The sequence below is a fragment of the Accipiter gentilis genome, chromosome 5 (genome assembly GCF_929443795.1).
Source record: "Accipiter gentilis chromosome 5, bAccGen1.1, whole genome shotgun sequence".
Lineage (NCBI taxonomy): Eukaryota > Metazoa > Chordata > Aves > Accipitriformes > Accipitridae > Astur > Astur gentilis.
The window spans coordinates 39,711,885-40,288,600 of NC_064884.1; the positions used below are offsets into that span (position 1 = coordinate 39,711,885).

The following is a 576,716-nucleotide window of genomic DNA, read 5'->3' on the forward strand; positions in this document are numbered from 1 at the left end:
GGGGCCGGGGCCGCGGCGGCCGCGGAGGAAATGGCCCATCTCGGGCACGGCCCCGGCTCCCGCACCGGCAGCGAGCGGCCAGACACCGGCTCCGGGCTTTTAGGCAGCCCCTGCCGGAAGGGGAACACCCCCGCCGCGGGGACATGTTAGGGGAAATAAACCCACGGAAAAAAAAAAAAAAAAAAAAAAACCAAAAAACAAACCAAAAACAAAACACCACGGGAATTCCTCCTGTTCAGGCTGCCTGCCCCCCGCAGCTTCCCACGCTCCCTTGTCTCCACTCGCGGCGCTTCTGCTTAAGGGAAGGCTGCGGCGAGCAACGACAACCCTCGCTGGAAAATTTAACCCAAAAAAGCTGAATCCGCTCTGTGGAGCAGCTGACCAGAAACCTGGCACGCTCAGCACACACCCCCCCCCCCCCCCAGCCACCCTCCGCCCCAACTTCTAGCGAGCGCAAGAGCCCACCCGCGCGAAAAGGCGCGGCGTCTCCCTCGGGTCCCCGCTACAGCCGCGATGCTCCACCGCGGCGGGGTCGGGCGGTCCCACCTCCGTAAAACCGCACTGCCAAAAAACCAGCCCCGTGGCTAAAGGCTCCGTGTCGTACGACACGGAGAACACCACACACCCAGCACCCCGGGGTTTTCTGCGGGCAAGGGTGGAGCCTGAGCCCCGCGGGTGAAACTTTGCAACGGGCCGAACTTTTCGAGGTTTGGGGGTTTTTTTTTTTCGGTGGAAAAGCAAGAGAGGGAGAGGAGGGCTGAGCCGGAACGCTCCCGCCCGCCGGGGTTTTAAGAGTTTGCATTCTCCGGGGCCGCGGCGGTCGGTGGTGTGAGGGAAACAGTTTATTACCTTTCCGTGAGAATCCCGGGATAGAGGGCGAGGGGGAGAGAGGTGACAATGAGCAGGAAATAGTTCAATGGGGTCCCTTGAAACAATAACAAGTTCTTTAAGCGGCAGCAAAGGAGAGGCGAAAAGAAGCGGCGCGGTGTAAAAACAAGGCGTTTCTTTTAAAAGCAGCATCTCCCCTCGCCCCGAGCACGGCGCAGCAGCGCTGCCGGGAGTTCGAAGGGTTTGGGGAAAAGTGCCCGGAGCGCACGGGGAACCCGCCCGGGAGCAGAAGGAGCTGGAAGCCCGGGCTGAGGCGGCGGCTCCGACCGGGCACCGGCTCGTTCCACGGCAGGGAGCCCCTGCCCGCAGCCCCTGCCCGCAGCCCGGCCCTTCCAGGCTGGGCACGCAGCGGAGCGGCGGCCCGAGCGGCTCTGCCTTCACCCGACTTCAAATAAACCCAAAGCTTCCGCTCTTCTTTTCGGTTTCTTTTTGATATTTAGGAGCTACGACTTACGGCTGTCTTTTCATTACACAGCACCATCCGCCTCACCTACCATTAACTTACTCCACTCCGCAGAGCTTTTCTTTCCCACCCCCCCACCCCCCCCCCTTCAGCCCCACACGTTAAATTCCGCACGCCAGCTCTCTTCGACCACCGCCCGGAAAGACGGGAAAAATTGTCATCCCTTCCGACCAATTCCTGCGTTAAAATCTCTTAAGGCTCGCTCTTTCTGCCCCAGCACCCACCGCCCGCTTTTTGTCCTTTTCGGAGGGGGAAAGCGGCGTTCGCCAAGAAATCCCGGGCGAAGCTCGCTACCACGATACGTAGTCGCTGCTCTAGAGGGTTCGAGGTGGTCTGTTCGCTCTCAGGTATTTATTTCCCTTCAGGTGCTTCACTCAAAACAAACGAACGCGCCGCAGCAAAAGCCGGGAGCGCTCGGGCCCCGCAAAGCCCCGGCGCGGCGGCGGCCCCCGGGGGGGGCTGTATTTTGGGTTTGCACCTTGAAGGCGACATCGCAAACATCCTCATCCTGAAAAAGCCGGGCTCCAGGAGACGTTAACCCCAAAGAAGGACTCCCTCTCTCCGTGCAGGTCAAAGGAGGGGGGAAAAGGGACTTTTTCCCCCTCGCACAAGTCGCGGCTCTTTTAGGGCGCGGGTGGGGGTGGGAGGTAAGAGGGGGGCTGGGGGGTCCCGTTTAGGGAAATTCCAGCCTCAGTTCTTCCTCGGCTGGAAAAGAACGTGGTTAAGAGCCGAAAGCAGCAGGACCAGCCGGACTCGAAAGCGACGGGGTCGTTTCGGTGGAAAATGACCCGTGCCGAAAAAGAATAAATGAAACAAATCGAGCCGATCTAAATGTGCGTTCAGGCGATCCGAGCTTTAAAAACACTGTTTAATTCTTCCGGATGGATTCTTCAAGGAAGGGCTAATTCCTTATACATATACACACACATCTATACGCACACAAGGAATGAGAAGCAACCTCAACCCGTTCGGCAGCAGACACTTATCTATAGGGTTATTACTTTTTGCATTGATTGCTCTCTTTAGGCAAAGGGAGGAGACTTGAAGTCGAATTTAATTTGATCTCTTTCGCGTTTTACTTAATACTTAGCAAATGACCGCGCCACTCATTCCAGACAAATAATGTATGCACTCAAATTAAGTTGGTCTTTCAAAAAGAAGTCTATCCAGCTTTAAATTTTTCAATGACCATTAAAAAAGTTTCCAGAAGTTACACGGTCTTTAGAATGGGGCAGAGGGGGGACGGACACCACGAAACAAAACCTAACCAAACCCCCCCCTAAAGTTTTTCCTCGGCTTGGATTCCTGCCGTCTTTATTTTATTTCCTTCTCCCTCTTTCTGATCTTAATTGCACTGTGGTTCTCAGGAGAGAGGACTCCCCACTTCCAGAGCCTTTTCAGCGAGAGCTGCAGTGCATGACAGTTTACAGCCAAAAAACTTCCTCCAGCCGAACAGCTATAAAGATTCCCGATTTATAGCAATACTTTCCTTCTTGCATGGGGCGAGTGGTAGCCTCCAGCTGTTCCCTCGGGTTCGCAAGACTTGTCCATCATCCCCTCCTTTATTCCCCGGGACAGCGTACCCCCCCCCCCCCCCCCGCAACCCCTTCCCTGGGGAACCAGCCCGGGCCCACTCCCACAGCTCTCGGGCACCAGCGGCCCCGGGTGCAGCTTGGAGTGCCCGGGGATGCCGCGCGAGAAGGGGACCGTGGTTAGGTATTGGAGGTATTTGTTTCTATATCTTCCACCTTGCAGTTCGGGGGGGGTGACACACGCAGTTAACGCCGCCCTTGGTGCTGGACCCGCTGCCGCCCCAGGGAGCAGCGCCCACCGACCCTGGGCAGCAGCACCCACCGACCCCGGGGATGAAACCCACTTTTCAAAGGTCAAAACCTCCCACCCCTGGAGAACCAACACTTGCTTCCCAGGACCTACTCTCCCCCCCTCCCCTTAAGAAAAATGATTACATTTTATGTAACATGTACGTAAACAGAGATGTATACCTCTATCTCTACTTGTCAGCTGCTTTTTCCTGGACGCTGGGGAGGAATGTCCTACTGATGCTACTGTTGAGGCATTGCTTGAGGATGTAAATGCCACTTTCATAAGAAGCTTCCAGATTTCATTTTAATCTGGCATATCATTTTCCTTATATACAAGGCTTAAACAAGAAAAAGCCTAAAGATTGTCCTGGGAGAGCTCTTTATAAGAACTCACCGTTTTATAACTCCAACGTACTAATATATACCTACAGAGGAAACGACAACATGTGAAAACCAACAGTGGTTTCACCCATCTTAAGTTCATACATTCTGAGCATTTAAACCTCTGGAATAAGTATGCTGCAGGTTCTCTATGCTCAGTATTTAAGACATAGGGCTGATTTTCTCCAAAGATTTTAATGCACACACACTTTTGAAAAACATTTTCTTTCCAGGTAGTCTGAATGGAGCACAACATGTTGATTTTGATTTGTTTTGCTTTCCCCCTTTAGCATTTGGGAGGGCAAGGCAAAGGCAGAGTGCTATCCTGCATTTTTTGAAGGTGGCAAAACTCCCGTTGACTTAGTCAGATCTTTGCTTGAGTACTGCTAAGTACCCTTTCCATCTCAAATGCTCAGATCCTGAGGTTTCCCTCATGAAAGTCAATGATCAAACTTCCAAGGACTTCAGCGCCGGCTCCACTAGACAGCACCAACCGGGGAAAAACAACAAAATAAACTGAAGCTCCCAGGAAAGCCCTTAAGGGAAACTCTGGCTCAAAGATGGATGAAATCAGCACACTTGAGAGCAGAGCACTTTTGATCCAAACTCAAAATTTTCAGCGAGAATATCCTTTTCAGTATCTTAATGATATTGCTTAGAAGACTAAAGCTATTTAAGCCGAGTTATCCCGAGTGAGCTAGTGGGAACAAGCAGATATCACAAGTAAGAGCCGTCCACCACCCTTTAACAGGCCATTGCTCTAAAAACTGCAAAGAGGGACAGGCACAACAGATGACCAGGGCTGCAAAGAGAAGCAGTAGCATAACAGATACCGTTTACCGCTTTATCCTGGACTCAAGGATAATCTTAAACCAGCCAAACAAAACCCAAAACAACAACAAAGCAAAAAAAACCCCCACGCTGTGGACACATTCTGCTTCAAACAGGGACTGTAGGAGTCTGAGGACAGAAAGTACTTGCTTCGTCATAAACATCCGAGCAGGAGTCCTGTTGAGAGACCCTACCATAAACAACACCTTTTCCTATACTTCAACCCACATAGCTCCCAAAGGGCACTAACGGAAATGCAACTTTTCTTGCTGAGATATGTCAGGGTAAGTTAAAAAGCTAACGTTCGGGTCTCAAGTACAAAAGTCCTCAGATTTTCTGACATTAATAACCAAAATAAAATACTTTTACTGGAAATACTCATCTTTGCCCCGGCCATTATTTCTCTTTCTATAAAAGCATGCAGTGCTAAGAATCAAACAGGCAATACTCCTTTTGCAGTTCTTTTAATATCAATAAAAGTTTTAAGGCAGTTGGGAATCCATAGTTTCTCCTTTTCCTCTCCTTTGACCATTTCACGGAGATTACTGTAAGGCTTAAGACAAACTGGGTGCTTCACAGCTACATAATATTAACACCTCTAGAAAAGAAAAAAAAGAGATAAGCCCTAATTTGTAATTGCAGAATTTTTAAAATCAAATCAACCTCTTTTCCACTGTTTTTTTCCTCCTCCTTTACTGTTTTAACACTTTTCTTCCTCCTCCTCACTGCTCCACAGGAAAGGTAAATATACAGGGTTAATGAGTACTATTTTATATTTTATAAATAAGAGTAACAGTTTTAGTATACACTTGGCAACTTGTGCCTAAATCTAGACTATCTCCTGTTTTGGAATTAATAATTGCCTTGAATGCAGCCTCAAAGCTTACAGCCTCTTCTGAGCCCTTTGCTGCCAAGATTATTTCCTGATTTCTTGCTCAAGGTAATTCCCTTATCCACATGAAATAAAAACGCTTGAACAGCTTTACCAATGAGGGCGTACTGAAAGCAAATTCTCTGCCTCCCATCAGCAAGGAAGCAATCTGACAGAAAACTGTTTTCTTCTTTACCTCATTTGAGTTAATCTCTACTGACCGATACCAACGGTTTTGCATAACTCCGATGCTGGTTTTCATCACCTTGATGCAGCTGGCTCAGAAGAGAGGACTGGAACTTAACTCGATCTAGACATTATTTGAACTTACAGGTAGCATACTTTTACATCAGCTGAGCCACTTTTTAGCCCCCTCCACTGCCTCTTCTCTTACACTGCTCTGAACCCAATTAACTTCTTTCTTCCGAGCTGTATGTGACCTTCCCCTGCTCTCTCTACACCCAACCCTTCACCTTACCCACACGTGCTTCACCAACAAGGACACCTGCACATCTAATAGAAGGTTTTTTGTATTACTACTTTTAAGAAAGTGAAAAACTCCCGAACTGATCAAGTCACCACCGTATTTTCCTGTAAATCTTTTTGCCATTACATATACAGCATTTATGTTGTGCACCATCCTGGACAGGTCTGCTCAGAGGAAAGAACATGGCAGAAGGACCACACAGAGCAGAAGAACAGGACTGTGATGCCAACAGCTTTCTGGACAAGGAATAAAAAAGCAAGGCAACATTCACTGGAAAGTGGCAATTGCAGAGAAAAGAGAAACTACTGACACAACAGCTCCTTAAAGACGCTCCTGTTGGTCTTCTCAGGGAGACAGTGGGTGAACTAATGCTAGCTTCTTCCTGGCATACAGGGCTCAGACCTCGAGACCAGCTTCTGGGATGTACAGACATGCCTGTGGTCCTTCCTCTGTTTCATGACCAGGAGGGTAAAATGTCTTGCAAACTTCAGCCTTTCTGTGTTAAACGTACCCATCAAGCCCTGACAAACAGAAATGTTTCCTACAGCATCCTACTTCAAATTCAGCAAAGGTTGATTGGGTCTTGGCTGCTTTTTCCTGCCTTAGGCCACCTAATGAGTTTAGCTGTGGGAAGATGGTTGATGTAATGTACAGCACAAGAGACTGGAAGCCAGGAGGGCTGATTCTGAGCTCCACTGACTCGCTGTCTCACTTTGGGCAAGTCTGCAGGATCTCCATTTTGGTGAGCTGCTCTACTTTATAGCGAAAATATTACACCGCAATTTTCATTGGTAATACCCCGTCCTTATTTTCTCTGGAACCATTTATATAATGAAAGCAAGTACCTGATAAGCTAATAATACATAATAAAAAGTAATTACATGTCAAACCAAAAATTCACAATCTTTGTTCTCTGGTAATGCAAATCTGGTCTGATTCTCTAACAAGGGTGCATTTTTCCTGCTGGATGCTTTTTGAACACTTGCATTTTTACCAAACTGCTGGTGCTAGTCCCACTTAATTCCAGCATGCTGCAGACATTGGTTCATTTTGCTCTTTCAATTTATTTAAAAAAAAAAAAAAGTCCGCATAGTAAAAAGGGACTGTTTAAGCCCTACCTTTTTGTCTAGCAGCCCATGCTGTCAGTACCAACATGCAGCTACAACAGAGATGATGAACGAGCAGCAAATGATGAATGCGTGGGGACCGCAAAGTGTAATAACCACCAGCGCAAATACCACGGGAGGCAGTGCCAGGAACGCCCAGGACACACTGCAGACACCCCAGCCTCTCCTTGAAATCTCTGTGTGTTAGACACTTCCCTGGGGCCAGAAAATATTTCTTGCCCTTGCTAAGGAAAATGTCAGCTGTGACCTAGGACTAGTGATCTGTGGAGTCTGATGTCCTGTCTAACAGCGGTTAGTTGTTACACAGGGAGACGTGAACCTTTACCCCTAATCATGCGGATTATTCTGTAATGTTTCCAGGCAGAGAGGCATCAGTTTTGTGGTTCTATTGACTCACTTATTCTCCAAAGTATGAAGACTTATAGCTGTATTTTTTATAAGCTAATTTAACTTTAAATGTTTTTTCTTACCTTGCATCTGACCTTTATGCTAATTAAAATTGCTCATTCCTATGAAACTACTTTTTATGTCTAGCTCAGATCAGTAGATGTTCACTGCATTCCTGGGTTATCATAAAAATTCTTGCAGGCTGCTAGGAAAAATGTATAGCTCCATCACCTAGAAAACCTGCACTATCTTTTCATGTTAAACACCGTCGGCCTCAATTAGTCATTAACTAGTTCAAAACTCTCCATAGAAGCACAATTTTGGTAATGCTGTGCACTAAGTCTCTTACTTTCGACACCGATTCCAACAGCCTAACATCAAATTCTCAGAAAAGACCAACTAAACAGTGGTCGGTCTAACAGGGACAGCTATTTCTTTTTACTCTCTTGGACCTGAGAAAACTTTCCCAAGAGCTCTTACATTCCCCTGTATATATAATTGAAGAAGGTGAATCATTTATTTTAAAAGTTAATGATAGAACCACAGGCTAATTCACCCAGATCTCTCTCTGAAAGACAGAATATGAATTCAGGGATACCCAGCTTTATTATGGCTAGGAATTCAGTTGTACAAAATCCTTCAACGATAGAATCTTTGTCCCCTCCTCAGTAAGTACAAACTTACAATCTGTAAGAGCTAGCTAGTCAATATTGTGCTACACGCTTGCACCAAGATAACTGCCTAGCGTGGTCACATCAATATTCTTGCCGTACGCAACGCTGAACCTTCAAGTCTTGTCCTGATCTGTTCTTTACAAATCTGCGTGCCTAACTTCTGTGTAGGAACAGAAAAAGACATTGATCCCAGTCATGTCTATCTGCATTAGTACTTTTGATAGCTCCTAATTCAAGGGGTATTTTGTCTTTTGTCCTTCATGTTGTTCCACACCATGCTACGGGAATTTTCTCCCGGTGAGCACTGGAAACTTTTGACCCAATTGCAGTGGTATTCCAGAGTATCACATTCAGTATCCCAGATACATGGGAGAAAAACCAATAGCCGTCATATAGGAGATACCAAGCATTTTAAATCTGAATTACATTTCTGTTCTTTCAGAGGTACTCTGATACCTGAGATCTTCTCAAACCTGAAATCTGCTGATGCTACCAACTGTGTTCATTTAAGCTGGCAGGTTACTTTCAATCGCAGACTTTCCACTTGCATCCTTGCTAATGTAATACATTAATAATCTTGCAGGCACATTGCAAACATTTACTCATCTTCTTCAGCTTTTTTAAACAAATTGTTAATCTTCAGTTGAATTAAAACAAATCTCAACCGTGTTATATTTATTGCTAGTTTATATTATCAAAAAAACCCCATAAACACGTTTAATTAAAGGCTTCTCCAATTCTATCCCTTAGCTTATTATTTGTGTTTAACACTGGCTTTGCAAAAATTTTCTTTAAGAAAACAGAGGGAAATTTTCAGTATAGTCCAAGTCTGAAATTTAAGGTGCATCTCACTTTCAGAAACTTGTGGCAGATGCCATGCATCCCCAGGAATTCACTCCTGATTCTGTCTGTCCGTCCAGGTGACAAAGATACAGTCAATCTATCTGAGCAGTAGAAAAAGAACTGCTTTACCTTCAAGGCACCTTCCTTTGGGAAAAGAACCTTCAAGTCCCAGTGCATTGACAGCTTTGATAAAAATAGAATCTAATTCAAGATTTCATCTTCAGCAGATGCTTTGTCTCATGCATTAAGTTGCGCACACTTATAGTAAATATATTTCTATTGAAATAGCAACTGCCGTGATGCACTTAATGTAGCCTTCAAGACGAACTGGGCTGTGCCCTCTGAAACATTTTCTCCTCACTTTACATCTAGAAATACAAGATTACAGAGTGCAATGCTGAAGCAATAAGTTAATAAGTAAGGTATACATTTCTGACCAAGAAATTAGAAAATCCACAAACTCTTTTTCTTTGTGAACTCTTACGCTAAAAAAAGTTCTTGAACATCAGCTAGATTCTATAGATTTTACATGGGAAAAAAATCTGTTGCAAGCATAGGAAGTTTTTCCGTGAGTAATCCATACAAGAATAAAAGTGAATGGAGTATTAACGACTCCATAATTCTTCCAATTTTTGTTCTCAGAGAAACAACTGGAAGCTGAAAACTCTTGTATTTGCAAGACTGGGTAATGACTTGTGCCCTTACTTTCTTTTTATTTATATTTTTTTAATTTTTCAGATTTGTACCCTGAACAACAGTGAAGACAAGGTGTAATGCGATAGAGTGTACACATTATGCGTCTTTCTTCCAGAAAAAATAGGACTGAAATTAACCAAGTCTCCACAGTTCTTTGGTCCTGACTTTTCTTTAAAAAACCCTTGCTTTGCCACAGAGAGGTTTTGGCAAAGCATTTCTTTTGGGAAGGGGGGAGGAGAAGGAAAAGCAGGGGGAGGAACCTAAGAATCTCCACCTTTTGGCTGTCTCAAGTACTTGTCTGCCTGGAAGCTCAATATGATGCAATTAATGAACAGCAATCCTCCACCTTCAGTGCTTCCTTCCCTTTCTCGAGACAGATGTGCTGACAGCATGGCACCTTCTTTAAAGGAACTCAGTTTTATGGAAGCTGAGCTCTCAGCAAGGCACGAGTGGCTACAAGCTTTTGGCTGCCCCATGTATTTTCAAACAAAATCAATGTGTTTCATGCCAAATATCCAAAGACAATATCAGAGATGAAAAGCATTTCTACGCAGGGTCCAGCAAATGCCCCATTTTCTCCAGATCCCTTTCAAATGTCCATGCATGCCAAAATTTCCTTTGCTTGCCTTGGAAAACACATAGACAAATGTATCTCACTTGCAAGCTATCTTTTTTCTCACATGCTGCACACATTTTACTCTGCTTAGCTTTCATCCCATTCCTCCTAGACATATATTCATCTGCAGCCTCAAAACACTTCTCTCCCTCTGTGCATTTACATCTTACGAGATATACACCAGCACCCTCTCCTCACACCCATGCTCAGGAAACAAACCAACTCAAAACTCAACCTACCTGGGTGCCTAAACACCTAAATAAGTTACCTGTTAATCAGTGGTGCTAAATACCTACAGTTCCTACCAAAGTCAAGAACTTTTGAAAACCAGGCTAAATCAGCCCCCCCAACCTCCGTTTCCCACCTGCCCCCCCAGACACAGAGGTATGTGATTCTCAGCTTTACTCATCAAACTAATTGTATTAGGCTCCATCACACCGAATAAAGCAATTGCAGGAATTAAGTTACTGAATTGGATTCACAGGCCTAAATTTAGCCACAGAAGTTTGATACAGTTTTTTGACTTAAACATTAAAGAAAAAGAAGACAATAAGACAGAAGAAAGCAACTAGATAGATAACACAGAATCCCAGTCTTTTTTCCCAGAGGAAGCACAGCTCCAGGAAACCTTATGAAGATCAACCAGCTGTCATTAGAGGTAGAGGTACAGCATAACAGCTGCCTTCTCCAGGCTTCATGCTTTACAGGGCCTTGCAAAAGCCATCTGAAGGGTGCATACAGAATAAAATCTTTCCTTTTAGTCCCTCCCAAAGACTTTAGCAAACCTTCATTTTCCCAATATTGCCAGTGTTCTGACTTGAGAAAGATCAGAGGAGAACACTGATCCCCAGCATATTTGAAGTATTCGTGGACATAATTTTTTGTCTGTCCCTGTAAAAATTTGGGTTAAGCTTCAATCATAATTCAAAACAAGATCCACATTTTAAAAATATTTCAAAAAAGACAAAAATTTCTATAAATTGTCTCAGAGTTAACAAAGCAATATGAACTTCTACACAAAACAAATTAAGGATATGCCTTTTCTTGAATTACTATTGAACTATGAAAGGGAAATTTCAACAGCTTTAGACAAACTAATACATCATTTGAACAGAAATACTAACAGTAAATGAACAGTAACATTAAGGGGTAGGAGGGTGTTTCCAATGGATATATTTGAGATGCCTCTGTTGATAAACTTTGAAGCTAGAACCCAAGTATTTCTAATTCTTTTTACTTCAATGTTTTGATACGAGGCTTCCAAGTAGAAATCCTGAAGTTGATGCAAAGGCACTGTCTTCCCTTCCACTTGTAGCCAAAGAGCTTTGTGCCTAGCACCAAAGGAACTCCTGTTGCTGAAAGTCCTTGAAGAGGACAAACCCATGGAAGCCTCAGGAAGGGAAAGGCAATTGCCCATTTCATATCTGTTTTGAAATTACTTTCGCCATTCTAAATTAACAGTTCTAGAAGACTTTGTAAGAAAAGGAGTTGTTTTTTTTTACAGGTTGCTAGAAGCTGAACTTTTCATGGAGAACTGACTGAAGGTCTTGCATAAAAAGGCAGTCAGCAGAAATATGCTATTCTGAAAAGAGACGCTGACTTAGCAATACATTTTAAACTACACTAATCACACTTAACATTTCTTATGCCTTTTCCCATGAACTGGTCATAAAGAGAAAAAAAATAAAAAATAGATAATCCTATTTTGGGAATGCTTTCACCCTAAAAGAATGTGAAAGTAAATGGCTTAAGAGTCTTGCCTCAAGAACAGCTACTGTCACTTAAAAGTATTTCTCTTGCCAAAGGTGTCCAGATTAAAGACTATAGTCTTTGCCATACATTTTAACCAATAAAACAAAAATTATTTTTTTTTTTGAGCTGTCTTTATCTAAGACTGAACTTCAGGTTTATATCACCATCATTTGCAGTGGACTTCCAGTTAAAACTTGGAGACTGAGTCAGTTCCCATCACCATTCACCAGTAGCCAGCCAGCTAACATGACTGCAGAACAGTAGATGAAAATGGGTCTTTTCCTTCTCATGGTTCCCCTGCCTGGCTGTGGGATTGACCCTGGCTGGATGCCAGGTGCCCACCAAAGCCTCTCTATCACTCCCCCCCCTCAGGTGGATAGAGGAGAGAAAATATAACAAAGGGCTCGTGGGTCGAGATAAGGACAGTAGAGATCACTCACCAATTACCATCATGGGCAAACCAGACTCAGCTTGGGGAAAATTAACTCAATTTATTACTAATAAACCAGAGTAGGGTAATGAGAAACAAACCCAAATCTCAAACCACCTTCCCTCCACCCCTCCCTTCCTGGGCACAACTTCACTCCTGGATTCTCTACCTACCCACCCAGTGGTGCAGGGAGTCAGGAAACGAGGTTTACGGTCAGTTCATCACATGTTGTTTCAGCTGCCTCACCCTCCTCAGGGGCAGAACTCATCACACTCTTCCCCTGCTCCAGCGTGGGGTCCCACCCACGGGAGACAGTCCTCCACCAACTTCTCCAACGTGGGTCCTTCCCACAGGCTGCAGTTCTTCATGAACTTCTCCAACATGGGTCCCTTCCACGGGCTGCAGTCCTTCAGGCACAGACTGCTCCAGTGGTGCTCTCCTGTGGGGTCACAAGTCCTGCCAGCAAACCTGCTCTGTGGGTCTCCACAGGGGTGCACGGGCTTTCCATAGGGTCACAGCCTCCTTTGGGCACCCACCTGCTCTGGCGTGGGGTCCTCCCCGGGCTGCAGGTGGATATCTGCTCCCCCATGGGCCTCCCTGGGCTGCAGGGGGACAGCCTGCCTCACCAGCGTCTTCCCCACGGGCTGCGGGGGAATCTTCGCTCCGGCGCCTGGAGCATCTCGTCCCCCTCCTTCTTCACTGATCTGGGGATCTGCAGGGCTGGTTCTCTCACATGTTCTCACTTCTCTCTCCAGCTGCCGTTTCTGTGCCTGCTGCAACTTTTTTTTCCCTTCTTAAATCTGTTCTCCCAGAGGCACTATCACTGTCACTGATGGACTCGGCCTTGGCCGGCGGCAGGTCCATCTTGGAGCCGGCTGGCATCGGCTCTGTCGCACACAGGGGAAGCTTCCAGCAGCTTCTTACAGAAGCCACCCCTGTAACCCCCCCGCTACCAAAACCTTGCCACACAAACCCAGTACACTGACTTTGCACACACACTCTGTTAGTCTAAGGAAAGAAGCACATGAATACTAAGGTCTATTCCTCTGTTTAGGCTTCATTTTCACTGAGGAAAGATGTTATATTCTGAACCTCAGACAAGTAAACCGAGCAAAATCTTAAGACACAATAGTCTGTGATACAGACTCCCCATAATTTTCCACCTGATCACAAATTCGTGAATAAACTATGAGGAGTTTTTTAACTCATTTTTTAATCTTTGCCTTGTAGTTGGTAAATATTTATTTTCCTGCATTTCAGAATAGTGAAATAATCTGTGAGAAAGTTTTAAATATCTTACCTTATCTATTTGTCTGTTGATTCTTGTGAGCTGCACATTTTTATTTTCAGAGTCGAATTTGGAGTAGCAAGGTTTGCTTGCCTAGCAGGGTTTCTTGAGGACAAGGATGATGATATGTAGAAGCTGAATATATGCTTGCACAAGTTCAGAAATGAGTCTTACACTTGTGAGGGGAGTAGGGGTTTGGATTCAAGAACATTATTAATTAAATGTAACAATTACTACCCTAATAGCAGTTGGCAACCAGGTTTAGAAACCCTTCTGCACAAAGTCAAATCATATATATGCCAGATAAGTATTGTGTGTTTATATTTAAAAAAAGTATAAAAATTACTATGTATATATAATGGCATCTCACATATAGTGAGCCGTAACTCCTTAGATAACACAGTTGCTCTGGTTTACGCTAATTGTAGTACAGCAAATCAATCTGTCCTTTTGCAAGTAGACCGGTATTAACTATTTACTCACACTTTCCCAGTCCTTAAGTATGGAAGCACACACCAGTATCTTGCAAACTATGTTATGAATTGACATATTCAACACCTAAATAGTGTAATACATTATCATGAGTAGGTGATGGTACAAGCCCTTTCAGGGGAAGATTCTCAACCCATGATCACAAATGTAAATAAGCGGATTTTTGTTGTACTTGCCTCTTTAGGGAAGATCCATCAAAAAAAGGAGAAAAAGTGGGTATTCCCCAAAAGCTTAGCTAACAGAGTATACTGTTGCCCTTTGTTTCTTAAATGTTCTTTTTAAAATTCCAGCAACAGGCATTAGTAAAGTCTATCAAGCAGTTGTCTCCAGAAGCTCTCTATGAAACAGTTGCACCTAGTAACAAAGTAAATTGAATGTATATATACATATATGTTCAGAAATAGTGAGACTATAAGTAAGTGAACTGTTTGCTGGATGACTGCAGTAAGGATCCTTTCTGGTCAGCAGCACTGTGTTAGATGATTAATGTAGAAAAAGGTCTCATAGAATTTCCAGTTATTTAAGCATCTCAGAGGAAGGATGCCAGGATTCAAATATCCGAGGTTTGAAGACTGCAGTGGCAATGACAAAGCAGCGATTGATTTGAGAGAGAGCAGATACAACCTATGAGAGTCTTAAGAATTACAATATTTCAGGAATCACCCCCGTGTACAGTTTGTTTTCTTTGTGGTGCTTAGCAGAGGTTGGCAATTTCTATGTGTTTTGGTTTGGAACATAATTTGAAACAATGATGTGGGTTTGGCACTTATTGATATACCAGCAAATAATAAGTTCTTAGAAACATCACAACCTTTTGAAGTCAGGGCTGTTCCCTGAGGTATTTGCTTGGCCTTTAAACCACCTACGTTCTTACGCTTTAAATTACCTTTAATTATGTGCAGATAATAAAAATATGTCTTTAGTTGACTCTATTTAACTTACCATTGACAGTCCAACAAAATCTTTTTACTTCCAAGCAATTGCTTAGCAGGAAATCAGTGCAGCAATGACTTAAAAGAAAAAACCTTAGCCCTTCCTTTAGGTCTTCTTTGCTTTGGGAAGTTCTTTCCAAAGTCCCTCAGCTCTTTCCCAAGTTCCCAATTATGTATTTCTTTGTTAATAGACTAAAACAACTGCTAGACTTGGAGCAGCCTATATCTGAGGAAGGGGGTTCCAGTGCCTCCCAGGGAAAAGCTACCCAGCAGTTTAATTAATAAGTTCCTGTCTTATCTGCAGGAAGGAAGCCCTTTTGGGGAGCAGTCCAAATCACAGTTCAGCCAGAGTGATTGATTTTAGGTTGCCACTATAATAAAAACATTTAGGCTCCTATTGCAGCCTAATGGAGCTGCTGGTGTGCATGCACACCACGCTACTGAAATGCCCTCTTCATTAAACGGGCTATTCGGAAACTGAAGTCTGCAGTGACTTTGGGTTCTGAATAACTTTAGATACAATGTCAGGGTCAAAACGTAGCTCCCAAACAGCTTCAGGGTGGCAGAGTATCCAGGGATCACTAGGATTTGTGTAATATTGCAAGGGCAGGGGAAATCAGAAGATGAAGATCTGGTTATCTAGGCAGGTTTCTTTACAATGCAAGGTCTCCTCCTGTTACACTGCAGTACTGTAAATTGCTAGGGAATTGCCGGCAAGGATGACAGCGTTTTGTCACAGTTGTGATTAAGAGACTGAATCCTTAGGGCCCCTTTAAATTGCCTCTCCTGTTGTCCTAATTCAAGTAGAATTTCATTGTTTTCAATGCATGGGAGGAGGATTCAGGTGGAAATACTAGCAAATTTCTCTTCTGTCCCAGAGAGGTATGCAAACAAATAGCAGAAGTGAACTTCTAGAGAAATTATTTTACTGCCTATTAGTGTCTGCCACTTTTCATAGGTTCATCAGGTCACGTGAGAATTCCCCTATAAAGCAATTTATGTGCTGTGCTGCAGAGCAACACTTGACTCTTTTGATCTCTGATATTAGGGATAATGAATTTGTAGGCATCTTCAGCTTCCTCAGCATTGCCATGCAACCTAAGCTGACTACTGGACTGGTCTGACTGCTGCTTGTTCCATTTACTCGGTGATAAGCAACACATTATGATTATCTCAAGCGTAAACTGGAAGCAGGCAGGATTTTTAAAACTGTTAGAAGACCCTGATTAGAAAGCAAAGGTGCTTCATTTGCAATCTTACCTTTCTTAAATAAGATGAATAGAGGAGACACGTCACTTTATAAACAATTTTTCTTGGTTGCTTAAACTTGTTTTGGCAGTTATTCTCATAATATGGTGGAGATGAAAGTTGTTTTTTATGGTTTTAATGAAACCATAAAACCCAGGAAATTTGGGATATGCTCTTCCAAAGCAGGGAAAATGATAGTTGTGCTCTCTCCCTCTTTAAAAAGACTATACTTCTCTTACCCAGACCACCACCACACCAGCAGGTTAATATTATGCACCTGAGGCCTTTCTGTACTCTAGTACAGAAAGCTAGTTTCTTGCTAACTGTCCTTACACAGATTTGAAAATATACTCATTATTTCTATATGTAAAAGCTTTCCAAAAACCTTGTGAGGCAACTTCAGCCCAAATTGTTTGTCTAGCTTAGTTTCTCTTCACTTTTCTTCACAGGTATAAATGTACTTCTAAAAATGTTGTTAAACACGTTATGAAGGAAAGTCCTTAATTTTGTACAAATTACTTAAACAGCAATCTGTCCTAATTGCATGCAAGTTGCATGCAGTCTTTCTTGGTGCTTGAATATCTCCTTCTGAAGGAAAACATGGCTGTGTTTTATGATAGCATTTTCTTGAGGCATATGAAGTTTCCTTCTTTTCTCTGCTATCTTCTTGTCTGCTGTCAATGAGACTTCAAATGTTCCAGCTTGCCCTCCTGAGAAAAAGAAAAAATTAAAAAGAGAGAGCGCTGGGCTTCTGCTGCACCCATCTCCAGAGTGCTGTGGGAACAAAGAGCCAGAAGTGCTGGGAGGGAGGATGGCAAACCAGTGGGAACAGGCAGGAGACGGGCCAGGCGGTGGGGGAAGGGGCCATGGGGTGGTGGGGGAATGGGAGCAGAAAGGAGCCAGATCTGGTAAACTGAGGAGAAGCCTGGTAGGAGAAACTTCTTTGTTTGGAGGAGAGAACAAAGGAGAAGGAGAGTTGATGGAAGAAGCATAGCTGTCGGGTTAGAAGAAATTCGTTATTCCTATCCACTATCAGTCTGCACCTTCCGAAGGGGCAAAAGTAAACACACAGAGAGAACTGATTAGCATGTGCAAAGAAACATGCTTCTTTTGCTCTGGTTGTGACAATTAACTAGCTTTTTTTTTTTTTTTTCCCTTCTCTTCTTTCAGCACTTAATTCACTTTGGACAAAAACAATTAGATATGAAAATCTAGTATGGCAAAGCTACAGATATTGACTTCATTGCTCTTCACATATTGACCTAAATGTATATATTCTTAGCAGCTCAGAAGTGCTGGTTTCTCTTAGACAGGGCTGACTGCTGCAAAGGAAACTAACCTGACCCACAGTGATTTGAGTTTCCTCTAAATCTAAAACTTAAATTTGTGACATACCCTGCTCCACTCCTCCTGGGGTACAAGAGATTAGCACGAAGAAGTTGCCATTAACGTCAAAGCTGTTGTACTGTTAGTACATGCAACTGCTTTGTTTAAAGTTAAAAACTTCTGGTGGAAACCATTTATTTGCGGAAAGCAGAAATGCCAAATCCTTGTGGGAAATTAATACATCTCTTCACTCATCAAGCAGACCATCTAAAATATCAAAACCAGAGCAATACTTAACTTTTCTAAGTTAACTAATATCAATTCTTTACTGCAGGACTTAATGTTTTTCTCTTAGCAATATTACAGCAGAGTAGTCAGCATTTCAATGTAATCTGCACTACAATGCCCTATGTTAATGCAGAGAGATACTTCAAAAACAGAACAACATGTTAATGGTCCCTCCCATATAACTCTTGGGCCTAACAATTAGTAGTCACTTTTATTAGCAGTTAAGTGCAGAAATATACCATTTAAAAATCTTACAGCCTTTGTTCTGGATTTTAGGTGACTTCAACAAAATGTGTCTTTACTAATCCCTTTTGTAAGCTTGCACGTCTGTTGTAAATAGCATTTTTATCCCCTGGCTTGCTGCCTGGAGTATTAGGCAAAGAAAAAAGACACCTTGTTTTGCTAAAACTGTTAGTTTCTTTCTTAAATTTATTTTAAGATATGAGTAAAGGCTGGCAAACTCTCTCTACCAGCCATGGATGAATTTTTTTTCCAGTTCTTTATCTGCTGTACTTAGGACTCTGAAATTGGTAGTTGGAAATGAAGCTATTTATCTTGGCATGAATGGGGTTAAACTCTGAATTTTCAGTTATAAAATTGGATTGAACATCAATTTATTGATCAACCCTGGAAAAAATGGCTCAAAAGAGAACACTATCAGCTTCAGGAAATTTTTTCCTGTGAATGTGAATTGTTTATCAGAATAGCCATGCTCTTGCAAAGCAGGCTGACCGGTCCCATTTTTGTTGTTTTGTGAAGCATCATCACTGGCTTCACTGTTTTGGGGGTTCACCATTTACCATTTCAGTTTCTTCTGGTTTAAGACACGTTGGTTGTGTTCTGTGCAAGATATACAAAACCAGCAGCCATTTCTGGAAGTAAGAAATGAACTTGTTCTCAAGATTGCTTTTTCTGCAATGAAGTTACACTGCCCTTACATCCCTGGCCCTGCTAGTAACTAGAGCCTTCAAGCCTTAAAACCAATCTCTTCTGCAGGGTTGCAGTGAGATAAATATCCTCCAAAGGCTTGCTTACTTAGCAGCAGCCACTAATACATGGTCTTGTAATACCTGCTGGAGGGCTTTTCTTCCAACGGTTAGGGGGTTGCTGGCACTTTGACTTCATCTGTGTTTAAACGAACGGAGAGTTGGCCAGTCAGTTCTCAGGGACCAGGAGGGCAGCTTACGTACCTGGCTAAATTTGCCTTGAAATTTCCAGCTGGGAAGGTAAAACCGATTTGCCTGTCCATTTCACCTTTTAAAGAGTGAGGGTACCCATTTTTACATACATAAAAAATTGGCGGTTTTGTCTACACACAACTTTCTGGGGTTCTCCATCATAAATGATTAAGTTTTTCATTTTGTTGAAACTCCTAGCTCTCAGCTTTCTAGTTTAAAATAGTTAGTGAACCATCTATGAGAGGTTTTTTCTTCTCCACTGACCTTTTTGATTATTTTAAGTGTTCTCATCTCTCCCAATCCAAGAATTGTGTTCTCCCATACAGCTGAGTGTATTGTCTGAGCTACATGAACTTGTGGTCTGTTTACTTCCATAAGCAGTTACTGAGAGAGTGTAGGACAGACCACTCACATGTGAGATACGAAGTGTTTCATAAAATGAAACTGAAAACCATTTTCTTCAACATACAAAGAATATGGACAGATTTCTGAATATGCTTATTATACTGTTTCCTGGGAAGCTTAATTTATTGATTCATATTCAGTTTTTTTCCTTGTAGGTCCTGGTACTTGGAAGGTCTTACACTGGAAAGCATTTTCTTCCAACTTAGTTGTAGCACACAGTAAAAAAAAAAAAAGCTGGTATTGTGATTTTCAGTGCTGTAAGTGTATTAGCTCAAATGGAGAAATTCATGTTTCATGATACCAGTTTAAGCTTTCAGTTGCAGTAATACCAACCATTCTGAAAAATTATTTTGCAGATTTTTTTTTTCTCTACTTTACAGAAGAGGAATATAAAAGAGCGACAAGAATTCTTATCTTCATGCAGGGCTGGGATGATCATTAATATTGAGATTTCCAAGTATTTATACATAATCTGTACCTGATGTAGCTTTTTGAGAAATCATAAAAAGGCAATTTCTAGCTTCTACATTTTAGTCATTCTTTTCAGTTTAGATTTCTTCTTTAGCTGCATAATTAGTCCAATGACTAAGTCTTGATTTCGCTTCCTAAACTTAAAAAACAACCAAAAGTTCACCACTGTATTGAAGCCATGTACATTAACAGTATCAGTCCTGAGCAAGAGATTTACCATCACTGTAGCTTCTTAAAAAATACTTTAGTACTTTGCTACTTACTTCAGGAGGGAGAAAAACACAGTATTTGCAGAAGTAAGCATTTTCACAGAACATGTATAATTTAAACTGGAAAAATCCATACCAAAAAAAAAAAAATCTGTTTTTAAGTCAAACCTGAGTCCCAATACTACTGTCTGTCAAACCGGTCTAAATATTTGGAGCCCAGTACAACACCTATCTGCGTTTGAGCCCGATTCCATGTAAAGATGGTGGCTTATTTCCATCGGGGCTCTCTTGGCTGGACTACATAACCTATATTTACGTATGATGCAAGGTGGTCTCCTCTCCGGTAATGCTCTGGAGGTTTCATGAGTGAGTGTAGCACAGGAGGCTGGTTTGATGTGGGAGCCTGGCAGAGGTAGTCTGTGCTTCTCTTTTCACGTGAGTTACAGTCCCCAGGAGTCAGAAGGACATAGTAAGAATACAGGTTAACACAGCTGACCCAGAGCACTTGGTGTCATTGCAACAAACTGAAATAACACAACCTGAGCCAAGAACATCAGTGTTTTAGTTGAGGGAGCTGTTTGGGTTTTCACATCAAAACGCAGCTTTCCTATTTCCAGACTGAGTCTTAAGATTTCTTCTTTGGGAGGGACCAAAATATTTTACTTTTTTTGTTCAGGAAGGAGAAAAGGTTTCAAAATTCATGCATTCTCATTTTTCATCAGATCTAATTCTGACCAGATCATGAAAACCTGTACTTTTAAAGTTCCTAATACTATCTTTTAGGAAAAAGGCATTAATACCAATATGTGCATGCCCATACACAGACAGTAGTGTTGGAGTCTGTGTGTTGCTGCGTTCAGACTTGAATGCAAAGTCAACTCCAAACTTGGTACAACAGACTTATGGAACTGAACATGTTGTTGTAGAATAAATGAGGACCCACTACCAGCACTGGATGTTTCAGAGCCACCTCTTGAAGACTCAGAGGCACTGGCTTTGTTTCTCATTGGGCTAAAGCACTGGCACTGGATTTCTGATGCTCTGGACTGCAAGATACACCAACAATTCCTCTGAAAAGGCTTACTATAAACAATTAATTTAATAGATCTAATTTAAATGTCTACAGCATAGTGCTGTGTTGGCAAAATAATTATATTGGATATAAATTTTCTATAATAAAAAATTAATGTGTCTCTTCATTTATTTAGAACATGTCTTCTTTAGTGCTACACTATCAAACCTTCTCTGCCTCAACTGAAAATAAACTATTAGCAAAATGTTACTCCAGAACATCTACAAAGATTTATCTAAAAATGAACCATGAAAATTGTATTTGCATGTATTTTTGCATTCAAGGAAACTCAAAATCAGTTTCTTTTAAGGGTACCAAAGTTGGCACAAATGGCACAAATCCCTGGAAGGTAAATATGTGCCTTGCTCTGTTTGAAGAAATCGGGCTTCAAAATAACAAAGTTATAGACTTTTGAAAACACGCATCCTGGTTTGCACAGCAGGTTTTTCTTAACATCAGAAGCAAACACCAGGATGTGATGTTCTGAATATTCACTTTCAGTATATTTGAAAGCTCACACCTACTTGTATTTGAATGTGTGATTACTTTAAGAACGGCATTGTTCTGAATCACAGTTACAAAAGGAAAAAGGCGCTGGAGACCTTATTGTTTATTATAAATCAGGTTTCTGTTTTCAGTGAGAGAATGAGAGAATATAAGCACTTTCCTCACAGGAACTACTATTATTCTTGTAGAATTAAACTTTAGATAGGGCTTCCTGAAAGAATGGCTGTGATCTAGGAAATACGCTGATTCAAATCATGATGCGAAGAAAATACACTCACAGTTCTGTGACTCCAATATCTTCATTTCTCAATTCACTGAAAATTTTGCATGCTTTGGAAGATTTCTTGCAGTGCTGTCCCTGCTGCTTCTTTCTGGCTGAAGCTGGAAATGTGTTTTCCTCCATCTCTTTCTCAGTGGCACCTGGTGGTTTACATTTTCTCGGAAAGAAATAATTCATTTTGGGATAGGAGAAACACAAAATTGTTTTGAGTAACGAAAAGAAACTCTACGCTGTCACAGCGCAATACTGCACACAGCTAAAATGCCTTAAATATGGTAACAATCAATAACGTGCTCAGAACTGAATGCACCTTTACCTGAAGCTTTGGATAACAGCTGTTAGTTACTAGAACTATTTACCAGCTTCGAGCCTTGATAATAGTTTTAGACTGAATTTTGGAGTGAATAAGAAAGTATATTTCTGCCAGTTAGCATGGTGGGTGAGATTCATGGCTAACTCAATTCTGAGTTAGCCAGCCCTGGTTCCTCATGAGTGACAGAGGGTGGACAGGAGACATAGGCAGAAGGTTAGACATTTCAAATAGGGCCTTAAAAATAAGTAAGATAAGTGCTGTCAAAATTAACTACTGTTTTATGTAGGTTTGCTCTGCCAGAGTAACACTTACAGTTAATACCTCTACACACACTGCTTGTTAAGTACACAGTATAAGGAAGTAATTGGAGGAATCATGCAAGAGAAGCCTGTGAAAGATCAGTGTTTAAAGGTTTTGTTTCTTAAGAAGAGCCATAAACCCCTGAATTCAGTAAGAATGTCCCACAATCTGAGACTAGCATAACCCATTCATAGGTTTTGCCCGTTTTGATACTTTTCAGTAAAACATCAGCTAAGTGAGGGAAACATTTATTTATTTATTTTATTGCCTGAAATAATGGTTCTTATTTTAGTCAAATGCCTGTCATTCATATATAAAAAAAAAATCAGAAATTCATTTCAAACAAAATTGGTCTTTGCTCTGAGATTTTCCCTTTGACTTTCATATATCTTATTAGTACTAAATATTCAGCATTCCCTTTTATGGTGTACTATAAAAATAAGAGCTTACTCCTGGCCTTACTACAGTTCTGTACTGATACATGCCAACTGGCGTTCTGTTAGGAACCTAAGCCTTACTTTATTTTATTATTTTCAAAGGCACATGGCACCCACCGCTCATTTTCTGCTACCTAGGATCCTGAAATTATTTACTTGAAAGCCTTATCTGTAGATGTTAGATAACAGTAGATAATAAAACCCAGTTTAAAACCTAGAAGATCTAAAAAAAACTAGTCTGATTTTTTTTCTGGTTAATACTTGAGAAAGTACAACATTTCTAACCTGTAGGGTAACAAAAATGTGAAATTTACATCCAAGAACTATTTAAAATGTATTACTTATGCATGAAGGCAATTTCTTTTAATTTAATTTCTTTTAATTAAAACTCATGCTGAACAGGAGGGAGGTTGAAAACAGAAGATATGAACTCCTGCCCCTCCAGTCTTCTGAGCAGATTTAGCATTGACTCTACCAGAAGCACAATTTTTCAAAAAATCTTTATCATAAAAATTGTGGTTAGTTTTAGCTCTCACAAGAACAAGAAGGTACAAGTTCTAGAGGGCATTCAGCCTACAGTCCTTGTCTCCCCACAAACTGCCTCTCAATATTACCCAATTTCTGCTGTCTCAGTCCTGAACTCAACTGTATGCCCATTATACCAAACTGCGGAGTGGTTTCAAACGTTCCACGTGCAAACTCCCTGCCTCTGGTACCTACCACCCATCCATCTGCTCCAAGCTTTCACTGCGAAGCAACTGATTTTAGTTTAGACCCACCCCCCCCCCCCCCCCCCCAGCAACTCTAGAAAGGTGCTTTAGTCCTTATTTTGCCTTGCAAGTTCTTCATTAAAAAAAAAAAACCACAAAGCAGAGAAGAAAGGCGCCATCATTTGATTACTAACCAGATTGTGGACGCTGTATGCATTTTCAACAGCTTCAAACTGGTTGTTTTGCTCCAGCCTCCTGCTCCAAGTAGCACCAAATAGAGAAACTCATTTGGAGGAAAGCAATAAAAGTTCATCAGTCTCTGAATATATAGCAGATATTATCATTACTGCTGAATCACTGTCCCTTATGCAATACAGCATGGGCTCTAACTGTGGACCTACCCTGAAATACTGCACCCCTGCATACCTTGTCTGTAATGGTTCTCCCTCAACATTACAAACGGTCTGCTGCTTTTCTGGAGGACTGAGGGTCTTTTGTCACAAAAGCAAGTGCTTCATCAGAGCTCAAGTATGGAAACGGGTTTTCTTGCACAGGAAAGAATACATGGATCAGGTGTAAATTTTGAATAACATAGCTTCCTATCTAAGATGGAGCCTCACTGCGACTTTGTCCTTCAGAAAAACATTAACAAGTGTGAATGACCATGAAAACACTAAGGCTGCTCACCATCCTAAGGAGACAATATTAAAGTCAGGAAAGCCATTTATGTTCCCAAGTGTTTCTGAGAAGCTTGAGCTAGAAGTTTGCAAGGAGGTCCATCAGCTTCCTAAACAAGACTGAGGTTCCATGAGGAGAGGACTTTTTTTAACAACAAATGCAAGTTGCTGCTCTGATCCTCCAGTTCACATTCCTAGATCAAGATGCATTACGTTTCTATTTTATTGCTCTGATAGTTGAAAAAGGACTTTGAAATGGGAATACAGTGATCTGGTCTTAATGCAACTGGGATTTTCTTTCAGTGTTGATCTGGTCCTCTGTCTCTAAGGCCTTTTGGTGCAACAGAAATGTATTCATTCATTCATGCAACACACAGCATGAAGCACAGCAAATTTATAAACTTGCTTTGCCAAAATTTGGTGTTATACGTGGGAAAATAAATTCGAAGTTTAATCAGCTTTTCAAGTACTTACTGGCTGGTCTCTTTCTTTTTTTGAGCACATGGTTAACATGGGAGCAGTAGAGTCATCTTATTTTAATGATTTTTAATGTTTGTGACATTTTTTGCTCCATCATTTTGGTACTCATTGATTAACAATTGTGAATAAAACCCTGCCATCATTTTTGCAAATGGGGAAACAAAAATAAATGCCTGTAAAACTAATGTTAATATAACACCTTCTAAAATTCAACAGAAATCAGTTAAACAGTGGAGCTATTTGCTATCTTAGATAAAACTCAGAAGACCTGAAAATGTCTTCATATAAGATAAATTTAAATATCTTCATATATAATGACAATAACTGACCTCCTGGACGATGCCATATTAAGAAAAGCAAGATTATACATACGATGCAAGTAGAAAAGGCACCTTTCATGTTGGAAATATTTCTTACTCCTTTTAGTGGCTCTGTACTGTAGGTCAAAAAAAATATTAGAAACTGTGATTATTATAAACTGTCATTATTATAAACATTATTATAAACTGTAAGCTTACTTAAAGGAATTTTCATATTTGGATCAACTAGGAGATAAACATTGAATTTATAATCCTGTATAACACTCGATATTTAATGACCTCCTGAAATCCCTATTCACTGAATTTATTTCATGAAGCCTTGAATTAGACTCAGAAATACCATAACAACAACAAAAAATCCAACATAAAACCCCTATGGTTAAATTACAGTTTTCTGCCATATTGGAAGAGTTGTAGAGAGATTTACTATTCTTTACAAAACATAATTTTTATATAATGTATATGAAAATACATAGTGTTTAACTTCCCCTATTCTGCTGATGGGTCCAGCAAGCAAACACGACTTGTCACTAATACTCTCTGGCTTTCGTTATTTCACTGTGTGACTGTGTCACTCAGGCATGCAATGTTCAGCTTGTAATTTGCAACAAATAGATAAACTGTCATTAATGACTTTGAGTAGTAATTTTCAATTGCAGCAATCTTTAATTTTTATATGTGTATGCTGGCAAATTCATCAAGTTCTTAATTTTGTTTTTCTGTATGAATTCACCAGCTTTCTTGCCTCCTGAAGGAAGCAAATCTGTTAAAAAAATCAACACGGTATTTTAATGAGTTATTTGATCTCTACAATTCTTGAGTGACTTGAGGACCAACCGTAAGCTAAGGCCCTGGAACTGGGCTTCAGGAGACGTCAGGAATCATTCTTAAAATGCAGGACTCACTTTTAATATATAAATTACTGGTGTGGGTGACTCGTCATACACCACCTTCAGCATTCTGTCTTCCACTAGAGTGAGTCTAACGCAACTGGTAGGACTGTACAGAAACAAGAGCAGGGCCATATGCTTGGTGGCTGGCTCAGCTATGCACTGAAAGCAACTGATTACAGTACTGTGTGGGCTGGCTTTTCTGTTCCGTATGTAACACTAGGCAAGAAGTTATACTGAATAAAACTCTTGGAATAGCAAATGAAACCAGACACAATAGTGTAGCCTGATGCCATCTTTGGAAACAATCTGGGAAACCAATAGGCTGGTATATCTAAGATAATGTTTAAGAAGAACAGATGTGACATCCTATGGCCCTGACCCTCCAATATGCTTGCACCTATGTGGAGTCTTTGGGAATTCAGTGACTGGTTTATGCAGATCTCCTTGCAGAGCCTGGTAAAAATAAATTCCTGCTATGAAGAACAACAGAGCGTGAAAATGCAGCTTAACTTTCATCTGGAACTTCTGTCCACAGGACTTCTAAAGTTGTATTTGGTAAGTGGCATGCCATAACTGCTTGTAGCATGACAGATTTAAACACATACAGCACTAGTTCTGTGAGTAATTGTGAGACTGCTCATGTGCACTTTGTCTTTGGAGGACTGGGATTTAAAGAGCAAATGCTCCTATACCTGCTTACTGGAATATTTGTCCCTTCACCTTTGAATCCAAATGAATATTTTTTTTTTAAAGAGTCCCCCAACTCCTCTCACCCTTAGCTATATTATTTTGCTTTCTGCAGTAACAGAGCATGTCCACTTTTACTAGAAGCTCCTCCACTTTTTCACGATTTTGTCCTTCAAGCATCTGAAAAAACACCAAGGCGAGGAGGATCAGGGCTCCTGGGAAATATGGAGTTAAGGCAACCCAGGCTTGTTGCCATGAATAGGAAATAGCTTATCCCTGCAGTCAATTTGCCTAATTCATTAGAAGCCTGATTGCATCCCTGAAGGGCTAGATGCCCTGAGGGGATATGCATGCAGAGAGGCAGGGAGCTTACAGGGCAGCTTCACAGAAAGGGAACCTCCTGTGCTGCTGGAGCCTGGGCTGAGAAATCATTTTCCACTGACCGCTTCTGGATCAGTGCTCACACCCGTCTCCGGCATGCTCCCAAGCACCAAATCAGCTCGTAGGCTTGGAGAGAGGGGGCCAGCAAGAGAAATCTGAGGGCTACCTCCTACAGCTTGCTGCCGGGCCCAACCAGCACAGCCGCCAGCCAGTAGGTGAGGACACTCAGCCCCCTGCGGCGAGGGTCTCCAGCAGAAGAAATGTTGTTTTGCCCACCCAAACGCTCCCCACCCGTAAACAGCAGGCGGTTTGCTTCTTTAGTCCTTCCAGCTCCTTCCCTTCCCAGGAGCGAGAACCAGAAATGCCCGAATGACAGAAGTCCCAAGGCTTGGCAAGCTTCCCCACGGGTCAAAAAACAGCGGAGTGGCTCCCTGGTTCCCTAATCAGCTCAGTAAAGTTGCTTGTGAAGCCCGGTGGCAGGAAGCACTTTATAGTACAGTAACTCAGCCCCTTGTCTGGGCTTTTTCAGCTTGGCTTCATTACTATTACCATGATAAAGACCAGCATTTTTTTTCTACTTCCCTTTTGCCCCTTCAAGTCTCTACTTGCTCTTGACTTTTCTGAATTTCACTTTGATAGCTTGACACTTTGGCTGTTCTCCCAGACAGATATAATTACAAGAGTTCAAATAAACTTTTTTTTGTCGGGGCGGGGGGTGAGGGAGTGAGGAGAAAACACAGGTAACAGAGAGATGCTGTGAAGATTTGCTGGGAGAACTCACCTCCTCACAAGGCTCTTCAGGTCTTCTCTGCAATTCAGAGGGCCCAGAAAGTCGCAACTGTGGGACATAATCCAACATTCAGGTTTAGCATAAAACACAAATAGCAAAAAGCGAGCCCAACAGGATAAATAGCAATTGCAGACTGCTGACTGTATTTCAGTGTGCAATACTCTACCATCTTCCAATGAGAGAGACCTCACCATTCTTACCTTGAGAAAGAATTTGACAACAGTTCAAACTTTAAAAAGAAGAAAAACCTGTGTGAAGGCTCATTCAAAGCATCACACTGCAAAACAGCACGGTGGCTTACAGTCTGCTACAGCATTCATTCGGTGCTGATAAGAAGGAAAATGCCTTTTATTTTTTTCCTCACCACTCACTGGAATTCCTAGACAGTCCCCAAACCCAGTACAACCTGCTCTCCTTAACCTGTGGGACTTAGTGACCCCTGTGTTGCTAGGGCTGCAAGGTACCAAAAGAATAATAAATGTATTTCTGGGTCCCTTATGAAAAGTGATCTCTCTGATCCAGACATCACAGAACTCAGTTCTACTTTCCTGAGAGGAGAAAATGAGTCACAGCTTCAGTTTTGATTCACCTGGTCATGGCTTACAAACATTCTCCTCTGTGTCAGTACAAAAAAAGGCAGTCAGCTGGTGAGGGTAACACGGCCATCATCCAAACTCTAAAGCAGTGTAAAAAGGAGAGCTGTGGCAGGGGTTAGACTTTTACTCTGGTGACATTCATAAACCACCTGGAACAAAGACACATGGGAAAAGTGAGCCTAGCCTCTGCCACTAGACATGCTACTACATCATTAGGAAGTGGGGCTGTGTTTCCATCGGGAAGATAGATCTTGTTGCTTTTTATCATATTACTTCCCAACTCCTTTTTTTCTAGGCCATAAGCCCTTGTACATCTACACACTTCACCATTGCGGCTCCTGGTTTAGTATTCTGAGGACCACTATTAGAACCACTAGACACAGTTTTAATCCTTTTGACAAAATATATTTATATTCTTCCTGTATTAATCTTAGAGTCCATAATACATCATGCAGTGACCTGGGTGACAGAGTAGCGGCTGCATTTATTAAACCTGTGGATGACACCAAGTGGGAAGAGACTACCGGGAAGCTGGGCTTAGAATACAAAGTGATTTTGACAAATTGGAAGTGTGGTCTGAAGAAGTGGCAGGCTATCCAGCACAGACAAATGCAAGACAATGCACACAGGCAAGAATAATCCACTACATGGAGACAAGCTGCAAAACAGCTGGTTAGAGAGTGAGCTCTACAGAGAGGAAAGCTGAAAGGCTACTGAGGATTGCAAGCTTAGCAAACCTAAACACTGCAAGAAGAACTATAAGCATAAGTCCAGCCTGGAAACCACAAAACATAATTCAAGAGGAGACACAGAACAGTTGAAAAGAACAATGAAGATGAACACAGGTCTAGAAAATGCAAATAAAATGGTGTTAGCTTACAAAGAAAAGACTGAAGACACTATGGTCTGCAAACCTGTGAAAAGGAGATTACAGGTTTTTTTAGTTAGTTAGTTATTCCATGGAAAAAAAATATGCTAAAAGGAATGGGCTTAAGTCGCAGGAAGGTTAAGGTTCCAGGCTGAGAAATACGTTTTAATGGTAAGGAGAGGGAGCCTCTGGACCAAGTTCAACAAGGAGAGCAGGTCCCTGAGAACAAGTTAGATAAATATCTGTCAAAGATGAGTGAGTATTATCTGAGGCTGCACTGGGCAGGGGATTGGAGTAGATTATCTTTTCTTTAGAAGAAAAGAACCTTCCAGTTCTACAGTTCCAATAGCCTAGTAAGCTAAAAAAAATTTGCAGTTAATATAATTTTCCAAGATCCTCATCCCTTCAAAAAAATGCACAGGTTTTGACAAGGGTTTCATAAAACAAAAAACTTATAAGTAAGCTATTGATTCACCTGTATTCTACCATCCCCTACAAAGAGCTGTTATGTGTTCATAATAATTTATTGCAATGTGATATCTGGAAACAATTTTTGTCTTATGCTTAACTAAGTAAAGAGTGCAACAACCCATAAACACTAGACAGGCTTTTTTAAGGCCATTAGTCTATAGAAATCACTTCTGAAAACACCATGAAGTCTACCTACAGTACCTAATCTTAAAAAATAAAATCAACACTCCTGTGTTGGGAGATGTATCACCTAGAGGGAACCATCTGTCTGCATGAGCTCTTGTATGTTTTTCTGTTAATTCTTATGTCCAGAGGCAGAAAAACAAATGCCAAGGAAGGACAGGCAGATTTATTATACTAGAGTATATATACTAGAGTATTATAAATAGATTCTATAAAAATAAATAATAGCTTAAACTAATTTACATAATTTTTTCTTTATCTGTCATGTATTAAATGATGTATTTCAACTACAGTTTATAAACATGAGTTAAAATATTCTTTTTAATTTTCTGTTTAAAAACATTGTATGAAAAGCATCAAAAGAAAAGAATGACTCCAAAATATTTTTTAAATTATACAAGCCAGCTGTGTATAACATGATACATTTTGGTGTCCCCTTTTGCCCTTTTTTGAAGCTTTTAAAACACACTGGTACTCTGGACCAGATTCACCTCCTGTATAAAGCTGAAACATTTCTACCTGGATTCAGTGGATTTATACTAATATCCAGTGTTACTTTTTCTTTCTTTTTAATTCCAAGCAGAGAACAGACTCAGGCCTGTTGCAGGTACAAATCACACTGAAGTTTTACATCATTGATATTGCACCCTTGGACTTTACTGTGAGATTTGCACTTTAGAGCAGGACAGTAGATCATCTTGTTGGGTTTTTTCTTTTTCCCTTCCAGTCTGAAGGATTTTTTGCATCTCCAATAAATTCCCAAATGAATTTTCCCAGGCTTGAGCAATACCCACTGAATGTATTCAGGATTTGACTGTATTATCCTTTAATCACCTCATAGAAATTCTCAGCCTGGTAGATAGCTCATTCAGTTCTGAATTATTAGTGTGTTATATTTATTATTAAAATTATAAGTTAGGGCATATTTTGCATCCGCTTTCCTAGAGGAGCTGTAGCACTTCAAAATATGTTTGGTTTCCTTTTTTATTTCCAGCAGTAGTCTTCCATTTGGAGAATGCCTTTGCCGAGTTTGCAGCAGCAGAAATGGAAATCTTTTGAGTGTTTAGGTCTTTTGACAGCTACCGTGAAGTATCACTATCATTGCATGAGCAAGAATATGCAAATAATTTGAATTCCCCTTACAAGAAATACTTGGTTTAATATCAATAATTATACTTCCCTCTGTGGGCACAAGTAGAATTCCTTATCCTTAAAGCATGTTTAAGTGTAAGCATTTTCAGTCACAAAAGTACATCTCAGAAAAAACACTCCTACGTACAAGGATCTGACCCTAATGCAGACTATGAATATCAACGCACTTACTCTTGGTTTACAGTCTTGTAAATTAAATGAGTGTAGTTCCTACATGGATGACAACTACAATTTCTATTTTCTCCCTGAACACACTTTAACGTCCATAGTGAGTACAAGGAACATACTAGTCCAAAACGAACTTCTGGCCTCCTGAGGGCACAGGAAAGTTTGGTTCCTGCAGCAACTGCAATTCCTCTACAGGATCCCTTCAATTCGGCTTTCAGCTACAGTAAAGCAAATCAAAAGCAACCTCCTGGTGCTAGCATGGCTATTGACCAAAAGTTAACACTACATACATGTATAAAAAAATTCTACCTGTGTACCCCTGAGGTGTGTCCTGGTTGCCATGGGAATGGTAAACATGAATTTCCTGGCTACAGCATGATCAAAATCCTAACTTTCAACACTGCGTTAACGTTGTTTTTCACACTTGCAATGTACAGATTTTAGCTGTAGTTCAGGCATTCCCAAACGGAATAAGCTCTTTTCCCTGGTATTGTGCTAGGATGTTAAACCTAACAATAACAACAACAAAAAAGCAAAAAAAACCCCAAACAACCCCACAAAAAAACCAACCCAAACCAAAAGGTTAAAAAACAGTAGTCACATACAGATGAAAACCTTACAGTATTAGCTTCAGCATTTCCAGCAAACCCCCCCCCCCCCCCCCCCCAGTTTCCATTCAAACTGTTGGCTCAAGGTACCTGAGACAGCTAATTAAAAAAGGAAGTGGTCAAAGTCATGCTTTTTTTGTAAACTTCAAAGGTGATCCCTCTCCTTCCTCCTCTTTACATTTTACTGTCTGGCTTTCTGCCCATCCTGCAGCTGTTAGCTGAGCCTGTGTTTCATGGCGTCAAACCTGCCTCCTCACGGTCCATAAAGTTACAGCAGGGATCGTGATACGCAGGTGTGGAAAAGCCAGAAGTGCAAGATGGGCCCGTTAATGATTTTTCTGGCACCCCATGCTGAGCTGCTGAGAAAAGAGAGCAGCTCGCAGAAGGCAAGGGACTCTTTGTTTGCAAAGGTATTTGAGATCGTATTACTTCTCCCACAGCAAAGGTGTTGGGTTTTCACTTTAAGGGCTGTTTACAGAAATGATTCACCTTTTATACAGCTTTTAAAAAATGCTTTGAGGCTTTAATTGGACACAGGATTTGCATCACACCAGTATGAAAACTCTTACTTTTCATTTAACCCCCCATTAAATCATTCAATGATCTTACTCAATGATAAGCAGCCAGCTCCCATTACGTGGACTGAACAGAGGAAAACAAAAATCAAATCATTAGGGGTTCATTTATGTCATAAGCTTTAATCTGGGAATTTCTGCCCCCATTTATATTTGGGCAACGAAGGCGGAGAAGGCAGAGTGGACCAACTGCTGAAAAGAAACAGGAAAAATCACAAAAAATTGCTGTTCTTCTTGAAATAATTGAAGAATGTAATAACCAATATCTAAAACTCTTAGCTTATAAAAATCACTTGAAAGCCTGCATTATTTTCAACATTGCTCAAGCGGTGATCTGAACTGTGCCCAAAGAACAACTTTAAACAACTCCAGCTCAAAATATTTAGAAATGGGTGCTAGCCTACAGGAATCATTTTCCAGGACACACAAGTGACACACAATATTCTCTGCTACTCAGAATCAACGGGACTGGGACTTAAATTTGCAGGTCATCCAGACACCAAGGCACAACCCAGATTTCACAAAATACTTAGTGCCCAACTAATGTCCCTATCTCCCACTAGGACAGGGAGCCTGAACAGTTGCATTTGGGCTTTCAATGCCATCCCCGAGCTCCTAGTTAGGGGTGGGATGCTAGCACTTCTGCAACCTCTAGGTCCTACATCCCCTAGCACCCCAATCTTTAGGCATCTATATTTCAATCCTGGCCCTTTGCATCAGTGTTTTAAAGCTGGGCGGCATTTTGGTGCCAACAAAGAGCGAGCGGATAAGGACTGACAGAAGTAGCTAGTGAGGAACATATTGTGAGGTGATGGAAGGTTTAAGAGGAGCTATTGAGGCAGAAAAGTGCCAGCTGCATTGTCATCTCTGCTGTCTGTCCATACATCATTTACTTATATAAAAAGTTTAGCAAAGTAGGGATTTGTCTAGAAACATAATTCTCTAAGAGAGTTACAATTTCTGTTGCTACAACTCCTAAAGATACAGAGCTGCTGGGCACTGCCCAAAGCTCAAAGATGCAAGTTCAGTTCTGGAACTGTGTATCCATCTAGACCCACATGATGGCTATGCCCCCCCCTACGGCAAGCAGCGGTAGATGAATTTCAGGCTCCTGACCTGCTCGCTTTTTTTTTTTTTTTCTTTCCTAATACTTTATTTCCCTGAACAACTGTTTCTGATGCAGCAATTCCTAGAAACTCGAACCAGGACTGGGAGCAATCACAAACCTGAACAAAAGCACTGCCAACCGTAAATGAGCTGGAACCAGGGGTATTATGCTCCTCCTACCACTTCAGCATTTGGTTGTGTTACTGAGCAGCATCTGAAGTTGTGAGATAGCAGGACATCTCTTTAAGAAAGGCCAGTGGGAACCAGAATGGACCTTATTGTCTGCAAGAGCGAAGAAATGCAGTGTGGTTTTCTCCATGCCTGCAGTTACAACTTGCTCAGGACCTTATTGTCTGCAAGAGCGAAGAAATGCAGTGTGGTTTTCTCCATGCCTGCAGTTACAACTTGCTCAGAACTGTCGTGGCATAGCTTTGCTGACAAACAAACGGATCAAGTGCCCTTTCTAAGGACATTAGGGAATGATGCGCTTGTTTCATGTTGCTCCTAAGTCCAGTTCTAACAACAGAATTTCAAGGGAACTTAGTACACCTAAGACACTGTCTCTCCTCTCTTCCAGTAACTGCTGTGGAAACCGTGCCAGCACCTTCAGCATGGAAATATAACACAAACTGCTCATCCCAGCGCTCCACAAAGATGGTCTGTATCCAAAAAAAGCAATCAAAGCTCAAAAACCTAACTCAGGAACAGAACTGCCTGAGTAGCCACGTACAGCAGGGAACTAGAGAAAGAGATATAGAGCAGGTAACAACTCTCTATATTTTTGCTAGAAACTTATTTCCCAGCTGTCAGAAGGAAGAGTAAGGTGAGCTCGTGAATAATTGCTTTTGCTGGTTCCCTTGACCCCCAGACTAATCTTTAGCTATCCATCCTGCAGCAGTCTGTAACAACCTCCCCATCTGTGTCAGCAGATACATTTTAAGAGCAGCACAAGAAACAAATCTTTTAAACTCAGCAAACCTCAATAGCCTTTGTGCTGCACCCACAAGCCACCTAAATTACATGAACCAGCCTTTTTCATTATGTTTGTGTTGCCCCAAAATGTCTTCCCAGCTGTATGTTACATAGTTCATGAAAACTACCCTGCAATCAGCTTTTCAAGAAAGAAGCTCTAACCTTGCAGCTCTGGAGGGTGATGAGCCAGTCTTCTGTGCTCTCACAAGAAAATAAATTTTTTAAAAAGCGTGTTAGAAACTGAAAAGCTGAGGGAGACTGGGCATGGTGGGTGGGTGTTGCAGAACACTATGGTAAATTATCGCCTTTGCCATGGGACTCTTCAATGGCCACATGCCTGCTATACAGCCTTTTTGCACCACAACTCCTTTCTTTGGTAGTGATGGCAGCACAACCCTCATCTCGCAATGAGATGTTGCAATGAAATAAGCAAACAATCTTAAGGGTTGTGAGCTGCTGAAATATAAAAATAATTGAGACAATAGCTTTATCTCAGACTAATTTTTAGGTTCTGCCTTTCTCTTGACTTCTGCAGGATTCTTTATTCTGGGATTCCCAACCTTCTTTTTTATGGATACTTGCAGCAACAATGAGTGCCACAAGCAGCATCCTGATTTTTGCTGCACTACAAGTCCCCTTTGAAATGACTCAAATCACAGTTTGGTCAAGCCAGCTATAAACCTTAAGGAGTAAGCCTCTCACCTCCAGGCGTGCTCACCTGTTCTTCACGGGCAATTAAGGACTCTCTCTGGGTTCAGCTGCTGAGCATCCTACTGGGATTGCGCTATGGGGTTTTCTCTGCCAGCCTCAGCTCTGCCCTCCCCAACACAGCTGGGGCAGCGGCAACTGCAGTTCCCAGCCACATGCTATACTGAGATGACTTGTATGCCGCAAGTGACACGTACCACAGCAGGGCATCCCCTGCTTTACTAAATTCTGTAGGCTCCTTAAAACACATAATGGTTATCAACATTGTACACTGGCAAAATAGTTTTTGCAGATGACCGTTGCCATCTTTGCTCTGTATCAGTGTAGATGTAGGATATATTTTGATTTAAACAAGTACCTTTGTGATAGCAAACTGATTTCTACTAGCTTATTTGTCCAACATTTAATGTTATGTTATTGTGACATGATCCTTCTTAGTTTGAAATCAAAGACTTCAACCTTAAGGCTGAATGAGGCACCACACAACGCAGTGCAAGGTTAAATCTCCTATTTGAACCTGGATGGAGCACCAGGTTAGCAGGGCCATCCTGCTTCTTAAAACTCTGCTAGCTTATTCAGGGAATAAGAAGTTTCCAGTACACCTTGATTTTCCCAGACTTGTTTGCAGACTCATTCAATTAAAACTATTTGGGGTTTGCAATTTCTCTTAAATTCCGACTGGCCAGCTTATAACAACTCAAGCAAGTATAAGCTATAGCCTAGTCTATGTGCTTTTATTTTTAATTGAAATACTGTTTTCAAACTGTAACAACTTCAAAATTATCAAATGCTGAAAGTGTGTGAAACTTAAACCCAATAAAACACATCGTGAACACCAGCAGAGTTCAAACATAAACATATTTCCCATCTCTTCCTTTCTCCCTTTTTCAGTCAATTCTAACTGAAGAAATGCTAAAGAACAACATTAAAACTTGATAAATCCATGATACCGTGACAAGGGCTAAACCTTGTCTGATCTGGCAACCGAGAGGAAGGTGGGAAGAATTCTGAGGGAACAACCAGAGTGAGAAGTGAAACTGCAAGACTGTGAGATGGTGATCAAAGGGAACAAGGACTCCCAGGCACAGTGAGAAAAAGCGTTACCATCCTGGAGAGATGAATGAAGAAAATTTGTAAAAACCAGGGTTGTCTTTGTGCTGCAATTCCCCCAACACTGTTCAGAAAATTTGATTTTTAGCTGTTACATTAGCCCAATTAGATAATTTCATTAGCTTACTTAAATTTGCCTTGTTATCTCAAATAATATCCCAAGCTCTAGAGTGCATTTCACTATGCACTGGGTGCAAATACAACACTAGATATGACCACATTTCAGGGACTATCCACCCAATTGGTCATCTAAAGGCTTGACAAGCTGTTTGAAAAATGTTTCAACTAAGAATCTTGAAAGGCAAATAGTACAGCACCATGTTAGTAAGAAACAAATTAACTGGCTGAGTTTTTCTTTTTATTGCTGTTCTCAAGATCAGTCTCTATAGATCAGGCAAACAACTTTCAGACTCAGAAAATCATTGTGTTTTAAAGCCATAATTAATGCTGTTGATTTTTCTCTTAGATAAAAAAAATGAACTTTTCTCCATTGCAGCAGTAAGGGGGCTTTTTTCAGGCGTTTTCTACTGTAAGTTGGAGCATAAAGATTCTTCAGGTATGGTATAGGCAGATATCAAAGGGATGGGAGGGAAATGATGTAAATTAAAAAAACAAACAAACAAAAAGTCACAAATCTCCCCCCCCCCCCCCCAAAAAAAAAAAACCAAACCCCACCACCAAAAAAACCCACCCCCAAAACAACAAAACAGCAGAACAGTCTGCTCCTTAATTCTGAAGGTCTGATACTGACCATTTTGTCAAGCGGGCAGACTTCAGCGTTGCCTGCCCCATAGCTCTGATTCATATAATCTTTTTCTGGTGCTGAATGGAGTAGAGACACAATTTCTGAGCACATACAATATTTCAGGTGATAAAAGAAGATCATGGTGGGGAAGGGGGGAAGCAGTGTTTTAGTAAAGAATTAGAAGGCATTTTGGAAGACTTCATCACTTCCAGCTAAAGCTGAAATTTAAAATACTGTCTTAAGATTCTGTTTTCTTTTCTGCTTCTGGCTAAAGTTAGTCACCTGTTTCTATGAGTAGCATCTATGGTTTGTGTATAGTAGTTCCTATGTAGCAATAACTGGTTTTAATGTCCAAGAAGGAGCTGTACCTCTCAAGTTGGTCAAGAGACGGACACACAGAAAAAAATCAGTGAAGGGAAAGAATGAACTGATATTGGGCCTTGAGACCCACTCCAATCAGGGCAGTGAGGTGGGCTGTTAGGATGACCGTAGGCTGGGCACTCTGGTTGAGGTCAGAGAACTTGTGCAGTGCTTAGGCAGCAACATACAGGCAGTAGTGGAGAAGAAAATAGCTGAGGATATTAGGAAAGCAAGGCAATATGGGGTACTGCAATGGAGAAAAAAAGCTTCAAGGAGCTTTGAAGATAAGAAAAGATGCAGACTCAGTGAGAGATCCTCCCATGGGAATGGCACAACTCAAGCAATAGGCCAAGAAATTACTTTAGCTTTTGTGCTCTGAAGAATGGAAGTATCTGTCCTGGAGGAGCAGGAGGGTTAAACATCATTGTATTATAAAGGCGGGACTAAATGTAGGCCTGAACAATGGTCCAGTGCAACAGAGAGATGGCATTCAGACAAAGTTCTCCCAGTATCTACTAACAGGAAGGAAAAAAAAAAATTAAAAATGTACTGTTTTATCCCCAGCAGCAAGGAAGAAGGACAGCCACTCTTGTTTAAAACCAGTATATGCATAGCATTTAGAACTAGGGTTATATAATATATTTTTTATTGAGAGCATTAGAATGGGGAATTTCACTGGAAAGCCTGGAGGAGTGGGAACACTGTAGTCCCTGCTTGAAATCCCTCCCTATGTGCAAAGCACAGGCAAGATCTTCACAACTCAGGTGATACATTAGCCTCATGTTGTGCAAGGCTGAACTACTCCTCCTGCACCTTAAAGACATGTGAATAAAGTACGATTAAAGATGAAAAATATGCCTTGAATGACTTAGTAAGATTATTTTATTATTTTTAAAAGACACATTAGAATAAAAAGAAGGATGATTATAACAACTGCCTCTTCAACAGGTAGGGATTGACAAGTTACAAATATTTTCCTTTTCAGTTCAGATGATAACTTTTTACAGCAATGAAATCAGCTCTCGAGTGCTTTGAAGCCAAGTGTAAGCAAACCACCCACTGACTTATGAGTAACTGTAGAAATGGCTACCAAATGCAACTCTGGTAAGGCCACTGGAAAAAACTTCTGACAAACATGGCCTTTATTTCATACACTCAGCTTAGTAATTATAGAGTGAAATTCAGCTGAAAGGACCCAACAAGGGCTGGGATTTTCACACTTACCTTAGGAAATATTTGCTCAGTTTCTTTTTGGGGCTTCGTGTGTTTATGACAAGGCGGACGTTGACAGCATGCCGATCCCCCCGCTCTGGCTGGGAGCTGTGTGCAGAAGAAAGAAAACAAAGTCAGAGGGATGTGTTTTCTGAATGGGATATTCAGTTCATGATGGTGTATTTGCCCCATGGTGTGCCATCCTAAAGTGCATCTTCATCTGGAAAAAAGTAACTAACATAACAAGCAGGACTGTTTTAGAGATTATACTTTCCTTCTTCAAGACAATCTCCATTTCTTTGAAAGAAAAAAAAAAGACTTCTGAACAGGACCACATGCTGGTTTTTGCATACTTCACTCTTTTCATCCTACATATTTTCTTTCCATTGGGCTGTATTCTGCTTTCATTTACCTTCTGTGGATGCAGACAGTAAATGCTCTAGTGTCAGCAAAACAGGTCCAGTTTTACACGGGTGTAGCTGAAGTAGCCCTTCCACACTCAGCCAAAACAAGTGGAATTTACTAGCTAAAGGAGGTCCTGTCCCCTTCTTCTAGTATTTGTACAGCTACACAGTAAGCCATACCAGGAAAACAGCTTGAAACTAACCTGAAGAAAAATTAGGGAGTAGAGTGGGGAGATGATTTTCCTGCAGGTTGGCACCAAGATCTGCCTCCCAACACAGGTGGTGTGAGTCCCAGTGGGAGCACAACCAGGGCAGAGCTGGGGGTGACACCTTCCCTTACAGCACACTTCTATCAATCCAAAATTATTGTGAAGATACAGTCCTGGCCCAGTTCACAATCAAGGGAGGTAAGTCAGTAGAAATAACAAAAAAACACTCAAAAAAAAAAAAAAAAGAATATTTTTTTCCTTTTTGTTTGAACTGTGAACTGGGTCACTTTGGTGTCAGACAAGCACTAGCAGGAGACCAAGGACAGGAAGGGGAGGGGAGCAGGACTTGGCAGCAACAGCTATTATATCAGCTTAGCTGTAGCACCAACCCACCACTTACAGCATCTGCGGTAAGCTGATTGTTAACAACAGTAAAACCTCAAAACTCTTGAATTTATCCTCTCCCCCCCGCCCCTTACTGGCTAGGAAATTACAGTGGTTCTTTCTGAGATCTTTTGTAAAAGGCAGGTATACATGAAGATACAAGATCTGACTCAGAAACCAAGAATTGAAACGCTAGGGCTTGGAAACAGAGATTTAAAGCCTTGTTCAGACCACTTTACCCCTCTTTCAATAGAAAAAGGGGGGGGATGGAGAGGACGCTATTAATCTTTGCACAAAGGCTGTTGCGATGAAACCTTAAACACAGTGATTTTACTCCCAGTGGTTATTACACTTCCATGAGACCTACAGTAGTACAATTTGCGTTGGTTCACTGTTTGTTCCCATAGCTTCCTCCATCTGCCTCAAATCGCTGTTGATCAAGTGGCTGCTACACCTGCAGCTCTCAGGAGTGGCATACAAACAGCACTGCACTGGCATTTCAGAAATGCCTGGATCTGGCTCTGCTGGAAGCAGCCTAAGTGTAAGGTATTTGCACATTTTCACCTCCAGGCATGAGGCAGAGGTGCAAAGGTTCACGACTGAGGCAGCAAAGGAAACCTCAGCCATGAGGTAGGTTTGATTTGGATCGGTTGATGGCAAATTTCATGTAAAAGTTCGTGTCGATGCCTCAATCAATTTACAGAATCTTAGGTGAAAGAGTTTATTATAATGATTTACTGAATAAAAATATAATGAATGCAGTCAGCAGCTTTTCATTATTCAACAAGTTAGGTTGGCAATGCTAACTGTGTGGATGCAATACACTTTGATTTTGTAATGGATTTGATTTAAAATTTCCCCATGAAATTCCCCACTTGGCAGCAGGCAGATTCAGAGTGACTGTATCTAGACAGGCCAAGTTCAATCAGAAAAGTTCCTGAGCAGCATGATTTAGATTTGAAATTGGAGCAGAAGTTGGATGAGAAACCTTCAGAGGTCCCTTGCAACCACTATTTTTTCAATGCTTTTAAGTGCACATAGCAGAAGATTTGATCTAGTCACTTTAACAGAGGGACCCTGCTTCACTTGAGCACTTTACCAAGAGCACTTAAAAATAGTAACAGCTGAGGTCATTACCAAAACCAAATGCCTCTCTGGACTACCTGCTTTGGCTAAACACTAGTCACCATCCTGTCTATGTGACAGCTGGGAGAAATATAGTGGACCCTTGGATAGGAGACAGGGTCAATAATCAGTTAAACCCTCCTGGCCTTAAGGCGTAATCAATAAAGACAGGATTAGATGAAGATATGTCAGGGAGAAAACACCCTTTGAAGTTTGGTTAGCGTTCTTCAAACTACAAGATCATTAGTCTTAGCCTGGAGAAGGGTTTGTGTGCCTCAGAGACCATCTCCTTTTTCCAGCTGGTCTAATTAAAGAAACCCACAAACAATCTTGTCTGTGTCTTTCTGACCATACACTACAACACAAGCTGCTACTGAAAGGGAAAGTAACTGTAAACATCCCAGTTACAGAAGGCAGATTAGGCAGGGGGCCAGCTGAGCAAAGAGAGAAAGCAGCAGACCAGCCTCCCAGACCCGGTGCCAGAGGTTAGCTATATATTGTACATTGTAAACAACAAAGTCCTTGTAGTTCTTTTCCTGCAGAAACCCCACACAGCCTGCAAACAAGAGTTAAAGCAAGGAAGGGGAGTTATTTCCAGCAACCTCCCCAGGCGTGTGCATCTCGTAGCTCTTTGTCAAATGCACACTCGGCCTTAACTCTGAGATGTTCATTGCTTTAACTGGGCGCGTTCGTTTTGACAAAACAAAAGTTGAGGAAGGGTCAGTCTCAGAGCAAAGATATTCATTATAACTCCCCAGTGTTTGTTAATGTGTTAAACATAGGAGCTCTGATTTAATTTCAGTCTTGTGAAAAAATAAAATGCAAAATCTTGCCACAATGCATAACTATTATGCTCTAAAAAAAGAGAATTGCTAAGTGCTTGTAAGACAAGTAACACTTGCATTTCCTGCATGCAGGAAACAAGGGGAAAAAGAAAACATCCAAAGAGGGAAAGGGCCAGACTTTCTGACGAGCCTCCTGACAAAGAGGACTATGACTGAGAATTTATTTTTATGCTGCTTGCTACATGGTCCTGCAAGTCAATGCAGATCCCCACTTCTTGCTTCAGATCTGTTTCAGGAGAGATTTTGCACCCAGCAGGCAAAGTGTGCCAGCACTGGAGTGAGCAGTGTTATCGGGTGTTAGCTGCAGCACTCTGATACATCCTCGAGAACTAGCACATCATTAGGGATACTTTCACAATGGAATGCGGGTGTCTTAGGTCCATATGTCAGACAAAACTGAGGATGCTTTTAAGGAGGAATTAAAAAAATGCTTAACCACAAATAACTTTTAATAACTGTTCCTTTAAGTGCTCCTTTTGCATTTGATTTCAGCGCTATCACTGAGATTCTCAAAAAACGGTTTTGATAAAGCAAATCTTTAAAGTATACACTTCTGTTAAGAAAAAACCCCAAACTAAAAACAAAAAAAACCTGAACAACCGAAAAAAAAACCACCACAAGATGTAGCTATTTGTTTGAAAAGTGCTCTGAAAGATAAATTAACAGGGAACATATTTTGCAGCGCAATAGCAGTTATTACAGATATAAAGTCTGATTCTCTCATCTGCACCTTGGGCAGTCATTGCCACCTCCCTGAATTAGCAGCAGTTTACACCTACTTGCACTGATATAAATGACAACACAAGAGCAAGGCGATAGAAAACAGGTCTGCAATATATAGCCTCAGCCAAACACACCTGCAAGCCCTTTACAGAGCAAATTATGTATTGCTCTATGTCTAACTCTCTGTATATTACAATAATACTAATAAGCTATATGGAACTCCATACAACATAAGTGACACATTTTAAACACCGGACTTAAAAGAGATTTGGTAATGACCAATATATACACAAACAGTAAAACACCCCTGTTGACATGTTACATTCTAAGCACATTTTTAAATAAATTAGGATTTGTTCTTTGGCACAGCTGGAGCAGGACCTGCTCCCCCAGCAGCCACCTTGATGAAGAAAACAGTGATGGTTCACACAGATCAAGGACTTGGCAGCACAAGGCATCAGGGTTCCTGGAGAACACTTCCAATTCCCACAGGGAAGTACCTGTCCCAGTGACACAGCCTCAAGAGCACACCACAAACGACGATGAGATTAAATATGAAACTCACTGACCACACTGGCACGGGAGCTCAGACGTTACTCTTTGTAAACTACATGGCTGAATAACCCCAGATTTTCTACAAAAGAAGCGATACTGTGGTTTGCTTTTTCACTGTGAAGTTGCTAAAAAGCATGAAGACCTATGGTGCTCTCCAGCCTTCCTCACCTGTGCTGCTGAAAATGAGCTGACACAGGTCTCCATTCTCCACATCAGTCATCCCTGCTGGGATGTCAAGAGACCACCAATATCATATCCGAGACTCCTCCACTAGTGGAAACATTTGTGGTTAACAACTGTAGACTTTTTTCCTGATTATCAAGTTTCACTCCAGAGATAACTGGAAATACTTAATCTGAAATAACTTCCTAAGGGCCTGTCTTACAGAATAGCTCTTCAGATTATCTCCCTGTATTAGCCCTGTGTAAAGAAGCTTATTCCTTAACGTTGCCAAGTGTGTAAAAGGAAGCCCACTGCCAGAAGGGTCACCTGTCTATTCACAATATAGCACCTACTTTGCACCAATTTCCACATGGATTGTTTTCCATTCATAATCCACCTGCTTCATAACCAGCAAGCTAGTACAGTGGGGTCACCCTTGAGTACCTTTACCAAGAGCACATTAAGCTTTTGGTGAAGAATAGAAGTTAATTTCAAACCAAGGCCAAATCCATGCCCTGTCTCTGATACAGGGAGGAAGGGGGAAAGTCTTTGCCAAAACACCATTACACTTTAGGATAAACCACCTTAAATGTTCTAAATGAACAATGATTTTTCATTCTTAATCCCCAAACTCCATTTTTATAGATCTATCCTATACACATGCTTCTGTTTCCCAGAAATTAGGCACAATACCTGATTTTTATCCAAATTTTCTGGCATCTGCTGCTCCACATCTAGATCCATTTGCTGTGAAGGTTAACAGTAACTTTAGAGCAAAGTGAGTATCAATATATACATTAGATAACAGAATTTCACGTTAACCTCAGCTGCTGTGTCTCAAGTTAAAACAGGAGTGGCTGGTCTTCAGGAGGGTCTGGTTTGGGAGTTAACGGGAGTGGAAGGTGGACTGGAAAGGGAAGGAAGTTTGTTTATACAACTGATGACAATTTCTTGGCTATCAGTGGCTGCTTTTCAGAAATTTCTATACCAAAAAGCAAGAGTATTTGCGTGGGGATGGCAAGGCTGGTCCTCAGAAAGTGCAGTTTCTCAAAAGCCATTCCACATCAAGAGTGGCAGCCTCTACTCTGGCCTCTGCACCGTGGGGCCAGGCTCCACCGTCCACAGACTGCCTCCTCCTCCTAAGGCAGGTGCATTTCAGGGATGCCCAAGAGAAGGAATAGCCAAGGGCTTTTTCAGGACAAGAGGCACTGGATACATATAAAGCGGTACTGCTCTGGGAAAGGAAGGCTGCCTGAAGCATGAGGTGGAGAAGCTCAGGGATTTATTTTATTGCGATTAGAAGCAGTTGTGGGAGGGAAGAGAGGGAAGCTGTAGGCTTCACCTACTAACATTCAAGTATACTACAGTAGCCACCCGACAGACACGCAGACCCCCAGCTCCCACCCGACAGACGCAGACCCCCAGCTCCCAGGCCTTCCTTGGCATTTAAACTTCTGCCTCATCCCTCCGAAGCCTAATATTCCCACTCACAATCAATGCCTCTTCCTTGACCCATCCTGGCTTCTTCCTTTTCACCTCTGCTGTGCTGAACACCACATGTATGTCACTCAGTTTTGCCCTACCCTCAGCCCTGCGACAATCTGCACTATATTTCTCCTTCCTGACTCCCACCCTTCCTTGTCACCTTTCTTCTCCTTTAAAACTCACCTTGACTTTGGCCCCTAGTTTTGAAGTTATGTCTATACTGTGAGGTAGAGATATCCGATTTATTTGTAACAGACAAGCTGAAACACCCCTAAGTCTGATCTAGGCTGCAAGGAGCAAGCCGTGGGCACTTCTGATGCCCCCCAGTTCCAACAAAGCGCTCTCTGTGTTACATTGCAGCCCGTGCGTATGTGCTATATATGGATTTCTCATCACCCTCTAACGGCTCCTGATTCTCCTCTGTCTCTCGTCCCTTGACTGCAAGAGCTCTTCAAAGCTCTATCCTGTGTCTCATCTTCTGCATCTTATCCTCAGGGAGCCTCTTTTCTTCACACTAATATAACTATTACCTTTAGATAAATGGCTCACAAATCTACATCTCAATACCAAACTGATCTCCCTCAGTTTAGCCCTGCACATTTAACAACACTTCTGGTCTGCTGCCCTGGAAGGATGACTATTTGTCTGATGTTAAACTTTGCAGTTATTACTGAACAACTTGTACTTTTCCTTTTTTGTTATTTCATTTTCTCCATTACTGTTAGCAGCAACATCCTTCCCCTTTCCGAAACTTCAATTTTTAATATGTCTACCTACCATTGCTGGAATATTTCCTGCCTTTCAGGTCCTCTTCCACAATAAACCCAATAAATCCAGACAACATGATTGTCCACATCTTGGTCATCCTGATCTACTACAAATATATCCCTCTTCAGTTCTTCACTGCTCCTGTCTTTCTGGACCTGTGATGAACTGAATGATAGATATGTGTCACACTCCCAGGACCTGGTGCACTTAGATTCAGTAAGGTAATCAGTCCACAGCAACTTTAATTACATGAAAAAATAAAATGTAGCAGCAATAACAAAAATAGTTGTTCCACATCCTCTGTGACTTCCTTTCCCTTATTCTTGAATTTCCAATTTCTGCCCATTATCCCTAAACTCTGTGCCAAGAGCTGGGTAAAAGCTCTCACGTGCTGGCTCCTCACAGTGCCCATGCTGAACATACCCTTAAAGTGACATTAAAAAAAGGCAACTTGAACTTGCATTGAAATCTCTCAATCAGATTGGTGCCTGACTCACACTCCTGTTGCCAGATACCAGTTTTCACAAACCTTTTTGGAACCTTGAGATGAAACTGGCCAGTGTGTTCAAACACAGGGACAGAAGGAGGGACAGACAGCAGAATTACAAACAAACCTCATTTCCTTAGAATAAGAGTGAAGAAATTTACTTACGCATTTACACAATTTATTTACACGTTTAGTTCCTTCTGTTCATTTTCAGTTAAAATAATTCCAGTGATAGAGGCAACAATTACTACATTTAAACTGTCATCTTCATATTTCAGATCTAACTATCTTTCCAGAGGCATGAAATGAAGGAGGAATGAAACAAATGCTACTGATTCAGGATACTCTGCCATTTCAGAGAGCCAAGGCACACCTGTCTGTTCTCAGAGTTCTCACTGCTTTCTTCACACACCAGACTACAAACCACTTCTTAGGGGCTGCTGATGCCAGTAAATTAAGCGTGCTGAGGGAAGCTTTCTTGCACAGAAGTCAAGCAGCATGAAGTAGCTGGTGCTCGTGCCAGGAAACTCCCTTAGCCTTCAAGCCAACGTGGCTGCACACAAGCTGCAGGTTGGCAGCCCTTCATGGAGCTCCGAAGCCGCCGCTCTCCACAGCAGGACTGCCCGGCGCACTCCAGTCTCCACGAATGTATAGCTTAATGTAGGTGTGTCTACCTAAACAGAGACTACAGACTGCAGTTCTATGCCCGAAGTGGATCTTTTTAAAAGTCCAGCTTTCAACAGTTACATACATGCAGGTCTTCCTAGACATAAACACTGTTCCAAGTATAAGTAACATCTGAAAATGGTATCTATTTTCTTGCTATTCAGCTAAATGTCATTCACTTCCAGACTTTATTATGTGTAGTGGCATCATCCAAGAAAAAATAACCAAACATCTTGCCTACATTTTAATTGTTTTAATAGCTACAATTTGGGACAAATTTGAAAGAATTACAGTTTATTTGTAAAATATTTTGCATACTGATTTATATTTTTTGCATACTGAAATGTAGTTGGACTAGATGATCACTGTAGGTCCCTTCCAACTGAACTATTCTATTCTGTCTTCTATTTTAACACTCAGGAAAAGCATTAAAAAGTCAAAACTAAATTTTGAAAGAAGTGACATGATGCATTAAAGACTCTGGATCTGGTCCTCCTCTATTCTAGGGTTGCTTCCTGCAGCAAGCCAATAAAACTGCTCCTTTCTCAGAGTAACAAGAAGTTGGCCTTGCTGTAAACTAAAGTCAGAGCTGCAGAACAAGAACTGCAGAGGAAAATTATTTTAATGATTTTTTTTTTTTTTATTTCATGAGGCTGACGATCTTCATTTAACCTATAGCTGAAGTGCAGAGCTAAATCAAATGAAAATTGAAAGAAGACTTGCCTGTCTTTGTATGATGGGAGCAGGGAATTTAAGGAAAGTGCAACAGCACTAACATTTATAAAGGTTTGCACAGTGAATATAAGCACCTAAGCATACAAGCAAATCTTAATATAGGGGTTGAATATATATCTCTAACCCTGGTGGGCAGGAAAACAAAATCAGGAAACTCTCTAGGCGATGTCTATGTAAAATCCACATCAATTACCTGTATCAGTTACAGAACACAGATACATTTAAACTAGTGCCAGTTTGTGAGCCGACACAGCCTTTGATTGAAAGCCATTTGCATTTCATGGAGAAAGCTTTCTTAGCCTGATTCTCCACAGACTTGCACCCAGGTGGCCACCTATATACTTGCATTGCACAGGTCTACTATTATCACTATAGAATTGCTCAGTATTATAACCACTTGCAATTCCTTGTGTGACTAGAAATACATTCCTAAAATGCAAAATACTAGGGGGAAAGAAAGCGAGCATCCAGAAGCCAATCTGCATACGTGCCGTTTTCCCCTTTTGCTTTTCTCTCCCCAGCCCGCCCTTGGGAACACTGTTAAGCTGCCTGCCCCAAGCTGGGCACACCAAAACAAGCCAACTCGTTTCAACCAGCCCCTCTAAACTCCTGGCCTGAACTTTCTATTTTCCACAGAGCATAATTCTTCTAAAACCACCTTGTGCCAATATAATAGCCTGAAAAGTTTGGGGTTTTTCAAGTCATTTTCGAGTGGCCTTTTCCCCTTTTCACGCATAAAAGGCTGCCCCTTCATTTCTCCGCTTCATTTTTCTCTCACCTATTTGTGAACAATCACTTCGGCTTCAGTCAAGCATATAGAAACAAGCGCTGAGCCAAGACATATTTGCCTTGGGTCAGGCAAACAGGGCCCATGTGGCCCACCCTTAGCCTGGGGCAGGATGAAAGGCCAACCAGGCCTCCTCACGGTTTGGTGACAGCTGAACTCATCCTCCCTTCATTTGGGAACAATTACAGAAAGTCACCTGAAAGTGTCTACAAATAAACCTCTTTCCAAAAGCTGAGAGGGTGCTTTTTCACCTCCAGCACTTCGGACCCATTTTCTGCGGTCACTTACACTGGTGGGAGCCCTTTCACAGAGGGAAGTCGTGTAGGACTTTCTCTGGGTGCACAACTTGGCTTCCTTGCAGCTAATCCAGCCTAGACAGCAGTTCACGTGGGGTTTTTTTCCTTCAATAAAGAATGAGACAAATGGTAATTCTGTCTTTTCACTTTTGCTCTATTTATAGGGGTAAAATTCACCTTTCTTTCACGCTGCTTTCTGCCAGACTGCACACTGCATCGCAGTTAATCAAAACCCTCCTAAAGGCCTCAGCTGGTGGCTAAATCCTACGGAAAAGCAATTTTAAGAATAGACAAAACTTCCATTTATAGAGGCAACATCTACCCAGACAGGAAAGGTAGAAACAAACAGGGCCTCAAAGCTGCTTTTAATGGCAATGGAATAAATCAGGTTCAGTCGTATATGGCTGCCCAAGTAAGCCTTCCTGCCAGCCCGCACAAATGGGCGAAGCAGGCCCTGGCCCCGCTGTTCCACACAGGATGTCCGCTCATCGGAGCAGTTCTCTGCAAACTGCTCCTGGGTTCAGCTTGCAGACTGTAGCTGTCTGACGTAAGAAGAGAAAGCAGGGTGAAATTCGCTTACCCAAGCCCTTTTCCAGCTTAGAGCCAAAAGATACTATTTGGTGTCACCCAGCGTACAGTGGGCCAAAGGCAAGAAGTCCACATCTTAGTCAAAGCAGAGCCCTCAAAAGCCCTGTGCTCCAACGCTAAATCCTACCCAGAGCTCAAGTAGCTCTTCATGTATTTATTAAGGTTCATTTATATAAAGTTCATTTATTATCATCCAGGGCATGTCGTTGCCCTCAATGGGGCAAAGCCTGCCATAACCACCTATTTTCCCATCCTGCGGTGAGTCACCCAGGAAAGGCAGAGATGACACTAGAGGAGAGGACTCGGGACGGTCATTGCACTTTTCCTCATCTGCAGACACCCGCTTTCCGACCCCCATTGCCACTGCAATGGCCACGGTGGCCGTGGAGGCAGGTAGGGTGGCAGTGGGATGGCTGGGGGATCCTCCATCCCAGTGGTGCTGCAGAGGGGATCCTGCCAACCGTAAGGGGTGTAAGCAGCATCTTCAGTTTAACAGAGGAGACCTGCGCAACTTCAGGTCTATCGAGGCTTCGCTTGTAGAGTCCACGCAGCACGTTTTTCTCTAGTGTAACTGGGAGGAGAGAGGCTGGGTCTTAAGCTGGACAAGAGGCTGAAGCCCTCTTTGGATCAAAAGAAAAGCATTCATAATATCAAATGAGTCAGCTCTTCCCCTCACATCAGAGGCTACCTTCAAGGCCTCAGCCTTATAGTTTAATTCCCTTCGCTAAAATCTAGCTTGTCACCTGCATCCTTGACACAAGAACTTGCTGCCTTGACAACACAGCAGCTGCAAGAGCCGCAGCTGAAGCTGAGCAAGCAAATAGCTGGGCACTGGCAGGCCCGTTCTTCAGCACTGGAGGTAAGGACACGGGGACCAGTGTCAGGGCTCTGCGGGTCTGCCGCTGCGCTGGGATGGGAGCACAACTCTGTAGCTTCTCTCTTCAGTCAAAACAGAAAGCAGCCAACACTGATGGGTGAACGGTAGGGAGGAGAATAATCCTCTATACAAACACTCTTACAGTTGCTGATACTGTAACCATCACCTTGATAACAGTGATGAATACACCAGAAGTCTGGAGACAGGAAAAAAGTTGTTCTGATGATCAGTTACTACAGTGTTTGGTTTCAGCTGTTCTGAGAAGAGGGAAAAAAAAGCTGTATCACATGACAACAAACGGGGTATCACTTAAGAATATCTGCCTCGTATTAAGGAGAGCCAGAAAAGTATTTTAAAATTAAAACAAAAGATGGTTAAAGTTCCATCTCAAAACATTCCCTAGTCTTCCCACCCCCACCCCCCCCCCCCCCAAGCTAAATAACCTTATTTGAAAGAAAATTCACTTCTGCTTCCTGTTCCATCACGGGAATCAGGAAAAAAGAAGGGGGAAAGTAAAAGCAGAGAAATGAGTTCAAAATCTCATCTTCTCTTACTGCAAAATGGCCTTCGCAGACCAGATACGCCACCCCTCAGTTTCCTCATTTACACAACTACTTTTTCACCTTGTAGTAACATAGTCAGAATTCACTAATGGCAATTCCTTCCAAGTTGTTCGAAGGTTAGAAGTCGTTTAATACACTTTTTGTATTTACAATTAAAACTTTGAGCCATATAGTCAAATCTACAAGATAAAACTCCTTATTTTCGATTCTAGAATTCTCAGACCAAAAGCATACATCTTCTCTCATCTTTCAAACTGTTTCATTGTCTAGTTTATCATTTGGTGAATAGGCTCTAAATTTGTAAAACACATTAAATAGAAAATTCTAGTATGGAACCATGTACCTAACTTATATTGCAAACATAGCAAATTATACAGCAAACTATATGCCCCAAATAGGTATATTCAGGCACAAAATGACCACATGCATATCTAGATGCAATAAAAAAATCTGGATTTAAGATTAGAATATTTAATTTGGCAGGAAGAGACTGAGGCTCACCGCATTTTTCATTCCTCTAGAAACAGGATGTTATTTTTGTCCCTTGCAATATAAATGAGCTTACTGTGCCCAACATGTGAAATACCTTTTGGACAGAGCTGACTTTATTAAATTAAAAGATAGATGGATGGAACCATTGAGTTCATAATCATACGACTGCTTTCGACTTCTCTCCAGAGCATGCAGTACTTCGGAAAAGAATGCAAACTGCAAATTAAACCCTCAGTTATCCTCAGCAACCTGACAGTCTGGCCCAAGAAATACTGCTAAGTCTGGCAGATTGGAAGAGCGATGTGTGCATTGCACAGAGGTGTGAGGAACGCAGCCCACCCCAGCTCATCTCCCAGGGCACAGCTGGTGAACTGTACACAAAGAGGGGAAACAAGCAGGTTTGAAGGGGGGAGGTGAGAAGGGGCCTGAAGTAAAAATGGGGGATATTTTTGCTGTCCTTCATATCCTGCTGCTGCTTCAGTCACACAGTTTTCATTGCCAGCTTATTTGAAAAGCATTTTTTCATCAGAACAGTTTTCGGACAGCAGAATCAATCTCACCAGTGAATATAATTGGAACTGGGAGTGCTATTGAGTCTCTTCAAGTGTTCTTCATCACCATCATTTAAACATGCCCTTTTTGCATTTTCAGTCTACAGCACCTTCGCACAGCACACCTGGCCATAATGAGCAAGAAGGGAAGGTGTTCTAACAAGAAGTTAGGGGCAAACGCCAATAAAGCTTCTTCTAAGAATTTGCACCCTCCTTATCTCTGTGTCACTCCTCTTCCACTTATATACCCTCAAACACTGTCCCTGTCTCCATGCCACTTAGTTTTTGCGTCAAACATTGAAAACTAGGGTATCTTCACCAAGGCTCTTTTCTTTAGCTCTCATTTCCCCCTAACAGTAGCAAGAGGTAACCAAATCTGACACAGAACATCCCTAGTCTGAAAACACTGCCTGAATAATTAATATTTCTCTCCTCTAACTTCCTACAGTCCCTTCCCACCATACGGCACAGTGTTATTCCTGTGGTATGCAGGTGGACATGAGTTCACTCTCCAATTTAGAGTAAAATGAAAGGATCATCCTAAGCCCTCCAAGAAAAAGACAAGAGTGTTAATTCTCATTCTTCACAACTGGGAAGTTACAAAGAACTGAGAAGCCTGATGAGCATGTTCCTAAAGCCAGTTCCACATTTTAAACCTTGCCAGGCAGCCATATGACTTAAGAATACCTTGGGGAAGGCAGGGAGAAATTCTGCCACCATGGGACACAACTACTCTAGCCAAACCACGGTGAAGACACAGCTTGGCAGGCAAAAACACCGTTCTACTGGAAGAACTTATTCTTTTCATGGAACACCTATCAGCAAAAGAATTATTTTGCTTGTATAAGCATTTGAAGCATGGAGGCGGGTCCTTAACAAGGACTGAGGCAGTGGGTCTTCTGCCAGAGCACACCGGCTCACAGTAGCTGCCTCCACTATTCTCCCATACCAAGTGCAGCTTAGACACAGGGAGAAATTACTTTGGACAACGCAATACCAGTCTGAGTAGCACTGTTTGAAAGCACAAGTGTTTTGTTTAAGTACAGTATAAATTGCTTACTTTTTTCAGCTGCCCACATCTTTGGCTTAGAGAAACAATGGCTGGCTGCTCCATACTAGTTCTTACAAAAGCACCAGAAGGCAAACTTTTGGAAACAATCACTGTAAAGTCCAAGCAAAACCATAATCAAAATTTTATTGCTGGCTTGTGAAAGGAGTAAAAATGGTTCCATTCTAAACAGCTTTTCAACACTCAAGTACTCAGTTTCTAGATTAGCATTTATCTCTTATTTTTTTAATTTCTTAATAGCATAGTACTCATAGATTTGTGCAAGACATTTTATACTGTAAGCAGAGTGTAAGTGCAGAGTAACCTATGCTCCAGATCTACTGACGGAGATTGAGACACCTCTACAGAAATCAAGGGATCAGTGTTAATCACTAATACACTCTTCCCTGAATTTATAGATCTGTCAGCCTTGATTCAACAGCCAAGTTTAGATTAATGGCATAGCTGCAGTCAACCAAGTACATATTTGCAGGATTGTCGTAAAAAAAATAGGGTACAAAACATGAGGGTGTAAAATAAATAGGGAAAGGTTAAGAGAGGAGCTAGGTAACAAAGACCAAGAACACAATCTGTGTATTTCAGTGACTTTTAAGAGGATCAAAATGAGCACATGATACATAAATTATCACAATGAGAAGTCAAGGTATTTATCATCCTAACCCAAAGTTTAGTGTACTTGAATAATCAGATTAATGCTGTAGTACAGTCAATCATGAATACCACTTGTTCAAAACATGTCAGGCAAACTGATCAGACTTTCTACATAGTCTGGTATACAGGCTTCTTTTTTATTAAAATAATTGAAAGAAGATTACTTTGGGTTTTGGTGTTTCATATCTCTATTTGTAAAGTACTTCAGTTTTCCTTTTTCTAGAGACTGGGATATTTTTTATTTAACAAGCAGAAGAAATGTGATAGAAGAATTACTCAAAAGGGATAATACCATATTGCTGGGCTTGATTCTCAGGTGACACAAATGAGCACAGCTGCATTGCTTTTAATGAGTTACACACTCCTACAGCACTTAAAGGTCTGGCTTCTTTTCTTGCTGCCATTTTTTGCAATCAGTTTTGGTTTGAGGCTTTCCCCCCCCATTAAACTGCTTAACTATTTTATGTCCTCAGGGGTTTTTTTGAGCTGTGAACTATGACAGCCCTGTGGAATCAGCATCCAAAAGTCTTCACAGCCCTGTTGGTTCTTTAAGGCCCCATGCTTAATTTATTCTGTAGTCTTCTAATCTGAGAGAGAAAGAGGATATCAAAATACTAGTTTATTTAATACTCAATAACAACAACAAAACAAATAAAAAGATAGCAAATAACAGAAGGTGTGTTAGAGACATACTTTGGAATGAGAATACCCTAAAATATACTAAGCTTCCTCTCAAAGATGGGGCAAATCTATTTACTCCTCCCTCCCTCTGCTGTTTTTCGATCACCCTCTTCCTGCACAGGGGAAGGCAGCTTAGAAGCCTCTTTTTTTCTTACAGGTCATGATCCTTCAGGAATAACAGAAAAGAGCTCCCACTTTAGTTAGATGTGCTTTTCCTGAGAAATCTGCCTGGCTGGCTGTCAAGAACAATTTTAGACACGTTTTCCTTCCCTCTCTCCAGTACCTAGGTAAGCACAGATTAAATATTTGGAACTCAATATCTAAATCCCAGTCTTCTACACTGGGTGAAGTTTCCTTCACCTCTTAGTAGCTTCTAAACTTGGTGTGTGATAAAGAAGAGCTCCGGATGGTGTTATCTGGAATGGTAACACAAAATAGCATGAGATAATGCTGCAGACAGTGCACCTGCAAGGTGTACAAGCTAAATGCGTATGGAAGAGATACACATGTGAAACAGAGCTGAAATAACAGTCAAGGGTAATCAAGGAATTAGATTTATGCGCCCAGACAAAATGCTCTGTACTTCATTGAAACCTTCTCCCATATTGTCTGGTTTACCTGAGGGCATCTCAAACACTGACTGAAATCTGACAGGTTACTGCTATAGAAGTGGCTCTCAAACATAGCCTTATCACTAACAAACTGATTCAGTTCTTTGCAGTTATACTAGGTTTCCGTATATCAACCTATATGCCCCTGTGAACAGAGGGCATATATCTAAAAGACGTTCTTCAAACAGAGCTATGCAGACTAAGAATTAGTTGCTAAATTGAGATATAGGTATTTTTTCCTCAGAAGTCCGCGTTGCTTTCTAGGATTATTGAAACTAAAACTCCCTTGACACCACTCAAAAAACCCCCAGGTCCACAACCCAGTGTAGGAGAAGCAGGTGATTTAAGATTATGGGATTAGGATGTTTTTACTAGTCCTAATTCTTTCTTGATCAGTAATGTGTGTACACGGTTTTTCACCACAAACTATTCAGTGGCCTAGTTAAAAATAGCAGTTTCACTCCTTCTTCCCAGCAGGGAGGTGTTCACACCGTAGCTGGCACCAACAGGCTGTCTTGTTAGGGAAACCAAGGACAGAGCAAGCAAAGGGTCTGAAACATTCACCTAGGTAGTTGGTTTTTTTTAGTCCCTTTGGATTAGAACAGAAAAAAACCCAAACCAATAGACCAGAGGGTGGCTGTGCCACATGCGGGAACTCTTCTGTAGGGAAGTTCCGAGCATACAAGGTTTCATTCTTCCTCATTCTTCATAGACCACTCAAAGGTATCCCACAAAAATGGAGATTTATGGGAGAAACAGACATTTTAGGAAAACAGATGCTTAAAAAGAGACTAGTATTATCTGTGGGTTTTTTAAACATCTAACTATGCAAAGCTTTGCAGTAGACAAAGCCCCAGACATTTATACTGCATAATTTTCTCAGCTATATAATAATATATATTGTAATAAATCAGACAATTTTCCAAATTCAAAAACAATATCCAAAGCAAATGTAACTTTTGAAACATACCAGATAATTACAGGACTGAGGAATAGACTCGAGTACTTAGCATTGAGAGACAATTTGCAGCACGGCACTTGATGTCCAGGGATGTCCACTTAAAAGCAAAATAAAGTTTTGGTCAGTATTTTTTTTTCCTTCCAGTAGCTGGGAAACAAAGCACAAAACAAATGACAAGTAAACATTCAGCCACAGGAAGCCATTAACAACAGTGGGCACCAATTAGGACCCAGCAGGTATCCTTTACACCGCCTGGTGCTCTAGCTCCTCCTCAAATACTTTGGCATAACACTCACAAACTCAGGCTTAGGAAACAACAGGCTGTTTCATTTACTCAGCAATTTGTAGCCACATATTCCTGCTGATAGGCCCATAAACCTGTTTGTAGTCTTCTTCTGTTTCCCTTCAAGTTTGTGTCATTAGAAACTACAATTACTGTCTGTCCAAAGAGAATACTTTTCAGGAAAGAAAATAAAATTGAGATACTGTGATCCCTTTCCTCTTTGTCTGTCTCTCCTTTTCAACTTCTCTTTTGGAGGAGAATGCTCAAAACAATGGCTGATGTCAGGAAAATCAGCTCACGGAGAAAATATTTGTGAATTCTCAGATTTTGCAACAAGGATGTCATTTTTTCAAAGCACAGCCTTTTTGGTAGAACAGAGTGAAAAGGACATTGTTCTTAAAATTAAGCCAAGGCCTTAAATAATTAATAAAGAACCACATAAAAAATATATTCTACTTCAGCCAAAAACATTCCACAAAATATATGCAGTTTTGAGATCCTTATATCAGCTATAAGATATTTTGTATCTGCTATCCCAAGAACCTCAATAAATTATCCAAGCCTTTTAAAGTCAATCACAGATTGTATCTGACATTGTTAAGGTAAAAATAAAGTGTTTTATTAAAATGTGACGCAAACTAGGTTCTTATTTTTGCATCTTAAGATGTAAAACTAAAAAAACCCAACAGGTTGGAATCTCCCAAAACAAGTTTTTGTCACTTTGCCACAATGAAGAAGTACTTTTGCAGCATTATTCCACTGCAAAAACCAGAGGCAAGCCAGAATCCAGTGCAAAGAACCAAGAGCTCTTTCTAGTGTGTGTCACGATATAACATGATATGGGTGGAACAATCCACTCAACTCCACTAAATTAGCCTTGCCTTTTCAACCCCCGACAGCCGAGGTGCTCTCACTTCTGCTTCCATCATTGCTGCTAGATGAAAGTTAACCAAAACATCATCAGTTGATGTTTGATCATTTCTTGATACTTTTGGCATTACAAGAAAATAAGGAAAGCAGAGCATGACTGTGCTAATTCAGAGCTCTCCATGTCAGGTGAGACTCCCTAGCTTCACAACATGCTGCTCTCTCTTTAATTTTCCTTTATTTTAAATGATTTTGTATTTTTTTGCCCCATCGATTACATTAAAAAATAAAAATAAAAAATCAAAGCCAACATCAGCAGATTAGTGAATTAGTTTCCAGTAGGACTTTACATTAAATCCCCACTGGCTGTTGGCAAAGGTGTGCCCAGCCAGCTATCTTCTAGCTCCCTACACCGCCTCTGCCAACAGTTCTTACCAAAGCTCCCAACCCTTGCTCCTCCAACAGCCTGCCAGAGCCTTTCACTTGCAATCTCTGCACGCAGCAATCCCCACAACCTGCACTGAAAAACATCAGGGACACCGGGATAAACTCTGCAACAGAGTTCCCAGGACACCCATCTGATGAGTTTCAAAGAATAATCAGCTATATGCCTTAAGCCTCGTGACATACATCTCAGTACTGCCCTACAGGTGTGTGGCATAGAGGCATCCTTATGGTTCCCAGATATTGGCAGCCTAGAATTCAGAAAGGTAATTCAGAAAAACCCCGCAGTCCCTGTGTGTATCCACAGCTCACCTGGCCAGCGCTCACACTGTGGGAGGTAGGTAGCAACCACCAACCAGTGCGACAGCACTACAGCCGAGTTCTCACCGCGGCTGCTTCGCGGCTCAGCACTTGAAGGAGACCACATAGCCACCAAGGTACAGAAATTCAGTACCTGGCCTATTCCTCTTGGCTCAGCAGGGAACCGAGTGCTGAAGGGTCTGTATCACTGTCACCTGGATGACAGGAGCGCCGCATAACTGAGGCTCCTCAGCAATACAGAAAAACACTACGCACGGGGAAACCCAGGTACAGCCAGGTTGCCCATTGCCACAGATCTAGACCTATCACAGAATTGAATTGAGCTGGGTCCTGCTGGCACACGGCTCCATGAACACACGTGAGCTCAGACATCCTCCTTCACAGCCAAAAGGATACAGCCATGGCGGACACTTACTGAATCTTCATCATGAGGATTATTTATTGCATCTGAGATTAGCCTAGATTGGCCCTTCCTGGGTACCAAACCGGTGGGAATTTTCCTCATTACAGTGAGAGCTGCCCTGCTCCTCTGCGGGAAGGGAACTACTGTGTCTGCATACACTCATTTCAGTTTTGCCTTACTGCTTCTCAAAAAGAAATTTGGGACACAAAATTATACACTTTAGTACTGATCATTTAAGTGTACACAAATCCATACACAAACCACCAAGTAATAAGAAAGGTGGTATTATTTGTACAGCTATGTGCATATATATATAAGCAATCTTTTCAGCACTAAGAAAACATCTTTGAAAACTACAGCTTATACACTGAGATCAAAAGAGGTAGTCTCCCTGGTCTATAGCCACCTACAAATCAGGTGGCTCGTCAAAGCCAGTCATCTAGGCTCCTTCTGTAGTCAAGCAAGAGAGATAAGTGCCTCCAGATTGCCATTTATCCCATTCTAGGATAGGTGAGTAAAACAGGTGAGAGGAATCACCCTGGCATTGCTATCAGCCATGGGGGGAGGGTGCATCTGAGATGACTAGCTTAGGAGAGATACTTAACTTTTAGCAGCTAATGGTAAGAGGAATCCCATGCTATAAGATCAGGGAGGATTGTATAGACTCACACACTTGTGAAAAATTCACATTCTATTTGGGCTCATGAAGAAAGTCAAACTTTAAATTCCCCGTGGGAAAAAATCATCATACAATCTCCATCATTCAAGCTGTAGATCGCTGAACCTATTATAGTCACAAGGTTTGGGGGTTTTTTGTGTGTTTTTCTAAAGAATTAAAGTTCACAGTGTTCTGCTTTCCCAAGCAAATGAGATTCACATTCTGAATGTTAAGAAATTATTTGCTGCAAACCTGTTGGCTGATTTCATTTAAATATGACAGAGATACGTAAAAAAATCTTAAACATGTTGTGGGAGCATGTTACCAAGTAAAGGACAGATCTGTCAGTGTTGGCCAAAGGGGAAAGTTGGGAACATGGCATCACCCCAGAGCCCTAAGAGCCATCTTAAGGCATGAACCCAGAGGAGGACCTTGTTTAGCTCACTGCTCCCATTCATCCGACACCACGGTGTCAATTAGAGACAATAGTTTTTCACATCTGTTGTTCTTCAGCTTTGCAAAGTTTCTGTTCAGATTTAGCCTGATACTCATGCAAACAGCGAGAAAAGCTTCTGTCAGTAGTAACTCTCAGTGGTACCTATTGCACTACTAAAACATAGCATTGTTTCTTTTTCTCCACACTAGCTAAGTGTATGCTAGCATTTACTACTTATAAATGTAGGTAAGTCCACACAAACAAAAACCTCAGAACAAAAAACTGCCCAGACCAACTGGACACAGTTTGCAAGTTGCTTTAAACCACTAATATTTACTTTAAATAGGGAATGATACTTAATACTTTGATGAAATTCCCACCTGGCATTCTTGCAAGGCTGGCTGTCAAACGAATTGAAAAAATCAGGTTTGTGCCAGTAACATACATAATCTTCTGTCACCAGGTGCACAGTTTCTCCCTGCACGGGAAAGACAATGTGCTACTTCACAAGCCCTGAATAAACTAAACTCAAAAATAGGTTGAGAAAGGGGCAGACGGTGCATTTACTGTTTTTCTCTGTTCATTTCCTACTGCCTTCCCCTTTAGGATGTTCCCTTCTCATGTCAATTATCTGCAAAGAAAGCATAAAGATGTGATTAAGTGAGCACCTGATTGAAAGTGCCTGTAAATTCTAGAAGTCAGAGCCTGGTCTCACAAAGCCAGTAACTTGTAGACATGAGATTTGCCTTTCATTGCATTGCTGTGGCTGGTTGAAAAGATTCACAGATACCTACCAGCACTATATTGATATTTAGGTGTTAAAAAGTAACCGTCATGGTCACAACTGAAACACCAGCCTACACAGAGTATTTCCCATTTTGTGTTCCTTTAAATATAGCTATAACCCTGTCATGCTCATAGTCTCAAAATCCAAAATGGTTGAGGAGAGAAGCAAAAGCTTTAATTTCTTTGTTAGTTTACAACCCCTTCACCTGCCTGATCCCAGAGCCTGGTGCTGCATTCCAGTAATTCAAGCACTGGGAAGGCTAGAGAGATGTAAAAGGACCGTAAAACAGAAACACTGGGAGACACCGCGGAGATCAACAGGTCACACACTACAGTTTTACAGCCCCAGTTTCCAACGGTGCTAGCTCACAGACAGTCAAAGCCTGGACATCTGCAGGCAACGAGCAGAGCAAAGAAGCATCTACACCGCATACACCCGCTTGCTCCCACTCCCTAGAACCTATTCCACATACACACTCCTACACAGAGCAACTGCGAGATATGGGTTCAGAAAGTCAGTGAACTTGAAGCATTAAAGTGTGTATTTAAATGCCTTGCTTCACTGCAGATACACTTTGTGGGAGTTTTCTCATAATACCTGCTACATCCCACAGAGAAACAGATTTTGGCAGGCCCTCTGCTAGAGCAGAACCCTGCTCTCAGTTTTCCCAACAGTAAGTTTTTCCCCCTTCCTCCTCAATATTCTCCAAATTTTTTTCTTCTGAAGAAAGCACCTGAGGAAAAATTCCAAAATCACCATCCTTTGCTCCTACAGACTTTTATTTTTAACACAGACTAGCACAACCAGGCCTGCAGCCTGTAGGTTATTTGCTCAAAATAAATAGCTGTCACAATTAAAAATGAGTGATTATTTGCTCACGTATCAGCGCATTACATACCCAAGCTAAAGATTTTAAGTCCTAATAGAGTTTTACAGACTCCCATCAGTACAAATGACTTGACGGGATCCAGAGGTTCACACCTCCTAAGATGCACCGCAGACACTTTAGAAGCAATGAAATGAGTGAATCCTCGGTGCACATCTCCAGCCACGTCTACATTAGCCCAGCACAGCGGAAGCTGAACCTGCAGAATGGAAGTCCGTGCTGAGGACCCAACACCCACTTTGGGATTTTTTACTTTGGGCTGCCTCTAATGTGGTTCTACTGCCTGAAACACCCGCTAGCAGCTGGCACGTACGAGGTGAAGCACGTTCTGCATCCATCCATCCGACTCAGCCCCGCTCCGTGCTGTGAGCCGCTGAGTGCCGAGGGGCGACAACTTCAAAGTACGTTGCAGGTCTGAACTGATTAGCTCTGAAGACTTTTGCTGTGTAAATATTAGTATTTTAATGTATCATCTCAAGTATTTCCACTTTAAAATGGTAGGGATAAAGCTGATTTAAAGTTTGTTGGCAACCATGGTCGCTTATTTAAATACGCTTATTTTCATCACCACTGCTGTTTCCCTCCTCTATACCCAAAACACTCCAGGGCCCTCCATGTCCAGGCAGACATGCCTGCCAATGAACATGAGTGCAATTAGACACGTACGGGCCTTTACAACGAAAGAGCTGAGCTGACCTAGTCATTTCTACAGATGTGGTCTCCTCCATAGATAGATCTTGGGCAGAAAAAAAATTGTGGGTTTATTTTATTATTTTATTTTATTTCCATATTAATCTGATGGGCGTTATATCCATGTATACAACTCACTGTGGAAAATATTCACTTTAAACAAGCTTAAGATACTGGAAGAGAAGAAAACTTGAGCTGGTGTTTCTTTTTAGACTTTGAGGGCCCTGTGACCCAGTTGACAAGGCTACAAAAAGTTCAACTATTTTGTGTGTGCAGGCCCAGGCAGAGGAAGCCTATATTTTCCAGTCAACCATGTATTTATTTGACATTAACATACAGTGGGAAACAGCAATGTGGAAGCCCTGAGCAATAATGTGCGAGGAACTCCTGTAAAAAAAAAACATTAGCATACTTTTACAAATCTGAATGACAACTTAGTAATATGATACAGTGACTTTTCCACACAGGCTTCCAGGCCCATTGGCACACAAGTGTGGGAAGAGCTTGCCTGGAGGCTGCTCATGCTGGTTCTGCAGCAGTCACCAGCAAGCATCAGGCTGCCGGCAATTCAGGGGACACTTTCACTGGCGGCTGCAAGTCAGGAAAAGGAAGGGCAAAAATGGTTCTTAAAAAAAATCTTGAAGAACGACATACAAAAATAGATTTTTGGTGGTTTGAACAACATAAAGCTATTGGAAACTGTTTCTGAAATGCTAAATTAGATTTATTTAAAGGGTATAAATAGCTGGTCTGATTTTAAAAGCACACACTTCAGCTTCCATCGCCAAATGAAGTTTAATTTTTCTAAACAATCCCTAACAGTGCATGAGGCACACCTGAGACTTTGCTAGGCACCAGACAAAGCAGCATATGCAAGGATCTAGCCTATCCCCTCCCCACCTGCAACTCAGCTTGCTTTACACAAATGCCACCCCAAATACAATTCCCATTCTGGCAACAGTTACGCCTTGTGCTCTGCATCCTTCCGCTGTGCGCAGAGTGCCACAATTCCTGGCAACTCATTCAAATGATTCTGGAGCCCAGGCCAGGCTCTCAGGCATAACTTTTCAAACCAGCTTGGACCAAGAACAGTTAGGAAATGCACTTTTCCACAGCCAGTTTTCACTCGTAACATCACCGGTTAAAAAAATACTAGTAGTCAAGAGGTAGTCTGACTATTAGTGCAGGGAAAAATATTACGAGAGATGTGTATAAGCTGACAAAAACCTACTTACCACATTTCCAAAATGCAGTGTGAATATAAAAGTGTCAGTTCTGTACTTGGGAAGTATTTTTATTTTTTTGCCTGACAAAACGAACAGGGTGTTTCTCTACCTGCCTGCGAAAAGGACAGTGCTTAACCAGCATCAGACTGCAGTCTACACGACTTTACAACTAGAACAGTCTCTGAGCAACAACCTGCAACTAGTTTAGAAAACACTTAAATTAAACACTGAATTTTAAACTTGTACAGACCTCTTATTTCAGTTTAATAGTGACTTACATTAATTCAGCCTAAGTAAGTCAACTGCTTACTAACATAAGCTAAACAGAAGTAATTTTATATTGCAATGGGTGTTAAACACAAGGTTTTTCCACTGCATTATCTGAGACATTATTAAACTAACCTGAGTTTTAGAGGTAATTCTGTAGCATATATAAAGCACTAAAGTACTCAGAAACAAGTGTGCTACTACTGTTCAGATAAATAAAACAAAACTTGTAACACAGTGCAGCCTTTGCAGTCCTTTCTTTAGAAACATTTGATAAAATACAAGTGTGAACATGCTTTCTACTCAACCTTTCCTTAACATTTACCTATAAAGAAAAAAAATCCCCAGATGGTTCAATACTTTTTGAAGTGATTAATATTTTACACAAGTCAAAATTAAGATTCATATGTCATGATTAATACAATTCTCTCTCAACAGTGACTGTGTCACTCCAAAAATAATTTAATGCAGTATTCCCCTGTTAAGTATGGAGAAAAGCATTTCCTTCAGAAGAGGAAATTCTCTTAAGGAAGTTGTTTTAAGCTAAATAAAAGTTCAGGATGAAGCCAGCAAAAGGTGTGAAGGATTTCTCTTTGATTTCCCAGCTTGTGTATTTGGGCTCAGACACAGACTACATTTTATGCACATATTAATAGGATGCTAATAAGCCTACAACTCTACTTTAACAGTGACCTGTAGAGACAACCCGATATGTGGCACCAGATATACTAGCCTTCTTAAGAAAAAGATTTATTTCCCTCTTTCACAGGGAGAGAAACAGACTACATATTTTTAATTACAAGTTCAGATGAAAAAGTCTTGCAAAGTTAGACTGCTATTTTTGTTGGAGTGTTTCTCAGGTAAAGTAACCTTCAAAAGATCAGGGTAGAAGCCAAGCCTTTTAGAGTAACCAGGAGCAGCTTTTGCTCTTCACTGGTAATCTTATATGCAAAGTAAGGCCACTCAGTTGCAGACCTGCTTAAATTACTAGGTCATGAAAACAATCCTGGTATCAAAATCACGGAGCACACAAATTGGCAGCATGTATTTAAATAGCTTGCTGCATCTCATGGAAAACTTTGACAGAGATCCTCTCTAGTTGTAAACTTCAGAGATATTTCAAAGTTCTTTTAGGTTTTTAAACAATACCTGCAAAATTTATAGAAGTGATACAAAGAGAAATAAAAAGTAGGAGGTAAGACTAATCTCAACCATGTATATATCCTAGTTCGTAGTTACCCTTAAAAAAAAATAATGCAGAAATTACATCTAGTAGCATCTTAAGAAATTATTTAACCATACATTCAAACAAGTCTTCCATACACCTTCTCCCCCCAAATGACTTTGGTTTTCACCATTTCAGCTTTCTTTTTCATGTTTCTTGAACAACAAAAACAGAACAACTTTGCTTTCATCATCAGCCACTAAAAAAAGGTCTTTTGCTTAAAAATCACACGCAAAATGGAATTAAAACACCAAAACAAACCAATCCAAAACAAACCATAAGTGATTTCCATTTGAATTTGAAATAAAAAATCCTGGAAAATACTGATTGTTCTTAGCCTGTTGACAGAGAAACTTCTCCCTTCTATTAACTGTTGTTTTAATGCAACTTAAAAAAAAACCATAACGATCTTTGTTGTTGTTTAAAAAAAGCCTATATGACTTAAGCATTTTATAACATTTTTTTTCCAATATATATTCATATTTCCAGCCTGGTCAGTTGGCCAGCATGTATGTGCCCAGCCACTAGAAAAACTGTGTTGCATACCTTCTCCCGTCCTGGGAAGGTTCTCAGCTTTAAACTTATTTCTGTCAGCTCAAGGCTGTACTGACAATATTTGCTCCATCTGATTTCAGCAGCCAACAACAAACTGGACAATTGTCAATCATCAGTTACTCTTATTTGTCAGCTTGAAGAAAGTCTGGCAGCCTTTCTATTTTTAATGCAAAAGCCAATAAATGAGTATAGTTCTGAAATTACAAAGCAGTTTATTAATTTGAATGTTGGCTATTATGGGATTCCCCTCCCCTTCCCCGCCATTTCTAAACGGCAGGTTTCATCTTTTCTCTTGACTGCTTTGCAAGATTCAAAATGCCCTTGTGTCCGTGCAATTGACTTCAAACGACTCTCATAAAAGTAATCACGTGTATTCTGATATGAGGCACCCTGCACTACTCCAGAAGTGCTGTTCCTCACGTCATACATGACTGCAGCCATCACGGCGTTTACACAAAGTTGTTCTTTTTTGAATCTCATGTGCTCGCATGACCATCGTGCTGGAGAGAAGTCACTCACCCTCCTCTCGCTGGAAGTCCAGCTTTGAGAACACATGTATGAAGGTCCAGAGCTTCGGGCATCGGATTCTCTTGCAGAGGGAGAAGGACAACTCTAGGGGACTGTCCTGGTTTCAGCTGGAATAGAGTTAATTTTCTTTCTAATAGCTGGTATAGTGTTATATCTTGGGTTCAGTATGAGAAGAATGTTGATAACACACTGATTTTTTTTCAATTCTTGCTAAGTAGTGTTTATACCAAGTCAAGGATTTTTCAGCTTCTGATGCCCAGCCAGCGAGAAGGCTGGAGGGGCACAAGAAGTTGGGACAAGACACAGCCAGGACAGCTGACCCAAACTGGCCAAAGGGGTATTCCATACCGTGTGATGTCACGCCCAGTATATAAACTGGGAGGAGTTGGCCGGAGGGGAGGGAATTGCTTCTCAGGAACTAACTGTGCATCGGTTGGCAAGTGGTGAGCAATTGCATAGTGTGTCACTTGTTTTGTATATTCCAATCCTTTTATTATTGGTGGTGGTGGTGGTGGTGGTGGTTTTGTTATTATTTATTTCTTCCTTTCTGTCCTATTAAACTGTCTTTATCTAAATCCACGAGTGTTACTTTTTTTTCCCTGGTTCTCTCCCCCATCCCACTGGGTGGAGGAGAAGCGAGGGAGCGGCTGCGTGGCGCTGAGTTGCTGGCTGGGGTTAAACCACGAGAGGGAGAGTCACGGTATCTTGAAGGCTGTGCTGCGATCCTTGTGTGACTAGTTACAGTTACAGTGAAAGAATAGCAACAAGTCAAGTAACTACTGGTAGCTCTTGCAAATCTACTTTTGTTTTCCTACTTGTATGACCTAAAAAGCCAGGGTGCAGGCTCAAGGGAGGAACACCGAAATCTTCAGAAAATGGGCAAGCCATAAACCAGAGCTCAATCAACAATACGGGTTGCGTGTAGATATATATATATACATGCTGGTGTAACATACAAAATACATACAAACGCACTACTGGTTGATTTCTGTGCTGCAGGCAGTGAGGTGTGAAGAGCACGTGTGCCCGCAGCACTGGGGCGGGTGCCCTCCATCACTCTGGGTGTCATTCAGACAATGCTCCAAACCCATCTTGCCTTCCTGGTTCAAGCACTGTCTTTTGAAACTAGTACAGTCTTTATTACCCTCTGCCTAACAGCATCCTTAACCTTCTGAAGCCAGCCTACACGCACAAAGTCAAGCCGGGTTTCTCCCAATGGCTTGCCAACCATTCATGTCAACCTTGATGGGGTGGGTTAAAATTCTGACGCGTGGCAGCTCTTAAAGAGCACATGGGAGGAACTCAATCCACTTAAGCAATGGCCGAATGCAGTGCAGGAGATCTCTCTCAGCATAAGCAACATACAGAGCCCACCCCAGGGTAATACCAAAGCGTTACCTTTGGGAAGAGGAGGCTCTGAGGTGAACCTGCTGAAGTCGACGAGGAAGGTAACCTTGGCAAAGTCACTTCACGGCACCTCAGGACAGCTCAAGTTTGCTAACTGCCCCGACACAAAACCACACCTTTTTCACCAGTGAAGACAGAATTTAGCATCCCACAAGAAGAACCTTAAAGGCTCTGGGAGCAGTACCGGCAACTGTATTGTTCTTCCCAGCACAAAAGTAAATAAACAAAGAAAGACAAGAAAAAGGGAACTCTACATTACAACAGCTTAGCTTATTTGATCTGGGGCTATTTAGGTTCACAGTAATAAGCTTGCTTTCACTCGTATCATAAAAGTGCATTTTTCTCTCACCAGGCTAGTGGATAAGTGAAAAACACAAAATGTCATTTTTTCTGTGAAAACAGTATGTATTTTAGAAGATAGAGATCACCAGGGTATAAAAAGATATTTTATGCAGCATCTAGGTTTTAAAACCTGTAGAGTAGAGGAGGAAGCACGCTTCATTATTTACAAATCAAAGCACCTTCTGTTGGAGACCTTCTTCTTTCTGTGATTTTTCTTCAATTTTATTGACCTCTCTGTTATTTTAAAGTGTAAGCATCACATATCTGTTTTCGTTTACTTAATTTTTTTTTCTCAGAGTCCCCAGGTTGATTAATTATATTTGGTGTTACAACAATTCACCTAAAATTTCAAAACAGAAGAAAAGCTTATTTTTAAAAAAGGTATGAATGATGCATGTAGGCTTAAAAAATAAAGTTCAGCTGATGCCTATGAGAGGATTATAAATGTTTGGAAGAACCTATAGTTCAAATTAATATAGTTTACTGAGTTAATTGTTTTCCTTTTTTCATTTGCCATAATAATCAAGGCAGATATTTTGAACTTAACTTTGATTTTCCAAATAAATTAATGTAAGAATATTATGGAATTAGGAATTTATATCTAAAAATTTTAGAATTTAAAATGTTTGCATTTACTTCCTCCCAGAAGGCATCTTAAACCACGTTCTACCATTTGTAATTACACTCAAAGAAACAAAGGACGGGGTGGGGAGGGAGAGAATATTATTCCTCATATTTTGCAAACTATGTAATAAACATGTTTAAAACACTCCTAATCGTGGAATCATAGAATAGAATACCAGGTTGGAAGGGACCTCAAGGAACATCTGGTCCAACCTTTGTTGGCAAAAGCACACTCTAGACAAGATGGCCCAGCACCCTGTCTAGCCAAATCTTAGAAGTGTCCAATGTTGGGGAATCCACCACTTCCCTGGGGACATTATTCCAGTGGCTGACAGTTCTCATTATCAAAAAGTTTCCTCTTGTGTCCAATCGGAATCTCCCCAGGAGTAACTTGTTCCCATTACCCTTTGTCTTTTCCATGTGACTCCTTGTAAAAAGGGAGTCTCCATCTTCTTTGTAGCCACCCTTTAAATACTGGAACATAGTGATAAGGTGTCCTCTAAGCCTTCTTCTCTCAAGGCTGCACAAACCCAGTTCTCTCAGCCTTTCCTCATACAGCAGGCTTCCCAGTCCTCCAATCATCTCTGTGGTCCTTCTCTGGACTCTCTCCAGCCTGTCCACATCTTTTTTGTATAGCAAGGTCAAAACTGAACACAGTATTCCAGGTGTGGCCTCACAAGCGCTGAGTAGAGTGAGATAATGACTTCTTTATCTCTGCTGGTGATGCCCTTGTTGATGCAACCCAGCATCCCATCGGCTTCCTTTGCCACAGCAGCACACTGTTCACCCACATTGAGCTGCTTGTCCACCAGGACCCCCAGGTCTTTTTCCATAGAGCTGCTCACCAGCTGGGTAGATCCCAGTCTATGCTGTGCTCCTGGATTATGCTTTCCCAGGTGCAAGACCTTACACTTGTCCTTGTTGAACTTCGTAAGGTTCTTGTTAGCCCACTCTTCCCGCCTATCCAGGTCTTCCTTCCTGCAGGGTGGCTCTTCCTTCCAAAGTGTCCACTTCCCCACTCAGTTTGGTATCATCAGCAAACTTCATCAGGGTACACTTGATCCCATCATCCGGATCACTTCTGAAGATATTAAACAGCTTTGGGCCCAATATCGATCCCTGAGGGACCCCACTTGTGACAGGTTGCCAGTTTGAACAGGAGCTATCTACCACCACCCTCAGGGTGCAGGCTGTCAGCCAGTTGCCCACCCAGCACACAGACCACTTGTCTAGACCACAACGCAGCAGTTTCTCTAGGAGGCTGTGGGAAACCGCATTGAAAGCCTTGGAGAAATCCAGGTAGACAATGTCCACTGCTCACCCCACATCAACCGAGCAGGTTACCTTGTCGTAGAAGGTGGTCAGGTTTGTCAAGCATGATTTGCCCTCGACGAATCCATCCTGGCTTTTCTCAGTCACGAGCTTCATTTGACTTGTGACAGCCCCCAGGAGGATTTGTTCCATAACTTTCCCAGGGACTGAAGTAAGACTGATGGGCCTATAACCTCCTGGATCCTCCTTTAAGCCCTTCTTGTAGATGGGGGTGACATTAGCCTTCCTCCAGTCTTCTGGGATGTCCCCTGATTGCCACGACTTCTCAAAGGTTAAGGAGAGCGGCGGCGCAACATCAGCCAGCTCTCTTAACAGCCTCGGGTGGATACTGTCAGGGCCCCTTGATTTGTAGGGGTCAAGCTCCTGTAATAGTTCACACACCAACTCTTCCTTCACTGACAGTAGGTCTGTATTTGCTTCAACCTAGATTTTTGTTCCCAAGGCCTGGGGCCCGACAGTGCTGGTAAAGACGGGTGAAGAAAGGGTTGAGAACCTCTGCCTTTTCAGTGTTCTTGGTGACTAATTCACCTCTCCTATTTAACAGTAGGCCAATATTTTCCTTTTGTTTCTGCTTGTTGTTTACATACCTGAAGAACCCTTTCTTGTAGTTTTTAACATCTCTGGGCAATTTCAATTTGAGCTGAGCTTTTGCTTTTCTAACTGCATCTCTGCATGCCCTGGCAATGCCCTTGTAGTTCTCAATGGTTATTTGTCCGCTTTTCCATCTTTGGTATGCTTCTCTTTTGGTTTTGAGCAGACTCAGAAGCTCGCGGTTAAGCCAAGGGGTCTCTTGCTCTGCCTGCTTCCCTTACCTTTAAAGGAGATGAACTGCTCCCAGGAGAGCATTCCTGGAAAACTCCCGGCACTCACTAGCTCCTTTATTCTCCATGGAAGCTTCCCGCAGAATCCCTCCCAACTGAGCTCTGAGCAAGCTGAAGTTTGCTCTTCTAAAATCTAAAACCTTTGTCTTAGTACTAGCCTTCAGCGTGCTCAGCAGGATCCCAAACTCCACAATGTTGTGATCACTGCAGCCAAGGCTATCTCTAACTGAGATACTACAAATGAGGTTTTCTTGATTTGTGAGTAGCAAGTCCAGCAGTGCCTCATTCCTGGTTGGCACATCTACCATTTCTATGAAGAAGCAGTCCTCTACGCTTTCCAGGATCTTGATGGATGACATGTGAGCTGCTGTATTGTTCTTGACCAATGAATGAATGAAACATAGCATGAAAGAAACACTCAAGGTTCACACATTTTTCACCATGCTATGTGTTGCATACAATGCTGCAAAGAACTGTAAGAATATCACAGAAAAAAACCTGAAAAAATCTAAAATAATCTTGAAGCCCACAGGCTCCACCCAAGCTGCCTTCAAAATAAGCATGAGACATTTCCACGTGGCCTGTAATATTGAGAGAAATACCCACTTACGCTTTGCTTTAGTTTTTGGAAGCAAGCCTCCAAATACTTCGATGTGAGGTTTGACTAGACTGGTAGTGCCAGAAAAATACTTCAAGTACCATGGGTGGACTTTGCTGGAGCACAAACAGAGAGATGGGATGGCTTTGCTAAAATGTTAATCAAAGAAGAGCCTGTGGAAGCTGTGAGCAACAGATGAGCCATTTGCACAAAACCATGTCAACAAGGGTAAAAGGACAGTAAATGACAAAATCCTGCAAAGTAAGTGGCAGGTGAAAAAGGAACAAGGAAGATATTTATTGCACACTGGTGATCCAGCATCTGTGGTAGGAATAGAATATGGAAACGGTGTTCAGGACATACATGCCATCTTATACAGCACTGTTTTGACTGAGGTATAAAAGCAGAATCAGAAAGCATGTAAGGCTTTGTATTGGTGAAACGGCACCTTTGAGATGTGCCAATACCCTTTCACAGGTACACCTGCTTCGTCTGCCAGGTCACAAGTGCACGAAGGCTGCGCTTTACCGAGGCTCAAGTTGGCAAAGCCTTTGCCAGCGAAGCCAGTCCAAGGTCATTTTCTAGGACACCAGTATCATCACCCTGGGGCCTCTGGACAGAAGAGCCACCACCCTGAGGGGCCCACCACCACAAAAGGCAAAAGCCATCACCACCTAGTGAAAGTCTGGATCGTGTGGTTACAAGGGGGGAACTCAGATGGCTGATCTTTCTGTTGCAACCTGTCAAAGACCCGACACACAAATAATGCTGCAGGTTTACAAGCAATAGTGAAGCACCGTGCTTCCCAGCACAGGGAATGCCCCTTGCTTTCTCTCCTAGGGTGGTTCAGCTCTTACCTACTTCTCTGCAGCACTCAGGTGCCTCTGAATCCCCCAAATGTTCAGTGCAAGATTATTCAGCCAGAATAACCACCTGATACAAAATATGAGCACATCCCCACAATGAGATTACAAAGTGCTGTGGCCAAAGCACAGCCGTGCCATCAAAACACACGTCCCACACTGTGCGAGCTGTTACTCCAACAAGCCAGGCTTCTGAGGGCTGCCTGCAGGATGAGTCAGTCCTCAAGAACTACCCAACAAAGGCTGAATCATTTACCCTGGGGTAAAATGTAAGCACTTGCACCACGATATGATCCATTAATAGATGATAAGCCATGGTACTACCTTTATGTTTCTTCCCCTCCCTCCCTAATTGACTTGCATGGATTTATCAGGAATTGATCTGTTTTTTCATCTATGTTTCAGTATATTGGTTACATAGTTTATATACTGGGAAAATTGTACTAGTTCTCTTAAAAAAAAAAGTCTTCAAGTAACAGCACACAGCGTGATTAACTCACTATTCATCTACAGAGACTATGGAGTTGAACTGAATTTTCAGTTGTGCTGGTTTTGGCTGGGATAGAGTTAATTTTCTTCGATAGTAGCTCCTATGGGGCTGTGTTTTGGATTTGTGCTGGAAAATGCGTTGATAACACAGGGATGGTTTGGTTACTGCAGAGCAGCGCTCACACAGAGCCAAGGGCTTTTCTACTTCTCGCCCCACCAGCGAGGAGGCTGGGGGAGCACAAGGAGTTGGGAGGGGACACAGCTGGCACAGCTGACCCCAACTGACCCAAGGGATAGTCCAGACCGGATGGCATCATGCTCAGCATAGAAATCTGGGGGAAGAAAAAGGAAGTGGGGGACATTCAGAGTGACAGCGTTTTTCTTCCCAAGTCCCCGTTAGGCGTGATGGAGCCCTGCTTTCCTGGGGATGGCTGAACACCTGCCTGCCCACGGGAAGTGGGGAATGAATTCCTTGGTTTGCTTTGCTTGTGTGTGTGGCTTTTGCTTTACCTGTTAAACTGTCTTTATCTCAGCCCACGGGTTTTCTCACTCTTACTCTTCTGAGTCTCTCCCCCATCCCACCAGTGGGAGTGAGCGAGCGGCTGGGTGGGGCTGAGTTGCCAGCTGGGGTTAAACCATGACATCAGTTTAAGAGAAAAATGAGGAAGCAAGAATAAGAACATAATAATATATTGCATACTTTTAGTTATGTAATTGTCTGTAAAAACCCCATGTTTTAGCAGATGCTTATAGCAAATGCTTAGAATATCACACCCCATACCCAAGTAAGAGTAAGTTTTGAAAGGGGAAGATGTAAGATAGCAAATGAAAAGTCCTGATGGAGGAAGCTTAAAACAAAAAAAATAAACCTGACATTTAGGTTAGGTTTTCTTGTCATTTTTTGGGGGGGGTCTGTTGGGTTTTTTTTAATAATAAAGTTGAAAACAAACAAAACCCCCAAATCCCTCCCACCAAACCAAATCTAACAAAATTAATAAATGCAAAAAAACTCAAAACCAAGTGCTTGGCTTGGTACAGAATTGCCAAGTTTGGATGCTACAGTATCCATTGGCTTTGTCTGATGCTGTTCAGGGAAGCTGCTGCTCACACCATCAAACTTTTTTGTTGCAGGTTTTCTTAAACATTATGACCAAAGTTTTCAGGAGGAAAAAAAAAAAGTGTAATGGCTTCAGAGACCTAGTTAAGCAGCCTGTTTCCCAAGAGTGCTGATGACCCAGGAGCTCCTATTCACTTCAAAGCATAGGATTTGGGGATGTTTGTTGCTGTAAGATTTATGGTCTCCCTACATCCTAACTGAGAGCTTCAAGAAATTACAACTAGTAGCTCATCTCCATTAAAATTAGAAAGAAGTGCCAGACTGATATGTGGCATCTACTCCAGAGGCCAACACATTCATGTCTTCACAGACCCTGCCAGAGGAATAACTACTGTGAAGAAATGAGGGTACCCCAGGGACAGCTTTACTAAGGGGCAACAGGGCACCTCATCGCAAAATCCACAAGCTGACAGAAGCAGCAGCACGTGAGAGAGAGCAGAGGATGAGAGCTGTTTCTGCCTGCAGGCTAGTACCAAACAAACAAAATACTATTCAGCTCAGTGCTCTGACTATATTCCTGTCAGCGAGCCAGCTTAACAAGATTTTGTAAAAACGGAATCACAAGCTGGGCAATAACAGTCCAAGACAGCATGTGGAAATTCATATCTAAACAAAATAATACCATCAGGAGCAAAAATCTTGATGCTTACAGAGGGGAGAATTCTTGCCACGTAAAACAAAGCCGTTGCACAGCCAAGCTGACCGACCAAACCTACAAAATCTATACCACCGCCCCTAATATTTAGATATTGATGTCCACTGGGATTTAGGGGACTGGCAAACCCCCCAAATAAATGTGTTATTTCACTCAAGGCAGGGTTGTTCCCCAGTGCTTCCTGAAAATATGGCATGCTTCACCCGTGAAAATTTTGGAGGGCTTTCTCCTCTTCTGAGGAAAAAACCTAGCAACTGCAAAGGAGTAAGAGTCCATAAAAGGATGCCCGTGTTAGCAACCTAAGTGACAGACAGGAAGGAGATTTCCACAATTGGCATTTGGTGAATTGCAAGCTATAAAAACTGTTTGGAGATTGCTGGGTTGTCTGTGGTTTCTAGGTCCAGCAGTTTAATTCTGTCTGTTACTAAAAGATCTTTGTTTATTTAAAAGATTTATTTCAGAATTTCTTCATATACAGAATTAAAGCATGAAAAGGGAACAAATCACACTTCTTACTCTTAGTAGGTTACGTTTTCAGTGACTGCGTAACTAGAAAAGTGGTTTTAATATCTTGCATATCCTTGCATCTATCACTGGAAAAAATAGTTACTTACTATTGTAGTTACTGTTACAAACTGCCTGCCTTCCATTTTGCCTGATTTATTTTGCTTTTATTGTGCCTAGTGCTGTACACAGTCATTTATTCTGCTATTAAATCTGCTTAGTCTTTATTATTACGCATAAATTGCTGAAACACGTATGCATCTATGCTGAAGTCACACTTTAATAATCCAGGCCCTCTGTGACGATTTGTCCATTTTAGCTGAACTGGAGATAGAAAATCCTTTCCTGCACCAAAAAAGCTTTCAGAGGAAAACATAAGTAAAGTCTTTCTGAAAACAAATTTCTTCTTGTACTTCAAAGAATTTCATACCTCTGTTGCAGTGGAGGTAAGGAAGAGGTTTGCCCTTTCTCTTCATTCAGCACAAAGTCATATTGTAAGAACAGATGGAAGCCTTGAGAGATACAAACGAATTTTTAAGGCTTAACATGTAGGCATTAGAGGACAGGGTAAAAAAAAAAAGAAATCTGCTTTCTTTTTTGTTCTTCGGGAGCTATTAAGAGATACAGCTCCACCACTGCCCTGCGAGGCAATCCTTCCACAAGGTATGAGGACTGTCGCAAGTCCAAGCATCACTGCTCCTTTCTGTCAAAGGAAGCACCCTGTTTGACCACACCAGCTCTGCTTAACTAATAACGACTCTACCAAGGCAGGTTTTTGACATCTGCTTTCAAAGTCTCTCTCTTAATGGGATTTCTCAGTTGTCTTGGCTGTTTTGTTTCTTGTAACAAACTGGCTTTCCAACAGAGTTCCCTAACTGGAAAAAAATGTATTAATTTCCAGTAATAGAAAACATGTGGATCCTCCCATGAACACACCAGTCTTTTTAAAAGTAATAAATATTGGCTACGCCCTTCCTGCTCTGTTACGCCCTCTGTCCAGCGTCCTCATGTCCCTCAACATCACACCTTTTTGCTGTTCAAGATTCTGCTTGACCCTAAACAAAAAGAAGACATTGGAATCTGAATTCTCTGCTTTTGAACTTCTCTACTCAGCAAGTCTCACTAGCATGCATTTCTCTGCCTATAGAGATCCTTATAGATTTTAGGGGAGGGGGGGAAAAGTCTCTCATTAAGTAATTTATGCTTGGCAGATTTTTTGTTAAATATGTGGCATTTTCATCTTTTATCAACACATATATATCCTGGATAGATGTAAGATAAAAGGAAAAGCTGAAGGAGCTTGAGTTGTTTAGCAAGTTGAAGCCGTTTAAATTATAAAAGCACTTTGCAAAGTCATTTCACATACTTGTTTTATTGTGTCTTTAAAAAGGGAAGAGACAGACTGATCTTTGACATATACCCGAAAAATTTACCTGCATTATATTGTCAAAAGAAACTAGTTAATGCAACAAAGAAGATGAGACATAACTTGCCTTTTCTTGTAGTGTTATGGGGCTCCTAGGAGCAGATACCTACTAACACTTCTATTTGATATCACTACTGGTTGGCTAAACTGGAAATCGAGATGTCCTGGGCACAGAGCAAGTGAATACAAGCAAAACCGTCTCATACAGAATACTTTACAAAGAGGCATATAGAAAGGTTTTAGACCAGTAGAAACTGCTTGAAGGTGATATCCATAGTGGTGGGGTTTGTTCCTGGGGATGGGGAGAGGGAAGGAACCAGCATATTTAGTCTATGAACTCGTCTGCATCTCCAATTTCTGGAATCCTCTTCTCTCTAAACTTGACTAGAAGGAACCTTGGCAGGAGGCTTTTCTTTTTTAGATGGTGATATACACTGCTGGCTTGTACACGCTGTTATCTGCACACTTCCAAACTCCAGACTATAAATACCAGTAAGTAGTATTTTCCAGCTACAAACACCTGGCAAATCCTGCAATTCCCCACTAGATGGCAACATTGATCTAACTGTCATTTAGTAGCACCTGGTGCTCACCCACCCACCCACCCACGAAGAATTTACCCACCACAGAACCTCCCTCCTCTGAGCTTCAGATACCTGCACGCCTTGGAGCCCACTTGCACTCCATGCATGTGTCTTTTGAGTAACGTTTACAGCTTGTTTCTATATGGGGCCCAAGTCTCTGTGAGTTTGGATTATTAACTGCCTTAATATATGTGTTCCTGCATGTCACATATCCCCAAAGAAGATGTACAGAGAAATTATTTCACCTACCTAGTATGCTAAAGAGCAATGCATACAGTAAAAGAAAGGAAAGAAAAGCCATAGGGCTTAGCTTTCTGAAAGAAAAGTCCTTTCAAACTTTCAACAGAATAAAAGGTGTCTTTTTAACTGTGTACAAATACAATGTCTGGCACTACAAAAGTACAGCTGCCATACTATTGCATGCCACTGTCGTGTAAATGACATGATGGTACTTGCAACAAAGGCAAATCTCTCTTGGTTACCAGCAATGCTGGAGTTGAGACACAGGAGCTGACCTCCCCCTGCACTCTGTGGGAGAAAATGCTAGAGGTGAGCATTAACCGTAAGAAGATATTGAGAGTATCCCACAGCACTGAGTACAAAAGGGTTTTAAAAAGTCTTCTGATATTACCACACATTTGCACATGCCATTATGCAAATAAATACCGATGAATACTGTCCCTCTAATGACTAGGTTAATCAAGGTCAGCTATCATTTGATGCGTAGGTGAATTCTCTATACTGAAAACAGCCAAGTAACTCCCTACCAGTTGCCTTCTACAGACTCAAATCTGCTAGCTGTTGAAAATGAGTGCTGTACCACACCTAAAAATCTCACCTTATTTCCCATAGTCTTACTCTGTAGGTACAACAGGAGATTTTTTGAAGACTGCCTTCAGCCCTAGGCTATATGGTCCAATTTTTCTCTTGCCCATACAGAGATAAATAAAGAATAAATATAAACAAATTAAAGATACAGGTAGAATAACCACAGCTGATATCAGAATCTGTTCTCTTACCAGCTAAATGAAGGCATTACCTTGGTGCTCCACCAGTACAGAAACTCTCTTGGCACCTAGGTACAAAACAGGGAATTCCAACCCCTGGGCAACTGAGCCATTGCACTGCTTCTTGATCAGAAGTCCTTAAATCCAGTAGTGTCAGTTATCAGACAATCTGCTATAATGGCATTACCTGGTCCATCAGGGCTTGTTTCATCATACCTTCCTCATCTTCCTCACTAAATGTTGATTTGCTGTTTCTCCTCTTTGCCATCTTTGATAGTCTCCTTCTGCTTCTGGTTATTGTGTACAAAGACAAATCGGTGTCAAAAAAAGAGGGGCTGTGCAATCGTGGTAACAGATACCTGCTGGGATGCTTGTCCTTGCCAATATGCAATTCAGACCCTGATAAAACACATGTAATTCATGCATCTATTTGAGTATGTAACTTTTAATTCATAAATACTTTTCATTTTGCTACTATCAAGCAATAACACAGGTTAATGAAGAGTTTCAAAGGATAAAGAACTAGTGCGAGCACAGCGTTTCTAAGGGTTTTAGTAACTGACTCAACATGCATGTCTGGGTTGCTGCCTCTAGATAGGAAGCTCAGGTCGAACTTCAGTAGATAACCAGAATGAAGCTGGAATATGGCTGGCCTTAACACACTTTTCCAGGCTACACACGCTTCAAAAACCAAGACCCTGCTTCTGGTTCTCAGACATCTCCAGTAAACTGGAGCTGAAGTTGTACATACTTATTAACAAGTTAACATGCTCGGCAGATGCACTTTGCTGCTGTCCAGAACAGAATTGGACAGCCCAGATCCTGCAGGTTGCACCAGCAAACCACAAAGCTGTCCTCCTACACAACTGATAAATCCTGCTGAAATACAAGGCTTCTTGTGCCATGTGTGATGCAATTCGTGTCTCAGGTGTACTACCGTACCAGGCAGGCAGGTATGACGCAGGACCTGCAGGACACAGGCAACAGCCGGAGGTCTGGTGGGAGAGCGGGTGGCTGGACAACAGCTCTGGTGGCTCACAGGTAGGCAAGGCTTGCCCAGAGTTTTGATACCAACAAGAGGTAAACTGTGTTGGTTGAGTGTCTGTTGCACATTTTGAAAAACAGGGGTTTATGGGGATACCAAGGAATTAAAGCATTTCTTAAACTACAGACAAAAAAAAACCCACGAGCTTTTAAAATGTTTTGGGTTTGTGTTTTGGGGTTTTGGTAGCAGGGGAGGGGCCGCAGGGCCGGCTCCTGTGAGAAGCTGCTGGAAGCTTCCCCGGCTCCATGTCGGACTCGCCGCTGGCCCAGGCCGAGCCCATCAGTGACGGTGGTAGCGCCTCTGGGAGAACGGGTTTAAGAAGGGGAACCTGCAGTGCGGGAGGGGATCACCATGTGAGAGGAACCCCTCTGGGGATCCCGAGGTCAGTGAGGAAGGAGGGGAGGAGGGGATGCCCCCGCAGCCCGCGGTGAGGCGGCAGGCTGTGTGTCCCCAGCCCGGGGGGGGGAGCGGGGGAGCAGAGGCCCACCTGCAGCCTGGGGAGAGAGGAGCCCACGCCAGAGCAGGGGATGGATGCCCCCCCAAGATGGCCGGGACTCCATGGGGAAGCCCGCGCTGGAGCAGTCTGTGCCTGAAGGACTGCAGCCCGTGGAAGGGACCCACTCCGGGGCAGTTTGTGAAGAACTGCAGCTCGTGGGAAGGACCCATGTTGGAGAAGTCCACGGAGGACTGTCTCCTGTGGGAGGGACCCCACGGTGGAGCAGGGCCTGAGCGCGGAGTCCTCCTCCCCCTGAGGAGGAAGGAGCAGCAGAGACAAGGTGTGAGGAACTGACCCCAACCCCCATTCCCCGTCCCCCTGTGCTGCTGTGGGGGAGAAGGTGGAGAAAATCGGGAGTGGGGTTGAGCCGGGAAGGAGGGAGGGGTGGGGGAAGGGGATCTGAGATTTGGGGTTACTTCTCATTGTCCGTGTTTTGATTTGATTGGTAACAAATTAAATTGATTTTGTTTTTTCCCCAAGTTGAGCCTGGTTTTTGCCCGTGACCATAAGTGGTGAGTGATCCCTCCCTGTCCTTGTCTCGACCCACAAGTGTCTCTTTATGTTTTCTCCTCCCCATCACACCGGGGGGGAGGAGTGAACAAGCAGCCGTGTGGTGCTTTGTTGCTGGCTGGGCTTGAACCATGACAGAATGTTTCATCAATGTCTCACTAAAACTAGACTACTCTGGAAGATCTGCGCTACCTGACTGAGCAAGGTGTCTGCCAGACCTTCTCTACGCTTCAGAAAATGGCAAGCATTCCAGGCAAGCACAACATGCAGGTTCAGGATAAGCCCCTGACGTGCTCTCATTTTTGAGGTCTGGGTTGGAATGGGTTGTTTATTGACAGGAGCACAAAACAGGTCAGCTCTTTGTCCTCCACTAACCTGTGATCTCAGCTCTGGCTTGAGGAACTAAAGTACTCACGTACCAGATACGGGAAGATCTGAAGTTATTTAGTGAATTCTATCTGTGACATGCTGGTTTTTCTTGGTTTATTCTAACCTGTCAACTGCTCATCATCCAACTCTGGCTAAGGCTGATACTTTCCAGGGCTCACCAAATTTCTAAGTGTCATTCCAAGAAACAGACCCTTCAGAAAGCATCCTCTCATCCCAAACCATACGAGCCATAGCTTTCGTGGCAATGCTGCTGAGGTGGTACAAGCTCCCACACCAGCGGTCAAGAGGCAACACAAACCACTTAAGAATATGTACATTCACTTGTCCCTAGCAAGTGCTATTTGAGATGAAGTCTGAACACATCTTTCTTGTTTGCAGGAGATGATCGACATCGGCAAAGACAGTTACCATCTCACAGAAATACCCGGCATTACTAAAAATATTCCTGCTCAGTTTTGCTTCTCTCCCTCAGCAGTACAATTTGCTGCTATGAAATCTCAAGAATGCCAGCGATGATTGATTTTAAAAGTCAGTGAATATCTAATGTGTATCTAATATGCAGCAAATGAGGCAGATGTGACAACAAGAAAAAGACAGTAAAATAAAAATGACTGACATAGAAAAAGAAACTTTTTTTTGTTGTTAAAAAAACCACAAGCCAAAAGCACCACTACTTCCTCCTCCTGCTTATTTGCAAAATCCGTCTCACTGGCTAAACACCAAAGCGCTGCTCAATAGGCACACTGCTCACAGTGGGAAGAATCCCACTTGCATTGTAAGTAATCCTTTGCTACCAAGGACACGAGCAGACATGCATAATCCTGGCGGTTCCCACCCTGCAGAAAGGCCTGCGGGCACCCACTGTGTTGGGAAGAGTGGAAGGCAGCCTTGGCACCCACCTTGCAGCCCTCACTCTCCAAGTATGAGGCAGCAACAGTGCCCGGAGCAAAGAAAATACACCAAGAATAGCTTTTGGCACTGACAGCATTTTGTAAGGCAGAGGAGAGGGCTAAAGAGAGAAACTTAAAATCAGTAGCGATAATTCCACCCATGCCTGTTCTCATCTCATTTTTAAATCCAACACTTGAAGGATCCTGAGCAGTGAAGCGAAGCAAACCTTTGCAGTGCTGTCAAAAGCAGCGAAGGGACTAAGCACCGATTACACTACAGATTTAGATGAACGTACACCCACACTGAGTTAATGCCGAATGACACGGGGATCTCCTGCCTCAAAGAGGACGAGGCTAACAGATGGTGCAGGTGCTCATGTTCTCCAGAGGCAAGATGATGCTACTGAGACCCATGTGGACATGACAGTGTTTATGAAGGATAAATGCAATGGTGCCATGGACAGAGGTATTTTGTTGTTGTACCATGTCCCTAAGCTCCTGCCTACTCTTCTTCATGTCAACCCTATTTTTCTATTTATTTCCCCCAGCTCCATCTTGCAGCTCCCTGGTGACATCCCATTTGCCTCTTCCCACACAGAGGTTCCCAGCAGCACCGTTCTGAGACAATTCAGTGAGCTTCCTGGAGCTGAGTTCACATCTTTAGTGCACAGTGGATGCTGACATACAGAACAGACGTACAGATTAGCTTAGACGAAAAGAGACTGTTGTGAGTCAGTGGCTATTCACCTACTCCCTACCAACACGATTCTGAAGTTTATTCCTGATCCAACATCAAAGGGGCTTGAAGATAGTGCAGCAAAAGTGCAGAAAGCTAAACAAAGAAACAATCAAACCACCATGGGAAAACTTTCTGGAACAAGACAGTCTGTGACTCCTTTTAAACTCATGCAACTCAACTCTCCACCTGCAATGGTTAAGATTTTGTATGCAGTGTATTTTTTACTGTAAGTTTCCATACCTCCTGCAGCACCAGCCAAGAGCAATTCAGCCTCGAGACGGGTGAGCAACAAATCGGTGGGTGGTTGTTGGAAGAAAAAGAAGTAACATAAGCAATACAATGCTGGCATCACACAAAGGTGAGTTGCACTGTGCAGCATCTTGGCACGTACACCAAGGAAAACAGAAAAAACATTCAGCAGATGAATAATGAAAAACATATGTTAGTGTACCTGTCCCTCCTTTACATGATCCAAATTTGGCCCCAAGTAAACACAGCTGCTGAGAAGTCACCACAAATATACTGTTAAATCCAAGTACGAATCTGCCCGTGTATGTGCTAACGTTCTTATCTGGTTACTCGTGTGTCAGATTATTTGCCGGCTGTACACAAGATACTGTGTTGAACCCACACAATCCAACACTGCCTTGTGTCAACATTGCTTCATTCTTCTGTTACGTGATGCACTGTCTACTTTTTCTAAAGAATTTAAACAAAGCCCCATAGAAAGTACACATTATAGTCTTAACCCCAGTACATCATTTTCCAACACTTGAAAAGATTTTTGTTGTGCAAAACCACATAAATAAAGACAAGGGCTCGAATCCACAGGAGTCAAAAGAGGCATATACTTACCGTGAGGCAACACTTGGCATTGCCCCATCTAGTTTTTAGGCATTCAGCTCACGGTCTGGTATTCAAGTCCAAGTCAGGCACCAAAACACCCATCTACAGCGCCTGACAGTGCCTGGGGCTTAAGTGCTGAAGATTTGCCCTCTCACAGGTGCATTGACATTTTTCATACCCTGGCTGCAGAGGGGAAAAAAAAAGAATTAAAAAATCCTAAAGTAACAAAGAAGTACCCATGAAGAATGTTTCTCAAATCTACACTCAGATGTTTCACTAAAAGTTATTGTAGTTAATTGACTATTGATTTAGCCGCCTATAGGAGCCTGGGTTCCCTCATAAGCAGAAGCATTTCACTGTCATCTCTCCGATGGTGAAAACTGTCCTATGAAATAGCAAACTTTGAGTAACGGGCTAGTAGTAGTCACTGCACTCACTTCCTCTGCACGAAGGAAGTTCAAAGCTACATCCCACTATGTTCCAGGAGAGCAATGTAACAACCAGGCTGTTGACCACTCTCAGAATATTTTACTTCTCTTCTGAGCCTACTAGATGAGGAAAAGAGGATGCCCATGAGACTGTATCTCTCCCCAAAGGGCACGAACCAGGTAGAGGGGAATCCTGCTCTTCATTTGCTTCTAAGACTATGTGCTTTCTGTTTTAATTACAGCAATCCGACAAGAAACAGTAATCCACAAATTTTCCCTCTTCCAAAGCCCAGTCTCCTACCTCCACATGAAGATGCAGTTTCCCACACACATGAAGATACCCATGAAAACCTAAGAGCTGTTTTTGAAACTGGAGCTCCACAAGTCAAGGTGGCCAGAGTTTCACAGAAAAAAAAAAAAAGTATTTACTACTCACAGACAAGCAATAAAAATACCCTTCAGGCAACTGTTCAAACCGTGAAAAGATCTTTATTTGTTCCCTTCGCACACACAGACTCGCCGGCAGATGAAACACAAGAAAGTCCCCATTAGTATGCTCGGGAGGCGAAAGCTCGGGTTTGCCAGCCTTTTACCAGGCAGCACGGCCAACACCAACCAGAACATGTCAACGTGCTGCCCAACAGGCCGCATAATTAGGCGGGTTCTGGCATTTTCCAGTTGCCGGTGCAGGGAGCTATTGTAAAACCCATCACAGCTAAGCATAACGAACTCTGAGGAACGCAACAGGGCTGCATGAGGAAGAGCAAACCCTAAGCTGTAAGTGATGCCAAGATCACTTGGAAAAAGCCTATATGAGCACGTAAATAAGGGAGGATGTATGAATTACTTCATGATTAACTTTTGCGCGCGTGACCCCACAACCGTGGTGTGCATGTGTGAGTGACTTCCTCAGGCACTCTTTTCAAAGAGGAAAAAGCGAGTGCCAACCTTCCTCCTCCTTTCTCGACAAAATGGCACCATTTTGCCTCGCCTGCCCCCCCAGCGTGGGACTCTGGGTGCCAGCGCAGAGCTGAGCGAAGGAAGCGGCTCCGTCAGTAGAGCCAGACTGTCACCCGCTACCCGAGTCAACCAGGGGAAGAGCCGGGACAGACCGTTTACGTTGGGGTTTCACAGGGGTTTGCCAGCACTCTCAACTCCGTCTCCACTGAGTGACGGTCTCCGGCTATCACTCCTCCTAGCTGAGTCTTTCCATCCCTTCAGCCTGGCTCTAACCTGAATCTTTATCATTTTCCCAGGCATCTACAGACAGATCACTTTCCCCAGATCTGTTGCCTCTAGCTCGTGTCCTTGTTGTGTTTTAACCCCAACCAGAGGCATGAGAGGCTGGCAGAAAGCACTTGGTGGTGTAGGAAAAGCTGTTCCTGCAGCCACTTCCCACCTCCCCGTCCCACGAGGCAGCTGTAGCTGCTAGCAAAGTTCTGCTCCGTGCTTCAAGCCCTCATTTTAAACACACTTCAGGCTGAAAAAGCCTTCAGGGGAAAAAAAAACAAAACAACAAAACAAACAAACCACAACAACTTTCAAATTAATAAGGTCTTTGAGTGTGCAGAGTAACAGATTTCCTTTGAAGCCATCATTTGATCAAATACAGAAAACTTCTTTTTTTTTTAAAAAAAGCTGTTATTGGACACAGAAATGCCACAAGTTAAATGTCAAATTCTTTCTGCAAAGCACGGAGAATTTAAGTCACACTAGTAAGTTATGCTACTAACTGAAGCACTGAAATGGGTGCACTTTTTTAGACTTCTCAAATTTTACTCTTGAGAGTAACTGAACTATTTCTTTTCTCACTGAAATTTCAAAGATACTTATTTTTACTGTATGCACACACCCGGAACAGAATTTCATCCCCTCTGGAGGTGGTTTAATGGTTAAAAAAATAGCGCCAGGATCTAGGAGACATCATGCAGTCCCAAATACACCAAATATTTTACCCTCTTATACCTTAATCCGGATTAGAGCAGAGCCAGTCAAGGTTGCAGTACAATTATTTGGCAATAGCCACTTCCAACTGCCATGCCAAAAATGTATTAAGCAAAAGAAAAGAGCGAGCTGCTCATCTCATGTAAATTTAATGTCAGAATATATTATCTGTGACTGCACTTCACAACTCAGCATGGCTTTGTGTGGAAGATAAAACGCTCTGATTTACAACATTATAAATGTTTGCTAAATGCCTTAATTGCCCTCTCTTCTTTCAAAGTGGCACTTTATTATCAGCTTACAGTGTGCTGTGTAAGGCAGATCATTTTTTCCAAATTCCTTACTGACACCTTAAAAAAAATAATCTGTATTTTACTAATATTCCTTTGAATAAGAAGAGTGTCTGCTCTACCTCGGCATCCAGTGATGAACAGCCGCATTCAGCTCCTCGTTACTATGGCAATATTACGTAGGAGGTACAGAAACAGACTGATGCTTTTATCTTCTCCCTTTGTACTTAGAATATACTCTCTTCCCCCCCCTTTTATTTTTGAACAAAACAGCCACAAAGGGGGATGGTGACTCATTCAGAGAATCAAAACAAAGGTTATTATTGTTGTTATATTAACTCAGGATAAATTGCAGGGCTATGAATGAGATAAAAAAACACCAAAGACATTAAATATGATCTCACAAACGAAGCATTTTCTTTCTTTTCATTAAAAAAAAATAATGCAGTGTTAGTGACCCACTCTGCTTGCTTCCCAAGCAAAACTGAACCCCTTTGCTGTTTAGCAGGACCCAGGCAATGGTGAAAGCAAGGATCACTCGCATGACTTGCCGTTTCCCCTGCGAACAACCAGAATGGTCAACGTAGGCACATTTGTGAGTGTCACGTGGGATGAAATCCCACTTTTTATGTGACCCCATCGAAGGGGCAATAGAAATAGGCTGCTGCATGACTACTAACACCACCTCCTCTGTATTCATTTGCTTCTAACTAGCAGTGGTTTAAGCCCACCCCCCCCACCCCCCCGAAAAAAGTGGGACACAGAGTAAACTCTTCAGGTGGTCAATGCAATACAAAGAAAGTGTTCAGTCCTGCTGGGTGCAATCAAGATTTACAGCAAAACACCGAGTTTGCATCTATTGACTCTGCCGCTTGCAGAAGCTCTCCCTGGTTGTATCACTCAAAGCAAACCGGACGAGCGAAGGTCTCCAGCCCAGGCCAGCCAAGCTCACTGGACGCAACGGCGCAGGGAGCCAGCCCGTTAAGCAGCTCAGCCAGCTGAGCCGAGGAGGGAGCTTTGCCACAGCTGGGGACCAGCCAGTGGTGGCACAGCTGTCTGCAGCCAGGTTTGCTGTGCTCCTCCTGTTCTGCTTACTGTCTGTGTTCGTCCACCAGAGGTTAGCGATACAGCAAGTGCCTGCACATTTCTTTCAGATTCATCATTCTGAAGTTAGGAAAAAGGAAAGAATGGGATTTTTTTTTTCCTCCAAAAAAATCAACTCTTCAAACTCAAGAAAGGTATGTTTTAGGATTTCTAACTTGATATACTACATTTCTTCATTTGCTCATTCAGATGAGAGCACCATTTGGCAGATGACTTCTTGCAGACCATGGTTTTATTTACACTTCAGTACTGCCCTAGACAATCCATTTTTCTTTCTTCTTTGCCCCAGGTAGCCTGTCGTTTTGACAGCTACACATTCTTAATGTATGTTCCTGTGGCTTTCAGCATTTTTTAAATGACTTGCCAGTGGAGGTAGAGATTCCCGATTACCAGATTCAAGCCTGTGGGCCATTTCAGAAATGTCATTAAACCCTGAGATTCCAAGTAATCCACAAATTGCAGGATTTTTAACTCCTGCTGGTATACAAACCAGAGTTTATTTTGCCATATCGCTGTAAATAAATGCAGAACCCCCCCCCCCCCCCCAAAACCAGAAACTGATTAGTCTTAACTTTGAAGCACGGCATTTCCCACGGGCAGCAGAGAGCAGCACTATAGAGACACATATTTCATAAGAACTCCAGAAAAAGAAAATAAAAAAGACACTCACCAACAGTAACCTGCCAGTATGACCCATAACAAGATTAGCAATAGGGATGTGAATGCCAGACCTTGCACAATAAGCTTTTCCAAACATGCCAGGAACCAAAAACCAGTCCAAAATTCATTGTAAGCATCAACATGAATTCAGTAGTTGCTATTTCTCAGTAATTCCCCCCCACGGTATTGCCAGTTTTAAATTCAAGATATCATGGCGATCACTAACAGTATCTGGGTCAGACTGCTTCCCGTTTTGACAGAAGCTTATTGTAATCTCAGTGGGAAAAATTAAGAAACCATGAGATTGAAAGCGGTGGATTAATATTTTCCTTCTATTTGTAATTTAACGGAATCACTTGCTAATGCCATCTTGTGCATTATCCTCCAGATACATCTGCCAAGCCAAATTATTTCTACCCTAAGATGACCTGCACAAAATCTACACACAACATTTTCCTCAAAGTTAAAAGCAGCTCAGTTACTACCTATGACCGGAAAAAAATTCATTCTCTATAGAACAAATGGTTGAATACCGTGGCCAATATACAAAATACCTTCATAACAAGTACTTAACATCAGGCCATCACAGTATTCCTTTCTAATAATGTTTGTGCAGAGTGTGCCTGTCCCGAGCAGAGATTTCAGTCATTGCAAACTGATGTGGAGAAGGTATGTTAACCTGCAGGACAGCCCGCTTGGTTAGGGTTGTGAAATTCACCCTCAAGACGTCTTCAGCACTTTTCACGGTGGTAAAAAAAGAAATCCTAATGACACATAGCCCTGCACAACAGCCTCCCAGAAACACTTATTCAACTGTTTGCTTTTTTTTATCTTTGCTTTGAAACTTTGTACTGCAGGGCTGCCCGGTGCTGGGCAACCTGCTCTCCGCGGTAACAATTCTTTTCCTGTTAATTGCCATCAGGTGCCTTTTCTTGAGAATTTTGCCTTTATTTGTTCCTACTTCTGTTCCAGTCCTAAAAAGTTTCTGATAGTTTTTAATTTGAAGCATTGAGAGTTTTGTCGCTTAGTGTTCTTTCCACCCAGGTTTTGCTCTTCAGAAAATGCCCTGGCAAAGAAAACACTGCAAATCCTTTCCCATCCCGCACTACGCGACCTACCTGATGGGCTCGTGGCACTCCACTGACGGGTGGAACTCAGGCAGCCAAGTGAATGTTAAGAAAACGTTGGAATACCACAAATTACTACAATTTGCTTTCTTTTGTGCTAATTGCTGAGAAGCTAATAGCTTCCATGCTAATTTATTTTTATGCTTAATTAGGAACTTCTTTTCCTTTTCATTCAAAGCTCAGCTTCTACCTGCACTCAGAAGTGTGATGATGACAGGAAAGATGATGAAACTATTACATTGCTTCAGCAAGAGTGCTGAAAGCTGAACATCAGTTGACCCTCGCTCAACAGTTCATTTAACCACAATGTAAAGCTGATTTGGGGAGCGGAAGTCATTCTTAAAGATTTTATTACACCTAACACTTCCATCCAAGATATGAGCCCTCATGGTAAGAAAGACCTAAGGTCATTATCTCAAGACACCTTAGTGCAAAACACAGACCGGATGGGTTTGGTATCTTCAAATTTATAAAAAAACAAAACAACCAAGAAAACATTAAGCCATCCCAGAGCTCTCAAGCCTTCATCATACATTGAAAAAAAGGGAAAAAAAATCGACTTAATGCCCTTCCAAAAAACCTTCAACAACTCTTTCAGTAAAATTAAGTGGGGTTAAAAGTCGTTATTTCATTCTCTATGCACTCATCTTCCTGTTGTCACTGGGAACCAGCTTCTTCCCTGGAAGAAGCCCCTCACCCTCACCACGTCCGTTAGCTGGCTTGCTCCCAAAATTGGGTGACGACCCAGACTGCAGCCCGGCAGCCCCGCTCCAGGCACTCCACGGGTTAGTGTCGCAACGTGCTCCCCGTGTTGTCAGAAGCAGCAAGGCCATCTATGAATAACAAACTACCGGCACGATTTTGAGAGACTAGCGCTTCAGGTTTTCCTCCCTGGGAAGGGAAAGGAAGCGTTCCGTCTTTCTCGGAGGCCAGGCGCTGCGCGGCAGTCGCTCTGGGGCTGCCCGAGTGGAGCAGGACGGGGAGGTGACCAGCATCACCTCCGGTGCACCAGTGCCAGCTGGGAGCTCACACGTTGCTGTAACCGGTTGCTGCAAAACTGTGATTTCTCTTTCAGGAAGTATCAAAGCCAAACCTTCTCAAAAGCTCTTCCTCTCTTTACAAAACCACCACTTAGGGGAGGCGTTTCTCAAGAGACAGAACAGAATGTGCCTTCGAGTACCTCACAAAAACAACCCACAAAACCAAAGAAACACCCCCAAACTGGAAGGAGAGCTGCTGCTCAAGACGGACACTACCCCGCTGCTCCTCTCGGAATAGCAGCCACCAAAGGCCGGGGGGTGTGTGTGGGTGTGTGTATGTGTGTGTCCCGGCTGTGCGTGGACCCCCAGGCAGGGCTGGGAAGGGCAGGCTGGGCTGTTTGGCAGCTCCTAGGGAATACTGCTTAGCTGGGCTTTGCTTCCTTTTGCTTTTCCTTCTGGTGAGGAAGAGCATGAAAGACCGTGAAAGCTGGGCAACAACATGCTCTCCCCTCAACCTCAAGAAGAAAGGAGATGCTAATTGTGCCAGTGGGGCGGGGAAGCGGAGATTCGGGCTGGAACCCCAGAGCAAACTCAGTGATGCCCAGGGCTGGGGCTGTTTGGTTAGAGAAACATGGGCTTCACCTGTGTCTGGCTTCTCTGGGCTTGCTAAAAAAACCAAACAAACATGCAAAAAAAAAAAAAAGAGGGACACCCAGAATATGTTGGGTTTTGTTTGTTTGTTTCTTTTTCCACCATAAATCACACTGATGTGTTGGGAGGAAGAAGGGAAGCTATCCACCCTGAAGCAAGTATTGATTATTTTAAGCATCCATGGCACCAGCTGCTCGTAGCTCTTTTTCAGCAGCTGAAGGGGTTATTTATGAGTGGGAGGCTTAGGCTGAGGCACTTTGAAGACAACGAATACACTGTAAAAGCAAGTATAGCGATTTCCAAGCTGCTTGTTGGTTCTTATGGCAAAAGCAGATCTATGCCACCTGAAAAGTATTCCTGAACGCACCTAACCTCTTCACCAGTACAGAAGAACGGCTCTTAACTTACCTCAATACTGGCACTGGGGCATGCAGGCAGCTCGGCAGGCTGAGAATGTGGGGAGCCAACAGCAGCCCCCCCGCACCCTCACTGAGCCCGGGTGCAAGCAGAGGGACCGGAGAGATGCTCTTTCACAGCATCCCACTTGCATCGTCCCGTCGTGCTACCGGCACCCTGTCCTGAAGCCACGGCTCGGGTGGGAGAAGCCTCATTCGGACCAGGGACCACAGGGACAGGGGTGCTGCGGTGGGAAGTTTCGGTTCTTGGTGCTTCAGAGGGCTCTCGCTCTTTCAGCAAGAAAAGGAACCGTGATTAGTTCCTGGTACGATGCCTATTGGCATATAATTACATAATGGATCTTAAACAGCAGGAGCCATGCTGCACAAAGACAAATGCAATGACTTATTCGAGGGTTTTCACCGCTGTCTGAATCTCCACAGGCATTTTTGTCCTTTGAAGCCTGCCGCTAGGCTCAAATGTCTATTATACCACATATTAATGAGGTAAATAAGCAGTTTTATTACGTTTAATTTATCTACAATTTTTGGATGCTAGAAGCCATCAGTTTTCTTTTTAACTGAAAAAATACCGAGAGACAAGCTACATGCAGAATTAACAGAAGTTACTGTTAGTGTGTAGTAACTTCCTCTGTTCTAACATCGCCTGCAAGATTTATGGGCATTTCAGATGAAAGTATTCAGAGCACTAAGGGCATCATTTATGGTTAAAAGAGAGCAGAAAGGTAGCAAATACTGAAAACAATAAATCTTGACATTAACATTTAGTGAAGGAGGTACTGTTCCAAGCAGACATTAGCTATATGACTCGAGAGAGCCCAGTGGCTCTTGACATCCAGCCCAAAATCAGGACTGCGTATACTCAAGACAAGGCCACGTCAGGCGCACATTCAATTACCACATACGATGACTTGCCTAATGCAAAAGGTCTTAGCTGTGTGATCTCTGGGTAGCTTTGTTAAAATTAATTCTTTTGGGGGAAAAAAAAAAAAAGAAATCTATCCAGGCAGTTCCCAAGTTTTCAAATTCTTCTTCCTAGCGTACTCTGAGCAGGTTCCTCCTTTGTCAGACTTGGCAGTCCGCCTTCAACACCCCCCCCCCCCCCAAGTCACGCTGTATTTGCTGCTGTTGTGCATTCAAATTTATTGAATTTCCTGCCGCACTTCAGCCTCTGAACAAAGCAGCTTTCAGCCTCACAAGTAAGCTTTATCATACTTCAGCCCCTAATGAACGAATCACTTTTCGTTGCAACTGGAGATACTGATTATAGTCGATATGAAAGCACGGAGCGCTTTTAAGGAACAACATTTGTAAGGGTCCGGGATGCTCCTTTATAAACTCGCATTCCCAAAAGGGACAGAAGCGGAAAACTCAGCTACAGCTCAACTACTGCTGTTTCCCTCATTGTTAGAAGAAAGAAAAACCAAACCAAAAGTGGGTCTGACATCAATCCAGCATAAACTAAATTTGGCAGGAATTTGGCAATTGTTAAGACAGACTTGCTTGAAAACGTTACTGAAAATTGATGAACACAGCAAAAGTACATGCAAACTCAGTTAAAATGGTAGGAAGATGCATGTGTTTCATAGCTAGTGCTACAAATAACTCTCTACATTTGCTTAAACGAAATAGAATTACTCTCCATACCTTCTCATGCCCCATGCTTTTCTTGCTGGCCTTTGAGCGTAGCTATTTCACACCTGTGTTATATTGGTTCATTATTTTTTCCACAGCTGTAGCAATGCATTTAATAAATAAAATTTCCTCAGATCATCTCTCCACTGTCATTCCTGAAGTTTCAGAGGAAAAAAGTGTTTGAACAAACCTGGAGCAAGAGGGAATACTGTACAAAAACGTACCACATCGCTACGTTGTGCAACTGATCTATAGAAAGGTTTATCTCCCGCGATTTAATGGAACAGTCAACACAGACATCGGTTGGTGTAAAGGACCGACATCCACGTGAAATGGGTAAATCCCAACGCGCGGCACTAAACTGTCTTTTACTCCGCTCAGTAAATTCAACTTAACACGTTCCTACACGCTCCAACGTTCAGCTGCGAAGCGTTTACCACACCGCAGCAAACGTTTCGGTCTGCCTCGTGTTCCGAGAAGCTGGGTAACACCGACACGAGAGCGGCAGTAAGGGGCCAAGGCACCTTCTCCTCCCCACCAGACACTTTGTACCCTTGGCCCTCCCGCCCCCTCCTCGCCTCTCCCGACCGGGGGTCGCTGACAAAGGCTGCGGCCGCTGCCCCCCCACACCCCCCACCCCGGCCTGGGACGGGGCTGAGACCGCGTTGCCCCCGCACACCCCCGGCCTCGCCTCTCCGCGGTCCCGGGAGCCAACACGGCGCCGTGGCCGTGTCCCCCCTCCCCGAAAGGGACCCCCCCCCGCGTCGCCTCCGTTCCCTTGCCCGCCGCCGCGCCGGTTCACCGAGGAACCCACCGGCTCAGCGCGTTGTTGGGAGCCGAGCGGGGGGGGGGGGGGGGGGGGGGGAATGGGGGATGTGCCGGTACCCGCAGCCGCCCGAATCGGGCTAATAGGTGCCCCGTACGGGTGCTCGGCACGGCGAGCAGCCCGGCAGCCTTCCCCCGAGGCGGGCGGCGAACCAGGAGAGCGGGCACAGCTCAACGCGGAGCTCACCGAGGCGCTAAGGCTAGTGCAAGGCAACGGCCGTTTATTGGAATAAATAAAAAGGAGCTTTTATGTACAAAATATACAAAATCATGACGCGCATCTTACAAAGTAGGCGAGAGCCTTAAAAAAAAATCGGGGAGGGGAGGCAGGACGCCCACAGCCGGCCCCTCTCCCTCCACCGCCGCCGCCGCTCCTTTGTCCCCCGCCCCAGCGCCTTCCCGGGGACCGGCTCCGGGCCGGGGCCGAGCCCCCCCCGCCGCCCCCCGGGTCTCGGGGCAGAAGAGCCGCGGGGAGCGGCCGGCGGCGCCTCCTCCTCCCCGGGCCCCGCTGGGGCTCAGAGGGTGCCCAGGTGCGGCAGCGTCTCCAGCCTGTCGGGGCGGTCGCGGTCGCGGCCGGCCGCGCTCTCCACGCCGCGCAGCCACTCGGTGCACTTTCGCACCAGCCCTTCGTCCAGCGCGGCCCCCGCCGCCGCCTCCTCCTCCTCCTCCTCGTATTCCTCGTCGTCGTAGCGGTGCCTGTCGTTGAGCAGCGAGATCTTCAGCAGGGCGCGCAAATCGCCGCCGCCCGCCCGGCCTCCGCGCCGCGCCGGCCCCGGCCCCGGCCCCGCTCTGCCGCCGGGGGAAGGGGCGGGCTGCCCCCGCTGCCGCTCCAGGCTGCGGCGCTGCAGCACCCGCACGGCCTCCGGCGGCAGGCTCAGCGAGAACCGCGGCGCCGGCTCCCCCGCCGCCCCCCCCAGGCTCTCGCAGGAGCGGCTGCCCGGCCCCGGCGCCCGCGGGCGGCCCCGCGGCTGCGGCGGCGGGGCGGGCTGGGGGCGCGTCCCCCGCTCGGCCGGCGGCCTCCGCGGCGGCTGCCGCTGCAGGGAGGCGCAGGGCCAGGAGCCGGAGAGGGGGCCCGGCCGCTCCGGGGGCGCCGCCCGCGCCTTCCTGGCCGCCTTCTCCTCCGCCGCCCGAGGCGCAGCCTTCTTGGGGGCCGCCGCCGCCGGCGCCTTCTTGGGCTGCGCCCGGGCGGCCCCGGGGGAAGCGGCGGGCGCCGCCGGCAGGATGGGCGGCAGGGAGGCGGCGCGGCCGGGAGCCCCCTCCGGCTCCTCGCTGCGGGCCCAGGCGGCCGCGCTGCGCGGGGGAGCCCCGGGCAGGGCGGCGCATCTCCCCGCGGGCGGGCAGGGCCCCGCTGCGCGCCGGGGCTGCAGCCCCATGGCGAGAGGCGGCCGGCGGCGGCGGCGGCGGCGGCAGGGCGGGCTCCGCCTGCGCCGGCAGCCGCCGCTTTTGGCCCCCCTCCCCCGATAACCCGTCCCCCTTACCCGCCCTTCGCCCGCCCCGGGAACAGCCTTCCGCGGGGTGGGCGTGCGGGCGGGGGTCCTCCCGGCGCTCCTCCGCCTTGCCGGGCCAGCCGGCCCGGTGGGGTCGGGTCCGCCGCCGTCCCCGGCCCGGAGCAGAGCCGAAGGGGGGGGGGGGGGGGGCCCGGCGGGACTCCTGCTCCCGAGGGGCTCCTGCTCCCCCCAGGGCAGGCAGGCTCTAAACTCCTCCCAAAGCCCTCAAGCGTCCACGGGCGAAAGGGCTGGCTTTTGGTGTCCCCTTAAACCAGCGCCCTCACGCCGCCTTCGAAACACGAACGGTTAGTTCGAGCTCCTGGACTCCTGGACGTACCGGGAGTAAGGGCAGGGAGAGCCGACACGAGTGCCGTCAGCCACGCCGAGACCTAGAGCAGACTCACACCTACGTGAAATTCCAAAACGCACCAGCCACGTCGAGGACAAGAGCAGCCTGGCTTGGTAACGAAGGGCGTAGGCCAGAGATCCTTCCTCCTAGCCTCAACTCCTTCTGAGCAATGTGCTTTGCCTCAATCACAACACTCCTGGTCGTTTGGTTTGAGGTTTTTTTGAGGAGGATGCGAAGGAGCCAAAGATACCACTGAAAGGCGGCAGTGTGTGTGCCAGACAAAGAAAGTGAATCCTTAAATGTTCAGGAAAGAAAAACAAACAAGAAAGCACATGATGTAGCAGACCTAAGTGTATATAAAAGCATACCAGTACATGGAACTTTTGGACCTCGGTTCTCGAACCTGTGCTGCTGATCTAATACTAAGTGTTAACTCATGGGTGTTAACTTTGTTATTTACCATAGCACATAAAAAGAATTAAAAAACCCCAGCAGAATAACTAATACCATTCTAATTAAAGATGACAGCGATGGTGATTGTGTACTGGAACTAGTGGCTGATGGGCAAAGCCAATTCTGGAGCAAACAACTTCCCGGTCCTGAAGCACCGACTGATGGGATGGGATGTCCCCGGTGCCAGTTACGGTCAGTGTCCCAACAGGAAAGAGCCACCGGGGAAGGGGCAGTGACAGTCATTTCCAGGATGACATCCATCACTACCTAAACACATACTAGTTCATCCTCAACGCAAACTAAAAACTCAAAGAAACTAGAAATTCACTCAAGGGTCCACCAGCACGCCAGGTCTGATGGGCAGAGCTGGAGAAGCTGTCACGACACCAAGCAGTACTAACGAGCCCAAGAGCCTGCTGCTGCAGGGTCAGGACTACCTGGTCCCCCCCATCACCTGCAGGAAGGATGTCTAGCTGGCAATTTATTGTTACTAATCAGTTAACAGGGGTGGCTTGGTTGGCAGTTTAGCTGCAAAACCATGCAGTCATCCTTTATCCAGCTTCCCCCAAAGATGTTGCTCTTTTGTGCAACACACACTGAGATTTAACAGAAATGTACTGTAATTCGTCTCTTCAGCCTGAACCCCAAATACTACAAGGCAGGGGGTTTTCCCCTTCCTGACACTGAAGCTCACACCTTTTCAAATCCATTCCCCTCTTCTTCTATTTGTGGATCAGTGGGAAAAAAAAATAATCCAAAACAACTGGGGCTTAGAACACAGCTAATCAAGCACATGCTGCTAAAAGAACCTCCTGTAACATAGTATCACCCATCAAACATTAAGGATTTAACTTTGCTCCTGAATAACTGAGTAACTCTTAGTTGCAAAAAACTAGAAATGGGAACATCTTATTGAAGCTAGGCAAAGTATTAGACTTCAATTTAACAGTTTAAGTCAGAATGGCCAGTTTGTCTGAATACTAACACTAAGAAGCTTTAAAGTAACTTCTGCAAGTCTAATAACCAAATTTGGATATAGTCATGTACATATCCCATTTTTTAATATATTTTCATATTTATTCAAGTGTAATGCTGAAATTTTCAGCCCTGTATAGCAGATTCCTAAATAAAAAGTAGTTTAGGCACCTTTAAAACTGATTTATTTCACAAATCTCATCTATACATTAGCCATAAGTTCTTTTAGTAAAAAGTATTTAAGTAGGAAAGAAAAGAAATCATTTAAAATATAGCTTTTTAATAAAATCCAACAAGCTTTAAAAAGACCTTTCACAGATTTTCGTTAAGCTTTTTCCATAAGGCACATGTATAGGCATTTCAAAGGAGCAGTTAATTATAACTTACCAAATCTTTACAACGTTTATAAAACTCTTGTCTTTGGAAATGCATACAGTAAATAATATACAAACATAAATGGCACATTGCGCATTTTAGACAGAACTGTAAATGAAATCTTTATGCATACTACCCAGACCTTAGTGGCCTGCCTCCACTGGGGAATAAACTGTGCTACTGGATGCAATGTAGTTTTAAGACTACTCTGCACAAAGTATTTAAATGTACTTTTTTGTTAAAAAAAAAGCCTAAAGGTTCCAGGGTAAACACAAAGAGTTCACCCAATTTATTTTAAAAACTGTTTCTAGTACAGATTATTTAATCCCCCAGATGCAAGAGGCAAGGAAAATACTAAATTGTTACTGGGTATTTCATGAGTGGAAAAGTATAGTTTTCCGAGCAAAATTCACAGAGGAATAAAAGTTGGCTTTTAAAGCATACAGTGGTTCCTGGTTTTAATTTACCCTAGACAGGACGAGAAGCATTTAATCACAGCGTCCCTTTAAAAAGAAAAGAAAAGAAAAACAAAAAGAGTCAAGATATTTGTTATTTTCTTTACATACACACAAACCATTATGCATTTAAAATTAAAAAAACTACATAAAGACAAAAATCAATAGTTTGTCAAACGGCATCTTAACAGCCATTGTTATGTTGAGTACATCTACAGCACCAGCTAAAGCAAAGGCTCAAGCCCATTCTGAAGCTCAGGTCTGCCCATATTGTCCAAGTCTTCCACACTGTTTACACTCAAGCACATGCTAAAATGCAGACATAGTGTTAAAAATTGTTCTGCAGCACACTTGGTGGCTTAGCAAAGGTCAAAGCCTTATTTTGCAAAGGCTGGCCAGCAAGGGCAGGGCTGAGGAGCATGCCAAATCCAGACAATCAGCAAAGCACAGGTGCTTTTGAGTCCAAGCCACATTGGAGTTAGACCATCATGTCACCCGAAAAAAACACCCAGGCTGAAGGGTTTAAAGTGCATGTACTAACAGTGCAGGATGAAAGGTTCGCTCAGCCTTAACGTTTGAAAGATCGAAAGGGTCTGTTTCTTTAACTGACAATAAATCAACCATTTTCTGACTATTCTACTTACATCACTCCAGTCTATTTTTCGCTTTCTCAAAAATGTAACAACTTATTAAAGGAGTGGAATTTGTATGCTGTTGTTGGTCAATTTGAAAAAATGAAGAAGAATACTATCATGACTCTTTAAGGTCATTGTATGTATGGTTTTTTTTGTTGTTTGGGTTTTTTGTTGTTGTTATTGCTGCATAGGTTTGGGGTGGGGTTTTTGCCATGCCAGCAGGAGAGCCACCATTATTTAAAAAAAAAAAAAAAAACAACACCCAACCCCACAAACAAGTAAACTGTTGTTAAGAGTAAACCATTAAGAGAGTGAAATCAAGTACTGATAATATTGTTGAAATCAAGACAAATGCATACTTTAAACAAGTTACATAATCCTGTTCTCTGGCACTTAACATGGTTTAGATCACTATTTCCCTAAGAAAGGCAGCCTGTACAAGAAATTTATGGTAGCATTCCACACAAACAAATAATAATTCCTAAAGTAATGACTGTATTACTAAAAGCAGCCTGTGTAAAATTCAGTTCTTTGGCTCATATGATCTAATAAACAAATGAAAACAAAGAAATTAAGTGATGCATATAACCTATTGTTTTTCTGACCAGAACTTGGAAGTACTGTCGGTAGGGAAGAAAAGACCAGTGACTAGCAGGTCAACTTGTTTTCTGTGCATAGCAGAACATTTTAAAAATAAAAAAAAGAGAGGAGGGGAAGAAAAAAAAAAATGACCCTACTGAGACTGCCACATGGACACAGGAACTATAAGAATTCAGACTACTACTTTTGACTGGGTTAGCTTGAGGTATCAAAAATAGTAAGATGACCATTTGAAGCCTGAGTTCAGTTAAAGTGTTTAATCCATTGTAATTATCAACTACTATCTTTAATATATACATACATGGCTTAATAATCCTCCCTAGATCAAATCTGAAGCTTTAAAAAAAAATAAAAATCCATAGTACAGATCTTTCAGCAAAGTTACAGAAACACTACAGAAGATATCAGATGAAAGCGATAGACAATACTTTGTATTCATTCCTCTCCCCCCCACCCCCCTACAGAAAACCTCATTAAGTAACATACAGACATGGAAGCACTTCATTTTTTTAAAAAACACACTGCTGAAAGACCAATCTGCATTTTACGTGAAACATTAAAAATAGATTTTTCTTTTTGTTTACTTGCATGTGGTTTCACTATGCATTTGGCTAGCTTTCGTTCCCTTTTTGTACACACAAGAGCGCAAAGAAAGAGAGAAGCTTGCCAAAACGAAAATTAACATGAAGCACTGCCTTTGCCTCTCCTAAAAATGATGGAGGAATTCAGAAGTAGACTTAGCAGCTGAAACTATGCTTGTTTCTTTGCTTTTAACTAAGACCTCAGATCCGCAAGTTATTTTTAATGTAAGTACTGGAAAAGTCACTATTGCATCAATGCATTTTTAAATCACTAGAGAATTTAAACAAAAATTCAATTTATTTTCAGAAATGAAAATCGGAATGAAATTTAACAAAGTGAATTACTATGCACTTTACTTGTATTTAAAGCTTATCTTCAGCATTACCGTGAGTTCAGCTATGTCATTTTCTAAAAATTAAAAGGGAGAAGGACATGTTTTTTCACATATTGAATTTAAGGACTCTTTTCTCCTCTCCCTAGCATAAAGATAACTGAGTTTTGTTAAGATGGAAGTAATTATGCAGACTCACCTTGCAAAAGGAATATACGAGAGACTATACCTGAAAAAGAGAGGAAAAGAGTATATTCAACAGTGTTCACATCTCTCCTAGAACCCAATTATTTCACTGCAGTCCAGCGTTAATAAAAGCAACCTGTTGTAACAAAACTTTTAAGATTACCTGCTCAATTCAATGCTTACCTGAGAAAAGACATGCTTGGACAAGAACTAAACATACTGCCAAGGATTTCCTGGGGTTTTTTTTTGTTGGTTTTTTTTTTTTTTTTTAAATATCATTCATAACTTCTATTGCACGTAAACTTAAAAAAGCATATTTACTATCACCAGTTTCAAAAGGGATGGAGATTTCTGGAAAAACTGTATTCTTCCAACGTGATATAGACAACTTTTTCCAGTTTAAAAGACAATATACATTACTATGCAAATACACATCCAATATTATTTATGTAACTCTAAACACAGATATATGCTGTAGTAGGAATAATATGCCACAATTGTGACACTCAAACAGCTGATAATTCTATTATCCTCTGAAACTTGCTTCTCACAAGCCTCCAGGCTATGTTTTGTTCTCATGCCCAGCCTGATCAAGCTCTAGGACACTTAACAAATGTGAAGCTGTCTCCTGTAAACATGTAGAACACAGGTTGAGTTAGCAATGTTCCCTCTGTCTAGTACCAAGCATTTACCTGGACCCAGCATGATGCCCAAGAGTCCCTATCCTGAACAAATGGTTATTTGTCCTCAGATCCAAGTTCAGTATAGACTGTGTGTATTCAAGGCAAGTTCAAACAAGAATTGTGGTCACCTTGGATCAGCTAGGAGTTAGTACCTGGGACAAGGAAACCAAGTATGTTCAGTTGTATCTCCATGGAGAAAGCAGTAACTTCCAGAACTTCTGCCAGGCTGCAAGTAACTCATCTAACTGTGCTCCCACATTCCCAAACATAGCCCTTGAGCACATCTGGATGGTCATCATAGTACCTGCTGCACTAAATTTACCCTCTCACATCCAGCCACTCTTTACCCAGTGCTGCTGAATATTCTTGGGGCAGGACACACCCTATGAAAATGTTATTTAGTTTCTTCGACTTCAAAAATGAAAATTTAGTTAGAACTCAAAAGCAGGGCATATTAATATACAGTTACTTTCACAACAGAGAAAAGGCATGAGAATTTTTTTGCATATAGATTCCTTTCATAATGCCTCAAATAAGTTCACATATTGCAGAATATACTTAAAATTACTATTTTTGCAAGACGATTGCATATAGATTTTGCAGAAGTTACACAACCTAGCTTACAGAAACAGATTGAGGCTAGCATTTGGGCACACTTATGTTATGTGAAGCATATATATATAGGTTTATAATCATGTGGGTGTAGGGGTAAGGAGAAGTTAAAATGAACCTTACCAGGTCATTGCCAAGAACTGCAATATGCAGAATAACAACGCCAAACCTTTTTTGTTCCACTAAGTAAAAACAAAGAAAATATTGTAAGTTAGTTCACTTTGCACCAGTCTACACTGCAAACAATTGCAACAGCCTGCTCAGCCAAAAATTTAGTTGACTGACGATGCCTAAATTTCCTTGTCTTAACTTAATTTGCTACTCCTTTCCACTCTAAAAACTTTCCATTCATTTTATCTGTCGCTCCATTAGCATCCTGCTAAGGAAGCCTTCTTTAGCTTTGAAAACACTTAACAGCATCAATGCTAACACTGTCACTTTCGTTCATGATACTGTACTTCTGCAAATATAGAAGTTCACTTCAGCTACATATTTACTTCTATGGAACACAACTACAGCCAGTTTTTCAATTGAGATGCCTGAAGGTACTTGCTCTGTCTCTCTTCCTTTGTCTTAATCAGTTTAGTATTCTGTACCTCTGGTTTCTAAACATCACTACATATTCTCTGACATAAGTACACATCACTAAGATGAAAGGTTATTTTAACTTGCTTTTCTTAGTTCTTAGTCCAGAGGCCTGCAGACTGAACCTGATGCTCTAGATTTTGTATTCTCATCTACATCACACACAGGTGGAAGAATGCATTTGCTTTGTAGTCAGCAGGCTCATCACTCCACCTAAGCTCAACTGTAGTTGAAAACACAAATACCACACACACAAGCTCATCCTTCCTCTACAATTGAACTGTATGTTAAAGCTGTAACACAATTAATAAACTAACCAACCTCGATTGCTCTTTAGAGGAACAAAGTATTCTCACTTACCCAGAATACAGCACACAGAGTCAATACTAGGAAAAGCTGGGGACAGATGAAAGGGAAGACAAAAATAGAAAAGAATGAATACTGAAATACACAAAAGCAAAACCAGCATCTCTTTTCATGTTTTCAATGTGTAATCAGCATTTTCAGAATTGACTTAGGAAACAAGCAGGGCCAAAGGCTGTCACATAGTGACTATATGCTGAACTCCAGGTAAAGTGGTGTTTTCCAAAGTACAGTGTGATGTGCTCCATGGCCAGAAGGGCTGAGACAAGCCGTAGAAGAAAGAGGAGGCAGGAACTAACTTCAGGAACCATGATGAGTATAACCAGGTCTATGTAGTCTATGTGTCACGTCTATTAAGAGATGGGCTTAGCTGATAAAGCTTGCCTGAAAGCAACCAAGTAGTCTGGGAACTGCTGTTCTATTATTTCAGTACATACTATAATTTTGGATCTAGTATTCATAACATCAACATCTGACAAGAAAGGTACATGCATCACCATGAAAATCCAATTATTAAAAACACCCATTCACAATTATGGTATTTGGCAAACACAGGCTCTGCTTCTTCTGCCAATGTTTTTTCATCTTCCCACAGTAATGAAGAGCCCACTAGGGAGCAGTTGCTTCATACACAGTGAAAAGGTCACATGAAGATTTATTCAAGCTACTTGGACACCTTTGATGGAACATTACAATGATCAGGTTTCCTATGCCAAATTAATCACACCATTTGTGCAAGCAACACTTTGAACTTTTCCACTAAATCTCATCTGGCTCCCTCCATTTGTCATTACACATCGTAGAAAATGGAATTAAACCAAAATAATTTTCACTGAAAAAAAAAATTTTGGCGTTTTATTGAAAGAAATAAAAATAACAGACTCTCTTGAAATTCTCCAAACATACTTGTGACTCCTGGGTTGCCTACACTTCTAGCTTCATGTTAGGATGGGGAAGAAAACAGTCAAATACATAAAAAGTTTTCTAAACTTCAGAAGTTTGCCAGTTCTTCTCTGTATTACTGAAATTTTCCATCCTGACAGTCTTAGCTCTCATCCAATGTTCCTATTTCCTATTAGATGACACCTTTCATTCTGGTTTTTTCCTAACCTTGTTGGTAGCTTCTCTGCACAGGTAGGTAGGTAGGTAGGTAGGTCTGTGATGTTTTTTCTACTCTCTATTCTCCTTCCTTTTCTGACATGTCTTGTTTCCACAGCCATGAAAGTAAGTTGGGTTTTTTTTTGTCACCATGTCTGAGCACAGTGGATGATAGGATAACAGAGCAAATAATTTTTGTGCCGGCTGTTTTAGTGTCTGGCTTAGGCCCTCAGCTCGACCAAAAAAAGCCCACAGCTGTAAAGTACTGGAGAATTCATGCTCAGCAAACAGAGACTCTAGAGAATTGGAGATAATCTTGGACATTTTTACTGAAGACCTATGAAACGTAACTTCCCTAGGACTTGTAACCTGGTATGATTTGAAAGAGATGGCAAAAAGTTACCTCTTTAACAAAGCTCAGAGTCCAAGTAAGGATCAAGTCACTTCTCCAAAAGATGTGGGCAAACGTGAGATTCTCAATTGAGATTACAACTTCCAGACTGGGGGGAGAAACTAATTTTCTCCATTGCTTTGAAAGTGATGAACCACTAAGCTATACAAACAGAACTGCATCCAACAAACAACTGTCAGGTTAGACTTGGTGACCACTGACTTTTTACAGTAGCTGAAGTGTCTCTTTTTAGCCTGATTCTTGAAGAAATTGTTTTAGAAAACAAATTAAAAATAATCAACCTAATATTAGCATTTAATAAGAAAATTTAGTAGAGAACATTTTAATCCAAATGATTAATTAAAAAGAAATTATAAGCAACAAAAACACAAGCTCATAGAAAGGAGTTAGATCTTTATGATACCCAGAGCTAATCAGCTTGACTACTATCACTCAGTACAAAGAAGAGTTGGACTAAGAAATAACCTCCCTTAGTAAAGCCTCAGATTTAGCTTTGAGGCTAAAGGAAAACTTTTTAGCAAAAGGAAGTAAAGACAATATATTTACCAGCATCACAACTGTAGCTATTAATCTTTTTGGCTCAAACATCGCTTTCAGTTGCTTCAGTGGCCCCATCAGGAAACATGTACTAATAAGAGAGAAAAAACAAAACAAATCTTAAATCACTTTCAAGTAAATCTTTGCAAAAGACAACAGATAATTAGTTTTCCAACAGTTAGATGAGTACAAAGGCTTTAAAAAAGGCATTTCAGAGTTTAGCAACAGAGACCCACCAGAATGAAAGGTGAATGCTCCATGAATTTAGACCCAGAAACAGCTTACATATTGTTACCCTTGGTCATGACATTCTTTCCAAAACATTACCACTTATAGCAGAGGGTTGTCAAGTTGAAGTCTAGTGAATTTCATGTTGAGGCTGTTCTAAGAACTGACTTGCAAAAAGAATTCAAAGAATACAAACACCAAAATCCTGTACAAAATTTCTGTTTAGCAATAAGCTTCTTACCCAGGCACCATGCAAGTTGCTACAATCAGTATTACAGGGAAGCTCTACCTCTGCCCAAACTCAGAAAGCAAAAAAAAGGAAAAACTTCAGTAGTTTGTATTAAATCCTCCTGCTTTCTTCTACTCTGTAGTCTTGAAGGGAGAATGAAAACCATCAGCAATGCTGTGCTGTACCTGTTCTTGCAAAGAAATGAGATGTGAACCAAGAATTCACAACTGTAGGAGTAATTATCTGGCTTCAAATATTCTGAGACAAGTCTCTTCCTTCCCTGTCATTGAAGCCATTCTGCTTTGTAGAAAATATTTAGTGAGAGAGTGAGAATGCCTGTAACCTTGTGGTGGTCTGAATGCTTTCCTACAGTGTAGGAAACCTAGTTTAACTCCTTTTCTAGTTAATATTTATTTATATGAAATGAAATAATCAATAGCAGGGAACAGTTTGGTGGAGCTCCCCCTTGAAACCAGTCATAAGCCTGGTGAAGCACACATCTTCTAAGACAGAAGAAATATGGGAATCCATGTCCCAAAGCAGTAAACTAAATCCATGATCTCCCACACCCAGATGTTCCCCTACCAGCAACTTTGTGTACATAGCTCCTTCTTTTCACTTGTTTTTATTCTTCAAGTTGTGTAGACAGACCTCAAAAGTCCATATTAAATGGGAAAAAAGTTTTCTCAATTCAAAAGACAAAAATGTTTTAAATTCACTGCAATCCAAACTAACCTTTTCTTAGTATTTTTTAATCTTGGCTGCTGCACCATAAAATTAAATTAAGAAAAAGAGAGACCTGAAGAACTAGAATAAAAAATTAGTTAGCTAGTGGAAGGACAGGGATGATGAAAATATGGTGGTAAAAATGAGGGAGGTTTGGGCCACATAAAACAGGCAGAAAACACAAAGAAAGTAAAATGCATTGATGCTAGCCTGATTAGCATTGAAGGACAGACAATACAAGAGCTTCTCCAGATATGTGAGAGAATCCATAGGGAGCAGAAAGGCTGGAAAAAGTCTAGAGGTCCTCTACTGACACAGGATAGTTCTTATATACAACACATTCTGTAGAAAATACACCCATCATCCCAGAGAAAAATCAAGTAAGTATCATTGTTTTCATGGTTGTGGCTAGAAAATCATAGTAAAAAACTAGGCTAGACAGGACTATTTAGTAAGAGTGGTAACTGCAGTTGTTTTAAACACAGACTTGCAAACAAGCCTGAAAAAGTTTAAATCTCTTTGTCAAGTTGGGACTTTATTGTCATTTCCTACTGTCTTAGAACACAGTTGCCTGTTGTTTCTGTCCAAAAGGACTACTGAAGGGGAAGGGGGCCTCTTCTCATTTTAGTTGGAGTCCAGACTAAAGTTTTTCAGAATTCTCCTAAAAGAAATACCAGTCTGTAAAAGCTTTCCTCTTAGTTCACTGACAATTAGACTTGATTAGTACCAAGTCTCTAAAATGCTAATTTAATTTGAAGCAGTGAAAACACACCCAAAATACGAGGTAAAAGAACCAACCAGCCAAACAAAAACCCCCCAAACCAACAACAAAGAATAAGGAATAAGGGAGAGAAAGGGAAATACTCAGTTTTGCCTACGTCCGGTACTAACTTGTTGTCTTGTTTTAGTACAAGACGGAAGTTACACAAATGAGACTCAACTCCAGTATAAACACTTTTGTCCCCTAACAAATTTGTTGAGGAAAAGCAGCACACCATCACATTTCTCAAATGTTAATGTCACATTGCCTGAGTTTTAACAGATTAACAATGCCTTGACTCAAGAGTTAAGTGACTTGACTAAAGTCAGAGTCCATGGAAGTCAAGACCAGACTCCATGGATATTGAGTCTCATGACCACACTTCAACTATGCTAAGTTAGTAAGAGAAGGAGGACAAACAGAAACTGAAAATACTTTATGGACATGAAGCTGTTTCTTACATGTCTTTCAAACAGTGAAAAAAGAGCTTTAGATCCTAGGAGGTCCCTTCTGCAAATCTTTTAAGACTATGGGGAATACTGCGAAAAACCAAGCACAGAGTTTAAAAATACCCTGTGAACAATTTTTAGATTCTGCCTGGCCTTACAGTCAAAATGAGGATTTCCTGAACCTCTCCTTTTTCAGACAGTTTTCCTAGAAATAGGATGATCTCTCTGTTAAAAGCAAGAAGCTTCTTCCAGTAACAACACATCCACACAGTGGGCAGACTACCAGTTTGCCCCTGAAGCTGAGGTACCTCTGTACCAGGCAGAAGGACTTAGCTGTAAAAAGTACAAAACATTCAGCCAGTAATTTGTTATTCATACTTCAGATAGCAGTTGTGATGTGTCTACAAAACAATCACGGAAGGCATCACAAAGGCGGAATAACAAGTCAATAACAGATTTTCACAATTATTAATCTTAAAACTTAAGACAAACAAGATTTTATGTTGCTAACATTTCAATACAAAAACAATGTTGTTTATACACAACATAAATAGACAGCATTTTAGAGTAAAAGCAAATGTAAATGTAGATGAAAAGGAGGGTACTTTTCTAATAACAATAATTAAGAAATCATACCTGGCTAATGCAGCAATATTCCCCAGGGTGTAAAACAGTGCAAAAAGTTTGATCCCCTTTGGGAGCCATAGCAATGCCGTTCCCTATAAAAGAGGTTATTTGTATGTTTTTAATTAACTAATTCAATTTATTTAGATTTTATAATCTATAAATCTATTTTCAGTCTATGAAGAGTATCATAGCAGAGTCTACAGTTCTCAGATTTGTAGTAGTCAATGTTCAGCATACTTCTGTTGCCACCTACTGGCAAAATAATGTACTGATTGACTATATTTTGCAATATTTTTACAACTAGGCAATGTTTATTTATATTGTTTATTTGTACTGTTTATATTCTATTTATGACACTTTCAGTTTTGTGACAATACCCCACTACACGCTGTACACCTCTGCACACAAAGGAAAAAGTGCCATTAAGCCACACTAATAATCTAGCATCTCCTTTTTCCTCCAATGAACCACCTGGTCTTGCAGTCTAGATACGCACTGAGACTGAACAGAAATATTTTAGAACTCTTACTTCCAGACATCTCTTATTTCCACTAAACACAAGAAAATCCAAAGCCTTCTGCTGATCACAGTTCCTATGATGATCAGGAAGAAATAGAGCCTAAACTAGAAGCAAAATATGGTTTTTTTAGTTTGGTTTTTTACCTTTTGATGTGGACACTATGTCCTGCCAAAAAAAAAAAAAAAAAAGGCAACTATATTCCATCCAATTGCAATTTCAGTAGGGATCTGTGCTGTCAGTTTGTAGAGACCATAGCACAAGCAACCATTGAAAGCTGCAAGAGAAAAGTGTAAAGGAAAGCCTATGGACACTTTGCAAAGACTGGATTAAAGAAAAAACACCACCTGCAATTTTGGCTAGCCAAGAACACAATAACTCTACCAAAAGGTCCATAACCTGAAGCAGAAGGTGGTGGAGTTGCCAGCTCTCAGCATCATGTGGCAAAGCTTAGCTAGGGAGCTGCCTCCAAACTCTCCAACATACAAGGTCCACAAAAATACTAGCAAACTTTTGACTCTTATCTATCATGCTCTATCATGCTCAAGATAACTCAAGGAAACTTTAGGAAACCAAGATCCTAAAGCCTTTTATCTGTTGTTTCATAGTTTCACATCACGTGATATAGAAGAGGCACAAAGAGTAAACACCGAAAAAATACAAGGAAAATGACTGATTTTAACCTGTCCAGAAATAGGCATTAAAGAATAAACACAGTATGTACTAAAATCTGTGATTATGCTGGTCAAATATTACTTGCAAAAATAAAGGGGGGGGGGGAGAGCAGTCAACCAAATAATGCTTAAGCAACCCTAAAAAAGGGATATTCCAACCCAATTCTGAGCTCCCTCCATAGAACTTGCCCCTTCTCCAACAAACATCTGGCCAGAGTTTGTGTCACTGTACTTGGCATAAATATCAATATGAAGAATACTACTCTCCAGTTCCTTTATTGAGCTGATTACCACTTAAATAAGACCTCTCATAGGTAAGACCAGCAATTGTTCTGGTTTACCTCTGGGTCTCTTAACAAACTGCAAGTTTTGATAAAGAATCAGAAACTTCCATGTGCAGGAGAATCCAGCAAGGAGCCATTGCTGAGTGCCTCAAACAATCAACAGGTTGTTCCTCATTACATTAATGACAGGGATTAATGGCAAACCCAGAAACTAATGCACACAGGACAAGTTTCTCCATCCTACTACCAGAATGCATTACGACTCAAGACAATCTGCCTGATAGTCTCCACAAAAACTGCAAATGTCATCTACACACATTAGCCAAAGGCTGCTGACTAGCTTGCATCAGAAGTCATGCTCTGTGAAGAACCAACACCCTACTTCATCATGGAAAAACAAACAAACAAAAAACCCCAGACAGACAGACAAAACCAGTAGTCTGGATACTTCCCCACTGTTATTTCACCTGCTTCTGGGACTTTGCATACAGATGAAGAACTGCTTTGTTCTACAAGTTACCTGTGTCAGATTTTGATAGACCAAAACCATTAATAGATCTCAACTTTTAACTGCAGGCTTGAGCCTCCTGCCAACACCTCAAGTTCAAGAATGACCAAATGATTTGCTGGCTGTAAGATCAGGAGGAGTGCAGCAGGTTTTTAAAGTGTCAACATGCTACCACAGTCATCACCTATTGATTTGTGAGTGTGACAGGTTACACTTGTGGTTTCTTCAGCCTTTAAAAACGTTTCAAGCTTCCCCCTCCTTTCCCCCTCTTATTGGAGAGAATAAAAATAAGATGGGTACACAGTGAACAACAGCAAAATTTCTTTCCTAGTACACCAGTCACAAATCTAAATAAAAAATATAGCATATTTTGTCAGTGTTCAAACCTTTTAGAAAGTAATTTTATTAGGCTACAATAAAAATGCTCTTTGCTGTGAATGGAAGAAAGATGGTCAAAAATCATAATTTACAGAACAACAGCTCCTACATGCTAATTATATATTTAATGTCCAGTTAGATTTATGAATACCAAATTTAGGATACAGGTTGAAGCAAACACAGAATTACATATAAAGTATGAATATGAACAAGGTTTGGTTTATTTTGCTGTGCATTTGTGCATGCAGACTATATTCAGCATTGTTGCCTGTTTAAAAAAAAAAAAGGCAGAGCTAGCTAAATAAGCCAAAAGCCAACCAAACTTTACTTACAAGAATAGAACACACAACGCCAGCAACAAAACATATGGCAAACCATCTGACGCGAGTACCAAAGCTGAGTGTTGATGCATCGAGGACCTTAATAGGAGGAGAGGAAAAAAAATAAATATTACAAACACAGTTTTGAACAATCTAAAGGACATTTTTTTCTTTACTATTGCAGTCTTTAATTTCAGACAAAATATTTTTTTAGCCAGGAACAATTATTTCACCTAGCTTAACAGTTGCTTGCATATTAATTGCTTCAGTTTAAGAAATTATATTAGCAATCTGGTAACGTATTTCCAGAACAAACAAGACAAAACTTCTGAAGGTATATCCTGGCACTCAAGCAATCCTGCTCCACTTTCAAACAGACTTTCTTTTCACCATACAATTACAATTGAAAATTCTCACAATTGCACCAAAGCAGAAGACTGAATGGACCTTCTAGCAATTTGCAGATCAACGTACCTATTTGTGCAGCACTGCAGGTTCCTATAGACATTACTACCTTTTGCTGTTACTAGACAGAATCCATTGTACATATTAGTACAAGTATGCACTGCAGGCATTAGGATTCCACTTCAGTTACAATTCCTTACAGGGTGAAGGTGCAGGCAGATTACCAGAGCTTGTCTCATCCGACAGCTAACTTGCTGAAAGGCACCATTTTACTTCCTGCACCTCCTGTGTGACTCCAGAACCTGCAAGACCCCCTCAATGAGCTGAACTAGCTGACACAGCTCACCAAGCGGGAACAGAACCAGTGTTCCTCCTGCTCTGATGACTTAGTCCTATGCTGGACTAATGAGCCAAACCAGCTCAGCAAGATGTCAGCAAAGTGGCAGGACTGATCTAAGGAAAGAGACCGGGCCACATAGCTGGCAGAAGAACAGCCCCTTTCAGCAGAAGTGACTTGTTAGATACGCTCACCTCACCTTCTCCACCCATGCTGTAAGAACAATGTATTTCAGCTTACTCCAGGCCACTAAAATTAAAGATACTTCTATTCTAAACTGGTCTATTAAGTGAAGTGTTGCTTCAGCATATGTCAGATGACTATAAAAAGCTAACTTTCCTATTTATTTAGATGACACAAGGAAACTTGCCCTCTTGTTATCTAGTCTGCAGATATTTTCAATGAAGTATTATTAACCTAATAGACAAGTTAGGGCTTCCTCAACCAATGAGTTTGATGTTTCTCCAACTCTTTTGAGAAATTTCTCTTTCAGGTAGTGGTAAGTGAATGAATGAAATTTAGTTACTGCTTAGAATGATTTTACATCTGTACAAATGAAGAATCCATATCTAGTTTAATAAAAAAAGGGCCACACACAAGAACACATTTATGCACTGTGATGAATCAGCATCTGAATATCTGTTAACAAGGAATAGCTTGGACTACTTATAAAAAATTACCTTATTTAATCAAATTAAATACTTTGAATATTTACTTAAGAAGGGGCATTGGAATACTAAAAACTATCTTTTACACTTGCATACTGTCTGAGCAGACACAAAGTTGGGATACAGTATTGTTCTGAATTTTCTTTCCCCTTCTCTCTGTTCAGCAGTTAAGACAGAACTTCCCAAAGGTTAGAAGACAGCTTACCTTGTTGGGTCGAACTCCTTATCCTTATGTTCGCATTGAAGAAATAGACAAAAACAGTAACTAAAGATGGTTTAGTATTTGAAAAGCATATTTGATAATCATATTCCTGAATGTGTATACATGTAAGTAGTGCAGGAAGAGCTGGTAGGACATAACTGAAGATGCCCATTTGAATCATGCTTTTAGTTACACCTATTCATGCAACTAATCGTATGTACGCACACACACACAAAAAAGAGGAAAAAAAAAAAAAAAAAGAGTTCCACCCCTTTCCACCCCTGCTCAAAAATGAAGTGCGGATGGGCCAATACTACCAGTACACCCAAGACACGCATTTCAGATTGCCTAGAAAACAGGAAAAGGATGAAGGTAAATAATTTCTTCAGGTGTATCAGGCACATTGCTGCCACTTAACTGCTATTCTACCTCTAGTCTTAATATCTGGCGGTGTTCCTGAAACAACAGGAAATTTCATTTTTCACAGAAATTTGAAAATAGCTTTATCTTCATTTAAATCCCTGACAGTTATTAGGTGGAAAAAATACCAACACCATAAATAAGCGAACCAGACAGAGGCTCAGAACAAAAAAATGGCACAAGATTTAAAATATGATTTTAAAACTAGTTTAATACATCTTATGGATTTAATTTTTAAAAACTTAGATTGACAACATGTGCACATGAGCTGCAGGAAGATAAGCTGTAGCATGAGGGCTGCCAGAGCACCACAACATAGCATTCTCTGTAATAATAAAACTAAATAAATTAATTGGCATTAAAATGAAGGCTGATCCTCCAATCATTCCTGATGCCATCACTATCTATATTATCAAGCTGAACCTAGTTAATGCAATGTTTGAAATCCTGAAACTGGGGATATATCTGGTAATGCATTTGCTTAGTCCCTGATACCTAATTAAGTTTCATGGAAGCAATGGAACTGGTTACCTTTCCAAGATGTCTGTTTCACCCCTGTAGTGAAGCACCTTGCTGCAAAAGTTGAGTAACAGGTACATAGTTCAACTACTTAAACCACAGACTTCAGCTTGTGCTAAAATGCCAGGCTGCAATCTATAAAAGTTGAGGACCTGACACAGTGCCTGCATATTCTGCTGTATGTGCTACAGGAACAGTAATTTCGAAAAGAGGGGCTGTGAGACACCCTGAAGTAACAGCTTAGTTTCTTACACCTACACTCAGAGGCTATGAACCAGAACCCTAAGAAAAAGTTATTAAATCTAAGCTGCCTAAGCAACAAAAGCAGGAAACAACGTAAGGGTGATTAGAGGACTTTTTTTATTGTCTGACATCAGCCATACAGCTAATCCTAGATTTCAGATAAAAAGAGCTGTTGGCATTACACTCTATGACAATTGCATTAGCAGAAGCTTTTACTTAGAAGACTGAAAAAATTGCCATGCAAATTCCACATCTGGGGAAAGATTCATATGGAGAACTGTGCAGTGGTTGTGGCAAGGGAGTTCCTGTAAAACATACCCTTCTTGCTATACTGCCTACCAGCTTGTTTCTAAGCAATAGAAAGGAAACAGAAACAGCAACCAACAATAGCTATAGAAAACTAAGTGTTTCTAAGCTTTAATCCCAAACTCCTGGGCAAAAAAGATTTTTATTCACAGGATATTCCAAGAAAATATTACATCAAAGAAATGACAAAAACATCCAGAAATCAAGAGGAAACCCTAAGTGGAAACTGGAAGCCGGAAGGCAGACTTCCTGAAACATAAGGAACAGTCTTGCAATGGTCTAATACACAAGTTGCAAGCAACTGATAACGCCGTCTACTGAATAGCTTGCTATGAACACCTAGTAAGTCATATGAATGATAATCTGCAAGGCTGCCTTCGATCAAAAATATTTCTTGTGGTTTTGAACATCCACCTAGGCTCCCCTCATACACTAATTATCTTATCATAGTTTTCCATGTGGGCAAACAAACAAACAAAATAGAAGAACTTTCTTTAACAGGTTTTAAGAAAGATTCTAGAAGTTAACCATTGCATCTTTTCTTGATAGTAAATTTAAGAATATGGAAGTAATGGAGAAAACTCAATTTTAAAGAAATGTTGAGTATATTTACAGAATTGAGCTCCTAAGCAATATATCAAGCACCATATGTCAGTTGACAACTATCATGAAACGACAGCCAGATAATAAGCCGATGTGTCAGACTGATTATATATTAGTTTTGATGTTGATAAAACTAAACAGCATAATGCTGCCCTGACAACATCGTTACACGGGTATACTTAAAATTTATTATTGATTTTTTTGGTAACAAATTCCTTTAATGCTTTTTTTTTAAAATATATATTTAGAACAGTTGAACTAATTACAGCAAGAAGTGACAGTCATCTGAAGAGTTTAGAAAGTACAGAAAGACTTCATTGAATCATCACACAATTGTCTTACTATATACTTTTCTTCTACTTTACTTAACAGGAATTACTGCTGACTTCTGCTGACTTCATGGTAAAGTTTCTGCAAAAATCAAGGAGCAGAATAGAGAGACCTCTATGAACACAAACCGTATGATGGCTATTACACAATTATCAGCTATTTCAAAGAGAGGGCAATTGTTTTTAACCAAGCACATGACTCAGTTTCAGAAAGGTCATTTAAAACAGTTGAAGATTTTACACATAAAATGCACAACCTTATATTTTCTTTCACAACCTTAACTCTTAAAAAAAGTTCTTCTCTGCATGGGTGCACATACTTTTTTGCTCTATTGCACACACTTTAAAAATAGTCAACTCCATCCAGCTGCAAAGCTATAGCTTTAGTGAATCTCACGTATGAATTTCCTCACTAAAAAGAGGCTTGATTTCCAGTGTTCTAGAAGTACGTTGCTACTTTGAGAGAAGCCTACAGCAGAGACATTACCTGACCTAAACACTTGAGTTTTTCTTCATTGGGTATTTATTTACTTTAAAGAAGATCTTTCTGGTTCATCTTCTCATCACGAAGCTCCTTTGCACTATCCCAAAGACATATTTATATGCTTTCTTCTACCACGTACAGGATAGGCTTTAAATATGGGCAGACTTTTCCTATTTAAAGTCTTCTCCGGCTATAACAACATCTTTACATGCAACAGTCAATCATATATAGCTTAGTTACTGACATTTAACAAATAACACATTTGTAGCTCAGTTCTCTCCTTCTCAGGGTATACACCTCAAACATAAAAGCATGAAATACTTAAGCATTTATCTATTGATTGCTGCCTTAAAACAATCATCACAGCATCAAGTAAAGGAGAACTCTGTGTCACTGTCACGTATGTCATATGAAACGTGCCTGGGGATGGCAGCTTAATTAATTCTCTTGGAACTGAACTAAGATTAATAGAAATGTAAGTATTTCTTTGATAATCTTGAGATAAGATCAAAAGGCGAAGCATGCCTCCCAAATGCTGGCAGCCAGTTCTGGTGTGAAAGGGCTACACTGCTTCCAGAATCAGTCCAGTGTGGATACAATTTAGCTGCTTTACTGTGGCAGAGGCAAAGTTCATAAATCTTGAAGACCAGCAGCAGCTCCGTGGAAAGACAAGTAAAGCTTATCAGCAGTAAGCTGCTGGAACTAACATTATGCCACAGACACCAACTATACTCAGGCTGTGCTGGTTCCCCAAGGTTTATTAGTTGCTGCTCAGATCTGGGCTGCTCTATGTTCCAGCCTCCCCCACCACGCTCCAGCATCCTGTGGCACACAGTATCAAGATACTCCATGATGTGGGGCACTTTGACCTGCAGTCACACCAATTAAAAGGGAGCTGATGGTATAAATGGTTCTTTAGAAGTATGCTCGGGTTTGCTGCAACCTAGAAGTTAAGTCTTATTAATGTATGGCGTTCAAATGCAGTAGCAAAATCCAAAACTGATGATGACGAAGACAGTGAGGAGGAAACAGAAAAACTAAATTGTACTTGAGGAGTATGGGGCAAAAAAGGACTTCAGCACAACATACACAAAACGATCTCTGTCTAGACGAAAGTCCTTCTTTGCTTTTGCAAATTCAAGAGCATAAGGAAACGGAGAAGCAATTTAGATGTTGTTTAACTGATCACCAAGTACCAGGGCCACGCAGTTGGAAGAGTCCGCACAGGACCAGGAGACCCTGCTAACCCGAAGCGGGACGCGGAAAACAAAACCAAAGGACCCCAAACCACCGACACACCGAAGAGCCGCTCCGCGCACCGACAATTCGCCAAAACTCTCACTCCCGGGCAGGGCCTGCTGCCCACAAACCTCCTCCTCCGGCGCAGGCAGCAAACTCTCCTCTCTCCTCCGCCCCGTCCCTCCCGCTTACCGGCTCGGGCAGGGGGACACGGCGGGGAGCGGGGAGGCAGCGGGGGGAACACGGCAGCGCCTGAGGCCGCGGACACCGGTGCGGGCCTGCGGCGAGGAGCCTTCGGCCCCCAGCGCCCCGGGCAGCGGCCAGCAAGCCGCCGGTGCGGGGGCGGGGAAGGAAGAACGGGTCCCGGCCGGGCGGTACCTGCGCCGTCAGTCCCTGCTCCTCGTCGTCCTGCCCGGTCAGCACCCGCCGCAGCTTCTCCATGCCCAGAGCTGGGGCCGGGCCGCGCCGCGCCGCGCCGGACAGGAAGGGACGGTCCCACCGGAAGTGACGCGACCGGCGGGGCGGTCCCGCGCCTGCGCACTGGGGCGGTGCGGCCCCCTGCGGCGGGGGAGCCGGGTTCCTTCGGTGGGCCCCGGTCCCGGCTGCGGGAATCGGCTTATCTCGATCAGGACGGAGGCGATTTGCGCGAGCTCGGCAGCGGTGAATCCGCCGTTAAATAAAGCCTTTCGCGGAGGTACGGGCTGGCAGCGCCGCGATGGCCCGCGGCCCTGCCGGAGCCGCCGTTCGGGCGCCTTGGCGCCGCAGAGGGAAGGGGCCTGGGGCAGCGGCAGGCTCGCCGGCGCCGGGAGAGGCCTGCCTTACCCCCCGAGCTCGAGTGTGTGGGAGCAGGGGGGCCCGCGCCTGCTTTTCCTGGGGCCGTACCACGGGGAGGGCCGAGCGGTCGGTCAGCCGGCTGCCGGACATCAGGAGCGCTGCCCCGGCGCTCCTTGAGTTAGGGCTGCTCCCTGTGCCAGGCAGGTGCCTCTCCGGCTACGAGCGGGTGGGGCAGAGATTGGTGGGATTCGCTGTCAAGGCCCTCTTCCACGGGCAAATGTAGCGCGCTTATCGATGCCGAGATTTCCAGTACGGCTCTGTGCTGTCCGTTAGCCTCTGCCCCCGGGAGAAGGCGTATGGCGGACGACATCGCGCTGCCCAGTGTCTTGGCCGCTTCGCTGGCTCGTTCCCAGCGGCGCTCCAAGTGCCATCCCTCCAGACAAGCGTGGACACTCTGCACGAGTCTTCCCTGGCCTGCTCTGTTCAGACACCCACCCTGTATGATGGGGTGTGCCCTGCCTGCTGCTTGGCTGCAAAGTGACAGTGGGCAGTGGAGCAGGGTGGGGTGGGAGCGGAAGATGAGTGATAAAGGCTGTGTAACCTGCTGCAGTGTGAGTGAAACTTGATAAGGGCCAGGGCAGCAGAGCCCCAGATGAGGCCCTTCAGGACAGAAACTTTCCCCTCCCTCTCTCCTCTCCAGGAGAGACCTCCCACCCTGTTCCCCTCCCCATGCACACTTTGGAAAGAGTTTCCCACGTGCCCTGTACATTGGCTTTTAGGTGAAACACTTGGACACAAACTGTGCCTTTCCAGCCTGATGAAAGGCCACCAGCATCTCAGGAAGCTTTAGGTCAAGGCCAAAATTCAGAATCGGAGAAACACCTGCAGGCATGCTTGTGTGAAAGTAGTCAGACAACAGCAAAATGTCACCCACTGAGCTGGCCAGCATGGCCCCTATCCTGCAAGGACCTGAGCAGGGAGGAAAGTGTGTAAGGGAGCAAAGTGACCTTGACCCTCCAAAGAGGGGAGGAGAAATGAGAAAAGGGATGGGGGTGGGTGCGTATGTAAAAAAATAATCTTGGTACCTGGCATGCCCAGTGGCCCCATGCCCACAGCTGCCAGGAGAAAGGGAGAGGCCCAAGTGGCCGTGGCATCCCGTCTGGAGTGTGCTGTCACGTGCTTGGCTTGGGTGCTTTGCAGTTGACAGGGGCAGGAGGTGGTGAGTGGAGCTCCTTGGTGACCTCCTCTTCTGCAGCTGGCCCAAAGGTGTCAACGTGGCAGTGTCATTTGGTGGTGGCTCTGAAGGGAACTGCTTGCCGGCAGGAGCTGCTGTTCCCATGTCCCTCCTGCTACCCCAGACCATGGGCTGCTTCCTGGAGGATCCTGCCAGTGACTACATTGATGGGGTCTCTCCTCTCTCCTCCTGCCTCCCCAGGGCCTCCCTCCTTCATCAGAGGACCCCATGGAAGAGAGGGAAGCATGCCTGCCTATCCCAGAGGGAGAAGCCAATGCAGTCTATGGCTTACAGCTGCCCTCCCACAGCCCCCAGCTTCCCAAGGACACAGTTTTCTGCAGGGTGGTGGGAGTACTAGGACAGACCCATCCCTGACCCAACTTCTGCCTGTGAGGACCAGGTGAAGTGAAGCTTTGAAGAATTCAGGCCACCAGAGCCAGGCAGGCTACATCCATACAGCTCGAACCCCAGGAACCTCGCTCTCCTAAGGCCTGTTTACTTCTGCAGTAGCAGCATAGATGGAAGCACAAGGCATTTGGATATGGGGGGCAGGGAGCAGAGCTGGTATTAGCTGGTGGGAGCAGAATGTAGCTCCATTGGTTTTGCACTGAATGGAGGAGGAGGGAGAACCTTGTGATGCTTGAGGCGCCTCTGGAGGTGGTCAGTGAGACCTAAGTACAGCATCCAGCGGTCTTTGCATTGTACATCATGGCTGCACTATGCTAAGAGTTTTGTTTGCTTCACTGCTATTTGCTTGGGCAGAGGGATGACAAAAATTACCCACAGTTTACTTTTACTAGTTCCTCTCTTCCAGATATGTTGCGGGCTCATGCTTCCACTGGAAACGGTGGCATGACAATGTGTCAGAGCACAGCAGTCTTTTCCCTACCTCCTCCCAAGTGACACACAACCTGCAGCTGCAATCTTTGGGCTCCCCACTAAAACCAAAACTGCAAGCAACACATTTTAGGGCTCGAATGTCCCATATCCCTCATCACCTTTGTATCCTTCACCTGTGGAAATGGGATGTTGGAATGAATATTGCTGAAAGGTGAAAGCCGGGGGTTACAAGGAAAACCAAGTAAAGGATCTCTTACAGAGATCCCCTGGGAGAATGGTAGAAAACAGAAAATGTAGAGCTCCTTCGGGGACTTGCTCATTCTACTTGATAAGACCCCACCTCAATCCTGGTGCTTGGTGCAAACATCCCACACCAAATGAAGCAGAAGCTTCTGAAGCCCACTGAAAGGAAGGGAGCTTGCCAGTGGGGACGAATGCCCCTTGTGTCTTTTGAAAAGACCCTGTGCTTCTGAAAATGCAATTACAAACCTCCCCCAACAAGCCTGCATCGCTGACAGCGACATGTAGTGGTGATATAAAAACAAGGAGCAAGGAAGCAAAAGCTGGAAAATGTATCCTCTTTCTTATGCCTCAGTTCAGGAAACCCATCGCTTCTAATTTGTCTGTCACTTCCCGCCCATCACCCAGAGTCACAGGCCCATCCAGCAGAGCACACGCCTGGTGGCTTCATACAGCTTCACGGTAATTGTGTCCTCTGTGACTCAAACCTTTCCAGATCCAGTCATTGCTTCTTTAGTGACAGAAGCTGATCTCACTCGTGGCTCTCTGATGTAGGGAGCTGAGGCATACAAAAAAACAACTACAGAAATGAGAGCTGTTTCCCAGAGTGCTTGGCAGGCACGTGGTAGCTAGCTGCGTTTGTGGTTCACAGTAACACCATGAGCCACTGCTAAGCTTTGGAGGAAGATAATAGCCTTTATTGGCTCATCGTGGCTAACTCAACACATGCAAGGAAGTAACAAAGAGCCTGGTGAGCTCTTCTCTCCCTGTGGCATCATACACAGATCAGGTATCACAGAGGCTCGGTAAACTGATACACTGTTGGGTACCTTGCCAAATCTTTGAACCCATTCCTGTTCCTAATAATCCGACTAAGAGCTGATGCTGATGTTTACCATTTTACAGTATAAGGAAACACAAATTATTAGAGAGGTTACCAATCGCACTGCTGGCTTTGTGCTTTGCTTCCAGGTGACCCATAACATCAAGCGCATACAAAAATACCTGGTAATTGTTGCTTCGCATGGCTTCCCCGTGGACAAATACAGTAATTGTTTTAGGATTTTATGTGATCCCAGGGGCAAGGAGACATGGTCTATCCCAATGTATAAGAGAGGAATGTTTGAGACAATCTCGCTATTCCCTTGGCATTGCTACAAGTTGCAATCTGGAGCTCTTTCTGTGTTTAAGCTGTGATCTCAGATCCAGGCAGACTGCAGAGTGACAGATTAGAGGAGATTAGTATCTTGTCCTGCCAGGAGACAGCTTTAAGATTTCACAACACCACATGTCCTCTTCAAAGAATGAGAGAGGCTACTAGTATCAGTTACATGACTCAATACCACTCCGAGAAGGCATCCCTTCAGTTAATGCATACCCTCAGACAACTAGCATGACATGAGACTATTCCAACCAACCTATAAATCAATGCCAATTAAAGCAAGCTACAGCACGGTTCTCCTGTGGACCAGTTATGGTTAAATGCTTTCATAATTATTAAATACTTTCAAAATTGTAAGCGGCTTTGTACCTTTACATTTTTCTTCATAGTGGACCAAATACAGCCATCACATAAGTACTTGCAAGTGCTGCTGGAATGGGCGCTGCTTTCTCTTGCACCAAGGGCTGAGTTTGGGCCAGTTATCCCCATACAATAGTTTCACTTAATGAGAAAGACATGACCTAGATTTCAGACGAATGAGCTGAAAATTCCCAGGCTTGTTGCCATAGTTACTTGAAATCTACTGTTAAAAAAGGTGGGAAGAGAGGGAGAAGGAGAAAAAGTAGGAAGAGAGCAATATCATGGTCAGGGTTAGGCCATGTGATAAAGAGAGAGGCAGTGATCTTGAAAGAGCAGGACCTTGGTGATGACACTTGGAGCAGGTTATCCAGGAAGCCGATGTTTCTGCCTTCTGGTTGCTATTGGGTTGATTCTATGGACATTTGTTATTTGTAAGTGGTTACCACAGTGACTAAATGCAATGCACTGGCAGCTATTAGATCAGCAAGAGCAGAAAGGGATTGGGTGAGGAGAGACAGACTTCTCCACAATTTATTTGATAAAGAAATTGCCTCATTTTAGAACACCAGACTGCTTACTTTTCCACTTTACAAAGACAGTGAAACTTGCAGCAATGTCTCAGTCAGAATAAACTTTTTAGCCCCTGCACAAGATGACAGCAGAAATGCTCCAACTCTACCGAAGTAGAACTGCAGACATACTACATTAGGCAGTTAGCACTCTTCTTCCCCAAATTCAGACAGGATTAAAGTATCCTGTGAGAGACAGGCTGAAAACCTAAGAGAGCTGGTACACGTGCTTGTGAATCTTTCCCATACTACCATTTTATGTTGTTGATAGTCTCTCACATTAGCATGAAGAAACAGGCCGTATTCCTAAAGGGCTTTGTGCTAAGCCCACCAATGAGTATATCACACTAGTAGGTTTTTAATTATTCTTCATCTCATCTTTTTATTCCTCCTCTCCTTGACTCCCTTTACTTTCTTGTAACTGGCATGTAAAGCAGCAACATGTCTGCACCTGTGGCAGTGTAATACAGGTTCATGTACACTGGAAACACACACAGCTGAAGTAAATACGTTTGATAATTTGATGTCCTACATATTAGGCATTAGTTGGACAGTAATACAGTTTGTATCAGCATTCATGTGAGAGCTCAGGGAAGGCACTGGATAGTTGGAAAACTCCTCTGTCCTAATCTGGGATTGTATTTTCTAAACACTTCTATGTCAAAATCTGTCTTGGTTCCAAGGAGCAAACTCTCCCTTTCTTGCTGCCTTCTCTCAGACTGTAAACTTACTGAGACTTTTTTTTTTGTCCCTTCCCCCCCCCCCCCCCCCCCCCCAGTTCTCTACATTGCCGTCCTTGCTCACATGGCACTATTGTGCTTTGTATGGAGAACAAAAGATAACCCACAATGCTATGGAGAACTACATTTTACTAAGAATGTGTTTTTTCCAAGAGCTTGCAGGCTACTTTGTACATAGTACTGTGGCTAAGAGAGGTTTCTGCTGGTTTTAGAGTAGGGAAAGCTCACTAACTCATACAGAAGTCATAGAAACAAAATGAAAAAAAAAAACCTGAACATACCATACATAGCAGTATTAGCTGAAATGATTATATAGCATGAGACAGTTGTGGGAGGTTGAACAAAATTCACTACAGGTAGCTGTTACTGCCTTCATTAAAGAAGCCTTGTAAGTAATTTCTTCTCTTCTGACCCCACAATTATGGTTATTGATTTCTGTCCATTTATTACTGTGCTACCAAATGACCTCCACATTTGAATCATAAACCAGCAAGCTTCCAGATCAAGGACACTTAATCTTGCAACAGCAGAAGAAATTGTGAGCTATTTTAACGCCACAGTAAGTTACAGTCCAAGTCTTCCCTTGAAGAAGTGGGTCAAGAGATCTCAAGATCAAACTGGGGAGAAGAGGGGAATGACAGACAGACTGAGAACTTAGCTGGTACTGCCCCCCACTTAAATTCCTAAGAGTGTCACATTCCTTAGCAGCAGTCTAGCAGCACTTGGTCAGAAAGGTGAGAAATTCTTTTCTGTCTGAAAACATGAAAGACAACAGCAGCTGACACTGCAGCAGCAGCAGCCACTGCGGCAAGACAGGAAAGGCCATGTCCTTCCCAGTCTTACTGTGGTGGAACAAGAGCAGTACACACAGGGCAGCACATGGAATCAGAGCAGCACAGGTTTCTAGTGGCAGGACATAGCCTACAGTTGAAAACTTACTAGGATTAAAGCAAACTGTGAAATTAAAACGAAATAGGTATTCCAGAATAACAGCATGTAGACAGAGCCCTATACTCTCACAAATCAAATGCAAATACTGAGCTCTAACTTTGGATTATTATTAATCAGTGAAGCTGGCACAGCCACATTCATCTATCCAATGCTATCGGGGGGGGGGGGGGGGGGGGGGGCGCGGAAGGCAAAACAAAGCAAGCCATTAGCTCCATTAGGGTATTACAACTCAAGAATATGAAAGTCTCCACAGTCTCTTTAAAATGTTCTCTTTTTGGTTTATCCCAGACAGCACCATCCCAAAATGGCCATACGCCAATGTGTCTCCGCATTTTGCGCCAGAGGAAGAGGGTGCAGATTAACCATACAATTATTTATTGTAATAATTCCTCATTTCTCCTCCTTAAGGTATCCCCCACCAGCACCACCATCACTTAAACAAAAAAATTTAAACAAAAAAAAAATGGTATGTGAATGGTTTGATAAATAATGCTCTGGAGGACACAGGTCACAAGCCACTTGGTGGCACTCTGCCCATATAAACTTTTTTGTCATTAGGCAGACTGACAGGCTGTGGATCATCCACCCCAGGCCAGAGTTCCCCATCCCAAACTGGGTCCTGTCCCTTCAAGTCCCATGAAGGATGCTTTGCTCCACCTCTTCCCCTTTTTGTAGAAGCCTGTACAGACTGCAGGAAGGATCACTGGTTTCAAACCTAATCAAAGCAACTTAGAGCCCATTTTCCACCTGCAATTCACACTTGCACTACTCCAGTATGAAGAACTTAAGCCTTGTCACAGTGCATGGATAAGGGGAAGAAAGGTAGAAGGAAATACATGAGAAGATATCGTGCAGGCAGCTACAAGGAAAAAGAGAAGATAAACTCTTGTGAATGGTATTCCCTAGGTAAGGAAGTTAAGGCAATCAGAAGGTAATGAACAGTGATCAGAGCAGCAGGTGACACCAGAGTATTCCATCTGCTGCAAGCTTTACCCAAGAGCAACCCAAAACACTACATTTCATACCTATGAAGTTCAAGCTCACCTGTAAGTTATTTTCTCTCCAGAAATAAGATAACAAACTATAAGGTGCTAAGATAATCAGTTATGCTCATCTGCTTATACCTCACTACTCATTTATATAAAAGTCTAATGCTTCTTCTATTCCAGGAGATAGGGAGGGAGAGAAGATGACTACTTCTATGACAGGACAGCAGTACTGAAGGGGCAGCTTAATGCACTAACTTTTCTAAAGCAACGAGCAGCAGTCAGTACTAGTTTTACCCATCCAGCAAAGCATGCCCTATAAGCCTTTTTCTTGTATGCCTGTTAAAAAATTTAGCCACCATGCAGTTGGAAATACAGTGTCAGCCTAGGATTAAGGCAAGTCTTTTAACTGACCCAATTCATATAATTGCTAGAAGACAATATGTAATATTTACTCAGCTGCATAGTGAAAGCCCTGAACTCTACTCTGCCTATCATGGCAAGAATACTCCTTCTCAGCCAAGTACCCACATCCCCTTTTCCTTTCCCCAGAAGTGCTAGGTATTAGGATGCAGTGGATGCTTGCCGGAACTCAGTACAAAGGATAATACCACTTACTTTTCCAGCCTGTTTTTGCTTTATCCCGTTACAGTAATAAAATGACACTCCATACTAAAATTTCACTTCAGAACCTGTATCACAATATTATAAAACTTTTCAAAATGTGGAAGGGATTTATTGCCATCTGGAACATGTTTATTGTTCAAAAACACTGCACTGAAATAAAATCCATCACATACATTCTTTGTCATCTATATCTTTAGATGAATGTAACTTTCAGGCAGGTCATGCAGGAAAACCACCCTCCCCATGAAGTCAAAAACTACCAAAAGGCACCTTGTGTCCTTCAGATATTAGACTCCAAACAAGTTAAATTTTTTGCCTGTATAAGGATTACATACATCTAGAACAACTCAAACAGTAGGAAAAGAAATAAAATGCATTTAGAACTTCTTAAACAGAATCAGACGTTTTTGCCTTCCTTCATTCAGTGTTACGGTTTTGCTTTTCTGAGTCTTCTTAAATAATGTGCGACTTAAAAACGTATGTTAATGAAGTCTCTTTAATGAGACAAGGCATGCAGTAAGGGAAGAAGGATAGCTGGTCACTTCCAGGCTGCCCATCTACACATTTGTTCTTGTAGACTAGCAAGCCCCTGCTTAAGTTTAAAAAAAAAAAAAAAGAGACAGAATAGGAATGAATGCACCCAAGTTAAATGGCTTTTAAGAATATTAATACATAGAACAATGATACCACCTACAGTTCTGGTTACTGACCTCTATTCATGTTGATTTGAAAACAGGTTTTGTCAAACCATCACTAGCCACTTTTGTAGACTGTTAGATAAAAAAAGTTGGTTTTCAAATATTGCTTGTAATTTGGATGACTAACTCTTTAATAAAAGGGTAGTTATTAAGGACCTGTAAGGCAGCAAGACTTTAAATGCAATGGTTTACATTGCTGAATAGTACTTGTTAAAAGGCAAGATAAGAAAAATTAGTAGAAGGATTCTTGGTGGGGTCAGTCATAATAGGTGTTTCTGGTTTATCTGCATTGTAACTGTCACAGCAACTGTAGATGGCAAGTCTTCCTTGGTTGTAATCCGGGATGAACACATTCCCTGGCTTATTTCAAGTTAGATATTTAGTTCTTTTTCTCCATCCTGCCAAGACAAGAAACAGCTTTTTTAAGAGTGACTATTGACCTGCAATTGCTATAAAAAATCTGGACATACAGTAGAACTTTAGGTATGAAGGACATTTGGCCAGTTATTTATGCAAAGGCAGGTCAACTTGCAGTTTTGCTCAGTCTCATTTTTTTAATTTATAGTTCAGGAGGCTTCATCCCCCATTACTCTACATGGGCTTCTAGGAGCAGAAGAGAGAAAAGCCACAATCCTGACCCATCAGGATTGCTTGGGGCAGCGTCTGCACTACTTGCTACACACTGAAGGTGTGAGACTGCTTGCGGTCTGTCTCCTGGTCACACTCAGTTGGATCTACCCCATATATAGAACAGTCAGCTTAGAGAGGTTTTGCTTGATTTCTTTCAGACATACAACCCCTTCACAGTTTCACGGATGTTTCCATCTCAGGAGTTAGTTACCAAGATGGAGACAAGCAGACTAATCAACATAATGAAACAAATCCCAAAATAGCCAGCAGCTGCTGAAAGCCCTGTCTACATCCATGACCATAAGGGTTTTCAGCCTTTTCTGCGTGCACCCCTCAGAAGCTTCAAAGGCAACAAGTCATAGTTCAGCCTACTGACAACAGGCTTGTTACTAGGTTTGCAAAAGGTAGTGAAGTTAAACAAGTTCAGAAACCATGCAGGGGGGTTTCCACCACAGCTAAAAGCCACTAACAGAGTATTTCAAGAGCCATCAGTTTGACTTCACCTTATTAAAGTGTGACTTGCCTGTGTTTGATCAGTCGTCCTCCTTGAATAAGTTGTGCAACTTCATTAGTCAAGTGGCATGCAAAAAGAAGCCAGTTCCTTGGCTGCACTTTGTAGGCAAATCTCATGAAAGTCAAGGAATAACAACACAGTGCTGAAAAACATGATAGATATTGTTAGTAGATTATTTTTAATATCTACATTTTGTTGAGGCTTTATTTTCTTACTAGTGGAATGTAATGACAAGTAGAATGCTTCTCACTGCTTTTGAGTTTTCCAGTAATCCTACAAATTTGGCCACTTTGATGATCCAGTGCAGGAAAACATGGAACAGTGCTAATTTTTGCTACACAAGAAAATCTACAGGGCTGCAGCTTTCCGCAAAAACTCATAGGCTTTCCTGTGATGTAACTGAAGCCTTTTCAGTTTATTGCCTAAACTATCCCAGCCAGAGAATAAGAGCTAATCCCAATGAGACATGGCCTGTCCTATAGTTATTCTGACAACTTCTAGGACCATGTATTTTTAAAAATACTAATAACTTAAATACAGTTCTTACTGGGAACTTTCTAAAATGGACTTTAAGAGAAGGAGGTTTCCATCCCCAGGAAACCAGGAACATTCAGAAGCATAAAGCTTTGTTACCTGCTTTCCAGGAAGACAAGAAACAATTTTAATCTACTCTCCTGCCATAAGTGCACGTAAACACTGGAAATTACAACCCAAGAAGTCAGTAGTTCTGTGAAGTTCATTTTTAGCTTTGACAGTCTTAAAGAGAGAAAAGAGTATCAGAAAACAAATTGTTCAAGAAAACAGGCTTTTTTAAAGTACAGAAATTAGAAGATGGAGAAAAATATTTGTATGCACACCATCATATATATATATACTTAGAAAAATTTAAAAAGCGTCTTAACCTTGCTGAGCTGGGTAGCTGCCACCAAAGCACTACTTGCAAAACAGTTTTGCTATACTAGAGAATATTCAAACTGGCCTTCCATTTCTAGGAAGCTGATTAAGAGACTGAATTACTCTAAGCAGAACCTAGTGAGCATGAAGCTGTTTCCTTAACCCAAAATTTTGCTTCAGGGAGAAGAATTACTCAGAATTAAGTTATTAACTGAGTTAAGGAAGAGACTTAATGCCAAAATTAAGCTAATCAATTAAAGCTATCAGATTTATGATCCTAGAGAAGTATTTGAACAACAAAATACAGAGACAGACATAAAGGCAAAGGCTATACATGTTCCAAAAAAGGTGGAAAAAATACTGTTTATGCATTTAAAAAAAATTCTCCCACTATTCCATTAGGAGTCATGCTAGCCTCTCACAGGCAACTGCTCTGCAAGGAGTTAACCTCCCTCAGCTGCTTTTTGCACCCAGCAGACCAAGCATTACTATTTCTTCACTTTGTCAGTGGTAATATTTAAGTCTCACACTAACCACAAGGCATCATTGTTCTCAATACAAAGAATAAAGTTGTGTAAAGGGATGCATTCTGAACCTGTGCATGCAGTAGTATAAGATACCAGAAGAATTATACTTTAGGAGTAAGTCTGGTGATCAAAACTGCCAAGACTCAAGACCTGCCTCCCTCCGCCAAATTACTGGAAAGCCCTCTAAAAGAGAGCTCTGCAACTTTTCAGTACCTCAATTTTTAAGTGGCCTCTGAAGTTAAATAACAAGATTTCTTTTGTCTATATCTGCTTTGATCACAAGTTTGCAAGCAACTAATAATCTATCACTGCTTGAAGGACAGAATCTGTGCTCTGTAGTCAGTTTACCAACAGAAGTTTGTCTCTGGTCTTACCAAACGTCATCCGGCCACTAATGATTTCTGGAGATTTCTTCATGTCATTAATAGCAGCAACAGGCAGTCCCCAGTTGGCAACTGGCCCCCAAAAGTGCTGTAAAGAGGGAAAAGGAAAATAAAGTTACACAGAAACACAGACCTCCTGCACTATTCTTAAAGTTTTCCTTAGCTACACAAAGCTTCAAAGGACAGGGTTAAGGGTAAAATTCCAAGTTAAGACAGGGACTACTTCTGATGTAAGGGAGAAAAACTGAACACTTCTTTTAGCAGGATCTAGTCTTCAGGAGGGAAGGAAGAGGAACTCACTCAATCTTCTTGCAGACTGGAGAGGAACCACTGTAAGGCCACTGAAATGTAGGTTTGTGTAATTATATCTCAGCCATCGTTAAGCAGTCTGATTGGTATGGTCATATAATAACCTCAGATTTACAGCTCACTTCTGTGCAGAGAATTAGCATTCATCTCTTTCAAATAAGGGTCCTCAAAAATGTGTGAAAACACAAGGACTTGCTGAAGTGAAGAACTGGAATTGTTTTCACGTTATGCTGAGAATGAAGAAATGCTCAGCAAGCATATTCTTCCAAGTGCTTACACCATCTCTTTGAAAGAGCAGGACCAAGCAAAGAAACCAAATTGTTACCTGGAGCTTCATCTGCAATTGCTGAAACAACTTAGTGACTACCTAAGGCTCAGTGATTAGACAGATGAGTAGAGCAGTTAGCTACAGGTGTGTACACAGAAAAAACAGCGACAAGAAGTGGGAAGAATCAAGTCAGAAAAACTGATGAGAGCTCAGTTTGATGCATACAGTCTAAAAGACTCCAAACTGAGAAAAATAGTGTCTTAAGTCCAATTTCCACTACTGTTACAAGTAACAAAGCTTCACTAGAATGCTTTTCACAGAAGATGCTTGCAGTACTTGCATTAGCTTCTCCTAACAGGAAACTAAGGATGCTCAAAAGTAACTTGGCCAGATACAGCAAAAGAGATGCACCTTGCAAGAAAAAGCTTTGCAGATACCAACCATATCCATTCTTTTGACACTTACTCTAACTGTAACACTGCAGATATTACAATTTCAAATTCTCAGGGGATATTTAAGTTTCTTGCAATTTTAATTCCAAGATACTCTTGCCAGTCTAGATACTAGCTTGCAACACTACATGTCCTGGTTTTGGCTGGGATAGTTAATTGTCTTCCTAGTAGCTGGTATAGCATTATGTTTTGGCTTCAGTATGAGAAGAATGTTGATAACACTGATGTTTTCAGTTGTTGCTAAGTAACATTTAGACTAAGGGATTTTTCAGCTTCCTATGTCCAGCCAGCAAGAAGGCTGGAGGGGCATAAGAAGTTGGGAGGGGACACAGCCAGGACAGCTGACCCAAACTGACTAAAGGGGTATTCCATACCATGTGACATCATGCCCAGTATATAAATTGGGGGGAGCTGGCCTGCCAGGGGGATCGCTGCTCAGGAACTAACTGGGCATCCATCAGTGAGTGGTGAGCAATTGCATTGTGCATCACTTGTTTTGTATATTCCAATCCTTTTATTATTATTGTCATTTTATTATTGTTATCATTATTATTCTCTTCCTTTCTGTCCTATTAAACTGTTCTTATCTCAACCCCCAAGTTTTACCTTTTTCCTTCCAATTCTCTCCCCCATCCCACTGGGTTGGGGGGAGTGCATGAGCAGCTGCATGGTGCTTAGTTGCTGGCTGGGGTTAAACCACAACACTACAGTAAGATTAAAAGCCACACTTGCTTCCTGAAGATTTTGGTTGCAATACAAGAAACTTAACCAAAATAAGCATAGAAAAAAAATTGAGTTTAAGTTGTTAAACTATCAAAAGAGTGTGTACCTTAGTGCAACATGCATAACAATGCAGTATTTCTGCAACTGTCCACAGAATGTGCATTGGTCCAAACTCAGATTTATAAGAAGAGTATTTTGATGAGTGCAATAAATGCATCTGTTTACTACATTCCTACTGATGGGAAAATTGGCATCTGTAATGGTTAAAGCCTCTTGAGCATATTTAAATAGTTTTAAAGGGCAGTAAGAGGACCAGAAACAAACATCTAGTCACAACCATGATTTTTTGCACAGTGAGAGCAAGACAACTTATGTTAGCATCACCACACTAAAGCAGACTGCAAAAGGTAACTGGTGATGCAGTACACGTACTTGGTGAGGTTTTTACAGTCATTTCAGGAGTCTCATTTAAACAATTGTAGCTTCAGAAAAAGAAGTCTTTAGGGCTCTAAGCTTGATTTTTTTTGAATCTATGAAACAATTACAGGTTGGAGAGTCTTAGTGACTACTTCTGTTTTGAAAAGTAAAGCAAGTCAACTTCACATTTTTACTTAATTCAACTGCCATTAGAACATAAACGAATAATAAACTATAGAGTATGGACCACTTCAAACTCAGGCTGCACAAGCTGGAGAATCATCAATTCACATCCCAGCAGTGCTGCAGCAGTAATCCTCTGCCAACCAGGGAAGTAGATTTGGAACCTTCTCACTTGAGATGATTATCCAGTTTTAAGTGCCTCCAGGCAGGCAGCCCTTTGAAGTTTACACACACAGAATTAAACTACACCCAAACACTTTGTCTTTGGTCTACACAGAAGAGCAAGTCTTCCATAACATTATGATTCACAGTTATGATTAACAGGCATAAAATACCCACTCCCAGTTCCAGGAGCAAACTGAAAGGCTGAAGGAAAGAGGAATATGCAAGTGAGACTTATATGGTACCATTTATTGTCTGACAAAGCTGGTTAAAAATACGCCAGGTAGCTTGGTTATGGACCAGTATTGTTGCTATGCAGAAGAGTGGCTCCAGATTGATCTGATATCATTAGCAAAGAATATGGAAAAAATGAAGCCCCTTTGATTTTGTAGCAATTACTTGAGGAGACATTCTGAAGAAGCTAACATTTGGTCACCTTAACCTCAGACTTGCAAATAAATATTACTCGTGTATCGCTCCTGGACGTTCCACAGTATGCTTTTCAGATGCAGGCGAGGTCATAACAGTGCTGAGGCAAAAAGACTGCAAGTTCACGTTCTCCCTAACTTCAGTAAAACAGAAGTCCCCTCCCTTTTCTTACCGTACTATTTGAGTGGGCCATCATTGTTTTCCATTCAAAAAGCACATGGAAGAAAGAAGAAAAAGAGTGTTAGTTTCTTTCATAATCAACATAGAGAGAATTGTACCACAAACAGATGATAGGTAGAAGTCAGGAAACTGTGGTGACATTAACCTTGATTAATGCAACAGTATTAAAAATCCCATTTCCCCTCAAGTGCTGTCATTCTGACAAGTGTTTGCTGCTCAAGTATCTTTTTCCTAGCAAGATAAAAACCCATTATGGTCTGTGGAAGACATTCATCCCCTGTAGACTTTAAAGCATCCAAGATCCCCAACTAGTTTAAAAACATGCCAAAAGCCATCAAGGTTGTCATGATAAAGCTAAACAGCTACAATTCCTCTGTGGAAGCTTTCAGGAAGTCACTTGGAATTCTTTGTATACCCACATAAGTAGGTCAAACCAAACGTTGCCAGAGATCTTATGGTCTCTAACCTCAGGCCAACTGTGGCTGTACCAGACAGGAGCTATAACATATTTTCAGTGATCTAACATAAAATTGTACTCCGGTCATGTATGGGGTTCATTAAGTGATCATCTAGGTACCAATTTATGTAATAGCTTAATGATCTATGCGTGAAAGCTAGACTACAGCATATATTTAAGATTGTTTGCTACTATACCTTTTAAAAGGCTTCAGAATTTTTAAACATCCTCTTTCTAGCAAAGATACTGATAGGACTCTGTTCTGAATTATGACTTACAAGAAACCAGCTACTAATAGAAAACCTGCTGCTGACCGAGTGCTGTTCATCTACCGCTACCCCAAGCTACAGAACAGTTCGTAACAGTCACTTCCCTCACACTGATTTCCGTCTTCCTAGAGCACTGTTTTACAAATAGCTATGGTAAGGAAACAGTCAGATCTACTTAGGAAATCATACTGGACGTGCATTTCAGCGAGTCTTTGTTACAAGCCATAGGCTAGTTCAAGATGATTTGTTAGGGTGCCCTTGAATAATCTAACCACTTGGTTTTTGTTTTCTTATTAACTGAACTGCAGCAATAGTTAATCAAAGTTCACAAGACAAGTTCACACTTCAATTTTTTCATAAAACCTTAACTAAACAAGTTCAAATGTGTCTCCTGGCACAGTGTTTTTGTGCCAACAGAAGTCAGCCTTCATTTTTAAAATGGAAGTTGTTTTCAGGCAAGTGAAAGCCTAAAATAGAATCAAAGTGATGCTATTTTAACAGAGTAGGCAGCTCTGGCTAAGCTCTTGCAAGGTTGTCTTCACATTCACATGAGACTGGAACAGCTATTATACTCCTAGAAGAGGGCATATCAAGGTCATATAGACTCTTCCAGAAGCAGGCATCCAGCCCCAAAGCTCTGCAGCCAATACAGCTGCAACAAATGCACCACATCCAAGGGTGAGGATACCGCAGCAAGCACATGCATCTATTCCTGAAGTGACTTCATTCCAAATTAGTAGTTTCCAAGAACTACATTCAATCCCTCGACAAAGGGAATACTTTGTACTAACATTTCCAGAACTGTGGACAACAGCTGTTGGATTTATGCACTCAGTTTCTATGTGTCTGCTTTCTGTGTGTCTAGACATCACAAGAGGAACCAACAGCTGGTCAATACCTTATATTGCTACTAGAATTCATTCCAAAAAGGCTATATTGGGGAAGATTGAGTTTTCCAAAATTTCTGCATGTATTTTCCTCATAGTGCCAATGAGGATATTAATAGGCCAGAGACCATTCTGCAAATACAGATGAACTGTCACTACTCATTTCCCCCACACAGCCATCCCCTAAGTGGAAAGAATACTACCCTTCTGCAAGTGTGAGATTTTTCAGTTCTCATGTCATACAAGATGATGACGGCAGGCACCACATCCTTCAGTTTCTAGCACAGACCAGTAGAGGACTTTTTTTTTTTAAGTTCTTATGTCCTTGTGTTTAAAGATTTACTAATGAGGAGAACTGAAGATCAGCTAATTCTAGTTATATTACTGATGCTAACTCTCCTAAAATTAATTTCAGTTAGAAGAAAGGTCCTGGACAGCTTACATCAACATAAGTGCTCAAGCTTGACAATAAATGAACTATCTGTTTCAAAGCTACCTACATTAACAGAGTCACTACATTTGCATTACTGCTGAGTCATCAGGAAGAGACATTTCAGAAGTGCCCCAAAAGATGGCAATCTCCATGCTTTATTTTTCTATTACCAGAAGATTTCGGGACTCCTTGGGATTGACTATGTGACTGAAGTAATTTAGGCTTCTACCACAAGAAGCTGACAGAGCTTGTCTAGAGCAGCCTATAGGTCTTCTCTCTCAGAAGAGGAGGACAGCTGTTTTATTGGATGTTTTTTCAGAAGATACTGCTTTAAGTCATTAGGATAAGAAGTAAGAGGACTCAGTTACCTACTATTAGTGGCTTAGATAATACAACTTTATAGATCCTAAAAATGTCAGCTGTCACTAGAAAAAAAAATGCAACTTCAAGTTCACAATATATAGAGCTACCAAGCTTTCATATGCTAATCAATTAGTTTTAAATTAACATTACTGCTCCATTTCACAAGAAGCAGGAAAAGTCTACCTACAGCTTACATTCTTACTATGCTTACTTTAAAGCATTAAGACATGGTTAGGGTAAACTTATATTTACATGATTTACAGTCACTCAGATCGTTATTACTCACCACTTAAGAGAAGCCAGATGTGAAACTGGCAGAACAATTATTTATTAATGACAGTTTTAAAAGCAATTTATCTTGTTTCTCTGTGCAAGATCCAAAAGCTAATCCATGATGTAATGCAATTCTAATGCCAGATATATCCACCTGAGAAAAGCAGCATGCATTCATTACACTTGCTTTCATGTTTTCAAGTTAAAGCTGAAACTGAAGCTCCTTATTCCGACAGATGTCTGCAAGTTTTGATTGCCCCAAGCCACAATAATGGAACATTCAATTCCACCGCTTTGGGTAACTTCAGTTATTTTATTTAGGGTCAAACAATTTGAAGCCAAACATTGGTTTCACAAACAGTATCCCAAATCATCGTTTTCCACAAACAAGTTTCACATTTATAAAGCCTTGCTTCACTGCAGTGATTAGATGCTGATTTTTAGAACAGATACCAGTCTCGGAGCTTTGAGGAAACTCTTGCTCTATGAGCAAGACAAGAAGGAAATTTTCTTCAGGATAGAGTCCCATAGCCTGGGGAAGCAAGAGCCTTCAGGAAGGAGTGCAAAGATAACAGCTCTAAAGTACATACACTCAGTGTCTTCTACGCAGAAGACAGACTACAGTCTTTTCTTAACAGTTATCCAAATTTTAAACTCAACATAAAGCCAAACACTTGGACACTTGTCTCCCAGTAAGCAAGAAACAATGCTGAAAGGCCATACCAAATGGAGCAACTGACTTTAGCCTTTTATGACACACCCAGTAACAGCAGTACAAATTAAACAGGGATCTTTGTACGTAACAAGGCAGAACTCTTCCCACATAGGCAGAATCCTGTGGGATGCTCTTTTCTGCAATAGTCTTTATTTGTAGAGCTTATTTCAAGACTAGAACTCGCATGAATTGCATCTGAAAAGGCTTATTTCAGCTACCTTTTCAGTCTTTGGTAAGGAAGGAGATACTTCCACTAAGTAACTGTGGTAGTGTTAGGAAGCAGCCATCATCTCTTCTGGATTTTTGTTTGTTTTTCTAATTACAGAGCAGACTACTGTTTTACTGGCCATTTACATGCTTCACATGAATTCTGGTACAATTAACTGAATATTAACATTAAAATACATCTATCAAGCTTACACAATGTCCTGAAGACTTTCAAAAGGAATCCACATAGAAGCCTGCTCTGACCTTTCTTTGCTTTGCTTCAAGGACATTCTCTTCCATCCTGTATTTTACTTGTCTTCTTGCCCCACCGTTTCTGTGGAACTTGATTTTGCAAATGCCACACAAACCCTCCTGCTTACTGAGCCTTTATATTACAATCCCTCTTCCATGCGGGCTTACACCATCTCCTGCTACTTTAACCAAGACTAAGTTTCTCAGACACACAGATGTCCTCCTACATGTTTGCTCAACATCAAAGATGAGTTGCAATAGATGTAAGTAGAAGAGCAGGCAACAGCTATAGTGAAAGGTTGCTCAACCGCTTTTATTAGAAGAGCCCATTTTTATTTGTTTAGTACTGTCGAACTGCTCGTCATCCAAAGAAACTTCAGCCTGCCTACTTGAGGCCGCTCCCGTACAGCAGTTCAACCAGACCGAAGCAAGTATGCCGCAATCGTATCTTGAAGACGTTCTTGCGAGCTCAGTTCAGGATGCCATACCCCTTCCCACAGCACACAAACTGAACCTTGACACAAGCACGGAGCTGTCTGCGAAGCGACTTAAGCCCTATTCCCATGGAAGCGGGGCTCTAACAAGCCTCCGAAAAGAAGCACCTACTTACTCAGAGACCGCAGTAAGCGGCCTCAAGCCTGCACCTGTTACCACGGCCGCTTCCACCCGCAGCCGGCCGAAGCTCTTCCCGCCCTGGGTGCGGGGCAGCACTCTGCTGCCCCCAGCCCCGGCCGGCGCTGGAAGGCGCCGCTGGCTGTCGGGGCCGGGAGAGAGACGGGGCCGGAGCGGGCAGCTGCCGCGGCAGTTTCAAACCGCGCCGCCGCGCTTCAAGGTCAAGCCCGCTCTCCTCAGGGTGGGGCGGGCGGGAGGCTGACTGACTGACTGACAGCCTGCGCCAGCCGAGGGACGGACGGACTGACAGCCGAGGGGACGACAGGCTGCGCCGCGGCGGGCCCCCCCCGCGACCACCCACCCCCTCGGCACCTCCGGGCCGGCTTCGCCCTCGCCCGACGGGCGGGCGCCCGTCGGGCGAGGGCGAGCCCGGCAAAGAGGCAAACGCCGCCGCCCGGCCGCCCCGAGGCTGCGGCGGACGGAAGGCGGGTCGTGTCGGGGAAAGGACGCCGGTCCCCGCCGCCCGGCCCGGGGCAGAGGCGGGCGCGGCAGCTGGCGACGACCCCTCCTCCCCCGCCCCGCGCTCACCTCATCAGGTAGTCCCTGAACTCCTTGCTGCGCACGTAGTCCACGGCCTTGCGGCCCAGCGCCCCCGCCATGGCGGCCCTCGGCGGCAGGCAGCGCCCGGCCCGGCCCGCCCGCCTCGCGCGCTGCCACCGCCGGTGACAACTCCCCCGCGCCGCCGCCCGGCGTCCGCTTTACGGCAGCGCCCGCGCCACCGCCCCCCCTCCCCCCTCCGTCACCGTGGCGCTCTCGGCGCCTATTGGCCGCGGCGGCCCCGCCCCCCTCCTCCCCGGCCCCGACACCGGGGCGCCGGTTATGGGGAGGGGGGGAAAGGCAGGGTGCCGTAAAGCGACGCGGCGGGAGGAGGAGGAGGGGAGACTGTCGCAAAGCGCGACGAGCTGGGTCGCCGGCGGCAGAGCTGCCGGCACTTCTCCGCAGCCCGCAGGGGAGAGCCGCGCGGCGGCTTTCCGAGCCGCTATTGGCTGCAGGGCGGCGGCTGGTGGCTTCCCATTGGCCGCCGAGGGGCGCAGCCCGCCGCCCCCGCCATGTCTCGCTCCGCCCCCCTCCCCCGCCCTCAGCGGCTGTCTGAGGGGCGCAGCTGGGGCCGGGCGGGAAGCGGCCACCGCCGGCGGCGGCCGGTGGGGGGTCGGGGCGGCCGCAGCCCCCCAACCCGCGGTGCCCGTGTGGGTCCGCTCAGACGCCGGTCCGGTTGCCCCCGTTCTGGGTCGGGCCGGTCCCGAGCAGCCCCGGCTCCGGCGGTTGCACCCGTGAGGGCAGGGCGAGGGGGGTCGGGCGGAAGGGGAAGGGGAAGCGGCCTGGGCAGCTCCCCTCACGGCGGCGGCGGCCCTGGCGTGTCCGCAGCGGCCTTTGCCTTTTCTGCGGAGCCCTGAACGGGCGAGTCTCTGCTTCCTGCGCTCCCCGTCACCGCGGTGGCCGAGGTGACCGAAGAGACAAAGCTAATCGTAGAACCAGCTCTGTGGTTTGGGCCGGAAGGGACCTTAAACATCATCTGGTTCCAATCCCCCTGCCGTGGGCAGGGACACCTTCCACTAGACCAGGTTGCTCAAAGCCCCGTCCAGCCTGGCCTTGAACACTGCCAGGGATGGGGCATCCACAGCCTCTCTGGGCAACCTGAGAGGCAATCCAGTGCCTCGCCACACGCACAGTGAAGAATCTCTGCCTTATACCTAATCCACTGTATCACAATGGTGCATAAAGCCGGATAGAAGAGGGCCCGTAACTGCTTCAGTGATTTTTTAAAAAGATAATCTTTCTCATGGAGTTTTTTAAGAGCCCAGTTTATGGACTTTGAATTTTTGGAGCTGGGAGCGCAGGGTTATGACACAGCACTGCAACAGTTCGAGCTTTCTGTCTGTACCTGGAATGGTGTAAGATCCCATCTCTCATCAGCACTTTCTATTTCATAGCTGAGCAGAGGTTACTTACTTAGAAGGGAAGATAAACTCTAACCCCACTAATACCATCTCCATAAAATTTGGGCCATACAAACAAATACCTATAGGTGAATTACTTCTTTTATCTTTGCTCAGCGTACTGGAGATAGTGAAAATGGATGTTTATCTCCTCTGCTTGCCAAAGACTTGCAGCCTCAGTTTTCACAGTCTAGAACTGGGCTGAGAGTGTAGCCTGGGACGTACCTACGCTCTGGGAGAAGCCCTGGAGGCCGTGGCTGCTTTGTTTCCTTCTGCTTCCCTCTTCTTCCCTAAATGAGCTCAGGAAAAAAAAATAATATAAAAAAAAAAGAGTAAGAAGAGCTCTGCACCCTTCTCCCACAATTGCTTGCTCAGAGAGCAGCAGGTTTGAGGAAAAGCATTGTGCCTACACATCCTCTTTTTTTTCTATATCCACAGCATGTGATATGACACCCCACAACCACCCCAGCTTTGCTGTGTGGGAGGAAGAGTTTTAATCCCCGTGATGCAGTGCGTTACGAAAAGCCAAAATGTAGCCCAGCATATTTCAGTGGACTGTTTAGACTCCTCATTTAAAAGCAGCAATGTGAATCTGAACGAGGTCTCACAGAATCATTTATTCTAATTGATTCAACTTGCACCGACAGAAGAAAGGTCTATGGCAATCAGTCCTGTGTGTTCAAACAAAATCTCATGTAGTGGGATTCCACGTATCCTACATGGTCAGGCTCAGCCATTAATATTACAGCTACAGTTTTACCTAAAACCATAGCCTTATTCTCCTTTACTGAAAATTCATCAATTTTTTTCTTTATGTATGGAGAAAAAAAAGTCCGCTGTCTGCATCGGAAGGTGTTGTTCTTTAGTCTTTCTTCCTGGAGTAAACAAATTCTTTCAGCCTTTTCTCACAGGCTGTGCCCTTTAAATCTTGTAACCTTTTGCTTACTCCATTTTTGTTTATAGCTTTCTTAAGGCATGGGCTTAGCAAGGGTCATCATGTCTCAGTCAAAGCCTTACCGGCAGTGCAGTGCCCTTCTCTAATTTTGAGAGTATCCCACTTTGTTTTCAAAGTAGTTTATGGAAGAATCATTAACTAGAAATGTGCCCAGAAGAAACCAGTCCCACATGACAGACTCTACCAGTTACACAACAAAAGCAGCCAGAAAGGATTTGAAGTTTGCTTTTGCTGCAGTTCTGTATGTATTTATAGTGGTTTTATTTGCATACTGTTTTTTAGCTTTCTTACAAGGATATCAAAAGCCATACAAAAGACCCCCTTAATTTATCACATTCACAGCTTCCCTTTTATCCCCTTAGCCTGTTCAATAGAGAATCAATAGATTGGATCTGACATGAGTTGTTCTTGACAAGTCCTTGTTAGGCATGCTTTTAAGCATGTTGTTCCCTGAGTGAACATTAACTGATTGTTTAATAAATTATTCCAGGAATTTTTTTGGATATCAGAATTAGGCCATTTGACTTACAATTTGATGGGTTGTTGTTAACCCCTGCTCTTCAGACACATGCTCTTCTCCAGTGCTGGACTGCCCCGTCCTCTCCATGAGCTGGAGGATAATCACTGATGATCTCAAATTGCTTCTGCCAGGGTCTGGTGGACCTCAGAGCAAGTTTCATTAGGTCCTGCCACACATTTTTTCTAAAATATATTTCACCTGTTCTTTTCTTGCTCTGAACTATGCTTCTATCCACTTTTCACACTGAATTTAGACCTATTTTGAGTTCTTATTACCATACTTCTGCCTTTACCAGTTACGGGCTTTTTCTGCATTATTTAATGACTGCAATTTCCTTTGTCTTATTTTAATTTCTAATGCTTTTATCAAACTTACTTATGTTTGTTATGTCAAACTTTTATGTCCCATGATAGTTGAAAATTATTTCATGCCTTAAACTTTCTGATTCTGTTATCTGCAGGCTGACACCGTTCTTTATTTTCATCTATCCATATGTCCTTTTGTCTATTTACTGTATGTTCTCTTTTGATTTTTACGTCTCTAGGTGCTTGTGAATAAGCCAAGCCATATATGTCTGAGGATGGCTCCTACGTTTCTTCTAATCAGAATAGGTAATTGTAGCTGCTTTGGTTTTCAAACAGACAGATCCCCTGCAGTCTTTTATCCCTTAGATTATCTTCACAAAAACCCTACCTGTCGTTTCCTGGAATTTCTTCCTAGAATTCCTATTGCTTTCATTTGTTTCTCGTTAGCCTTGTACTTCTGACCTCTGTGAGGAGATGCCTCTGAAGTTTATTAGGCTGCCCAGTTATTCTTGTTTCCCCTCAGTCTTTGGCCAGGTCACTAGTTTTTTAACTCACTCACTGATTTTTGTTACTGGCCATATTTAAACTCTTCCTCACCAGATTAGCAAGCTGGTGCACCTGAATTCCCTTCCCTGTTTTTAGCAGGTAGACTCTAGAGTCTTTACATGGGTCACTCTTTAGTAACAGAGGCTTTCTGTAGATACCGTTTCTGCAGCTCGTCATCTCTTGCTGCTAGCAGACATCTGCACTCTCCTGAACTGCTGCCTGCAGCTGTGGGGATGGAGGAGAGCAGCCCTGGCTCCTTCAGCCCTGGTTCCACAAATCTTCAGTGCTAGCACACCTAGCGCTGATGGTTTTGCCCACAGGGACACATACATAAGGTAGTCAGGGCTGGGTGAGCCTTAGTCATTTTTCGCAGTATCATGGATTTTGTCTCTGTGAAGACGTGAGCTGTTGGATGATGGGTCTGTTTAGTAAATGAATATTGTGTCTCCCCCAGAAGAGAGTCTCCATATCCCACATTCCACATTTCTGTGTCCAGCTGCAGGATTCATATGGCCCTTCCTGTTCTCCTCATCCCTGTCGCTCAGGAACCAGCACTTCTTGACATCAACAGATGCAGATCCAGCTGATAAGTAAAGCAGCCTGCAATTTTTCTCCTTTTAGGGCATCTATTTCTTCCTCTCAGCATGCCTTTGCAGGCACGTCCATGGTGGCATGACCCTGTCAGGGAGAGAGAGGAATGTACGACCTGTCTGGCAATAAAACCAGTGAAGCAAAATGTGTTATGGACATTGCAAAACAATCTACTAGTGCTATGTGGTAGTTGTGCCAGAACCATAACTGTCATGAAGTCAGTCCTAAGGGATGTACCTGATATAACTGTTCACAAACATCTGTGGGGAAAAATGATGGTGTCTTTTCCCAACTGTGGAATGAATTGCAGGAAAACATTATTTGGAGCGTTGCATGACAGACAAGGGAACAACAATTAAACAAGCTGTTCAAGAAACTGTGACTTCAGGACTGACGTAGTTATTATTTTCCTGCTGTGGTAGCTGCAATGCTGCAGAAAAACATGAAGAAAAGGTGTATCACTGACAGCCTTAGACCTTGTAATGAAATACCTCTTCATTCAAGTTGATGTGGTTTAACCCAGCAGGCAGCTAAACATCACATAGCCGCTTGCTCATTCCCCGCCCCCCGTGGGATGGGGGAGAGAAATGGGAAAAAAAAGTAAAATTCAGGGGTTGAAATAAAGACAGTTTAGTAAGACAGAAAAGGAAGGGATAGTAATAATAATAAATAATAGAATTAGAATGTACAAAACAAGTGATGCACAATGCAATTGCTTACCACCTGCTGACCAATGCCCAGCCAGTTCCCAAACAGTGGCCCTGGCCAGCTTTCCCCCTAGTTTATATGCTAAGCATGACATCATATGGTCTGGAATAGCCCTTTGTCAGTTGTGGTCAGCTGTCCTGGCTGTGTCCCCTTCCAAATCCTTGTGCCCCCCCAGCCTCCTTGCTGGTGGGGTGTGGGGTGGGCTGAGGAGCAGAAAAGCCCTTGGCTCTGTGTGAGCACTCCTCAGCAACAATTGAAACATCAGTGTATTATCAACATTATTCCCATCCTAAATCCAAAATACAGCAGTATACCAGCTACTAGAAAGAAAATTAACTGTATCTCAGCCGAAACCAGGACAAAATCATCTGGTAGGTAGATGGGAAGATTGACTGGAGCCATTGATTACGACATTTAATCAGCCTGCGATATCAAATTGCCAAGCAAGAGCACAGCTTGATGCAACACTTGTGTTTATCTTTGCATCTTTTATTACAGACACATTATCCCTACATGCTGTCATGATACTTGAGGAGTTTTATTCCCTGTGGAGCATACAGCAGTAACTAAGTAGATGGAACACTTCAAAATGCTAACTCAGGAGGCTGCCTTATATCAGTAATGCATAATCTCTGTAAAATGCATGGTCAGCCCTGATGTGTTTGCAGACACATCCTAGTAGGAATATGACTTTAGTATTAGTCTGAAAAAACCTGATATAAATGCATAACAAGTAAATCACTCTAGAAGGAGCTATACCTCATTTTAGAAAACATTTTCCAAAATGCAGAAATACTTTTCTCAGTGCTGAGAAATACAGCAGCTAGCAAGTAACAGTTCTTACACTGGCTGTGGAGCTGGCACACTATCGCACAAGACTGGCATATATAATTTGCAAGATTAATAGTTTCTGTGTAAAACCTGATCAATTACATTATGGAGCTAGAGGCATTTCATCATCTACAGCTCTCAGTAGGATCAGGCATCAAAATAAAAGCATATATCTCCAGGTGAAGACCTGCAAATAAGGCAACGATGTAATATTTATAAAACCACAAGAAAAAGATAGACCCGCCATTATAAATGGCCGAAGGAACATCAAGATACAGGAATTATAATGGACAAAGTCAAGAAGTGAAAAGTAAAATACTTGCAAAACGGATCTGGAAAAGAATTTGGATTGCTGAGACATAAATATTGGCAAAGTAGCAACTACTGTGATTAACAATCATCATTGGTAAGCCAAGCAACAGGTGGGCAGCAGGAACTGAAGCAAAGGTGCTACCTATAACAAAGAAAAAATAAAGTATTTTGTCAATGTAGAAGACAAGCATTCCAGGCAATTGTTGCAATTATCACTGCTTTTCCCTGCCTTACATGCAAAAAGACCTGCCTGTCATGATTAGATTATGGTTGGGCAGGTCTGAACACCCGAAGCTTCTATTAGCATAGTTATTCTAAACTATGTACGTAGGAATTGCACAAGCTCTGTCCCTATCACAGTCTATATTGTATGTGTGTAAAAACCTGTGCTGTGAAAAGCATATAACGTCCAAAAAGGGCAAACAGAGTAAAACACTGTGGTGGAGCAGTGGCTGGATTCATGGTGAGGCTGCACAGGTGCTTTTTCTCTGTGCCTGGGAAGCAGCCTGGATGAGCTGGAGGCCACAGCTCAAGGTTGGGAGCAGCACCCCACTGCCAAGGTGACTGCCAGCTTCAGACCCTGTTCAAGAGATGGGAAAAAATCAAAACCAACCCAAATAAAAAAAAAAAAAACCAACAACAAAAAAACCCCAACCCAACACCCCAAATCAATATCTTCCCTTACTTAAGCTTACAATACAACTATTCTTAAGGGCAAGTTTTGCCCTGGGATTTTTTTTCCTAAAAGCCAAATGGCTGTAGATGAAGGATGCACCCTGTACAATTATCGCTTCGTGTGTGTGATGCAGCGGAGCCTTGGGGCAGCCAGAGTCTGTGGCTTTTCTGTGATGAGGCTGCTCCGAGTCCTTAATTAGTCACACATGATAAAACAGACAGTCAAAATTGAAACTGAAATTATGTGTAGCAGTGATGGCTATATCCATCTGTGGTTTTACCGTCATGAAGACTCAATTGATTTTAAGTGGTTTAAGATCTTTTTCTGGGCTGAAGCACATCTCTACAGTTTACTTCTTTAGTAATGCTTCAAATAAGATAATAGATTCTATTATTAAATATAAAGCTATATTGCTAGGGCTATTTAGAATAAATCAGTTTTTACAACATGGGGAAAACCCCCCAGTTAATGGGTTTATTCACAGATTACTTATACTTCCAGTTGGTGATGCGGATACAGGTGCTGGGCTACAAGGGTATAGTGATTACTATTTAAAAATTGACCTTTATAACAGTATTTTGTTTTTAACTTATAAAATTCTCTTATCTTAAGTAAAGATTATGATAATAAAGGGTCATTTTTGAAAAATCATGTCCCCAAATCCATGTGAGAAGCACCAAAGCGCTGTTTCTAGTATTGCACCACTGCATTGCTGGTATCCTTGAAGCAACTGATGATTATCTTGTGTTTGGGAAGGAAGGGATGAAGGCTGCTTGTTCAGTCAGGTGCACTCTGTACTTTGTATTGCTAAATTGGGTCAGCTGGGGTAAGAGATCCTCATCTTAAAACACCCATCACCTTGCAAAATTCTCATCCTTCACTCAGTTAGAGAAATCTTCTTTTACAGTTAAATGACATACAAGCACTTTGTGACTGTACTTATCATGTCCAGAGGAGCAGAGCAGGAGGGTTGGTAGTGCTCACTTGGCAGGCTGCACCTCCTAGGAGGTGTTGAATGGGGCTGCAAAGCAGAGGTGGTTTCCTCATTATGGAAAACCTGCCCTGGCAATGAATCCAACAGGATAAAAAAATGTAGAAATAGTTTTCTATTCTAATTTAAAAGCTATTTCCTTTTTCTGAGAAGGAGTATCAATGATGTAGCATGAACATCTCAAGTAAGGTTGTGAGGAGGTTTTCTTCTTCCATTACTGTCTTGCAAAGTGTCTGCTGAAACGCTTGTATTTCTTGAGGAGAACTAGTCACGGGTTTTCTCCCAAGCTTTCTGTGTCCATCTTAAAGTGTTTTAGCCAATAAAAATGTCCCAAAGATTGTAAGGAGAAGCCTAAAATCAGGGTTCTGGCTGATGGCAGAAAGTGTAGGGGTCAAAGTTGAGACACACTGTTAATTAACAAGAGTCATTTTAGCTATGTAATCCTTTCTTCAGGACTCATGGGTCTTTATTGAGCTGAATAAATACAAATTTAGTAGAAATACAGATTCCTGATATGTTTCGCTACTAATAAATTTACTTACCATATTTAAATACACTGTTACCTTGGCTTTCCCCAGCCTAAATAACCCAAGTGAGGCTGGAGGATGGCCAGGAAGGGGGAATCATTCCTGGCAGAAAAGTACAATTCTGTGCTTCTCCCCTCTTCCAGCCCTTCCCCTGTTAAAGAACAAGTACCCCAACTCCTGCCGCTGGAAAACCTTGAACATAAATATTGGTAGGCTTGATTTAGGAAAAAAAGCAGGTTAGCACGCTTGAGCCAGAAAGTCATGATTACACCAGAGCTCACTTTGGTCTAGTGATAGTATCCTCAGTACTGTTAAATCCACGTAAGTTAGGGTCAATTTTTCGCTTGATGGACTGAGCTTTCTCCCACTCACTGGAGAACTGCGAGTGCAAGACGGTATCTAGAATGCCCCTGACTTACTAGAGGAAGCCAAAGGTTGTCTTTGAGCTAACTGGTGATGCATATCCAGAAGAGGACCCTGAAATCACCTTTGGCCTATTTCTTTAACTAAAAGAAAGGGAGGAAATTTCAGTAGACTACAGTGGATAAACAAACCATGGGCATACAAGATGAGTAACTTGAAGGTAAACATACCAAAGTCCTTTCCAAAGCTACTGGGATCAAAGTGAAATAAACAATAGGTCCTGGTGGACTTCTACAAGGCCATTCCGGACTCAGCAGGGAGTCATTTAGGTTTATACAAGGTCTAACAGGAAAAAAAAAAGTACTGATTCAAGTTTGTATACTTTTTTAAAAAATAGATGCATTCTACTCATGTATCCAAATGTGCATGTGCAAAAGTGAGATGGGTGGTTGTAGACAACCTCCAAACTCCTTAGCTAGGTCCCTTTCTTATCAGAAAGATTTTAAATATTGTGTCCTACAGATAGCTGAGGCCACCTTTTGTAAGGGTATTGATCTTTCCAATAAACATTTATATTAGGTGATGATGCTACAGCTTCAGTTCACAAGGACTATCTTGTTTTTTACAAGATACATCTTGTTTTTTACATTCAATTATAAATTGAATAGAAGCGCCTACATCCAAAAGCTGTGCAATACCTAGATAGTGATCCTTGGCACCTGAAGCGGATCACAGCGTCTGCGCTGCACACCCAGCTTCCCTGTGTGGGCGAGGGGAGGGTTAGCCTGCCAAAGCGCAAGCCAAACCTTTCACACTGAGCGGGAAGCTCAACAAAACCTAACCAGGAGGAAATTTGGAGTAGAGGAATGCCCTTTTCGTGACACCACCCTGTGACTTTCGTGCTTCTTTCTGCTCAGGGTGTCCCTCCTGAAGGCTGTGCAGAAGTACATTTTTTACAGTCTGCTGAGAGCAGCTCCTTTTCGGTGGGACGCTCAGGAGGAGGCAGCGTGAGCATCCCCTGCATCACGTAAAAACCCTGTGGTGCCAGTACTTGCCAAGGGTGCTGCCGATCAGAGCAGGGAACCCCATCAGCTCCTTCCTCAGGCCGGTGTTGGTCAGACCCACACATCCCATCGCCCAGGAGCGTGACGCAAGCTTGCAACTGTGTAGGCTTATTTAAGGCCCTTTGGGCAAAAAAGAGGGACTGTCATTCTGCAGCAGGGCACCCCGATGGGGGTGGCTCTGCAGCACTTCTATACTGAGTGGCTGCTCTGCACAAATCTCTGCCACATCATACCTCAGGGAGCCTGCCTCAGCAGTGTTTGTCACAGAAGGGGAACAACTCTCACTAGATGTGAGCTTTAGTGTTTAGGATTTACCAAACCTAGTTCTTGTGGGGACTGCTAAGATTTACAGTCTTGAAGCTGAGGTGGGGTAGTGTTTTCCCTGGAGAAGCACCTTCTTTCCCTGTCACTATGCATTATTATGAACAGCATTTGCATTTGTTATTGATAATTTACTTCCCTTCTTCCTTCCTTTTTTTTTTTTTCTTTTTTTAATACCCAGGATACTGTGATTAGGATCTTGCAGTCTCTCTATCTATCTGTCTTGGGGTACAGATGTGCAGAATCTGCATAAAGTCAGTCAGTTCACGAGTCATTGCTCAGCTCCAGGCCTTGGAAATTTAAGAATTCAAGGTTTTGTGGTCTAATTTTCACTCTCTTTTAAACAGCTTGATTCTAATTGGAGAGATTATTCAAGATTAAAGACTTCTTTCTCTCTTTGTACTGGAAGGTTTCACTTATGTTCAACATCTATTTGTTTAAGGCCCTCCTGTGGTTCACAGGATTAGTGCACGACTAATGCTATTGTAACTTGGGTTTAAGACAGTGAGTTTTTTACTTTCTATGCGGAATACCATTTACCTAGGCTTGCTACCAGTTTTAACCATATTGCAGCAATGGTGTGAAACAGGGTGTTCTAAATTAACATTACACGTAGTTGTAAACATCACAAGATTTCAGAGGGATATTCTATATTGTCGAAGACAGCAAAGATTCTCCACAAATACTACAGTCAAGATACAGATTTAAACAGAGAAAGATGATTATTCCAGTTGTTTGTGCCCTAAGAATCTTTGAATGAATCTTGGGAGTTCATCCTTCAATCCTATGGAAACCTAACCTGTTCACTCAGTGCTGACTACTTGTGGTAGGGCGATATGAATGCATATCATATTTGAGGTCAAAAGAGACCATCATAGCATTTAAATTGATTTCCAGATTATTGCAGACTATTGAAGTCATCCACTTGCTTCCATATTAACCTTTTGTCTGCTAAGGCATAACTACTGAAAGCAACTGAGAGGAATGTCAAACCCCTTTTCTCTTTTGGTTTTGTTCCAGCCTTACTTCTAAAGCTACGGCTACCTTATTTCCTTTCTGCAGCTGTGTGGATTCTGCACCCAGGCATTTGCCTGTTTTTGTGCTCTGGTCTGGCATCTCTGTGCTTCCAGAACATGGGATTTTTTTTCTCCCAGCGAAGATTCTTGTAGGCAATAATCAAGTCACCTCTCAGTCATCTCCAGGCTGACCTGAAGAGATCAGGGTCTTTAATCATCTCCACGGCAGGCATTTTGTGTTTTCCCTTGCATTTGAACTCTGAACCCTTTAAATATATTAAGTGATATTAGTTGGTGCATTTTAAAAATGGCACTTGAGGCCTGAATGGTGGATTTTGCATGACATTTTCTTACCTTTAACACATACTACCTATTCTCTCCTTCCACTTTCCTTTAGAAGGCAGGGCTGAAGCTTCCAGTTACGTTGGTGAGGTTTTTCTCATCATTCTTATAGATCAGTTTTTAAGAGCATCAAGTGCTTGTTGATGATATTGACTGAAAGTTTGAGAAGACTGAAGCACTGGCGTTTAAGCATAAGACGTGGCCAATGGCAATGGATCTTCCCCAGTTAGGCATGGGACTTGAAATGAAACATAATGTGGAAGAAAGCTTCTGTGCCTGAGGGAGCCACCCAGCCTGTTTCAGACTGAGTTTTTTAGCTGTTGACTACATCACAGTGGAGGTATTCTTGACTTGAGTTGCTACAAATGGTATAAAAACATATCAAGTTTAAAGGTCGTGTTAGTGTATGAAAGACCAACAATTTCTGCATGTGTTGGTGGACGTACTAATACATAACTCACCCTGGTTCAAATGCCAGCGCTCAATTTTTCCTCACAGACTATCTGATGGTAGAAGCCCATGGGGCCACTTAGAGACTTCCTGGAACTGGGGATTGTGCAAGTTGTGTGAATGTGTGCGTTGGATATCTGACATGAGCTTCACAGAATGTTGCTGTCATTCCTGGGCTTGGAATAACAAACTTGCACCTGAATTGCAGAATAAATAATCCTCACCTTTGTTTAGCTGAACGTGCACTTTTTTTGGCTGGGCCAAAAGCATGCATACATCTCAGCTGTGTATTCCACTTTATTGCTGCCCATCTAAGCACACATCATGGAGCATGTTGTTCATTCCTGGACAGAGTTTCTACTTGAGTGTATTAGTCCACAGACCCGATAGAAGCACGGCAGCCCTGTAGTTGATGTGGAGCTCCACTCGGAGTGTAACAGATGGCAGCAGACCGGTGGTTGAAGTGAGATCAGAGCTCCAAATAGCAAAAGATCAGCCGTGTCAACAGTGTTTAAAAGCTGACAGGTCGCTCTTCTCACTTCTCTGAAGTGAAATGCAGGTTGTTTCTGTTCTCTGTGTTTAAGGCTCCATTGTAACAGCTAATGTTCCTAAAGGCAAAATTGGTTTAATACCAACAGGTGTAATCAGTTTAGGCCTCTAGGAGAAGTCTCATATGCTTAAATTCAATAACATTCTTTTCCCAGTATGCTGGTTCTGACTTCAAGGGGACATGGTTACTGACTTTAGGGGATGACCTCCCCACTGCATCCAACAGCTGAGGTCACTGTTGATGGTAGCAGTTAGTGGACATTCACATCTGAAATCCACCCACTTGTTCCAATCAAATGCTAAGGTAAAACATACCTTCATGCTTCATTGACTATCCCATTGGAGAAGCAGCTAGCTTGAAGTAAGTAAAGCAAATAACTGATTATAATAGAGTTTACAACAGATAGAAGAGCCCAGACAATAATGTGACAACCGGAGAGTCTCGGTAAATGCACTGGAAATCACTGACTCCTTGTTTGCATGCCTTAGCAAGGAGACTATCATTAAAATTGAAGCCTGCTTTCTACAGTAGAGAAAGTGTGAGGCTTTGCATCTGTGGCTATTTTTACCTGTGACTGCAGAACCTGAAGGATGGGAAGAATCAATTAGGCAGGAGCATGCAAAGCCAAAACAAGGTGCAGCCTCACCACAGACGGTGAGTCACCAGCCTTTTTATAAACTAATTTCCTCAACAAAGAATGGAATTGAGCTCAGGCCAGCTTTGGTTGTTTAGAAAACAGTGAGAGCACCACAAATAGCTCTCCAGTCCTCCTAGAAGAATAGATGGACAGAGATCCCCTTCTTCCATCTTGCATCTAGACAGCAGGAGTATGGCATCTTTAGCAGCTAGTGCACTGCAAAGTTATCTATAGTTAACCTGAACAGCTGGGCATAGCCCCAAATCCTCGTTTTCAGCTCTTCTGCATAGCTTTTAATGCAAAATCTCTGCTTCTTGTCATCTTCAGACATTAGCCGCTATTTTTACAGCCTATTATTTGCCTTGCTGTAGTGCCTGAGGTGCTTGGCCAGTAGTGATGCTGCCCTCAAGCAAGATACTATTCAGCCATGTTACAAGACTTTATGAGCCTCAGGACAATTCTCATGGTACAGAACAAGTGGGACACAAAAAGGGGATGAAGCAGCCAAAGGTGAACTGGGATGGGATAGAGCAGGAGGAAGATACATGAAGGAAATGAATGGTGACTAAAGAGCAGAAGGGGTGGGGAGTTGTTTGCTACTTTTTTTTAAACAAATGTGTTCTTCTCCATCTAGGGAAAAAAAGCATGGTCACTTATCAGTAAGTGCAGAAATTTAAGATGGTTGCTGATAGAGATTTCCTAAAAGGGCCGTGTCTTGTATCAGGCACTTGAGCATATTCTGGAAAGCCTTCCTCTTAGAGATCTCATTTATTTGTTTTCTGGGGTTGGAGGAAAAGGCTCACAGCTGCCTGCCCAGGGCCTGGCATGCCACAGGGCTTTCTAATCAGGTCCTCTGCAAAGTTACGTATGTCCAACAGTGGCTGACCTTGGCTCATTCCCGATCATGGTCATGTTAAAGGAGGAATTAGAAGAGGGGAGGGAAAAGAAAGCCTGGTTCCCCATCCCCCCCCAGTTTTCCCATTTGGATGTTCTTCTATATAATTATGGTTTGCCAGAAAAGCCTCCTTTTTTAAACCCTGGGCCTATAAAGACAAGTGTACAGCAGTCACTGGCCTCCCTGCTGGATGAGGCTATAAAAACCCCAAGATGGACCTGTGGGACAGCAGCTTGGTAAGGGAAAGGAGGAATAATTCATGGTAGGCACTGGGGTGTGGAGGAAGAGGATGAGGAGGGACTTATGCATGTCCTAGTGATGAAGGGCCACGAGGACTAAAGGAGCGGGAAGGGTCATTTCTTTTAGAGAAAAGAAAGGAAGGACAGAAGTGGGAGGAGGACAGGAGCAGCTGGCAGGAGAACAGAGGCATGAGACTACCTATGGTCAGAGCAGCAATCCTATGAGTAACGTATCTGAAGTCCAAGTTTGCTTGGTTATGCTTGCTTGGACCTGAATCACGTGTGGCTTCTCCAATCTGCTGCAATCTGCTGTTCCTGCAGGGAGCCTGTGCCAGACTCGCAACCTCTGCAGTGCTGTTGGGGCTGGTGGAAATCCACAGATGTGAATGGCAGTGCAATGGTGCACAGGCTTGGACTTGGTAACGCCAGGGGAGCAGAACCAATCCCTCCAAGTAGGAGAGGTTGATCTTGCCTTTGTGGTCACTAGTAAGTTCAGCAAGCAGAAGAGGCTATGCAGGCTGCTTGCCAGCGACCAGCCATTTCCAGAAGAACCGTACCTCGGAAGATCTCCAAGGGGCAAGGGAAATCCATGCCAGGCAGCTTGTGTGAAAGCGCTCATTTCACTGGCAGTGAAATCCTAAATTTGTCTGGTGGGTGAACTGTCTGACTGATGAGGGGTTAGAGGCTTACTTGTCGCTTCCCGAAGCGGAGGTTTGATATTCATTCAGGCTGCACAGAGGTAACAGCTCCAGGTATAATCTGAAAAGGTGACTGTGTGCTTTTACTGTGACCAACACATGGCATTCAAACGTGGCCGGTGCCTGGGGACTGGAAAGGAACTATGCAAAAACGAGCAGGATCCTTTTTTTTTCTTTTTTATTTCTTTACAAAGAAAGGAAAGGATGGGCATGCCAAGCCAGTACAGACAAAGGTGAGCACTGAGGCTTCTCCTGGGGGGGCCATCCACAGTAAACTCTTGCCCTGGTAGAGTACAGCTCCCCATCCCTTCCGCTGGGAGGGACCCAGCACGCAGCCAGCCCTTCAGCACAATCACAGCTCTTTGAAGTTAAGTTTGCACAGTTTCACAATACCATCAGCCCACGTCACGGCCAGGCAGCAGCAGCTGAGGCCAACAACAGTAGCAGCAGCAACACTGGATACAGGGCACAGAAAAAAGGGAGCAAAGAGCTTATTTGCAAACAGTCGCAGGTAACAATATAGAAAGTCCAAAGATCATCATTCTGCTATAAAAATATTACACTTCATAAAACCATGTACTATAAAAAAAAAATCTATTCAGAAATGCTGGTAAACGTAATAAATATCTGTACACTGGCTGCCCTTTTCATATAGGAAACATAAAAAGCGTGAGTCTCGGAATCATTCTTTGTAAACATGAATATGGAGCCTGTAAACAAAGTGCTAGATTTAGGTTCATATTTTGTCAAATTCATTTAATACTACCCAAGAAAACCCCTTGCACACATCATGACGTAATGGCCAGACTCCACCACTGCGACAGAAAGAGGACCCTGCTCTGAGCTGTCCCCCTCATTTCAGTGAAGGTGCATATGGATTAAGGAACTAATACAAGAGTGAAGGAGGCAAGATTTGGCTCCGAGTAGCAAATCAGAAACAGTCTTTTAGCAACTGGTTTTCATTTTCTGCACTTCAGAATGCTCATTTCCAGCCTCTCCTTTCAAAATTTGCCTTTATCAAAGAGGGCATGCATTTTCTTCATTTGTCTTTCAGGCTACGGTGTCTCTGAAAACTATGACCATAACATCCATTTAGGAGACATAACAGAGCACAAATTGACTCTGTAACTATGTATACCAAAGCAAGAAGCAGTGGTTGTACAGTTCAACACTGAACATCATGGTTTACACAACACAGGCTGATGCCAAGGGCTAAATTCTTATTTTAGACTCTAAACTTTGGCTGCAAAACATTTCCACGTGGAAGCCTGTACTGACACGCATGAGCAGATGCCTGGTTAGCTGGCTGACATGCCTGCGTTGTCACCTAGTTGCACATGGAAATGCAAGGTCTAGGCTCACAAAACTTATGAATAGATTTTAGCTAAAATTTGGTTCCAAGAACTACTGTGACTTTATTTGCTCTGTAATGTTCTTGTTCTGCACAGGCTTCTACCCACCCTTCACCTAAATACTGAGAATTTTAGTTCTGTACACAGTGAGAACCTCACTTTTAACTTCACTTTATCTTCTGAGTTTAAACACTCAAATTTTTGCTAACTTTCAGAATATGAGAGGATGCACAATTGTTGCTTGTGTCTGTTGTGGGCAGACACGGAGGGGGGGACTGTTCACAGAGAAACTGAGGTACCAGAAGCAGCTTAGCCGCAATGTCTCGGGGCAGTGTCAGCTCGGAGTTAAGAACACACACTTCTAAAGCATTATGATGTATGCTTCAAAAGAGGAAAAGAAAATGGGCTTGCACATTTTCCATTTTATGAACTATAATAAAGCATCTTATTAACATTATTTTCGCCCTTTTTATTTTACTGTACAGAATATCTAAGGTGGTTAGCCCAGTTGTGCTGCTTGCCTATCTTTTAAGATTCAGATATGTGACCCTGGAGCTCACGTGGCTCTTGTTTAAAGGCACCATCTGTAGAGAGAACTTTGCTTCTAAATATTTGCTTTGGTGTTTTTGCTACACATATCTTAAGACAGAGCTTTAAAAAACCTGAATGAAAATAATTTTCCAGTGAAAGCTAAGATATCTCATTTTCTGCTGTAGCAATCTGCTTGATCTTCCATGTTTGTCTGCCTTACTCCTACTAGGGATCTAGAAAGCTGTAGCAGTCCACAAAATCAGGAATTTCCTCTGTAAAAATGGGTAATTTAAAAGCAAACCCCAGGATTTTTTCTATCCTCTTTATAAAGGCAATGGTGGCAAAAATACACACAGTCAACATTATTGTCCCCATGGCATGTCATCTGTGGCCCTATACCTGCTGGTTTCAGGGCATTTATATGAACTTGTGGCCAATATTCAGAAGCCCGGACATGTTGTCCCCTTCTGTGTGCACAGCTTGGCACTGGTGACCTGCTGCTATACAAACATCCCATCATTTATCGCCCTGACTCTGAGCCACACCTGGGCTCAGCTCAGCATAACTCAGAAACAGAGGGACAGAGGTGACACCGATGCTGCAGCCACACCGATGCGTCGACAGCACTGCTGGCAGAAAAGACGCTGTTGCCTTCCTGCTGTCCCCAGCCACTTGTTGTGACGCACAAACCTTTGCTTTGCCCCGTGGTGACCTGGCTAAGGGAGGTGCGACAGGACAGACGAGCAGCTGAGGTCAAAAGAGAGTGACTGCCTTTTTTTAGCATCCGCGCTTGCATATGCTGGCATAAGCTCTGTGGACCGGCGGCATGAGAAACCCTTGTGGCACTCGTGGTTTAGGGGATGATCCAAGCGCTGGCATAATTCATATCATATACATAGAGCAACTGCCATACTCGACCAAGGTTCGGATGTATTCGGATGTACCAGAGCCGGGTACAAGTTGTAGAGAGAGCACTGCACTACGCAGGCAAAACCAGCCTGTCCCTTAAAGGTCTGCATACTGATTTCTAACAGAGCCTGATCTACCCTGTAAGCCAACAGATTTATTGTCCCTTTCAAACTCAGTCCAAAACCTATTCAGCCCTAAGTCTGGCTGAGAAGAGTCCCAGTACATTCAGGGTTAGACAAAGCACAGGGACACACAACTGGTACTTTGTAAGAGCGTGACACGCAACATCATGTCACAATATCATGACACACAAGACGTGCTTCTCCCAGCTCTCTGTGCCTGGGTTATCCCCAGTACCCGGGGCCATCTCAGGGACCTGCTGAAGATGATTTTCTGGAGAAGCAAACCAGAACCTATTGTTAGATGGACTTTTTTTTTTTGATGTAGAGATTGATCACAAAGTATCTGTGAGGGTCACTTGTGGTTTGCTGAAAAAGTCAGGCCTTATAAATGCTCAGAAAAAATCAAACAGATTTTAAACAAGTAAAAAGTCATGGGGAACTGGAGGCGGGGCTCAGCCCTCCATCTGAGCAGCATCTCCCCCACCTTTGCCATATACACAACCTGTGGTGCTGTGTAGGAACTGGGGTAACTTCCCACGATCTTCTTCATCAGGGCCTTCTGGTTTCGTCATAGTCCTGGAGCTGCCGAGGTGGGGTCCAGCTCTGCCAAGTGTGGGGAGATGCCTCCTCCCTGCCGGGCAGACTCTCCTCGGCAGCTTTCAAAGTGGCTCTCCAGAGGAGCTGACTATGTCTGTGACACATACACTTCAGTATGCCTTGGACGGTCATTGTTTTGCATGCCGTGATGGCTCAGAAATGTAACTATACTTTTTGTAATAGCCTAAGGCACTCCGTCACTCTGTGGACTCTTAACCTGCAAGATGGTATGACCTAATTCAAAGTGATTATTAGACTTTCAGGAGTTAAACATAACATTTAGTAAAAGTCCCTTAGATTAAAAAGAGAGAAAGAGAGAAAGGCGCTAAGCTTTTTTCAGTTAAGTTTTCTCCCGGAAAGAATAAATGCTTATTGCTGAGCTATACTGCAGCAAGGAGTCTGGAAAGGAGATGCTGGTATAAAAGCAGCCGTAGCAGTAATTAGGCCATGGCCGTGCTTCTTCGCCTGGATCCAGCTGGGCCAGGGGAAGCGGCGGGTGCCATCAGTGTGAAATAAGGAGTGCCAATGGCCTATTCCTCCCTCTCTGCCAGGAGCGCCCATCCCTTGGATTTGCTGACGGAGGCTCTTGTATTTCAGTCCAAGTGAGCTGGATCAGCAAGACTGACAGTGGCAATGGTTTAATTGGGTTCATCTTGACTGAAACAGGCCAGAAAACCCTCAGAGGAGCACCTCCCATGGCAAGTCTTGGGGAGGAGGGGCTGATCTGCCTTGGGGGTGCACGGGGATGCACGGCTGGGACAGAGGGGAGGCTGGACGGGACAGCTTCTTCCATGGATGGGCACAGCCACCTATCCACACCAAGAGTTACCACTACTGTTTTCAATGACAGATTTTCAAGAATCCGCAGACAGACAAAACTCTTCTAAGTATCATCTCAAGCACTGACTACACGTCTATCCTCAATTGGACAAGCTGGGACAGCACTTTTTTTGTGTATTTACATATACATACACATGTGCATACATCTGGATGCACTGGCAACAAAATCTTAATAAGTAAACCCCCTCATATGTAATTTCTAGGCTTATAAAATAATTAATGAGCATCAACATGTATCATTCTGTATGTGGCCCAAACCTTGTATGGTTAATAGGGTGATAGCTGGTGGGTTAGAAAGAGCTAAATCAGGGAGAGATTTAAACCATTCAACTTCAGGAAGAGCAACATCCTGTAAGCTTGGCCTACAATAATATTCAGATGAAAAAACCGCTCAAAGAATTAAGACTGAGTATATCAAGAAGGACTGTTTCCGATGGCTGTGAAGAGAAAGCAAACGGAAGCAATGAAAGATGACCAGGAAATCTCAGGGGGAGACAAAAGCTGTACATAGTATTTACAACACTCTTTCTGCCCATATACAATACAATTACACTGACCATTAAAAATATATTTTGTTGAAACAGCACAAATCAGCTGGGACCCCAGAAAATCCAGCCTTCCCTCCAGGTTGCCCTTAGCATCCTTGTGCCCACCCTGCCTTCTTCCAGGACAGAAGTCACTTACAGGGAAACAAGGGCTGGCCAGAGCGTTTCTGCATCAGCCAGGATATCCCTTGCCTGTGCACTCGCCTCGCAGTGTGCTGCTAGCGGAAATATATGAGACTTAACTTCTAAGAAGCGGAAAAGTGTAAAGGCAACAAAAAGCTGATACTGAGCACAGCTTAGCCAGAGGAGAGAATGAGGGCTGCTGTGTACATAACCACAGACACACACCTGCGCGTGTTTGCACACATCAGTCCAAGCCAATTCAGCCACTGTGTGAAGTTTCACAGCATTGTTTATTCTGGAAAAGAGAAGGGCTTCAAGGAGAGCTGCTTTGCAGCGGTCCTCTGTGCACAGCACATAAACTTGAACATTAAATATCGGTTTAAATTATTAAGAATAAATTTAAATTTAAAAATAGACTAATGCAAACAAACAAATTTCAGTCAATATTGGAACAGAGCTTGTTTTAGGAAGCATATTGCTATAGCAAATGCAATTCCTTGTTCCCTTGGACACTCTGAAGCAATGATCCGATAATTCCAGTCCAGCACCGAGACAGACATACTACCCAGCAAGGAAAAATTACCATCTCTAGCATATGAAGCTCCATGTTCACATTTTCCTTTTTTTCCCATCACAGCAGAAAAAAAGCCAACATAGTGTATTAGCTTTTCCCACAAAGCATCTCAGGTGACAAAATTTACTTGGAAAATAAAAATTAACAAAAGCAGTACAAAGAAGTATCCTGGTCAGCTTGTGACCACCATAAGCCAAGATGGGTAAGAAAAAGAATAAAAAAATAGTTCACATCTGGCACCACAAACCTTGCTCACTTTCTTTGAAATCAGGGAATGAGAAAAAAGGTCCATTTTGCTGAGACAGTTTTAACACAGTTTTCTTTCCATGAACCTGGAAAATCCAGGTATTAGGGTACAGAACTTTTTTTTTTATATGTATATAAATACACATGTACATATTTATATAAATATAAAAGCAGAGCATCCTCCCGTTTCTCCTCATAATTTTTTATTATTATTAAAGCTTGTAACAGAGTTAGCTGGACTCTTCAGAAGCAGGTACTCTCCGCACACACGTGGCACAGGGCGTTTAGCTCTGCTAGAGCAGAACGGCCAGGCAGGGACATGAAACGTCGGGCGACGGAGGCAGATTCGGGTGAGCAGCCAGGGAAGGGCAGGGAGCAATGAATGGAAAAGGCCTCGCTTGCCCCAGGGTGGCACTCTGGCCCGCCAGAGCCGGTCTCCATGAGCAGACCCGGTGACAGGGTGGGAGGACGGCTGCACCGACCCACCCGGCCCCTCAGCAGCCCGGCTGCCCACCCACCCTTTTCTGCCCCCGCCGCTGAGGAGGGACCGTCCCTCGCTTTTAAAGGGAGTCCCAGTTTGCCCCCCAGGCACATGCACCCTAGTTCCCTTTGGCAGTGATCCCCAGCACGCTGCCACGGGTCTTTTTGCCCACTGTCCTCAAAGTATCCCGCGCCTTTCCCTGCCTCTGCTCGGTTCGCCAGCCCCCTCACCTAGTCCTCCCAGACCTCCTGGTCGCTGGCCAAGACCAGACACCTTTTTCTCCCCTGAGCCACAGGCTCCTACTCACACTGTTTTATGAGAACGCTTTCCCACAGTCTCGTAAGACCCAATAATTTCCTCAGAGGACTGAGTTTCTCAGAGGTTTTCTGCTCTCGGAGACCTCCGAGTAAGTCAGGGCTGGTGGCACACGCTGCTTGAGCGGTGCTGGCGTCGTTCCAGAGAGGGCAGGGGCAAAGTGCAAAAGATCTCTTGAAATCAGAAGGTATTTCCACCACTGACAGCTCACTCTCCTTCATGTTGTACAGCACTTGTTTCAAGTAAGGTATTACTCATGTGTCTCTGCAGCCTTCACTCTTCCTGGGGCGAGTGGAGATCAGTAGATGTCTACTGGTGACCGGCCAAGTCACTTCCTCGTGATGCATGCTGCAACAGCTGAAAACATTCAAACTCGACTTCATTCTTCATAGCAAAAAGTGCTTTTCTTGAGAAACAAAATGAAAACAGTGTTCCCATGGAACATCTTAAGGACTCAGAAATAGTAATTCCTAGGGTGGGGAGGATGGAGCACACCTACTTTATTTGGCTTTATCTCAGTAAGGAAACAGAGCTACTGGCAAAATTGGCACATCTTTATGAAGTTGTTAAACTCGGGACCCTGGCTGGAATGTAAAAGAAATGACAGAGCAAAGGAGAACTTTGCCTTACGCTGGGCTTCTGCTAGTTCTGGCGATTTCATGTGCAGGTTGTCCAAAAAAGTTCTGCTAGCCAAGTAAAGGTGAATTTCTCAAATAATAAATGGTGATTTTTCAAAGAAGCCTTTTGGGGGTACTGCTACAACCTGGTAGAGGTAAGTCTTTTCATGCCCCGCCGCTGAGCCAGATTGGAGGACAATACGGGCTCCAGCCTTGGTGCCTGAGGTGCTCGGTTTAAAGCAAAGTAAGTGGCTGCCATTGCACCCTGTAAAATAGAGAAAGAGAAAATGCTGGGCTGAAATTCAGTTCTTTGATGTGTTTCCCCTCCCTTCCCCTATTCAGTCCCCTGAAAAATGGACATGTGTGGATGATCTCCATGAAATGATAAAAACATTTAGGCTGGCAAACCACCGGGGTATCTCTGACTCAAAAAGCGGTGGGTAGCAGTACGTGCACAGAATCCCACCAGGTCATTACAAGGCAGCTTGAAGTTAAAAGTATCAAGCAGGTGGCAGGTCAAAAATCTTTACTGTTAACACAGTGCCATATTAAATTTGGCCTCTGCGGCAAATAATCTTCCCAATTCCTCTGTCACTTTCCAGAATATTTACAGAAATGACAGCTCATTCTGCAAGGAAGGAAGAGGCAGGCGTGTAGGACGTACCTTCACCAGGTGAACATCCTGTCTGCTGAGCTGGTTTTGAGACAGGTACTCCCTGTTCACTATCCACGGATGCCTTAGGACTTGGACTGCTGTGAGGCGCTGATGAGGGTCTACGTGAAGCATCTTAGACACAATATCCTGGGTTTAAAAGGAAGAGAACAGTAAAAGGGAAAAAGTAATTAATAGCAGTGCAGGTTTTACTAAGATCTTCCCGGTGGCAGTGTCATCACCAGCATGTCCAATGGAGAGAGGGATACACTTCAGATATGCTTTGTATTTTTTAAGTCTAAAGTCTCACCTTTAAAATTTTCAAGTGCAATGTTCAACTCTCAGCTGATAATCCTGTCAAAAGATAATGTGGAGGGAATTCAGCTTATTGAGTGAGTGTTAGTTACCGGTGACGTCGCAGGGGTGGTAAACTCCACCTAGCGAGGCTGCCATCGGGAGGCATCTCCTCGCTGACTCCAAAACATGCTTGCAAAAGAAGCTTAGAATAGAAATCTAATATTCAGGTGGCTAAAATTCAATAAGATCAGTTCTACCACATCTGAACATTTTAATTTCAAAACTGGACATTGATCAAAAATACACTGTGAGGCTCATAGGTGTTGGTAGCAAGACTAATATGTTACTAGGATTGCTCACAGTTTTGTGGTGGGATATATGAATGTTCTTCCATTGGATACTACCAGTTGCTAAACCTCAAATCTCTTGCAGGAATCTCTAAATCCTGTCAAAGTTTTTGATTAATGTCAGACAACTGGAAGCTTGCCAGCTTTCCTGCCCACCTACCTGTCTCATAGACTAGTACACAGCTTCGTGCCCAGAAGTCTCAGCACCAGATGTATTTTATCTCCTGGGGTTTCCATGCTTTGTGATAGATGGGTAGCCAAAACTCTGAACTGTACAGGAGTTAAAAATGCTAGGTTGTAACCTGTCTGCTCCCGGTTAACTTTGAGGAGCAAAAAGGTGATTCACTTATGGACCATACATTTGTGGCACTGACAACCCTACACTTCTTTTAAAAGTTCAGTTGCACCAAAAAAGAGTTCTGTGCTATTTAAATCTCCAGAGCATTCACAACTGATGGTGTTATATTATGCTCTAGTTTAAGGAAACAAACTACCAAAATTCCTGACACAGTATTTCATGCAGAGTGGTATAAGCGTAAAGAAGCAAGCTTTTATTTCATGAGGCACTGAGAAATAACCTTTCTGACTATCTCTCTCTTAAGTTTGTTACAACTGCAGACTGCTAGCCCCTTTCAGAGAACAAGAACAAAATCTGAGGAAGTGTTCACTGACCTTTGCAGTATCAGATACTGAATCCCAGTTTCCTCCTGTAAGTGCGTATTTGCCACTGCCAATCCTGGCCAGAATCTCCTCTGGGGTGTCATCTGGTCCATTTGCAAAAGGAGTGAACCTGTTTAAAAAAAGAGAAAAAAAAATACAGTGTAATTTGCAAGTATATGATTTCTAGGATCTAGTGTTAATTGCCACCAATTTCAACAGGAATTTGGTTCCAGAATGGATCACAGACATCGCTGCTTCATTTTCACTCAAACGATACAGTCCGGTGGTTCCTCATATTAAGTTGTTCTGCAGAGGAAAAGACTGATTCCTTAATTGTTTTTTTAAAATTTTTGTTCTGTTCTCATTTTTTAGGAATTAAATATTCTTTTTAAAAAATAGACAGGTTTTTACCTCTTTAATTGTTTTACCTCTGCTTCATTGCCAATAGAAGTACCTTGATAATGCCAAGAAAGGATAAAAATAATAAAGGAGAAAAATTAGGATCTGAAACAGAAAAATGGAGAAGAAAAAAGAACCCTTTATAATCTATTTTGCAATGCTTTGTTAACCATAATGTGCAAGTCTGTTGGGCAAAACAAATGATCTGCATTAGGTTACTTCCTGATCTCGCCAGTCAGAAACGACTAGTAACATGCACCCAGCTTTACAAAATTAGCGTCACATGCAGAAGGCACACTTTTTGTCTTCATAAAGTGACGTGCGATAAGATTTTTGTGACTGACTAAAATCTATCAGGCCAAGTTTTACTCTGCAATCTTGAACAGCTGTGTAGATTTAGAAGAAGTGGGTATTATTTTGGTTTTCCTTCCATCTGTCTTTTCTCTTCTGAAAACTTGCCAGAGTAGTTTTTAGATTGTTAAACAGTTAGTTTGGCCACAGCTTGCTATTCCACCTGGTTTCTAGTAGCAAATTCAATTCCTCATGCTGTATTTTCTAATTTTCAAAACCACCTCGGACTTCACAGAAGTTCAGCCCAAGGAGATACATAATATTATTCCAATCTATAACTGTCAGGAGAGATGCACTAAGTGTTAAGGACTGGCTAAAACTCTGAGGTCTGTCACTACCTGCAATAACAGGATCCCAGGCTTGTGCTCTCGTTCTGGCTGTCTGAGCCCTCTCTGCTCATAGTGATGACGGGAGGAGAATAAAATCCTGGATGCAAATAATAGTCAGTTCCTACTAACTCTCCTCTGGTGAGGAAGAACAAGACCGTCCTTAAATGCAGTTGTGGCAGCTAAAAAGTCAGCACTTCTCAACTGTTCGCATTACTCTTATTTTCTAAGTGCAGAAAAAAGTGAGATACAGGTTAGTACACCTGTCGGCAAATTTAATATCCACCAAGTTGTGCAATTAGTATTTCAGATTCAAATATATTTTGTTTGGTGGGTTATTTTCACATTTAAAAAGGAAGCATTTTGAATATAATCAGCTAAACAAATGCGACTATGGATAATGTGTTGATTTTATTTTCCTGATTCTGGTTGTGTATCACTGCAAATCTATGGCGTTAGCCAAATGGAAACAGGTTTTTGGAGATCCCAGCAGACTGGGAGACTGCCCCAGAAAGTCAAAATATATTTCAGCTAATGATGAACACATTTGTACTCAGGAACAAAATGGGATAGGAACTCCTGGCACCTTTTCTACAATCCATGAGGCAAGAGACATGAATAACAGAAAGGTAGGGTCCAACTCTTTGTTTTCTGTATAAATCTAGGGATGAATCCAAGCTTCTTGCCACAGCTGAACGGTCATGAAGCAGATTAAAGAGCTGTGAGAGGTCATTGAAAAGTTTCAAGCTGCATTTAGGTACGATAAATATGCACATACCATACCCTGAGAAATGATATTCAGGGGCCTGATAACTCCAGGTTGGGTTTGCAAACTGTGCTTCCCATTCAACCCAGTACGTCTTATTCCTATCCTTCACTGCTTATTTCAATCTGTCTCGTTGTCTGGGTCTTCTTGTGTCAATATTTAACTTTAGCCAATACATTGCTAAGTATATTTTTTGCCAAGTTCCTGCTGCCTGTTGCTGTTCTTGCTGGTCTGTTCATTTACTTTCTGTCCTTTCTGCAGCATATTTTTCAAATAGTATCTGAAAATTATGCTTGGATTTTGGGTTGGTTTTTTTAGCCTTTAAAGGTGCTCAGTTACCTTGATAACAACAACAGTAGAAGAAGAACAAAGCGGAAGGGAATACATGTATTAATAGAAACAAATGAACATCCTCTTATGGATAAGGTGAAGATGGCATGGCCCTTCACACTCCTATGCTTCTCTCCTAGTCTAAAACTTTCATGCTGCTTAAGTGGTGAGTGAGCCTTTTAGGAGTCTAGGTCTCAGTGCATGCTTATGGGCCAGGCTGTTAAAAACCTAGACGACTTGTAAAGTATCAAATATATTTATGTGTTCTGGAAAAACTTATTTTAATTCCAGGTCTTAGCATCTTTTTCTTGCCTCATACAACTGAGCACATTTCTCAGAGGAGGCCAGACAGTTTGCTGTCTCTCTCTGTGACTCCTTTCTGGCTTAATCAGTGCTAAAGTGCTAAGCCCACTGGAGATGGCTGCTCTAGGAAAACCTCTTCACTCACCCAGCCAACATGGTATACAGCAGGATACCCAAGCTCCAGATGTCACAGGCTGCATCGTAACCTTGGCGTTTAAGGACCTATGTGAAGGAAAGAGAGAGACGAAAATAGGTTAATCTGCATTCCTGAATTTTTAGCTCCTGATCTTCAGAAAGCACCAATTAGTGGTTGTATCTGTGGACATTTCCAGGGTTTAACCACCTATCTGGCTTGAATAGGTGGCTGCCTCAGGATCAAAACGTTCAGCAGTGGTGTGGAGCAAGGTGAAGCCCAGGCTGGAATGAGCTGGTTACTGTTCAAGCCCAGCACATCTGTCACCTCCACAGAGACAGAGATAAGTGCAGTTTGTTGGAGGCTCTGGGAGCCTCTCTGACCATCTAACACACAGCAAAGCAGAATGACATTTCAGTGTTTTAAAATGTTTCTTAAAAAAAGCTCGTCAATACTTTGAAACGTATCCTCTTAACATAAAGGTTACCAAGAACAGTGTGGATGCAACAAGCACAGGGCTGAGTGACAGTGATAAGCATGTCTGAGCTCAGTTTGGATTTGATACAATAAATGGATGCACACTAATGCATACCTAATGTCAGACTAGTAAAGATGCATGACAACAGCAAAGAAAGCTAAAAGACTTATTCTTATCTTACTTCTGTATTAAGAAAAGTGGCCACATATAGACTGGACTTAAGAGATAACAGGCTAAACCTTGACCCCTTTTTCCTACGGGGAAAACAAGACCCACGGTACTCAGCAGAGATCTGACTAGTAGGTTCAATATTGGTACAGGATGGTGAGTTATAGCAGTAAGGGTAAAATCTAGATTTCATTTACGCTAGCGCATACTAGAAGAAATGCCTATTTGAGTCAGTGCAGGTCCAAGCGAAACTGAAGTTGCCAACTGAGGCAGCATTGCTGAGTTTAGGGGAAGAACTTTGTTTATGTTTGGCTCAGAAAACCTCATGGACCACCCCCAGATCTTCCACTTGCTTATAAAAGCAAACTACCCTTCTGTTTGCTCAGTTCTCATACACAAGGAGAGTTTTGCCCCTTCTGATGGATCAGTAGATACATTAATTTTTTGCAAAGCACATGAAAAAGGAACGTACAAATTCAGCAAGTCTTTCTCTGACCTGCAGCCTTATTACCCAGGAGTGATTTCACCTCTCTGAAGTCCATCACAGAAAAGACCAAGAACTGCTAGGGAAAAGCAGTTTCAGAAAATGTTGCCTCGACAGATTTTACAAATGATGAGTGGTAAAACAACCATCTGCCAGGTATGCTGCTGAGCAAACATTTGCTACCTGGAAAAAATAAAATGGAGAAAAAGCCGCATTTCCTCCTGTTGACAAAGCTGGTAAAATCCTGCTTCTGCCTCTCTCTCCTGCGCATCATACATATGGTCTATGTTTTATTTGTTTCTATAACTTTAGGTCCTGCATTCATTCCCCCTCTATTAATGTTAGTTTTTATTGGAAAAACTTCTTTGCTATTTGACAAACTCAGTTGCTTCTTGCTTCGCTTGTGAGACCGAATACCCAACATTTATCTTTTGGTGTGGCCATTCTCATTGCTTCTTGAACAGTTAAGTTTTCATTGCCTTCAATAACCAAGGACAACCAAGTTCAAGGCAAATGGCAGAAAAAAGGGGCAGTGATGATATTTAGTGGAGCAGGGTATTAAGCAAGCGGTTACACAACCCTAAAGAGATGAGCAGGTGTTGCTGTGTGCTATCATTCAGTTTGCAAGAATGCTGCTAGATAACAGGGACGTTCATTCCGTGCCAGTGCCTAGGAAAAGCTTTGCTGGCAGTTACTTTTTATCGACAGCAACTTCACCCCACAGATAACAACAGGATCTAGTGAGAGTTATCAGCTGGTGTCGCTGCTATTTGAAAATGTCTCCAGCAGGTCTGTGCAACTGTGGTTAAAGCAAGAACACTGAGCTGGCAGAAGCAAGTCTGGGAAACCTTGGCCAAAACGATTAGTGTTTGATCTAGGAGGCAGATATTATCAAACAGGAACAGCCATGTGTCTTAGAAATAAATCACTCGGGGAAGGAGCTTTGTGAAACAGGCAGTGGTGTCCTGCTCTAATCGATGCTGAAGAATTTACCACCCGTGAAGTGGGGTTTAGGTCACCTCAGGAAGTTGGTGCGATCTGAAATACAGGCAAGAGCTGGTTCTTGGTGCCACATGTGGCAGGGCGTTGTGGTGACAAGGAACAAACTTCCCCTGGGTTCACCCAATTCTGATAATGGCTCAGATATTTATCCAACCCCCTTTTATTTCTATATGCTTTGTTTTATTGGATTAACAATGCTATGAACACAGGCTTTTCTCAGTTGTGACACAAGCAGAGATGCATATGGGTATGAAAGCTAATAAACAACGCCATAATTTCAAATGCCAAACGAGTAGTTCTTCACGGATTTTGGAGGAAAACTGCAGAATAAAATATTTTTACTTTATCCAAAAGGACCCTACTGTATCAGCAGGGAAACAGCAGGCTGCCTTTTCCCTCCTGACCCAGGCTGGCTCTTCACTCCCTGCACACAGCATGGCTCGCACTAGGTGGCAGCCAGCGTCTTTCTCCCGGATAGCCTTCATCTTTGCTCATGTTCTCATCTAACCCCCAAATTAAATGTTTCCAAAATAAAGGGAGATCCAAGTGGGCAAACATGTCCTCCTTCCTCTGCCACTGTTCTCTTGTGGCATCAGCTCGGCTGACTTTCTGCCGCCTTGTTTAGTTTCGTGGGTGTATGGCAGATGTTGCAGTGGGGCTCGGACGGGGAACATGAAAGTCAAGTCCTGGCTGCAGGGCAGCATTATATCACAGGTAAAATGTAAAAGCACTTAAGGCTTTATGTAATCCCTCTGCCAGTTCTGGTAATGTTTCAATTAATCTCCAACGTTTCCTGCATTAGCAGTCCCTGTTCTGCTTTCAGTTCAAATCAGAAGAGTCTGATCTAAAACTGCATTGGGCTGACACCGTTTGTGATTACAGACACTATACGCAATAGCCCATCATGAAAAATAGCTACATCTATGTTAAGCACATTGTACCTTGGAGAAAACCTGAGTGCTTTAAATCTTGCAAACATGATTATTTTTGGTTCAGAAATTGAACTGCTGTGGTGCCACAGAACTTTTCTTACGTATTTTGATAAATTTTAAACAGCTCATTCCAGTTTCTAAAATGAAAACCCAACCAAACAGCAATAAAATAACAAACCAATCTGTCTTGGCAATGGAAGATTTTTTACCAAAAAAAATCTGCTTTGAATTTATACTGCCCCGGCAATGGTCTCAATTTAGCAAATGTTCCTTCTGATGCTGTAAGGCTGTGATTCCTGTAACTTTTGGTCACAAAAGGGCCTTGTACAGAAAGATCATCCCATTTTTCTCTTCCCAGTTACGTACCATGCAGATGAACATTGGATGGAGGAGAGTTACGAGGAAGAAAAGATTGCTGAGTGATACCAACAGGGAGACAGTGGTATTTGACAGTAGAGGACAGATGAAGTACAGAAAAGCAATAGTTTTGTATTTTTCTTACAAGGACCATAACAAGCAGAGGAAGACATACATTTGAAGTTGTGTATTGCAAATACTAAAATTGCTGATAAGCATCACTCCAAGAAATGGACAATTACCCAGGAAATTAACCTCTTGCTCCTTCATTGGAAGGAAGCAGCTCTAAATGTCCCAAGGGTCAAGTAAACCCAAAGCATTCAAACAGCTGTGGGACCCAAATCCACTCCCGTGGGGCAGCATGAAAGGAATAGCACTCGCTAGTGATGCAGAGCCACCTCTCCCCATGCTTGGGGAAAGCTGTTTGGTCTTCCTCCATTTCCCCATCTGTAAAAACGGGAAAGCAGCCCTTATCTACATCCCCCATAACAGGGGGGATTGGTACCAGGAAAGCCAAGAGAGGAGACATTTCTTTAGCTCAATGAAGTCAACAATAAAGCTCCCACTGACTTTGGCGTGGTAAGGATTTCATGCATGGATTTTTCTTTTGACTCTTATTCCTGACAACAAGATTTCTTTCTTAAGCCTTATCCCGTTCTGACGCAGTGCACTAGAGGGGAAGCAGCTGAGCAGAAGCAGCTAGAGAAAAAAAGCTATTTATCCTAGTAATGAGCCAAAGCATTGTGCATGTCAGTCCAAGACAGACACCGGCTTCTGTCAGGAGAAGAAACAACTGCCCTGACAAAATCAGGAATAGGAAAGTTATGGTAATAAAGGCTGTGCAAGTGCCGGTAGCCTGGTTTCTGCCTTGCTCCTCTTGTAAAGGCAGGGAGGAAAAGGGAGAGGGGGAGGAAGGACAGCTTCCTAGGACAGGCTCGTTACTCACGGCTTTAAAATGTGATCCTACCTCAGGGGCCACAAAGTTGGCTGTGTAGCACGGAGTCATGAGCAGCCCGTTCTCCGCTCTCAGTTGCTTGGCAAACCCAAAGTCACAGATCCTGATGGAATCTGGGTTTCCTGACTCATCCATGTAGAGGATATTACTTGGCTTGAGATCTCGGTGCACCACCTTAACAAGAAAGCAGTGAGTAACAAGTGAGGAGAGGAGGTCAGGGAGCATCCTGGCTTGGCTGCCATATCTGGTCTGCTGGTTGAGGTAGGTCGAGAGCTCATGCTGAAAATATTTAAGTTTTGGAGAAAAGTTGCTTAAAAGCCTTGGGCAAACGAAGGGAAAAAAAGGGTTAAAGCCTGTTAAAATCAGAAAGAACATGTTCAACATGCTGGTGTATTAAGATGGAGGCTGCTGCTCTAAGGGGGGACACCTTTTCTGAGGGCAGTCAGAGGGGGTTGCTGTACAAAGACGTCAGTGTCAGAGTCTCCTGTAACCTGATGGCCCTAAATATTCAGCTGAAAGGCGAAGAAGAAATCCCATCATAGGAGGAAAGCGTGTAACGGTCTTCTTGCGACTGTCCATGTGAGTGGCTCACACCTGAAGGGAGGGATTTTTTTTTTTCCTCCTTTCAAAATGTATTCGCAAAAATCCTTTCTGTAGGCACGCAACTTCAAGTGGCTGCATGTGTTACCAGACATGCTGCATTTCAGTGGTGGGAAAACAGCCTTTATTTATTATAGCAAGACTGACGAACTATCATGAAAACATAAAAGCCCAAGCAAAAAATGCACTTGTTTTAATGATGAAACAGAAAAAAGCAGCAAATATTTGACTAGTCATCCAAACTGCTTGTCCCTGAAAAGCAGAAAAGGAAAAAAATTTCAAACTGCCATATATAGAGAGCTTAGATTTTAAAAGCCAGCTCTTTAACAGCATGTCAGAAGCCTTTCCCATCAGATGCTCAAACTGCCACTTCATTTGGAAAGCTGAGCATTTGATTTTCTACCTATCTGCTGATTCAGCAACCCTATTTGAAATTCTGCTAAAAGATCAGGTACTGCAATGATGACTGTGATAAAAAGTAAACGAGTAATATCTCAACAAGGTGCATGAACTTGAAAATCAGTGTAGTTTGGGAATGAAAATACCACTTCAACATACTGCAGTTCAGTTGGGAAATGGCTAAAACCCCTATGACGCTATTTCAAAAATGTAATTATAAATATGGAGAAAGACTTTTTCTGGGGAAAAAAAGGTATTTATATTTCAGAGAAGCAAAATCACAGCTATTTGCTTTTTCTAAAAGTCAAATTTTAAGAATGTTGATGCGAATAGCCAAAAAAGCAATGCTTACGCCCTGAGAGTGCAGGTAGTCCACAGTCCTGGTGATAGTGCACAGCACAGCACTGGCCTCCCGCTCTGAGAAACACTTCTGCCGAAGAATGCGGTCCAGGAGCTCGCCTCCCCGCATCAGCTCCATCACAAGGTACACATATTTCCCATCATCATAGACCTGGAAGTGTAATAGAATAAATATATGGGTTGGACCCATTAACCTGATAAAGGTTGGTCCTTTAATCACAGTGTTGGCTTGCGTGTGCGAGGTGTTGCAAGAAGAAAATATCAGCTAATGTGCAGGAAACGTGCTTATTACGCTTAACAACAGAAAAGGCAACTTTATAAAATGACCTAATCATCACTTTTTTCTTGCGTCTGTAGCAACTTGCTGATTTGTCCACACAGAAACACAGCTTTCCTAATCTGCTATCATGTCAGCAGAGCAGACCAAGCTGCTAAAAGCAGCAGCACCACTTTGCACAGCCTGAAATGTCTGCTGGATCTCACCCAAGCCTCCTTCTCAGTAGTGTTCTCTCTTTCCACTTCTACAGGGTAACATTTGCCATTTCAAATATCAATATTTCCCTTTGACTCATGATCAGCTAAATGAACTGTATTATACTATTGGCCAAGACCCGCTTCCAATGATATTATATAGTTTAGATTTGCAATTCCGGTGAATGCATTGTTGACAACAGCCACAAGATGTATCTACCTTCAACATCAGTTGCAAGGGGTAAAAGGCATTTTTTGTCTAAATCGGAAGACAGCCGTTTTCATGTCATAATCCTTTATCTGGACTGCAGTAATAGGTGGTATTTTAGTTATCAATGCTAGATGTTTTTGGAAAGGAATGCAAGACCTTTTTTGCAGAGATTTTAAGATACTCTTTAACATTTGGGAATTAGGTAAGAGTTTCCTGACAGCATGTGATTAGAGATTTTTTATATACTTCTCTAAGGTCTGAACCATAACATACTAGCCACTGACACCAGCAGAACTTTGTTCTGTAAACTCTGAATCTGACAAGGTATGGGTGAGACCACAGGCAGCGCACGTAAAACATCTCCGACTAAAGGTCATTACTGCATGTAAGCATAGCAAAGGCTATTCTTCATATAAAATGCTGAAGAAAGATACCTTCATGGCTTCTCAGGCTGCTTGAGGAGAAGGTAAATATTAAAACACTACCAGGGGAAACCCGAGTGACTTGGTGAGCTCTCCTCTTCCCAACACAGCAGATACCACAGGCTGCATGGGAACGGCTGCTGCTGCTGAAAGAGCATCCCCTGCCCAGCAGCACCACTGTGTGTGTGCTCAGCAACTTGCCCCAAAACACCCAACTAGGGAGATCTCGCTGCTGAGAAGTGCTGCAAAACCAAACACATTTTGTTGTTCTCCAGCACTGTGCCCCTTCAGTTTTATTGACAGTTGGTTAGATGCTAACTGGAGAATGTACAACCTGACCAGTCTTTCCAACTGCTATCCAGTACTTTGTTAAATCATGTTTTTCTTGTTGATTTTTTCCAACTGCTATCCAATAATTTGTTAAATCATGTTTTTCTCGTTGATTTCAGTGGGTCTGGTTTTAGCTCTGACCTTCAGCTGAAGAATTTTCCAGACATGGACTTGTAGGTGAGCCTGACCATAAGGGGAAAATCATTTAATGCTGAAGTGCTCAAAGACTACTCACATCTTTAAGAGTGATGATGTTTGGATGCTGTCCATATCGCAAGAGGATCTCAATTTCTTCAGAGGGGTCTCTCTTGCTCTTATCAATTATCTGGAATAAATGAAGCACAGTGTACTAAGATACCAGCTAGTAGCGCTAAGCACAAAACAAGCAATTTCTACACTTTAAACAAATTAGCATTTTAAATTCTTCTATTAATCATTGTTCTAGGAGAGGATAGCTCAAACCCTGTGCAAATGAGAGCCATGCTGGCTATATGCCAAAGCCAGATAGAGCAATAATTAGTTGAGATTCTGAAGGCATAGGCCCTCTTTTTGATGCCGGTGGTTTGCCCATAAATAATGGCAGTTACAAGAAGTGTCATTTAGAAATCAAACAACCTGGAGAGTTTTAAAATAATAGTAGTTTTAAAATGACCTCTTTGACATAAAAAATGGATACGTTGAAAATATTGGCATATGCTTGTCTATCTGCTTACTTATCAGGTGGGTTTGTCAGAAATGAAAATGTATAGACATTTACTGTCAGGGGAGATCTGAGTTGAAGCTGTTGGTAATTGCTTGACTCTTGGGCCATGCTGTTGTAATGAACAAGACAGTGGCCAGAGACTGCGTTTGGCCATGTAACCAAACTCTGCCCATTCCTAAGCTAGAAAGAAATCTGCTCTATATATCACTTTTCTGTATTCAGCGTCTTTTGCCTTATCAGAGAGTAGAGTGAGACATGAAACCTTTTTAGTTCTATAGCAGCAGCTCAGAAAAACATGACACCTGCTGCTTAGAGAGCATCACTGCAGGGAAAGCCTGCTGTTAGGATGGCACTGGCTTCTCATTGATGCTCCTATTACCTGTATTTGGGATGTCAATCAAAGAGCTTCGATCATTCGCCCAGTTGAGAACACTGATTAATACTTCTCACTTTGCAGTTTTAAATGATAAATATGAAACAAAAAATAGCTATAAAATAATCCAGGGGAGATCTCTGTATTTTGGAATCTCAAATGCAACTGCACAGGGAATGGCAAAAGACTCATTCTACTAGAAACTCATTAGGAGTACAGTTTTTTAGCACAATTTCTTATTGCTAGAAAACAGTAGCAGTACTTTTGAATAACAGGTTTACCAAAGAGGAATGGGTGGCATTTTCAGAAAATCAGAATTGCATTACTGGCTTGGATTTCAAGGCTTCCAACCTGAAATGTGGTTAGTTCTCTCTAAGAACTAGGCACGGAGCACAGATTTAAAAACAATGGTGCTTGAAGGGAAACAACTTTTAAAAAAATCTCTTTTGTTAATGAGAATAAATGCCTGGCTGCTTTTGCATGCATTTTTAATGGCTTAATTATGGCAATACACATTTAAGTATTTGTCTAGAATTTTATGCATCAGTTATAATAGTACATACTTGAATAAATATCAGAGGTGTCATAGTCATCATGACTGGCATGCATTTACAGTGATAATGATGGTCAGTAGTTGTCCATGGTTGAAGTATGCATTTGAAGCTGTATCAGTGATTCGATTCTGAATTAATAGCAGCGTGACAAGTAAAAGTGCAAGAGGGAGACGATGCAGGTAAATGGCTGTTGTCCACATTTGAGTAAATGAAGGAAAAACCTCAAGAACAGGTGAGTGGAAAAAATTCTACTAGCAATTCCTCCTTTGAAAAATGTTGTTCTCCCAGTTTAGTTGAGACATTCTCAAAAAGCCAATGAAACCCTGCCCGAATGACTCCTCATAAATACAACCACAGTGACTGAATGTGTCCCGCTCAAGCAATAACTCTAACATATAAAAAGATCCTCAGGGCCACTTCCTTGGCTAAACTAATATCGCTCCTGTCAAGTTAATGGAGTTACACACATGTGCACCTGTTAGGCTCTGCCTGCCTTGTACAAACCAGCAGAATTCACTGCAGGAAGTACTGCTACCACTCTGCGAAGTACTACTATCACTATGGTACTGTAGGCAAGTAATATATTCCAGATTCCTTTTCTGTTCTATTTTCCTGTGAAAGGAAATATCCAGAGCTGTGGAAAATTTTAAGCAACTATTAATAATGCAGGACTATAAATGTATATATATGGCCTAAAGAAAATCCAAACCAAAAATAGTCTCAGCTATTGACACGAAACTCAAAATAACATAACCTGAAGCAGTCTGCTACTGATTTAGTAGCAACAGCAGTAGATGATATATAATGCTTCTAATTCACAACATGCTACATAAATCTAAATCTCAAGACAATCCTACTAAATATGCATGCTTTTTGCTTTAATATGTCCACAAGCTGCAATACGTTGATTAAACGGACAAGCTGCTGAAAACCACCCAACAAATCGTTGTCAGAGCTGTGAAGGGACCTGCCCAATTCCTCTCAGTCCCTGGGCAGTCCAGCTGGACAGACCAGAACAATTTTTTCCTCCACAGCAAGAGGTTGTCACCGTGACTGTGCCTCTCTTCAGCATGCCTGTGACTTACGCTTGGCCCACGACTGATGAAGCAGCAGACGAGGTGGCTGCTGCAGCTTAAACAGAAGTCTCTCTTCAGTTCAGACTGGCTGCAGGGTGCAGCGTTTCTTTATTCACATGCTGCAACGGCCACAGCAGCTCCTTAAATATGCCCCATAGCTCTGCCGTGATACCCGATTCTTCTCGTCTTCCTCTTCAGAAAGTTTCGGTGTGTTGTTAAACCCATGCCAGACTTTCTAGAGAGGGAAGCTGCCAAATCAGGGTGGTTCGGCCAGTGGGTGCTGCCTCCTTTTTTACACCCAGAGGCGTCTGCATCACGACATGAGGTGCTGCATCACCAGAACACCTGCAAATCTTGGCCCAGCTTCGCTCCGAAATGAGCCGTGGTAAAATGCAGGCCCAGCGCTCCTTATCGAACACAGGGGCTAAGGAAGACGCATCATGGGCTTCCAGTGACATTCATCAGTAGTTCTGAGATTCTCAGAAAGCACCAGATTAAATGCATTAAATTATTTAAGTGAAAAAGCAGGTGTTAAATAAGTGCTTTTTGTGCAGCTGTACTTTCTGATTTTTCAGCGCGAGTGTTGCTGTGCGTAACGTCGAGGAAAAGCACGCTCCGAGCACCTTGTGCAGACACAACAGGAGAGGGGCAGGACGGAGGCAGCCCCAGCACGGCCCCCCCTGCCCCGCTCTCCCCACACGCGCCCGCCGGGCACGTGGCTTCTGCCATACTTGTGCAGTGACCACTCTCTTCTCCAGACAGCAACACCCAGGCTGCCGGGCAGAGAGTCCAAAATCACCGCGAACACCTCGTCCACAATCCTACGTGCTTATCTACACGCGCCTCCCCCTTCCTGGAGTGGGTCGATGCCAAGGTATATGGAGCAGCCTCGACCGTAATTTGAAAAGCGTTCGCCAAGTCAGACTTGGCGATTCCCTGTGAAGGTGAGGGAGGTGTTATGAAGTCTAACCGCAGCTGTACTCTGCCTCCTGGAAGCACCGGTGCCACCCGGGGCTCTCCCAGGGCACGGACACGGAGATTCCTTCCAGTGGGCTTTGATGGGCAGTGAACCACTACCAGAGCAGACACCCACACCAGGGACTTGGCTTTCCATTTCTGTGCTACTGCTTCTTCCTCCTGCTCCTGCTTTGGAGTTCAATTCTAATTTTTAAAGATCAGCATTATTGTCAGCCCACCTCTGTGTATGGAGAGGTTTTAGCTTTGTCCACTGAATTCAACCAATGCAGATCAGACAACAGCGTATCTGGCACTTCACACCCAACCAATGTAGCAGTTAGGTATGGTCTGCAAATTAATTTTAATACAATTTCTCTCAGAGCTGTGCTTTCAGGCTGCCCAGAGAGACCCCACAAGGATAGCCTGTTGTTTGCTACCCTGCTCCAATGAGGACCAAAGGCTCTCGATTGTTTCTGACCTGTATACTGGAAGCTGCAATGCTAGAAAGAAAAAAAAGCATTTAACGTTACAGATTTGGATACAGGAACTGCCATACTCTCATCAGACTTCCTACATGAGACCACACATGGCCACACCATGTGACACACTGTCTGCCCTTGTTCAGAATTAATATTATTATTAATCAGTTAATTTTTTTGCTATCTAATAGCTTTCAAGCTCTACTGTTGGATGCTGGCAAGCTAAATATGTCTGTCTGAATTTCAGATAAGCAATGACACTCTTAAAACCTGATTAAAAGCTGAGCAAAACTACGTAACTTCTAATTATTTCTTGTGGTAACAAAGAGCATTTGCCACCCTGGTCACTCTGTTTCCTCTGAGACATTGTGTTTTATGAGAAGACAGACTCTTCTCTATTCGCCTCTGTGACAGCCCGTGAACCTCCTGCAGCTCTTCCTGGGCAAGGAATGATGCCTTGTCTTGAGGAGATTCATTCTAATTTGAACTCAACTGAAATGTATACAAAACCAATCTCTCTTACAGTTAAGGGAAGATTTTCTCTGCTACTAGTCCTGAGGTTTTGAGTAACATGTAATGATGCCACTTTTCTACTTCTCTCTGCAGATATGTGGTGAAGAACACCAACTCTGAAAGCCATCATAATGTATGAATAAGTTAACTGAAAATGTAACAAGAGCTCTGTTGTACTTTGGCAGAGAAGAGCTATGAAGCACAGGGATCTTCTATTGTCCTTCAGAAAAATAAGAAACTGAGCCATACAACAAATAGACTTTTCTCTATGCATTGGACACCGAGGGATTGCTTAGAAACTCATCTGTATTAAACAGTGGGTGAAACAATCCAGAGTAAGACGGGCTCAGCACACGCAATAGTGTCCTTTGTTCTATTAGGGGACTTGTTTGTTCTTTGACTATCTCATCCTTTGTGTATTGCACTGACTAGCTGAAAGAAAAGGTGCATTTTCTTCAGCAGAATTCAGGGTAAGAACCTCATGGTATTTTAAAATTAGTTGAGCTCCATCAAAGGACAATACTGAACTCTGTCAAGGAAGAAAGGATCGGGAGAGAATATTTTCAGAATCCTAATTAACATGTCTGGCCAGTTTTTACAAGTCTTTTGCGTCAAAAAAAATCACCCGATTCTCCCTTACTAATGGGTTTTCAATGTCTTCAGCCTTGCCAGAGTGGGCTGATGAGTATAAAAGAGAGTATCCATACAGTTCTGTGTGGGTTTAGCCTTGCTGAAACTGGTACAGCAACTATACAGCCAGTATATATTTATATTTGCTCATTGCAGTTTTGTGAAGGTATTTGTGTGCCTCCAACTGTGTAGATAAATTTCTTCTTCTGGATCTTGTTATGCCATTAGCAGATGTTACAGTCCTCAGCTGTTTGATACCACCCACCAGCTGGGACTTACAGCCTTCACAGCCCTGCCAAAGAAATGCTATGTGTGAGCACTCCCTAATCCGCTTTGGGCAGAATTAGCCCTGTTAATACAAATTGCCTTTTCAAACAGCTGAAATTAACCCGGGTGACCTTGCGCCAGGAGGACGGCTGCATTTCTCACTTGGAGTTTCTCCATCACTACAGTTGTGAGATTGGAAAAAGGCAAGAGGTAGGAGGTGACAATTTAACTGCCTTTGCTGTCTGGAAAATGAACAGCCTAAAAGAAAGGGTGAGAGAAAAGCAACCGAGTGAGAAAGAAGACAGAAAAGAAACATGAGCTGCACTGATGGGAAGAGCAGTGACGCAGGCCTGAGGAGAAAGGAAGGGGCTCTGGCCAGGCTAAGCTGGAGCTAGCAGCGAGGAAACTGCTGTCTGTTGTTGGGTCTTTCTGTGCTGGGGAGAAAGGACTTTGTGCATCTTTAATGAACAAACAAGACTGCATTAAAACATTTGCTTGGCTCTGACTTGCTTTTTCCCCTTAAGTGGAACAGGATGAAAAAGCTCTGTCTAGTCACGTCTGCTGCTTTATTTTCTATTACATACGTCGGAGTGTTTTTCTGAAAGCTTGTTTGGAGTGTAAGCATGGGTTAATCACATTTAAGAAGAGATCTATATAGCACGGTGTGATGCAATACTCCCTGTAGAAAACCTTTCCTTTCCTGGGAGAGGAGGGATGAGCAAAGGGAGAATTAATTTTGTGTCCCTTTGCACGTTATGTCTACACCATATCTATGATATATTTAAAAATTCAGGGCGCCACTGGTGGAACTGACTATAGGTGGGATTCGCATCCCTTCTGAAGAAAGGAGGTGCAGCAATAAATGGAGAGATTTTAACCTGACAGTTTCATCTACAATATTAACTCCAATGAAAGTGTGACAGAGATAGAGTTCTGCAGTTCTGTGCTGCTGGAAAATGTACAGGTTTCCATTCCAGTAATATTTCCTTCTAAAAATAAGCCCTATTCATGCCAAGCATCTGTTTTAATTTGGTTCCTTTTTTGATGTCAAACTACTCAAGCTGGATGAAAATCACTGCAGAAAGGCTAACATTATTTAAAAGGACATGGTATAATTTTACATTTAAAATGCCTCCAAGGAGAACTATTCCAAGCCTAATAGTTTCTGAGGGACTATTTGCTCTGCTATTAGTTTTGATTAGCTCCAGAGATTCATTCCCCCCATCCATGCTTAAATCTTTCAGAAAAATAGTGAAATGAGTATTAAAAGAAACAGCCCTAATTAGCAATACTTTTCTGAAATAAGCACCGGCCATCAGATCAAGCTGCGTGGGTGAGACATTAAAGTTTCTGCACACAGAGCATGCCCACTCGCTGCCAGTGTTTGCCGACTTAGCACTCCTAAGCTGTCAACTGCAACTGTAGTACTTATTAATTAGCATTTATACAGTAGCACGCATTTTCTAAGCAACGCAGAAACATTAACAACTTCTGTTCCAATAGCACCTGTGAAACGGAAAACCTCATTTTAGAGAGAAGTCTGCAGTTTTGGAGGCAGAACGGCTTGGTGGGAAAGGCTCTGCACTGTGTTTTAGTGTGCTCTGATGGGCCCTGGCACATATCCTTGGATCAGACTGATGAGTTTTCAGTCCGTAAAATGACTGCAGTGCTACTCCCACCTTCTTTTACAGAACGCTTCAGGGATGGAAACCAGTATATCATATTCAGACCTTATAAAAGGGAAAAATTATTACAGCAATACTGAAGATAAATACAAGAAACATGGTTTAAATGGCCTCAAAAGAGAAACAGAGCCACAAAGGACCAAATTCTGTCCAAAATACTTAGGTATTTGGCAAGCAAGCTAGAGAAGAGAAACATGGTATTACTAAGCTGTAAGGAAATTGTTGCCCAATCCTAGGTCTCAGAAAAGATCTAGTTAGCAGTAAGAAATACCATCATCTCACATTCTTCAGAGGCTCAGTCACGTCAAGAAGAGAGGCACCGTGAGCTTTGTGACCAAATGGGAAGGAGGCTGCAGGAATCCCTACACCAGAGAGGATGTACAACCACTGCACATCTACAATCTGCTTGGAAGCTAAGTTTAAGAGGTGGTCTGCCCACATTTCTGTATTTCCATCTGCCTCCTGTGTTTATTTTGTTAAGACTGAAGCAACGCCTTGATCCCATTTACCCCAAAAGTCACCAGCCAGCAATAGCTGTTACTGCTACAAACCGGCTTGCTACTTGTAGAATTGCTCAAGGCACTCCTGGCTCTTTGCCCTGCCTTCTTCTCCCAAGTCGTTCAAGCAGAGCCCAGCACTCTGTACTGGCCCATCCTTTCAGAAGCTGTAGCTGCAGGGTCATGCCTATGTGAGCAGTGCCGCCTTGGAGAACTGACTTGTTTCTAGGGGAAGAGTATCTGGAAGAAATCTGAACGCACTCACATCAAAACAATAGAAAACTGAGACTCGTTGAAGTTTTGCAGGTATTTGACTAACCCCAAATCTTAAAAAATGATGACGGCGTATAAAATATGCTACGTTGCCTCCTGCTGTGGTGAGTGATATTGTACAGAGCAGCACTGGTCCAGTGTGGAAGTCAGGCCCTTTGATGAAGTTGTTCAAACTGGGAAAACCAAGAAAGCCTTCAAAAATACTCTCACAGATCAGACATAAGATTCTTCTAGACAACTTTCTCCACCACTCCTTTGCTACTTCATCCATTTTACTGTAAATAATCTTCTCTTTCCATCATATCTAGAGGACACCAGTCCATGCTGTTTGTAATCACTCTTACTGTATCCACCATGGACCCCAGTTGTAATCTAGGGCTCTTCATGCTGGTTTCTTTGCAGAGTGCTCTGGAAAACAGCGCTTCCTATGCAACCCCAAAGAAGCACAGAGATTTGTGCCTAAATCTGCTCTGAAGCCTGTATCTCCTACATGGCACCCTATAGCCTGCTGAATCTGGTGCCACACTACCAGCTTAAGTATCCTTCAGACAGTGAAAAACAGCTTTTACTGAAGTGTCTGGACAACAGGATTTCCTGAATCCCAGCTTTATAAACCAAATTTCATGGGACAACATGGTAAGCGTTCCTTGTAGTTTATCAAGGTAAGCAGGGGTCTTACACCTCTGACCCTGCATAGTGTAAGGCCACTTTTCCACTAATATGTCAGATCCAACTTCTTTGCGTGTGTGTGTGAGGACATCTCGGTCATCTCCTTGAAGAGTCTGTTTTACCGACTGCTCTCACCATCAGACTTTTTTTTCTGAAACTCCCTTTTTTAGCTTCAAGATGTTCTGTCTTGTCTTGCTGTCTTTAGCAGCCAAATGGTTGTCATCCATCATTTATATCACCTTAGAGATATTTATAGATTTTGAGCGCATCCCACTGGACTCGTCTGTCTCACATCATATATATTTGTAGCTCTCTTAATAGAGCTTGCCTTGTAATTCTTGCATATTTTCTGCTACAGATTTTCTCTAATTTGTTTATATTCTATCTTAAACCATGGACACCAAAATAGCACATGGTCCCACAGTGTTTAGTAGTCCTACCCAGGTAGAATCATAGAATCATTTAGGTTGGAAAAGACCTTTAAGATCACTGAGTCCAACCATCAGCCATGCCCACTAAACCATGTCCTCCTGAAGTGCCTTGTCTACGCACTTTTTGAATACCTCCAGGAATGGTGACTCAACCACTTCCCTGGGCAGCCTGTTCCAATGCCTGACAACCCTCTCAGTAAAGAAATTTTTCCTAATTTCCAACCTAAACCTCCCTTGCTGCAACTTGAGGCCATTTCCTCTCGTCCTATCTCCAGCCACCTGACAGAAGAGACCAGCACCCACCTCACTACAACCCCCCTTCAGGTAGTTGCAGAGAGCGATAAGGTCTCCCCTCAGCCTCTTTTATTCCAGACTAAACAGCCCCAGTTCCCTCAGCCGCTCTCATAAGCCTTGTGCTCCAGGCCCCTCACCAACTCGGTTGCCCTTCCCTGGACATGCTCCAGCACCTCCATGTCTTTCCTGCAGCGAGGGGCCCAAAACTGAACACAGGACTCAAGGTGTGGCCTCACCAGTGCCGAGTACAGGGGAACAATCACCTCCCTGCTCCTGCTGGCCACACTACTTCTGATGCAGGCCAGGATGCCGTTGGCCTTCTTGGCCACCTGGGCACACTGCTGGCTCATATTCAGCCGCTGTCAACCAGCACCCCCAGGGCTTTTTCCACTGGGCAGCTTTCCAGCCACTCTTCCCCAAGCCTGTAGCGCTTCATGGGGCTGCTGTGACCCAAGTGCAGGACCCAGCACTTGGCCTTGTTGAACCTCATACAATTGGCCTCAGCCCATCGATCCAGCCTGTCCAGATCCCTCTGTAGAGCCTTACTGCCCTCAAGGTACCACAGGCAAAACTCACTTACTTATATGCAACCATGTTACTGAGACAGAAATCTATAGAATTGTTTTTCAATTTTATTAATAAAAGTTTAACTGCACTAGCAACACATTTATGCATTGTCTGATGCTGGTATTCAAATCATTGTACTTCCATGCTACAAATTAGTTGAGTATACTGAACAGCTTCATTACATGTCATTCAGGGAACGAAAGCAAACAGGAATGAAATTTTTTTAGGGAGACTGCAGCCAGAGGTATTTTCTCAATAAAATATTGGAAAGTATCTTTCAGAATCATCAATATGATCTCACAGAGGCAAGAGGTATGCTCTTCATAGATAATTTGATAAGCCATCTTGGGGAAGAGCAAGGACAGTTAGAGGCTTATTGCAAGCACAGTTATCACTTCCATTTCCCTTCAGATGGGTAACAGGCTTTTTAATGAGGTCTTTTTACATCACATTATATTCTTCCTGATGCCATTTCTGCCCCCCCACGCCAAGTGTGAGGTGTGATAGAACCATACTCTCATCCATACAAACCTTACTGTGACAGCCACCCAGCAGAGTCAAGAGGCGTTTGCATGACTAGAGATGGAACGAGAACTGAGACAGGACCTCAGCATCTGACCCACACCCATTCAGCCCACCCTCCCCCTGTTACTGCTCTGCTCCAGCAGCTGGTAACTTCTGCTAAAATTCAAAGCTAAATTTAAAGGGGATGCATTTACCAGTGGCTCTGACCTGGAGATCTTTGCACATACCCTGGGGCCTGACCCCTGCACCATGTTCTGGCACAGGCAGAGGGAGGGAAGGTCGGCTGAGCCGTGGATGGGTACCTGCTGGTGTTGACAAGCTGGTAGGCTCAGGGCCAAGAAATCTGAGGTTATCCAGTAAACTTGTCATTGAGTTGCCTATTAAAATACTGACACATTTATCCATGTTTCACCAGACACCAGTTACCTCCCAGACAGACAAAAATAGACACAAACCCTCCCTTGAAAATTTCACTTCAGAGGAAAGTCACTTTAGTGACTTTTCCTGGTTCAGGAGAAACAAATCTCGGCAAATGTCTCTAGAGCTATAGACACCTTAACTGTCAAGGAGATTTGATGACCTTTGGACTGATTTTTTTTTCTTCTTTTTTTTTTTTTCCTCTTCCTGTTTCAGTAAATAAAGCTACATGTGTTTGGGATTCCTCTTTTCTATAAAAGAATTGCAAAAGAGCGCACCACGCTGCAGTCAATCTTAGAAGACTGCCCTTTTTTGGTGTTATTCACGCTTTCTGCATTCAGCGCTAAACTCCTGACATAAACATAATATAGATTATGGAGAAAATGTTGTAGAGCCAACTAAATACCACTGTGTAACCTCCTGCCTTCAGATTAGCATGATATTGTATCTACTTACACCAACCACCTAAACCCAACCAAACCAAGACTGAGAACATCAATGGAAGAGGAAAATGAAGTTTAAAGAGATTATGAAACAACTGTGGAATTCATACAGCTTTTGGTGACTATGTCACTGTTATTAGCAAATAAATAGAGGTATATAGCAAGTCTAATTACACAGGCCTGCTAAAAACAGCTCTCACAAGTTACTGACTTCTATTTACTGATAGCATGTTGACATCGCTTCTCCACTGGTATTGCATTTTTATAGCTAATTAAAAGGTACCTTCTCCGCAGTCTGCACATACCAAAATATGCCAAGATAGATGCACTTTCAGTGCTTTGTAATTACCATAATTATATACGAACTGTAGGATTTACTAGGACTCTAGCATAAACTAACCTGTATCCCAGAGGCAGACATAGACAGCAAAATTTGGCTTTGCTCACAGCTGTAGAACAGTTGGAGCCAAATAGTTGGTTAGTGCATTACAGAGATAGGAAAAAGTCATGCAATTCACATGTGTTTCCTGATCCAAATTCCACTGTAATATTGGCACCTTCAAAATTGGACTTGTCATTCAGGACTATATCTACTGTATGTTTTTCCCCTTCAAGGGAGGGAGAAATGTATACTCTGTCCTTTTACCTAGCGGTTCGCCTTGGCTCTAACAGTATGGAAGGACTAAAAATCTGTAAGACGTAACCAGTTAGATACTCTTTTGACCTGGAGAAGAAAACAGTTGGCATCAAGCTGCTGAAGGTGGCACCCATGCCACCCGCCTCTGCAATGTTTGGGGCAGTTACTCTACTGGGGGTAGAGCAGGCCACAGCAGCAGCAGTTTCTACTTGGCCATTATCCACCAGTAATCTCTCCTGAGGGTCAGGAGTCAATCTAAATAGAGAAATCTTTAGAAAAAGTGGGATGCAATCAGGTCCTTTGCAAAATTACTGAATCTGGCATCAGTAAGAAGCACATCTGAAATCCAGCTTGAAAGCCTCACTACAAATAGGAGTCCAAACTTGAAACCAGCGCAATGGTTTTAAGTAAAGAAAAACTTTTGGAATACTCTAATTGTATTGAATCTCTTTGTCAGGCTTTGAAAAATCTGATTCACCAAGAACTCTGAACTGTAGCATTTCCTTTGTTTTCCAAACGAGAGCTCTTAATCTGTTTAGGCTTCCATTGCAGACTTTCTTCCATCCACAGAAATCCTGCCCATCTGCTCTAGCATCATTCTTTTACTTAATTGACTTATTTTCTCTAGATACTGATGTGACTGAAATAGTTTCATCTGATTTTCCTTTGCTTCTGACCTCACTGTTACATTTATACCCTCGTGAAGCTTGTAACTGTGATTGATGATGCCAGTTCCCTTTGCTACTAAAAATTATTATGCCTGCTGTAGTCAGGATGATCAATATTCTAGTAGAAGAATCTCCAACATGTTAGAGGTCCGTCAGAGGAGAAACACTCTTTTTTTTCCCCATCTCTCTTCTTTCTACCAGAGTCTTATAAAGCATTCAGAAGAATGAACAATACACTTACTTGTATTTCATAACTTTATACTTTGTTTCACTTGGGAATGAGATGGAAAGGAAGTCTAAGAGTAAAATTTTAAAAGTACCTCCGAGTATGTACATACAGTAGAATATGATATAAGGACTTGCTAAACCAACATCTACCCGCACTGACCCAGGTAGGTGGCTACTCGTTTCAGGGTAGACTCAGTTTGCAGGAAATCTTGTCTGTCTAAAATGTTTCTATTGCATGGTATTGAAATGCTCTCAGAAGTGGAGATATAAGCCTGAATTCTTAAATATTGCATTTAGGAGCCTGAGGGCACATCTAAAATAGATTTAGAGTTTATTATTAGCATTTCATTTTTACAGATGACATGGAAGAAGAGGGAATAGGTTGTAAGAAAATTCTCTTCTGCAGGTTCAGTGATTGGATTTACAAAGGCAGTTAGACATCTGCAGGTGCAGAGGTGTCTAGGGAGACTTCCAAAAGCACAGCAGTGAGTGACGTGCCTAGTCTCCCTGAACTCTGAAATGAGTGAAATTCCAGATCTGTTCAAGTGCTTTTACAACACCAGCAGAGAACTTCTTTGCACTGCTAGACATGTAATTATCTCTGTAAGATGGCCCCCAATTAGTCACAGATGGCCAGCAAAAGGAAAAGGAATGAGATGTTTTGCATTTTAATAAATATATTCTGCTTCTGGCCTAGGAAAGGTTTTGTTTTTCTGGGTGGATTTTCTGGCTGTAGCTCTGGCTGAAGTTACTCTGGCTCGGTACTCTGTGGTCTCAGTGTGGCACTACACAGCAATAGTAAATAAGTCCTGGTGAGTGGCAATCTCCATGGGGGGATTCTTTACGCAGTGACATGATGTGTGTCTTCCCACAGTGATGCCACCACGTCATTTCCTCAACTCCTTTGCTATAACCACCTTCCCCTGGGGAAACGGGATGATGCTCTCTGACGTGTCGGCAGTTCATCTTAGAGGGAGCTTTTAATGAGGTGGTGCCAGGCAAATGGGGCTGCTGCCTATCATACAAACTATCACTGCAGATATTTTTTCCTGTGAATGTCACATATTAGGGAGCACTGAGAAAATTATACTTACTGAAAGAAATCAAAAGAGTCTAATTACAGTGATTTTTATAGAGAGAGTTAAAGGATGCATGTCAAAAGGGACCGATCTATAATTATGATAATACCAGTTGCAACTCCTGTGCTATCTAATTACTTGAAATGGGTGGCATTGTGCAATCTTTATGAAAGTGAGATACTTTGATAACAAAATGATATAATCTTCACATGAAATAAAAATAAAATTGAAAGGAAAGTAAAATGAATATATTGGTAGGAAAAATAATCAACGAGGCAGCACTCAATGTGCTGGAAAGACAGTACAAACAGAAACCCACCAAAGTTATTACTTTAATTTAACATACATTTTGTTCATCACAGATGTAATTTAATTACACAGAACCCATACCTACTATAACATAATGCCATCTGTTGAAAAATGACCTGGACACTGGAAAAATCTAATTTTTCCATTTCAGCCTGCAGACGTGCTGGTAGGTCCATGCTCCTAATTATGGTGTAGCCTAGAAAAATCAACCGTTATTTGAACAGTGACATCAACAGATTGTCAGTTACTAGTGGTTTCTAGATTTTTGTGGCTACCATGGGAAGACACCAAATCTTTCATGGGCACTCATGGATACTGCATTATCACCAGTCTTGTAATGGAAAACAAGACTGAATAAAAGGTTTAAGATTATTCTACTGACTACCTGCATCTCATTTATCTCATGGACTGCAGTTTGGATCACTTTTGTAAGCTCTCATCATCTCATTTAATAGCAAAGATACCATCTCATTCATAAGCTAAGTTTACATAACTTTTCTAAAATTTTAAAATAATAAAAGTAGAGTGGCAATGGACTAGAATCCCTCATTTACTGCAAGTTTGGTAAATACATTTCTCTGTGTACTAATTTCAATGAGCTACTTTTTGTCTTATGCTCATTTTAGCAATCTGTTCCTATGAGGACATACAGAATGAAAGGATCTGACTTAACTGTCTGTGTCTTTTCACATTCATTATACTAATTCCTCATTAATCCAATCTTGTCTCTTTTTGGTACAAGAACAAAACATGAAATACTTTTCTAACATATGAGTGCTTTAATTGCTACACCTTTTTGTTAAAGACAATTGAATGTTTGGAATTCTTCCTCTGAGCCATAACCTCACAACCACTTGCCACATACATTGGTCTGTTCTGCCCTCTGTAATAGCTGCATACTGTTTATTCAACAGCATTTAATAGAGATTGCAACTTAGTCCTCTGAGCATGACCTTCCAAAGCAGTTCTGAAATTCTTCCCTATCGGAAAAGGTTCCCTCATACCTACATCCTAGCAGCTTCCTGGCCCCTGCAGCTGTGGTGATGCTGTTTTATGTAGTGTTGCTTTACCAAGTCTGAAGTTCACTGACTTGTCTTTAATATCCAACTAAATTCCACTGAATTAATGTTTTAAATCTCCGCTGAAGATTGCCTTTTGCTCCTTTGTGTAGCATGTTGGTGTTGAATGTCAAGGAGGCAAAAGGAAATCTAAGTTTTTGAAGGTGATCATGGTTTTCACTGACAAATCTGTCTAATTACAATAAAAAAAGTCAGAACTAAATAACCTGAGAAAGAAGAACGAAATGCTATTTCAACTTTGCAATCATTTTATATGGTATTTTGTTTATTTATGATGAGTCAGTGTAGGATCTGTTAAAAATCTTATCTAGTTTGCAAGGAGCATGGCTGAAATGATTAGCAGGATTTCCAAGCAAGACTGTAAAGGTTTTTCCCATCCAGGAATTTTACTTGATGAGATTAAGGTGTGAGAAATAATGTAAGGCTTATCATGAAACCTGTCATCTTCCAAAAGAGAAAAAACCCAAGCAACGTCTGCCAACAAGTAATAAGTAAACAAAATACCCACTGACCACAGTGCTGCCCGGGCTGGCAGAGCAGTCTCAACCACATTTCTGGCATCTACCAGAAGGCTTTCTTACCTTCACTGCAAACTCTGTTTCGGTAGCTTTATGAACACATCTCTTGCACACTGAATAGGAGCCAATTCCGATGTCCTCCTTGATCTCGTATCCATCTGTAAAGTGAATGTTGTTCCCATGTAACTGCTATAGGAAAAGACAAAACAAACAAGGTAATCAGGACATGGCTATGTAAAAGCAAGGATTAGCCTCGTCTTAATAAACTCCACAGAGCTCTCTTGTCCTTTTCTAAGTCCAATTAAAAAACCCTGAAACTCTTTACTTAAACAAGCGTGTCCCTTCCCTTTTTTACCTTTTTCCAGTCTGGAAGATGGAGCTGTCCATGTAGAAGTAGTGGCAAGATAGCAGTGATTTTCTAAACTATTTATGGAATGCAGACAATCACCTCCTCTAAGAAAGTCACAGGAAACTATAGGCCCAAATCCCCTGACAAACCCACATACCTTGTAACATTCCTAGTTACTGAGGGGCCAGATAATTTATAAACTACTAATAGCTTCACAGTTTTCAAAACAGATACCCCACATATGCAGTGTGCCTCTAGACCACTGGATGTCTTGTCCAGGATACATTTAATTATGATTTCTGTGTGAGAGAAAAGTTACTATTTTAAGCCAGACTAACTTAAAAAAATATACTACTAGTGAAAATAGTAGGAAAATACTTTAAAATTTCTAATTTTATTTATTGAAGGGTATAGAATGAACCATGGCATCATTGATTCATATGCCCTTTGGAAAATGTCTGGGCAGGTGGACTGATTAGATGGTGAAACCCAAATCTGAGGGCTTGCTGCAAATTCCATCCCAGGCCTCAAGAAATGACCAGCAGCTCTAAAAATCATCTAGGATCCTCTTTCTAAAAATGTTAACGTCACTAGCAAAGTCCACAAAGAACCTTCCAAATTATAAGACATGCCTGTGTTAACATTCAATATATTTTTACAAAGCAAACCACAGGAATATATATATACACACACACAATTTCTGGGATGTAATTGCTTGGGTAACAGTTCACTTCCTATTGCACTAAGAGAATCTTTAAGAATATGACATATTCCACTGTAAATTATTAAAATAGGGATGAAAATGATGAAAACCACAGGCAGGGTGTCTCCCCTTGAGGCATGTATACCTCTGGCTGTGGGTAGAAGAGGAACTTTTTCCTTGTGGGAAAATTTGCTGCACCTTTGAGCAGCCCAGTTCTTTTTCCTAATTCACTGTTCCTCTGCTGTATTGAGCCATTTGTAGCAATTTATTTCTGGTTTAAATGACAGTAACCGGAGAGCACGTTGTAGGGGAATGGCAGCAAAGAACGAAGTGTCTGGCAAGTGTCATTCCCCCGTCAAGCCGCTCTGGGTTGTGAGTACACCCAGGCTCTTGTGCAATAGCAGCAGGAACACGGTGGCCTCTCACACCCAGGAGCTTGTGTTCCACGTGCATGGGAGCCTACAGCAGTAGTTCATTGAGCCCCTTTGCCAACACAGACTGTATCATATAATCCAAGACAAAACTGTTGAGAATGACATGCATTCAGTGGAGAAACAACACTTCGTTACCTGTCCTGCATGCACAACTGGAATAGTGTTTCAGGTATTCAGAAGTACTTTTCATTTCAGTTGTTGTAAGGTGCGATTCCTATTTCCTTTGTAAAGGCTGTGGAGAATGTGAACTTAAAGGTAAAAGCCTTTGGGAAAAAAATTCTCATTTTCCACCTCCTACATGCTGCATGTAAACACCTCCTACCTACACCGGGTAGCTGTGAAAAACCAGTGAGAATGCCGAGGCAGTTTAAATACACTATGCACATATGTATCTGCCCACCAGATGTGAAGTGTAACATCAGCATCAGTACCTGCACAATTGGATGGACAGTGATTTTGTGCACCTCTTGCTGTGCTGGCTCCTGCACCAAGTTAGAAGCAACGAAGCTAAACCCTCTGAAAAGGTGATGAGCATTGGCACTTGGAGGAACACCTGGGGAATCTGTAGGAGAAGGAAGAAAGTGGCCTCGTGAGCTGCACAAAAGATCAGAAAGTAATAGCATGGCACCTGCAACAGACAAAGTCACCCCTGCCACTCAACAGCAGATCCTGCTAAACTGGCAGACACACGTGAATATAATCCACCTCTATATCAGGGCTGTGGTGTGCCTTCTCCATCCCTTTCCTCTGAATCTGAACAGTACAGGGGTATTGTTTGCAAGGATCTCTCCTCTTGGATACAGAGGTTTTTTTCACAGTGCTTGTTCATTCTGTGCCAGGAGTCCACCCAGAGAGAGAAGGCACAGGATGGCGAGGCTAGGAGAAAGAGGGATGGCTCAGGGCAGGGCACCCCTTTGGCTTAGCAGAGGTTCTCCAAGGAGTGGGGAAAAAGCTGCCAGATGCTGTATCTGTTCTTCGCAGCACACCTTGACTACAGAAATTACAAAGGCTAAAGTGATTTCTGGGTAATGTGGTATGTTGTGTGGGTCAGGAGAATGTAGAGAAGACAGGACCTGAAGCAGATGTAAAAGCACGATGCTCCAGTAGTGGTGGCTTGGAGCCTTATAAGGATCTTTCTGCAGTAGCTTTAGGAGCTGGGACCTATTCCAGAGAAGATGCTGGCTGACTCGTCCTCAGGGAAACAAAATAGCTAGGAGTGTTTTAACTACCCTTCAGGGATATTTTCTGCCCACTCCTTCCCCTGACATGGCAAACCCAGGGGAGGAACAGCTGGAGATAAAAAAGCCCTGAATTAGTCTACCTTTGGAATGAAATAACTAGATAGCAGTTTCTGGTACCTACACCACTGCTCAGTGAGAGAAACAGCCTGCCAAACGGAGAAGTGTTGCAGTTCACTTAAAATTCTGAAAAGCTTTGAAGAGATCTTTTGCCCCAGTTATGTTTTGTCACAGGTATTTTCATAAGCAAGTGAGAGTTGCACTGCAAACCTTTCCTGGGTAGCTGGGTAAGTATTATAGAACCTTAGAACCTGTAGTACCCAAATTTGCTCACCTTTTATTTGTTCTTTTTTCTGTCTGTTCCCCCCCCCCCCCCCGTCCCCCCGTCCCCTCCCCCCCATTACTTGCAGTGCAACATGTGATTTACCATGGCAAGGTTACAAAGCTAAACCTGCTTTAGAAAGCCATTTCCTTGTATGAGTGTGTAAGTACCCAGTTTCACTAGAGTAAAGAAGATACATCCCCACTGGACCTTATATCTGACTCACCTACCTACACCATCAGCACCACCCATTAGTGTGAAGGGCAACGGTATGGAAGACTGAGTACTGCTTGAGGTCCTGAAAATATGTGAGAATGTGTTTCCTCGCGGGGACATTCCCTGTATAAATCTATGGTCAACTCAAGAGAGGATCTGAAGCCAGAATGTGGTAAAAAGAAATTACCTGCTCAGGAATAAACAAAACTGAGACTGCAGCTAATTATCTATCTCATTACTAAGCCGCCTCAGCTTTGACAGGAATCAGAAATAAGCACAGAAAGTCAGACCTCACTGCAAAGTTGGTGGAGAAGCTTGTCTTTTGGTAAAATGACATGGGCTATTTGTTTATCTCATTGTACTGATGGGCACTCACCTTGCAAATACATGGATGAATCACACCAGACCTCTTGCATCACTGGGTACTTCTTACAATGGCATATATACAACAGTGATTTTCCAAGAGGGATTAATTAAGAGAAAACAATGTTTGTTTTAAAAGAAGGAATGACAGCAATTCAAAACTGAACACTCCTGAACTTCAGAAAAGCTGTCATCCGGCTCTAAAATGTAAGTGCTAGGTCATCTCTATTTAAAAAGAACTGTTTCTTCATAATTCACTGCCAATCTCTTTATCGAACACTGTGGAAGATCTACTGATTATTTGGTGTTCAATATTAAATATTCATCACCACCAACTGATATGCCCATCATACTAATTAAGTGTTAAAACACCTCTGTTAAGTGCAAAATTATGTTTAAATCATGTTAATTAACTGATAGCTATGAAACCTAAATCATTTTCCTAGTCTTGATAAATCCAGAATCATTTCATGTCTGAATTAGACTCGCAAACACCAATCTTGTATAATGGTTATCTTTCTCCCTGTGAGAGTCATAATGATTTGTCCCACTAGAGCATCTAACTTACAGGATTTTTCAAAGGCTTCATAAATCTTAAGTCATTTACTTCAGTATGCTTCACTGGGGTTAGCAAATGTTATTATCTTAGTTGCAGAGGAGGAAATTTAGATACTTCAGGTGCAATTTTACATATTTTTTCTCAGCAGTAAAGCCAGCCCAAGACATCCCTGCTGGTTACAGCATGCTGCCCCATCACTTAGAACAGTAAAAACATTTACGGACTGAAATCTAAGTTGGATCATCAGAATGATTTTGGTTTGATGTTTGTTTAATCACCATTTATAACCTGGATTGCTTCAGTCTCCTGCTCCCTGTGAGGAGCTGAGTCAGCACAAATGAGATGTGGGTCCACAGCGGTGGACTTGGGAAACAAGTGGCCAGAAAAAGCAACTCCACCTCAGGGGAATCCCTGAGAAAAAGTGATATATGAAACTATACCCATAGAGGTGAACCACTGATGTCGGAAACCACATCTTCGGTGCACTCAGAGCTGAGGTTAGGAATCCACAGAAAGCTGTTTCAACCTCCAGGCTAAAGAAACTTTCTGAGATACAGCAAATTACTGGACTGAAAAGTTACTAGATTCAAAACTTTGACATAAACCTGCTTCCAGGCAGGAGAACTCATTCATAGACAGAGTGCAAAATGACTGTATGTATCTGTGCCCCCTCCTTGGTAGTATCTTTCTGACAGCTTCATTTAAACACAATGACTGCATTATCACCATGAAACAGGAACTATTACAGTGCTTTCTGTCTAGGTACGTTCTCACTAACAGGGTAAGTTTGTACGGCACCAATGTCATGACGGAAAAAAACCCCAAAATAAAAAGGGTTCTTGTTTCATTCCACCGGCCATATGAGCCAGTATTAAACACTCTTGTGATGCTCTTTCCTTCTGGCTGACCCAACCAGTCAACAGTCAGGGGCTGCAAATTATGCTGCCAGTCTGCCAGAGCTTTTCTATCACTCTGGAAGCATAAAGGGATTCACACTTCCAATCACACCCATTTTGAAACTACAGGATTTGCTTCTCAGGCCACTTTCCATAATAGCACGAAGCAGAATTGAGGCAGGCCATCTCCCCACCCCAGCCGCCACCCCAAGACAAAGCTTCCAAGTCAGTGTCTGGCATGAGATATCAAATTGAATTAGGCAACCATAGTAGCATGTAGAATGTAAAATTTTACCCTGGGCATCAGCACATGCATGAAGTATAAGGGTTTTCATGCCAGTACAACCAGTGAAGTGTGAACTTCCACAGAAACCCAAACTCTCAGTGCTTCTCTGAGACTTTCCCGGGCAGCTCCAGCCTGCATTGCTCTCAAGATCAGACTAACTTGCAGTCTCCAATATTTCAAAGAAATTAGTTCCTCTGAAATGTGAATTAAAGCTAACATCAAAGGTGTGAAATGTCTGGTATCCAAAGATCATTTGTTTCCATGCAGTGGGATAGGAGTATCAGAACATGACTAACATATACTGGAGGCAGGTGGATGTTCCAGTTGGAGCTGAATAACCAGAGTGTAATATTTTTATAGCTTGTGCAAGTCAACACATGCATGCCAAAAAACCTAGGAACCAAGACTGATAAAAGATTTTGACTAGATACCACTACTTCATGCCCCATGAAAGGAGGTTTGAGCCAGTCCTTGAATAGAGCTTTGGGCTAGTTTTAAGAGAAAGGCTGATGGTCATGATAAGCCTGAATGCAAACTACAGGAAATCTCAGCTCTGATTCATGTACTATAATGCAGGGTTTTCATAACGAAAGCTCAGATCTTTGACTCTCACTGCAACAGTTCTGGGGCAATTTGAGGGTTGACACTTGAGACCTTATATTTAGTTATTACAGCAATATAATGTGGTACTTACAGCGCTTACCATCTTCAAAGTCTTTTACAAGTGACAGCTAATTAAATTTTTACATTTTAGAACATATAAATAGGTACTTCTTTACACAGGAATACCACAGGCAGGAATGTAATGTAGCTTATCCCTGTCTAGCAAGAGGCAACATTATAACTGGGATTACCACTCTGAGGTTACTGATATTTTTGCTTTCAACTAGAAGAGTGGAAAGACGGTGTTTTGTGCAACAATCATCTTCATATATATAGTGCACAAAGGTGATATTCCTGTTAGGAAATAGAATTATAGGAACAACATTCTCACTGCAAGGATTTTCCAAATATTGTGGGCCAAAGTTCCTGTTGGTATAACTCCACTGGTCTGAGAACTTGATGACTCTTCATTACTCTTAACCATGTATTAACTTCCAACAGTCCATGGTCTATGGGATTTCATAATTAAAGAAGACATCTATGGAATATATAATTGTATACTAACTTGCAGAGATGCAAAGTTCTTTGAAGCCGAGGTAATTTAAAATAGTTAAATTCAGCTAATGTAAGCAATGATAAGAATAATAAAATAGCAAATTAATAGTTGATTTTCCTATTAAAAATGTGAAAACTGTCCTTCCTGAGGACAAATTAATGTGAAGTCAGTGAAATGCTTATGAGCTGCTTTCCTTGGAAATCCAAACCAGCCTTTACTTCCTGCTGGATATTGCAAAACCCAGTAATCCCACACGTGATCAGACTTTTAGACCCCTGTTGGAACGGGGAGGGGAAGGAAGAATGAATTTACTCACTGAAAAGATGCATTACCCATGTGCCACCTTACTGACCCGTGGGCGTCCGAGACGTGAACTCTGGATCAAAATGAAAGGTGTCTTCGGGCCGTCCCACTGCGGGCTTGAAAGGCGGCTTGATTTCTTTCCTGTATAGTTTCTACAAGGAGAAGAACAGATCACAATCAACACTAATCTGTACACCTTCAGCACCTGCAGACAGGCTCCCCCGCTTTGTTTAGGGTGTCCTCTCTCAGCTCTGTCCCATCCTTGCAGGACTGACAAAAAAGGATGATGTATTCGAAGTTCTGGCTCCTGCTTGACTGGTCGGCTTAAAACCTGTGCCCTGGATGGTCCCCGCACCTTTTAGTTACTGGAATCCAGAACGTAAATGCAGATCTTTCTGGTAAAAATCTACCCTGTAGACTGGCACAATATTCCAGCTGAGGCATCTGGAAATTCACTGATCTTAAGGGCAGGACCGGACTGTGCAATGGTAACACCAGGAAACTGTGCACAAAGAACTGCTAGGAAGCGGTGCCTGGTTTAGTTTTTATTTGTCAAGAACTAGCAATATGTTTGATACTCTGCCAGACTGAGCAGAGCAACAGGCCTGGCTGCCTGGTCCTCACAACCTACACAAAAGACTTGTTCTTTTGGCATATCTGGTAGAAGGGACGGGGCTCACAGCTGGGGATTAGATGAAATTCCCAGCAAAAGATGTTAGGAAGAAAGCACCATGGATGGGTGGGGAATCATGTTGAAGGGCTAAGCGTGGCTTGAGCAGAGGAGCAAAACCAAGGAAGAACATAAGGTAGGTAACAGGCAAACACTGCTAGGTGTGTGAGTTTGTGCTGGTGAGTGAGGGGGCATGTAAGGGATCACAGAAGTAACAGTCCCCATAAATGCATGCTAATACGCTGCCTTTATTACCAGGGACTTCGTGGCCTCTTTACTCATGCTTTGTGACCTTTAAGAAATTGGTTCACTGTGCTCCTTTGCAAGCATTCACACACTCACGCACAAACACCCTGGGAGATGAACAAACTGAGGTGCCGCATGTCTGGATCTGATCCAAAGCCTACAGAGGTTAATGGAACAAGTCCTATTGATTTCAGCGATCTTTGCATCATCTCTGCTTGAAATGGCCCAAACCGAACATCATGTTGATGGCTGCATGGGGAACAGAGCTCCAGTTTGACTCCCAGCCCCGCATTTCAGTCCCTAGACTGCATTCCCTTTCTAGCAATGCTTTTGTTCTCAGGTTTCAAAGGGCTGAATTAGTTGCCACAGACAGCGCCCAATAATTAACGTGTCTGAGCATAAAGTTTCATCCAAACTTTCAAGTTATGCTAAGAGCTGCAGAGTTCAATTTTATGACTCTTTGTAATATGTACGTTCAGGTTAGCTCTTAAAACAGCTTCATAATGAGCTGATTTTTCAAAATATTTAATGGAGATTAATACATGCTTGTCCAGCATTTTGAATGCAGGAAGATTCTTTTTAACTGTGGGTTTTGTGGTGAATTAGCTTCTGCAATATAAAGCATGTGGTCAAACCTAAGATGTATATACATCAACATAATTTAACTTGATTTTGCATAGAAAAATAAAGGTTCTTGACATTCTGCAGCATAGTATTAGCATTAGCATGAAGCATATGTTTGTGGCTGAGTTATGATTCCTTGGAAAAGTGGAACAGTGAGGCTGGAAATGACTCTGCAATAATTAATGGCCATTTCACCATAAAAAGTTCCTGCTTGCGTAAAACTGCTCCGTATCTTCTGAGAGAAAAAGAGATGAATAATTGCTGTGACCCACAATGGAAAGCCAGTCTTCCAAATAATTAAAAGCCAATTGTAATCTTAAGCAGGAAGTGTCACTCATCAGCTGAAAAGTATCAACATAGTAATTAACATATATCTTTTTCTGTCTGCACAGAACTTTAAAAGGGAACTCAGCACCTACTGAAGGTTTTTCTGTTACTAGGATTTCATCTTGAGAAAGCTATTTGTTTCCAGCTTCCCTTTATTTGTCTTAATTCACAACTGCAGTCATTCTACTGCAGAAAGCAATACGGTCACACGCACATGCTTTCTCCTTGAATTAAATGCACGCTCATCCTGTGAGGTCCAAAAACTGGAAAATGTTTGAGAGTCATACATCATTCGGGAAGTGCACTCTCTTTTGATTATCGTAACCATATTCCTTCTGGCCTCTTAATTCCTCCCCCCCGCCTGTTGTTTCTTAAGTGCTGTTGGAGCTACATTTGTATTTTGAATCCCTAACCCACATCTTCCACTACTAGGGAGGGATTTAAGATTCATCATGAGTCACATGCCACCTAAAGATGTGTAATCACAAATTCGCTTGCTGGGAGGGGATGGAAACAAAGAAGTTGCTTTTGCAAGTGAAAAGCACCTCCTCTGAGCGCAACTCGATGACTCCCTTTTCAATTTCCTTTTCCACTTGTGCTAAAAATTATTTCTGGTGTTTCTGACTAGACAGCTAGGAACAGCAAAAGGTAAACTGCCTAAAATATTCTTTTTCCTCCCCCCCAAACTCTTGAATTGGGTAACTAAATAAAATCTTTGAGGAACAAGAACAAGCAGAGCAGTGTCATCTATGGGCTTTCCCATCCCACACTGGCTCCAGTTGTCTGAGTGAGCCACTACAACTAAAGCCAATTCGCTGAAGCACACTAAACCACAGGGCAGCCCAATACAGTTAAACATGAAGGCTTGCTACAGGCAGGACACTTTGTCCTTTAAAAACCCGCATCCTGTAGACTGCAAAACACAACGTGACCCAAGCTGATCTAAGAAAACAGTAAGAACCACAGCTGCTGTTTTCTACACACACAGGGAACAAACCTCTTGGAGGATTTGAGAGCCTTCTGGATTTTCCAAGAATATTTCTAATTTTAGGTGAAATGTATTAATTTATTATCTCTTACCATGGTCCCAAATTATTTGGGGCTGATGGATCACCTTGATCTCTTCCAACAGAAACCACCCAGAGCGGCAAATGACATAGCAAGTTAAGCTTCAAATCTTGCCTTTGACCATTTCTATCAGGCTGTCACATAAGTCCTGGTAAAGTTTAAACAGTTAGCTACATCATCCCAAGTCATGGTAATCCTGGCTCTGTACGCAGAAGTCACTGGGAGTTCTATTTTAATGGGAGGAGGGTCCCAGCTGTCCCAGTTTAAATCCCAGTTTTTATATCCATTTGGGGGCATTTTATTAGGCATTCAAAAGAGACCTTGGATATGTTAATGCTAACTGGAGCATTTAAATATCAGGTTGGGTACTTAAGATCATTATATGTGTGTTACTTTGCACAGGTATAAGAAGCTGAAGATTTTTTTCTTCCACATTGCTTCCACATCCATAAAGGAGGAATGCATTCCTTAGCCCTTAATGTTTTATTGAGAGTGTAATTTCTGTCTCTTTCCCAGGAAAGAATTACTTCCTACATCCCACTCCTATTTTATTGAACTGGCCACAGCATTGACTTATCAAAGAAAAATGTGACTGAGATGTATCAGGAATCACACTGCATCATGCATGGCTGTCGTATCCAGTGGCTGTGCAGAGGGGAGTGCATAATCCACAGAATGAGGGGGATGAACTCCAAGGTGTGAAAGTACTGATTTAGATATCAACACCTGGATACATATCCATGCTTCTGTCTACTTATCAACCCCTCACATCCTCCTGGGACTTTGAAAATCAGCACCTTCAGATTAGTAAGTACCTACAAATTAACTAGAACACAGTTCTATAGCAGTTTGAGAAACTATGAGATTCTATCAACTTCCTTTCTGATTTGGGACAAACCCCTTTTTTTTGAAATAACTAATTTTCCCCCAGGCCTCAATGACATTTTCTTAATATATGTTGCCAGACCCCTAAAATGAGCTTCATCTGAACACCTCCTCAGCTGGGACTTGAGTAATATATCAGGGAGACTAGTAACAAAATGCTGTGACGTGTCTGTCTCTTGTTATTTATAAGCAGTTAATTTTTCATCATCTTTAAAAAAATGCACTCCTAAAAAATCCCAGAGATGTAAATGCCCTGTACATGTGCCTGAAAAATATCAAGGAAAAGAAAATGGTTTAATTTAATTAAAAACTATTTAGTCATTTCTTCAACTGAGTTTCTTTGATGAAGAACTGAATTTTCCTTAGACACCTTCTAGAAATAGAAAGATCTTACCCTCCGCAGTGACGCACTTGTAGCATGAGAATAAACTCCCTTGATACATATACCTGTCGTGGAAAATCCAATAAGCAGACAAAAGGATGAACTACCTTCTAAAATGCTTGTCCTTTCCTAGATTGATGACTCAATGTTATTGCCTACAAATGATAGAAAAGCTAGCAGAATTCAGACCTTGGGATCAATTTTTGCTGTTGGTAAAATCTGCAATTAAATAATTCACATTTTCAGTTTAGTTTGATCTCTGATTAATATTGAAGGAAACAGAACTTGAGTCCACTTACTTCTCACTCCTTCCCTCAGCTGTATTTGACAGTTCATTTTCTAGCATGTCATTTGCTCTAGTTCCAATTTAGCTTGTCATCTAAACAAAAACTACTGTTTATACACCACCCCGACTGCAGTCTGCAAAAGGGGATTTCATTTTTCATTTTCAATGAAAAGCCAGAAATTCTTTATGCATGACCTGGAAAGAAGAAACAGTAATAAAAAAAATCAGGAACCAGACTGTGCTTTCTCAGAGCCAATGGCTGAAATTATCTGAGGTCAACTTGTTTTGGGTCTGCTTGTCTTAGGGAGAAAAGGGGGTGCAAGGGTAGTAAGCAGGTAAAACTCAGGAGCTGGACATCTAATCTTCCTGTGAATCCCAGCCTTGATCATGAAAGACAGCCCACTCATTCAACAAAGGATCCATCAAATTTGTGTCACAGTGCCTACTAAATGCCTTAGAGCAGGAAGAGTGATGTTTGCAGAATCCTTCATCTGTTTTTCACACTTAGAAGTGGGAATTTAGCATTTTGTTACTGGGTGACAATAGCTGTAAAAATGAGACTCTTACAAAGATTAGCTCATGCCACAATTTCAGTTTGGGCATAAAAACTGTCAGATTGTCCACAGTTCATTTAGTGCCACTTATACATAAGAAGTTAAACCTAGGCTAGCTGGAGATTTGTGCTTAAGAATGGCACCCTGGAACATGGGAATGGCATCTGGAGGAGGACGGTCGTTCTCTGGCCACACTCCTGTTTTCCAGGCTTGTACCTATCGCCTCTGCATCCAGCGGTCATACGCCATCAGCTCTGCTGGGCTTGGCAGCAGCATCTGCAGCATCGTAACAGGGGGCTTTCTTACACTGCGTATGCTGCTTCCACTGTGTTTGCTGCCTTCATCCGAACCAGACACTATGTCTGGTTGCTTCGGTTTGAAGACAGTGAAAGATGGGAAACAAGTGGGAAATGACTGCTCCAACAGATGAACACCTCGGTGACAGAGACAATAACCAAGCCCCAATCCAAAACCTGAGGGAACAGCTCTGACAGTACTCTGAAATGAAGGTCCGATTTATACATTTCTGCCTGTGATTCTGTCGTGGTTTAACCTCAGCCAGCAACTGAGCACCACACAGCCACTCACTCACTTCCCCTGCCTCCCCCCCCCCCCCACCGTGGGATGGGGAGGAGAATCAGAAAAAAAAGTAAAACTCATGGGTTGAGATAAGAACAGTTAAATAATTGAAATAAAAGAAAAGAAAATATAACAACAACAACAATATTAATAATAATAATGAAAAGGGAGATAACAAAAAGAGAGAGAAATAAAACCCAAGAAAGACAAGTGATACACAATGCAATTGCTCACAACCCACTGACCGATGCCCAAGCAGCGATCTGTGCCTCCCAGCCAACTCCCACAAGTTTATACAGTGAGCATGATGTCCTATGGTATGGAATAATCCCTTTGGCTAGTTTGGGTCAGCTGTCCTGGCCATGCTCCCTCCTAGGTTCTTACATACCTGCTTGCTGGCAGAGCATGGGAAACTGAAAAATTCTTGACTTAGGATAAGTGCTACTTAGCAACAACTAAACATCAGTGTGTTATCGACATTATTCTCACACTAAATCCAAAACACACCATACCAGCTACTAGGAAGAAAATTAACTCTATCCCAGCTGAAATCAGGGCAGATTCTAATGACTTCATCACTGTGATATCCAGACTTCACACACAACTTGGAAGGAAGCAGCTAGCTCACTGCGGTTTTGAATCTCTTCTTTAAAATTAGATGAAGCAACTTGGTGGTTTGTTCACGGTTATCACGTCACCCTTGTAGGAAAAGTATTGCTTGAAAAAACACCTGTTTCACACTGGGTTTCTAGAAGACAGTAGCCCATTCTGAGCCATCATGATAAGGGACTCTTGATGAAGGATCATTTTACTAGAGTCGCTGAAAGTTTCTATGCTGTCAGTCGCAGCAGTCCTGTCTATCGTAGCTGCCAAGGTAGTACAGAAGCTCTCCAAAAGAACTTGCCTCTTGCTCTCTGAGGTCTTTATATTATATTACCAAGGTATAAAATAAATCAACATTCATGTCGTGCCTCAAAAATGTTGTTTGCTGATTGCCTGCAAATTGATGTGAGGGATTCTGTATACGTGATATGAGAACAAAATAACGGCATCAGGGACTCTTTTCCTGCAACTGTACAGAGATCAGCACTAAATATCTGTGTGCCTGATCTGTTTCTGTTCTCTGACCCTGCTCTGTTTCTGTCCGTGGAGAACACGTTAACAGTTAGTTGGATGATCATTGTGAGGCAAAGTCCTGGCTTCAGCTCAGGGCCCAGCTGGCTCACACCCCTCTGAAATGCATACAAAACTGCTGCTGTAACTAGATAAGCCTCCCAAGAACTCCATAAGTGATAGCAAAATTAGGATTAAATGAGCAAATCTGTTACAAAAAATGATAGCTGATCTATGTAATAATGACTGTCTGTCTCCAAGAGAGTGCAATAAGCACTAATTATCTTGGATTAAAATGGATATTTACAGCTCCATTTTACAGCAAAGTTAGAGGGCTAGATAAGACATCAAAGGGCAATTAAATCCACCTTCCTCTCTAGCTCCAAGTCATGGTCAAGCACACCTAGCCTCTTCACGGTAGATATTTCCCTAACCCGTCCATAAGAACTTTTTCAGATGATGGAGGACTGTACAATTTCCTCAGGACAGGCATGAAATTGTTCCTTAAAGAACTGAGCTTGAAACAGTCAGCAATCATCATGACAGAAGGTGGTCTTGAGGACTCTCACAGACGAGAACTGACTTTGCTGAAAACCTTTCCAAGATGCAGAGCCTCATTTCTCTGTGATGAGTTACTGAGCTGCTCCACTAGCGAACACAGAGGGAGAAACCCTCTCACTGCTCCAGTGCTCCTTATTACATTAAGATGTATGCACCTGACCTGTATTTTGATTGCAAAGCTGAGGACTGTGGAGATACCAAAGGAATACAGAAAAAAATAATAATAATAATAATAATGAACCACCACATTTTTCAGGATTCTCTATTTTTAATTTTCACTTAATGTTTTCATAAATGTAAAGTCTTCATACAGAATCTCATGATTAGTAAGAAGCAGAAGAGGAAAGAGGATCAAGACTCTACAACAGATGTAATAGGACTAAAAGTCAGGTGGACCAGAAAGGAAAATCTCAAACTCCACTTTCATTGATCATCTCTTAACATGCTTATGAATCGTGCCAACTCTTCAACATGCAGTTCAAATCAGATTCAGGAGTTTTTCTAAAATAAATGGTTTTGTAGGCCTTTCAAAGGCCACCTGGGCACCACAAAATATCCTTTCATAGAGGAATTAGCTTTACTGTAAAGCCCTGGGCAGCAGTTTGAGAATGGCTCTGTCACATACATTCATGCTGGTTTACCAGAATTTATAGTGAGAACTGCATCAATGTGACCTGTAACACTAGCATTCATGAGTGAATTCAGATCAAATATTAAAGAGACATAATAATACCATAACACAGGTCAGATAAAATTAAACTAGAAAATTCTAGAGGATGTGGCAAACCAGAGCTCTGATGCACTGGCAGATGTCCAGATCAAAAATGAAAAATGTTTGCCTCCAGGTTTGTCTAAAAATAAGTCGATCTGAACAAATATGACGCTGAAAATGTGGGAAGGCTTCACCTGTTCCAAGTCTAAATCAAATACTTAGCTAATCTCTGCCTCCAGCTTTATGAGCTGTAGCTGATAGCAATAAAATAAATCCTTGTTTACCATTCTGTTAATCATGTCTGACATGTCTTATTTGAACCATATTACATTTGATCAAACGTTTGCTGTTCCAATTTTGAGTGCTGATGTTAAATTAATGACTCACCTCAATAAAACATCAACCACTTGTAAGAGGAGCTGCTGTTTCCTGTTCTGGCTGGTTGACTCAGTGATGTAAAATCACTCTTCAGAAAATCCATCTATGTCAGGCTTTTCTGTAGCCCCCATCACAATACAGTGGAAGGGCCAGATCCCATCCTCTGGTCACTTAGGCCAAAAGTGACAAGAAGGGGTTAACAGAGCTATCGTGTTGGAAGATTTATGATTCCCCTAGCATAAAGTAGCACAACCTGCTGTACAGCTTGCTGTGCCACCTCTGCGGATACCCAGACAGTCCCAGCAGCACCAGGCTGTGTTTGGGAAAAGGGTGCGCCTGTAGGTCTGGGAGCTCTTTGGAGCTACTGTTGGCAGACGTGCAAGAGCAGCCCAGGGGCTGCTCTGAATAATTCCAAGAGCGAATAGGATTCCTGGAGGTCCCTGACATCAGAAAGAATAAAACTAGCATTTAGTCCAGCTAGCCCAACCCAGTCAGAAGGGACACGTATTTCAATATGGAACATAAAAGCAGCAAGATGGAGGGACCTAGAGCATCACACTGCTTCCCTCTGGAGTATCCTTTCAAGCCCAAGTCCTTTGGCTCTGTTTTCTTTTGCAATTGAAATATTATGGGAATTCTGTCATTTAAAGCTGCTCATTTTCACTCCAGTCCAGCTCCCACAATCAATGCATCATGTTTATTAGAGCTGAATGTGGAAATTATTCTGCAGAACACTGCAAATAGCCTCAGGTAGTACCGTGATAAGCCAGACCATCAGACAAAACAGAGACAAGCAGTTAGAAAAAACTGGCAATGCTGAAAGCAGCTTTCTATTTCTTTCATTTTGGGTATGTGAACAAATGTATACATATAAAATAATAGAATCATTTAGGTTGGAAAAGATCTTTAAGGTCATCGAGTCCAACCGTAAACCTAACACTGCCAAATATGTATGCAAGAGACATAGGCACCCACTTAAAAGGCTCTAGCTCCTGGGTTCCCTATGTTAGAGTTCCCTTCACCTTCTTTCTAAGCATGGCAGTTTGCCTTCAAAAATTTAGCTAAGAAAAATAATTAAAAAAGAACAAATAAAATGCTGCTCCACTTACGTTCCAGTCTATAGTAACAAAGAAAGGGTGGCGTTTAATTTCTTCCACTCCATCGAATCCAGCACCTGACAAGAGAATGAAAGAATCAAAATTAAATCATGCTTAGAACAGAGCTGCATGACATCTCTTCTCCAGTGTTCCTCCCTGTCCCCTCTTTTCTTCTGACAAAGTCTGAGTCACCATCTAAACATTTCTTCTAGTCAAGAATCCCTGAACAGTGCAACTGCCATAATAGCACAAACTACCGTAAATACAGAGCAGGACACTTCATTAAATAAAATCTGATGGTGGTGGGTTTTTTACTTTTCTCTAGTTGAATAGCTGCTCTCTTCAGGCTTCAGATGAGACGCGGGATTTCAGCCGCAGCAGAGTGCACGCACCAGCGAAGCCAGGAGAAGCCCCAAGTTGTCCTGATACTATGGCAAGGCTACTGCTGCTCCCCGCCACCCGTGGCAGCTCTTCTATCTACACCGACTTTCAAATCTTGTCTAATTACCCATTTTCCATGGGCAGAGAAAGCTGCACTTCAGGTAAGTTCAGACTCAAAATACCTAAAGGCTCCAAATAATGTGAGCCAGGATTTTAGGTTCCCCCTTTTCAAATACTGTCTTCAAATTTGCCTGAGTACCAAAATCATGACTCTTAGTGGTATGTTTCCTTCACTGTTAAATTTCTGTTACATTACTATAGGAAAATTAGAGAAACTCTTCTGAGATCTGGTAATGGATCTAATTACTTTTGCCTTATGTCTTCACTGAAGATTGCCTTTTTATTCCTTTAGCTCAATTTATTTGCTTCACTGCCATCGCAAAAACCAACAGGTGCTCAGTAATAATTAAGTAACTGTCAGAGATGATTTAGCATGCCATTTTGGGGGTTGATTTGACTTTGTTAATAGCACCTTTCATTTTCCAGTAGGAAAAATAACATTTGGAAGCAAAGGCTTTGCATTACAATTTTGGAATCAGTTCCTGAAAGGTTCCCAAAAGGACTTGGGATTCATAAGCACCTTGCAAAAGGCACTCAGCACCTCAGAGGACTCGGCTTTTTATAGGTAGTATTTGTACTTTCTGAAGATCAGCATTACAAGCAGCTTTAGAAAGGTCTTGTCAACTCATGCTTTTGTAAAATGTGACATCTGCTCTCTTTGTGTACAAAACATTACCGATGTTTGCCAAAATGCATTGACCAGGAACGGCTTCCTACAGCCTGATTAACATTCACTGATGAATGGATACAAAAAGCAAACACTTTGTGAATGTAACATGCAGGATTGTCTGTCAGGCCTGCTAAATAATAACACAAGAGGAATGCTCTTCTGATTACTTCCCCATCCTGGTAATCTTACAGTATAGACAAATGTATCTGACGCACATAAGGATAAACAATCCTAGCCCGCCACGCAAAATTATGTGCTCGGAGGCAATCAACCCCACTGAGGAGTGAGGTCTTTCGGTTATGACGGACAGATGGCTCTAGGCAAACACAGCATGAAATCAAATCTTAGAAAGAGAAAAGAGGACAAAAGGAAGAACATTGTCACTGTATAAGTCTGTTGTACACCTACAACTTGAGTACAGAATGTAGTTGATGCCCTCACCTGTAAAAGGGTATACTTACTGAAGGTAGGAAAAATCAAAGAAGGGCAACAAGGAATAGTATGGAATGACTGGGTAGGCCAGGACTTTTCAACCTGGAAACAGATGACTGAGGAGGTTTATGATAGGTCATTAAATGATGTTAGCAGGAATCAGGTTCAGAACAACCTGGAGATGTTTCCTCAGGCAACAGATAGTTGCGTGATGTGGAATTCCTTGCAAAAGATGATGTGGATGCAAAATATTTATATGGGTTCAGGGGGAGGCCAGAAAAGTATGTTGAAAAAGAAACCTGTTGAAGATTACTTCATCGACAAACCACAGGAGGTTCAGGAAACCCCTTGCTTGACCTTAAAGCAGGTGTAGACTGGGAGAGAATTTAGGTGAAGTATTACATATGCTAACCTTATTCTTACTCTTCCCTAGGCCGTTGTTTATGGCCCACGGGTACTGAACAAGAAAATAGTAAGACTTAGTAATAAGACTTGTTCTACATCTTCCCTAGCATGTTTTTTCAATGCACAGTCTACTAAAGTCTGCACTAGATTCCCTTGGAAGATTTATTCTGATTTTAGCAATGCCAACAGGAACATGAAACCAACACAGTTACTCTGAAGAGAATTACATTAAGCAACTCTTCAGAGAAGAAATATCTGTGAAAAATGTTTTGTGTTCAGTGGTGGTGACTGGAAACTTTGTAATGTGCAGTAGATGTTCTTTGCTATATAAGGATGAAATCCAAGTGCCAAACTGAATTCAAAGGACTGGGATAAATGCTACAGACAATGTAAGCTACTGGTAGCATTCCCTGGACTGAGGATAACTGCTGATGCATTCAATCTTCTCTGCTCTGTCCCTTCCCCATTGTTTCCCTTTTCCCTCTTTTGTAGGCTTATGGATACATCACTGTGTGGTGGGAATGACCTGCCTTTTTCAGACTATCTATCTGAAAGCCACACTTTTTGCTACTTTTGTTCTTTCTTCCACAAAACCCCAGAAATCAGTACCAAGGAAGAAGCCCACCCATAGCTACTTTTCTTAGTGGGGGACTGCAGTGTGCAGTAAGGAACGCAGCATGCAGTCGACACAGGCATTCATTTGAAAAATTGGCATTTCCCATTTGGGGCCACCTCAGAACTCTAGCAGAGAAGGAATATGTTGTTAGGAGTGCCAGGGCTTGACTCCATCTCTGGTTAGCTTAATGTATTGAAGAGCTTTAGGAAGGTAATAGCCTAATTTTGCCAAGAGTGAAAGACTTCCAATTCCCAGCAACCAACTTTACACCATGGAGAAGGTTCAGCACTTCCTGCAGTTTTTATTCCCTGACCTTCCCCGCCATGAGACCTGCTGGCGTAGCCCACCGCTCCCTCTCAGGCTGTGTGCTGTGGCTGCAGGCAGCAGTGTGTCACCTGGTCCTCTCCTCAGCTGGAGGAAGGAGGTGGCCCAAGGGCTCGCCCAGGGACAGCTCTGGGAGCCAGGAGGGGCAACCCTGACCCCGCTCCAGAAGTCCGTGGGAGAGGTTAGGCACCAGTGCTTATGGTGGAGTCTCTCTGGATTTGCTCAGCATGTGTCAGCCATTCATTTACCATCTGCAGATCTAAAGTGGTAGTGGAAAGAGACGTGCTTTCATGGAGAAAAGAGAAGCACCAGAGAGGTCGTCACTGGAAAGTCCTGTTTCATGGGGATGGACATTTTTTGGTATAGAGATGGGTATTTAGCAAACTGCTGAAGTGCAGCACAGGATGGCACACCACAGGACCGCAAACCTCTCACCTTCCTCTAGGTTTCTAGTTGGTTTTTTAACTTCACTTTAACTTCAATGTAGTAAACAAACCTATCTGTAAAGAATAATCAGCACAATCAAACCTACTGCCTGCAAATATTTCTATGTGCCATCCAGTCCCATGAGGGTCCGTGAAAATAAATAATGCTTTCAGATAAAACTGCCAGTTTAAACACATTATAGAGTGCAAAGATTTTTATAAAAGCAGCCTCATGCTAATAAGCGAGAACTTGATTATCTAAGATTGTTTTATGCCTGTAATAAAAGTGTCTGCGAGCAGTAACAGTAGAATGTTTTGATTGCTGAATCATTATGGATAATGTGAGCTTTGTAATATATTAAGGGGAAAAAGGGAGACCTATGAAATTTGAAAGTTGATTATTTGGATATTCAAAATGAGCAGAAAGAGTTTCCAGATTTTTAGTTTCAGATAATAAAATTTTAGTGTCTCCACAGCTTCAGAATCTTTTTAGTGGGCTAGATTTTTTGAAATGCGTTCCTAAGGTTTACAAGAAAGATGTACAGTCACTCTGACAAAGGTGAAACTTCTTTTTTAAAACCCACCATCTTATAAAGTGGAAAACCAAAGTTTTCTATGTGCCAAAGCAGAATATATCTTCACTGAGAACATAGGATTAAGGAAATAATAACTCTTTATTCGGCTTTTATTCTGAATCTACTAGCACATGCTTTTATACTTTCGTGGCCAAGCTTCTCAATTATAAGGACTCTGGAACCTTCATACCGCTCAGCAGCATAGGGAGTTCCTGATTTGCTCTTTACATTCATTTACCTACCTGATTAGATCCAGGCCTTAGGGCAAGTAAGAATTAGTCCCTTGCCTAAGTTCCTGGCAATGTAATGAACTAACACCTTCATCATACAATTTCCTTTCTGAGATCCTTCCTCCTTGTTTGCCTGCATATACCAGTTAGTTTATTTTAATAATTTAAAATTATGCTTGTCCATAAACCAAGATTTATTGTACTTAATCAGAGCAACACTACCAAAGCAGTGCAATGCAGACTATTTGTACAGCCGAGTGTATAGGCTCAGAAAAGAACAGACAGCACCTGTAACAAGGGATGCCAAAGGAAGGAAGACTTTTGATTCCTTAAAAATTTGTTCTAAAGCATTAATACGAGCACCAGACTTAAAAATAGAATCAGGTAAACTGGATTACTAAATTCCTTCTCTGCCTTGTCTGAGTATCTCCCTTCAACTCTAATTTTTTTTTTTTCCATTAATAATCCAAAGCTTCAAAACAAAGTTTCAAAGCAAAAGTTTAGAATACTTCATCAATCTTTACTTCTATTTGTTAAGATATCTAAATCAAATGGCAAAAAGCAAGACGGCAATCAGAATAAAATTATTTTCAAAGCTCAGCATCTTTCATCTTGCCAATATTAAAAATACTTTGGAACTAAATACACTTTCCAGATTTGTAAACTTCTGAAACAATGGCTGAAAACAAGTGTTTGAGCCATAATATGGTTCATTTATTTTAGCATGCTTCATTAATTTTCCAAAGATTTTTCAAAACAGGATGTCTAAGCCTACTTTTCTTTTAACTTCCAGAAAACTTTTCCCAGAAAAAGCTAAAATCCACAAAGTTGAAGCAGTCCTTTTTTCTACTGACTTCTGTTCAGTATTTAGGCCAAACATTAAGTATTCCTTCTTTTACTACCAACAAGTCTGTTTCCATAATCCTTCATACTGATTCTCAATCAGTTAGAACAGAGAGAGCCTTCAGAAGCTTTCCACCGCTGTCGCTGGAATGCTAAGATCTATTTTTCTGTTACTCTTTTAGATTTTATTTCCTTGAATGTTTGTGTTATAAATAATGTCTTTCTTTCTCACAGCCTTCCCAGTATTTCAATAAATCTCAGGCTTAAAACCTTGACCCCTAGCGATTCCCCAGTATTAAAAGGGAGATGAAGATGATGTGGGGGTGTCCTGGTTTTGGCTGGGATAGAGTTAATTGTCTTCCTAGTAGCTGGTATAGCATTATGTTTTGGGTTCAGTGTGAGAAGAATATTGATAACACACTGATGTTTTCAGTTGTTGCTAAGTAGTGTTTATACCAAGTCAAAGATTTTTCAGCTTCCCATGCCCAGCCAGCGAGAAGGCTGGAGGGGCACAAGAAGTTGGCACAGGACACAGCCAGGGCAGCTGACCCAAACTGGCCAAAGGCGTATTCCATACCGTGTGATGTCATGCCCAGTATATAAACTGGGGGGAGTTGGCCTGGGGGGATCACTGCTCAGGAACTAACTGGGCATCAGTTGGCAAGCGGTGAGCAGTTGCATTGCGCATCACTTGTTTTGTATATTCCAATCCCTTTATTATTATTGTCATTTTATTATTGTTGTTATTATTATCGTTATTAGTTTCTTCTTTTCTGTTCTATTAAACTGTTCCTATCTCAACCCATGAGTGTTACTTTTTTTCCCCCGATTCTCTCCCCCATCCCACTGGGTGGTGGGGAACTGAGCAAGTGGCTGCGTGCTGCTGAGTTGCTGGCTGGAGTTAAATCATGACAGGGGGCTAGAATTGTCATGGCTAAAACTAAGCAACTTTGCTTATTTTAGTGAGTAGCTTTTTGTTTAAGGACCAGTATCCAGAAACTCCCACTGAGTTCACTGGAGCCCCATTTTGGATGGATAGCAGCTTGTGGGAAGCCACAAAACGAGCAGAGCAGAACAAAACCAAGAGACGGAGACAGGGAGGAAACAGCAGAAAGGAACAGAGGGAGGAAGCGGGAAAAAAGTTTATATTTGCTGCAGCATATTATCTTTCTGAACATTGATTAAACCTAGAAATCCCAAGACTCTAATTTTCTCTAATGTCAAGCAAATTGCTTGAGAACAGTTGAAACCTGCTGAGAAAACGTGTTTTTCCACTATCATCTCTACAGCATATCGGACTACGAAAGCTACCATTTAGGTCAAGAGGTAAAACCTATGGGAGGGCATTCCCTCTGCGGGCCGTGTGGGCATCTGCCTGGGAGGAGAGGGGCTGCAGCAGGGTGCTGAGGGACTGGCTCCCCACCTCCGCCAGAGGTGGGGTTGTCCCCTGGTCCCTGTGTGGAGCAACGGCGCTCGGCTCCTTCTCTCCCCGGCAATCACAGGGAGAGGCAGCCTGCTCCGTACTGTCCTTCTCCGCAGGAGCCAGGCTCCCTTGGGAAACAGCTGAGCCACCGTGTCTGACCTCTGCGTGAGGTGGGGGCTCCGGCTGAGATGCTGCAGCCAGGCAGAAAACATCCATTCACCTAAAACGTGACAGTCCGACGGTGCTCGGTAAAAAGCAGAGGGCTGGAGTAGCTCCCACCTGAAGCAAGGGACAGAGCTACCAGAGCATGAAAAGGTCAAGCAGAAGCTCAAGGGCGCAGAGCAGAGCGTCCATCTTCCACACGTGCGTGAGCACACCCGTGCGTGCCTATTAAAAACGGCAGGACCCATCTCTCAGGCAGGCGGTGATGGAAAGGGCTGTCAAGCCTTTCACGCTCTGCCGCCTGGCTGGCCGCTAACGCTGTGACTGCTGCGCAGGGGACCAAAGGCACTGCGTAGCAGAGCTTCGGCAGCACCACCTCCAGCACCAGAGACGTGAGCGTGGGTACTGCAGGACGGAAAGGGGGAAACCTCTCTTGCACCTCTTGCTCTTTCCACGTCTCGGAACAAGCCATTTCCTAACTTAGCTTTTTGCTTCTAACTTTACGTCTCCAATCTGAAATAATCTTACAAGTGTAAATGGTTGCAAGAGAGAACAGCAAATTGCTTTTTGCACGTCTCAATATTTAACCAGTCTATGCCATTCTCTAAAAGACAAGTAATTTCTTAGCTGCCAAAACTCCCGTGGATGGCAATGAGTCAACCACATATTTAAATATGACCCATCAGCAGTCTTCTTGTGATGCAGTTTACAAAACTGAAGGATTAAATCCCTGCACCTAAGGTCAATTCCTGCTCCTAAGGGCACAAAAACCCCAACAGAGGTACAAAGGAAAGGTTTGTCCCTTTCCTTTAGAAGCAAATTCTTCCCTTGTTCACCCAAAATGCAGAATATGAGACCTGTGGGGAAAAAAAAAGCTCCGGAATTTTTCACAGATCTAGATAGGATTTTTAAATGAAAAATAATACAGTGGCATTAAGTTCATATCATTCACTTGATACGACTGTTCTTATTCTTCCATGTAAAAACCGAAGACCAAATTTGCAATTAAAATCATGCACCAGGCATTGTCCATGACCTCGCCAAATGCAATCAATTTCGTAATAAAACTCCCAAACAAAGGTATAAATGGCATAAGATGCATGACCCAATACATACCTCTAGTTTATCACAATTTAAAAAGGATTATTAACAAAGAGTAAAAACACATTAGTAAGAAAGGAGATAACACATTTAGGGTAATAAAGAAGAAAACCTACTGTGAAAATGTTCCCAGCAAACACAATGAGACAGCATCAAAACTTATTTGAGAATGGGAGAGACAAATTCTAGTCCCTTTCGCTCCGCACCTCAGATTTGCAGCTAAATTATACAGATTTAAGAGAGACCTGTTTTTCAGTTGCCTATATTATCATATGCAGAAGTTCTCTTAAACCCTTCATAAATGCTGGTGGTTTACCCTCCCTCTTCACCAAAAAAGTACAATACAAGCTAATATCATGTTTTAGATTCCAATGGTTTGCCTGTGCTCTTTGCAAATTTCTCTAGTAACGCTGAAGGTTCACTGCGCTCTGGGAAGGAACACAAAATGCCGCATAATGAAGAGGATAACTATGAGGGAAGATGCACCGAGAGAAACAATCACCACCTGACAAGGCAGAGTGCACATAACAAATGCCCCGATCAAATGCGCATGCATACCTAATCTGTTGGAGGGGTTCCTTTTGAAGAGGGCTCGCAGCAGGCTCTGGGCTTCTATGCTCAAGAACTGCGGCATTCCCAGCTTGGCTCTGAAAAAACACAACACTTGAAAAGAAAATAGATTTTTCAAACATTTTCTCCATCTCACTGTGGTTTAAAAAGTGGAACTGCAGTAGTCAGGAAGGGCAGACACATGAATTTGGTGACCAAAGGCTACCTAAGCATAATGCAATACAGAGTGAGAACCTGATCTTGCTGAAGTTAAAGAAGATTTTACTACTGGCTTCACTAGAGGCAGAGTAGATCTAATGAATCTCACGACATCTTTTGTAACCTACAAAGGTCATTTTCCTACAGAAGTTTTTTTCACTTTTTGAGCTTGCTGGAATAAATTTGGGAATCAAGAGGAATTTAGACAAACAAACAAAACTTCATGAAAATAATTATACTAAACCACATATTGATTAAAGGGAATAAAACTTTTCCCTTGGTGACTTACTGCTACAGAGAAAAAATGTAATATTGAGCAAAGATAAGCTTCAAATACTTATGTTTGCACTTAACATTAAAAGAATGGGAAATTTGCAAAGGAAAGGATTTAAAACTTGTCAATAACAAACATAAGCTGTTGTGCAGAAATCTGTTACCACTTTTGCGTGGATAACAACAATATTACAGAAATTAAGATACATTTCTTTTGTAAGGCTCTTTCAGTAATTCGCTTCCTGCTATTTATTCTGAAGGCAATTTTACAGCCACATGCAGGCATCCACTGTGCGTGCCTTACCAAATTCATGTCTTACATTGCTTTGAAAAACGCATTATGGACATTATTATTCTCTACCCTTCATATAATTAGGACATATAGGCTGCCCAGAAGGTACAGTTAACTCATAGAGGAATGGTTTCAGTACTCACTTGAGAATGAGTGCCATCGTCTCCTTTCTGTCTTTTCCCTGGAAGGGTAACGATCCTGTCAGCATCTCAAACTGTGGAGTAACAACAAAATGGTAAATCAAATAAGCGTTGAGATGGTCTGCATAGCTGATAGAGACCATACCCACCCTCTATTTCCAACACAACCGAAAACTTGAGGGGAAAAAAATGGTCCAACAAGCTGTACTTCACAAAAAGATGAAACAGCAAGTCCAGTTTATTCAGAACATGAAGGATCGACATGACTGTTTTGTTCAAGAGTCTTGTTACAAACGGTTTACACTGATACTTGGGGTCAAGTTTTGGTGTGTTTGGGAAGAAGTGTCATATATATTGTTTCTTCCAGCACCCGTTTTATGGCCAATGCTGGAGATGAGATATCTGACTGGAGGGACCCTTAGTCCAAATAGGTGTGGCTGTTCTTAGGTGTCTGGCACGGACTGTGGTGCAAGGAAAATGGGTTCAACATGCCACTCCCAATCTTTTTAGGTTGAGTCAAACCACCTTTTTGATTGTCTGCTGGCACCACTTAGAGACGCAACTGCTATACTTTGCAGGAGAAACACGCACAAACCCCATGTTCTCAAGGCATCTGAGTGCGCTTTTTTCTCTCCCGCTTTGGTTCCCCTGGCTCTATTCAGTGATGAATTTTACAAGTGTCACATTTAAATGAACCCAAATCTCAAAGCAAAACTCAGCAATCATCATCAATTATTTGCCTAACTCACACATGAAAACATCAATCAGATATGGTTCCTTTGAAACAGATTAGTGCTTTCAGTAAATTTGACAGGAATTTCACATTTGTAACAAAAAATTAAAAACCCCAGCCAAAGAAGCTTGCCTAATATGGATTCAATACCAGGTCTTTCATGCAGCTCTTGCCACAGTGTTTCGTGGGGAATGAGTGGCAGCTGATTCCTCTGACTAAGGGATGATGAAGGTTATGCATCACCAAACACAAAGACACCAAGAACTTAATTCAGGCCAGGCACAAAGGACGACAATGTCCATCGAGGGTAAGGAGAACTGTTACTTGCTTCCGTCTGTGACTCAGGCTTTGGATCTCGTCTCCTATAATAAGTACCTACTAATTAATATTCGTTGCTATAATTAAATACCTGTTAAGGCAGGACAGATTCTGCAACCCTTATGTAGTTTTTGTACCTTATCACACAAGTAGCTTCACTGCTCTCGGGAAGCACATATGTGCAAAAAAGGATCCTTTCATTACCAAAACTGGTGTCAGACTGCCTCACAGCCTGACTCTGCCCTTTTCCCAGATTAAATATAGCCATACCATAAGAAAAAGATAATAAAACATAAGAAAACTGTAACCGTGAAACTGTTACATGAGTTTTGGGAGGGGGGCAGAGGAGAGGTTTAGAAGCCAGGTAACTAATTGACTATAATTAATTGCAGGATTAATCTGCATTAGTAACAAATTACCTTGAGGCAATAAAACACAGAAACAAGGAAAAAACACTTTTTAAAAGTGTGTATGGCTGACAGATAGAAACAAGATTCGGACAACACAAATGTGTTAAGAGTTAAGAACTGCTCTGTAGAGCTGGAAGAAAGAAGCTCATCTTCTAGAGAGAAACATGACGGGGAAGAATTTTTAAGACTGCCTAAATGACACTGGAGCTGAAGCACCATTTGCAAAGTAATGCTGACCTATTAGAGCCTTAGTCCTGATAAAAGTGTTCAGATATACTGGGGACGAGGGGCAGAGAACATTGTTTCCCAGATCAGCAGCAGAAGTGGTACGTATTGTACCAAACCCTCCTCATGATTTCTAAAGAGTTTATGTTCAGGGCAAGTACCTAATGTTCACTTACACTTGCTCACATTACTTTGTTGTAATAAATTTAATTTAACAGCACTAACAATGACCGCTACAGCTCATTTATTTTGGCAGAAATGGGCTTGACACAGCTGATGCAGATGATAACAGATATAAGAAATTCAGATGCAGTGTCCAAGAGGGAGGGAGGGAGGAAGGAAGGGAGGAAGGGAGGAAGGGAGGAAAAAAAGCACTTTAAGTTGCAGGAGGGAGCAGGGGAAATGACCATCCTGCAGGCTGCAGGCAACTTTACTGTACTGCTCTAGCGGCTAGCACTTTGTTACCACATGTCTCCCAGTTTTGTACATCTAATGTTGAGATTAATTCAGATTCAGCAGAAATGCACTTAAATACATTAAAGTGCATTTAATGCACTTTAAAGTGAAAGGCAGCTACACGAGTTAAATGTCTTTTTACTTCAATGAACTCAACAAGCAGCAGCTGGAAGAAAGCACTAGTTTCTCAAGTGCAGTCGTGATTAAATCTGTTGCAGGTTAAAAGTTAAATAACAAGACTGAAAAAAAAATACAAATTGAAATAGTTCATCTCATCAGTTAAAGCTACTGCTTTACTGCACAACAACTTGTTTTCCTGCTTGTTTTTTAAAAAAAATAAAAAATCTTGCTAAATGTAAACATGCAAACAGAAGCGAGCGCTTGCTGCTAACACCCTTGCACATAAATACAGAATTGTATGGGTCACTACAGGTTGACAAGGAGCTGAGCCTAGGTGTGAAGAAACGCTGTAGCATTTTTGGCTATTAAAGCAGACCCTATAGTTTTGCTGGGAGACTCAGTTTTCACTCTCCACACCTCCCCATCTGTATAAACCATCTGTTTGCTCCTTGCCTCCCAATGATTTGCTTCCTGGGTATTCTGGAGGGCCACCTTCTGTTAGCCAGCACTTCAGAAGCCTGTGTCTCCCTCCAACCTTTCCTGTACCAATATTCAGCACGAAAGGCAAATATTCCCTGTTCCAGTTCAGCTGCCTATTAAGAGAACGTACTCTGCAGTGCTTCCTTTCTCTAGTTTTCACGGCAATCGCCCATTTCAGTAGGCGAACCACCAGCACTGGAGACCCCAGAAGATATACATGTGGGAAGACCTTGGGAAAGAGGGGCCCATTGCCTGAGGGAATGGATTTAAGAAGCGACCCTGGTAGGTCACCGAGGAAGATAATGAACGAGAAAAAATCCATAGCCTGGGATAATTGCCAGATGAATCTTCCCAGCAGATGGAAGGAGAGCAGATTGTGCAAATTATTATAGCCCAAGTCTGCTGAAGTAGTGTGACTCTAGGATAAAATTCAGGGTTACAAAGAACCTTGATACCGCTCAGGTTTGAAAAGCAGAGACTCACTCTTGTCAGAACGGCCAGGTTCACCTCTCAACACTTCCAGTCATTTTCTGGGTAACTGGGAGCTGGTCAGCCACGCAGTTTTATCATTTGTAAAATGCATTAAGTATTTTTCATTATTAGCCAGGTGTGAAGCATAATGAATTAGTGTTTGCAAAGGGTTTGAACACCTTCGAATAGCAGCTAGCATAAACATTCAGAATACTGTTCATGAAGACCATCTCTTGCACTGGGAATAAAACAAGTGTTACGATGGGATTTTGTAAAAGAAGATTGTATTGCTTTGATGTCTCATATTGATTTCTCCAATGCCACTGTACAGTTACTACAAAATTACTACAGAGCTGTCTACATTGTCTGGATACCAAAGGGATATTTTCTTCTCTCGTGAAGACTTCACTCCTTACACATTCACTACGTTGCTGACAAATATAAACACATTTCTTTCTATTTGGGACTACCTACTGAGTCATCACACCCCTTCTTTCTCTCGTTATGTTCCCCTCTCTGCTCACATGACTCTCAAAGGTGTACAGTGGTTTTTTCCTGAACTGAAACAGATACAACTTCCGTGAGGTCTGTGGCCTTGTAAATCAGCTGGTACCATGAACTATAAACCCACTGCTTTGAGAGCCCTTCAGAGCGGATTGTGGATTTTATATCATGCAGACCAGTTTATCTGGGCTTCAGAGATGGCAGTGTGGGCATTGAGGCTCTTGCAGCACAGCTGAAAAGGTATTAAGTCATATACACAACTTTTTAACAATTTAAGTCAATCGCTTGTTCATACAGATCTCTTGATGCAAAGCTTTTGTAGAATATGTCCTATCCAAAATCTCCAATGCAATAAGTAAGATGCAGGAAGGCAGAAAATGAAATCTCTCTAGTCATGATAAACCACATAAACTCACCAGCACAAAATTTTAATTGGGTCCCAATTAGGACTAAATGAAACGCAGGTATTGTCCTCTGGAATGCTTGGAAAGGGTGAATTTCAAGATGTGTATAACTATACCTGTTGACACATGCTAAGCTACCTTATAACAATTCAAACAAACTGAGCAGCAAATGAACAGAGCAGATAACAGTTTTAGTTCTGTGGCCTGTGTCAAAGACTTAGCTGGTGGTAAATGAAATTTTACTGTTGTGGATAGTAAAACTCCCACTGAAAAATAATAAATAAAATAATTACTAACATAATTAATTAATAAGTCAAGACCAGAATTTAGTCTTTTTCAGATAAGTTTGTTTTGATATTAGTAATCACAACATGCCACATTTAAGGTTGCCTTCAAGGATCATTCAGTTTGATTCTAGCCTGTGCGTCGGACAATGCAGGTTGGCAAGGAGCTGCTAGCACAGCCTGACTCTTCACACTGTAGCATTAATCCCTCTTCACAGAACAGAACAGACGAGATATTGTTTGGCTGCTCTTCTGATGGCTAGGTTACAGGCCATTTTATCACTATCTGCCTAATATGTTCCCTCTTTTGATCAAAATTTTAGGTATGAAAATTAGACTATCACATTCACTTCCTTTCAATCTATGCATATTCCACCAACTGGTATATTTTCCTTGTATACTTCACATCATACTGCAAATTACTTAGAGATAAATGCTAATAAATCAATTGGATACCATTTAATTCTCTTCAGTTTTTCACGTTAGCAGAAAAACAGCTTCCGTAATAGAACATACAAGTGACAGAGCAAGGAAAACAAGGAGAAATGAGCAGAACGAAAGACAGCATCAGAAAATCCTCCTGCACTTTCAGTGTATGGAAATACCCTTTTTTCTGCTCCAACCAGTTAATTGTTAAAAAGGAAAAAAAGATTGAACAGGTAAGAGCTATTTTTCTCTAAGATGTCTGGTAGCACTCAAAGGCTTAAAGCATTACCTTACAGTTAAAAAGATTTTACTCTCTTTAACTCATCTCCTTTTATATGGATTCTTATCTTTTCTAATTCTAATACATTGATTCCCTGGGGGAGAGGATGAAAAGAGAGATGGAGGGGAAAAGAAAAAAAAGAAAGCCTAGCAAAAAAACAGGGGGGAAGGAACCAAGTTCATTAGCAGGTGAAAGAAAAGCAGTCTATATACCAAATACACCATCATTTAACTGGAGACAGATAGCGAGAAGGCACAGCTATCCTCCAAAACTAAATATATAATAAAAAAATTTAAAGGGTTGGGATATATTTATTATATGAGACATAACCTATTGATTTTCCTGAATAAACATATATGATTCAAAAGTGCTGAGCATCCGCAAATGCATTTGTGGCCATAGGAGATAAGGATGTTCCACTCCTTTTAAATTCTGGTAATAAATTACAATATTTGCTTAGATTAACTGCTGTCAACCAGCTGGGTCAGTGATGTAGGCCCTTCCCACCCCAAATTTTCACTAGTTTTCACACAGCATCCTATCCTTACTTCCTTTGGTAGCAGAGAGTTGTCTACTTAGGGTAAACAAAATTTAAACCTACTCCATGGATTGTGGTATGTAGTGTAATATATAGCTACCTAAAATAGCTTCCATACCACAGGAAATGGAGCTGTATTAGAAGAGCACATTGCTACGTTAATTTGTGCTTCTGCCCTAATTCTGCAGGGGAAATACGATAACAATGGTGAGGTGCAGTGTGAGCCACAGCTGCAGTGCTGCACTGTGTTGCGCTGCCCATTGGTGGCTGGGCACTGAGCGCTTGGGTCGACCACTGAGACCTTGGGTAGACGCTTCAGGAGAGAGCAGCATCACCTTCATTATCTGAACATATCCCTGTGAGAGTAATAAATGCGTGGTGTCTGGGCTCACGGGACAGCACTATGCTTGATAAAACGACACTGGGAATATCGGCTTCAAAAAATCTATAGCATTCATATAGCTTTTCAAAAATCACAGTGTCACAAAACAACTGCTCCTTGATCTTCTCGTCGTCTTCCTCAGCAACAATGCCATCACAGACTGAAGAGGCTAGATGGATGCAAGGAGGGAGCAGGTTAGCACCCAAACACCTAGTATTAGATGGCTGGCTTGAGGAGGGTTCAATACCTCTCTGAAAAACTTTCCCAGCACTGCATCCCTGTGTCAAACACTGCAGCACTCAGGAGAATGTTATCGGGTACTTCTCATAAGCCAAGTAGCTCCACTGTAGTCAGATCTCTCTCGCAGAGCTCTTCTTGGAAAGTGTTTTCCAGGGCGTCACTTCTGAAGCAGTCGGGAGCTTTCTTCTACTTTCCAGACTAACAACATTTCACGATGAGTTTATTCCTACCTGCTCTTGGGGCAACAGTACTCTTTGGCTGAACAGCTCCTTTCTCTCTGTGGTGTTTTTCCCTGTGACATATTCAGGGATGGTATAGGTACTATACCGTCTTTGGACCATTATTGGACTAATAAGCATCTTCAGTTAATGAATTTTCCCAGCAACACTGTACCAAATACTTTATTATAATGGAGGCACAGGAGATCCACTTACTTTGTTTAGAAAAAGATGTCTATCTCATCAAGTAAAATACCAAATTAATCTAGCATGACTGATTTTTGGTAAATTCATGTTGCATTTTAAATAACTTTTCATTGATGTGCATGTATAAAAAATGAATTAGCACAGTTTCTCATACTGATTCAATTTAAACTACCTCCAGAACAGCTTGCAGGACTCTTAAAGGTTAAGCAACAGTAGGGAAAAATTGCAAATTTTGTATAGTTAATCCAATGCAAAGACATGTAAGAAAAAGATTAATTCCTAGCTATTCCACTGTGCCAATTGATACGTTTGTGTCTGTTTCTGGTGATTTCCCCCCTGTGAAGAGCAGTCATTTTAAACCTGTTTCACATACATAATTTTAAAAACAGCATGCACTGACAACAAAGCAAACATCCTAAACTAGTCATAATCAAGACACAGCAAAAAGGAACAGAAGAAGAAAGGAGGATGACATGGTGCCCCTACGTATTTGTTTTCTTTTCCCGGCAGGAGAAAAGAGAGATTTTTGAGTTACAGTCTTCTACCAGCTAATAAGACTACAGGAGATCTACCACCAGTCCAAAAACTACCTGAATCTCATTAGTGGAACAAGAATCAGCAATGCCAATGTGAAGACAACAGACGAATGGCAAAAGAAATACTGAGGTCCTGTGAAACATCCAGAGTGCCCACTAAAATATGTCCTTTTTAATCTATTAAAAAAAGGAGTAAATTTCTGAATTTCTCTAAGATGATGTCCCTGAAAATTGCTGCTTGGGAAATTGTTTCCTAACAGGAACCATGTTAGTAACTAGGAAGATGTTTCTTCTGAAATGCTGGTGCTCTTCTGAGCTTGCCCTGCCCTGTTTCTGTGCAGCGGAAAAATTAATGGCTCATGGTAACCAACGGACACAGCAAAGGACTGGGAGAAGGAAGAGAGAGAATCTAGGGCAAAATGCTACCTCCTATAGCCCCAGGAGCAGCTGGTTTGTTATCACTGATGCAATGAAAACAATCAAGCAATCATCACACATCTACTTTTCTATTAACCCTTAATTGCTGAAAGTAGTACTTTTTATCTGAGGGATCTGATCACTCCTACAGCCACCCCTCCAACAAACACAACTTTTCAATTACCATGAGTACGCCAAAAGACCACCAGTCGGCACTCTGTGTGTGTCCTCGCCGGTTGACCACCTCTGGGGCCATATACTCTATTGTCCCACAGAATGAATACGCTCTCTTGTCATGGTCGATGGCTTCTTTACTCAGGCCAAAATCTAAATAAATTGGAACAAAAATGACTTGTCAGGTCTTTAAAAATGATTATTTACACTTTTGCTCACTTAAACTGTTCAACCAAATCACACTAACCATCTGACTGTGTGCAGAAAGGCCACAGGCACGTGCGTGCTGAAGCCCTGCCTACGTGGAGTGCCTGGTTTGCACTTGTTAATATTCCTGAAAGTAGGTGTACCATTTTCTCTGTTCAGAAAGAGGTTCTGAACCAAAGCAGAAGAGAGAGTTTAAAGAAACAGAAGTACACAGTTCAGGTTTGGTGAAGACAATGCTGGTAAGGATTCTTGGTCAGGTAACCAAAGCATTAGGAAGAATAATCCCAGAGAGACACCAGCAGAAAGGATGGTCAGACAGCACCTCCAGGGTGGCAAAGGCATGTCTTTCCAGGTGTCCTCTGCACAGTTACAATTCAGAGGTTTTAATCTGGCGTAAGTCATATTGGAAGCATCCTTCCATCCATGGTGGCAGGCAGTCAAGCCTGCGTGCTTCACATCAGTCAAGAGTACAATTTTACCACAAAAATGCTATGTTCTCCATGTGCTGTGCAGCACAGGTGCTTGACGAATTGCCAGAGAAGCCCAACACTCATACTCTGCTGGCTTCTGAATTTTTGTAAGCAAACTCTTTCCAAGTAAAGACCAAGATGCATGGAACATACTGCAGAAAAAAAATCAGCTCGTAGACATTAAGTTTTCCATTCCTCACATACCTGTTATCTTAATGTGGCCCTCTTCATCAAGAAGAATGCTGTAAAGCAAAAAAGCAAACATTATACATTAGGCAGGCACAGAGTACAGTTAACGAACAAGAATAAAACACATTTAAGACAGTTAAGTAGATATGCAAGACTCAAATACATGTGTAAACAAACCCTCAGTGGATTATATGCCTCCAGAAAGAAAAATGATCCTCAAAGGTCTGTCTAATCTCCCGTCTGAAGCACGCATGGCCTGCGGCAGTTGTACGGGGAGCCTCCTCCTTACTCCATAGCACACTCGGGGTGGGCATGCAAACTGAGCTCAGAAAAAACAGGGTCTTCAAAGCCAACAACTGCAGAGTATCTGCTTCCAGCAGGAGAAGGAGCTACAGGTTTTCTGCTCTTCTCATAATAATAAAGGCAAGCACACAAATAATCAGGGCTTGGACTCACTGGACCTAAAATTAGCTCCAAAGGTAGATACGTTCATGCTGTAAGTAATAAAAGTGATCGTAGAGCACAATGACCAGTCACAGCCTAACTGCATGGATCTCAGCCCCTGCTAATTTATTCTGTCCGGAAGCATAAATGAAAATTCAGCCTGGAAGCCAAGTTCAAGTGTTCTCATGTCTGCCACCTGCCAACATATTTTATTTTCACAAAGGCACTCCAACATTTCTGTGAGAAAAATGACTGTAGTTCACAAAAAGCATTGCTAGTTTTGATGGAAACAAGAAGGAACACTGAAACTGAAAAATAATGAGTTTTTTGTAACTTTTCTGCCTATAAATGGCGACACAGTAACGAGGGTGTTGTTTCTTCAGTTCTAGTTAGATTTAGTATGTTTCTCTTTTCAAAATGGTCTAGTGAGGTGTCAGCTATTTTTATATTCCCCTTCTCTTGGAGAGTCACTTCAATTATTCAGGAAGAAAATAAGACAGAAGTGAAATAAACACATTGGGCTATACTTTTGTGAACGGCTGTCTCTGTACTGAAACATAATTGACAAGAGATGATCTGTCATTCGTTTGTGTGTTTAGAACAGACTGTTATTGTGTAATTCATCAAACAAAGGCCAGCAGCTGAGTCACTACTATGTGTTCAATAATTAAAGCTTTTTCTCCTAGATAAAAGCATCTTTACCTCTATTCTTTCTCCCCAGATTTCTTGAAGAGGCATAATTTTTAAGTACTAGCCTATAACAGGCATGTTTAAATGTATTTTTGTGACTGCAATCCCTAAATGAGAGGCTTGTGCTTCAGAAGAGAACAGAATAAAACACCTGCCAGTGTGGAAGTGAGCGTGAATGTAAGAACTCCACAGACCTGGCTCTGGAAAAATGGCAAGGGGGAATACAGCTCACAGAAATCACCCCAAATTTTGCCCCACACCCAGGAAGCCCCCGTGAATACCAATGCAATTCAAAGGTTGGGGGATTTTTCCCAGAAACATCAATTTTGTATTTCATAGATTTCCCATTGAAAATCCATGCTGCTTTTCTCTGTATACAATATAAGATTTTCATACCTGTGCCCTCATTAGAGAGTTCATACCTTACCCTCATTAAAGAGATGGAAGGAATACCAACGCAGCTATCAGACTGATAATACTGTTTAAGGTTAAGTGAGCCAGAAGCATACAACAAACTTTCTCACGCTGAGCGTTTGCATGAGCAGCAAAATGAACAGGTCCTGCTTTCCTATGGATGTGTATCCTATATTCCCTAGAACTTGATCTACTGTTCCCTCCTTGGTCTCATGTTCCCTAATCCCCCTTATACAGTGCCCTCAGCTGCCTGCAGCTTCCCCTGTGGCCCCTGGCAGCACCCTTTGGACAGCTGGGTGCTTCCACATTTGCCATCTGCCAACACCTATAACGCTATGGTTATGAACTGAAAATTACATTTGATGTAAAAAGAAAATAAAATGCTAACAGTGAGAAAAAAAGGTAACTGTTGCTCTGAGTTGGCTTAGAGTGACATTAAGTAGTAAACAACAATGTACCTGCTTCTGAGCATCCAAATTAGAACACAAGACAAATAGTTTTCCTTTTACTGTAGAAGCAAATTTATTATCTGATCATACTTCCTGTCTTCTCTGTTTATCGCTTTACAGTTCCTTTTTATCCCACACTGTCCACAGAAAGTCTCTTGTGACAATCACAATTACTTTAGCTATGGTTTGCAGGATCAGCTAATCTGAAATAAGCTAGTATTATTTTGTGGAAGGCAAAAAAGAACGAGAAATTGCTAATGTGATTTAGGCTTGAGAAAAATCTTTCCTCTAAATCAATGTTTTGAAATTATAAAAAAAGTAAGAAGTAGACTGCTTGTAAATGTTAAACTAGGCTATAATCCCACTGAGTGACAACCTTCACTACAAGATTTTTCCATTTTATTTGTTCAGTTTAAGGTTTGAGTTTATTTACAGGATACTGTCATCGTCAACCTGTTCTTTATTTCAAAACAATAACAACATTTTAGCCTCAGGATCATCCCACAAACATTCAAACTGCTTTCACTGATCTCAGTTTAAAAGTATGCCTTGAGAAAATAAAGGCTGAAAATCTCCATCTTAGAGGCTGGGCAGCTAAGTTAGTAGCAGGGGAATGCTACTCCAAGTTACAGGAGAAGCTCAGAGTAGATCTAGGACTGCAAACTCCGTAGTAGTCTTTTGCTGCAACTCTAGCACAGAGATAAAAAGCCTTTGTTATCAGTTGTTGACTTTATTTCATATCTCCTCTTAAATCAAGGTCAAAGCAATTCTCTCCCATTTCTCTCTCTCTCTTTATTTTTAGTATTTGGACATGTCTTTTAGGCTTCACTTTGAACTCCAACACACACAAATCAATGTGAAGTTCTGCCAAATTAAAGCTGGAATGCTGGGGGTTTTTTGGACGATTTAAGTTTCTTTCCAAGTCAGCTCAGTTTTACAGAAAATTCAACCCACACTTTGTGTATTTCAGAAATTGTAACCAAATTTTCAGGTTGGAAGAAAACCTGAAACTTCATAAGAAGTGTTTAATTTGATTGCAGGCTTTGTTATGAAAGTAGTGAATAGAGTGAAGTATTCAAATATCTCTCAGAGAGATGAAGATTCTCACAAAGTTTCCACGTTTTGTGTCATTTCAGTGTTTGCATGACCCCATGCTGTCTTACCATGCTGAACAGTCTTATGCCAAACTCATCTCTGCTGTAGCTTCACTGACACCATGAAGTCCCAAAAAAGGACTGCTTACTTTGGTGGAAGATGACTGTTATTTTCCACCGCAAGTCTTTGTCCTTTACCGATTCTCAGATCTCCCCCGCTCTCTGCAGGGCAGCTATGTTCATGAATGAATTGCCATGGTTTGCAATGTGCTGCATTAAGCAGTGGTGGTTCGGGGTTTTTTTAAATGTAGTTCAGCAATTCAGGAGTTCTTATATGACACTTATATAAGCTGTCCCTTGTATAGACAGCCAAGGGCATGACAACTGTTTTGGGTTTGTGTGTTGGGGTTTTGGTGGGGGGGGAGGGGCCGCAGGGCCAGCTCCTGTGAGAAGCTGCTGGAAGCTTCCCCAGCTCCATGTCGGACCTACCGCTGGCCCAGGCTGAGCCCATAGCGATGGTGGAGAGTGCGTTTGGGAGAACAGTTAAGACGGGAAATGTGCAGTGAGGGAGGGGATTGGAATGTGAGAGGAACCCCTCTGGGGATCCCGAGGTCAGTGAGGAAGGAGGGGAGGAGGGGATGCCCCCGCAGCCCGCAGTGAGGCGGCAGGCTGTGTGTCCCCAGCCCAGGGGGGGAGCGGAGGCCCCTCAAGATGGCCACAACTCCATGGGAAAGCCCGTGCTGGAGCAGTCTGTGCCTGAAGGACTGCAGCCTGCAGAAAGGACCCACGCTGGAGCAGTTCGTGAAGAACTGCAGCCCAGGGGAAGGACTCACCTTGGAGAAGTTTGTGGAGGACTGTCTCCTGTGGGAGGGACCCCACGGTGGAGCAGGGGAAGAGTGTGAGGAGTCGTCCTCCCCGTGAGGAGGAAGGAGCGGCAGAGACAAGGTGTGAGGATCCGACCCAACCCCCATTCCCCGTCCCCCTGCGCTGCTGCAGGGGAGGAAGTGGAGAAATTGGGAGTGGGGCTGAGCTGGGAAGGAGGAAGGGGTGGGGGGAAGGTGTTCTAAGGCTTGGTTCTACTTCCTAATATCTTTGTTTTGATTTAATTGGTAGTAAATTAAATTGATTTTGTTTCTTCCCCAAGTTGAGTCTGGTTTTTGCCCGTGACCATAAGTGGTGAGTGATCCCTCCCTGTCCTTGTCTTGACGCACGAGGTTTTCTTTATATTTTCTCCTCCCCATCACACCAGGGTGAGGAGTGAGCAAGCAGCCGCCTGGTCCTTTGGTGCCAGCTGGGCTTAAACCACAACAACAACGTAAACCACTCCTTGTTAATCAAAGGCCCTACGACAGAACTATATCAAGGTACCTGGAGATAGAAAAGGCAAAGATAAAAAGAGTCTGTGCATTTTCAGCAGGTAGAGTTACTTTTAAGTCACTCACACCCCTAAACCACAGCATAAGAAATAACATACACATCATATACTAGTTCATAATAAGTTCTCATTTTTCCATTTTGGTATATTTACCATATTTAATAGCTTGATCCTACAGTTGTTAAAACAGAAACATGCCTCACCATGTAAGTAACTCCATGGGTTTCAGTGTGACTGAACAGTACCTTGCTCCACAAGGGATGACACTGAAACCACTGAGACAACTCAAGGAGAAGAATTTGGCTGCAATAATTTAAGGGAAGCATCTGCTTGTTCTAAACAAGACTTTAACCAGAAAACTCAACTGCTTGCCTTTTTGAAGTAAGTATAGATAACTTTATAACAACTCCCAGAGTATGTACTCTGGTTGCACTTAATTCAGAGCTTTGAACTGTTAATATGGATTTTTGCTCAGGGAATCAAAAAAATGTTGAACCTTAAATTTTAATGTACTGAGGGTTCTTTCAAGTGGTCTGAACAGTGCTATTTTCTAACTAGTGTCTTTGACATAAACAGTTCTGATGAACTTCATTTTAGGATACTTAAAGAGCTGACTGAAGCAATCTCAAAGCTATTAACAGTTACTTTGGGGAGCTTCTGGAGGACAGCAAAAGCACTGAACATTGAAAGAAGGTCAAATGCAGCGCCTATCTTTAACAAAGGGGGAGAGAGAGAATTGGGAAATTACAAACTAATTCATTTATCTCTAGTTTTGCAAATCTGATAGAGTAAACCTTGTGCTCTAATCAGACTGGTAATGCTTCTCCTGAAGACATGGGTGTAATTCAGCACATTGCATTTCAAAGCAGATACGGATCAAGAGAAACCAAAGGGAAGGAATGAGAATGACTTAACGCCTAGAAAGACTGACTGGTGATGAAGAACAGTTCAGTAGCTGGATTGTTTAGGGTACAGAAGAGGGTCCAAGGACAAGGATGTGCTCGCAATCCCCTGAGGCTCGTGCTGAGAGCAGAACGGCACAGCTGGGGAGTCTAGGAGGACAGGCCAAGGAGCAACTGCAACTGCAACTGCCTGCAACTGCAGCAAAGAAATTTTTTTTCTGCTGTATCTGTTTTTTTACTCTAAACCTAAAGTTCCAGTGAAATTGTAGGCTGTCGTGCTCTGCTGTCCTAGACATGAATACACATAGGCTTTGCACTTATAAAGCTATTTTTAAAGGATATGGTTTTCAATCAAACTGATGCCTTGATTTATCCCCAGGAATGAACCTTAGTTATATCAGTCTGGGTCATTCCCTTTCCTTTACAATAATAGCTATATTCATGTAAACTAATTTTATACTATGACAATTGTATCCAGATTCAACTGTATCACTGGTATCTATTTAACTATACATCAAAGACCATAAACCATATATTCAAAAGTTAGGAAATACAAGAATGAGGGCTGCCACCTTAACTTCGCACAGTGATCTCTCTCTATAAAGGTCTTCAGTTACATGATGACACTTTTTGTTTTCTTCCAGAGAAATCTCACCTCAGCTGGCAGAACAGGTAATACTCAGTGATTTTAGCAGAGCAGTACAGTGAAGGGGATGGCTGGCTGGTTTCAGCTCAGACAAAAATACAGAGAACTGGATCCCATTTGTGCCTTTTTGACATGCTTTTATGTGACAATGGCAAATCAGTGACACCTTCCTTTCTTAAGTGAGCTCTAATTTCTCAATTCACTGATCCCCGATTTGAGGCACTGCAGTTTGGTCTGCAGAAATTTTAAGTGCTCACACTTGCAGTTGAAGTCAGTGAAAGATGTGCTTTGAAACACAAAGTGACATTTAATGCTGAGAATTCTGAAAAATCAGGTTCTCAGTATCTCAAATACAGTGAATAGTTTTGACATGCACTTAATTTTCTCCTCAGTTTCTAACTTCTCCTAAAGTAAAAAATTATGGCATGTGCCTATAAATGTAACAGCACTGTAACTTACATTTGAATATACAGGCTCATATTTGGGTACCTTCTAATAGCAGCTTCATATATCATGTGTTAGCTTGAAAAACAGCTTCATCTAACACCAGAAAGAAAAGTAATGTGTGATTGATACTAACACTCACTAGAAACAAAGTTTAAAACTGAAAACCTATAATTGGAGTTACTCTATTATGTACATGTTGTCGATGCTGAATGAATAAAATAGCAATTCAGAACAAAGTTGAAACCGAAGAGCTACTGGCAGAAGATGCAACAGCACATAGCAGTGGCAGCTATGGTGTGACTGCTGCCTACCTGCATTTCATATTAGTAACAAACTGGTACCTTTTATCCTCCAGTTTAATTTGGAGGATGACTTCCTGTATTTGCCAAAGACTCTGTTTTTCAGTTTTGGTTGCATAAACAGGCAAGACTGGAAATTTTGGTCACCTGCGGAGGGGTCTCTAGCCCAAAGGATTGAGAGCTCATTACACACATCTGTATGAATTCATATAGTACTACCACTATTATTTTTGTAACCAAAACATAAAATTGAATTTAAAGTTTAAATCGCATACTACTGTGTTGTAGATAAATAGTCTCCTCCCCTTCAACTTCTCACCTACAAAGTCCACCTTCCATCACTTTTGGTCTCTTATTTTGTCCATGGGTGTGAAAGCAATAGCACTCCATTTTAAAGAAAGAGCTGCATATTTTTGAATTTCCTGTCACAGAAGGAAAAGGCTGCTCTGCTGTTATACTTCGGAAGTGTAAGCAACAGCCAAAGAGACTGCCCTCAGAGGTCATCTTTTTTTCAATGACAGTGACCATTACGTTAAAAAGGCTAGCAATTCTGAAACGTTGCAGCCTTTTTTTACTGATGCCGGCACAGAAGATGCAGGCAAAGCACCAGGCAAGCAGCACAGAACAAAACCAATATCACGTCACTCCCAGTGATAGCACTGAGGGTGTCATTTAGTCTAGTGAGGTACTGCAAAGAAAAAGAGAGAAAGAACAATGCTCCATAACACCACATTAGGAATAGAAAAAAGCCGCAAATAAAAGTGAGAATAATTCTTAGAAAAATATTGGATTGTTAATAAAAGTGGTTTTAAAATCCTGATTATCGTGTCTCTCATGAGCTAATACATACACTAGTTTTCAGAGATGCTCATTTACTTTAAGCAATGGTACAAGAAAACTGAATGGTGCCATGACATATTTCGTGTGAGCTGGAAGTGGAGTTGCTTTGAGCGGTTTATACCACATGAAGGGGAAGGCCAGATTAAATGCTGCAAATGGAGGACAGTGCTACTGAAGTCAAAGGCACAGAGATCTGAATCCCACGCTGAGATCATTCACTAAACTGAAGGCCAGGCACACAGAGGCTCCATCACACTGTAGCACAGTCAAAATATTTGGCCTCATGCTAAAATGATATGACAGGAAGACCCTACTGCTGATGGTGAGGGTCTCGTGTAGAGGTTCACATACAAGAAGGAAGGCAGAGCCTCTGGCACTTCTTGATTTACTAGTGTGACAAGGAGCAGAAACGACCTAAAAGCTCATGTATTTATGTTTTGGTTCACTCTTTCTCATTAACTTACTTTTCTGGTTTTAGATCCCTGTAAATAATTCCAAGACCATGGAGGTGGTCTAACGCCAAGGCCAGCTCAGCTAAGTAGAACTTGACATCCTCTTCTGTAAACATCACCTAGAGAGAAGGAAGAGAAGAACATGTTTATTTACTGGACAGCGGTGGGCTGGCTTGCATTAAACAGATATGGGGAGGGAATTGCCTAACTCAGGGAATGCCAGGACCATCATATCAGGTTCAATTTTCCATAATTTGTCTGAGCTCACATTAACAATTCTTACCAGATTCTCCTTATAAAACAAAACTTGATCTGCCTAGTACTTCCGTTCCTTAAAACATGCTGCTCTCATTCATCTGTTTGATCTGTTTAGACAACATCATGTCACAATAATATGAATTCTAACTCTTTAGCCTTTGGCAATGAATGGCAGAATTCAATACGTTCAGTGCAGCCCTTATTGGTTTCACGTCTCTGAATTTGCTAAAATCTTGGTATTTGGTTACCAAATTCCCACAAAATAACATGGGGAAACATCTTTGGGGAAGTGAAATGCTTCCAAATCTGAGCAGAATACACAGCATGAAGAGACTCAGAAATGGATTTAAAACCGAGTGCACTGAGGGTTCAAGGAATCTCAGTGCAGATGCCCTAAGCAGTGATGTGCTGTCTAACATTCAGGGCCTGAGGAGGTCTGAACTGAGGGCAGTTGTTTCCTTTCTATAGCTGATATGGATACTGCTAACACTAAAAGCTCTGGTTTAAGTGGGAAGAAACTTCTGTAATCAAAAAAACACTAAGCTCAGAAAAACTCAGATGGCAAGATACCCCTTTGGTTCAGCTTTCATTATATCCCAGATGTTATTAAGTTCTCTTTAATTAAATTTCAATAAGTACAGCGATAATAATGCAGAAAGAGAAGCTGATACATTGGATACACAGTGTGAATACTATGTATGACAGAAGTAAAATGCGTCAGCTCAGTACAAATTTACATGTCACATGTAAATGTAAACATCTACAGTAGAAGTTGCTGAGTTTATTTTTAAAGTTAAATCTCTGCTTTTGGAAAGGGGCAGCCACAATACTTGAGTGCTCTGAGAAGCTGCACAGGGCTGAGAGCAAAAAGAGAGGATTCAAAGAACAGATGTCATGTAATTTAATTAAGAATATCACTGCGAAGGTTAGAAAGAAAAAGGATACACAAGCAAAAACTCAGACTAAAAATTTAATTGGTCTAATCACAAAAACTGCATTATCAAAATAAATTTAAATTATTTATAAGGTTTAAAATAAATAATGTAGGCAAGAGGTGAAATTAATAGAATCAGGGAAAATCTAATCTCCACAGCTATACCTAGTTAAAGTCAGATGTCTCAGAAAGATAGAGCAAGACAGAGACAAGCTTCAGATGCATGCATGCTGCAGTATATGGGATCTGACTGAAAATCCACTGAAATCAATACTGTTCAACCAAGTCCATAATTAACAAATTGCAAGCAGTACAGGTTTCCCCATAACTTCTTCCCTTGCGATACCTTGCCACTAAACAGCTGCAAACTATAGGTAGACCAGATGAGCTGCAAACACTGAAAAAATAAGTACGTGAAAGGACTGTCAAGTTAAGAGGACTCATCCTTGATTGTATAAAACAGAGAAGTCAGTGCATTGCATTGGAAAAGCTTTGGGGAAAATGTGAAGTTTTAAAGGAGTACAAAATCTAAGCTGTTCTCTTTCACGGAGTTCCCTGACTGTGCAGAACATTTTTCTCTCTTCTTCCATGAAAGTGGAGAGGCCTTTGCCTCTTTGTCTTAACAACACACTACCTCGCTAACAAAGCCTGATTTCATGACAAACAGCAGAATCATATTTTTATTTTCCTTAATCTTTTTCCTCATATTAAAAATAACTGCTACCAGGTACTGAGTACTTACAAAAGTATCATTACTTGGCAGTGTAATTAACCTGTTGCTGTCTTCTCACATTAGCAAACAAGCCTGGAAAGCAAATATTTGGGGTCCCAAGTTGTGGTGCACACAGCAGTTTACAGCATGTCACTGACCCAGAAATCGGATGGGGGAAAAAAAACCTAGGGAACTCTGATTTCACAGCTTTTTTAGTCCATCAGTAACTCCCCAAACCAAGAAGAGTGAACAAAGCTTCCCCTCAAGATGGCATTTGAAAGGTCCCCATCTTATCTTTAAAGGCTGCGCATTAGGTGGTTGCCTGCACCCCTGTGCCCACACCCCAGGAAGAGACCAAGGGCTGGGGACACGGTGCTGGTGACAGAGAATGCCGGGGTGCAGACAAGCCCCAGGATGGTGGGGCTGCCTCGCTGGAGCCTCCCGTCCTGCCTGCAGGGCCCTCTCCGAGCCTAAACACAGGAGGATCCACTGTTTCCAGCAAGGCAGACGGCTGGCTCAAAGAGGCATTTGGAGACACGGGCGAGTGCTAAATGCACCTAGAAAACCTGCCGCTGTGGCTCCCTACGGGCATTAGCGAGACTCGAGGTTGGCCCGTCTCCTGGCTGCCTTTTTCACAGAGGACAGGGAAGGGATGGGAGCCCGGGGAGGTGATGGAAGCCGGCTGACCCCCAAGCCCAAGGCTGGTGCGTGGCCTCCGACCTGCTCCCAGCAGCTGCTGCTGCGGGAGATTGCTCTTTCCCCGCTTGCCGGCTGATGGCCCACAATCCGCACGCTTGCTGCAGGGCTTGGCCCCTGACCTACGGCCATCTCCTCTTTCTGCTGGCAGCGGTTGTGATTTTCCAGCAGTTCTCTGCCCGTGTCCCGGGCAAAAAGTATTGAGGATTGATTTCTCAGATCGTTTCTCATCACATCCAAGATGTATTTTGTGAGCGATGAGTCTGGGGCTATTTTGCTACGGGAATGGCTTAGTAGTGGTGCAGTTTTCTCCAACAGTGATGCTTACATGCTATCTGCTGCATTACCTATGGCATAATTCAAATACAATTATTAAGAATGCATTTAAAGATGCAAGATGATACGGCTCTATTACATATATATAGTAGAACTATTCCCAAGGCTGTTTTTCATTCCCACCAACTTCATCTGAATTCTGGAAATCAGGAAAGTCTTTCATTTCCAAAGTTAAAATCTGTCAGCTTACCTCTTTGGAGAGTCTTGTGAAAAGGTCCCCTCCCCGCAGGAAATCTAGTATTAGATACAACTTTCCCTCTGTCTGAAATGCTGCATTAGAAAAGGATGGAGATGTTGGAAGTTTGAATCAAGATAAAAGTCCCCAAAGAATTAATCTTGTTGACTACCAGCGTATCATTTGCGCCATTAACTTCCCTGTCATTTCAGCACTTTGAGAACAGAAAAAATTAATTTCTCTATAGAACCAAGCAATTGAGCTTAAGACTATGGGAAAAAATGGTATCAGCTGAGAGATGATGCATTACTAATATATTCTTTTCCATGCTAAGCACCTATGAATTAATATTGTTTTTCATTCCACAAGACACCAGGAGTCGCTGAGGGCTAGGCATAAAGAGAAGCTCCCCAGTTTGTGTGAGGGGAGACCTCACATTATCCAAAACATTCTCAGAAGACCCTTTACAGTAAAAACGGGGCTCCTCAGGGAGCAGGTGAGGCGGAGGAAGGCAACTCCAGCAAGACACCACATTCATATACACACTTATACAAATTCAGACTGGTGCTGATTATTAAAAATAATTTTTAATTTAGATTCTCTAGTTTTCTGAATGATACCTGACAGCGGGTGAGAGGGTTGGCTGATGTATATTCACCAGCTACCCCACCAGCACAATCTAGCATGTTAGACTCTATGACAAATGTATTTTGATGGAGGAATGGCTAAAACCTACTTATACCGAAATTCTCCTTTAGCATAAATGAAGAATTTCACACAGGTAGCCTCTAAGATTTTGTTAGAGAAAGAGTCATAAGTAGGCAGGGGTATCTGTATGAAATTATAAGACAGCTAGTTACAATTCCCCAACAAATTTAAGAACAAACATGAATTATATTTTATTATAGTTACCATAATGAAGCTTGACTATGAAAGGATGATTCACTTCTGCCAAAATATCTCTCTCCATTTTTGATCGTACCCGATCCCGAACTATAAAGAAAGAACAATAAGAACAGCGACACATTAAGAGGCAGCATGGTCACTGGATACAATACTGGAATGAGGTTCAGGTGACTTGGATTCTGCTTCTCACACTGCTGATGGCTTGTGGTGTGGCGTTTGGCAAATCACGCCACTCTCTAGTGTCCCCTTTTTTTGCCTGTGTTGGCTGTGTAGTAAGAGTAAGCTCTTCAGGAAGGCACCATGTCTTCCTCTGTAGAGAACAGCCCTAACTGAAAGCACTACAGTGTTACAAACAACAGGAAGGTGATTATGCTTTGCAGAAGAGAATGTTAATGTGAGAATTAAAACTATATAAAATTACTAACTCTATCTCATTTCAGATTAAACAGAATGTGCCAGTCCCAGAGCTCATCAGGTTAACCTCATGCAAATTAACTTTTTGTACTGTGCTGATGCAGTGTTTGTGAGATATCACTGAATAGCACTCTCTGGAAGTGATTTATATAAATTATTTAAGCTTCCAATAAACCACCCAAACAATCAGTATTAAAGAAAACTATTTTTATGTGTAGAGATAAATTATTGTGTGATAGCAGTGAGAAAAATACTTTTTGTGGTTGAGGTGAATAGAGAGTAAAACAAAAATAGTTAAACAGGTGAGCTGGGTTCAAACTAATGCTGAAGATTTCATAGCAAACACGTTTAGCAGTATGTTCAGACATTGAGGAGGATTCACTTACTAATTCCATAATGAAAATACTGAAATCTTCTTCTTCTTTCTCTGCATTACACAATACCAATAAGCTTTTCAGTTGAAAGCATCTCCGAGGGATGTTATGAGACTATTTTAGGTGATAAAACCTGAGATTTTAGTGAGATTCTGTCATCGCCTGTATGTGTTGTGGAGCTGCTGAGAAGCTGAGTACTCTCAGCACCCGAGTAATGAACATGCCATAATGAAACCACATATTCTGTTGCTGTACGTGAAAAATTGATGCACAGAAATAAGTCCAAAACAGCTGATCCGAGAACCTTAAATAGGAGTGGAGACACAGTTGGATTTCTTGCTATTTTGATGGTTTACCTAGGTCAATAGTAACGCAAGCTTTACCAGCTCATGCAGCCTAAGCTACCTTGTGGCTAAAAATAAAAAAAAAAGGGAATCTCAGAATCTTAATTTTATCTCATGAGTAAAAACCACACATAATACACTCACAAAGCGCTTAAGCTACGCGAAGGCAGAGCTTTTCTCATGCTGTAGATCACGCTGCTCCCAGGCAGGGATTCTTGTTGGAGAGGTGGGCACTGCTGAAGGCTCTACGTGGGACACTTCCCACTAAGCTTGGTTAGACAGCCTAACAATTGCCTCTCTGAGCTTGCACGGCACAGGTGTGTGAGCAGGCTGGCAGAGCGGCAGTGCACCCTCCTGTCCCCATCACTTCAACCGCCGAACAGGTAGAGGCACGGCTGTGCAGCCAGGTGCTTGCCGAAGCCCCTTGCGCTGTGCCCAGCTCGCTGCGGTGGTGGTGTCAGGCTGCCATGTCAACCTCCTCTCCGTGTGTACACAGCAACCACAGTGACGTTAAAGAAAAGGCTATGTCAGCACAGAAGACACCTCATTCTCCGGTGTCATGGCCCCGTAACCACTCTGAACCTGGTCTCCTCCAAAGCTGCTCTAATCACCACCTACACAGTGGCTTCCAGAAAAGGTGACCAGAACCTGTAATCAGGATTACAGCATGGCACATGAGTTGGTGACCTGCCCTCCCCCTCTTCCAGCATCAAATACCGCCTGATTTAAACACTCTGAGAGCAGAAGCTACATAGGCCCAGATTTTTATACAATCCTAATGCACCAAAGAAGCTATTAATCACATTACCTAAAAAGGGAACTCCACTTGCTTTCTCCCACTGTCCCGTTCTTACCCTGTTCCTTCCATATGCCCAGTCCATGCCCGATCTTAACCTCCAAGGTAGCCGTTGGAAATACAGGACATACCTACCTGCTTGCACCAGCTGACGTACCACAGGGCACTGTCAGTTATTGTACCAAATGCTGCACTTTCATTGTCATGGTATTTCATAAATGTGCAAGGTTAAACCCCTTCTCCTTTTACTATTAGTTCTGTCATAGCAGGAAGAAAGACTTATTTTCTCTTATTCCAGATAGACCTGGAAATAGGAATTCCCCTGCTCTTCCTCCCTCTTCTATTTTTGGGATCGGGCCAAGGTAGGTCTGATATGCATCAGCAAAGGTTTTAAGAAGAGGTGGCACTTTGACGTAACATTTCAACAGCATGAGGCTCTGGCTCCGTCGGACTTCTCTGCCATCATGCAGGTGCAGTGAGTGGGAAAATGCCTCTCTTCTGCACTTTGGAGGTTTTTCCTAGTGTTCAGTGGCCCCAGTCTGCTCTGCTGAGGGAGTCTCCTTTCTAGTTCTTACACCCTGGCAATCGGATAATTAGATTCATTTGCTCCAGCATGATCTGAATTAGTTCCGGCTGCTTATTCAGCCTGCTAGATCCTGGCTACGGAGGGACTCCCTAGCAGCACGAGGAGAGATGGACAGGGTCTTCACAGCTGCTCCAGTGCCAGGGGTGAAAAGGCCTGAACATTAAAGATACTTCTATGCCGGTGACGAAGCAAACGTGTGTCTTTGCTTAGTCTCATTTGGGGATCAGTGAGCATGTACCATCAGGAATTTCTCCACTCATTTCCAAAACGACTGGATCTCTGACAAGGAGCTATTTCTATGGATTCCTTTCTGAGTGACTCCCTTTTCTCTGATGGTCTACTCAAAGCCTTGCAAAACCAGCACTGGAGCTCAGTACCCCAGGGCAGACGACGGAGCGGCTCAGTTCAGCACCTCTCAGCACAGGGCTGGCCTCCTCCTGCCCAGGTCCCAGCCTGGTGCTGCGGAACAGCCTCTCCTGCCCTCCCTCGGTAATGTCAGGGGGTGTACAGCAAAGGCACAGAGGAAAATGCAAATAATTCAGCTCCCCCATCCTCACTTGGAACGCTTGCAGGGGCCTCAGCGCAGCACACAGGCGGCTTGGGCAGGTAATGCTTACACCAGACGTTCACCTCTATCATTGAAATGCTCATTGGAAATAGTGCTCATCTGCTAAACTCTTGCCCTTTCTACCTACTATCGAATTTGGTTTGAAAGGTGAGTTTTGCCACTTATCTTGAAACTATACGTCAGACACAGGCAGATGAACGCAACCTGGAGCAAAGAGCACAAAGTCATGAAGATTGTTTGCACGCTCTTGGACAAATTAGCTCTCCCTGAAATAATCCCTGGTGTCATGGGACAGAAGAGACCTCTAACAGTGGAGGAAGCACCTGCTACCCTGAAATAAAAACAGTTCCCATTTCCAGGTATTAACGTGGTAAGAAAAAGAAGTGGAGGTAGCTGAGGATATATGCAAATAAATAGAGCTTATCCAATTCTGCCTGTCTAGCTCTGAACATCAAAGAGGAGGATGTTACTGCTTGCTTTATTTAACACTGAATGCTTAAGGAGAGGGTTTTATTTAAGGTATGAATTTTTACTTCTTGGGCTGTTTTCATTTTAATAACCATGAAGTACAGAAGGGAAAGGGGAAAAGGGAAAAGTATAGTCAGAGCATCTTCCAAGGAGACAAAAAAGTGTTCCTTCTTGATAACGGACTAGCTGTATACTTTCTGAATAAGAAAATACAACCATAATCCTGCTTCCCTCTCTGAAGCTCTCATGATATCAACTTTGGTTGAGATTTAAATATAGAAATATAAATTAAATTTCAGCAATGAACTTCTTGTCCATATGTCTCACTTAAAAACTAAGAGTCAGTGCATCTCTAAGCTATGTACACTGTCAAGTAATGATGATCTAGGAACACCCCTTGATGTACATGCAATATGCAATGACATCGTTTCAGTTCAGCAGGATGTCAAGCCAACCCAATGAGAACTTTAATTAGTGAAACCATGGCCTATAGGAGCTGTAAAGGGGGAGTTTATAGAAGAGACACTAATTTATTCACTGTTATACTGATTAAAATTTATAGCTAATTCACCATAAGAGGAAAGTAACTTGTCATATATCTAGTGACTGGAGAGCTGAGCTGAAGTCACAGATCTGTGAAGTTAAACACCATTCAGCCACTGGTTTCAGTGGAGCCAGAGTATTGCTTCTGGGATCTCTCTGGCCAAAGAATAACTTCCAAACATTTTTATTTAATAGTACTCTTCTCACTGCTGCCCAAAGTAATTCTTAGTTCTGCTAGAAGAAAACTATCCTGAAGCTATCTTCTAAATTTGTGTGTAATACTTTGCTGGTCTTTCCTCTGTCTTCAGACTCACCTGGAGTAACAGGTGACTTTTCTACTTCAAGAGAAGTGATTTTTCAATTTAACTTGCAGTGCAGTTTTGGTTTTTGCATATAGATTTGGTGTTACAAGGCACGAGGGTTTTACCTACAGCCTTGTACAAGCTAACACATGTATCAAATTTATATTGGTATTAATTCAATTTTCAAATGTCAAATAAAAATGAAATAGCTTTTCCTTCTGCCCTCCTTCCTTGCCTGAAACCCCTTGGTGCCCTGCATGAGTCCCACACCATGTTTCCCTTGGTACCAGCTGGATCCCATCAGGGCACAGACACCTTAAGTTAGCGTTCCTGTGACTGATACCATCTTCCACTTACAGCTTTCGCCTTTAAAAGGTTTTTGTAGAGAAAGATCCAGCAAGGGAGAGCGTATTACAGACATCTTAATGGTCTGCCTTAGCTAAGGCCACTGAACTGCACATCAGACTTGATAAACAGCAAAATCCTCAACGCAGCGAAACCTGTCTCGGGCTCACCTTCGGGAGGAACCACAGCATCGTGCGTCAGGGCTAAGAGACAGGGACCGAGACGTGTGTCTACAAGGAAGACCAGCGCGGAGCAAGGGAGCACGTCTGCCTCCGTCCTGCCTGTTCTGGGGATCAGCCACGGCGCGAGGAGCCGGCCTTTGGCTGCCCATGCAGATGGCGTGGAGATGTATGCGGTACTTTCCCGCTTCCTCCACAGGTGCGGAGCTTGGGTGTTGTTCTCACCTCTGTCGGTCAACACCATGAGGAGCCAGAGTCTCACCAGTGAAATATTTTCTGTACACGTTAGCTGAGGTCTGGCACAATTCTGCTTTGCTCATGACCACAGCTGTTTGCCTGTTCACGCCCTATGAACGTCTCTGACTTACTGATGCAGCCTCACAAATGCAAGCAAAGCACTTGGATGCTCCAATACCCTTCTAGACATGATGACTTCTAGCCTAAATCCTGTTTTAAAAAGGGGATGGAGACAGATTTTATGAGCTCTGCAAGGCATCTAAAGCTGAAGATGGTTCTACCACTTTTCAATAGCACTAAAACAATAACTCTTACTTTTCCTAAGTTGGTGTTTGGTCCATAGGTCCTTTTGTAACTCCAGTCCCAGTGTGAATACCTGCTGGCTGCCTTGAGGCACTGCAGCCTGGTCCCTCCCCAGAGTCCTCTGGAGGTGGCTCAGAGCAGGACCTGGTGCTCTGGTCACCTCTCTGAGCGGGCCAGTCTCTCTCCATTGGAGGCAACCATCTTGGTGTCACCAGGCTGCAATTGGCATTTGAAAGCTTAATTTTTTGGTTTTGGAAGTAGAAATGTCAGACTGTGGGTTTGGTGCCTCAGTGACTTGTCCTTACGGCCTTTTGTGCTTTTTGGCAATTTTACCCAAAGTGCTGTTTAATCCCCTGAACTGCAACACCAGGGAGACAAACCCCGCTGTGTGTCAGACACCAGCAACCGCCCCTGACAGAAACCTGTTCCTGCAGGAAGATACACACAGAAAATACATGAATAACGTCAAAGCTTCCACAATCTGCTCAGAGTTGTCTGGCAAAAAGCATTATTGACTACAAATTATTTGCCCATCCCTACCTTTCAAAATGACCTCGTAATAAGAAATGCCCCTGCTCAGCCAGGAGCGGAGCACTAATTAATTAACAAAGCAAGAACAGGAAGAGTTAGTAACTATGTTAATTAAATCACCATTAAAAAATATTGGTAGCAGGAGAAACAAATTAGTGAAGAAACCAATGGATTTAAATTTCATCCGTTACCTTCCTCACTTCCCTAAAACACAGCACCATGCCTCCAGTGGAACAAAAGCAAAATATAACTCAGACACAGGAACATGCAACTCAATTTCAAATTCTTCACGTAGCACTGGTACATGCCAGTGATACATAAAATGGAATATATACATAAAACTATGTGCAACATCCTTTTCAATTCTATTTATGTTATTTTCATCTGTTTTTAATGCTGGCTGTTGTAGACAAAAGCAGAGGACTAGATTCTAATTTCAAATCCACACTGTGTATGTCTGGAAGACAAAGTACTTGTGTGGTGACTAATTACCCGAGGTATGGAGAAATACAGGCTTTCTCAAAAGGATCATAATCTGGCTTCAGTGGTTCCGCTTGGAAATACTATTTGCATTACTGTGTTTCTGCTCCACACAGTATTATACACAAATCTTCTAAAGAGCAGCCTTTCATGTTGTACCTTATCAGCACACCATTATTACCACACAAAGGAAAACAGAAAAGTGTCCTGTTGACACCTGAATGTAGAACTACACCAATAATGTCACATAGGGATTTTATGCGCATTTCTTTTGAAATGCATATAATTTCGTGAAGGCTATTTTTCTGGAAGAAAGATCCTCTGCACCCCCAAATATGGAACTCTTTAGATATGGGAAAAGAGCCATTAAAAACAGAGCTTTACCACTCAGCCCTAGCGCTGCTGCAGCAAAGGAAAAAAACAGATTCACAGAGCAGGAGCCACTCCTTTGTAGAAGGGCACTCTGAAAAATCAATATGAATGCAGACTGGTTTTTAGGAGTCCAGGGTCTGGAGGAGGTCATTTTATCTCCCCCCACCTCTCCTTTTTTCCCCCTTTTACATGAAACAACACATTTGGCTTTAAAGAAATCAAAGACTTTCCTTTGTTTCTTGTTGGTTTTGGGTTTTTTTAAAATAGCTTGGATGCTTCAATGTTGAGATTTGGAATGACAGATGTCTCTAAATTAATCCTTGACAGATGTCTCTAATTTAATCCTAAACTTTTAATATTGAACTTCTACTTATATTATTTATCACCTATTCATTATTCTCCCTAAACGTTTGGAAAAATTAATTAAATCTTGCAATATCCCTCTGAAGTACCTCTGCCCAATTTTCCAACAAGGAGAATTAAAGGACAGATTGACGTTAAAAAAAAAAAAAAAAAAAAAAAAAAAAACCAACAAAAAAATCCCATCATATGAGAGCTGCCAGGAGCAAACACGGGTTTCTAGGACATACTAACTCTGCTGAAAACAAATCCTGAGAGCAGTGACCTGAGCTCTCCCCGCAGTTTTCCCGACACCCTCGCCCAGGCAGGAGCAGCCTGCGGAGGCTGCAGCAGGTCTGAGCTCTGCGGGTGCTGCTCGGTGGGCTCCCTCCTGCCCCGCAGAGTCTCTGGCAGCTCTGACCTCCCGCCGCTTCCCCACTGGGACACCAGTTTGGACCTCTCTCCCCGGCCAAAAAATCCCACAGACGCTGCAGGAGCTTAAGTGTGTTTTAGATTTTTGGCTGAAATTAGCCAGTGGATTTCAACCCCGTCATTAGAGAAGTACTGACCGATAGACCAGCTTGATGATCGTATAAACCTCATGTCCTCACACAGAGGTGAAATTTCAATTTTTTGTGTATTTTTAAACAGAACTGGACCAACGGAATATACACAGATGTGCTTGTGCACAGCTCCCAGGTGAAGCCATTCCCTCTCCACGGTCTGTGAGCTGCAGACGTGCAATGATATCCAATCAGCCAAATCCTATGGTGATGTACAACATCAACAAAGTCAGAATTACACCCCTTACAACCGCATAAATCAGTCCATAACTAACACTGTTATAAACAAACTGAATAAACGGCTCAATGAAGAGCAGAGAGAGCTGCCATTTGGAACTTTGCATGAAACATTTGCATGGAACTTCCTTCAAAAAGCCAAAACGTACAGCTGGAAGTACATCTGTCCATGGCTTGTGCAAAACAGAAAGCCTTCAACACCTCTGCATAGCTGCACCTGGGTCATGTTTGCTTTTTTTTTTTTTTTTAACGTAAAACATATGTTTTATTTAAATTTGTTTACCTTAGTGGATGTGATATCCTGTCAAATGATCCATGAAGTAATATATTTGTTTCCTGAATTCTACTATAACATACTCCTATTTTTTATTATATTTGCTTCAGCTGAACAGAGTTTTTATTATTATTATTAATTATTATTAATTATTGCAGGCAATAGCAACAATTTCAATATTAACTCTTACTGACAGGCGATAATTACCTGTGCTCTAGGAATAGGCATAATTTCAAAATGACAAACAGATAAGAGGGCTGGCCTTAGAATTCAGCGTTCCCAGTAAACACCATTCATCAGTAGCTCTGGAAATTATGATGACCTGAAGGGAGAAACTGGTGGCTGTTTCATATAGTTTTGCAATAAAGAAAAGTTGCTTAAAACAGTTATGAGAGAGTTGGCCTTTTCTCCCTTTACAAAATAGATATTTAAAATTCAGTTCTAACCTACCAGAATCCAACAGAGAAAAGTTATACAGGTACATCTAGTCATCAGTCCTACTCTTCAATACAGTCCAAGGAGGGATGAATTTTCGCCATCAAACTTCTCTCACATCTCCTCTCAGACTCCAATTCCCTTGCAGCGCTGCAGCGCTGACTAACTCGGCGCAGCTGCAAAGGAGAGGCAGCTCCGAGCCTCATGTTTCCTACCCATGGGGCATTCCAGCATTCAGTGAGCGTTTGCCTTCTGTTTACTATTGCAATATTCCTAAGTCGACAGAAGCAATGAAGAAATTGTTTTTCTCTTGTCCTGCTGGAGATGGAGATGATCCAGACGTCCCGGAGCTGCTGGGTCTCTCAGGTTAAGAAGTTTCACCGCTTGCCTTTAAAGCTTGAGGATCAGCGTGGTTTAATCAACCGTTGCTGCTGTTTGCTCTTAAAACACACCTCTTATGGGGGTGTTACAGGCAGGGCTGAATAAAGTTTGTGGATTACTTTACTCTGGAAGTGTGAAAACTGTCTGTGCTTTGGTATTCACCACAAATAGGTTCCGCAGCGTATCGTCAAAGGCAAAAAAACAGCTTTTGTGATTGGAAAGTATTGGGAGTGACCACTGGCTCAGCAGTGAAAATGCAAAGACATTCCCTTTTCTGCCAGCCTTCTACAGAAAAAAAAATTGTATTTTACTTTTATTTAGTTTCTGCAGGCCTAAACAGCCAGTTGTACTGAAAGAGAAATTTCTTCTCCTTCAAGGATCTTTGAGCAACTACTAATTTGCTTGCAAAGCCCGGCAGAGGTGGAAGGGGGTGAGGGTGGTGCTGGAGCTCCCCCGGAGCTCCTTGGGACACTAACTCAGGGCAAAGTACCCCTGCGTGAGAGTGACTTAAAGCCCACCCGAGTCCCTTCTGCCTTGTTACATGAGCCCCTACTGTTTTGTTTAACGGCGCAGTACGGAACCTTCTGCTTCGTTCAGTTGGGATGTTTATGGACAAGACCAACAATCTTTTCTATAATATTAAGTGAGAATTCCTGGAAGGAGCGGAAACACGGCATTATCCCTCTGTGGAGAATGTATGTACTGGGATGCTGTCAATTGCCACCGGGGCAGTTTTGCTTATAGGCTGAACTAATCCTGGTAAATGTTTTCTGTAGAGCTGCTTGAAACTTGTAATTTTGGACATTTTCAAAGATGTTTTTGCTGTGGCTTTTGTTCTGAATTGGAACAAAAAGCCTAAATTCATCAAGTTTTGCCAAAATTAAATTGCAAAAAATTGTTTTGGGTGCACCAAAGTACTGTTTTGTTAAGGGTTTTAATTTATTTTTCATCTATTATTTCTTAAACACTAATTACAATGTACAACTATAAAATAATTTTTACAAAGATATACAATCAAACCAGAGCATTCTGCTGAAATGCTTACTACCAATGTTTTTTCAAGAGAAATTTCACTCAACAGTCCTGTTCTGGTGGATAGACACTCTTCCAGAAGCGGTACACTGAATCTTTTCTTTATCAATCGTAACGCATATCAGAAGATGGAATAATAAAAAAGAGGATTTATGGGTGCTTCAGGAAAAATCTGTTCACTAAGCCCACCAGGAATTTTTAAAACAGAACCCCTGTGTCTTCCAAATGTAGGGTAAACATACAAAAGTATGAAGTGATGGGTTTGTGATTGGCCTAGTTGGAGAGCAGTTTGCCAGCTTAGTTCCGATACGGGTAATGCAAGGCAGTGGCTGGACAGTGAGAAGGACATTTCTCAAAAGGGCATGTTTGGATGGATCAGCGATGGAGCACAAGGCAAACATTAACATTGACCCCGAGCTACGCAGCAGCCCTGGCCACGGCTGCACTAGGCTGACTTCTCACTCCAAACACTTCTTCCATTGGGCTGCTTGGATGTGGTAAACACAGAGTCGATCCAATCTGACTCGCTCTAACAAAATGTTTTGGATGAGCAGTTTAGTTACTGAATTCCAAATATTTTGTTTGTGAAATGAGTAACCAGTATATTTAAGGCATCCCTGAGGAAGCTGGGATAGTGGCTTATCATCCAAACCTGAGGACACTCAGTTGATTTAGGAGATACGAAGCCCTGAGACAGCTTCTATTTGTAAACCATGCAGGACCAGGTTTATCAGGTTGCCTGCAATCCAGCCCCCTGAGCTACTTGCACACAAAATAGATGGGAATTTAGAACTCAAAATATTTCAGGAAAATTGTGGAGTTTAATGTCAACATTCAGGCAACCCAAACCTTTGCTTTGCCCAGGCCCTGCCTGACATGCTACGCAGACATGCTTAATATAGCTCCGTTGATATGTTTGCCTCATAAAAATAAATGAGCATCTGTGAGATGGCTGTCTGTCACTGAAGAAGCCTCCAGTCCCATCAGCAAGTAGGGTGCGAAGTCAAGGCAAGGTCATTTCCTAAATTAGAGCATAAGGAAAAGCCTGGTCTCGTTTTGGTACCAACACACTGACTAACTAAAGCTTTGCAACCAGCCTTGGCCACACAAACAAGAAAGAAAGGCTGATCTAGTGTTTTCTCCTGTGAGTGGAGAAACAGTGCTTAAACAGTCACAAATTATTATTCAGCCTGGACTCCACTATGTATAGGGAGCCTCGTGGAAGATATGACTAAGTTCAGAGAGTCTCTGGGTGAAATCACGGCCCTAAAACAGTCGGTAGTAAAACTGCTGTTGACATTAATAGGATCTCACCATCTACATCTTGGCCCCTGTATACAGTTCTGAAAATATACATAGTTGCTCGAACTCCAAAAGAATACCTAACTGAAGAGGAAATCTTCTTTTTTCCTATGTCACTGGGTAACTGCCAAGAGCTAAACATAAACCATACTAAGCAATGACTAAAGGGAGACAGGAGGAGAGCAGATAAATATTTAAAGTGTATAAACATGAAGGACAGAGGAGACTTATTTATCAAAATAAAAGGAAAGAAAGGAATATAAATAGGAGGAGGTAATTGAAACAGAAAAAGAGGAAATGTAGGCTGTCGGGCAAACCGTAACTGGATGAACACCTATAGAGCAGAGTGAAGGGTTGGGATTGGTGCCTCATCACCTGACACATTTTAAAACAAAACCAAACAGAAAAAGTTAAATGATGAGTTAGTAAGAAACCAGTCTGCCCTGGCTGCAGGGGAATGAGATTGCATCTTTCACTCTGTGCTACTTTGCTGCAGTGACTCCACCTCAATAAAGCACGCTTTTTAAAAAACATTTCTAGATTTCACTACTATGCACAAGTGTTTGGGAGACTGACTGAAACAGAACGTTTGTACCAGGATTAATGCCTGTAACATGTTAGAATATTCCAGCAAAGTGAAAAAACCGCAGGAACTAGAAATTTATATTGGGAATGGACTCAAAAACCCTATGAAGAATAACCATGAGCAGTTTAGCTTCCACACAGTGCTTTGAATTCTGAGATCTCAAACAGCCTTACCAAGAGCCTCGGATCACTACGGCTGTTACCCCATAGGTGATAGCTGGGGGTAATGCAGAGGGGTAACGGAGCTCCTCTTGGGCCACCCAGCCCAGCGACAGTCCTTCCAGTGACTGCTCAGCAAACCATACTCCTCACATGCAGAGTGCAAACTTTCAGGCTTCCTTAAAGCTTTGCTTTAGAAGTTGCTTGCTTTGTTCTGCTTATGAAGAAGTGCTCTCAAACCCTCTCATGTGATAAAGTCTCTACAGCAAACTAAAAAACAAGCATGCCATAACAGCATGGCAGGATTTCTGCATATTTCTAATGAAGATGCATGTAAGGAGTCCTCTGACACTGGCAAATCTCAAGTAGTGAGGTCAAGTCTTACGCCTCATGAGCATCTCCTTCTTGCTCCACCAGTCTCACCCACAGCCACCCTTCAAACCCCTTCCATCCCCGTGCCCCGGCGGCAGAGCTGAACAGCCTCGCTCTTCTCTACCAAGGGAAAGCACCGAGCACCCCTCTGCCAGCACTGGCGCTCAGCAGCCCTCTTCCCTTGCAGCCCCCTCTCGAGTCCCTAGCAGAAAAGGGTGGGAGGAGGGGTGATGCTCTCAAAATGACACCTGAAGCAAATGCTGCCCATGATCCACAAGTCTTTCTCTTCCTGGCCGTCCACTTCTCCACCTGTGGTTTTGCCCTGCCTATTGCCTTTCCTTTGGCTCCACACCCCAGATGGCATCTCCAAGCCCGCTGCGACTCCTGATGCTTCGTTCGGGGGATGGCAGCTTTCTGCTGCCCCAGAAAGATGCTCTCAGGAATCTGGGGTCACCAGCTCACCTGGGGACAGCTGAGGGGCTTCTGGAAAATGGCAATGTCCAGATTTCAGTAAGTTGGAAAGTCAATTAAATGAAGGCTGTGCACTTAGTGGGGTGGTCAAGGAAAAGCCTCTTGGTTTCCTTTGTACCAAGGTCAAAATGTGCTGCTTAAAAAAACATCTTCTGTGTAAAAGTCTGGGGGCTGAGCAAAGCCACTGGCTAATTTCCTGAACAAAGCAAGCCAGAGGGGGCACAAGCTGGGGGCCCATCCTTTTCCCTTCATAGGGAAATTTTTCTAGGAGACAGAGATAGGTGGTAAAGGTGACTCAAACGCACGGAACACCATGTAAAAAAACAAAAATAAAAAATAATCCTTCTAAACGTACATTTGAAAACATTTCTTTCTTATGATAACAAGGGTCAAGTTAGTACCTGCATCTATCTACATCCTACCTAGATGTACAATATTAATATTTTACATTGTATAGCTTATTGTATCCATAATGAAAAACAAATTGAATTGATGAGCATTGAGAAAACCTATATAGCAGTACAATCCCATAAAACTGAAACTCCCTCTGAGCATGAAAGGCAACCCTGAGTTAACAGTGATGACGATGACAACTGCCCACTAAATGGCAACTATATTATAGCACAAACAAAGTTTGAAAGATGACCAGGGATGCAGTCCAATTATCTGAGCAATTCAGGCTTCACCCAAATTTACAAATTAATCTACCGCTGCTGAGAAAATGTCAGTTAAATTACTGCACCATGGAAACCTCTCGAGCGTGTCAGTTACAGTCACATGAAGATAGAAAATGCTGTAGACAAAATAGAAAGGAGAGGCTGTCATTGATGCTGATTGCTGGTCTCTCTTCAAATATCATCAAAACCTCCAACTTGGAGCAAACGCCACAGACATGAGGAAGCCGTAACTGACATGTGTAACCCACATGAAGAGTATAAAACCACAGACAATAATTTTGTTTCTGTTGAAACAAATCCCAGATGGTAGTTTCTACACCGTGCCATCTAACTTTTATGGAGAGCCAGCTGAGTGCTAGCACACCTCCGGCAGTAGCTGTGAACAGAACGCCTGGCCAGCTGTTTGGTGGAGGTTTACAAGCGACCCAACTGCAACGCTGCGAGGCAAACCATCGCCAGTGCAACCGACCCCCTGCCCTCTGCCGTCACGCTGGCTTCAAATGGCGTCAAGTGGCAGTGTTGAACTCTCTGCTCATCTGCCCTCCTGCTTGAAAGGAAATAACATTTTTCCGTTGTGTTACGGGAACCCGTAAAAGCAGTGGGATTCAACTCCCAGAGGATGCTTATGAATTTGGTTTCCAACCAACTATAAAAGTGCACTGCAGTTGCAGGCAGCTGAAACTGGTTAAATGGCAACTATGTTGGATGCTCCAAGTGGTGCAACTTACGCAGTGAACAGAACAAACAAATGCTTTTTATATAGATAATGGATATGCACCACAGCCAAAGTCTTGCAGAGTCCATCAAGGAAGTTAAAAATCCCAGGGATATTTAGCTATTGTATTTCCAGCTTAGCTTTCCACTACAGCTACAAATTTATGCAAAAGTACAGTTGATTCACAGCTCTGATTATTTCAAATAGTCAATGCATTATGCAGAAGAGACATTTCCTAACAATTTATTGGTTTGGATTCTTCAGCCATTAAATTCTGTAACACAGCAGATTGCACTTAAGTGGGGAGAAGTGTTAATAACCTCTCCATTAATATTTGACTATTACTTTTCATAAGGACATCGAGCACTGTGAAGAAGAGGCTGGCATAATTAGGTTAACTTTACAGATATGGAGATTGAGAAGAGGAGCAGCAGTAATAGTAGCTGGTTTATGTTCATGCAGCAGGCTGGCAACAGAGATCCGAGCAGAGCCAAAGTCTTAACTCCTAAACTGAGGTACCAGCTCCTATACTAAACACAGCCTGCCATGAAAGAACAGACTACATCACATAAATTCAAAGGAGATGAAGACTAAAAGTGTTTGAGCTGCCAAAAGAGCAGTTTTTCTCTTCCTGTAATTCACGCAGCCTCGTGGTACCAACAGCAAGCTCTTGGACGTCAGGCAGGATTAAAAGGCTCCAGGGTTCATTCACGTGCTGCACAGCTGACTCGATGGCTTGGCAGCAATAGCTTCTCTTTTTCAGCAGCGGGTTTCTTAAAATTAGAAGCATTACAAGCAAACAGAAAGCTTACAAAGCTCCTTAAAGACAGCGCAAGACAAACAAGACTCAAAAAAATTTCAAGTCCCAAGACCAAGCCAAAACAAAACCAGAAAAGCAGACCTTCACATGAAGATGCCCATTTTGGCCCATGGAATGCCAGCCAGAAAGGCAGAAGGAAAAGGGCATCAGGTAAGATAAAACAGTGACCAGTGTTATGTTATCGCTGGTAAAGCCTGACTGGCCTGGGTAAGTCCTGCCCACTTGATGTTCAGCTTAATTCTGAAGCTCAACACATGAGAGAAGGGGAATGGAGGTTGACAGCTGCAGGCAACCATGAGGAACTGAAACCACCCTCCAGAAGTGCTGCTGTCTCGCGCAGCGGTGCCAGAAGAGCCGTATTGCAAATCCTTCTACCTGAGGGCTGGCTTTTCCTAGGAACTTTCTCTGAATGGGACTCCCCCAAGGAACAAACATTCAACATCTCAAGAACACGACCACTCTGCTGTCTTTGCAGCAGGACATTTTTATCTGTTTCATTAAAAAACCTGAATTTTCAACAATCTGCTTGGTAGAGCAGGGGTACTGCTACTACTTCTGTCATAACAAAGCATTCACAGAGAACCTTAGATCTGGAACACGCAGCCAGAGCAGATCACACTTTGTTTAACAGTTACCTCTGACTTACCTAGTGTATAACTAAATCTTCTTCTAACCCAGACATCTAGAAAAAGTGAACCCTGAGGAAGGAAAGGAAGAGAAGAGATTCTCGGCCTACAGAAGAGGGAAGCTAAACATGATAACAACCTTCAAGACGTGGCAGAAAACTGCAGAGACAAAACTGTTCACAGCAGAGAGGACGCAAACGGCTTCAGCTGTGGCGAGGCAGATACAGGACAGGTGTTAGGAAGCATTTTGTAACGGTAGGCATAGAGACAGCCTAAGGACGAGTTAGGCAAACATCTGTCAGGAATGACAGAGAAGCAGAGCTGTGCCACCCAAGGTCAGAGGTGGGCTGCGGGACTGCCCCGGGTGCCTTCCAGCCCACGCGTTAGTGGCAGCGCAAGGCACGAGGTGCCCTCCAAGAGTCCCACGCCGGTGGGTTTACCTGGCGCAGACGCAGGCAGGGACACGAGTTCGGCTTCCAAAGCAGAACCACTGAGCCTCTGTGGTTGTCCCAGGGATCAGCCAGTCCTCGCTCCCAGGTACTTGGCCGAGGCAGAGCACTGCATGCAGCCAGTGGCGCCTGCCTCACTCCGGACTCGTTCATTCAGCTGGAGCTTCACGCCGGTCTTCATAGATCTGTTCCAATTAAACTAAGCTGTGCTTTTCTCTCCTCTCTCTCTGCTTTCCAGCTATTGCTGGGGAGGGGTGTGAGGGCTGACAAAGGCCATTGCACCTCCCAGTTCTTTCCTGGTGAAAGCGGGTTTTCTACAGCTAAAATGGAATTGCACCACATTTGTCAAACAGGATAAACATTTCACTCGTGGCTTCGGGACAGCTGTCCGTGTAGTCTCTCCATTCCTGAAACTACACCAAAAGCAACTAACAGCAATCTGCTACTAGACAATAGAAAATACCAAATTTGGTTTTTCTGTAAAGCTACAACCAATTGGGAATAACTGCAAATAGCTGTCATTAGATATACAGTGCAATGAATACGACAAAAAGAATAATCCAAGGGAAAGCAAGCAGTAATGAAAGCCCTTGATCAAGTCTACTACGAGGACTTTGAAGAATGAGTTTGGGTCTGAAAGCTTTTTACCAATGGCACCTACAGGAGCTGCAGTTTCAAGTGTCTCCATTGCTACTTATTCACTGTGTCAAGCACAGCAGGATCAACTGAAAATTTAAAGACGTAGATGGCAAATTGACTGAAAATTGCAAGGTGATTTGGAAAATTGCTTTTTACTATCAAAAAAGAAGTGAGTATGATGGCCTACTCATTCCTGAAAAAAACCAGCCACCATTCCTTGACTGGCTGGAATAGCCAGGGGACACATTCAAATGCTACCTGCAAGAGCTGCTGTTTTTTAGAAACTTTGAAGAAGTCATTCTTTCCCTATTTCATTGACAGAAGAGTGTGACTCAACAAACGTTTAGAACAAACTTGTATAATTTGATCACAGGTGAAGAACACGTCCTTTCTGCCAAAAAAATAAGCAGACATTTCAGTGCTTTCTTCCTCTGACTTCAGATTTGAATCTCCTTTGTGCTCTCTAGGGAATCATCATATGAATACCTGAATAATGCAACACTTTCAGCTGCTGCTAACCCGTGGAACTGCACAGGGATTAGAAGCTAAGGGCGTGGGCACGTTAACTTATCAGAAAGATGGAAAAATTTAAGACAGCTCTGTGCTATACCTAGTGAAAAACACAAACACAGTTGCACTCAGTGTCTTCACAGCAAAGTCTGAAACTTTAGCTTAAACCTATGACTGCACTAGCCAGCAGTGTGGTGTAGCCAGCAATGTATGGAAAGGAATGGTGGGTGCTGGGAACCTGAGGTTGCCCCACGCTTGATGTCACACTTTGGTCCCATGGCCTGATTGCCCATGAGAGTCTGGAGGGCACTGGGTGTGCTCCTGGTTTCGTTTCCTCAGGAGGGAACCTAGCTTGTGTGCTCTGAAACTGCTGTGCCCAGCAAACCAAGGCACAGCAAATGGAGATGACTGGAAGAACTGCTTCAAAAGCTTGGTCTGAGCCAAAGCACCAATGCTGTTGGATGCTAGGACTCCCATCGCAGTTTCCGCTACACCACTGAAATTCTCATGCAGAAGGCCGGGGTTTGCTTCTCAGTCCTGTCCTGTGCTCTCTTCAGGGAGAAGCTATTTCAGGCAGCAATACGCTAAGCTGCTGAGGCTGGTTCCAAATGAACATACAACTATGCAGTGAGCTGTATTTTGATATGACTGTAATAGCAGAGTTGTACTGGAACAAATGTGTGGACAGGAAAGGACTGGGCAATATTGCTGCATTTACCTACAGCATGTACAAGAAGTGCAGAAGTGTGTGCTCCTATGCTGGAGCTGAATGACAGGGAGGTTGATTATAATTTTTACCAGTATTTAGGTGAAGACTTAATTCTGTCCTCAGGACAATAGGAAGAATTTCCTACCTAGAAACCTGAGCAACAATTTTAACAAGGTGACCCTATACAGAACTCAACGGCCAAAATTTTCATTAAGAGAAAGCTGAATTTCCTTTGGCACTTAGGAGAAGCTTCGTGAGGAACAACAGGTTTTAGTGCAAAAACAAACTAGCCAAAATGCTCCCTTGCTACAAAGCAGAGAACATTTTTAATATCCAGAGTTCATTTCTTGAATGTCTTACCGGTGCCTGATAACAGGATCTTCATGATGCACTCAGCACTGTGAAGAGGCTGTAATTTAATCAGGACTTCATACAATAAGAAGTTCCACACAGCTTGAATAGAAACAGATACTAAAATCTTTAAGTGATGCATGCTCAGTTCATATTTATAGGCAAGATTTCCCTTCTCATCCAAACCTGAATCCAAACACTGTACAGAATCACTAAAGAGTATTAAGTATCTAACCCAGCAGGTACAATCTCAATGAACGGAAGTCAATGCTCTTTAGCAAGCATTACGAAAATAAACTTCCAGCGATGCTTTTTGTCATTTTTGACTTGCCCAGTCTGCTGTATATTCAGGCTGGGATGCTCTTTAATATTTGCTGACACACAGTGAGCTAGTTGCCTAACCACAGCTCATTTTTCTTATAATATATGAACACATTATTCTCCACGGCCCATTAGGAACAACCTAAGTGAGCTCTCTCAAATGTACTGTACCCTTTCCTCCTTCAGAAAGCAAGCCCTAGATAAGCTAACTTTTTAGGGGAGGAAGAAAAAGGTGGTCTGATGCCAGAGTCCGATAGTGACCTCTAAGCACTGAGAGTTGAAGATCTTCTTGGTTTCCTTTTAAAAACTCCCACGGGAGGAAAGAAAGTTCTGCCTCCTTGGATGACAGCTACTAATTCCAGCTTGCTCCTAAAATGTGACAGGCAAGGTTGGCACCTTCTGCAGCTCAGCACAAAGCTGGAGATCTTCTCCTTGACTCCTGGCCCACAAAACTTGCAAGCGCATGGGCAAGGTCCTGATGGTGACCCAAGAGCATTGCTGTGTGGCTGAGCACATACCGACTAGGCTGAGCTTTATGTTTTAGAGGCACTTGTGAGATATACAGAAGAATCAAGTGTTACTGTGTTTGGGCACACAGAAGTTGCTATTTCCTTCCCAGACTGAAAATTTACCATATGGCTATTTGTGGAGTGGGGTAAGTCTATGTCTCCGCTGGATCTTTAAGAGTACTTCTAGGTCCAGCAATGGTTTTTTTTGAGGCCAGAGCCCTGACATCTGGAGGGTTACAATTCTCAGAGCACGCAGGCTTTCCTCCAAAGAGCAGAGCAAGGGGACCTCTGCTGTGGGGTCTGGACTCAGAGGAAACTGGATGTGTGGGCAGGACTCCCCCAGTGAATTGTTTACAAGGGGGTAATAAGAGGCCCAGGAGGATGTAAAAAAGCTTGAAGAACGCTTTAAGAAAAGATAATAAACCAAAATTTCAAGGGTGAACCTGGGTGAATAACAGAGCCTCTCACCAAACACAGAGGCTGAACAAAATAGGACAAGACACCTTTAAAATCTCGGCACCAAAGAGCTAGGTTTATCTGAGGTGAAGGCTCTTTCTGAGTCCTGCCTTATAAGGTTAAATTGTCCTCAGTTCTTTGTTTTGTTGGGTTTTTGTTCCCTTCAAACCAGAGGGAAACCACTGGAGTTCGACATCTTAGATCTAAACACCGCAATCATCTCAGGGAAACTGAGTTGCATACAGAGGAAAGCTGAAGAAGTCACTTCAGTTGGTGTCCAAACAGGGAAGGCACTACTACAATTTTACCAATGGTTTAGATGGAAATCACAGTCCAGCTGGTGACATCTAAGTTAGTTGTTCCACTTAGTGTATAATTAATATCATAGTCTAACATCCCCAAGAACACCACCAGCTCTCTGTGAGTCACTAAAGCTGCTCTCACCGCTCACTGCATCTATAACCATCACACGCACTCAGCACAACTGTAAACCCATAAGCCTACTGGCTTAGACTGAGAGGATCATAAACTGCAAAGCACTTCAGAGCTTTTGACAAAACAGATTATCAGTTCTAAACCCCATAAGCAGAAACAGGTAGACTCTCTTAGTTCTCAGCATCAAATAGCTTCCAGTGCCGAGATTTACACAGCCCATTACCAACAAGATGGGTAGATGCAAACTACTTCCTCTTGACCCATCACATAACCTTCGCTACATCATCACAGTAATATTTACAAAGTTCATAAGCATTATATCAGTGAATTATGTCTTCATGCCACTTTCTTTAAGATTGCATGTCTCCTGGAGGGATGGGTCTTTGATTTTCAGCTCCAGAGGTAACCCTTACATTCCAGCACAGCAACCTGTTGGGGATTTACAGGCACTTCATGGGTGTTTAATGAGGCTTACACTGTAAGCGATCTAAACAGCTCTTGTTCACAGCATCCTGAAGCACATCCCGTAAAGCCGATGGAGCCTGGGACACCTTGAGAGAAATACTGAGTGAATCAAAATAATCAGCCTGCCCTTTCCCTCTGTCCCAGTTTTGCCAGCGAATACAAGGCACACATACACACAGAATAAACAGTCCCTGTTTTCTTCTTCCTCAGTCTCATTGTGCATTCAGGCTGGACAGTCAAGACATACTGGTATATATGTTTAAGTTTTTAAACATATAGATCAACTTCATTCTCTTTCATTTTTTTATCGAAAAAATCTGATTTTCAAGAAAAAAAAAGGAGAGTAATGAAGACACAAAAGCAACATTTTAAGATGGTATTTAAGAGTACTATCTAATGACATTCTGAAAGGCTGAAGTCTCACTCTTGGAAGGTATTTAAGTGCTTAACTGTCTTTGCACACCTGGACCCCCCCCCCCCCCCCCCCCCCCCAAAAAAAAAGGGTTTATATTTGCAAAGGTAGCTATTAGGGTATTGTAATTTAATAAATAGTGTTTCAAATTCAGATAAGTACAGGCATACATGCAGCCTTGAATCTGATGTATTTGCCATCTGGCACATAACAGACATAACATTCTCAAACACTTTGAACAAGGTTTTCCTAAAATTAATAATTAGAATGAAACGCTTATCTAGTTTCTTCAGGAAGTTCTCTGCTTTAAAAAACAGATACCCAGAAGCTCCTGCAAAAGGAAATGAGGTGTGAAGGAAAGAAATGTGTGTGATGCTCTCATTTACAACTGAGAGGAGCAGTGGCTTTCTCACTTTCAAGGATCCATGCTGTTATAGCTGCTTATTCAGATATACTCTACATTTAATACAAACCTTCACGAGGTAAAAACTAATTTCATTTTCACAAATGTTTGTGCCTACAGCATGTGCCTCTGCAAACTTGCACAATCTAAACTGAAATATTCTGGAGTCTAATTCTTCCTTCACAACAGGAGCAGTTCTGCTGTTTAGCAGATCTTTTTCAAGCTTAAATCCACACATGCAATTGATCTACAAAGCCTCTTTTGTATCAAACAACTTTTTTGAGCTGTAAACGCTTGAAGAGTGCTGCTGCTGGTTGCTGTACCCTTCTTATGCTACCCTTTGTTGGTGGTGAAGTGCAGATCACGCTAACAAGGGACAGCTGCCCTGGAAAGAGACAGGAGGCAGCAGACTCACTGGAGGAAGCACCATTTTGTATTTCTGCTTCTTCCTAAACATCACCAGCCAGCCACGGCCAGAGTCAGGCTCCTGGGGTAGGAAACCCTTCGGCAGGACCCACTATGGTTGTTCTTCAGAGCAAGGGACAAATCTAGTTTTAACCCATCACTCCTGAAGGCATTTAACTTCCTCATATTCTTACTTATCCAGGTTTTAATTCTTCAGACTAAGCCAGAAAAGAAAAAACAGTTTTGCTACCCCCTCTTCTTTTCTTTCCTTTCTCATTTCTCCATTTTATGTGCTTTGCAAATTTCTTTCACTAAAGAAAACAACTGCTATGATATTTAGGGCTGTGTGGCCATGTCAATGGCATTGGCACTGAGAGCTTTGAGTCTCCTGCTCCATGCTGTACTCTGCAGAGTATAAGTTAGGAAGCAAAATCATTCAGAAATTTGTCTTGTAGCATGCCTTTTGTCAGTAAATACTGAATGCAGTGCTAACAAGTACTTGTGGCTTTGCTCCCGTTACTTGACATGGTAATAAATACTTCACGTTGGAGTGACTTCCAGCCTTTCTGAGTGTAGGTAGGCAGCAACAATTCAGCACTCTCACTTAAAAGATGAAATTAAGCTGTCAGAAATCTTACCTATGTGCCAAAAGTTACATGGAAGCTCACTGACAGCAATCCTCGTTGTTTGGCTCACTTGCCCTGTGCCAATGGGGTTTTGCCTTCATTTTTGTACTTCAAGTTAAATAGCTGTCAAGTTTAATTTATTTGTAGAAACTAGTGTGGACAAATTAGTTCCTACCAATGTGCTAGTTATCTTAAGATTAATGGGAAATCCAGAGCTACCAGTCAGAGGGGTAAGTAGTCTGAATGGGAGAGAAATGCAATCCAGCAAAATCACAAAGCAGCCTCAACTTTTGGTCTTGTGACCCACGCTTGAGAAAACAATAAATAGCCTGCTGCGACGGCCCAGGGAGGAGAGAGGCAGTGGTTCTGTGGTATAACGAACTGAGGAACTGCCAACACAGAGGGCATCTGGAGGTGCCTGTTCTTGATGGAACAGAGATTAAACCACTTTGAGCAGTTTAAAATCACCATGTAAGTTTTCAGATTTCCTAAAATACTGCTAATACAAATATTTTTTTCCTAGTGGAACCTAACACTACAGATTTAGCTATCAAACATTAAGTAAAAATTGCGTGTTTGAGGATGCAGAAGAAACCCTCCACAAAAACTCTTTCTGCTCAACACACCTCGGAGTTACACATAAAAAGAGAGAATACCCAATTTTCACCTTAGGTGAAAGGTTGTGGGCTCTCAACAGAAACTGAAACGAGTCTCTGCTATGTGTTGACATCAGAGGGATCACAGAGTCCTTCCTCAGACCCTGTGGCTGGCAAGAGACGGCTTTCCCAGGTGGGGAAGGCTCTGAGAGTTGAGTTCAGCTCAGTTTGGGCACATCAGGGTTCTGTCCTTGGTTGAGAAGTCAGAGAATCACTCTATTATACATACTGTGTACGCAGACCTGACCTTTTACTTTTTAGGTATTGCGTACGCCCAGTACTATTTAAGTGGTTATTTACACCACGCTGCTCTGCCAGAACAAACTTTCCCATCTACATTCCAAACAAAAAGATCAGCACGCCAGAATTGCTTCAAACTAACATTTCTTTGAAAAGGCTTTCTTACAGGAAAGGACTGTGTAAATACCTGGTTTGCCACTTCCCCATTTTGACTGGTACTCAGAAGAGTCGCTGTGTCTGCTTGCCACCACCTGCTCTAACTCAACCTTGCAATAACCAGGAGCTTCATTCTTCTTTTGGTTCCCCAAATTGAGGCATGGTAAAGCAATTTGGATTTTTAAGTCATCAGAATGATCTCAAAATGATCTGTTTTCACAGTAGGATAGAAATTCAGGCACTATACTACATTGTGCAAACCCACACTGTCCAAGACAGAGCGAAAGAGCTGCTCTGGGCAAAATGAATGCTGTCCACCTTATCTGCAGAAAGTGTCAGGCTTTTGAGGGGAAAAAACAGAGTACAGTGTGAATTCAGGGAAACAAGAAGACAACTGGATCTCCCGAATTCTGTGGAGGAACAAACGGTAAGGACTTCAGCTGAGACTGAACTTACTCTGTTTGCTTTTCAGTCCTGTGCTTTACTAGAAATTTCTTTTTTGTCCAAGTGAGGCTGTAGCAGCCAGTGGCTCCAAAAGAGGATGACCAGCTTTAAACATCAGTCATTTGGCCCTAGCCTACTACAGACCATGCACTGACTGGTCACGAGCTAGGAAACAGCATGATCTCAGCAACCTCCGAAGGACTCCTCACACTTGAAAATATGCTCCCATGAATTTTCAGGCATATAGTGAGAAGCACCAGCTGGAAGGCCGTTCTGCCCAGTAGGAGCCACGTTTTACTTCAGCAATAACCTTATTTAAAAATACTTACTCCAGTTTACTTTAGCGACAGAAAGATACTGTCACTGCAATACAAATAAATGTATGCCCAATAGAAGTCCTATAGATGGCACCAAGAAAGTGAGGAAAGCATGCAGCTGGAAAACTCCAAAGACGTGTTCTCCTGCACCCACACTGTATAGGTAATGGGGTTTGTGTATGGTTTTTTAGAACGTTCACTACAGCAAGGCAGGATTTTGGAGGGTGGCAGAGACATATTTGTGCACTCTTACATACCGTAAGACAGCAGCAATACAAAAAATGGCAAGAAAAGTAAATGACAAAGTAGCACAGAAATAGAGACTGCAGCCACTGTCCCAATCCTTACCTTTCAGAGTTGCCTTCTTAAGTACCTTCATGGCATAAAGCTGACCCGCATCAGATCCTTTGATCTTCCTCACTAGAAATACCTGTAAAAAGCAGACATCTTGTGTAGATAAGTACTGAACTTCCAGCTACAAGTCTTGCTGCATTTGATAGAGGGATACTACAGTTCAGGAAATCTAATGAAAATTATTAGCTGAAATTACTTCGTATCTATTTCACCTGCAATTGGTTGAGCTAGCCCTGGAAATCTTCAGTTTTAAGCCCTTACTGCCATACAAAGAAAATATGTTCAAAGTTATTAATTGCCCTTACACATTCAATTAAAGATGGCTGAATAATCAGAATCAGTGTATACACATCTCTTGATATTCTGAGCAGCTTTACATGAAAAACAGTTATGTCTCATTTGTGCTTAGGAATGTGCAGTGTCTTAAAATTACTGCCATCAATTAAATTAAGGAGGAAAACCATTTTGGTGTAATTTATGCCATAAGTCATGAATGGTGACTTGCCTAAGATGTAGCTGAAGCAGAAAGTTCATACAGCTGAAAATCTGTTTGTGCATACTTAACAAAAAGTAGAGCTACTTTGATTAACAAATAGGTTATTACAATAAAGACAGTTTCCCCTGTTATAGCCTCCTATGCTATACCTTCTGACAGTGTAAATTTGTAATTTAAATAAAATTGTAGCTAAGATTGTATCTTTTTTGTTTTACTCCATGCAACTATTTCTTACCTGCCTCTGAGTGCATCTGAGCACTGGGGGGGATAGTGAACAAAGGAATCAGTAATTTAGTCTGGTTTTTCTAAGACTTTCAGTGTTTTAACAATTGAAAATAAAATAAACAAATCTTTTAGCTCATTCTCAGGACTCACTCTGTCTGCTGAGGTCAGAAATACCAGACAACAGTGACTCTTTTTTTTTTTAATTTCAGCACTTGTGTTACTGGACAGAAGCAGAAGCAAAGCCAAATACAAAACAAAAATAAGCCCCCACACAGAGCATAAACTTATAAATATATAAATTAACAAAGGCTAGGTGAAATTATGTAACTAATGAATGTCTAGTGGGATTAAAAAAATCTGTGGCGATTATTTTATTCATTGCCTGTTCAGGAACCATGCAGCTTTGTTAACTGTCTCCACCCAAAATATAAAAAGCCAAAAAAAGAAAGGAGGAAGTCTGTTTCTAGCACATTATTTGTAAGTTGAAAGACTCTTCCTCCTGAAAAAAACATGTGTAAACAGATTATGTTTTTCTTGAACACATGTGAGGACAGGTTTGTGGGGAAGGAGAACACCTTTTAACAACCAGGTGGAGAGGCTGGGGGTAAAAAAAAGGGGGGGATAAATTCTCTCTGACCACCTTAATCAGGGCTATTACATCTGACAGCATCACAGCTACAATACTTCTGCAATACAATCTGACACTTTTTGGTGAGACTTTGCTTCTCAAGATGTTTCCTGTGCATATGAGATATGCACAGTTCCTCAGCCAAGCTGCCCTAACCAGCTGAGCTTGGGCACATGCTGCTTGTTCTCATCTCCTGTTTCCTAGTTTGATGGACATACAAATACCTCCGGTGCTCACAACTGTAGGAACAGATGATGAAATCTGGATGCGACAGGAACACGTAAGACTTTCTGAAGTGTTTTTCATTAACATTCATGATAAATTAAGCTCAGCTGCTCCAGCATTAACAGGAAATCGATTCATTTAGAGTTCGGCTAGACAGAGAAACATTGGGATATTTTTCTATCCAGCCCAAGTAAAAGATTTAATTTTTGCATTACATTGAAAGGGAGGAGAAAATCAAAAGCAAGCTTGTCCAAACCCTAGATTTTCAGCTGTATTATTAATCTGTAAAAATGGTCACAGAATCTTTATCCATAAAACCAAAACCCCAAACCCTTAAGATAATGATTTTAAACTGTACTGCACGTAGAACAGCACAGCGTTCTGCATCTGCAGAAGTATTAGGCTGCAGTTCTACAAATATCTTATCTACTACGTCATCTCGCAAAGCTTTTGCTACCCGTATTGCCATAAAAAGCAAAATTATCAATTTAAGTTACTAGTCACTAATCAGCTGTTCCCTGTAGCACGGGATAGGGCACTTGTCTGCATTCCCTCCAAAACAGATGAGTCAAGAACACTGTGTGCTGTTTTAGAGGACATCACAATAATCACCAAAGCAAAAAGGAAACAGAACAAATGAAAATGCATTGTACTGCAAAATGATGTTGTCCTTCTGATTATTCTTAAAGGGAAAGTTACATTGTTCTTGAAACCACCAAGTGGGCCTGGAGTGCTTACTTGACTGGTTGTACTGGCTATGCTATACTAGTTTGCCAGAACAGCACGGGTATGCGGCTGGAGATGACTTTCAATTTTCTAGTTTGATATGCATGCAAACACCTCAGGTTACTAATACCTGAACTAGCAAAACTCCCTTAGCTGGAGCAATGGATTTATCACCCAAATCCCAGCCTAGAAAGCTAAGCGAGTGCTGTGACTTTCAAGAGTGCTGAGAGCCCTTCCTCTGACACCAAAGGCATCTTCTCTAATCCTGCAAGAAATTATTTAGGCCTCAGGTGAAGAGGCCTTGAAAACCAACCGGTTTGCATCCCTGGGGACTTACAGATTTGAACCATTAGCTCAAATACCAAGGTGATGAAAATTTAGGTGGCTGAGGAATTCCCAAGCAGACTTCCCTCCCCTGCGTCTTTGCTGCTCTGGGGAGTTTACTGACCTGTTTCACATAAGATATGGAAAGTGATTTGTAATCACACAGAGCTCCAAACAGCTATGATGTCCACACTCACACTCTGATCCCCAGAAATCAGATCTCCTTTTGGGAAGTAGTGGCTGAGACTAGGCATTTTACTTATAAAATGCCTAAAGCTAGAAGGCCAACCTGGACAGTTAATAATGAAATACATCAGTACAATCTAAGACAGGCAGTGAACCACTTCTAAACTCTTTACTGCCTGAATCTGAAAACTGGCCATTCTGCCTCTGTTACTTTTGCAAAAGAGATTTTCTACTCTTCTTCTTCTCCTTCTTGTACTGAGTCATACAGCAAATCTAATTTGGAGTTGTTTGATTTTTTACATTTCTGTAATATTTAAAACTCAAATATCATTACTGTGCTCTCAAGAAATTCTCTAGATCAAAACTTGGTAGTGAATGCTAACTTTCCTGATATCTCTCATCTCAGGGAACTTCTAATAGACTTGCTTATCGATATAATTCTTGAGTACTCAGGAAGTTGTTAAATACTCTCAATATAGCTTCTTTCAGGAATCAAACTGAAGGCCCTGGATTCATTGTCAGGGTGCTCAGCTTTGGGCCGAGTACCTCGGCAACTTTTAGGTATAAGTCAGTTCTTCACATTAGCCAGAATGACCCACCATTGAATTGAAGGCTAGGAAATATTTTTTTAAAACTCCACAAAATAATATACCTAAAATGATAAGGACTTCCATGGCTGGTTTAAATTAGGCTGACTATTCCACAGGTTTCAAAGTCTTAGTTATTTAAACCACGGAAAGAGTTTAAGACTGAATTGACTCCTACCTCTTTCTCTCCATCTTTCCTTCCTATTCTCATTTTCAGCTGACACATCCTGCTGAAGAAGACTTGTCTTTGGGATTAAGAAAAGCCTTCGACTTACGATAAAAATGTTGTTTCTCCACAAATTAGCTTGTGGTCATACAGGTAGGGATTTCTTTCCCCCACGCTCTTGCCACGATTGCTCTTTTCAGCACTGGGGTTCGTCTCCAGGAGCCTCTCAGCAAAGTGTACGGGCCTTTGAGTGTGAGCTGAAGAGCAGCCTGGGGCTTGGGAAAGTACTTGAGATCCCATTTGCCCTCAGTGGGAATTGGGCAGCTAACTTCTTTAAGCCTTTGAATGGTCCTGTTTACATCCTCCAACTAAGCAGCACTCACCTCCCTGGTGGGTAGGTCAGAAAGAGGGAGGGGGGTCTAATTTTATAAACAGTGATGTTCACTAATGCTCACCTGTGCTCATTAGTCCAGGTCCAGAGCCATAAGCACTATTTCCTAAATTCTTTTATATACACAAGCCAGCTAAACAGACAAAAGTGTTATTAAAATGAAGACAGAAGGGGTTTGGGCTTGCTTGTTTGCCTTTACAATATAATTTATATACGGACAATGTTACCAGCATAAATGAACTCAGAGAAGGACAAGACATTTTCAGTGTTGCTCTAGGTGATTAGATGGCATTAAAAATTACCTTTCCATATGAACCTTGTCCTAATACTTTCAGCAGCTCAAACTGAGAAGGATCTGCTTTTTCAAAACCTTCCTTCACATGATGACTGATGTCTATTTCCTTCACGATACCTTCTTCCTGCAAAGGAAACAACAAAACCCAAAATCCCCGAATCAGAGCTGTTATCCTAAGGAAACATATTGTTTATTAAAATCTCATCTTCTGTGCTGCTACAATCATGTATGAAATTTTGAAAACAGAAACAAATGCTTGTCCAAATATTCCACGTGCCTGTTACTGGCTGGGGATGGTAATGGCAGGACATCCAGGCCTGCTGCTTCTGTTTATTGACCCTCAAAGATATGGCTGGTTAAAGATAGAATATGCAAGCTGAAACACAAAAATACACTGCAGAGCTTGGTGTGCCCATCACAGACCTTGCTAGCACAGTGGCATGTACTCAAATCTGTACTACAGAAGCTCCAGCACACTTCTCTCCTCATCCTTTCTCATTCTTCCTCAAAGCATCATTTAAATCCACCTCAAAAAGCTCCCTTAGTCTTAAGCAGCAATTCTTCTTATGAGTAGGCAATAAAAAAAAAGCATTGCTAAAGGCAGCTCTCCCTAGTTACCTCAAAGAACGGAAAGTTACTACTGGTAACCTTCTAAATAGAAAACAAATTAACGATTTAGGTGTGAAAATGGGGTGGGGGGGTGGGAGGAAGAATGACACATACTTTCTTGCTTGCAGGAACTAGCTTGAAAAGCTTTGCATTTTCCAGGTTCTTTTGTTAAGGTATTTCCACTGTCAATAGATGCACATTCCTCAAAGACACCCTGTTGAACTAGGACTTTTATCTTGCAAGCTGTGACATATGACATTTGTTTTAGCTTTTTTTTTTTTTTTAATGTTATTATGGCATGTTCCTCTAAAAAGAGAGCTGGGTCATGTGAGACCCAGAGGGACTACACAGAGTTTGCGGCAACCCAGAAAGTCATTGAGCTGAAAAGAAACCTCAAGACAAGACCGGCTCTTCAAGGACACAGCAGTGAGGAAAGGTAATGTTTACACACCTTTTTATTTCTGTAGTGTTTTGTACACCTACATTTGAGCTTTTTTTCTATTCCAACTACTTCTGCTAACTTCTCTACACTAAAACATGGATTTGAAGTACAAAAACTTTTTGTTCCATCTCCCAGGTCAAAGGGATTTACTCATTTAGGAATAGATTTGAACATTTCTGCACCCAGCAGAAAAAATTAGAATCTCATAAACATTATTTTTATACGGGATTTCCCTGCAATTGTCCTTTTTCCCCAAGAAAATATCTTGATAAAACCTGGAAATAAAACATTTGTTTCACATTCTTAAAAATTAATGTGGAGAAAACAGAAATAACATCCTAAAATGAAAATGCATTCACAAAAACATTTGGCCAATACACGTTCATTTACTAAACGAGAATAAATTTGATTCCCCTCTCCTCCAGAAAAATTGCTATCACTTTCTACCAGCTGTAAGTCATCTGATGCATGGCTAGCATTACCCAGATCGCTCTCTATAGTGTAGCTTCATCCCTCCTCTTCCCTACCCTGCCTTTTTACACTATGTGCTTTGGAACAGGGACTATATCCTTTTCTTGGTTTGGAAAGCTTCCTTCCTCTACTTTGTGCATGGTACCAGAATCATGGAAAATAATCATCATCTGACAGCAACTCGTTTTTCTGATCCTAATTCCTCTAGTTTAAAGTTTGCCTGAAAGGAAACACTTGAAACCAATGACCAGTTTTCCCAGAGAGATTTGTAAGTTTTATAAGTACATAACTGCCAGCATCTCTCCTCTTGTTTTTCTGGCTTTAATTGCTGTGGAAGACAGAATATCTTTCTGATGTTAAAAATATACTCTTTTTCAATTTTTTCTAGGTGAGAAAACCCATAGTAAACCGATACAAACTCAATACACTGTATTAGCTGTTTCCTACGGAAACCTACAAGCTGTTATCAAAGGCTCCCCCAAGTTCTGAAGCAATGGCATTTCATACCAAGGGACACGCATCTTTAGGTAAACTGCCTGCAGCTGAGAGACCTGTACACTGGTAAGAACATTATTTTGAGCTTAGCCCACCCTGCCACATGGCAGCTGAGGTGCCGTACTGGGAGCGCAGGGCTCACCACCCACCTTGTTCAGTGGTTACTCGCTAATGCTAAAAATGACGCGCCGTGGAGTCAGACTCCTGAGTCACCTCTACACCAGACCTCGTACACTTGGGAGCGCGCTCTCCACCGCGGGCTTGGGAGGATCGGCTTCTCTGGGTCTGTGGACACCCCCCTGACAACTACCCTATGATGAAAAAACTGCACGACGTTCTCTTAGGTCAGTGCAGCTTGAGGGCACCTAGTCACCATTCCCCGCTTTTGCCCGTCGCTGTCTTGCACAGAAGCACAGCAAGGACCATCCACCGCAACCAGGGGAAGCAGGATGTGGATCTGAATTTTGAAAGGGATTTGGGAGACGAAGCTCTGCAGAAAAGAAACGAAGCCCAACTTTATGTACACCCGATATCCTCCTCAGATTATACTTCTCCTTCAAGCTGACACCTTGATCTCAAAACCCGTGGATGAGATCTGCCGCAAACAGCAAACCCCTATTGAATTCAGTTAGATTGTATTTCAGCCTGAACCATGAAGTCATTTCAGCTACATTTGCAAGTTTAAATGATGAGTTTCAATTTGCCCATTCATATTAGTCATCAAAGTCACAGGCCTACAACCTTAAGCATATTTCTCATTGTGTTATTAAATTTTATATAACCTCTTTAGGTTCATAAAATGTGTTCAGTTACAGGAATATATTGGAAGTATTAAAGTGATGATAATTCAGCTTGCTGGAAGAATGCTTAAAAAATTCTAGTGTTCCCAGAGACTACCATAATTAATTCATAACTTGCAATAAAAATAACACTTTAATTACATGCATCTTTAATTAAAATCTCAGAGAAATATTATTTAAAAAGAATGGGACCAAATACAAGGCCTAGCAGTGTTTATCAGAGAAGCACAGAGTTTAAAGATGGAAAAAAAATGTTAGATTATGTGACTTCATAGAACTATAAAAACATTGGTTAGAAAGGGCTTCTGGGGGTCATCTAGTCCAACACTCCTGCCCAAAACATCACTGACGCTTGATCAGACCAGCTGGTTTTTGTCCACTGTGGACAAACAATGAGGCTTGAGCCACTTCCTACAAAAGATTATTCTCTTTCAATTTGCCTGGCTCAGAAATGCCCACAGTCATGTCAAACTGCCCGCTCCATGGGCCCTTAGGAGGAAGCAGGATATTTTTCTAGGAAGGTAGGATTTCCTGTGGACTTCCTGTGGTCTCCTCACTAGAAAGGGGCAGCAAAGCAGCACTGAAAAAAAGCATGCCAGACATCTCTTTTTTCACCAATTGTTACTACAGTGGCGTTACTTGTGAGCCATCCAAGAGGCGGACAGTATTTTAGCTGGTATGACAAATCCACTTCCCACTGGAGCAGAAAGCCAAACTGGCAGTACTTGAGACTGAAGATGGACACAGCCCCTTAAAGGAAATATACGCTGATGTGTTTGCACACATGCATCCATTTGCCTTGCATGTATTTCTATATTCTTATTACTTATTTTGCTGCATGAATTCTAGAATGACTTCTGTTTGTTTGCTTTGCCTTACTAGAAAAAAAAAACCCAAACCAACAATTTCACGGTTTCCTTTTAATATTCTTACTTACTTGGGATTTTTCCCCTATCATTTATGTCTTTTGGAGTCTTCCTGTAATAACTAATAGGGAACGTGGCATAATTTTTCTCAGGTACTGATGATCAGAGTGAAACCCAAACTATGAGAGCACAAGCATTGTGGGCAGATCTCCCAACTGTTTTTGTTCTGAGTTGCATCTTAGGGACTTCTCTAACATGGATTTTTTTCACTGGTCCAGCAAGTGCAGCATATCTGCAGTAGGAATTTGCATAACAACAATAAAACTGAGGCAAGAGATTCATAATACAGAGGAAGCCTGCACGCTGAAGAAGCTGTTTTGAGGGAGAGGATTGCACTCTAGAAAAAAACATGAGCCAACTTCCAAAATGGTTTTGATCAGTAGAGTTGGTAGAGTCAAAAATGAACATTCCACAGTTTGGTCTTGCAACAGCTGTGCACAGCAGCCCAGGCCCTTGCTCCCTGCTGACTTGTCCCGACACTGCATTAGCAGGAATACTTGACTTGATGAAGCTTAATCTTTTGTAAACTTCTCTAAATATTTACGTTTTCACAAACAGCATCATCCTGTGACAAAAAAGAGATGGATGCCCTTGGCAACTTGAAGAAAGCACATGGTCGAGCAACACAGACTAGGGGAGGGAGGGCGATGAACTGGAATACATGATGGAAGAGGACTGGAGAGTGCTGCTGTGTGCTAATACGAAAACGACCTATTCAGGGCCTGATTCTATACTGCATTATTCACTCCAAGGCTTCCCCCCAAGTCCCCCAGGATGGCAGAAGTTTTGGACACACAAGTAACCTAGTATTTGAATGGAAAGGCCATTTTGATCTCCTTTTCTTTGGGACGTAGGGGAAGAGAGCCTCTGCTGTTGCCCTGTGACCGTGGATGGCACAGACACATCTGTTTTGGCCCTTCCCGGCAGAAGCTGCTCCCTGTAGCACTGATCCCAGCTCACTTCCAAGATCTCCTCGTGCAGACCTTGGAGGGAGAGAGGCATTAATGCTCGGTGGCTGCTGGAGAGCAACCACCGAAAACTCTTCCAACTGCCACGGTACTTCCCGACTCGCTGTCACGTGTCTGCGGACGATCGGGCAGCGCAGGGGTACGGACCAGGGAATGGGGTACAAAAAGTCAGGCAAAAGGGTGGCCCTTCCTGGAGAGCAGCTCTTTTCTCTTCAGCTTAATTGTGCATTAATTAATCACATTAATTATGCCCAATATTTTTCAAGCATGTGCAAAAACTTTCCTCACCAAGACTTCCTGAAATGGCCTGAAACATCTGGAGAGGGAGTCACTCCAGAATCAGCTACTTTTAGTGATGGACAATTTTAAGCAACCATATCACACAAGAAAAAGTTATGATGCTAATGTAAGATGATTATTGTTTTGCAAAATCAGTAAGAGAGATTTCTTATTTTTATTCCTTGCCTGGCCATGTCCCCAGTTGCACAGGCTCAAGACTGTCATGCAGGTATGGCTGTAAAAGGTAAGCTTCATTTTCCAATAAAAATATATGCAGTTTTGATGTGCAAGTTCTCCAGTCTTCAGATCTGTTGGGCTTGCATGCTTTAGGGTCTGAGGTCAATGAAGAAGTGAATGAAAATGTGGCAAGAGTAAATAAGAAATAATGGTAACTCTAAAGAGAATTTACTGTTGAGAGAATTGTTTTTCGTCTACAGCATATGCTCAAGATAGAGACTTCATTTTGTTACCGGTCTTGCCATTTGGCAGGTTACCACGTAATATAAACCCAAATCACAGCTATTTAACTTCCAAGTATCACAGGCAACACAACATTCCAAAATAATATGGTTCATTAGGAAAACATGTTTAAAACTCTGATGTGGGAATAGCTGGGACAGGATATGTCTGATAAAGATGAGGCCAGCTTTCCACCTCTGTTTCACAGGTTCTAATCTGGCGCAACCCATAGGAGAGTAATTTTTGTCAAGACATAATAGGCTATTCAAATGCTGCCTAGTGCAGGAAATGAATTGCTGGCCTGTGTTCAGTTCTTTGAGGACAAGTATCCATATTTAAAAAAAATGTATAGGAGCATTTTCATTAGCCTCTTTCCAAACCAGTCTCCAGCAGCTGGAGTAAAAATTGAGAAAGAACTCTTCCATTTTAAATGGTTTGTAATCCAAGTTCTGGCTTCTGTTGTGGTCTGGAAAGATGTCCACTGAGCAATAATACCATAAATGTGTCTGGTTGTTTCATCCTCTACTGTCACATTAACATTTGCTTTAGCAACAATGAATTGGACTTACTGAGCCCTTAGAGAAGCACGTGGGACCCAGAGTGAATTCACTGGATGCTGTGCCAGGCCTGTATTTGGCTTTCAAGCATAAGGTCACCTACCTTCTGAAAAGGTCATATAAAGTTAAGTAATACACAATAATTTTGAGACAGTTTGGGATTTCTTTTCCAAACCTTTTACAAATGTGACTAGAAAGTGTTATCTTGCATATGGAATTCCACCAAGCAGGTCAAAACTTAGTCGAAAACAAAAACCTTAGAGCAATTTCTGTGGAGTGCAACACCATCAGTCCCTGTTAAATTCAGCAGACCTTTTTGCAAAGAGAACACCTATTACAGTCTCTTTAGCACTTCTCTCCAGCTCTAACTTTTTATCCTACATTTTTTCTTTCTCCTCCCTAATGCATGTCTCTACAGCTGACGTTCAGCTGAAATCAAAACAAACTAAACGTGAAGTGAGGAATCACAGAGAGCAAAGGCAGTGAATACAATCTGCTGGATAGACTGGTGAAGTTCGTGACTTGGAGGTTTGAGTATTTGGGAGATCTTTGATGAACCACTTAGGGTTGGATTCAGCTAAATAAATGCAAGTATTTATAGTGCAGGAGACAATGTTTTGAACTAATTGTCTAGCCTTACTTTGCAGTCAATAGAGAGAAGTAGGCACTTCATGATTAAAAGAGATTAGATGAAGTCACATCCTAAAAGTGCACATTTCTCTCTGCTGACTATGAAGAAAGCCTAAGATGATTTGCTGAGATGGGGGCTTCTGCAGTTGTGTCAGATGAATTCATGTTTACTGTAAAATTTTGAAAAACATTTAAATAGAGTAGTATTGTGACCAGATTTTTAATGGCATTACAAGAGAGATGTTCACAGATACATGCCATGGAAATTTTAACAGAACTTCTATTGAACTGAAGTGTTTTTCAAAAGAACTTAGATAATTGAAACATCCAGGCACTTAAGAATTACTCTAAGGTATTTGGAGTAATCCAGCTATCAGGATTTTGGAGCTCTGGTAAATTAGACATTATTTCTACTTCCTCCCCAACCTGAAAAATAGGGATAGTTGCTTTTTGCTATAATGTGGGAATACTGTGAGAATTAACATAGAAAAAAATGTGAAATTATCTCATACTGCAGTAAAACCATCTGAAATATATCCAGTAATACATGACATCAGGTGGCCTACAACCAGATTCTCCTTTAGCTCAGGTTGAGACATCTTGGTCTTGAAGATCGGTGCTCTTTATCTGATGACTATAGTGTCTTTACAGACTCAGTTCCTGACTAGGACAAATATGTACAACAAAATGCCTGTGAAGATGCATGAGGAGAACCATCTTCCAACTCAAAGTGCAGATATACATGAAGTAGAGGGAGATGCCAACTCTTGATCTAACTTTCAACTCTGGACTCAAATAATGAGCCAGGGTAACTCTAATTTTTATGTTAATTCTGGTGAAAACTGCAATGGTCTATGTGGAGTGGTGAGTAGATAGAGCTCATAAGAAACCTGTTGAAGCAAGGGGTTAAAAAAAGCAGAGCAAAAGCAGAACCATCTGGTCACAAAAAAAATACAAACAGTTGGCCAGCCTTACTCATACAGCAGCACTCTACAAATACTCAAACACATTTGTGAACTTTAACAGAAACAGTCTCAAAATGAGTCACACCATTACGGGACAAAGAACTTCACTATATTACTCTAAGCTACAATAAGTAAGAGCAGGAACATTTTCATCAACATCCTACTTGGCATGGTTTACAGGTGTGCCTTTCGCCTCTACATCTCAGAAGAGCTGTACGGTCCACTACCGATCGTTTCTGCTGGTGAACAGGCAAAAGAAGAACACTTGCTGCTCATTCCCCAAGGAACTAACTGCAAGTAAGTCTGGAACCAGTGCCTAGAAGAAATTATTGTTACTCCTAGAAGGATATGCGTTCTTGTTTCCTTCAGATGACCCTATGTCACCACTAAACAGGGTTATGCAGACTACATGCAACAGTAGGGGACAGTATACATTGCTGCATTTAAGAAAAAGAATATTCACTTCATACAGAAGCCTTTCCTATTTTACCCTTCCCTACAGCTCAAGTCCTGCTCCCAGGTCAGTAACGTGCCCTGGGCGCTCTGGTCTGAACCACTCGCAACCTCTCCGTGAGTGGTTTTGGGTGGCTCCCACCGGAGACCCTCCCGGCTGCTGCGGAACACCAGCACTCGCAGGGAAGCCCTAACGTGACGGTCCGAACGTGTCAGCAGCCCGTCGTTCATGCACTTCTGTTACAGGGTACAGACAGCCCCCATACGCCTCTGTGTCCCAGCTCGCCATCTGTGAAACGCAAGCGAGGCCATCTTCCTTCTTCACAGGGTTACTGGAGTATGAGGGCACTGCAGAGATTATGAAATGCTCAGATACTCTGATATTAGGCTCAGATAAGGCAGCAGGCAGACAAAAATTTGGGATACTATTCAAGAAATAGAAATACTTACAAAAGGGCTCCAGTTCCCTTATTGCTGTACTTAGCTGCTTCACAGACTAGAAAAAAAAAGTGCCTGATGTTTTACTAGTACATTTGAGTGTGAAATAAAAACTCCAGCTGCACTAGGAAGATAAACTGCTTAAGCAAAACATATTTGCAACCATTTCCTCACCGTTTCTCAAGTGATCCAAATAAAACACTGCTCACCGTAGCACTGTAAATGGCACCACAGCACAGTAATTAGAAAATACTGTAACAAAGCCCTGGTGCAACTGCATGGTGATTTTAAAGAACTGAATCATCTTTAATATGCATATTAAAGGAAAAATATCAGGTTTCATCTTGAAATGTGAGGCAGAGTGGGCAAAAGGCTGTAATAAGAGATAATCACATTACTGAAGTGTTGGATTAGTCAGTTCAGGAAAAATACCAGTCTGCTGTTTACAAATCACTTGTAGCGTTTGGTAATTATCATTTTCTCTCCGAGAGGAATACTAGCCTGCTAGCCCATTTTGCATCCTCCCGTTAATTAAATTAAGCATCAGCTAAGTGTTCAGCCAGCTTGTACTTCACAAACTGGAAGACTGTTGCCATTACGTTAGGAAAAAGCACATTGTGATGAGGTTCATTATCTCAGTGGCATTTTACAGGCAGAGTATTAATAGGGAAATGGACTAATGTGAGGTCATTATGGAATCAAGGCAAACACAAATTAGTTTTAATGCTACTGGTAACAGCTTGGAGTGTCAGTGAAGGCACTGAAAGAGACAGGGTGATGGAGCTGAATCAGGCAGAAAGAAGATGGCAAAAGGGAAATTTTACAGAGAAAAAATGACAAGATTTAGCAACAACACTGGACAGAGGAAGAAGATGTGGAGGGCGGAGAGAAAAGGGGGTTTCAAAAAGGACACCGGACTTACAGGACAAGGGCAACCGTCTGTGCCTATGCCAACAGAGCAGTAAACAGAGAAGACTGGAAGAAAAGAATTTGGACTTTACAAACCATCATAACTATCATATTAAACAACTTGAAATGCAACTTTTCTCCCTTTTATGCAGCAGCTTAATCCTGTTTAAATACCTAGCCATCTCCCTGTACTGAGGAGAGAGAGTGCAGGTATGCATGTACGTATTGGAGCGATCCGATGGGGAAGCTGGTAAGCAGCCCTGGTACGCTCAGAACTGCTCCCAAAAGAAGGGTGAGAGCGTGATGGGGAGCAGCTAAGGGCCCTGAGGGTCCAGTGTTACCCAGTAACTCAACTGGGCTGCCAAAACACAAGTGAATGCTGTGGATCCAGGCTCTGCTTATTTATGTAGACTTGGGTTTTAATTCTTTAACTTATACAAAAAGGACACAGATAAAATAAAATAAAGATACACAAAGTACCTGACAATACCTCATCTCAAGCTGGGCTCCAGTTTCATGGACAAATATTTAACAAGGGGTACTAGAACTGCATATTTATCTCTTCAGCTATGTACTTTATTACATCCATGGCTAAGATGCAGGTCATTATTTGCAGAAGTACGTATTGCAGTGCCTAAGGATTGTTACTATGCACAAATATCTGTCTAAACAGATTTTCTGCAGTCTACTGGAAATCTGGCCCAGGAAAAGGCTCATCACATTTTGTGATTTTGTGAACTACTAAGAAGCCTCTGTGAACTACTAAGAAGCCTCTAGTTTACTTCATGTCCCTCAAAGATTCACACAGTGGATCTCCAAGGAACAAACTGCTAACCGATTATCACACATTCTCTTTTCTGTGAAGGGAAAAATTGTTTACAATTACAATGTTATACAGTACTAAACAGAAGCATATATTATGTATATACACTGCACTGAAAAGATGTGTATTTTAGGAATGAGAATAAACAAAACGCAGAAAATCCATCTGGATGCAAAGAAACACCTTTGTAATGTTGTTTGGCAGACTGCCTCATTTCAAAGAGGTCAAACTGCTGCACCAGTCCTGCCCTTTTGCACCAATTTCCAACGTATAATGTGTTTTTGTATAACAAAAGTACTTGTGCTAAGTTTGAGGGTTCTCAGCTGACTGGGATCTTGATGAGCTTATCACTTGAGCTTTACAGCTGCAAAAATCAAAACCTTTGCATATAACATTGTAATGCCAAATTCCTAAATACCACCAGACAATTTTTTTTTAATTTTCATTATTATTTATAAAATAACTATATATAAGTGTGGAAAAGAGCCATTAAATGAATATGCTCAAATACAGAAATGGATCAACAACAATTCAGCCAAAGCTGATCCACAGCCTACCGAAGTCTGCAAGGATTTCCAGAGTAGGAGTCATCCAAACATATGTCTCTCTCCGAGGTAGCTGTCTAAACTTCTGTACAGCTGACAGAGAAAGGGGTGCCTTCAGGCTTTGATTTGTATTAGACAAAACCAGGCCTCTAAAACAGGACTTAGTGAATGTGTCCCTTTCTGCTGACTGTAAAGGAAAGCTATGCTGATGTGTTCAGATAGAGATTAATTCTCCCTTCCCACGTCCCTCTGACTCCTTTAGCATCAGATGGAGCATTTGAGCTTTTCAAAAGATGCACGCTGCATTTTACTGGATATTTCCAGGTCAGCCTTTGATCAACCCAACTTTTTCACTATGGATTTTCTACAGTCTCCATCAGACAATGTGAGATGCTCCCATCTTTCTGCCCTGACGGATACTTGTACCAACTATCGCAACATCCTTCTGCAGGGATGTTCTTACCCTGCCTTGATACTGCCGTGATCTGTCACCAGGAATCACAGAAATCAAGGCTCTTCTTGGACAGAAAACTGGAATTAAACCCACAACGCTGTGTCAGACATCATGCCAAACTTTCACACCAGGGAAAGCTTCAATAACTATGAGAAAATTCCAGTTTCTTCAGCCTCTTAATTCAAAATACATGTTACTCTTTAGCACAATCCTTGCAGTATTTGGCCCATTAGATCCCCTGACATGACTTAGAAGGCTGCCAAGACAACTTAAAACTGAGCACAATCACAGTGCTCACCACCACGTGCCTGCAGACTGCAAGACGTAGCTGTCAGCTGCCCTGCAGCCTTCTTACTCTGTTGTAGCCGTGTAAAGGGATGTTTACATCAAGTGCTCTTGGTTCTCATCTTCAGGCACTTTATTCACAAAAGCCCTATTGAAAGCAAAGGTACATGATGACGAAGGAAGGAAGTGGAAAGGAGCTCTTTTTGTTTAATCCATTTCCGTGCAGAAGCCTCTGCGGTCTTAAAGTATTGAGGATACCAGTTTTAGAGCAAATTCACTGCTCTAGCCTCCATTCTGCAAGGTTTTTTTTTAACGTATATGCAAACACGCAGAAGGTCAAACTGAGATCACCGAGTTCCTGCCAGGTATTTTTCATTGACCTGTGGCTATTTCAACATTTTCCTGTTCTGGCTGAAAACTGTTATAACAAATCCACATGGCATCTTAACAGGTAGAGGGTTTTTTAAAAATAAAAGATGATCCAAATAGCTTCACTGAAAATTATGATTGGCCTAGATTCAAACACATTTTCCTGACAACGTACGGCACATCTTCAGGGTGAAATCATGACGCAGAGAGATTTACTGTGAAACTCAATGATTCTGTGTTACAAGCAGCAAACCCTGAGCCCTGCTCTGTTCAGGCCTGCCAGCCTTGGCAGATATGTGGGACAGACTCCTGGCCCACTAAGGCAATCCAATCCCACAGGATAAGTGGACTCGGCAGTCCCCTTTACTGCACACTGTAGATGGACAAGGTGGCGAGAGAAGACCAACATGTATCTACTGTCCTACCTACCAAACAGACAGCTTTGCTCATACGTGATTACAGAACTACACCTACAAAAAGACCAGAGCACAGATAAAGATCATTATTACCTTTAAGCTATCAACAGCAAGGTGCAGAGTGCAACTTCATGACCTCTCCCCTAAGTGTATCCCCAACAAGCTGGAGGACTTAAAGGCTACTGTACAGTAAACTGTGCAAGATTGTTCCTATGCTCAGAGCAGCCCCAAAGCTGTTTGGGACTCCTGGAAGAGGCTAACCTTCCATTCAGAGAAAACTGAATGGGCACAGACTAAAGCAGTTCTTCCTGTTCTACTTTTAATGTTCATTTCAAATATAGCTTCAGTTAGTAACCTGAACAAAGACAAATGAACAGCAAAATACAATGCATAATCCAATTTTTTAATATCAAGCTAATAAAAGAAAAATGCTTTCTGATGTTCTATGTGGTGGATGCTATCACACTGATAGTCAAAATCACCAGCTGGCTCCACTGGGCTGCGATGCCAGTGAAATCCTTAATGCAGCTGGGAGACAAAATACTGAAGAAGAAACGAATGCAACAGTATAATCACTGAGCTTCTTTTTGCCACGTCAAAAAATCGGAAGCCCACTTGAACCCAGTAATCCTGTACGAAACACAGGATACCAAGCAACAGCTACTCCTGTTCCGTTACAGATAAGGCATTTATTGTGCTCCTCAGTGAATCCTAGGCAATTACGCCTGCAGTAGATTATAGGCTTTATACTGAGTCTTACTTTATGACCCTAGTCAACTAACCATATCTGCACCACTTGTTACTTTATCAATGTTTTATAAATAACAGCATAAAGACATCTGAATGGTAAGTGTAGTAATTCAATCAATCAGTAACAACAGGAAGCTAAAATTGATATTGTGGACAAAGGAAAACTAGACAATAAAATCAGAAGATGACAAGTGAAAGCCAAAGAGGAAAGCTGAAACCACACAAAAGTTTTACTTCAAAGAAGTGTTTAATCAAACACACAACTCCAGCACTCATTTGTTTTCCCTGTTTGCCCTGTCAGAAACTATGAGCAATGCCACAGTTTTTCCAAGAAGCCATGGGAGGTAAAGTTTCTGTAATTTAAGCCAATACCATAAAGAAAAAAAATCTTTAATGTAAAACACAGCGAAAAGCTGATTATGAAATTGCCACAAATTTTGCATTGTTTATATTCTTCAAGTTATTTACATTTAAAACTGTTCTTTTTCACTGCTACCCAGCAGGCTCCCACTGTGCCAAAGCAGAGTTCCAGTTTGCTTTGTTAAAGACTCAGTTTTCTCAAAAACATTATTTTTGGAATGTGTTTTTTCTGATTGGTTTTCAATGTTCAAAATGTTTCTTTACCCACAAAGGCTGAGTAAATTGACATCTGCTATCCTTGAACTTTATCCAGACCTTATAACTGAAACTTTTTGTACAGGGCAATATCAAACTCTTTGCTCCTCATAAAACTCCTTATGCTTGTGAAGATACACGTGGATGTCATCAGTGAGTTTGCATTAAGCTATGTTACTGGATCCATCTGAAAAGTAAAGTAACATAAGAACTACAGCCCTGCACAGCTGCAATATCTAAACTTCCAGTTATATGAAGTATTACGTAAAGCTGGGTGACACATAACACTGCTGTGTAAATAGTCTTCATTTGGAAGTAAGAGTAAAGATAAGTAAAAATTCGCATCAGCTTCTCATTTCCGTAACTACTTCTATGCCAATGAGCTGTAACTGCATGTTTTAAGGACACTGAAGGTTGATTAGGTGCATTTATAACTAAGATTCCTGGAACTGCAGAGAGCAGAAGAGCCATCTAGGCTGTTTTTCTCACATACTGAAAATGGATCCAGCCTTTTGTACACAGGCTGCGAGTTGACTCAGGGTGATGTAGACCAAACATGAGAAGTATTATAGGAAACATATTACTTCCAATTCTTAAGAAGAAAAAAATATATGATATATGTATACATGTATATACTGGGTTTCATCTGGAGGAAAATCAGAAGAAAATTATTTTTAATTTTTATAAAAGTTCATCTAAAGACCTAAGGAATCCATCACGTACTAAATGGTGCGTATCAGCCAAGTTAGCTACTGAACACCTCTTGCTCAGCAGTCACCAATGAAAGGCACGTAATCCCTTGCAGTATTTTCTTCACCAACAAACAAGCAAACCAGGTTCCTCCTCCCTGCCCTACCTGAAAACCTCCTGCCTTCCTTCCAGTCATCCCATCTCAAAAATTTGGGTTGTAAGCTGAGTCTGGGAGAGTACCGAGAGGAGCAGCAGGTCTGGGCTGGGCGGGAGCCGGGGTGGGATGCAGCTGCAGGACCCCAGGAGCCGTGCCAGCATCAGGCAGGGCACAACAGGGAGACGAGCGGAGCAGCCGCCCCTCAGCCCGCTGGCAGCTCCCCAACCCCGCAGAGGCATCACCTCAAATAGGTCTCCAGCTGCTCTGCGCTCGGGAAGTCGTAACCAGCCTCTTATATCCCAACTTGAAACCGTGCCGCAGGCGAGCGAGGTTGCGGCTCACGTAACGTATACCACCCCAGAGAAGCAGCATCAATGAAAGGAGCCAGGATGTGCTGTAATTGCGGTCAGCTCTGGGAGAGAAGTCAGGCAAAACACAGGGGGCACGTTCCAGCAGCACGGCCTCGAAGCGGTGACGGAAGGGTTTGGGTTGTGAAGAGTCCCACTAAACAAAGCCGACGTAATCCCCCAGCCCGCTGCAGCCACATGCCTGTTCAATGCTGCAGGGTGATCCCTGGGCTATTATAAATGCCACAGAAATCCTGAGCAAAGGCAACAAACAGGTTTGTAACCCCCGTGAACGCTGCAGGCAGGTACCAGGGCAGCTCTCGAACTTGGTCTTGGAACCACCTCCCAGCCCACCCTGGGACTTGGGGAAAACCAGTTACACTGCTGGCCTAAACTGGGGCTGTTACCCACCTTCTAATCTGTGCACGGAAACCGCAAGCCCTAAACCAAGCCTGTTATAATATCCACCTACACTAATTAGCTGATTATGCGAGACTGGAGACATTCACCCAACCTAAATTATGGATAAAGTCAAGAGCAATAAACCTAATCACAGCACGAAAGATTCAGGAAAATCCTTCCCTGGCAAGGGCAGGGAAACACCGGTACAGATGCCACTTAACATGTAACCAGCTTGTACCCTACCTCCCTTCAACTGCCTCCTTTTTATTTTATCTTATCTGATATTACACTTTTGTGGGTGGGTTTCAAGTCCCCACAGTGCGTACACGCGGCTGTAAATACAACAAATACTATTAACAAATGATTTATACCAGATATTCAGGATCCACCTCACGAATATAGGGCTCTGATCTAAAAAACCCCTCACTTTATTAATAGGCATAATTCTGACTTATATTGTTAGCTCCATCACTGGCAATGTAAGTAGATGTTTGAGAAGAAACTGCTCTTGTAATAATTTTGCAGGATCAGGCCCTAAAAACAGAGGATGCAGATGGTGAACACAAGATGCACACAGAGTGAAAACAGCTCTCGCTTTCCATGGTGGCAGAATGCCAGTTAGTTAGAGCCTGCTGATGACGGTACAAGAAGAGGAGGAACTGTCATGCATATGTGCCAAATTTACTCATTTAAAAAGTGAATTGGGCATCACCGTCTGTTGCAACTAATCAACAAAATGAGACAAGTGGGGCAACAAATTATGCCCCTTTTAATCAACTAGCACTGTCACCTCCTTTGTAAACAGGGAGAGTTTCTAAATTTGTTTTTGGTAGGTTTCAAGCAGTAAAAGAAGATGGAAACATCCTGTTAACAAACTACTGGCTCAATTCAAAGACCATCAAAGGCCTCTCCACAGACTTTAGGTCAGGATCAAAATGCATAAATAGCATCACTCCATGAAGGACAGTCGAGCACGAAGAGAAGATTCGTCACTTGGGTTTTAAAAGTTGAGAAAAGAATAAATTATTAGAACCTGATTGTGGATTTCCAACAGTGTGACAACACTATATTGATCAAGGCATAAAGGTTTGAAGAGTTATGCCTTTATTTTACTTGCTCCTTGGCTGCATCAGTCAAGACAAGTGTTGTAGATAGTGTTGTATTATCTCACCTCTTGTAAAAAGGAATAGAAGGAAAACCCAGAATTCCACCAGCTTATCTCCCTTCAGAATGCAAGTCTTCTCTGAAAAAGATAAATCATACCGACTTTTTCTGTATTCAGACAGTGGCACCTGGACCACGTACTCCAGATGTGAAAGTATGCAGGGGGAAAATCTGAGTGCTCCTGATACACCATCCCAGCCAGAAGAGCTCCAACACTATACCCATTCATATTTTAGCACTCCTCAGTGCAAAAAAGCTCAGTTCCAGAATATAATGCTACACAAAGAGCAACCATAAACAAACTGGATTCAAAACAATCCCTGGAAGTGACCTACATATTTAAAGAAAGTTTTCCTAAAGTGATACAGGTCTGAACACATGATCATTTAAACAAAAAAAGCCCAAACCCCAGATACATAGAAAATACCTATGAAAATCTAGGTTTTCATCCAGATTTGAAAGCATCTTAACAGGTTGCCAGCAGATGTTGCAGGCTCTACAAAAATCTTTCTATAATATAGATCTTTATCAAACCCAGTAATTCAAAACTACTTCAACTGAAAGCCAAATGAGAAGCTGCACGGTTCACCTGCTTTATGAAATACTCAGAGCCTTCACTAATCCAGTTGAAACAATTTGCCAAACAAAACTACTTGACTACAGAGGGTGAATACACAATCTTCGCTTATAAACGCATTAAGGTAACTGCCTGAGGAACAGCCCAGCATTGCATTAGTCCTGCAGTGTCCTGCCATTTTTGCCTTCCCTCTCTGTGAGAGGGGAATTAAATTCTCTTCAGAGTTTCTGCTGCCATTGAAAAACATTTCAACAATCCAAATACAGGATTTACTCCACTGACCACTAATGCCAAAGGCCCCAAAACCACTTACTCTGAAAGAAGATGAGTTTTGCAATTTGTATCTGCATCTATAAAGCAATGAAAAATTGATGGTTTCCTTTTGACTGCCATAGAAAGGGCTGCTTTGTACATTTCTTTCCTCAGGGAATCCATTGCTATAATTTTCCATTGGAGAGTTTCTGTATTCCTGCATTGCTAAAGTGACCGCAATACTGACCTATTTTGGGTCATCAAAAACCTAGGATTAATCACATGTCTAAAACTAAACAAAAAAATTTAATTGTTACATGAATTTACTTGCTTAATTATCTGTAACTATTTCTATCAAACACTATGCAGCGTTCTTCAAAATGCTGAAACACACAGGCTGTAACTTCTGCATTTTTTCATCTATAACAAATAAAAAAAGAGTAATCCACATTTCATTCTTCTGTATTGTTATTATCAAGAGCATCGGCACTGTGAACATCATCCACTGCTGGACGTCAAAGTAACAACAGAAACATTAATCTAGTCTCAGAAACCCCTGCAAGTTGGGTAAGTATTAACCTCGCACGCTGTGAGGTTAAGCTGCTTGCCTATGGTCACACAGTGAATTTGACAGGACCACGAATAAAGCCCCACATTTCCTGATTTCCCAGCCCTATCACAAGACAACATTGATGGAATTGCTAAATTTTAATTGAATGGTCTGTACAATCCGTATTTCTAAATCTCCAGAGTTCGTAACAGGAGGTATTAATGTTTTACTTTGGGTTCAAAAGTACAAAGTACACTAAAAGCTGGTTTTAGTTTAATGGAAATGAAATGGTCCATCTCGAAACACCGTGCTGTTTAGAGCATGCTAATGCTTGTGGAACCGTCTGGAAATGTGAGGTATGCAGCTCTCAAGTTTGATTACTCATGTCATCAGAGCCGGCAATGCAGCGCTCGGATCAGCTTGCACGGGGCTGCCGGGGCCGTTTCCATCCCGCTCCTCTTTACGTAAGGCAGGTGTAACCTTGACTGTGCCCTCGCTGGCACAGCTCCCTTGAAATGCCACAAGGAGAGGTCAGCCCCACTAGATTTTATAGACCTTCGGCGTATGCTCCCTAGGTGGGACAAGTACCCAGCGTGTGTTAGCCCGGGGGTTACCTACCCTGCATTCAAAGGCTATTCTGGTTTCCAAAAGATCGAAGAGCAGCTCGTTAGAGGAACTGTTATAGGATTCAACTGCCCGTTCCCCAGTCCCATTTCTGCTGATACAAGTGTGCACCCAACACGCCTCTCTGGAGGAACCCCAAATTCTCTTTTGTCAGAGGTTGCAAGAGCTCCCAAATGTGGAGAGCCAGGATGAGCTGCAGGTACCCAGCCTTTGGAAATTCATCATTTGCAAAGGTCACAGAAGCAACACGGAGAAGCACGCGTGCTTCAGACCACGATACAGGTGGACAATCCTTTCTGTGTCCAGAAACTAGCACCAGTACTCATCCAAAAACAAAGCCTACCATTCCAGAAAGTTTTGCACATGCAAAATACAATTTCAAAATTTATTTTTCACTTCATTGTGCCTTCATCTCTCTTGCTAACTGACTATCCCTTCCCCACCTTTTAATAAAAACTTTTCCCCTGACTTGCATCCTTTATTGGTCTTTCAGATCTTACTGGTCCTAGCCATTTTTGTGGGTTAAACAACATCTGCTCGGATAATTAGAAGAGAAGAGATTAACAAGTCAGAGAACAGTCATTACCTGCAGACATTCTGAAAATAGCCATCTCCACAAATCCAACAGACAGAGCCTTCAATTACAGTAATCCTAGAGGTAGACAGTATTTGCATAGAAAGAGTATTTTAATCTTATAAGTAGGAGCCACAGTGAAACAGGTTTCTCTGTTTCCAAAAATGTCAATTCCAGTGTTTCAGGAAACAAACAGTGAAATTGGTGCTTGCAACGTCACTAAATGTGGATTGAGTCATGCTTCTAGTGATTAACCAATTCTAGAATAAGGAACTACTTAGCACAAGGGAAAGAAAACAAAAAACATTTAGCCAGTAACAGCTTCAGCTCTCACTGACAATCACCGCTTCATGAACTTCTGGAACTACTTGCATGTACGACAGCATACATGTGTTTAATATCAGAGGCAGAGGCATCCAGTTATCCCAGCTACTTGCTTAATTCTAAAAGAAAGACATGCTTTCTTGAAGAACTTCAGCTCAACTGTAATGTAAGAACACATTTGAACCTCTAATAGACTTCATCTTGTTTCATTTGTAATTTAAAGAATGTGTTGGAAACTTCATTTAACTATCTTGGATTTTGTTACAAAGTTCACTTGATATATATGCAGAAAAGTAGAACCAGATTTTTTTTTTATTCAAGCATGTTTTGAGAACAGTTTTTGAGTTAGGGTTTTATAATAGATCTTCAAAAGATGCCATAAAAACTCATTTTCCCTCATTTTTAAAAATTCTATTTTCATCTTAGTTTGAAGGTAAGTTTAAAAAAATTAAGATGTTGCTTTTCAAGAACATCCCAAGACAAAATCTGAAAAAATTATATACAAAAAGTGTGATATAGTTTTCAAGCAAAAATTCTAGGGAAGTGTTTATAAACTTAAAGCAACTTTTTAAAGCTGTTACAAACATTATGACTTGGTGACTTAACCCCCGCCTCCCAGTTAAATAAAAAAAAGTCTGCATGGAAAATCATGTTTGCTAGGTAGCTGTAATTTAAGTCAGGTATTGTACGAGTATAAACAGTAACAGGAGGAGACGTGGGTAAGGCTGAGATGGAAGGCACACATACCCACAAAATCTTCCAGGCCCGTTGTTACCTCAACTGACATCATTTCATAGCATCTCTCTCTACATGGGGAACAGCACAAGACAGACCAATTCATTCCCAGATTAGAAAAATAAACCTGGACCGAAGCACTTGCCCTGCCAGAGACCAGACTGGTCATGGCGCTGGAGACACCCGAGGTCTCACAGTGTCATCCGGATCGTGCCAGTGACTGAACGCTTGCCTTGGGAAAGAGGGAGCAAACTGTGCGACCCTGTAGGCAGCCACCTAGCCACTTGAGGAAAGCCCTACCGTCAGGGAGACTGGTACCTCGTATGGACTTTAAAAAGGGAAATCTTAAAGACCTTGGTAAATTGCAAATTCTTGGAAAATTTTGTGACAGCAGCTTGGACATGTCAATGCACCCATTTAAAATAAATGAAATACACTGACCAGAATGTGACACACTTCTTTCAAGAGTCACGGCCCTCATAAACTTGTATACAGGGGTTTTCCCACAGAACTGATGTGGGTTTGATAGCCACCACAGAAAGTACTGGTGCTCTCTTTCCTCCCCAGGACCAAACATGAGAACAGATTCGGAGCCTCCTCGTCCCCAGCTGAACAAGCCTGTCAGAGCTGTGGAATGACTGCCGGGGATGGCAGGACCATGCTCTGCTCCCTCATCCTCAGTCAAGCAGAACATCCCTTTCCAGCCTGTTTGCTCCCTCTTGGGCAGGGGCGAGCCCTGCTAGCGCAGCGGAGAGGCAGAGCGCTGATCAAGGAAAGCAAAGCGAGCTGTAAAGGGCAAATACGTACTACAAGGGGTGCCATCTGGCAACAGTATAAGGAAAAAAAGCATTAAGTGGCTTTTATAAACCAGTACCATAAAACCCCTGTATAAAGGCAGCTAAGGACGCCATCTCTCCCAGCCGGAGGTGCCGCTGGCCGAGCACTGCAAAAAGACCAAAATTAAGGTTACGCAATGCCTCGCATTAGGCCCAAAGTGAACAAAGTCAGGACTCGCATTTTGACAGCAACGCAAACCAACCAAAGCTCGTGCCGCTGGGTAGAACCCCTGAGCTCCTTGCCATGGCCGTGGCGGACTGGGATGGATGGGACACGAGCAGGGGCTGCCTCGGCCCCAGGAGCCCCAGGAGGCGCAGGCTGTGCCAGGACACACAGGGACCTCCCAGCCCGGTCCCCTCCAGAAGCAGGTCCTCCACGGTCCAGCTTATAGCGTGGGCTCACCACAGTGAGTAAGGCCCAGCGCCGTCAGGGAATTCAGGCCTGGACTGAAGCCAGTCAACAACTTCAACGCATTTTCAGTCAGACCATTGTAGCTCTCTCTGCGGCCGTTAAAATCTCTGTCTCCCTGATCACCACCACCTCCTTCTGGCTTCTTGGCTGGAGGTAAACCTGCACTGTCCCTGACTTTTAAGGACTACAGGAACCTAAGACGAACACATTCATTCACTTCACACACACCCGGTGTTTTCCAAACAATCCTGAAGGTTGAGGAGCTGGCAAGTGGACGTTCTGCTGCTTACGTTCACCACAAAATCCAGTGACCGCAGTTATCCTGTTCACTTTCCAACACAGAGATGCTCAGCCTTAGTAACAGGGCCACTTACTGCCCCGAGGGCTGTGTGCTACAGGTCTCCAGCCATGGAGGAAAGTACCAAGGAAGCTCACAGATGTGGAGGTGCTTTGAAAAAAAGGCTTATGCAAGAAGTAATTCACAGAATTCACCGACCCTTGAAACCCACGGAACCAAATTACTTCTAAACATACTTCTTTCATCTTTTTTTTTGCTTATTCTTGTTTAATTTTCCCATCAAATAAGTCGGTTGGCCACGTGCAGCCTCTGCTACTGTTACGGCAGTCGGTGCTGGGGAGCCTGTGGTCCATCCAGCCTGGCTTAATGGGTGCTGTTGCCTTGATACTACAGCACCTTCCACATCAGCAACCAAATCTCCCTCCTGTTACAGTCTGCCATGACGAGGAGCTTTCAACTCCCAAAGAACTGTCATTCCCCCTCTCCCTCAACCCAGGATAACTCCAGTTCCAGATAATCAAGCTGTCAATCAGTAGAGCTGTGGAAATACTGCCATTTTCAGAAGTGCTCACAATGGCTTTCCCAGGGGAAACTCCATCTTCCAAAACTGATGTCAAGGCCAGCACCAAACGTACATATGGTACATTCCCTGGTGGACATCTTCAACTCTCAGTCACAGTCAACATGCGGTTCAGATCCCTCTAAGAAAAGGGGGAAGTCAGGCAACTTTGTTATAGGAAGGAATCTGGCACAACACTGGTTTCTATGAGTATTAATTGAGCTTTTGATTTTTCCTATGAGTAATATAATATGCAGAAAATAATACACAAGCAGATAGCAAGGCATAATGCACATCTGAAGAATATTATTTTCTACATTTTGCTACAAGTATAGTTATAAAAAGTGCACAATGCCGTAATACTTTGGTTTTACCTGTTGTAGTCAATCACTAGCAAACTGATCCATCTTTACTCCTAGCAGAATTAAAGATTTTGGTAAACTTCAGTAAAGTAACATTTAAATAAGATGCAAATGCCAATTTCATAGTCGCTTTCTCTATAAGGAATTGAATTTAAGACCAAAAGAAAAAAAAAAAAAGGCTAATTAAAAAACTTCTACTGAGTTTTAAAAGCTCTATGCAGTTACTTCACATGATTGCTCATAAATTCAATAAAGCCCTAAAGATTACTCACATCTAGCAGCATTATCATCAAGGGCAAAGTAACTTTCTTTTTCCTCTTACAGAGAAAATGGACTTTTATTATGCTGCTAATCACACCTACACATTGAGTACCCATCAGTGTTAGAAGCTGAAAGCTATGAGTAAGTTTTATTTCTCATTTTTAGAAGATGACAATCTTTTCAGATCGCTCCCTCAGACTTTAGAACTGGGGCGATGATGTTCCTAACGGTATCTATTAGTTCAGTATCAAGTGCCCTTAGGATCTTGTAAAGTATCTTTTTATTTAAAATTACATCCAATCTCAAATATACATCGAATAAGAATTTCTAATTACAAGTGAAATTTCAAAAATGGAATCTTACATATAAAATCCACAGTGTTATATTTCAGGATCATTCATATGGGCCACTAGCATTTCTAACATGAAATGAAATTCACCACTGAAAATTTCTACTCCAATTCCAGAAATATATTAAAGAAATTAGAAGATCTATTAGATTCCTCGTAGTATAAGAATAAAAATATTAACATTTGAATCTGTAATTTTCATCATGGATAAAACTAAAAGGAAGGGAACTCTTTGCTTTTTAGACCTGTATGATGCCTCTTAACCATTTACAATCCTTGGCCTCATTTTTCACCCACCAATGTTGGCATAAAACATTCCATAGCAGGCAGCTACCTTTCCCAGAGGAAATTCCTCATATATCCCCCAAATTTGTTCTTAATATTTACTATCAACATTCCTTACGTGCTGTCATAAATGCTAGGTGACTTTCAAAAGTTGCCAAGACTGAAAGAACATCACTTGCAAAGCAGAACAGTCCTCAAGCTCTTCTGCAACTGTGGCAGCCCCCAACAGCACCATGCACAGCCTTAACATATCGAGCAATATTCAAGCAAGCTACTGATGACAACAGTGTTAGGATGCAGAGGGTGCAAATGAAAACATTTGTTTCCTTATTCTTAACCATCTACCCTTTCCTGAGAATACTATCTAAACATGCCAGTTGTCCTTTTTTACTGAGGTTTTAATCGTCTTATTCATTCTCTTAAGATCAAGTATGCAAGTGTTCCCCACATCCGCTCTAATATTTTCCTTTCTGTGTCATGTGCATTGTGTTCTGGAAAAGTGTCAAGATTTAGTTAGTAGCAACTGACGTACAGGAGGAATTACTGACAGAATTAGCATTTCACTAGTAAAAAATAAGGAGTATATCAAACACCTACTTTGTGGGGGAAAAAAAAAAAGGGAAAACAAAACTGCCCATCATTAGGGTTACCAGCTGCTGAGCACGTTCCTTTTTAGTTTGCTCAGTTTTTTCTTACCATTTCCTTGTACTCCCTTGTCTGCCATTGTGCCTGTCTGTCTTGTCATATTTTCCACCGACATGTGTGTGTCTGGCAAGATCCCTGGGCATGGTCATCTTTTGTCCCCTGTGGAGTGCCAGAGCAGAGGACCATGGCTCCTGGCCAGGGATGCTGTTCGTTTCGGCAATACGTACAATAAGCAATAACAACGCTGGAAAATTCCACTCGCATTTGATGTAACTAGTGACTATTAGTCTTCTGTGTTTCTACTTGTCTTCTGTCCCTAGGCAAAATCCTGCCCAAACTCCACAGTGGTACCCATCAGTGTGCAGCTGAGGGGAGCGGGAAGGGAGAAGGTCCCTACAAGGAACCTGGGAGGATGGAGAACTTCTTGCTTATTCCCATCAAATGTCCTGGGCAACCCGTTGGTGTTTTGCCAGGCCCCTGATCATAGGAATTTGACCCCATCATTGTGCTGAATGATTTAACTTGCTTAGGAGTTCACTGGGAGCTGATAATCTGCCAATCATGACTGATCTAAAACTGGAAAATGGTCATGCACATTTTAAAAATAGTCTGTTTATCACACCATATATATTGATTATCTTTTGGAAGCATTTCAAGAGACATCATTCTGGAAGTCAATCTAAAATAAATATGACCTGAATTTATCCAGAACAGGTTGGATGAAGCCCTGGTACTAGGCACCTAGCTTTTTTTTTTTCCTATACCAAATTGCACACAGTTAAACAATATATAACTGTCTACATATTAATATTACAGCCTCCTAGCACCTATGAATCATTAAACAGAATTTTAATGTGGCTTATTTCACATGTGTGCATTGACATTTGGAAAAGTTCAGTTTCCATTCTCTGAGTACTGAAACGCCCTAAAGTTGTATCACTAAAGTGGCCTGGTATATGCACTGAACTAACCCCAGCCATCTACCTGTGACCTGCCGGAAAGACAAACAAATGATGTCATGCAGTAATAAACAGACTGCAGAAAGCTGAAGCATGAACAGAAGTATGATTGAAAACACCATGAAAGAGAAGATGCAGATCTGCAGCCCTACTGCTAATAATGATCTGTTGTTCAACCTCAGTGTCTGGCAGCAAACCCACTACTGCAAATTTTACCCGACTGAAGCTGGGGCACGGAAGACACATTTGGCTTTGGAACCAAGTTTCAGATCATTCAGTGCATGAGAAAGGCTGTCAACCTTTGATTTCCATATAAAGGCAACTGATTGCTAATTATTGTGTAAATGATTTTTTTCTTAGGGTTGATTGCTGCCACTCTTTACTGCTACAACCCGAAGAAGCCAGGTTCTTCTGTTTAATATTTGAACCTATTTACAGCTTCCAGACACAGAAAGAACAGTTTTCATTTTCAGCAGTCTACCTCAATGCCTTTTCCTCACTCAAATGAACTATGGATACTATAGCCAGGTATTTCTTGTGCGAATAGAATTACGTTATACACCGGCTTCACTAATGCAGCTCATCAATAAGGATGAAATGTCAGGCAGAGAAGGGTGGATACTCTCTGAAAGGGGAAGGGACTATAACTCTAGAATAACAGATTTCCGCAATAAATAATTTATAACAAATTATTATAGGACATACATTTTATGGAACATAAAATTAGTAGCATAAAGTATTGTTACCTTATGGCAACTTAAAATCAAAAAGCTGTTCTCAGTTCCCTCTTTCCTGCCTGGAGCTCAGACTCCGTGCATAACCCAGCTCTTCGGACCTTCCTAAAGGACATCTGAAATGTGGGGCATCGTGCTGAGAAAGAGCCATGACTCGCTCTTGATTCTGCATGACTTCCCTCTTGCCCACAAAAGTGACAAAGAGAAGAGCGTCATCCGTTTTATACACGAGATCCATGTAGCAATACTACACTGCCGGGAGAGTAGGAGGACACTGCTGCGATGCGAGAAGCCCTAATGCAGCTGTGTTGGCAGGTGCCGCTCCATCATCTCCGCATGCTGCCTTACCACTAGAAAACGTTCAACCCTTTTAAAACACCTTGTAGGTAACAACACACTCAGTTCTCCTTTGCTCAAGCTGTACTCTGACACAGCAAGCAGCAGACTCGGAAGCAGAAAGGTTTGTTTGCGGCTTCCTGAGTTGTAAGCACCGTTCTTGGCAAAAATGAGACCAGCACCAGCAATTGCACCAGAGGAGCAATATCCTCCCCTTTCACCACATGTTCTGCCTCATCTTTTCTATTCCAGGAGGGGCAAAGAAGGGGATATTCTGTAAAGGAGACCACGACGTAGATGTAAATGACCCTAATAAGGAAGAGTTTTCCATGAGGATTTCCGCTTGTCTTGCACATTGACTACACACCATGTTGCATCAAGCAAAGAAACCTGCTGGAGTGGGGTATCCAGTCCACTATATTTAAAAATGTTGGTAAATTGAAAATGGATCATGCCACTTTGCTCTGCTCCTTCCTCCTGTCCCCCCACACACCATGAATATATTTTGGAAGAAAAGAATACACCCACCACTTGAGCAGATTCTAAGTATTTCACAGATTATGCATATAAGGAGGAAATAATAATATATCATTTCAGCAAATCTGCAGTGCTCCATGCCTACAGGAAAACTGCAGAAATTTTAGCAATACAAACACTTGGACAGGAGGTAACATTCCCCTATAAAGCAGGGGGAAAAGTGCAGCAATGGCTGAGACCTGCTGTGAATAATTAATGACATTTTTTCAGGCAGTGACTTATGCCTGAATTCCTAAAAGAAATAGTCTACTTAAACTGGTTTATTAAAGCTGTATCGCAAGGAAAATCCAAACTATGTTTAATGAAGCAATCCGACCAATTTGTGATGCATTTTCCGTCTCTAGTTCTTCGTGTGCCATTCAAACCCATACAGCATGTAATTAAATCAAAGATGGCTAAAATATCTCACTTGCTAAATTACTATACATTTGCCTAATTAGCAATTACAACCCACTGTTGCCACAGTCATTTGCTGAGTAATACCTGTTCCACTGTAGGCTTGAGCACAACTACAGAAAGTAATAACACACAAAACCCACTATAGTTAGATTCTTAACAAGCACTATAGATAAATAAAAAAGAGGGTCACAACTTCAAAGGAACTGGAGCTTTAATTTATAGTGCAGAGGTTAGCAGTATAATTAATGAGAATTATAACAAAACAAAGAAGAGAAATCACTGAAATCTTCTAACCATGCAGCTTTGGGAAAAGCAAACAAATAATCCCCAAACCAAAGCTGAAGGTTGTCTAGAACACTTTATTGGTGCACTGTGTTTCTGATCTGTGATCCACCCCCTTCCCTCCCTGCCAGATTCCTGTTAAAAAGAAAGAAAGATTTCACACCAATTCCACACTTCACAACAAGATTTCAGGGAGCTTTTCTTCTCCTACCATGTAGGGAACAAGCAATGATAGGATCAGATAAAAGCACATAATGAGATTAAGTCCCATTAAAAAACCCCTCTTGCGCTTCAAAGGCACTTAAATCTATTAGAGTTAAGACTGAGAACCGTACGTACACCTACAAACACAACAGTCACGCGTGCAGAAGAGATGCGACGCTGCAGAAACTGCATTTCTTGCTGTAAAGCAGTCACATCGAATGGCAAAACACTTCTGAAATGCATGAATTTTATGTGATGAGACACAACAATATTCTCCAGGGTACTAGATGCGCCTTGCATTGAAAGGGTTTCTAAACAGCTACGTGTGAAACACCTCCGCATTCAAAGAACGCACAGCGTAGGTAGCTGCTTTTTGGCAATGAGCACCTGGTATGGCAGCAGCTCAGGGCACTCACTTGCCCCAAACCGCTTCTCTAGTACCTTGTCTCCCAGCATAGCCACCTCTTACCGACACCAGATTTCAGTCCCTACGGATGCACCTGACTCCGTGGCAGACAAGTCTCAAGTGTTTCATAGGGATGGGAATTTCTGGGTTTTATACGCAGAAACTAAAGAAATGAGAGGCCTGACCTTTGAGAGAAGACAGAGAGAACTGCTGCAAAACTTTTGCAGGAAAACCGAATTCAGTTCTATCAAATTTGACTTTTTAAAAAGAAGAGAAATTTAAATATAAATTTGGATTATTACAGGAATTACTGGGAATTCAAAGATTAAATAATCACACTGAAATATATCAGGTAACTATTATTGAAAGCTAGCTGCAAGCCTGAATAAAATTATATTAATATAGCTTTAACAGTAGCACTGAGAATTAAGAAACAAATTCAACCAATTCAGCAATGTGTAGCATGCCCAAATGAATTATATGCACCTTTTCTCAACAAAAAAGTTCTTATTGATTTGCTAAATCTATTGTATTAGTCATACCTTTTTAAATATCTTGAGATACATATACAAAGCTATAAAAATAATCACACTTCCTATCAGCTTGTCAATAATTTTATCAGCAAAATTCTTAAATTTCTGTAGAAAGATATGATGCATAAAAATACTTCCATTTTTGTTTCAAAGTTTTTATTACAAAATTCCTTAGCTAAAATAATAAATATATCCTCTAATGGACAATGTTCATCCTGATTCCATGAAGATGACTGATAAAATTGTTTATTAGCAATGAATCCTTACGTGTTCAGTGCCATCCGGGTCAAATTTAGCTAGAGACTGACCCTAATCCTAAATCAGATTTTCTAGCTAGCCTCTATTCTGCCAGCACAGAAAAGCTACAGATGGCAAAAGAGAGGAATGCCAACAGTACCAAATAGGAACATTCATTTTTAAAGACAACTTAAAAATAAATTTCTTATACAGATTTATAATTAAATTTGCTGTTAGGCAGAAGAAACATGAAATAAGACAAAACAAAAAGCTGTCTGCTGTGGAATACTGCTGAAAATACAGTGTTTCCACTGAAGCCAGCTCTGAGGCCAGACAGGGTCACAGACTGGAACGGAGATGATGTTGAGGGCAGTGTTGTAGGCAAGGGGACTTTTTTCATAAATTCTGCTCTCCCTTTCCCCCTGTCAGCTTCTCAACTCCTCTACTGCATTCAATGCCATTTTTGAAGGTACATTGTTTGGTTTTTTTTCTTGGGGATCTGAGTATAAATGAAAATCAATGTCTACAAGGATGTTTCTATTTCGCAGTTAATACTATTCCATTGCTTCCTTCATGTCACTCTGGAACTGTAAAAGGCCTTGTAGCAGGAATATATTACATATATTCTCAGTATGGGTCCCTTCAAACTGTAACAGCAACAAACGCAGGAGTCAATACCCACCATCTAAACTACACCAATTTCCATACAATAACCTCTTACCTGTTGGTAAGAGCGTTTTGTTCTTAACATCCATCTTCCCAATTTCATACCATACTTACAGGGTGTAGGAGCACCGCATAAAAACCCATCACCTCTCATCCTAAAATTAACACAAGAGACAACGTTGAGCAACCAGCATAACTAGCGGACTAAGATGAGACACTGTGTCATGAGGACTGGCAGCTTAGGTGCAGGGTCCCAGTATCCAGCAGGAAAACAGAGAAAAACTAAACCTGGGATGGCTGTGGAGCCTCAAGAATTGAACCACTGGCCCACCAGATAAGCTTCTCTGAGGTGGACAATGAACAGGGAGCAGAGCAAACGCAAAGAGAAGCAAACCTCTGAGGCTTCTTCCTTCTGTCTTGCATGATTTTGGTGGGTGCCTTTGGCACTTGGGCTTTTTACAGCCTCACAGCAGGAGACAAGAGTTTTCTTCTGAAAGGGGAGCCCAGAATGGAGGTGGCCTCGAGAGAGTCCACAGTGGGCTCAGGTCTGACATACAGCGCAGCAGCAGTGGCCACCAAAAAGACAGCAGCAGCAGCAAAGAAGCAGAGGGGTAGGATGGGTGTAGGACACTGGGGACCTCGAGGTGAGGTTGGAGAGGAATGCCAAGAGGAAGCTTGGCATTGGAAAGATGATGCAGGTGGGCAGGGATCTGGGACTGGGATGAAAATAGTGAGTAGAAATACCTGGGAGGGATCTACAACAGATGAGGTTGGTGGTGTGCGTGGCTAAAGTGGAAGGGTATTTAGGGCAGGGTAAGGACTATGAACGGGTTTGTGCTAGGATCCGTGGGGAACTCCAGAATGGGCGGAAGTGTTGGGAGGCTTTTGGGCTGGTGTGGGGACCTCTGAACTGTGTATGGGGGCTGGATTCCAGGAAAAGACATTTGGGAATCTCATTTGAGCTTAGCTGCAGCCAGTACCTCCCTTCTGCTACTCCAGCTTGGGGGCAAGGGTGCACCGAGGACTACTTTACTTCTCTGCAGAACCGTCCTCTTTGTGTTCTGCTTTTGTGGAGGGCTGATGCAATGGGCTCAGGGTCTGTGACTGAGGCTGTCAGGCAGAAGGGAGGAATTTTTTTATTGCAGAAGTCCAGACAGGTGATTCAGACACCACTGTCATGCCCATGTCAACACACCCTTCAGCATTACCCTGTAATGAATATAATGCAGCTGAGCTGGGGATTGTACAAAGTTGCAGGCCTTAAGAAAATTTTATTGCAGAGCCTACGTTCTCTCACTTTCCTACCCCTACTCTATGGCAGCACAAGTAATGAACAATACCAGGTGCCTCCACCAAAGCACCTGGGCTTGACTTTCTGAGATGCGGAATACTTACAGATCCTGTTTGGTCTGAGTCGTGACTGATTACCTGCTCTGTAAATTGACACCCCTCCTCAAGAGCACCCCTAATCAGGGACTTCTGAAAACATTCACTCCACATCAACCTTCCAAAACTGACAACGGGACTGTGGCCAGAGGATATCAATCAGCCCGAGTTAAACTGCAATTAAGACTATTGTACGATAGAATAAGACTTAGAGGGAGAAAGCACATTACTCGGGCATCAGGCATCAGTTAAAAAAACCTCATTTAAGTAATGTGCTTTTCGCTGCATGCAACAAAACATAACTCATCCTGCAACCTTAGCAGCCTGTGTTACACTGAAGCAGTCACAGCTGACCTTCCTCAGTCATTCTGACATGTCTATATTAGTTGTTCTCATTACATAAAGACAATCAATCAGAAATTGGAGAACAATGGCCTTATGAGGGTTCATAAAAATTGAATGCAAATCCTCTGTGCCACTCAGTCAGGGACAAGTTATTCCCAGAGCTACAGACACATGCCTGTGCCAAAGTCAACATATATTTTTTTTTCTGAGTAGGGTCTTGGCCCAAGAAGAGAGCTTGCTGATTGCCACAGGAGGGACAGCTGCCGGAAAGCTACTCTCGTTTCCCTGTTTGGTGTGACTCCTTCATCCTCTGTCATTAGTGTAGCACAGAACAGGAAAGGTATTTATACAAGTAGCTGCTGTAAATTTTTTTTTTTTTTTTTTTTTTTAGTATTCCAATATTACTCTGATGTACACGCTCCATGCCAAAAAAATCAGCTAATTTATACACAAATTCCATTTCAGCAAGTTCCACATTACTAATTGGGATTATCAGTGAGGGACTCGGAGCAAGGACCCCTCCACTTTCTACCCTCCAGAACCTCCTCCTGTATGACAGGCCAGGCTGGCTCCATGTCACTGGTTTCTAATGCAGAGTGTAGAGAGTACCACTGTCACACATGATTGAAACAAGCTAATACCTTCAATTTTCAAGGGAGATATGGAGCAGAAAAACAATTATCAAGGAAGAAATGAGATCCTGGGTGCTTAAGTCAGACAGGTCTACTAGAGGTCACCAGAATTGCAGTTTCTCATATATCTTCAGAAGAAGAAATATGAGGTCTTGTTCAAAATAGTAATGGGCTGCTGCGTATCACGTTTGGAACTCCAGATGCCTGTTAGAAAAGTCAATAGCTGATAGTCAGGGATCCTGTTTGGTATACATGAAAAGCAGCTGTTCCTAATATACTTAGTTAACCTGATACCATCAAGCTTATTTTCGGTCATTGCTGGGTCAATGACCATTTCTTCCTCCTCCCACAACCCTACACATCCCCTTCTCCAAACAAAAGCCTCATGGTCCAAAATCCAAACGGCCTTCATCAAACTTTACATTACTTAAATATCATTTTACTGTCATGTTTTGTTTTCCCCAAATCCAACAAACAGTCTTAAATCAAGATCCAAGGGTTGCTTTTGGTCCTGACTTAGTGGGACAAACCCTCAATATTTGAATAGAAAAAGTCTCATCCTGCATCTCCTTTAATGGGATTTTCTCCTCTAGCTGTATTTTAAAGGTGAAAGTAGTTTTCAGATGCTAAAACACTACAAACTAAAATGTTCCAGTGATTAACAAAAATTAGAATAGTCCTTAATATTCTACTGTTCTTTCTGTTGAGCTAATCTTCATTTGAAAGACATTAAAAAAGGTCGACCGTATTTGGTAATTTTGTCTGCTTTGGCCATACAGCTTAACAAAGGTACTTCACTAGGTACTCCGGGAATCCCTCTAAGCAATTCAAATACCACATGCAAAACACTCCCAAACTTTTGACACTGCACCCTGCATCTGTTAGCTTCTAGATCCTCCTCCACAATCACAGATAAATATACTTACACATCAGTGGTTGACATTTCCCCAAGGTAATCCAGGAGCAAGTACAATCAGTTGAGGAAACATTAGTTTTATTTTCACTCCCAAATGATGACAAAGAAGTTCATACACAAACCATTTTGCATATATAAAAAGGCACTGATACCATATTTGGATCTGAAAGTCAAAGCCCCATGAAATTTAAGAACTAGCACCCAAGTAAAGCACTACATTTCACTTAAGCAAAAAAAACCCACCCTCACAACCTTGAAGACATTGGAAGTCTCCAGTGTGTGCTCCTTTCAGCTTCCATGGAAGACACATGCCGCTGACCTGTTAAACTCTGCCTGAGTCCTCTGTTGTAAAGCAATCCCAAAGCATACAAACAAAACCTCATCTGTATTGGGGGGGGATCATGCAGATCTCCTGAATTTGGGAGCTCTAAGAGTTGACGCTGACTTGGTTCCAGGCCTCCACCTTGGACTGGGAAATTACGCCTCATACAACACTCTCAGGTAACTTTCGTTTACACGCTGTAGCTGCAAATACAATAGTAATGTAGAGTGAATAAGCCACATAGGTGTACAGTATCCACAGACACGTTTCTACAGAGTCAAAGAAAAGTCAGTAACATTATCCAGACCTAACAGTTCCTGGGCAGGGATATGTATGTACCTCCTGCCCCATGTGCCTGGAAGCTCAGGTGAGTAGGGTAACGTCAGCAAGCTAGTCTGAATTACTAACGAGAGGTAAACATACTTGCAAACGCATTTGGCAAGTCAATCCATAAAACCACCCAGTATTTTGATGATAAAGATCTCAAATACTTCATTTTTCATCCTCCAAGCAAAATCTTTTCACAGAAATGTCATACGTGTTCACAGTCTCATAGATAACTTAGCTCACCACTCCTCATGAGTGTGGGGAGATGGGGAAAGAGGAAGCAATATGTTGTGCAATGCAGTACTTGCAGCCAAGCAAATATAAAATACATTTGACAACTAACTACATGGAGATACTGCTGCCAGTCAAATCTATCTTTAAACATGTGCCTAAATAAGGGATTTAGAGTCTGTTTCAAATGCTCGCTGAAGTCTGTAGGACTCTATTATTACTTGCTAGGAGCACTCAAGCTCATACACAAGAAATAGAAGCAGGTATATTACACCAAATTACAACACACCACTATAACCTGGTCCTTAACACATATCTGCTCGCTGCACCAGCACAGCAAAGCCTCACAGTACAGATGATACACAAACACATGCTCATAATCTTTTTCAATAGGTCCAACAGATAGGGTAGACCAGGGTACAGTTCAAGCCTTGAATTTCATGACTTCCACAGTTCAACTGTTTTTAAATAACATTTGCCTTCTGTTATGTTCAAATTACTCACTGTATCTCAAAATGTGGCCAGGTGGAAATCTGCAGCCGGAAAGGTTAAAAAAAAAAAAAGGCAAGAGGAAGAGTTTTGGTGTTGCGGCTTCAGTTTCTGCTGCACTGAAGATTTTCAGAAGGCCATACATACTTTAATCCAGCAGAAATAATGCCATTTAAAAAAACATAGGAAACTATAGCGCATACTTTAAATATAGCCGTGCATTTGAGTTCAAAGCAGGGTTTTTTCTAACAGATTCTACGTCTTGGGGAAAGGGGGGAAAGAATGGCAATTATGGGATTTGATATATTTTAAGACTTTTGGTCTTAAAGACTGTAGGCATTTTAATTCAATGTTGGAAAGACTGCCTTTGAAAGTAGTTTCACAGCAGGAAAAGAACTGTTTTAAGTAACAGTAGGTAACTTCAATTAAACTCCACTTGAGCTTTTAAACTTGATGACAAACAAAAGGCCAACCCCCCCAACTTCAAGTTTGCACATGAGGTAGTTCTCTCTAAGCTTTATGCAGCAGCTGGCCATGTGCTTAACTCCCTTAATTTAGCTGACACTAATTTCTAATCTGGATTTTCCTTCTCCGTAAAGATTTCATTAAAAAAAAATTCCTGACAGTACTTCCAAGTAAAGTCAGAAGATGAAAATAAAACATAAAAATTACACACACTGGTAGACATATGTGTTATACTGCATGCTTTAAAACCTCTAAGATTTGAATAGAGTTAAAGCCTATAGTGATTTTTACCCATGCCTCCCCTGTCCCAGCCCCCACTGAAGGATGATAGTATTCCTCCGTTCTGATTTGAACAACTGAGCATTAACTGCACCAGCCAAAGGGATGTGAGAGCGCATGATGTCTAATTTGGATGGATTTTAGAGAGACAGTACTTTGGTGGCAAGGATAATTCTGCTCTCTCTGATCACGTCGCCCCTGCAAATCAGGCTTTGTACCTCCACAGGGACAAATCTGATTCTTCCCCTCCTTGGCTGCCTCCTGGACTGGGTGCTCTTCTGCAGCTGTGGGCACCTGAGTCATCAGCTTTTTCCTTTAAGAGACTGTGATCAGTATGGAAAGGAGTGGAGAGGCAACCTTCCTGAAACTGAGCTGTTGTTTCATCTTAACAGCAGGAATACAAACCAACAAGCGGGTTCTGCATAAACCTCTCTCATACTGAAAGATATATGAAACTGGTGAATATATGATATGGATATATGGTGATATATGAACAGGTGATTGATCACCTGAAGAACTTGAAGCCCTTACAAAAGACTCATAGGTAGGATCAAATCAAAACTGGCATTTTTTGTTAAAAGGTTGTGCTCCCAAAAGCTTTTTAAGAAAACACAGCAAGAGAGCAGAAAATGAGGCAGGACAGGAGGAGTTAGACAAAATATTTTTTTGAAAACTGATAGTCTGAAAATCTCTTGAAAGATGTTGGGAAGAGGCATGGATCTGCATGCAATTTTTGTTACTTTTTCCATTCTGTGTGTTCCTTCGTGGCTCTTTCTGACGGCACAATACACTACATGCTCAGCGTCCCTCACAGCTGAGCTCTCCTGCAGCTGCGTAAGGACAGGTCTCCTGGCGATGACACCCACAGAGCAGTCTCTGTAGTTGTAACCCTCCTCAGGAAGACTGGACCATTTTAGCTACTTTACTGCAAGGGTAATTTTACTGGCTTACATTCTGCTACAGTCCTCACCAACAGTCTACCAAAAAAGAGAGAAAAAAAAATATCCTGCATCATCTACTCTGACAATTATTGAAACTATTTATTCCTATCTAAGAGGAGCATGAGGTGAGTGGTAAATAGTAGTTTTAAGAAGATTCTGTGAAACTAGCACATGAGACGACAAAACAAAAGGGTGGGTGTGTGTTATCCTTTTGTTTTCACCTGTCCTCTGTATGAGTAGAGCTCATTCACTGGATATCTGATTCTGGAAATAGTTTTCCCATTGATACGGGACTGATACTGGAAATAGTTTTCATTCCGGGACTTACTTCTCTGCCCCTGTTGGCTTCCTCTCTCTCCTACTGCTTCTGCTGTCTTCCAAAGTTCATTAGAGTACAGTGGAATTTGGGCATGTTCTTCAGCAGTATTTTTATAAACGCAAATCAGAAACCAGCCCAAGTCCTCTTTCTTTTTTCTGGCCTCATATTCTTCCTTTAGATGGACTGATACCAGAAGTAAATATTGATTCATTTGCCTGCCACTCTCCTATTGGTTAAATACTTCAGTTTTATTTTTTTAAATACTGGAACAGACATTTTTTTCTATGTGTGTTTTATCCAGGAGACAGAACTTTTATGTTCCCTGCAGCCAGCCTCAGCTCTCCTCTCTTCTGTAGACAGATCTGTTTACTTACATCTTTCCCCAATCCAACCCCACATTGTTGTTATCACCCTGCAGTCCTGTAGGAAAAAGCGTATGTGATGTATTGTCTTTGCTGAATTACCAGATGAACTATTTTAAGAAAGATGAGTCACAGAAGACACACTGAAGAAAAAAATAATAATCAGGTATAGACTACAATAGCTTATATAAATACAATGGCCAGGATTTTCAATAGAGTTAGCTGATTTCCTGTGGGTCCTCTGTAAAGTCCAAGCAACGTATCTACTTACTGTAACTCATACTTTTACCTGCTTCAAATCTGCTGGTTTCCATTATCTTTCATATCTTTGAAAAATGCTTTGTAGGAAAATAAACTATGCTATTGACTTCCTCTATCGACAACCTAATAACTAAAACCAAATATATTTTACAAATATTTGCCTGCCCATCAACCCACAAATTAAATTTAGGGAGTGTTTTACACATACATATTTGATTCAAACCACCAGAGCAAGTGAATCCCCATAATAACTTCTGATGTAAAGGCTTAAACTACATTAATTTCCTCAATTTAATGCAGTATGATGAAAAACGGGTAGGTTTGTTGAACAGTGTACCTTTTGACCTCTTTCACCCAAGGAACGGCTAATATTTATGACCACTTGGAAGAAGGGAGTTGATGGAATTAGCTACTTACTTTATGTAATCCTATCTATAAAGCAAGGGCAGCTATAGATGAGGAGAAACCATGCCTCTGATCCCAGGTGCTAGACCCTGGCCAGCAAGTACTCTCTACCAAGACGTTCTCCTGAGGCCATGTAGAAAGTGCAATCCAGCTTTCGAGGCGTCTCCTCCGTGGGCCTCCCTGCTGTTCGCCTCTTCTCACACGCAGTTTCATTAAGCTTTATTAATTCCCCTGAGTTTAGGCAAACCATCTCAGACCGCTTTGCTTTGCAGGTTGCCTATGGTTCTGTTAGCAGTCCTTACTATTTTACCTATGAGCTTTGTGAAAGACCTTCTTTGCTTGCCTTTACCCTAAATGAATGGTAAGTGTTAAACCAGTCTCAGAAAGATTTTATCCAAGCTTTCACTGAACACACACTTGAAATCCGCATGGTGTGGCTCCACTGCCATAGCATTGGGCACCACTAAGTTTCCAATTTACATTTTGAGACTCTACAAAAAGTTAAGGCCAGCTGAAAGCTGACACGAACCCCCAAACCTCCAGCCAAATTTTGCCCACTTACTAAAAATGAATTGAAATTTTTGCATTCCTGAGATCATATCGTGTTTCAACAAAAATTTGCTTTTTTGAGGTAAGGTGGTGTTTGCTTCAGTTAATTCAAGGGATCAACCCTATGCAATGGCTGCAATTTACTTGCCTGGGGAAGGGGCAATGAAGTCAGTCTGTCTCGCGTTACAGTTGATGAAGTATTTGCACACTGGAGCTTGGGTCTTCGCAAGACTGAGTCCTTGTACGTCCCTGGTTGAGCAGTTTGGTGAGAAACTGTCAGTATGTAGTTGCACTGCGCTTTAGGTCCAATGTGAGCAGCAATTTCACTGTATTGGGTCTGGCTGAGATGGAGTTCATTTTCCCCACAGCAGCCCTCGTGGTGCTGTGCTCTGTATTGGTAGACAGAAGGGTGTTGATAACACACCAGTGTTTTGGCTGGTGCTGAGCAGGCTCCCACAGCATCAAGGCTGTCTCTCCAAAATTTCCTCCTCCTCGCCGGCAGCCTGGGGGTGGGCAAGATCTTGCGAGGGGACATCGCTAGGACAGCTGACCCAGCTGACCAAAGGGATATTCCAGACCATATGATGTCTGCTCAGTAATAAAAGCTAAGAGAAAGGAGGAGCTGGGGGACATGTGTTATTACATTTGTCTTCCAGAGCAACCGCTACACATACTGAAGCCCTACTTCCCGGGAAGTGGCTGGACATTGCCTGCTGATGGGAAGTAGAGAACAAATCTTTTGTTTTCCTTTGCTTCCACCTGTGGCCTTTGCTTTTATTAAACTGCCTTTATCTTGACCCACAAGGTTTTTTCTATGTATTTTTCTCTCCCCTGTCCAGCTGAGGAGGGGGAGTGATAGAGCGGCTTTGGTGGGAACCTGGCATCCAGCCAGGGTCAGCCCACCACATTGACATATTTGAAATGTTCCAAATTTAACATTTTGAAGCAATCTGCAATAATTTGAAGTTCCAGAGGACAACTCAACTGCATAAAGTTTCTTGTGTGTCTGAAGTATTTGCAAGTATTGAGGGCTTTCAATTTAAAAGTCAGAAAGTATATGCTCTATGTGGTTCTTACTTGAAATCCATCTGAAATCTGACTTTGATTTGACCAAAATTATTTTACTGGATAATTCTGATATCTGCGCTACTTATTTAGAACTATACAATGTTCATTGTTCTATTCTAGTTCCCTGGCTACTATGACAAATCTGAACAGACTTATTGCACTACCAGATTTTTCAAGAAGCTATAAAGAAAAGGTATTAACATTTTGTAATACGTGAATTGACAAAAGGCAACAATTCAAAAGTTCCTCCCTTTAAAAATAGAAACCTAAGCACTATTTGTGTAAACATTTATGCACATGATTCAATATAAGCATGCCTACTCATCTGCTACATCTGCATAAGTGTCTGCAGGATATGGGCCTAATTCCCAGTTTCCTTTCAATTCACTCATCTTTCCAGTCCATACTTTGGAACAAAAATAAATAACTCCACTCACTCACAGCACAGCACAGCACACTTTCAAATCACTCTATAAACAATTGTCTGACAATTAGGGACGTAAGTATGTCACATAACATGGAGCTAAACAGAGACTCCAGCTTGGGACCTGAAAAGCATGAACCACATTATTGCAAACACTTTGCCAGAATCATTAATCTTGTCTCTATACAGGATTGTGCAGCCCTGTGCTGATGATTTATAGTGTTCTTGAGACTCCAGCTAGTATAGGAACATGGCAACACACTGTGCTTTCTTCTATACATGCCTGAAAATATTTATGACAGTCTTGCAATAAAATGCCTAACTCCCAACTCCTCATCCACAGCCTTAACAAGAGAGCAAAAAATTGTAAAATTTGCACCCTTGTTGCAACAAAACAAAGCCCTTGGATTTAGTAAAAGATGTTCAGAGATACCCTATGTTATTTCACCAAAAGCCTTTTTTCTCTTCCACTGAAGCAAAACTGTGTTGTCTTTTAAACGTTACTTTCATGTGTGCTCAAGTTAATTTTCCAGCCTCACTGAAGAAAGCAATCAATTGCAAATCAAATGGTGGAGAAGAGTATGATAGTATATTGTTCCATAAAAGGAAATAGTAGGGACAGTCTCGAAGCAAGATTTTAAAATACAAATGTGATAAATGGAAAGAAAACATACTGAAGAAACAGTTCCACAATTCTGCCTAATTTGGTACATTTGAGAACCAGAAATGTTCAGCACATCAAAATCTCATGAGGACCGAGTGGGCGAGGCACAGCTCAGCAATTGTGACAAAGAATATCCCTAGTCCCTGCATGCTTTAAGTAAATTGCTAATAATCACTACTAAACCCAACATTTTAAAAAATTAAGTAAATACAATGAGTCAAATTCTGTCATCAGTTCCGAGGGAGCACCTCCCATTCAACCATCTCATTTATGGAACAAACCAGCAGAGAAACTTTTTTCCATGACCTTTTACTATTTTGCAGTGCCGTGAAGCAGATAAAGAATTCCAGTGACGCAAGAGGAAACTGAAGGCACTTCTCTCTCCAATTTTATGAATATGTTCGTCCAATGGTTCACAGTTGGCTTTTGTTGTTTCATCTTACTGCTCTTGCCCACATGAAAGATCTGTATTTCCACTTTTTTTTTTTTTTTTTTTGGTAATTTGGCTCCTGATGCTGAAGATAACAATCTTATTATTCATCATCTGGATTCTCTCTTGACGATTTCATTAAAGAGCCACTAACAAAGGATGAAAAACAAGTCCAAATTTTGCACTCTGGCTACTGTTGCTCTGAGGCTGTGAGCAATTGCTGCCACCTCAGATGCACTGCTAGCAATGCAGTATAAACCTTCAAAGGCCTTATTTCATTTGCAAGAACAAACAGCAGTCACAAAGAACAAAAGTGTTATGACAGAGGTCATCATCAGCATATGACATACCTTCAAAAGAGGACTGTTAATGAGCTGCTATCTATCCTGGACCCTCTGAAATAAAATTGCAATACCTTCAAGCTCTCGGGAAGGTTGGGGGAAAAAAAAAAAAAAAAAAGAGAAAAGAAAACCCCCAGATGTTTATGGGCAGCTGCCTTGAAGTGTGAAGTGTTCTGTTTGTAGTTTCCACACAGCTTACCATAAGCAGCTGGTTTTTCACCAGACCATGGAGGTGGGCAGGACAGTAACAACATGTGAGAAGGGAAACAGAAAAAAATAAGAAATTGAGAAAACAACACTGAAACAGTTTTAATGCTTGCAAGAGAATTTTTTTCTGCTGCAGCTGCAGTGTATTTGTGAGGCTCAAAACAAACCCCCCCTTTCCGAATACAGAAATGGTGGCATTTAGGGGGGAAAGCAAGACTGTAACCTGAAGAGGTCAAGGCTACAAAATTGACTGGTGAGATATTAACTTTATGATTCACTAAAATGCTGCCAGGTTGTAGTTATCAGAAGCAAACTAAGTTGTGTAAATCACTTTTATGCTCTGCAATTAATTCTTCATAAATGTGTGTGTTAAACACTACTACTACATGCCAAATGATCGGCAGGAATACGACTGGGTACAAAAAATGAATTACTATCTTGTCTTGTTTCTATTAGATATGAAGTGCATTGGTAAAGTAGCAAAGGGATGCTTGATTCTGCTGTTCATAAACAAAAAGACTTGTTGGTTTCCAAAGCTGTGAACCCATCAGTTTTCCTCCCCACATTAAATTCCTACAAGAATTGAAGGAAATGGTCACTGTTGATAAGGCTTGGGGAAACCTCTGGGAACAGCTGATGTGAGCTAAGGCAACTTGCAGCAGTTGAACATCCTCCTTCTCCTCTACTGGACACTTAGGTCAATTCAAAATGTCCTGACATTCGCCCATCACTTCCAGAAACGTAGGACAGCTCAAGTGGCAGTTCCACCTCACTGCTGTAGCTGGCACAGTTCTTCAATGCCCTTTGCATGCCAGACGTTTTGCAAGGCAGAGAAAAAGCCCCCAGCACAAAAAGCTTGTGTTCTAAACTGCACGTATACCTGTGTGTTAGAACAGCTCCTGTGCAAGTAATCCATTGATTTGTGTGAGCTTTAACAGGCGAGACACAGGCTGCCTCCTCTCCATTTTTCACTTGGCCATGCTGTTTTTCTGGTTAGCACACAAGATTCAGCCTGCTAACCTGGGCACATGCAAGGCAGTTTGCGCCTTTGTACTAGGTCTCCTGTGTCCTGGATTCACTGAAGATGCTGCTTCTGTGCATCCAGTATCTGCACACCCAGCAATCGTTTGTCTGAGGTCACTGGGTTTTTTGTATGGTTTTTTTTTTTTTAAACAGACAGATGGCAACTCCAGCTGTAAAAAGCATTACAAAGATGGGAGCAAGAGAATATGCCAAGAAAGGGACGAAGAATGGAAAGGAAATGACAAGACTAGGAATCTCCTGCACTTTCCAATATATTGTAATAGCTACATTCCCACCCCACTCCTTCCAAGAACAGTAGGCATGGTTGCCTAAAGGTTATTCTTTCTTTGAAAACCAAAGTTCTTTGATTGTCTACTCCACAGACTGCTGCCCTTTTCACATTTTCCAAATGATGTATTAAAAGATGTCATTCTGTCGTGGCAGTTTTGGACTGTGCTACTACTCTTATGTCTGTTGGAACCAAGATGCTGGGAGGCAGTCAGGTGTGACATGTCACTCAGAAAATTCAATAAAAAATGTTTCTTCTTGCTTGCTGTTCTTCAAAAAAGGACAAAAGGAAAAAAGAAAAAAAACACATAGCAGAAAACAATAGGCCTTATTATTGATGAAAAGACTATAAATGCATATTTGCCAAGCAAATCCCTGTATTCAATGATTCATGACAATTATTACTGAGGAAAGATCTGCTTCTAGTAAGACAGGGAAGAAAGCAGAGGCTTGTGGATAGTATCTGATCATTTCAGAACTCAGACGTTCCCAAACATATTTTTAAATTTAGTTCATCTGATTTTTAATACTTGCAGTCACACATACAACTTCAAGCTAAGTGGAGAATCATTATATCTACCAAAGCAACCTGTCAATAGGAATTACTATCACTGTTTTCATCACAATTTTTGCCACTTGATCTAGGAATTGATTACTTTTCCTTAAAGTGGAAGGCATAAAGTAGCCCATGACTTGCATTCCTTCCTCGTGATCACCTAAGGGAACTCCACCATTGCATGTCAATGCAGAGACCACAGGAAAGCACATGAGAGCCGGAGGTAAGTATTCGTGGAAGAAAGGCCTGAGCTGTAAAAGGCTTTGCCAGAGGTGATGAGGTCAAGCGGAATCAGACCATCTCTAAGGCACACTATAAGACCCTCTCAGGCGGTTTTCCCATCACAATTTGTACCTGCTCCCCAGAAATGCCTCTCTACCTAAGGACAGCAGAAGAGTGGAAGGCTCCAGGCACATTTCATCACAAAAGCATAATTCACCAGCCAAGTGATTAGAGGCACACTCTTGACATATGCCAAAGGAAATCTCTTGAACAACTAGAGAAGGAGGAGAGAAAGAACACTGGATCCAACATTGAGATGTAAATCCCTTCTGTCAATCTCCCTTTTTTTAGCTGCTTCCAAAATTCAATCTCATTTACATTCAGATTACTGTTTGGTTGCCAAAATAAACTCTTAAGCTCTAGTTTTCTACTATCCTGTCTGAAACTAAATCTCAGGAGGTTTAAGGTCAGCCTGTATGCCTACTGGAACCTGGGATGCATTGGTCAAAGAGGGTTCCTGAAATTGCCTGTCATCTGTAGTCCCTCAGTTGTGTGACATGACATCAAGTCGTGCACAGTCGTGGCTAGAGATAGGCTTTGGGGCAGAGGGAGACACACAGTGCACTCTAACTCTTCAGCTTCATGACATAAATGAATTTGGGAGTAGGACTGATGAGGGGAGGCTGCTGGCTTGCATCTGCTTGAGTCCCTACAACAACTTTTCAAACATCTTTCATCCTCCCTTCCCTGACCTTACTGGCAGTCATGGGTACAGATGGTAAGAAGCTTGCATGCCACCTAGGCAGCCTCCCTGGCTTAGCACTGCGTGCCTCCATGTAAAAGGGACAATGTTTCTGACCTAATAGAAATAGAGAAATCAATAGTGGTGAATGCACAGGACCATGCAGAAGGTAACAGGGGAAGGAGACAAAGCAGGGAAGACAGCCTGAGGTCAACAAAAACCAAAACACCTGGGACAAAGTAGTGGGTGGTGGCAAGAAGATCTACAGGACATGCAGACCAACAATCTTTTTCTTTCTGAGAGCCAACAAGTGTTATTTAAGAGGAAGCTCATTAACTTTCCTGAAATAGTAAAAATTTTTGCAAAGAGCCAGTCACAACTAAACCACATAGTGCTCTATTATTCATAAGCATTTTAGCAGTCTTTGCCTGGACTTGTCTAGTGATTATGATTTGTATGACAAATACAGTGGTATAACATCTGCATTCTTTCCCTAGTATGCAAAAGGCTATGCCATTAATAATAAGCATGGAAATAGCACTACAAGGTCACACATTGCTTTTCATAGTAAAACATATTTCCTATCTCCCACCCACCCACCAAAGAGCATAAATACAGTTCAGATGATACATTCCAACATAGGTTATATCAAATTTTATAATATGAAGGGGAAAGAAACTGGTTTGTCTTTCTCATAAACTGCTCAATATGAGTTGCGTTTGGCCCATGGCCACAGATCCATACCTTCGCTGCCCTGCCTGGACTCCTCAAATCCTTCCAGCAGCTCTAGGGGGAACTGAGCTTCAGCTCCTGTGTGCCCCCCAGAGCAAGCAGTTTCCCTTGTGCACTCCTTAATAATGGCCTGTGGTAACACACACATGGACCTGCAGTGGTGGGAAAGGCCAAAGACCCCAGTAGTAGCCCTTGTTAGGGACATGGGCATACAGGTTGCTAGCCTTAACCACGCTCACTGCAAGGAGTAAAAATACAAGTGGAATGAGCATAAATTGCTTCAACAGAGAGCGGTACAGGAAAAATATTTAAGGCGGCAGAATCTCACTCTCTGCCTTGAGATGTGTAGAGATATTCATCTCTACCTCATTCCATTTTAGCAGATGAACCAGCACCGACTCACCTATTTCTAAGATAAACTTATTCATACCCATTAAGACTTACAGCCTTTTAATCAGGCGCCGTAACTAGAAACAGCCATATTTGTCCCAAGCATAACATGAAATTCCATTAATTTCTGCATGCTGCAGCTCAGTTATCCTTTGGCTTTACGAAATAAATTTCTGAGCTGTGTACAGATTACCATGGAAATTTAAAACAAACTGCTCTGCTCCTCAAGGGGAAAGCGTATTTCTACCCTATCTCAACTACTCTCTGAAACCAAAAGGAGGAAGAAATTATATTCTAACCTCAGGAGAGATTTTTTACTAAGCTAAGTCTACTGAAACTAGTTTTGCCTCCTGTTGCTTAGTGTTAATAGTTCGGGGGCAACACCCCCCCTCCCAAAGTTGTATCAGTAGTTTTATTGTTTAGATATCTATAGGCTGGAGGCTATTTTTACTACATCCTGTCAACAGTCGAGGGGACAAAACTGCCAGGAAGAGGATGCATTAGGCTTTTACATTAACTGGAGGCAAAACTAGCACCCAAGATAGCCTAAGAGCTGGATGTTCACTCGCTGACACAAGTGTGCTGTGTATTACTGATTTGTTTTTCCATATTAATGCTTAGTTCACGTGATGCTATAGATCCCTACAGATCTTACAGACTTAGACCTCAAAGGAAGAGAATCACAGTTTGCCAAAAGTGCTGGGGAAGGTTGAGAAAAAAAAACAGTCCATGCTGCGTACAGCTTCGCCAGCAGCCCTGGATCACTCACCTGGGCAGCCCAGTGAATGACTGCACTGTAACATGTAATCCCAACAGAAAATGGATCATTCGCGTACACCTCATGCTCTCAGAAAATAACTCATTCTTCTGACTGGTAGTTGGAAATGTTACTCGGTACCACGGTCCAGTTTACTATCAGATGCTTACTGCCTTGCATCCAACTGGAAACACACGCTCATTATAAGCACAGGACTGGGAGCATGCATTTGTAGGTTGCTATTGTTGCTTTATACAGTTTGCAGTACTACACAGACACAACAGCAAGAAAAATTTCCCTTCAGATGAAAACTTGATCTAAGAGGCCATCACATCGGTCCAAGCCTTAGTCCAGCCTTAAGCTTTAGCTTTCATTGCACTCTAAAGTATTACTTTTATATTCCCTGTTAAATGGAGTCTTGTCTCAGCAAGTAACATTGTCTTAGGTCCTGAATATGTATGTTGTAATTTTAAATTCAAGACTTAAATTTTATGTTGAAGGCCTTGCTTAAACATATCATCAAGTGAAGCGATATTAAAATATATTTTTAAAGTCAATAGAACTGGTTTTGAAAGGAATAACGTTACTTTTCAGAGCTATTGTGGTAATAATTATTGAAGAGTTAAATAAGGGACCTTTTTTTCATACGTTTTTAACACTTTGTAGCGAGAGCTATACAAATGTTTTTCTCTCTAGTCCCATGTACTCTACAGAAATTAGCACAGCATTTTTTGGAAAACTGGCATGGGCCATATATTCTTAATGGTTAGTGACCTTGACAAATGAACATTCAAGTCTCTGGGCCCATTTTTTCCAAAAAAATGAACACAGTGGACTCTGACTGTAAAGAAAAAAACCCCAAATCTGTTGGCTTAGATTCATTGTCCAGGCTTAGGGGAATGCAAAACACATGAACAATGTAAAAAGTAAAGTACAAGTGAAATTTTAAGAATTATTATCGGTTTTGTATTAGAGAGTAATAAAAACATGATCTAGAAAAAACATACTGATAATAACCAAGTAACATCGTGCTAGTGATATTTTCCGGATCAGGACTGCAGCCCCCATGTACATGCAGTAGATGTTGTAAAGGGTAGGTTCTTCTTTTAGTAAAGCACTTAAAATCTTAAATGGCAGATTGCCAGTAACACTCTACCGATTGCGCTACAAACCAGCAAAATCTATTGGAAATGGGAAATGAAGTTTGCTGGGCTTATATCACTGGTGGTTTAGGTTTGATCTACAATATCAAGCCTTTGCTGCCCTAGCTTTGTCATTTGTGAACACGAAAAAAAAAGAATATTGCCTGGAACACAGATGTACCTTTGACCAGCCATTGGGTTTGCTTGCACCTTCCATCTTCCAGGGAGATGTTTTATTGCATTCCCCTCGTAATACTGCGGGGCGCAAGCTGCATGTTCTTTGCTGGACTTATGCTAGAAAAAGTGGGAGCCTGTGGATTATCTATCACTCACAGGATTTCCAGACAAAAAGTGGAAACACCAGAGGATATTAGCTTTCCTCAGCTCAAACTCTGCGGCTCCAGCAGCAGGAGTTACCAGCTGTGATTCACCACAGTGCACTGCAGGGTGGGGGGGGCAGGATTTGCAGAGTACAAAACCAGCTGGCAGGAACAGCTGCTGAAACAGTCAAAACAGTGTTTTTTTCCCAGACATCCAGCACCCTCTATGCTTCCAGTGAGAGCTTCTCAGCCTTGTGCTGATTGCTTGCTCACCCCAACCTTCTCCACACCCTTGTTTCTCTGACTTCACTGTGCCTCCTCTCCTCTCCTCTTTGCCATGTTCCTCTCTCCCTCCCTTCTCTCGTTTTCGATTTAGTTCTACATGAGCCTTCCTCCCTTCCAGAAGTACTGCAGCTTCATCAGCACAACTTTTGCTGAAGTTCCTCTCCCTGCTATAGCCCCTTGTTGCCAGCCCCCCCAGTGCATCCCCTACTTACAAAGTCCTCAGGGCATTTTCCATCTTCACAGGCAAAGCACCTAGCACAGCCACGTCCTGTTCTTACTTAGCTGCTGGTACCAACACAGAATAGCCATCGTCAGAGTAATGGCCCCTCAACTAAATCGAAAGCTCACCGTTACTCTTACAACCTCCAGTGTGGCAAAACATCTTAAAAAGCATTTGTAACCCCTCATTCCTCACTCACATCCCAGGCTCTTCTCCGGCGTGCCCAAGGCTCAGGACATAGACCAAAGGAGTCAGGCTGTGGTGGCTGCTGGTCCCCAGGTGGAGACAGGCTTGAAAGTCTGTGAAATGACCTGTCTGGAGCATGGACAAGACGGGAGAGGCAGATACGTGTATGCACATGTGCATGAATTGGTGTGCACATGTCTGTGCGCATCCAGGCACTGCAGCAAGACTGCTGATGGTTCAGGAGCCAGAACTGGGGAAGCAGGCAGGGGCCATGGAAAATCTGCCGTGCCCTGCGTCTGTATGTTGGGTAAAGAGACCAAAGGCTTTAACTCATCACTACCTGACTGCCTGTTTGAATTGCAATCTCACATAAATATATATCATTTAAAGTCACATAAGGTATTACATACTTTTAGAATAAGAGCTAATAGGTAGAGCTCCAAGAACAAAGAGCTCCATTAGCAATACATAACAATAAGCTTTATTTGGCGTATAGAAACTAGATTCCTGACCTTTACCTTCTATATTAATTCATGGTTACTTGTCTAACACAGATTAGATATATGTAACAAGCACTGCCGTTAAAGACTTTCAACGTGAGAAATAATGCCAATTAATACCACATTAGAAAATATTCCAAATTCTATCTTAGATAACCTCCTTGGTAAAAAAAAGTCATGGAACAATTTGGAGTTTGCAGCAGGCCCCCCAGCACTAAAGGACCCCTGGCGTATTTCTATTCAACGCTGGATGGGTACAGCACTCTGCAGCCTTCCCTGCACTGGTTCTCCTGCCAGGGGCACTTTGGTGTTACTGGGAACAGAAGGGGTAAGATCTGTGGTCTTTTATTACTGTGCTCTAATTAGTTAAATCTTTTCAAACAGTAAAGTATCTGCTCTGGCAGTCTGAAATCAAGAAATAAAACCGAAACCTTGCAAGCACGCCCATAGATTTTACCACTGAGGAGAATATGGAGTGGAGCCAGTCTGCAGTAATTCGAAGACTGTTGAACAAATGGTGTATATTGCTTCTACTCTCCATAATCTTCTGCTGTAATATAAATGCATTTACTGGTTCTTCCTCCACAGTAAGTAGTATTTCTGGACAATCAGCTCAAAAAAAGTAAACTCAATCCAAAATATCTGACTACACATATCTTTGATTTTAAAGCTTGAGTAATTACAAGTGCAAGAGAATATTTCAGACTTCAGGCTATATTAACAACAATCTTTACAAATGTTTCTGCCATCAGAGAACTTAATTCTACCAGCTTCTGTGTCCTTCTGTATGGATTGTGGCAATGTTAAAATATTCTAAGACTGAAAACTCACAAAATATCAAAATTAATAAGCTCCTTAAGATCACTTCCTGAAAAAACTGAAGCTTGAGGTACTTGGGTGAAACCCTTGCTTCAATCCTACAAAGACTTGTGCATCTAAGATATAGTCTCTTCAAAGATGACGCATCTTTCCACAACCAGATGAATATCAGACTTAGCTCTCTGGTGCTTTAAATCCAACAATACTCACACAGATATGTTTGGTTTGTAAAAAATAAATTAACTGTAAAATAATATTCTTCTAAACAAGTTGGTGATTTTTTGTAAAAACTAAAATAACAACTGAACTATTCCTCATTTTAGAACATTATAAAATGCTATTACCTGTGCTGCTTGCCAGAAATCTATGTCTCTTAAAGCTTTTCTATCACGATCGTATTTTTCTTCATGCTTGCTTAAATGAGAAAAATATTCCTCAAATGAACATGTCTCACTTCAAGAATAAAAGACAGGATGAAAAATGTTTCTAAACATTAAATGGGACATAGATTGGCTATTTTCTGTCACTATATTTTTTTTTCCAAATGTGTTTCTAAACAAGAAACATGAGTAATTGCAGACTTAAACATAGAATAGAAAGCAAAACAGTATAAAATTGCTTGGCAATATAAAAAGCCCCATGTCATCATCACAGTTCCAAAAAGAGGTCATCAGCAACTAAGAGTTTAGCCTGTGCAGATCTGTTGGAAGGATACTGGGGGAGAGAAAGACAGACAGCACGCACCTGCAGAGAAGCCACTTGAGCACAGAAGGAAGCAGCAGAAGGTTTTGAATCCCAGCCCTAATTTACACAGATCCTTGGGTGTCCTTCCATGAATGACCTGAGGCTCCAGCCATCGGGGTTTGGCAGATTTAGCAACGGCAATCAAAGATGATTTTGCTTCCCACCCTTTGCTCCATCTCCTTTGGAGATTACTGCCCCTGTGTCAGAGGCAGCAGAACAGACAGCGCATCTGCCCATCACTGCCCTGCTCCATCCACGATTTGGGATGGCACACCGAGCAGCCGTCTGCAGGCTGCCGAAGCGTGGCCACCCATTCCCTCCTGCTGCCAGTGCTGCCAGGCAGATAACCCACCGCGGGAGCCCTTCATCTTCCCAATTTACAAAGGCACTAGTAGAAAGACACGCCTGCTGGAAGTTACAGCCAGCAGTAACTGGGAATACAGCTGGGTCCTGGTGTGTGCTGTAAGCCCAGAGCACTGTGCCACGGTCACAGCCTACCCGGCTTGGAAGGGTAAGAGCTGGGTAAGGGCTGCAGCAAGGAGAAGGAGAGATGCAAGGGTCACTTCTGCTCTAAGCCAGTCTGTTGCCTGGAGCCTGTTAGACTGGTCCAGGTCAGCAACTTGTGTTCGTACTGAAGAGAGCTAAAACCAGTAAGAGACCAAGGCAGGAAGACGTCTGAAATAGCACCTCCCTAAATTTCTCACCGTTTGCCATTTCGTTAAAGAATGTTTATGTTCTGCTTAATACAAAGACTAACCTCCCTGCCCTCTGCTCCGCCAAAGCTGACTGCCCAGGAGGAGGTGGCTGAAGTACCCGGGACCGTTCTGCTGACCAGCTTGTGATCAAGGTGACAGATACTCGCAAAGTAAACACAGTTTCAAGTCTGGTTTGGCCCCTGTTCTCTGGTCATGCTAACCCAGTTCATTACAGGCTGCTGCAGGGAAGAGAGGGATGTTCTGTCTGCCTCCTTTCTCCCACAGACCAGTTGCACTGCAGGAAAATCTCTCTCTCTTTTAAATTTAAATCTTTGTTGTTCATTCTCAAGCCTCTTTTTCTCTCTCCCTCCAGATTTCCTCTAGGGCCTACACATCTGGCCAAGCACTCCTCCTTTTTATGCACACTGTTGCATTCTATTCCTTTTCTGTTCGCAATCTATATTTAGCTGTTTTCCTGTTTATACACCCCTCCAGAGAGGGGTATTGTTGAATGTGACTAGTCAGGAAGAGAAACAATGCGGTTAGAGCACAAATCCTTTCAGAAGAGTAATTGGGATGAGAAGCTGTACAGGGTTGGGTAGGACAGAAAGCTTTTTCCTAAGATTAATCAGAAACAGAGATCTGAATATAAATCCATAAAACCCCTTAGAGCAGCCTGATCAAAGCCAAAGAACACCTAAGTAGGAGAAGAAACAAAGGCAAGGAAACACATGCAAACTTTTTTCTTTTTTTGACATTGCTTTGCTCCTCCCCTACCTCCCAAAGTAAGATAAAACAATTTGGGTTTGGAAACCTTACAATATCTCTGTCTCTTTGCTCAAACTACCAGTAGCCCCTGAATGTGAACATGATGAAAGCTCTGAGAAAAGTGTGCTTAAAAACTACTGGGTAGTTAGTCTTCGTTGGTCCAGAGACACTTCAAGTGTCTTTAGCGTAGGAGCAATAAGTATAAAGCTGTTTCTCAAGAAGTTGGCTGCAGCATGACTCAGGACAGAGGAGAATGCCTGGGCCCACCATGGTGGTACAGTGAAGAACAGCAATCCAGTGTCCACACCACGGGAAGCGTCTGTCTGGTCTGAGGGACACTTGCTCAGCAATAAACAGAGCATTTCCCATCTTCAGGTTTCTTACAATAATAAGTAGCTTGTGAATGAGGCGGGGGTGGGGGTAGGGATTGGTTGTGAAATACAACACACAAGCACTAACGCTGGGGTGGGGAAACTTGATAGCGTGGGTATCCTCCGTAAGTAAGAGCTATTTATCATCATGAAATGGAGCCCTTCGGTGCAGAACACAGAAACCTACAATTTGGATCAAAAGAAATGTCTGGAATTCTGCTTTGGCGTTTTACCATTATAATGGTGCAAGCAGTTTTGATTATCATACAGAATCAATAACTCTGATAGTCTTCAACATTATGCTAGCAAATGCATTGGCAGCTAAGGGGGGAGCACTGGGTGCAAGTCATTTGTTTCCCTGGTATCACTCCCTATGAAAGCAAAAGCTGGAAGACTTTGTAAAACATCACAGGTATTTGAAACACTCCAAAAAGGTGATTTCACATTTAATTTTGCTGGGTAAAAACCTGTGTGTGTGACTAGTAGATGGTACACAGTGTGGATTACAAAAACGCCTGTGCAAGGGTACGAACGCCTCTCAGTACTTAAGACTTAAATATGAATGTGGATCTGCCCTCAAGGACTAGCAGACATTCCCTGGACAAAGGGGGTCCACAGCCTTTCCTACCAGAAGGGAGGATGAAGAGAAAGGCTACGGAGTGGAAACGAAGGCAAAAGAAGGGTCATGGGACTTTCAAGGAAAGGACACTTGCAGCATGACATGCTCTATTGAGCTTGTTTGCTTCGGTTAGTGGCAAGACTGGGTGTTTGTAAGATACTTAAACAAGGGCAGGGAAGTGGCTTAGTCTACAGGACAGGCTTCAGCAATGGAACAGAAGATATGTCTGAAACAACTGGGAAAAAGATGATTTCCTTAGCAGCGCTTTTCAGTGGCAGGAAGAGCCTCTTAAAGACCAAAAGGGAAAAGCCTACACCTGTGGAGACAGGAGATGATCTAGAAAAACAGCTCGATCATGAGAACAAAAGACAAGGAACGAGGTCAGAAATTGTTCAGTCATGTCCTGAAAATCACTTTAAGAGGAGTGAAGATCCTGAAAAGGAGAAACAATTTTTCAAATAAGTTACACAATACTGTCGGGGGGGGGGGGGGGGGGGGGGGGGATTTCCATGAATTAAAAAAAAAAGTGAAATTTATAGTAATTTTCAGTCCAAAAGGAATGTCAGCAGCAAAAACTCAAGCCGCTAATCTGTTTGGTGTCCAGCAGAACTAAACAAACCTTCACTCTGAGTCAATGAGAGGTTGCGTATGGCCTTATGAGATCAAACTCTAATCCTCTTAGTAGCATTTTCCATGGAAAACCTGCCATACTGTATGTATTTACACTGTTACATGTCTTATTCATATAAATGCTATATACATACACACACACAAAATATGGCTGTAATTACAACATATTCCTTAAATGTTGTATAATCTGAATCCCGTTCAGAAACTGCCTTAAAAAGGAGCAAAATACCACTAGGCATTATTTGCTTATGTTCCCTTTATTGCAAACAACAGAACAGACTGTCTGACAAAAAGATGTGTATAATCTGGTTAATGTAAAACATTTGTTATACATGCCCACATAAGTCCCCTTCTCTCCTGTACACATTAACGTCTTGTTCGTAATTCAGAGGCAAAGTATAAGGAGGCTGTACAAAACAGGTCAGTTTTAATTCCAGGTTGTGGGGCACAGGTATATAGCCAGGGCTTGGCTAAGAAATTTAGCAGCTCTGAAGTGTCACCATACAGAAGTCTTGTTTTGTGATTTACACATCCTGCAATCATTGGAAAATGTCAAAATTTTGTATATTGACCCACTTGACCATTCAGCATGCAAATATAGTCCTATCCAACAGAATTTTGTAGCAATTATTGTAATGCGTTATTTCAAGGAGAGCACAAGTAAAAACCAATATTCTTCCCAGACTTGCTTGCTCCAAAGATTCCTGCCTGAGGACTCGTCATTGCACATTCCAAAGCCTCTCTTGCTAGACAGTCTAAATATCCACTTTTATCCAGAGACATTAATTATTCATGTCAGCAAAGCCAGTATCAGCTAGCAAGACAGGATGTTTCAAGCAAACGCTGACGCTCTATTATAATTCTGTAACAAGCATTCTAAAACCTTGGGAGTTATTGTACTATGATATCTTTTCTGATGAGTTCCTACTCTGGCAGGCTACACTTTCTATTAACATCTATAGGATTGCTAAAATAATTCTAGTGATAAATCAGTCATTTGATGTTAAGTTCTGTGAGCTTTTTCTCCATAAATTATAGTACAATGTCTCTTTTTCCCCCTCACCATAGTATATGTAGTTCCAAACAAACATCTTTAATATATTTTGACACAAAGATGATCACTGGATTCCAAAGAGAAAAACACCCAGCATCACGCTATGTTACCTCTCCCTTATATCAAAAGCATCTCACTAACCTTGACAAAATACTGCTACTAGTTAACTTCTTCTGCCTCACCCATTAGATTAAAAGTAGGAATTGCTAAAACAAATGACCTAGCTTATTTCTAAATATGCGAAAACTATTAGCAAAAGACCACACTATTATGATAAATAATCTCATTATTGGGGACTATAGTATTTCAAAGCCCAAATATTTATACAGGTAAATAGACTGATCCACTTGTTTCCACAGCAAATCCAAATACACTCCTCACAAAAAAAAATCCTAGCTTGCTTCCTGGCATTTCTGAACTAGAAACTGCTCTGTACACAGTACAGTGATGAATCCCAGTTTCTTACCAAGCTGTCCCCCTCTCTCCTGCCATCTCCCTCTGCTTGGCTTCTTGAGTGGCTAAGAAGTAAACTTCTGCTCTCGTTCCCTGTTCCCTCATTTTGTGGTAGGAGTGGTGTCTCTTTCTGTAGCCCCCTATTTTCATGAATCTTACATGAACATTATATCTGTAAGAACACTATTCTTCTGTCTGTCCCTCTTGAATTTGACAATACTTTCAAAGCAAATGGCCAAAAAGCATGCGCAGGTGACTGCACTACAGACACACAGCCCACTGACAGATCACCGTTTCAGGAAAGTAAATGAGACACAATGTAAGACCCCGACATTTGGGGTTGCATACAAGGGAACCAGCCTCTGCTGGGGTAATAGAACACCTCATCTGTCCACTGCTGGTGGAAACCTCAGCAGCTCAAAATTTGCTTAGTTGGGTTTTATTTAATGAGAATAGATAGACAGATAGATAGGTAAAAATTTTCCATGAATACAACACTCTTGGTGCATACGTATATATCAAAGTGCCTGCCACCTACAACTTGACTTTTCTTCCTCCTGTGCCTTGAAGACTTTTCAGTTTAGGAGGAAAGAAGACACTAAGATCCAGTTAGGCAGCAGTTAGAATTACACTGAGAAAAAGGGAGATTCCAAATTTAACAAATTCAATATAATTTTAGAGACCAAATGTATAGAATATTGTGATTGCAGATCCAGATGTATTGCCATCCTACACTTTAACCTCCAGCTCAAGCAAACGTAGCCTGCCAGGTTCACAGACTTGGCCAGGGGATAGCTCTCCTTTATCTGTCCCGTTATGAGGACACTAGTATTGTGCTAGCCCAGAAGTTGGTAATAATTTAAGATGCACTTTTAAACAGAAGGCAACATTTGTTTGGTGTAGTCCTTGTTGGCAACTTGAGGCGACCAACCAGGAGACCGACAGAAGCCAAGGAGGTTTACCTAGAGTAGGTTGTTAATCCATTCTGTTACATGTCCTGTTTTGGTAGGGAGGAAGAAATACTGGTGTATCAACAACAACAATGCCAGGCCGGTAATGTGTTAAGTGTCACAACAAAAGCAATACAAGTTTTCTTCTGATTCAGATCCGATTACAATTCGGGGGGGGGGGGGGGGAGGGGGGCAATTTGATTTGCTTTTCCTTTTGCTTTGAATGGCATAGTTTTGCACTGGTTTAGGCTTCATAGCATTGTAAATTTAAAAGGAGAAGTAGCCCTTAACTACCAGGGTAAGGCGCTTTGAATGGAAGATCTTTTTCTCATAACTGCCTAAATTAATGCAGGCTAGTTTGAAAATTGTCATGAAAATCCCAAGATGAACAACTACACAAGGTTACTCCTTTGAGCAAGTTGAAACGGATGATGACCGAGCAGAAACCATGCAAAGCCAGGAGGCTTTGTGTGACTTCACATCCCAGAAATGACAATGGACCAAAATTGGCAGCTGATTTTCACTTTGAGGTTTTTTGTTCAACGTTCAAAAGAAAACCCAGAGGGTGAAAACACACAGGCAAAGCAGGAACAAAAGTTGTCATGCAAAGCAAAACGGTAACATCTTTATTTCACTATTTTCCAACATATCATAGATGCCATAGTAACTGTGCTTCAAAAACAGAGTACGGTGCTGTGAAAATGGTACTATACAGAGCTAAAATCCCAGACAGACATTCCTGCCCAGTTGGAAGCAGACTTGAGTCATAGGTATGAAACCCTCAACAATCCATTTGGGAGCCTGTGATGCAAGGGGACTCTAGGAGGTTTTGCTCCTGCTCTCCCTGAAAGAGGAACAATCACAACAGATTTAACCTACGGAAAGCCAGCATGCAGAGCCATTTGAAGATAAACAGGTAAGGACTATGGTATATGAGGGGGAGACGTTTCTGGCATATGTAGTAAGTACTGTATTTGGGATTTGCTTTGGAGCTATCGGACCATTGCCCAGCCTGGGAGCTGAGTGTCTCCGCTGAATCAGCACCTCCTCAAACAAAGCTTTGTTGTTCCTGATGACTCCCGAGTTACTCCAGTAAACTGAGGGTGAAAAGTACCAAAACAGAGGCAGTACAAGAAAAGCAAAAACATGTGATTCCCATTGTCTGAGTCTAAAGCATAAATTAAAAAAGCTGAATCAGATGAACGATAGGGTGAGGGAGGAGGAAAAAGCAGAACTATTACCTTACAAGGGAAACATCCAAGAAGGCAAAGTGAGAGTTTCAGCAGACACCAGGAGCCAAGAGCCTGGTCACAAAGGCACAGTTTCTATGAGTGTGGAGCTCAGCATTTCCATGGTCCAGCTGTGGGACTCTACATGCCAGTGCACAGCACCTTCAAATCCTCAACCTTTATTTACGAGAGAGAAGAAAAGCCTGAAGACAAGAGTAAAGAGTCATATCCCAGGAGGGCAGAACAACTTAATTTCTTCTCCTTAGTAACTGGAAAATGGGGAGTTGATGTGCCTCCTTGAAGAGATGACATAAAATCCCAGATGGCAACAGCTTTCTGATCACCAGAAAGATAAATGAGTGCTGTGGACCATAGTGGTACTCCATGGAGAGAGCGCTATTCTTATTTCCATCTCAGTCTCATGAATGTCACACCAGCAAAAGGATTTAAAAAGCAAGGGGAAAAGGGCAAAGTTTCTCTTGGCTGTGGTGTGCATAGTATGTTAAATGTTTTGTAAGTCCCCGGAGATGGGTTATAATTGACATGGTTGTGCATGTGGAAAACAACAGGGAGGAACAGACAAGCACAAAAGAAGAGACAGAGAAAAAATCCTAAACCAATGAATAAAAGAACAAGTGGTCAAGGGGGGGGAGCAAAGGACTGATCTATTTTTCATAAATAAGGCTCTTCAAAAAGCTCTGGTTTTGAAATGACCCAGATTGTCTGCATTAGAAAAGATTAATTTTTTAATCCACTCATTTGACATGCATTATGAGAAAGATGGAAATATTAAATGAAAAACTTAAGACTTTCCTTACAACTCCAGGGAAAAACTTCCAGAGAAAAATGTCCAAGAAAACTCCTCCCATAACATCACAAATGTCTGCCTGTTACAGCATTTCTTTCAATACAAACATTACTCAAATGAATTTTATGGCTTCTTTTATAAGCCTCTTACAGAAGGAGAAAACACTTTTAAACCAAAGAGGGGAAGAACAGGTAGTTGGCACCATTCACATAATTATCTTTTCCTAAGCAAACAATATGATTACAGGGAACTTAAACCCTTTCATAGAGCAATATCAATTTTCAAAAGTAAATTGGCATGTAAACTTTATCCTGATGTTTGGAGAGAATATTTTCAAAAAGGCAGTTGGGATAAAATGAGTATCTTTTGGCAGATAATCACTATAGGTAGTGTATGCTTTGAAAGTGACAGTCGTCAGAGCCATTAATGGTATTCCTTCTAATGTCCCGTTATGGGTTTTCCTGTCTGGGAAAAATGAGAAATTTGTTTGCTAGGTTACAAAATCCCTGTTTTTGAGAAGGTTTTTAAAAATTTATTTCATACCAACAGGCAAAAGATGCCATTAGACTTTTTTTTCAGCACATGGCCTTTCAGAGAAAAGTAAATACAGATTGAATTTCTCTGCTGTGCAAGAAGGGATGCTATAGCATCAATGGCATTAACAGCCCGTAGGAAGGGAAATCAGAACATCTGGATGCTGCCATATTTGCACTGGTGGAACACAGAGAAGTTAGGTGAGTAAATATTATTTACATTTACTCTGCAGGCATAGTAAGTTCTGCTCCCCACTATCCTTACCAGCATTGCTGCTCGAGATACTGTGATGTGGCATTAAATTTTTCACAAAAATGTGGGGAAAACAAAAATTCTGGTGTATTTGAAGTACGCTTTTAAGTAAGGATTCTTCAATTCTACAAATGCAATAAAAAAATATATGAAATCACAGGGAAAAGAAATTCTCAGTTACAGATCATAGGAAACTGTGGTTTCTCTCCAGCTCTGGTAATCAGCACTGCTGGTTTTTTTTTTTTCTTGTATCAGTTTGCAGTTAACAGGGTACCTGCAACTGTCTTTTTTTTCTCAGACCTGAGCTAATGTCCCCAAAGTGCTCATCCTGATGACATAAAGGCTTCAGTTAGCCACCAAACTAACAATAATGTACATTGAAAGTTTTTAAAGGAGAAAGCAAAGTCTCTCCTCGTTCCCCCTCAGCTTAGTTTGACCCAAGTTCAGCTTTAGTAGCTTTACATATTTTCTGCTTCACAACTGCTAAAACTTCTCCATGAACAAAGGAGGCTTCAGTAATGAAAATGAAGCAGTTCCATTACCTCAGACTGGCAGGCATCGTAAACCTAGACAACTTCGCAGTGCTGGAGAGGGGTTAGCTGGTGCCTGCTTCAGTGGGGGCTTTCCTGCCTTCATACCACCCAGCGCTGCTTCTGGGTGGATTCACTCAACACCCTTCCACCCACTTCTCGAGCAAGCCTAAACATGTGGTCCTCCTTTGGAACGAGAAGTTGAGGAGAAGTTGACAGAATGCAGAAGTAAGAGCTAAGTTTAACAGATTAACTTGCCTTTCCTCTTTTGTGCCTATTCACTGGTTGCCACATACAAAGGAGAAGGTAACTGTCAAGGGTATGAGACTCTGGAAAACAAGGACAGATACATCGTCTTCTCCAGAGAGGCATATATTCTTTCAAATTAAGGCACTACAATGTGTTTGAAATCAGCCGTAAAAAGCAAACACTTGAAAATTCCCTTGTATTGCCATCACATGAAAACCATTTGCATTTTGCAAATGTCTTGGTTTAGCTATCTTAATAGTACTGACTTAATGAAATGTTAAGGAGTTCATTTCAGAAGAAAAAATAGTGATTTTACTTGCCAAGAAAAAGCTTCAAGTCTTTTCAACACTACGAAATGTTATTAAAATACTTTTGAAGTATGTACTACTTAACATCTGCACGCATTTAGTAATCAAAAATTCAAATTCAGCGATACGAAATGGTCTTGAACTGTGTCATGGAAATAATCTAATATAAAGCCTTGCTTTCATATTATAGTTTAGTAATAATTGCAATGCATAATCATGCAGGAATAAAGTAGATGCTGTACAGACTAGCAGCAGATCCAGCAGGGTTTAAGATATTTAGACAGATGACTTTAAAATGAATGCAATTACAACACTTATTTGCTGTCCCAGGCATTTTCTAGTCACAGAGATTGTCTCATACAGGAAAGGCTGGCGTGGAGATGTGCTGATGCAGAAGTTAAGGGCAAAGATATCTGCCAGAATCACAGGACCTGTCCACTAATTGCCCTCAACGTGGAAGTGGAGAAGACAAAGTTGAACTGCTGCAGGACTTTGTTATTCACTAGCAAAACAACAGAAATTTCCACTAAAAGAGAAAACTCTCTCCCCCGACCAAAACCCCAAATATCCGCCCCAAGCCTTTTACTTATTTGTCAGGAGAATTGCTTGTATAAGCATATATTAAGGAGTTTTTCTTTTGTACCATTTATCAGTACTGGCCACTTTACATATAAATTACATAGCAGAGTTAGTCTTCCGTCCGAACGCAGGACCAAAGTACTGACTTCTGGGATGGTCAGGCTTGACAAATGCTAAGAACACACCCAATTTCTCCAGAGCATTGCCACCCCAAAAAAGGCCTAATCCCAAAGCACGTTCTACAATACACACATCTTTCAAAGCAATAGGCTTAAACTTTTTCAAACATTTTTGAGCATTTTTCAACAGTTCTAACCACCACCTAGTTCATTCACTCTTTCTGGCATTCAGCAGCCTGTGCCATTCTGCTAGCCGAAACAATTATTGGATTCCTTCTCTCCTAGGGACATGGTGAAGCTTTCAGTCTGGAATACATTTCCGTGTTAATTTGTATATAGAGATGTCTAAGGCTCAGTCTTGTAAATAATAATAGAAAAGAATCACAAATTCAGCATGGAGTTAAGTTTTCGTTGTAGTTTTTAAGGCCAACCTCTAATATCCCTCCAGAACAGACATGTCTTTTTTTTTATTATTATTATTATTATCCTTAAATGTTATTTCATTATTTGTAGTAGAAATAGCAGCCTGTATTAAATTCTGTAATTTTAAAACTAAATTCCCATACAAACTTTAAAAAATGTCTAATCATGCCAGTTTTCTCCTTGTTGAGTTCTACAGAACTGCAAAAAACCCCAAAAACCACAACATCAAATCCCAGACCCTGAACGTATATACATGTGCATAAAAACATATTGTATATGTTTACACAAAACAAGAAAAAAATCTTCTTTTTCTGCTTACCATAACTCTCAGCTAACCACTGCTTTTTATTCATAATGTGTAGCAGGAACAGACACCACCCAGGACTCAGATATCCCTAAAGAAGCCCCATGAGCTGACATTACCCTGTTGGGCATCACAAAAGGGTACCACAGACTTGTCTGGAGGGTAATGCTTCTGAGAACAAGCAGGACGGGGTAGCCTCTGTTATTTAATAACAGGTAAAGGTCTATTTTATAAATAAAACCCACACACTCAGTTCCCACCCTTCTAAAGCTTTCAGTTTGTTCCTAACAGCTCTTGAAGAGAACGATTTACTGCCTTCTGCCAGTCACGCACAGGTCCAAAGTTGGCCCTGCAGGAAAGAGGCATGACACCCTTTAGTTACACCTGGAGTTTATATGAGCTTATTTATTTAGGTTTCATAAGCTATCTGGCATTTAGCCGATTACTATCATTACTTATCATTTGAAAGCACACTGCAGCCTGTATCTCCCCTTCTTGCCCGCACACTGCTACACAACGCCTAATAATATCACTGCAATCTGAGAAAAGGTTTTCCTCACTGGAAACCTCGCAGTTTTGTCTTCTGCGCTCTCAATGGTTTGCATGTCCAGTATTCCTCGAACCCCCGGCGCTCAGCTAGAAGAGAGCTCTAGGCTTTCCTGCACCCCACAGTAAAAGCGGCTCTGCTGAAATACCGACACTGGCAGCACTTTTCCAAGTAGCGGGAGAGACTCCACAGCCAAAGGATGGCTGCTCCCTTCGAAGCCGTGCTGCACCTGCCCCATCACCACCCACGCACCCACTGAGGGAACCTGCAGCCCAAACTGTTCGCCTGGAAGGGATTTCCCTGGGTGCAAACGGTCGCTGTGCTGTGAGGACCTGGAATAGATGTATAGCTTGCTTCCTTACACATCCTCGGCCAGGAGGCTGTTTTCACGGCAGATCCAGTGATCCACTCATTCTTTTCCATTTCCTGAGACTTTGTTCTCCAGGAAGCCAAACTGTGCCTTGTGTGAGGGCTGATGGCATCACACACACACACAGATCGAGAGAGTGTGTCCTGAGCACGGAGCTAACTGCTGCTTCTCTGCAGTACTTTGAGTCTTTCTTGACAGCAAATACTTCAACAGAATCATTGCGGAACTGGGACTGTAAGTCTTGTTAAGTGAACACAAGGAACTAACTAGCGAGTAGATGAAAAGTATTTCTACTTGAGTAACTGGTAAATAAACATAAGGAGGTTTTTTGTTCTGATTTCTGCCTTACTTCAGAAATATTTCCAGTTACCTGTGAGGACACAAATGCAAAAAGCACACACAAAAGGAGTCCTCTCCTGAGACTAGCAGAAAAACGGATGAATCGGATGCTACTGATAATAAAAACAGGTGCAGGAGGTAGCTCAGCCCTCTGAGAGGAGACTTTTTGTGCCACAGGGTCAGATAGGCCGTAACATTGTAAGCTAACGTCTAGATTAAAATTACACGTTTTCCACTTGCATGAAACCAAATTACTCCAAATTACTGCTAGGCAGGGGTTCAGCTGCCCACATGTCCCAACGAGCCCGCGAGGTTCGGCTCTCGTCCTCCCGACCACCTGTACGCAGATGCTCCGGGCTCAGGGAACCAGGGCATTCCCTGGCCCACAGCCACAGCGGAGAGGCACTGGCCTCTCCATTTCATTCATTTCATCGTTTGTTTGCAATCGTGTGTTCACCGCACCGCTGTGTCATCACCAGTCACATCAGGTAAGCACGTGCGTGTCCCATCAGCTGATGGGACAGGACCCATCCCACAACCGAATGAAGACCTTCTTCTGTTATGTGAGGACATCAGGCCCCGGCTCCGTGCCCAAACACGCACGTGCCCTGGCTACGTGACCAGAGTCTGTGTTTAATTGTGTGATGTGTGTCACAATTGATCCGACATCAGAGCCCATGGACAGGGTCCGTCAGCTCGGGACTACATGCCAAATAACCATCAGATCAAGGCATCGTGCAGGCATTTAGATGGTGGAAATGGAGCATAAAATGACAATTTGGATTGGTCTTTGACAGGGTGGGGTCCTTTGAAATAAAAGTGTTTTTTACAAGGGACCATTAGCATCAAAACGAAAGGAAGAGCTTCTCCCTAACAAAGTTACTGCGACTGGTAGGAGGTCTTGCTCCTGAAAGTCCCTAACTTTCAGAAAGGAGAAAAGCCATTTTTCCCACTCTGCAGCAAAGACTGAGGAAAGGGAACCTGAAAAGCTTTCAAATGCATAAAAATCCTCCTGCAAAGAAAAGGAAACCATCTCTTTTTCACAGGTACAATAGGCAGGACAAGAAGCCACAGGCTTAAACTGCTGTAAGAAAAACTTGTGTTAGACATCAGAAAAACTCTCAGATGCTAAGGATAATGTCGCAAAGTATACCTCCTGGGGAGGTTACGGGCATTTACCATCAGAGGCCTTTAAGAATAGCTTAGAAAAACGTCTTTGTTTGGTGGAATAGTTTAGATATAGCTGATGCTGCCAAAGGAGGAGGAGGGAGAGTCCAGATTAAGGTTTTTTAGATCCCTCCCAGTCCTCTTTTTCTATGATTTTTCTGTGGAGAAGTTATGCCTATATCTACCTGCTTAATTTTCCCTTTCTGTAGCTCAGCAGTTAATTTGAGGCTTGTGGGAAGGAGCACATAGCAGGTCTGAGACACAAGAGACTGTTTATTTGGGATAAAGTCAGAAGTATTTGGGGAATTGGGGAGCAATTTCTTTATTATGAACGGGTACACATGTGAGTAAGCTCTCTTACCACCAAAACCGATGTCAATAGGTAGAATTGTATCAAAGGACTTGAATAATCATCATAATTTTCATTTTACAGATGGGGAATGCAGGGCACAGAGGTCTGAGCCATCTGTAATGACACAGCAAGTTATCAAAATGAGCCTGAAAATTGGATTTCCTGGCTTCTCAAGTGACCTATCTGATGGACTACACGCTCTTCCTGCTCTCCCTCCCCTGCCCTGCCTCCCCCCCCCCCCCCCCCAGCAAGCCATGCAAGACTACAAGAATTGCAGCATTTCCTCATAGAAGTCTTGCATGCAGCTGGGGGAAGTCAGACTACAATAGTGTCGGTAACTTCTGCTGTAACAAGAACACACATCACAAAGATGATCATTACCAAGGGCAAAAAAAAGACCCTTCAGCTGCCTCGGGACTTACACCTTGCAGAGCTGATCTTGGGCTGTTAATCCCCATCTCCGTTCTTTAACTTGCCTCCTTCTGTCTAACCTTTGACAGAAAGAATATATTCCTCTACCAAATGATGACCTATAAAAAAGAGGAGACAGAATAAAGGACATACTGCTGATAAAGAACAGAATTGCTCTTTATACAAGCGCAGAAGAGTTCACAAGCGTTTGCAAGAGAAGCATTGCTCCAGCCCGCTGTGCAAAAGGAGCAGTCTAGCTCAGCATTTGCTGACCGCTTACCTAAGGCTGCTGTAATTTCAGCCTGTAGGAAATCAGAATCAGAGCCTAAGACTAGAACCGAAAATCTCTCATAACAAAGTATTATAAAGCCAGTGCCAATCCTTCTGCACTATTTCTTACCAGACTGCATAGGCTTGCTTCTATTTTCTACATGCCAGGGCTGGAACCCAAGGAGGACCCGGACCCGCACTTGCATCACCCACAGGAGGTCCTGCCTCTCACAACTGACTATGCCGAGACCCACCAGGCTCCAAATTAATTTTGAATTAATTTGCAAGAACTCTGCTGGGCTTTAAGCCCCATACATAGACCAAACAGAATCTGGGTTCACCATTACCAGTAAGACAAAACAAGAATTAAAAGAATTAAAAGAATTAAAGAATAACAAATTAAAAATACGTCAGGAATGCAAAAGTCAGAAACATCTCCCAAAAGAATCAAGGGCAATGTTTTAATTGGTCATTTTCTCAAAAAAACCAAGAAAGGCTTCTGCTTCACTGGAATAAATTATAATCAAATTCTCTGCATGCTTAGGTCTTTCCTAGCCTATTCAAATAGCATATTTAACTTTTGATTTATAAATCAAGGGATCTTGCTCACTGCCATAAGATGCATTCCACTGGGGCTCAAAGTCTTTAGCAGATCCGCACTGTGCGTACTTTCTCCTGATGGTTTCACATTCACGTTCATCAACACTCAGCAAGAACCATAAACAAAGCCCTTCTCTCAGATGCACACATGCAGTTCCCATTGACTTTGCTGGATTTTCAGCTGACTTCAGTAAGAACTCTATGTGCATGCAGAAGGGCAAAACTTGGCTCTGCACATTTAATAAAATTATATCACTAGATACCTTATAAATGAAGGGCAACGCAGGCCATACTGAAAAATAATATAAACTGAAAACCCGAAAGTGTAGCCAAATAAGTTCAAATTTCAGCCAGGTTTTCCCAGAACAATAAAGAGGGCACACATTTTAGGCAAGACGAAACAAAACCCCTGTAATATCTCATTTATCAGAGTGTGCTCTGCCTCCTTTAGCAGGACAAAGTGTAAAACCCAGCTATCTACATAAAGCAATGATCTTCTTGTCTCAGATACAGCAATGATATTGGCTTATGAAACAATTAAGTAAAGGTCAAGTTACAAGCTGTGATTTGCTAAGTCATTTTCTGCATCTGTATCCCTGCTCTGTAAGTTATGAAGTTCACTGCAAGTGAATTTAAAGCATAGCAGAATACCACAGTAGAAAAAGTAATTAATTATATGATATTAATAACTAATTAGTTTTTCATCATATGATATTAATAACTAGTATTACATTATTTTGAACTTATTCTAATAGTGGTATTTTAAAGATATCAAATGCTTGAATCCAGGAGCACCTATCTTAAACTCTTCAACCCCCTTTCCCACCCGGCCAAAAGAACACTGCAACAAAAAACCCACACAACCTAGAACAACAGTCCCCTTCCAAATTTCAGGTGACATCTAGCAACACATAACTTCTGCCAGGTACACTAGCTAATGCACACTAAGCAAAGCAGTGCTACACATCTTTTCTCCAAATTTTTTCTTTTTATTTTACTTTTACTCATTCCATGATGTAATAACCTGTGCCTTTTAACTGCCTCTTTAAAAATATCCACCTATTAGGATGAAGAATAGCCTGACTTCTAAAAATCCAACTACCAACATGCTTCTTTGCACTTTCTGTTTGGCTGACAAGCACTCATTAGCCTGTAATTACAAATTTATACACAGAAGTACTCAGGGATGGAAATCACAGGGGGGCTTGATGTTCATGTTTGGTTTTTCCTCTCTAAGCAGGAACATCTCTGATGATTTTCACACTTAAATAGCAGAACAGATTTTATGAATCATTTTATCTTCCTGGTTGGAACAACCCCTGTTCTCTGTTGCGTTATAATACTGACTTACTTTGCATAAAGTTGGTCATCACTGCCAAATCAAGGGAGAAAGGAGGGAAGTGGACAAAATGCTCTGAACTTACACATGCAATAGGGTACGTATCATGCTGCTTCCTGAAGCAAACTATTTAAAATCAGAAAAAAAGAATCATTACAAGACAACTCACACAGGGCAGAACTATTTCATAGATATTGAAGAAGTCCAGTGAAGCTAATATAATACTGATGATCAAGGGGATTGTAAAGACTCTTTTTTTAAATGAAGCGAGGCTCTAGCCTGTTACAAATGCTGAGTCGTACTGGTCACTCACGCTAGATTACCCAGTAAGTTAAATCATTAGTGTGGTGGAATCTGTTTCTCCCAAACTATGCGCTGTCAGATGACTAGTTAGGAGCTCTGGTGGGGCTCTGCTGTCTCAATCCCCCCTCCCCTCCCAGCATCCCGACCTGACAGCGGCAGCCCGTGAAGACGCTCGTCCCTCTCGGAACTCCTCCACGAAACTCCAGGTCTGCTTTCTCTCAGCTTTGGAGGAGCATGAGCTTAGTGAATTTACAGTGTGTTACAAGGAACATCTATTTCAGCTTAGCCTTTGCAATTCTGGGGTCACAACGGGGAAAGGAAGGGTTCCCCCCCTCTCCCCTCAGTCCTAGAGGGACAGGGCTGCTGCAAGGAGGGAGCTTTAACAACTTTCATTTCTTAGTGTGTGTTAAATGCACAGCATGACTATTCGATGAGTGAAATAAAATTAGGTACCTTACATGATCATTTTTCATGAAAGCTGATTTTAAAGAGTTAAAGAAAAAACCCAAAACACACCGGCCCAAACCTCTGCTTTTCTGCATGTCCTGTTTAAGCAATGACACATGAAGAACTTTATGTTCAATTACCTGGTACTTTAAATAGGACACTAAGGGAATAGTATTTTAAAATGTATTCACACAGCATGAGACTAATCCTCCTCCTGGGAATATGGTGCAAACCAGAGTAACTCCTCGGAGGTCAGTTGAAGTACACCAGCACAAAACAAACGTGAGGCAGAGGGGAATCAGGCCCCGTCTACCTCTATTTTAATGCAGAGGCTGCAGATCATCTGCAATGATAAAGTGAGCAACGTAAATATAACTGACATCTATTCAATTGATCTCACATCCTGCCGACTATTCACAGCTCCAAATACAGGGCTATAGAACAATGGTTCGAGGAAGGGAGGCAGAAATCCTGGTTCTAACCCATTCACACATTCCTATCTGCCCCTATCTCTGACTTGAAGTGCCTTCATCTCCCAACGCTGCTAAATCCTTGTACGTTGAATTTTACATTGCCCCCCCCCCCCCCCGCTCCTTAAGAACAACTTCTCCTTATCACAATAATATAAAAAAAAAAAAACCCAACAAAAAAACAGGATGCATAGGAGAGAAGATAAATGCAAAAATCTGTGCAAGTATGAGAACCTATGGGCAAACAAGCAGGAAAATCCCTATCTAACATACCATATATATATAAGAGGCACTAGCAAACGGATTAATTATTTGGAAATCTGGCACTGAAAAAGAATGGTACACGTGCAAGGGAGGAAAACTAAAATATGAGGCTATTACAAAGTATGGTGCCATTTGTGCTAATTTAAGTAGATCCATAATTATTTCCTACAACTTCACGATGTCCTGAACCAGCTTCCTCTTCTCCCCTGCCAGGCTGATAAAAGGATCCTTAGCAACACACTAAATATATTATGCAATGTATAGAATACTACTGAGAAAAAGCACTGAATTACACTGAAACAAAGAACATCAGGCACGAACATCACCACCTCCTGGGAAAGATCACCTTTAAATATTTATCGTGTCAGCAAGCACAGGCATTCTCTTGTGTCTCCGATACCAGCGCAGTATTTGCTGCATTTAACAAAGTTAAGGCGAATTTTACCTCAAATCTACTTAGGCTCGAGCTCTTTGACCGAGACTTCTTGCGGAGGTAGACCGAGAAGAACCGTCGCACCGTGAACTTCTTCATGTTCATGTCCATCGCCCCGTCCCGGCTGTGGCGCACGAAGGAGCTGCGTCGCTGCCGGAGAAAACTAGCGCATCCCGATGGCCCCTATTTCTATCCACGGGCGGGAGATCCTCCGAGGTGTCTGTTCCCGTTCCTCAAGCCGGGCACGGCTAGACCCGCGAGAGGGACGTCGCCGGAGCCATGGGAGCCCACAGCCGGCGGCTTTGCTCTCCGGAGCGTAAAGGCGTTCGACTCCCGCTCGCTTCCCACTGTTTACGTTTCGGTGCGGCAAGGCGAACTCTCTCCCCGCTCCCTCTCCCCGTCGCCTTAGGTCCTACTACATCCAATCAGGCTGGGCTCTGGCTGCATGGATAATCAGCTCCGGCGGATGACAGCTCCTGCGTCCCAGCGTAGCGGGTCTGAGATAAATATTAGATGTGTCTATTGCTTTGCACTCTCCCTCCGCTCAGGCAGGCTCTTTCAATTTCCTGGTTTCCGAATCACATGGGGAATAGGCACATGCTGCACTTCTGTTTTTAGCTCGGAATTTCAGCGCTGCTATAATTACTGAGGGCTACGGTGGTCAGAGCCGAGAAGAAATCGGCTCCTGCGTGAGAGTCTCTCCTGGGAGGAGGCTGAAAGATGCCGTGAGCCCACTGCCGGAGAAGGGTCTGAACCCCCTTTTATTCTGGGGAGCATGTCCCCCCTGAAATCGAAAAGCTTAAAATCCTGTTCACAGACTACACACCAGCTTTCTGTTAAAATACCTAACGCTGGCACAGGTCTGAAAACAGAAAGCCCAATCTAGATGGTAAGTATTACCATTCTTAACTGTACTACAGCAGGGAGCTACAGCCCTTCTAAGAGGTTAAATATGTACATCTATTTACAGGCTGTAATTTTGAGCTGCTCACAATACTGCAAGCACGCAGACTTACAGCTGCGCACAGCCCCCCCCCCCCCAACATAATCACATTTTTCAGCTTTTCTTCAAAAACTACTGAACCTCAGTGTGATCCAGAGACCAAAGAGCTTTCTCTGCCTGCTGCACAGGGCTCCTTGTCCTTGTCAGGCTTTCCTTTCTGACTACCGAGGAGCACCCAGACGTGCCTTTCTCCCATAACCTCATATGGAAAGTGAATGACTCTGATGACTTATTAATGACTCAGATAAATAAGCCCAGGGAGAGCTGACACTGCTACAGCCTGAGAAGTCTCTCGGAGGTTAAATGACAATACCACTCCAGTCAATCTGCTCTAAAAGAGAGACACATTTTGCTTTAATTGCATGTCTGGGCTCTGCCGTGAACTATGTTGGCTGGTCATGCCTGCCACTACCTGCTTTGTTTGCAGGTTCTCTGTCCCTCTCTTCTGTCTAAAGCTCACCACAGTCTATATGTACCTGGAAAGCATTAAAAAAAAAAAGAAAAAAGAAAAAGAATATTTTGGCATGTATGGTGTCATTAAAAAGGAGGTCAGATTGGAAAGGCTTACAATTAGCGCTGGGCTCTATAATCTCCTACAGCCTCTGGCTGGTCTATGCCCGGACCAGTGCTGTCTCCCCCAGCCTGAGATAACTACCGTGGCAGTCTGCTTTGTGCCTTTCTCTTCTCAGCACCTCCTTCTGATCGCTTCTCTAATTCTCTTGGTTTGCAACAGAACTATATCTTCTGGGGTTGCTTACAACTGTTCTGCCCTAGTGTAACCCAGGTCAAGCCTAGGAGCCCTTTGCCACTACAGTTCTGTTGGTTCCTGGCTAAAGCTCCTGCAGCAGAGGCAACTGTCCCAGCAAAAATACAAAGGTAAATATAAGTACACAAAAACCCTTTCCACAAGCAAAACACAGGTAAAAAAGCAATTTGGTTGGTATAACTGTCAACGCCAAAATTATTTGCACTCACCGGATTATCTGACCTCCCTCCCTTCCCACCCTCGCCTGCCCTGCTACACCAGGGACCTGGTGCTACTGCTGCTTCTTCTGCCCTGCCTTCTGCCTGGCAAAGAGCTGTCCTGACACGAGCGGGGCCAGGCCTCGTGCCGACAAAGGCTGTTGGCAGCCACACACATTCCTACCTGTGTAAGCCACTTGAGCTTTAAATAGCAATCAGGCAAGTTCAGGGTAGCTCCCTGAATGAACCCTTCCCATCACAGATACAACAAAATCCCACCCAGGCACCGACGTCTTTATTAATGCAGAGGAGGTGCTAATTTCCCAGCCTGGAATACACAACGGGTGTATATTCCGCTCTGTGTAATAATAAGCAGTATATGAGTGCTTGTTACTACTTATACTAGTAGATTTACCACAGTCTTCTCATCCCATTATGCATGTAGTGCTTTCGCATACAAGGACACGCAGTCACCATTAAATGTACCTGCTCTGTAATTAACTTCTAAGAAGGTTACACAGGCTATGACTTAATGCCCAACTATCAGGTACACTTACTGCATTCAGAATTTTGTTCTTTACTGGGGAAAAAAAAAAATCAGGTACAATGTATTGGCAATTTATTGTTAACATCAGAGCAAAAGCTAGCTTTTGATGCTAAAGGTTAGACTGTAACATGAACAGTGTGCCCAGGCTACGGGGTAAGTCTCTTACATCCCTGCCAAGACACAGGCATGATCTCCTTGCTTTCTTACTCCCCTTTCAGCCAGGTGATTAGGGATTAAATACAGAAGGACAACCAGCCATCAGTGCCAGGATGTTGCTGCTCACCTACTGGGCAGCTGAGCAACAGAAATATTGCAGAGTGTATCTTCCAACCGTAAAAAGGAAAAGCAACCGAGTTCCAAACATGTACATAAAAAAGAGTACAAATAGCAAAATAAAACAAAATACATAAGCATGTAAAACTAAAGTACAGGATAGATATCTGAAGAGCAAATTCTACTACGGTTCCATTCACCATAGTATGCTTCAAGACATGGAACTTAACTTTGCCTCAGAAAAACAAATGAGAAGAGGCTCCAAAAACATTAACTCAACCTTTCAGCTAGTCAGACAATAACCACTTTTCCCAATGACTCTAATAAGAACGTGTAAGCCGAAACATAAATTAGATTGAATTGGAACGTTCATCGTTGTATTTATAAACACACAACTGTCAGATCAACCTATAACCTGCAAAATTCATTGTACTTAGAAATTCATGGCTGTAAATTATTTATCAGCTCCCCTCTGAGCGATTTTAACTGCTGAGGAACTTGATGGGAAAAAAAAAATATCCACCAAATGTCTCTGTTTAAGACAAGAATAAACAACAAAACTGGTGAAGTGGGCATATGATGCATTGGCATCAACCAGTAATACCCTGTATTCTGGATCTGTATTCTGAAATATAGTTTTTAAAACTAGAATCATATTTGCTGTAACACAAAATAAATAAATACAAGATCATGCCTGCTCCTCCGCCCAGTGAACTTAAAAGCAAAATAAAGTTTACTTCAACTGGAAAAGGGCTTGGAAAAAAAAAAAAAAAAAAGGAAAAAGCCCCAAAGCAGGATTCAAGACAAACTCTCCAACAGAAACCACTTGAAATTAGATATTACACAGTCCAGGTTCTGATTTTTAAAAGATAAACGGAGAATTCCCAATTAATATCCAATGAAAGCCCAAGGTCCTTTCCTCACGTGTACAGATGGACCATCCCAAGAGTAGTAACAACCTGAAGGACCCAGACTTAGGAAATTCACATGGGACAGCAAAGCAGCCTGCACAGAACCCGAGTGAGAAGGCTGCCAGTGGCTGATGCTGGATGAATCATCAATTTCTGAAGAAACAAAATAACTTGAGCTAATTGTTTGCATGAAAGAACACACAAGTCCAAGACATCTACCACAAACCACAGGCTGGATGATAAAATTACTGAAAGAAGTTTTCTATTACTATATTACACAGCACATCAGGCTTTATTTCCAAAATGGACCTTCTAATATTTTATGCGAATCAACAATTTATGAGCAAACCCAGAATGACTCTCCTACTTGAGCAAATTTAGTGATCCCTGTAGAAGTAAAAACATATGAATTGATAGTACTTTCCTTGCAAATATGATCAGTATTACTTATTCTTCCTCAATAAATTCATCAGGAAACCAGAAAAAAAATCCAGAGAGAAGTCAGAAAGCATCAGAGGCACAGACACCATAGACAGAACAAATAAGATTAGTAGAACATAGCATGCAGAGGAAGGGAAAATGAGACTCCCACGACAGACACCCAAGAGACAATGCTACAGAAAAGGTGAATTACACAGCACCATTTATGCTCTCATTAAAGAAAATCAGGAGCAAGAGCAGATGTTTCCAAGAGACACCAATATACGGAATAAGGAACACCACTTTTCCCCAGGTGATTAGATGGTACATGACTCTTTCAGTGATTGCTGTTTCCTGATCTTGAATGCTGGACAAATTTCCACATGTTTTTTGTTTCCTCAATGAACAAGTGAGGTGGTTGTTTTTCTTACTGATGTTCCTTTAAAAAAAATATGATGGGCTTTGCCCAAAGAAATGCCTGGGCTTTGATCTCATTAGACCAGCTGTCCTGGTTTCAGCTGGAGTAAACTTAATTTTCTTCTTAGTAGCTGGTATAGTGCTGTGTTTTGGATTTAGGATGAAAATAATGTTGATAACGCACTGATGTTTTAGTTGTTGCTAAGCAGTGTTTATGCTAAGTCAAGGACTTCTCAGCTTTTCGTACTGCCCTGCCAGCGGAGGCTGGGGGTGCAAAAGAAACTGGGAGGGGACAAAGCCAGGACAGCTGAACCAAATGAGCCAAAGGGGTATTCCATACCATACTGCATCATGTCCAGTATATAAACTGGGGACAGCTGGCTGGGGGGTACGGCAGCTCGGGGATTGGCTGGGCATCAGTCAGTGGGTGGTGAGCAATTGTATTGTGCATCATTTGTTTTGTATATTCTCTTATTAATAGTAGTCATAGTTGTATATTCTCTTATTACTAGTAGTCGTAGAAGTATTTTCCGTTCCTTTTCTGATTAAACTGTCTTTATGTCAACCCACAAGGGGTTTTTGGTTGGGTTTTTTTTCCAATTCTCTCTCCCACCCCACTGCAGAGAGAGTGAGCGAGAGGCTGCATGGTGCTTAGTTGCCAGCTGGGGTTAAACCACGACACCAGCGAACCACTGTGGGTCCCAGACTTTCCAGCTGCCGTACCTAGTTAAATACCTTGTCCAGTTTAGCATGCCACTTACTTGACTGGGGTTTTCTCTCTCTCAAAAAAAGGTACACTGCCCTGTCAGCACCACGGAATACAGGCAGCGACTTGCCATCTCAGACATTCCTCTCATCAGCAGTGATAAGTGATGAACAACGTTGGCCGGATGGGGATGTAAGGGAACAGGCAGGAAAGAAAGTGCTTATTCTCTCTTCTCTCACCTCCTCCTGTTCCTACCTGTGTATCACAAGCTTCAGGAATTTTTCAACCTTTTCCATATATGAACTACAAGAAATTTCCAGTGGAGGTGCAGGCCCCTTCAGCCATTTTGCAAATTAAAATCACTGCTTGGAAGGAAGAGGAAAGCAAAGTCATACATCTTGTCTGACTGCGTCCGATGAACTGGCAGGATGCAGACTGCTCGGCCACAGTCTCCTCTACGCCAAAGAGCAAGGCAACAAGTCTACAACACCTGTTTAATCTTGCACCTTTTAACTCAAGGCCTCAGGAGTCTGGGCAAAGACACAGTACCTCTTATACCCACATATATGTAATTCCTTAATTGCTAAAATCATTATCCAACATATTGGCAGTTATATGAAAGGTGACTAGTATAAGTGCAGCAATCACAGGAGAGAATGACTTGCTTTGAAAAGACTAGTTTTGCTCAATACGGTGATATTCCAATTAATGGATTCCATTTAACAGCTTCAAATGTTCTCAAAACTGGGCAAAGTAAGTTCTTGGTAGATTTGAAACCAATATTTTGTAGGGATGCAAGTAGCTTAGATGGAAAGTCTTCTGTACTTTTCTCTCTACCAGGCAACTTCAGCAGATGAGATGAAAAAGATTTACTTAGTGGCACTGAGAGGGCGAACCATCTCTGTATGTGTCATGCTGGTGCAGAAAATGTCCTCCTTGCTGCAGTTGCCTAAAAACCTACTTCCTCAATCCCTCCTAAACACCCACTAATCACATGCTGATAGAGTAGTGTTACTGTCAGAGATATCAAATGGGGAGCACTATGAGCTCACATGGCTTGTTCTTATTTGCGCATGGACAACTGGGCCTGTTGTAGAAATGATAGCTCCAGGACGAGATAACAAGATTTGACTGAGTTTTGAGCAGATGACAGACGTTTTGACTCTCACAGAAGCATCTTGTGTTAGTGCTTGAACATCACACTGGCAAGTATCACAACTGCTGTACTGACTGCTCCCATATGTGCTTTGCTACTTACAGACTCACACGAACATGCAACAGCATCACTGGCCACATACATGTTAGTCGGCTGTGAACTACTTCTAGGATGGAGATCAGGTTGTCTAGCAATCTGCGTTGAAAACAGGCCAGGAAGAGTGTCAGCTTCAATTTTCTTTTTTTTCTTTTTAGTGTTGTCACAGAGTTTTACTTTCTTGGCTGATACTGTATACTGGTCTCGCTGGATTTTGGTGGCTTAGATAGGAGTATAAGGCAAAGAACCCAAAACCCCAATCTCCTTTATATTGTATAAGCTTCTACTCCAACATGGTTGAAGGAGATTACTGAAGATACAGTTCTGCTTTCTTGCCTTTGGATAATAAGCAGAAAATCATACTGTTCTCCTAGAATGGACTAGAAGTTTTCTAGAAAGAAGGATGCTACTTGGTCACTGAAGTATGAACAGCCTTATCACATGACTATTTATGAATATCCACTTTGAGGGAACATTATACAATACAACATTGGATGGAAGAATTTCATTATGCACAGCGTATGTTTACTGCATATTCAGACTAGCCATGAACAATACTAAAAAGGAATGCATTCATTAGAAATCTGCTAATAGGCAAATTCACCTTGCTAGGCTCTGAAAGATATCATACACCTAACAGGAGAAATAGTGCATAGAACATTTACTAAAACCCCTGTTTTTACTTTTAATAATCATCAACAGACCAAACTGACACTGCAGTAAGCAGAAAAGCCAGACCACCGTTTGCTATTGAAATCCTGAGAGAGAGATGAGTGTAGAATGGTGCTTGCAAACTTCTATTTGGGAAAGTATCAATTTTAGGTAAATTTTTTTCCCTTCAATTAGGTAATAAAACTACATGCCAAGGTACAAAAGTAAACTAGGTAGACAAAAAGCATCATATTTAGTTGAGCTGAGTGACCTGAATTAATATCCTCCTTCTATATCCGAGACTATTTCGTATGACATTGAAGAACCTTAAACTCTCTGGCTATGTCTAGCTCCAGGGCATGTACAAAACCCAGTCACATCCTGGATCCTCTATTAGAACAGGGGCATGGATTGCACCATTTTATTCTTTACTGTTGGCACCTCATGTCCCCAGCAAAGAAAATCCAGGTATTTTTAGCCAGAGAGAAGGCAGAGTGGACTCCAGCAAAGTTCCTGATTTTGACATGTGCGTGTGTAAACTCAGGACCCTAACGGTTTGCATCCACACTGCAGTGTAGTCACGTCTCTCTTTCAAATCTCCTTCTATAAAATGGGGCTGGAGCACTCCATCGCTGCATGAGAGCTCTTTCAGAGTAAACACAGCAATCGTTACTATGTGCTTACAGCCAAAATTTCAGTTGAAGCCTGGCACATATTTGCTAGTTTTGTTTACAGAAACAGATTAACTGTGAGTAATGTCAAAAAAGAATAAACTGATAGGACATGCAAATTTACCTTGGTAGGCATTACAACTAGCAGGGCAAATGACATGGGATATTTTCAAAATACATTGCACACCTAACACTCACTGAAAATCAGGCTTAAGGTTGTATGAACACCTACCCCACGTTAGACACCAAAAAAGGGAGATTCATAAATAAAAAAATCAGTAGTCACTCTTAAAATCTTTAGCATTGGCTTCCTTCTTGTTGGACTTGGATTTCTTTTTGGACAAATTTTGAAGGACTGCTTTAAATTACTGTAATAACAGTACTTAACTCCAGATTACAGGCACAGCTCTCCCTGCCTATTTTTGAAATAGAAGCTGAAGAAACAGACAGAAAAAAAAAGGTCTGAAGTGCTGTGATACACCCCCTCTTTCTGTCTCTAATACAGCTACATAGGAAGTGTGAAACTGAAAAAAAATCATGCAAAATCATTTTAACGTTCAAAAAAGTTAGTCAGATTCCATCTGATATTTACAAAACCACATAACGATTTCTTAATTCACCTAGAACAATATAGCCCAAGGTCCCATTTTAATGCTAACAAACTAAAACCAGTAAAACCAGCGTTAAACTCATCTTCCATCCACTTCATATAGTAAAGCTAAAGAAATTGGCATCAGGATTTCATAACACCAGAAACTAAGAAGGATGTGGGAATACTACTACAAAATTACTATGTTACCATCTACTCTAAGATTCATGACATCATGAAGCAATAGAACCTGAGTTTTTAGAGCTACTTTAAAAACATCCACATGCCCTGGGCTGCACATGTATAACCGGGCTGCACATGTATAACCTGGCAGCAGTGCTCAACTGTAGAGGCGTATGCGTAGGCAGCTCACTTGGGATCAAAGCAAAGCAGCCTCCATCCAATAACTGCCCAAAGACACAGGGATGAAGAACAGGTCTCCGCTTTCCACAAGGACTATATGCGTCCAGAGATGGGCATTGGGGTCCAGTGAAAGCATCTTAGGTAAAGGCGAGAAAGACAAACCATACAAATGTCTCTGATTTAGGACTGATTGCAGTTACAAGGCTGGAGCCCACTATAATTTGGATATTTTCAATATGTTAGATGACCTTTTCCTTATTTGAATTCAGCTACATAAAGTGTCACCTCCTTTTAACTGTAGTGTCCTTTCTCTCACCTAAGCCACCAGGCAGCAGGAAGGACATGATGCTCTTTCTGCATAACTGAGCCTGCCCATGCTGGAGGTTAGTCTTCCTGCCTGATGCTTCAACAAATATCTGGAAGAAATTTCAAGATCTTTTATATCTCTTCCTACTCATCCAACAAGTGTGTGAAATTAGTTATAAATAGCACATGCAGAATATACAACATCCAAATGTTTGATTAATTGCAACCCAGTAGACAAAAAGATGCCAACTCACCATATTAAGTCAATTAAAGTCCTTGACATCTTTCTGTGAATTTAGTATACCTTTTGAATCCTGAAATAACCCTATAATTCAACATGAGGTATAGAGAGAAATAAGCAACACTGACTATAACACAAACACATATGCAACAATTACCTATTTCCCATACGTGCAATGCCAAATTGTCTGGTTTTCATCAACTAGAGATTAAAATGTACAGTTAATTCTATCATAAAGTAAGCCATACTATTTAACAGAAGTTCAAATGCTTATTCATACACTTGGATATATTGATTAAAATCCGGCAGAACTTCTGCTGACCTCCTTAGTATGGTATGGGGCACAATGCACACTTGTGGCCAAGATGTTATAAAACTCTTTCCAAGTGAAACTACCTAAATACAGCAATTGATACACAAACAAAATGAAACATGCTTTAACACACAATACAAATCTTAAATTCTTTACTTCACTGGCAATCTGATGTTTAACATTTGTTTGAACCAATGAAAAATCCTATAGGAACCACCTATCTCTGAACAGTAAACTTATGTTAATGTCACAAAGCAGCCTAAATTCCTAAAGCATGCAGTGTACAGTGTGTGATTCACACACTATATATTCACTGAAATGTGACTGTGTTGTGCTAATACGTCAGTGGGATCTGGTTTTGTATTGATACCTCCTTTGATGTCCAATATACAATCTTATCTTGCAAAGTAATGTGGGACAGAACATCTACTCATTAGGAAACTGGCAAAGACTGAGATTGTTCTTTTGCTTCAGCTCCCAAAGGAGAAATAGATGTATACCTCAGATACGAGAAAAAAATAATGCAATTACTACACAAACTTGTAACAAGGTTCCCTCTCCCTCCATTACAGACAATAGAGACCTTTTACATCTTCCAAAGAGCTTTTCAAGGGCAGCTTGCTCTAGTTGGGCTGCCTAGAAAATGCACACAAGCAAGGCCATCAAAGAGCATTTCAAAGGGCACAGCAGAGCCTTGCTGCTGTACATCTTGGGGAGTGAAAACTGCTTTACTTATTCAGACTATGTTCTGAACATTGACACTATCTTCTTTTCGCCCTTCCTTCACTCCTGAGTTCTCTCCTCATCTCCTCTCTCACTTCCTGTTCCTCAGATCTTCTCTTCAAATGCATGACTCACTACTTAGCTTCATTCCTTTTAACTAAGAAAGCTGAAATAACAATTAAAAAAAAAAAAAACCAAAACCAAAACCAAACTTGAGCTTGAAGGGAGAAGGGTTGCTTTCTGGTACTTGAATTTTAGGGACTATTTTATGGGACATTTTGGGAATTCAGAATGTCCAAAAGCATACAAGAAGAAATGCAAATGAGAAGGAACCAGAAAAGGACATTCAGGGGGTTATACCTGTCATGTAGCAACACTTAGCCTGGTAACAGAAAGACGGAAAGAAATCCTTTTAGCAGCATGGCTGATTTTTGCAGTATTATTGGGCATCTCCTAGCACACCTGACTTCAAAATGTCTTGGTTTCTGGAGCCATGGCAATACATGAGAAACATCAGGTTTCACTAAGAAAACACAACTGGTTTCCCTGGCCCCGGGTAACTTGCAAGATGGGTGCAGCTGTAAAAGATGCTGGAAAAGAGGAAACTGAAACAAGTTCTTCAGAGGAAGGAGGAGTGGAGCTAATGCCACCTGCTTCTCACAGGGCTAGTAGTGGGTTTGGAGGCCGCATGGAGGTTTGTTGCATTTTAGACAAAAAGATCTTGGCTCATAAGAGGGAGGTCATTAGTCCTGGCATGAGCCATCACTTGTGGCCTCACTCTGCCATCTCCAGGCCACCGTTTCCTTCTTCCTCTCTGTTGGCACAAGTATTCACGCAGCCGCAGGATGAACCAAAATGGAGAACTGGTCCAAGTTAAAACTGGGCCAAAAAGCACCCTGGAATGTTAATTTTAAACCAGTTCAGTTCCCTGATCTGATTCACTATACAAATATCTGTGTCTACTCAGGATTTTTACCTGAGGTGGGGCCAGGAACACGTGCTTGCGAGGTGGCTCTGCCTCCTCCACCAGCAAGGATGGGTTTTGCCACTTCACAGATAGGACAGTGGTGTGCTGCTGCTGCCCGGCCCTGCAGAACTGGACTCACCTCGTCAAACTACCCTTCAGATCATAGCGAAGGTTAAGGTAATAGCTCTGGTATAGAAAATGCATTTTAAAATGTCCTAAAGTATTTTCTCTATTATAAAACTAGCAGAAGTTAATTGGCTAAAAACATACAAAACCTGGAATCACGCGTTGCCATTATATGCTTTCCAAAAAGTTGAATCTATAAAAAGTTCTCAGCTTGTTTAAAAGGAAAAAGAACCCAAAGGGTGAGAGAGAGTAACATATAGCTGTGCTGCAGAAATTCAGGAGGCTACACTGCTATTTAATTGACTCAGAGGTGCCAAGTCCACCCACTGGGAAAGCCAAGAACCCCACTGGAATTGACTGGGCTGCCCTTCAGTGCAGAAGCTCAACCACTGGGAGTGTGGTACAGAACTAAGACTGCAAGTTACAGCGGCGTTAACTGGCACCACACTAATTGATCTTCTGAATAATATTTTCTGGCATTTGCCTGATCTCATCTTCTGTGACTGCTAATACTTTCCCTGACAGGCCATTCCATGCTCTGTTGCACCTGTATAACTGCACGGACAAACATGCACCTCTTACAAATCTCTGTTTGTAACTAGCATTTATGCTAGTACATGCAGAACCTGAGTACAGGTTAGGTGCTACAGGTCTGACATCAGTGTGAATGCAAATGGCATCACCTGAGCTCTATAGTTTGGATGTGTTTGATGCACATTGCTCAGTGAATTTGAGAACCACTATCAAATGCAATGTGGATGTAACCACAGGCAGCCAATCAACATACAAATTGCTTGAACTCTTATAAATTTGACTTAATGCCATCACAAAGCCATCATACAGCTAGTTAAGCTTCCAATTTTTGCTGGTCCCCTCAAGAAGCTGTCTAGAAACTCACCTTCCTATTCACTCTAGTGCCTACCCTAGATGCACCACAGCCAACACAAAATCCTTTGCTCCTATGCCAGCACCTTTTTTTAACGTAAGTATTTCTTTTCCTTACCTATAGGGAGATTTTGTTTTTTAAAGGGTCATCGTATCTCCTCCTGGTCTTGATTTGGCTGTGCTAAACGAGACTGGGCTCTTTTAGCCTCCTCTCCCTCAACCATCTCTCCATGCTTGTGTCCCAATAGACAGCCCTGTCCTAGTCTTGTTCATGTCTATATTCATCTTCCTTATAGATGCCATGAACAGAAGAGGTTTTATTGGAGCCTCAGTAGCAGCATTAATTAGAAGTTCTTCATCACAAGAAGTACTTCAGGGTTTTCCTCAATTTTCCCATGACTATTTCAGATTTTTGGTTCACTGTTGCCCTGTAACTAAGCAGGAGACAGAGTCAGTCTTCCTCGATAGTATACTCTAACTGGTATTCTACACCTGTTGTGTAGTCAGTGGAGAGAGACAGAAAGCCCTCAGATCCTCTCTTTGGATCCTCTGAGGCACACAGGGTAAGAGGGATTATTTATCTTCTGGAATGCCTTTACATTGACTGCAAAAGGAGCCTAGACAATTATCTTTGATTAGATGCCTAACTTTAGACAGCTAGAGTGAGACAAATTCCTTCCTTCAGTACCTGATTTGACCCAGCAATTTACTGATTTCATTCTACCTTTAATACTACAGAAACAAGCATCAACCACTTTTCCTATGCAATGATGCAGTTCTCTGTATTGTTGCCACCTCCTAATTTTACGCTATCAGCAAATTTCATATTCTTTCTCTTAGCTTTGGTTTTGATGCTATTTTTAAAAATATTAAACCAGAACAGTCTCAAGATCACTCCTTCAGGACCTCTCACAGCAAGGCCTTTCCGATGCCAAAGATGTTCCTCTGGGCAGTGTATGCTGTCTGCCCTTTCATTTCACAAAATTTATATTGTTCAGTTGGGGGCAAGGGGAACAAAGGCTGAAAATTGTATGCCATACACAATAAAGGCTAAAAAGTATTTAAACTCACCCAAAATGTAACTTTTTTAATAGTATCATTTTAAAAGACAGTCTTAACATTTTTCGATTTTGACAAAATCTTTAGCACATTTGGAGCTAGAAATACCACTATAACCAAAGTGTTGTTAGTTATTTGCTATGTTAATGGCATACATCGAGCTTGTAACTGGACCTAAGGCTCCCTCCTTTGCTTCAGGCAGGCTGGGAGGTGTTCTGCTGGACCTACAAAGACTTTTTACAACTCTAAAGCAACATTTCTTGCTATGAATTACTTCATACGCTGACCTGACTTGGGACCAAGGATGTTTATTTCTCAGGCTACTCTAAGTATACAGCGTGAACACACATCTGCTTTTTCTAATGCTCATTCAACAGCCAAAATGTCAAGCAGTAGTTAGAAAATAAGAGGTAGGAAGATGAGACCAACTTTTGAAAAAGGATTGACAGAAGAAAAGCAAATCTGGCACTGATCAACCTTTTGTCTATAGACCTCTTACATGCTTCTCTCTCTCAATTCCCTTTATCAGAGTTCCAAATAATAACCTACATTCTCAGACACATGGGAGATAAGAAGTAGTGGAGGACAAAGAAAAGTTTGTTATGTTGCCAATTTGGAAAGTACATTACGAAAAATGAGGTTGCTTGATAATGCTAGTTCTTGTTCTGTGGAGCTGTGGAGTAACTCGCCCTACCCATACAGCATTAAACCAATTTTATTCAGCCGTGGCTCCTCCAGAGAGTGGATTAGAAAGGGAAGGATTTCAAGGGACAGGGAGGAAATCAATTTAAAAAAAGAAGGAAAAGAAAAAAAAAAAAAGAAGAAATGGGGAACTAATAAATTCAGAAAGCAAGCATTACAGCAGATAAGCCATCTCCCTTTTCTTCCTTCATGGCTCCCTCAGGACAGGAACCCACTTTATAATCCTGCACTGAAGTCATTAGTTGTATTACCACATCAGCAGAGTATTCTGACCTTTTCTGTACCACTGAACTCTTCTGTCAGGTCTTGAATTTTATGGAGCATTAAGAAATTGTTGGGTTGCTTTTTTTTTTTTAAATGGGCTTTTTCATGTTTTTCTGCCTCTTGGAATCATCAGTGGTCAAAATTTGCCTTGGTCACATGCGCTAACAATGCATTTCTTCCTGTGATACATAAGCACTTCTTTTAAGCATACCATTAGCTTGGAATGTAGTAATGCTTGTTTTGGTGACAACGTCAACATCTCTGTGAGAAATTTCCCCCTCTGAACCACTAATGCATAATCTGTATTTTACTCTAACCTTGATTTGAGTTTCGTTTGGATACTTCTTGAGTATTTTTATTTGAAAAAGAACAAAGCTAAGCAATCACGGGATAAATACTACCATCTAATAGTTCTTAAATCAGTTTTAAAACTTTGAATTTTTAAAGCCTGTGGCTCAGTAGAGCACTCCGATTTGGAAATGGTTAAAACTCAGTCTTTCAAAAAAATATGCATAACTTGGTAGACAAAAAAGTTTCAGAAAAACTCTGGGAACATTTCTTAAATGCCTTGCATGTTCTTTCCTACCATGCAATATTTTGAATTATTTCATCATAGCAAAATATAATAGAAAGCATGTAAATGTGAATGGAAAGGGACCTCTGCAGGTTCCTAGCCCAGTCTCTTGCTCAAAGCAGGGCAATCATCAGCACTAGATCAGGTCAGCTATGAGTTTTTCCAGCTAAGTCTTGAACATCCACAGATGAAGACTCCACAGCCTTGCTGGATGACCCACTCCAGTGCTACTCTACCTTCTGGGTGAAGTTTTTTCTGATCTCCAACCTGACCCTCCCTTGCTGGCACTTGCAGCCACTGACCACAACAACTGGTTTGCCTGGTGTTGTGTTAGTTACCAAGAAGAGTTTGGCACCTTCATCTTCTGACCATCCTTCACACAGATGTAGATAGCTCTTACATCGCCCCTTAGCATCACCTTTACTAAATTAGCATGCAATCCCAGCTCCCTCAACTTCTCCTTGTAAGTAATGTGCTCTAGGACCTGGCCATCTTGGGAGCCCTCTCCAGTTTTTCAACAACCCTCGACTTAGGTCTCCCCAGAATGGATAGTATAAGATAAGATAACTTTTAGTAGCAAGAAGCAACTGTGACCCACAGTTATTGTTAAGTTAAAAAAATACATATTCTCACATTTGTCGATAGCAGGAGTGCATGTGTTGTGACTAGTATAATGAAATAACAAAATGTCATTATTTATATTTTAATAAGAATTGCTTTAATATATGCAAACCTCAAAAGTTTAAATCATATTTAAATTCAAAATTTCAAAGTGAAGTCATTGCACTTCTTTCTCTGAAAGAATTATCATCAAAATTGAGGTTAAAAAGTTCAGTTATAAATTACTTCAGCAATTCTCACTTAAAAGTATATAGGCCCATTTATTTCACAAAAGCATTTAACTAGCTGTATCTATTACTTTCATTTGAATATGTGCTTTTTACCAGATTGCTTGATTCTTGTAGAAGTGAAGCAGCACAAATCTTTCTCATCTCCAAGTACCCCAGCATCAGAACTGAAACATACACTACTATGACTACTAGTGATAGCAGCGTTGCTTTCTCCATGCATCTTTGCTGTATCAAAATGGGGGAAAAAAAGCAGCAATTAGCCCCTGAACCAGCAATTACTGTTGCTAACCTTTATGCATTCATGATAAGCAATAAATTGTGGAAACACTACCTGCATTCCTTAAAGTAGTCTTCACAGATACATTGGATTTCTTGTACTGTTCAGATTAAAGTTCCTTACAACTCAGTAAGAAGTATCTTTCATTGACCAATAATTAATGTTTAATAAAAATAAAGACAACAAAAAACAATTCACCCAGCCACTTACATAATAGCCATGGGATATGATGGCATGTATTCTTGAAACCTGTGCGCATTCATGTATATGCTGAGGGATAATATGGGATTACCTTTGTTTTGGTTGTACAATTTGAAAACAGTTTTGAAATAAATCACCCTTCCCTCAGTAATTTCTCAACAGAATGGGCGCTTGCTGCTAACCTCTTCTGACAGCAAGCTCACTGTGTTTCCTTGGATTAGATCTGAATTTAGTGTCCTTTAATTAGAGTTCTTCCAACGGTTGTATGATTGTACCAATGATATGGTAAGACAGTTGTTTTTTGTGTTGTGATTTTGAAGACGCTATTGTTCAAGTTGGATAATGCCAATCTCTTAACTAAATCCTGGCATGCCTCTAGACATTTGCATTCCTCTTTTCTAGACTTTTCTTATTTCCTCTGTGATTATGTTTTCAGATAATGTACATGGGATATTAGGCACATCTCATACTACAGGGGCATTACTGTGTGATTCTTTAACCTTCATCAACTCCTTCCCAAACATCCTACCTTTTCAACTGTTGGTGTGCACAGAGCAGATACAGCCACTGTGTCACTCATAGTTTCTCTGTTCCTGTTCTTAAGCACATACCAGGTCTCCCATCAGCAAAGTGACAGGAGTCAAACTGGTTAACAGGAGAATATGAAATTTATGGAATGCTCCTATTTCAGTTTTCCTGTTTGTAGACATCCTTTTATTTTGTTTTGGTTTTAATTACAGTACCACATTAGCATTTTTCTAATTACCTTCATCACCCAAAATACCTTTTCTAAACTACTGGTACTTAGCCTCTCAAATCTCATCAAAGTAATGCTAATAATGCCTGCTAATCAGACTGCCTCCCCTTTCCAGTGAACACAAAACCAGCCTCATTTTCACTGTCCTCCCCAGCCCGACTTATCTTCTGTAACCATGGGAAGATACCAGAAAACAAGAATCCCTTTAAGAGACAAGGAAGGAAAAGGAAGAAAAGTTATCTAAAAGATTCACATGTCCCTGGAAAGAGGAAGAAACACTTCTGAACTATAGCATGGAGATTTAGCAAATACAGGTTGGAAAATACAAGAGCAAGATATGTACACATATCTGATGCTGGCAGCAACCAAATGGATCACACTGGGGTTGCAGCTGCCCTAAGCCTTCAGTGACCAAAGGGTCATTGCTTAACCTTTTATGCTTAGTGGGAAACGCATTCTTCACAAACACTTCCATAAGTATCCTTTCCACTGAATTATCTCTGAATCAGCAGGCACACAATGCATTATTTTCATATATATTAAATGCTGACTGTTGAATTCATATCCAGCTGGGTTTGAACTCTTCAAATGCTCTGAGAGAGTTGGCTGCTGAAGCTAATATCCACTGGCTATATAGACAACTTGCTATTAGCAGCTCAGTTTTACTATTTACAGTTTCTAGGTGTGGGAAATACATCTTATTTTTCTTTTCTCCCTCACCTATTATCAGACTCAGTAACTTGTCTTTTAGGAAGATCATGAAGCCACATTGAATGTCTTCCATCATTAGCATGTTGCAAATATTTGCTCTCAACTTAAACACAAATGACTGGCCTTCTTCATTGCTTCTACTTGCCTCTCAAACTTAACACATTTTGTGATATCTTGGCTGAAAATGAACAGTGGGTCTAAAGTTCATACAAGCAGATTGCACAGAAACTCCATGTCAGCTCTGATTTCCAGATATTTCAGGGAATCAGCATATCCTTCTTGGGGAGTTTGGAGGCAAACTCTGTGCCCTTATTTTCCAATGGCAACTTTGTGTTTTGGTGTTCTTTGGCAGGCAAAACCCACAAACAGCCTTTCCAGAATATTAAAAATAATTGAGATAATGAAAAGCTAATAGACTTTAGCTTAGAGGGTTGCAAAGAATAGCCTGTCATTGTTCAGACAGCCCTGTAATAGAGCACCTTGTTAATTAGAGATGATTCACAGATGACTTGCAATAGGTTCTGGTAGTTCTGAATAGCAATGATATTTTCATACTGAGCTCTCATCCACTCAAAAGTAACAAAGCTTTAACTTTTAATTATCCTTTAATTAAAAGGAAGCTCCTTTTTTTAAGCTTGTAGGTCCAAGTAACAATGAAGTACAGAAAATTAGCATGTCTTTTACTAATTTTCCATATTTAGAGTTCTGCACTTTACGGTTACTAATTTTCCATATTTAGAGTCCTGCACTTTATGGTTTTGCTTTCATAATGTTCCCTACCAGAGGACATCTAAGCACCTGAATAACAACTGTCGATGAGAAGGCGATATTAGTGCCACTTTAAATGGAAAAAAAGGCAATGAGGTGGGAAACTGTTTGCTCAAGGACTCTCAGCAAGTCTGTGATAGAGTTAAGAACAGAACTAGATCCATCTTAAATACAGGGTCATCCCCTTACAAGTCCATGCCTCATCACATAACACCATCTACTTCACTTCATGGGCATTGACTGCTTTAGTTCATGATCATTACGGTGGTACAGTTTAACATTATAATACCCCATTGCTACTGATACAGGGATTCCCATGCTCTGTCACCTTCCCTCTTCCTTTTTCTTAACACCTTCCTCTTGCCTCTTGCCAGGGAGCCTGCAGTGAATTGACCCAAGGAGCAGAAGAGGCACCCTTCACACACAAATTTTCTGCTGGTTTAACTCCTCAACTGGCCACTGAGGGGTTGGATGAGCTTCAGTACCTGAGCAAAGGAGATGATGGGAGCATGCAGAAGCAGGACAGCAGGTCTGTGCCCTTCCAGGACGGCTGGCCATGAGGTGGGCTTAGCTGCAATGCTAAACAGCACCTTACCTAGTACAGTAAGTTGGCCTTACCTGGCACTGAGCCTCCAACCTTTGAGCTGCCTTTAGCTTTATGTCTTTCACACTTTTTTGAGCATGTATTTTACTTGTAGCCAGGTCCCCTCTTTAAACTGAATTGAGAATAATTTCTCCGATCACCTATGAGGACATAATGTTTTGGTTTAGAGCTGTCAAAGGTCTATCCCGAGCCTTCCATGGGCAAGACAAGCCAGGTTGTGCAGGCAGCAGCAAGCAGGGGAGCCACATGGCTAATGCCAATAGCTGTCGGTGGCCCCATGGCCCTGATGATCCCAGTGTGGGCTTACGGCAGGAAGGCTGGGGCTACCACACTTCTGTTTGGGATTCCCCATGGTAAATACGTACATGTGCCTGTGCATATGTGTGTGCATACTGGAGCTCAAATCACTTGTAAAATTTGCCGTGGGTGTGCTGTGCTTACGCAGGGTGGATGTCCAGAGCAAGGCTTGAACACATGCAGATAAGGACCAACAGCAAGCCTGTCACCATATCTCTTTACCCGTGAGCCTGGGAAGCTTCAAAACATTTCTGAACTCCAGGGTTGCCAAGCTTTGAAACATGACATGAAGTGACATTAACTACTGCATTCAAAACACTTGATGAGAAGCTATTAATTTGCTAACTGATACAGGCAATGACACACCACCTTCTATCCTCTTTTTGAAAAGAGGGAACGAGGAAGGACAACCTACATCCAACAATGGCAATACGCCTTCTGAAAGTTCACCATAAAATTCCCTAAGATTTCTTGCCATTAAATAGATTTGCAAGATTCAATATTGTGAAATATTAGGAAAAGAGTAATACTGTAATTGATAAAAAAACCAAACAAAGAAACCTCCAAACCAAATCCCTCTCAGTCTCCACATCCAGTAGAGTATACCCTGCTTCCCCCAACAAAAAAAAAAATAATCGCTTCTCCAATTAAGTTAAGCAGAAAGAAAAGGGGGTACATATAACACAAATGCAAATATTTAGCCTTTTTCCTTCTCATTTAAGACTCATGGCAAGTATATACAGGGATGTATATGGAATGGAAGAATGGAATGGAAGGATACAGGATCTTTAGGACGGACAGGCAGGGCAGATAAGGAGAGGGTGTCACCCTCTATGTCACTGACCAGTTGGAGTGCATGGAGCTCTGCCTGGGGATGGATGAGGAGCCGACCGAGAGCTTATGAGTCAGGATTAGAGGGAGGGCAGGGACAGGTGACATTACAGTGGGGGTCCGCTACAGTCCATCTGACCAGGAAGACCATGAGGAGGAGGCCCTCTATAGACAGATAAGAGCAGCCTCACATTCACAAGCCCCTAAGTCATGGGGGACTCCAACTACCCTGATACCTGTTGGACAGGCAACACAGCAGGGCACAAGCTATCCAGAAGGTTTCTGGAATGCATTGATGATAACTTCCTTCTCCAAGTGATAAAGGAGCCAATGAGGAGAGGTGCTATGCTGGACCTTGTTCTCATCAACAAGGAGGGGCTGGTGGGGAATGTGAAGCTCAAGGGCAGCCTTAGCTGCAGTGACCATGAGATGGTGGAGTTGTTCAAGATCCTTATGGCAGCAAGGATGGCACATATTAAGCTCCTTCCCCTGGACTTCAGGAGAGCAGACTTTGGCCTCTTCAGGGATCTGCTTGGCAGAGTACCACGGGATATAGCCCGGGAGGGGAGAGGGGCCCAAGAGACCTGGTTAATATTCGAATGTCACCTCCTCCAAGCTCAGAAGCAATGCATCCCAACAACTACGAAGTCAGGCAAAAATGCCAGGAGGCCTGCATGGATGAACAAGGAGCTCCTGGACAAACGCCAACACAAAAAAAAAGCCTACAGAGGGTAGAAATGGGGACAGGTAGCCTGGGAGAAATACAGAGAAATTGTCTGAGCAGCCAGGGATCAGGTTAGGAAAGCTAAAGCCCTGATAGAATTAAATCCAGCCAGGGACATCAAGGGCAACAAGAAAAGCTTCTATAAGTATGTCGGTGATAAAAGGAAAACTAGCAAAAATATGGGCCCACTCTGGAAGGAAACAGGAGACCTTGTTACCCGGGACAAGGAGAAAGCTGAGGTACTCAATGACTTTTTTGCCTTGGCCTTCACCAGCAAGTGCTCCAGCCACACCGCCCGAGTTGCAGAATGCAAAGGCAGGGACTTGGAGAATGAAGAACCATCCACCGTAGGAGAAAATCAGGTTTGAGACCACCTAGGGAACCTGAAGGTGCACAAGTCCATGGGACCCGAGAAGATGCATCTGCAGGTCCTGACAGAACTGGCAGATGAAGTGGCTAAGCCACTATCCATAATATTTGAGAAGTTGTGGCAGTCCAGAGAAGTTCTCAGTGACTGGAAAGGCGGAAAAATAACCCCCATTTTTAAAAAGGGAAGAAAGGAAGACCTGGGGAACTACAGGCCAGTCTCACCTCTGTGGCCAGCAAGATCATGGAGTGGATCCTCCTGGAAACTATGCTAAGTCACATGGAAAGTAGGTGGTGATTGGTGACAGCCAACATGGCTTCACTAAGGGCAAATCCTGCCTGACAAATTTGGTGGCCTTCTACGATGGGGTTACAGCATTGGTGGATAAGGGAAGAGCAACAGATGTCATCTACCTGGACTTGTCCAAAGCATTTGACACTTTCCTGCACGACATCCTTGTCTCTAAATTGGGGAGATATGGATTTGATGGATGGACCACTTGGTGGATAAGGTATTGGCTGCATGGCTGCACTCAAAGAGCTGTGGTCAACGGCATGACACCTGAGTGAGAGCAGTGACAAGTGGTGTTCCTCAGGGGTGGTAGGTATTGGGACCGGTGCTGTTTAACATCTTTCTCGGTGACGTGGACAGTGGGATTGAGTGCACCCTCAGCAAGTTTGCCGACGACACCAAGCTGCATGGTGCTGTTGACACGCTGGAGGGAAGGGCTGTCATCCAGAGGGACCTTGACAGGCACAAGAGGTGGGCCTCTGGGAACATCATGAAGTTCAACCAGGCCAAGTACAAGGTCCTGCCCATGGGTTGGGGCAATTCCAAGCACAAATACAGGCTGGGAGAGGAGTGGATTGAGAGCAGCCCTGAGGAGAAGGACTTGGGGGTGTTGGTTGATGGGAAGCTCAACATCACCCGCCAGTGTGCACTTGCAGCCCACAAAGCCAACTGTACCCTGGGCTGCATCAAAAGAAGCGTGGCCAGCAGGTCAAGGGAGGTGATTCTCCCCCTCTACTCTGCTCTCATGAGACCCCACCTGCAGTACTGTGGTCAGCTCTGGGGCCCTCCACATAAGAAGATGGACCTGTTGGAGCGAGTCCAGAGGAGGGCCACAAAGATGATCAGAGGGCTGGAGCACCTCTCCTGTGAAGACAGGCTGAGAGAGTTGGGGTTGTTCAGCCTGGAGAAGAGAAGGCTCCAGGGAGACCTTATAGCAGCCTTCAGCTACCTGAAGGGGTCCAACAAGAAAGCTGGAGAGGGACTTTTTACAAAGGCATGTGGTGGTAGGACAAGGGCTAATGGCTTTAAACTGAAAGAGGGTAGATTTAGGTTAGATGCAAGGAAAGCTCTTCACTGTGAGGGTGGTGAGGCACTGGAACAGGTTGCCCAGAGAGGCTGTGGATGCCCCATCCCTGGCAGCGTTCAAGGCCAGGCTGGATGGGGTTTTGAGCAACCTGTCCTAGTGGAAGGTGTCTCTGCCCACGGCAGGGGTGTTGGAACTAGATGATCTTTAAAGTCCCTTCCAACTCAAACCATTCTATGATTCTGTGTTTCCATTTAATTCAATAGAGGGAAATATACGCAAGCAGTATGTTGGTCAGGAAGGGATTACTCATCTGCAAAAAGCTACCTACATCATTCAGTGTTCTCAGAATCAAGACCTTTTTTACAGTCAGCTCTTCAGAGAAGACACATGTTCCCTATATAAGCATTAAGCACATATTAGGTGCTTGACTAATACAAAAATAACACTGCAAAAATCAATAATTACTGTGTCTTAATTTGAGGAACTAAAACATTTTTTAAAATATAGAAACAGCTTATCAAAGACAATGCAGAAAAGCACAGATAAAGAAATCAGAACTTTTAATTATTTCAAATATAGGAAAACACTAACAGATTATTTAATGACTATATGCTCCAAGAATTTGCATCTCATATAGCTGGCTTTATTGTATATCTAATATGATGTTAACATACATCAGATGTTTAACATCTAATGTTAGACATAACAGCGTGAACTTATCTTTTTCTTGTTCATTAGAATAGTTGTTGATTGTGCTTCCAAATGCTTTTTTGTCTTATTCATTGATCTGAGTTTTACCAGATCCCAAATTAAAGAAAATCTCTTCAACAGAAGTCACAGCCAACTGACTATAGTTCAGGGAAGTCTAAGATAATGAAGCCATGCTTGTTTGAATGTAAGCTGTATTTAGCTTTCAAGCACACCCAATGCTCAATAAACAGCAAAATCATCACTGTATTTTTCATTTATAAAGGAAAGGGTTTGTTCTACTTTCAACTGAAGACTTTCCTTTTTTAGGGAAAAGTTCAGGGGCCCAACAAAACACCCCAAGACCCACAAATCACTATGTCTTTGTACGCTGTCCTTTAAAATGCATTTTTTTCCCAATAGATGCTTCCACAAAGAAGTTTCTAATATAAAATGCAACTGACAATTCAGCTTCATTACAAATCCTCCTCCAAAAGCACTCAATTTGTTTTAGATGCAATAAGCTTGCATGTTAGAAAATAAGTAGCAGTAAGTACCCTCACTTTGTAAGTCTATAAAAATCTTCAGCAAAGTAGACATGAAGTTCCAAAATGTTAATTTTAATCCCTATCTCTCTTTATGTGACAAAAAAAAGAATGAGGATTAATAACTCTACTGTAAGAGGCTCATTATACATAAATACTTCTATTGTCCAACATAGTATTTAGGATTTCCCGTGTCACTACCACTGTCACCTGACACAGGTTTGTTGGGCACGCTGAAGAGACTCTAATATATGAATTCCTGAAAGAATTAATTTTTTGCAGGACTTTCATTTTTCTTCTCTTTTTAGCATATAACAACTTCCTCATACAGCACACTTACGTGCACCTGACCTCCACCTTACCTGAGAAAACGCAGTGTCACTCTAGCTTACATGCCAGCCTCATGCCATCCCAGCGTACAGCTCGTGACAGTTCCTAGGGAACTTTCTTATCAATCCAGACCCTAGAGTTGAGCACTCAGAAGGGCTTAGGTTTGAAAAAGGTCAAAGGCTTCTGTCTTGCTTTTTCTAAGTTATACATAGTAGCTCTCACATCTGGAGAGTGAGATGAAATGGTAACGCTTAATTTTAAAGCTTAGTTTGATTAGCATTTTTTTAAATTTCTTTTTGAGAAACCCTATCCTACTTGATCCATATTATCTGTTCCATAATCTTTCCCAGGTCTAGGTAGGATGCTGCTCACGTACTTCATAATGAGTCTTCCCACAGCAATCATAAAACAACAGACAACATGACACACATCTAGAACAACTCATTACTTTCTGTGCTTCTAAGCACAATTTTTCGCAACCCATCAGCACTCTCCCTTCCCCGTGCATAATTGTGCTTTTCTAAAGGGAACACTGGATTTCAGTGGGGCCTTCATTCTCTACCATGTGAAAGACCTTACTGCTATTGTCTCCACAGAAGTCTGTTTTGTTGTAAAGGATCCATGTTATTAAGGACTCCTCCTTTAGCAGGAATTTCTGCCCAGTGATATAGATATGGCAGATGCTGAGCATGTGCAGCCACATACGGTCCAACAGCAACAGCTGAATGTGTAAAACAGATATGTCCAAATTAAACAAGGAGGGAATCAAACAGAATCCAGAATAAAGAAAGGTTACTTTTTAATTTCAGCCCAGATGACTTGTAAGCACATAAATAAAGGAAGATTTACTCATTAAAATGTGTGTGCTTCTGGAGTTTTGTTTTTGTTTTTACACACCTGGTCTCAAAAACTTAATTAGGCCACCATACAGCTGCCACACTTGCTATTTGGGTGATACTGTTAAGTATTAGCATAACGTCAACAATTTTTCAAAGATAAATTCCTAAGGGCTGCTGCTTTCATTTTTCACCAACACTAATCAGTGCCATGAAGAAATCAGAATGCTACTGAAGTCTGTGAGGCTGAATGAATCAAAAGCATACACAAGCAGAATTAGCTCTATATTCTGCGCTCTGAGTACACTGCCAGCAGAGTTATGCTAAGTAGATAACTTTGTGAACAGTCCACTTGAAATCAAAATCGGCTAGCACATTTGCTGAACATGAATCAGCATACCAGTAAGGGGAGCAGTATCGTTACTCGTTTTGTTTCTGAACGATCAACACATTTATGTTAATTTAATGTTATTTTCACTATGTGGAAAGCCTCGTTCCCCTGCAATCTCAAAAGGTCTGCTGCATCCAGAATTTGAGTTAAAGCAATGTGGCTTCTGTTTCAGGTTTTCATTGTTCTCAAATTAAATCAGACTTCCAGTTAAAGCAATGCTCTCATTCTGTGCCAATAGCAGTCTCCTCTAAAAATTCCCTCCACTGGAATGACAATTACTATTTGGAGAATTTTTCCCTTTCCCCTATAAAGCAGAGAAGTTTGACATATGTTAGTCGCTGGACTTAGCCTTGACAAATGGCCATGGGGGAAGGCATTAACATACTCCCAGCTCGGAAACCAGGGCATAAGCTTGCAGGGACAGACGAGGTATGGGCTGCAGGGTAAGTTACGCTCGTGTTCAGAAGCGGAGGAGTCCTCCAAGAAGCCAATGAAGCCAGCAAGTCTGTGCAAAGGCTCTAGCTTCCTTGCAGTTTTAAGTATTTCCATTAAAAAAAAAAAAAAATCAAAACAGATCACAGAAAGCAAATAGCATAAGGTTTTCCTCCATGATTTATATACTTCTCATCAACAAGGTAATTATAAGCAATTCAGCCATCCTCAAATATTTACCAGTCTCATTTTATTAGACTGCCAATCCCAATGAGGATTAGCACCCACTCATTAGGTCAGACCAATTTCTTCTCAATGCCACAGCTTTCAGGAGCTACCCAGCAGCTCAGTCACTTGGACTTTCTACTACAGAAGCATTCAGGAGAGCAGATTTTATATTAGCCACTGATAAAGCACTGCAGGTTTTTATATTCATTATTGATTTTATTCTCCTGTTTTGCTTCAGGCATCTCGGGGAGGGAACAGGAGAACAGCAAAGAGTAGGAAGGGTTGCAGAGAGAGGAAGAATTAACTAGATAGATATGTAACTTCAGGGTTATTAAAATTTATGCCACCGATTTCTGCTCCAGAATGAAACTGCAGATTTTAATTTTCATTTTTAAAAAGATTAAAACAGAAATTTAAAAAGGAGTGAGGAGTACTAACATGTCTTCACAGAATGTCAGAATATAATACTTTATCCTATCTTTTTTTGAAAGAAAACCTGAGAAACAGTTACTAAGTACCTTTCTTATCATACTCTTTTCCTATTGTTCCTGGAATAATTTCCTAGTAAGGAAAACAAATGTAAATTTTGTTCCTACACAATGACACAGATGACCTAGAAACACTTATGAAAGAGAGCAAAATGTTCCACACAAATCTTTGCAGGACTAAGTCCTGTAATGCTGTAATTTATTTCTAATTCCCTGAAACAGTATGCAGATGACATAGCAGTATTATACACACATCATCCAAAATGACAGCTGATGCTATTATAGAGACATTCGGAATCACAACAGGGTTAGTACTCAGTCCCTTATCATCAGATCTCACAGATTTATGTCCTTCCCTGCTTGCAGATTTAGGAGATGATCCTGAATTGCACTTATTCTCCTTGCACCTCTATTTTCATGCAGAAGAAATTCACATGCAAAGGCAATGCTCAGGGAAGTTGGTCTGTAAGTGCCTTCGTAAAAATCACTTGCCACATCCATCACAGAGTGCTTTTTAGCACCTCCCACGTTGAGCCCTGTCCCTAGTCAAAGCTGCAGTTATTCTTCAAAGAAGGGTAATAGATGACATCACCTACAGCTGAGCAAATTGACACTCCCATCTGAAGTCTCTCCTCATTAAAATAACATAGGGCAGAACATTATAATTAATAGAATCATTATCATTTAACTACAACCACCTTGACCTGCCCTGTCAGCAGAAAGAGTCTTAAAAGTGGATAAAGTTTGTACCAACTTGTACCTCCTCCTCCTCCATATCACCAGAAGGAAGGAAAAGGGCCACAATACAAATCGATGTAGTTCCAGCACTTACACAAAGACATTTCTCTCTTCTGCTTGACTCCTGGAAATGAAAACTGACCCACTTACAACATTTGATCAGTTTTCCTGCTACATTATTAATTTTCACAGCTGTGACAGAACATTTGGTCCTGTGTTGGGCCAAGAAAGATTGAACTGCTTAGCTGCCATCTGTGCCTTTGAAAATGCCATGCAGTGTCTTTATCTCAGATACTTTTGTATGTATGCCTATGAGCACATCCTGTTTTGAAATGCAACAATGCTGTTGGTTAATACTAACAGCAAGGGGTTACAATTTTAAAAGAGAATTTGTTTTCGAAAAATTTCTTAATTTTAATATCTTCCCTAATTATTCAGAAATCTAATGGAAGATGCTATCTGAGGAGTGTGCCAGTCTGCATAATGTGCTTTTGCTCAAAAGTTTCATCATATCAAAGAAAGGGCAAGTATAAAAAAAAAAGCAACAAAGCCAAAACCTAAGTTATTGATTAATTGCAGACATTTAAAAGAGTAAAAAGATGTATGAGTACTATGAATCAATAGATTCAAATCTAAAGCAGGCACACCATAAAGGCTGCATTTTGATTTTGAACAGCTTGGGGATATCCCCTATTCAGATGATGAATACTGGTAAAGACTGATAGCATCTCTAAACCACTACAATTGCTTTATATGTTCATTCAACATATGTTTAAAAACCTGCGTATATGAATTCGTTATGATTTTAATAGCTGACACTTGCCCTTTCTTTTAAAAACCCAGATGACAGAGATATTGTGACCTTGAAAAATTATGTAAAATGAAATTCCCACCACTGAATGAGATCTATCACTTTGGGCTATGTTCTACATTGTGCCCAGTATCTATCCAAGTTAGAGTGATATAAAATGAGTATAACTTATTTTGCTAGGTTTAATTCATAGCAGTATGACATCATCATTGTTTCATAGCAATGAAAACTCTTAGAAGGAGGAAATAATGTAATACAGTTGTACTATAATTTGCGTAGGGAGTGCATGATCACTTACTCTTATCTTCATCTTAATATATAGGTCAAAAATGGTGTTAATATGAGCTGTTAACAACGCACTTTTTACTCAGTCTCACAGGCAAAACCAAACCAAAGAGAGAAAAAGAATACTTTAACCAGCTGTGTGACAATTAGACTGAGGTCAGACTTTCCGGAAACACTGAGTTTTGGGCTAAGGCAAAGCACGAAAAGCTTTGGCCTCACCAAAGCCTTTGGCACAAGGTCAACAGCAACTGGAAAAGAAGAGTTTGGCAGAACAATGTCTGCATTTGACTCTGCACGTGCTCGCCTATCTCACCGAGTTGCAGATGATGAGATGCAAAGGACAGACCACAGGAGGGGTATCAAGACATGGAAGCTGCTTCTCTCTTTTTAAACCCTGCTCACAGCTGCCCAGGCTCCTGGCAGACCCCCCAGCCTCTGCTTTCAGGTTCTGTTTTCGGTGACACTAAACTCCAGCAGAATCAGCCCCAGAGCACGTGAAATAGAGAAAAAAAGGCTCAGGTCACACTTCTGCCATTATCACAACATATATGCATTGCCTTGACCTCATCAAAGGGCATGCCGCACAGCCTAGTCCCCCTCCTGAAGGGCTGCGAGGGCAGGGAGCAGCAAACACCCAGGGTGAGCGCTGGGTCCCGCACGAGCTCTGTTCCCAGCCGTCAGCTCCAGGCACGAGGATCTGCCCCTCTTTACCCTGAAAATACCACCACATGTTGCAATTTGGTAACATATGAGGCCAAACCAAAATTTAATCCGAGTTGATTTTCTCCCAAAGATGGATACAGATTAATCCTCTCTGATGGCAGGAAATAAATTGCTGGTACTCCAGACATATTTTATTATTCGGAGCCTTGTCATTTAGTGACTGAATCAGAGATGACATGGCTGGGAGAACAGGGAGCTCATTAACATCCATCAGCACGTGGCATACAATATGCTAACTTCAAATTTGTCATTTGTACCCCAACTCAGTCATGCTCCTTTAGTACCAGTCAGCTAATGAAAAGTACAGCAGTTGGGATTTTTTGACAGAAAAAGAAACAAAGCAGTGAATTAAATTGGCAGTAGCAGCAATGCAGAGCCACCAAATGAGGAAGACAAGGCATGAGATTGTGCTTCCCCACACAATAACAATGGTTAGAGGTGAAAATAAGTGGCCCAAATGCCAGCACTGGTTGGAAGCACTCATGACCTCATGAGTCAAACCAGCATGACCTCTGCAAACCAGGAGGTAGGACCTGAAACCGCAGAAACTGCTTCAGTTTGCTCACTGTTGCCTTTTCTCTTCAATGCAACTTAAAGAGAATAACATCCTCCTGAATTTAAAACATAAAAGTTTCTACTGAAAAAAAGCTTATTCCAGAACTTGGCTAGATCAGGCAATATATATGACCTAATAACTTGTACGAGAAACTTTCAGACAGCCAAATTCCAGACAGCACCTATTACGCACCTGACACAGCTCAAGGAATATTTTACAGGACAGGGATGTTGGGCTCCTTGGGACTCCACAACCTCACTCAAGACAGACAAGCTATAGCGTACAACGGGTCCCAGTGAATCGGAGCTTTTGACATTACTTGTTTTGGGTCATTTCTTCCCACTGTATGGGATTCAGCTTGCTCAGCAAACCCAGCACAGCCCCAGTGCTGGCCAGCTGACCTGACACTGTTGTTAGAAATGCTTTCAATCTGTATGGAGCAGTTCAAGCGCCAAAGACTACTAAGCATGAGTAGACCGTGTAACAGGTAACCAGGACCTATACTAAACCGCAGTATGTATCATAGTAGAATGTAATACGCAGCCAGGACCTATAACAACATTTTTTTGCTGGTCAAAAGGGAAAAAGTATGATGCTAGCAGATAACATCCGAGATCTTTAAATTTCATTCTAGGGCATAATCAAACCAGCTCCTCTCCACAGCAAGCGGAAATTAAGCTACAATTTGACAATTTTAGGCCTGTCCACTTCTTATTGTTTCTAATATGAGGAAAATAATAGCTTAAACCAAAATTTGCCTCAAAGACTCTGATCTCTTCTTCAAAGAAATCAAACAATGAAGGAAACAGCTATGAAGTCCTATTAAATACATACTGAAAAAGCATTTTAAAATCACCTGTCTGGAGAGTTTCAAGTGACTTCCATACTGTGCATTATGGCATGAAGTAATTTCTCCATGTATTTACTGCCTCTGACACTGAGTCAAATTAAAAAAATATAAAAAGTCAGTCTAGAGGGCTTGGGTTTGAACGACACTATGCGTTGCAGTCAGAATGAAGGTTTGCTGCTGGGGAAGCAGGAAGAATACTTTTCTGTCTGCATTGTGTAGTGGTTCACAACAATTGCCCTATCCATAGCGACCCACAGATGACTGCACAGCATGCATAAGAACAAACACTAATTCTGACCCTGCTCAGAATAACGAGAGCTGACTGGCCCAGTGCATTGCAATAGACTGGCAGAGTCCCACAACAATTTATAGAGCTTAGAAGTAAATACACAGTATTGTGGCTTGATACTTAATACAAAAGGAAAAGTGGTGCCTGCATTACAAATACCGACCTCTCCCTCTGCCAACTACTTGATTTGTGAAACTGTAAATGAAGACAGGCACTAACACAGTAAACACACTACTAGATATGCGTTATTTATGAAAGTAGCAGCACTTAGAGTAGAATTAAGACTTACCTTTACAAATGTGGTTCTAGAGAGCTAAAAAGTGACTTTGACAAGAGCACTTGTAAAATTGTTGCTACTGAAAAATGATTGTTTTATCAGACTGAAAAAGATTAAATGACGTATTTTCTGAAACTTGCTTTACAATTTTAAACAGTGCAAAATGGATCCTGTATAGCTGGTAATTAGATGTACATTGGGCTGAAACATACATACATTTTGCTATCATCCCTCTAGCCCCGATGTACGTACACAAAATCAACTTATAAATCCACTGCGCAGATTAAATACAACATGTTAAATAGTTCTTCCTGGGTTTATTTGGAAAACTGATTTTCTAGAATTCATACTCTAAACTGACGTATGAGAGTAAGAGTCATAATATTCAGAAGTAAATACTGTGACATTCATAAAGAAAAGACAGGTTGCAAAGACAGTCAAGCTCCCATTCTCCAGTTGACTAAGGTTTACAAAGTTGGTGGAGGCAGAAATTTTGACAGTTTTCAGGGGAAAATAGTTTTCTTCAAAAAAAAAAAAAAAAGATAACACAAAAAAAACCACCTCAAACCAGCAAACCTTTGGTTACTTGGAGTCCCCCTACCCCATCAAAACACATATTTTCCTACTAGGATATTTGCTATTCATTTATGCATCTTTCCACTAAAAAAATAATGCAAATAGATAAATCTAGCAAGCCAAATAATTAAAGCCTCTACTATTCATTTAAGTACAAAAGATGCCAACTAGAAAGTATGGAACTGAAAACCAATCAACCTCCTAGATCAATGCAAGACTTCAAAATTATGGGCAAGCCATCATTTATCTCAGGTAGAATTTTGCTTGAGTAAATGTGCATTTGTGGCTATAAGCTTTATTCCAACAGGAATGTTTAAGCTTCATTTATAAATTGTTGTTTGTTTCTGAGCAAGGAAGGAAATCTCTAAGAATGGCAAATGGAAATTCCCACACTGCAGATACCAAGTTGTTGGATTGTCCTGCCCTTAAACAGACACAGAAAGAAACAGAGCTCTCCGGGTGCCTCCTTATTCTCTGGCACTTGTTTCTTTCAGGCTGGGTCAATGCAAGGTAGAGAGCAGCTCACGGTGGCTGTTGCTATTCTTCTCCAGCATAGATGAACACAAAAAGGACCAGGACTGACTGAAACAGAGTAGAGGGCTTGAAGAATTTTCCCTACTTTTCACAGAAATTAAGAAACTTTTCTGGAAGCCTGTCTGCACTGTGCAGAAGAGAATGGATGCACTTTGAATTGAGGTCAAAATTACAACTCCCTTGACTACCTCTGAAGGTGCAAGCTGCCTTTTCACATAACTAAAATGAGAGTTTTCTAATCTAACCCCTGCACACATCTGTTAAGTACAACATCTGAGAAAGTAAGTATAGGCTTTCTCACTGCCTGAGACTGCAGCCTCCCCCAGCAGACCCTGGGCAACATTCCTTGCACCTGTGGAAAAGCAACAAGAACACACATGATGGAAGTCTCCAAGCCATCAAGGTGCAATCTCTAGACCAGCTAGCTACAGCAGAGACCACTGCCAAACTCATACGCACCACATCTGGTGGTATTGAGGAAAGCTAGACAGGTGTCCCAGGAAAGAAACTGGAAATAATGGACACCCATGTATGCACAAGACCATCTGAATAGAGGAAGGTGGATATTGTTCTCTTGTTGGCTTTCTAAAATTATTCAGACAACTTTTCTTTACGACCAGTTTGGAAAAAAGCCCAAGCAAAAACCACAGAGTGTTATTATTGAGTAGTCTCCATTCCCTAATAATTCTGAAACTACATTCCCAAAAGATGACAGAAGCTGAACTGTCTCCACCAGTTTGTCTCTCCAAGTTGCTGCTCTTTTCTGCTTGTCTTAATTACCTGTTTCAAGCACAGGGCTTAGGTTAGGTGAACCTGTGATGTCACCAGGAATCAGGTGACAGCTGATGTAATTAGGTGAACCCAATCAACACATGAGGAACAGGGATCTGGGTCACAGTCTTGGCAGATTAATGAATATGCATCCCCACAAGGTCATTTGCCAGAAACTGAATCTCCGCAGCTTGTTGCAATTTTACTGCTGCCTTGCTTTGCTCTGGAGCGGGGAAGCGAAAACATGCAATGCTAAGAGTATAACTGGATGACTCAATTTGCTGATACATTTGAATATTTATGCTGTTTAATGGACTACTTGGAAAATTAAACTGATGTTCAAGTCCCATTTGGTAGATTAAGACAGAAACCTAATGTAGCTCTAAAGATTTTCTTAGGACATGGCACAATGCCTTTAAAACATAGTATTCTTCTAAGCAAGTATCTGTCGTGATGATTTCTTATGTCACCGGTGGGATAAGATAACATGCCAATTCAGTTTATATGTTTACGTTTTAGAAATAAAATAGCAAATTGTTTGCATTTATACTTAAGCTTTTGCTATCAGCTCTTTACCTCCTTCATTTTCTCAGGTTAGAAAAGCAAATGGCCTGACTAGGAATGTAATAATTTTTCAACTTTATATAGATTCTACTAGATTGAAAAGTCTCAAAACTGAATTGCTCTACCCAAGGAGTACTGTGTGTCCTGGGAAAGGATATCCTGAAAACTACTGGGGAGTCAAGGCTGCCGTCACTGCTGGGGGCATAAGACACAAAGAGAAGGAGAGGCTGAATCAGAGGTGCAGCAGGAAAAGACCCAAACATAACAACCTGAAGAGCATCCACAGAAGGGAGACAAAAGCTGAGTGTTTTCAGGCCACACTTCAGAAGCAGGTTGGCAGGAGAGGCACAGAGATGGTGGCCCAGCTAAGCAGATGGTGTTCTCCCAGCGCAGCCTGCGCGGAGAGTCTTCCATCTGCTAGCACGTTCAAAACAGACTAAGATGGGAATTACAGGACTTTTATTATAAACAACATTTTTAATACTCTCTGAAAAATATTTATTTGATTCCATGTTAACATTGATGAACTCTGGCTACATAGCCCCAGAAATCCTCAGGACGGGCTGAAAGAATTAACAGGAGCAGCAGGTTGCTGCTTCTGGTGTGCAAAGTAACAGCTATCACACAAGCTGCAGAAGGAATTTCCGCTGTTAACAAGACAAAGATCATGCTGTTGCTGCTGGTTTTTTAAAGAAATGCTAGGTACCTAGACACATATACACATATTTACCAGATACCTAGCTAATATGCCTTTTTAAATACTTTTTTTTTTAAATAAGTGAGGTTTCTGCAGTTAGAATCATATCGTGAATGGCTCATTCTTGACACAGTATCTCCTGATCATTGCTTCCTCAGAAGCAAAATGACTAACGAAGTTTTACACAGGTATGTAGCCATGGACATAGCTAGCAGTCTGTGACATAGGTTCAGCATGGGATGTCTATAGTGCTTTTTTTCCCAAATGCAATTATTCTTCCATGCTTATGCTAACAAAATTATTTAAAAAAAAAATTCAAGCCCCAATAAACAGTACTATTTACTTCAGTCCATTTTCTGCAACATTGTTATGATGCATGGTGACATGGTAAGATCACGCGATCTAAGAAGGGCTGGATCATCACCTCTTGGGAGAGCAGCTCAAAGTCTTAGTGGAAACACGGCTGAGCAGCCACTAGGCAACTCCCGAGAAGAGCATGTCCCACCCTCTGCCAAGTCCTTGAAAAAGTATCCCTAACTAAAGCAGGAGCTGCTGCAGCTGTGCATTAAATTCGTGGGGAGATGCTATAAATTTACTGATTTCTGACCGTCCTCCGACTGCTGTTACCTGCCAAAACTGCCACCGCACTCACGGCAGCACCGCTGTCCTCTCCCCAGCCTTGTGGCTGCCAAGAAGCCCCAGGGAACGGCACAGGGCAGCAAGTCCCCGCGCAAACCTTCCCTCCTGGCCAGGGCAGCGCTCACCCCCTACTCCAACAGCAAAGGGTAGCACACAGAATCAAAGGAGATGAAAGCATTTTTATTTTACTTTTCTACTTATTGGTAGAGAACTAAGAAACACCTACAAAAGGAATTAATTAAAATGTACAAAAGCAAGGAGAAACTGATTGGGATAGCAATAAGGGAATGTTAGGGAGGGTCACGAGTATCAGAACTAGAGGCAATATAATAAAATTAAGAGGGAATATTTAGGCTGCGTATCAGAACAAACTTTTCAACAATAGGCAAAATCTTTTAAAGTTATGTTAATAACATGGGTTTGGAATATTTTACATCAAATTATACCTGCTGAATCATTAAAATGTTTAGAAAATCCTGCTTTGACAAAGATACAAATTATATAAGTAAGAGGCATTTTTAATTTCCAGTTGCTATATGTTTGTTTTTCTGGGTGGGGCAGCACTTAATGTTGCTGAAAGCCATTAAGGAACAGTAGTCATTTCCTAAACCACCTGCTTTACACTAACACTGTTTCCAAAATACTATCTTAAGGGACTCTAAATTTGCATCTCAGTGTCAATGCAATATTCATGGAGTGCAGTGTTTGTTTATGGCTCTTCCTGCAGTTAATTCTGTCATTCCACTATCTCCAGTATTCAGGAATGGGAAAACTTAAATCAGAATAAAAAAAAGATGTTAGGGAAGTAATCGGTATTTATACAAATAGTTTGTAAATTGAAGACTTTTTGTAAAACCTAGAAATAGAGTACTTAACCTCGTGAATACATTAAGTTACAGCTTGAAACAAGTAACCGTTCAATTTTCCCCTGCACTACCTTAGAGTCTGCAATATGTAACATGTGGATACAGATGAAACACCTGCTATGTGGGGAAAAAGAAAAAAATATAAAAATACTCAACGGTGAGAAAAAGCAACCTGAGGAAGAGCACTGAAACAGCACCAGTCTTCACTGATGTCTAGATATCTGTTCAAACAAGAACAGCAGAGAACTGTTTTAATAACAACCTTGGAGACATTTCAGAATTTCACTTAAGCATGGACCATCTACATAATTTTCAGGCCTAGACAGCTTCACCCTAAATGGAAAGATGCATAGCGTCTTTAACCATGCCCAGTTCTACTGAAACATGGATTATTCACTGCATAAAAAGGAAAAATGGGAGGGCCAAGGGACAGAATCAGGTCTACAGTAACCTAAAGCTTGTGAAGTCCCTTTTTACAAATCCTCAGACATGCTGCTTTTTCCCCTCACAAACAGATGGAAATTATCTCCCATGGGGAAAAAATGTGAGTGCAGAGACCCAAAATAGTTTTGCAGTTAACTGGTCTTGTTAGTACCAAATGGCGGTGTCTCAGCTATGGATTTATAGCTACAATGGAGAGAAATAAATCCTTCACTCCCAGAGAAAACGGAAAGAACCAGCCCAAATCACTTTTACAGAACAGACAGTAATTGCCTTAAATTGTCAGCATTCACAAAATGGTATCATACAGATTTGTACACTTGCTTCCATTCTAAGAAATCAGAAATAATTTGGTACCTCAGACTGTAACTGTCAGTGGTGCCTAAGTATCAAAGCTGACAAATGACTATAACTATTTGTCTCCCTGTGAAGGCTGAGGAGCTCAGCTTACACTCGATCCAGTATATACACTACTTAATCTTCAAATTCTCTACAGGCCAACTACATGGTATCACAGGTAAATAAAAGGAAAGAAAAGCAGTGGAAATCACTGGGAACTATGAAAACCGTTCTGGTAAGCAACAGGCATGCACAGTTACACAGGATAAAGTTTCTGTGAGCTATTGTCAAACACCGAAACACAGTACAAAGCTCACTCAAGTCACGGCGTTGTTGTCTCGCTATACGGCCAGTTCAGAGGGGAAGTTGCTTTCTGATGGAAATTGTGCTAACAGACGGTTTGTTTCAAGAGCCTAGTGATAAAACCGTACGGATGTCCTAACACTCACAAAACTAAATTAATTAGGTTGGGCGATTTCTTCTGCATAGAAAATTACCAAGAACTGTAACTTAAGTAGGACTAAGGCACTTCTATTTCAAACAAGTTTATAGACAACGTATGAATTCCCCTGAACTTTAACCACAGATATTTGATTGTTTTTGCATAATAAATTAATAATTAAAATATTAAGTTAAGCCTAAATAAAAGGAAAGTGGCTTAAAACTGGGCAAAATCTTCCCAGCTGCTTTATTTTTTTGCTTTGCCTCAGGGGACACATCTGAAAGAGTGCACCAGCCAGGACAGATGGCAGCCAACACATTCCTTGAGTCATACATCTTTGCTTATACTAGGCCATGATGAGTGCCTCAAGGCGGTGACTGTGAATTACCAGCAAGTCATGTAAAATGTGCCCAGAAGGTACCATCCAACGTTCATTTCATATAAATTAACCTGCCAAAAGGAATGTGAATGATTGACTTACTCTTTTGTTCTATAGTCAACAGTTCCTACGGGGAACCATACAAATCTCACCAAACTTACTTAGAAGACAGACTGAGTGGTCCCAGTACTACATTTGGCAAAAAAGCAGTGGTTAAGGGTCAGCATTGATACACTCGGGGCTTCTAGAGAACAGCCTGAAGAATACTGGCACGAGGTGCTAAGGCTTGGAGATCATATTAACAAATGACTTGTTTAAGGCAGCTGATCGATGGAGAAGTACGTAGGTTATCACAAGGCACAAAGGAATCTCATTTAGTCTCCTCCTCTGTCAGGCACTGGTTGCTCCCCATGCACCTTCTATGCTTGTTGCTCTAAATCATGAAATCTGCCTCTACAGACCACAAGGACTCAGATGTCAGCATTTCCTTCTCAGTATCACATTTTGTAGCAATTATGCCCTTGTTACCACCACTGCACAGTGTTGCAAATATTTTGATAAAGAAATTAAAATCTAATTATATAAAAGAGTTTGGTTTGATTAAGAAGTAGAAAATTGTGAAGCATAGGTACGGGAGTGTCAAGTTTGAAATGTAGTCATAGGAACTTAGGAACTTTAGAAAATGTACTATGTGTAATCATAAGAATTCAAGTATTGTCTAAAATCAGTTAACCACAGAAACTTTGACAAAGGTTTGTTGATTTGAAGTGTTTTGTTTTAGGAAACTAAGGAAACCGTTATGGACACCAGTTTGCTGCTTGGAAACCCCTTACCCTTCCCACCTCAATCTAATTATCGAGGATTCCAATCAGTAGCGTTAAGTGAGATTAACCAATGATCATTTTAACATAAGAATATTAATAAGATGGTGTGACTGAAGGACCAATTATTAGAAAGGTTACAATTAAGAATAGACATGGTATGCACTTTTATGTAAACTAATATAGAAGATGGTGAGAATCGTACTAAGCAGAATCACCTAAGAGAGGTCAAGAGGCGGACAAGTGAGGAAGACTATGGAAGACCACCAGAGGGCTTCTGAATACCACCAGAGACCTTCACTGTGTCTGTGTGAAGAGACATTTACATATGCTAATGATTTATCAGAAAGTTAATGATTATGTATAACATTTTCCAGAAATTTAGTGAATATGTATAACAGGTGTGTATTTAACCTGTGCAGTTAGACTAGCCAGGTGCACACGACAGGTGGAGCGATCCCCCGTGTGCCCAGCACTGCAATAAAGGAGTGCCTGCTTCTTAACTTCTCATTGCTGTCAAGGAGTTTTATTCTGGATTTCGGCAACAATAGTATTTTAAGCGAATGTGAAATATCCACAAGTGAATGTTGACCCATCTTACCTAGACTTCAAAGGGCACCTCTTGAGAGATGGAGGAGCAACTAACTGGATCTAAAAAGCTCCAGATGCGAGGAGACAAGTAACTCAAAAGCCTTTGCGGAAGAGTGAAACACAATTTGCCCCAAAACCAGGTCACTATCAGCTGCTACAGCTTGGAATAGAAGTTCATCCCTTATAAACACCATGAAAGAACGAGGTCCAGTCCATCAGCATCTAAGGTGCATGAATGAATCAACATAAGACCAGGACAAATTGCAAAAGTAGGTAAGTGCCACATATGTCAACAGCAGAGGAGAACAAAGTGGAGAAATACAACAGCTTTAGACAAAATGGAGGTACAGCTTAATATCCTAGTGCTCCTTAGGTAGGTGATTAAAGACCAGGTAAAAATAAAAGCTGATTTCACACTGTCACTTATTAATCTTCATACTTATGCATTTTTATATATATATATGCTAATGTAGAAAGACTTTTTGCTATGGAGACAACAAATTCTCCTAAAAATGTCAGCAGTAAGAGTCATTAATTCCGCATAACAAACAATAGCTCTTGAATATGGCAGACTGCAAGACTTACCATGATGACCATCGCCTGGCAGGAAACGGATCTACTTCGGAAGTAGACAAATTACAAGTTTAATGAAGAACAATGACAAGGGTTTTGGAAGTAAAGGCCCTTTCCCATTTTTCTAATTGCACAAACTAAAGGAAATATATGACTTCTGAAAAAAAGGAAATTAACTAATTGGCAATTAGCAAAAATCTCTGTGGAACCTACTCTTCTCCTCAGGGCCAGGAGTACAAGGAATGAGAGTAGAATAGTATCAAAAAAAGCAAAAAAAAAAAAAAGGAATACAAATTAAATCTAGTCTTTAGGAAGCTGTTACTACATTTCTTTTACTCTTTTGTGTATAAGATTCTGAAAATATCATTTAAACTTCAATGGTTAAATTATAATCTTGCTTTTTTTATTAAAACATTTTGTTCTTCTTTGTGTTTGCCCTCTGCTGTTTCACCTTGATTTTAACTTGAAAAGGTGCCCATATTTTCTCTTACATAATAGTAATTGAGCTAATACAGTGACACATAGAAGTATATTTCCTCCCTGAAGGTTTCAATACACACTGTGTGTCAAGACAGGAAATAATTTAATGTATTGCCACACAATTCAAAATGAAGGTTCTTTCAGGTAACACAGGACAACAACTGAACAACAAAATAGAAGGTAGAAGGGCTTGAAATGCAACAGGAGGAATACAGTCATCTATTGAAATGAAAGTCAGAGAGAAACTTATGTAGACAGGCATGTAATTACCCAGGCTGAAATTTGGCCAGGATACTGAGTCAGTACAGCTTTACTTTTGCAGAAACAAATGGGTCAGATGCTGAGTTAATATGTGCATGCAAAAAGTAGGGGATTCAGCAGGAATGCAGTGGGTCACTGGTGAAGCATAGATTGGGGAAAGAATGAAGCCCAGCACGTTATTTTAAGTAATTTTCCACCCCAACTGTACTCTGCCTGTTCAGGCTTAGAAATACCCTGGGCAAAACTGACAGGAGTACAAAAAGGAAGGAAGGAAAAAAAAAAGTAACAGTATTATATCACAGAGGAGAGTTGTAAAGTGTTTACAGTTTTGAGATTGGTTGTAGATGAGTAAGATGGGGAAAGGTTTTCCAGGGAAAAGCTCTGTGAAGTTTCCACACAAATGAAAGTAAGTATTTTGGGCATGATTCTGTTCTCCTTCCTGCAAATCTGGAGTAACTCCACCAAAGACAACCTTGTAAAACTGGTTCAGGAAGGCCCATTGTAAACTGAGTTGAATGATCATGAATGCACTAAAGAAAGGTGATTACCTGTTATCAGATTACAATTTTACAGCTCTTATGTGCTGTGAGATAACAGCTGCTTTCAGAGAAGTACTGCAAAATACCAAATCCATTGCTTTAGCGGACACCAATGGATTTTTTAGTCTTAACATTAACTGAATGCAGACAGTTGCTTCAGGTATTACCTGTCACAAGGAATATGCCATCAGTCTCTAGAGAGAAGGACCTGGACAGTTGTGCAACAGATCATGTACCCTCAGTCAGGGCTTTCAGCTGCAGGTACAGTATGTGTCAATAGCTTGGCTACATACTGCAGAACAGTGGAATATTTGATGGGCCAGAATTAGTGAACTAGAAAAACGTTCTCTTTCCCTCCTTGACCTGTAAACCCTACTGTTTTTCTCTTTTGACTAGATTTCCTACCCAGTCTATGCTTCAAATATTATGCTTAGATTTCCACAGTGAAAAGAAACAGTAGATGGAATAGTTACCATAGAGTAACTGTGGACAATACCGAACAGGCAGATTTACTACTTCAGGGATTTTCTACAGCTGTGCTAAAGGGCACTTATGAAGATAAACTGCCTAAAATGTGATAACATCCACTCATGCAATGAAGCCCTGATGTAGGTGTTCACCCAACAGGGTGGAGAAGAGAACTGCTAGCTACATGGCACTGCTGCTCTACTGCAGCTACAGGACAGCCTTCAGGCACAGCCAGCAGTGTTACTACTTACTCAGTTTACGTTTCTGCCCTTTATTAGGATGCAAATTGCTGAGCATCCCAAAATCCTGTAGACTAGCCCTGGCTGAACATTTCCTGATGAACTGAAGTTTTGTCAGAAGACATCCATTTGTTGACACCTAATATTTTCTCAGAAACATCTTAGGTTTGCTAAGCTTTTGCTGCAGCCCAAACAGGAGCCCTTGATAATATGCCCTTTGAAGCCAGGTATTAAATGTCCCTGGTAAATGTATAGATCTAGAAATTGATCAGGTGTCTTGGAGAGGTCTGCTACATCTGGAGCAAGGGACACTGAAGATGGAAACAAGGGATTTATCAGCCTTGGAACAAAGCACACTGGCTCAGACCAAAGGCCCACAGAGACCGGTATTTCCTCTCCAACAGCAGCCTGTAGCAGTTGCTCAAAAACAAAGAGGAGGACATGGCGTGAACACACTGATATTTCCTAAATATGCTCCCAGCACTGGGCTGGAAGTCAGAGAATTCCTGAGCCAGAAGTAGTCTTTACACACTCAGCAGCCACTTACAGTTTCTTATGCCATTAGTTTGTCCAGCCCCATTTGAACCCATATACACTATTAGCATCTGCTAGCAAGGAGTTCCATAAAGCAGCTCATTTCATTGCTTTAAAGAAGGCCCTCACCAGTTTCATCCCGTAGCCCGATGCTCTTGCATTAGGAGAGAAGGTGGCCAGCCGCTGCTCACCTTCTCCAAGTACCATGATTCTGTAGGTTTCTATCACATTTCCCTCAGCTGTCTCCTTTTCCAGCTACGGAGCTCTTGATTATTTAGTTGTTCCTCATAGTGAAGCTCTTCCACATCTTTGATTACCCTAATTGCTCTTCTTTGTACTGTTCTCATTTCTGTACCATCCTTTTCTGAAGTGCAGAAGGACTAGAGATAAACACAGTATTCAAGACACGGGTGTACCATATAATCCTACAATGTTATAAAGACACTTGTTTTATTCTCTTTTTCTCCAATTCATAGCAGTCCGTTGTGTTTTACATAGATACTGAGCACTGGGCTAACATTTTCATGGAACTGTAATAACCCCAGCATTTTTATCCCTCCCCTCCCCCCGAGTGGCAATAGTCAACCCAGGACCAATCATTGTGTATATATAACTGGGATTATTTTTTCCCACATACATCAATTTACATTTATCTGTACCGAACGTCATCTGTCATTTTATTGCAAGGTCCTGCCATTTCTTCACAGTCAGCCCTTCTCTTTAACTATGCTGAGTGACACAGTACCACTGAACTCATTGTTTCCCTGGTCTCTCCCTTTCCAGATTATTTATAAATAGCACAGGTGCCAGTAGTAACTTCCCTACACTGAGAAAGCTTACCATTTAATTCACTGCTTTTCCTCATTTTCCAAACGTTTCTTCCTCAATGAGAGGATCCTCTTACTGCTACTATGGCTACTGAGCTTTCTTAGGCACCTCTGACAGACATATCATATGGGTCTCCCAGATTTCAGTCTATAATAATGAATTATTAAGTCCTAAAAACTGTCTGTGGCTCTTCTCTTATCCACACACTAACCCGAATAAGATTCTTCCACTGCAGAACTTCCACGAAACACACAATTTTAAACCATTACCCTCTCTAGGGACAACCTCCAGTCATACTGTGTCTGAAGCATTAAGAGCAATTTGCAAGATTTTCACATCATTTATCCCCAAGGGGGTAATTGCATTCGCTTCATATCTTAAGTTCATGCTATTAGGGGGGGGGAATCCTGCTAACTGCAGGAGAAAAAAAAAAAAAAGAACAAATGGATCTTAGAATCAGCAGTGCATATAATGTCTCAGTTGTTCCCAAAAATCTTGTTCCATCAGAGGTTTTTTCCTCCTTTTTAGCCATCAACTAATCACCAGTTGAACTGGATGACCATTAACTTCCAGCGTGGAAAGGAAAGCTGTTATCTGCACGGTTGGGATTTAATCTTGCCTGAAATTAGGATATTCTTAACTGTTTGTATTACATAGCACCTGGGAGTCCTAACCACAGAACAAGATTTTACTGTGCTGTCTGCTGTAGAGCATGAGAACCAGCTTTGCTGCTCTAAACTAGATCAAGAAGAATTCATCCCTTGTTCAGGATGAGGCTCTCCCCAAACTTCACACCGCCTGGACCTGAGCGTGTGAAATCAGAGCAATACCGACAGCACACAGGCTTGACCAGGGAAACTGTAAGATGGCATTGTGCATGGGGGAGAGGCATCAGAGAGACAAGCAGAGAAACACTGCCTCTTCGGAAATAAACGCTCCTAGTCAATACAGGGAGCATTTTCACTTGGAGAACTCAGCCATGTTACTGTAACATTTGCCATTCACCTAACGTGAAGCGTAGGAAATGCTGCAGATACCAATGGCATCATACCCTTTATTGAATTAAACCCCAGGGCATTTCAATTGGTGGTAGCTAGCACCCAGGACGCTCGTTAGGCAGTTCTTATAGACAAAATCAAACCGGAAATCTAAGCCCCCCTTTCTATAATGGGCTTTTAGATAAACCAGGTTTCTGAATCCAGCTGTGAATGATTCTAACAGCAGCAAATCAGAGAAATCCTTAAGTGCCTTTTTTATGTGACCAAACTGAATCTCAGCCTTGCGGGATTATAACAACATTCACCCACATATAAGGGGAAAGCTTTCATGTCACTTGGCTGCTCCAGTTTGTCTCTGATGGAGAAATTCTTGTAACCTGAGTACCAATGGTATCGGAAGGCTTTAAAAAGGCTGAAGGGGACATTACTGGTGGAGTACACTGTATTACTATGGCCATTTACTAAGCATTTGCATTCACCACGCTGCAGACACATATGTAACTGGAAAATACAAAAAAAAATTAAATAGGCTAAGGATGCGTTTAGAGCTAGTAATAACAAAACATACAGTAAAACAGTGAATCTGCATGTTTTTAAATTGGCTTCCTTCTGTGTGTGTACTATATCTGTTGTGACCACCTGAGCAATCTGGATGGGTAAAATCCATACCAAAATGTTTACCGTCAAATCTTCTGTTTGGTTTGTCTTAATTGCTCACAGTGCCACTAAGTAAGCATGTTTTCCATAAACATTATGCAAACACCACAGTGTTGCACTGACGTGGATTTTTGCTTGTGAGCAGGATGCAGGAAGGTACAGTTTGGTTTTGTACTGAAAAATCTCTTTCGCAGAAAACACCAAGACAAACATTTTTAAAAACAGTTTTCTTTGCAAAAATGAGATTATTTTGCCCTCAGGGTAGCTGAAGGGCAAATTTAAAGCCCTCAGTCTTAATTGATTTTGAGTATTCAAAATTGACCCACATACAGCTTCATCTATACAAAGGCATCCTCACTGCAGCTAACAGCAGCTCAGCACTACATGTATCCAGACTGTCAGGAGCAGCAGTCCGAGGCCTGTCAGCTGTTCTCAAAAAAACAGTGAATTGCTCTGAGCTGGCTTAATCTGATCTATCACTGCAAGGGCTGCAGGAGCTTGAGGGCTGTGCACGCTCAGCATCCCACCGTCACTGTCACTGCAGGTGAACTGGTAGTGACAGTGGTACACCTCTTGTATTGAAACAAAAAAAGTAATGCAGACAAGGCTCAGATGTGGTGGAGAGACACATATGAAAGGGACAAACTGCCACATTTTCCAGTAGAGAGACTGCATTCATTTTTACTATTTTTCTCTCAGGCAGTGAACTCGAGGGAGCATTGGTAAATTGGTGAGTTGAGGTGACAGCAGTTAATTGATTTCCAAAACAGGTCTCTCTAAAATAACTAAGCATCCTTGCATAGACTTTAATGGGTGCTGGAGCATAAGAATTCTCTGACCTTGCCTTGTTGCCAAAATGGGGATGTCTATCCTTGCAAATCCCTCACAGAGAAATTGGATACTGGGTATCAGGGAGGCACAGAAGTCAGCTGCCTTAATGTGATATTAAGCATCTTAAATCACTGGTAATGTTGCCAGGAAAAGCAAGGAACTAACTGAATTTTTTTATGACATCTGAGAACTGCAGCATGAACACACACCCTGGCACAACAGTTTAAACTAACATTCAGTTACACGGCATGAACAAAATCTTTCCAGCACACCACTGAAGAAACAGATTTTGTTTCCAAAGGCTTATCAGTGGAATATTTAAGGAATTCACTTCATAAAATACTTGAAATGTATTTAACCATCACCTACACATGAAGTCTATTTATCTGATGACAACAGAGCTGGTACCTCCAAGGTGGTACAGATATTCTAAGTTCAAGCTGTCTTTAATTTGGTTATCATAATATTTTTCTCACAGAAAACTGTGTGGTTTCCACAAGGAAAATCCACAAGTCTATCCCTATTTTCTTGCAGGAAGATAGAAAGTAAAATTGTAGTTCACGTACAACTTTATATAAATTACTTCATTTAAACTAACTTTTGCAATTCTTCAGTAAATATTTAAACACATAAACAAGAAAATGTAAGATACAACAGTAACTTTTGTATGGCTAAAGTGAAAATCAAAGATGAGAATCTCAAAAAATGGCTTCAAGTTAACAGTTCATAACTGAAAGCCCAAAAGGTAAAAAACTACCCTGAAGACTTCGGCACCTTGTGATAACTACAATTATTTCATAGTACAGCTAGAAAAGTAGAAAGGCTTTTCCAAATAGAATTAAATGAAAAAGGAAGGAAGACATTTATGATGTTACTTTGGTAGCAGTGAGAAAAAGAAAGCAAAAGACTAGATGGTAAGAAGCTAGGAGAAAAGATAAGTGACAAAAAGTCTAGGGAGATATAGATTGAAAGGCCAAAATGAATCCAAAAGAGACTAAACAACGAATGGATTTTTTTCAAGCAGTATCGGCAGTCTTGCCCAACATACAAGCAGAAAGATGCTCCGTAAAGAACAAGTACAAAGAAAAAGAGATATTCAAGACATGCCTGCATTGTCTTAAAGACATCAGGCCTAAAAGATGAGGATTTGGTGATAAAGATCTTTTGACAGTCTGACATTGATTTAAAAGCTTCAGAGTGTCAGAAATGACAAAAGTGAGTAAATACAAACAGGGAAAATTGTTTACAGAGCATTTGTTAAACAAGCGGCAAATACTCCATTAGTCACCTCTCATGCCTTTAAAAAGAATATGGAAAGTACAAAAGACACCAATGCAAGCAAGGAAAGACCCAGAGCAGGCATTTCAAATTATAGTAGCATTGCCAGCCTCAATGTCTAGAAAAACCCTGGTTTATTCTCAACACCAGGGGTGGGGGGGGTTGGGGGCACAGGGGGGAATAAAATTCAAGAGCAATTTCCTTCTGCAACCTGTCAAGAAGCAAGTAGCTTTCCAGACCAGACAGCACCAAACAGATTTTAAACCATCGGTGTCAAATGGCTGTTCTCATTTTACAGAGCTAATGTGAAGTGACAAGCACCATTCATGAAAAATATTAGAGATTTCCAAAAAGCTTTTGATAGAAATTGTACTGTCAGAATTGTGCTGTCCCGTTGTTTGTAATCGTAACTGGAATAAGACCAGAATGTATAACATTCCAGTTACTGTTAATACTGGTCATGACTGCAGTGAGCAACTGAGAACTTTCATGGACAAATGGTACATTTGGATGATTTTCAGTTCACTTCCCAAGCGGAAGAAACAGACCAGTTAGTAGCAGACACAGCAAAACAAATTGGTCACTTTTTTGACAAGGAAGACAAAAAACCCATGCCTATTAATTATTCCAAACCAACCGCATATCAGATAGAGAAATATCAATAAATTTGTATCATTTTACCTCTTTAGGAAGTAGAATATATGATGATAATTAAACTCTCTTAACAAATCAAGCAATGAAAACCGAGGCAGGAAGGGGCTTTTATAAAATTGTAAAAGTTTAGGGCGAGGTATAAAAAAGAAGCATGAATAAAAATTGATACTAAATACAAATTTTTCAGTCGTGTTACTAGGTCTGTTCTCCTTGTCTAGAGCAGTGTCACAGAACTCCATAACAGCATTTGATAAAAGAGATCAACTCAATTAAAAACCTCACAGGAGAACTTCAGAATCCCTTGGACAGAAATACAGTGTCAGGTATCATAGGCTGAGCACATGGACATAAAATATTAAAGCCTAATAAGGAAGAAGTGACAAATGACACTAACACATGCTTTAAGAATGTTGCTGATATGACTCTAATATCAAGTGATAAAAAGGAGAGCTAGATCAGTGACACAGAATGAGAGATGCATCTCCAGTTAATTTACATAAAGAGAAAATTATGGGACCATGACATTAAAGAAATCGTTTGGGCCCCTGACTGGCCCAAAGGCGCAAGAGTAGAAACAACTCCCATCCAAAACTTGGAAACATCTCAAATGAGGATGTTGACTCACAGGGCACCAGACAGCTCGGAGTTAGAATAAAGTAAGAGAATAATTTACCTTACCACTGAATATCGATCTACCCATGGTAGTGGATCTAGGCTTCGCTTTAGCGCTTCCAATTACTGAACATCAGATAGAGCAGTTTAGCCGAACATGGCTTCTTCAACAATATCTGCCTCTGAATGCCAAAAAGAACTGCCAAAAGAATAAAAAGGGGCCGCCACGGAAAGAGCCATCTACTATTTCTCTATCGTAGCCAGAGGAATAGTCAGACACTCCAGTCAAGTCTGGCACAGCGTCACAGGCTTGCTTAGGCGAGAGAAACAGAGCAAATTTTAGGAAGATTCACTGGCACCAGGCAACTCAATGGAATTGTCATTAAAAAAAAACCAGAGACTCCAGAGCCAAGACAGTTTGCAGTTAAGGGCAGCAACATTTTTATTTGCAGAATCAATATGCAATGCATTATGACAGAAACTTAACCTGGACTCAGTGCACCCGTTCCCTCATACAAATTATGAAGCAAAACTACTTGCAGACAACCCAAGCAGCTAATGGAACAGATCAACTTTATAGAGAGATTCAGCAGTTTAAAGTAAGTATTAGACTGCTAAAGCACAATTTTGCATGAGTAAGGTTATATAATCTACTAAATGCCAAAGCCAGCAATTACGCAGGAGCACTTACCCTCTTATTTTTTAAGGCATGACACAGATTATTTGGTCCTATGCAAATAGCGTGCCTTTAGAGAGGGCAAAAAGATTTGCTGTGAAGCTACATTCTGCTCAAAGTACTGTAAGGGGTTAGTATATTTTGGAGCTCTGGTTGTGACTGGGTGTGCTATACATAGTCCCAGCCTATTTTGGAGAGGTGTTCTCCATTCATTCCAAGAAACAAATACAGTGAAGAATTTGGGCGGCACAAGCTACTCCACGTCTCGCCAATGTTCTTCACCGATCTGTCCCGGTAGGTAGAGAACATCTGGAAGGGAACAGCCGGTATCAGACAGGTCTGGGAGCTGTCTGCGGGGAGCGCCAGCAGGCGTGCAGGCAGACACCATGGGCTGTGCAAGAAGGAAGCTTGTCATATCCTATGAAAGGCAAATAGGTTGCAACATTTCCTAGATATTCGAGTTTGTTTTCCCAAAGGAACTGCTGTTAAGTATGCAGAATCTATTATAAACACAGTGCTAAGGCTTTTCCATAACTCTGAAGTCAGGAGAAAGAAAAACGCGTAAACATTTGGAAAAATCAAGAGACACAAATACAGGCCAATGCAAACATCATGTTTCCCATTGTCTACTTCTATTGGCAACAGCAGTGACTTTTATTATGCATTATTGTAAATCATGATATTAACAAATTAATGATTTGGGGAGTCATTTATTCCTGGTAAATACATATTTTATTATTATTTTTAAGTTCTTGACTTTCTTGTGCAGTTATCCTTGATAGGGCTACGTAAGAAGAAACTCTTCTGCTACAAAACATTTTAAATATTTCTTTTTCTCTTGTTCTTCATCCAGAGAAACCCCAAACCACCTAAAAATTCTTATGAAAAATCTAGACAGGCTTCCTCCAAAACAATCCACAATCTAACCAGCCACAGGCTCACTGGAGATCTGAGATGCCATAATTCAAATCCCAGCTTGGGCTAAGTCATACCAGGAACGAGTGGATCTCCTACAGCCTAGGTGAGTGCACTAATTACCAGCTTCTCTGCTATTCTCAGGTGAGCTGCTCTCAATTATTCTACTGCAGTAACCTCATCTTGTATAACTAATTACACATTCACAGGGCTAACAAGGCTGTTTTTCTAAGCCCACTGGTTATGGGACTCATCTCAAGTTGTGAAAGATCCAGATTCAATTAGTATTTTAATTACTTACATAAAGCAGAACTGTTTTCACAAGAGAGACTGAAATTGTAACACCCCAAAAATTGCCTCAAGGTTAAGACATTCATATAGGACACAAGTGACAATTTCAAGCTCTCAACCTGAACTACATTCATAGGACTTAAATATATGACATTGTGTGTGTGCTCTGCCAGGGTAGGTGCTCCCATCTGGATGCCAGAAACTTCCTCTGTTGAGAAGTGATAAATTTTGATGTTGAGAGACTGTCCTAGATGTAGCATATGCACACGTGTGTGTATATATGCGTGAACAGTGACATTCCCTAAATTCTTTTTTAGCATAAAGAGTAAGAAAAATATTCTTTTAAACTGAAACAATAAAAACAACAGATATCCCAACAAAGTGCCTGATTATTGCAGGCAAAAAGGCCTCATCTACAGTGGATATTTTGCAACTTGGATTATGTAGGCCATGAAGACCGTTCTTTCTGTAAGATATTGGAAGAGGAGTCCTGAACTCCTATTCCTTCAGAACCTTGGTTTCTCAATAAATACTTGGTGTGTGGAGATGTAAATTAATTTACCTAATAGATATGCACATACATATATAAAGTATGTGCATAAGTATTAAATATATGCACACTATATATGGTGTTTTCAACCTATTAAAGTCTGTTACACTATATGGTTATTCACAGCTTATATGGCTCACTCCACATATAGTATATACAGATAGTTCAAGGTAACCTAGTCTTTCAGTCTATGACCAGCTTATTCATTATAGATGAAATAAATGAAACCAAACAACAGTTTAGCCTGGAAAGTTTCAGAATGTGAATCTGATTCAATTTGCTCTTAATATTTTGGAATGTTCCCTTAGGAAAATAAGAATCAAACATTTTGTTTCAAGAAGTTTGTACTTCAAAACACTGATATTCTTCTAAAGCATAATATTTCATTTTTAATGTCTTATATGTATGAACATTTCTAATGGCTTGAATGTTCTGGGGACAAAAGCAATTATCAAAGCTTTGGAACTTCCCCAGAGGACAGGAGTTGCATTTGGCAACCACTTCAGTAATTTCTCAAAGGGGAATTACTCTGGACACCTTGTATTGATTTAATCAGTTGTGCGGAGCTCAACATTTTCAGCCCAAACCTTCTTTAAAAAAAATTGCCACTCAACAGCATGTATAGCTGCATCTGTTCCTAAGGAATCTATAAATGGAAGTGGCATTGGTACTCATGACTCATATACGTTGGCAGCGCTGTGTGGGCAATATCAGCACAGCATGTTCCCACCCCAAGACTGATCTACCTGGCTGGAACCTGTTTTCACTTTCACTTATCTCCTTCTCAATAAAATTAATATTCACGTCCTGCCTCTTAACAAAATAAAGACATGAAAGTAACAGGATTCAAATAATCTGTAAATATCAAATCCATGTTATCAACATCTTACCTTTACTGAAGCTCTGCAAACACAATAATAAAAAATGTTTCCCTGACTCAGAGTCCGTGAAGTTTTATGAGTTATCTGGTGTGGTCATGACTTTGCCGGATCTGATAGCCATAATACTCATTCAGAAACTACTTCTCTGATCCTTTCAACAGCTCAAAGCTTTGCCCATTCCTCTAATGTTTTTTTCAAATACTATTTTAATAAATAAAAATTATATATTGTAGATTTTTATGTCCTCCTTTTTAATTTAGTGTCTGGTTCTCCACTTCACTCTCCCTTTTCTAAGAACACATCAAGCAAGCAACTTCATGAAGTTTTCCTGTTCTTTATTCAGTAGCAAGTAATCCTGGACAAGTAAGACACACATTACAGAATTCCTCAGAAAGGAAGATATCTGTTTTGAATTGCTTTTTCCTGGCATGCATTTTTTTATTGTTTGTCTGAGTAGTTCCTCGTTCTGCAGCTGGAGCTATAGGTGTCCATATTTATCCCAGAGCAAGAAAAAGAAACAACCAACTTTATTTGGGTTCCTGCAATATCGAAACTGTGGTAAGCAGTTCTCAGTTTTATCGGATCCCTCCTTTCTCCCAAGTCCCCTCAGCAGTCACAGGGTAATTCCCATTCCTGCCTCTGCTCCTTTGTTGTCACAGATTCACTGTCATCTGCAATCAAACTGGTTCTGCTCATTTCCTCAGTGCTCACTCCTACATCCCTGTGAAGGATCACAAGGCAAACAGCTTTACTTGAGCATCAGCAGAACCTTTGCAGAAGACTGTTCAGGGAAGGGAGTTGTGAAGACCTCTGCAAGAAAACCCTCAAATACAGTCTGCCAATTAAAACATCTACTCCGTGGCACACTGACGTAGACAAGTGGGTGAGTACAGAGGAGGGCTCGAGACCGATTTTTGAACAAAATGAGCAGACACTACCCACCCTGAAGAGCTTCGATCAGGGTGGGTGATGAACAGGGACTCCATGCTACGTCCATTATTTTTTTTTGGCAAAAGAATTGCAACATGCTCAAGAAAAGGCAACGTAATCTAGTCAAAATTTGCTAGATTAAAGATCAATTGATAAGACAAGACCAAACTATGAGCAATAAATCAGTATTTTCTATAGAATAGGAAAAGCCTAACATGAACAGGGAAAAGAACATAAACCCACACTGTGCTATTGAAGACTGCTGAGATGCGATATCAAAACAGGAGACAAAAATATCTTCCTTGCAGAAAGGATTTTGGCTAAGCACAGTTCCTGGCCTGGAGCCTCTTTTGCTGACAATTTTGTACTCTCCCTTTTCTGAGTGGAGGAAATCCAGGAGATCACAGGGGTAACTTTGGTACTAACTAAGAAAACAGGTGTGGGAATCTTCCCCACCTTCCATGCTATTGCATTGATTTTTTTTCTTTTCTTTCCTCTCCATTGCAATCTTAGTCACTGAATTAACTGGAACACAGGTAATTTGCAATGATTTAAAAACAACCACCCTTCCAGCCCTGGAAAATCCTTATCCAGATATCCACAAATGAGTTGTTACACAGTCAAATTCCACTAGGAATACAGATCATGACAAAGAAAGGAAGAAAGAAAAAACCCTAAAGAAATGGAAATAAGTACAAGAAAAATCACCTTTCAGCAGTCACAGGAAATTGAAAAAGAGATGGGCTGTGGTTTAATTGATAAGATACAGCCCTCAGGCATATCGGTCTCTGGAGAAACAAGAGACATCCTACTGAATGAAGTTCCAACTGTTCCAGGAAAGCGAGTTGATATTCATTTCCAACTCTGAAGACCCAGCCCCATCTTCAACCTCAGAGGAGCAAAACTGGTGAAACTGAAGTTCACTGTGAGCAAAAGACAGCACCAAATCTAGTAGGCTGCTCGCTCTGTCCACTTCTACAGAGCCATGATGTGTGCTGGAAGGAGGCTTTGGCTGTCAGGGGAAGCAGTTGAGACAGGTAACCTGGCTAGAGACAGGCTAAACAGTATATTCAGAACACCCTGGGTCTGAAAGACTGCCAAAGTTAGTTGATCCTGCTGCTTAATACTTCCCCAGCCTTTCCAGCTATCCTGTATCCTCTTGTACTAATAGCTGCTAAATTATGCTCTCCCATATTCCTTTCTGTGTTCTCATCAAATCCACAGAAAGGCTGCTTGAAGAAACATTTAATAAATATTTGTGCCGAAAAGGAAGAATGACCATTAACTAGTACGTTCTTTAAATAGAGGAAAACCAGGTTATGGGTAGGAACCAGATTTTCAAGGTGTTTGAAATGCCTTGCCTTTTCATCAATGATTTGCAAACACAGTCTGCTCTATGCAGACTGACAGCAAAAATTTGCCTTTGCTCTCATACACACTCTGGCTTCCAAGGACAACTTACCTCATGTTTTTTGTTTTACTGAAGCCTTTTAGTAAGAGGCTGAATAGGAGCAGATGGGGTGAGGGGAAGAGGAAAGGAAGGCAAGAAATATCTTTTAGCACCAGACTAAACTGCGATAAAAATTTCCATCTACAGGATAACAATATTTGCCTCAAGAAAGCAGTTTATTCAGCTGCTCAGGAAAGAGGCTCAAATACTTTCTGATAATGCATTTTCCTAATGATGTCAGTGAGTCAGAAGCAGCACATGTCATAGAGCCACTGAATACTTGAAGATACTCTGTTGGGGGGGAAGGGTGTCTAATTTTTAGCATTTGTCTACTATTGGCAAGCAAAAATACCTGGGAAGGAGGCCTCCTCCAGCTCTACAGATTAGTCTGAGGAAAACCAGGCTGTTTGTATGGACAGGACCGTAGCCTATGTCTCAGAAAGCCCAAGTTCAACTCGCGGCTCTACCACAGACTCCTTTGTAAACCATCAGGAAATCACTCAGGCATGCTTATGTAGGCTAATTCCAACAGTTTACACCCTTCTCCCCACAGACCCTAACAAAACAAACCACTACAAATCTTTGTAAATCAGGAGAAAATGATCTGCAGTCCTAACAATTTCCCTAACAAGGGCTTGGCTGGGACACCACTGTAAACTGCCCCTGTTCTTGTGGGGAGAACTGAAGCCTTTATGCTTGAGCTCTGCTGTGCAAATGCCTTTGACAATAACACCTCCAGCAACACCTAGAAGTATTCTGGGACACAGGACAACACTAAGATACCTTATTCAGTACCAGCCCTCTTGCATTTCTTGGGAGGTATTTGTCAGAGTTGAAGCGATGAGGTGACAGACCAAGAGGTATCTGCTTAGACCCTTTACCATGTTCATCTTGTCAGCATAAAAGGCTAGGAAAGTTAAAGGTTTGGATGGAGTTTCTAGGATTAGTTTAGCTTTTGTGGATATTACATGTTTAATTTAGCCAACAGAATCAATAGATTTTTGTTATCCCTGCTCTTCAAAGCTGAAAAAGCATAAAAGGCAGCACTGCAACAGGTCTGATGTAATTTGAGACAAAATACAACAGATACGCAAACAGCATAGCACAACCATGCAATCAACTTATGTCCCATCTTCATGTGAAAAGCTTAGTCCAGCACAGCATGCAACACTGATCGCTCACCAGTCTCATATGGTAAAGATACACTACTAAAGAGGGCCTGAAAGTGTCTCTTCTTCGCTGTGTATTACATAAGTTGACATATATGATTCATGAGTCATCTCTGCCATACCCCCACATTGTTAAACTACTTTTTTTTTTCTTAAATACAATTCCTATGTTAGTCTAACTTCTTTCTCAGACAAAATATACAGATAAAATTGTTAGGGAAGAAAATACTGAATGAAATATGGTGTATGTTAAAAGTATCAACAAGCAGGTCTGCTGCTGTTATAAGGCAGGGCTACAGCATTGTTTAATAAGAAGAATGATGCTTCCTTTATGTGACCTATTTTCAGCCACTTTTAAATTTAGCAAATGCTGCCATGGGAAGTTTCTCTCCAAACAGTCACTTTCCTGCCACAGGACTTCTGTAGGGAAGTTTCAGGTTAAAACAGTTCAGCTCATTTATGATTTTTTTTTTTCCCCAGAATACTTTCATTTTCATACCTATGCCATAGTTTCCCCATCCTCAAGCTGCAAAACAGCCCCATTTATCTCATAATGATTTTTTAGCTAAAGCACCCCAGATTCTAACTATGCACAGCATATAAAGGCACCTGAAGGAAATGAACAATGTGGTCTTCAAAGCAGGTAACAGTAACATGTAGTAAGCTCAACCCTTCACCCATGTGTTGAAAGAGGATGAAAGAAAAGTCAGTGTACACTAATTAACTGAACATTCTCAAGCCTGTTGAATAAGGCACTTCCAAAAAAAAGTGTTTATGTGACTGTTTAATTAAATGCACCATCAGACCACAGTCACAAGTATTCAAAAATCACAAGTTTGTCTTTTAATGCTAACCTGTTGAATGTTTTGGCTTAGAAAGATGAAATTACTTCCTTCTGGTGTCTTTTTTGTAATTCAAATGGAATTTGACAATATTTTAAATTGTGTTTTATTATTTCTGAGTTCATTTGAAGTTAATCTGACTCTGCAATTTGAAAGCAGGGGCAGAATATCTTCAGGCTTCTAGAAAAAAAGAACAATTTGCTGGGACCATTTCGTTCTGGGGGCAGTTTTCCCTCCTACCATTTTTGAAAAGTGAATTCTTCCAGAATAGGTCAAAGGCTATGACTCTCACCTGGGAGAAGCCAGGTTCTTGCTTGATGCTTGCTCTGCATCAAGGGCTTCTCCATCCAAGTGCTTTTGATGAACATTTCTGTACGTCTCTGCCCCTTTCCAGCATAGGTCAAAACAAAATGTTAAAACCTGCCTGCATATGTGAGCAGAACACTTGTTTTCTGGTGAGAGCCGCTGCAAGACCCTGTCTCTGCCTGCGTTCCCAGAGTACTGCCAGGTGCCCTAACATAGATGTGGCTACGGCACGGCACGCACAAGCTCTCTTTGCACATTGCAAATTACATCTGCCTCAGGGCAGACCTACTCAAGGATTCAGTAGCCTTGTTCTCACTAAGTCTCTCAATATTGCTTTATCCCTTTATCATTTAATTAAATCACCAATAATTGAATTTTGTAGATGAAGCTGAACAAAAATTACTATGAAAGGCCAAAGTTAAAAGATACTGAAGACGTATTTCACAAACTGGGAATCTGGCAATTAAAGTCTACCAAGTCTTCCTTACTACACCAGAGTTCTGTAAAGAAATATGCTACAAATGGCTTTTGGCTGCCTGCCGAAGCCTCAGTCACTCTGACGTGTACAGCAAGACAACTGCTGACTCAGTGTCAATATAACATATCCATGATCTTCCAAGTCACTCTTAAACAGCTAGGTTATTGGCCAGACAGTTCATTTTACCTAATAAAAGTAAAATGGAAAAGAAAAAACCATATAGGGTAAGTAAGTTCAGGTCAACAGAAGTGTTCAGTGGGGAAGCTACTCAGTGGGATGAAAACTCTCATCTGCCTTTTTTCCCTGTACTCTTCTCAACAGCCAGACAAGAACCTTCTCCCTGACATGAGGGACTGACTGAACATTCACAAAAAAAACTGGCGTTATGCAGACGCACTGTACTGGCTGTCACTCAGGTGGGGTACAGAAATTCTGCCTGTCTCTATGGTTGGGCACCTGAAATGACATTGAGACATTATATGAGCTTCCCTTATTACAGCTGCTGTACACTTCACAGGAATCAGCTTCAAGATGCTGGGAACACAATTAACTGGTTAACCTCTCACCAATTCATACACTTAAAAGGAACAAAACATACTAAGATATTGCAAAAATAATCTATAGAAAGTATTTTTACTGTATATCTTTAATTGAGGATCCTCTTAATTCATATCTGCATTAGCAGCTACCACTTTGAGATAATGATTTAAAGTTCCCAGATCTTAAAATCCAGAAAATAAATCCATCTTTGTTTTGACCAGATACACTGATCACTCAAAAGATTGTGAGGGCACTTGCCTGATTCCTAAGAATTCTGCATAGCTTAATTATGCCTTTTGAAGCTCTTTGTGCCTTCAGAGAAATCACATAAGCATAATTATCATTAGGACAAATACCACTATACAGAGGAATAGAACAAAAAGCAGAAGACAAGACAAAACCAACACACTTAGAAGCCAGATTATATTACAACTCGGGTTCATTTTAAAAGAAAATATAAATACGTGTGGCATGTCAGATCTGTGGGAATTTGTTTTACACTGTGCTAGAAAGATTAAAACAAACTAAAATTTAGCAACCAATTTAATCCTGACTGTGAGTCTACCAACTTCCATGGAGTTGCATCAGAGTGAGATTTGACTCAGAACATTAACCGAAGCATTCAAAGGTTGAGATTGCTCAGAAATTTAAAATACATTTTAACATAATTCAAAGTAAATAAATTTGAAAGTCTTACTTTGTAAGACTTCCTGGGGAGTAAGATAAATGGGAATGGGTTTCATTCTGATCCATCTGAAATAATTTTATTCTACATTAATTTTTACTGATGTAAACACCACTATTTCTTGTCTCTCCTCACGCAAGCAAGATCAGAATCAGGCTCCATGGTTACTGTAATCTGGTCTGAGACCCCCCTAATCAGTCACTTACTGCTCTCTGAAAAAATAGAAATCAATGCAGTAAAAGGCTACTGGCATGCTAATTTGTGAGCTAAAACAGACTGCAGTGAGAATCCTGAACTGAAACAAACGATAGCTAATGAGGCATTGTTATCCGCATTTTATGTGGCTTTGCTTCATCAAATACTTGCATACTCAGGACAGATGTTTATTCAGGACTTAGAAAAACTTCACTTCCTTCAGCTATCCAAGCTGAGAAACAGTTGAGTATGTTTTCTCAATATAAGATGCACCGAGTTACACTTTTGTCCTGGTTTCAGCTGGGATAGAGTTAATTTTCTTTCTAGCAGCTGATATACTGTTATATCTTGGATTCAGTATGAGATGAATGTTGATAACACACTGATGATTTCAGTTGTTGCTAAGTAGTATTTATACCCAGTCAAAGATTTTTCAGCTTTCCATGCCAAGCCAGCAAGAAGGCTGGAGAGGCACAAGAAGTTTTGAGGGGACACAGCCAGGACAGCTGACCCAAACTGGCCAAAGGTGTATTCCATACCATGTGATGTCATGCCCAGTATATAAACTGGGGGGAGTCGGCCTGGGGGTGGATCACTGCTCGGCAACTAACTGGGCATCAGTCAGCGAGTGGTGAGCAACTGCGCTGTGCATCACTTGTTTTGTATATTCCAATCCTTTTATTTTTACTATTATTATTGTAATTTTAGTATTACTATTATCATTATTATTATGCTGGCTAGGGTTAAACCATGACAACTACAGTTTGTACAATCGCATCAATTAAATCAGTCAGAATGTTGTGAAAGTCCTCACTTAAACCCACAAGATATATCTATTTCCATACTTTTAAATAGTCATTGACAGTACAGTATACCGGTAAATGGCCGTAATCAGAAAAACAGCATAAAAATTAAAAAACCCAGTATTTTCCCATAGATATCTTTGCAATATGACAACTACATATGGTAAGGTAATCTGTGACTGAATTCCTCCAAGATACAATAGGAGATTTAAGATTAGTAAATCTTTAAAGACAGCTATATTCCTTTTCTTCTTTATAGCAAAAATCATTGTATTTCAAGCATATTTCCTGAAAAGCACTTCAGTCAGCTACCTAACTCTTATTCATGGCAATCAGAACTGACTTGCACAGTCCCCACCACTGATTTTTCAGCTGACTGTAGCTACCTCATTTTCTCTCCTGCATACCAGAGAGGTGATGTAAATACATTCACTCAGTCTTGTCAGGTAAGGACTCCTTTATCAGCCCTCAGAAGAGCGCACAGATTGAAAAGAGCCTGAACTCTCAGAAATGAAAATATTATTTCACAAACACTTCCTCTTTTGCATGAACATGGAGTCCCCCCACTTGTCCTGGTAAACGGGAATTTTTCAGGATACCCTCCTGCAGCCAAATAGGTTCATTCAGTGATTTCTAATTTAAGCTACCATTTTAATAACTACTTATTTTGGAAAATGAAAGACATGACACCAGCCCCTCCATCCCAACACAACTGCAGGTAAGGATTTATTGGGCAGAGAGATCTCCTTTCCCATTAGCACTCCACGGCACACGCACAGCGGGCTAAAGAGCTGAGACAGCAGCTATTCATCCAAACTGCTTCCCCTTGCCACCATCCGCATCCAGCTGATTCCAGCATCTAGCCCTGGTGCCCAGCGATTATTAGATATTATACCTTGTAAAAGCACCTCAAAGGCAAGAGAAACAGAAGTGTCAATGATACAAATAGAAGTATGCTGAAGGAAACAAGTTATTCCCCTGAAGGAAATAAAAACCTTTAGGGGGTGGGGAAAAAAAATAAGTTTTTCTAAAGCCTGTCTAAAGGCACACTGTCAGGACTTAGAGGAAAATGATGAATGGAAGAAACCACATAGTTAAGCTGCAGTTTGTTTTCTAGAGTGAAGATCTGTCTTCCCCGTTGCTTGTTTGGAAAAGAAACAAATAGCACGACCTATAGTGCTTTTCTTGGGCAATAACTGCTTAAGTTTGTAAGTTATTCTTGGGACATAACTGCAGAAGTTTATAGGCACCGTTGTTACAGAAGTGTCAATGTTTATTTTCACATTTTCTTAGCTTAATTTCATTTGCATTTTCCTTCCTTGGAAAACCTGGGCTGCACCTCCTATCTTTCCCACTTGCTAGAAAGGAGCCTGACAGGTGCCTCACACTCTAAGGCACACAAACATTACCTCTATAGGTAGTTTTTAAGGGGGTTAATTTAAGGGGTTCTAACTAAGAACTAATAAAAGCTTGGAAAAAAAATATCAGATTGTTCTAGAACTAGGAGGAAAACCACTGCCTAGAATGTACCTAGAACCACTACTAGTTGTAGTAGAAATTAGCACAATATACTATTGTAACAGATGCTGTAGAGGCACCTCAAGTCGTGCTGATAAGCTAACTAAATCCATCTAAAAAGAAACATCCCATAGTTCCTGCAAAGAGACTGTTAGATTTGTTCCTGTGTTGCTCAGTTGGCTATACACCGAAATTTCATCCAATGGTAAAACTGTTCTACTTCATATGCACAATTTAATCACAATATTGTGAGATCTTTTGATAAGTCTTTGACAAGCACATTTTAAACCCTGTAACATTAAAAAAACTTTGTACCTTGCAAGCAGGGAAAAGGGGAGATATTCTCTGCATCTTCCTCCTGAATGATTTCTAACCAGTTACAGACAGGTATCTTCAGCCCACAAAGCACCTCCTTTTCTCAGCAAGCACAGTTCTCTGCTCAGGGACGACACTATAATTTACTTCTTGAGGACTGGATCAGCGAAAGGACCTTAGTGACACAGCTAGCTATGAAATGCTGACCACCTCCCCCCGCACCTAACTTATTCATTTCAGTCCGAAACAGGGGAAGGAATGCTCCTACTCATCCAGTCATTACTAAAAGGAAAAAAAAAAAAAGCCAATGAAAGATATCCTTGTTCTTTTCCTGCAATTCAGCATATGATATCAGTCAAGCTGCCTATACTCTTCCTAGCTATGCTGTCTTTCAGAAGGTGAAACAGTGTAATTTTCCAAATCTAGACAAACAGACAGGTAGGAGTACAGTGTAACTGCATTTCTCACTGTGGCCTCCAAATATCACAGGAGTGCACTGATGCTTAAATACATTTATACACATAAACCATTTGAAAATTCTTGGGTGACAAGAGCCAGGAAAGTGCCAAGAAGAGCTACTATAAAAAGGCAATAGGAACATACTGCAAGAATCCACTTCCCTCAGTGAATAACTGCCTTTATTTACATACACAGGGATAAATCCAAACTCAATGCGCAAAAAAAGTAGGCTCTGGTCTTATGAACTTGTAAGTGATCAGACCGATAGGAACGGGTAGAGCAGCTGCAGGCTTGTTTTTTTCCTTGCGCCCAAATCTCTCTGTGGCTTGTTCCAGTACTTGGCACATGCCGTGCGTGGCACCAGCTTGCAAGGGGGTGTCTCAGGGTGACCCTTCCTAGAGACACGAGAGGCAATACCCAACACAGAGGATAATCTTGGCATAAGGAAAGGGAAAAAGTGACAGCCAGAACAAAAAAGGGAACCGGGCCAAAGTCTAGACATCTGAATCACCCATTTGAGCGTCAGTTCCCCAGCACAAGCCACAGGCAACGGCACACAGCTCACGCAGGGAGGCTGGCTACAGGCAGGCAAGGCTCACTACAAATTCTTACAAATCTTAAAAGAACAAAACAAAACAGAAAACCAACAACCCCCCACACACAACCTCTTACAAAATTTTTGTTAGAAGGAGAATATGATACAGGAAATAATTTACTTCTTTTAGTACAAGCACTCAGTTACCTGGGTACTCTAGCCTTTGCTGTTGGACAAAACTAATGAAGCAACTTCTGCTCTAAGTCACGCAAGCCTAAGTCTGGAATAAATCAACGGCTTTCAGTGGGCTTATGATTTACACTAGTGTGAATGAAAGAAAAATCTAACATTTTGTTAAGAAAAAGATTAAGATCTCTGAACCAATATGGATCTCTGTACCGGTGCCAAGTCCCAAGTTTCTGATTTTTTTTCATGTGTTTAAATCGAGTATCTGCAAAGCTTTCTGTGCTGCTTGGTCAAAACTGTGCCTGAAGGAGAAGTGACAGGAATTCTACATGTTGTCAAGCTCCAAACTCTTCCAAATCCTCCCTCTTTGTTACGCAACAGTAGATTTATCTCAAATATTCTTAAGGAAAGAAAGAAGCAAAAGAGGCTACACAAATATCACCCAACTGCCCCCAATATGCCTGGAAAAGACCCAGCTCTGCTCAGCAACAGAAATGCCACCAAGCGTGACTCAAATATTTTATAAACTGTCCAGTACTACAGGAGGACTGAACCCCAATGTTCTCTACCCCTCTGAACTCGACAGAAATAGAACAACTCTACCCTGTCTCTCCAGTCCTGACAGGATATATTACATTTGCTGAGGACTCTCCCCACCGCAGCAGGAGGAAAGGCATTAGCTCAGGCTTTGCAAAGCCTGGATTCAATTCCCTCCCAGTCATGAACGCCCTGTGCAACACTGAGAAAACACCATTTGCCTGTGCCTCACTGGTCTGTAAAACTAGGGTATCATCCCGTCCTTATCTCAAAAGGGTATATAACTGCCTAAATAACAGGGGGTGGGAGCATCTAAAATAATACACATGTGTATAGCCTAATTTTGTGATTATCACAGCCATTTTATGAAGTCATTTTCTGTGCTTACCACAGACAAAATATTTTTTGAAATGTTTGGAGGGGAAGAGAAAAATACGTTAACATGACAGACAAAGTTTAATTTTAGCTGAAGCTATTCCCTTAAGCCTTCATGAATTTATTCTTTTGATAGATTGGAAACATATCACAGGCAAAGCCAGAAACTTTACAGTGAATGGTCTTTTTTTTTTTTTTTTCCTACCTCAAAATAAACATCTAAAGTGCCTTCCTCAAAACTACAAAAATGGCAAGCTCGGGTACATAGTTTTTTGCCAGTGAGCTGCTTATTGCAAGGACTGTGAAAGAGTAGGCGTCAAAATTAAGCTTATTAAAATCTTAACTTGGGTCAGAGTTATGACTTGCTCCATAAATTACCAAATTAAAAATGCATGCAAATATGTCTTATTAGAGAATTGTAAATAATTTTTAATGGCTCAGAAGAGCTACAGGGAGCATTGCTCTACACATCTCTAGTTCAGTGCTATTACTCATGCAACACGAAGTACTAAATACTCTGTACAATTCTTATTTTGGCCATGGTTTTAAACAGCATATTCTATCCAAAGTCTGCTGTGTAATGAGTGGGGTAGATAAATAGCAGCTGTTGTGTAAATCATTCAAAAGAAAGAAATTGCCTTGCTGCTGAAACTTCTGCCAGCTCAGCAGCAACAGGTAGCACTAGCAGCCCCTCTGCATTTAGGTTTTGCTGAAACAGGGCAGGCGGGGAAGTGCCCCTGCACACAAACCTGCACAGGTTCTCCGAGACGCCAGCGAGAGCCACACAGACCATAGCAGCTTTTTCTTTCTTTTAAAAGGGCACATTTTTTTTAAAAAAAAGTGTAGACATTTGAGTTAGTTCCATCATTCTTTACTTTATCATTTTTCTTTTAATTTTCCAGCTAGAAAGTTTGCCTCTTTCAGACCTGGTGAAGGAGTGTTTTCTAAAGGCTGCAATGCTCTGCAGTGGGAGAGCCTGTTATTTCTGGAGACAGATTTTGAAAAACAGGTGCTCTTTACCAACTGTGGGTGCACAGAAACTCTTTATCAAGAAAACACCAAGCTGTGTTTGCCAGCGACAACTTCAAAAGGACTATATAGTACTTGAGTTTGCAGGTTCTGGCCCAGTCTTGGGACAAAGATCAGGCAGCCTTCCCCCTCCTCCCCCCCCCCCCCCCCCCCTTCTTTTTCTTTTTCCTTCTTAAAAACAAACACAACCAAAAAAACCCACTGCTTTAGGCCAGCGATAGCTCTCTGTCCTTTTCCCTCACCAGACTTGTGTATGGGGATTATACAGTTGAAAGACTTAAGCCAGAATAGGGCAAGAGATTTTATTTCCCCTTCAGTCTCCGATTCCTGCAGATCTTTGACTGTAAATAACACCTTTCTGTTTCTCTGGTAGATTACCCCATCTCTCAGTAGGGAATAAGCATACTTCATAAATCACTCCAGTACAGTATAAAACTATTATCATCCTTCAAAGCCCACGCCCTGCAAAGTGGACACTGCCGTTATACCACTGTGGGATCACAGCCCAGGTCTCTAACCTATTGTCTGCTAGAGGCCCCCAGAGCTCCTAGTTCCTTACACAACTTAAGCCTGCTCCAAGAAATCTTTTGACAGTAATTAGCACAGGTGCTAGATTGCTGGTTAACTCCCCCAGCTCAAGATTGTTCCTCCCACAGTCGTCTTTCTCCGTGCTTGTTTGGTGCCTAACACAACGCCTCCGCAGCTCTGACTGAAGCCTCTGGATATTGCCACAGCACAAACACATTTTGGTAGGTTAATTTATTCCATTTTAGTGATTGCAACATGATATTTGTTTCCCTGGAACATGTTCTTTCCCCAGGAAACACCTACTGTAGATTTTGTTGGAGAGGCAGGGAGCAAGAAAGTTGTCATCTTGTTGTTAATGTAAAGGGCAAATAAAAAAACCCAACCTTTTAGAGAAATATTATCCTTTTATTTGATGATACATAAACACTCACATCCTAGACCAAATCCTGTATATCAAGCACTGTGAACAGATAGCAAGAACCATTGTCTCATGGTAGTTACTCCTCAACCTGTATTTTAAAGTGTTTGCAACCTAGATAGATGAGAAAAATGAAAGCCTTAAATAAACTGCAGTGACGGAAAATCCTACCCAGCAGTTATACTTGACCAAGTACCTTCCTATGCAGTTACACACATGATCACTTCCACGTATTTGCCACTTACATGGCCATGTAAACTCTACCACTGCTACCCATGGACTGGAGTCAAATTCAGTTGTGATTTATTTAAAAATAAAAACTTTTAAGGATGAATGTTTTGCTAGCAGCATTAGCACTTACTGTCACTGTTGAAACCAACAATTCAGATCTTTCATACAAAGAACGGGACGCAGAAGAAAAATAAGGTAGGATATAAACTACAGTTACTTTGCTGTGAAATAGTCAGGTACACTGTGGTGTCTAGAAACCGTTACAAACGTACGTGCTACAGCCACTGCTTCTCAGCAATATTCATCAGTGGCAACCCAAGACAGTCTTCACGTAGAAATTATATATTATCAGGCATCATAAACTTTTCCCCTAAAATTTGTTAGACAGCTCTGAAAACCATGACACATGTAACGCTTTGCCAAATTATAGGGGCAATTAGCAAGCCTGTTCTGTGTACGGGGAACTGAAAAAGTCCATTTACAGATGTGTATCTTATATTGCTACAACGTTTTTGCTGTAACTCCTATCCAACTCAGCTTTAATTAAACAAGTTCCCCACCACACACCAGCTCTACCCCCTGCAATACCGCCTCGTCCCTCCTTAGCTCCTTCTGGTGCCTCCTGAGCACGGACCAGCTCAGCCCTGATTCAAGGGGACAGGCGACCGCTGCAAGCACACGTACAGCCTTTGCCCCTTTACCAGAGCCCCTGGTTTGGGTGCCACCCCCCAAACACTTCCTTACCTTGACCTGAAGAAAGCTTTCTTCACAAAATGTGTGAAAAGTTTTGGTTCTGAGGAATCAATATTTTCACTGAAACTAACCAAAATACAGACATTCCCCACACACACACACCTCCCAAGCATGAGAAGTTGGAAATCTGGTAACAAACTCAACTCCACTAAAAATTGTTATTCTAAAACTCAGTAATAAATGTCAACTCTGCTATAAGCACAGTGAGTCATGCCTTTTTATCAACATTTAATAATTTTATTTAGATTTTTTTTGTTGGGAATAATTTTTTATGTTTTTAATCATTACTTCATAGTTCATTCTTCAAGAATTAAAGAATCCATGCAGAACAGCTCAATAATGTCCAAAGTCCAAATAAAGGAAAGGAATTATTTCTAATCTGTTATCGTCAGAAATAAACACATACAGGAGCCATTCTCGTAGGATTTCAAAGACCTGTAAAACTATTGTCTAAAACATCTCAATACCCTTCTGAAACAGATATGCATGTGCTCGTAAGCAAGCTGCAGCCTTAAGACAAACAGCCCAAACCCATATGTAAAATCAGTATTACTCTCCAAACCGAAGTCCTGACCCCTGTTTCCCTACTGTGCCCTACTGAACATCATCTGCCAACGATGAAGGGCTTTCAGGCTTGAAACAAGCAGAATACATTTGATTAGGTATTTAAATAAAAGCTAGGAGCTGATCAGTTTAGGATTAAATGTTAAAGAAAAACCATTCAAGGTGCTTAATAATTGCTAGATAAAAAAAAAAAATAAAAATGGACTCAGGTCACTACAAATACACCTCAGTCAGGAAACAAGAAGCTCCAGGTCTTCTGGGGTGGAGTTTAGGAAAAAATTTAGAGAATGGGCAGCACAAAAATCAAGTAGATAAAGGGTACTACGGATAGCAGATTACATGAAGAATAGTCACCACTGCATAGAAAAAATGGTGTGACTCAGAAGAAGATTTAAATGGAAAATTCAGAAACTCATATTCTTGCTCCTGCCACTGCTCTGCAGTAGGAATTTTACCTCTGCAAACAGGGCTGATCCAGGTCTGGCGTCCACATTTCTAGAAGAATGTGGAAAAATTCAGAGAAGTTACAGAAAGCATGAAACAACAGCTAGAGAACATCCCGAGAGATATATTCTTTCTCTTTTTGATAAACTCAATAGAATGAGCTCTTTAATGAGATGTCACGACTATAGGACATATTAGATCCTCCAGTGTACTTTTACCTGAGCTGAGGATACAATGAGGAACAACAGCAGAAGCCAGAGCCCACCACTTTCATATTTCCACTAAGTCAAAAAAAGTTCTGAGCAACAGTTACTAGACACAGGAACAAACAGCTAAGAGATGCGAGGAACGTAGCTGTCCCCTGAAGTCTTCGAGTTAAGCCTCGCTGTACTCTGGCCACTCTCTTGTTAAGTACAAATTGCAGGCTCTGTGCAGGATAACCCAGGGATAACCAGAGAGCCAGCAGCAGAAGTTCATTCCAGGCTTATACTCTGTGATTATGCAAAGTAGGAAGAAGCAGAATAACTTAACGAAAAGGGCCAATTATCAGAACATGCTAACTCACAAGAAGTATAATTTGGGATAATTTGCTGAGAGACTGTGACCAGTGTCAATTGTGGAATTCAATAGAGTTACGTGGTTTTTCTGCTCTTTATTGGTGACATACTTGCTGCTCCTGGAACTTTACGTGGTTTTCAGAGACATTCAGTGGTCAAACAATATATTGCAACTCAATGTTTTTTACAAAACCAAAACCGTAACAACCTCAGATACCTCTTGGCATAGTGAAAGCTATGAAGTTTAAACATGACATAAATAAAAGACTAATACGACATTCTGTCTCTGTTTTCTAATGTGAAATTTTGTTTATCAATACTCTGATGTTAGAGAAAAAATATTTTAGGAGAACAAATATAGTTTCTCTCACAAAGATACACATTTGTTCAACTGTTGCAAAATAAGGATTTGTTATCAATAGCTTTGGAAACAACGTAGACTGCCAGCAGTATCTGGAAACCCCGGTTGTGGACCAGTATTCTGTTGTGCCAAAGATTTTATGATGATGACAGCTACCCTATTTGCAACAATGCCACTTCATATTACCAAATTAATCAGAAAAAGAGGTCTCTGTCCTGAAACTACCTGTTCCTAGCATTCAGCTTGTATGCTTACAAAAATTCCCACCTTGAAATTTAACACCAGGGCCTTAGGGGAGGCTTATCCATAACAAGCTGGCCACCTTTTAGGATTGCTCAACTGCTTGTAAGTATTTTAGCATTAGGATTCTGTTAAGTTTGTAAAGTGGTGCTGCTTACACGTGTCTTTAAAGCAATGTTCATATTGTGTTTCCTTATTCATTGTCTGTATGCCATGCCTTCAGCCTCATCAGCTGCTCAACACAAAAGTTCAAAAAGGGGAGGCTTAGCTCCCAGAAATCACAGGGCTCACTCAAATACAACGAGGGCTTCCGGAATCGATTAATATTGAGTTCTTTTTATTTGCCTTCCAGCTTTACAGACTAGAGTGCACCTGAATCACACTTTGAAGGCTTCTTCTAGAAGGGCAAGTAGATATTTTGCTTTGAAAAGATAAATTAAAGCCACATTTCTAATGGATTAGCACAATTCTAGCAGCTGAGGTTTTAGACAATGCTAGAAAACATGACAATGAACAATAAATACTGTGGTAAAGAGCTAAATTCCTCTGTTTGTGAATCAAAACTAAATTGTTTTCCTCCACCACCTTTGGAAGCTGAATGGTACAAGTGAGTTTGTGAGCTCTGAATATCTGCCTGGGTAAGGTAAGATTCAGAACAATGATTCCTAGCAGTAATAAGCAAACATCACTCCACCCAACATTACCTTTATTAACACCATTACTGTTAAGCACTTACTGACAGGAACACCACTTTAATAAAATAAAGATAACTAACTCATTCCCTAGACAGCTTGCAATATGAAAGCCACAAACAAAAGGCTCGAGAGAGGGAAAAAACAATGTGGGGAGAAAATACACTGATTCAGATAGCAAATAACAGGCACAAGGTGGTTCGGGTTTGTTTTAAACTCTGTTGAGAGATTTGAGAAACCCAGATACAACTATCTGGAATGATACTGGCTTCGGTGTGTCCATTAAACAAAGTGTTGGCAACTGCAGAAAAATGAACCCCTGAGAGCACTGGTAGCTGGAGAAATGAAACAAGACCCAATTCTCCTGACTATTGTAATTGAAGAGATCTAATTCTGCAGGTATGTAAACTGAGAATGAACAAATGGATTTTAATTGTTTGCTAATACAAAATAAACACTGGCAAATCATATGCAACATTTCTAAATAAGTTTGCCTGTATACATATACAACTGTCTTACTCAATAAGGACAGCTTTTGTGTGCACACAGGCTCTAGCACCATAAGGAATCATTTCAGGGAGATAAACTGGAAGAAAACTGTTAACTTTACCTTTGTAAAGTTCTGGGGTTTTTCTGGTTTAGCATCCTGAATCAGTGCACAGAGAGGTCTGGCAAGCACCAAAACTTGTAGAATACCAAAACTAAAGAGATTATGGGAGTATCCTGGCATGGCAGTGAGGAATGAGGCAACCTCCATCTCTCTGGCAGCTACCAAACAGACTGAATACTGGGGGCAGGAGGGGGCAAGTCAGTCCCCTTCCTAAGAAAGCCTGACATTCAAATGACGCAATAGCTCCATGAACTCATGAAAGTCATTAGACCAATCCTGAAATGGTCTCCACATCTCTCAAGCCCTTTAAACACTGGGGCAAAAAAGCCTCCTGTTAGGAATTAGAACTTCCCTCCAGCTGTGGCTGTATCTTCCTCCTCTTTACTGTCACTGTGGTGTGTTCAGGCAAAAATGTGATTTGAAGTAAAAGTGAAAGCTGGAGAAGTAGGTGAGAAACAGAAATTTTTTCCCCTTTATTTAAAATTTTAAACCAACTTTGTTTGCTTTCTTCTTCTACTTCACTGAAAAAATACTGGAGAAAATAGAAAGTCATAATAGCAGCGTTTTAATCAGTACTTGTAAGGCACCAAGTGCTCTGCAGATGGGTGCCAGATAATCATGCAGATTTTGCAGAAAGGGTCATGTTTGTCACTTGTATGCATGACAGCTTAATAGGAGCAGAAAAGTTACTCTGAAGTAAAACTACTGGGTTTAGATCACAAGGATCTAGGTAGCCTGCTCTGGAAACATGCAGAGGGATTGTGGTAGATTCAAGTAAGTGCCAAGTTGTACCAGGAACAAGACTTGAACCCGATAACAACAGATCTGAAGCCACGGAACAGCGGGTTTGTGAATTAAAAGGTGACTTTTGAAGAAGTCAGTGGCTCTTGAATTACAGAAAGGACCTAAGAAAACTGGAGAAATATTAAAAGGTAAGAAACAATACATCAATACATGGATGTGCATATTAGCTGGAAAATGAAGCTGCATACAAGCCAAAGGTTGCATATTCTTGCACACGCGAATTTTTCTATCTTTAAAGCCTGTAAGTTGAGAATAAGCCTTCGTTCTAAAGAAATATGCTCTGGCTCAATCAAAAAATGTTGGTCCTTGTGTAGAATTGTTCAGATAAACTCTATAGCCTCAGGTATGCAGGCAGGCATTGATTTCCATTTGTTCCTAAAACTTGCAAGCCATTCTCCTCTGTTCATTCCAATTGCTTTGAGTGTAGAATTAGCACCTGAGGTTCTAATCCATGTATTTAAATATTTACAATATAGTACTATTGGTTTCAGGGTTTGGGGCAGAGTGGTTATGTAAATTCTGGTCTGATCACCCTTCAAATCTCTATCGAGTTTTTAAAATTGCACCTCTTCCCATTTCACAAGCAGTCAGCACTGGCACATGTTTACCTACGAGATGTTTAATAAACACCAGGTGCTTAGCTGCCTGTTTGGACATATGTATTATGAACTTCCAGTCATTCCATCCCATCCTGCTTCTCACACTGTCACCTACTCATACTGCAGAGATCCGGCTCCTACTGCGCACAGCCACGCAGTTAGCAACACAGGAATTGCAATGCGAGTCAGCTGCGTGTCAACCTGCAAGTCTGGAAACATCAGCTCACATTTTTCATTTCCCAGGGACCCAAACAGATCAGGCAACTACCCACATGCTTCATTACAGACAGAGAATAAGACAGGCAAATTTAGTGTAGCAGGAAATAAAGATGGAGCTTTGCTGTTATCCATTTTCCTTCCTCTGGCCGAAGGCGCTCTGGCGTGAGGCTGCCACACTGCCCCTCAAACCAACAGGTATGAAAAACAAGGCTAGAGGAAAGGTTCAGCTGATTCAAAAGAAACACAAGCCAGTGTTATGCAGCTACAGACTGAATAGCTCATTTACCAGTTACAGTTCAGCATACAGGTAGAAGCTCGGATGCCTATTGTATAAACAGCTGATACACAAATTTAAGGTCATCTCACACTCCTCATAAGACCTTCATCCAGAATAAACAGTTCTTAGGCACATGCAAGGCAGGTTTACACAAGATAGACTGCTTCCAAAAGAAAAGTCTGTTTGACCCAGGTCCTGAACATAGAGATATCAAAGCTACATTAAATTACAGTGCCTGCAAGCCTCAAGCAGTGAGAGCACGCTGCCTGCGTGAGTGATGGGCTTGCAGGTGATGTTGTGGAATATGCCAGTGGTCCCGCAAGCACTTCGGTGGGTGCAGCAAGAACACAGCCAAGAAGCCTCTCGGAGCAAAAACTTCTTGCTGCTGAATATAGAACTTGAACTTCCATTTTAAGTCAAAACACTGAAATAGGAGCATGATTTCTACTGTCAAATATTGTATGAAATTGCAGCAGTAACAGGGTGGAAAAATTTATGTTTTGTCTTCTGAAGGACACGCCTTGCACGTGCTGATAGATTGCTTGACTTCCCGTAAACAATTCAGGTGGTGATACACAAACAATTTGTAAAATTCCTGTTACAGAATAGCCTCCTGACCAACACCATAGATTGATAGCGTGCATGGAGAGCAGGTGATAAAAGCTGACCTTTTTCTTTCTTTCTATGGCATCCTCAGGCAGAAGTGCTTTTTAAAATAGGTTGCCTGAAATAAAGTATCAAACAATATATGGTGCAAGTGTCCATTACTTCCAACTCAAACTTGGAAATTCTGCCAATCTTAGTATATGGCTCAATAGTAGTCTGAAAGGCAGCTATTACAGAGCAAATGGAAGGATTACAATAGTAGCAAGAAAGGATTAATTTCTAGTCATCTTACAACAGACAGTACTAAACCAAAACTCATTACAGATATGATTTTACAACTAATAGAATAGACTCCTCCGTGAGGATTGTGGGGTACAGATAGCTATGGTTTCAAACACAGCTGTTACAGCAAAAATATTAACGTAAAAAAGTCTGCATAACAGTTACTTTTGAAAATAGGGGATGTGGACCTCTTGGGTGGGTGCATTTCTACCACAGAAGCAGAAGTTTCATGCCATTTTGAATCAGAACAAAGCCACATCAAGCTGAGGAAAAAAGGGGAGGGGGGAGAACTTCTCTGCCCTTCACGGTAGAATCAGTGCTGAAGCAACAGATCACTACAGTACACATTGAACAGAAGCCGTGCCTAACAGCAATGAACTTAAATTGAAACAGCAGTGACCTTAATGGAAAGCTATTCAAAATGGCTGCATGAGTTACAACTCTCTCCAGCTTGTATTTAAAACAATCCCAGTGGCTCAGGAGAGCCTCATGCGATTATCAAACGATGGAGGCTCAAGAGCAAAAGGACATCCTGAGTCAGACCAAAGAGGCCAGCATCTGCCTTAGAGGTGCTAGGACCACGTGCTTGGGGAAGTAACACAAGCAGGACAAGTATGTAAAGATTTCTTTTCTTCTACCTTTCTCCCCCCTCCCCGTCTCTGCAGAACTTCCCAGCTTCTAATAATAAACAGTTAGTTGATTGCCTGAACCAGCAGTAGCTGTGGCAGACACTAATTTACTGGGGGTATTGCTAAGCATTCTTATAGATGTACTTGGGTATGTTCATTTTAGGGCCTTTCAGAATGTCTCATGTCACAAAACATATACACAGCTCTCCTATTGCAGAAGTTAGTGAAACCCGGAATCTTTCAACACCAGGTCTACATACTGATGTCAAAAGTAAGAGGACTGAGAGGAGGGAGACTGTAAAAAGCACCAACAAAACTAGATTCAACAGTGTTCAAGAGCCGTCAACCATCTCATGAAGTTTAGTAGGTGTCTGGGAGTTGCTGCATCTCTACCTTTGAAAACCTCACGTCCGTAAAAGACTGTTTATCATCACAGGTGTGTACCACTACAGCCACTCATAGTTTAAAAACACATATCACCACCAATGGGAAAATGGATCTAAAAGTTCAACACTATCAGATTTGCATTTCATCAATTTCAAATAAAAACTGCCAGCAAGTGAAAAATATGTATTACACCAAAATAAATAACCATACCAAAACTTCTAAAGAACAAGACAAGAGATGTCTTGTTATCCTCAACAGTTACCAGAGACACTCTTTAGCTTGTCAGGTACATCAGCTAACACAAAATTATTGTAGTGGGTATTTGTCACAACTTTTTGATAGTTCTGACTCACAGTTATGATTTGAAAAGTCTGAGAAAAAACTCACTAGGAAAAACATTAAGCTAAACTGGGTTTTAAATGGGAAATTTAACTTGGAAAAACAAATTACCTAAGATTATCTGCAAACAGGGAAAATTTTTTTCTTTTAATTAATACTGTTTTATTCTTTTCCATTTCTCTGTTTTTCCACAGTGCTATCAGCAGTATAATACCCAAACTTTTCTGCACTTCTAAAACTACATGAAAAGAAATGATAGCTGATGTTTGATTTGGAAGCTATCAACTCTCTCTCTGAAAGCTGGATAGTGACATCCATAATGAAGACTTAAGTTTCATTGTAGCCAAGACCTTTTTTTCATATGCTGTTCAAATATAGTGAAAGGAAACCAATTGTATTTTTTTAAATTAATTTACAAGCTACATTTAAGCCTTCTACATAACACAATACAGGAGGGAAAGGCAAACCCTTTCACCCCCACATTTCATGGGGTTTTTATATTTGTTTGTTGTGGTTTGTTTGGTTGTTTCTTCTAAACAATTCCCATTCGGTTTTAACCATTTCAGCTCTAACTTTTCTGGATGGTACAAAGTCTTCCTAGATAAGGCAGTCCCACTCTTAGTGAAAGCACATGATGTTGAGTAGCAGAGCATACCAAAACATTAGAAGTATGAAGCAAAATATTACCAAGGGGAAACTATAACTAATTATTGGTATAACACCACCAATTCTTGGCATAACCACTGTAAATGACATGAAAAGAATAAAAAATAGTTCACCCAAAAGACTGAAAAGTGCTGCTTTCCTGCTAAGAAATACAGCGTTCATATCATTTTGGCATGAAATTCCTAACAATAAGTGAAACTACACCAGGATACTGTGGCAGCTTCCCAGCATTCAGTTCTACAGGAAACAATCTGCATCTCCACCCCACCTGGCACCAGGCTTCCCCCTGTTATTGCCGCCCAAATTCCTCGGTCTTTATTTTGACAATTTCTTTTCAAAGTCTTATTTGGTCCATAGGAAGCTGATATCGTCTACAATTATTACATCCCATAGCTGCAGGAAGAGCAGCAGCTGAGACTCTATTAATTTCAAGCAGGTTGGAAATTTTTAATATACTTCATGTCTGGGGCAGCTCCTCTGACCTGGCAAGTAAGGGAGGAGGAAGGTGGAAAAAAAAGCAATGCGTTTCATTTTTTTAGAAACCTGCTTTGACTTTTTTAGTCCACGTTAAGTTGCCAGGCATTTGTTTCAGGTCATCAAGCTTGAAGAGAGGACAGTCTTCTTTCCTGAATGCCTATAGCATTTGGTAAAGCAAAATCCTAATCCCGACTGAGGCTATCAGATAAGCCTCTACTTATCCCATGTGTGATCATCTACACAAGAGAAACAGGGCCGTGCCCTGCAGCCTTGTCTGGGGAGTCTCTTACCCCTGTCAAGTGGGCTCAAACTGCAGCCCAATCAGAAAATACTGACCTGCACTGAGGCTGTCGGCTCCAAGAGGTACAAGGCAGAGCAGAACCTGGCCTGTAATCATCTTTGCTTCCTGTATTTGAAGAATTATCATCTTGTCCTCTGGATGAAAGCAGATGCATGAATGCAAGTTGTTATGCACAGCATGCATGTGAACTCTCTACAGCACCACAGAGCTGGCAAGGATCTTTATCTGATCATACCCTCTGAAACCCACAGCTCCTCTCTCGGTTTCTCACAATATTCTCATGATCATGGATAATACAACTGGTGGGTGCTGGTCTCTTCTGTCAGGTGGCTGGAGATAGGACGACAGGAAATGGCCTCAAGTTGTGGCAAGGGAGATTTAGATTGGATATTAGGAAAAAATTCTGTACTGAAAGGGTTGTCAGGCATTGGAACAGGCTGCCCGGGGAAGTGGTTGAGTCACCATCCCTGGAGGTATTCAAAAAGTGTGTAGACAAGGCACTTCAGGACATGGTTTAGTGGGCATCGTTGATGGTTGGACTCAATGGTCTTGAAGGTCTTTTCCAACCTAAATGATTCTATACTAAATGAAAATCCCTCTGACAATATGCAAATTACTGTACTCTTTCTACATCTTCTGACAAAAAGACATTAGAATAAAGCTGTGGAAAAGTCAGCTACTTCAATAGTTGAAGCACATGAAACAAACATTTTAATAGCTTGCTGTGTAAATTCAAACAGCAATGCTCAAACACCCTTGAAGAACAAGACATTAGCTTTGTTCAACAATGTTTTCCTCAAAAAATTTTGAAGTAATTGAATAATTAAAGTGTTCCATGAAATCATTCAAAAAAAGCACTGGCACACAAGTCATTTACCAGGTCAACATTACAATACTCCATCCTCCTATCAAGTTTCCCTCTTACGAATTTACTGATGCGTTCAATAGATGTATGTTAATTCTAAAGCACGTCATAGGGGCAAGCTGTATGAAAATATTATTGTTTAGGCTTACAGAAAATAAAGATTAGATGAAGGTTTGTGATTAAGACAGTCTGTAGCCAAAGTGAAATTCCTCAGAATAATTATTTATTTAAACAGAGAGAGAAAATTCCTAGTTTATTTATGAAGTAGTACTAAAATGGATGTAGTGTAATTGAAGAAGAGATGACAAAATTAACAATGAAATGCTGAGATCCAAAGAACCTGTTACTTATATTAGATATGCTGTTGGTACCTCAAAAATGTTGGTACATTATGCATTGTGATGGAAGCTTAAAAGACACTTATCCCCAAATATTTCACTGTTTCAAGGAAATATCAGAAAAAGCAGAGCATCCATACAGTTCATAACAGTGTTTAAGAAAATTATCCAAGAGATGCTCTCAGAGAAACTGTGACTTTCAAACTAAAGCAAATTTCCAAAGAGAAAAGAAGGGATATAAACACAACCTGACTGCAATTTTCTGTATTCTCCCTCATGATCTTTTGCTTGTTAATGAAGTAAAACTATGTAGTTCTGTGACATTATGCAGTCCCTCTTTTAGCAGCTGTGTCACAAAAACCATTCTAGGATGACAGAATGGCAATTCTTACTTGCTGTTTTAAGTTATTAAAAAATGTGGAAGAAGAGTTGTGAAAAGGGTGGTGATAGTTAATAAGTCTACTACATTCTGAGCATCTATGTTAATAGAAGAAAGTTAGCTCAAATCAGCCAATCCCTCCATAAATGAATCAACAACATCTCAGCACTTTTGAGTAAAGAACTTTTTCCACTCATCAGGGAAAAGCTGCTTCACCTGGCAGCTGAACAGTTAAGTGACCTGATGCAGCACATTTCAAAAGAATGTGGTAGATGAGAATGTCATCATTTATATTTTGTCTCTTCATACATAATTGAAAGGTTTAGTTAGCACAGAACATTAGGCTGAAATGTACAATGTAAAAGAGCAAATCATAGCAGAAAAAATCTCTGCATATAGGTGTTTGGTTCATTTAAAATAAGTGTATGAATGTTTGTTACCGTGCATGCTTATTCCAGTAGCACAAATCTGAAAAACAAAAAATATTTACCTTTTTCCTAGAATCTCTCTACTGTTGGCACTTCAAATCTACTGCTTTTTCTCTTCTCAGCCGAGATACCTATGTTAGCCCAATAGCATATTCCTTAGTGTTTACTCGGCACTCTACTAGCATAAAACTTCAAGGAGATTGTTCCCTGAGAAAGTGTTTTTCAAAGTAAGTAACAAAAGCGCCACTGCTTTATTCTAGGCACATCCTAAGCAAGTAGGGACATAAAGGTGAAAGTCCCACCGCATACTCTGCTGGCAGAGATTCATGAACTCTTAGAAGAGCACAGAAAACAAACATGAAAGCCAGACATGAAGGCTGTCATTTCCCAACAGCAATGCACCAGGCTCCAAAGCATGTGTTCCTTGCAAAGAGTATAGCGATTCCAGAAATAAGAGCTTGCTCTGCAAACAAATAAAACTAACATGAAAAAAGGGGAAAACCTGTGCAAAGCTCTTGGTTAGTACTCAGTCCTATAAAACTGGCAAGAGAAACAGTTCAACTAGGACTTCTCTCATCACCTTGCAGGGCTTGGCTTTGCTACAGGAAGTGAAATCAAGTCCATGAAGCTTGGAAGTAGAATCAAGCAGCTTATGAAAGCCCACAAAATTCAACAACGGAAAGACAGAGCATCTCAAGAGAGACCATTTTCTTTTATGTTAAAAGCAAAAACCCCACAACATACACTTTCCATTGGTTGGCTACTAACACTGTTTAGAAAACAGCCTACCTAAGCACTACTTCCAGCTCTGCATAGTTGTAATATTATGGGGGTTTTTTCCATAAATAACATCTTTTACGCAAATAAATCTTATAGCACACTTCAATCAAATTTTATTCATTGTACATTATCTCTCTGATGGCCTAGATCCCCAGCTGCAATACATCAGTGTCACCCTTTTGATTTGTGCAAACTGAAGATTGTAAGTAAGTGAACATTTTCACTCCAGCTGCTGCACTGCCAGTTCTGAAGTGGAAAATTGTAGTGTTCAGCCATCTCCTGAACTACTCAGAGCAGTAACTGAAAAAATGTTATATCAAAATGAGTCCATAAAGAGAATTCAGGGAATAAACAAGTCAATCCACATCGTTACGTGCATGAACAATCTAGACATCAATACATACACTTAATTTTGCACAATACAAATTAGCTGCTAAGAAAAGGAGACCAAGGTAACAAGTTAGGAGGGACAGTTCTGCCCAAGTTAGCCAGTGGAAAACAAACTATCATCTTATTGCTAAGAAAGGTAGAGATGCACTAATTGCAACATAATATTCATTCCCTGAGATTAGAAAACACAGATACATCTGTTCCCATCGCTATGCCTGCAGCACTGTTTTATTTAAGAGCAGTAATGGGATTATGAAGCAAATCCTCCCATCATCCACACTAATTCACATTGGTTTGGATCACCTAGCAATTTTGGTGCATGTATACTGTATTCCTTTAGGGGGAAACTAAACTGTAATCTCTTCTCATTTTATCTCCTATCTGTAATAGCTGATTAGATTCTTGGAAGTTTACTCAGCAAATATTTAATCTTATTGGTCATCATCAAATAGATCAAACAGTTACATTAACCTCGTACATCAGGTCAGCAACATGCTTGGAAAGCTTGTCATCAGCTCTGATCATTAATATCTCAAACACTTAACAACTTCTCTATACATCACAAGCCCAGGGTCAGGGAGTTAATAACATGTATTATCAGCATTCTCAACCATGCAACAGAGAGAAGAAAAGATTGTAATGGAGAGAGATGGAGGGAGCTAGTGTTCTAATACATGAAATTAAGGGTGACACAGACTATGGGAGAATCACAGAAGCTATTTAAGTGCATCAGAACTATCATTGTTGAAATCTATAACAAACACTTTATGTACGTGAACCTCAATAACAAAGCAACACAGGCAAGTTAGAGGTATGGGGAAGTGAGCCGAGAAGTGATCTTTAGAATAGATTGAAAAGGCTACAATCATATGTGTTTGGAGACATATTCTGATCCTCTTATTTTACCAGCAGCTGTTACTTAAAACATTAATTTCTAAATTCATAGGAATAGCTAGTCATCGTTTTTCTGCTTCTGGGGCTCATATGTAATAGTATCTCTGTAGGCCCTCCTGTATTTTTCGTATGGCACTGTGTTTGATCATCCAGTTTTTAAAGTCCTCCACCCCACCTCTCCATTTAAGGTATTAAGTGATCATGGGAAAGTGGTAGGAATTATTCCATGAAAAGTGTGAGGTTTATTCGTTTAATAAAACAACCTAAGAAAAGCTAAGTGCTTTTCACTGTCTCTTTCTCCCTTATCATGCCACTTGCTTTTGATCTTTATTTTCTTTTCACACATTGCCATACATCAGTAGGTCCCCAAAAATGGCTTAGCTCAAAATGAATAATAAAACTTGAGTCTTTGAGAACAAGAAAAAAGCATGGATCGTCTCCATCATAAATAAAAGAAAAAGCCGTTTTGAGGGCAACCAGACAGAAATAACTGATATACATGTAGATGCAAGAAGCACATTCATTCCTAGTTTTTGAAAGAATGAAACAATATAGACTTAAAAGCTCCTCTGCATTTGATATTAAATTCTGTAAGCCTGCACAGCTTGGTGTCTTGAGTTTGGCTTGCATCAAAACGGCTCTATGTACTTCCACATGCTGTAGAAGGCAACAGTGACCAGTTAATAGAAATCACTAGCTCCACATAAAGATGCAAGCAAACTCTCAGACTGTCAGAAGCATATACTGTGCAATCTTTTCTCCCTATACTACTGAACTCCAGTACAACAAACACAAAAAGGAACCAAAACAAAACCCCCTCACCACTGCTAACAAAACTTGTAGCAAGCCTAGATGCTTCCCAGGTAAATATCAACAACCACACACAGAAGTGGAAAATCATGAACTAAACAAGACTCACCAAGTTAATTTTACACGTTTCATAAAACTATAGACTAATACTCTGTGTTTTGGTTTTTTTCCTTTTTCATTTGTATGTTTGATTTAAGCTCTCTTGACAAGTCTAGAAAGGGCAGTGATAAATAGCCATTGGCCTTTTCTGATGGATTAGTCATTACCAGACACCAAGTCCTTGAATCAGGTGATTTGGCAACCTGCATGAGTCATTGCAAGTTATTCATACATACAAGATCAATTTTTTGTTTGTTTGTTTGTTTTTTTTTTAAATTGCTGCTCTTAATTTTCTTAATAAGACATCTTATTATAACTGATATCATATTTAGACAGCAATTCCTTCCGATAGAATAAAAGCCTTTAATTATCTTTAAATACAAGGTTTATTTTCATCTAGTGTAATACATTAAAGCTCAAACAACCAAAAGTCCAGAATGAGACCATGAGAACAACAGTGAAGTGAAAGAACTATCTAATTAAAAAAAAAAATCATCTAGGCAAGACTTTCAGGCGTTCCCATTACCACTTGTCAGGACTGTCATGAACAATGCTGCACCAATTTGTTTTAGTATTAATGCTGGGGGTTTTTCCCCCCTTAAAACCAGCTAAACCATTCATGCCTACTCTCACTGTTGATGAGGCAGTCAGGTGGATTTAATAGCACACCATCTGCCTGTGAACAAGTTGTGGTGGTAATGCTGCTAAAGCTTAGAAGGAGCTATTTGCACAGAAATCAGGGTTGCAAAGAGTAAATAAAAGCTTATGAAGCTAAACTGTAAACAAAGCTGATTTTCAATTAAATTGTATTCCTAATGAAGCATGGATCATTCCTAATGACGCAAGGACACTTTCCCCATATCCACACCCCTTCTTCATTTTCCAGCATCACAGATTCAAGACTGCTTTGAAGTGCATCTCCATCTTTTGAAAACAAAACTCACTTACTATTAAACCTGGAGATCAGCAAAGGAAGAATGACATGTGCATGTAACAAGAAAGATCAACTTGCCTAGGCATAAGTGAGACATCTTTTAATTCCTTGCTCTTGGATTTTTCAGATTGTTTATCTTGAGAAATACTTCGAAGTGGCTGGGGTGAAAAAGGAAAGGAAAGGAATGAGAGGAAACCATGGTAGGTCAAATTGTCCTTTGAGTAGACAGAGCATTATTAATCGTTGGTAGTTTTGGTAAAGAACATTAAGCCTGAAATAAACAGTCTCAGCACGTGACTTGTAAAGAGAGATGGTGAACACGGAGGTGTTAATTTGCTTTTCCCCAGCAAGTCAGGAACTCTCCTGTTTTCAGTGTCTCCATACTTGACTAAACACAACCTAAATAAACCTGTGTCTTTAGATCATTTGGAAAAACACGTTTGCATTCTTTGCACCATCCAATGCAAGTTTCTTGAGGAAACCTAAGGCAGAGGACAAGAAGGAAAAGGATAATGGGGGCACTTCTAAGTTTGAAGACACTCGTATTTTAGTGAAAGAGAAGAAAATGACATGCAGTGCAGTTTCTGAAAAGCACCAGTGGGCTACAAGCAGTGCTGTAAGGCTGAACATCATGCTTATGACTACACCCCACATACTGATTTTGGTGCCATCCAAAGGATTATCCACAATCACATAGATTAGTGGGGCTTAAAAGGAATTAATGGATTTTATAATGTTTTTGTACTTATCCTTCATTCAATTCAGTTAATGTGAAACGTTATCCCATTGCTGACCTCCAACTAACTGTCTACAGCTATGGGTCACTTTCAGTTTGCATTTTAGTTATTTGCAAAGGTGTATAAACTTTAGGTGGTTTTCACTAGTAATAAAAGGTCCAAATCTGCTTCATTGGGAAAGACTTCTCAAACAGGCAGGCTCAGTTATTTTAGTTTATGATACATTAAGTTAATATAATACAGTTTACACAAACTTCATGTAAAAACTATGCAGTATTTCAAATTATGCTAGTCTCAATTTATCAGCGCCTTGAAGACTATAAACTTTATCATAAGCACTTTTCCCACACCTATACCACCACTTTACCTTGAGTTACAAAACACAGAGTATTTTATTTTTTTTTACTTCACAAGCCTTTCACTGAGAACATAAGAGGAAAATTTAAAGAGTCACTCATCTGTAAATACTGGTTCTTAAATCGGCTTGTAGGATTCCAGATGAAACTTCTTAATTAAAAATATACATCTATAGATCCTTCTAGAGTGACGCAGGTTGGGAGGGCTTGTAAAGCAATATCGAGCAAAAGCATTAGCTTCCCTTCATCTCAGTTTGCATTCTGCCTGGGCATCTGCCCCTGAGAAAGGAGAGCTCACAGTCAGGCAGCTACATGAACAGCTACCACCTGAGCCAGCTCCTTACCACAGCTTACAGGTGTTCCCTCCTGCCTGCCTTTTCACCTTCCCCAAAACAGACATCCATCCCCTCTCAAGTCACCCTGCTTTCTTTTTCCAGTTCAGTCCTCTGAAGACTGTTGCTGAGATCTTTCCACATTTTCCTCCAGCTCTCGCATCTTTTTGAATGGACACGTAGTGGCAGTCACCCGTGTCTCTGCTTCTGCCTTGTTCTCACTGTCTTCTCCTACTTCACCCCTCTAAGAGCCTTTAAATTAATTTCTATAAACTCTAGCTCTTTCCATGAGGGGTACTGCTGTCCAGGGAGCATGGGCGGGGAGGCTTCTCCCTCTCGCTCCCTTGGCAAGCGTGCAAGAGAGTCATTAGCCAGATTTGAGGTCAGTCTGCTCAGCTCCATCAGACCATTGTGCCCCAGGCTGCCATGGAAACGATGGCCAAAACCAGGACTCAGGCATATTTTATTCAGCAGGCTGTTTGCATTTTGCACCTTTTCTGTCCATAAGGCTAGTTGCTAATGCAACCTTGCTAGCTTCAGAGCGTTTTGAGGGGAACGTCTGTTCTGCTTTTTCAACCTCTCTCCTAAAGACAAGCACCGAACTGCAGAGCAGCTGCCATACTCACACACATGCATACACACAGCATCCTACTATTGATTACTGCTACTATTCATTACTGCTAATATTGAATAAGTGGTTGGATAAGATGATAACAGGTAAACAAGAGATTACTTTTTTCCCCAGCATACCAGAAACAGCATGCCACTTGAGACCCAAAAACTGTATCCAACCTGAGAACAAGCAGGAACCACCATGCTGAGGTCTAATTAGAAAGCTGGTAAAATACTCAGGGCAGGTTGCTGCCGAGTCACATGAGAAGCTTGTATCAAGTTTCCATCAGGGACTATGACTACACATTTGCTTTCTTACTTTCTCCATGTTAGCTCTAAGTTGAGACTTTATGAATACATTGAATCTATGTTGTCCTGCCAAAAGATGTTGACAGTGTAAAAATTGAATGATTACAACGATTTTCTGAAAATGCTAACATTCAACAGCTTTCACATCTTTTCTCACTTTTTATTTCCCTAGTATCTGATTGAAGTGCCTTATATTTCATGATCATGCAAAATTTTGATTAATATTATGAGTAAAACCTTTAAGTATTGAATGCTGAGCATGAACTATTGGAAGGACTTCACTTTCCATTTCTTCCTAACAAAATTGTATGCATAGTGGACTGAGGAGGAAAATCTGGAAATGCTTTACCAATTTAACAATGTTCTTTGTTCAAGGTCCACTGATATAGACTGCTGTTACTCAATTCAGGAACCAGCTCCCCAGGCAAGCTCTTCCCCAAAATAATTTAAAGGAGAGGGGAAAAAGTACTAGAAGAGTCCTACACTCTTTCTTTACTTTCTTGTAAATTAAGTAACTACATAACCTTAATATAACATAGGTTTGTTCCCCTTTCCTTAATCCCTCCATCCCATATTGTCACCTCTTCCGCTGCAACTCGCCAAAAATTAAATTCTAAGCTTTTCAACACAGACTTGACAAACACCAGCTGCACCTGTTGTGCACTGAAATAACAAAAGCCATTAGCAAACAGTTATTGTTGTCAAATTTTTAGTGGAACACTTACACGCAAGGACTGAGATGCACATCGACCAACTTTAACATCTGCAACAGTTGACTATTTGCCCCCTCAGAAACGTTCAGTAACAGGAGGACATTGGCAGCAAGTACTCTGTGTAGCAGCTATGAAAAACCATAGGTTGTGTCAGCCTGGATTTACTGAAGTGGGCAACAAACACAGCTGCATAACCATCTGTAGAAGCAGGGCTTCTCCTTGAATCAAGCAGGTTGATTTCTGCACTTGAATTTGTCTTTCTGACTACAGTTATATATACTAAGTTGGAGAGTTTAGCTGCAACTTTTAATAGGACAACATTATTTAAAATGCTCTTTTGACATAAAATGAAATGTGATAAACCCATGCCAACATCAAACAGGAAAGGGAAAGACCAAAACAAGGAAAACAACTTCCTTAGATTTACCACTGTTTCTTCTGCAATTCCCTTTTAATCAACAGGTCTTACTGGCATCTTCAGCCATCTTACAGAGGTTTTGTGTCATTTAATGAATAATGCAGCTTATTATTATCCCAACAGCTGAAATACTGCAGTAATAGCTTTTGTCACACTCTGAGGTACTAGAAAATTGTTGACTTCCAGGAAGAGAAAGGAGCTTCTAAGGTTTGGTGGTGGTTTGTTTTTTGCTGGTGTTTTTGTTTTGGTTTTTTTTTTTTTTTTTCCATTTTTTTCCTCCCTTGTTACTGCTGCTACATGTTTTCTTCATCTATGGAGGGAACATTGTTTTTATAAGTAGATATTGTCCCCCAGGTGCACTTGAGTTGCTAGTTCTCTCCCAAATAAATGAGGATATTTGCAGTTCCATCCTGTAAGGCAATTCAGACAAATCAATACTAGAGGTGCAATTCTCAGGGTGCAATTCTACCTACTCACAATATTGCTTATGAATGTGCACATACATAGGTACACAAGGCCACGGCAATCCACAGCTCTTCAAACTAATATGCACTTTTACTTTTTTAATGCTTTCACTAATACCTTGGTTTTCCCTGCACAACCATGCACCTTCTATTGTCTTCTGTTAAACAAAGCCAACTGGTATTCCCTGAAGGAATAAGTATCAAAAAATATTTTTAGACATTTCTAATCAGTTTTTCTTCTGACTACAATAGTTGTTGGTCTTGTACTAAGATTACTCTGTCTCCTACCAGACTCAGAAGTGAGACACGGTGGATGCCTTCCCATGTTAACTAGCTGTTCTTTGGGGAGGAGGCAAGAAAACAACAAAAAGGGCTCCCATGGCTGCAAGATGCCCTTGATTTTCAGAGCTGAACAATGCATTCTGTTAAAGCCTCCAGAGATAATCCCCTTGAGATGAAATTTAAGTAAGCATTCATTTTCCTTTTTATTAAAAGGCTTAAGGAAAAGCCAGGGTGTCTGTAGCAGTTGCCTTGACCATTTCAGTCTGTGTAAATGCACCTTTATTTTCCAGCCTTACAGGTTGCTTATATTTGAGTAAGCAGCTGAGAAAGCTTTTTTTTTTTTTTAACAGGGCTTTCTTTTATCCTTGAGGGAGGAGGAAAACAGTATGAATATAAAGAAGGCAGAATAGGAAGGGGAGAATAAAAGGGAATGAGGTCCTATTTGCTTGCTGCATCAGCCTTCCACAGAAATAGAGTACCAACACCTCACAGCTAATGTCTAAGAAGTATGTCAAATGAATAAGCTCATAGAAGAGACTTATTTTGAAAATCTAGATTCACTTCCCATTTCTGTGGCTTGAATGACTCACAACAATGTACTTATGTAGTTATAACGTAGAGAACATCCAACAGAATTTTAAACCGGTTTGGAATGAGAATAAGTTTCACATAGAATACACCTTTTTTTATATAAGTCTATCACTTACCTTGCAGAGGCTTATTTCAAACAACATCAAGCAATGGATTGAGAAGAGCAGAAGAATGATCACTTTGAAAAAGAAATACATGTTAAAATGTTGGTAGGATTTTTAGTATGGCAGTTTTTCACAAATAAGAAGTGTAGTGCAGCATAATAGGGAGGGGAATAAATAATCTAGCACAGAAAAAAAACCAAACCAAAAAACAACACCAAGGCAAGTCCAAAAATCAAAAGAGATAAGCAGAAAGCCACGATAAAATCCACTCATTGTTCCCTTGTTATTTAACTACAACAGTCAGAAGAGCGTGTGTATGTGTGTGTAGGGAAAATATATTGTATAATCATATGGCTCCTGCTACAGTTTACTTCTCTGAAAACAGAGCTGAGGAATAGCTGAATCCCAAGAGCTGTGAGCAAAGTAAGAAACTTCAAAATAAAATTTTATGGTAAAAGAAAAGAAAGCTAACCACAGCTCAAGCTAAAGACATGTATTGTATTTCTTTGATAACATTTCCACATGTCTACTGGATTCTAGTATTGTAATGTAGAAAAGCACTGGCAATCCTTTTTAAGACTCACTTCCTTGAGAGATGGGCATTAAGTGGTATTATGATTTACTTCTCCCTCAACACTGCCTACTTCCCTTTAAGGACTGCATAAACATTCCTGATTTCAATCCAATAATGAAAAAATAAAGTAAGACACACTTGTAACCTTCTGTCGCCTAATCCTAATGTGCACCCCAGCCCACAGACTTTTTGGAGATCTTGTTGAGCATGATCTGATACCTACACAAAAAGGGCTTCACTCTTTGCTCTGGGAATGGTGCCACTCTCACCAACCTGTGAGCAGAGCTGAAGGGAAATAATTTCCCGTGGAAAAGAATCCAGTTTGCAATTGGCTAAAAAGCTGTTTTTCTTTTAAGGACGTCATGGTGGGCTGACTTCACTCTAGTCAAAGGCTGAAACAACATAATTAAAACCCAATTTTATTAAGGGGAGGATCGGCTTAAACAAAAAATGTATGGTCTGTGCTGCAAATCTCATTTAACTATCACCAGGAATTCAGATGAGAAAGGGTGCATCCTGGATTAGAGCCAGTAAAAGAACAGTGTCTCATTTCTTTTATACCCTCCACCCCAGTCTTACCCTTCAGGGACTGTTTGTCTGACACAGGTCTTCCCAAAGAACTTACTGTTTGCACTTGGGCCAAGTAACAACCCCGTGACTTCCATACAGAGCATCACTTGATATCTAATGCGGACCTCACAGCCACATCTTACCATTCCTCACCTCTGAAGGTATCTTTTGGAAACTAGTCCAGTCTTCGAAATATGGCACATAGTACTTTCTTAGAAAGAAAGTACTAAATCCTGGTTTATATGGTAGGTTACAAATGCACTGTCAGTAACAATTTCTAGGTTTTGATGGAATATTACTCCGCTTGGTACAGGAAACCAGTTAGAGATGAAATACAGACATGCCCATCAGGGACCTGACAATGAAGATACACTCAGAGTTCCTTTTTCATGTTAAATTAGGCAGTGCTGAACTAATACAACTGCTAGTAAGAAATAGGTAAGGTATTTCTACACCTACTCAACTAGAGTGTGGATTAATTACTCTTGAGTAAACCTGGTGTATATGCTTACAATTCCCCCAAGACTTACCCAGTTTGGTAGCCTGCACCAAGCTTGAAACAGGTGAGAAAAACCCCAAGCAAAGGAAGAGAGAGTTATGCCTGCATGGTATCTGGAAATGTGCAGGAAGGTACCGTCTTTGCATGACTCATACCTTCCTTTATGGAGTAGCACCAGAAGTCATTGAGAAAAGATTTGTGCCAAGCTTGCAGTTTTTACTTTCTGAGAGTTTGAGAGCTGAATACTTGCATGTTTCTCCCTTTTAAAAATAATTTCTGAAGGTCAGCAGTGACTACTGGAAGATGCTGCATCACCCTGGAAAACTACAAAAAAGATGGAACGTGTCTGTGCTAATACCTACTAGACTCAGTATGGCAAGCAAAAAAATACAGCTGGATGTGCAGAACTATATATGGGATATACCTGCTATGCAGACACTTGATACCCATATTCAAGGGGATGCAATTAAAGAAATGGAAGACGACATGAATTAAAGTGAAAAGGCAAAGATAGAGATCACACTGGTGAAAGTGGGAGAAAATGTAACTTGGCCAGAATGACATTCAGAATACTGGAGCAGCTATAAACAGGAAGGATGACTTGTGCCTGCAGCAGAAGGTGCACAGCATGCATGCTTTGCTGTTATCTACAGTGCTGAATCTTGGATATAGACAAAACAAATGGGAAGTCACTTGAAACAAGGCAAAGAATGCAGGGATGATTCCAGAGGACAGGAGACAACTTGAGTATTTAGCAAAGAAAGAGGTTAAAGTCACTTGGATGAAGAAAAAGGAGTTCCACTTCTCAAAACTGCATCCTTTGGATGTAATGCAAGGAGAAGGTGCAATAGACTTGACAGAAAAATCTCCATGCTTAGCCATTAACTTTTCCTGGAGAGGAAACTCATGAAAAAATTGGTAGTTTAAGATGCCTTAGATTCAGCAGGGGACTCAAGTTTCTCCTTAAAGCGAAGCCCAGAGAAACAATTTTTCCAAAATAGTCTACATCTTAAGACAAGCAAAAAGGTAGTTAAGGAGCCAAGTTTCACCTGTCTTTGTAGAAAGGCTTTAGTACTGAACCACGGCAAGAGAAAGTTATTTGGACTTTGACAGAAACATTTTGCCAAAGCAGGAATCCTACAATATCTGTGTTCACTGCGCACCAAAGGAGTAACTATTAGGCAACAGCACACATAGCAAGGCTGAGCCTTACAATATTCAGAGGACCTGACTTTGAATGCATTTTGGAAGATGCTGCTTACATTGTTTTCCAAAATTTCACCTAGGGAAGAGATATGAAAAAGTAAATAGGAAGTTGAGAAGAAGGGGAAAACTTTAAAACAACAAGAACTACTCTTTCACGCTTTTGCCTGTAAGTCTCATTTCAGAAAAGTATGACCACCACAAGCTAAAAGTTAAGGATATTGTGGCCCAGGATGCAGAAACATTCAACCAAAATAACAGAACAAAAAGCTAGCAATCAAATACTCTTACTTGCAGCCCGCTATCCTAATCCTTGCCTCTCATTTGGGTTTCCACAAGCCTTATAAAAAAACAGGTGAATTTAACATTGCTTTATTGCAAGACCAGGGATTATTTTACTGTTTGTACATCTCAAAATTGCTGGGTAAGCACAAAGGCATCTATGGTATCTAAGGCTCTGAGCCTTCAGACACATTGCCAACTACTCTGAGTGGACATAGTTGCTGTTACAAATTTCAAGAGTAGTTACACTGGACTTGCAACTTGGCAGAAGTAGCCATAGTGCTGCACCACAATTAAAGACCATACTCAAAAGATAAACCTGCATGGTTTATTTTATTTTTTAATTTCTGTATGTTCATATTCTTCTCCTGCAAACTTTATTTAGCTTACATCTAGTAACATGTATAGTTAAATTTTAAGTGCTGATGTGCAACATGACTATGCTTAAATACCTTTCAGTAGTTGAAGTTCCTTCTCTTCTTCCCTCCCCAGCCTGTCCCAGTTTATCCAACAAGTCCCAGGAGCATCAGTGCAGATTACAGTACAAATTCAGGTCCATTTCTGGTAGATGTACAGAACTAGGTATAACCAAAGAGATAGCTAAAGAAATACATGAACTTTAAGAATAAAAAGAAAAAAGTTGAAGCCTCTGTAAGAGTAGTTCTGTGGCTTGTACAGTCTACTCTTCTGTACTCTTAATACAGCATTAAGCGGCTAAAGTATTGAAATGCTTACATATGTTGTACCAAGTACCATCATATTCATGAAGGACTTTCTGGCATCCCAGCAAAAAAAAAATCAGGAAAGAATCTGGGCCATTAACTCATAGCCAGTGACAAGTCGGATATTGCAGCTCTGAAGCTTTTATGTCATAAACCTTATCATACACAACCACCATTGAATTAGAATAGAGTGTAATCCTAAAGTTAAAAAAAGAAACCTAGTAAAGGAGGCAGCACAAGTAAAAGGGCTCAAAGACAACTGAGAACTTTTATACTATCCTGGCATTAATAAACCTATAAATCTATTTTCATGTGAATTCATAATTCACTGAACTATGCTATTAGCAGTTTATTGCTTTCTAAAACTAAACTTTCTAAACTTTCTAATAATCTAAAAAGATTATTTGCTAAAGAAGATCAAGATAAAGAAAGACATATCAAGTATAACAGACCAAAGCTTTGAAAGAAATATGTCAGAAAGTCAACCAGGAAATGGAACAGCAATAAATTAAAGAAGGGGAGGAAGCACATTACTAACTACTATTCAGGATACGTGTGAAGGAAATGGTGGTGCTGGAAGGAAATCAACTTGCTCACACAAGATACTCATCAATTGTTTCTGAAGCTGATAACTCATTCTCCCCTCTAATCATAAGCTTTGCAGTTCAGTAAAGGATAAATAATCTGAATGACAACAGTGCCCAAAGCACTTACAGGTACATTCCCTAACAGACAGCTTCCCATGCAGGGAAAAGTACCTGTTTGGAACCACTGAGCATCAAGCCATTGGGAGAACGCTCCGATTTTCAGAACAAGAAACTGATACTTATCACAAGGTCTAGTTAAAACAAAGGATCTAGCATACTACCTGTGCAGAAAAGAACTGACTAAAGCCAACACTATGAACACAGAGTGCTGCCAGAACACATCAAGAAATGTGCGCTCCCTTGAAGGCATGAGCACAGCTAGGCAAAAAACTGCCTCAAGAAAAATCACTCAATGGATCAGAAAGCTAAAACCCCTAAAAAAACAATCATCTTTGAATCAAAAAAACTATATTTCCTTAAAAGTTACAGCTTTAGAGAGGAGATTATATATTTCAAGCATCATTCACATAAACATCACTTTCTGCGTCAGACTCCTCTACCAGGGCTACTACAAGTTTCCAAGACATAATACATTCTGCTTTTTTGAGAGGTGATACAAATGCAGTGTACGTGTTAAGCTCAGATGACAGGCTACAGAAATAATTAAGTGCAGGATAAGTGGGAATAACATACATCAATTATTTCAGACAGGCTTTGTCCCCACAAAGGCTGCTGAGCTACTCACTCTTTGCAGACAAACTCCACTCCCCTGTGTCACCTTTCCACAGCGAGCACAGAAGCCCCACAGAGTATGGAGATGACTCCAGTCTGACAGTTTCCTGAAAGCCAAGCCTGAGCATTTCCCGATGCGAAGTCCTGCTCCTTCACCATGCTCCTTTCAACCGACTCCTCATCATAAGTTCCCACTAGCTCTCAGTGAAGCATTACGGGAGTGGACAGTGTGGGACTGCTCAGCAAAAAGAGAATTCAGGGGTGCATCAAAAGCTAGGGCATGTACAGTGCACAGCCAAGCGGCAGGAACAGCCATCCTTAACAGTGTATGGATTGCTGTTACCTCAGGCCTTTGTATCCACAGGAGCTACACAGAGGGATAGCCCTTCATGCTACAGGGCTATTCTAAAAGCACTATGACAGGTGCAGAATTAGGCCCAATGCACTGCAGGCAAAAGATACCAGCTATGCTGAATTCCGTGCAGCCTCCTCTGCAACAAATCAGGTCTCCAGCATTATGTACCACATCAGCTAGAGCATGGTGCAAAAGCTGCAATAACTTGTCCTGAATATCACCATGCTTCCAAGTCATTAACAGAAACAAAACACAAAAGCTTCTCTTTACAGAAAGCCACGTGTCCTCTCACAAGAAAAATCCCCAACAACTATAGAAAGTATGGAGAAAGTAGACTTGATACAAAAGCAATGTCACCTGTTTTCTAGAGATATATCCAGGAATTACAGTACAGCTACACTTGACAAGTGCACTATGTCATGGGTACTAAGAAATCACGTTCCCATTGTTCTAACATACCAAAACTGAGTAAACTGGGGAGGAAAACAGTTCTTGTGCAACAGTTTCCTGAGCCCTGTACTTTCACCTGATATCACACACAGGTATTTGGAAGATCCTTTCAGAAGGCAATTACCTGCCCACCACAGGCTTGGGGATAATTTCCTCCAATTGTGCAGCTGAGCAGACAGAGCACATGAGCCCTTTTCAGACTGCTAATTCCTCAGCTCTTGCATGTTTCTTTTATTTGAGATTCAAAGCATATTCATAGCAGTAAGCCTCAAACAGCATCAATTTTGCTTTAAAAAGCAATAACACATCCATCTTCCTGCACCTTTGCTAGTAAAAGTTAACTAGTCTGTGCCCTCAGGGGCACATGGCAGGGAGGAGTCAGGCGCTCAGAGAGCTCCTTTCCAAAACTCAGAAAAGATTGGGTTTTTAAAGGGTTTACAACACTCTAGCATTTGCCTCAACACACTGAGTGCAGGAACATATCTGAAGCCCTGAGGTATTCCTAAATGCCAGTAGCAAGATCCTAGGGAGCAAAGCACCACCACTTGCCTCCAGCCAAAAGAAAAAGATATTTCAGGTGAGGACTCTCAGGAACTAACACTGGATTAGTCATACGATCTCTAAGAGACACCGTGCAATGTCAAGCAATGTGTGAAATGAGAAACATGTCAGAAAAGAAGGGGGAGAGAAAGCTGTGATATACCATACCTCTCCTCATGAATTTTAATTTTTGTTTGACTGCACATTTCAAGAAATAACTGTACAGTACAAAGATTTGCACAATACTAGAAAGACTCACATACGAGTGACGCCTTGCACTTTCTGCACATTCAGCACCAGGCCCTTGGGCAGTAGCTGTTACACCAACTAGTCATCAAAGATCTTACTACTCTCCCGCACTCCAGAGAAGATGTCACCCCTGTGCAAGAAGGATTTGGGGAGAACATCTCATTCTAACACACATCGACATAAGACCAAGGTTAGTGTATATAAGTGTGTGACACCACACACAATTGTTTTCTGTTGATTTTCTTTGGTTTATGTTACAACGGTGCTTCAGGTAGTCTTCCTCTTTACCTATCAGTTCTTTAAAAAAAGATAATAAATTGCAAGACATGCTTAATAGACATACTAGGCTAGCTATAACAAGGAAATTCCCATCAATTTTACAAAGGTTAGTGTCAAAATCCCCATTCCTTTCTTCAGCCCCTGTCAGCGCTTCTTCCTGTCTTGGAGTCCCAGCCAGCATTCCTCAGTCAGACCATATTCCACAGCCTTCCCAATCCTACCAAAGTGAGAGCCTGTTGGTGAAACACTATAGACTCATAAGCTTCAGGAGGCAGATCAAGCAGTCCTTCATCCTCAGCCAGGGAGGCACAAGCGCCATCCGCTGAGAGCATGCCCACATCCCCACGCAGCAAGGTCTCGCTCTCACCAGCATCTCCCCCAGCACTCCCAGGAAGGTGATGGTGGGTCACGGCCAGGTGAGATGCCTTGTGGAGCAGGACAAGGCAGGCAATGGGCGGGCGACACAGCCCGAGCTCCACTGCAAGCAAAGAACACGAAGTAGTTGCGGCACACTGAAAGCAGAGATCTCCTGGTAGCAGTTACAGTCGCCAGGGCATTTTCTTGGCCAAAACAATACAACTTTTCTCAAAGCGCTACCAAGGTCTGTCTCACACTTCGTCAACAGCTTATTGAAGCGTTAAGACAGTATTAGGCTCCACATGAGCATTTTATAGCAGGTCAACAGGTACATCTAGGAGGTGGGAATTTGCTGTCACTTCCACAGGTCCTCCTGCACCACTGTCAGGTTTGTTTGTTTGTGTGGTTGGGGGAGGGGGGGTTGGTTGGTTTGGGTTTTTTTTTTTTGTTTTGTTTGGGTTTTTTTTTACTTGTTTCTCTGTTTTTTAAAACAGGGGGAAGAAGGAAGCCTGTAGGTAAACTGCTAGCAAAGAGCCATAGATCAGCCCCATCCAGCATTTGGGCTCAGGAAAATACAGCTGCTATTTTACTTCCTTAATTCATATCAGAAATTCAGGGAGTTTTCACATTACATATAAAGCTGTTGCACATAACTACAACTATTCTATCCAAAACTCTCATTAGTGGCATTATGACAGTTTAAAAGCAACCCATTTTTCCTCCACTTCAAGTACAGGAATAAAAAGTTCCTTGTCCATACGTAATCCCTATGGCGTCTAGACCTTGAAATGATTGCCGTATCACACTTACCAAATGACACGCCAACACAACTCCACCCAGGCTGCACTGACACACATTCACCACATAAAACAAATTCTCAGATTGGGCTTAATCTTCATTTGCATCACACCTGCAATCCAGTTCCACAACCCATGGATAACAGTAGCTGTCCCACTGACATAGTAGAGGTGTGTGTAAGTAGACATTTTTGAGTTGTGCTCACAGAACTGGGCATGGCATTGCTCAAGACACTCAAGTTGGGGGTGGAGTGTGTGTGAAGACAGTCCTCCAACAGCTGAATTGCCTTCTCCCTCAGTATTGTGGCTCCCCCACCACCTCCACAAGCACCACCTCCTGTTGAATCTGCTGACACATACCCATCACAGAATTATGCTTCAGTTGCTCCTATTTCTGCCAAATCAGATCTATTTGGACTGAAGTTTACCATGCCAGAAAACTGCCTCAAGCTCAATTCTTTCACAAACTTTCAAGCTTGACTGGTTCAGCTATTTCTGAGAATAAGTTGAGAAAAAAATACGCACGTTGCTTAGCCCAAAAACAAACCCTTCCCCACTTACTCCAAATAAAACACTCCTTTACAACCCTGACACCAATACAGAGGGCAGAAATATGTACAAGTCTTGTTTGCACAGGGAAAGAACAGAATATAATCCTTTAAGTGTAAAGATTAGCTCCTAATGTAATTTTGAAAGTTATCATCAAGAAATTTAAGTTCAGGAGTGCTTGATATTCAACCTTAATACTCCTTTTATATGGGGATACAACTTTGTGGTATGTATATTATATATCTTATATTATACACGTATATTATTTGTCTTAATATTAGTTGCATATATGTATATATGTATATTTTATGTATTATAATACACAACTATAACCATTGCTAAACTCAGAATTTTAAAAGCCTTTGCCCTGACCTAAGGAAAGTTCCCTCTTTTTTGTGCACAGTCCACTTCATTCCATGTTGACACTTACCAAGAACTGAACACAGTACTTCAGCTACAGGAAACACACATAAAAAAGCATGCTTCTCTCGTTAAGGTCTTGTGACTCTTAGGAGACTTGCATGCTTTAGAAAGCTTGCCCTGCAATCTTTCAAAACAGACTACCAACAAAACAGTGTTGCATCCTCTGCCACTCAGTGCAGTAACAACCTGGGAGCCAAAAGCTCGAAAAGCCCTAATTCCTGCCAGTGTCATGCAGGCAGGTCCAAGACTTGCTTTCTGAAACTGCAGTGGCTAAGTCTTTTTAAACGACCAGGAATGACCAAGAGTGAGAGGCCTAGACTGTTCCTGCTTGCAACTTCTCCTTTTAAGCCCAGCCAGAAACAACACCCAGTTGTTTCTTCTTTCCTCTCCTCAGAAAACCAGTGTTTTCAAGAGTTCATTTGACAGTGGTTTCTCTGTATGCAATCACTTGCTCAAAGGGCCATGCCTAGACACTACCTGTTCTGGACTTCAGGGATCTAGATTATTATAAATAATTGCATACTTTCTAGCATACAATTTCAGCAAGGTTCCTTGTAAAGATATCTATGGACTTGCAGTTAATACTGCATGTTCAAAAGATCAGTTATTTCTTAATACCAATTTACAGCGGGAAGACAATACAGCGTCGGGGTCAACTCTAGGCATAAGCAAAGCAGGTGGTTGGCTAGAGCAACACTGATGTATGTGGCAAAACAGCCTTCCTCCCTGCCCTATCTTATCTATACCACAGCCTCCAAGAGAGGCAGAAGGATGTTGCTGCCAAGTGCAGGGTAGGGATGGGATCACAGGGCAGCAGCTAGCCCCACCCATGCAGAAGCGACCAACAGAGCTCTCTCCAGCCTGCCCCATCCATCGAGTTTCCCCCAGCAGCTGCAGCAGTAACACAAGTCTGGCTTTCCAGAGCTCTGCCCCTGACCCGGTGCCCCAGCTCCAACCTATTCTCCTCCCCTTGCCACGTGGGGAAGATGCCTGGCTTGACTAGCCTCAGGTCTTCGTACCTGCAGTCACCCGTCGATCTCATACCCAGTCAGCCACTTTGCTGGCTCCAGACCACAAGAGCTCTGCTTAACCGTCTGAGGCAGCATAGGCTGAAAATAACAGAAAGACTCCTTTCCCATACCTGGTTCCAACAGCATCCCTACAACTGCCAAGCTGAAGTAATTCTGCTTTTCTATCTTAGTCTTCACAATACTAAAATGAGGGTTCATTAGCATTTACTTAGGAGACAAAGCAATGTCAATAGTGGTCATGATGGGCCAACATCATACACGAAATCGAAGCCCTCATGAACCAAGCACCAACGTCTTTGCAGACTGAGCCAAGGAGGCTGGCTCCAGCTGGCAACTGAGCCAACCTGAACCTTCTCTGTGCCACATACAGGAAAAACCCTCCATGTATACACACGCACAACACCCCTATTAGTAGATGTTATGCATTTGTGTGGTACGGGCTTTTTTTTGGTAGCAGGGGAGGGGCCGCAGGGCCGGCTCCTGTGAGAAGCTGCTGGAAGCTTCCCCGGCTCCATGTCGGACTCGCCGCTGGCCCAGGCTGAGCCCATCAGTGATGGTGGTAGCGCCTCTGGGAGAATGGGTTTAAGAAGGGGAACCTGCAGTGCGGGAGGGGATCACCATGTGAGAGGAACCCCTCTGGGGATCCCGAGGTCAGTGAGGAAGGAGGGTAGGAGGGGATGCCCCCGCAGCCCGCAGTGAGGCAGCAGGCTGTGTGTCCCCAGCCCATGGAGGGGAGCGGAGGCCCCTCAAGATGGCCACGACTCCACGGGAAAGCCCATGCTGGAGCAGTCTGTGACTGAAGATTGGCCCACGGAAAGGACCCACACCAGGGAAGTTCAGGAAGAACTGAAGCCCTCAGAAAGGACTCGTGTTGGAGAAGTTCATGGAGGACCATCTCCCATGGGAGGGACTCCATGCTGGAGCAGGGGCCTAGTGTGGAGTCGTCCTCCCCCTGAGGAGAAAGGAGCAGCAGAGACAAGGTGTGAGGAACCGACCCAACCCCCATTCCCCATCCCCCTGCACTGCTGGGCAGGAGGTAGAGAAACCAGGAATGGGGTTGAGCTGAGAAGGAGGGGGTTGTGGGGGGAAGGTGTTCTAAGGTTTGGTTCTACTTCCTAATATCCTTGTTTTGATTTGATTGGTAGTAAATTAAATTGATTTTGTTTTTTCCCCAAGTTGAGCCTGTCTTTTGCCCGTGACCATAAGTGGCGAGTGATCCCTCCCTGTCCTTGTCTCGACCCACGAGCATTTCTTTATATTTTCTCCTCATCCCACTGTGGCCAGGGGCAGGGGGGGCAGTGAGCAAGCAGCTGCGTGGTGCTTTGTTACCGGCTGGGCTGAAACTACGACAGCAGGTTATTTAGAAAACAAAACACAAGAGAAACCCCACATACTCATTCAAAACAGGTCCACAAGTGAATTCTCATGCCTTCCACACTCTCCGACATATTTGAAGAGGACTATCCCCATCTTTCTCTAACAATGTCCCAGCCATGACAGAACCAGACTACTTGCGAGATCAGGAACCTTTCAATGCCTTAACACACAGGCCCTGCAATATTCATGTAGTAATAGACAAGTCAGTTAAACATCACTAAGATTCCCCGTGCTCCTGAGGGCTGACCCTACACTGATCAACATCACCACCAAGGACAGGAACCGTGACACTGAATATATCAAGAGGTGTATGCGCACGGGGGGGAGATGACTTGAAAACCCTTCTGTTCTGAAGGGTTCCAGCCCCCTACCCATACTGGACAGGTAGAATCACCAAGATACAGCAGTCCCTCAACTCAACAAGCTGCCTAGGTTCCTCAGAACACAACAGACAACAAGCATGCATAGGACAAAGAAAGCTAATCTTATAGACATCTGTATGAAAAATATTGCTTTATATAAAATATGAAAAAATCGGAAACATCATAAAGATGACTAAATACCTTGCCCGTATGTGTGAATGTACAGAAAGACTTCTAAGAGGTCTGCACTGTCAGATTCCTTTCGTGCTATGTATCTTTTCATTCTGCTCTCCTTTGTATCAGTGACTCAACCATACGTTCCCCCTAAGGACAGAAACGTCTGTTGGTGGCAATGGGGAACAGGCAGAGACATTTATCACAAGCTATAACAGAGCAATATTCTGCCAATACTGCAGTCATAACCAAATTGTTTTTCACAACACTGAAAATAATTAAAGAGCCTCCCTTTCAAAGCTACAAAGAACATACGCATTTCCATAAATCACACAATCAGCATTTACAGCACCAGATCCCTATGAGAGGGCATCAGCTGAAGTCTTAATTTTTTTTGCTTAACTGCTTTTCTCCTATTAGCAGAGATTGCATCTTGCTCTTAAACAGTGAAACTAAATTACCCATTTTTAATAAAACCTATTTTTCTCTGCCAGAATGCTATTCAAAGCAAAATTTTTTTCCACTAGCTTTTTTTTTCTGCTGATTCAATTACTGAGTTATAGTTTACTACAAGCAGTGATTTTCATATCCATTCCTTAAATCAAACAGCTTATGTGATGTTGAATTTTCTACGCATACTCATTTTGTAAAGCATCCTAATTCAATGTTGTTATGCTACAGGAAGAACACCTCTCTCTGCCTTTGCATGATCGTTTCAGACAAAGCTTTCACAAGAAACTGAGTTGCACAGGTAAATTTACATGGAAGAACACTTGCACACATTAAGCGGCTGTCCTTTCTTTGAAAGACAACCGTTCTTTTGAAGTTCAGTAGGCAACAAGGTTGGTAAATGTACTGTTATCAACTAATTTTTGCTGGTCCTGAAAAAATGTTGGTTTAAGAACCACTGAATACTACTGTGAACTTGAAACACAACATGCCAGTTTTCAGTCACTCTCCAGGGCAAAGTCATATTTTCAACACAGCCATTAAAGTCTTAACTCTGAAACCATCCCTCAAAATACATAAAAAGAATATTTCACTTGCCTAAGAGCTGCTGGTCCCTACAGAAACAGTAAGCTGAGTAACATCTGATAAGATGTTTGGCTGCTGCTTCAGCACATTATATTGAAGAGTAAGCTCTGAAGGAGACGTTCACTGCAATAATCAAATTCAATGTCGTTCCTCAGTGGATACTTTTCCCCAGAAAATACAGGACTATCCTAAGGTCTGTTCTACTTAATTATTTTAAAGAATTTGTCAATCTGGGGCATGCTTTTGTATGCAAAACTACAAGCATGTTCTTTTAGCTACTTAATTGCACCAATATCTGAACAATATTCAGGTAAGCTAGCCATTAGGTAGACCACTGTAAAGTTATATTCACAAAAGTAAGAAGGGAACTATGGGTCCTTTTCAAAACTTGCTTCACAAAGATATTGCTGTGACAGTGGCCACATAAGTAAAGGAAGAAGTCATTAGCTGAACTCCGTATCTGACCATCACAGAAAAAAAACGCCAGAAAATATCCATCAATTCTTCCCAGCCACCACTCAAGGACATAGTTCACTAATTCATCTCCCAATTATTAGAGATTACTTTTTTCTTTTTGTTGTTTTTTTTTTAACCGCAGCACTGCCTGCTTGCATACAACAGTCAACACTAACTAGCTATGGTATAATCGGGTAGTCTGGGATCACAGAGGCTATTGATTCCTGTGACTTAAATCAAAGCACAAGACCAGTCTGAGTCACATTTCTGTCCTAATATGTTCATGCAGTCACTTGAGTCCAGGGTATGCACACGTAAGCAGAGGGCAGAATCTAGCCACTTTTTCTTCTAGAAAAATACCTCTACAAACTGAACCAGCATGTAACTCTTAAAAGGACTGTAGATGTTTTCACCAATTTTGTTTCACACATTACCACAAATAAAAACATAGTTTGTTGAAAATACTCCACCTCCAGAGAAACAACATGAACCGTCAACACAGTCAAGTATGGGAATCCTATTCGATATCTCTGTTGTGTGGCACCATACAGATACATCTTTTTATAAGACAGCAAGTTGCTATGGTACTCCCAAGACTAGCAATGACCTGCTGTTATTTCCATGTTAAATTATGCTCATCACCACCTTGGTTGCACCCACCTTCACTTTATCACTTCAAACCAGTAGCTCAAACACATTTTCAGCAGCTACATTAAAATCAAATGTAGCACAATTCATCTTTCTCTTGCACTTTAACCCACATTAATCAATTGGGTGCTTTCAGTCCTATATGCAGAAGTGTAACAGAAAATCCACAGTTGTTATTATATCCCAATGGAATTATGAACATTTGATCAGATATTGCCAGCAGTAAGGAGTATATACTCTAGCAAAAGGGAAAGTTCTTTTCAGTTGACATAAGAAACCCCAAAAGGACAGTTCAGCAACATAACTGTAATGTCAATGTTTAAATGCTGGAAACTTACTCCAGAGTAAGAGGTACAACCAACCATCTGCATCTGTGAAGGTGCCAAAAATCAGTTAACTATGTGCCAGATTCTAACTTGCACTGAAATGGAACTGCCTTTTCCTGTACCCCTTTAAAGCTGTTTTAGTTCGAATACAACCAAGATGAATATTTTATTTTGAAGCAGCATATTACAAATACCACTATGAAATCCCATACATGTGAAATTATACTGCATGGTGAAAATGCAAAACTCCAATTGACTACAACTGAGAGAGCGCTGCACTAAAATTGAGATGCTCTACAGAATAAACAGACTGCGCTTCTGATCAACCACTAATAAACTGTGTGTGTGAACAGCTAAGATGAGAAGGAGGGAGAGCAAAAAAACCAGCACATATATTTTCATAACCTACAGGATATGTTGCCAAAACAGGATCCAGAGATAATGCAGACAAGAATGCTATTTCAGATAGCTAATTACCACAGCACTCAATCCTTAGCTAGGTATAGTGCTTAATAGAAAAATATGATCTAGGGGTAGTTTTAAACAGAGTTCTACCTGAAAGTATAATATGTTTTTTATTAGATGTCTCCATATCTCTACTGACTTACATGGGCATATCTGAAAACAGAGTACAAATATACAGTCTACATGTAAAATATATGCACATCATCTTTTAATATCAACTGTTTTTTTAAATAAGCACCAGTCAACGAGCAGCATTCTCTCTCACACTGCAAAAAACTTAGCACTAAAATTGCTTGACAGATTCAGAATATACGGTGCTACTGAGTCAAGGAACAAGGTTAAAAGGGAGCATAACACAACTGGGTGACAGAACCCGAAAACTGCAGCTGTAATCAAACTAACCCACGTAGCATGCTGCTCAATTACGGTTTTGATGCTTTACATCATGTCCCAAAACACAAGCCAAGAATAACATTACATAGAGAAAACAGTTTGAGGCATCTCAGCGCAAAGAAATCACAAGGCTAACTGCACAACAACAATGCAATTGTCAAAATTTGTCATCAACCTAATTAAGGCAAGCAAAGCAGCAAGCAAAAAAGCATTTTACCTTCTTAAGGAAAAATTTCTGTAATTTCTTGTGAGGCAGCTTTATCATCTTTTTTTTAGCATTCAGGATACGGGTCAGACACCGCAAGTACTCGAACCATTCCGCAGGGGTTTGACACCTTTCCTCTTCTCTATTAACTCACTGCAGCCAGCTTAGCTCAACGCGTCACCAGACGCCAGCCCAGCAACAGATTAAAAGGCAAGAGCTAGGCTGGATCTCATCTTTGACTCAAACGAGAAAGCTATATACAGACACTCCAGCTCCAGCCAAAGCCTACAGCCATGTTGTCAGCGCGAGGAAGAAGAGAACAGGTATGAGGTCTGCATCTCTCCCTAGAAAACCTGCTAGCTGTGTTGTCAGCACAAGGAGGAAGAGAACAGGTATGAGGTCTGCATCTCTCCCTAGAAAACCTGCTAGCTGTGTTGTCAGCACAAGGAAGAAGAGAACCGGTATGAGGTCTGCATCTCTCCCTAGAAAACCTGCAAAGTTAAAAAAGGTGCTTATCCAGAGGCAAGAATTTACAGGAGAATGAAAGAGGTACTGAGATGCTCACTATCTTGGTGATCCTTTCAAACCCCGTGCTACAGAAGAAACTCATTCAACATTCAGGACTCTGAAACCTGCCCAGCATTGCCTGCTGAGCACAGTTTGCCACCACGCACCTGTTAATTGTGCACATTGGATGTGACTCAACCAAGCACAGGAAAGAGCCTGTCATTTACATTTTCTTTAAATCACTTGGGGACTTATTTCCTTTGAATAGTTTTTAGAAAAATCTCTATGAAGAAAGAGATTACACGGAGGTATTTATAGAGCATACCAATGCTGAACTTGATTCAACGTCATAGGAACCAGAGATCACGGGCATTGCTGCTTTCCCTTTGGGAGTCTGCAAGCGAAGTTCAGCTCCAGCGTTGGAAGGACAGGGCTCAGCAACGCACAGTGATGCTGCATCTCCTGGGTGCCTGGTGTTCTAAACCAGCAAAGTGCCGTAGGACAACCTGATCTGCAACACAGTGTGAACTCCCAGCTATGCCAAGGGGATAACCCCTACATTTAAGAACAGAGCACACACCAAAGCAGCTAGTTGAATCAGTTTAAAATCACTTCGTGATCGAGCTACTTCCCTGACCAGTACTGTAGTGCCTGAAGAGTTAATGTGTGTGAGGATACACAGAAGTGTATTATGAGGGGAATTTCTTCAAAACACTAAGTGTCAGTCACTCTCAAATCTCCATCTCCTGTTTTTATACTTTAAATGTTATTTCACACAAGCTGCAGCTGAAAAAAAGACCCTCAAAGCTGTAACAGTCAATCTCTACCTGTATCACTTTTCTGCCATTTGCATCATTCCCTTACCACAAGAGCCATGTTTGTTCCTCCGCCTTCTTGCTGTCCTGTTCTTCAATAACTTAAGTACCACAAACGCTCTCAAATGTCACTGCAAAGTTCCACTCCTATGGAGGCACACATACTTAACCTCCAGCAAGTGGCAAGGTCTAGGGTGAGCCAAGAAAACTGGACATTTGAAGTTCAGCACATACTTAGCTGCAGAGGTTTGTATTTAAGGGACGGCCAAACATGACAGGCAAATCACAGCTGCAGCAAAGCACAGAACCAAATTCTGAGAACTGATGCCACTATGCACCAATGAGAAAGTCCAAGTCCTACCAAAAAGGCACGTGGACAACGCTACAGAACAGAAGTGCAACCTGTGTCAAAGTAATGGCTGTGAGAAAAATACAGACCCAGGACAGCCACTGAGATAAACCAACAGCTGAAGGTAAGCAGTAGACCTGGTGAAAGCATTTAAAAAATATTCTGGCCATCAGGTGTTCAGCCTGATGGTGGAGAACTGCAGATAAGTTTTCTGTGAAGCATCCTACACCAGGACGATATCTATCAAGAGAATGCCAAGAAGATGATTCCAAGTCCCATTTCAAGAAATAGTTCCAAAATATTGGAACCCGAGCAGTGAGACAGGGGCTATTTCTTTGGTTTGTTATATGCTTGAAGCCTTCGGGTACAATTTTGATAAAAGACAAAAAGAACATTTCTTAGAAAACTCCCACTGTGCACTAAGGTGGAGAAAAATCCAAGACACCTATAAAAACAGGATAGCGAAAACACCATAGAAACCATCTACATACATACAGAAGGAATATAAATTGCAACCCTAGTATCTTTATCAAGAGTTTCTGCTATAAAAGGGCAAGCTTGGTTTTGAAACTTGGAGCCCTTCAAGTTATACAGTTAAAAAAACCCTGCAATTTTAGGGTATGCATGACCAAGAAGCATATTGCTTCTAATTTAAAACTCACAATTCTTACTCCAGTTCACCAGGATTTGCGTCATTTCTTAGTATTTTGACTTCCACCTAGGAGCTTACCAGAGTCAAACAGCATTGACTTAGAATTTCAGCTCTTCATACTGTAATTATTTGGCTGCGTTTTCATTTCCACACTGACATCCATAAAGGATGCAAGGTTTTCCTTGGTATACATAAACTAAAATACTCTGAAGAGACTCTTAAAAAAACTGAAGACTGACTTCCTTTGAGATGTCATCATCCCAGTCCCTAGATTCACCTAGTTCTTTAAAGTGCAGTTCAAGCTGAACAATTAGATTTAAGCTGGAAGTACCATAAAGACATTCTTTTATGCCTTCTAATATATAACCAGGTTTTGGAAAATAGCTGCATTACGGAAAAGGTAAAGATAGACTTTCAGTTATAATTCTGAATTTCGGGGGGGGGGGGGGGGGGGGGGGGTTGGGTGTTTTGTTTTAAATCAAGAAGAACATTGAGGACTGAAGACATCCCTTAGCATTATTTTTAGGTATTTATGTACGTCTGAATACATTCTGAATTCTGTCATGGTTACTATGGTAGATAATTGCTTTTTGTTAAATGTGACAGTCAACAGGCCCAACACATACAGTTTCTGCTTATTCACAACCCTTTCAGCAACATTTAACAAACAAGTCCTCCAAACTCCACATGCATAACATCTTTACATCTGGACACTGCTACTTGCCCTTTTCGAGTCCATATGATGTTTTATGCTATACAGGCTTGCTTGAGCAATTATATGAAACATGCTTCATTCATTGATGAATGCTTACCTCATCTTTCTGACCTAACCAACAGGAGAAACACCACTTTTTTTGAATTAAGTATTTTTAATTTTTGTTTATGAACTACACAGTTCTTAGCAGGCCTGCTCCCATCTAATACTAACTCTCATGGGAAAGATGGCATTAGCATCCCAAGAGAAGCTAACTAGCCATAAGCAATGTTTGCAAGACTGAAGAAGGAATAAAGTATTCCATGACTATATTTAGTTTTGCATATCTAGCATCTAGTACAGTATTTTATATTAAAAACAAACATAGCTCAGATTTGTCTTTAAGTATAGTGTTATTCTTCGCTGGAGCCAATATTAAAGAGTTCCATACAAAGGTAGGTGGTGTTACAGATATCCCTTTCTATGCCTATTTAAGGTACCTTTCTATTTTCCTTGGTAACTCAAATCTGAAAAGATAAAAAACCTTCCTGCTTTAACTCACACAGGTAAAAAGGAAGTGTAAGAGGAAGCACAATTTGAAAAAATAATGTTAAACTATTTTATTAGTAATTCTAACCAAACGTTGGTCCCTGTAGCTGAGAGTTCTCCATTCTACATCCTGTTTTGATTTACGAATTCACAAACTTACAAAATGCCAGAAGAATTACATAATACAAGCTTTCTGTAACACAACTGTGAGCAAGGACTACTTAAGTAAAAGCCCAAGTCAAAAGAAATCAATTAAGTACCATCTACTTTTCTTACAAGCTATTATTTTCATCGCAATTGCAGCTGACTGCTAGGACTGCCTGGAAAACAAGAACCTGTATGTGAGTTTTGACATTTCCTTTTCTTTCACTTAGGGATAGGATTCAGTTTTGTTTGTTTTGTGGTGTTTTTTTTTTTTTATTTACTGCTTTTTAATAAAAAGGCAGTAATTCCAAAAGCCAAAGTGAGAGCTGTGTTAGAAGCATCTGGAAAAAATCATCTGAGAAGTACAAGGTCAAATCACCACCTTCCCACCAGTATGCTGGTTCTGACCTCGTAGATGCAGATGCATGTACAGGAATCCAGTGACAGCAGGGCTCTAAGGACACAGAGTGCTTGGCATGAATGCTTCTGCTTTCAGATTCAAGTTTTAGGCATAAATTTTAGCATCTTGAAGGGATGGGCAGAGAAAGGTGGGAATAATAAAAAAAATCCCGAAGCATTTAAAAGTGTCTTTGTGAATACAAAGTCACTGCAAAAAAACCAAGCAAAACTGCTTCAGGAGGAGGAACTGATCATTCGGCTGTGGCTACAACCTAGAATCACATAGGGTTTCTCTGCTTTTGGCTGTTTTTTCCTGTCTTTACGGTAGATATGTAACTTAGAGATATATTGGAAGTATGCCATGTCAGTAAGTTATTATTAGCCTACAAACTAACACTTCCAACAGCTGTGGAAGGTCAGATTTTGAACAGATTCCTAACTTCTCCTGACCTTTAAGACAGGCAGAGTAAATCCAAGTGAATAATCCAGGTGGTTAGGTTGGTATGAGAACAGATAAGCTTTTATACCATATGCTGTTATTATTACAGTAATTGCTGCAAAGATGAATTTACATTGTGGATCATTCCTTCACACAGTGAACCAGGAAAGCCTATTGCCCAAAGTGAATGCCTCAGACTGACTTACATCTCGGCATATATTTAAAGCACTCTAACAAGTGTGTCTCTTTTAGGCATCTGTTTTTTTCTGGACAGTCCAATTATTCTAAGATTACAGATAATCTAAAAGCATACATTTTCAGAGTTACAAAACCAATTTATTATAATGACCCTTATACCTTGCTCATAACTATAGAAACAGAAGTAATATATGGCTTCAGCCAGAGACTTCAGAAGAAAACAGAGAGCCCACAACTGGAAACATGTCACATCTTTCATTTAGGATAAAATACGTACTTAGTTCTACTCTCTTCATTTATAAGCATTCATTTGAATCTCCCTGCATTTTAATTTCACTTGTGATTCTTGCACATTTTAGACATATAGAGGAAAGAAACATCTTTAAAATTGACTAAATTGGTTGATCTTCACTTCTCTACACAAAAACAAAGCACACAAACCAAAAGAACTCTTACTTGTTTCACCTTTAACTAAAAAGGTTTACTATTCTTCCCACCTCCTCATATATATATCTCTCCATTCCTCTAATAATTTTCCACCAACTATTTGGTCTCAATAACCATGTTTCACTATGCTTTTTCAAAGTGAAATAACTGGAACCGAATGCAGGGTTCTAAATGAGAAAATCAGCACAGCGGCACACCTCTGCTGTTCCAGCCTACTGGCTTCCTCCTGCCTGCAGTACTTCCTGTACATTTCACAAGCAGAAAGAGGGTTAATGCTCCAAAGCCTGTATTCTGCACCTCCCATAGGTACACACAATGGCACAATAGTTGGCACAACAAGGCTGTACCTGTATGCTCTCACGCATTTTGAAAGAGATTTCTCTAAATAGCTACATGACTGATGTTTTTAAAAAAAAAAAAAAAATCTATTCGCCCTCAGTGCTTTTTCATCTCCTGATTAAAGATGCCATTATTCTTCTATTGTGACATTATGTGGATGTACCAAAAACATGAATGCAGAATATAGTGTCACAACGACAACATACAAATTCTTTGCTCATAGCTAAGAAACCCCTTCCCATCGTCTTTGTTATCATCTCATTATCTCATGTAAGGTAGTGAGATTATACTCTGTTACAATTCCAGTAGTTTCAGCAGTGGATCATAACCTACAGTAATACAAACCCTACCAAATAAACAAAGGCACATGAAAACAATGTGCAAGGGGATTAAAGCTTGGAAATTTCGTAGCTTTTCCTAGGTGTTTCATCTTTCAGGGGTGGCAGGGGAATCCAGGAACCCAGGAAGCAATAAGGCAGCAGAAACACTGTCGATACTGGACGACTCTGAAGTTATATTTACAACATGCAGTTAAACCAAAATCGCGAAGAGAGCAATAAAATAAGCTGCAATTTGATTTAGGCAACTGCAAGATGTGTTTGATTTAGCATTAGCTAATGCAGGACTGTATTCACACTGAACAGCAAAAACCCAGTAACCTTCAGCTAAATTCAATATATTTTCAGTTATCCAATTAATTTATACAGAATTTTGCACTGTTTACCTTCTAAAATGTCTGTATGACAAGTACCTAAAGAACTACCATTACAGAGCAAATTTGCTAAGCCTTAATGTGAGAGACCAGTTCATCTATGACCATGATGTTATGGAAGAAGTTTTGCCTCTCACAAATGCTTATCTGCAAAATTAAGAAGGAATTTGCAAACAGGATTTTGAAGTCTATATTGATTAATAGCAAACACGTCTTAAGTTTGGGTGGAGGGAACAAGAGAACCATTTGTACATTGTGTAGTTACCCAAGTTGTAGGATGCTTTATTTGCAAGATGATTAGCAGGAACTATCATAGTTTTGACTCATAAATGGTAGTTTCTGTGTTCAGGCTGAGATAACTCAACTTCAACAAACCCCAAAATAAGTTTCCAACACCTCAGTGCAATACAGCATCACACCTTAAAGGGAAATATCATACCAGAACAGTACAACCAAGGGGTTAAAGGAGGAAAGATCACATACTTTAATAGACAGTGATGCCAGAACTAGAGGAGGCTTGAGTCTTAAGTAACACAGAAAACCCACACTGGAAACCTGTGCTTTTTAGGGGCTTGTAAAACAATGTCTAAACTGTACAGAGTCCCTCCATTCATAGACCTAACAGATAATTGGATATGGAAAATACTTAGAGCTGATCTGGGTTAAAAGATAAGCATTCTTGCAGAAGCTTTGTAATTTTCTGAGTTAACATTAGAAGAAATAACTATGAGCATCTACTAAACAATTCCTGTCTAACATTAGCCATGACTTTTCATCCACTTGTGCCTATCTGAAGCCAAATAACTGGGGTTTGGCTAAAGCCTATTTTCTGGAAAGGAATTCACTTCTGAGTTGAAAGCTTCAAGAGAAGCACAAGCTCCCTTCACAGTGATTAGACATCCACACTTCTAAAAATCTGGCAGTGGTTTCTAGCTTTGTTCTTGGCTATGAGGGCTGGGGAGTGGGTACAGGCTTAAGCTTTCAGTTATGGCTTCTCACACCAGCTCTGTGACTGCCAGCATTTCCCAGCTACTGGCAAATGCAATTCACCTAACTGCATGCAACACTTTCAGACCAGCTCTTATCACTTAAAAAAAAAAAAAAGAAGTTTAAATTGGTATTCAAAGAAACAAAAAGAAAGCCCCACCCCAAAATGACTTAAGAGCTACTCAAGTTCTCCCACAATGATTCACTCTTGACTGATAAAAATCCTTTTTCCAGACAAGACAGACCTCTACTGCCAGAGAAAGTTAGTGCAAGCTTAACTCATTACCCCAGAATAACTCCATTGCTCTAGTTACAGGTTACAGCTATGCACTGCAACTCAAGGCTCTTGTTGCAGGGTAGTGGCATGATACCTCTGAAGTGGCTGGTTGGCAGAGGTAGCTGTGCACAAGAAGATGAGGTAAGGAGTCCTTCCCCACCAATACATTTATATCCAAGGGGTCATCTGGTGGAAACAAACACCCTCAGAACCTCATGATGAGCTGCCCTTCGTGGCACTGCTGTTGCTGCTTAAAACAAGGTGCTGTAGGTTTAAGTAACAGGGTTAAAAGATGGAATAGCTAAAACTAAGAAATTTGAAGAGTAAGATGAATGCATATACCATGAATATCAAAACACCTCACTGCAGCCCTGCTAGTTCAGATTGATCTGAACTGAGCTCTATGACACTGGGACTAATACACGTCACCCAGTCAGGTACAGCACCCCAAATAGCATCCCAACCCTGTCAAAGTTAAACTGGCAACTGTAGCCAGGTTACCTAGTGTCAGTCACCCTGTCAGATCCCTACATGGCACCACAGTTACTGTGCTCTGCAACACTGCTATATCCCTGTGATGATGTTCCCAACACCGTGCAAGAGTTGACAATGTGGTTATTTATTCGGTTAAGAAACAACTAGCACTTCCCTTGCACCTTCCATTCAAATGGCAGACTATGATTTCAGGAACACAGAATTAATCCTTTCTCACTCTTTAAAGCCAGAACAGGGGGAAAACAAAGGCTAAAATCCTGCTTCTTAGAATCATTTAGGCTGGAAGCAACCTCTAGAGGTCATCTAGAACAACCTCATGCTCAAAGAAGCAACTCCTCCCAGGTTAGATTGTCATTGTTTGGGGGGCAGGATTTGTTTCTTTTAATACTTGGCAGGGGTATGGCTATGCAGAGAATTAAGATAAAGTCTTGCTACAATAAAGTAAATAATTATAGCTATGATACCTATTCTCTAAGATGCACCTCAGTGTTATCATCTGTAACAGACTTAGACTACATCTAGTTCATAAGGGTATAAAGATACAAGACACATCACCAAGTAGTTTAAAACATGGATATACAAAATTTACCTGGCAGCTCTGCAATAGCTTAACTTTAGATTAGAAATATTTAGTTGCCATGCTTAAGTTTTACCCTGCTTTTTGGGGTTGTTTCAACTCTGAGACCTGCTCACTTCCCTTCAACAAGCTAAGAAACTCCATGCCCGAAGTGTGACAGTAACATGACTGAGGCAGTTCCATCTGTAGAAAATAGGGTGGATGTCTGCCTTATATAATGCAGAAATATGTCTTCAGTGGCCGAAACTCAGCCAGCTGAGGAAGAAAGTCACCACAAGTAACAAGGGACCACGCTTTGCAATATATCAGCCTCCCGAGTTCGCACTGCTCACTACAGCACCAGTTCTGCTAGCTGCCAGAAAGACAAGCGAGGCATCCAAGTGAGCTATCTGATGTCTGAACCTATGACTTGCTAAATATCAAAACCTTCGCGACATCCTAAGTTTTACCGAACCTCGCAGGAGCTTCCAAAGCCCGACTGTTCAGCCGCGCTGCAGCAGGTGTCAGCCTTGTCCGCGGTTACAGCACGGCTCCGCCAGCCCGGGCTCACACTGAAAAACGGGTAATTCTGGAGGGCTGCACGGCACTTCCCTCCTAGACAAGTCAGGTTCACCTTTGCATAGCACTCGATTAACAAGAATAAAAACTGCTTTTTGTTCTCACGGTTCAAAAATTAAGCCACGACGTTTGGTCTTTAAAAATGTATTCTCTCTCAAAGCTGAGCTAGTCTTGTAACTACATCAAAGAAAAGCTGAAAAACAGGTCAACATGTAGCTGCAGTAAATGCAATCTGGTTTCCGTGGGGAAGCAAAGAAGCTGACAGTCTTCTGTACTTACTTTTGGGAACATAATATTTCCCAGAAAGAAAGGTAAGTCAAAGTCGTTTTACAAGAAGCAGAACTAACAGAGCTTATTTCTCAACAGTTTTATGGCTATCCTCCCTCCGGCTCCTTTCTTCCTCTCCTCTTTTTGGACAGGGACATAGCATACAGGTTTCCTAACGTGCTTATTTCATTGAATAGTACATACTGGCTTGTGGCCAAGTACAGTTCTGCTTTTTCTCCCCTTGGTCGGGCACTGCTTTGAGTCTCTCATCTCTGCTCATCTGTCAACTTTCACAAAACCTTTGAGAATAGAAGTCTAAGTGCCTACCCCTCTTTCAAGTCTGACTGAAACTAGCCACAGTATTCACAAGGGCTGTGCTATCAGTGTGATTTTAACTGTTGCTTTCCTAGGAACACACTAAACTTCTAATCAAGTCTATCAACCTTAGCATCCTTCAACAACAGACTGCTGCATAATTGCTTGCTTACAAGTCATGCAGTCTCAAAGTATGGGAGTTTTCAGCACAATTCTTTAAAATGAGACTTCTCTTTGTCCCCATAGCAACAGACTGCAGGCACATCCATACTGCAGTTAGAAGACACGACTGCAGTTCATTTGCTATCTTCAGTCTAGCTAGTTTAAGAAAATATAACAATACATCCAAAGTAGTATGGGTTAGGATCTTCAGACACTGAGTGCCCACTCATTAGTGAAAGCTCATGCTGCCATCCCTTAGCTACTCCTGGTACTGAACCTTTCTATCCCACAGCTGCAGAAAGACCACAACCAGCTACAGAGCAGCACCTGGTAAGAAATGTAGACCATGTTATCTGCAATTATTTCAGTATGCATTTTACAAAAGTGCAATGTATTCAAATAACTTTAAAAGACACAAGGTGTACATTGCATGTCTAACCCCCACCCCCCAAAAAAAACCCAACAAAACAGTCACTTAAGACATTTGTGACTAATATAGACACAAGACAGGAGGCAACACTTCCCATACCACAGATGGAGGTACCCAACAGACTTTTTTATTCAGTTGGCCCTTTTGCCTATGGATGTTTCCAGGTATCATGTTATGCTAAAACGCTCATTGGCCTGTGCAAGAACATGTCTGAATCCATCTCATCAGGCTAATATACAAAAACCCAAGCTAAGTATCTGCTTTGCTTAAGCAAAAGTCACATCTACCCATCTCAACACTGTCTGGTAGCCCTGTGAAATTCTATGTTGTGCCGCAGCAACACATGATGAAAACTATTTTAATCCAGTTTCTCCTATAAGCACCCAAACCTCTGGGGTTTAGGCTACTTTTATGTTTAAGTTGCTTCAGCCTTAGTCTTCAAATTAGTCAGAAGACCAGAGGGGAAAAAAAACCAAGTCGATGCATCAAAACACCTTTGTATACAGCTGGTACCATCTTCAGTCACTGAATATTTCTGCTAATCCACACAGGCTGAACTGCATCCCAGCAGCAGAGAACACTCCCCCCACTGCAACACTTACCTGGGAAGCGAGTTATGTCTATTCCATATCTTCAAACAGCAAGGAAAGCTGATCCTGGTCTCCCATATCGGCTTTCTTGTGAGAACTGGAGCTCTTTTGCTTCTACTTTAACAGATTTAGTCTACTATTTATGTTGCCATATATGAAGTCAAAATGTTTCAGAAACAATTAGGTTGTTCATTTCAGTTTCAAAGACGTTCTTTTTGTTACAATAACTTGCCATATGCAACGATGCAGATAGATATGGGTGCCCAGATTATCAGTTATCTGACTCTCCATAAACAGCTTGCCAAATTCTTGACTTTTTCTAGTGTCATAAGGACAATACTTTTCCCACCAGATCAAAAAAAAACCCTTGTAATTCTTCAAATCTACATGTGAAACTTTGGGCCCTGAGGCAAGCCTCTTTTCTTCATACAGAGAGTACAGCAACAGCTCTCCTCCACTAAGCTGCAGCACACTTACAGCCTTCAGCCATGAGCTTCATCAGAAAATCAGCTATTCAGGCCCAGCAGCAGTCCCTAGCCCAGATACTGAAAGGCTAAAGGGTTTTTGCTGTTGATGAGACCATAAGCAAGGAGATCTCTCCTGTACAAAAAGCTATACACTCCCAAACCCCATAAGCAAATCTTCCACTGTTTCATACTTTCTTTAAAGCTCTGGAGTCACAAGATCAGGTGAAACTCCAGTTTTCATTATATTTTCTGAAAACATTTAACTTGTTTGGCTGTGAAAAGCCCAACAGAGAAATAAATTATCAGTATTACATTACATTATCTTACTTTTCCTTTACTTTTACAGAGATATGAAAGACAGTTTTAACAATGCAAGTTAGTGACTCTAAAATCAAGTGACCATGAGCTGTATGTTTGGACATTGCATGATGCCCAAGTATAACTGCAGAAGTTACAAGAGCTAAGAGAAACAGTACAGGAAGAGCCACCCCACTTTTTCCAGGACATCTGCAGATGATCTGGCAGCAAATCAACAGTAGCACAGAACTTCAGAGGGTTTCTCTGTCCACTGTGACAAAGAAAGATGAAGCCCAAGTTCCCTCTATCAGCTGCAGTCAGAAATTCAGACATTAATCACCCTACAGCTGCCATAGAGGCGGCACCCACCACCTGTATTCTCTGATGTAACCAAGTGAACAGCATTTTCAGGTGCTCCCCATCCTCCAGGTCTTTTATTACTATGAAAGGAACACCCTAATCCAAGTTAGACTTCCTCTTCAAAATGGCACAAGCCATTATATCCAGACAGCTAGGGAGAACAGTCCTACACTGCTTTTCCTGCAGTCAGCATCTGCCTTGTTATAGTGCTTATGGTATCATTAAACACTTCTTCCAGCTGGTACCCAGGGATACAGAGCTGCTGCATCTCATAGAAAGAAGCTCTTCCAACTGTCCACACAGGGTGCCACCATATTAAAGAATGAAAAACAGCAGGAAGAGCAAGCTAGGCAAAGGCAGTATTTTAATGGTCCATTTCTCTCCCAGGGCCTGGGACTGATCTCTTCCCAGCTGTACAGCTGAGATACTGTACCTCTCCTCAATGGGAAGGATCAGAAGCTCTGCTCAAATTAGCCTGCATAAGCACATGGGAAACATTCAGTCTGCACACATTCTTTTCTTGCTGGACAGTCTGATGTAAGTGTAGAGCTGGCTTTCTATCAATAAAGATGAAGGCTAAGACCTTCAGCAAGGGCAAGGATTACTATGCCAGGAATAAATTACCAAATTTAAGAGGAGGCTCTGTATAATGACATAGGGCAACAAGCTCTCTCCCTTAATATCTACAGCAAAGAAAAAGTTAACGTGGCTAATCCAGAAGCACCTTTACCTCACATTCATACTGAGTCATAAGCAATGCCAGTTAGAAAGAAGGCTCACAGGTTTTCACTGATAATCACAGTTGTTTAAGTCACCAAATGGTAACATTTGTTTTGTCCATTCATTGTCCATAAGTATGCTTGCAATGCACATTTAAAGGCCACCAAGATACTGACATAAATACAACGCAGTAGTTGTAATGCCTTGAAGGCAACACAAAGACAGTTACAGAGGAATATTTAAAGAACAGGTACCACATATACGCCACTACAAAACCACCAAAACAATAACATAGAAGAAATATGGAAGGCATTTCTGGTTCTTAAGACTACTTCAGCTCATTCTGCAATAGCCATAGCTTCAACTCCAGCCAGAGCAGGTGGGAGTTAACAGTCAGATAGTTGCCAAGAAAACCTCCTGTGCCTATCCCCTTACACTACCTTGCATGAATGTTTTGGGTTTGTGTGGCACAGGTTTTTTTGGTAGCAGGATAGGGGCTACAGGGACGGCTCCTATGAGAAGCTGCTAGAAGCTTCCCTGGCTCCAACTCAGACCCACAACTGGCCAAGGCCGAGCCCATCAGTGATGATGGTAGTGCCTCTGGAAGAATGTATTCGAGAAGGGGAACCTGCAGTGGAGAGGGGAGACTGGAACGTGAGAAGAACACCTCTGCAGATCCCAAGGTCAGTGAGGAAGGAGGGGAGGAGGGGATGCCCCCGCAGCCTGTGGTGAGGCGGCAGGCTGTCCCCCCCAGCCCATGGAGGGGAACGGAGGCCCCTCAAGATGGCCGGGACTCCATGGGAAAGCCCGCGCTGGAGCAGTCTGTGCCTGAAGGACTGCAGCCCGTGGAAGGAACCCACGCCGGAGCAGTTCGTGAAGAACTGCAGCCCACGGAAAGGACTTGCGTTGGAGAAGTTTGTGGAGGACTGTCTCCTGTGGGACAGACGCCACAGTGGAGCAGGGAATGAGTGAGGAGTCCTCCCCCTGAGGAAGAAGGAGCGGCAGAGACAAGGTGTGATGAACTGACCCCAAACCCCATTCCCTATGCCGAGGTGGAGAGAACCAGGAGTGGGGCTGAGCTGGGAAGGAGGGAGGGGTGGAGGGAAGGTGTTCTAAGGTTTGGTTTTACTTCCTAATATCCTTGTTTTGATTTGATTGGTAGTAAATTAAATTTATTTTGTTTCTTCTCCAAGTTGAGTTTGTCTTTTGCCAGTGACCATAAATGGCGAGTGATCCTTCCCTGTCCTTGTCTCAACCCACTAGCTTTTCCTTCTATTTTCTCCTCCCCATCCCACTGGGGGGGGAGGGCGGAGGAGGAGTGAGCAAGTGGCTTCCTGGTGCTTTGTTGCCAGCTGGGCTGAAACCATGGCAGCAAATATGCATCAGGCCTAGATATCAAGTCATATTTATTTGGCATTGTGCATTACTGCTTAAGTAATCATTGGCTGTTGGATTCAGATGTTTAAAGGATTTAATCACTTCTATTAGTTTGCTTCTGTAAACATCGAACTACATACTGCAAACTGACAAACACTATTCAGACCTCCAATCCACATTAATCTCCCATTCTTTCAACAAGACTGTCACTCACAGAAACGTGTTAACATCTGCAACAAGATTGCTTCTCGTACACCATTTCCAGAAGAAGAAACCTCTCCCTGTTAAAGTAGAGGCACATTGTGGAGTTTCCAGGTCACCTTGCTCCCCCCCAGTGTGATAAAACCATATGCCAGGCTAGGAAAACTGACACCAGGAAATTCAAGAAGAAAAAGTAATTAGATGTAGAAGTAAACCCAGAGACGCACAATCTCCAGCCCTGACAGATCTTCTGACTCCATTCTCTGGATCAGATGTGCTCTGCACATCTAATGCAAGTCTACAGCAACCCTACCATATTTAAAAGAAATGGGTATTCCTTCAGTTTTCTCCTACAAGTTAACAGCATTATACATATCAGTCCTAGGTATTCAGCTTTACATGATCTTCTCCAAGTATTTTGTTGCTAACAGTGCAAGAGATCATTTAGGCATCCATGGAGAACCTAGGTGGTTGTTTGAGAAGGAAGCCCCAAGCACACCTCTGTGTGAATCAAAGTACCTAGCACCCAGCCCTGCTGGGATGGAGCTCTGACCTTGCTTGGCACCCCCAGGGCCAAGGAACCAAGGCTACTTCTGGATCACACCACGTGCTGACAAACAAGACAGACCAAAAGAGGCCACCCTAGAAAAACTTCCCTCTGGATAGACTTCATCACCCCCACCTCTGCCACCAGCTCCTCTGCAGTGCTGCTGCAGGACAGGCTTCAGACAGATCTCACCTCAGAGACCTGTTGTGTCATGTGCAGTCAGGAATACTGCAGTCAGGAGGCTGGAAAGTACCAAGCATCACCTTGCTCTAGCTTTGATTTTTGGAACAGAAGTTAGCCCTCCTCCTGTTACTCTCCCCCTTCTAAGAAGCCTCCCAAAGTGACTTGAAAAGAGATGAAGAGACCAAGCATTTCAAAGACATCCTTTTTAGCTAAAAGCATAAACACATATGTGTGTGTGTATATATATATATATATATAAACATACCTCCCTTACCATTCTTTCCCTATTCAGCTGGGCAGAGCACTCAGTAGCTTTCAAGACCGCAGCTGCAGCATTTCAAGCACGGTGCTCTGCACTTTCAGTTACCAGTGCTGTAGTCTGTAACACAGCTCTCAGGCCCACTATGGGACAGGGAAATTCACAGGTACACTTCTCCTGTATGTCAGAAACAGTTTTCAGATGACAAACTCAGCAAGGGCTCACTGATGTAACCAAGACACTACTTTTGCATTTTAATACCTTTGTATCAGCTCCCATTACCAGAAGGGCGACTCAAAACCTTTAGTCTCCTTAAAAAAATATAGATTAGTAAAGCAAATTGTGTTAAAAGCTGCAGTAGTATAAACTGTACAAGAAGTCTCTCTCAAAACTGTTTATCATAATACAAGACTTTATATCATCTCCTTCATTTTCCTATATAAATTAAACATGCATGTTTGTTAGCACATACCAGGAAGCAATCCACTCACTTAAATAACAGTCTCACGTACAAGAGTGTATCAGCTTTTTTAGCAGTACCGTATTGCTCATTGTTCTGTTTGGAATATTTTTTTCCCCTATAAGAGTTACTGCTAAATATATTAGGATTACCCTATCACCACTGTTGAAAGTTGAGAATTAGACTAAAAAGGTAAAAAAGTTTTAGATTGGTAAATGTTGAGAACTGCCCACATTTCCTGATTATTAGAGGTGAGAATTGTGGTTGCTACAGTGTACAAAAGGATCAGGCTATTTATTCAAGCACCTAAGTATGAATAAACATGCTTGAACAGCACACTTAAAACTCAGGGCACCACAAATAACACAAGACATCAATGACAGGGATAGACTGTACTTCAGTCATCCATCATACACGACTGCCAATTAGTACACACTATGCTTTCCCTCCCCTTTTTCTTTTTGAAGTTCGGTAACAGAAGAATCCTAGACCAGACTACAAGAACCTAGTAATCACTCTAATTACCAACGTCACACAAACATAGCAATTAAGGGGCGGGGGGAGGAACAGCTAAAGACAAAAATAGCAATCAGGAAGTCTAAGCAAATTTTGGATGAGACAGGTCTAAGCAGTGTCAGAATTTGTCATTTACTAAGCTACTCACATTCAGAATAAAAGTGTTTAGAAGACTTAAGGTTTTAACTTCATACTTAACTTCATAACTTTAACTTACCAACTTTAACTTCATAACTTCATTATGAAGAGGTCATTTGATCATGATACATACACTTCAAGCAACTTAGACACGCAAGAAATTCTATATAGATGCTGGATCAAAGTTTTGAACAGCTGGGGACTTGCAGTTAGCTTCACAGAAGCAATACTGTACAAACACCCACCTGCAACCCTTGATATCAGATATTTATATTCAGCCCCACACTTTTCTGGTGTGGATGCAACCCTGTCTTCCACAGAGATGTTTATACAACATGAATTTCCCAGCCACATGCCAGAACTAATTGGCCAAATGAGAGAAAACATCTGCTAGTTTTTAAGCATCCAGGTCCTTAAGAAGAGGTAATTGGGCTTCCTCCTTATTTAGAGCAGCAACAAAACACACACCACATTTCACACACCACTGTAAATTTCCACACAATTTTTGTGAAACCCTGAGTCTAATAAGCATGCACACGTACTGATCAGTTGTCCTATAAACTTGCAGAAGTTCTGGGTTTGACTCATTTGTTCAAATACAGCCAGACTAATTTATTACCCAAAGCTCCCTCTCCAGTCAACAGGGAAAACTAGTCAGGTCTAGGGTAAAATAAATTGCACCCTGAAACACCTAACTAGTTAAAAACAGAAGCTTAATTCTTGATATCTAAATGACAACATGATAATTCTTCTGTGCTTCACAATGTCCATTCGAGAATTTTTATTTTATTTTTTCAAGTCACAGATGGTAGAGCTACCTTCCAATTTCTCCCATGAAATCTCTGGAAGAAAGCAGTCAGAGGAACATTTTTCTTCCAGAACAGCAGCAGTGGTCATTTTGCTTCTTTGCCACATCACTTTTTCTTTGGGGAAAGCTACTTATAAACCTTGGAAGTAGGGGGAAAGGAGAAAAGAGGATTCAAAGGAAGAATTCTTATTTCAATACAAAACACTATGTTCTTAGGAGAGAACAAACCACAGAGTGAACAAGAAAACAAGAGTAAGCTAGGAAAAAAGGGAAAACAATTAACTTTCAGCTCATTTTTATGAAGAACAGATTTTCTCACCCTAGTGTTGTAACCATCTATGTGCAAATTGTAGTTTGTTTCCACTTTAAAAAATACAGCTCTCTAGGAGGCACCACACTCATCACGGAAACAATTTATCCTTGACTCTGGGGTCTGCCAAGTGACTCATCTCTCCTGATGACACAACTCTTTCATAGCCAGCACACTCTTGGGCACCAAGTGCATTATGGAACAACTTCATTTTCGTGGGGGAACGGTTTTCCACAGGTGAACTTTCATTTGTCTTAAGTAATAACCCTTGTTCAAAATCAAGCAGCCTAAATCTGTGAAGTATTTTATGTCTTGCATATACTTTGTCAGAACTTCTTTTCCTCATTCAGCATGGCATTTGCTCAGTAGTGGCTACTACAGTCCAGGCTGCAAAGTTTATTTTAAAAGCTTCTGAACACATATATTGCTATGCATCTGAATGCTTGCCTGATTGAATAAATCAAGTTAACCGTTTTGGTGTCCACTTATGAAATAATTTGGTTGGTTAGCTGCTTGTTCAATAGCTAAACACTGCAAATTTAAAAAAAATCCAAAACACACAATCAAAAACCACACACACACCGCTGCCATACATTGTCCCTGGACTCTGCATACTGCATCATCCCACTGTGTCAATACTTCTTGGAGCATCAGGAACAGAGGCAAGATCACTGCCACAGCAAAGTCCTGATTCAATAAAGGCTCAAGAAGATCACGGCCAACACATGTAGGAGTCACATTTCAGTGGGAGCAAGCATCAGCTGTTATGTCAAGTAAGGAAAGCTCTGTCACCAATTACAATTGTCAGCTACCGTCTCTGCCAGCTAAAAACACATCATCTCCTCATCTAGGATCTCAACAGATATTGAACCTGAGTTCATTTTTGGTTCTTAAAGACTAAAGTTTCTGAGAAATGGGATCTGTCACCCTTCCACCATGGAGAGAATTGTTTCCATGCAGGTTGCCACTCCCCGTAGATCATCGGCATCTTAGCAATGGCTGCAGAAAGCCTGAGGGGTTGAGAAACCCTGAACAAGGTTCACAGACTTTTTCAGAAGTTTCTTTAAATGCTATTATCCTGTCTCTGATGCATCTGAGCCACAACAGCACAGTCAGAAAGCAGTAAGAGCAATTCAAAAAAGCAGCAGACGCTGAGCAGTAAAGATAGCTAGAAACCAAAGTTTAACATTAACTTAAACATTTTAAGTTTAATGATATCCCATTCAAACATCACAATTCTTTCAGTTTGTATGATAACTTTTTCTACACACCACTTTGCCCAAAACATTTGAAGTTTTATGTATCTATTTGCTGTATGAATTGTAGGTGGGGGAGGGGAGAAGTAAAAAAAAAATATATCAGGTTTTCTTCTTTTTATACTGATATCTCCCCTATGTCTGTCCCAATCCAGTTGATAAGGACAATGACAAAAAAAAAGTCAATTTCTATAGAATCAGAAGTAACAAAATGCTCATTCAAAGATGGCAGTGCAGCTGTTCGGTCAGCTTTCCCTCCAGTGCTGGGATTCTGAACACAGGCCCTGAGATGCAATAGGAGAAGGGGACACTTCATTCATTCCATAACCCCAGCTGTCCCCTCTCACACTTTATCCAAAGTCAAGAACAACCCTCCACCTCCATCAAGGGTACAAATTGCAGTTATTTACAAAAAAAAAAAAAAAAGAGAAGTGTTAGAATATGGGTACTGTGGATGAATTCCCAGAATACATAAAAGAATTGATTTCTAAAATCCATTTATGAAGTTATTACCTACCAAATCCTTCAGAGCCAAGCACTTGAGATTTTTAAAAATTTAAAAAATTTACTTAAGGTAAACCAGCTTACACTACCTACATAACATGCTCAAAGAGCTGTGGGAAGGAGAAAATACCCATAATTTGTTTCTTAAATACATCACCAGTATAATTTCGTAAGGATCTATGCAAGGTCATCACATTCCGGTAATCAGTTAAGGGCCTGCATTTGAGCTCACTCAGTATTTACTTTTATAGAAAGAAACAGTCATCCCAGATAGACTTGTATGAATCTGTGTTTTAGAGAGGTGTGCAGAATAATATCTGGACTCACAGTTACCTATTTACTGTAATCATAAAGCATTCCTTCATAAGAAAACAATGTTTCATTAATTTGAAGTTGTTTTTTTAAACATGGTTCCTTAATTCTGAGGGTTTGTGGGTTTTTTTTATAGAGAAAGAAAAAACAGCATGTTAAGTAAACATAGTTGTCATCATCTAGCAACCTGAACTAGGCTTCCTTCCTCAAGAGTTTTTACATCATATTATAGAATTATACTTCTCTACACTCTGTGCCATACCACTCATTTGATGATCAGCTTCCTATTTTTCCCTGAATGGACATGCTGTTCCTATGACCTGAGTTTTTTAATAAGGTACAGAGGGGGGTTTTTTTGTATCATAGAAACATACCATAGAATGGTTTGGGTTGGAAGGGACCTTAAAGATCATCTAGTTCCAACACCCCTGCCATGGGCAGAGACACCTTCCACTAGACCAGGTTGCTCAAAACCCCATCCAGCCTGGCCTTGAACGCTGCCAGGGATGGGGCATCCACAGCCTCTCTGGGCAACCTGTTCCAGTGCCTCACCACCCTCATAGTGAAGAGCTTTTTCCTTACATCTAACCTAAATCTACCCTCTTTCAGTTTAAAGCCATTAGCCCTTGTCCTACCACCTTTGTAAAAAGTCCCTCTCCAGCTTTCTTGTTGTGCCCCTTCAGGCAGCTGAAGGCTGCTATAAGGTCTCCCTGGAGCCTTCTCTTCTCCAGGCTGAACAACCCCAACTCTCAGCCTGTCTTAACAGGAGAGGTGCTTCAGCCCTCTGATCATCTTTGTGGCCCTCCTCTGGACTTGCTCCAACAGGTCCATGTCCTCCTTATTTGGGGGCCCCAGAAGTGAACGCAGTACTGCAGGTGAGGTCTCACAAGAGCAGAGTAGAGAGGGAGAATCACCTCCCTCAACCTGCTGGCCACGCTTCTCTTGATGCGGCCCAGGGTACAATTGACTTGTGGGCTGCAAACGCACGTTGCCGGGTGATGTTGAGCTTCCCATCAACCAACACCCCCAAGTCCTTCTCCTCAGGGCTGCTCTCAATCCACTCCTCTCCCAGCCTGTATTTGTGCTTGGGATTGCCCCAACCCATGGGCAGGACCTTGTACTTGGCCTTGTTGAACTTCACGATGTTCCCAGAGGCCCACCTCTTGTGCCTGTCAAGGTCCCTCTGGATGACAGCCCTTCCCTCCAGCATGTCAACAGCACCATGCAGCTTGGTGTCGTTGGCAAACTTGCTGAGGGTGCACTCAATCCGACTGTCCGTGTCGCCAACAAAGATGTTAAACAGCACCGGTCCCAATACCTACCACCCCTGAGGAAGGCCACTTGTCACTGCTCTCACTCAGGTGTCATGCCGTTGACCACAGCTCTTTGAGTGCAGCCATGCAGCCAATACCTTATCCACCAAGTGGTCCATCCATCAAATCCATATCTCCCCAATTTAGAGACAAGGATGTCGTGCAGGAAAGTGTCAAATGCTTTGGACAAGTCCAGGTAGATGACATCTGTTGCTCTTCCCTTATCCACCAATGCTGTAACCCCGTTGTAGAAGGCCACCAAATTTGTCAGGCAGGATTTGCCCTTAGTGAAGCCATGTTGGCTGTCACCAATCACCACCTACTTTCCATGTGACTTAGCATAGTTTCCAGGAGGATCCACTCCATGATCTTGCTGGGCACATAAGGGGGCATGTGTATATACGTATAAAAACATATACACAGATACAAATAACCAACAAACTTCAGTCATTCTCTTTAACAACTTCCTGCCCCAGGAAGGTTGATCATTGCCAACATTCAAAACACACAACTCGTGAAGCAGCAGAGAAATTTACAGTTATTCTGTTTCGTAGACCCTCAATATGCGTACTAAGCCGTGGCCTGCAAGCTTAACAACCGAGATGCAGACTTTTTTGCTTTGCTACTCAGTCATTATGATTACTATTAAAAATCATCCACAACATACATTTAGTTTTATAATGGATTAAACAGTCCGTACTAGGTGTATTGAGACCTTTGATCGATTGAAGTGGGAGACACAAGGGAAAGTTTACCAGATACTACTGAAAAAAACCCAACAACCACCTCTCCAATTTTGCAACAAAAGCAACTCTTTGAATGGCAAACCAGAACATTCTGACCTGCCTTAAGTTAGCTGCTTTTTTTTGGTCAGAGAAATGAAGTGATATACCAGCAATTCTAGTACTTGTGTACACTGGTTAAGCTGTTTTGAGGTAATCCTAGTGATGATCGCAACAAACAGCCTGGAAACATTCTCCATTGTCTCTGTAGTTGAATACTACTCTAGCACCTTTGAAAGAGAGGCTGTTACTGGCAGTTCAGCATTACACTAGCACAGATGTGCCTCAATGCTGTGGCAGGTACCTGCTACAGAAAACCCCATCAGGAAGAAGTAGAGCCTTTCTTCAGACAACTGGAAGAAGCCTTACGTGTGCAGGCCCTGATCCTCAAAGGATCCACTTTATCCACCTTGGTATCTTCTGAAAGTGCACAAGCAATTCAGGAGATTTCTGCATTGAGAAATGCACTTCCTGACACAGGTGATCAAGGAGCTGCTGAGGGAAATTGTTCTGCTGGGCCTGATCCTTACAAACAAGGAAGGACTGGTCAGGAATGTGAAGTTCAAGGGCAGTCTTGGTTGCAGTTACCACAAGAAGGAAGAACTCAAGATCCTCAGAGAAAAGAACAAAGCAAAAAGCAGGATCACAACCCTGGGCAACAAGAAGGGCTGCTACAGGTATATCAGCAGCAAAAGAAATACCTTTGGTCCTGCTGCTGAGTGGGGAAGGGGAGATGGTGACAAGGGATGCAAGGCGGCCAAGGTACCCAGTGCCTTCTTTGCCTTGGTCTTTACTGGCAGTACTGGGCCTTTGGGAATCCCAAGCCCCCCGAGACAGGCAGCAAAGAAAGACTTGTCCCTGGTGGAACAGAATCAGGTTAGGGAACATTTAAACAAACTGGACATTTAAGAAAAAAATCTGTAGGACCTGATAAGGTATATCTATGATTAAGAGAGCTGGCTGATGTCATTGTGAGGCCAGTCTCAATACTCCAAAGATTCATGGCAATTAGGAGAGCTTCTTGAGAGCTGGAAGAAAGCAAAATGTAGTTCCTACCTTCAGGAAGGAGGATCCAGGGAACTGCAAGCCAGTGAGACTCACCTTGATCCCTGGAAAGGTGATGAAGCAAATCCTTCTAGAAAGAATTCCCAAACATATGAATGACAAGGAGATGATTTGGAGTAGACAGCATAGATTTGTGAAGAGGAAAATTGTGCTTAAACAACCTGGCAGCCTTCTATGAAGAGGTGACTGTTTTGGTGGTCAAGGGCAGCGCAGTGAGTGGTTTTTGTCTTGATGAAGCAAGGCTTTTGACATTGTCTCAATATCACCATCTCAGACAACTTGATGAAGTAGTGACTAGATAAGCGGACAGTGAGATGGATCAAAAACTGAACTGCCATACTCAAAGGGTTGTGTGATCAGCACAGAGTCCAGCTGGAGGCCAGTCATTACTGGCATACCCCAGGGGTCAAACACTGGGTCCAGTATTGTTCAACATCTTCATTAACGACTAGGACGATTGGACAGAGTACACGCTCTGCAAGTTTGTACATGTTACAAAACATGGAGTAGCAGCTGATACACCAGACAGCTGTGCTGCTGTCCAGAGGGACCTTTACTGACTAGAGAAATTGGTTGATGGGATTACCCTGAAGCTCAGCAAAGGGGAAATGCAAGGTCCTGCACCTTGGGAAGAATAACCCTATGCACTGCTACAGGCTGGGGGTCAAACAGCTGGAAGTCATTTTTTTGCAGAAAAGGAGCTGGGGTTCCCGTGGACAAGTTGAACATGAGCCAGCAATGCACCCTTTTGGCAAAGAAAGTTGACAACACCCTGGGCTCTATTAGAAAAGGTGTTGCCAGCGTGTCAAGGGAGGTGATCCTTCCCTTCTACTCAGCACTCCTGAGACATCTAGAGTGGTATCCCATTCTGGGCTTCCCAGTGCACCAGAGACATTAACATACTAATTTAAGCCCAGTGAAGGTGGACCACCACAAAAATTATTAAGGGGTGAGAGGACCCAACATAAAAGGGAAGTCTGAGAAAGCTGGAATATTCCCCTTGGAGAAGACAACGCAGGAGACAAGGAAGGAATGGAGAATGGATCTTATGTATAAATACCTGAAAGAAGGAAATAAAGACAACAGAGCCAGACTCTTCTCAGTGGTATCCAGTGAAGTGACAAGAGGCAGTGGGCACAAACCAAAACACAGGAAATTCTATTTAAACACAAGAAAATGTTTTTGCTCTTAGGGTGATCAAACACTAGAACAGGCTGCCCAGAAAGTTTGTGGCATCCTTACAAAGGCCCAGCTGGATACAGTCCCAAGCACTTTCCTGTAGCTGACCCTGCTCTGAGCAAGGCAGGGAGGGTTGGACTAGAGAATCTCCAGAGGTGCCTTCCAACATCAGCCTTCTATGATGCTATGAGCATTTATCATTACCTTGATAGCAGTAGCACTAGAAAAACAAATGTAAAGTTTCCACTGCTATGGAGGTTTTGTGCTTTCCTCACTGTGATCATTCAACATAGTTTTTCTTCAGCTCCTAAACACTATCACATCAGCTGTAACTGCCATTAGTTGTAAAAGCTTGATCTTTCATTGCCGATCCAATAAATTCATATCCTCTATGGACAGTGGTAGTGCCTGCAATGCATGCTTGTCATGCAACTACACACAGAGCAACCACCTTTGCTCCCTCCAATTCTATTATTGGCATTTGCACAAGAGTACAGAGCATCAGCAGAAGTTACATGTGTTTTTGGAAGCTCTGTACAGGAGTTAACAGTAAGCCTAGGTTCTGCCATTTTCAGTTTTGCCATGCAATTTTCATAGAGCAAAACTTCAGAGGATTTACTCAGTTCTGCTTCTGGCTGGGTATCAGCCCTTCCACCACATCTCTCCTCTACTTCCCTGAGAGCCTCGTAAAAGCTTTCAGTTAGCGCATACAAGTTCCCTTGAAAGGGTAAAACAGCTCAAAGCAATGTTACAATCTACCTTCCGAATGCTGTAATTTGAAGTGCTGTGAGCTATATCGCACGCATGCTCACTATTTTAGAAAGATGTGACAAAGAATTTTGCTCCCAACTGCACCTTCAAGAAGGATTTAGATAGAATATCAATGCTTAACTTGGACCTAGACCAGACCACAAGGCACATGACCCTTTTTTAAGTATGTCTGGGCCTCTAACAATCATGTGGTCAAACTTATCAATCCCTAACAAAAAAGGCCAGTTTACCAAAAAGAATCACTTTATGGAAAAACTGAATCCCACAGGTCTAAGCAAGGACTGCTGCAGAAGTTTGAAGTTCTCTCTTAAGGAAATTCCCATCAGCTAACTTGCTTGCCTTTGTGGCAGGACAATCAGGGTCCATGGGCTTTGGGAAGACCTCCTAGGGGAACACTCTGGTGATAGCAACCCTGAGTAATTTGGGTGACAATTCTAGAGCAGAGCTGACACACACTACTCTAGGACCAAGAAATGCTTGCTGTATCCAACAATGCTGTTAATTTATGTCCCCCAAGACTTTAAGTACTTGTCCATCAACAGTAAGATCAGGCCTCAAAAATGAGAAGTGCAGTTTTTATAATACATTTTGCCACCTCATTTGTCCATACTACACATGGGATAAGAGAAACAGCATGAGGCCAACATAGCCTAAAGCAGGTTATTTACAAGACTATCCTTTGAGCAAATGTGATCCCTTACGTTACATGATTTAAATTCACCCTTTAAGCCATGCTTCAATGTTTCCTGAAAAAAATGGCTTTGGGCTTGGGCACAGTACAGCTATCAGTAAGAAAGCCACCAGAACAGCAGACGGTTCTTTCCTACAATACCACTACAGTAAGATGCAAGCTTCATAGAAATAGAACAGGCTTACAGACTAAGCCAGTAAAGGGTTAAAATAACATGACAGCAGCAGAGTAAGGGCAAAAACCAGCCAGTTTTTCCTATTGTATTTTTCTGTAGTACCACATAATGAAGGCGAATGGAGAAAAGTTAAGTGAAGGGTGAGGGTACTTCTACATTGGACAGTGATATTTCACTGTCAATGATTTGTTAGTGGTCCCTGTGTATGTGGGTTTATAATGCACAAATGCAGCAGGTTTTTCAATCAGACATAAGTACATCCTCCCACTTGGCACATACACTGCAATTGCCTTGCTGAGGCAGGAGTGGACATACAGAAAGATAAACGCTATTGCAGATACCAAACTGCAAATTGTAATACTTCCAGCAGTAAACACATCAGAAAGTAAGAGAAGACAGGACTGTGTTTTCTATATAAGTACTCATTACATGCAATTTTTTCTGCCAAATTTAAAACTTAAGAATTATAAGATGCATCCCTAATGAAAGTTAACTAGGTTTAAATTCATTTAGGAAATGAAGGCTCTCTTCACACAAAGAAAAATCCTAAAACCCAAACCCACAAATCAGAAATTTAATCTTCAGCAATATCCTCAAAGAATGTGATAAGCCCTGACACCTGCACTTCATTTCAGCCCCAAGCTTTCTGAAGAGTAATTTAGTGCTGTTTTTTTAAAAAACAGAAAAGGGGGGGGGGAGTTACATTTGGAAGTTGCATCCATTTCACAGAGCTCAAAACTAAGATTTCTTCTTCCTTTCAGTCATTAGGGGGGTTAAAACTATTCCTTTAACATAGCAGAAAGTAAAAAAAAAACACCTTACCCTTGCACTGAAAACTAAACATCACAAAGGTAAGTTTGATATTTCAAAGAATAAGAGATACTGGGAAGTTTAGTGTGTTCAAAGGTGGCTATTTAGACAAGTGCCTTTGCAGCCTTCCTTCAATCCTGAAAGGATTCAGTCTCCTCCACTTCATGAAATCAGGAGAAGCCTAACCATCTTTCAAGCACACCTTGATTTGCTCTACACAAACCAGCAGCACCTAGGACAAGCAGCAGCCAGTTTTACAGTCAAGCTTTGCCCTCAGCTCATCATAATAGTGAATGTTGATTTGTTCTCACCTGCTTTGTATCTTCATATCACCTTCTATCTCCTCTGGCTGACATTTAAACACTTTGAGGCAAGACTTGTGTTTTTCTGTAGTTTTCTTTGGTTTTGTTTTAAATTAGCACAATAGTACAATGCTACAATAATACAAACAATAGATTAACTTGAAGGAAAAAGTTAGCTTAGTCTTGCTCTGCATGAAGAGTGTCCTAGTGGACAAACACAAATTAATTCAATTTAATAGTATTTGGGGTTAATTCATCAGGCACAATTCACAATACACAAGCATTGTTCTGATGACAACTACTCTTTTTGAGGTCATCACAAAATCTTCTCTGCAAGAAATCAATAGACCTCATGAAGTTTTATGTTCTTTCTTGGAAAACCAGTAGAAGGATAATATATATAAAATAAAATTCCCTAACCTGTAGTTGAACAAGTCTATTCTCCTTTTTTCACCTGATCTTGTAATAAGAGACCAAAAAATGGGTTGGTTTTGCATCTTCAGGGCCAGAAGCATGTGGAGAAGTACCAGAGACATTTTGTTTCCACAAAGGTAGAATATTATATCATAGTTTCCTAACATTTGTGTGATCCATGAACAAAACAGATTTACCTCTTTTACAGGTTCTTCATCTGGGGCAGCATCTTCCACCACAGGCTAGTGAACAGAGAAGAGAGGAAAAAAGTCTTGTAAATACATGTTATTGAGAAATACACAAGTCTAAGCCAGATTCTAGCACAAAATACAGTCAGTTTACTTTTAGCCAGTTAAGTCACTCCAGATTTATACTACTGTAGCAGGCATGTTCAATTCTCCACCCTCAGCATTTTATACATCTTGGAGAGCAGGTCCTCATGGATTCAAAGGTTAATTTACCTGTACTAAGAGATACAGGAGAAAGCAAGAGCACACTAGCACTATTAAAATTGCTAACAAATAGTCAAAACCACATTTGTCATAGAAATTGCACAATGAAGAACTGAACAAGATTACCCATGAACAAACTAGAGAACGAGAACAGTATTTCTTGCTGAGAAGGGAGAATATATGTATACACAGGATCAAATTTTCTAAACACTCAACTCCCATTTAAATATTGTCATTTAAAGGGTGTTCAGCTGAAATCTATTAAGTGTTGAACCCTTTGGAAAATAGGTAGAAAGATTACATAGAGCTTGATCATGCAGCCCTTCCTCAGGAAAATATTCCCAAGGCTGCAATTCACTACCCCATCCATCCAGCTTGAGAAGGATCAATAACTTTGCCTACCCACAAAGAAATTCTAGACCCAGCAAATATCCCAATTTTCTTGCTTAGTTGTCAGACACAATTAACGACCTCCCGAGTCAACAGGTGAAAGAAACAGGATTTTGCTCCAATCTTCCTTTATAAAACATAATACAGAACATGCCCTCAATGCACTTTTCCTTATCAAGCAATTGATTTACTATAAATGCTGTCTTTAATATCTGCAAGTCATTCACCTGAGTCATGCACAGGCACTCATAAATGCCTCTATTTTAGAAGGTTTTTTGGCATTAAGGAAGGGGAGGAGAAAGAGGTCCATATGCATAAAAGAATAAAACTGTCTCCCTCCTTGTCTACTAACTGTGAAAAGCTTCCGTGAAAAAGAACAACTTGCAGACAATCATGAAAACATTTTATCCCACACAGATTCAGAGCCTGTGGCAGCTCCCTCAAATCAGTCCAATCGCTAGTGTTTAAGCTACATTCAGCTCATTAAAGAGTAAATGTCGTTGCTGTTTGAAAAGAAGACTGGTCTTCATGGACAATAGCCCACAAGAGATGAAATTAATTTCTATATACCTTCACTAGATTTGGGCAAACAGTACTTTAGGAACTCTATCTACAGCATGATTTAAAAGGGTTATAAGCTATAGCATATCTCTAACCTGCTCAGAGATAACAATAAATAAGAGCCAATAAATGGTGCTTTATCTGTTGTTCTCATCTAAACTGCAAAAGTTTATGCCTGTCCTTCCTTAACTCTCTGTAAGCTTTTTGTAAGTGAAATCTCAGCAAGAGCGCTAGAACAGTATAGCTCATAGCTATGGTATTCTTTAAAGCAGGAGATGCAAAAAAACAAAAACCAAACCAAAACCCACTCACAAAAGCAAATATCTGGTTAACTAGCATTGTAACAGGTCAGGTACACTCGGTAAGGAGACCCACATGGTTTCTTCTGGAAGAAAGGTCTAAATGGTCCTCTACCATCAAAAGAGGTTACAACAGAAAGCTGTTGTCCCAGACAATGGGCATTGGGCCTTAGTGCAGGAGCTTACCCTAAGATCTAGGAAAGTTTTTCCCAGAAGACGAGGGCAGAAAAAGCAATCTGAGCAACAACTGAAGTGTTTTCTGTCTAGGGCAGAAAGAAAAATACGGACTCTAACAAAACAAACTGGTTTTAGGAGGGAGGGAGGAAGGAAGGAAGAGAACAAGCATGTACATGCACTTTGAACACTGTGGTCAATAGAAAGGCAGACCTGGGGGCGGGGAGAAAAGCATCATTTCTATACGTTCAGCAAAAACCTGTTCACTCTAAGTATAGTTATTCAAGTCTTCTCCTTGGGAAAGTGACTTAACAAGGTGTCAGCTGACTTCTTAAACAAAACCAGGAAGAATATGCTGTTTCCCAGATACAACCTGTTTGTTAGCCCTCGGATTCCTTGCATCACACAAAGCGGAGCAAGCAGCAGCGCTCAGAAATGAATTGCATGATAGAAACCTCCGGAAGCCCCCCAAACTCATTCTTAACCTATGGACTCCAGAATGAGCTATGCTGGTATAATACATTATAGTACCACTTCTCCTGTATTGTTTAAATATGTAAACTAAACACTCTATATCAATGAAGCCTTTTCCACAGTTCAGCAACTCCTTTTTTAAGGCAAGTGTTTTGTGATCCCTGTCACCTGGCTAGTTAAGTTGCACCCCACTCCGTCCCTCTCTCCAAAACCCTGTTACGCTACTCCGACCAAAGAACCGGTGCGGGGGGGGGGGGGGGGGGGAGGAGGAGCGTTACAAAATAAACACGCACCCCCCAGGTTTCACTCATCTATTTCCATCACCCGTTACAAATCCACACCCTGGGCTGAGAGACGGTTGACCAGGAACACTTTTTTGTCGCACTCCTCGAGAGCCCCAGAAATAGGAACCCACCCTGCCCACTGCCACACCAACAGACACCTTTCCGTTGACAACTTGAGGCAACCTTAAACCGCGGATAAACGAAACTCTACGAGCCCGACGGTGAGCCCCCCCCCCCCCCGCAGCAGCCCGCTCATTACCGCGGCGCCGTGTCTCCCACACGCTCCACACAGCGCAGCCCAGCCCCGGCTTTGCGGGGTTCCAGCCGCCCCAGCCCCCGCACTCCGGTTCCCACCCGAACTCCCACCCACTCCCCCCCCAGCTCCAAACCACTCCGGGTGCGGGGCAACAGGTTCCCGAGCCGATCCTCCGGTAGCGAGCGGAGGCGGCGGGGATCCCCCATCGCACCCCATTTCACCAGACGGCGGGAGGGGGGGGGGGGGGGGGGGGCGGCCGCTCACCTCCGTCTCCATGGGCTCCACCTCTATCCCCTTCCATAGCTCCAGCAAGTGGGCGATCGGCATGCTGGGCGATGCCTGCCGGGGGCCGGGATCGAGCCAGAAGGGAAGCGGGGCGGGAGGGAAGCGGCTTGGGCCGGGAGCCCCGGCGGAGCCCTGCCCGGGACCCCTCCGCCCGGCTCGACAAGATGGCTCCCCGCCGGCCCGCCGCCACAGCACCCCGGGGCGGCTCGCTCGATCGCTCGCTCGCTCCCTCGTCGGCGGGCGAGGCCGCTCCGCAGGCGCGGAGGCAGGGTAAAGCGAGGCCGGCCGCTCCGCAGCCCCGTCCCGTCCCCCTCGGCCGCGGCTCGCTTTTAAGAGCGGGGGAAAGTTGAGCCCGAGGAGGCGGCGGCGGGCGCTGCTATGGCGACGGCAGCGCGGTCCCCCCCACCCCGCGGCGGGGAGGGGGCCGCTGCGCCCCGCCGAGCCCCGGCCGCTGCCCGGGGAAGGATGGCAGGGCTGGGGCTGCGGCGTGGAGGGGGAAAGAGACGGGGAACGGGGCCCCCTCCGCCCCCCAGTCAAAGCGTTCGTAGCTTGCTAGGGAGCGCAGCCAACGGAACGATGGCTGAAGTTCACCCAGCCCGATATTCTTCCACTCCTAAAAAGAGCTACCTTACTTATCACTTGCTTTGTTATTGTGTTTCTTTGTCACGAAGCCTGTAGTAAAGCCTGTCTGTTCAGATACCGTTTCCTTCTGCTTCGGCTCTCGCAGCCTATTACAACCTTACTGTAACAGGCATGGCACGCCGCGCCAGTACCCAGCTGCAGAGAGCACGATTCATGCAGATGTTGATTCGGATTCTCCTCAAATTGGGGTTAAAACACACACGTTACCTTGTTCAGGCAACTTTATTACCATGTTCCGAAAGGCGTTACTGCTAAATAAATCACTGCTCTTCAATGAACCATTGCAGAAGGGTCAGTGTGCAAAGTGCATTTTTCTTCTGTTCCATGCTCAGAAAGCCACAGCTTATTTCCATAGCAGCGGCGCTGCACAAATCCAGAGCAACTTTTTGTGAACAACAAAAACTCTTCTGCTGGTTTACAAAGGAATATTCGAGCAGTGTTCCTCCTCCAGTCCCGCCTCAGATCCCTCAAGCTCTATTTAACACAAATAAGCTGCCCTGTAAGTCTAAATGCCAAGCAGGGTTAGGAGAGAGAGTCAAATTCACTGACTATGATAAAGAAAAAAAAAAGAAAAAAATCAGACCTCACCCACAGCCAAAATAGAGCTGTGCATCCAGATACTGTTGCTTGAACCCAGTCTTTTACTTCTGTAGTACAAGATGAACACTTCCCTTGACATCTGCACCAACACTGAACTAACAACTTGTAACGCCAATTATGCAGCTTCATCTGCTTCACAGATTGAGCAATTAAATATCTAGATCACTGGCTTTACTCTCTGCTCACAAAGAAGTACAGTGGGAGTGATGTCAATCACATAACAGACATGTACCTGAAATGCGAAGCTGCAATATCTGGCTGCTACACACTCCCTGGCTCTTGTGTTCTACCCCTGCTTCTTCCCAGAAGCAGCTCTACCCAGACTGGCTCTCCCAAACAGCCTTGCAGTGCCAACAGCTGTGAAGCCAGAGCCAACAAATTGAGAGCACAAATAACAGTTGCTTTACAAAACCCAGACACCTTCATCCATCAGACACATGTTCCCAGAGAAGATATATGAGGAATGTGCATGATCATATAGAATCATAGAATCATTTAGGTTGGAAAAGACCTTCAAGATCATCGAGTCCAACCATAAACCGTGCCCACTAAACCATGTTATGGAGTACCTCATCTATGCGCTTTTTGAATACCTCCAGGGATGGCGACTCAACCAATTCCCTGGGCAGCCTATTCCAAAGCCTACCTCATATGCATCATCTTGATTTTTAAAATCTCTGTTTAGCTCCAATTCACAGGATTGCATTTTAGCCTTTGGGACACAAAGCTTGGATGCCACAGGCTGAGAGCAATAGCAAAGTGTCTGTAACAGCAAGGAACTGGGGAAGTGGGACAGGCACAGGTAATCTGGGGGTGGGGGAGGGCAAATCAAGGCAATAAGTCTGGGATCATTGCATCTGCAGTCAAGTTAAAAACATGTGTATGCAGATCTATTATTTTTACACCTTTTCTAAAAGAACTTCACTCAACTCTTGAGACATGCAGTTACATGCTTCCTTAGGTATTGACCTATTACCAAACCAGGATATCTCAAAACACCGGTATATTTCCAGATCTGTTTGGTCAGCCTGTACATGTATAAGGTAGAAACAAAGAGAAAACCAAGTGATGAGATCTTGTTATTGCTTTAGCATATATACTTTTGTTATAAGCATAATGCATGTACCCTGCAGTAGATTCACTGCACTTTCAGCACCAAGATGTGAACTGGACCTAAATTCAGTGTTCAAATTTACTGGACTAATCAAAGCACGCGTTTCCTATTCTATCTCTTATACCCACCTAAAGAAAAGCAGAATTTCTCAGCCTCAACTAAAAAGAAATTCAAATAATGTGGTTTTCAGTAATTTCTTTCCCTTTACTTTGCTGCATTTACTCACCCATGTAATCCCACTGAACTCTATGGGACTGGCTTTGGCTAGAGATTTTGCAAGAACAGCATCTCCTTCATTAATAAGGATACTGATTTTCTTCTTAACAATTTAAGTATTCTGCTAGAATCTTCATTCATGAGGAAAAGCATCTTTAGATGTCCACAAGCTTCAGATTCCCAAGTATTCGACAAACTAAGTTTCCCCATATTAGAAGTGGGCATATTTGATGTAATTAAGAATTTGAAACAGAAGATTAATCATGTAGTGCTAGAAATATTTTTGTCACTACAAAGTGATGTCATTTTCATTACAGTAACATCTAATGGACAACTAGGACTGACATCCTTTTGTACCACTAGAGTAGCAGAAAAATCCATGCTTCCCTCCTGAAATCTCCCTATGATGCATTTACAAAGACATTGGGCCAGAAAAGGGACTGAATATCACAAAATTAGGACTAATCCACTTCTAAAACCACCACATTAGGAGTGGGATAAAGAAATAGAAGGGAAAGGAGGGATGGCATACATGGAACATAGTAGAGTGAGAAAACACACAAAGGAACAGACAGAAGTTCAAAGCAATTGGTCTCTGAAGACACACCAGAAATCTGGTCAGGGCAAGAGGTAGTTATGGATTTGCCCCCCTGTCCCCAGAAAGATTAACTTCATTCACAGTTTAGCAGAAGTAATATTTGCAGATATGCTAACTAGGCCAAGAACAGCAACTTGCTTCAAGAGTATAAAAGTATTTTTATCTCCTGTGTGAAAAAGGACTGGACTACTTGGTGATTTTTAACCTGTTTTTACCTTTTTCCTGAGTACTAGCTAATGGCTGCTGCCAGGTGCAGAGTGGAGGGGATTAGACACATCAATATTCTGCTGTGTTATGGCAACTCCTACACTGGCAGCGTACAGTACAGAAGTACAGAAGAAAATTTCTTAAGAGCATTATCTATAAATTGTATTAAGATACTTCACACTAATAACTTACACCTCCACTGCTTTGTGAAAAAGGAAAGTACTATTTCCCATTTGATGCACAGAAGGGAAAAGGTGCAGAGAAATATTATTTTCTGTCAGTAGCTCAACCCAATTCTACATTCATGACTTTAGTACTAGTTAGGTTTAACATAATCACCTCATGCCAGAACTCATGCATTCATGTACACTCATCTTCAATCAAAGCTTGAGCTACATAACCCTTTCTGTCAGGTTATGTGTACCTAGAACATGGCCAAAACATGTACTACTGACATAGATGCCAGCAAAAAATTCTCTCTCCTTCAAGGAGATTCCCAAGGTCCCTCTCTGCATTTAAATGCCTTTTCCTGCTTGCCACAGTGTAAACATCACCTATTATTAGGCTGATCACACTGCCACACCAGCATCACATACCTAATTTTTTTTGTTTGTTTCCTTTTTAAAATTTAAATCAAGCCTTCACCCAAGTGAAGCCTCCTTCCCTGCTGCCATGGTTTCAGCCCAGCCAGCAACAAAGGACCAGGCAGCAGCTCGCTCACTCCTTCCTCACCCCTGGTGGGACAGGGAAGAGAAAACACAAGGAAAATCTTGTGGGTCGAGACAAGGAGAGGGAGGGATCACTCACCACTTACGGTCACAGGCAAAAGACAGGCTCAGCTTGGGGAAGAAAAAAATCAATTTAATTTACTACCAATCAAAACAAGGATATTAGGAAGTAGAACCAAACCTTAGAACACCTTCCCCCACCCCTCCCTCCTTCCCAGCTCAACCCCACTCCCGATTTCTCCACTTCCTCCCCTGCAGCAGCTCAGGGGGACGGGGAATGGGGGTTGGGTCGGATCCTCACACCTTGTCTCTGCCGCTCCTTCCTCCTCACACTCTTCCCCTGCTCCACCGTGGGGTCCCTCCCACAGGAGACAGTCCTCCACGAACTTCTCCAAGGTGAGTCCTTCCCCTGGGCTGCAGTTCTTCACGAACTGCTCCAGCGTGGGTCCTTTCTGCAGGCTGCAGTCCTTCAGGCACAGACTGCTCCAGCACGGGCTTTCCCATGGAGTCGCGGCCATCTTGAGGGGCCTCCGCTCCCCCCCTGGGCTGGGGACACACAGCCTGCCGGCTCACGGCGGGCTGCGGGGGCATCCCCTCCTCCCCTCCTTCCTCACTGACCTCGGGATCCCCAGAGGGGTTCCTCTCACATGGTGATCCCCTCCCGCACTGCACATTTCCCGTCTTAACTGTTCTCCCAAACGCACTCTCCACCATCACTATGGGCTCAGCCTGGGCCAGCGGCAGGTCCGACGTGGAGCTGGGGAAGCTTCCAGCAGCTTCTCACAGGAGCTGGCCCTGCGGCTCCTCCCCCACCACCAAAACCCCAACACACAAACCCAAAACACCTGCACATAGCTTTTTGGGCCAAGGCTGACACTTACCTGTCTGATCAGCTGCAGCACCATGCAAGCAAAACTTAAACTTCATATTCGTTATCTCCCAGGCACACAACAGCTCCAGGAAACATTTTCTTAAAGGATGATTTACCCCAAGCGCCAACACTGAGAAAAGGTCAGGTCTCTGAAGCGTCAATAGCATTGTAGAAGGGGGGAGGGAAAAAATTGCTAGGGGCAAAGTAGTAACACTCTCCTGTCCCTTTCAGATATTTACATCCAGCCATTGGAGTGCATCACCTGTCTGATGCCATTTTTGGCTGCCAAAGGGCTCCTGGAAAGCCTTGAATGCTCAACTACAAGAGGCCCAGCCACTGATCATCCCTTAATCTCCAAAGCTATCAGACTGCACAACGAAATGTGTGCTGAAATTTCGCCACAGATTGCCTAAGAACAAAATAGGAGCAGAGCATTAGAAACTTTTCCTGCAGATTACTTCAGTCTCCTGAGGCATAACAAAAAACAACAAAAAAGTTTCTTTGGCCTTTTCCAGTGATTCTTGCTACCTACTGCAACCAAAAAGGATAGACCTCCTGGGGCAGAAAGAATTCTGCCCTGCAGCACATAACACACACAGATTTCAAGCAAGTAGCCAACTTTTAGCCTTTCTATTCTGTAGGATACTTGTACCTATGGAACATGCACATATATTGTCTTCTCCAACATACAGGCACAGATCTGGGAGGAACGCAGAAAGACTGAGGCACATTTAAAGAACACTTCAAAGTACATCTGTTGACAGTAAACAATTGTCAAACTGGAGGTAAATGACATGGAAGACCTGCTGATGGAGACCCTTCAGCTAAAGGATTGGTCACCCCCTGTGATGAAGGCAACCCTGCTGCCAGTGCACAGCGGCAGAAGGCAATGCATACACAGACCACACAGAAGCAGAATCTCAACAGCAAGTGGAGACTGTCTGAGCACATCCCAATGATCATGTTCGATTCATGCAGCCCACTACCACATGTGGATCCATCAACAGCCTCTCTAGTTTACCATAAAATGCAGCCTTCTGGCAGGGAAGTAGAGAGCAGAACTGTAGTCCCATATTAGCCTCAATCTGTCACTATACCATCCCAACTATGGAAGAAACATGCTGTGCCTGACTAGTTTCCTATAATCTGTGCAATCAAGCCTGCATTAGATGGACGAAATCTGTAGTGGAAGGGTCTCAAATACTAGAAGTAAATAGTAATAGTGGGGCAGGTTTTAAGCTGCACAGAAGCCATGCATCCTTCTTTGATGGAGGAAAGTCTCAGTTGCCTATGCTTTTTTGGTTTTATACCTAAGTTATCAAAAGCTACTCTTCCTGATTGAAAGCAAGAAAACAAAATCCCCCACACTACTTTTTCTCCCTGAGAGCAGATGTTGAAATGCTTTAAGCTCATTACTAAAACAAGATGACTACATTTTCTCAGCAGAAGCTGTATTTGTTCAGTGCCTCAGCATTAACCACTTCAAGTTCAGCACTTGGATATTCACCATCACTTGTGCAGAGCATGGAGAGAAGCAGAAAACACCACCTACACATTGCTAAGCATGCAAGGCATAGGGGAAATGTTGCTTACTCCAATATAAGAGGCATCCCTAATGCTAAAACAATTTACTATTTAGTTGTGAAGTACATGCCTGGTCACCGCCAAAAAACACAAAAGGAAACCGTGGCAGATAAAAGGTGGCATTCAGTAACAAAGCAGCACACATCTGTCCCCTGCAAAGCTCATAGCTTAACATTTTCTAATTAAAATCGTGTCTGCTGTGTCTCCTGAAACATGAAATGCTCAACACCAGAGAGGTGGTCAGCTTAATTCTTCACCTTTGCAATGCTCTGGCTTCCCAACCTATATTTAATGAGAAGGTCTAGACTGAATATTAAAATCGGTGCTTAGAGTGCAACAATGGTAATTGGGCTCCTTCAGTTTAAAGGGTGCAACAGACTGGCATTGCCAACCAACCTGGTGCCCCTGAAGAACAGGGATGAAGGCTGCTAGGAGCTGTAGAAAACTAAACACTTTTCACATTAATCCTTGTTAATTATTATTAAGGCTGCAGGTACTCGACACATCCTACATTCATCAGTTCTTAATATTACCGATTAGTTAAATACTGGAAGAACTACCTTGGAAAACAGAAAACCTAGGTCAGATATCTGGAGTAAGCCAACCTCCTTCAGCACAGACATGGCTTAGCTGATGTCCCCAGTAGGGCTAACTGGCTAGCACAGCAGAAGCCCCACTGTGCTCCTGCACTGTGCCATTGGTTTAGTTGAGGTACAACCTGGGGCTCCCCAGCCAGCGCAGAAGACAGAAAGCAGCACCAAGAGGCACCACACGGCCTTGAGCCGAGGTCTGTCTCGGCCGTACACTCCACTTGAGGGCCACCTGCACAAAACCAGGTGGTGACTGGTTTCTCCACAAGCCATTTGGGTATCTGCATCCTGCTTGCACTGGGGGGCCTGCACAGCTGGAAAGCCTCAGCTAATTTGCTGCCAGTTTGCCCAACATCCCAAGCTTGTTAGCCTCCTTGCCATGTAAGGCATTAACCACTTGCAGAGCTGAGCTGCCGAACGCAGGCTAGTCTTACCTGCTACCTCCTGCACCTAGTAAGAAATTAAGGGACTCGTGTGCCAAAGATGCTGACATTCAGAAGGACTCAGTTAAGTAATCTCTTACACAGCAATCCCCTGTGCAAGCTTTTGGGATATTTGCTCTTAGTGGTAATTGCCCATTACACTAAAAACACTGGTTAAACATGTTCAATAAAAATTAGCTGTAGCAAAACCTTTCCTGCTGCACAAGGCTACAGTAAATTTTGTGACTTCATGTTTTCATCTCACAAGCACAGAAGAGAGTATATTTTCCCCCCAAATACATTGCATAACTCTTCAAGGAGCAGCTCAAAGCAGTAGGGCAGAGACACCAAGGACACACTCCTACCTGTGCCCAGCTACTGTTGCAGCAGTGGCACCTTGGCTGAGCAAAGGGGCTTCTGTTTCTTGCTGCACGCAGCCACTTCTCTCGGAGGTAGGGGAGCGGAGCACAACAGCTCATGTCAGGCTGGATCAAGGCTTCTCAGCAGCTGCAGCACAGCTTGAACATTTACTGCAGCCAAAATAAGGGGATGGGAAGGGAAAAGAAGGACAGTCACCCTCAATTTGAGGTCAGGAAGACCGATTTGGAGGCAATAGAACAATTCCGGTGGTGGTGGGAGAATGTTTGAGCCAGGGGCTCCCTTTGCTTACCCTGCCTTCCACACTTGCTGCATCCAAAGATACCACCACCCCAAAAATACCCTCCCTTCCCTCCCCAGGAACCAAGGGAAGCCTCAGGCCTGTCCCCTCAATGCCATAGCAATGGGGCATATTGCAAGGCCCACAGGGCACAAAGGAGAGAGATGGTCACTCCAACATACCCCCTCCAACTGCTTAAACTCTTCCTTACTGAAAAGGAGCAGGAAGACCTTTGCTACCTCAGAGCATGCAGAAAGGAAGCAAAGATCAATTTGGGGCAGAAACACCAAGATAGTAAGGTAACAAGTCTGCATCTCACCAGCATGGATGTGGCTGCACCAAAACCAGGGTAGGATCATCTGTCCCACTCCAGCATATGCAGAAGGAATTGAGCCCAATAAATAAATTTAGGTCTTCATTAACCTTCACTGATGGGACAGACTACTCTTACACAGGTCACCATTTCTGTTATGGTTACTTTAGAAGTACAAGCAAATAGCCAACCTAATTACATAACAAAGTGATTGTTACTTCAGATACAGAACAATATTATTCTGGTGACAGAATGCTCAGGAACTAGATTTTCTATATAAAATTTCAAAATTCAAAAAACTGACAACTAAAAACTTACATTACAGAAAGAAAATTGAGGAAGTAGCCTAGGAGACATTGTGATAGCAGAGAAGGTAAGATTGTCTAGAAATATATAGAGAAACATCAGGAGGCTGTGAGCAATACTTCTCAAGCACAAATCAACAAGGGTAACATTAACGTGACAGAAGATTACACACCGAGTCATAGAAAGCAACACAGTAATTTACCCAATAACTCTGACACAGACACTTTAGGTGACTGGGGACAAGGGTACCAGTTCACTTTTGGGCACATTTTCATGTAGTTCCTGCTAAAGATGCACTCTGCTTAAATGCATCAAGATAAAACAGTAACTGTGGATTATAGTGTTCCTAAAAGATCCATTTTTCAATCAACATTAGGGGAAGTAACAAAGTGTGAAGAAAAAGGACTTTCCAAAATGACCTTTAAATAGAGCATGTTATATTCACTAACTGCCCACTTTCCTTTTAGTATGTCTACTCAGACAAAAGAAACTCATCCAACCTTTAAGACACACAAGCTTTTCAGCAACTGCAATGATATTTAGTATTGGCAATGATATTCAGGAACAGTGCAGAAACAAAAAACACCCATTCAAAAGATTCACACAGAGCCTTTCTGGCTTTGGTAGAGTTGCAGAAGCCGCTCCCTTGAGTGGAGGGAAAGGATCAGGATTTGATCAGGACACTGGAGGATTTCATTCCTGATTTACTTGGGAGGCTTGCGCACACTGGTTGGTTTTCACTCAGTAAATCAGGATCTCACCCGCTCAAGAAAAGGATTGAATGCAGCACTGACTGAAGTAATGGTGACATACTTCAGCTTCACAAATTCCTCTTTGAGAGATCTAATCGACAGTCAAGAAACTAATAAAGTCTATTCAACATAGACAGCACCAATCCTCTATCACTACAGAAGCTTTGCAACACCAACTGTCCTCAGTTTCAAAGGGAATTATTACCTATCAGAGAGCACAGGACATTCAAATCAATAAAGACCGCAGAAAGTATTCACACAAAATAAATAGGAAATCAAGCATTTCAAGAATTTCTAAACCAAAACCAAACAAGCAATACAATTTCTTCCTCTTCAACCCGTTAGCATTTGTCTTTTTAAAGATGACCTCAGTTTGCAGATGAGAAAGCAAAATAGATTTACTAAATGTTGCAGGTGTTATGTATCTGATTCTGGGGAAAAAAAACCCCAAACCTAAAACCCCAAATTGAGTGAATTTTTCAGTTTTGAATTTTAAACACACAGAACAGAAGTAACAGTTTTTGTAGCTTTTTTTAAAGTGTGTCACATGCTGTATTTTGATTACTTTTTCCAAATGAATACCACAGTAGCTGGTTACTTTTGCAGACGAGTATATGAAATGACTGAGATACAGCCTTGAATATCTGAGCTTAAGAAATGAAGTATATTATGGGTGATAACTGAAGGCTTTTTAGATTGCAGCCCAACCTTCATCTATCAACTGTGCAATTCCAGGAAGAATTCCCCCCTCATCACCACAGTTGCTATTAGCAAAGGTGAGAGCAGGGAGAGAGCTGGGGACAGAAAGCCATAGACCAGAGCTACAACCGTGTCATGCTGTGAGAGTGAACAGAAAGCCAGGCTATGCAGCGCAGCTGTACACCACCCCCACATAACTCACATTTCATATTTCATTTGCAAAAAAGAGAAAAAGAAAAAAACCCTGGCTTGATAGGCAAGTTAAAACCATGTTGCACAAGGGACCAAACCATCTATTGCTTACACTGCCCACTAGCAAAGAGAGAGACACCACCTGCAACATAGCAACTCTCCAAAATAGACACTACAGGTCAAGCAATCGCTTCCCACAGCAATAGCACTGCGAGGAGGTGCATGCCCAAACCAGAACTCCTACCTACCAGCAGGACAGGAACACGCAAGGCTGGGACAAGGCTGCCCACGGGTGAGCCAGTCGTGCCGCTCAGCCTCCCTCCCTCCCCACAGCACAACAGCAAGACGACCCAGATAAAAAAAAAAAAGCAAGCCTGCCCACACAGGGCATACAGTTTCCACACCATTCACTGCTTTTTCCAAGATGGATAAGCCAGGCTGGTAGCACATACCTTCCTACCTCCAGGTGACCTTCTTCCCCCACCTGAGCAGCAATAAGGAAACAGGGCTGCTCTAAGCCACTTCTGCAGCTTCGCAGGTCAAGGCACAGCAACACAGCAGCTCCAGGAGCCCACACCGATGGTGAACTTCAGTACTGACCGTACAGGCAGCATTACCACCCCAGAGTACTACGTCCCCGCACAGAAGCGGCACAAGCTACAGAAAAGAGCCAAAGCAGAGAAGCTTCCCGGGCTCCCAGCCTGCACTAATTCATAGCTCCTCGTTAGTGTAGTGAGGGACACCTGGGTGAGGGCCACCTGCATGAGGGCCACCTGCTCCTGGGCTCCAGGGTAAAGGAACGTACTGGTGGCGTTAGCATTGGGAGCACTTTCTGGGCTGGAGCTTCCCAGGAATCAAAGTCTCCTGGGAAGGTTGGGACAGTTGCTTCCCTGCTGTGTCAGCAGCGCTTGACTTCTCGTGATCCTCCTTGCTACAGGCTGGACGCATGTTCTTCCCCCAGAGCAAGGGCAGAGAGCGTTCGTAGGGGCAGAAACACAGAATGCAGGCACTCAGGGAGTCTCAAAAATGGCCTGCGGCGGTGCCAATCAGATGTGTGCTTGCTCACTGCTATTTTGATTCAGATGAGTGTTAAATCATAGTGATTTACTGTGGTGTTTTATTGCTAACAATAATTATTGAGAGAAAGAGAGTGTAATAGAATAAATCTCAGCTAGTAAAACAATCTGATGTTCTGAGTTACTGATTTCCTGGGTTTTCTTTTATCATCCATTTGCTATCTTGCTATGAATAAAGTCTGAAAAGCTCTGGAACAAGTATGGATTAATAAATTTGTTCCAATATTAATCTGTTTTTCTTGACTGTAAATAAAATCAAGCCTGCAGTAGAATTTTATATTTGGCTTATGTTTGACGTCCCTTTATAAATCATGATTTCCACATTTTGCTTCAAGAACCGTTTTATGTCACTAACTTGCTTTTGTATTTCTCAAAAAAAACCCAAATCAAAGCACAATTTGTGAAGCAAGGCATGAAAAGCAAAAGCCTGCCAAAGTTGCTGTATGAGTACTGATTGATAAAAGCTTACTTGTATTAGAAAAGAAACACAGTTGTTCTGCAAGAATAGCAGAATTTATTGTCATAAATGACTTCTAAGGCTACTTCCAAGAAAATTTAAAGGCCTTATGAACAGGTGACCAAATGAGCTTGACCATCAGCTGGCCAAAGGCTTAACCAAAACAGATAAAAATTAGACGAGAGTTGTAGCACTTCCACATCAGTACTCAACCAGAGAATAAAGGGCGATGGCAACCAGAGGCAAACCAAAAGTCTTAGCTTTGTGCAAATGAGGCATGATTTTCCTTGCAAAGAGCAGAATTCTGCAAGAGCAGTCATGCTTCTAAATTTCAAAACAAAGCTCCCTTGGCCTCATTAGAGCCATTCAAACAGACACATGGGGTATGTTACAGGCTCTGAGCTGCTGTTACCCACTAGACCTGCAATTTACTTTTCAAGCTTTAGCAACCTTGTATAAAACCAAGGTCATAGCAGAAAGAATAAAAACAAAAGGTTCAAGGTTAGCTGGATTGCACAGGCTCTCAGTCAATTCAAATCTGGAACAGTGTGGGAAAAGTTCCTCACAGCGTTTCCATCTATCCTCAATAAGCAGTAAAACAAAATGCAAGGGATAATTCCTCCCCGAACTTCATTTAACATATCCACACTCATGTTCATTCTCTCAAAGGTCTAGTATTTCCCTACTCTAGCTTCATAAGGCCTATTTTGGTCTTCAGGGTTTTATTAACTCCTACACAGAAAGATTGCTTTCAGCTGATTTTTTGAGGTTAAAGTTGGGAATTAACCCTAAATGTTCAGCTAACCTGGCTCATCCATACGAATGCCACCGGTAAGGACTTTAGGGCCTTTATAAGGCTGACAGAAGAACTCCACGTTCAATCAACTCTTCTCCGCAGGGACTATCTCCTTGGCCTTCCCCAGTAGCAGGCTGTGCCGATCCCTTCTGCGTACAGCCTTCGACCGGAGCCAGCTCCTGCTTTCCACCTCTCCAGGCTGTGCATATTGAACCGGCATCTTAAAGGACGCCGCCTGAACCTGCTCTCACCTTCATCTTTCCCGGGTGGCTGCCAGGCATGGGCTTTCTGATACCTCCTGCAACAAGTGCTCAATCCCAAGGCCATGGAGCCTATCACTGTGAGGTTTTTCAAAAAGATGCATTGAGTCTTCTTCCATCCTTCCAGCTATAAAGCATTTTTAAGTTTTCTGGAGGCAATTATCAGTGTTCAGTGTAGGGGAACTGGATTCTAAATTATTTGCATTGCAGAATGACATCCCTTGTCAGATTTAAAAAAAAAAAAAGCACAGGAAGACGGAAAAATAATGTTCACGTATAACAAAATAATTACAGAATAATGAGTCTCCAGATTAGTCGACATGGACCTCTTATTGTATCTACAGTGCTTAGTCCGAGCTCTTTTTTACCCTATGCCTCATTCTTTTATGTGAAAATACCTTCTGGGAAGCAAACAAAAAGAAGTGCATTGCAGGATTTGCCTTTTCTTTTCAGCACTGCAGATCTGCTGCTGCCTCTATGCCCTGGAAACACTTTAACCCACGTTTCGTACTCTCCAGACCCTGGCGAGCGTCCTTAATTGTTATTCTCGGGGTGGAGATACACCTCAGTCTTGCTGAAAAAGCTGCCTAACTTTCCATAAAACATCTGAAAATTCACCGAGAAGTAGAGAAGAGGCGATTCATGACTGTATTTAGTGTCTCAGACATTCAGCAGATGGATAGGAGTCCTGACACCCAGTCCTGTCAGCAAAGACTGTTGAACATTAGGACAAGAGGAAATGGCCTCAAGTTGTGGCAGAGGAGGTTTAGACTGGATATTAGGAACAATTTCTTTACTGAAAGGGTTGTCAGGCATTGGAACAGGCTGCCCAGGGAAGCGGTAGTGTCACCATCACTGGCGGTATTCAAAAAGTGTGTAGACAAGGCACTTCAGGACATGGTTTAGTGGGCATGGCTGATGGTTGGACTCAATGATCCTTAAAGGTCTTTTACAACCTAAACAATTCTATGATCTTGTGCAAAGGGAAACAGCAATACAAACAGCTGATGCAATCCAAACCAGGCTGTTCTGCCAGATGAGGGACTCACTCACATGAGTGGTGGGAAATGTGGATTCTCTTGTGCAAAAAAGGGAGCTAAAGGAAGGATCCCTATGTCCTGAGTGAGTGTTTAGTCCCTTAACTAAAACGAAGTTTCACCTTGTAGGGGATTTCTTAGTATTTGTGTTGCTTTTTTATGTATCACTTCCTTATATCCATCTTTATAAGGATATTTTTACTTTTTGAAGTCATTGGGATCCTGTGCTTCCACTCAGCATTAACTGAATTATTTTCCCACCCATCTGCATCAGAGGTATCGCTCTGTCTCACACATCCTCAGACTTCCTACCAAAGTTGTCCCAGTTTAAGCCTTTGTTTAACTTTCCTAAGTAGTCTTCAGGCAGCAATATCACACAATATTACTTTATGGTAAAAGTAGGATTAAAGCCTACCTATCTTGGCCTTGAAAATGAGCTTTAAGACCAAGCAAGGTCATAGGATTGGAGCATACTGTAACTAGAAGGTTTCAAAATGAAGATAACTGCACAGAAGGTAAGAAGAAATTTCTGTCAGTTAAAGAAAGAATCTTAAATCCACTGCTCAACGCCAATCAAGTGAAATTGCTATGTAAGTCACCTTTGCCCAAGCTGAAATCAGTGTCAATGTTCTTAGGATTTGGGCTGGTTTTACACACACACGACCTTTCCTAGACCTTTCCTTGTAGCATTGAGGTACAACAAAAGAAAATGATGCTTAGAGAGCCTCAAAAGATTTTAAATGTAATGACTTGCCTGAGGACTCTACAAACAGGACTTGAAACTGAAGGTCAGAAGTTCCTTTATCAGATGATTTAGCATTTTCAGTGTCAGCCAGAAATACAGCAAGGAAAATGCAGTTAGTTTTAATAACTTGCTTGACTTCATACAGACCCTAACATCACTGAAATCTGAAAACTATTTATAATTTTTTTTTCCTAACAAGGGAAACAAGTCTATATCTTGCATAGATTCCCTCAAATGCTGCAATATATTAGTATAAATGGTTTTTATCATTACAGAAAAAAAATCAGTTTTGTTAAAAATTCTTTCTACATTCTAGAAGTTCTAAAAATAGGAACAGATACTCACGTATGTGGTGGAAGGACTGTTCTGATGTATGAATCATTACTTCTAGAAATCCATTTAGGTAGACATTCATATTGTCTTGAAGATCTTTTTTGATAATTAAATTTTGGCTTGAAAAAGAAGTCCTACTAACTCAATGAGAAACTCTTGTTCTACTTCCTTCCTGTTGTACCTAATATTCTGTGCCAACCATTGGAAAAGTAGGAAGCCCTATGCCCTTGCTGAGATGCTTCAGGACTTACACTTTTGCCAAGATAATCATCAGTCCTTCTGGGTGACCTCCTGCATATGATGGCCTCATGAAGAACACAAGTGACCTCAGGGGTCACCTGTACAGCGTGGACCATCTGAGCTAGTTTCATTCCTCACATTTAAGAGTGGAGAAAGAGAAGTCGAAGCTCTCTAGTAAACCAGTCTTGTGTAGTGAACAAAGAACTGTAACTTCGCAGCTGAACAGAACTGGTCAAACAAATAACTTTCAAATGTTTTAGTAGTACATGCACTTCTGTAAAACCAAATCTGGAATTACATTGACAAATACTTTACGCTAGCAATTAATATCTGCTACATATATCACTTCTAGCCCATAAACCTATAGGAGAAGACAATATCAGAGGGACCAGAATTACTCTGCAGATGGCATGAACCCAAGTGTAAAATTACTGGACACATTCTCTTCTGCTGTAATTGCATAGATACAATGGAGAGCGAAATCCAGTTCTTTTCCTTTTCCAAATAAGGGCACAACGAGTTTTTCAGAAATTGATTTTGTCTCATTTCCCCAGAGCTCCTTAAAAAGTATTCCACTTAATGTTGGGTGGTGGTTTTTTTTGATTGGTGATGGTTGTTTGGGATCTAGATGGATGGAAATCAGGCAAAGAATGAGAATTAGAAGTTCAATATTACCCACAGCCACTAGAAGTCTGAAACCTACTTTGTGCTGGGTATTCCTATCTTTCTGTCTCTTCTCCTACTATTTCCTCCTTTATGATTGCTATTTTGACAATTGACCCACAGTTAATTATATACTAATGCTATTCTGCAGTGGTTTCCACAACAATTCTGCAATGCTTAATATTTGGATACGTGTTCTGAGGCGTCTTGTTCAATAAAGTTGAAACACATGTGCTTATTAAGTATCTCTATCCTCTGATTTTAACACCATAGTGATGGCTGACCTTTGTATTGTCTAACATGGAAAAAGTTATATTTGCTGTAGCTACTTTAATAGTGAATGTGCATAATTTCAGCTTTTAAATTGTTTGTAAAAAGTAGTTTTATCTTAGAATTTGCTGTTTTCCAAACCTCTAGGTTTCTACCTCACATTTAAAACATAGTGTTTTAAATACTTTCTTTTACTGCTTCTGCTAAAAGTATTCCTAAACATGCTGCCACTGCTTAAATGGCTAAAGTAACTGCTGGCTCAAATGTTCTAGAAATAATTATACACCTAGCATTTCTATAGGTCACCAATAATAAGTACTGTGTGTATCTCTGAATCTTCATTCAGCTCAGTTTATTGGGGTTTGGAAAATGTTATTTTCTCATGTCAGGAGATTCTGACTCAAGTAATTACTGGTACAATTATAAGCAATAATAAAGCCTCACAATAGCCTGTTGAAAGAAAAAAAAATATTATCCTTCTTGAGTAACGTATGAGAAGGAGGCATATGAGACATAGTATTAATTTCATACATTTTCTTAATTACCTGTCTGTTATCACTGGAGAGGCAAAGGCTTATCTGAATAATTATGATATCTCAGTATCACTAAACCCAGGCAAATGTTGTTTATGACATCCTAAATCATTTGCAAACCATTTTTGCAAGTTTTGCTGCAATTTGCCTTGAGACATTACTGTGACATGGTTGACTAGAAGCTTCTTACATAAAGCAATTTAAACCATTTCTGTGACTGTATTATCTTGCAATACAACATGACCAAGTAGCTAAAAGTCACATAGCAGAACCCCCCCCGCCCCAGGCAAACAGCTGCCCTGACTTAGATGTATACCTAATTACTAGATCTCTCAGTCAGTGCCCTCCAAACAGTTTTAACAGAGACAATTGTCCTCTGGATCTAATTCCCTGTGCATCTGCTACCTGTTTTCAAACCTCTGACACTCCAAGACCTAGAATCAGAAGTAAAATATCTACCAGGAAGACCAGCACTTTCTGACCCGTCCCTCCCAGTTGCAAAGCATTCTCCTGCCTCACAGCAGCTCTCAAGGTGCAAAATTTATTTCAAAGAAAAGCTCAAACCTCTTGCAAAGCTCTAGGGCAAATAGCCCGCATGTGCATCAGGCTTTGCAACCTCTAGGTAGGATCTCAGTTTTTTGGAGAGCTCCCAAATAAGCCAAGAGCTTATTCTGCTTGCTAGAAGGAAAGCTTTTCAATCCTGAATAATCCAAATTGAGCAGAACGGAAATTTGCAGCAGTGTCTCCGACAGGGCAGCACCTTTTGTGAAGTTTAGGGAAGTTTTCTGAAGGGCCAGGGTTCTTAGTTGGTGGGTACTTCATAGAAACACGGTCTTTATGACGATTGACAGCACAGCTTTCCACCAGCTCCAGTTTACAAGGTTTTCAAGGACAGCGATCATTCACCTCCACGTGGGCAACGCACATTGTCTGGGGGAAATGGAAGTCTTCTTAGAAGTGTTTCAAAATGCATGCTGACTTGTCTTAATGTTATAAATCAGTACATTCTGAACTCAGATATGTAGCACACTATTTTCAGACTCTATTTCTCCTGCAGTCATTTTATTTGTAAATGAGCACCTGTAGGAACAAAACATTATTATTTATAACTTGGCTCTCTGTCACAAAACCCAGCCTTCTGCCAAATCCCTTACAATACTATGCAACAAAACAGAGCAGCTAATGCTGCAAATCTAATTTTACCTAATACATGCAGCACTAAATTAGGTTCTGGCCATGGATGGTTTTACTCCTCTGCATAAGCTGCATCAAGTCACTTGGTCCTTTGGTTTCTTCCCCTCTTCTGTACAAACTGGAATAAGAAGGCTAATGTAAACAGGGCAGAAGTTCAGATTAGAACTACAAGTAGTCCCAGAATTTCAGAACTGAGCAGTCTGAAATGCTGATGCTTTGGTCCAGCTACAGAATAAAGCACAGCTCTGCATTGTGATATTCTTGGAACTGCAAATATCTTGGCTGCATTAGGAATGCTTTCTGGTGGTTGCTGAAGTCTATGAAAGGCTCACTGGGAAATAAAATTCTGACTTGCAGAAAATGGTTGGCTTAGGAAGTTGTTCTTCCAGGAGAGAAAAGAAAATGTAGCCAATGACCAGAAGTCTCACAACTGAGATTCAGAAACGTTATGGATGCGTCCTGGAACAAATCGGCTGTTTGTCCAACCTGGACACGGTTGGCCTGTCAGCTGGTTTGATGGTCTCCTCTTCTGACCAAATTCCACTTTTTACCTGACAAACTGGAACAGGTTTCCCAAAACTGAAATGTTCCCCCCCCCAAAATCACAACTAGTAGAATCTGGAACTGCTTATTGTCTCATATAAATGACACTGACTGTACAATTTTGTCTATTTTATAAACTACCCTGAAATGCTTCTGAAGCAGGTCACATGGTACTTAATTCCAGTAAATATAAGTCCAGGATAAAATTTGGTAATAAACTGTCTGCATCAAGGCATGCTCACTATCACAGAGCCTTTCTATCTAATTCTCTGTGTGGAATAAAGAAAATGAAGACAAAACTGCTCCCTTCTTCCTAGGAAATGTAACTACTTTTCTAAGGCAAAACTACTTAATTAACATGCTTTTCTCTGCAAACCTTGCTGCTCTGTTACTTGAATACAAATGCCAGTTGTCTTGGAATACCACCATCTCTTGATGAAACTGAAGCTGACTGTGACATTTTGGGGAATGCTCATGTAAATTTTATCTTCACAAAGAGCGAGTACAAAACACAGCCTCTCAGTTTAAATACAAATAATACCAAATAACCTAGAAGAGAAACATGCTGTTACTGAAAGCAGGGAGCTAAAACAGGAGCTTTACTGTTAAGTCATTCGTGATACAAAGGTTATTGATTAGCAGAGTCTGACTGTGATTTGTTCAACCGATAATAAAACTTTATCTTAAAGCAATAGGAGCCCCTAGTCCTACAGCTGGAGCCAATAGCATTCGGCTGCTGTGCTGTAAAGAATTTCAGGGGAAAGAAATGTTGAGCAAATATCTGAAAAGCAGCCTCAGCCTGGTTTTCTTTCTCAAAATCTAATCATGATGCTACTTAATATTTCACTCTGAAATCCTTGGCTAAATGGAAACCATTTTATTCCAGTTCCCCTGCTACAATGTATTAGTATTACTCCAATATTGGTAATTGGCTTTTGGCAGCCTTATTACAGCTTAGGCAGTCTCGTAAAAAAGATAAATATAGTACAAAACTTACAGAGATAGGTAGAATTGAAATAATTAAAACTTTCAATCATAAAAAATTGAATACGTGTGTATTTAACTAAGTGCAGTTTGTATGACTTGTGTCACTGAGCTCTAAACTACTGGAAAATTCCCAACATTTTCCAAGTTAAGAAAACATGATGAACTAAGCATATCAAATATTACTGTTTCTTGCTGGTTTTTTTTCTTTTTCTTTTTTTCTGGCCAGTGTACTGGAAGTCACTGGCTGCTGAATCAGTTCCTATTATCAGTTCCTGCATTATCTAAAGTAAAGCTTTCTCTCATTCTAGTCATCATAAAGGCAAAACCTTGAAATAGATTGCTAAGAAATTGCCAGTATATGACATATTTGTTGCACTACCTAATTTCACAATGACCTATGATGACATAGTGCAGCTGGATTACTATAAAACATTAGGATTGGAAAAAGATCTCATTAGAAGTTCTTTATAAAGAAGGCAGTACTTTTACAGAATAACAAAGCAGCAGCTTTTTCTTTCAAAATAGCTACTCAAATATTCTTTTAGGAAACTGTGATAAATACCTGAAATTTAAGCTCATGTAATTCCTCCCTGATTGACTGTAATAAGTCTCCATTTGTCTTGTAACTGAATACTTAATCACTGTGTTCAAAATGACATTAGGTTATTACAGTTTTCAGTATGTCTAAACCAAAAAGTTATTAACTGGCTGATTTGCAAGCCTGAAGGGACTTCAGAATCTGTGTTAAGTAATCCATCATTTATATTTCAGGATTATGGAATTGGCTCCATCTGGCTCTCTGTGGCTTATAAAACAATCTGCCAGTAACTAAAATTTCCACCACTGACCACTGGTGGCTTCCAGGAGAATTCAGCTGGAGAAGGTGAAATGCGCAGAAATGCTGCTTATCAAATTTTAAGAGATGGATGCAAAAAAGCCCGTGTGCTTCCTGTGAGATTTGGGGGAATGTAGGCATGCAAATCATAAAACCTGATCTTGGGAAACTCTGGCTCACCTGGCACTTAGTCCTGCAAGGTCCTTACTCTCACCATTTTATTCTGATGTTCCGCAAGCCCTTGGAGAAGTGCTGCTGAGGATGGCCCATCTGGGTGAGGAGGAGGAGTTCACAGTACCTACCAATCCTTGGGGTGGCTTCCTAAGAGCCTTTATCACTTATATCAACAGCACAAAGTTCGTTGCAAGAGACAACAGCCATTGTGTTTAACATGTAGATGAATGTGCCGGTGCTGTTTGTTTGTAGGACCCACTGGCAAGCAAAGCAGTGGTCCCAGCTGCAGGAGAGGAGGTCCCTTGTACTCTCCCCTTGGCAGGGTAAAACAGGGACAAAGGCTCCTTTTTCCCCATTGAGCATCCAAACCACCAGACTGGGGGCTGTTTTGCACAGGGCCTCTTCCAAGTACCTCCTTGTGAAGCTGAGAAGAAAACTGTCTGCAACTGCCTGAAGCAGGGAGAAGCCCCGGATTCTCACCTCTGCTACAAAACCTCCTTGTGCATTTTCTCCAAAGGCTGTTGGTAGCAGCAGAAACCTCTCCAGGGTGACCGGAGGAGTGTCACTGTGCCATATGACTCAGCGGTGCGTATTTACACCAACTAGTGCTATCTGGACTCCTGCCGGGAATGCCATACCTGGTTTATCCCAAAAGGCTTAGGAAGGGCTGCCCCAGAGCAGCAGGACATGGTCCCTTGCCACCCTGGGAAGGAGACCGATTTAAGACTCGGTCCAACTATTGCATTAGTCATCCCTCTGCAGCGCCACATCGTTCCTACCATGTAAGCACAAGGAGCTCAGCTCCTTAAACCAGGGTTTTAATTCCATTAGGTACCAGATATTCTAATTGTCTCCAAAAGCAATGATATTTTTAAGCATTTAGACTTTAATTACTTGACCAGGGCTAGGGAGGATGAAATGCCCCTCTGCAGACAGTAAGTGCATGGAAGCCTTGCTTAATTTGTTTATGACTTAAAATTGTCATCAGATTTCAAGTTGAATTTCACTCACAGGGGGATAGTGGCAGAGCTAAGTAAGAAAACATCCTCCGATTTCCCTGTTCTCCCATCTGCCCAGACAGACCAGGCTATTCATGCCATGTTTCTGTTTAAGTAATTATGGAGGCCCGAGACTGTTAACTGATTTAATGATATCCAGTTTTGCCATCTTTTTTAATTAATTTTTTGAGACATTGTTCTTGGTCAGGTGTAAGTGTGGCAACAAGCCTGTTAATCAGCCAGGCAATGCTAAAAAATAGGTGCCAAAGGGATAACAAATAAAGGATTAAAAGTTATCCATCAATATACCTACCTTCCCCCAGACTTGCAGTCAGAATCTCTCAAAACAATAGAGGGGGGGAAAATGGGGGGAAAAAATAGGTATTTATTTTGAGTGTATTTTGTCCATGAGATTTAAGAGATCTTCCCTGGTACAATATCTGTGCCTTCATAAATGGTTTGGTTACTCTGCGAGATCAGAGTGTCGTCCGTTCATCCCTCAAGTCACTGAGAATAATGAAAGGAATCGAAGAGAAAACATGAAGCATTGGAAATAGGAGGGTAGTTTGTGTCTCAGAGCTATTTTGTTACAGTGATCATCCTGCGGTAGCTTCAGAAATGACAAGCTGCTCGTTGAATCCCACAGAAACTACGAGACTGAAATGTCTTAAGATATCCAGGGGCTAGAGGACAAATAAGGCAGGGCCAGCTGTTACATATAAAATAACTGTCTCAGCAGAATACCGGCATTGTAAGCCCCAAACATCCGAGCGCCAGGGAGACAAGAAAGTGTTCCCACTTCACACATCAGTCAACCAGCCTCCTGGCTAATTAATCCTTGACAAATTCATGCCCCAGGTATTTGGCAAGTACCTGCAAAACAGGGTTTATGAGGAGGAACAGTCCCTGCATAATATTCTTTTGAACACAAACCTGCAACCACTGGCACTGGCAACTGATAGCACAAGTCACCTGGACACGTGTAGCCTTCAAAGTCATAATAACCTATGAAATCTTGGTAACGGAGGTGATCTGTGGAAAGCTGATGGGCTAAAATGACAGCATTCGGGTGACGTGACAGCTCTTCCAGCCTCTGCTGCAAGTATGCACAGCTTCTCAACCCTCAGCTGAGCACTTTGGAAAGAGAGAAGCCTCTCTCCAAAGCTGACAGCAACAAGTTTTACTCAACAATACCAAGCAGAAGTAAGTCATCTAATGGCGGGTACCTGCTGGGATGCATCACACTTATTTATAGAGACTGTAATTATTACAGCGTAACTGCTGTGCTTTTAGTTCTTGCTCATTTTGTTTTGGCTCGTCTTCTCTGATTTACATGCAGAGCACACATCTGTAACGCAAACAATTGTGTGAGTTACAGGAAAATCTTAAGTGAACAGCCTGTTTTCTGGTAAGTGAGGCTGCACTCACAAAAGTATTTCTTAGATAAAACCATGGTATTCTTCAGCTTGCTTAAGAATTTTCTATCACTTGCTTAAGAATTTTCTTATCAAATATGGTCATTTTTGCTTCTTTTTAATAAAAGGTTACTGAAACATCAGCCGTCCAAACTGAGCACTGTGTCTGAATGTCAGCACTGTGATTTTCATGCTGACTATATTAGTAGGATTCATACCACCAATCTGTAGGCACAGCTGGCCTTGGCTGCCCTTGAGGTCTATCTAATCCTCGCTCAATCTGTGACACTCCAGTGTACTTTGGGGTAAGGAATAATGAAGACCACAGTACACAAACATGAAAAAATCTGCCCATCTCCCACATCAGGTCTCACTTAGCCTGTATACTAAAGCTCTTATCCTCCAAAGCACAAGAAATTGAAATCCCTTCTAAAATGAAGTCTTTGTATCAACTCTGGATGATCTACAGCAACTCTGTGGAGCAGGGAATACTTACACACAGGAAGGGAAGGCATGCACTGAGCCTTGTGAAGGAAGCTACCTGAGCAGCAAGACAGTCTGAATTTAAAATAAAGACAACATTCCTCATCATCCATTGCTCCGTTCCTGGGAAAGCAACTTGCAAAGTCCTGACATTTCCCCTTTGCATCATCAGTACCATCGTCAGGCAGCAATAATATTGTTAGCAGCGCCGTTAACCTTCTACGGCCTTGGCTTAATGGAGCTCGGAGCCAGATCCAAACAGAGCGCAGCTGCCTGAAGCACAAGCCACACCACAACTGAGGTGCTCAAATTCAAGAACCCATCCCTGTGAAAACCCTCCTTCCCCACTGTAAAAGCCAGCACCTGCTGCTGTAGGTACTGAGGCTGTCCACGTTTGTGGGACTCAACGTGCAGTGTATTGACCTCCGGCGTGGGCACTGCAGTCCTGCTGCCACTTTTTTCCTTCTGCTGGGCAGCAGCCGGGGCCAGCAGCACAGCCTAGTGCTCGCCAGCCCCTGAGGGTGCAGAGAGGGGACGTGGTAGAGGCCTGTGCCACCTTCATCTCAGCCTGCAGAAGTGCCTTTGCCTATCAGCTGGGCAATGGCAACCGGTCGCTGCCCCCACTAAGAACAGGACCACTCGGGAGAAGTCCCCTCTGCTTCTCCCATCTCCTGCTCCTGTCGGCACTGGCAGATCAGCTGGCTGCTAGTAGGGACAGTCAGATGTGGCCTTAAGCACGATATACGTGCGCATGGGTAGCTACTTAAAGAAACCTGAGTAGAAGCTGATTTTTCCAATCTCGTATTTCCCTGCCACCGTAAACTTGGCTGAAGCTGGGCTCCTGTACAGCTGAGAAAGGCTCAGTGCAGGCCAGGAAGAGAACAAGAGAAAGGAAAGAACCTGCCCATGGTCTAGGAAGATGGGCTGTCCTTGGAAATGGGACAGGCAGCCCATGCTCTAACCTACACACCATTTTGCATGAGACAGCACATAGACAAAGAGTATAAACAAGCTAAGTCCCTTCGTGGAGTTGACTACTGTTTTAAAGCACCAAGACTGCACAAACAACCCCCCCTACTGGGATTTAGTTAATTTATTTAATGATGCAGAAAGAATATAATCCCCATCTTCCCCAGGCTGTGATGAATCTTGAGGCTGATAGATTTCATTTTGCTTAAGGAAGTGAGTGACATTTTTCAGAACTGAAGCAATTTTTAAGGCTCCCGATATACCTTTGTTTACCTCTTGTATTTAAATTCCATTAATTCAACTCTTGAAATTATATACATTCAGATGGAAAGCAACTGCCAAGGCTGGTAACTGGCTGTGAGCCATCGCTAGAGAGAACATAAAGGGCCGGACATGGTCTTTGGTCTGAGCCAGCGCTACCATTCATACAACTGCTCTCCTGGTTGCCCACATCCAGACATAGCCCTTAAAGCATCCCTTAAATGTATCACTTAAAACTTTATAGTGTCTTGGCACTTCTCTGCATAAAAATCAGTCAGTAGCTCTTAAAAGACATTTGTATCTTCCTAGAAGTTAGGCAGGTCGGATTGCCACAAACCAAGCAATGGTGGTCATATATAATGTTTTATTGCTACTACTAATTTTAATTTGCTATCATTAATTTATATTTAATGTGTAATACTGTTGGCAAAATAAAAAGAATGTAGGTGCGGTTGTTAAGGCAAGTGCAGTACCTCAGGTAAGTCCCTTTAAACAGGACTTCAGAGCCCGTGAGGTTGTTTTTAGCCAACGTTGACTTAGCATTCATCAGTCATTTTTTACTCAGCTGCAGACTGTTGTTTAGCATGCTGCTGGCTTTTCTATCTCCCTTCCTTCCTCTCTCTTTCTCATTTCAGATTATGCTAGTTCCTCCTCAAACTTTTAAAACTTATCAGCTCCCTCACATGTCTTGCATTTGAAAATGAGGCTGAAAACCACATGGAAGCCATACTACCTACTCTACTGCAGAAGCTGGTCATTTCTGACTCTTGTCTACATCCACCGACTCTCTATTTGGCAAAAGTCAGCTTTACCTTTGAGCCTCACACACTGTGAAAGCTGTGTCTGTGTCGCTTCCTTGTAAAGTATGTATTTGCAGTTGTTGGCTTTGCTTACATTAATGCATTACACTTGAACTGCAGAGAACTCATACTGTGTATTTTGTCTCCCTAAGCATTATTTGGCATTATAAAAGAAAATACAATTTATACTGCAATTAAAAAAGAAAAAAAAAATCAGGCTATTGATTTGAGCTTCCATTAAGCATATGTCTGTGCAAGAATGAATGCTACCACTGCTTTCAAGTTTGAGCTTTTATTCTAACTGTGAAGAGGATGAAGGAATTAAAACAACTGCAGAAAAAACAGGAAAACCCAACAATCACTCCTTTGGCAGTATAACATGTTGCTGTACATTTCATAGATCTTTTTATACTGCACCTGCTCATCCAAGGTGGCAATATTTATAGTGAGATTTTGAGAAGTCTATTGTTCTAATTAAGGACTGTGCTCATAACGAAACTGGTGACTGAAAAGCACTGAGCAAGATGTTTGTGAGATGGTCTGATAGTAGTTACCAACCTCTGTTTCCACTTCCCTCACTGCTGCACTCCAAGAACTTTGAAAGGAAAAGGAAAAGGCGGCACTTCACCAGAGAACAAAAAAGTCCAAACCATTAAAAAAATAGCACAATTTTGAGGAAAAGGAGAGTCTGGCTTCCTTAAAACCAAAACACCTTATAATGTGAATTGTAAATTAATGTTAATTCTAAGTTGTTTACTCTCTATGTAGTCCACCCAAACCCTATGCACCATCTACGTACTACTTGAAAGAGTTGGAGAGAAAGTTTAAAAAAAGTACATGAGCCCTGGGCTGATCCTTTGCAGAGAACAGCATTTTTCCCAACAAGTATTTGTTTTCTTTAGGCTAAGATGATTTTTGTAATTAGGAGGAAAAAAAATAATTAGCGATCTCAAAAAGATTCCACAAAAACCAAGTACATTCTAGTCTTTTCAAGCACTTTAGTTCAGTCTCCCTACTTTTTCTTGCTCAGAAGAAGATGGCAGAAATGGGGGAATGAAGAATTGTGATTCTTCTGGTCATGCTTAACATGCCATCGCTATTATAAAAACACTAGGTCTGATTAGCATTAGTATAATAATATAGTATTAGTATACATTAGTATATTCCCTCTCTTGGGAAGGAAGAAAAAGTCTGGAAGAGAAGCCCTTGTTTTATTGAAATACAAATACAACAGAATGCAGATCATACTTATTTCTCAGCTGTTAAATAAATGTCTGAGTTTCTAAAGAAAGGGCTAAAAATCTGACAGCATTCTGGAATGGCAAGGTAACAGAGCCTTAAACGAAAGAAAGGTGGTAGAGAAACAGGGACAGTAAAAAATGAAAGTAAATGTGAATGGTTTCTGAACCCAAAAGACATAATTAATTTGTTTCTAATACCCCATTTCATGTTTTCACAGTAATATTCTTCTAACAGATGGCTCCTTGAGCCATAATTGTCTGTCTTTGAAAGACAATTTGAGACACTTAAATCAATACAGCACTGTGTAGAGGATGTCATCCAAATCTGGTCCCCTTTGGAAACATCCAACTTTGTGGCATGTTATTAATTATTATGGGATAGACATACACTATCGCTAACATTTGTACTTTTCACTGAAAATCCTGTAGTATTTACTGTTTCACCTATAAAAAGCTGTTTCTTGGAACAAAGTGATTATGTGACTATCTAATTTTTAAATAAAAGTGCAGGCACTCACACCTGTCTGGTAATGTTAAATGTTCAAATACAATGAAAAATTAATAACAACATATTTCTAGGGACTAACATTTTCCTATACTAGTAAGTATGTTCTAGGACTGGCTGTTCTTCAAGACTCTATGGAGCTACTGTAGCAAAATCAATCAAAGAATAGGTAAGGCTACAAATACAGTCTTCCTGGGGTCCTTTAGGCAGAAATGCCAAAACCTGGTGAACATTATTTCATTCAATAAGAAGTTACGCAAAAGTTGTCATCTTTGGTCCGCCGTGATCTGAGTGAGGAAAGGTTTAATGCCTCAGAGGACTCTGTTCAGTACTTCTGGAGAACAAATTTACACAAGGCAGTGGGTATTATGTCTGGGAAAAGACCTTTAGACAGGTCTCTAACTTCTTTTTGTTTACAATATTTTCTTCTCAAGAAATTGTCATCTCATCTCAGACAGACAAGCATCCTTTCAAAACAAACAATGACTTAATTTCCCTGACTCACTGGCAAAAACCAAAAGTGGCTGAAGTGGCAGACTGAATTGCAAGTGAAGCTAAGAAGTCACAGTTCTCTTTTGAATATTGATTCAAACCATAAGCAAGCCAAAAAGTCCAGGCAAAGCTGTAAATCAGATTCTGATTCCATCAATATCAGAGCCACAGTTCAATACTTCAGCCTGTGTAACTGGTATTACAATATAGACAATTCTCCTTTAATGGCAAAAGAAGCAAGTTTTCCAGCAGAAATCTTCACAGCACGACAGGGTTTTTGCTAAGTCAAGACTGTTTTCCAAGGTATAGTGTTTAAGGGTTTGGCTTTTGTTGCTGTTTAAAAAGTTTTTTGAACTCTTATGGCTTCATTTGTGATCTTGGACCTGTGAAGGATAATAGGTTGGGAGAGTATCACTGCAGACAGACAACTCCTCAGTTCCAAGCTTCAAGTCAGCCTGCATCAGGTTGGATTCACCCTTCAGCGCCGTGCAGTTTCTCAGCTGCAGTTCTTTGGTGAAGCAGAATTCAATCTGACCAATTGTTTGTGCTTTTTCACCCTAGAAACATGAGGGATGAGATCAGCTTGATGGGGAGAAGAAAATAAATCAATTCCTCATATATATTGCCTTAACTATAGAATACAGTAGTGCATAATTATTTGTACATTTGCCACTTGAAAAATGTGAAGGATACAGGTACCAGAGGCATCCACTCTGGACAGCTTATAGTACTTACTTGTCTTTATGGAGCAAGCAGTCAAGGAAATGTGTTCCAACAACATAATTCAGTAACAATACAGGGAATCTGCCTAACTAGTAAGTCTCATTATGAAATGCTGTGACACAGATTATCTTACCATTTACCAAATCTGCACAGTACACAGAAGCTGTTCACCTTAATGATGAGCTCTGGCTGAACTCTGTGAATATTGAAAGGTATGTGTGACCTGCAAGCCACCTTTCACCAACTCTTTTGTAGCAGGATGGAAACTGAGGCAAAGAAAATTCTCCAAAAAGGAGAAAAGAATCTTGGTTTTATAATAGCTTTTACTGAAAAGAATACAAAAGCAAGCTGTCAAAAGTAGCAGAAGTGTCATTTTTGGACTACAGGACAGCCTAGGAATTAAAATATTGAACTTTTATTCAGGCAGGCAGGCAGGCATGGAAGTCTTTCATGTGAGGAAGAAGATTATACAAAAATCTCCCCAAATGCTCAGGTGTGACAAAGTGCATGTGGAAAAAAATTGGTTTTGAAACCACTAAGCAGGACAAGAATATATGTACAAGACAAAAGTAACTGTGGTAGGGGGTTCTTTGTTGTTGCTTTGGTTTAGTTTTGGGGTTTTTTTTTGTTGTGGGTTTGGTTTTTTTTTATTTATTTTGGTTTTGGTTTTTTTGTTGTTAGGGGTTTTGGGCTCCCCCCCCCGCCCTTTTTTTTTTAAAGCATCTTAAGAAGTGTATGATATGTTTTAAACATCAAAGCACCTCCATAATGCACTCCAGGCATCAAGAAGGCTGGAACTCTGAAAAGGGCTATCTGTAAAAAAATGGGGTGTACTTTTCCCTTTCTATTACCCATTAGCTTCAGCTGCTAAACACAGGAGACTCAAGCTGTAAATTACCTTCATTTAATTTGAGCACCACCCCAATTGTACTAAAAGCAATGGTAGAACTACAATGAACAGAGCTAGAAACTGCGGTTTGTGTTAGCTCTGTATTTCTTCAACATCAAGAGATGGATGAGTGTGCAACCCACATTCAACTCATACTCCCTTGTTGCTTAAAGTAACTTAAAAATACATTTAAAAAATATTGCATCCTAGAATTCTTTTTCACATGAAGAAACATCCCAGTATAAAAACCTCAGAGCACTACTAAAGCAAATGAGCTGACAACACACAAGCTATTAAACTCCAACAGCAACTGTATCTTGGCAAGTTTTCATAAAATTGTTGTCTCTCTATGGGCAATAAGTCTGCCAAGTGTTTTGTAGCAAACCACTTGTATCAAGCTAAGATAATAAGGAACCACTTACAAGAGGGAAAGCTATCTTGTGGGTTTGGGTTTTTTGTTTTCTTTTTGAACAAAAACAGGGTAACCCAGCTGAAAAAGGAAAGAAACAGCTATGCAGCCTACCCATGTAATTGTTCAGAATACTATTTTGTTCCTTGAAAGGCATTTTTGGTTCAGGTATGGTGACCTGTATTTTACGCTACAGCACACTGTCTCTGTGTACCACATTCTCTGCTGCATTGTGATTCACAGTACAATCGTTGGCAAAGAAAAGTAGAAAGAAATGGAAATTTTAGACACTGTTGGCTCAAAAGGAAAAACTATAGCCATCTTGAACCACAGTGAAGCTCAAAATGCCTTTTTGTACCTCTTTAGGTACAGGCTTTTGAGAACAACCTCAGAGACAAGCCTCTGAGCTGCTTTTTTTCTGAAGGATTTCATCCATTGAGTAACTTCTTCATGCGGAACACGAGCCTTGCCCAGTGAAGGGAAGAGTGCTGTTGACAGGCAGTACCCTTGTCAAGGATGACAGTCACTGGCTCCATTCAGCTCACCCTTGTTGGTTCTAGTAATTTGCTATATGGCAATTAAGCTTTAGCAGGAGGAGAGGAAAGCACTCAGCTATACCAATATCTCTAGTATGGTACTTGCAGCATTCATGCAAGAGATGCAAGTTCAAATCTTTTAAGACAGAGAGACCTTTAAAACCCAGTGCTCCTACTTTCTGGGTAAGAATACCAACAGTAAAGTTACTAGGTAAAGAATGGACACTTTGTCCACTAACAGTATTTCTGCGTTAAGAAAAGGCTGTGGCAACAGTAACATAAGCTGCAAAGTGGTGCCAGTACATAAGCAATGTTTTTATGAACTCAACTCTAAGAATATGTAATCTGCAAAGAGCTGTACACACAAGGAACACCCAGACCTAAGTTTCACCATGCTGAATATTTTTCACTCTATTTTTGCTTTTGTTTTTTTGATAAAAAGTGCTCCTTTAAAAAAAAAAAGTGGGGTTTTTTTTGGTTGGTTGTTTTTTTTGTTTGTTTTTTGGTTTTTGAGGGGTCTGGGGAGTGTGTGTTTGGGGTTTTTACCTCTTCTGGAGGAAGACATTGGATCTTTGGCGTTACCCCATAAAACCTTGTAAGAGCTTCCTTTATGGCAGTCATCTGAAGAATTAAAAAAGCTTATATAAGTTAATAAGTCACTAGTACATTTTCCAACAGCTCCCACGCTTGTTAAGTTCACAAAAATGTTCAGGTAAAGCACAACCTTAAAGAACTATATAATTAAAAAAAGATCACTTACTCTCTAGAAATTACTTGACTCCTGCTGAAAAGTAGTGCACGCACATGATTTTGTTTTATAAAAGATTGCCTCTTACCTGGTAATATGAACTGCTTGGCTTTATCCCAGCTTTCAGGAGACAACTGAAACAAAGATAAAACATTTTTCCATGGTTTCTGTATGCGAACGTAACTTCATAATCATTAGGTAAACAGATAATCTTAGTGAGAACTTGGCAAGCATTACAGTGATGGGGAACAAAGGAAACTTGTCTTCCATCCTCTGACAGGCTTAGGAAAGGTTCCACTCTTCTGAAAGGCCACCTTCCATTCAACTTGGCAGGGTCAGGAAGAACCCTCTCCCCCACCTTAATCTGAGGAGCTGAGAGCTGAGTCTTCAGACACAGCTCAAGGAAAGGGCAATATTACTGTTATTTGCTGTACCTTCAGAACGCCCTGTTGAGTGCCAGCTAGGGCATGAAGTTTAATTACCTCCTTTCCCCCGCCTTGAGCCATACCCCTGTGCTCAGGCCACTGGGAGGTGATGGAGGCAGACTTGTGAGGCTGCTCTCGACACCCTCATGTTCTAACACAGGGTGGGCTTGCTGGAGTGGGAGTCGCACAGCACACTGGGAGAGGGACATGGTGCATGTATCTGGAACAACATCAATGCCAGTGCAGAAATGTTTCCTAATTAATAAGTTTTTGAAGAGGTAAGGTTGATCACATAAGAGAAACAGGGTAACTCAAGAACCTCTAGCCTGTATACCCCTTGCTTTAGATTTGGTCCTGAGGGAAGTCCACACTTCCAAGTTGACAACAAGACTCGGGACCCCGAGTTTGTAAGTCCCAGCTTCTTCCATAAGGAGTGGGAATGTTCAGCATCTCGCAGGGTTTAATTCATGAGTGCTGATAGTCCTCAGCCCTTCCAAGGTCAGCTTCTGCACAGCTGAGATTTAACCCAGTTGACTAAAGGTGTTGCTGTTTGTCATAGTCATTTTACACTGGATATAAGAAGGCCAATAAAATAAATGATGTTCTGTTATTCTTACAGGAGCCTGCATAATGCCCTCTTTTTAGTAATTTCCTTTTTGGAAACAATATGTTAATCACTAAGACTACTTTTTTGCATTCCAGTATAAATGAAGTACGATGAGAACATTAGCAGTCTTTATTCTTTTAGTAAAGATTAATTTAATTATGTTCATTTCTACAATGGAGAATATGCCCTGAGCAATTAATTTCAACATGTTTCAGTCTCTATTCTTTTTTGGTGTTACACATGCTGATATGGAGTTACATAATCGGTCACTGTGCCATCTGTAAAATGTTTTAGTCACACCATTACAGCTACTTAGGCAATTGACTTATCAGACATTATTAATTTTAACACTACATATGACATGCTCTTAAGCACTGTGTCTAGAAAAATCTGATTAAGTTTTATAAGACACCTACAAAAATAGGAGAGGAGGTGGAAGAAAAGATATATTTCCTTTGTGCATATGCAAAGTGAATGAGTCTTTGTTATGAGATTCCTTGGACAAGTCACTGACAGAACACAAACAGGATTTTTAATTTTTTTTTTTTTTAAAGTTATGTTTCTAGATACAAAAGAACTTACTTCCTCTCTCAGATACTGTAGTCTTATACAGAGACACAATTCATGGTCAACAAATCCGAGCCAAACATTCTCCCAGCCATACCAAGCATGATCAGGAAAGGACTCTGGCCTTCTGGCATTCACCTGCAGCCAGAATGTGTACATACAGTGCTTGGACAAGCCACAACATTCCCATCAAGATTTTGTATCTGGAATGGCCAGTGCTTTGGAACCATGAGGAGGAATCAGCCTCTAGGACAAACCAAGAGTGTCACATTGGGGTTGTTTGAAAGGACAGCAGAGAGCTGCCTGCAGCAACTGAACACTGCCCTTCAGGACATCCTCTCTTGCTGTTACCTCTCAGCCTTTTCTCAGGATGTTCTGCATGATTTTGCCTGCAGCTTGTCCTGTCCTCTGTGCAGAGCACTGTCTTTTCTATAAACAAGTGTTTGGGCCTCAGTATGACTGAGAAGTTTGGGGGGGGTTTGTCACTTGATTTAGAAGTTTACAGGTACCATAGCTTTTAGTATTGAGATATAGCCAATACAGCTTCTCAAAATTTACTGTTCACATTGTCTAAAATGATGCCATGAAGAATGCTGCTGGCTTACCAGACTCTGAAGTGACCAGACAGGCTTCTCAGAGTAGACAACCCTTCCTCTGAACTCCAGTACTAAAAATAATTTATGCTAATACTCATTTCCCCTCTGCCATCAGATTTTTAGACTTTTTTTTTAGGCTAGATTTGAAACTTTTAGAAATTGTTTGAAAGAGGCAGGCGACTGAGTCATTTACGTACCTGTTAAGATCAACATGCTGGTAGAGCTCTAAGGCTTTACCAAAGTATTTCTTCTGAGAATTAAGGACCTGAAGTGTGGCTGCACAAGTGCCATGTTTCTCCCATTCATGTTTCCTATAGGAGAAAAGCAAAATTTAAGTTCCAGAAAACATAATTTGCAGATATATGTGCTGCACAAGCTAGCCAATATACCTAAATCAAGTATCTGAAAGGCTACATGGGTGAAGTAGCACACTGCACTCAAAAAATACTGCATGTGCAAAAAGGAAAACCAAGAAAGATCACTCCCACCATTTCAATTACAGGAACATCTATGTATTTTTTTAGTAGAATAATTTACCAAGAGATTTTGGACCTATCAGGAGAGTAAGGAAGAAGCCCAAGTCCCTCATTACGGTCTGTAACATCAAACTAAGGAAAAATTCTTTCAGACAGTAAGTTGTGTTAAAAATATATAAACGAGTTGGCCTTAACACTGGCAGCTGGAAGAGAGAGACTCCAAATTCATGTAAGAGTTGTAAAAGATAAAGGAGAGAATGGTCTAATGGTTTGAATATCGACGTGGGACGTTCAGAATCAATTATTCTGTTTTCCTATAAATTATGTATATGAATTTGTGCAAAAGTCATTTGAAGTTCAGCCCTTTCAGCCCTTCACCTGTTATCCCATCAAAGGGTTAACACTCTTCCCCCCCCCCCCCCCCCCCCCAACGTGAGGAGATAAGATAGATACTGATGTGGAATAAACCATTACTTCATTCCAAAGCTGACTTAAGAGAACTTTGTGTCACAAGAGCGTGACAAAACTTTATCAAGCTGAAAGCGCTGTTCCAGGGTTTCTTGAGATTAAGTTAGCCCAAGTAGCTTGAGTATTTGGTTTTTTTAGTTGCCTCCTTTGAATCAGCTTGGTTTTGAAATAATCAAATGAAGGAATTTATGAAGTAAATATGTATCATGCTCTTACAATACAAAGGTCTCTCAGTGTATTACAAAGAGATGTTTGGAGGTCAGAAGGATAAGAAATGAATATTTCTAAACTTTGTATAAGTTTTAGTGGCGTCTTTTATGTTAAATGTAGTTTCAAAGCACTAAAAATTTTTCAGAACTGAAGAGACTAACCCTTATTTTGGGTGGAACAGTGAAACTGCACAAACTGCTAGGACAAGACTGATGCCTCAACTTTCACTTTGGCCTGTGGCAGTATTTTCATAGGCCTGCTCTCAAGTCTTGCTTCTATTCTACCATCAAGTCTTCTAACACCATGGAACAGAGTGCAAAAGAAAGCAATTCTTGCAATTTTATGGTAGACAAAGTCAAATAAGACAAAAAATAGGGCAAAGCTCAAAATATATTTCTATCAGTTCTAAAGTCTATTAAAAGACTAAACAGTATAATCTTTAATAAGACTACCTGTGGATTTGGGGGTGGGGGTGGTGTCTTTTCTTTTTTTTTTTTTCTTTTTCCTTCTTTTCAAATTTTCACAACCCACTTGTGCACATCTGCTGAATTGATACCTATTTAGTACAAAAAGTTATCTAATCACAAATTCCTGCTACTACCACAGCACCCCTTGACCTTATGATGCCTTAAGAACCTCATGGAAAAGCAGAGAAGCACAAGGACAACTATTATTCACTTTAAAGCCTGCCTTTGAATTGTCCATTCATAATAAAAACTTCAGATTTTTCTTAAGGGATGAAACCACTTTAAAAGAAATTATGTTTGTATTTAGAGAAATTTGTACACTACCTCTGAACAGAGAATGAATAAAGCAACTGTGGTGTCGGGAGATTTGAGGGAGGGGAGAAGATGTGTTACTGGAAGATTTTCACTATACGTTCCCAAATTAACCTTGTAGAGAGTTCTCATCTTGGCTCTAACACTCAACTCAACTGCATGCTGAGTGAATTGTTTACTGCCTGGAGGAGTCCACTTTACATGGGCCAAAGAGAGGATTTCCCAACAAGGGTTTTGAAATTACTGATGAGAAAAGAGACTGCAGTTTTAAAGAAAATGGAAACTCTTTTAGGTGTAAATTTAGCAAGAGATACTGAGCAGTTAAGTTGGACCAGAAGCAGATAATAGTCAAATCCAAAGGGCTACTGGAACAGCAGTGAACTGGAGGCAAGGCTTTGCATGCAGGGTTTTTCTTCATGCAATTTTTCTTCAGATAATACATGCATGTGTGTAAAACTAATGGTAAAGTGTTGTGCCTGTCTTTTGAAGGCTTTCAGTAGTTCTTGCATTTAAGTGTCCTGCTGTTTCCAGAAAAATGGCAAAAATAGAGGGCCAAAGATCTGATGGTGCTCAAGAAGCATATTACTGCTAACATGGAACTGCCATTGGAGTGGTTTGGTCCAGTTCACACTGATCACAGGACCCAGGCAATGGGTCTGTGGGGATCCCAAGTGAAAATACACGGAACTACCCACAGACAGTACCCATGCATCATCAGCTGCAGCAAGTCAAGCATACACCAGGCCCAAGTTTTTTTATCAGTTTTTTAATTTGTGAGCTTCCAGAATGGAGAGCTACTTTAAAGTCACTACAAAACAATTACTGAAACTTTAAGATGACACTCTTGACAGTGTTATTTTATTTTGCAGTACAGCTATATGAAAAAAAACAACGATGCAGATACAGCTAATTCTGACCATTCAGCACAAGCATATGGATTTTTACCTGCACCTCTTCCATTTAAATGCAAGCTGAAGCAGTTAGGAAATGAAGGAGCCGCAGGTACCAGGGAATAACATAAAATAATTTGTTTAGAAATCAAAAAAATTAATATCTCAGTGTTATTCACTGAGACACATAATCCTTCACTTAGACCACAATAAGACAAGGTAATTCCACTTGAGCCTCAGCTCACATCTGGGTGGCATGTGGATACAGAACATAGCTGCCTGTATTCATGAAGGCCACCCATCCTTCTGTACCTCTTGTAGCCACGAGCTAGGCAGCAGCACAGAGCACATATGCCACCTGTCAAGAACTTTGCTGAACTTTTTTCCTCCTTGTAGAACACAAGCACTTTGGCAGGCACACAGGAGTGGTGCTTACAGCACTAGATTGGATTCCACTATGTAACTTGTCCTTCTCCACCATTTTCTCTATGGTGCTGCTAAGAATAAATGTCACACTTGAATACCTCAAAGCTAAGTCCTACAAATGAAATCTTAGGGGGCTGCAGAAATGCAAAGGAATGAAACTGGTATACCTCAGCTGTGTGGAAAGGGAAGCTGAATCTCAAAGAGATTTTGTCTCCCGGTATGTCCTCTTTACGCTACAGAGAAGTTTGCTTTGTGTTTTGTTTTTTTTTTTTAATTTTGAAGTACATTTAACTGAAGGGAGACGTACAATGGGATCTTACTGTCTTTCAGTCAGCTTAAAAGCTTGCACTTACAAAATCTGCAGTTAGAGCTGCCAATTACAGTGCACTTGGCACCTTACTGAAAGGGAATGAATTACACTGTCAATCAAAATATTAGTTTCAGTGTTATAACCTGACTTTTGTGATATTTCTAATTATATTTCCAGGTATTGAAATATGTGCTATTTGATAGCCTTGAACTGGAAGGGAAAAGGTTTTCATCGCATCTGTTCACACCTGCTGCCTACCAAAGTATCTCTGTTGGTAAATAAGGACTAGTATGCACCTGTTTTTATGAACAGGTAGGTGGTCAGGGCATGGCAGGTGCTAGATTTACAACACATTTTTCTTATTATAATTCCAGGAACAGTTTAAGGTGGCATAAACTTGTGCTACCACAAAAAAGCAGTCATGCTCTCCCTGCATAGCACAACAGAGGAGTGAAGAAAAAGGGAGACCACCACTTTTGACAGTTACAAGCTTAGGTTGCCATAAGACACTTGTGGAACCAGTGTAAGACTCTGAGGACAAGTGTCTTCCGTAGAGCAAGGACAAGACTAAAAGAAATGCACAATCCCGTCAAAGATTTTTCCTAGTGACACAGCAGGGAAACAGTCATCCAATCCAAAGGAAAACTTACGGGCACTTATAGTTGAGATGGCTTTAAATGCTATTGCCTCTAGCTATGTGCTCTGCTTCTTATCTGATGTTACCACTTTCACTGTAGATCTGGAAGAACAAATTGCTTATCTGTACCTTGGCTGATGCAGCTCATAGCTCAGCAAATTAACTTGAATGGCCACTGAAATTAGTTTGAAATAATGCACTCCAACTGAAGCCTGTGCAAACTCAAGTACCACCCATACTGCTCTTTGGTCCAAGTATCTGATTATTCAGAACCAGAGAAACATGGAGAAGGAGGAAAACAGTACTGTTATCAGAAGAGATCAAAATGTCCTTCTCCCTTCCCATGAGCCAAGTAGGTTGATCTCTAAACAAATTCCCAGATCTGATTTTAGGCTGCTAGGAAAGTAAATAAAGAGAGAGAATTCCATAGAGAAGTGGCTAGGATGATCCAATGCATCCTATTTTTCCATTTCGTTTTCTGTGAGAAAGCCCAAAAGGAAAGGTCTCTAAAGGACAGCAACACAGTGAAGCTAGCTAGGAAAAGAGGCCTGGAAGCTGCTTTTACAGCTAGCTGTGACAGCCCAGGAGTGCTACTGCTATTCAGATTTAATGTGTCGACAGCAACTGCTTCTCCTCCCTGGGGACAAAGGGAGGAAACACGTTCTCTCTCTCTTTCACTAAGCTTCATTTCTCCAAAACCTCTGCCACAGCCCTCTCCAACAGCTGCATTTTGCAGGTGTTCTAACAAGAAACCAGATTTATTTGTAAATGAGGCTGACAAGACACACTGCTTTCAGTGGCCTCCTTCACACTGCTTCTCATGCACATCTCACCTGAAGAATTACTAACTCAGATTTTTTTTTTTTAATAAAATAATATCCAAAATACTTTTTAGGTTTTTTTGTACTCACCAGAACTGGGTGCGATTCAGAGACGAATGAAGCACATCAGGCCAATAGTGTCTCATGTCTGACAGAAGATCCTAAAAATATCACAATCAATAAATGCAGCTACAGTGTTGAAAAGCTATTTCTTAAACAATCTACATACATTGATACATTTTCTAGAACTGAAGCCTCATCTTTCAACATCTCCAACTGAAACATTTACTCACAGAAAAGGTCTTTTTCGCCAGTATTCTGAAAATGCTGTTGTTGGAGGCAACAGGTAGGTGCAACTATCTAAATATCTGAATGTACTAATTCCGACACACTGCCTCAAAGTAAGATTTTTCCTTCAACTGTCCCTGCAGAAGTTGTTCAGTCATGCAGCTTTTCACATTTGTCAGCTCAAGCCTCCTATCCCTGTTTACAACACATTTGAATGAAATATGGAAATTTTTTTAATTAAAAATAAGAATAAAAAAGGACTAATGCCCTGAGAGAAAACACACAGAAAAACATACTCTGAACTCTTTTATTTTCTGTGTCCTAGCTTTGCACTAGAAAATGGAAGAGGGAACATGGACTGACTGTAACTTCTTTTTCACAGGTCCTTTTTGCCACTGCAGATCCACTGCCTATGTTCTCTACATTTTTTTGAGGATATGGCTGAACAAGTCAAACCACATGTCTACAAAATCAAGTAGAAACAGCTGCTAATGATTACAAGCACTGCAACTTCAAGTAGCACCAGAAGCACCTAATAAATGTGCGGAGTCCTTAAAAGAACATACCTTTCAGCAAACATTAAGAGTAATACATGATAAGCTACAGATTTTACATATAGGATGTGCAAAAGTAATTGTACTCAGCTGTGCTTGGTATGACTATTTTTGTTTTAAATAAATACCTTAATCTCGGTGACATTGAAATGCCATGTCCTATTACATTCTTCAGTTTTGTCAGGCCTAGGGAAGCAAAATAAAAGTGAAAAAAAAAGATGTCTCCTAACTCACTAATGGTAACTAACAGCATTCTATTCTGTATCATTAGCCTGAATTTTAAATATGCAAGATTATAGCTAGAGATTTTATTTAAAAATGCAAGTAACCCATCAGCATCTACAGTATTTTAGAAGTAAAAATTCAAGACATTAATTATGGCCATAACATTTCCCAGGTAGAGACTCTTCGTTAGGCCCTCCAGTCCCTCTCACTTTTTGTAAAAGTCATAGAGGGGAAGTAAATGATATGGAAGGATCTTGACCTCCTCAACCACTGCACCAAGCAATGATTCTGCAAGTATCGCCAAGATACTCACTGGAAATCTAGACATAATGCTGTTCACCTTTCCAGGACACATAGCTTAATAAACTCCTGTACTGAATTTTTCCCTGTATTTGTCAGGAAGACCTTTGAGTTTCTACCATTGGCACCAATTCCACTGAGTTGATTCCTTTGAAGCAAATTAGTTTTTCCTGTACTTTCGCAATATTTGTGCTGAGTTAAGATACTTAAAGCTGCAAGCAGTCATGAGACATTAACAAATTCTGTGTACTCAGACAGAAAAAAAAAAAAAAAAAAAGAGAGGAAACCATACTTCCCTTTCTTGTTTGAGAATACTACTGATCTTGTTAGGGGATGTATAAATAAAATGCTCATGTTGCAAGAGGATTTCAGGAGCTCAGCAAGTCATGAGATACAGAAGTGTATTTCAGTTTTACATCAAAATATAGGGTTTTGATTTCCAACAAAACAAGGGCTTTTTTTTTTTTTCAAGGAATCATAAAAACAGATATATTAGCCCTCAAAAAAAAGCACTAAACATCCTGGTACAAAACTTGATTTTTCCTTTCCAGGCTGAAATAAAACCACTCTATGATCATACCATAGTCCATGGATTGTCCAGTACTCTGGAGGGTCTTGACAATCATTAGCACTCATCTGTGGAAAACAAAAATACAGAATACGTTATATGTGTCCAAGGATAATGTTTTAAGAGGAAAAAATAAAAGCTCATTCAGTGGTGGTCCAGGGCTCTACTGAGACATGAGAAGTTTTGCTTGCTCAGATCAGGAACTGGTGAACTTCAGTTACTTGAAGCTGTCACAGACTGTGCCACTTAGCAGAGACCAACTGGCATTAAAGTTTTGATTCACAGATCAAGCGAATACCAGGGGCATCCTGAACAGGCAGTGTAAAAAGAAGACAAAGGACAGGTTCTGAGGTAATAGAAAGTAGCCTGATCCATGCTAAATGTATGGAGCTAAATCTGCATTTATTATATTCTAGGTGGCAGCTCTCTGTATTTTTCTCATCATCAGATCTTTTCAAGGAGTGCAGAGCCATTAAAATAAAAACCATCCAGATAATCTATAATATTAGACAAGCACACAACGATCTTTCAGCATCCAGGAGTAGTTTTATTGTTGTATTAAAAGGGAAAAATACAAAGAAGAGATGAAATAGGTTGCTTATTCCAAGTAAAACGGTTAGAATGTATTTTTTAAATATTTTGACTTGAGGGACAAGGGAATAGAGAGAATAGGAAAGACTATACACATTACTACAAAAAAACTGCCCCAGTCAAAATTTTTGATAATGCAGGAGAAATAGCCTACACATTAATTATTGTTTAGAGCAGAGTATGTATTACTGAACAAAACAAAACAAACAAAAAAAATCCATGTTCACACATCACAGAATACCATTACTGTATTTTCCCTGATCATTCTGCTTAGTAATTATGGCTCTTTATTAAACACTTTTCACCACTAAATAAACAACCTTCTCAGACTTTATTCCCTCATAATAATAGCTTTCCTTCTTGGGTCTGCATCCCGTCTTAATTATGCCACAATGCCTTTTACATGATGCAAGAGCAAAGTGTAGAGAAGAGCAGAGAGAGGCCTGTAATCTCACTAATTGCCTTCCACATGCCACAGGCCAGTGGCAGCAAAACTGCAAGCTATGCAAAACTTTCTTGTTCCATGCCCATTTCCTTTCTCTGCTCTCTTGCCACCAATAATAGAAGCAATTAAACCCAGCCACAACTTTTTTTCCTGAAAGGAATATTTTCAACAAACAGACACCGCAAACGCCTAAACAATATTGCTCCTGTCATGACACAAGCTTTGTGGAGCTGAAAGAGTTCAGCTATCTAGCCCAAAGTACAGCAAATTAATAGCCAGCAGCTAATGCATCATTCCCTGAAAAACAACCTGACAGCTAACCAGCTTGCTCAACTGAGGGTGGTAACAAGAACAGTGCAATTGTGCTCCTCATCCAATCTTTAACTGCAGTTCTCAGACGTGCTAAAGGAAAGCCTGGAGTATTTTAAATTTGGAATCAGTTCTCCCCTATCATGGCACTAACCGTATTAGCAGCTTCTCCTACACATTTCATCAGGCTCTTGGTGTTACACTGTGTGCTGGCAGAACTGCGAGGTCAATGCCACCTACAATGCATTAGTTCACAATTTGCATGCTTTGGCCAGCTTCATTCATCCTCCTTATTAATTCTATCCATAGCATTTTTCCAATGTTAATTTTAAATCAACATCATAAAATGAGCAAACACTAGTCTGAGAAGATGGGTACCCCTGTGGTTTGGATTTGTGTGGTGGGGCTTTTGTAGCAGGGGAGGGAATGGAGGGATGGCTCCTGTGAGAAGCTGCTGGAAGCTTCCCCGGCTCCAAGTCGGACCTGCCGCTGGCCAAAGCCCAGCCCACCAGTGGCCGTGGTAGCGCCTCTGGGAGAACAGATTTAAGAAGGGAAACGTGCAGTGAGGGAGGGGATCACCATGTGAGAGGAACCCCTCTGGGGATCCCGAGGTCAGTGAGGAAGGAGGGGAGGAGGGGATGCCCCCGCAGCCCGCGGTGAGACCAGACGGCAGGCTGTCCCCCCCCAGCCCATGCAGGGGAGCGGAGGAGCAGAGGCCCACCTGCAGCCCGGGGAGAGAGGAGCCCACGCCGGAGCAGGGGGATGGATGCCCCCCAAGATGGCCAGGACCCCATGGGAAAGCCCGTGCTGGAGCAGTCTGTGCCTGAAGATCTGCCTGTGGGAGGCCCCACACCGGAGCAGTCCATGAAGAACTGAAGCCTGCGGAAAGGACTCACGTTGGAGAAGTTCGTGGAGGACTGTCTCCTGTGGGAGGGACCCCACACTGGAGCAGGGGAAGAGTGTGAGGAGTCCTCCCCCTGAGGAGGAAGGAGCGGCAGAGACAAGGTGTGAGGAACTGACCCCAACCCCCATTCCCTGGGTGCTGCTGGGGGGGAGGAGGTGGAGAAATCACGAGTGGGGTTGAGCTGAGACGGGAGGGGTGGGGGGAAGGTGTTTTGATATTTGGTTTTACTTCTCATTGTCCTGCTCTGATTTGATTGGTAACAAGTTAAATTGATTTTGTTTCTTCTCCAAGTTGAGCCTGTCTTTTGCCTGTGACCATAAGTGGTGAGTGATCCCTCCCTGACCTTGTCTCGACCCTGGAGCTTTTCCATTTTCTCCTCCCCATCCCACCAGGGGGGTGAGAAGTGAACAGGCGGCTTCCTGGTGCTTTGATGCTGGCTGGGCTGAAACTAGGACACCCTGCTGCTTCTGCAAAAACACTTCTTGGCAGCCTTCCTGTTTATCATATACTGATTGCTGAAGGATTAATTCAACCTCAAGCAACCGTTGACTTGAAACAGAGTTACAAATGTGTATTTTCAAGTAGGCCCATTGGACCCCAGAAAGCCTTCTATAGCTAGAGTAATTTGAAAAAGAAACATTGTTTTCTCCTGTTTTAAAGCAATCTGATAATCAAACCAATCCAAATTAACTGTACACGTTTTCTAACACTGAGAAAAGTGCCAGTGAGCCTTTCCAGCACCCACCATGCTGGGAGGCAATGCTGCAGCAGAGAGATTTGCCTATTTGTAATAGGAAGACATTGGACAAACAGCAGGTTTCAGAAGCACGGAAGCTCCTTTCACCTCCAAAACGCCAAAAAGTGAAACACCATCAAACTGTCACAAAAGTCTTACCTGCAGATTTGCCCAAATTACAAATCCTGTGATATAGCAGCTTGTATATAGGGGTGGGTACTGCTACTGGATCACATACAAATACCCCAAGTTTAAATAAAGTCATCTTCTGGGAAGTGAAATATTTAATTCTGCTTTCCCTTTCAATCTCCCTGTTTAAATAAGATCAATTTTAAGTGTTATTTTGTATTGAAACATCACAACTGCTATGAAAAATCCTTGCTTTTGAAACTGTGGAGAGAGTTAGTCTCTTCAATTTCTCTCCCCCAAACAGTGTGTAATTATTCCCCTTCTTCTTGCCCCCTAGCTCCTGGGGTAAAACCAATCAATGAATGAACAAGATTTATAAGGTTGCTGAAAAAATCCGGGAGTATGGAAATAAAACAAATTTACTTCTTCATGAACACCTCTCTATCACAAGCTGATAAGCTAAAACCTTTCACGTGTTTATCCTTACAGAAGATAAAAGACCCAAAAACCATATAAACCAGACCTTATTCACAGAGCAGTTGGAGGCATAGATTAAGAGTTATCTTATGAGTTACACTGGCATTTAGGAAAAAACTTTCTTTTGTTCCAAAATAGCACATGTCAAGAGCTGGACTCTCTTGGAGACACCTGGCTTAATATATAAACAAAGAAATAAAGGCCTCCCTCCCTTTATCTAAGGAACTTTTGGATCTAATGCTAGATCACAACAGTGTACTGCCCTTGCCTTAGTCACTTTAATTCCTTCTATATTACATGACGACTTCTATTTTTACCAAACAAAACAAAAAAAATAAAGTTTCTATTCTTCCTTTAAGCCTTTGCTGTAAAATTACTGCCAAAGCCTGAAATTAGGAAAACCTTTTATCTCATACATAAAAAAAAATTTCATCTGCTGCTTAACACTACTTTCAAACCTGAATTCAGACTGTTCTGTTGACCAGCCTATTCTGTCATCTTTTCTTTAATTCTTCTATTTGATCAGCACGTATGTGCAGTAAAAGGCAGATGACAGCAGGGTTTAGTACCCATTTCTTTATTATCCTTCCTATTCTCAACAGAGGAGGAACTGAATAGCCTACAAACTTGCACCACATTTTCCCCATTTCACAAGGAAACACCCACATAAGATTGTCTCTTTTGCAATCTCCCAAGATGCAAAAGCTGCAATAATATTTCTCTTCTTAAATTCTTAAATTAAAGCACAACTCCATAAAAAGGGAGGGGGAAAATCCCTCTTCTCACCCTTGAGTTGCTCCTATTTCCATCTAACAGGATTCATATTAATTCGTGACCAGAAAGTTTAAGTGACATGAATTAGCCACATGAAGTTCAATAAATTGCACCACAGGCACCATTTATTAAGGGAACATTAAATTCATAATCACCTGAGGTCTGCGAATTTCACTTTGGTATCTTTGTAGAAGACATAGTCACTTTACGTCAATTATATGGTACTAGAACTTCTAATCACGTGATAAGGAAGAACATCTCTTTCTCCTTCACCCTTTCACTGCAGCAGTCAGTAGTTAAATCCTGGGATTATTGCTTCAATGATACTCACTATTTTATTTTAATAGGCTAGTTTAGAAGATACAATTACAAAACACTTACTTTCCAGTTTAACTGTGCTGATCACACCCAGTATTAAAAAGCACCAGATGAACACATACAGTTCAAAGCACAGGAAGAGCCGGAAGATGTGTATTCTCAAATTTCTGGCATGCTGAACCGTGCCCACTAAATTTTAAAACAGGCCTTTTAGGCCTTCAAAAGCCTGAAAAACTTTTTGAATACAGGTACACAAAGCAGGCAGGAATTAAGATGTAGGCCATCCACACACCTACCAAGAACACAGTATGTGGCAAAGTATTCACCATCAGGTTCCTTTATATAGGAAGCATAAACTAGTAAGTACTTGCACAAACTAGTGTCTCAAAGGTTTTTTACATGACTGATATAATGAGTTCTGCAGTTTCTTTCACCTAGCTATTTTTCCTTTCAATATCATGTCAACAGTTCTAAGCTGAAGAATGATATTAAAAATATTTCCTCCCTGAAATAACATCACAATCGTATATAAATACACTGAACATGCAGAGGAATCTGCGTACTTAAAAAAAAGGCCACAGCTGAATTTGGGAACTCCTCTTATGTTAACATTAGTAAAAAGAAAGCTGTTACAGGAGCACAGTTGAGATTCTGTTTCTTTATATGACACAGTGATGTGAAACTGGGCAAAAAGGCACTTAATATGATCTTAATTTCACTTTTTCTTCACTCTTTGGAATGCTTCTGTCCACCTCTTACTACAGAAGATCATAAGGAATCAACAAAGCGTAAGAAAGCCTACATTTTCTGATGCTTAATATCTTCAATTATTACTACAATTTCACTGGAAGGTTAGAGAGGTTATCTGTCAATTTACCAATGGCACTACCCTGGAATGAAGAGTAGTAGCCAGCATGAATACACAGTGGGAAAACTCGTTGGTAGGGGTTTTTTGTTTGGTTGGTCTGTGGGTTTTTTTTGTTTGTGTTTTTAATTTTTTTAATTGCTTGCACCTCATTCATGTAAGCAAGGGCTTGCACTGCTACTGACTCTGAATGTCCACTCATGCCAGGCACTAGAAACCCCTGAACACCAACACCTCTGTTTGAAGTCAGTAACTGTGATGTTTACTCAACAGAAAATCAGACACAAACTGCATCAAATCCACCCTTATTCCCCCCCCAAAACAGGCAAACAAACAAAAAACAGAACAGTGGCCACTCCTTGGTCTCAGTTAGTCACAAACATCTGACTTTTGTTATTGATACTTCCCCTCCACACGTAACTAAAGTACATCTACTTTTCCTCAGAAATTTAGGCAGTATGTGACTTTTGCTGCTACTGCTTTTGTACATATTTCCAGAAATGGGAATGAGAAATGAAAAAGTACCTAAAGCACAAAAAAAATAAGACTCCGATACTGTAATAAATAAACCTAAGTCTCCAAGATCCGGTCCTTTTTGGCTCCAGAAACATCTGCCTGAAACTGAAGCTTCTCTATTGTCTACAGGATTCTTCATCCTTGTGCCAGTTAATCTGATCACGCTTTTGATTTTTAAGTATAGCACATTTTTAACATAGTTGTATGAGAAGAAGTCTTTGAGTATTTCCGACGTATGAAAAATGTTCTACTTATAAGATGGTAGTAGGTATTTAATAGCAAAAGGGACATAAGTAGTACACCTCTTAGTGGTGCTTTTGACAGGCATATGTTGGAAGGTTGGGTTCATTTTTGCTCCCACCCCTCAAATACAGAAATGCTTAGAGACACCTGTCATAAAAGCTTTATAGCCCTCTTTTTCCTGACTGAATCTGTATTTGATGACTTATCACTAAAACACTGGAGGCCAACATTACAAAGCTAATACTTGTTGTGCAGCAGACAGTTCAAGTACTAATCTGCTATCTGTACTCAGTTAGACAAGGCAGGCAAGTCTCCTTACAGAGTCTGGTGAAAGTCTAGGCTTAAGATTAAAACTAACAAGACATCAAAAAACATGTAACAAGCAATTAAGGCTTAGAGTACTGCACGTCCTACATTGACTATTATATCTGCAACACATCACAATCCTGTCGTTTACTGCTACTTTGGAGTGCAGGTCAAGTAGCAAAAGTTGCACCAAGGTCAGCAAAAGCCTTTACAAAGATGTAAGGGCATAAGCAAGATTAAACGCTTGATGGGCTTTGTTCATTCTGTTTTCAAACTTTCATTGTCCGAGGCTACATTTGTCAGGATAAAAGAGAACAAAACACAAAAATCTCACCTTACATACAGTCACTGGCCAATGATGAGCAAGATACAGCTTTTTCCAGGTATGAGGGTGGCTTTCACTGGAGAAAGATAGACAAGTCTATTTTTCCTCAAGCATTTTAAAAAGAGCAACACCTTCAGCCAGCAACATGATGCTTACTAGTCTAATACATTGATTATAGAGCTGTTTTTTGTCTATAGCTTCTATCATAATATTTGAGAACTCCAAACACAGCAGGACCACACTAACAAATCACACAGAAACAACATATTTAGAAACCTGCTAACACCCTCCACATTGTTAAACAAATTCAACTCCTGGCATTCTATCTCCATATGCTTTCCACTACTTAAATATGGAAGAAACATGTTTTCTGTTTTATATTGATGAAAGTGCTTACTGGGAAGCTTTTACAACAATAATTAAAAAAAAAGAAGATTATTTAGGATGTTAACAATCTTCTAATTCTTCTTGATGGGTATATTAGCTAAAAAGAAAGTATACCACATTCTTGGAACTGTAACTACTCTTTTAAAAAAGAAAGACTACAAACAACCACAAGCAATGTAGTCGACACTGCAGGAGATGCAATTTGATTTTGCAAGTGTTGCCAACATTTATCTTAAAAAAAAAAAATCAGAATAAAAGAAAAGTAAAAAAAAATTATATTGGGTTTGCATGGCAAGGTTTTGGTAGCAGCAGGGCTACAGGGGTGCCTTCTGTGAGAAGGTACTAGAAGATTCTCCTATGTCTGACAGAGCCAATGCCAGCTGGCTCCAAGACAGACCTGCCACTGGCCAAGGCTGATCCCATCAGCAATGGTGGTAGTGCCTCTGGGATTATGTATTTAAGAAGGGGAAAAAAGTTGCTGTGCAACAGAAACTGCAGCCAGAGAGAGGAGTGAGAACATGTAAGAGAAACAACCCTGCAGACACCAAGGTCAGTGCAGAAGGAGGGGAAGAGATGCTCCAGGTGCCAGAGTAGAGATTCCCCTGCAGCCCACAGGGAAGACCATGGTGAGGCAGGCTGTCCCCCTGCAGCCCATGGAGGTCCATGGTGGAGCAGATCTCCACCTGCAGCCCGGGGAGGACCCCACGCTGGAGCAGGGGGATGCCCAAAGGAGGCTGTGACCCCGTGGGAAGCCCGTGCTGGAGCAGGTTGCTGGCAGGACCTGCGGACCCATGGAGAGAGGAGCCCACAGAGCAGGTTTTCTGGCAGGACTTGTGACCCCGCGGGGGACCCATGCTGGAGCAGTCTGTGCCTGAAGGACTGCAGCCCATGGAAGGGACCCACGCTGGAGCAGTTCGTGAAGAACTGCAGCCCAGGGGAAGGATTCACGTTGGAGAAGTTCATGGAGGACTGTCTCCCATGGGAGGGACCCCACGCTGGAGCAGGGGACAAGTGAGGAGTTCTCCCCCTGAAGAAGAAGGAGCGGCAGAGACAAGGTGTGATGAACTGACCCCAACCCCCATTCCCCATCCCCCTGCACTGCTGGTGGGGAAGAGGTAGAGAAAATCAGGAGTGAAGTTGAGCCTGAGAAGGGAGGGGTGGGGAAAGGTGTTTTAAAGATTTGGTTTTATTTCTCATTATCCTATTCTGATTTGATTGGTAATAAATTAAACTAATTTCCCCAAGTTGAGTCTGTTTTGCTGGTGATGGTAATTGGTGAATGATCTCTCCCTGTCCTTATCTCTGTCCACGAGCCTTTTGTTATATTTTCTCTCCTCTGTCCAGTTGAGGAGGGGCAGTGATAGAGTGGCTTTGGTGGGCACCTGACGTCCAGCCAGGGTCAACCTACCACAACCATAAACCTCAAAAATGCTAATTTTATCGTTTTACAGACATCTAACTCAAACATTACATTTTTAAAATGCTTACTATAAATCAAGAAATTTTAAAACATTTAATAAATAATCAAACTGTGCAAGTCTTAAGGTTACCTAAGGAAGAATTAAAGAAGGAATATCCCATATTTTACAAAGGCACTCGTGTTTCAAAGACTCTTTGAATAAAGAGATCTGTAACTCACAGGGGCATCAGTACTATCTTATTCCTATGCAGAGGAAAAAAAAAAAAAGCTAAAAAATTTTGTTCAAAAAGTGTCAGAAGCCTGTATCATGTCTTTGCCACTTCTACAGAGGCATTTTTCAACAGTTTGAAGCAGACCTATTCTGGATAAACTAGAAGTAGGTAAAAAACCTGTTGCTTCAGACACTACAGCAGATACATTCGGCCACACCAAGTGATTAAATAGAACAGCAAGTGCAAAAACCTAATCAACAAAAACAGAACTGTAAATTGTTCAAACTGACAGCACTATGTGCAGTACTGTCAAAACAAATTGTTATTCTCTGGAAGCTAATAGCCACATGTCCTTCATTAGTGCTTGCCAGAGGTTGTATAAAAAAATATATGAGAAAGCTAATTTTTCTCAACCCGAGGAAGTAGGGATACTCCCGTGTTAGATCACTTCTCAGTTTTTCCCTTCTAGTTTTGATAATATGCAATGACCACATTTTATCTTAAGCATTCACATGTATCTGTGGTCTTTAAATAATTTAGCAGAATAGCTCTGGAAGAAATCAAGCATAGCCACAATGAAAACTATTAACACTTCTAACTGATCTTTACTGCTGCTGTGGAAACCTGAATAGAAGAACTCCCTAATACTGTAGAGCTGTTAGTTTCCTTGCTTTGAAAAAATCCTTGCTTAGAAAAGTAGCATCTTTCATCTGTATTTGAAATAGCAGCTGAACTTCTGTAACAACAATCATGCCAAAACAATTTCTCCTAGAACACACCTTTTGGCTAAGGATAGGTCAGAAAATTTTGTTTATTAAATAGAACAAGTTTTAGAAACTTAAGCTCAGAACCGGAATCCAAGGAAAGCCATTTTCAGTATCTATCCAGCTTCAGGGATATCTACCCTTTTTTTGACCCCAGTTATCCTGCTCTGTACAGTTCAGCACTGTACCTACCTCTAGAGCTGCCTCTGCTGCCAAGATGGCCAAGCCATTGCCCAGGTCCTGGGGATTCAAGAAACCCCAGTATAGTGTCTAAGCTACCAACCAGCTGCAATGCAGCCGTTATATGAAGTTCAGCGCTGAACTGAGCACCCTTAACCATTCTCTTGCCAAAACACTGAAAGGAAGGAGAAAAGTTTATTTCCTAATATAATGCAATAGGAATTTGAGCTTTTACCACAGAAGGGTGTGATATGGGGTCTGGGCTCCCCCATGGCCCATTCACATTCAAGCCCAGATTTTGCCAAGTGCAACAACCACCAAAAGACTGCATGGCACTGATACAGCCCCAGTTAGGATGCTGTATGAAAAGGAATTTAAAATTATTGGAACTGAAAAAATAGCAAGAAAAAAAAGATATTAAAAAAGTATACAGTGTAACAGTTGCCATAGAGATGATTCCAGTTTTTTTGTTATAGGACCCTAACTTATTTCTGATTTATGTCATTACTACATCACAAGTCTAAATGATTCATTTAAAGCAAGATTGCAAAGTTTTTAAGTGCAATGAATGTAATCTAAGTTTCCCCCTCTTTTCATGCTGACACATTAATAAATGTAAAGCTTTTCTCAGGCAGGACCCCCACTCCTCCAGTTAATGCAGATGCCTCATTTTACCAGTCACCTAAGGGAATAATAACACATAATGAAATTTATACTCATCAGAAGCTAAACTATTCTGCTCTGCACTTAAGGAGTAACTGTCAGAGATTTCTTTTTAAAGCATAACTTACCTTTGAGTGAATTTACCTGAAGCACACCAACAACATAATGACATAGAAAACCAACCCAGAATCCAATAGTGCAGCTTTGCAGGCTTCATTTTGTTAATCAAATAGCTGTAAAAAGGTGTTAAAAGAAGAAATCTGTTACTTATCCAATGCACTAAATTGCAAGAGTTAAAAATGCAGAAAAAACACAACTATCTCAGAAACAGAAAGTAATATCAACTCTAGACTAGATTTACAACCATGGCTAAAATAAGGATCTCTTTCAAGGCTGTGTCTGATTCCGCAGGTTGTATGCTAATTTTCATAAACTAATGGCATCAAGGATGAGATCACGGTTTCCTTTTTTTTTTGTTTTCTTTATTTGCATACAATCCCAACAGAGCCACTTTCCAATAGAGATACATAAATCTTCTATGCAACCATACTTTATGTAAGACTCTACTTGAGGTCAGCTGAAATGCCCAAAGTGATTCATGAAAGAAACTTTGAACTTAACATTGAATATTCATGTTGGATTGACCAAGGCTGATATTAGAAACTCAGTGGAAGTGAAGTATGATGTCCAAGGATGAAATTCTCTCTAAATGCCCGTCAACTACTATACTGATGTTAAAAAAATTGCTGCTAAAACCATATTAGTTTCTGTTCTTGTTATAAACCTGAGACAGCCTCTATGAAACCATGCATAATCTGCCTACTACCTCATGAACCCTGGAAATGAGGGGAGGAAAAAAAAAAAAACCCAAATCAACTCAACTTTCACCAACAGGAGGACTTTCACTTGGCACAGGTCAAAAAACCCCAGCTGCCTCCTGTATCCGCCAGTCATTTCACAGCATTTCAGATGCTATCTCCCAGATGCCAGAAATAGATGTACATGCATGTATTTACATGCAATTATTAGCGCCTCACCAAACTTACTTCTCAACTTTCTCATTTTGAGAACCCTTAAAAAAGCACTACAAGATACTGCGTGTAACCTATGTGCCTCTTCTAAGATCGCTCACTACACAACTCATATTCTTTTTTTCTATGAAGGTTTTAAAACTAATCCTTTCTTATAACAGTCAAATAAAGCTCGTTTTGACACCAGTAAAGACATTGCCAATTCAGCCATTAAGTCTAACATTAGGAAATTCAGTGTAATTCTGATCCACAGCTCATTATAAACAAGAGTCCATTTTCTCACCATTATGGTATGGCCCTGGAACCAGCCTGCAGCCCACCCCCAAAGCGCTACCCCACAGTTCTGATGTACGAAAGAGGCAGCCTTCCACCTTGCAAAATGTGTCGAGATTTCACAACTGTCCAGGGGCTTAGGCAACAACTGTAACAGTTAACCAGCTAGATTTATTTATCACTAGGTTTTGCTAAATTGTGAAGAAACTACACCCTTTAAGATACTAATCTATTTCATATGTTAATGTCTCTAATTTGTAATGGGTGTATTATCAAGGTAAACCGCTTGGCCTAATAGAAGATATTACTAGATAAATATTAGTTGGCAACTGTTAATTTTCTGATCTAGTTTCTTAAGAAACGCCTGACGGATTTTCACTCACCAGGCAAGACGAGCAAAAAAAGATTCAAATAATTTGGAGTGTGCTACTTGTATACAAAACAGTCAACAACGTAGAACTGATCTTTATCAAAAGCTAGCTAAAGCAAGATGTATACCTTGTATTAAAGAAATTGATATATTCACATAATGTGCCAAAAAATCGCAAATAAGTAATTAGCTGCCAGGTATCCAATTTCCCCAAGACTTTAAAGGCATTTAAAGTGATCTCAAGTCTCACTCATCACTTGAGCAGTAGCAATTAATGATGCGAGATTCAGACTTTATAGACCTGTTTATGATTTCATCTACTATTATTTTCAACTGATAACCAACCAAGCAAGACTTTATTCTTCTGCATGATAAACTATCTACCCAAGATAAAACACTGAGAGATGTAAGGAGTCCTCATGTAAGATTCTGCCCTACCTATAAAAAGCACACTTCAGAGAGCAGAAAAGTACCACTTAAAAGCCAATAATGTTACACACCATCACCAAAAAAGGCTGCACTATACAAGGTGTGAAAAAAACTTCTTAAGGAATTAGATTATGGAAACAAAATAAGCCAGCAACCTTTATGGCATTTCTTCTGCAAACTGGTATAACTTAAGATGGCAGGCACAAAGAAACATTATTTTCCAGTGACTAAGCTGTAAAAAAGCATAAAGGCAATTATCTTCCTTTCTCATTGGACTCTTACATTTGACCAAATAATGACCAGAAACAGAGGGGGGCTTCAAAAAACTCTGCTATCAGAACCGTGGAATGTACAGATTTATTCTGCATATTGGTCTGCACCCTGGAACCAGAACGTAGGGACGACAGAGACAGCGACCAGAACTGAAAGCCTCCCATCTGTAACTTTTACATAACAAATTACATTTTTTCCACTGATAAACAATACATAAACTCTCTCTAAGGTTTCAGCTTGGAATACAGTATTGCAGCTATCATGACAGACTGAGTGATTTACTCAAACTGACCTTTTATTCGTCTGTGACATTAATGGCGGGAGGCGACAAGGGCATCAATCTCACCTGAAAAGCACCCAAATGATGCACATTTGAGGAAATGCACATCCAAATTAAAACTGTATTAACAACTAAGATGTATGAAGCACATCCAATTTTAATAAAAATTGCTTCTTCGGCACTGACAAGGCAAGCTTTTTAGCAGAACTTTCTCACTACTTCTCTCACAAAGTACAATTCAAAGCAGAACTTGTGCAGCAGTGGCTTTCGGGAGAGGCCGGCAGGAGCTCGGTCCTGTGCTTGGCCCTTCCACGGGCTTCCTGGGGAAGTCTTAAGCAAGGCGGCACCTTGCTTTCCTCACACAGAAACTAACGCACGGCTCTACTTTTAGCCCCGTGTTGCAAGATTTAACTTCCTGACACCATAAAGCACTTGCTGCAGATAAACAATCATCACATTTTGTTACAAAGGTATTTTTATAAATCGCAAAGAATGCGGCAGAGCAGAGAACACCTGCGACAGAAGGATGCCAAAGCTGACAAGTGTACAAAGGAGAACTATAAACAGAGTTTTCCCAACCCTGGGAAATGCTGCAATTTCTTTGGCTGACTTTCGATTTGCTTCACGGGAAACTTAGGGCATAAGAAACGAAACCTGATACGGTTTGAGCCCCTACCAATCCTGCAAATCCCACCTAACCTCGTCAGTAATCTCACTGGAGGCAACGGGCAAGAAAGCCTACACAGGACTACCTCGGGCAGGCCGAGCGCTCCCTGCCTCCTGCTGCCCTCGCAGCGCGGCCACAGGCGGGCCAAGAGGCGGGGAGCAGGAGCAGCAAGGACGCCGGAGCGGGGAGGCCTTCGGACCTGACCTCCGCTGCCTCAGACCCGACACCTCACCTCAGCATCCCGCTGCTTGGCCCTGCCCGGGACCCGCCGGCCCGCGTTACCTTCCGCCTGCTCCTCCCGCCCGGCCCCGCAGGAGCTCTCCCGCGGCCCGGGCCCAAGTCACGGCGCACGGACGGGGCTCCCGGCAGGGCTGACCTCGTACAGCCCCCGCCTGGGAGGAGGCTGCGGGCGGGAAGGAGGGACGGAAGGACGGGGCCGCCTCCCACTGCCCCGCGGGGCAGGCCCGCCCTCCCGGGCCCCTCCGCAAGGCCGCATGGGGCCGGGCCGGGCCGGGCCCGCCTCCCGCCTCCCGCGGCGGTCCGGCGGTGTCCCGCGGCCTGCCCGATGCCTCGCAGCCGCCCCGGAGCCCTTGCCCCGGGGGCTTGAGGGGGCGATGGCGTTCCTCGGCTTCCCTGCGGCCGGGCGCCGCTGGAGCCGGGCGACCCGGGGAGCGGGCCCGGGCCTGGGCCCGTGTGTGTGTGCGGTCAAGGCAGAAGAGTCAGGTGGCTGCGGAGGGAAACCATTTATAGGCATGCGTTTTGCTCATCCTGATGTTTTGGTTGTTCTTCTTTAGCATATTCTAGGTTTTAATTATTTGGATTTCCGCCTGAAAACTTGCGCAGCACACAGGTCTTCAGCAGTGCAATAAGGACGCTCTGTATTTTTAAGTCGCCTACTCAGACAGCAGATGGGAGACTTGACCAAAGCAAGGCCAGTTAGGGGAAGAGGGGAATGCTGACACACGCGTCTGTGGTGAACTTCAGAATAACGAGGGAAGTTTGAAATGGTAGCAGTCGTGTTTGGAAACGATAGGAAGCTTCAGAGGAAGAAGGAACCCGGAGGGATGAGCCACAAGTATCCCAGGCAGGACTTGGTTCACGTCTTCTCAGCGCTATGGTAAACTGTGAAACAGATTCTAACGCCTCTCTCTCTGCTGATGCATGAATCATAAATACAAAGCATGGTTATTAATTACTATTGTATAGTTTTGAAGCAGGGGGGTTATGTCACAGCCATCCTCCTTTAACATACTTGAGAAATAATGTGGGCAGATCTACTTCCACAAGCAAAACAACATTTGTTTTGAACAGATTAATTACAGTCTGTGTAATAAGGTCTTTGTTCAAAGTTACAGTATTATTCACTGGCAAGATTTTTTTGGTTATGTTTACACAGTAAGAAGGAGGATGAGGCAAAACTAATCTCTTTGCCCACCTTTCTGTGGAAACATGAAAATGTCGTGCTGTGTGGAACAAGTGATCCATCTGCTGTTGTCTCTGACAGTGTCTGAGGTATCAGAAGTTTCAGAAATTTTTCTGATGAGTTAAAAATAGTGAAGCTCTCCAGATCTTTGTACTCAGCCCTGCTCCTCCTCCTCCTGCTGCTGAGGGCATCACTGCACCATCTGGCACTGAAGTCTTTGTCACTGCCCGTGAGGAGTCAGTAGACATGGACACTGAGTTAATTCTCTCAGCCTCGGATTTTATCTTTGCAGACTAGGGACGAAATGAGTGGGCTGTACTACACGTACAATCTAGCTTGCAGGATCTTGTGCTCCAGTGTTAGTCCTGTTTTGAGGTGCAATAGGGATTTACACTCTGAGGCTGCCAACTTAACACTTGGCACTTTGTGAAAACTAAGCCCAAAGACAAGTTTCCCATTAAGGTGGTTTTAAAGAGAGATCCAAAGCTACTAAAAAATAATGTAGGCTCTTAAGCTATTAGGACAAGGAAGCCATATTTCTATGTCACGACATCGTTACAAAATAGTGCATGTTGATGGAGGCTATTATTAAAGAGAATGTTTTTGAGGAACATGAGAAAGATAGACAATGGAGAGCTATGTTGGATAATTATCTCCTTAAGACTTACCATTTAATATTTACCTATGTTCTGTAAACAAGAAAATTGTTAATAAAACAATAATTTTAAATCAAATGTTGTGTCAGATGCAGATACTGACACCTATAATGAGAAAGCCAAGTTCTACTTTCAGTGTTTTCAACCTTTTTATGTTAAGATTAGAAAATGTTCCGCTCTTAAAGAAGTTCATTACTCCAGTAATGTGAACAGCTGTTGTTGCAACCTGTTTGAAGAGTAAAACCAATCATAATAAGACTGCTTTCTCAAATAATCATTTGTGAAACAAAAACACATGCATCTTTCACCAATAGTTGGCAGATAGGCAGGCCATCTTAATACAGCTCAGAATATTGGGGATTGTTGACAAGCATGTGTAAATATCCAGGTTTATAAGATGTAAAGTGGTGCCAAGACTTCATTTAGTAATTACTGCCTGGAATTTAGTATTTCTTCTATGTTCTGACACTTGGTTGTATTAAAAGAAAGATTTAGGCACTTCGGGCAGTTTGAGCTGTACTTTATGCCACTGGTAGCCTCCACTGACTTTGGTGGAATTATGCACAACATAAGAGACTGTTCATTAGGAGTAAGACAGAAGGAATTTACCACTTAGGTCATAATGAAAGGACAAGAAATTAATATGTATGAATATCTGCATAGAAGCCATGGAAGCTGTTGGGACCTTTGGCTTTTCCTGAAGTGCGACAACATCCTCACTCAGATACAAGATCTCTTATAGCCATTCCCCCAGTCAACAGGCTGGCCGTCCAGTTTGAAACTCACTACCTGACCCATAACTGTGTCCTGCACTATGGGGATGTGGCTCCACAGATTCACACACATTCAAATCCTAGGACACAAGCACATACCAACCAGTTTAGAATACTCTTCTGAACTGGGATAAAACTAAAAAGTACAGAAGTGCTTTCCTGAACTAGAGCCTCAATCACCAGCTTAGAGTTAAATAGGATTTTTAATACTATAAGTAATTAATTGTGAGAACAGGTTGGTCTCCTAAATCTGAGAAGCATTGTAGTGAAAAATAATAGATCTCATTTGGGGAATTTCTCATTAAAATTACTATGATCTTTGATTTCAGTATTGACTTATTTCTCCTGTTCGCTCCCTATTAACACTCATGATGCTATGATTAGGAATTGGTGGAAAACTGAGGAAATGTCAGAACATTTGAAAATTTTCTTTTAAACTTTTGATGAAAATAATATTTTCCTCAAAAATTTCTGAACAAATGTAGTTGTATCTTAGATCCTTGTATGTTTATATGCTGAAATGTGTTGCCTGGAAAAAAAACCCAACAAACAAAATGAGGTTGGCATGATTCATCTTTAAAGATTTTATATTAAACACTTCAGAAGAATACATTTTTCTAGCTTCCAGCAGTTTACATTGAGATTGGGATTTAAGAGGCAAGATAGAGACTTTCAAATTTTGTCTCCCTGACACAATGCGTTATTTTGCTTCGATTATTCCCATTGAACAAATAGAACAAACAAATCTAGCTAGACTTCATTCTTAACTGTGTGTTAATAAGACATTTACAGTACTCTGAGCAGATGCACAAATTTTGGAATGTATATATATTCCCATGTCCTAATTTTAAGTCAAAAGACTTGGTCCATGCATGACTTTGAAAGCTTAAATTTGATTTAAATAGTGTTAAGAGCCTGTAGCAATGCCACCACAGCATTTTTTTCTTTTCTAATAATGCAGTGTTAATTTTACAGAATCTTTTAAAAGCTATACTGGGTTTCCCATGAAAAAACACTTTTTTTTTTCTTTCCATGGTAACGTTAGTCACATTTACATTGCTGTACAAACAGTAAAAATAATTTTGGTTTATCTTTTACAATGAGTTTCTGTGATTTCCATAAAGGTAGACTTGGGAATTGCATACATTCATAATAGCAACATTTCCTTCAAACATGAGACAGTTTGAGATGGTAAATTGTGTGCGGGATAGGAAGTCGGACTATTAGAATGCTTTGCTGCCCTCTAGGTGTTGACTATTTAGCTAAGTAATATGGTATTTTGCAGAGCTCACAAAGGGTTATCTGTAGACTGGATTTGAAATATTCTGCATCTGTTTGAGAGCAGGAAGCCACTGTTACTGAAATGCTGAGATTAATTTTACAGATTATAAACTATCTAATAAGTCTACTGATTTTTATTTTCCTTTGCTTTGCAGTCTCCATCAAGTATCTTGTCAAGTGGGTTTTGTCTTTCCATGGGGTTCGGAGAGTTGGTGGACAAATAAAAATGGTAGGTGTAATACCAGGCATTCTGTTTCTGCATTTATGATTTGTTTCTGATAGACTTTTGAAAAATGAGATGGAAACGATTACCGTCTCGCTTAAGAAGTGCGGCGTTGTGGGTCGATTGTAACAGGAACTTGTACCGAAGTGAAAGACTGCTAATGTTTCCAAACTTCAGGACTCCCAAACGCAGCGGCACGTTCCCTGAGCGGCTGCAGAAAGGGTCGGGTCCAGCAGCACCTCCCGTGGCTTCGGTCGGAGCGGGGCGGTGCGGACGACCCCCGCCCTGCCAGGCTTGGCCGAGCCTTTAGGGCATCACTGAAGAACCGGTGCCACCTACCGCCCGCTTTGGAAAATAACTTCAGGCAACGTCCTGCTCCACCCTCGCGTTGAATATTGGTAGCTTCTGAAATTCTTTATCATGTATTTGAGTGCTCTTCAAGAAAAATCAAGGCAAGCTCAGCATGGAAAAAAAAAAAGTCTGAAGGCAACACGTAGTGCTGCGAATTAAGCATTACAACTCGCAAAGCTTAGTATTTTTTTTTTTAAAGGCACAATAACCTGGAAGCCTCGCCCAGCTACGACACCGCCCAACGCTTTTAACGAAAGGAACACGCTGATTACGAAACAAGGACTCTAGAGCCCCTTTTACCACTCCTCGACGCCGGGTGCCCCTGTGCAGGGCAGAGCAGTGGCGGGCGACCTCGACCCCCCGAGGCCAGGGACTGCGTCTGCCTTGGTGCTGGAGCGACCCCGGCTCCGGGGAGGGTTGTTCGCTCCTTAAACCCATTTCAGTGCGCCCCCGCTTTAGGGTGAGAGAGCACGAACGCAGACCGGTTGCGGGAGAGGGCGGGCGGAGCTGAGGGGCAGGTTTTTTTTGGGGGGGGAGCGGGTCGCGGCGGCGCCGCCGAAGGAGAACGGCCGCGCGCTTCAGCCGTTAGCGCCGCCCCCCGCTTTAAACTTCCCGCCCGGCGCCGGCGGCCGCGCTGCTTATTCGCCGCCGCAGTTTCCAGGCGCTGCAGGCGGCAGGGGCGCCGGGTGGCCGCGGTATCTCCGCGTCCCCTTTCGGAGCGGTACTGAGGGTGGGCGCCGACTCCGCCGCGCCTCGTTTCCTCGGGTCCGCCGCCGGGCCGGTGCCTCCAGCGGCAGCGGAGGCGAATCTGCCGCGCTCGTCCTACCGCTAGCGCAGTTTGGGCGGTTGTCAGGGAGAAACAAGATGGCGGCCGCAGCGACGGAGGAGGACACGGAGCTGCGGGACCTGCTGGTGCAGACGCTGGAGAGCAGCGGGGTGCTCAATAAGATTAAGGTGGGGGGAAGGAGAGCCTCTCGCCCGCGCACATGCCGCCTGGCGGGGAGGGGGGAGCGCTGGCTGGCGCCGGCGGCGGCTAACGGCCCTTCGGAGCGCGGCGGGGGCTGAGGCTTCGCGGGCTTCGTCCCCTCTCGCTTGCTGCTTCCAGCCGGTGTTCCCGGCTGGGGCCCTCTCTCGGCGTCGCGGCCTGGCGGTGGCGCCTGCTTTGCCCGTGGTGCTGCCCCGCCGCTCGGCCCGGGGCTCGGCGAGGAGCCGAGTCCAGCGCCTGCCGTGCGTGGTGGAGCAGGTACGTGCTTGAGGCGGAGCCGAGGGCCCGAGGCCCGACCGCCGCATGAGGTCTGCCCGGCGGCCGTAGGAGCTGCAAGACCGTCCAGGCCGGGGAGAGGGAGGGGAGCGCTCGGCCGCCGCAGGGAGCCCGGCGCCTTGGCTGGGCGGTTTCGCCCTCGTAGAAACCGTGTGGCCGCGAGAGCTCTTGCTGGTTCCAAACCCGCTGGAAACAATTCTGCCGCCGGGTGGTGTGGGACAAGGTGGATAGAGTTTCTCTCCGCTTCGATACGAAGAGCTTCAGTTGAAAATTTCAAGCAGGGGTTCTTGAGGGTCGCTGTTTAAACAATGTTCTTCTTGAAAGTGGGTTGCTTGAGCTGTGTCCTGGAGGCTTGCTAAACCTGGAAACTCTCTGGGGATGCTGCCTGCCTACAGGGAACAAATAACGCTGTGTTAAGAATACATGGAAGGTAATATTGTAGTGGAGTGTACACTACTTCCAAGCCTGTGATGTAGCCTGTGTGTGTGTCAGAGAGGGTGTGAAAATTGGTTCCGTGGGTTCTTGTTCAAGTTAGAAACTTCCAGCAATAACTGTTGTGTGTAGCAAAGAGCCATATAGATTTGGAAGCATAAGAACTGCTGGATTCCCTTCCAAGCTAAAGGAGAAATGAAGTTTGGATTTCAGATCAAGGATGGTGGTGTTTATCCACAGTGTTCTGTTTTAAGCATTCAAGAGGTGGATGATCATTGCTGATATTTCAGGAACAGTTCAACAACTGAAGTGGTTAAAGGAAGTAAGAGCATCTTTGTGTGTACTTGGAAGCCCACTGGGTTTTGGGGTAGTTGTCATACTTTTCAACAAAATAGTATTATAAAAAATGTGTTGTTCTTTCATTTCAAATGGCTAATCCTTATTTAAATTCCATAAGTAGATGAAGAATCTAGCTCATGTAACTGTGTTTTGAATAGGGAGCCCTTTTTCTAGTTAAATGTCAAATAGGCCTTTTGGGCCACCTGCTAACCTCTCACATAGTGTTAACCAATATGGTGATAAAAAAATTAAAAAATCAAGCCAATTGGGTCATATTGAGCATGCGAGCTGTAGTTTCTTAACTCCTACCTTTGTGTAGAATGCAAATTTTTGTGCTACAGTTGCCGGTTTGCTGAGTTTTGTGTAAATATATTTATTGCAGTCTTCACTATTCTATAATGCTGAAAGTGTGTAGTATCCAATATGGCATAAGGTATCCTTAAGGCAAACTAGCAAATGACTTAAAATAATACAAACTGCATCCTACTTACCGGGTTATGTCTCTTTTTAATACTAGGAGTTACTGTTTAATAATTGGTATGCTTATGGTTAAGGCTGCTCATTTGAGGAATTCATGGTGTTTTTTCTTAGCTGTAAACTTTAATTGGTGTGTGAGTTTGATAAGTGTCTGTCTGATTGATAGTATTAATGACTTATCCAATTTGTTCTGCTAGTACCTGACAAAAAGCCCATTGTCTTCCAGAAGTATTAAGGTTGAATAAGTCTCCTTAAATCCTCAGCTTTTAATTGAAATTAGATTATACCATGCATAGAAAACAAATTGCCATCATCCTTTCATTAAAATTAATTAAACATACCTGTGATCAATAGTGTTTCTTTATCTATTGTGTGTCAGTATTTTTTTATTATTATGTGGTAGAACTGAATGACATTTACATGTTATAAAAACAGTTGTTTATTTTATACTTCAGAGTGAGTGCTGACCATTTTTTCAAGATGGATGAGGCTAGAAAACTATAATAATGTATTTGAGTTTTATTGAAGTAGATACATTAAAGAAAAAATTACGGTCAATGTATAGCTGAATTGGTATGAAGCACTACAGGTAAAGACAGCTCTGGAATGATTAGAGTTCAAGTGGAATTATTTCAGTGGATAGAATGTATCAGGCTGTCAGCTAACACATTTTGTAAAATAATGACTGAGTAATTTTTAGAAAAAATTTATGGTGATGCCTTTGTTCTCTAATACAATATGATTTTTTTAATAATGGGTTGCAGTTTATTAGTTTATTCTTATTTTCAGATTAATTTCGTGGGTGAATTGGTGTTGATTATTTAGCTGAAAAAATGTTATTTGTATGACATTTTAAAAATCTGTTCACAGTTTTTCTATTTACCTTAGACTTTGAGCACTGGAGTATTTAATGAAATCATATTATGAAAACTGGAAGATGAGTAAATACATTGTCCACTTGCAGTTGAGAATTCCCTGTCTTCTCTAAGATGCAGTGTGTGTCTATATACAATTTTTGTTAATCATTTGAATTGATCTGATGGATAAGACCGCTTCCTAATGAACTCTGCAAACATACAGAATATAACTGTAGATATTTGTACTTTAGTGAAAATTATCACTAATACTGTGGTGCGTGCTGTACAAATAGAGATGTTCTGTCTCGAAGAGAATGTGATCTTTTCTCTCTTAGGAAAGCTGTCCTCATCAGAGCAAGAAGAGCCATTATGTTTCTTATTGTGCTTCTTTGACATCTTATTTTGTTTTGGTTTGTATCTTTTAATCTTTTTCATTCCATAAAATTAAGTTTATGCCACCTGAATTTTGCATCTTCTCTGGAACTTGCTATTGCTACAATTATGAGGGAGGTTAGCATCACTAATATCCTTTGACTTGTAATGCTTTTGGCCAGCTGATACTGTTCTTGCTAATTTCTTCCTAATTTGATTCAAAATGAAGACAGATGAGGTACTAGCAAATAATGTGGTGTTAGAATAAAAACGCTCTTTTTAAAATGGGCTGTTAACTGCATATGCATAGGTCAGTTAAAATTGTTGTATTTGCTTTTTCATCTTCATTCCATATATTATAATGAACAATGCTTTTAAATGTCATTGAATTATTAACTGTCATGATGAGTATGCTGCACACTACAGTGTAATCTATTGTTTTCTGGACATTGTGGGTTTTGGTTTTTTTTTAAGGTAGTTCATATCAGAAAGTGAACTCATTTCTTGGATTCAAGGGGAATCATTTTTTTTTAAAGTAACATCTATTTTTTCTTAAGTAAATCATTATAAATGGTTATATTTTCAGATTAACTAACTGAAATTAAACATTTAAATGTCAGTATGGTCCTCTTAACATTGTGGATGTATCCTAGCTTTAGGAATATGAGAATGAGAACTGGTTGTGACATGCAGAGCAAGCACATGACATGTAGCTGCAGGTATTCAGAGTTTATGGCTTTTAGGTGTTTACTTCTGCCTTTGTGGTATGGATTCTTCCTATTTTTTTCCAGCTTTCTTCATCTTTTCAATTACACTGCCAGCAAGTGTAACTTCCTTAGCCAATTAAGGGTGCTAAGTTGAAGAGTTTTCCACTGAAGTGGACAAAAAATGGTCAGGCAAACTACTTTCCTGGTCTGCTCAAGGATGAGAACCTCACTTCACAGATGGAGAGTGGTGGGGAGGGTATGGAGTGACATTGGTAGTAAAGTTGCTGTTTACGGTTTGACATCAGCTTTGGATTTGTGATGCGTATAGACTGGTACAGGCTTTTAGCCTGATGCATGCAGAGTTTTAGCCTGGGGTGATCACCAGTGGTTAGACTGCTTAATGTTCTGTCTTTCTTGCTCTGTATCTACTGAGGTACATGACCGTTGTTTTGGAGTTAGGAAGTGGAGATGCTGAAAGCTGTGCAGGAAGGTGCCCGTGTGCCACTAAATTTTACATATGCAAGAGACTGTTTATGCTTGTGCATGCATGGTGTTGTTTCATAGCACTGGAGCACATGGCAGTTATACATGCCTGTGTTTTACCTGGAAGATCTGTAAACAGTTTATCTCAGCAGCAATGCATTCTTTTACCCTGCAAAATCTTATGCATTACTTTAATCATTTCACTGCCCTAAACATACATTTAACCACACCATCCATTGATGCGTGTTAGTAATGATTTGTGAATGCAAGCTTGCAGGAGAGTTTTGCACCTTCAGCTGGCCCATTGCAGGTCTTTGAAGTGAATGTCTCCCTTATTGACGCTTGCTGAACTTGCCTACCCCTTGTTTCTTAGGGGACGCACTGTATTAGGGAAGTTGTCTGTATGTGGCTTCAAAAACTGTTTATGCTCAACTGCTTAAGTAGGTCGAGAAGGGTGGTAGCACGTGCATTTGGCAAGTTTAAATTTATATTATGCTTTCTGTTAATGAGTCTTTAATGGGGCGGGGGGGAATCCCAGAACGTCCTCTGCAAAAGCTGCAGGACTTTAAGGGTTTGTAGAAATGATGTTGAGAGATGTATGAGAGACAGCAAGGCTTTGTCAACTAGCAGACAATGTCATACTCAACTGTACTACACATAAAAAGCATTTTATGAAATTGAAGTGACCACTTTTTGATCTAGTATTCTATAGCATATCGAGATCAGTGTCATGAAGTCAGTGCTTGTTCATCTAAAATATTGCCTCAGGAGTAGAAAGTATTGAATAAAGGTTGATAGGAAAAAAAAAAAATTTTGCTGAGTTCTCTTTGGAAGGTGTTGGGATATCAGGATGTTTGCAAGTGAATTGTGTAGCTGTGCAAAGAAGAACAGAGTGCAGAGAATAAGCCATATCCACAGTCTGTGTTTAGTTTCTATTATAAGAAGTCATTTTAGCTGCTGATGTGCCTACATGCTCTAAGGCATAGAAATGAGTTTGAAGTATGCAAGTCCTTTCCGATAGCTCTCTTGTTTAAGTGCTGAACAAACGCGTGCCAGCCCAATAAAAGGCAAATGACACAATAAAAGAAAACTCCAGGGGCATGCTACATACCTATGTGTTGGAGTCTTCAAGCATGAGGCTGTTACAGGCTAAAGGTCATCCTTCAGTCCTGGACAGTTTCCATCTTATCTTTTTACTTTTCATCAAGCATTGGGCTATGTAAGCTGCTGTGGATGGCTTTTACAAGTTTGCTAAATTAGACTAATAACCTTGTTCAGGTAGGTGCTTGTACTATTAAGAGCATATTCCCAAATCAGATTGGCATTTTTGAGATGCCACCTAAAAATTGTGTTTGGGGAGCTCTTGAGATGCTAAGAACTGTTTTCCCCTTTCCCAGGGAACTGCAGATTGAGGGAGCTGTTTTCCTATACAGTACTTCAGATGCACCCAAAAGGCTCTGCATTTAGAACAGGATAAACTTTTCTAGGTTCTGAAGAGGGATACTACAGCTTAGTGCAGAAAAGATGCTTTCATGGACTACAAGATTCTGATTAACAGTACAACAGCAACTGGCAAGAGGCAGTGTTGTCTGATGAACTGTAAATGACTGGGAGGAAAAGGGGAAATATACTTTTGTTTCATTACAACAAGATTTCATTACAACCCATACATTTCCCCACCAAGTACAGACAGGGGTTGTCATATACAATGTTAGCCTTACTCATTTAGCTAAGTTCACTGAAATCAAATTGCTGTCTCATTAGTATGAGCTCTTGCCTGATAAAACTACTTAAGGATAGAAGGGAATGGGCACCTTCCACAGGATGAGAAGGAAGCCTGTTGGTTTGGTAGATGTAAGAGTGATGGATATACACTGTGGAGCAGAGTGTAACAATGTATGGAACACAGATTGGGCTGGTGTCAAAGGGTACTAGGGCAAAGCCAAATGCAAACCCTTCACACTTATTTAAAAAAAGGGGGGGAGGCAGGAGAGAGAGCAACACTGTGTAAATGGATTAATCTTGCAGTTATATAAGCCTCCGTATCTGCTGGTGGAAGCAAATTGCTGTGACCATACCTGATAATGGTGGTCTCAGTCTCTGGTGTTCAAATTCTTTGTGACTTGTCTCAGGTCCTGAAAAGCCTATACGATGTTGTTCATCCTACTGTATAGTATGATTCATCTCCTTGTATTGGGGTGATTTTTCCTTTGGCCTCAGCTGTGTTATTGTTGCTTTTTACTTTCTTCCTCATGAACTTGAGAATTACTGCTTTAACCTCACACAGATTCAAGTGTATGGTTCCATGTCTAAATTTATTTGAGATGATATTTTGAGAATAGGTTGCTATGATATGAGCAGTACCCACCTCAAAGGATGAAGGTGAGTGTGTTGGAATGACGTAAACCTTCTTTGTGGAGATAGTACAGGAGTGCTTAACTTCAAACTTACTGTGATGCTTGCAGGATTGAAGGACCAGTTGAAAGGCTGCTTATCTGTGGAAAGGCTATAGGGTGGTATTCTAGGTGATGCAGGTAAGACAAAGGGAGTTGTAGTAAGTACCAGTGGCATTATCTTCTGGTGATGAGGTTCTGACCTTAAGGATATTAATTGGTCAGTAATGGAAATAAAGGTGAACTTGCTATTAATGGGGAATGGCAACATCTGGAAGAGGTTGACACTGTGTCATTAAATAAATAATAAGAAGAAAAGCACTTCAGTCAGTATTTAAAACCCACTGGGTTGGACCTAGAGGAGTGGAACAGGCAAACGGTCAGAGTTATGTGAAAAGGAATGACAGTTGTGATATTGTTCCGAAATCTCAAACAGGTCAGACTCTGGATCAGCTGATGTAATGGCAACTACTTTCAGACAACTTTGTTCTGTAGTCTCGTGATCCAGACCCTTAAGGGGGTTTACCTGTACCCACACGCAATGGCTGGTGTCTTTTATTTTGAACAGTTGTAATAGCCAGTCTGTTTCACGAATGCTTTGTTATTCTTGTCCTTTTATGTAAGTATACTTTCTTTCTGTGGAAACAGAAGTCAGCCTTGCAACCATTTGGAGTTTTTAATAGTGACATAAGACTAAATAAGTTGTTAGCCTTTGGTGGGAAAGTTAAATGTAAATTTTCTTTGTAAGAATAATATTTAAATTAATGGCTTATAAGAGGATTTGCTGATTGAATGCTGTACTCCAGCACCTGAAAAAATGTAACTGCAATGTCACTAGGACCATTGCATACAATTGTGGTAAACATTTTACACTACTTTTGATGGGAAATCTTTTTAACTTTTTTGTATTGCTTTTTGTTCTTTAAAAAGGTGTCTAAGAGGGTTATGTTTGAAAAGGAAGTATTTATTTTATGTTTACTGTGAAAGGATATTTTTTTTTTGGTGGGAAGGAACAGTTACAGGGTAACTCATGTTTAGTTACCTTTCATAATATGCATGAGAAAATCCAGACAGTCTTCATATTATTCTTAGTTATGGAAATCAACCTTTCTTTAAAAGCTTGCTTTCTTCTTTGCTCTTGAGAAAACTGGCATACAGAGTAGCACTGTCTTTTATAGGTTTACTGCAGTGTTATCTACTGGCTACCTAAAAATGTCAGATTAAGAGTTAATTAAAGTGGCAAACTACTTCATCAAATGTAATGTATGTTGTCCATTTGACACGTTAATGAAAGAAGTAAAGAAATTATAGTGTTTAAAAAAAATTAAAAAAAGTAGGCAAGGCTTAAGTTTAAATATTCAAAATAGTCCTTAGCAGAAGTCTGATCCTTGATAATAAGATATTCAAAATCAGTTAAGTAAAACCTCACTACAGGAGTATTTGAATGACTGGAATCATGCTCTCTTTTCCTTGAGAAATTCTGATTCTTTGAATGTGATCTGACAAGAAATCACAGGAATTTGTATATCTTAACATTAACTTTTTAAGATGTATTACCACAAGCTATTCGTTCATGCTTCCTGAACGAATTGTAAATGAAGGGTAGGTGTTTCAAAGCTGCCTGAAAGAGCTAGATTTTTAACTCTCAGAAGAAACTAATAGGAGATAATATAGGTAATTTGGAATCTTTTTGTGTATGAAGAAATAATTTAGGAAGTCTTGTATCAAATCTGCCCCCCTTCCACCTTGTTGTTCTCTGGCTGAAAACTCTTTCTCAGCCTCAAGTCACATTGCCTATAATCTTAAGTGTCTTAATTGCATCAATGTAGATTACAATCGATGCCAAGTTGCTTGAGGAGAAACAAATAGCTGTGAAGCTACTTGCTGGCTCTTTGCATTCTATTTGCATGGGGAAAACAGTGCTTGTAGAAATGATGTTTGGTTTGTTGTTTTTTATTTGGCAGGCAGAGTTGCGAGCAGCTGTTTTTTTGGCATTGGAAGAACAAGAGAAAGTAGAGGTAAGAGAACCTTACAAAAAAAGAAAATCAGCATCCTGATAGTTCTTCAGGTAGAATTAAATATAATAGCTTTAATACTTTCTATTTGTGAAATGTAATAAGAGAAAATTATGTATTACTGTATAAGAGCATGATGCTTAGAGAACACAAAACAGGACTATTGGGGTGTTTCCTGATGTTTAGAAATAGGAGTTGTTACGTAGCCTTTTGAAACTATAGCTTTACGTAACTCTCTGCTGTTTTTATATGGCTTCTGTCCAATTGACCAGAATAACTAAATATCTTTTCCCTCTAATACTACTTCAAAAAAAACCCCAAAACCTAAAAAAAAAAAACCCCACCCAAGCTGACTGATGAAGATTTTATCAAATCAGAATAACATGTTTTGAAATCTAAAATATTATAGTGGGGTTTTTTGACTAGTGTATTGTGAAAGCAATTTAATGCAGTAACTTGCCAAGTATGCTAATGCTTTTGGTATTTCTCATAAGGATGTTGTAGGCTTACTTCAGGATAATTTGTTTATATTAAGGAAGAATTCTGAATTAAGAGATGGACTATGTACTGATACCTTGACAATATAATAGTATTAAGGGTATGTGATACTAGCATGATTAAGTAACAATACTGTTGTGGGAAGCAGATGCTAGTTTTATGACCCCTTGTAATGCTGGCATTGCCTCATTTCCTGTGTCTTTCCATCTTCTAGAACTAGAGAGAGGCTGCTGTATGTCAAGGCTCTCTGTTTAAAAGAGAGGAATGGAAGACTGTCCTGTTCCTATACTGGTTAGATGGTTGTGCTCTTTCTGGAAAAATGGACATTATTGTGACATTAATGAGGAGGGGAAGTAGTTATTCTATGATATGAGATTCCATATTCCAGAAATCTAACGTGAGATTACTGAAGAAGGTGTAGTGGAAGAATGATATAGTGGAACAGTGCCATCTCTTATGGGGAGCTTCAGCGTATTACAGAGTACCCAGAGAACAACCTTGTAGACTGGAGAGTAATAGGGCCAAAGAGAGATTTGCTACAGTTGATCTCTGCTCACCCTTTTTTCAAAAGGCTTAAACGTATCAAGTTAGGTTCTTACCCAGGATCTTTTGATATGTTGGGAATGGCATTTAGAATTTGATTTGACAAACCCAAACACAGCAAATTGATTTCTCTGTTTAAAAATCAAAAGTTGAAGAGGGCAAATCTAACAAGGGAGAAAACCCATTTTCTTAATATCTTTGAAGGTCTTTTAATTAATAGGTTAGTATTAATTTGTGAACCGCTAATTAGCATGGTCCACACTTTGTCTAGATTATTTGTAAATTCTCATTTTTTTTAAAAGTGGGAGTGAATTTCTTTAAACAAAATTGGCACTATATTAGAGGAGCAGTTTGGGAATTTAATCGCTTAACTTACCTTTTTAGTCATTAAGTAAATAAAAATCAGTGTGCTAATACGAATTTTGGTGAAATTACTCTAGCTCTGTAGCTTTTATAATAGAAACGCTGAGACAATTTTAATTTGCCAAAGTAAATGTATGGCTCTGCAGCTTTTACTTGTACGTAGTAGAATTAATACCAAGGTAGATTTTTGAAGGAGTGAATTACGTGTGCCAGGCATCATTGGGGAACAGTGTAGACCAAAACACCAACTTGCTGTGGTTTTCAATTTCTTGCTAGTACGAGGATGATGTTAATTACTGTTTGGTTTTTGCTTTTTGACAGAACAAAGCACCTCTGGTAAATGAAAGCTTGAAAAGTTTTTTAGGCACAAAAGATGGTAAGTTCTTTGTTTAATATACTTCTCAAAATAATAAACATAGGAAACAAAGGATTAAATCTTTGAATCTTTTATTAACAGTAGAGTCTTCATGACACAAAGGATGCTTTTGTTCCTGTCAAATGTCATAATTACTATTCATAAAGAATAGAACTCAATCTATAATTTTTGCAGTTAATATTGCTGAAGCTGTATTTTTAACTGAAGTGACTAATGCATTTAAATTAGTATTTCATTATGAGCTATGATTATTCTCATTCTAGACCAACAGAAAGAGTAACCATTGAAAACTCACTGTAGAGATAGTCATGAATGCACACATGGGAGAAATGCCAAAATGATGTCTTTAATACAGGTGAATAGTTTACAAAATTCAGGTGTAAGATTATTTTTTTATGCAGTCTCTATTTATGCTGCTGCAGTATTGCTGCCTTAAATAATTTTGATATGATGACTGAGTTAGAAATTAGGAAATTGGTATACAAATTAGCTATGTAGTGGTAGTTTGCTGAGTGTCTAAATGATTTTGTAGGAGTGTTGAATCAATGTAGATGTTCTTACTGAAGCCATGTTAATGTTAAATCTTTGAAGTAAGAGTTGTTTCTGTCTGGTATATTTTTACTCTTCTCATTTCCTTTTTAGGTCGCTTGGTAGCAGGTCTTGTTGCAGAATTTCTACGTTTTTTTAATCTTGATTTTACATTGGCTGTTTTTCAGCCTGAATCAAGCACAGTAAGAGATATTTGTTTTATATGTACGCTATGCTGATTGTTTGGAGTGCATGGCAATGAATACAGAAGTTATAGTAGATATAAGCCATTTGGTTGTGTTTGTTTAGAATAATTTTTTATGTTTAGTCTGTAAAAGGTGCTTACTGTCCTAAAGACACATATTCCAGGAAAGTGTGATAATATGAGTGAGTATACCCTTTATCAAAAATCAGTGCTTGATAATATGTTAATTTAAAATTAACAAATTAGTAATTTTTGTGAAATCATGTAACAGTATATACAACAATATTTCTGCAACGTTTTTTGCCAATAATTTTAGTATGTCATTATATTAAGTTAGTACTGTTACATGAAAATTAAAATAATGTCAATAATCTACTCTGAGAGAAATTTCAGTGAAACAAAGGACTTTGTGCAGATGCACATGACAAAAAGTGATTGAATAGAATCAGTTGGAAGGGACTTACAATGGTCATGTAGCCTAACTGGTTCTTTTTAGGCTTTTGATATTGAGTTAGAAGTTTTTCATGTTTGTCCCCTTGTATCTTTATATGATACAAAGGTTTTAACAATAGATTTGGGTTTGAAACAATTCCATTTAACTGAAGAATTTCTCTTTACCTCTGTCACATTCATTTTTATTCTTAATGTCAGTTTAAGTAGTTAATTCATTAAAAAAATCCAACTTCATTAAGTCAATTAATTGAATTCTGTTTCTCAGAAGTTCATGTTTCATTTTAGGCACTTAATTGAAGAAAATCCTATGCACCGTTATCCTTTGCCAAATATCCTTACGTGCATTTATTGCATTAGGACACGTCTGTACAAAGATTCATGTTCAAGCTACCAAATAGAGTCATGCTTGCTGTCATGTTGTCACTCACTCTTGGGAGCTGTGCTTCATTTGCATTGTAAAGGCATCTCATTCTCTTTGAAACACCCCCTTCCTTTTTCCAGTAAAAGCATCTTTTTCACCTATTGCAGTGCATATATGAAATGTGGCAAAGTTAAGCAAGTTGGCCGATGCTGCTGTGTATAGTGCTGAAAGATTTTACTTTGTCTTCCTCTACCAGCCCCTGTCTCTGAGCAGTCTGTTGTATTGTCTTTATCCTCCATGTTTCAGTGTGCTTGACTAGTAGTGGCTTGCTTCAGTATTTGCTTGACCAGTGTTTTGATGGGAAGTGTCACTAAATAATTTTAAGAGTTCAAGATGAACAGGTGCCCTTTGCAGTATTGCGATTCTGAGGTTATGCCAAGCAACCTGGGTTTGCTGCAGCTGTCAGCTTCTGCTATAATGTGAAGTTAATTTTTAAAAAGTGTATTTTTCTTTAATTTTTTCCTTTTTTTTTTTTTTTTGGCTGATATTGAATTACTTTCATCCCTGTTTCTGTCTAAACCCATGTTTTTTATAATGAAACAGATACTGAAAGTAAACATTGACATATGCTGGTGTACATCTATATGCACGGGAATGGGGACGCTCCATCATCTATGATTTTTCTGGAACCACTGGCTAGGTGTCCTAGGATACAGTTTTAAATGTGATGGGCTAAAGTGACTTGACTATATAAATCCTGAAGCATGCTAATGATGAATACTTGCATATTTAAAGCAACTTTGGATGGTCTGTGATAAGTTCGGGTGCAGATCAGAAGTAAATGATGCAATAGGCGATCATTACTTTAGTCCACATGCAACAGGAAGTCTTAAATAATCACTGTTTAGTCAAAATATTGCTGAGTTAAATAAGACCAAAAAGATTTAGGAGTTGTATTACAAAATATATATTGTGTTTTCTGACAGTTATTTCTGTGTTGTGATTTTTTTTATTTTTTTTTAAATGTCTCCCCATTGTTCCCCACCCCTAGCTAAATGGCCTTGATGGTCGAGAAAATTTAGCTCGAGATTTGGGAATTATAGAAACAGAAGGTACCGTGGGTGGTCCCCTGTTGTTGGAGGTTGTTAGAAAATGTCAGCAGAAAAAGATTTCAGGCAGTGGAGAAGTAAGTAGTCTTAATATGTAACTTTTCTTCATAATTCTTTATTCATTGTCATTTCAATGATGAAAAATAAGTTGAAATTAAGAACACTTGACTATTGTTATAGTATTATACTGTTTCAAGTTTTTATTATATTATATTATGCCTTCAACATAACTTACCAGAACACAATGCTGAAAGATGAAGATTATGACTATTTGATTACTTTTAATGTCACCCTCGTACTCTTTAGTAATACTCTGCTACGAGATGGTAACCCAGATAAATGACACAAAACACTGTGTTGCTTATTTTCTAATTTCTAGTGTGGTTTGATAAGACTTTTAGCTGTACCTATTTTCTTTGGCATACTTCTAATTTTAATATGACCTGAAAAGCCTGGAATTGGTTTTGTTAAAAGCTTTAAAGCTGTTCTGAAAACATATGTATTTAATACTAAATATATGAAAGTATTGAACTACCTGAAGGTAATGACAGTAATATTTTAACATAATATGTAATTAAGTTGTTAATTAAATGAACCAAATACAACCAATAGCGTTACTCTTTGTCGTGATTGTGGCTTGAAAGAAAATTCTCTGCACCCAAGATGCATTCAGAAAGAAAGCTTAAATTCGGGAGTAGTTGTCATAGATTTTCTAACAGCATCACATCACAATTTGCATACTATGTGAGTGAGGATGGCAGCCTTTTTTCTTGTTGGATGGTTTTATGACAAAATTCAGTATATTTTTAGTAAATGTTTATGTGAAACTTCTCAGGTGGCTCCAGTTCTAAGTGGTAGCCTGTGCCCCACATCAAAATCATCTGATGGAAGATCAAGTACACCTGCTATACCAAATAAGGTAAGATTGTATATATATATAATGAAAAAGCTACACAACATACATGAGATAGTTAAGAGAGAACTCCTATGAAACTGTGGACATGATGGCATTCACTTAAATGATCTTCAAAGTCCTGTACCTTTCTGACTGGGTAGGTGACAGCGCATACACAGGACTCCGAGACACAGGTTGGAGCTAACTTGTCCATTTGAGGCAGCTGGCTGATTGCTGCTTGGGGTTGATAAGGTGTTAGGATACAACTGTCTTTGTGTTGTGGCCTGTGGCTTGCTTTTCTCTCTTGCTTCCTGTTAGCACAAAATCTGTATTAACATCTTCCAGGCCTCTAATACTCCTTTACATTTGACTGGAGCTAATCAACAGGTTGAGAATTATGGGAAAGTGTAGGGCATGAAAAGGGGCATGATCACTTGAACCTCTTTTCCACAAGAAACCAGCTACCCACTACACCCAATGGGGAAGAAAAACAAACTAATAATCCAAAGCAAATCATCCCTGATTAAAATATGAAAGTTTGTTCAAATAATTGATGTAATCTGATCACATAAATTTTAGTAGCTTTTTTCCAAGATTACTGGAAATAGTTTAGAAGCTTTCCAACTCACTAATGAAAACTGAGGAAATAACGTTGCATGGATTTTGATGTTAGCTTATTCACTTGAGAGAGGGAGTGATAAGGATAAAAGAAAATAAAATGACAGCTCAGTTTGGATCTGCTTCATTTTATTCCAGTTCTTTAGTTTTTTGCCATGCAAAACCAGAAAACTATACAATTTGAAAAGCAAGCTTCATTTCAAGGTTAAGTTACTTTATTAATTGCTGTGCTTGTTGCTAGTATTTTAAAAGCTAATATTTCTGTAAGTGACCTTTGAATGGAAATTCTAATAATTTCAGACCTGCTTTAGGAGAATATAGTTCTTGCTTGGCACCAGCTTTTAAAACAAAACAAATCCACTAAAAAGATCTGAATGCTGATTAAATATCACTGTTACTGTTGCTTCCTACCTGAGCCCTAACTTCTGTCTTAGGCTGGTTCTAGATTAGCTAAAAAGAACTACTGAAGATGAGTTAGAATTTGTAAGTATTCCATTCTACCTTGCATATGCCACCTTTCGTCTTCAGATTTAAATTACTTTATTTCAAATAAGTAGGTCAGAAAGAGAAGAGCTAAGTGTTTGTTGCATGGCTTTTCCTGAGGCAAAGTATACTTTTCTAGAGGAGGAAAAAAGTAGTTCCAGTAGCTTGTAAATTGAACCATATGGTCTTCATATGGGTGTTTTTCTGGGTGTGCATGCACATATCTCAAGCTTGGTGTATCTTCTGTCTGGTATGAATCTTACTCCTTTATGTCTGTTCTTGACAGTGCTTCTGGCAATGCAGTTATGCAGGGTTTTGTTGGTGGGTTTGTTTATTTGTTTTGTTGGGTTTTGGGGGTGTTTTTTGGTTTGTGCTTTTTTTGGGGTGGGGGTGGAATTGAAACTTATACCCTTTTTGCAGTGGTTGAACTTAGCCAGTCAGTCCAGTACATTAGTTAGGGGAAGACAGAGACACAAGCACAGGGGAGTATAATATCTTAAGACTTGTTTCATTAGGAAACTAGATTGATAAGAATGAGTTTTAAGTTATGCCTGGAAACTCTGCTTTAGAGGAGGTATCATGGAATAGTGACAGTCATTCCTGTTGTTTAAGTTTATAACAGGAATAAATGACAGTCTTGGTACTTTTATCACAATTGTTTGGGCCTGTACAAAACAGTAACTCCTGTACCCAGCTCAAATAGTGCTGTCCAAACTGAAAATAAATAGAAAAGAAATACAAAACACGTCGGAATGATTTCTAAAGATTAGTACTGTTTCCCAGAAGTGATACTGTATTACAGTGTGTTGTATTCTTCTCCGTGTTGAGGTTGTTGGTATTTTTCAGGCTGCTATCAACTGTTTAGATGTACTAGTCCACAGATGCAAAAGCTTCTCCTATTGACTGACTTCAGTGTAATGATAGTGATTGGGACTGGTCCAGCTGATAGTGGCATTTTTTTAATGTGTATACACTTAATCCCCCAAAAGTTCCAACAAGTTGGAATTTATCATCATGCTTTTTATATTCTTTAAACCCATCTTCTATGGGAAGCAAATCATAAATCTGTTGCAGTGGGACACAGATGAACATGTTCTGGAAATGCTTTTCATAATATATTGATGAATCCTCCGTGAAAACATTTATCTCCAACTGGAGAAAAATGGTTTCTGTATAGGTGTTTCCTCATAGAAACAGCAACAACTGTTGGTTGGACTACATACTCCTCTAAGAATAAGCAGTGGATATCTTAATAGGACTATAGTTCTTGGGTATATTTTTTCCTGGTTCTCTCTCTCTTTGGCAAAGGCAGGATGGGAGAATATTCTGTCTGTGCAAAATACTTGGAGTAAAAATAACACAGAAGGAGGAAATATTAGACAGTCCCAGGTGGAGCAAGATGGAAGTTACCTGAACAGTCTAGACTTCCTGATTGAAACTTGAGATTCTCTGGTGGTTTTTCACCAAACCTGTGAACTGACCTGGCTTTGACTGTGACTTGGCAACCAATACATGTAATGTAGAAGGGAGTGTGATAGGAGACACCGAGACCACAGCTCTTGGCAGCAGCAAAGAATTAAATTTGTTTAGGTGCAAGCGTGAAACCACACTGACTTATCTTATTAACACCATTAGTCTGAAAACCAAGGTAGGCATGTTGCTCTTTGAACCCTTAGCCGTGGTTAACCTATGACTACAATTTGAAAGTAGTTATTTCACTTTAGCAAAACTTTATGATACATGAATTCAAGCAAAGGTCAACTGTTGTGCTTGTAGTTTCTCAGATGAGATAGTAGCAACTCCCTCCCTCAGGGCCCAGAACAGAAAAGTAGCTGTAACTTCCCTTTTACTCCAGTCAGGGTATCAATAAGTTCTTAATTTTCAACAACAATTCTGTTCCTCTAGGATACATGTTGTGGTTTAAGCCCAGCTGGCAACAAAGCACCGTATAGCTGCGTGCTCACTCAATCCCACTCTGGCCCTGGTGGGATGGGGAGGAGAAAATATGAAACGCTTGTGGGTTGAGATAAGGACAGAGAGGGATCACTCACCATTTACAGTCACGGGCAAAAATCAGACTCAACTTGGAAAAAAAATCACTTTAACTTGTTACCAATCAAATCACAAACAAACCCAAAACAATAGGAAATTAAGATATTGTTGTTACTACCACTTACAGGTGTAAGTACTTTTTTTTTTGTCCTAGAAGAACCGAGCTGTCAGCAATTGAATGTGGTTCTGTGACTGAGATAAAATGACCTTGGTAGGCCTTTTTAAAGTTTCATGGCCTATGGTTTGAAAATTTTACTTCAGCCTTCTGAATGAAAGTTGATGACTGATAAAGAAATACGAGGGACAGTGCAACCTACATATTGGTTATCTGGATTAAACAATACTGTTGGTTTTGTTTCAGAACTGTTGCTATTACTAGTGTGCAGGAAGGCAGTTAATATATTTTTTTTCACAGGCTCTATTTTAATAATTCTAGGGGAAGATAAAAATTGCAGTACTGCTTGCTAGGTAGCAAGATGCTATTGTTTAAAAATAAAACTCCATTTTTTCACAACAGCTTGATTATCTAGGTAAATTTGACTATTGTTCTTTGGGCCAAGAAGTTTTGCAAAGATACGACTTGAGCCGTATTACTTGATCTTAAAGTTACCATATAGAATAGACTTTACATGGTTGAGTATCTGTAGGACTGAGCCATAAGCGTGATACAAAGACTGAAAGTTATGTACTTTTAAAGTATCTTGTTTGTGTCATTTTTGGTTTTAGTATTTGGAGGGAGAAAATGTCATTAACTGCAGTCATGCTCGCTGCTTTAAAACCTAATACTATATTGCAGAGATTACCATTTAATGTGGAAGTTAGAGTAATTTGCATGGGTTTAAACTGATTTCTTTTGAAGCACAAGCTGTAACTAACAACATTGGTTTATAGATAAGTTGCAAAATAACACTAATAAAGCATCATGTAACTTTTGGGCTGTAAAAAAACTATCCCACCCCCCTGTATTCAGAGCTAGGGGGTAAGAATCAGTCTATCTGTAGATTTCTTTATTTGATGACCAACATCTTTTAAAATTAGTTGCTTTAATACTAGAGGTGATTTAGATAATAAAGCAATGCAGTCTGGAATACATTTTTTTTTAATGGTGGCAACAATGAAGAACATTTCCTTTCTAAAGTGATAAAACAATTTTTTTTCTCTTGTGTGATTCCTCATGATACTAATAAATTCCTGAGAAGTACCAATAAATTTGAGGTAACTTTTTAAAAATTGATGGTAGGTGTATATTGTATGTTGTATATTTATATTACCACTTAAAATATTATGAGTCAGAAATACTTATTCCTTTCAGTGAGGGCTTTTTTCTTTATCTTTCAAGGCTACTGAAACCACTCAAAGTGATACAAGTGTCTCATCAGGGGAAGCAAGCAAAAGAAGCATTCATTTTCTGCCTAATGAAACAAAACTAGATCCTCAACTAGAAAACAAAGACTTAAATACCAAAGAAAAAAGTGATCCAGGTGTGGATGAAGATGATGCAGAGGGAGATTCTTTTTTTGATGATCCTATACCCAAACCAGAAAGAACTTATGGCTGGTAAGTAACATGTATGTTCTACTTAATATAGGGATTTTTTTGTCTTCAGTATGCTTGCAGGCAGACCTTTGAGAGCTAGCTAATGTTTGATTATTTGCACTTGTAAATGAAAGTGTTTAGATCTGGTCTGTAACATTTTGTTTCTGAAATGTGCATTTCTGTGATTCTATTCTTTGAAATACACAGTGTCATCTGGGATCTCTTGGATGTACCATGAGTGGAAAAACCTGTATCACTTTAAGGTGCATCAGTTAGACTATATAATGTCCCCAGCCTTTCTTTGGTGGAATGAACATATATGAGGCACAGACATCACTATTTCTTCTTGCAGCAGAGCTGCAGAGGAGATCAGTACTAAAGGAAGTGGACAATGACAGGGATAGTGCTTTAGATATCTGTATGGCTTTGTAAGGAGTACAGAGAATCCAGTGAATGTGTAAACCGACTCCATAAAATGTGAGAATAAGGAAACTTTTCTCACAGTTGAGGGTTTCCTCTTCACAGTGCAGCACCTTTTTTGTGCAGTTCTGTATTTTCAGTGAAGTATTGTTATTTCTGTGTATGCCAATTTTGCAGATGCTTCTGAAGGGCAATTTTTATTGTACATCTGTGGAGTCTGATGACTGAAAAATACCATTTGAAACAAGAACTAGTGACTGAACTATGTCGTGGTTTAACCTCAGCCAGCAACTAAGCACCGCGCAGCTGCTCACTGACTCCCCCTGCCCCAGTGGGATGGGGGAGAAAACTGGGAAAAGAAGTAAAACTTGTGGGTTGAGATAAGAACGGTTTAATAGAACAGAAAAGACGACATGTTAATCATAACACTAATAAAATGACAACAGCAATAATAAAAAGATTGGAATGTACAGATGATGCATAGTGCAATTGCTCACCACCTGCCGATCGACACCCAGTTAGTCCCTAAGCGGTGATCCCCTGCCCCCACTCCCCCCACTTCCTACACTAGATGTGACATCCCATGGTATGGAATACCTCATTGGCCAGCTTGGGTCAGCTGCCCTGGCTGTGTCCTGTGCCAACTTCTTGTGCCCCTCCAGCTTTCTCGCTGGCTAGGCATGAGAAACTGAAAAATCCTTGACTTTAGACTAAACGCTACTTAGCAACAGCTGAAAACATCAGTGTTATCCAACATTCTTCTCATACTGAACTCAAAACATAGCACCCTACCAGCTACTAGAAGACAATTAACTTTATCCCGGCTGAAACCAGGACAACTATACAACAGCTTTGTTATAAAACTGAAAAACCTACCTTTGTGTTCTGTTGAGTTATCTTGAAGCTTAGTTTAGATAGCTCTATTGAGAAATGCCGCAGGATCGTTTCATGGTGTTATTTTGCTGTGCTTGAGTAATCGGAGAATTGCTCCAGCTTAGTAGAGGTTACCAGCAGAGGTTGCAGAAGCATTTGCAAGTCAGTTTGTTAGTAGCTCCCTTCATGTTGGCCTTTTCCCCTCAACTACATTGATAGTGGGCAGAACAGCATAAACTCTTTTGTATTATCACTACAGTAGATGCTTACTCTTGGAATGGGATCATTCTGGTATAGCACAAAGCAATCATGCCAGGTAAACTAGGTATCTTTCTAGTAAATTAACTGATTCTTTGAGAAATAATATTTATAATACAGCTTTCATTGGATGTATTTAATTGGAGCAGAGTATTTTTCCTCAGAGCAGTGATTTTTCTCTGGAAAATATTCTGTGTTATAAATAACTCTACCATGGTATTTCTTTTTTCTTTTTCTTATTGGAAATATCAAGATTAAAACTGCATCTGAGTGCATTTACTTCTTACTCAAGAGCTTATTTAACTAGCATTTAACCAAAGTCTAACTGTTGTAGCAGGTGGTTGTGTTGCCATAAAATCAGTTTAAGTGATAAGTTAGGAAAGCTAGACAAGGCTAGAAAAACTTCTGGAAAACAATATTTACTAATTTCTTATTGTTTGACCATTTTCATATGACAAGAAGGGAAACTCACTTTGAAATTGGGTAAACTGGATTTCTTTAAAAAGACCATCTAAGAAAAAGGCTCTTAATTATTCAGTAAAATAAGGAATTTTTTTTCCTAGTAGAGAAACTCCCTACAGAAAAAAATTATTTCCAAATTATGTGTGTCTATAGTAGAGTCACCATCCACCAAGTAGTAATTTGTACCTCATAATGCTATTGTGATGTAGATATTATAGTAATGTTCCACAGTAAGCTTTTCTCAATAAGTTAATAGTAAATTAGCTAGCAGCTAATTGTAACTGAGCTGTCTCTGCTGAGTCTCTTGCTTCTACTCTCCTGGCAGCTCCTTTAGAGGAGAAAAAAGAACATATTCTTCAGGTGAAATCCCTTTGTGGTATGTTGTTCTGGTGTGCCTGATTCCCAAGGGATGAGTAAGTAGGAGAGGTGCCAGCATCGCTTGGTTTGCAAAAAGGTAAATTCCTTACTGGAGCTTTGCCCATTCCTGTAAGAAGGGTGCATTAGAGAGGAAGGGAGCAAGCAGTTACTAAGGACAGAGTTAAGAGATAATCCAAGCTCTCATTGCCCCTAGGTCTCCCACCCATTGTTCAAAACTTTGAAGTGTTTTAATATGTGATGGTATACATGATATTTTAGTGATGCAGGTATATTGAATGATTCAAATGTTGTCCATTACAAATAAGAATGCAATCACAGTTACAAACTGTTCTGGTAATACTAAATGTGAAAATCTTGATCTCTTTTTAATAGCGTTTCTTCATCCTTTACTTGCAAGTAGTATTTGAACTCAATACTTTAAATATATGAATGGAATAGGTAGTAGCCAAGTGAACTTTAACATGTGATGATGACATATATTTTGATATAACTGAGAGGTTTTCATTCTGTGAACTGCCTGCTCTTGGGATTAATAGTTTTGTCAGACATAACCTCTTTCAGTTGTAAACCAAACTAATTTACATATTTATTTGTATCTGAATCTTTCTTCTTTTGGCTGCATTTACATGTGGGGATAATGAAAGGCCCCTTGATAAAAATAGTGATGTTGATGAAGGTGCAGGAGCTCTGTCTGTGAAAGAAGGCAGGCAGAAATCTTTGCATAGGTGAGAAAGTGACTTTCTTATTGAATGTTTTGCTTGACACTTGTGCCAGTAAACTGCCTACTGTTCTTAAGATTGCAGAATGAATAGTCCTTTCCCCTTGTTCTTTTTGCTGTAAATATTGCTGTTCTAGTTTTATGACAGTTTAGTAAATAATAGAAAAGAAAGTCACTATGCATGTTTTACAGCTCTGTAGAGTACTTATTTATTTGGTTTGTTTTAGGAAAACTGAAGCTAATAAAGCAGGAGGTCTAGCATCCCTTTCTGATGCACCACCTCTAAAAAGTGGATTAAGCTCACTGGCTGGTGCACCTTCACTAAAGGAGTCTGATAGTAAGTTTTCACATGTTTTTGGTTTTTTGATGCATGTAGAAGATATTTCCCATAATGTAATGAATGATCCACACATTCAGATGCAAATGTGATTAAGTATGTGGCCCCCTTCTGCTTGTAATGTGCTTTATAGTAATGCTTTTTTCACTGATTGATCACATACTCATTTTGATATATTATGCTACCATTAGGACATCTTATGTTTTGGAGCATGAAATACTTATCTACACTCCTTTAAAGCAGTTTTCAGGAGTATAAAATTCTACTGCTCAGTTTTTGAGTGAAATTAACTTACGCCTTTGTAATTGTTATCTTACGTTATTTGCACAAGTTCTTTAGGGATATTTGCTTTCATGTTGTAAAATCTGATCTTGAATACTGGGAGATCGTCCCTGTTTGCTACTCATGTTTTTAAATGTTAGCAGAGTTCAGACCTGAAAATTGGATATAACATTACCATACCATACTATAAAATTATATAAAGTTATTATAAAAGAACACTTGTTATAAATGGTTGATGGGTATGTTTAAGTGGGATCTTATTAAAGAGTCACAAGTCAAATTTCTGATATAAATGCTTTTATTTTGTTACAGATTTGAATAGAAACTCTGTTTTGAAAGACCTGCGGTTGGTGAATGCAAAACTGGGATCACTAGAATTAGGCAAGTAACTGCTAAACGTGAGGAACATCCGATATTTTTAACTGTAAGTTCTGGTCTGGCTTCTTAGCGGAATCTGAGAAACTGAAACACAGTGACGGAAGTAAAAGCTGAAGATTTTAGGTCAATATATATATTTAACACCATTGTGAAACTTACTGGAGTTAAGAGTGAAATCTGATGTAAAGGAATACAGAAGAGTGAAAATCAGTGTCTTGTATGTGGATTAATATTTTACATATGCAGCAAAAATTTTATTCATTCTGTGTATACATTTGCTAGTACCAAGTGATAAATTTTGTTGTCTAGGTTTCTCAGAAAAAAGGGGATTTATATTCGTAGAAAAAGATAGCCAGACAAATCTTACTGTTTTTCAGTGGCATATTTACTTGCCCTCCACACCTTTGAGGGTTGCCTTGTAAGCTTTAGGCGCTATATGAAGATGATGTGATATAAGAAGTATTGGCTTTCTTTCAAAATAGAGCTGCCTAGTATTTAAATCTTCATCAATGTAGTCAACATCCTGAAAATGTATGTTCAATTTCAAAACAGTTTGTGTAAATGAGATTGAGATTAATTAATGGCAAACATAAACTCATCTTCTCTTCCTAATCTGCACAAGTAATTTAATCTACTCCCACTTTTGCTGGCCATCAAACCATGTATTTTGGTGCAGGAATAGATTCTTTTTTTGCATTTCCTGAAAAGACGACTTGTTTGATTAATACCTTTTAAAAATTATTTAGGAAATGGAGATGACGATGAGTATGCTGATGACTTCAACAGGTAAGAGAAGAATGATACTGCAGTAGCATAGTATTTCATGCATTATAAGCATATCTACTAGCATATTTGAATTATTTAATAATATTTTAGCTAGTCACTACTGCTGGAGTCTGTCAATATCTCTGAACTCCTTTAAACTTCAGTTTGCTATTTTAATATGTATTGTTACAAATTAAAAAAAAAAAAAAAAACACAACAGATCCCTTTTGTGTAGGAGGTAATGAGTTCCTTAAAAACCTGGTGCTAACTTTAAGATGATAACTTGTTGCTTTTTTGTGGAAGGTGTTTGGGTTTTTTCCTGAACATTGCATTTAACAATGTTTTAACACTTTAATTAATGCTGTTAGTGAATATGGTGTATACTGAAATATTCAACTGAAAAATAAAGCATCATGAGTAGTCAGTAATAAAATATTTAACAGCCTCATCCTTATGATGTGAAGGTATTGGTGGTGTAAACTGCAGGACTGAGGCCTAAGTATTTATCAGTATTTATCATGGCTTCATCTAGGTAGAAGGCCTTTAGTTTTTATGGGTTTTTAAGTAACTTCTTATTTAACTTGCTAGGAAGTGAAATCCAAATTAAATGTCAGGTGTAAACTGAATGTACTACCTGGATGTTGAAAAAGAAAGTCTTATTTCTATGTTTATGGTTTTCCTTCTCTTTAGTACTAGTCATCGCTCAGAAAAAAGTGATATCAGTATTGGTGAAGAAATAGATGAAATTTCTGTGGAAACAGAAGAGTCAAATGCCAGTGATAAAGTATGATTCTTTTAAAATTGTTCTTCTTGACATACTTCTGATCTTGTCTTGTCTTTTTTTCAAACCTTCTGTGAAGGAATGTGCCATTATCATAGGTTCCTAGGATACAGGTTAAGGTTGTGTTATTTGTTATGTTGTGTATTTTTACACCTAGTATTCCTGCCAAGTTAGATACTATACTGATTAAAAAAAAACCCAAAAACCCCACAACAATTGTTTGGTATCACAGTTCACTGTCTGTTTCTAGGCATGTAAAACATCTGAGACTGGTTTAGTATCCAGCATAGGAATGTCTTATCCCAATATCTCAAGATCTGTCTGAGCACATCCTAAAGGAATATGAAATCTCGCTGAAAGAGCTTGAGGCGAAAAGAATGGGGTGCTGTATGAAGGACTACAAGAAATAATAGTTATTGTTTCTATGATTTCTGAGTTTGTAATTTCACTTATTTTCTAGCTTGAAGGCATCACGCAAGACCTTACCATTTCTCAGTTAAGTGATGTTGCAGATTACCTAGAAGACGTGGCATAGAATTGGACAGCAAAAATGTTTCTTTGTGCTGGATGAGAAGACTGCTGTGGACTGTTAATTACAGACAATCACTTTTTGCTGGAATGTCCACTCCCTATTTGTGCCTTGTGTTTCAAAAAGACTGTAGGTGGGAGAAGGCTTTTAAATATTCTTAACAAGAACTAAATGAAATAGTGTGTTCCCGTTTGAGTCTATCAGAATTATTTTCTTCATTTGGTTCAGCCAAACCTTTTACAGCAGGAGGTGGATTTTCCAAGTAGAATGTCCATTGCTGGCAGTGGGCATAATAAAAACCAATTGATAAGTGAACATCTACAGAGAGGCATGTGGCTTTATAATGAACTTGCACTGTTATTGTAACAGTCTGAACTTTTTTTAAAGATAACCAAAGGAAGAACCTTCAGAGGTGGTGGTTCAACTCACGCTTCTTTTAACACAATTTTGTCAAGTCAGCATGTAGTACATCTTTATGGTAACTCTAGCCACAAAACCTAATTGCTCCAAACTTACTTGAAACTGCTGTTTTTCAGACTCTTCTGAAAGTTGGACTTTTTTCTTTTTTTTAAAAGGCATATCAAATTGAGAGTATCTAAACTCTCAAATCTAAATTTAGCTAAATTTAGGAGCTAAATTTAGCACTAGTCTTAACTCTGAATATTCTTGTTTAAATATGTTTGTCAGACCATTGATGTTAAGACCCAGGCTGTTTTTTTATACATTATAATTTCATTGATGTAAACTGTTGTTAAATCACGAAAAGTAATTTTGTAAGGATCCACAAATCATTAGCTAAATCTTATTGGGTTTTGTTAAGTTTTTAACAGTGTGGTAATGGTTTGTGGAGCTTTTATTACTGAGGGTTCTTCATGTGCTGTAAGCTTGCTTTCATTCTGGAAAATCCTTGTTACGTAAAAATGAGCGCCAAAAAGTGAAACCACTAACCTTCTGTTTTTCAGATTCTGACTGCTGTACAGAATTAAATCCAAATATTTAAAAATACCATATTGAAGACATTATGGACACTAAGTTCTAGCTAAGAGCAAATTCTTGTATATTAGTTATATTCTTGCATATTAGTTATATTCTTTCAAAACAGGGTCAATAATGGAAACATTGACAGTTCTATAATGATACAGTTATACATGGCGCTGCTATAATATATATAGGTCATGGACATTTGTAATACTGAAACAAGACTTCAAAATGTGCACTTTCTGAACATTGTGAACACATTTGGAAAATATACATGTAAGTGAGTATAAATAATTTAACGTTTTTTTGTTAGGCTTTAATTTTTTTTCAGGAACACTGTTGGCAGCTCATAAATGGTCACCACAGTGGAAGTAGCTTGCTAAACTAAAGCCATTGGTTAAGCATATAGAGCTGCTACTAGCATTGGATGCCGAGTTAAATCTTTTTTTTGCACTGGGCCAGCGGGCATGGAACAGTGCTGGGAAGCTAGGCTTGTACAGTACATAAATGGTTTGAGAGGAGAGAGGAAAAGTGTGCCTTTTATTTATGTGCACCCCAAAATAGCCAGCAAAAAAGCATCAGAATATTTAGTCATGGTGTTAACTTTTAACTTTGTGCCATATTGTAGCAGCTAAACACAGAGGAGAATATTTTTCATCTCCCAAAAATCAATGTGCCATAGACTTCAAATAGCAACAGTGTTGTAACATGATACATCCTGTGCAAAAATTCTTGTAAGGATGGGGAACCTGTGCCTCAAGATACTAGGTGTGAAAAGTTTGTTTGGGGCTTTTTTCTTTTTCTTTTTTTTTTAAGAGGAGCAACAGCATGTCTGAAGGAAATAAATTCCACTGGAACACCTGGGAACAGCTGACTTCTGGCATTCATTTTTAAGGTGTACGGAATAATGTAGAGGCAGTGTTGTTTGCTTTTTTCTTTAGATGTCTTGGGAAAACATGATGTTCCATTACCTGTTAGCTGTAGGATATGTGGCAATTTATCATACCAAAAGAAACAAAAACTTTATTAAATGATTTCTAATTGCATTTGAAGATGTGGCCTTTTAAATAACTAATTAGATTATTTTAAGTGTTAACATGACTTTTGTTAACAGCAAAGTGTTGTTATCTTACCTTGGGGGTTAATTGGAGACCTTGCACTCTGGCTCTACTTTAAGGAAATGCCAAGAAGTGGTAAGTCTCCATGCTGTTCCTCCTGTGGGCTTTTACTGAATTGTGTATAATAATTCAAATTGCAAAATAAAGCTATTGTGCTGGCTAAATCGTGGTTTTGAGACTTCTTGAACCAAAAATCTTAGCATTTAAGATATTCAGGAAGCCCTGTGGGTTTGGGGGAGTTTTCTTGAAAAATGTTCTTTTCAGAGTTAGTCGAGTTTGCATTAGAGAATGTGTGCATGCTCAAATTCCTTCTAAGCTGAGAGGATCTTGCATTTCCTGATGGTGAATCTTAAAATTCTAATTAATACAAGACTGAATAGGGTTACTGGGTATGAGGCTGAGTTGTCAGATGGTTTATGATTCAACAGACAAAGGAGGAGAAAAAAAAAATCCAATCTTGATTGGCAAAATTTTGTCTTATTTACCATTGTTAGAGTTACTTAATCATGACTGACAAGCTAAGCTCTCTGGAATGCTTGTTTTGCTGTAAGTTTCAAGCTATATTGTTTGGTATTCTACATGAAGCTTCTCCCTGAAGGACATGATGCAGTTGAATATCCAACCTCATCTGTCTCTTAGAATTAACTACTAGAGCCCTGTCGTAAAAGATGGGAATGTTCCTGTCTAAGTGTTCTGCTGTATTGGTTCTGCCTTTTTGCAGACATCTCTGTGAACAGAGAAGAAAGTGTCTGAGAGGGGCAGTTATGACTGGTCTGTGCAGTTCTGTACCAACTACGTCTGGTTAGAAACATGCTTTTTTGTTAAACACTCACACTCTGTAGTTTGTGTAACAAATCCTGTGACTTCCAGAAGTAAAAAATTAAGGATTAAGCTATGGCTGACAGTTCCATACCATTAATATGGCTGTAGTAATGAGGATGGATTATAAAAATTATACTTGTCTTTTTTTTTGTAGTGAAGTTACTGTATTCCACACTTTTTTCTTTTTTTTTTTTTTTAAAGCAAAGCAAGAAGCCATGGCCTATCTGATAAAATATTTCCTCCTAAGTGATGTTTTCCCCAGCTGTAACAAGACCACTCTCAGCTTTAGACTGCTTTGACAATATAGTCCTTATTTAGATAATATATCTAGCTCTTGAGACAACTTAAAACACTTCTGTAACTGTCAGGGTGATTGGGTGATGATGATAAAGATAGGGTTTACTACTTTGCTTTTTAGCTTAGTAATTTTCACTGATTAAATACTTATACAAAGCCGAGCCTGCTTTTCAGGAAAGAATGCATCTATGGGTATTTCAGTTCAGTTGTAGATAAAAGCTGACAAACTTCCTAGTTTCAGCATTGTCTAGCCAGCAGGAATTAAATCTCGGCAAGATGACTGCAGTGCTTCGTGTTCATTTTGGGAAATGCCAGATGCATCTGTTTTGGTAGGTCTTTTTGGTTTGATGTTTTCCTTGTAAGCTAGAGCCAAGAGAGAAGTTGAACTGAATCTTCAGAGATGTAGTTTTGGTAGATTTGTAAGTGACTTTGTTCATCTTGAAGCTAAATCCTCTACAGACTATCTATAATGAATGTAGTATTGCAAAACATAACTTGCAACATATGACTGCCTTGATTTCTACCAAAAAAAGGAACTGGGCTATTCAAGGTCATTGAGTTACCCAAAGATTGAACCTCTGATGGATCTGCAACAAACACCAAAAAGTGTCAGTTCCTTTGATTAATATAGCATTAAAAATGGGGGTGAGGGGGAAGCCCAAAAGCCCAGTGACCTCTAGTATACAGTTTCTGGTTTCAGGCTGCTGGGGTACTTAAAGTTGTTGCTGCTGTGATTCCAAACCCACCCCCCCCCACCCCCACCCCCCCTCCAGTACAGAATAATAGGAAAAATTCACTTGGCTTCCTTGCATGTACTATGTCACTTCTTTGGAATGTGTCCATATTTTAAAATCAATCACAGTTCAAAACTTCCTGTCTAACTTTTTCCAAATCATTTATTCTTTTTAATATTTCAGAGGGCAAAATGTATGTAACTTGCTGTTCAAAGAAGTGCCACAAATTATTCTCTCCCAGGCCTTGAAGTGAATCGCCTTAGTCAGCTAAGTCCATTGTACCTGTCATGGAAAAGATGGCCAATAAATGAATAGCGAGACTTTAAGTACAGGAAGAGGATGGAACATTGTTCTTTTGTACTTGTGCAGTCTCCAAGCATCTTTGTACAGTGATTGAGGAACAGTAGAGAGATCACAACTAAGTTGAGCATATAATTAAAAAGTTATTTTGGGGAACACTTGCTTTGTTCAATGAACTGAATGTTTGCTTTTGGTATTGGGGTTTTTTGCTGTAGCATGTCATTTGACCTAGCTTTTTAAAGCTTTGTAACCACTGTGCAGGAGAAAAAAATGCATGCTTATGAGCTGAATGAACTGCAGCTGGGAACAAAAAGCAGTTTGAGGAGTTGCGTGTGGAGCAGGAAATCTAATGGGGACAAAGCAGATGTGTGTCAGGCTTCTGTGTCCTGCTCAGCACGTGGTGCGTGAGGAAGCAGCCTGCCTGAGGGGAGCTGGCATTCATAAGGTGGGAGAAATGCAGCTAAGAACTGAGAGATTGAGAAGCTGCCTGCTGAGTATGAGGGAGCAGAGCAGGCTTGTGTTCATTTTTCTTAACACCCAAGGACCACTGTGACCAGCTTGTGCAACCAGGAAGGAGTTAGTGGAAGAGAGTGAACAGTAAAGCCATAGGTGGTGCTTGAGACCAGTAGAGGACACGGTGGTGATGGTGACAAGCCACAGTCCTTGGCACTAGCCAGAGCAACTATCATGGCACACTGGAGACCTCAACCCAGGCACAACCCTGGGGTGGACATGGCTGTGTGGATGCAGGCTGCAGGGAGTGCCTGGAGATTCTTGGAGGTTGGGGGTGACAGCAGCCTCACAGGCAGGATCTGTGCTCTTGTCAGGACACTGAGCTGCCAGGTGAAGAAGGCTGGATGGCATCAGGAATGCCAACAGAAGGGCTGTAAAAGCAAGAACCCCCATCCCCCACTGTACAGAAGGAGGGGAAGGCCAGAGGTAATGTTTAACCAGGGGAGGGCTGGGATTCCCATGGAGGAAAAAACAAGAAAGCTTTTTCTCCACCTGCAGATGCTTACTGAGAGAACTGCAGAGCCCTGACAAGAAGACAGTGAGTTTTGTTGGGGGATGCATCCAGCCATGCCGTTGGAGCCAGTGAAGCCGAGAGTGACAGGTAACAGTAGTCGGGGACCTCCTTTGCAACGGGATAAAGGCACTCGCCCTGCCCATCAGACCTGTTTGTTCCTTGCCTGGGCCCACCTCTGGTATGTTGCTGGTGTCATGGGCAGGGCTTTGGGGTTTTTATGGCTATGGGACCCCCTTTGAGGAATGAGGTCTGCTAGGAAAAGACAGGATGCACCTGATGAAGATAATTATCTTTGCTGACAGGTTTGCTAACCTTATGAAGAGTTTTAAACTAGGTTTGTTGGGTGGGGAGACCAAAGCCTGCAGGTATGTGGGAGCTGAAGGGAGCACACACAGAGGTGTCTGAGGAAGGGACATCCCTCACTGCAAGAAATCAAGGTGACTGGGTTCATCTGAAGTTCTCTTCCACAAACAAGTGTGCAACAGAATAAATGAGAAAGAGGAAGTCTGTGCAGTTACAAAGCTGTGACATTGCTGGGATGACAGGAGCATGGTGGAACAGCTTGCATGACTGGAGTGCCACAATGGATGGACACAAGCTTAAGAAGCAGGCAGGGAAGAAAAATGGAAGGAGGGAGGTCCACAGAGGAATAGTCTGAATGTGCAGAGCATAAATGGTATAGAAAGAGTCCTGATGACAGGCCTGCCAAAAGTTTGTCTTTGTGGCTAAAGGGAAGGCCAACAAAGGGGATATTGTGGTAGGCATCTGCAACAGACCCCTCGATCAAGAAAAGGAAGAGAATGAAGCCTGCCTTAAGCAATTTGAAGAAGTCTCCTGATTGCATGCAGTGGTTTTCATGGGGATTTTTAACCACTTCCGATTTGCAGGAAGAGCCATGTGGCAGAACACACACAAGTCAGGAGACTTGGAGTGTGTCAGGGACCATCTTTTACTTGGGTGCTGGACTGGGTGGTGGGGATGCTCTACATGTGCTACCCAGGAATAAGGAAGAAATACTCAGATGCAATAGTCAATGGCAGTGTTGGCTACAGTGACCATGAGATGACAGAGTTGGAAATCCAGAGAGGAAGACAAGTAGCAGAATAATAGTCTTGGACTTCAAGGAAGTGAATTCTGTCTTGTACAGGGTTCTATTTGGCCGAAGCCCATGGGAGGCTGCTCTGAGGGGTATGGGGGCTAGAGCTGGTTGCCTTTACAAAAGGATTCTTTCCACTATGCAAACCCCTGCACAGGCATAGCAGGAGGACAGACTGGCTGATTGAGAAACTCCTGGCTGAGCTCAAATGCAAAAATTGTATGGAAAGGGGAAGCGAGTATGGGCTACAAGGCGTGGCTGTGGAACTGCACAGGCATACAGGAATGGTACAAGGGGCATCAAAGCTTTGCTGGAGCTGAAACTAGCAAGGGATGTGAAGGCAGTAAGAAGGGTTTCCGCAAGTGGGACATCAGTAAAAGGAAGATGAAAGAATATGGAGGCCAGCTGCTGAATGGAGTGGGTGACCTAGTGATGAAGGTAAAGAAAAAAAACAGAGGTACTGTTTCTTCTTCACCTCTGTCTTTACTGGCAAGGTCTGCTCTCGGGCTTCTTTGAAAAGTTGTGGTGATCAAGGGACGTTCCTGATGACTTGAAAAAGGAAAATGTTATGTCTAGCTTTTAAAAAGGTGAGAAAGAGGATCCAGCAAGCTACAGACCAGTCGGTCTCACCTCAGTCCCTGGGACATTTGATGCAAGTCCTCGTGGCAGCCATTTGTAAGTACATGGAAGAAAATAAGGTGACTGAGAACAGCCAGCATAGGTTTATGAAGGGCAAGTTGCACCTGACCAATGTGATCACCTTCTACCGTGGCTCTGAGGGCAGTAGCAGATGTCACTTTCTTTGGCTTTAGGCAAAATCTCCCAAAGCATCTATGTAGCCAAATTGTGGACAGATGGGCTGGGTAAAAAGTAGCTTTGCTGAAAAGGGCCTGGAGGCAGCTGTGAAGAGTGAGAGCCTGGAAGAATGAGTCAGCCTGCTGGCTGTGCTTGTATAGCTATCAGGCTGAGGGAAGTGATTATTTCCCCTACATCCCCTTCCCTCTGAGACCATACCTGGAGTATTGTGTTCAGTTGGGGCTCCCCCGGTACGAGAGATGCCAACAAAATAGAGCCCAGTGGCGGGGCCAGAGGATGGTGATGGGGCAGGAGCATGGGACACGGAGAGCTAGGGTTGTTCTACCTGTAGAAGAGAAGGTAAAGATGGGTGGTTAAGCTGTGGTCTTCCATGCTCACAGGGGGCTGTCTGGAAAACAGATCTGGATTCTTCCTAGAGGTGCCCAGTGAAAGGACGACAATCAACAGGCAAATTGCATTAAGAGAAATTGCAGCTGCGTACGTGAAATAAAATTTTAAAAATCACCATGAGAATGGTGTGGGGCTAGAGCAGGTGCCCAGAGAGTTTGTGAATTCTCCATCACTGGAAATTTTCAAAACTCAAATGGACAGACCCAGAGCAACCTGATGTAGCTGTGAAGTTAGGTCTGCTTTGAGCAGGAGGATGGACATCCAGAGAGCCCTTTCAACCACATTATTCCATGATTCTACCAAACCAGACTGTTATATGGCAGATTAGTTATCATGGGAATAGACAGACTCCATCTGGCTGCCTCTGTGCACCCAAACTACCTTGTTTGCATGTAGAAACAGTTTTGCTACAGTTTATTGATGCAGATGTTCATGTACATGCAAACTGTCCCATGAAGAAAGGCCAGCATTTGCAAATATAGTAGTTTAACATCAACTCTACTATAAGGTTTTAAACCTTATGTTCTTGAAGGAATCTCTTAGAAGATGTGAGCTTAGAACACAATTAGATAGTGCACTGTGTGAGTAACCGCAGCTGATCCTTACACTTCAATCTATCTATGTTTAAAAACAAGCCATAAGGTTTCTGAAAGTTGTTTTTTTCAGTTTCTTAGCAGCTTTAATTTTTTTGTTTCAATTGCTCTATGCTATGGGGAAACCACAACAGATACAATACCTTGTAAAATCAGGTCATTTGCACAGTTCCCCTGTAAAAGAATCACATGCATCTTCATAGCAAGAAAGGGGCTTTTGCTTTTTTTGCTCCGAAATGGAAAAACTTCCACCTCACGCTCACAATGTGGTCTATTTTGGCTGACAAATGTCCTTCAGGGCTTGTCATGCTGTAATGGGCACTACTGGGAAAGGGATAGCATGTGGCAGACCAGTGTATTCAGCTACATTTTTGGCTTAGGTGATTGTGGCAGAGTGGCTTTTAAACTGATGTTCACATTATGGTTTAGGCATATAATTCTCGTGGTTTGTGTTAGGTTAAGTGATAAAAAGCTCTTCTCCACAACTGGAAAGGAGGACAGAGGGGCAAGGTAACTCCTGCAGGGTTTAACTCTGATCCTGCAGCTCCCGTCCAGAGGTGTGGGGCTGTGAGGCTCAGCACGCTGCAGCCCCACAGACCAACAAGCCCCTTGGAAGGTAACCTGCAGCGGCACCGAGCCTCCTGCTCGGGGTGGTGGTGGGGGGCAGCCCACCCAGGAGGTGAAACGTGGCTGGGAAAGGCTGTGTGAGGAGAGGGGATGGTGGAGTCCACCTACTTTTGTGTAGGTGAATGGTAGGTTATGGGCTGAAGGCTCAACTCTTAGGAGCACAGAGGACCAAGGGCAGGGTGGGCCTGATACTCAGCTGGAGCCCCTGAAGCCCCTGCCCTGTCCCTTCCCTGGGCTGCCCCAGGATCGGTGCCAGCCCACAGTCCCCCAGGCGAGCCCCCAGGTCACCTCTCGGGGTGAGGGACCTACAGAGGCATTGGCTCACGGTGGGATGCCTGGGATGCTGGGGAGGACGATTTGGTTACTGCATAAGTCCTGTTATGGGATGTTTAGGGCCAGGACCAAAAAGGAGGGATCATGGTGGTTTGGGGAAAAAGTGCAGGCAAACAGAGGGAAAAGGGGATAAGAGGGGCTGGTTGTGTGCAAACAGGCTGCTGCTTAGCAGCTTGTCCAGCTGTGCCTGCCCTGACCAGCGATGTGTCTCCTAAGCACTGTTTCCAACCCTTTCTAAACTTTAATAAAGATGCTTAAGACAGTCTAAATAATTTTGGCTTGTGGATGAATTAGGGATTAAATTAGGCAAAATCTTGAAGCATGCATTTCCTTGAAATCAATGTGATATTTGCCTACCTAAGAAATGTTTTAGACGCTGGGTTTTTTCTGGCGACCTTTGTAAGAAAAGGCAGCTTTATAGTGTTAAGCGGCTCAAATGAATGGCTGACATGTTGACTGATGTTTTCTTCATCTCCTTTGAACTGCGAAGTAGAAGGTTTGTGCTTTGTTTATTAAAAGGAAACTGATAAAATTGAAAGTTAAATAGTTTGAATAATTCTGAGCAAACCGAGAGGGAATTACAAAATACTAGTTCTGGCTTTCAGAGGCTAAAGCAATCCTGGAGATTAGAATTATGTACACTTGACTTCATAGTTTAGAACATGTTAATGGGAGAATATGAAATTTAAAGTAATTCTTTAAGGAATAAATTATAGATCTAAGTAATAGACTCTGCCATAAAAAATTGACCACACCCCCCCAGCTATTTTTAACTCTAGCACTGCAAAACTGGTGTTCCTCAGTTACACTCAGTCAGTGGACTAAGTTAATTGAGTAAGTGAAATTTTAAATTAGGCACCTGAACAGAAACTGTTAAAACTATGAGAAAGTCTGAATTTTGAGCAGGTTTTTGCATTGTAGGTCCCTTTAAGTTGTGGTTACAGATGCGGAGAGGTGCTGACGTCAGAAATCTGATGTTCCCGGAGAGAAGTAAGACAAATTCTCATGGACTTCTTCCACAAAAGAGAAATTAAAATTCATGAATACCTTTTCTTCCTCTAGTGCCTGGTTTTAATAAGTGTGTGCTAATTTGATGGTACTTAATTTGAAGGAGTTGAAAGTACCAGTCAAAAAAATGAATGCATTGGGGCCATAGGTTTCATCTAACTTGAGAAGCTAGGGTAGCATAAACTAGCATGATGTTAATGCACAGTAGCTCTTCTGCACTGATGCCTTGCATGCATGCTCCTTTTGCATTAAATATCAAAATGAATTAAGCTAAACTGTGGAAAGATGCGAAGGATTCTGGAGAGGTACTAAAAATATGGGCAGAAATGAGTGCCAAGTACCACTTTGAAAGAATCCAAACTAATCCAGTTTATACGAAGAAAAAGAATTCAAGCACATACCCACGAGTTGAGACTAGCCCAAAAAACACTGAAGCTGAGAAGGCAGTAAGTAATAGCAGAGAGCAAGTTTTATATAACTGATTGAAACAGTAAGAGTGTTCACAGCCAGCACAAGAGCCACGTGCTTGGTGCAGGAAACTGCGTTGCCGAAGGGACGGCTGAACCTGTGCTCCCTTCCTTGGGGCATGTGGCCGTGTCCCTGACAGTGAAGCAGATACCAACTTTGGGCAATTTAGAGCAGGGAGCAGCAGATGGGGGGGGGGATTAATTTGAGTTAAAAATTTAAAAAGTGTGAAGAAATAACAGCAGCACATTAGAGATTAACTGTAAGGAATGCTCTGGTTTTGAAGCAGAAAGTCAGAATCCCATTTGTAAACAAAAATTTAGAAGGTGGACTTTGGTTTTGGCTGTGGCCTGGTGTTGTAGGGGACGTGCTAAGACAATATGTTTGTTGGGGAAAGATGAAGAGTTGCATGCCTGTAGCAGCTCATATAGACTATCTCTATATAGACTCTCCACGGACTATGGGCCATAGCTCTGGCTCACTGCTTTTGTGTAACAGAAACACCCTGTAACACAACAGCTCTAGCAGCGCACAGAGGGAAGGCTTATTTGCAGTGCAAACCATGTAAAGAGGTGTTCTGCCTGTGAAACTTGTGATTTTTAGGGGCAGATCCATAAAAGTCACTTGCTCCACTCTCCCGCATTGATGGTGGGAGCGGAACCGCAGAGGTCCTCTTCCTGCACTGCAGCATGTTTACCACCACAGCCAGCACCACCCCACCTTAGGGTCTATCAAGCAGCTCAGGTTTGGGTGCAATTCAGAAAGGTGCCTGAGAGAGGAGGCAGTTTGTCTCTTTCTGTGTCTTCCTTTGTCCTTTTGCTGAAGAGTTGCATTTAAGGTTTTGTTCAGGGCCATGTGGGATTTAGAAAGTGTGGAAGTTAGAAAGCATGCAAGTTAGAGTGCTGTGTGCCTCATTCAAGACTCACTCTGTGCCCAGCATTGACCATTCTCACTCCTTCACAGTGCAGGTTTTGTACCAAAGGATCGAATCTCTGCAGTACAGCTTCAAACCTGAAAGAAAAATGGGGTCACAAATATAGGCCAATTACCCATGCATCACGGAACAGGAAATCTTGCAGAACAGCCTTTTTCTTTTTCGTTTGCTCCTCTCCCATTGTGGTTTGCTCTTGTGGTCTTTGAATTTAAAAAAAAAAAAAAGGATGTATCCTGACTCATGTTGTATAACGATGTTCTTACTGATCACCAAGGATCTGTTGGTCATGGGAAGCGAACTGAAGACTGTCCAGTTGAGTGATCCTTTGCAATAAATAGCATCTATAAATTTTCTTGTCACTACTGTGCTTTTGTCCAGGTCAACAGCTTTTTTTCTGCACAGTAGAGCCAAATGCTTCTAATGAATCATTTTATTGTTATTTGATCCTCCCTGTGCTGCCTCAAGGGATTGGGAAAGTGAATTGAAACAAACTTTCAACAGGTAGGAGCATCAAAGAGATTATTCAGATGAAGCAAACCTAATCAGTTAAAGCTTATTTTCTCCCTCCTTAGTTCCAACAGTATAGGAGTCCAGAAGCTGAGCTGTGATAAGCTGACCACATAGCTAAAGGCAGACTACTTTCTTGAGTATGGCTGCCCCTTTCCTCCCCTGGCTTTTGTTCTTAACCTGAGGGTTTAATCTAAAACTGCAGTAGTCTGTTGTTTACTGCCAGGCTGGGGCATGCAGTTATTTGGAATGATCATTAGTGAACTGTGGACATTATTTTAACAAATATGATATTTCATAGAATTTAATGCTCCAGCTCAAAGCCGTGGCTGTGCGGAAAAATCTCACGTGGTGGAGAATTTGCCAGGGCTTTCGGGAAACCAGAGTTTTGCCGCTCAATGTATTGCCCACCAGTGTGAGGTGCTGAGAGGATGGTCCCCACCGTGTATTCTGGCTGGGAAGGGGCAGTGCTTGCACCATGCACAGGGTTGCACCAGGGGAGAGGAATTTAATAGTGTGATGTTAAACCTACCTAAGTGAATAAGTGCAGGGACACTGACATCTCTTATGGCCTTGTATTAACCTCTACCGGCAGAAAACTGCACATTTAGATAAAACTACACAAGCACAAATTTGTATCTAGTCTCAGTTAGGCACAAAAAGGAGGGATGAAGGACAGTGGAGGATTCTCTGCTGTATATTTGGAGTCTGAATGGTCAATGGTGAGGCAGTGTGGGACTTGTGCTGAAGTTCTCGTGGAACGTGGTGAGGCATGCTTGGGCTGTGTGCTGCAGAGCCTTCCTTGCTCTCTGATTTGTACAGTGGTATTAGCAATAGGTTGGGGTATTCTTCCTTCCCCTTAGTTTGATGGGTTGTGAAAAGGTAAAACCCACTATTCTCAGAAATGCCCTCTGCATTCATTAGTCCTGAGGCCTGTCAGACTGGGAACTCAGCCATGCTAAGCACAGCATAGGTAGCCACATGATGGTGGCTTAAAAAGTCCCTTGTCAGTTTCAAGCTCCTTCCCTTTGTATATGGTCTGTTTCCTCTTTGGTTTCCTTTCTGACTTTCTTCACCTCCTTTGTTGCCTTTATTCCCCTGTGTCTCCTACTGGATCCCTGCAATGCCCCTGCTCATCCCATCTCCTTCTCAGCTCCTGGTTGCACTTGGTTTCTGCAGAGCAACACCACAAACCTGACCAACAGAGCTGTGCTCCCACCAGCCACCTCTGCTCCCAGCACCTGGAGAAATTACTTTTGCCCGAACATGGTCCAAGGAAGGGACAGCTAGCACTGACCTGCATCTCCCAAGGTACACTCACAGGTCTGCCACAGGCTTCACGGACGACTCTGGCTAAGCTGCTTAATGTTTCTGTGTGTCAAGTCCCCAACTGCAGAACGTGGGTGGGTGGACCTGCTGCAAGCTGGCAGTTTGTCAGCTCGTGAAGTTTGTTACATCCCCGAGCACCACTAGTGCCGACATGGATTTCCTCCCATGCTGGTCCAGTCACCCTCTTCCTCTGATGCAGGACAAGGGCCTGGCATTACAACTCAATGACTCTGCTGCAAGTGAGATGGTTTGCAGCTGGCCCACTGTTTCAGTCTGGGATAGGTCTGAGGAGACGGCAATACTATTGCTCAGAAGGAAACAAAACCCACCCTGATGATGATCCTGCCTTTATAGCAATTTGGAGAGGAGAAAGAAAGAGGCAATACGCTCTCAGTGGGAGTAAAGACAGTTCAACATACTTCTGTATGTGCATGGGAGGCCTGACTAATATATCTGCTGGTCTTCTCAGGGTCCTGGAAGAAAACCCTTGAATTGCCTTCAACTCAAGCTGAAGATTTGGTTTCCCCCTAAGAACACTATGTAGTTCCTGAAGAGTCCAGCAGTGGAGGCCTGTACTTAATTGATGGTACATTAGAGCAGTTGTGGGGTGGGAGGAGGTGCAGGAAACCAGGCAGACTGGAAGTTAAACGTTCAGGAGGGGCTGCTAGGCAGAATTCGGCACCCCAGAGATGCGCTTAGAAGTCCTACTGCAGGAGCAGTGCTTCAGACTCCAGTCTGAAGTTCAAAGCATTTGAGTGGGATAGGGACAGAAGAGATCCACCTTGAGAGAGCAGGCTGGCAACTATCCCAGGAAGAAACTGCTGTCTACAAGAGCTTCAAAGCCTCAACAAGAGCTGGAAGCTAAGGTACTCTAACACAGACTGAACACCACTCTGGGACTTGCAGGACAGCAGAGAGAGAGAGGATGAAAGATGTTTAATGTAGGATGTTACCACCTCATATAACAAGATAAAGCTAGAGGCAGTGAGCAATCTCTGCATTTATGACCTTTAAAAGAAGAAAGTCTGATTCTAGTCTTTTCCAATTATTAAAATAATGAGGTTTCTACTTCATTAGAAATCATCTGAAGCCCTCTCTAAAACAAAGCACCCTTAGTACATGACTTATAGCAAACTGAACTCTCTCAAAGCTTCTTTCTTTATTCAAATAGCAGCTTTTTTATTTGACATAGAATCAGAGGGGGACTTTTAAGAATAAAACCTTGTGCTGCCCTCTGTGAGGGGGCATCTTCTATAGTAGGAACTCAAAATAACTTTTAACCACAAATCTCCTGTTGCTTCTAAAAATATTTCAGTCTAACATTCTGTCTTGCCTTTTACAGTTTTTGTTGCGCTCAGCTGTGATGGAAAAGTAAAATTAGTGTAAACAAAAATTACTTCAAAGTCACAAGAAAACCCTCAGGGAGAACTGCAAAAATACTGGCTTTTCCCACACACCTTTTGTCGCAGCCTGGAGTGGCTTCACACTTACCCTCCATTTCGCTTAACCAGGCAGGATCTACATTAAGTGCTTGAGGGCTTCTCTCTAGCTGTCGGCATGGCCTCCTGCTCCCCCTTCACAGGCAGGGTGGCACATCTGAGCAGAGGGGTAGAGTCTGAAGCTCAGCCTTTCCCTTACCTACCACCAGCTTGCACTGAGAAGTGTCCACCTGAGTACTGAAACTTCGCAGCTTGTTCAGATGATTAGGAACCCGCGAGGAGATAAATTACTATTGCAATACCATCCCGTAACAAGAATTTGGTTTTTGAGTCATTAATCCTGCCATTGGTTCCACTTCTGTAAAGCTGGGGGAACTTCTGAATTCTGAGGTATAGCTCACGGTTATCAGGTAGTAGCAGCTCAGTAACACAGGACACAAACCTAGTAATTACAGTGTAGCTCCTTTCGTAGTTACTCTTCAATAACACCACCAAGTGAGGCATCACGGTGCAAGCTCTTTTGTTGTATTGATTAGATTTTTTTAAGCAGCCCCAGATTATCACTTCAGGAACCTTCTGGCTGAGCTCATCTGATAGGAGTCCATCCCTTTCTCCAGCACAGCTGAGACATGGTGTTTATCACATAAAATTACTGGGAAAATTGCAGCAAAAATCCTGCATCAGTGAAAGCTGCTTGCCTGTTTTAGCACCACTGAAGTATTAACAGCAAGGATTCTTTGACAAAGGTACAAGCCAGCCTATGCTAGAGGTGGTGTGGATCAGGCTGGTTGGACAGGTCTGGCAGCATCTGAAGGGGAACAAACCCCTCTAGTCCTGCTGCTTGCATCTGCTGTTGGAAGTGGCATGACATCCTTCTCTTTCAGCCATGTAGGCTGAGACCTAGAAGTCCCCTTTTCCCTCCATCCTCACAAAAGACAGTAGGTAAAGCTTGCATCATGTAACACCTGTATATGTCAGAATGGAAAAAGGAAAATCCCCCACCCTGGAGACACCCTGGCTGACAGTAGGTTGCTGTGTGAACTTGGACATGAGGAACACACCCTGTCATGGAGCTGGGGGATGAAGGTATCCTCAGAGAGCTGGCTTGGCGGTGAAAGCCAGTCTTGACATCAATGTAACAGAAACCTCTTTCTGTTGGATGGGCAGAACAGGGCTCCTGAAGGATGGGCTGTTCTGCATGCCAGCTGCAGCAGGGTGACCCAGGCATGACTGGCACACACAACACATCATATCCTGCCAGGAAGACATCATTGTTTCTCCAGAACCAGGTCAGGGTGAGGCTTAGGGGATCCTGTCCAGATTTCATGTGTCACTGTGGGTTAGTCTGGACAAACTTCACCTATGTGGATGAGACCTTCCCTCTTGATTGTGTGTGGGAATGACAATTCTCACCAAGGAGAATACTTTTTCCACAAGCAGAGGGAGGGGAGGCTAATTAGACACAACGGTATTTAGGATCAAGGTCTGGGGTCTTTTCTCGCTGGCTTTCGCCCGACCCCTGAAGAAGTCAGTTCTGTTTGCTAAACAAGGGGGAAATTCCTCACTTGAAAAAAAACAAACCCCAAACCAACAAAGAATGAACAGTTTTCTGTTGTTTTGGCAAGCTAAGCCAGCCACCTGGAGAGGAAGGCAGGTGCCAGAATCCAGGTGAAGGTAGGGGACTGCTGCCTGTGGCAGCTGATGTGTTGGTTCAATTGTCCTTTGAAACCTGACTGAAAAACACCTTTGGGACTATTCACACATTTAGAAGTAGGCAGAGGTCCAAATACCTCACCAGACTGAGGCCTCTCTTGATTCAGAAAGGACTGAAGAGTCAGTGCTGCAATGTTAAATGAAATGCAGTGGTTAGCAGTGGGTGCGTTGACCGTGTGCCTTCACTTTATGCTAGCATTGAGAAGTCAAGGAATGGATTACACAAACTTCATGTAACCAACATTGTTTTGAGAAATCAATTGTGGTTTTGGATCCTGGTTTTGTATATTTGATACTAAAAGGTAGTCTGCTAAATGGTTCTTGTGATGTGTGCCTTGAGAGTTAGGGCACTTAGTCCTGGCACTCAGGACTGAACAGGAAGCAGATACTTGAGACAAATGGACAAAAGGTGCAGAGGAGCAGCACCTCTGCCTTGATGACTGCTAGCAGGTAGAAGGAGACAACTGGCTGGGCCAGGTCTCATTTCAGCTAGCAATGGTCAGAGGTGTTTTGGGAGAAACCAAGCTTTGAAATAGGAAAAGGAACATTGTACCTGTGAAGTGATGAAAGAACAAGACTGCGGGCCCAAATATTCTGAGCTGAGGCATGATCACTGACTCCAAACACAGGCTGGTGAGGTCAGTTGAACATGGACAGAAAGAATGCTTTGAGGGTGAGAGAAAGGAATATATCTGTCAGATGGTCCTCTCTGAAGGGAGGGACTATGCTGGGGCATGTTAAGATCAGTTCCTCCATGTCCCTCTTTGTAGGAGGAAGCAGATAGAGCCAAGACTGCTTTGTGTGAGGCCACAGAGAGCAGCCACAGGGAGCAGCTGCAGGTCCTGGTGAGGGCTAGTGTCTAGGTCATGATTCCTGGGATAGGCGCTAAAGCTTCAGGGTAACAAGAGCCCACTGGGGATGAGTGATAGACCAGTGCAAATTTAGATGTCTGCCAACCCTGGTCAACAAAGTGGGAGGAAGCTGCAGTGAAGCAGGACGTGGTTAATATTAGCACACTTTCCCAAATCTCAGTGGTGGAGGCAACCAAAACATCCTGGGAGGAGGGAGCATGGGTAGCTATCAGCTTTCTCAGGTGTGTCCTCACAGACACCCATGCTTTTTCCTTTCACTAAAGAACATGTCTGTGCTGCACAATACAATCATAGAATAGTTTGGGTTGGAAGGGATCTTTAAAGGTCATCTAGTCCAACCCCCCTGCAATGAGCAGGGACGATACCATGAAGAGATGAGTAAAGTGCCCGGGTGGGCATCAAAACCAGTCTAACTTGGAGCAAGATAAATGGATCTTTTGGAGGCTGTACTGCATCTGGCACCTGAGCTACCTGGCATAGCTTTGCACTGGGTAAGGAAGATATATTGAGAGACCTGTTAAGAAGTCTTGGACTTGCTGTGGATGGATAAGTTTCCTTGCCAAGACCAAGAACCATAAACAAGTTTCTGGTTTTCCAGTTTGTTTTGGATTTGTGTGGCAAGGTTTTGGTAGCCAGGGGGCCACAGAGGTGGCTTCTGTAAGAAGCTGCTAGAAGCTTTCCCTATTCCCCATAAAGCCAATGCCAGCCGGCTCCAAGATGGACCCGCTGCTGGCCAAGGCCAAGCCCATCAGCGACGGTAGTAATGCCTCTGGGAGAACATACTTAAGAAGGGGGGAAAAAAACCTGTGCAACAGAAACTGCAGCCAGGACTGAGAATACATGAAAGAAACAGCCCTGCAGATACCCAGGTCAGTGCAGAATGAGGAGGAGGAGATGCTCCAGGCGCCGGAGCAGAGATTCCCCTGCAGCCTGTGGGGAAGACCCTGGTGAGGCAGGCTGTCCCCCTGCAGCCCAGGGAGGTCCACGGTGGAGCAGATCTCCACCTGCAGCCCGGGGAGAACCCAACTCCAGAGCAGGTGGGTGCCCAAAGGAGTCTGTGACCCCGTGGGAAGCCCGCGCTGGAGCAGGCTCCTGGCAGGACCTGCAGACCTGTGGAGAGGGGACCCCACGCTGGAGCAGGTTTTCTGGCAGGACTTGTGACCCTGTGGGGGACCCATGCTAGAGCAGTTCATGAAGAACTGCAGCCTGTGGGAAGGACCCACATTGGAGAAGTTCGTGGAGGACCGTCTCCCATGGGAGGGACCCCACGCTGGAGGAGGGGATGAGTGAGGAGTCCTCCCCCTGAAGAGGAGGCAGCAGCAGAGACAAGGTGTGATGAACTGACCCCAGCCCCCATTCCCTGTCCCCTTGCGCCACTGGCAGGGAGGAGGTGGAGAAAATCAGGAGTGAAGTTGAGCCTGAGAAGGGAGGGATGGGGAAAGGTGTTTTTAAGATTTGGGTTTACTTCTCATTATCCTACTCTGATTTGATTGGTAATAAATTAAACTAATTTCCCCAAGTTGAGTCTGGTTTTGCCCATGACCATAAGTGGTGAGTGATCCCTCCCTGTCCTCATCTCGATGCATGAGCCTTTAATTTTATTTTCTCACCCCTGTCCAGCTGAGGAGGGGAATGATAGAGCGGCTTTGGTGGTCACCTGGTGTCCAGCCAGGGTCAGCCTACAACACAGCTCTAAGTTCAAATGAATCCCAGAATGCCTACATAACTGAATCTGCTCCTTTTTTGCTACTGGTGCCACCTGGCAGGAGAGTTATACCTTGATTTAGCTGTGCTGCATGGTTATCCAACATACGTGCCCCACAGCATTATCAGGTGCCTTAGTGCGGGCTAGATTATGTTTGTGGAAACAAACTAATCATCTCTCAGGAATGGGATGTAAGGACATGCTTGCATTCTCTGTGCAGCACTGAATTAATCAACAACAGTTGCCAACTTGCTGCTTCTGTGAGGAAATGATCAGTAATGTGCCTCCTGTTACTTCTTTGGTTGTTTTTGTTGGGTTTTTTTACCACCTCTATAATCACAGTGGAAAAATCAATTTTATCAAAGCACTAACCACCAGTAAGTGACTGCATGCATGAAGACCTAGAGATCAAATGATAACAGCAGTTGCCCACTCTTAGAAGGGAAGTGAAAGGTGAACTATCTGCTGCAATATGAATTCGGAGAGCTGTGTTGCTCTTCACAGCAGAGGATCCTCTGTCAGCAACTGCTCTCCCTGTCATCTGCTTGGCACATCACCCCAATGTGCAATTACTTCCCCTTCTAATCCACATGGAAATTCATGGGTATCCTCAAGTCTCTAAAGGGACTGAAGTACCCAGCTTCTGTTGACTGCAGTAAGAGTTAAGTACTCAATATGTTTAAAGCTTATTAAAAGCAGAATGATTTAAACATGTGCTTGATTATCTCGCTGTTCCACATCTGACCATAGAGAGGGTCTGTGATTAGGGCACAACTTCCTTCCTACATCAGTCTGCACAAGTGGCATCTCAGGGGTGACTGTTTTGGAACAGTGATTCCCACTGTGCAGAAGACCTGGAAGGAGATTTTCCTCCTTGCAGAGCAATCTCTTGTGGGAGTTTTTCTCTGGGTTGCCTCAGATCATTGGTGTGGTTAGTGGTTACAACCTGCATTATGGTGTAGAAGTAAAATGAAGGAGTCATTGTCTCATTGAAGTGGCCAGCCAAACCCTCCAATTTGTCTTTACAATTGGGGAAATCACAGTCCATGAGCTGAAAAGCACACACTGCATCTTGGTCCACACAGGAGGAAAGAAATATTGTTTAAGCTGTATCCAGCCAATGCAGGGACTGTATTTTGTGCAGACACAATTTCAAATTTCATTCTTCCATTTCAGCATTTGTGGTTTTAGGTGGGAGCCAGGATCCCAGGTGCCTTAAAATTTCCATACTAAGCAACCAATTGCATCATTTGGCATATAAGCACTTTTTAAACTCTATCTTTTAGTCTTACTCAGGCCATGAAGGCCACTGCTGTGGAAAGAGAGGTGACTGGGGCATTCCATGGTGTGGGTCTTTTGTAAAAACAGTCATATAAAGAAAGTACAACTCTAAAAAGAAATCAGGTCAATGAATTCAACATACTCAGGTTGAAATGTCAGTGCTTGGGAGTATAGACTGATGACAGGCTTTGAGAAACTACTTTGGTAGTTATTTCAATGAGACACAAAACAGACAATGAGTGACTGAGTGAGAAAGAAAAAAACCACGCTACCACAACGGGTATGGTCTGACTACAGCATCAAAAACATAGAAATTATGTCAGCGACTGCATATTTAACTCTGCTTTTCTCTTTCCCTTGTGTTTGCAGCATTTCTGATACAGAAACTCACTCGTCCTCTACAGCCTAATGTAAATTAGTCATACATTGGCAGGCAATTCAGCAGAACTTTCTTGTAGGGACCACTTACTTCAGAAGGCAGCAGTTATTTGGAAATATTTTGCAATATTTTGCCTTCTTTGTAGTGATACATTTCATTATAAAAAATTAGCAAGAATCTGGTTTTAAGTCTTTCAATGTAGCTGCTGTGTTAAGTTTGGTCTTACAATGGCATATTGTGTAAACGTTGCAGTAACATGGGCTTGGTTTCATGGATTCATTGACCCAGATGGGATCAAAGAATGTTGTAATAGGTATTTCTGATATGTGTATCTCCACTGGGCAGGGGAGACACAGGAATGAAGCCACTTTCCCCCTCCATGACCTCAGAAAGGACATTTACAATGAAAGCAACCTCTTCCCACCGAGGAAAAGAAAACATCTGGGTGATCATGAATTCCAATCCTTTTCTTGTTTAGGTTTCTGTGACACCTTAGACCATGGAATGACATTACTCATTGCCTACTTTCTCCATCCAAAGCTAGGAAATATAGTCTGATTGGTAAACTCAGACTTTGAAAGAGAATAAAAGCATAAACAACCATATAATAACCATGTGCATCTTGATGCTTTTTCTAAACTGGCATTTTTGCTATACAAACTTCCATCAAAAATACAACAAATTTTTTTTAAAGCTTTTGTTTTCATCAACATTTTTTCCAAGAAAATAAAATATTTTTAACCAGCTTTTCTGAGGCCAGTAATTATCAATGGGAGGATACACTTAGTGCTCTTTATGCTTCTTTCTGGAGGCCAGGCCAGCTAGGAGCTAGGCTGGTTCTAAGAAGTGATGCTGCAGTGAAGCAGAGGAGTGCTCTGAGTATGACTGTGCTCCTCCTTCAGAAATTCCATGTTCAGTGTGAGAAGAAATCACCTCTGAAGCTTTACCTTTTTCACATGACCAGCAAACTGTTTCCCATAAATTTTTTTTTAGTCTCCCTCCATTTTCAAATTAAATAGCAAGTGCCTTTGTGGAAAAAACTGATGGATTGTGAGGTTTTACAAATGCAATCATATGTCTTGGTCTGGGGGTGAGAGCTAAACACTGATTATGCAGTCCCTCTCCTTCTCAAAGTGCTCTGTTTACAACCCTTATCCGTTAAATCTCCCGAGCCCTATTTGCTCCCATGGCAAAACCCCCCTAGAAGGCCTTAGGAGGGCTCTGTCTTCTCTAACTGGTTTGACAGAGGTGATCAAGTAATTGAAACATTGATGGATGCCAGTCAATGTGAGACAGATGTCAGTGCTGGAATCATGTTATTTCAGTCCCTGACACCTCATAACGCATGAGGAGGGCTGAGTCTGACGCAAGGGGATAGACGGCATCAGGTGGCAGTGAGGCTGAAAATGTGAACAAAAAAGATCAAAGGGGAAGCAAGTGAATGGTGCTACAGAACATAATGTTGGAGAGAAATTGTGAAGACAACAAGAGGTGGAATAGGAGAAATCTAGAAAAGCTGAACAAAGAAAGAGGAAGAAATAGGGAGAACAAAAAACTAAATACAGAAATACCAAAACCAGAAAAAGCATGTTTGACAAGGAGTGAAAAGCCAGATGTGAACGAAAGGAGGAAGGTTTGAAAGAATTAATGATAAAAAAATATATTGATAATATGGGATGATAATGTTAAAAAAAAAAAAAAGGGTAATATGAACAACCTGAATGTAAATATACAGTTTACGTTTTGTAGTCTGAAAGAATGATGGAGAGACCAGACTCTCAGCTGATGGCCAGATTTTTGAATCAGAATAGACTGATCTAAATTTAACTGAATGAACATTAAAGCAGGATGGACCAGCATGGGTATGTGCATGCTGCCTTTCTTTGAGAATTATGAAAACCCCAAATCCTGAGTCATTCCAGAAGAAACATGGATTCTGGAATAACTCAGATGGTGGTTTTGTTTTCCTTATCTTTCAATATTTTCTTTCCTTAATTAATGGTGGCAGAAAACTCACATGTGGTGAGATTTGAGAAACCACAATAACCATATTAGCTAAACGAGAGTAGATTTCCTTTCAGAGCTCTAACATATGAACAAAAACTAACTACATGTGGGGGCTTCATTTGCATAACATGCAGATTTTCAAATAGCTGTGTTAAAAAGAAAAAACCCTTTCCACTTGTCACAGCGTGAAGGTGAAGCACAAAACATCTGCAAGGAAGGCCGCCTGGGCTTTGTAACTGGGTTAAAAGAAAACGTGCTGAGAAGGTAAGTTGGACTAGTTGCCTTGTATTAACTTTGGCATTCACCTACATGGTGAATTCTTCACCTTCTGAAAGACGGTTATTCATGCTGAGTATTGAATATATTACAGACTAAAAGCATGAGATACATTTAAACTAGAAAACAACTGAATACGGAACAAGATGAACAATAGTTTTTGTAATGGATAAGCTAAAATTCTGATTTATCTTTTAATTAACCATTAAAATTCTGATTTATCTTTTAATGACTCTCATGCCATGAAATAGTGTTGGTAATATTAAGCTGCATCACAGACTAGTCTGTTAGTACTCCAAAAGTAGGTTGTTGTCTGAGAGAGACGCTGGAAGCTGTTACTAGCAACAGAAGTGCTTGTTTGAGTGTGGACTACAATCATCATGGACTTGGTTGGTGATTTGAAGTCACATTCATTCTTGGAATAGAGAGGGAATTTCTACTGCTATTATTTGATGCTTACATGACTGCCACGGGCTACATTTGTCTTTGTGTAATGAAGTTTGCTTTGCAAGACACAGACCCACCTCTTCAGTTGCAGGGTTATGAGAAAGAAGCACTTAAAAGGCCCACACTGAAATGGCCCACAGAGAAATATCAGCAAATTCCTTTACCAACATAGAATGTACTCCTACTCTGAATTTTCTGTTTTTAACAGGATTTCAGCCTATGTTTCAAAATGTCAGACATTGTGAGCAGAATCAGTGGTTTGCTTCAGACAGCATTTAGGCAGAAAGTGAGTTCTCTGTAAACAGGATCTAGGCTGTCATATATAGCTATGTTATTACAAAAAGTATGTGCACCTCGACTTATCAAGAGTAAATGTATTATTCCTTGCAGCACTTGAAAGATAGGAGATTTTAAAAAGCAGCCTGTATTTTCTTTCCAAAAAAGTCCAGAAAATACCTTATGTGTCTCATCTGAAGCCCAAATCAACTTAATTTGATGGTTTCCATTACTACATTTTGACATGCAAATAACAGCAAGTTAGCAAAACACTACAAAAATGCCATTTTAAAAAAAGTAAAAGCCCCTCTTAGCAAAAGTTAAAAGGGTAGCCTGAAAACTTTGATAGAAATTGTTATGAATTATGAAATAAATATTATAGTGGAAAGTACTTCACTATTGTGATTAAGGATGTCTCGAAAGATTCACAAGGTCTAGGCATCTTGCCAACCATCTTAATGTAGAATACTAAAATAACAGTGCAGTTGCTTAGTACTTTCCACCACATCGTTGGTCATGCACCCTGCCCACTCACCCCCCTGCCTCTGTGCTGCCCTCTCACGCTGACCAACATCTCAGCATTCCTTGCTCATCTTTATAGGCCAATGAAAACATAGGTGTCCTTCAGCAAGTGCTGCAATTCACTAAATCTGGACTGCTTCAGACAGTTAGGATACATTGCTGAGCATGGTGGCTGCTAGAGAATACAAAAACTGTCCCACAGACCAAAAGTCCATTCAATGCCATGTCCTACTTCTGAAGATAGCCAGATGCAGACACCTGGGGAGAAGAACATCTGTCTCATGACTTGTTCTTTGATATCCTTGCAGCTTTCAGGAATCTGTCTTTTGAGCATTGCTGCACCCTGGTCCTCTAACTGCAGCTGCTAGCTTGATTTGTCAATAGAAACTTAAAATGGAGACAACAACCTTACTCGTCTGCTGCAATTGTTTCTCTTGGCCTTCTCTCTTTACATCTACTTCTCTGCACTGACACTCACACATCTTCATTCCTCCATGTAACTGGAGTTTACCAAACCATATTTCAAATGCTCTACTACTTTATGGATTTAATCATAACCTTCCCCAGATCTGTGATGGCAGGGAACAGTTTATTCCAAACAGCAATAAGGAGGCCAAATTAATCTTATAGTGAGTCCATTGAAGTTATATGAGTCACAACCCAGATAGATTTCACACTTTTTTTGCTTTGTATGCATCAGACAGCGAAGACTGTTTTTCAGCAGTAACAATCAAAACATGCATGCACTGTGTCCACATACGCACACATGTATAGGAAAAAAATGAGACTCGCATTTCAGGGTTTTTAAGTATCTCTGTGTTGTTCTATGCAAATATGTTGGGATTTTGTCATAGCTGAAGTCCGGATCTTGGTTCCTATGAAAATCAGCCACTGAGAAAATGAAATGTGCCTGCTTAAATGATTATGAACCATTACGACATGATACTTCAAATCTACCAAGTCACGTTTTGACACAATGCAGCGTTTTATTTCATTCACTGGGTATGGTTAGGGGAAAGCAGCGCCATACTTAGGCTGCTGGGGAGCCGCTGCTATTGTGATATGCTCAGTTTTGGAAAAATAGTTGAGCATGACATATATCATCCTGCATTTCTTCAGGTCCAGCATTCTATTAACTTAATCATATCTTACAAGGCTGCCTGTTTTAATGCCACCTGCTGTCTCTAATGAGATCACAAGCTACAACTGAATGTTCATACACACAATTTCTAAAATAAATAAGAAAGAAATTTGAAGGTTTTTTTAACTAGTTTTTGTTTTTCCTGCTAATGCAAACATCTAAGTTGTCATCGGAAACTAAGGTCTGGAAAAGAAACATTTATAGCTTTAAAATTCAGGAATCATAAAATGAAATATTTTCATGTCTAGTTCCAGCTAACTTTAACAACAGACCTGAACAGCTTGCACACAAAGAAAAGGTTTGTGCCAAACAGGCAAATAGAATTGCATTTTCCTTCTTTATCTGGTCATTTGCATATATTTTTAGCAGTTTTAGCAGTTTAGACAAAACATTTGGATAATGTGCACCTTGACATAGATCAGATTATTAATTTTTCTTCAGAAGACAGCTATTATTCAATCTGGTAATTAACACTTGTCTCAGTTTTGCGGTTCTACTGTAAGTGATCTTGTTTATTTGAATTATTAATGATTAAACTGCTCATCCGCATCACATTAAGTGCACTCTTTGCAAAAATAGGCAAAATTCAGGAAGTGTTCTGAGCACAGTGAGAATTAACACCCCACTTTTTATCATTCTAATGCTAGCTTGATTATTTAAAAAATAATATCATTACATAGGTAGCCTAATTAGTAAATTAATTGCCTCCAGCTTGCATGTTTCTAGCACAGATAAGGTTAAAAGTTTTCCTTTACGTAAAAAAGCAGGTTATTGTTATTGCTTGTCAGGAGGAAGTGGTGATAATTTCAATTTAACTCTGTACCTTTAACTAATGCTGTTATTTCTTGTTTTTCCAATTAAAGTGCACTCCTGTTGAGGCTGATGGTAAATCTGCTTGAGGCAGCCGCAGAAGACTGTTACAGAATCACACATCCTCTTTCACCTGATCTTCAGACAATTTTCAAATCTGGTAAGTACTAAAATAAAAGAGGTAATCTGTAATGTATGTATGTGTGATGAATGTATTAAACCGAACACGTAGGTAGCAGTGTACTTAAAATGGTGGCCAATGCTTAAAAAATACTTACTGGTTCCCTCCAAGTACTGAGAATTTTTTTCCTTATAGAAATGTGTCTTTTTCCTGAGGTCTTTCTTTATCCATTTTCTTTTGCTTCTATAATTCAAATAATGTATTCATATTTAAGATTGTAGTTTAGTCTTACTTTTGAGCACTCACATATTGCTTTCATAGTGAAAAGAAATATGGTAATGTGGATAAAGTGGAAAAATAGTAAGCTAAAAAATGCAAGGCTTATATAGTTAATATTCAGAACATGAGTATGTTTGTGTTCACATGCATAGACATGTGCCCATATGTTGTATATAAACAATGTTAGAACACCCCCCCCTCCCTTATATATATGGAAATTGATTTTTTTATAATCACCTAATACATTAATGCTAAATAAAGCCATAAATATGCAGACTATAAATTAAAAAGGTGCCTATTGAAAGACTGTTAGAAAGATTTAAATTGAAAAGAAAATTGTGTTTATAGGAGTTTTGATTCAACTTCCTTTGCAGCCAGTGCATCTTCTTCATAACTTCAGTGAATGCTGTTTCAAATTCAGAAAAGGAAATCAGCTCAAGAGATTTAAACCAGGTCTTAAATCGGATCTCTGCAATTCTGGTTTCAGTTTGAGTCCTTCTCTACTACTTTGATATCAACCATCCTCAAGAAGCTTTTGCTGGACAGTGGAAGTCCTTTTCTGAATAAATGTGTGACTGGTGGTGCCTTTGTGAATTCCTGTAGCATCAGGGAGAGTACGCGGCTCTCCCGTGATGAGTAGTTATTGTTCCCTATAGGCTTTCTGCTGAGCTCTTCTGAGGACTAGAGCGCCCTTCTTCAGTGTTAATCTGAAGAAACCTCCTTTCTTAGCTCTCCTTGCAGGCTGTAGGAAACACCCATGTTCCTTTCTTCTAAATGCCTTCACCCTGTCTTCTTCCTTCTACGTGTTATACTAATGTTTGAGAGTAGCTTTGGGTAAGTGGAATGAAGAGTGACTGTTTTATAAAGAATACATGCTGTCAGGCTCTCTGTATATTTTAACCATGTATGTTCTAGAAAGATATGAATGACAGATACCTAGAAAGATATTTTTCTTGCAACAATATAATAACAGTTTCTAAAATAATAGCCTAGACAGGTGCCCCTTTATTGCTGTCTAACTGAAGAGTAACTGTAGTTGCAGCAAAGTGCAAAGGGTAACAGAAACACCAAGCAAGGGCATGAGTGTCTGTCTGGATGGGGTCACAGAAGGGTAAAGCAGGAGATGGAGACTAGAACTGCTCCAAGATGGGCTAGGGGACTGCAGCCCCAGGTAAACTGTGAAACTTACCTGCTTGGCTTATACATCTTTGCACTTCTGAGAGACACTTTAAATTGTTTAAAGCTTGCTTCAGAAGGTGTTCAAGTGCTTTCAGGCTGTCATATTCCTGCAGCTTCTAAAAATCAGCTTTGAAAAGCCAGCAGAGGAAGATGGAGAGGTGCTTAAAGGTTTATTTAAAGGGCAGGAAAGCCGGAGAAGCTGTGATACTTAAGCAGCATCATATAGTATGGGTCTTTACCCATCTGCAGCCCTCTGTCATGAGCCAGCCTCCCCACATGAGTCAGAGTCTCATCCTTATTATGCTTTTGGTGAGTGTTCAGTCCTTTCCCTCCCCCAACTTCCCAGTTGTATCTGGACCGCATCTGCCCCACTTTTACAGATTATCTGTATCTCTCTCTCTTTCAAAATTCAGGTAATTCCCAAACAGGAAGGATTAGTTTTTCTAGACTTAAATTTGACCCATGTGCACTTCCTAATTAGCAGCACAACTAACAAAAAGCAGAGAAACTCCAGACAAAACTGCCATTCACAGCCTTAGCAAATATGGAACCTCATGCCATCCAGTCCCTGCAACTACTGCATGGCTGGTCTGTGCCACCCTCCCAGTGCAGCTAAAGAAAAGGAGGACTGAACTCACACAGGGGAATGCCAGGGAACTAAATCTCCTGTCTGTGGGTTCCTGTGTGAGTTTAAACAAGTCATTTAAGCCCAGCTTTGTGCATGGGGCCACTAATAGCATGTTCCGCATTTTATCTATCTGCGACTTTAGACTGTGTGATCTGATTTGCAGAAGTCTGAGCCTGGCTGCAACCAGAGTCAGTGGATGTAATGCTTTACATAACTGAAGTCCTTCATAATGCCAAGCACTCTTAAAAGCGATATTGGGGGGGGCAGGACGACAGGTGTCTCAAACTGAACATCTCAAAAGGGTACTTACTGTAATGACTCAGTGCTCAAGTTCATTCCCTGTAAAATAAAGGCATGGTTAAAATAAATCTCCTGAACCACCACAGGGTATTGTCCAAATTAATTAAATACCATTCATAAAATACTTAGGTCTCACAGTGATGAAGAAAATAAATTATTTTCATAGAGTGCAGTCTATAACACAAAGATCTGTGCACTGAACAAAGACAAAACAACACTAGGGCTCAGTCTGTTCACATGTTGTGTACTATCCTTTACACTATAGGAAGCAATCACCCTGGCACTCTTAATTTACCTCAGTAGTGTAATAAAAAAAGAGCAAGTCATGTGATGTTAGGAAGGCTGAGACACACTGATAACATGCTAGAATGAAAAAAGACTTCGAAGTTCTGTATTACTGTTATGGAGTACACTAAGGTAGTGCTGTTTATTTGTTCCATATTTCCCTCAATACGTTGATTGCCACTGTCATACAGAATTTCTGAAAGGAAAATTTCATTTACTTTAGTACATTGTGGTGCAAAGTCAAGGTGAAGTAAGAGTCATATATTTTCATACATTCTTTATTAGATCTATGAATAAACATTCCATACGTAAGATTGTGCTCTTAATCATACTGATACAAACCATCCACTTTCCACAACTGCACATTGTGCTGCAGAGATATGTGATTTGTTGAGATGCTCTTGTGTATTGTTGATATAGTTGAAGTGATGAGATTCTTTGAATACATGTTTTATTTCCAAATGTGTTTTTCTATTTGTTCACATTTCTTTTGCTGGTTTCCCAATCCAATCTACTTTATTTTCTTTACAGGAATCCTTGAGAAAGTATTTTGAACTTCTTCTCAACGTATTTTTCTTTCTGAGAAGTGTACTGCCAAAATGAATTTTGTAAGTACTTAATTGATAAACTATATTAGTACATCAATAAAGCAATGAATCTGGAAGTCCCAGCTCTTTGAGGCTGCTGGTCCGTATGCCCTAATCTCAGGAGTGATTAGCTGAAGTAGACGGTTCTAACAGCAGAGTTCACTGTCAAAGCACACTGTTTATTGGGTTCACACTGTCCTAATGTAACTACAGGTTTGGTGTTTGTGGTGCAGGTAACTGTGTCGCAGGCTAGCCATCCTGGATTGTCTGTCTAGCTCAGTGGAGAGAAGGAATAATTTGGGGTCTTGATTTAGCCAAGCTACGTTAGTAGGAAATGTATAACATGCTAGAGAGGCCTGTTCCCCTCCCTTGATGGTAAAGGAAGTCTAGACCCCTACTTCAGATTCAGACTTTTACTTGACTTTTACTTTACAGACTTGTCTTCTGTGATGGCAGACTAATCCTTTCCGCATAATGTATTTCAAGATGGAAACATTTGGGCTATCCAAGAAGATTATCTCCATGTTCATATTTTAATTAATATTTTATGAAATTCCCTAGTTAGTTCTTAGAAGTCCTCTCTGCAGTATTAAATGCATTTGTAATTGGGGTGTGTGGTTGGTGGAAACAGTGTAAAACAGGTAGCGTTGGAGGAAACAACAGTGATGTGGACTATCTTGAGATGAGTTTGATACAGGCTTGAAGCTGAGACGTGGGAAGGACTGGACAGAAGTATTACAGTTATCATAATGGAAATATTACTTCAATTGCAAATCAGCAAGCCACATAGTACTTGTATACTAATTTTTGAATGATTTCCAAAGTACCCTTTATTTGTATGACTTTGTTATCTATCATCTTTCTACTATATAGAAATTAGAGACGAACACCTATGTGTTAACTGGTGGTCTTCTTTTTTCCAGACAGAGCCTCGTACCACAGATTATCCATATTATTCAGACTATGCTTCTCTAATCACACAACCTTGTTCTAAGTTGGAAGTCAGGAACTTCACAAAAGCATTTCTCCCGGTTGCATATTCGTTGATTTGTATCATCGGCCTAGTTGGTAACATCTTTGTAGTGATGACCTTTGCTTTATATGAAAGAACCAAGTCCATGACGGATGTGTACCTCTTCAACATGGCCATAGCAGACATACTGTTTGTTCTCACTCTCCCACTGTGGGCAGTGAATTATGCTGCTGACAAATGGATTTTCGGTGATTTCATTTGCAAAATGACCAGAGGTATCTATGCAATCAACTTCAGCTGTGGCATGCTGCTTTTGGCCTTCATCAGCGTGGACCGGTACATTGCTATTGTACAGGCAACAAAGTCCTTTAAACTCAGGGCAAGAACGCTTGCACATAGTAAACTCATTTGTTTGGTTGTGTGGGTATCATCAATTTTAATCTCTAGTTCCTCTTTTCTATACAGTGAAAGTTACAGCTTCTTTACCAATGAAACCAAAGAGATATGCGATCACAGATTTGACAGAATGTCTGAAAGCACGATGCTGAAATCACTGCTGCTGTGTCTACAAGTTGGATTTGGATTTTTTATACCTTTCATATTCATGATTTTTTGCTATACGTTCATTGTCAAATCCTTACAACAAGCTCAGAATTCCAAAAGAAACAAAGCAATCCGTGTGATAGTATTAATCGTAGCTGTTTTCTTAGTTTGCCAGGTACCTTATAACATTGTTCTTCTTGTCACAGCCATAAATATGGGCAAGATAGACAAATCTTGTGACAATGACAAAATAATGGCTTATGCAAAATACACCACTGAAGCCTTAGCATTTTTACACTGTTGTGTGAACCCTGTGCTCTATGCATTTATTGGAGTGAAGTTCAGAAGTTATTTTGTGAAGATAATGAAAGACCTGTGGTGCATGAGATACAAGAAATACAATAAACGTGGTTCAAGGACAAACTCTGATATCTGTCATTCAAGACAGACTAGTGAAATTCTGACTGACAATGGATCTTCTTTCACTATATAATACAATTTGAACAACATTATCACTGAAGGAATCTTCACACCAAGCAACCCAAACCAGTGTCACTGTGCCTGTGACAGCAAGTCATTTGGGCTTCTCTGCACCTCAAAGGGAGCTCCCATGATCTACAACTCCTTTCAGGAAAAGAATTAAGATAAAAGAACACTGCTCTGTGGAAAACTGAAATCTTATCCACCTCTCTTAACATTCACACTCTTCTAAAGTGCACTGTCTTAGAATTATCAGGAAAGTGAAGTTTACAGAGGAACCCTCCCTGCTTTCTAAGGAAAAATTGCATCTCACCTGTCCTACATTACTGAAATATCTCAAAAGTACTAAGTAAATTAACTAGGTTATAGCCAACCTCATTCTACTTATATTTATGTTGTTTCTGTTAATTACTTATACCTGGAAATCCTCCTTAAGTGTAGGTCTCAACTGTGCTTTTGTTGCAGACAGGTTGTGCTGTGACAATACCAACCTAAAGCAAACAGAGAAATGAAGAAACAGGCTGAAGGCTGCTAACATAGCTGAGCTTAAGTGTTAGGTCTCATAAATCTTTGCCCAGTTCTACACTCCATCTGCTCATTTGGAGTTGCTTACACCAAGGCTGAGGCTGGTCAAAGCCAACAGTGACATGTCTACTAAAGAGAATATTGGAAAAAAAGAAAAATCTTAATTAAAGAGAACACCGAAATATACACAGAAAGGTTTTCTGGCATCTCCTGAGATTATCTTCTGAACAGAGAATGGGACTTTGCCTGAAACATTCTTCTCTTCATTTGCCATGGGATTCAGGTGCTGGAATCCATCAAAGCTGATAATCTGGTGAACGTCTCTTTGTGAAAAGTTCTTTCTAGCTGAAATTCACACTCCACTTTTTAAAAGGCAACAAACTACACAGAACAGCAATTATTCCAGCACTTTTTGTTGGAACTTGATTGGTGACAAAACATGATGCATTTCTTGGTATGTAGCTATCATTAGCAAAGTTTCTTTGGGAATGGGTTTACTAGCACAAATACACCTATATGAAATGTACTTTATGAGCTTCATAAATTATTAAGGATGATATTTAAAAATAAGACCAGAATCTGATTTAATTCAGTCAGAATTTTTACTGAGTCAGCATTTGACTCACTATGAATATAGGAATATTTGTAATAAATGCAGTTAGTTTCACCCAGCCATGACTTTTCAGCAAATCCTCAGTGGGTCTTCTGCTCATTGAGCAAGCTTCACCACACTGCAGCAGTTACGGTGGGATGGCGAGGTAGACAGGAGCAGGAGCTGGAGGGCAGGGGGGCAGGATGGAGGAGAGAAGAGGAGTACCACTCTTTGCAGCCTGCTGAAGTACCTACCAGTCCTCTGCAGTTCTGCTGCAATGGGACCATAAGCCATGACGGTGTCTGGACATTATACTCCTATGACTATGTAAATTAATGCAATTTGCAGCTTGCTGTTTACCTTGGTTGTTGTTTTTTTTTAAATTCATGGCTGAAGAGACAGCCATGAATCAGAGCTTGGATCACTAACCACATCATTCAGTGGCAATGCAAAGGGCCAAGGACAGTGCTGGAGCTGAAGGTGCCTTGAGGAAGGGCATTGATATGGCACAGCACAAAACTAGTACTGCCTTGGCTGGTGTAATCCATCCTTGTTTACAGTGCAGTGTGAGGTTTTTAAATATCAATGCCAGGTGTGATAAAGATTGCCTATAGTTATCATGACTGAATAGCAACCTAGGCAAGAATATGATACAAAATTATGTAAATGCAGATGCATGCATTTGCTGTATATAGCACTGATGATTTTCTGGAAGAGAACTCAACAAATAAAAAATGTAACTGAAAAGGAAATAATCCCCTCAGATCTAAGAGTTTCTTGCTACATGTGTTGCCTTGAAACATTTTCTTATTCAGGGCAAAACCTCTCACATCTGAATGACGTAGCGTCTCTCCCTCAGAGGCTGCGTGAGGGAGAGTGCCCTAGGGTGGGAAAGCCGCGACTGAAGCTCACCAAGTGCTATGGTGGCTCCTGGGCAGACCCCTGCAAGGCTCAAGAGCATACCCCCACCCTCCTGCCATGCCTGCACTGGCCTTCAGCTGCTGAACAACCCAAACACTGCCCCAATGGCTGCCAGGGTGGGGTTGGGGGCAAGATGGCGGCCGGGGGGCAAGATGGCAGCTGGGGGGCAAGATGGTGGCTGAGGGGCAGTTGCTGACCCTGTAACTGTCACCTTCCCACTGGGAGGGGCTCGCTGACAGACCCCGCGGAGGGGAGGGAGGGCCCCAGGGCAGGGTGAGTGTGTCACAGCCTCTGTCCTCCCTCGGGGAGAGGGAAGAGAGCAAAGCTCGGTCCCATGAAGCTCGGCCAGGGCCTTCCCCAGGGAGAGGGGCCTGCCAGGCAGCCTCGCCAGTCCCTGGTAGCCGTGAGGGACCCTGGTGAGTTGGAAACCACAGTGGTGGGAGCTGTGCCTCACACAGGAGGCAACAGAG

At 41.6% G+C, this 576,716-nt stretch overlaps 7 protein-coding genes across 15 annotated transcripts; 2 read left to right on the forward strand and 5 right to left on the reverse strand.

Moving 5' to 3' along the window:
• Nucleotides 1–92,275: 92,275 nt before the first annotated feature.
• PRR18 (proline rich 18) lies at nucleotides 92,276–93,221 on the reverse strand. Its single transcript, XM_049800973.1, has one exon. It carries the CDS (start codon nucleotides 93,155–93,157, stop codon nucleotides 92,300–92,302), a length of 858 nt encoding a protein of 285 aa, XP_049656930.1. The 5' UTR covers nucleotides 93,158–93,221; the 3' UTR covers nucleotides 92,276–92,299.
• A 1,995-nt stretch (nucleotides 93,222–95,216) lies between these two features.
• On the reverse strand, nucleotides 95,217–114,456 carry SFT2D1 (SFT2 domain containing 1). Its single transcript, XM_049800972.1, has 8 exons — nucleotides 114,336–114,456; nucleotides 108,215–108,301; nucleotides 105,531–105,613; nucleotides 102,512–102,593; nucleotides 100,453–100,488; nucleotides 99,631–99,689; nucleotides 98,226–98,255; nucleotides 95,217–95,926 (listed from the first exon to the last, which is right to left on the reverse strand). Exons 1-8 carry the CDS (start codon nucleotides 114,396–114,398, stop codon nucleotides 95,887–95,889), a joined length of 480 nt encoding a protein of 159 aa, XP_049656929.1. The 5' UTR covers nucleotides 114,399–114,456; the 3' UTR covers nucleotides 95,217–95,886.
• An 8,091-nt stretch (nucleotides 114,457–122,547) lies between these two features.
• MPC1 (mitochondrial pyruvate carrier 1) lies at nucleotides 122,548–134,379 on the reverse strand. The gene is made up of 5 exons (XM_049800974.1): nucleotides 134,266–134,379; nucleotides 129,202–129,205; nucleotides 126,078–126,174; nucleotides 124,292–124,424; nucleotides 122,548–123,536 (listed from the first exon to the last, which is right to left on the reverse strand). The coding sequence occupies exons 1-5, from the start codon at nucleotides 134,334–134,336 to the stop codon at nucleotides 123,518–123,520; spliced, it is 324 nt and encodes a 107-aa protein (XP_049656931.1). The 5' UTR covers nucleotides 134,337–134,379; the 3' UTR covers nucleotides 122,548–123,517.
• Nucleotides 134,380–154,501: 20,122 nt separating this feature from the next.
• On the reverse strand, nucleotides 154,502–458,251 carry RPS6KA2 (ribosomal protein S6 kinase A2). 4 transcript variants are annotated; one of them, XM_049800958.1, is made up of 22 exons: nucleotides 458,189–458,251; nucleotides 455,232–455,276; nucleotides 259,259–259,375; nucleotides 254,997–255,078; nucleotides 230,322–230,402; nucleotides 229,425–229,504; nucleotides 226,311–226,417; nucleotides 218,262–218,299; nucleotides 217,391–217,533; nucleotides 209,561–209,631; nucleotides 208,643–208,731; nucleotides 200,390–200,454; nucleotides 190,945–191,047; nucleotides 185,985–186,115; nucleotides 184,131–184,256; nucleotides 168,432–168,521; nucleotides 166,755–166,913; nucleotides 165,416–165,577; nucleotides 161,040–161,116; nucleotides 158,432–158,549; nucleotides 157,128–157,265; nucleotides 154,502–156,728 (listed from the first exon to the last, which is right to left on the reverse strand). In XM_049800958.1, the coding sequence occupies exons 1-22, from the start codon at nucleotides 458,249–458,251 to the stop codon at nucleotides 156,603–156,605; spliced, it is 2,211 nt and encodes a 736-aa protein (XP_049656915.1). In that variant the 3' UTR covers nucleotides 154,502–156,602. The 4 variants fall into 4 exon arrangements, with proteins under 4 accessions (XP_049656915.1, XP_049656917.1, XP_049656916.1 ...); XM_049800960.1 differs by lacking the exons at nucleotides 455,232–455,276; nucleotides 458,189–458,251 and adding an exon at nucleotides 427,928–428,029; XM_049800959.1 differs by lacking the exons at nucleotides 455,232–455,276; nucleotides 458,189–458,251 and adding an exon at nucleotides 327,094–327,606.
• A 25,795-nt stretch (nucleotides 458,252–484,046) lies between these two features.
• RNASET2 (ribonuclease T2) lies at nucleotides 484,047–512,762 on the reverse strand. Of its 3 annotated transcripts, none has more exons than XM_049800969.1 (11): nucleotides 512,630–512,760; nucleotides 511,693–511,746; nucleotides 509,153–509,257; nucleotides 505,408–505,474; nucleotides 498,473–498,528; nucleotides 497,496–497,553; nucleotides 496,616–496,686; nucleotides 491,706–491,819; nucleotides 489,402–489,447; nucleotides 489,112–489,186; nucleotides 484,047–486,565 (listed from the first exon to the last, which is right to left on the reverse strand). In XM_049800969.1, exons 2-11 carry the CDS (start codon nucleotides 511,710–511,712, stop codon nucleotides 486,374–486,376), a joined length of 804 nt encoding a protein of 267 aa, XP_049656926.1. In that variant the 5' UTR covers nucleotides 511,713–511,746; nucleotides 512,630–512,760; the 3' UTR covers nucleotides 484,047–486,373. The 3 variants fall into 3 exon arrangements, with proteins under 3 accessions (XP_049656926.1, XP_049656927.1, XP_049656928.1); XM_049800970.1 differs by having other exon boundaries at nucleotides 511,693–511,741; nucleotides 512,575–512,760; XM_049800971.1 differs by lacking the exon at nucleotides 511,693–511,746 and having other exon boundaries at nucleotides 512,630–512,762.
• Nucleotides 512,763–517,713: 4,951 nt separating this feature from the next.
• CEP43 (centrosomal protein 43) lies at nucleotides 517,714–544,839 on the forward strand. 4 transcript variants are annotated; one of them, XM_049800965.1, is made up of 14 exons: nucleotides 517,714–518,008; nucleotides 520,756–520,830; nucleotides 526,340–526,393; nucleotides 528,116–528,170; nucleotides 528,813–528,901; nucleotides 530,769–530,903; nucleotides 531,662–531,745; nucleotides 536,214–536,431; nucleotides 539,446–539,526; nucleotides 539,747–539,856; nucleotides 540,451–540,519; nucleotides 541,263–541,302; nucleotides 541,972–542,065; nucleotides 542,523–544,839. In XM_049800965.1, the coding sequence occupies exons 1-14, from the start codon at nucleotides 517,919–517,921 to the stop codon at nucleotides 542,595–542,597; spliced, it is 1,269 nt and encodes a 422-aa protein (XP_049656922.1). In that variant the 5' UTR covers nucleotides 517,714–517,918; the 3' UTR covers nucleotides 542,598–544,839. The 4 variants fall into 4 exon arrangements, with proteins under 4 accessions (XP_049656922.1, XP_049656924.1, XP_049656923.1 ...); XM_049800967.1 differs by lacking the exon at nucleotides 539,446–539,526; XM_049800966.1 differs by lacking the exon at nucleotides 520,756–520,830.
• Nucleotides 544,840–572,143: 27,304 nt separating this feature from the next.
• CCR6 (C-C motif chemokine receptor 6) lies at nucleotides 572,144–574,221 on the forward strand. The gene is made up of 2 exons (XM_049800623.1): nucleotides 572,144–572,233; nucleotides 573,136–574,221. The coding sequence occupies exons 1-2, from the start codon at nucleotides 572,225–572,227 to the stop codon at nucleotides 574,219–574,221; spliced, it is 1,095 nt and encodes a 364-aa protein (XP_049656580.1). The 5' UTR covers nucleotides 572,144–572,224.
• Nucleotides 574,222–576,716: the final 2,495 nt, after the last annotated feature.

Coding starts and splice junctions, on each gene's coding strand:
- RPS6KA2 (XM_049800958.1), bottom strand. CDS start 458,251: ATGCCGATCGCCCACTTGCTGGAGCTATGGAAGGGGATAGAGGTGGAG. Junction 186,116..190,944: donor CACGTCTCGGACGCCCACGG/GTCAGTAAGGTG, acceptor CTTCTCCTACAG/ATTCCCCAGGTGTTCCTCCA. Junction 161,117..165,415: donor CCAACTTTGTGGCCCCTGAG/GTAGGATCACAT, acceptor TCCTTCACATAG/GTCCTTAAACGCCAAGGTTA.
- CEP43 (XM_049800965.1), top strand. CDS start 517,919: ATGGCGGCCGCAGCGACGGAGGAGGACACGGAGCTGCGGGACCTGCTG. Junction 526,394..528,115: donor AAGAACAAGAGAAAGTAGAG/GTAAGAGAACCT, acceptor GCTTTTTGACAG/AACAAAGCACCTCTGGTAAA. Junction 528,171..528,812: donor TTTTTTAGGCACAAAAGATG/GTAAGTTCTTTG, acceptor TTTCCTTTTTAG/GTCGCTTGGTAGCAGGTCTT.
- PRR18 (XM_049800973.1), bottom strand. CDS start 93,157: ATGGGGCTGCAGCCCCGGCGCGCAGCGGGGCCCTGCCCGCCCGCGGGG.
- MPC1 (XM_049800974.1), bottom strand. CDS start 134,336: ATGGCGGGGGCGCTGGGCCGCAAGGCCGTGGACTACGTGCGCAGCAAG. Junction 124,425..126,077: donor TAGTGGCCGGATGACGTTTG/GTAAGACCAGAG, acceptor CATGTTTTTCAG/CACTGTGTTGTTATTCCTTG.
- RNASET2 (XM_049800969.1), bottom strand. CDS start 511,712: ATGTCACAGACGAATAAAAG. Junction 509,258..511,692: donor ATGTCACAGACGAATAAAAG/GTCAGTTTGAGT, acceptor ACCTTTTTACAG/CTATTTGATTAACAAAATGA. Junction 496,687..497,495: donor TCAATGTCACCGAGATTAAG/GTATTTATTTAA, acceptor TGATATTTTTAG/GATCTTCTGTCAGACATGAG.
- SFT2D1 (XM_049800972.1), bottom strand. CDS start 114,398: ATGGAGAAGCTGCGGCGGGTGCTGACCGGGCAGGACGACGAGGAGCAG. Junction 108,302..114,335: donor AGCAGGGACTGACGGCGCAG/GTACCGCCCGGC, acceptor CCTCCTATTAAG/GTCCTCGATGCATCAACACT. Junction 98,256..99,630: donor CAGTTCTTGGCAATGACCTG/GTAAGGTTCATT, acceptor TCTCTTTTTCAG/GTATAGTCTCTCGTATATTC.